Source organism: Lissotriton helveticus, chromosome 7, assembly GCF_964261635.1.
Source record: "Lissotriton helveticus chromosome 7, aLisHel1.1, whole genome shotgun sequence".
Lineage (NCBI taxonomy): Eukaryota > Metazoa > Chordata > Amphibia > Caudata > Salamandridae > Lissotriton > Lissotriton helveticus.
In genome coordinates, this window is record NC_136068.1 from 227,247,430 (window position 1) to 227,659,096 (window position 411,667).

Below are 411,667 nucleotides of genomic sequence, written 5' to 3' on the forward strand. Positions count from 1 at the left end.
GAACAATCCTATATGTTCCGTTTGGCTTTTTGATCCCCATAATCGGTGAGTTACAAGAGCTGCTCACAATCTCTTTCAAAACACCTTGCTTAATGAATTTCTCAATCACAGGAATAACACCCTCAATTGTTTCGGCTTTCATTTTATACTGAGGAATGTTTGGGAATTCTATTCCCTGCTTCACTATAATTTTAACTGGATCGACATGCTTCATCAGACCCATCTCGTTTCCAGTCAAATCCCAAATTTCAGTTTTTACTGTCTTTTTCAATTCCTCTGGTAAATTTTCTTTATCAAAGGAAGGAAACAATTTCGTTTCTTCTGCTTCAACCATTAACATGGTCATTCTGTACAACCCATCTTCCTCCATGGTTTGTAATTCAATCCCATCAGGTGAACAGTATATTCTGCCATTCATTTTGCACAATATATCTCTCCCTAGCAAATTAACAGGACTGCTGTTGCAAACTACAAATCTGTGTTTGTCTCTAAAACCACCGATTTCCACATTCACAGGCTCAGTAAGGTCAGTCTTTATTTGCTGATTACTTACTCCGACTACTTGGATGGTATCCCCAGAGAGAGGTAGGTTTTCAATTTCCACTGATCTAACAGTAGAACGGGTAGCACCAGTGTCCACAAGAAAAGTGATTTCTACATCATTTACTTTTCCATTTACAAATGGACCAGACTGGTCAACCTCAAGAGTGGCTCCAATCACACACTCTTCCCCCTCTCTCGGGCACCGTCAGAAGCAGTCATCAGAATCGCTTCCTTGGTTTCTTGTTAACAAAAATTGTCCTGTTGCATTCTGCAAATTTTGCCTTTGATCTCTTATTACCTGTTCACCTCCGCTGAATCCAATATCTGAATTGTATATCTGACCTCTCCCACAATTAGGAAATGGATGCAGTTGAATCTGATTCTGCTGTTGAGTTAATTGCTGCTGTAGCTGTCGCTGAAGACTCAGGTAATTTAGCTGACGCTGTAGCCGTAGCTGTTGCTGCAGATCATCATCATTCTGCATCTGTGGGTTTAATAAGGTATTTTTAAAATTTCTGGGTGGATTTTTACACTCGTTCTTCCAGTGACCAATTTCGCCGCGATTAAAACAAGGTAACTTTTGCTTTAATTCCTCAATTTTTGCATTAAACTTTGGCTTGTTGAAATTATTGAAATTATTTTTAAACTTTCCCTGACCCTGATTCTGGTTCTGAACGAAATTTCCATTTTTATTGTCAAGGCTTGCAATTTGTTGCTCAGCCACCTTCACTTGTGCCCACATTGCCTTCTCCTTTAAGTTCTTCTGCTTAGCCTCTAACTCATCACTGCAGTATTTTGCCTTCCTCAAAATATCATCATCTGAGTTTGATTGCCATCCGACAATATTATTCCTGATCATTTCTCCAATTTCTGGTCTAAGACCATAAACAAATCTGTAAATAAAGTGGCTCATGTCCTTTTCATCTAGCTTTTCATAGCCACTGTATTGTTTAAAAACCAGTAATAACCTTTCATAAAATGAATGAACTGATTCTTTTGGTTCCTGATTTGTTCTGTCTATTTTAACCCAATCAACTTCTTTCGGGGCAATTTTCTTTTTCAACCAGTAAATCACTTTGTTATAGAGATCCATGACCTCTGGTGCTGGAGCACCTGTCTCTTTAATTCGATCTGGTTCAGCTTTTGGCCAACTCACAGCAATTTTGCATTCTGTCCAAAGATCTGATGGGACGACATTGTCGAAAAATCCACCCAGATCAATCCACAGAACTTTTGAAACCTTAATGAATCTGTCTACCTGTCAGTACCATTCCACAGGCTTTTCTCTCAGTCGAGGAAAATCATTAGTGAAAAGCAAAATATCCTGTCTTGTCCATGGGACATGTACGTACCCTCCACCTGCAATTTCCCTCATTGGAAATTGTTTAGACACTTGATCCAACTTATCCAACCTTTCATCTTTCCTCTTTTTGGTCCATTTCACTCTCCGTTTACTCAAGTCACCCAGTTTCTTAATGTATACAATTAATTCTTTTATGTGAGTAATTCTCCCTCCTGTATTGAAGTTCCCAATGTCTTTCTCTGTAAAGTCTAGTCTGTAGTGCTTTCCCAGATTTTTCTGTTTGCTCAAATCAATTTCTAATTCTGCTGCTAGTTCTTCCAATTGATCATATTTATTCTTTGTTTTCCATTGAATGCTTTTACTGATAAACAGGAGTTCATCATCTCGATAAAAGTTTAAACTGTCAGGACCAATTGTGCCAATTGTTAATTCTTCCAAGTCTGCTTTTAATTTTGCAACATCTAGTTTTGGATTTGATTCTCTTTTCTCAGAAGTCTCAGCATCTGACTCTGCACCCATTGGTGTCTGGTTAAACGAACCTTGATTAAAAGTCAAGTCAGGCATTCTTGATTTTTCACGATTAATTTCAGATAAATCTGAATAACATTTTTCAGCTACTTTTTGAATTTCTGCATTTAATGGAATTGTTAAACCTGGCTGTTTAATTTCCTTTTGATCGAAAACAGGCTGAACAGGACCAATCGTTACTGGAACTGTCACTGCATCCATGCTTTTAGTTATCTGTCCAATTAATTCCTCTTTGGATCGCAAGTATTCTGAAGTATTTGCAACTTCCTCATTTCTGTCAGTTCTCATTAAATTTTTAGGGGCTTCCCTTTCCATTGGAAAACTTCTATTTTCAATAAAAGCACTAGAATTAGTTCTTGTCTCAAATTGTTCTGGAGTTCCAAAAGATTCAGAATTATTCGGGTACAATTTTGGTGTGTCATTTAAAAGAGGTGCACTTGGAGTGGTTCCGGTAGAAACCATCGGAGTGGACCATGAACGAGGCTGTCTTAATGGGGCATTCTTATTATTTGTAGTGAAAATTTCTTCTAAGACTGCATCTTCAGATTTGCTTTCTACAACAGTGTTATTTTTCTTTTCAGTTCTCTTCTCACCTGGAGACCCTAAAACCATTTCTCTAATTAAATAGAGACCATCGCACATATCTCCCTGTCTCCACATACGCATTCTATCTTCATGCGTTTCCCGTCTGTAACTCGGTGTTTTGGGAGGTCTTTTTATCCCACTTGCTTCTTTCTGAAGCTGAAACATCTCATCCTCCCATTCAACTAAAGCTTCAAATTGAGTTGGTCTAGGCTTCGGTACAAGAGCTGACATCTTTTCTCTTAAATTTCTTAAAAATTTTATGTTAAAAGAACCATCATCCGGCCAAACCAATACGCCGTCATCCTTTGTGTAGTGCTTCCAAACATCAAACCACAGAAATGTATGGTAACCATATTCACCTTCCATATACGCTGCAGGTGTCTTGTACTTATGAAGTAATTTACCACCTCGCGTTTGAATTTTCTTGTCAGGTGAAATAAAAATTTAAAATTTTTGAAGCATCGTAGTCTTTTTCTCAACATGTTTATAATAATAAGTCATTTTTAAATCAAATCCGCTTAATCAGAAATGATCGTAAATGATTCCTGGTTGTTCCGCAACACCAACCAATCCGTGCGCAAAACACACCAACAAGCCAATCAGGTTCGAGCTACGTCACCACCTTGCTCGACCAGTAAAATTAGAGCTTCCCACAAAAGCCAATCAGTGTTCAGCTCAACAAAGTCACGTGAGCCAATCAGAGTACAGCTTGTGACGTACAGTACCCAATCACTGCGCGGACCGTGTGACGTACACAGCCGCTGCGGTTTCTCGCGTCTCACTCTTAGCGCTCACCCCTCCTTCACAAAAACTTTTCACAGCGCCATTTTAAAGACACTTTTTCAATAAAATTCGATTAACAACAACAAAAAGAACAAATAATTTGTCTGTTTCTCTAATAAAGTGATAGTTTTACAGACATACAAGAAATTCTTTGCGTGGAATAGACGACGCTACTCTCACAGAATCTACATTCGCCGATAAAGTAAACTTTTACTCTATCCTTCAAACAGGTAATAGCGAACTCGCTTCCCTCTGAATGCACATAAAGTAGCAATTCAAAGTTTGACTCGAACGAAATTACAGAACCATTCACACACTTTTAAACGAAAAGTATCCCTAACCATACACACATGAAATCTTGGCAGGACTCTAACCCACCACGGATAATATGAATCGTCAGTAAAATAAACGACGTTACTTTACCCTTCACTCAACTCGAATATATTCTATTACTTTTCTCACAGTGAGTTTTAGAACGGGCTCATTGTCCCTATGCTCAAAGCTTTGATTTTCATAGACAATCCTCACTATGCATATACTCCATCTAACACACCTATATCCCTAACCCGTGCTGTACGACGACAACACTTGTGATATACGACGATACCACAACTCTGAAACAGATCAAATGCACTGTGTGACTTCACTCTTGCCACACTATTCTGTACCGGTACAACTAGGATTTTTCACACTGCAGGAAAAAACCTTTCGACTATACATAACGCAATTAAACGAACTCAACATATGTTAATAATCGATCCTATGCAACTACCATGTAGCATGTCGGTTACCATAGAAACCATCACGTCTGCTACCAGGAAATTGATCCAGCGGGCTATAGGAAATATGTCATAAGCTACGCTACCCAACTCCACAATATACACTATAAATCACTAATCAATCACAAGGCCCATAAATCCAACATGACATATTTTGACCAACTGAATCATGTGACCTAATTAACCTATTTATAAATTATATACATCTATATACAACCGCGGTAAATGAATTCATCACACTTTACAAACCCTACAAATTAATTAAGCCACTGTGGCGATAAATCTAGCTAATGGTAAACTAAACTCATGAAATTACAAGACCAGCTTGTTTTCCAAAGTAAGATTTTTATTAGCTACTCATTTGGAAAATGTATTAGAGATTTTATTAAAGCAATTTTATTTGAATCATTGCAAATGGTTATGACAGTTTTATTGTGAATCAAAATAATATTGCAAATTGAAAATTATAAGTTTGGCATTTTCAAAACCTAAGTCCCTAACTAATGCTAACTATAATGAAAATTTAAAGAATAAAGTCTTTGAAGGCCCTTACGTGCTCCAAGGAAAGTTCATCAGCACAACGCCCTCATCGAAAGGTCCGCAAAGAGAAGCATCGCTCTTCCACGGGGCAAGAGTTTTTATACCTTTCTACGCTAAGCTAATCTATGAAAAAGCATATTTCTCTGCTGAAATCGGAGTCCCATTGGTCAAAAAGTGACAGGCGACGTGTCACCACGTTTTTAGAATCACAGTTCCGTCACGTTCTTAAAGACCATTGTCTCTAGTTTTCGAACAACGCAGCTTCCTCCAGTTTGCAACATTTGATACAAGAAAGTTTTGGCTTCCTCAGATATGCAGTAGTCACAGGCCTTCTTGCCGGTTTCTGGCCTTGGCCTTGCTCGACTAAAGGTTTGTCAGCTCAGCACGACAAATTTGTTTCAGGCAGGAGGAAGTCGTTGCCAACATGGACTTTCTCTGGCTCCAAGCAGATTTTAGTAAACGCGAATATTCACTAGGCCCAAAGCATCTTTTAGAAACTATCATATAAACAAACACAAAATAATAATTAATGCGTGTAATACAGTTCGTTCTGTTGCCACCCTCCATTGCTAATAATTAACCCATTAGTCTAAATTACCTAGCTGTAGCACACAAATAAAGCAGCATTTTATATCTACCATTCTTCATTTAATCCAGCAGGGTTCTTTATGCACCTATAAAGAATAGAGTGACACCACATAGACATGAAAGCAAAATAAGCACATGCCATTTATTCTAAACAGCTGCAATAAATTTTTGACACGACAATAGACACGATTAATTTATTATTTTTCACATACAAGGAAATGCAACATAATGCACGTTTATGAGCACACATGTTAGTAGCCCACATGTATTCTTGTGTATGTAACTTTAAATTAGGTTGAATTAATACACATAAAGCACAATTGTTAGCTTTATTATTTCTTGTTATGGAAATATGACTTTGCGAGTTGAAATGAAAAACATTTCTGAATCTCGCTCCATCACCACGACGCAGAAGCCCGTCTTTCAGAGCTTGTTCTCGCCTTTGTCTGTGTCGCGCCTGTGAGAAGTTAGCCTGGTATATGATGTCCACTAGTTCTAGTGGGCACCTTGCACCAGTCTAATCGACCCTTATTGATGGTAGGTTATAAAGTCAACCTTATAGTAAGCTATCCTTAGTGGTAGCTGTGGAGAGCAGCCTTCAGGCTAAGACTTGGAGACGAGTTAAGCACGTTGTTTTACCATTTATAATCCCTTGAGTACCAAATGAAAGCACACCACACAAGGTATATATCAAATACTTATGTATTTATTCTAAACACAACCCCTCTGGACTCTTTATGAGGTCAGAGGTAAAAGTACAATACAAGGAACTTAATTAGCATACGATAAGTTGCACAGTATACGTTTTGCCCTAGGGGCCTCACAAACCAGATACTAAAATAGTAGCATAAGAACCATGTGAGAAATAGAAAGCAGGCCTGGGGCCTGTGGAATCGCTGGGGCTACTCGGGACAACTAAAGGTTAGGATGTAGGAGGCCCACGGGAGACGCGTGCAGTGTCTAAACCAGCAGCGGGTTACCATTGACTTTCTATGGGAAATGAACAAGTTACAATTTTAAAGAAAAAGGGTACAAGGAGGTGAACTGCGATGGAACACTTTTAGACTAGGACACTTGGAGAGTCAATACCCACGGGAGCACCAGAGTACTCGTGTTACCTCACCCAGGGAAGCCGGGTGCATAGGTGTCTTTTCGTATCGGGTTTCGTTGTTGATTCCAATGGAGAGCTGCGAAGAAGTGCTGCAGGCAACCAGAGGAAAAGTGTCCGGGTGGATCCAAGGGTGGATCGGAGCTGTGAAGAACCTGAAAGCAGAGGAGACAGAGTCTGGGCCACTAGGCAGTGACCAGGGCGGCGATAGGAAGATGCCACCAGATGTCGGGTGATTTCAGGTGAAAAGGCGAAGTTTGTCTCTTCAGCCACGAGGTCCAGGAGGCATCGACGATGACCAGGAGCTGGATTCGAGCTGTCCCACGAAGGATCTAGTTGACTGCGGTGTCGGTATCTGGATTGGACCCAACAAGCCTTGGCAAACGCAACCCAAGCAGGATGTCGAGATTGGCTTCGGTGCAGACCAGGTCTGTGGAACTTCTCCTTTGCAGGGAAGTTGGAGCAAGCCTGGAGCAACCACAAAAGCAAGGTGGAACAAAGGTTAGTCCTCTTGGGGGCTCACTAGCCAACGGACTAGGAACCGCGAAGACGCGTCGAGCGGAAATGCACAAAGCGGATCCACGGGACACTCGTGGAGTGGGGGCCTCTAAGCTTCAGTGCAAAAGGGGCTCGGGGCTCGGGGCTGGGGCACCCCAAAGCACAACTTCGATATACCTCGGGAAGTCGATGCAGGTAGCAAAATGCAGGATGTCCAGGGGCTCTGGTCCCACGTCTCTCGCGTCCGCCACGGGTCTCAGCTTTGCTGTGAGCGAAGGTCGGGGTTAGAGATGTCTGGAAGTCCATGTCCTGTGTCGCAGATTGTTCAGGATCCGGCGGGAGCCTCGAAAATGCAGACCGGCAAAGATGCTTTTGGTGCCTGTTTGAACAAAGTGGTCACTCTTCGACCACAAGGGAGATTTCTTCCATCTTCCAGTCGATATGGAATGTCGAAGGTCCAAGATATATGTTGTAGAGTTTCGTCCAGGGTAATCTAAATTATTAGGGACTGGGGTTCTATACTTATAGTAAGTTTAGGGGTTGGACTAACTCTGAGGTCCCTCCTATGGGTGGACCTGGGGTGGGGGTGGTTACACCCCTTCCCCTTTGTCCAGTTTCGCGCCAGAGCTGGGGCTGAGTGCCCCAGCAACCGGTTTGAACTGGGAAATGCATGGAGCACCTTCTGTGCCCCAGGCAGTGTCTTGAAAGCATTCACTGAATGCAGCCCTCCCCTGCCCCAATACACTAAGAACCAGTCTGGGTAGGTGCCAGCACCTCCCTGGGCAGGAAACCCATTGTCCAGGCCTCCCCTGTCGGAGTTTCGTCCAGCATTAGGAGGGCAGATTCGTGTCTGTGGCAGAAGCATCCATATTGTGATGCTGAGGCTCTGTTTAACTTTATTTTATTTAATGCGATTTTATATAGCGTGAACATTACCCGAAGGTGTCCGAGCGCTTTACAAAATAACCAGTTGCGTTACATAAGAACTTTGGATGACATGAATTACATAAAAGATACACACAGAGAAAAAAAACATTTGCAAATGTACAAGTTGTAAAGTCACTCAAGGAAGAGATATAAACAGAAAAAAAATTGCAAATGTACAAGTTATAGAGTCACTCAAGGAAGAGATACAAACGGAACAACTCTAAAATCACATAGGAATGGTAGTGAGTACAAAGGTCTACTACATATACTAGTGGTTAGAGTTCTATATATACAAATAGTAAATTCACTAAGGATTAAATTTTAACAGCGATTAGGCTTGGACAATTATAAATTACATATTTACATGTAATATGTAACCGGGTAAACCAGTAACTACATGTCTTTTCCCTCTAGAAGGGTGGAATGCTACCCCGCTGCCAGTACTGGCAGGGAGGTAGTATTCCAAAGTGTTTGACACCTTACACGACATGTTTTGGTAAAGCCAAACCAAAGTTAGCATTAACCGCGGGGATTATAATTAGGGCTCCCAGTTTTATGGTATTTATTTTTTTACAATTTCCGTCTGTATTTATCCATATTTATTTTTTGGGCATTTTTTCTGTATTTATCCACATTTATTTTTGCCACACGCAAAAGACGACGCTACAGCTAGTATTTTTCCATATTTATTTAAAGTGACAATGCATGATTATTTTCAGTAATATATATAAATAAATGCTGCTGTGTTACAAAAATATTGAAAACACACCTCACTATCCCAGAATAATCGATGTAAACACATTTAGAATTTGAAGGAGTGTTCCTGTGCGCTCTAATGACCTGGCAAAAGAGGGCACAAAAAGCTGAAACACATGCTGGTTCCATATTAAAAAGAAGTTACATGAAAACTGTAGTTAAGCACTCTTTTAAAGACATATTCAAGGTCATTAGGGCAAGACTCCAGAACAGAGCTGGCTCTATCAGGGGGCCCATGAAAGATTAAAGTAAGGCAACATTTCAAATTGCTGTTTGACTGCAGGGTAAGTAAGAGGCCACAGGGATGAATGGGCATGCAGAAGATTTTGGGGTCGATTAGGATGGCGGACGGAAGAGCCACCACGGCCCGTGAGTAGGCGGAAAAAGCCTTTACCGTGTCCGCCTGCCGCGGATACTCCGTCCGCCATATCAGGATAGGAAAACGTGTCAAATTTCCGTCCGCGACGGAAAAGCACGCTCCGCCGGCCAACTACACACGACCACGCGGCAGACGTAACACATCCGGACGCTCCGCCGTACGCACTGACGTCTAAGACCGTCCCCCCAATCAAGATGGCGGAAAACACACATAAAACCGCAGCGGAAAAACAACCTGTCTGAACACGGCGGAATCCCCACAGCGAACATAGGTGACACAGCCGAGATACCCACCGCAAGCTGACCACCACCATGGACCCGGCGCTACACGCTTTCCCGATGCTCTTCGCGATCCACCACGTCCTAGTCATGGCCTACTATGGACGACGACGCAGGTAAGGCACAAACCATTGGCTGGCTGGAGGTGAATACCAGCAAGGGACGTGACGTAGGGAGGGGGAGTGTCATGTTACCGAAACCACTGATGAGAAGCAAATACGAATACACATTTGTAGTACGCAAGCAGGAATGACAACGACAGACCACGAGACTTGATAGACTACCTTTATTGTACAAAATAGGGGTAAAATGACAGTGTATGCGTGAGCATGGGCAAAGTGGGCACCAGAGCAGGTACAACATAGCAGGTAACGAGAGGGCAGCATGCAGTATCAGAGCATCAACAGGGCATTGTGCAGTACAGAGCAGGTACATCAGAGCAGGTAACGAGAGGGCAGCATGCAGTATCAGAGCATCAACAGGGCATTGTGCAGTACAGAGCAGGTACATCAGAGCAGGTAACGAGAGGGCAGTATGCAGTATCAGAGCATCAACAGGGCATTGTGCAGTACAGATCCATCAGAGGCAGCACGTGAGAGGGGCTAAGTGCATCAACAGTCCATTGCACAGAACAGGCCCATCAGAGGCAGCATGTGAGAGGGGCTAAGTGCATCAACAGTCCATTGCACAGAGCAGGTCCATCAGAGGCAGCACGTGAGAGGGGCTAAGTGCATCAACAGTCCATTGCACAGAACAGGCCCATCAGAGGCAGCACGTGAGAGGGGCAGTATGCAGTATCAGAGCAACAACAGGGCATTGTGCAGTACAGAGCAGGTCCATCAGAGGCAGCACGTGAGAGGGGCAGTATGCAGTATCAGAGCAACAACAGGGCATTGTGCAGTACAGAGCAGGTACATCAGAGCAGGTAACGAGAGGGCAGCATGCAGTATCAGAGCATCAACAGGGCATTGTGCAGTACAGAGCAGGTACATCAGAGCAGGTAACGAGAGGGCAGTATGCAGTATCAGAGCATCAACAGGGCATTGTGCAGTACAGAGCAGGTACATCAGAGGCAGCACGTGAGAGGGGCTAAGTGCATCAACAGTCCATTGCACAGAGCAGGTCCATCAGAGGCAGCACGTGAGAGGGGCTAAGTGCATCAACAGTCCATTGCACAGAACAGGCCCATCAGAGGCAGCACGTGAGAGGGGCTAAGTGCATCAACAGTCCATTGCACAGAGCAGGTCCATCAGAGTCAGCACGTGAGAGGGGCTAAGTGCATCAACAGTCCATTGCACAGAGCAGGTCCATCAGAGTCAGCACGTGAGAGGGGCTAAGTGCATCAACAGTCCATTGCACAGAACAGGCCCATCAGAGGCAGCACGTGAGAGGGGCAGTATGCAGTATCAGAGCAACAACAGGGCATTGTGCAGTACAGAGCAGGTCCATCAGAGGCAGCACGTGAGAGGGGCAGTATGCAGTATCAGAGCAACAACAGGGCATTGTGCAGTACAGAGCAGGTACATCAGAGCAGGTAACGAGAGGGCAGTATGCAGTATCAGAGCAACAACAGGGCATTGTGCAGTACAGAGCAGGTCCATCAGAGGCAGCACGTGAGAGGGGCAGTATGCAGTATCAGAGCAACAACAGGGCATTGTGCAGTACAGAGCAGGTACATCAGAGCAGGTAACGAGAGGGCAGTATGCAGTATCAGAGCAACAACAGGGCATTGTGCAGTACAGAGCAGGTCCATCAGAGGCAGCACGTGAGAGGGGCAGTATGCAGTATCAGAGCAACAACAGGGCATTGTGCAGTACAGAGCAGGTACATCAGAGCAGGTAACGAGAGGGCAGTATGCAGTATCAGAGCATCAACAGGGCATTGTGCAGTACAGAGCAGGTACATCAGAGCAGGTAACGAGAGGGCAGTATGCAGTATCAGAGCATCAACAGGGCATTGTGCAGTACAGAGCAGGTACATCAGAGCAGGTAACGAGAGGGCAGTATGCAGTATCAGAGCATCAACAGGGCATTGTGCAGTACAGAGCAGGTACATCAGAGCAGGTAACGAGAGGGCAGTATGCAGTATCAGAGCATCAACAGGGCATTGTGCAGTACAGAGCAGGTACATCAGAGCAGGTAACGAGAGGGCAGCATGCAGTATCAGAGCATCAACAGGGCATTGTGCAGTACAGAGCAGGTACATCAGAGGCTGCACAACTACGTGTCCCTACCAACCCATCACAGGGACCACAAGAGTGCCACGCAGTTCTCAATGGACACACCATGTGAAGTAACATTTGAGTGAAGTGTACAGCACCTCACATCACAGAATCAGGGGGACTGCGTAAACTACCTGCCTCGGACACACTGGCAGCACCAGCAACAGGAGTGTGAGACACAGCCACAGCCCGAGTGACACACACATGGGCCACGGACCCAGACACACTGGCAGCACCAGCAACAGGAGTGTGAGACACAGCCACAGCCCGAGTGACACACACATGGGCCACGGACCCAGACACACTGGCAGCACCAGCAACAGGAGTGTGAGACACAGCCACAGATGTAGTCACTGACACGTGAGCCACTGACCCAGACAGACTGCCAGCACCAGAAACAGGAGTGTGCAACACAGCCACAGATCTCCTAACTGACACGTGAGCCATAGACCCAGATACCCTGCCAGGATCTGCAACAGGAGAGGGCACAACTGACACTGTGCCACCATCTGATACATGAGAGTCAACTGCACCAGCGCCACTGGGACAACTGAAATGATGAGCCACAGGGCTGTATGGGCCAGGAGGCAGGGTGGGCCTGGGAGCTGGGGATAGCTCACCTAGAGCCAAATCGGGGTTGGCAGGTGTCAATGGTGTGTGTCTGCGTTTCTTAGGGAGGTGTGAGTGCACCCTGGACAGGACTGGACTGCCAAGTGGTGGGGACTCCAAAGAATCACCACCCAGCATAGGAGGAGCAACTGCTGCCGGGGATCTGGTTTCTGGGGACGTGCTGGAGCCTGCTTGTCGTTTGCTCTGTGCCTGCCGCCTGGACTTGGAATGATGTGTAATGGGGGATGCAACAACAGGGGACACCCTCCTCTGCTTCTGACTGGCCTGGATGGGAGTGGAGGTATGGGGGGACTCCGCCGCGGAGACATCAGTTTGGCGTTTAGTAGAAAACATCAGCCTCAGTGCAGCCAGGGGTGAAGTATGCCTGTCCTTGATAGCGCCATTGTCCATGCTAGATGCCTTGTCCGTAGGATGTGCCTTATCCTTAGGTGGAGTGTTGTCTCTGGATGTAGCCTGTGCCCTGCTCGCCGCCCTGTTCCTGCCAGCAGGCTTGTCGTCTGTGGTGCACCTGTCTCCAGCAGACACCTGCTCTCTGTGTGTGTCCCTGCCCTTGGGAGTGGTCCTATCCACTGCTGTGGGCCTGCTCTTGGGAGTCTCCCTGCTCTTAGTAGGTGCCTTAGTCTTCTCACTGTCCTTGGGAGTGTCCCTTACCTCTGCTGTGGGCCTGCTCTTGGGAGTCTCCCTGCTCTTAGTAGGTGCCTTAGTCTTCTCACTGTCCTTGGGAGTGTCCCTTACCTCTGCTGTGGGCCTGCTCTTGGGAGTCTCCCTGCTCTTAGTAGGTGCCTTAGTCTTCTCACTGTCCTTGGGAGTGTCCCTTACCTCTGCTGTGGGCCTGCTCTTGGGAGTCTCCCTGCTCTTAGTAGGTGCCTTAGTCTTCTCACTGTCCTTGGGAGTGTCCCTTACCTCTGCTGTGGGCCTGCTCTTGGGAGTCTCCCTGCTCTTAGTAGGTGCCTTTGTCTTCTGACTGGCCTTGTCCAAGGAACAGTCCATGGACATGTGAGTATCCCTTGCCTTGGGAGTACCTTTCGTGTTGAATGCCTGTGTAGCTCCGGAAGGCATGTCCCCCAACAACACTTGTGGATCCTGTGTGTGTACTCCAGTGCATCTGACGTCGTCTACGTGAACAGATTTAGCTGATCTAGGGGATGGGGTCTGTGCCCTGCGTGCCCTGACGTGCTGTCTGACGCTGCTTCTAGTGCAATAACCTGTATTTGAGTCCTGCTCAGAATAATCACTACCCCCTGAGACATCCAGCGGTGTACATGGGGAAACAGAAGTAGCACCCTGTTCATTCGACTGTACTATTGCAGACGACACACTGCTTGCCAATGACTGCACTGTCCTGTGTAGACCTGCACGATCGCCATGCATCCCTTCCATGAATGCCACCACCTGCCCCAACTTCCTATCATGGTCCTGGAAAGCATTTGTCATATTGGTCTGCCCCACACACAGCTGTCGCAGCAGATCAACGGCCTCAGCACACAGTGCATTTTGGCTCGCCGTGGCAGGGGCAGCGGTGCCTGCACCGAACGCCACTCTGCTCCCCCTACTCCTCCGGCCACGAACAGTACATGGTGCAGTTGGCGGAAGTGTGGGCCCTGTGTGCTGTCTTCCGACAGAAGGTGATGAGTGCCCACTCCCAGTCTGTGACAACAGTGCAGGCTCACCAAGAGTGTCCGACGAGGAGGACGATGGTGTCTCCACATGCGAGTCCTCAGGGACGGTCCTGTCCCCCTCTCCGGCGCTGGCCTCCTCCGTGTCAGTCTGCATGTGTGCGAAGTCTGAGCTGGACTCATTTCCTCGGCTACTCTCCACCGTCTGTGGCTGAGTGTCCTCTGTCAAAGCTGAAATGCACAGAAAAGATGTGTGAGTCATGGGCACACTCACGTACAGAAGGAACAGGATAGCCAAATCACATAGCAGACAAAGGTTTAGGAGCCCTCATCCTGCACATGGCCCACCCCTACCAGTCATCCTCACATTTTCTGCCATGGGGCCATGGACCACTAGGGGATGTGCTTTAACACTCAACTACTAAGCAAGTGGCGTGTCAACATGGCGGACCTGGATGTCAAATGAGTACCACCCAATGGGACCAAAATGGCATCACAGGCATACATACGCAACACGGAACTCAATAGTGTGTCTGTGCACCAATACATGCATAGCACTCACAAGTTTCGTACACAGACAGTATGCTCACCGCTAGTTTGCTGTTGATCGGCACTCAGACGTTCGGCCAGTTCAGGATGCGTCACTGCAATGATACGGTGCATGAGAGGGGTCATGGAGCGTCGGGCCAGACGGGGCGTCCTTGGAATCAGGCCCAGTGTTACTTCCGCTACATTCTTGCTCAGCCTGGAAATGTCGTCCCAGCGTTTGTGGCAGTGTGTATGTCGTCTGTTGCACACCCCCAATGCCCGTACTTCCCGTGCTATGCTCCTCCACAGGTCCTTGCGAAGGTGCAGCTTGACCTACCATGATGGGAGACAAAAGGGTTTAAGTCAGTGGACAGGTGGCCTGTCACACACATAGGGGCAAGACGTTACTGTCAGCAGCCATGCACAATCAGGAACATATGTCTAGCCCACACTACACAGCTAAGATAGAAATAGGCCTGATCATTTGGCCCCCTCATGCACACCAACATGTCCCACACTGCACTTACCACCCGTCCCGGTGCGCCGTAGAGGCGTCCATAGTTGCGGAGTACACCGTCCACGAGGACATCAAGCTCCGTGGCGGTGAAGGGTCGAGACCGGATCTCTTTGCCTCTCGACATGGCAAGATCACGGAGTATGGCACTAGAGCAGCAGTCGGTGGTCAGCTCAGCAGCAGCAGCAGTTCGAGGTGATGGTCACAGGCAGCAGTCGGTGGTCAGCTCAGCAGCAGCAGCAGGTCGAGGTGATGGTCACAGGCAGCAGTCGGTGGTCAGCTCAGCAGCAGCAGCAGGTCGAGGTGATGGTCACAGGCAGCAGTCGGTGGTCAGCTCAGCAGCAGCAGCAGCAGGTCGAGGTGATGGTCACAGGCAGCACTGGTCCCCAGGGTAGGAAGTTTCATTTTGGCCAACACACATATATAGGGCCCTCAGCACGTGTCAGTGGCATACGTCGCCAGCAATTGGTCAGCCCTGGAAGCGTGATCGTGAAATGGGCCTATGACTGGCCCTGTTGTTGCGGTGCACAGGTTCCGCTACTTGCGATTGGCCATATGCGGCCAGCGTCCCTCTTCCAATTGGCTGCATGTGCAGGGACCGTCACGGGCACACATCGGCAACCGCACGTGCAAGCCTCAGGCACGGATGCTTCAGTTGCAACAATGTACTATCACTGGCGCCTCCATGGCGGTGCACGTACACAGCGGGGGAGGTGCAGGCCTATACACCCTGTAGATGTACTCAATGGACATGCCAGTTCATGACCCCCCTTACAGTCACCTTGCATCATCCACCGTACACCGGCCGGAGCGGCCGGGCCATGAGCAACCGCCGTGCCCGGCCATGAACAACCGCCGTGCCCGGCCATGAGCAACCGCCGTGCCCGGCCATGAACAACCGCCGTGCCCGGCCATGAGCAACCGCCGTGCCCGGCCATGAACAACCGCCGTGCCCGGCCATGAGCAACTGCCGTGCCCGGCCATGAACAACCGCCGTGCCCGGCCATGAGCAACCGCCGTGCCCGGCCATGAACAACCGCCGTGCCCGGCCATGAGCAACCGCCGTGCCCGGCCATGGCGGTTGTGTTCATGGCCGGGCAAGGCGGTTGTTCATGGCCCGGCCGCTCCGGCCGGTGTACGGTGGATGATGCAAGGTGACTGTAAGGGGGGTCATGAACTGGCATGTCCATTGAGTACATCTACAGGGTGTATAGGCCTGCACCTCCCCCGCTGTGTACGTGCACCGCCATGGAGGCGCCAGTGATAGTACATTGTTGCAACTGAAGCATCCGTGCCTGAGGCTTGCACGTGCGGTTGCCGATGTGTGCCCGTGACGGTCCCTGCACATGCAGCCAATGGGAAGAGGGCCGCTGGCCGCATATGGCCTTTGGGAAGTAGCGGAAGTTGAGCACCACCATGGCGGCGCCAAATATGTGATCTTGTCAGACGCTGCACCGTGATGTGTTGTGTGCAGTTGCGTCATGAGGGATGTGAGCGTGATTGGGAAAGGTCATATGTCATACAATATAGCATGTGTGTCCATACAATGGCCATCGGTCGGCACACAATGGGCAACAGATGTGCATTTGTACGTGTTGACGTCGGGTGTGACCCTACAGACGTTGTTACATCTTCACAACTACACAGTACATCACGGCTGTGTTGTCAATTAATGCATCTGTTGTCAGTTTCTTGTTGTGTCGAGGTGACTACAGTGGTGGTGGTACACATGCATTCCGTGTATGTGATTTCTACGTTGTGTCACTATGCATGTCATTACCGTATGCACATCATTATTGGTGGTGGCATTTGTGCTTGATGACATGGCGTGTGTAAACTTATCGTTTGTGTGCATGCAGTTGCATGAGTGTCTGTGATGTGTCTACGATACATTAGGGTGAAGACTGAAGTTTTGTCAGTAAGGTACAATTGTGATGGAGTTGTACACGTATGCGTCGTTTGTTAGTTGGCCAAAGTAACATCTCTCTCCCACACAGGAGGGCTCCAAATGTGCATCGGCCATACACTGTGCTGGAGGATATGGTAGACGAGGAGGTGATTCGGAAATTCAGGCTGGATCGACGTCGGTTGCTGGAGCTTGTGGCTCAATTGTCTCCTCATCTGCAGCCACGTAGAACGTATCCTGGCTCGTTTACACCCACTGCAAAGGTCATGGCGGTACTACATTTCTTCGCTACTGGCACATTTCAGTATACAGTTGGAGGTGCCGGGGGGATGTCACAGGCCATGTTCAGCACGGTTCTTCGGGATGTGTTAACCGCTATGATGCTGTACAAGGATGAGTACATACATTTCCCACGGTCGGAAGAGTTGCCAGCTGTCAAAGCTGCTTTCTATGCACTGGGCCACATACCTCACGTTGTGGGCTCAATTGATGGCACGCACATCGCGCTCATTCCACCACGGGCACGCGAACAAGTGTTCAGGAATCGCAAACACTTTCATTCGCTGAACGTGCAGGTGGTGTGCCTGGCGAGCAACATCATCTCCCATGTGTGTGCAAGATTTCCTGGATCCGCACATGACGCCCACATCATGCGGAGCAGCAATGTCCCACGACTCATGGCAAATCTGCCACCCGGTCAAGCGTGGCTTGTTGGTGAGTGTGCAGTGGGGACTCTTGTGATCTCTGTGTTGCATGGGGTACCCACCATATCTTGTTCTGATGTTTGTCTCTGTCATCCCCCTACATAGGCGACTCGGCTTACCCAAACCGGCCCTGGCTCCTCAGTCCCCTACGTAATCCGAGGACGGCGGGTGAAATGCGGTACAATGAGGCACATGGAAGGACACGGAGAGTCATCGAACGTACCTTTGGACTGCTCAAGTCTAGGTTTCGGTGCCTCGATAAGACCGGAGGGGCCCTGCCTTACTCACCAGGAAAAGTATGCAAGATCGTGATTGCCTGCTGCATGCTCCACAACCTGGCAGTACGCAATGACATTGAACTGCTGTTGGACCCTGAAGACGAAGGAGTTCCTCGGCCTCCCATCCCACCCATGTCGACTGATGAGGATAGTGGTGAGGAGGAAGGTGTGGACCAGAGGCGCCAGCTCATAGATCGCTACTTCCCTTGAATGTGAGTATCTACCTCTTGTGGCGGTTGACAATGCCTCATGTATGTTTGCTGGTGTTGTCTGGATATGGGGTTAATCAGCTGGGTGTGGTTTGTGATGGTTGCACATGTGTGTCTTCATGTCTTTGGACATAGGAGTGTCCATGATGTGTGTGCTCTCATCCCATGCTTGTGTGATGGTTGTCGTTTGTGTAATGTTGCTGTGCATTGTGTTGTGATGTGTGTGAATCTCTTTACTGACGTGTGTTTGCTGTCTCTGGTTTTCTCTAGGTCACTCCCGCAGCGCCATGATCATGTGCGACTATGATCCCTGTACCTGTTTACGTCTGTATCTGATGGCAATCATGTGAATAAACATGGAGGCAAAACATCATTGTGTGAGTAAATGCAATTTATTGACAGGTTGTGCTTTTGTGCTGGTGAATATTTACAAGTAAGTGGGGGGGAGGGAGTTGGAGTTGAAGGTAATGGCAGATGAAATATACGTGCTGACACCACATTGGGGGGTGTCAGGCTAGTCCAGCAGACCAGTGGCAATGATTGTCTATGTGGGACAGGATGCTTTGCAGGGTGAATGTCTGGCACAGGCAGTGGCATTGTCATGGTCGTCCCCTCTTGGAGCGTGTGCCTGGCGCTCCAACACTGCTCTCAGCCACTTCCTGCCTCGGCCGGCCCCTCCGTCTCGGAGGTGGAACAGAGTCAGCTGGGAGGGCAGGTTGTTGATGGGCCACATCCGTCGCCAGGGGCTCAGGTGGTGGTGGCGGCGGTGGAGGCGGAGGCGGCGGGGGAGGCGGAGGTGACGGGGGAGGCGGAGGTGACGGTGGCGGTGGCGCTAACACACTTGGTGGAGGGGGGGGGGTTGTTCCGGGCAACCCATTCCCTCCACATCGTTGCCTGCTGGCCCATGATCAGCAACATCTGGCCAAGGATGCCAGAGATTTCGCGCTGGACGTTGGTGTTGTCCACTGAGTCCTGGTGTGCACGATCAGCGTTTGCCTGGGACCGGTCGTATGACGCCTGGCACCTGGCAAGAGCTTGTAGGGACTGTGCCACTGGCTCGGGTAGCTGTCCTTCCTCTGCACGGCGGTGTGTGGCTCGCCTGATTGGCTGTTGTCCCGTTGCCTGTGTTTGTGGCCCACTCACCCTGCTTGTGTGTGGGGCCGTTGGACCAGCGTTGCGCGCTGGGTTATGCTGGGTGGCACCGGCAGGAGTCGTGGTGCTGGTGGTAGTGGTGGTACTGGTGGTACTGGTGGTACTGGTGGTGGTGGGGACTGTGCAGATCACAGAGACAGGTGCCGCTGGAGTCACACATGCGACGTTGGTCGGTCCCGGGAGTCCCTGTGAGCCAGATGGCCCTGGCTGCGTGCTTGGTCCCGCTCCATCCTCCGCCCCGGAGCTGACTGTGTCCTCGTCACCAGAGAGTCCTGTAGGTGTGGGAGGCGAGGCTGGCGGCCGGGTACTGGTTTCCCCAGTCAGTTGACGATCACCTGAGGGACAAGATCGAGCTGGTCAGTAATTTGGACAGTACATGGTTACATTGATTTGTAGACATTTCTGTTTCCTGTCGCACACACCCCACCCTCCACCACCACCACCACCACCACCCTCCCCGTGAACATGGGGGCCTGTTGGGAGTTGTAGTTTGGGCCTCTCACACACCCCACCCTCCACCACCACCACCACCACCACCCTCCCCGTGAACATGGGGGCCTGTTGGGAGTTGTAGTTTGGGCCTCTCACACACCCCACCCTCCACCACCACCACCACCACCACCCTCCCCGTGAACATGGGGGCCTGTTGGGAGTTGTAGTTTGGGCCTCTCACACACCCCACCCTCCACCACCACCACCACCACCACCCTCCCCGTGAACATGGGGGCCTGTTGGGAGTTGTAGTTTGGGCCTCTCACACACCCCACCCTCCACCACCACCACCACCACCACCCTCCCCGTGAACATGGGGGCCTGTTGGGAGTTGTAGTTTGGGCCTCTCACACACCCCACCCTCCACCACCACCACCACCACCACCCTCCCCGTGAACATGGGGGCCTGTTGGGAGTTGTAGTTTGGGCCTCTCACACACCCCACCCTCCACCACCACCACCACCACCACCCTCCCCGTGAACATGGGGGCCTGTTGGGAGCCATGGACATGTTAGTGTGTTGGTGTCCAACGTGCATGGGTTGGGGCGTGGGGGATGTTTCTTCTCAGTTGTGTGAGCCTGACCATGTCGTGCTGATCGTGGTGCTTGGTTTGTACTCACCAGTCTCTTCTCCTTCGTCAAGTCCGTCTAGGCTCTCTGGGTGTAGTATCACCAGCACCTTCTCCTCCCAATCGGTGTAGGGTATGGGCTCCGGGGGTGTGCCACCGCCAGTAAGATTGGCTCTGGCGAAGTTTTTCGCTCGGATGCCCTTGACCCTGGTCTTCAGGTCATGCCACCGCCTCTGAATGTCATGCTTTGTCCTCGGCACAGTCCCCGACGCATTCACCCGAGTGACGATCCTGTCCCACATGTGGTTCTTTTGCGCCACGGTCGTCTGCTGGACTTGGGCCCCGAAGATGTTGGGCTCAACACGGATTATTTCATCTACCATTACCCGCAACTCTGTCTCCGTGAATTTCGGGGTTTTTTTGGGTGCCATGGTGTGTGGTGCTCAGTGTGTGAGTTGAGTGAGTTGGGAGGTGCAGGTGTGTGGTGTGTGATGTGTAGGATTTGTGTGGTGGGTGTTTGTGTGGTGGGTGTGGTAGGGTGGTGGGTGGGTGTCTTCTATGTGATTTTATGTGAGTTAGCAGTGTCTCGAATGGCCCTCTTGCTGGCAGCAATGCTGTGGTGCAAAGGATTGTGGTTGTGTGTGGGTGTCTTTTTGTAGTCGTGTCTCAATGGTTGTTGCGAGTCAGGTGGTAGGTGGGCGTGTTGACTTGTGTGCATTATTGGATAATTGGGACGTGTCATGGTGGCTTGTGCTTGGTGTGGGGGGGGGGCCTTGTCAATGTTCGTATGTTTGCTTAGGACTTGCGGTGCACTTTCTGACATTTGTTAGGCGCTAGGGATGTTGTGCGTGTTGGCCTTCCGCAGTGATGCTGTGGTTATTTTGTCTTTATGTTAATATGTAGCAGTTTAGATGATAAGATGTAAAGTTTCCCTAAGTACAAGCATAGAGATAATTCCTATGAAATAATTAATTGGTGCCGAGTATCTAAGGAAAAGAGTACGATTCAATTTTCCTTCCAGATCTCTTCGATCCGCCTCGCAAGCACTGGCCATCGTGCCTGTAACCAAATGAGCACTCATTGGAGGTCGTTCTTATAGACAGCTGGCCCCTCAACTCTGGAATAACCTTCCTTTGGCCCTCAGGAAACTTGACAACCTGTTGTCTTTCAGGAAGAGGCTTAAGACCTGGTTATTCGGACAATAGTTTGCATGTGTCTCCCTGGATGCCTCTCGGCTGATCTGTATATTGCCGGGACACTCTGTCCGAGTAGCTGAGCGCTCTATAAGACACCCAATAACATAACATAACATAACAATATCAAGCTAGGTTCACAAGAGAAGACAAAGTACATTGCCATATCTTGAATCTAATAGCTATATTAAGTCAAATATGGCAGGAAATACTCCAAAAAGGAGCATATACTTGCCTGCTACTCCCTCATATTTGCTCTATTGTAGCACAACAACACTTCTGAGGGCTTTGTAACAATTGCTTCAAGAAAAGTTTTGACTTGCACAAGAAGAAATGTAAATCCATGAAGAAGAGCCTCAGATTCTCTGGACATGTATTTACAGACAAAATGGTGGCCACAGATCTCTAAAAAGTAGAACCTCTTGTGTGTTGTTTATCCCCCAAAATGGCCTACCCAATCAGAAATCTCCTGAGCACTCTACCTCCAGGATTGTCGAGGTCTGCCTTAGGAGTGGCTTATAGGTGTATATGTGTATATATAGGTATATAGATATAGGTATATTATATCTAAGTAAGGGGTGATTACACTACCTTACCCAGGCTGTAAGAACAGTTATGTGGTGTCAGTTTGGAAGGCAAACCAGGGGTGACACAATACATGCTGCATCCCCTGGTAGGCCTAGGGTGCACCTATGCCCTTGGTACCTATGGTACACTTATACAGGGGCTCACAAGGGTGACCCAGTAACCAATCCGGTATGTACCTAAAGTACATGGTATCAATTTAAAGAGAGAACAGCTGGGCTGTGGGCCTGATTAGCAGGTCCACAGCCACACTAAAGTCGAAAAACCAGCGAATCACAGCAAAAAGTGGGGGTAACCATAGGAAGCAGACCCTACTCTCCTACAGCGCCTTCCTGACCCCACAACTGCCATTGCCTTATGGATCCGAGCCTGCACTGACTTCTCCTCTTACTTTTGATGCCCAGCGAGGGATCGACGACACCCTGTAGTTCCTCCTTCAAATGTTGGTGACTTTGCCTTCCCATTCAGGGGTAGGTGTTCTCTCTGACTTTTCAGCCGGTTCGGTTTTGCATGCATTGCCCGCCATTTTGTTGTGAGGTATTTACCTCCATGACCTGGACCCTCCATCTTGCGGCTACAACTGACACTCGGAAAGATCCTCACTGTTGGTCAGCGCCTTCCTTCCAACACCACCTGAACACCTGGCTGAACGATGGCAAGAATTTCCTGCTCTGTAAATATGTAATATATAATTGTCCTAGCCTAATTGCTGTTAAAAAGTAATCCTGAGTGAATTTGCAATTTGTATATATATAACTCTAGCCACTAGTATATGTAGTAGACCATTGTACTTTGTACCACTCCTATGTGATTTTAAAGTTCATCTGTTTGTAGCTCTTCCTTGAGTGACTTTACAACTTGTACATTAGCAATTTTTTTCAGTTTATATCTCTTATGTAACTCTTGTAATCCAAAGTCATTATGTAACGCAACTGGTTCTGTTGTAAAGCGTTCTGACACCTTCGGGTAATGTTCGCGCTATATAAAATCGCATTAAATAAAAATAAATAAAAAATACATTTAAAAGATGATTATTAGATGGGGGGTGAGAGGTGCACAGAATATATAGAAAGGTGGCCACAGATCTCTAAAAAGTAGAACCTCTTGTGTGTTGTTTATCCCCCAAAATGGCCTACCCAATCAGAAATCTCCTGAAAAGTAACACAGAGTCGAAAAGGATGGGGAGGCAGGCAGAAACCTTTCAAACAAAAAAGGCTGCATTGCAAGCATACGCCTTTGTGCCCTTATTAAGTCTAATCCAGAGCTCAAAGCTTATGGTGGGTGCCACCCCCTGACAGTAAGAGCAACCCTCACAACGAGGATTCACAAGGAAGAAGCTATGTCAACATCTATGCCAGTGGCCCCATAGAGCATCATACCTCCTAAATTCAATGTAAGGTGGGTCACCCTCTTGTGTGAGAATATTGCCACCATGTGACACTTTAATGTGTGTTAATGGACTGGCCCTGTGATGCTAAAATGAAATGAGTTGATCGGTCTTCTACCAAAAGGAACTGAAAACTATCTCACTCGACTGCAATGATTTCAGATTGTGGTTGAGATTTGCCATTGAATGACAATCCAACTGATTATCGGCCTCACAATTACTGACAGGAAACAGCATGCTGGTGCGAATAGGGATGAATAAATGGAAGTGCACATCTGGTTGACAGTGAAGGCTGAGGATATACAAACTGCCTAGATCTTAATACTACCAATGGGGCTTAGTGGTGCAGGCAGCAATCTAGGCCCACCATGAGATCCAGGGAACTGACATCCAAGAGACATAAATACCAAGCTTGCAGACCGGTACTTCTTTCAAAGAAAGGAAGTTCATACAAGGCTGGATGAATGTGAGATGGGAGCTGCTATTGATCAATGAAGGAGTAAGCCTAAGAGTCATTTGAAAAACATGTCCTCTTGTTTCCCCTCGGTGGCTCTCACAGGGGAAGAGCTCCAGCTCATTGTTCAAACCGGTTTATTACTTCTGAGTAGAATTAATCGAAAATGTAGGGGGCATATGTAGGTAATTTTCGTTTTGAGATTCTCAAATTGCGATTTTTAGGTAATCGCAATTAGAGAATCGCAAAACGAAATGTAGGTAGGATTAGCACATTTTTTTGCAAATCCCACTTATTCCTTATTTGCGAATCGCAAATTGAGATTCGCAAATAAGGAATACCTTCTCATTCATTCCTATGGGCTAAAAGGCCCATAGGAATGAATGGGAAGACATTCTCAATTTGCGATTCTCAATTAGAGAATCGCAAATTGAGAATGCAATTTCAGGGTTTTAAGGGAGTCAATAGGACACCCTTTTGCACCCCTGAAATTAACATTTGTGCACATGTGGCCCACATACATGCCCTAAGGGCATGTTTGTGACCCACATGGCACTTTGAAAAATGCCAAAAAGTGAATTTTTCAAAGAAATCACAAAATACCACCAACCTGAAGTTGGTGGTATTTTGTGATTCCTTAAGCCAAAATTCGAACAACTTGGGTGCTTCCTACATTGCATTTAAGGAATCGCAATTTGCGATTCCTTAAATGCAATAGCAAAATAAGGAATCGCAAATTTTGCGATTCCTTATTTTGCATGTGGGTTTTTGTGTGCTACATAGCACACTGCCATAATTGCGATCGCAAATGCGAATTTCAGCATTTGCGAGCGCAATTAGGCTTCCTACATATGACCCTAGCTCCTTGCCTTCAAAGGCAAATAGGGGTCTTATAACAAGAAGAGTCTAATTTGTGAGAAGAAATACGAACAAATCATATAAATAAGTGTTTCATTAGACTAAATTAATGATAGATAGACAGTCAAATAAATAGTGATGAAAACCCATCAAATATAAAGGAACATCATGCTCAACTACATCGAGTCCCACTAGTTTTGACGGATCAGAGTATCAACCAGCCAATTTCATCCAACTGAGAAGCAGTAAAATACATAGGAGCACCCATTGTCCAAATTAGTGAGAGTGCCAATCAGACAAACCAATTAGCCAAGTTTATAAGAAAACCAATCGGCCACATTAGAATGTTATTCTATAGAATAGAAGACACTGCAAGGGTACACCTGCACAGCATCTCATCTGTAGCTCAGACCTACACACCACCTCACCTGCAGCTCAGAACTACACAGCACCTGAGTATAAATTTCACCTGCACAATTCAGAATTGCCGGCATCTCATGGACAGCTAGGACCTGCACAGCATCTCATGAACATTTGGACGTGTGCAGAACATCAGCCGGTGTTGCAGATTGGCCAGTCTTGCTAACAGTACAGAGTGCAGATTGGTAAGGCATCTGACCCACAGTTCAGATATGCAAAATTGATATCCTGAGCAACTTAATTAAGAGGTTGTAAACATTCCCTTTCTGCAAGAGGTGGGAGGTCCGTTGACAGATGTGTTCATGATGAGGAAACCTGGGTAAATCATTTCAAAAATATTTTCCAAAAATAACAAGGAAGGTAGCACTGGCAAATGGTCTGAACCCTCTGTAGTGATTGCTTCATTGGTTTTCAAAATGGAAGAGATAGAACATGCTCTGACTCAAACTATGCCACTTAAAGCAGCTGGCCGAGACGGGGTCCCTGCTGATATATTTTTAATAAAGAGATCGCTTTGGGTCCCCTTTCTTACAGTCCTGTTTAATACTATCAGTATTACAGGTCCTCTCCTGTCATGGAAAGAATCAACAATCGTGCCAGTTTATAAGAAAGGTGATGGCTCAGATCCTGTAAATTATTGTCCGATAGCCTTATTTGACAGCACTGCTAAAGTAATGGTACGAGTATTGTTAAACCGAATGGAAGAATGGGCAGCTGAAAAGGGGATACTTGCTGAGGTGCAATATGGATTCAGGAAGGGCAGAGGAATAGTAGACTAAGGCTTGAACCTGGCTCTTCTAGCAGTAAATTATACTCAGGCCAAACAAGAAAGTCTTTATATGGCATTTATGGACCTTTCGTCCACTTTCGATTGTGTCTGTCACAATAAGTTGTGGCATATTATGGAGGGATCAATGACAGAATATCGACTTGCAAAAATATCGAGGTAAAAATATCGAATGCCAGAATATCGACTTCCTATCTACAAACAGGTAAGTTTGTCTCCAAAATATCGTTAGGAAAAAATATAGACAGTCAAAATATCGAATTTTTTTAATATCTTAAAAGTAATTTAAAACTAATATAATAATAAATATAATTAATTTAAACATACTTAAAATACGTAAATTAACTTAAAATTAATAAATAATTAATGTAACTTTAAAAAAATAAAAAATAAATATTTTAAAACATATATATATATATATATATATATATATATATATATATATATATATATATATATATATATATATTATTCAAAGGTGCCCTGAGCTCCAAGGACGCTACTCCACAGCTGACGGTTTTCAAAACTCATTTATTTCCAACCAGCGCTGAAATTTACAATTTATACTTCTTCCCGACGCGTTTCAGAGCAGCAGCTCCTTCTTCATGGGGATGGAAACAGGCAAGCACAGGAATCACACAACCTTCATTTCCGCTTTTCATGCGTGCTCCCCGGTGAGCCGCATGCCGGTAGTTGTAGTGTCAAATTAATCCCCTCGATAGGGCCCGTGTCCTTGACAGTTTATTGCACTTCCAATGTCTTTCATTTAAAACCCTCCAGTGGGTTTTGCAAATTGTAGCGCTGGTTCTGAGGAGTCATCTGTGCTGCAATTGAGGCTCGGGACGTTAACCTAGCCCGCAGGTCTGTATCATATTTCAAACAGATGGTGCAATCCTCCCACGGCCAGGCTGCCGTGTAACATATTATTCAAAGGTGCCCTGAGCTCCAAGGACGCTACTCCACAGCTGACGGTTTTCAAAACTCATTTATTTCCAACCAGCGCTGAAATTTACAATTTATACTTCTTCCCGACGCGTTTCAGAGCAGCAGCTCCTTCTTCATGGGGATGGAAACAGGCAAGCACAGGAATCACACAACCTTCATTTCCGCTTTTCATGCGTGCTCCCCGGTGAGCCGCATGCCGGTAGTTGTAGTGTCAAATTAATCCCCTCGATAGGGCCCGTGTCCTTGACAGTTTATTGCACTTCCAATGTCTTTCATTTAAAACCCTCCAGTGGGTTTTGCAAATTGTAGCGCTGGTTCTGAGGAGTCATCTGTGCTGCAATTGAGGCTCGGGACGTTAACCTAGCCCGCAGGTCTGTATCATATTTCAAACAGATGGTGCAATCCTCCCACGGCCAGGCTGCCGTGTAACATATTATTCAAAGGTGCCCTGAGCTCCAAGGACGCTACTCCAATTGCAGCACAGATGACTCCTCAGAACCAGCGCTACAATTTGCAAAACCCACTGGAGGGTTTTAAATGAAAGACATTGGAAGTGCAATAAACTGTCAAGGACACGGGCCCTATCGAGGGGATTAATTTGACACTACAACTACCGGCATGCGGCTCACCGGGGAGCACGCATGAAAAGCGGAAATGAAGGTTGTGTGATTCCTGTGCTTGCCTGTTTCCATCCCCATGAAGAAGGAGCTGCTGCTCTGAAACGCGTCGGGAAGAAGTATAAATTGTAAATTTCAGCGCTGGTTGGAAATAAATGAGTTTTGAAAACCGTCAGCTGTGGAGTAGCGTCCTTGGAGCTCAGGGCACCTTTGAATAATATATATATATATATATACTAAAGCTCCTGCAAAACACCAATGGCTCGCACTCTCAGGCGGGTGCTCCTCATAGTGGGGGTGCACCCACTAAATAAATTACTGCTCTGTTCCGCGTAAGGACACATCCATTGACCTCGCGGTGAAAAAAGCACTCTCGGGGGATGATTTGGAAAATCTTTGTTTTAGGTTTTAGATTAAGGTTTATTACCGAAACGCGTCTGTTCGTCATGCAGTGTTTTGGAGTTTGAATAAATTTTCCAAATCATCCCCCGAGAGTGCTTTTTTCACCGCGAGGTCAATGGATGTGTCCTTACGCGGAACGGAGCATTAATATATATATATACATACATATTATTAACAAAACATATACAATATTTTTTCCGTAGGATAGCGAGAGGGTTAAATTTACTATTCCCACTCCAGAGAGTGCAACAGTAGGGAAAGCGTTGGAAAGCGTAGGGGTGAAAATTACTATTCCCACTCCAGAGAGCGCAACAGTAGGGAAAGCGTTGGATACCTACTAATACTAATTATTTACCAATTACCAATAAATTAATTTACAATATAAAAATAATTAAAAATTAAACACAAATAAAAATATTTAAAAAATGTAATTACTTACAATTAAATTACTTCACAAGCTATTCCCCTATAAACACACAACCCACTACAGAAAATAATGTAATAAAAGTAACATATTTATAATTTAATCAATTACAATAAATTACAAATTATATTTTAATTAATTACCAATTAATAATTAATTAACAATTAATTCTAAATAAATACCGATAAATAAAATAACATATTTAATTAATTATAATTAAATTACTTCCCACCCTATTCCCCTATAAACCCACAGCCCGCTACAGAAAACAAATTACTAAAATTAACATATTTATCAATTAATCAATTAAAATTAATTACCAATTATATTTTAATTATTTACAAAGTAATAATTAATTCACAATTATTTCCAAAAAAATACCAATAAATAAAATAACATATTTAATTTTATAATTAAATGACTTCCCACCCTATTCCCCTATAAACCCACAACCCGCTACAGAAAATAAATTACTAAAGTTAATATATTTATCAATTAATGAATTAAAATTAATTCCCAATTATATTATAATTAATTACCAATTAATAATTAATTGACAATTAATTTTAAATAAATACCAATAAATAAAAAAACATATTTAATTCATTATAATTAAATTACTTCCCACCCTATTCCCCTATAAACCCACAACCCGCTACAGAAAACAAATTACTAAAATTAACATAATTATCAATTAATCAATTAAAATTAATTACCAATTATATTTTAATTATTTACAAAGTAATAATTAATTCACAATTATTTCCAAAAAAATACCAATAAATAGAATAACATGTTTAATTAATTATAATTAAATTACTTCCCACCCTATTCCCCTATAAACCCACAACCTGCTACAGAAAATAAATTACTAAAATTAACATATTTATCAATTAATAAATTAAAATTAATTACCAATTATATTTTAATTAATTACCAATTAATAATTAATTGACAATTAATTTTAAATAAATACCAATAAATAAAATAACATATTAAAAAAATTATAATTAAATTACTTCCCACCCTATTCCCCTATAAACCCACAACCCGCTACAGAAAACAAATTACTAAAATTAACATATTTATCAATTCATCAATTAAAATTAATTACCAATCATATTTTAATTATTTATAAAGTAATAAATAATTCACAATTATTTCCTAAAAAATACCAATAAATAAAATAACATAATTAATTAATTATAATTAAATTACTTCCCACCCTATTCCCCTATAAACCCACAACCGCTAGGAAAATAAATTACTAAAATTAACATTTATCAATTAATACATTAAAATTAATTAGCAATTATATTGTAATTAATTACCAATTAATAATTAATTGACAATTAATTTTAAATAAATACCAATAAAAAAAATAACATATTTAATTAATTATAATTAAATTACTTCCCACCCTATTCCCCTATAAACCCACAACCCGCTACAGAATTATATTACACAAAAATTAAAAACTAATAATAACTTACCTTCAATTCGATATTTTTGTTGTCTATATTCTGTCTAGTCGATATTATGTCCATTCTATGATTCGATATTATGTCCATTCTATTCCATATTAAAATTTTCTAGTCGATATTTTGGTAGTCTATATTCTGTCTAGTCGATATTATGTCTATTCTATATTTTTTACTCGATATTATGTATAGTCGATAATAAAAACTCGATATTTTGACTCTATACCATTATGGAGCAAATGGGGCTGGACACCACAATTATCTGCTTTATTAGACAAATGTATATAGGAGCCACTGCAAAGGTGCATCACGGCAAACAAGGGGCATGTACTAGAGCTTTTACTATTGCAAACAGTGTTGGACAGGGTTGCTTACTCGCACCCTTTCTGTTCTTGCTATATACTAATAGTATAAATAACATCCTGGTTGAAAAGTCTATAGATACGCCGAGAACGAATACGACCCAATTTTCAGTTTTATGGTATGCAGATGATGCGATTTTACTTGCCTGAACACCCCTATACTTACAAAAGAGTATTACGAACTATGCCCTTTTCATGAAGGACCTAGACCTATATGTTAATAAAACAAAGTCTTTAGTTATGTCTATTGGGAAAAGAAGGACAAAAGGTGCAAATTATAACATTGAGGAAAGGAAAATTGAAAATGTAGAGAACTTTTCCCATCTAGGTTTGCTTTTTGACACTAACTGAGATTGGAATTTGATGGTGACCTCAAGAGCCACACAGATGATGAAAAGTATAGCTGCAATTTTTAGATTTGCCTCTAACCTGGGTAACAAATCAATATATGAGATGGTTAGAATTTACTTGGCAAAACAGATTCTGTAGCTCCGTATGGGGCAGGAATCTGGGACACAACTCGAGTGGATAGCATACAAATGATAGAGGACAGTTTTCCCAAAAGATTACTGTCTGTCCCAAAGGCTTGAACAAATTACATAGTCCGCAAACAGTTAGCATAGCCACATGTTACAGATCGAATCAAATTAGCCCCTTTGCTATTATGGTTGTCTATATGGAAAATGGAGGAGGTACAGCCAAACCAATCCATCTTGAGGGACATCATGAAAATGGAGCATGCTTCAAAAGTTATTTGGATACAATGGGGTTGATTTGTATCCGGAGCCCTCTCCGTACGAATCGTACCCGTCTGTCTGAGTCGCGTAGTACGATCCGTATTCCGTGAATCCGTCCGAATCGTCGCGATTCGTACGTATTGCAAGTACGGCTACGGCTCGTACACCCATCGTACATGGGGTACGGCTCGTACACCCATCGTACATGTGGTACAGCTCATGCACCCATCGTACATGGGGTACGGTGCGTACACCCCATGATCGCAGGGGTACGCACCGTACCCCTGTGATCATGGGGGGTACGTACCATACCCGGGGGGCCGTTCCGTAACTGTTTCGGCGCAAACTCTGCTTTTACGGCTGTTTTCAGCTCCCGTAGAAAAAGGGTCGTATGGTGCGGACCCGACACGTATCGTACTTGCTGGGTCGTAAAAACCAGCCGCGAACCGTACAGATGTAGCGTACAGCGGGTTCCGAGGGAGAATTGTACGGAGATTAGAGTCGTACGGTCTCTGTACGACTCGTACGGAGTACGGCTCCTGGTACGAATCGTACTTCGTCGTACGTACGGGGGACGTTGCAGGGTACGATTCTTATGGGAAAAACGCTCCGAACGGCTATTCGGAGAGGTTTTTCCCGAATCGGAATCGGCCCCAATATATAAGGCGTACCCTTACCTCAGTGGGGTTGGGGGATCTCTATGTTCAACCGGAGAACTATGAATCTTGGAGTAAGATGAGTTTAAAAAGGATTTTCCTAGTGAAATGTGCACAAGATAGGTGGAACAGATACAAAGAAAAAGCTACAGTAATTGTTTACAATACGATCCCTCCTACTTAACATGGACCATCTTTAAATCTTACTTTTGTAGAAAATAACCGTCATCGATTTATTCTGACAAAATTCCGTTTCAATTATCTGATGTTAATGCTGGGCTACCCTGCAAATGTTTTCCCCAGAATCAGTTGGATTGTTGCCCTTGTGACAAAGTACCAAAATAATCAATTGTACATATTTTATTTTTTTGTCAACTTTATGTAAAGGAAAGAAAGAGATTTATTATTTCCTTATTAAAGAAATTTAGCCTCCGCAGCCATATCACTGCATTGTCTGTTATGCAACAGCTAGAGACGCCTTATGTGTGTTTTGTAACAGCCTCCTTCTTCTGCGTAGCCGAAAAAATTGTAACTTAGTTAATCACTGACCAAATGTAAACCTTTTATATAGACATGAATTTTACATGATGTTTATCATCTTTTTAAGATTTTTAGAAAGAATGTATGCCTATGATGTTCTTTTAGCTTAACTTATTGGAATGTTTTTTGTACTATGTACTTTTATGTATTTTTTCTTAAATGCAAAATAAAGTTATTTGATGATGACTCCACCCTCATATCTCATACGTCACAGAAGTGTAAACTATTTAGGTGCACTTGAAATTATACTCATTGTGCTTTAACTTTATTAACATGCGTGATACATTTAAACACATTACTTAAATGTATTCATTGTAGAAATTAGAGATTTATATACGTGCGCACTAATGTTCAGTTTAAACATGATGAGATGTAATTTTCATTTACATTTTACACTTACATTTCAAGTTATATTGTATTTTTGTCGAAAGTGACATTTGTGTATGTAACATGAACTCATTTTTTATTTTTTATTTCTTTATTGAGTTTTTACATAGAAGACGAACTTCAAAAGGTAAACAATACCACTACATGATACTGACGGTGTTGTGATGCCCATGAGGGAGGCAACCATAGTCTCGATTATCCAGTTGCCCTGGGCCGTGTTCCCTAAGCAGACCAGTACATTTTGGGATACAGGGTGCATCTCATGTGCTATCTCCAGTCCCTTCCGGTCGGGTTTCATTGCCAGTGTCCTGCGTGGTGGGGTGTTCTAGGAGATATGCTTCGGGGGGGACCAGTGTCACGTAGGCAGGAGGAGGGCGGCAGAAGGTCAGCATATGTAGTTGATTGCTCCTGACAATATAGGGATCCTGCAGCCATTCTTTAAATTTGGGGGCCCTCCCCCTGCCCCATCTGCAGGTGATTCATCTCTTAGCGAGAAGAAGCGCCAGGGAGGTGTAGCGCCGCACCGAAGCGGCCAGTGTTGCAGTGTGTCCCAGAAATGTTACCAGGGGGTCATCGGGGACGTGTAGTCCAGTCATTCGGTCAAGCGTCATCAGCACCTCTGTCCAGTAGTTCCATATGGGAGGGCAGTCCCAAGCTAAGGGGCCCATTAGGATAGCGGGCGGAAAACCACCCCGACCGCCATGGAGGCGGAAACGAACCGCCCGCCAGGACTGCGGAAATACCGTCCGCCGCATTAGGAACAACCGCCACAAAAGACCGATCGCGGCGGTAGCGGGCCAAGCAAAGCCGTCCGACGCGGGCAGTGATGGCAAAAAACTAACCGCGGCGGTCGGATAAGCAGCGGAAAAGGCACAACCCACCACAGGGAAAGCGGACACACCGCACGGGAGATTACGATATCCCCGAGGGTGTCGTGGTCGGAACCGCCGATACCGACCGCCGCGGTCGCACCCAGGAGTGAATGGGAGAAATGGCGGTCAAGCAGCAGCAAAGCCACCGCAGCGGACAAACATGAAAAACATGGCGGTTGATGTGAAAACACTGCAGAGAAGTACCCTACAGTGAGCGAGGAGACGCTACGTAGTTAGGAAGAAAAGGAGAATTACGGACTAAAGATTCAAACCATATAGACGACACTAGAAGGCTACCTTTCAACACGGACTTGTGACACAAGGGCGGATTGTCTCTACAAGATAACCCACCAGTACGTAGGCGGTGATGAGACATTACACAGTAGCGTCGGCGAGTGCACTATGAACGAATATTGCCCCTGAGGAAGGAACAAGCGTTCCGAAATGCATTGGGCCAGCGTCTAAATTTGGTTTATGAGCAACTATGGATATATTGAAGAAAACTTAAGAAAACTTAAGAAAACTTAAGAGAACTTAAGAATAATTTAGCACATGATGCTTTGATGAAAATTTCCTGTATAAGAGTTGGAATATACATTATATGTGATGATACAACATATTGATGAATTGGATGTATGAAAAAGTAAAAGTGATTCTGACTCAAGTGAATATATTGTGAAGAGTTATATGTAAAGTATTAACAATGGTTTAGGGTAGTAAAATATCAAAAAATGTTTCAAATGAATGTGAACGACAAGTTCAATAGGTACAGTGCACACTAGAGCAGGGTAACTCCTGTTCATGCATTTGTTATATTATAGTGTGAAGCCAACACATGAATATAGTGTAGCACCCTTGTACAAATCAGTCAAGATTGTATAAAGTTTACTAGCGAAAACAGAGTGCGCCTCTTACCCAATTTGGGCATAGAACACTGCAGTGATGCCTAAATTGCATAAACAAAGTAGCACTGCCCCCAAAATATACAACACACATACACAGAAACATAAATAACGAAAATAACACACAAAACCACAGAACTACTCCCACAACACACCTGACAACCAAAATCCAATTGGACACACCCACACAGCTGAGTACAAAGCCACCCCCTTCACTGACCACAATCCTTTGCATCACTCCAGAAGAGAAGGCCACACACCACACCTGACAGGAGAGACAAAAGAGCACAGCACACATACCCACCCACCACCACCATCAACACCACCATCACACCATCACAATTAAACCCCCATCACACAACACACCTCACACATCACCACCACACCCCTGCACCCACACACCCCTGTACCCACAAACACCTCAACCCCCACACACCATGACAGCACAAAAAATGCCCAAATTCACTGATAGTGAGTTGACAGTCATGATCAATGAGATTGTGAGAGTAGAGCCACAACTATTTGGTAGCCTGGTCCAACAGACACCATTAGCCACCAGGACACAAATGTGGGAAAGGATAGTCCAAAGGGTGAATGCAGTAGGGGCCACCCCAAGATCCAAGAAGGAGATCCAGAAGCGGTGGCATGATCTCAAGAGGCTTGTCAAGGAGAGGAGGAGCAAGAACTGGTCGCTGGCAAACGCAACTAGCAGTGGCCCTCCCATCCCACCGAAGACATTCACACCATGGGAGGAGAAGGTGCTTGCCATCCTGCTTCCTGAGAGTCTCACAGGAGTAGCCGGGGGAGCGGAGGCTGGTAAGTACAGACAAATGACAACCACCACAATGAGAATTACTTCCTTGCAATACCCAAACACCATTACACTGTCCATCCCCACCCAACATGTAGCCAGCCATCCTGCTTAGGAGGCCTGTATGGGGAGGGAGGTCTGTACAACAACTCATACCATAGCCCCTGTCCCACAGCTGAGCAGCATGGAGTCCTCCCCCATCCAGGAGCAACTGTCAGCCATTGCACTGTTTTACAAACAGACTTACAGGTTGGTAGCCATCTTCACTGGGAGTGTGTGTGTGGGAGGGAGGGAGGGAGGCCTGCACTACTACTACCACCATTCCCCCTGGCACACACCCCAGCAGCATGGAGGCCTCCCCCACCCAGGAGCAACTGTCAGCCATTGCACTGTTTAACAAACAGACTTACAGGTTGGTAGCCATCTCCACTGGGAGGGTGTGTGAAGGAGAGAGGGAGGGAGGCCTGCACTACTACTACCACCATTCCCCCTGGCCCACACCCCAGCAGCATGGAGGCGTCCCCCACCCAGGAGCATGTGTCAGCCATTGCACTGTTTAACAAACAGACTTACAGGTTGTTAGCCATCTTGTATAGGAGCACCGTTTTGGGGTGGGAGGCCAGTCTCACTGCTCCCACCATTCCCCCTGGCCCACACCCCAGCAGCATGGAGGCCTCCCCCACCCAGGAGCAACTGTCAGCCATTGCACTGTTTAACAAACAGACTTACAGGTTGGTAGCCATCTTCACTGGGAGGGTGTGTGTGGGAGGGAGGGAGGCCTGCATGACTACTACCACCATTCCCCCTGGCCCACACCCCAGCAGCATGGAGGCCTCCACCACCCAGGAGCATGTGTCAGCCATTGCACTGTTTAACAAACAGACTTACAGGTTGGTAGCCCTCTTCACTGGGAGAGTGTGTGTGGGAGGGAGGGAGGCCTGCACTACTACTACCACCATTCCCCCTGGCCCACACCCCAGCAACATGGAGGCCTCCACCACCCAGGAGCATGTGTCAGCCTTTGCACTGTTTAACAAACAGACTTACAGGTTGGTAGCCATCTTCACTGGGAGGGTGTGTGTGGGAGGGAGGGAGGCCTGCACTACTACTACCACCATTCCCCCTGGCACACACCCCAGCAGCATGGAGGCCTCCACCACCCAGGAGCAACTGTCAGCCATTGCACCCTGCACACTCACCTAACAGGTACGTACCTACCGTAATTCTTCATGAAGTGTGTGTGTGGGACCTGCATCCAGAAAACCAACAACAATTGCACGCAATGCATTGACATTCAACATGTATGACTCCATGATGTCCCTCTGCACTATGAAATGTTACACAGTGTTGCCATGAATTGTACTACTGATGACTGTATATTTAACTAGTGTACAGACAGATGATGATACGCAGATGACACAAACACTGACCACTCCCCATCTACTCCACAGGTGATGAAGAACTCACTGCTGAGGACCACACCAACGACCAGCAGAGCCAGTCTCCACCCCCGGCACATGGACTCTCAGATGTGGACTCCCAGGCCAGTTGGATGATGAGCTCCAGACCGGCCCATCTGGTGTGCCACAGACCCAGAGGTCCCAGGCCCCCATCCTCCCCACCACCACCTCTGCTGCCACAACAACGCAGCAGACCCCTGCTGTCATGGCCTCTGCCTCCAACGCAACCACCACCGCCACCACCGCCACTGCCACCAACACCACCAGTACCACCAGTACCGCCTGCAGCACCCTTCCTGTCCCTAGGGATGACCATCCCACAGCAACACCTGTGGAGGGCAGGGAGAGAGTGCGTGGCCCCCCAGTGGTGAGGGAAGAGGTCCGTGGCAGCAGGGCAGGTGGGAGGGCCAGGGTCACCACCAGACCTCGGGAGGAGTGAACATCATCCCTGGACCACTTCACCAGAGTTGTGCAGGCCTACCAAGAGGTCCAGGGACAAAGTGGCCGGTCTGATGAACTATTAAGTGAGCTCATCCTGCTGATGAGGTCCATCGATAACCGCCTGAGACAGATGGTGGACCTCATGGGCCAGCAAGTGGCGTTGCAGAGGGACAGGCCTGTGTCCCAACCACCACCTCCGCCCCTTTCTGTTTCTCCGCAGGATGACAGTGCTCCATCCTCGTATGTAAGTATCAATGAGGACTAGCTAAATTTAAGGGGAGGGGGGATAAAGGGTGACTCAGGTACGTCAGACAATAAAAGGAAAAAAGCAATGTTTTCCTTTGAAAGCCCTCACCCACCGACCTAGTCGGTGGCATGCTTCATCATCGGGCCCACCACAGTGGCACCGAATGTGCCCCGGGTGTGCTGCAACGCCAGGTGACTGCGGAGCTGGTATATTGCTGCGTGTGCAGTGAAGGAGTGAGAAGTGAAAGTTTAAAAAGCTATACAAGCGGTCCCAGCACCCGAGGGTTAACAAGTATTTAATAAACTGGGCCTCCGTTAGCTGTTTTAAAAAGGCGAAAGGACAAAGTGGAGTGAATAATGATCTCCCATGTCCAGTGTGGTCTACATGTTTCTGCCAGTGCCTTTTCTATTATAAGCTGGCTTTCCTCAGGACCAATAGAGTAAAGTGAAAAAGTGCAGTTAAATAATAAACTAATAAACTATATTAGGTGTTTGTGTTATTTCATTGGCTATGTGTCGCGCTCGCTAAGGCGCTGTAGCTGTTAGAGGGGGATTCCCTCAGGCTTTTTCTGTTATTTCTTTGTAAAAAGCCTCATGGGTCGCCTGGCAGAGAAAGAGACCGAGTAGTTCGGTCTGGTTCCTCCTTGGACCTATTCGTCCTTCTGCGGCGCCCATCCTCCCCTGCGCCAACAGAGAGGGGCGAGTCCTCTGACGCCGCTGGCCATTCAGCAGGCCCCCCACCACCAAAAAGATCTAGGGGGCGTCCAAAGAAGAGCCTGGGAGTCTCTGGAGGCAAAGCACCTGCCACACGCCAGTCACGGAGCCAGCCGTGAAGACAACCCTCTTCCCAACTGCATTCACTGTTTGGACTTTCTTTCCCCACATTGCCTTGGAAATGGCACCTCTCTGTTGGACTGGGTCACCACATCCATGTGGTGTCTACTCTTGCATCTCATTGAACAGGACTGTCAACTCACTGCTCATTCCAGACCTTCATGTAAATATTACCGCACCAATCACATGTCCACTCCCAAAATAAAATACCTGACGCTCAAGATTTTGTGTAGTGAATTCTTTAGTGCAGTATTTACATTGTTGATAATGTCCATGATGTGTACAAATGATGTACAGTATGCAGGGCAGGAACCCTCTGTAGCACCTAGGGAGACACAACAGAACAACAGTCACTGGTCTCATTGTGGCAACACACACAGATCACTGCACAAAAAATATCCAAGACATCACAGGCATACTACACAATGTCTAGCAGATGTGCACAAATACGGTCCACCATACATCTCCGTACGGAACGTCAATTTCACCAATACCACACATAGGTGACAGAACATGTGCCTATCGGTTATAACCGCGCATAGTCATTCACAACAAAAGCAACCACACCAGACAATGTACACGTTGTACCTTGTCACCCACCTTCAAGTGAAGCAGCGTTCGATGATCTGCTGGCGCAGGTCAACTCCTTCCTCCTCTCCACTGTCCTCATCACTGGATTCAGGTCCCTGAGCAGGTGGTGGCCTTGGTTCCTCACCATCGTCCAGGAGCAGGGGGACACCCTTGTGGATAGCCAGGTTGTGCAGCATACAGCATGCCAAAACGATCTTGCACACCTTCCCAGGCGAGTATGCCAGTGCGCCTCCGGTCCTGTCAAGGCACCGGAACCTTGACTTCAGCAGGCCGAAAGTCCACTCGATTACCCGTCGGGTCCTGCCATGGGCCTCATTGTAGCGGATGTCTGCTGGTGTCCGGGGATTCCGGAGTGGGCTCAACAGCCATGGCCGACTGGGATATGCTGAGTCACCTGTGAATGACAAACACACATTCCAATGTTTTACAGCCAGAGTGCAGCAAGTGACACACAGCACGCCATAGCAGTAGTGATACTCACCCACAATCCAGGCACTTTCGGGATGCAGATTCTCCATCATCCGTGGCAAAATGCTGTTCCTCATGATGTACGAATCATGTGCCGAACCGGGATACTTTGCACACACATGTGATATGGTCATGTCCGCAAGGCACACCACCTGCACATTCATGGAGTGGTAGTGTTTGCGGTTCCGATAAATGTGCTCCGTCGCCTGCGGTGGCACCAGACCTACATGGGTGCAATCGATGGCACCGACTACATGTGGGATGCGCCCAAGGGGATAGAAGTCACCCTTCACGGCAGCCAATTCACGTCCCCTGGGGAAATGTATGTAGCGATTGCGATATAGCATCATGGCCGCAAGAACATCCCTCAGCACCATGCTGAACATGGGCTGCGACATCCCCCCAGCGTTAGCCACGGTCTCCTGGAAGGAACCCGTCGCAAAAAAGTGGAGTGCTGCCATCACCTTGTAGGTGGGTGTGAATGCCGTAGGATAGTGACGGCGAGGCTGCAGGTGGGGCTCCAATAGATCACACACGATCTTCAATGTTGGTCTGTCCAGCCTGAATTTCCTGATGATTGCCTCATCCTCCATGTCCTCCAGCACTGTCAGGTGACGTAGGAGATTCGGCCTCCTCCTAGTTGAGGAGTGAAATGAATATGTCAGTGACAAGCATCATGAGATGGCCATAGCACAAAGCATCAATGATGTCATGGGAAAACAACGAGTGCCAGAGAGATGCATGGCACATCAGGTTACATGGCTGGCCAATAGCTACACACAGAGGGCACGCCTCTCCAGTGACAATACACAAGTGCCACAAACACATCTGGGACTGTGAATGCGGATATAATGGATGAACAATTCACATGTGCAGACAAGGTGCAGCAAGACCCGCCAATGTATTGTGACTTACCATGTCTATCATACCCATCTGCTGTACCTGCCACACCTCCATGCATCATGTAAAGTCGGAACACATTCATCAACACAATGATCACAGTAGCAGGAACACTTCCGGTTGTGTGCATGAGCAGTTGTGAATGCACAAGTCTGGTCCGATACAATGCAGTGACACCAGCCAGGTCAAGGTCTACACTGACCCACAACACATTAAACGTCACGACATCATTTACACCAGCTGAAGTCTGTCAATCATCATCAGCCATCAAATTTCTTATTAAAATGGCTGAACCACAGGCCAAAGTGACTCACACTGGACGTGCGTCCACCTGTGGATGACATGGCTGTGTGGCATCGTGTGTACAATGATGTGCCCTTCACCATGTTGCTGCAGGGTGCTGATACAGTGTCCTTGATTGACATACACAGCAATGGGTACGAAAATGGCAGTACCTACTGCCGGTCCCCTGCGGTGTGACCCCAGCACCACCCCCTTCACAAGTGCGGTAGCCATTGTCATATGGACATGTGTATATGGCGGTGGGTATGCTCCGCCGCATGAGTCGCGGTACCTACCGCCGGTCCCTTGCGGTGTGACCCCAGCACCACCCCCTTCACAAGTGCGGTAGCCATTGTCATATGGACATGTGTATATGGCGGTGGTATGCTCCGCCGCATGAGTCGCGGTACCTACCGCCGGTCCCCTGCGGTGTGACCCCAGCACCACCCCCTTCACAAGTGCGGTAGCCATTGGCATATGGACATGTGTATATGGCGGTGGGTATGCTCCGCCGCATGAGTCGCGGTACCTACCGCCGCTCCCCTGCGGTGTGACACCAGCACCACCCCCTTCACAAGTGCGGCAGCCATTGGCATATGGACATGTGTATATGGCGGTGGGTATGCTCCGCCGCATGAGTCGCGGTACCTACCGCCGGTCCCCTGCGGTGTGACCCCAGCACCACCCCCTTCACAAGTGCGGTAGCCATTGGCATATGGACATGTGTATATGGCGGTGGGTATGCTCCGCCGCATGAGTCACGGTACCTACCGCCTGGCCCTGGCGGTGCATCAGAACCAACGGTTGTTACAGAACCAACGGTTACAGAACCAACGGTTGTTAGCCTTTTAGATGCCAGGACAGTGAATGCTTGTGAGGACATTTCAGGGTGCCCCTGTAGTCAGAGTCAGTGTGACCCACAGAGTAGGTTCAGTGGCTGCACAGCCAAACGTTGAACATCAGCCAACTTACATGCTACAGTTGCTTCACACTGATTAGTAGATATGCCCTGTACAATTTGTGAATTACACACTGCTGTCGATGCATTTGTGTTGGGGCATCATGCATTTGTGTGAATATCATGGAGACTAGGAACCACAATATGTGCATGCATTCACTAATGTTTATGCCATGCAGAATGCCCTTGTGAGGGTACCCCCAGATCTGGAGGGAGGGAGGTTACTGTGAGTCCTGAGTCAGTGTCTGGCTGCTGTACTGATAGATGCTGACATCTGACATTGTGTAACTGTTCATTTGCCCTTCTTTACTCTCATACCTGCAGCTCAAGGTACACCAACGTAAGGCCGTGTGGAGGGCCATAGCAGCAAAGGTGCGAGCCCTGGGGGTATCAAACAGACGACACACACACTGTCACAAGAGGTGGGACGACATCAGCCGGCTGGCTAAGCAAGTGGCAGAGATGACCTTGGGGATGGTACCACGCACAGGGCGTTTGGCACGGCGCACCATGACTCCGCTGATGGGACGCATACTGGCAGTGACCAATCCAGACCTGGATGCACGTCTGAAGGGGCATCAGCAGCAAGACAGGGATGGTGAGTATCTGGGGAGGGAGAGTTTGTCTGGGAGTGGATGCATGTGTACAGGGCCTGTGGCAGCGGTGACACATGTGATGTGCGTGTGTTGGCATGCTGTGATATGTGATGTGAGTGGCGACTGTGATGTGTGCCTGTATGAGGCATTGGGCCACCATGGCCTTACTCTGCTTCTCCTGCCTGCAGTTCTCAGTCCTTGACAGATTTTTTGTGTCCACATGGTCACTCTTTTTTGGGATGTGTGGGGAGTCCATATTGTGCCGAACTGCAGTGTCCACTTAATGAGTGTGACACCATGTCTGTCTACTTTGCATGCACCATGATGGTTGAGGCCCACACATCCGACGGCAATGTGAACCCTGATTGGCACATGGTGATTGCTATGGCCTAGTTGGCATTGTGGCATGTGTAGTCAATACAGGTGTGTGTGGTCCCCTCTGGTTCCCTGTAGGCCTGTAACTGGAGATGTGTGTTGTGGCTACATCATGTCCATGGGGCAGGTCAATGTGGACTGGGGGAACACCATCCATGGGCAGGGTGTAGTGCTGTGTGGCATCGACATGCCTCACTCCTGGCAGTTCGTCTGCATGACAATCACTATTGTGGTCTATATAGGGTGTAGCTGCACAGTGATTGCAGGGTGTGGTGGTTACCATGTAGCTCTAGGCCTCTACTGTGCAGCATTGATCTGATATCATGTGACCAGATGATGACACTTACACAACCCTGTTTCTCTCACTAATGCAGGTACGCAAGACACCACGGCGGTACATGATCCTGAAAAAAGTGGTGGCGAGACCAGCACGACAGCGGCAGCGGAGGCAAGTGACACTGAGCACACCAGCGCTTCTGAGGGTGACAGGAGTATGCATGAGGAATCTGTGGCTGAGACACAGAGTACCACTTCATCTGATGCCAGCGGGGATGCATCCCTGTTAGCAGGCACAGGGGATGGTGAGTCTGCTGCAGCATCTGACACCCAGCGGCCACTGCCCAGCCTCCCATCCATTTCCTCTGGTGCTGGCCATGTTACTAAGAGGGGACGTGTAACATTCACACATGGCACCGCTGCCCCTGCACCTGTCCCCCCTGCTGCCCTCAGTGCAGAGTGCGTTGAGCTCCTGTGCCAACTTTGCGTGGGCCAGACCGCCCTGCTCAATGCCTTCAGTGCCCACGAGAACAAATTAGGCCAGGTTCTAGCATTCATGGAGGGCATACACTCTGACGTGGGTGGGCTACACCGTACAGTCCAGGCATTGTCAGCCACAGTCACGTCAGCCCTCCAACAGGCACATGCTCCCATAGCACCTCAGGTGCCTGTGACGACCACCCATTCAGTGGCCACATCAGATGACAGTGACCACTTGGGACCTACGTCAACTAAACGATACAACACTAGGAGCACAGGTCAGAGCCAAACCAAACAATCCCGTCCACAGACTCCATCCCCAAAGAAGTGCAGGGCCCCCCCAATATGCACAGACAAGGTGAAGTCACAGAAGAGCAAGGCCAGAAGATCATTGTGGCAGACATCAGGCTCACATGCTGCAGAGGCATCACCAGAAATTGACTCACCTATGCCCACAGAGGATGTGTGGCATGTCATGGCTACACCTGGGGAGAGCACAGGGACACAACCACCCACCACATCAACCCCAAAACAAAGTACATCGAGGCAGGTGGAGGAGAGCCCTGTTGGGACCAGCCCAGTCATTGAGGCAGAGGAGAGCCCTGTTGTGACCAGCCCAGTCATTGAGGCAGAGGAGAGCCCTGTTGTGACCAGCCCAGTCATTGAGGCAGAGGAGAGCCCTGTTGTGACCAGCCCAGTCATTGTGGCAGAGGAGAGCCCTGTTTTGACCAGCCCAGTGATTAAGGCAGGGGAGGGCAGTGTTGTGTCCAGGCCAGTGATTCAGGAAAAGGAGGGCTGTGTTGTGACCAGCCCTGGCAAGAAGGGACAGGAGGGCACTGTAGACACCACCCCTGGGGGAAGTGGGAAGGTGGGCACTGTAGGGGGTACACCTTCCAGAGAGGGTAAGGTGGTCCGGAGGCGTAGCCAGCCCAAGCGTTCTGCAGGATCAAGCACATCACCAGAGGGAGTGCCAGTGTCTGCCCCTGATGTGGGACAGTTGGTGTGTGTGCCTGTTGTGTCACAACCACTTCCCATCAACCCCAAGACAGGGAAGCCATTTCATGTTCCCAAAAAGTGGAAGGGCACCCCTCCAACCTCTCCCACCCACACTGCGTCAGGGGTGTGCATGACTCCACCTCCACGTGCCACGGTGCCACCTGGTCCACACAGCCCTCCACCTTGCAGGCCCTCTGTTATTACCACATCACATGGGCCTCTGTCACACCAGTCAAGTGGGCCTGCTGTCCACAAAACACAGCCAGGTCCCAGTCCGCATAACAGCCAGGAGTGAGTTGTCAACACCCTCACACGCCTGTGCCCCACACAGGTGTTCTAGTCAAGACTATTGTTTGCGACCTTGGTGTGTTGCTGACCCTGTTGCTCTGATGTGCTGTACTCTCCCCTGTGCAGCCTCTCATGTACTTGCTGTCTCCCCTGCCAAGGACTCTGGGCCTGTTGCTCTGATGTGCTGTACTCACCCCTGCCAATGACTCTGGGCCTGTTGCTCTGATGTGCTGTACTCTCCCCTGCCAAGGACTCTGGGCCTGTTGCTCTTTTGTGCTGTACTCTCCCCTGCCAAGGACTCTGGGCCTGTTGCTCTGATGTGCTGTACTCACCCCTGTGCAGCCTCTCATGTACTTGCTGTCTCCCCTGCCAAGGACTCTGGGCCTGTTGCTCTGATGTGCTGTACTCACCCCTGTGCAGCCTCTCATGTACTTGCTGTCTCCCCTGCCAAGGACTCTGGGCCTGTTGCTCTGATGTGCTGTACTCTCCCCTGCCAAGAACTCTGGGCCTGTTGCTCTGATGTGCTGTACTCACCCCTGTGCAGCCTCTCATGTACTTGCTGTCTCCCCTGCCAGGGACTCTGGGCCTGTTGCTCTGATGTGCTGTACTCACCCCTGCCAAGGACTCTGGGCCTGTTGCTCTGATGTGCTGTACTCTCCCCTGCCAAGGACTCTGGGCCTGTTGCTCTGATGTGCTGTACTCACCCCTGTGCAGCCTCTCATGTACTTGCTGTCTCCCCTGCCAAGGACTCTGGGCCTGTTGCTCTGATGTGCTGTACTCACCCCTGTGCAGCCTCTCATGTACTTGCTGTCTCCCCTGTAAAGGACTCTGGGCCCGTTGCTCTGATGTGCTGTACTCACCCCTGCCAAGGACTCTGGGCCTGTTGCTCTGATGTGCTGTACTCTCCCCTGCCAAGGACTCTGGGCCTGTTGCTCTGATGTGCTGTACTCACCCCTGTGCAGCCTCTCATGTACTTGCTGTCTCCCCTGTCAAGGACTCTGGGCCTGTTGCTCTGATGTGCTGTACTCACCCCTGTGCAGCCTCTCATGTACTTGCTGTCTCCCCTGCCAAGGACTCTGGGCCTGTTGCTCTGATGTGCTGTACTCTCCCCTGTGCAGCCTCTCATGTACTTGCTGTCTCCCCTTCCAAGGACTCTGGGCCTGTTGCTCTGATGTGCTGTACTCACCCCTGTGCAGCCTCTCATGTACTTGCTGTCTCCCCTGCAAGGACTCTGGGCCTGTTGCTCTGATGTGCTGTACTCACCCCTGCAAAGGACTCTGGGCCTGATGCTCTGATGTGCTGTACTCTCCCCTGCCAAGGACTCTGGGCCTGTTGCTCTGATGTGCTGTACTCTCCCCTGCCAAGGAAGGACTCTGGGCCTGTTGCTCTGATGTGCTGTACTTTCCCCTGCCAAGGACTCTGGGCCTGTTGCTCTGATGTGCTGTACTCACCCCTGTGCAGCCTCTCATGTACTTGCTGTCTCCCCTGCCAAGGACTCTGGGCCTGTTGCTCTGATGTGCTGTACTCACCCCTGTGCAGCCTCTCATGTACTTGCTGTCTCCCCTGCCAAGGACTCTGGGCCTGTTGCTCTGATGTGCTGTACTCTCCCCTGCCAAGAACTCTGGGCCTGTTGCTCTGATGTGCTGTACTCACCCCTGTGCAGCCTCTCATGTACTTGCTGTCTCCCATGCCAAGGACTCTGGGCCTGTTGCTCTGATGTGCTGTACTCTCCGCTGTGCAGCCTCTCATGTACTTGCTGTCTCCCCTGCCAAGGAATCTGGCCTTCCTGTTTATGTTTCACCTGTGCATAGTCTCTGCCATTTGTACATGATTTTGTGGCTTGCTGTTGTCTACTAATGTTGTATTGCTACATCTGTGCAATATGTGAATAAATACAGTTACTTCTGGTGTGTGTTTTATCTGTCTCCTTGCTGATTGAAGTCCTTTTCTTGTTTGCATTTGCTTGACTGTGTACCATGCTCTATTTTTCAGTTCAACATTGCAAGGCTCTTTGTAGCCATCTGATTTTTAGACAGGGGTGACAGGGTCTTCAGTCCATTCTGGCCCTGCTGATGTTGTACTCTGTGATGGCTATTTTACAGGCCATGCAGTTATCTTGTTGGTGATTTGCTATTGTTGCATACACTGTTCACAGGTCATGTTGGGGGACACTGGCAGCACAGGGTGTGCTGCTGTTCAGAGGTTTTGTAGCTGGCTGTGATGTCATGAGGTATGTGTGTGTTTTCCTTTCTGTATGCCCAGGCGTGTATGTGTATGGTCAATTTGTGTTGGCCCTTAGTCCTGGTGGCATGGCTTATATGACATGTGTGGTGTTGGGTGTAGCAGAGGTGTGCAGTGTGAAGGGTGTAAGTTTGCAGTGTATGTATGTGTGCCCCTGTATAGTGTGAGACACACGTGTCAGCCAGGAGTTGTATGCCTGTTGTTTGTTTTGTCTTGCCCTGTGTGGATGATTCTATGCAATTGTGTGGGCTGTGGGGAGTGCACTGGTGTTGTGTGTTCCTTGTCAGCCAATCCTGCAGTGCCTGTGTCCCTGGTTGTGTGTTGTGTGTTGTGGTGTGTGTATTGTGCTTGTTGTTGCAGTGCTTGTTGGTGTGCATGGGGGTGCACGGGATGAGCACCTGGCCTGTGACTAGCTCGGGTGGGTTGCAGTTTGGTTTGGGGTGGTGTGTCCCTGTGATGTTTGTGCCCTGCCCATGCCTTGGTGTGGCCCTGCCTTCTATATAGTGCGCATGTGTTGACCGCGGCAGTGACGTGACCGTGACCGTGACGTTGCTGCTGGTTGGCGGACGTTGTGTGTTCCGGATGCTATGGGGTGCCTTGTTGTGAGTTGGGTGATGTGTGGGTGCCCATGTGGATGTGTTGTGCCCCCCAGCAGGATGCCTGTGTGGTGCTTGGGCCCTGTGTCTGCATGTGTGTTGTGTGGTGCATATGTGTAGTGGCGTACCTGCGGCGGCGTCCGCGGCGGCCCATCTGGCGATAGTGTTGCAGCAAGTACATGACCGGATGCATGTGGAGGGCTGGGCCCATGGGGCTCATGTCGGGTCTCAGCGTTCGTGCTCTGCTGTCGACTTTCCGCCTGCTTCAGCTGTACGGTGTCTCCGCTGCGGTGCATCTGGTTGTTTGGGCCATCCTAATTTGTCGAAGAACAAAAATAGAATGCCAGTGCTGATATGAGTAATTTAAACAAACAATGTGCTAACCTGAACCTGAACAGAAAATTCAAGGACGGGAATTGCTACTTAATAGCTTTTTATTTTCAATATTTTTGGAAAGGTAAATTTATGTTTTTCAAATGATCTAAGAAAGGCCTATTTACAAAGAAAGGACAAGTACAATTAGAAAAAAACCCAAATATTTGTCTTCAAACATTCGCTATTACACCCATATCACAGGCATTCAACAAACTTTCACACCATTCAGGAAAAGGACTATAGAAGAATACATTGTAATCTTAAAAAATATATACATTTGCAAATTTACTTCACAAAAGAACAAAATGCCACAGCCTACGAACACAGTGCTACATGAGTAAACAAAACGACTTTTATCAAATGTACATTCGTCTCAAATGATTTTTTGAATAAACTTTCAAAGATTCTTCGTAATGTACAGACGGGATGGAAAAATAAATTAGATAACCAAGCCGTTTTCGCAGGTATGGTGTGGCAAGGAGCCTACGCGTTTCGAATCCCAATTGTTTTCATAGGATTCTCTTCAGGGCCTCGAATAGTATCTAAACAGGGCACAACCAAGGGTTTAAACACAGAAAATATAAATTAGTAACTCAAACATGCTGGGTGACAACCAAAAACGAAAAATACAAAATAAAGATTAAGCAGATCAGGGTTTGCCTTTTAGTCATGTTTTGTTTTTAGACCAACTTTCAAGACACCCAACCAGGCTACCCATCCCACATCCGCTCCGGGGCTTACCAATAGGTGAAATGCTCCAAGGTGGTGGAGAAGGGTCGGGATTTGGAAGCGGGGAAATCGTTTCTACAAGATGAAATAAACATGTCTCAATTGGGTATACTCGTGGGAACGAGTGTCAACAGAGGGCCCCTAATGTGTTGGTGATACTTGCCTTTGGTCGGCTGTAGTGTTATTTGCAATATTCGAAAAAAGGACCAGGACGGCGTGATGGATGCAGTCGAGGTGCAGCTATCTGTTAATTTCAAAGAATGAGAATGAGCATTTTGGTTTGAACATGCCTTTAAAAGACGTAACTGAACAGGAGGACTACATTTTAAGGAACACGAAAGGTGGTATTTAATGCCGAGCTATCACTACCGGTCGTCGGCAGGGGAGTTAACATTTAAGCTCTACGAGTTACCATCGCGCCCAAGCAGGGCTACATGCAATTCCTTACCTAAAGACAGATTCTGGCCGCTGCTGGCAGTCGGGCGGAAACCAGATCGCCTGCGCTTTTATTCCGTTTGTATCACGGCGAGTTGAATTTAAAAGCCGGACTTGCGCCACCCTTTGGAATCCTGCAACAAGATACAGGGATGTTTTAAAAGAGGGGAATAAGGAAGGCTGCACGATGGAAGCCGTGGCCACGTTGTGCCTTTTGATGCGAATGCTCACCATAGTGTATATGGATTTCCGGCCTGCTGGCTCAATAGAGACCTTTGGCAGCGCTTTGGCGATTACTAGATACAATAACAAAGAAAAGCACTTTTTAGCGTGTCTATTATTGTTCAATTATCGGCATGAAGAGTGTTAAGCCGGCTCGCAGTACTTACTTTGCTCTCAAGTAAGAAGACGTGAATCAGCTCGCGTTCCAGTCGGCACTACCTCAAGGGACATGCGCATAGCATGCCGAGGCACGATACTGTCCGGTTTTAAAGGGGCATGAATGTGGACCGGCCGCCTACTTCTTAAAGGAATACCGCATGTTAATTGGTGGTACCGCTTCTTGGGAGGAAACAGCACCCGCAAGGACTACAATCTATCACATGTTCGTTCGTGGGTCGACCTCTGTGAGTGGAACCACCTGATTTCACAGGTCAAAGCTTTTATACAACACAGTGCTAACATGGAGTGGAAGTTCTTTTACAGTCAATTAATAGCTTAAGTGATACACGAACTTGGTATTTACAGTTTGAAAATTTCACTCAATTCATTGAGGCCGGAGATTGCCGTATCAAATTTTACAATTAAAAAGGCTTCTCGTTTTGAAACTTGTAAATCCAGATCGCCTCCACGGGGGTTCTTCTCAATTCTTGAAATCACAGTCCATTTGAGATCACTGATTGCATGTTGCATTTTTGTCCAATGTAGGACCAAAGGAGCGTTCTCTACTTTTTTCTTCAGTCTTGATTTATGCTGGGAAATGCGTTGACGCACCTCTTGACTGGTTTTACCTATGTACAACTGTTGGCAAGGACATATAATCCCATAGACCACATACTTAGACTTACAATTACTGAACGTGTTGTGTTTCCAGTAAATCCCATTGTGCTGGAATAGGAAACCCTCAACCGTGGATTCGCAGCACAGGCAAGTTCCACATTTATGATGGCCAGTTATGGGCGGCAGTCGCATCATTTGGCGCAATGTAGGCGGACTCGGAGTAGGCATGGCTGCTCGGACGATATGATTGGCAATATTGTTCTCCTTTTTAAAGGCAAACAAGGGTAGGTCTCTAAGGCTCTCGTCTAGATTCTTGACTAGATGCCAATTTTGTCCGATAATCCGTTTTAACTGGTTTGCGTTGGGGAAAAAGGTGGTGACACATACCTGACGTTTCACATTAGGTTTTTCTTTACGTTCTAATAAAGCTTCACGTGGGGTCCAACGAGCTCTTTTCATGCAGTTTTTAACTCGTTTTTTGGGGTAACCCCTGTTGCATAACTTGGATATCAGATTGTCAGCATGATGGTTGAAGTCTTCTTTGAACGTGCAGTTCCGGCGGACCCGCAGGAACTGCCCGTAAGGAAGATTTTCTTTGAGGCTTCTGGGATGGTTGTGGTCGAATAAAAAAGATTTATTACGGTCAGTTGATTTTACAAATAATGTGGTAGCTAACTTGCCATCTTTTGGGAAGACCTCAACATCCAGGAATGCGATTCTGCTGGTGGACTGGGTTAAACTGAACTTTATATCAGCAGTCCTCGAATTTAACCACTGATGGAAGGATGTTAGAGTGTCATCGTCTCCCGTCCAAATCATAAACACATCATCAATAAATCGGAGCCAAGCTCCGATATATTGATGAAACGGGTTGTTGGAATGTATGTAAGCTTCCTCATACATAGACATGAAGAGCACTGCTAGCTCCGGCGCAAAGGGGCAGCCCATCGCCACCCCTTTGATTTGATAGTAAAATTCTCCGTTGAAACAAAAATAATTTCTCTTGAGGGCGAAAGATGCAAGTTTTACCAAGAATTCAGTTGGTACTTGCACTGGACGAGATCTTTGGTCTAAGAAGTGTGACAGGACCGCTACCGCTTCGTCCTGAGGGATCTGTGTATACAGCGATGTCACGTCTAAGGTGACTAACATATCACTGTGTTCACGGTAGTTAATGTTAGCCAATTTATTTATGAAGTCTGTGGTGTCTTGTAGGTAGGATCTCACCTGACCCATAAATTCTTTTAAGAAACAGTCCACGTATTTGGCAATTGGCTCAAGCAGGGAGCCACATCCTGCCACGATGGGCCTGCCTGGCGGATGGTTCTGATCTTTATGGATTTTAGGCAATACGTAGAACATCGGAGTTTTGGGGTACTTAATCTTTAAGTATTCCAGCTCTTTGGGACCAACAAATCCTTGGTCAAATCCTTCTTGTATTATATTGAACAATTCATTTTGAAGGTCTGTAGTGGGATCTTTACCTATCTTGCGGTAGCAGTTACAATCATCTAGCTGCCTCATTACTTCGGTGGTATAATTGTTGGTGTCCCATATAACTATGGCACCGCCTTTATCGGCCTGTTTAACTATTACCGAGGTGTCATTCTTTAGATTGTTTAATGCAGTCATCTGCTGTCTGGTGGTATTGAATTTCACAAACTTTCTTTGTTTTTCCATGGCTGAAATAAATAAATTGGCTAACATTAACTACCGTGAACACAGTGATATTTTAGTCACCTTAGACGTGACATCGCTGTATACACAGATCCCTCAGGACGAAGCGGTAGCGGTCCTGTCACACTTCTTAGACCAAAGATCTCGTCCAGTGCAAGTACCAACTGAATTCTTGGTAAAACTTGCATCTTTCGCCCTCAAGAGAAATTATTTTTGTTTCAACGGAGAATTTTACTATCAAATCAAAGGGGTGGCGATGGGCTGCCCCTTTGCGCCGGAGCTAGCAGTGCTTTTCATGTCTATGTATGAGGAAGCTTACATACATTCCAACAACCCGTTTCATCAATATATCGGAGCTTGGCTCCGATTTATTGATGATGTGTTTATGATTTGGACAGGAGACGATGACACTCTAACATCCTTCCATCAGTGGTTACATTCGAGGACTGCTGATATAAAGTTCAGTTTAACCCAGTCCACCAGCAGAATCGCATTCCTGGATGTTGAGGTCTTCCCAAAAGATGGCAAGTTAGCTACCACATTATTTGTAAAATCAACTGACCGTAATAAATCTTTATTATTCGACAGCAACCATCCCAGAAGCCTCAAAGAAAATCTTCCTTACGGGCAGTTCCTGCGGGTCCGCCGGAACTGCACGTTCAAAGAAGACTTCAACCATCATGCTGACAATCTGATATCCAAGTTATGCGACAGGGGTTACCCCAAAAAACTAGTTAAAAACTGCATGAAAAGAGCTCGTTGGACCCCACGTGAAGCTTTATTAGAACGTAAAGAAAAACCTAATGTGAAACGTCAGGTATGTGTCACCACCTTTTGCCCCAACGCAAACCAGTTAAAACGGATTATCTGACAAAATTGGCATCTAGTCAAGAATCTAGACGAGAGCCTTAGAGACCTACCCTTGTTTGCCTTTAAAAAGGAGAACAATATTGCCAATCATATCGTCCGAGCAGCCATGCCTACTCCGAGTCCGCCTACATTGCGCCAAATGATGCGACTGCCGCCCATAACTGGCCATCATAAATGTGGAACTTGCCTGTGCTGCGAATGCACGGTTGAGGGTTCCCTATTCCAGCACAATGGGATTTACTGGAAACACAACACGTTCAGTAATTGTAAGTCTAAGTATGTGGTCTATGGGATTATATGTCCTTGCCAACAGTTGTACATAGGTAAAACCAGTCAAGAGGTGCGTCAACGCATTTCCCAGCATAAATCAAGACTGAAGAAAAAAGTAGAGAACGCCCCTTTGGTCCTACATTGGACAAAAATGCAACATGCAATCAGTGATCTCAAATGGACTGTGATTTCAAGAATTGAGAAGAACCCCCGTGGAGGCGATCTGGATTTACAACTTTCAAAACGAGAAGCCTTTTTAATTGTAAAATTTGATACGGCAATCTCCGGCCTCAATGAATTGAGTGAAATTTTCAAACTGTAAATACCAAGTTCGTGTATCACTTAAGCTATTAATTGACTGTAAAAGAACTTCCACTCCGTGTTAGCACTGTGTTGTATAAAAGCTTTGACCTGTGAAATCAGGTGGTTCCACTCACAGAGGTCGACCCACGAACGAACATGTGATAGATTGTAGTCCTTGCGGGTGCTGTTTCCCCCCAAGAAGCGGTACCACCAATTAACATGCGGTATTCCTTTAAGAAGTAGGCGGCCGGTCCACATTCATGCCCCTTTAAAACCGGACAGTATCGTGCCTCGGCATGCTATGCGCATGTCCCTTGAGGTAGTGCCGACTGGAACGCGAGCTGATTCACGTCTTCTTACTTGAGAGCAAAGTAAGTACTGCGAGCCGGCTTAACACTCTTCATGCCGATAATTGAACAATAATAGACACGCTAAAAAGTGTTTTTCTTTGTTATTGTATCTAGTAATCGCCAAAGCGCTGCCAAAGGTCTCTATTGAGCCAGCAGGCCGGAAATCCATATACACTATGGTGAGCATTCGCATCAAAAGGCACAACGTGGCCACGGCTTCCATCGTGCAGCCTTCCTTATTCCCCTCTTTTAAAACATCCCTGTATCTTGTTGCAGGATTCCAAAGGGTGGCGCAAGTCCGGCTTTTAAATTCAACTCGCTGTGATACAAACGGAATAAAAGCGCAGGCGATCTGGTTTCCGCCCGACTGCCAGCAGCGGCCAGAATCTGTCTTTAGGTAAGGAATTGCATGTAGCCCTGCTTGGGCGCGATGGTAACTCGTAGAGCTTAAATGTTAACTCCCCTGCCGACGACCGGTAGTGATAGCTCGGCATTAAATACCACCTTTCGTGTTCCTTAAAATGTAGTCCTCCTGTTCAGTTACGTCTTTTAAAGGCATGTTCAAACCAAAATGCTCATTCTCATTCTTTGAAATTAACAGATAGCTGCACCTCGACTGCATCCATCACGCCGTCCTGGTCCTTTTTTCGAATATTGCAAATAACACTACAGCCGACCAAAGGCAAGTATCACCAACACATTAGGGGCCCTCTGTTGACACTCGTTCCCACGAGTATACCCAATTGAGACATGTTTATTTCATCTTGTAGAAACGATTTCCCCGCTTCCAAATCCCGACCCTTCTCCACCACCTTGGAGCATTTCACCTATTGGTAAGCCCCGGAGCGGATGTGGGATGGGCAGCCTGGTTGGGTGTCTTGAAAGTTGGTCTAAAAACAAAACATGACTAAAAGGCAAACCCTGATCTGCTTAATCTTTATTTTGTATTTTTAGTTTCTGGTTGTCACCCAGCATGTTTGAGTTACTAATTTATATTTTCTGTGTTTAAACCCTTGGTTGTGCCCTGTTTAGATACTATTCGAGGCCCTGAAGAGAATCCTATGAAAACAATTGGGATTCGAAACGCGTAGGCTCCTTGCCACACCATACCTGCGAAAACGGCTTGGTTATCTAATTTATTTTTCCATCCCGTCTGTACATTACGAAGAAGCTTTGAAAGTTTATTCAAAAAATCATTTGAGACGAATGTACATTTGATAAAAGTCGTTTTGTTTACTCATGTAGCACTGTGTTCGTAGGCTGTGGCATTTTGTTCTTTTGTGAAGTAAATTTGCAAATGTATATATTTTTTAAGATTACAATGTATTCTTCTATAGTCCTTTTCCTGAATGGTGTGAAAGTTTGTTGAATGCCTGTGATATGGGTGTAATAGCGAATGTTTGAAGACAAATATTTGGGTTTTTTTCTAATTGTACTTGTCCTTTCTTTGTAAATAGGCCTTTCTTAGATCATTTGAAAAAACATAAATTTACCTTTCCAAAAATATTGAAAATAAAAAGCTATTAAGTAGCAATTCCCGTCCTTGAATTTTCTGTTCAGGTTCAGGTTAGCACATTGTTTGTTTAAATTACTCATATCAGCACTGGCATTCTATTTTTGTTCTTCGATAATTTGGCTTAGCCTTGCTGATTAGAGCCCACCCGTAGTTGCTTTCTAATCCTAATTTGTCGAACAGGGCGGACGTCATCGGGCGCGGCGGAGGGTCTCGATTGGCTCCCGCCACCGTGGTGGCGGGCGCACTTTGATGGCGGTGCGCGGCGCTCCGCGGCGGACGGGAAATGACCTGTGTTTACCTATCCTAATGTTGCGGACGTGAGTTCCGCTGCTCGCGGGCGGTAAATGCTGTTTTTCCGCCCCGCCACCACCGCGGTGGTGCCACCGCCCGTCATCCTAATGGACCCCTAAGTGTCTGAAATCCACCCCCTCACATACAGACCAGTCACATCGGTCAGTGTTGTGTAGACGCAGGCGCTGTAGACGTGCAGGCGTGTAGTAGAGGCAGTGTATGTACTTTTAGTGAATGATACGCAATTTGCTGTTGGCAGATATTTTACATGTCTGATGGCAGTAAAAGGTCCACTGTTCATCAGTAATGGGGGAACCAAGTTCTTCCTCCCAGCGGGAACGGGCCAGAGGGGAAGCGTGTGTCCTGTCCGGCTGGGTAGTTGGGTATAACAGTGATACCACATACGTGGGAGTAGTTTGTTGAAGGACGGCATGCAGTGGGGTCATGATGGGGGGCTCCTGCAGGAAGCAAGGGGTGAGGGCCTTTACATCCTGCCTCAGCCTGATGTACAAAAAGCGCTCCAGCGGGGTAGGTTAAGTAGCGCCAAATAATTCCTCACTGGTGCAGAATGTTCCTTTGACATATAGTTTCCCCCAGGTCTGAATGGAAAGTTTTCGGAGAAGCTGGTGGCAGCCACCCTCCTGTGTAACAGGAAGGTCAAGTTGACCCTGGAGGGGGAGCGGGGGGAGTAAAGAAAGGTTGCGTGGAGGCGGCGGGCTAAGTCTCGCTTAGCGCTGACGGTGCATTCCACTGTAGTGGAGGCCAAGCGAGGGCAGGTGCACTGAGGTATGCTGAACAGGGTGTCTGGGTCATATAGCCTTCTTCGACTGCGAGGTGTGGCATGTAGGGGGGGTGTACCCAGTATGCTGCAAAGTGGGCCAGCTAAAATAGAGCTCCAAATCTGGGATTTCAAAGCCCCCAGCCTCAAAGGGTCACGTGAGATTGTCCCAGCGCAGTCTAGCGTGCTTCCCTCCCCATGTGAGACGTTAGAGTTGAGTTTTTAAGCATGAACTCATTTACTCACAGTTTGCATGTATTTCCAAAGTTACACATGCATATATAACCATTTATTCTGAGTACACATTAGAATGTTAAACGTAAGTTAGCCTGACTCCAGGCCTCAGTTGAAATGTATTTTGCTTTTCCAGCAGGTTTCCTCTTCCCCTCGCAGGTTTATTGTTATGATATTCATTAGCTAGAGAAAGGCTCATTGACTGTATTAGATGACTGATAGAGAGGCCTGAGAAGAAAGTTGGCAGTGAACATGGAAAAACAATGATCCAAAGAGACGTTCCTTTCATCACGTACCAGGATGTCAAGATGTTCAAGGTTGAAAACCGATGTTGCAGTTTGATACGGTGTGAACCTGAGCTGTTGCTACAGATGCATTCAAGCAGTGACCTGATTGGTCCTTGGGGTGTGAGAGAGATAAGAATGTTGCAAATTTCTTGTTACTTCTAAATTGGTGTTCGCACAGTTGTAGTTAGAGCAGATACCCTTTAAACTTGGACAGGTACAGTCCTCTCTGCTTGCCCTATCCTTTAAAGTATGAAGCTTTATGTTAAACACTGATTTCCTTTTCTTATAGACTTCTACTGAAGTCTGATAATGCTGACACCTTTCTTCCCTTTTGTCCTAAGCTCCTGATTTAGAGATTTTACTAGATGACCATATATTTAGTTTATGTTAGGAGAGAGAAACTTCATTTTCAAAGTTTCTTTATGGAACACCTGTTTGCTTTAATCTGTGTTTACACAATTGTGGTTACTGCAATCATTACAGTATTCCGTTGCACTTTAACCTGCTGATATATTTCAGCATACCTTTTGTATCGTTGCATTTATTGAACCTATTCTTGGTCTGCATTTATACTGAATTGATTGGTGATACAAAATAAACTCTCTTCACTATATTTAGTGATTCCTGGTTCTTACTGTGGAGTCACCCTGACTTCACAAGTTAGAAATGTATTGTTGGTAAAAACTCCTTTTCAATGCTTCATGTCTGCTAAGAAAGGTCCATACGACCAATGAGGAAAGTCTTTGTCAACTCAACTAAGAGATTATGGGGCATATTTACAAGCCCCTATCACCACCACAACGTCATTTTTCTCAACGTTATGGTGGCAATAGGGGATTTGCCTTATTCTCAAGGCAGGGATAAGCCACTTAACGTGGCTTAATGCTGCCTTGTGAATAAGGCACCCTTGCATGAAAGGGGGGGGGGGCAATGGGTGCTGTGATGGACGATCCACCGCAACACCATTTGATTTTGACGCTGCCCACATTTACAAGGGTGGCGTAAATATGGGGCCATGCCAAAATTAGGACCACGGAAAACCTGGTCTTACCCTGATGCGTTGATTTTTCCTCGTTTTTGCTGTTTCCATGTGTGCTGCATTGTGCAGCACTCTTAGAAACATTAAAACCCCATTGGTTGTTTATGTGCAGGAAGGTGCTCCTTTCCTGCACATAAACAATCATTTAAAAAAAAAATTACGTTTTGCAACTTTTATATGTGCTGCATTAAGCATCATACATAGAAGTTTCAAAACGCTATTTCAGATTGTTTATGCACAGGAAGGGACACCTTTCTGCATATAAACAATCATTCCCATCAACGCAGGCACTCTTGCACTAAGGTGGAAGGGTGCCTGCGTTGGAGCTAGGCAGCTAAATTAAAGCCAGCGCAGGAGAAAACGCAAGGCTGCACTGTATTCGTGTAAATACGATGCAGCCCTGCAATTCAGAAGTGGCAGAGCGCGGCGTTAAGCTAAGGAGGCTAACGCCGTGCTCCGCCACTTCCTTGTAAATATGCCCTATGTTTCTAAGTCCCAGTACTCTTTCAGTGTTCTGTATTTTAGTCTAGGAGGACCTCAGAACCCTCATGAAAATGACTGATCAAAGCACTAACTGTGACTGCTACATCGCCTGCGACATCAAAACAAATTTCACACCTGTTGGTCAAGTATGGAAGAACGTGTAGCGGCTGCAAAGTTCAGCAGCCATTTTGTAGGTTTATATGGAGCTGTGGAGGGGGATGTGAATAAATGGGTACAAGTGAACTGAAAATACTGTTTTGTGTTGTATTGCAGCACTTTTCTAACTTTGAGACATTCATCGTCCATTCTTCTCGGGTGTGATATCACTGTCTTACACTCCGAGTCCTTGATGTTTAAGTCCTTATTCCATTTACTATTACAGAGCACATCACTGAGGCCCTGATAAGCAGTAAGTCATTGGTTCTCATAAAACAATGGAACATCATATTTCTGAAAATATATTGCAAACCTTAGGGAAATCCCAATGTTTCCAAAAGAGGCAGATCATCCCGAGAGACCACATTCAGGATGCCACCAGGTTCTCTCTTTGGCCTTAATGATGGAAATGGACTACATGACCACATTTTTGGAAGTTACTCCTGAGTGAAGTTACACATTTTTATTAACATGCTTTGTTACTTATTCATGCTTCTAATTCACTGCCCCAAACAGAATAGTATAATCAGCAAATAACTAACTTTTTTAGTTTACATAATTGTATAAAACTATTGTTCAACTACTCTACAAACTGCAGCGCTCAGTGTCTGATCCCTACTCCCCCTGAAGATCGGCATATAACACTAAGAAGAAAAGTAATTCAGGCTGGCTTAACAACAACTTAACAACAACTGCTGCTTTTATGATTCTGGACAAGGAAGCCTTGATTGAGCCCTATTGGGCTGCGAAAAATGCACATATTTTGAACTCACTAGTTACTTCTCATTCTGTTGGCCACAGCATGATATCAGTAGCAGGGGCTGACAAAAAGCTGTAGGGCTTCTATCCTATTTTTGTAGATAGAATAACACCCCATTGTTTTTCCCCTCCCCACCTTCGGATCCATGAAAGACTCTAATGATAACGATAAAGATTGCGATGGCCAATTAACTGAGAGAATGAATCCCAAGTGAGCACGCGCCTCTCGGATGCCGGTTCATGATTGGCTCATTCAGTTCTTTTGTGGCTTACTCCTGGTTCAAGCCCACGCGCTTCTTTTAGTATGATTGAAAGCCAGGAGGAAGTAAAGAGTGTACAGGCACAAAGTTTGTGAATTCATCTGTGCTTTATACGTTTGAAAGTCACCAGCAGTTGCTTTTTATTTTCATCTTCTTTCCAGTCCTCTTTTAAAAGTTATGTAGAACCCACATTTTCTAAGTTCCTAATACAGCTACTGATAAAAAAAACACATTTCCGTTTTTAGTTTCTATGATGGAATAACTTGGCTGTTAGCTGTGGTTGGCAAGTTCAAGTTATCCTTTAAGAAAGCATCACCAACAGCAGACAGGCAGATACAGCTAGCTCTGGAAGAGACAATGGGTTTTATAAGTGAAAGTGTTCTTTTAATGATATGCAAATCTTTGTGATCTGATTAGATTAATGGGTGAATGTGAACATGTGTTAATGCTTGAATAAACGAGGAAGTGCATTGATGGATGAATCAGTGATTGAATGCATGGATACATAATATATACATAGGTTTAAGGATTTATATTTGAATGAGGTAGTGCATGGATAAATTGTTCAACAAATGAGTGCACTGATAGATGACAATTGAGTGAGTGTGTGAGTGGGTGAGTGAGTGAGTGAGCGGGTAAGTTAGTGAGCGAGTGAGGGAGTGAGTCAGTGATTGCGTGCATGCATGGGTAAATGCAGTCAGGTTATACCAATATTATAGGCCGAGATCTCAGCAGAAATGTTTTTTTCATTAATTGCTAGAAATTACCAATATTCTGCTAGTGCAGGCACTTTAGCAGAGCTGGGCACCAGTTCCAACAAAGCTCACAATATACAGAGAATTCCCACTATTATGACAGTACAAGTATTACACAGGAGAGGGAACCATCATACCATCAGTGTCAATGTTATATTAAAAATTCCGAGTATTATGCCACAATCAACATTGTAATTGGTGTGAGAATGAACATGCCATGGATGGTCACATTGTGTCAAAAATTAATAACATTATGCCAAGAATCACCATCATAATACCTAGATCTGCATTATGATCGAAGTTGGTGTCACTACGTCATGGGTAGCCACAGAGTGCCACTAACTAAGGCTGCAATGCCAAAGCCTCCATTATGCAATGAGTGGCCCCAGCCATTTATGCATTAATTTTTATGTATTTATTTATTTTGATGTCTACATTACTTCAACAATGGATACCTCAGATCCCTCTTACATTTCACATTCAACTGCAAAGGTCTGCAAATAATAATGTGTAGCCAATCACACCGAGCACAAACCATTGTAACATTAACTCTCTATTTCAAACTCATGTAAACACACTGCCAGTGTTCCTCCTTCCTGAACACCAACAAAGTTGTAAAGCCAGTGCTCTTCATTCCAACACAGAGGTCTTGATTCATTGTTCCTTTTAAATTGCCCAAAAACTCAGATGTTAAACCCCAACACTACACAATAGCACCCCAATAAAACACAACACAGCAACACAACATCACTTGTTATTGTGGCTATGTTGATGTGTAGTGTTGTAATTTCTTTGTGTTGCAGTTTTGTGTTTTTTTAGACTGTAGTGTGTAGTTGAAATCCGGTGTGTTTTATAGTAACTGTTATCGTGTTGTGTGTTGTCATAATTTGTTGTGTTGTTGTTAAAATTCCAAACTGTTGTTTTGCGTTCTTTGGGATTCTGTTTTGTAGTTTTCTTGTACCTTGTACCTTGCTATTGCGATTCTTTCATTTTCGTTACGTTTTGGTTTTTTGTTGTATTGTAATTTTGATGTGGTGTCTGATGTTTTGCATTTGACTGTTTTCATGGCTATATTGTTTCGATGTTGTGTTGTTTGTGTTCTTTTGTGTTGGCTATTGTATTATTGTTGTGGTATTATGATATGGTTGTGCTGTTGTGCTTTGCTGTTATTGTAACTCAGCTGCCACCTGTCTACCCTGGTAGTTTGTGGCTCATTGTGGGGGCTATAATGTGGTTGTAGGGGTGGTAGAAGAGTGGTGGAGTAATTTGAAGTAATTTCTTGGTGACGATGGGTAAAGGTTAGTAGTGCCATGATAGTGGGTGCAGTTTTTTTGGGGGCAGATTATAGTGTGGTGATAGATCCTTAGTAGGGTTGCATGCAATAATATCGCAAAGTTGAGGGATTTGGCAGTGTGTCGATGGTGGATGGTACTCCGGTTCTCTTAGGGTGTAGTATAGCAGCAGAATGATAGTGGAGGGATGAAGTGTGGTAATGTGGTGGTGATGGCAAACTAATGGTGCAGTGAGGTGGTTTTGTATTGGTAAATAGTAATTGCATGGTCAGGGTTAGAAGTGTGCTGCTATTGGTTGTTTGGGCGATTGAAGTGGTGCCAGGGAATGTGTTCTTTGGGGACATTGTGGGGTGAAGGTTAGCACTGCCTTCATGTATTTGACAGTGTGGTTGTGTGCCGTGGTAGCTCTTTGGGATGAGGTGCAGGAACAGTGGTAGTGAGAGGTGATAGTACATTTGGTAGTGTGTGATAATATGACGGTAGTGGGTGATTGTGAGGCATTTTCAGGTGGTACTGTAAGTGTGGTAAGATAGTATAGTAGTGAGGGACTGTTGAGTGCTGGGTGCTAGTGTGCCTTGAGGTACTTTTGTAGTGGTGAAAGATATTAGTGCAGTGGTGAGGTATTTGTGCAGTGCTGCGGGGAGGAAGGAGCAGGCGGGGGAGGGGGTAATAGTGCAGTAGTGTTCAGGTGGTAGTATGGTGATGATGGGTTAGCAGTGTTGTAGTAAGTGGTGGCATTGGGTGGTAGGGTAGTGGAGTGCTGGGATGGTAATGTCATAGTAGGGATAGAAATCCTGTAGTGTACAGTAATGTGACAAAACGGTGATAATTTATTGTAGCTTTGAGATAAAAAATAGTTCCTATTCTGTATAAGGTTATAGGCGGCATATACCTTCTAGAGAATTTCAGGTGGGGGAATGTTGCTCCTAAATTATAGCAGTTATAGGTATCCATAAAAATCCACATGGCCGTCAATAATGAATCCATACTTATCATGTCAAACATTAAAAGACAAACTAAAATAGCGCACACTTCTTAGATATGATAACCAATACAAAATGCATCTCGTATTAAGGCACAAAGTTATTTTTTCAAAAGGCAGATGGGGTCTCGGGTAACGAGATTCGTACAATATAATCCCAATTCTCAAGATTGGAACAAATAATCTGGGTCCCTACAAACAGTTTCTTAATCACCATTCTAGACTAGTGCCTCGAAGTTTTGGGTCTGTTACATACTTGTACGTCTCCTTCATAAGTACAACATTTTTAATTTTTTGTGGCAATAAAGGGCACAGTGGCCATTTCAAACAAGTCACTTCGATTCACCCTGGACACCAACCTCAACCTAAAGGAACACATTTCCAACAAAAAAATGGTCTGATACCAGCTGTCCATAAAGCGACTTCAGAACTGCTGTTCAAACCCTGGTACTCTTGCATCTGGATAGTCGTAACGCCTTGCTCTGTGGCCTTCCAGACTCCGCACTAGCATCCTTTAAGGGCATCCTACACACCGCAGCATGTTTCATCCAGGGCATGAAGAAATATGATCACATCATCCTCATCCTGTTGTAACTTCATGGGCTCCCCTAGTTGGCCCGCACCATCTTCAAACCCAGCTGCATCATTTGCAAAGCCATAGGGGCTGGCATTCCTGCCTATCTTGCAGACAAGCTCACCATCTCTGGTAGTTTGTGGCATACCTTCAGCCAGGACACCATCCAACTGCAAATGAGAAGTGTAAAAAAGAAAAAAACAAGTCAGCTGTCCTTTTTTCATCTATATAGCCAGGATCTGGAATAACATCCCTGTATCCATCCAGACAGCCCCAACACAGTTCCAATTTAGAACAGAGTTTAAGGAGCAGATTTACCAACATGTTGCACTATGTTTGCATCACAAAAGTGACGCAAATAAGCAAAACGTTTTTAAAAATTATTATTTACTTTCCAGCTAAAAACCTCTTTTGCGCTGGAAATTGTCTAAAAGTAACACAAAGCTGCTTTGTGTTACTTAGCGTCACTTAGCGTAGAAGGGGCATTACTTGGTCTTTCCCATGCAGCCACTCATGCTTTTTGACGCAAAACCCTATGTACCAAAATTGCGTCAAAAAATTGAAGGCAGGTGCTAAAAGGAAAAATGTTTTTATTTATCCTTTCATATATGGCTTTACATGTGTGCTGCACTGTACAGCAGACATACAATCTATGAAAAGTTTCAAAAGTTGTCTAGGCATTGTATTTTGTACTAGAGGGCTACCCTTCCAGGACATACCCTATGTCAGACTCACACACACACACTCTTGCACTATGAAGCAGAAACATTCTGTGCCGGTGCTAGGGAGAGGAGAGGAGAGAGCCTTATCTCTGTAAATATGGCTTTCTCCTGTTCCTCTATGTCACGTAACGCAGCACAGCATTTTGGGCGGCTGTTATGCGTTGCGTGAGAATTTTGGAAATCTGGCCAATAGACTCATCTCTTTAAAGAACACTACATCACAATGTGTTAATCATTTTCAACCCGGCTACTTCTTCTATCACCTGCTGACATTATGCCCTGTCTTTGACCCTGTGTAATGCGCAGCTGTCTTTTGGCAAAGTTCACGTTAAACAAATAACATACACAGGCATACATAAAGATAGGCATGAGCAGAGGATGCCTTGGGGGAGACAGGTAGATTCCCTGTATCCTAGAATGCCAGTAAAAAGATATGGTGGGGTTCAAGAGTCATAGTTAAAGGGTAAATGGAATAATCATTGGAAAGTTTACTGGGGTGGTTATTAAGCAACAAAATCTTGCTAGGTATAGTGAGTTTTCAGTTCTTTTCTGAAAGAGAAGAAGATATAGGGCAAATTAGATTTGGTATGGATTATGCTCCAAGTCCTTGTACCTAGCAGAGGCTTAACTTGTCATAATTTGTTTTCTATGTTTTCTTATTTCCAGCCAGGTGATCCTACTAATGCTGCAGGCTTGGCCAAAAGGTTTGATTCTGCACCACAGGTAAGGCTGGGTATTAAAGGGGACTGGCATGTAAATGATGCATGAGGCTGTGAATGTGATATCCATGGGCAGTGAGAGTCAATGGAATTCTCTGAGCGTGTGGGTACTTTTTTTTAACATTTATGAAGAATTTAATGACTTTTAATGATGGACATCCATCCCCTTATGACCTTCTGGAAAAGCCCAAACCCAAAAGAGATATAAACCATCACAAAAATTCTCACTCTAAGGAACCAACTCTTTCAAGAATGCGCTGACAAGGTCAACCTGTGAAAAAAAACCTTGTTCTTCTATTCCACTCTATCACAGGGTCAAACCCATTGCTGTCACCCCCCACCGCCCCCATCCCCATTAGTTCTTTCTTCCTCAAAAAATTATCTAGGAATAGGTCAGGGAAAACAGTCTTCCAAGTGTATCAGCACTAACAGCATTTCCTCCCTCTACATGCGGGACTGCTGGACTAGCATCACTGTTACACCATAGGGTTCAATCACTCATTGTGGTTTCTCAGGACCCTCTAAGAGAGACAGTATTCTGAGCAAACCTAACAAGTCCCTGAAAACAGACTCCAAGCCGACAGCCAGCAGCTCTGCCGGGATCGCAGCCGGTACCCCAAAAACTCAGACAGGGGCACCTCTCTGCAGGTGATTGAGGGGGAAACATCCTTTACAACGCAACTTTTACCACGCAGTGCCTTTACGACGCAACTTTTACAACGCAAACCATTACAACGCATTGCGCTGGGGGGCGCTCTAGGATAGGGAATACGTTTAAGTTACTATCCAACACCTTCCCTAGTGTCCACGGGGACTGGAGTTGGAATAGTAAATTAAACTATTCACTATCCAGCACCCCAAAGCGATATGCGTTGTAAAGGTTTTCATTGTAAAAACCGCGTTGTAAAGGCATGCGTGGTAAAAGCATGCATTGTAATGTCATACATCCGATTGAGGACTTCTCACCTTGCATCAAGTTTTAGGAATGGATCCACCACACATGTTAAAAGGTCACCAATTCTTTCATATTGTTGGCCACTGCCTCCACACACCTTTCCGCCATCTGCGCTCTCTGTTGTCTTTTCCATTTCCATCCCCATCACACAACTGTCACTCTAGTCCCTCCAGCGTACTCAATACTGCACCATCCATTGTCTCAATACTCGTGGATCTATCTGCCTAGTTAATGTCTAGGGTGTTGATTGGGTCAATAGGGTCTTCTGCACAGCTGTAAGCTGCATCAATCCCTTTACAAATCCTTCCTGAGCCATAGCCTTCTACCCGAAAAAGTCCTCCTGCTTCCCTCTCTGTTTTTACTCCTGTTGTATGCCTGGGGGCCTGATTGTGGAGACTAGTTGCCCCGGTTCCTTAACTCCTAGTGGTCATTTTGGTTGCAAGTGTTGAGCTCCCGGAGCTGAGTTTGAGTCTCTACCAGGAGCAGTTGCGCTTGGGTCAATGGCGTATATAGACCTTTTGCCACCCGTGGCGATCCCTGCATTTGCCGTCCCATGCAGACCACCACCCCCAAAACTCTTGCTGACCAGGACATTGAGCCCACCCCCCCTTTTGCTAGGCCACTGGCGTGGGTGGACAGTTGTGGTGACAGAGCTCCCCATTACCCAACTCTCTTACGGGCCTCCATGCTGTCTCTTCCACTGACTGCATGTCAGTGTCACATGCCTCCAACCACATCCTGGTGTCAAAGACTTCAGGGCTTCAGACAGCAATCCCATACAAAGTGGCCCCAGGGAGGGCCATCAGATGCTGCTCAGCTGCTTTGCAAATAGAGTAAATGCCTGTGATCAGAGGTGTAGCTTGGTCGGTAAAATTGGGGGTGGGGTGGGGTGTAAGCTTCAGATTTCTCAAAAATCATACTGGCATATCTTGTTAAAATACATTACGAGAAGCAGCACGCGAGGGGGGCATAGGAGGCAGTGGAAAGAGAGAGGAGTACAAATTGTTAGGGCTACTTTAAACACAATAGTTTTCAAACTAACCAAGTTTTAAGACAGATGCAAGAGAGAGAGAGAGTCTATGTGTGTTTTTGTCTGTGTGTGCATGTAAAAATCCCAGGTGAAATCCGACAGACACCTCACCATACCCAACTGAAAGCACCTGCCCCCAACCGTTCACTACAGAATAGATTATTTAGGGGGGTGTAACACCCCATACGCCCCACCTCCCCCCTTTAGCTATGCCCCTGCCTGTAATTAATATTGGGGTCAATGGAAAGCCAGTGCAACCTAACAAAAAGGAGTATGACAAGAGCCTCTGCCGAAAGTGTCAATCCTGGTTATGGGCTGGCCCCATACACCCATGCTTGTTTTAATTTTTCACAAATATAGGTACATGAGGTTAGGTGGATCTTCATTCGTGCAATTTTAATAGCATATGGACATCATGCTGCTGAGAGAGAGGGTACCCTACAACAATAAGTTATTTCCATGCCGGTGCTGTTGTCCAAAACAGAACCTGCCACTAGTGCATTGAGAAAAGTATTTAGAGGCTACACACTTTTACCTGTGCACAGGCATAACACAGAGCCATAAGGGGGTCGGTGGCAGCAAAGGGGGTCGGTAGCAGCTTCCTCCTACGCTCGTTTGTTGGCTGAAGGTGATCCCACTTTGCATTGCTTGTATTTTGGATGCAATTTTAGTACTGTGCACTTTATGTTTTAGACGTGAAAGGGACATTTTAATAGTTGAAGGGAATACTTGCCGCTGCACTCGCGCTTCCTGGGCGCTTTAGCCTTACCTGGAAGGATCTCACACCTGATCTCAGTGACCTGTCCTACCCGCCCTGGTCCGACGCGGTAGCTAGTACCGTTGCGCGGAGGGCGTGGTAGGTAGAGTCAGGCACTATCGGTTTGGAGGGTTAACGCTCTAGCTGCAGGGGAGAATCATGCATAAATTCCACATGCCCCAGCGACCGCGCGCAGCGGGCGCGCCAAAGGCAAGCCCGTCTGCGCCCATCCGCGGCCGGATGGGGCTCGGGCCAGGACCCCTGGAGGAGTTCAGGTAGGCCTTACATATTCACAGCAGGAGCTGTATGCTTTCCGCACTGACATGTTGACTAAATGCAGACACAGTATGGACCCTAATGGGAGAGACCACATTAAGGAGTGCAGTTACTGTAGGTATTCTACCAGTCAATGTGTACGAACAGGAGGGATTGATAAGGAGCTCAGATGTACTCTAATCAATTGTAGGTCACTTAACCCCTTCCACACTCATGACGAGCTGGGCTCGTCATGCAGTAGCCTCCCAGCACGCTCATGACGAGCCCAGCTCGTCATGAATAATGGGTTTTTGCATATTCCAGCACAGGGCTGGAACTCATCGAGCATCGATGTGGTTAAGAAGCACAGTGTGGTAACACGTGACCTTCTGGTTGACAGTCAGTTGGATATTCTTTTCATAACGGAAACCTGGTCAGATGAGGATTCGACCCCTGAAATATTGGATGCTCTGCCCCCTGGATATGGGATATGCAGGTTGGACAGACCCCACGGGAGGGGGGGAGGGATCGCGGTGATCCATAAAGGCAATATTAAATGTACTATAGAGCCAGTAACCATATCCAATAGTGAAGTTGGCGCTTTCTCCATAATAGTATCGAATAATTACATAATTAAAGGTCTTCTTGGTTATAGACCGCCGGGAGGAAGCAATCAATTTTCTGTGAACCTCATACATAATTTGTTGGCCCCCGCTATGCGGTATGAGAAATTCATTTTGTTAGGGGATCTTAACCTGCATTTCGACGAGGCCTCTAATGTTCTGGCCCAAGAGGTTCACCAGGATTTGCTAACCCTGAATCAGTTTTTAAATCTGAGCTTCCTACTCACTGGCTAGGACATCTCCTGGACCCTCTTTTCTGTAATTGGGAAGCCCTTAAAATTGATCCTCCTGTGCCGATGGTTTGGACGGACCATTTTTTGGTACCATTGCAAATTGAATATACCACGGAAAACACCTCTGGGAAAGTGGGAGGATCTAATAAAAGCCAGAGAAAATGGGCAAAGTTTTCCCATGAAAATTTCTGCACCAGTCTGGTGCAGGGTGGTCCCCCAGAAGGATTAGGTCCAGCAATTGATGGGGCCTGCGAAGTCCTTGACCATCGTATTCAGCTTGCTTTAGATATGACGGCTCCCAGGTCCAGTACCGGTCCCATGCGGTGAACGAAATCCACAGTGTGGTTTAATACTAAATTAAGAGAGGCTAAGACGGTATGTAAGCATCTCAAAAGAAGTTGGAGAAATGGTTACCTGCCCGCCCCGGAGAGGGCGTATAAAACTAGCCTCAGAAGGTACCATGCCTTGATTAGGAAAATCCGCTCTGCCTACTACACTGAGCGGATTGACAAGGCAGACTGTTCCGCTAAGGAACTTTATGTGGTTAAAATTAGTATTCCCACTCCAAAGAGTGCAACAGTAGAGAAAGAATTGGATAGCGTAGGGGTTAAAATTACTATTCCCACGCGAAAGAGTGCAACAGTAGGGAAAGCGTTGGATAGCATAGTGTTAAAATTACTATTCCACTCCAGAGAGTGCAACAGTAGGGAAAGTAAATACTTCATATATTAGTTAAAATAATATAAATTAATATCTATAAAAAATTATTTAAAAGGAATTACCAATTTAATATAATATAATAATTAATCAATTAAAATTACAAATTAAAATTAATTATTACAATTAATTACCTATTAATACAAATTAATTACAAATTAACAATTAATAATTTAACATTTAAAATTTAATTAACAATTAATTCAAATTAAATACAATTAAATAAATTGATTTATTTTATTAATTATAAATAAATTACTTCCCACCCTATTCACCTATAAACTCACAACCCGCTACAGAAAATAAATTAGTAAAATTGACATAATTAGCAATTAATCAATTAATTAAAATGAATTGCCTATTAAAATTTAATTAATGACCAAATATAAATTATTTAACAATTATTTAAAAATGAATACCAATAAATAAATTTACATATTTAATTAATTATAATGAAATTAATTCCCACCCTATTCCCCTATACACCCACAACCCGCTACAGAAAATAAATTAGTAAAATTAACATAATTAGCAATTAATCAATCAATTAAAATTAATTGCCAATTAAAATTTAATTAATTACCAAATATAAATTAATTAACAATTAATTAAAAATGAATGCCAATAAATACATTTACATATTTAATTAATTATATTTAAATTACTTCCCACCCTATTTCCCTATAAACCACCAACCCGCTACAGAATTAAATTACGCAAAAATTAAAAAAACAAAATTCATTCATTAAAATTAATTATAACATAAATACACACTTTTCACACCTATAATAACATAAAAAACACTATAAAAAAATCGATATTACATTACTTACCTTAAAAACGATATTTTTGATGTCTATATTCTGTCCAATCGATATTTTGTTCCGATAACGTGCCAGTGCCCAGCGGGAGTCCCAGCAGTGGTATAGTGGGGGCGTAGGATGATGTAGTGAAGGTGTATCGGACCGCCTTCTTCCAGTACTTGATAGCCAGGCGCAGGAGGTACGGTGCTGTGACCGGTAGCTTAGCGTTTGGCAACAGCAGTTTATCAAGCACTCCCCTGTTCCTATCTACTTCAGTCATACCTAACTCGTGCAAGTTGCGTCCCGCCAGCCAGTAGGCTAACCATTGGAGCTGGCAAGCGTAACCATAAGCTATCACATCTGGCGCTCCCATGCTGCCTCTGTCTGCGGGCAGTTGCAGTTTAGCCATACTGATGCGACGCCTACCCGTACCCCAATACAATTCCGTAAGCAGTGTGTTCACAGCCTTAAAGAGACACATCGGGACCAGAAGGGGCAGGTTTGTGAAGAAATATGGCAGTCTCGGCAGTATTACCATCTTTGCAATCGCCACCTTCCCAGCTATCGAGATGGGCAGTGTGTTCCAAAACTGTATTTGTGTTTTGAGTGTGACGATTGTCTTGCCCAGATTACCGTCCAGTAAGTCCCTTGCACTCCGGTACACCTGTATCCCCAAGTACTTGAAAGTTGTGGGCGCTACTTGAAAGTGGTGGGGCTCAAACTCTATGTGTGTGTCAACTGAAGGGGCGTTAAAATAAAAGCCATATGTTTTCGAGGCATTGATCCCTAGCCCCGATATGCCTCGGAAGGTATTAAATATCGCGGGTAGAGGGGCCAAGACAGGTCATTGAGATATAAGATGATGTCATCTGCATATGCCGATATGACATGGGGCACCGTGTTCCTCACTATCCCTTTTGCACCTGCTAAGGTACGGACTTTAATTAGTAAGGGCTCCAGAGCGAGAATAAATAGTAATGGTGACAGTGGGCATCCCTGCCGTGTACCCTTCCTGATTTCAATTTGTTCCGAAATACATTGGTTAGACCGGACTCGCGCTGTGGGCCATTGATACAATAACGTCACCCAGTTAGCATAGTCCTGTGGGACGCCAAATTTGTCCAGGATCGCTACCATATAATCCCATCTCAGGGACTCGAATGCCTGCCTTAAGTCTAGAGAGATGCACCCCTCCTTTGTGTGTTCCGTGCCCTCCATTCCCATCAACTGGCTCAATCTACGGAGATTCAGGGCCGTGCTCCTACCTGGTACAAAGCCGCACTGATCAGAGTGTATTAATGTAGGGATATATTGGGAAATGCGGGTCGCCAGAATCTTACTAAGGATTTTGTAATCCGTGTTTAGGAGTGATAATGGTCTATAATTCTCAGGCTGTAGTGCATCCCTGCCAGGCTTCAGAAGGGAAACTATTAAGGCCTGTACGGTTGTAGGTGGCAGAGTTTGGGCCTCCTTTGACGTGTTGTATAGGTTATGTAAGTGTGGGGCTATTATATCAATATATGTGAGGTAGAACTCCGCCGGTAGGCCGTCTGTCCCAGGTGCCTTGTTTCGTGGCAGTGCCTTAATAGCCTGTCTAATTTCAGCAACAGTTATTTTATGTTCCAACGTTTTCTGCTGTGCTGCCGTGAGTCTTTTTTTTTTTTTTGGGTTAAAAACTTTTATGAGCAACAAAATTATGTTTACAGAAATGGGCCTACAACCGCACGGGCTGGCCGCTAAAAATCAGAGCATAATGTGGTATAAAACAGTGGTCTCCACCCCGGCGGTCTGGCACGGACCGGATACAAAATGCCGCCCATAATATGGAACAGGATAGGACAATTTTCTTATTTTAGATCACAACCAAAAGTAACAAACACCGAAAACAAGGCGAAGGAGTAACACACATTGTCAGCCCTAGAGGGGGGGGAAACCCACTAATCAAGAATACAAAGTTAAAATCAGTAGGATAAGTCCAGGCGGGGGGACAGCGGGGAGGTCAATCAAGCCAAAGGACAGTATACGAACTTTCAGGAACGCCAACCTAGGGTGACAAGGGAACATCAGGGGTCTCTACCAGGGGAGGAGTACAAATATCTCCGCGATAGGCGTTCCACTGACACCAGATCTTCGTCCATGCCCTAGGTCTGCCCCTAGCTGTGTACACAGTCTTTTCGCGGAACATAGACCAGTCCATGTTTTCTTCCCACACAGACACAGTGGGGGGCCTGTGCGAGCCCCAAAGTTGTGCTATGTCCCGCTTCGCAACCATATACCCCAGGGTCGCCCATCTGGTCTGGGCCGCCGTATAGTCGGTGGGTTCCCACACGTTCAACAAGCATCTCCGGGCCTCCGGCACCAAGGCAATTCCAGTCACATCAGCCATCACCGCAAGCACCTCAGTCCAATAAGCAGCCACCCTCGGACACTCCCAAATAATGTGAATAAACTTAGCACTCATCCCACACCCACGCTTGCATAGTCCATCCGGGGAAAAACCCATCGCAACCAAACGAGGACCAGTGACATACACCCGGTGGAAGATCTTGAGCTGAACCAGACGGAGACGGGCCGGAATGGCGACCTCTTTCGGAGAAGATAGAGCCGACTGCCAATCCTCGTCATCCAATTCCAGCCCGTCTCCGACCCATGCCTCTCTAAGTCGAACGAGCAAGTCTGTGCGATTGTTAATCAGCTTCTTATAGATCAAGGAGATAGTGCTATCAGGGAGATGACCATCCAGGACACGACCCTCAAGGGGGGAGGACTCGGGGATGGCGGCACCAGAAGTCAGAACAGAAGTAAGGGCGTGACGGACCTGTAAATATCTAAAAAATTCCCTATCACTCAGGTCATAGTCATTTCGAAGGGCCTCGAAGGACTTTACCGCTCCATTCGCCCACACGTCACCCACTCTACATATTCCAATCATGTCCCAGCGGTCAAACCCCTTCGTTGTCCAAAGACATCCCAGACGCTCAGATGCATAAAGCGGAGTCGCCAGCGTAACTCGATCATCCCATCCCATGCTCACATTCGCAGCGCGCCACACACTAACCGCAATCCTAGTCGGTCCCGTAAGGTGAAGCCCAGCCGACCTAGAGTAAAGCACTCTATTAAAGTCTCCACCCGGCAGTTGGAGTCTGTCCATTTCAAAAGCTGGATCCGGACCCGGGGAGTACATCGAGTGGTTAATGGCAGACAGCTGAGTAGCCCAATAATATCTCCTAATATCAGGAAGTGCCATGCCCCCGTCATACCAAGGGATGGTGAGCTTCGCAAGGGCAATACGTGGACGCCCGTCCCAAATCAGCTGTCTCTGTAAACTCTCGACCTCCGGAAATAAGTAGTAGGGATATCATCATAGGAATTCTGGAGTGCGTAAAGGAATCGCGGTAAGGACATCATCTTGAAAAGGGCGGCCCTGCCCAGCGGCGACAAGGGTAATTTACGCCAGCGAGCCACGTCCAGCCTCAATCTATGAAGTGGGGGAAGGAGATTACGTTCAAACCAGAGCGACGAATCCAGCGTAATAAAAATCCCCAAATACTTGAAACCCGACTGAGCAACCTGGATGGGAAATCTACTCGGCAATGGGGGCAGATCACCCGAGATAACATAGACACAGGATTTAGCCCAGTTTATAATCAAACCAGAATTCTTGCCGAACGAGGTGAGAACGTCAAAAAGGACATTTAAAGATTTACGCGGGGAAGTAAGGTAAAGAAGAATGTCGTCCGCGTAAAGCGAGACACGATCCTCAAAATCCGGGGACCAACGTATACCTTTGATAGACGGCTCCCATCGGATCCATGCAGCTAGTGGCTCCAATGCGAGAGCAAAAAGTAGTGGAGACAAGGGGCACCCCTGTCTGGTCCCTCTACCAAGGGAAAAGGGAGCCGACACTCGACCGTTAACCACGACCTGTGCCAGGGGGTCGGTATACAGCAGTTTTACCCATCCGATGAACTCCGGGCCAAAACCAAACTTCTCAAGAGCCGCCCAAAGGTAGGGCCACTCTATCGTGTCGAAGGCCATCGAGGCGTCCAACGAAGCCAAAATGGCCGGCTCCGTCAGAAGCCCCGCCCTCGCGAGGGCTCCATGAAGGCGCCGCAGATTAAGAGCTGTGTTACGGTGCGGGATAAAACCGGATTGGTCCGGATGAATCAAGTCACTAATGACCGTTAGGAGACGAGTAGCCAAGATCTTGGCAAGAACCTTAGGCTCAGCATTTAACAGGGAAATGGGTCTATACGACGCACAAAGATCCCGGGGCTTACCATCTTTAGGAATTACCACAATCATGGCCAGGCGCTGGTCATAAGGGAGAGCACCCTGATCACGGGACTCCCGAAACATTGCTCGAAGATAGGGCGCGATCTTATCAGGACGCAGTTTGTATAACTCAATTGGCAAACCGTTCGGGCCCAAAGCCTTGCCCGAACGGAGAGAGCGAATTGCAGTCGCTATTTCGTCCGTCGACAACGGGGCCTCCATAGAGACCCGCTCCAAATCGGAGCGGCAGGGCAAAGCTATGTTGCGCAGCAAGAGGCGAGAGTCGTCTTCATCCCTTTCCGACACCGGGGAGTAAACCGCACGAAAATAGTCTGCAAAACATTCCACTATTTCAACCGGGTCAGTCACTCTCACACCATTCAAAGTCTGAATCACAGGCACTACTCGATTCGCCCTCTCCTTCTTGTCCAACCAGGCAAGCAATTTACCCGCTTTGTCCCCAACATCATACAGACGGCCCTGTTGCTCTCTAAACATCATCTTGACCGCATCCGTGACCAGGGACTTATAGTCAAATTGCTTCAGACCCAGGGCATGGAGTTTGTCACGAGTGACACCCGATTCCAGGTCAGCCTCCATCTCAAGTATTTCCATCTCAAGATCCACCACCTCCCGATTTCTCGCCTTTTTGGTTTCAGCAATGAGAGACAGGGCCTGCCCACGAATTACAGTCTTAAAGGCCTCCCATAGGGACACAGCAGAAGAGACAGACCCCTCATTTTCCAGAAAGTAGTGATCCAGGGACTTAATCAATTGACCACAGGTCTCAGGGGAGCTCAGGTACCAAGGGTTGATAGGAGCCACCCGACCTGCCGCCTCCACCCCCACGTCAAAACAGAGCCAGAGCGGAGAATGGTCCGAGATGCCCCGGGGGAGGTGTCTAATCTCCCGGACAGCCGATGACTGTTCAGCTGGCATGAGGAAGTAATCTAGTCTGGACAAACTCCCATGAGCCCCGGAGTGGAAAGTATACTGAAGCTGAGTGGGCTGCATAAGTCTCCAGCAGTCCACCAAACCAAAGGTATCCAAAAAGCCACCCAGCCATAATTGGGCCGAAGGAGTATCCCTAGGGGAGTAACGATCACTCAGACCCGAGAGAACAGAATTAAAGTCACCAGCCATGAAAAGAGCACCATCAGGGAGTCCCAACAAAACTCGGCCCACATCAGAGAAGGTAGAGGCCTGCAGGCCGGGGGGCACATAGACGGTGAACAGGGAAAGGGTCCTGCCCTCATATCGTCCCACGAGGACGGCGTAACGCCCTCGATCATCGAGGAGTACATCATCTATCGCAAGGGGAAGGGAAGACCGGACAAGGATGCCCACCCCCCTGGAACCCGTTGTAAACCCTGAGTGTGCAACAAGACGATAGCCCCACCTATTCATCGCGCGACAAGTATTGCCCACTAGGTGCGTCTCTTGCAGAAAGACAATATCGGGAGACAAACGTCGCAGGCATCGCAACACCACCCCCCCGCTTTATACGATCCCCTAGACCATTGACATTCCATGAAATAAACCTCAACCCGCTACCCCCCATCCCACTAAGTAATGCAGGAACCACCCCACAATGAGCATGACACTGAGAATACAATTACAAATATAGAATCGCCTTGAAAAAACAAAACACAAACCACAAACACCCCAACAACCCACCCCCCAACACCCAAGGAAACACCCCCCACCCTGCACCCCTGCAGTAGACAAAGAAGCCACCCCAACATGCAGTGTGCCTGTCGCCCGAAAAACCCCGTCTTCTACAGAAAGACCCCGGAGGAGGAAAAGGCCCTGTCCCACCCGCCACCCCGACAGAGGCAAAGGGGGGAGAGAATACACAGAAAATATAAGCGACTCAAGTACAGAACCCAGGAAGAAATTACATGATACGGAGACAGGGGCCTAGATAACAAATTCAGCTCTCCACGCTACCCTCGGCACCACCCGGGTGCTCGGTGGGATCAGTCAGGTTAGGCCGGTCCGGCAGAGAGTCCAGCCAATCATTTACCGATTCAGGTCGATCAAAGAAAAAGGTTCGTTCACCGTACTCAACTGGTAGCCTGGTAGGAAAAAGCATGGCGTATCTCAGACCCAAGTCTCGGAGACGCTTCTTGACTCCACGGAAGCCCATTCGCTGTCTCTGCACAAGCTGAGAGAAGTCCGGGTAAAAGTTCACCGTGGCATTTTCGAAGGCCACCGGGCCCTTAACTCTCGAGGCCTGCAGGATAGCGTCACGGTCCCTATAATGAAAAAGTTTTGCAACAATGGGCCTCGGCGGGGCGCCCGGCTTGCCCCGGCCACCCGGAACACGATGGGCACGTTCCACCGCAAAGAATTTGCTCAATCCAGATGGAGAAAGGTAGTTTTGTACCAAGTCCTCGACCAGGAGATCAACAGAATGTGGATCAGGATTTTCTGGAACGCCAATCACACGCCCGTTACAACGCCGTGCCCTATTTTCAAAATCCTCCAAACGCTGAGACATGAAATCGTTCACCTTTCTGAGGTTGCCGATCTCCGTTTGTATCTCCGAGACGTCGGCCGTGAGGCTAGATGACTTGAGGTCCAATGACTTCACCTTCTCATTGGTTTTAGATAAGTCGGCCCGAATCAGGTTCACATCAATGGCCACTGTATCAATTTTGTGGGCCAGAGCTTCATACTGTTGGCCGATGGTTTCTCTCATGCCAGAGATGGCGCCCATGATGTCCTGTAGGGACGGCTCCGCCGAAGCCTCCAAAGGGTTTCCCACTGCACTCGGGCCAGGCAAAGCGGCACCGGGGGACACCTTCGACTGTGTGTACCGGTCCATGATATTAGACTGGACCGGGCCCCCGCGAAGGGGCGTCTTGGTCTTTCGTCTCTCTTGGTCCCCTCTGCCAGCCATAGCGGAGACCGAGTCCCCAAGGGACCCACGCGACCTGGTGAAAATGGCCGCAGGAAAACAGGGCGCCGGAGCCAAAAGCCAGTAGTGAGGGCAAGTCGAGGTGTGAACCGGTCTGGAAGGACTCAAAGCAGGCGAAAGGTGCTTCTGCGATCCCGCGCCGCTGGACTCAGCACCGGCCAGAAACCTCCGTTGGAAGACGTAGTCTGAGTCAGAATCGAAACCGAAAGTTAAGAGGGGGACCCATGAGTCGAGTCCCCCTGCCGCTGTTGTTCAACTCAGACACGGCAACAGAGCCTTACCAAGACCCGGGCGCGCCACCAAGGCGGGCCCCGAAAGTTCGAGTCGACGTAGCTTCGGTGCCCCTGGTCCAATTCGAAATCCGAAAACAATATTAAGATCAGCCCAGGTTCCTCTTCATTAGCCCTTATAAGAAGTCAGGATATGCTCAGGATATCATGCCGGGAGTGGCGGGGGTCCGGAGAGCGCTGTGCTCACGCGGCCATCACGGATGCCCGCTAAGCTCCTCCCCCAGTCTTGGGATTTTTACATCCGTCAAAAAGGACTCTAGCTCTGTTGTCGTCAGGGGCTTGTGCGGGCCGTATATTCCCGCGTAGTAATCTTTGAACGCCTTGTTAATTTCTAGTTGCGTTTGCATCACCACACCCGACCCATCTCTCACCTCCACTATTGGGGCAGCCGGCGGGGCGTTTCGTACTATGCGAGCCAGCAAGGGACCAGATCTATCCGCCTGAGTGTGCTGCCGGTGAGTGTATTCCTTGTAGTCTATTACGCACAGTTCCTCTAACAGCTCTGCATGTTGTATGTGCGCTTCTTGGAGCTGTGTGAGGCCACCTTGCGCACCCGCCGCCTCGTTTTCTAGCATAGCCAACTTATCCTCCACTTCCCTTAGCCTCCTCAAGACTGAAGTTTTAACGCCCACCTTTGTACTCATCGCAGCGCCACGTATGGTCACCTTAAAGGCGTCCCATTCAATTTGGCGGGACCCCGCTGTATTAGTGTTTTCCGCAAAATATTTTGTGATGGCGTCCGATATTGTTGCCCTGAAGACTTGATCCTCCAGCAGTGTGGGGGACAATCGCCAGGTCGGAATCGGGGCAGGAATCCTTCCCCATTTCAATACCAGTTCCACCGGGTTATGGTCCGATAGAGTTTTGCCCATGTGTACGATTGAATCTATGGAACCTGTCAATGTAGTAGAGCAAAGGAAACGGTCTATTCGTGTGTGCAGTTTATGCGGTGTTGAGTAAAATGTGTATTCTCTGTGAGTTGCATACTTGGTGCGCCATGGATCCGCCAATCCCCACCCCGATGCCCATCGCACTAGCGCTTCCGCTTGCTTCTTACTCTCTGTCGCATTCAGGGGGGGGTGGGACCTGTCCAGACCCAGGTCTAGCACTGCATTACAGTCACCTCCCAGAACCCATACATTGTCTGACTAATCTGATAATACCCTACTGACAGTATCGAAGAATTTGGACTGTTCTGTGTTAGGGGTATAAAGGCTGCCGAGGACTACCAGGGAACCATCAAGCAAACCTTTCACAAGCACGTATCTCCCTTCTTTATCCATACGGCGTTCCAATGCTTTAAAGGGGACCATACTTTTAACCCAGACTGCCGCCCCTCGGGAAAATGCTGAGTAATCAGTGGCATATAACTGACCCTTCCATTTCCTGGCCACCTTAGAGCCCTCTGTGGCGTTTAAATGGGTCTCCTTATTACATGTGATTTCCACATTGCGCCTGTGCAGTTGAGCCAGTACCCTGTGCCTCTTATGGAGTGATCCCAGACCTCTCACATTCCACGTGCAGAGTTTGTAGGTGTTAGTTGTCGCCATGCCTGTGTCTGCGTTCGTCGTGTGTTCCTACCCTGCCCTGTATGGCAATTAATGAAGTGCAATTAAGAATGTGCAAGTACTCGGCGCTAAACTCCCTAACATTAAGGTCCCGTCCTCCTAACCGTCCGGGACCAAACCTCTGTACCCAACAGGGGTAAACCTTTAAAACCAAGTTGCCTTCGCTGGGGGGGCGTGCGCCCCCACCGCCCTGTTCGGAAGGTGTTAACAAAGGTCTCTGTACATCGTGCACTGATCACCACATATATATCCCTTGCTGTGCAGCCCCATTACCATTAATTCTTTACACGTGCACATACATTACCACCCCACCGTCAGAGCAGTTCCATCAGAATTCGTTTGCCATCTGCGACGTAATGCGCGGGAATAGTTGGAGGCTCGTGTCCGATTCAGAGGCCAACGTGCGAGAGCTGGCCTTACTGCCCGTTCCAGCTCCGGTCCTGGCATCATGAGCCGCCAAAGCGTCCGTCGTTAACTGCACCGTTTCCTGTGCTCCCCTTTCTCCCTCCTTCGCGTGGGCTCCAGTCGCGCCGGGATCCATATTCACCTCACCACCCCCCCACCTGCAATCCAGAGGATCTTGTGACGACCCCGAAGAAAGTGTCACTTCAATCCATTCTGACGCCTCTTCCGGTGTATCAAAGAAATAGGTTTTGCGTTCATGGATCACCTTCAGGCGCGCCGGAAAGAACAAGGCATATTTTAAGTTGCGGTCACGTAGAGTGCGCTTCACACCTAGAAAGGAGGACCTGGCTTTTTGAACAGCAGGGGTGAAGTCCGGATAGATCGAGATTGTCTTGTTTTCATAGCGCAATGGAGCCTTCTCTCTTGCAGCCCTGAGGATTGCGTCTCTTTCTTTATAATGCAAGATGCGGGCTATTAGGGGGCGTGGAGGGGCACCAGGTTTTGGCGGCCGTGGAGGTACTCTATGTGCACGCTCCACACTGTAGAGCGGGGTCAGGTCCTCGGGAGCCACTTTCAATCTAAGCCAGTCCTCCACAAACTGCTTTGGATTTGTCCCTTCACTGCGCTCCGGCACGCCAAGAAGGCGTACATTATTGCGGCGTGAGCGCCCTTCCGCGTCGGCCATCCTTCCACCCTGTCCCTCAGCCCCTTCAGTTGTCGCTCCAGAGCCTCGATTTTCGTAGAGTGTTCCGTGAACTGCGGAATTAAGTAATCTAGGGCCAATTTATGTTCGGTTACCTTTTCCGCCAGCTTGCTGTGGTCAGCCTTCAATAGGGATAAGCCCGTAGACATGGTGTCCATTCTAGATTCCAGCGCTTCCCTGGTCGCCCTTATTTCAGTTAGGATCAGGTCCAGCTTAGCCTCTTGCAAGTCCATACCTGTCGGCGGGATCACTTCATTGTTGGAAGACGCCAGTGGGTCCTCGGAGGCGGCAAAGCGCAACGTGGCTTGCATCGCAGAGTCTTGGCGCCCGCCAGCTTGCTGTGGTCAGCCTTCAATAGGGATAAGCCCGTAGACATGGTGTCCATTCTAGATTCCAGCGCTTCCCTGGTCGCCCTTATTTCAGTTAGGATCAGGTCCAGCTTAGCCTCTTGCAAGTCCATACCTGTCGGCGGGATCACTTCATTGTTGGAAGACGCCAGTGGGTCCTCGGAGGCGGCAAAGCGCAACGTGGCTTGCATCGCAGAGTCTTGGCGCCCGCCTTTATTGCGGACCATGATGCGACGTGTATCTGCACCCAAGCAGGGTCCTCACTGGCTCACTCTACTGCCCCCGCACTTCTGGCCACTCGGGGGGACAGTCTTCTGCAGTATTCCGAGCAGCTTCGCGGAGAGACTATGTGTTGTGCCACCCACAGTCCGGCTGCCTTTCTCCTGCGTATATCCCAGAGGTGGCAGTTCTAGGGGCCCCAGCGGCCCAACGTCAATCACGAAGAACTCCTGCAGAGTGGCCTCGCAGTGCACCCCCTTCTCTCCGCAGTCAGTACTTCACGGCTCCGGGCACAGGGAACCCCGCTCTTGAGGGCAGTGTGGCGTCTGTGGTATGGCGGCCGGCCACTTCCGGTCTCGGGTCATATAGTATGCGGATTCCCGGTTGGTCCCAGCCTTCGACGGTTCCGCAGGCCAGCTGGCCACAGGTCCTCGCCAATTCACTCTCCAGTGGCCTTTTGGTTTTGGCGGCGGCCGCGGTTGGCAGCTAGCGCCCGTCCCCTCACTCCCTCGCAGTCTGTACCGCAAGCCGACCCGCTATCAGTATAACCACAGACCTCTCGAGCACTGGTCGCAGTAGGCGGTATGCGGCTCCGTGGCGGTAGTCTGCCCCAGCACTCTCCTCCTCGTATGTGTCTGTCTGCCGCTCCTCGACTTCGCTCGGGTCCCGGAAGTCCGCTCCTGCCGGCCGGAAGTCAGCCGCACTCGGCCAACCCTGCTACTGTGGGCCGGTGTCTCCGGAGCGCTTATCACGGCGGTAGGCCTCTCGCTGTGAGATCTCCTCAAGCCGTAATCCTCGCCGCAGAAGCCCGATGGGGGCTCCGCTCATCACCCGGACCTTCTTTTCTATACTGGGGTGCAATATAAGGGGAATTGTAGGATAAATGGCCAATTTTCAGGGCTTTCAGACGGAGCCGACGCCCCTCACATCTACTTCGGTCGGCTGGTAGCCACGCCCCCCTTGCTGCTTATTCCTTTAACATGGAGATTGGTGTTTACCCATCTTTCTCTAACTGCAAAGTTATTGCATTTTGTAAAGTGAACTATCTGACAATGCTGCTGGGCTACAGGGGGTGTGAAAGTAAAGGCTGTAGGATGTTAGTGTTTTTAATGCACAACAAAATCTAAATAACCGAGCTGTACAATAATTTCAAAATATATTATAATTAAGAAAGCACAAATGAGGGGAGGAGCTTGGCGCGCAACCAAGATGGCCGCGTGAGTTTAGGGCTCTCGAGACCCTCGCAACCTCCCGCATCTATCCTGTCCTATATCCTGTTCTTCATTGATGCTCTCGTGAAGACGAACCACGCGTGAGGTGAAATCTGCTTCCCGATTTTTAATCGGACCCCGGGAGCCGGAGCTACGGTGCCTAGAAAGATTGTGGCCTAAGCCTCCATGATGCCCGGCTGTGGAGTGGTCCTGCTACCCGAGCTGTAGTTGAACAACATCGGCCTGAGGGGGTTGGCACGTCCGGTCTGGTTGATTTCACTTTCGGTTTCGCTTCCAAGGTGCCCCGTGACTGGGAACGAGCCTGCCCCTGTGCCTGCAGACGACTGCCTGGTCGCCCACGTCTGTGACTCTGACTACTTTTGCCGGATTTTGAGATCTTTCAACTCGGGCCCTTTGGCCGGGGCTGCTTTCGCCCTTGGAGGCCAGGGGTTGCCGTCTTCTTGCTTGTCTTCATCGAGTCACACTAGCTCATCTCCCCTAATGGCGGGGAAACCGGAGGGCGACAGGCTGAAACCTAAGTACACTCGGCGAGGTGGCTCCACTCAATCTATCAATATGGACCGCTATACCCAGCCTAAGGGTTCTCCCGGTGGAGCAGGCACGGGGGATCCGTCTACTTCGGCGACCGAGCCGACATTACAAGATGTCATGGCAGAGATCGATGGAATCAAGTCCTCATTAGGGCACCAAACTGAGGCTCTCGCACATAAACTCGACACTGTGGCTATTGACGTCAACTTGATCCGTGCGGATCTGAGCAAAACAAATGAAAAGGTTAAATCTCTGGACATTAAGACTTCCAGCCTGACGGGTGATGTCACTGATCTGCAGGCTGATGTCCGTCGCTTGAAAACCAATAGTGATCTCATTCTGCGTCGTCTCGAGGATTATCAATGGCGGGCTCGCCGAAACAACGTCCGTATCATAGGTGTTCCGGAAAAGGCGGAAGATCCGGCAGCTGACCTCTTTGTTGAGGACTTAATTGTTCGCCACCTTGCACCTAAAGGTCTGAGCAAGTTCTTCACGATCGAACGTGCTCATAGAGTTCCGGGTGGACAGCCAAAGTTGGGAGCCCCGCCACGGCCTATAATAGCCAGAATCCTCAATTTTCGAGACAGGGACGCTATCCTGCAGGCCTCGCGGACGAGTGGCCCTACAAAATTTGAAAACACCACTGTCAGTTTCTACCCGGACTTTACCCAATCGGTCCAGAGGCAAAGACTTGGTTTCATGGGTGTGAAGAGAAGATTGCGAGACATGGGCCTCAAGTATGCCATGCTTTTTCCGGCTAAGTTACGGATCGAACATGCGGAGCTGACTTATTTTTTGATCGTGCGGAGGTGGTATCGGACTGGCTTGACACTCTCTCAGGTCAGCCTCCATCGGAGGAGCAGTCTGGTGGAGCGGAGGGGAGCCCGACGGAACAAGAATAGATACCGGCGGACCGTATCCTGGGGCCTTGAACTGTGGTTCAATACTCCTGACATTTTACTTGATCTATATTTTGGGGGTTGCGGGGTCAGTAGTGGGTCTCTTTCCTCCTCAGTTTTTCTTTTTGTAGCCTAGTTAGATGGGGGGGGCGACAGGCACACTGCAAGTTTGGGTGGTTTTCTTTTATTTTGCAGGGTTGCAGGGTGGGGGGTGTTGTAACGGGATGTTGTTGGGGGGGTTGGGGGGTTTTGTTTATGTTGGGGAATGTGTGTGTTTCTTTCCAAGGCAATGTATCTCTGTCTGATTTGAATAAGGTGCAGTATTCTTCCCGGGGTTGGATCCACTTTCTATTTCGGGATGGGGGTAGAGGGCTGAAATTGGTGAGTTGGAATGTAAATGGATTGGGGGATCGGATAAAACGTAGTGTTGTGCTGCAACTGTTGAAGCGTCTTTCCCCAGACGTTGTCCTCCTTCAGGAGACGCACTTGATTGGTAATACTTGCCGTGCTATGAACCGGAGGGGGTACCGATTGGCCGCCCATGCCGGGTTCTCCTCTGGTTCCAGAGGAGTGGGTATCCTGATTAAGACTTCTCTCCCACTTGAAATAGATTCCACTGTCCTTGACGACAGAGGGCGTTATGTTGCTCTTACGGGTAGATGGGAGGGCCGGACCATTTCCCTGGTTTCTGTCTATGTCCCCCCTGGCTTGCAGACGACTACCTTTACTGACTTGGGGCATGTTCTTCTGACTCTTCCTGAGGGATCCTTGCTCATGGGTGGCGACTTCAATGCAGTGGTTTCTGGTATGATGGATCGACATCCACCCAGAGATCTGAGAAGTTCCCCAAACTGGCTGCCGGAGTTCCTTAATGCCTTGGGTCAGGTTGATTGTTGGAGAATGTTGCACCCGATGCAACAGCAGTATACTTTCCATTCTGGTGCACACGGTAGCCTTTCCAGAATCGACTATGTATTAGTACCGGCGGCACAGGCCCTCTCCGTCACCGAGGTTAAACATCTGGCTCGTGGTATTTCTGACCACTCTCCTTTGTGGCTGAGGATGGAGCCGGGGTCTGAGTCTGAGGGCCGGACGGCCCCGATTAACCCCTGGTACCTCCGAAACCACAAAACTCGGACGGCCCTGGTAAAATCCTTTGACCAATATTTTTCGGAAAACGAGGGCTCGGTTTCCTCATCCGTATCCCTCTGGGAGGCTTTTAAGACTGTCATTAGGGGTCAGGCCCTGGCACTGATAGCGAGTGTTAAGAAGCAGAAGGATGAGGCTGTGGTTAAGATTGAAGTGGAGATAGCGGACTTAGAGCTTGGTTTGGAAGAGGGGGTAACCCGCGCTGCGTTGCATGTATTACGATTGAAACAACTTGACTACAGGGCTCTGGTTACCGATGTGGCTAAGGCCATGAGCAGAGAGCAGCAGGGACGTCTTTATGATGTGGGGGATAAGGCCGGTAAATTAATTGCGTGGTTGGACAAGAGGGATAGGGCCAGTCTGGTAGTGCCTGAGATTGTGACGACTAGTGGTGATCGTGTTTCTGACCCTAAAGAGATCGTTCAGCAGTTCGCGGATCACTTCCGGACGGTCTACTCCTCTGTCTCAGACAGACCGGAGGAGGATTCACATCTCTTGTTACGGGATATAACCTTGCCGTGACTCTCTAATGAAGATAGGGCGCAAATGGACGCCGCAATAACAGCAGACGAGGTGGCTTTAGCGATTCGCTCTTTGCGCTCGGGGAAGGCGATGGGTCCTAATGGCCTGCCTATCGAACTCTACAAATTGAGACCTGATAAAATCGCTCCCTATCTGCAAGACATGTTTTTAGAGTCTCGGGAATGTGGCTCTCTTCCCCGTGATCAGCGGTTGGCATCCATTGTGGTGATTCACAAGGAGGGGAAACCCAGAGATAGATGTGCGTCATATCGTCCGATTTCCCTATTAAATGCTGAACCTAAGATTCTGACAAAGGTCCTGGCTAATAGATTGATTACTATTATTGGTGAGCTGATACACCCGGATCAATCCGGTTTCATCCCGCATAGGAACACCGCCCTGAATCTTCGGCGCCTACACGGTGTCCTCGCGAGAGCGTCGACGTTGCGTGAGTCGGCCATCTTGGCGTCATTGGATGCCACGATGGCCTTTGATACGGTGGAATGGCCATACTTATGGGCCACGTTGGCAAAGTTCGGGTTCGGACCAGGTTTTATTGGTTGGGTTAGGTTGCTCTAAGAGGACCCCCTTGCGCAAATTGTTGGTAATGGCCGTGTCTCCACCCCGTTTCGTCTCGAAAGGGGAACTCGACAGGGTTGTCCTTTGTCACCGCTCCTGTTTGCCTTGGCGCTCGAGCCCCTTGCCGCGTGGATACGATCCGATGGGAGCCGTCGATGAAGGGTATCCGTTGGTCCTCTGACTTCGAAGATATTATCTCGCTCTATGCGGACAATATTTTATTATATCTGACTTCGCCGTGGAAATCCTTGATAGTATTGTGCGACGTCTTGGCTTCATTTGGTAGGAACTCAGGCTTTATCATTAATTGGACAAAATCCTATTTATACGTCCTTTCAGGCGACGTTCCTCTACTCCCGCAAAACTGTCCTATCCAGATTGCGCAAACGGGGTTTAAATACCTCGGTATTTACATCTCATTGGACTCCGCAGTTCGGTACGAACGTAATCTTCTTCCGCCCTTGTCTAGATTGAAGCAAGATGTTGCGGGTTGGCGTAGGCTCCCACTTTCCCCACTTGGTCGTGCTGCCCTTTTCAAAATGATGTCTTTACCTCGTTTTCTCTATGCTCTTCAGAATAGTTTTGATATTGTCCCCGCTAGTTATTTTCGGGCGATCGAGGATCTTCAAAGAAAATTGATATGGGATGGTAGGCCTCGTATTTCGCTCGCCAAACTGACGCTCCCGTGGTATGATGGGGGTATCGCTCTCCCGGACATAAAGCGATACTATTGGGTGTCTCAATTAGTAGCGATTAATCACGGCATGTATGGTCCCGATTTGAACCCCGCGTTCACCATGGATCGATGGCTACTGCCTGGTGGCAATTATTACAGGGCACTATACTCCAAATGGGTGATCGGGGCTTTATCGGGACCCACTAAGACAGCTGTACGTCTGTAGCACGACGCGACTAGTGCGACGGGGTGAACAGATCGTCTGACTCGGGCAACCCCGCTTTTTGGTTCTGATAGACTCGGCAAATTGTGGAATACCAAGGGGTTCGATAAATGGGACCTCATTGGTATCAGTAAAGTTGGGGATCTCTGGGTCCGGGGACAGGTGAAATCTTTTGAGACGTTACAGGAGTACTTCCGCTATGTCCAGGTTCGGCATGCTTTGCGGTCGGTTTTCCCGGTCGGGGAGGAGATTCCGGAATTGTCCCGCTTGAAGATAGGTTGTTGGATGGCTATTTGCCTGATAGTACCATCTCACTAGTTTATAAAAAGCTTATCAACAATAGATCAGACCTTCTGTTGCACCTACGTGATTTGTGGATACGTGATGGTCTTGAACTGGATGACGAGGACTGGCAGTCTGCGATCTCCTCCCCGAAGGAGGTCGCAATCCCAGCTCGACTCCGGTTGGTTCAACTGAAGATTCTGCATAGGATTTATGTCACGGGCCCTTGTCTTGTCCACATGGATTTTTCTGAGGATGGTCTGTGTAAGCGGGGATGTGGGCAGGTGGGGACGTTCCTCCATATTATCTGGGAATGTCGTGAGATCTTGACTTTCTGGAACGGGGTCCATGAGGTAATGAAGGAGGTCACTGGGATTGCCCTCTTGCCGGAGGCTAGACGCTGTCTATTGAATGTTTGGGAGCCCACGGATCATAATGTAGCGCAAACTCAATGGGTGACCTTGGGAGCCATGATTGCTAAGAGGGATATTGCTCAACTGTGGGGTTCCCCGAAGCTGCCAACGGTCGAGGCATGGAAGGAAAACATGGACTGGTGCATGTTTAGAGAAAAGAGTGTGTACTTGGCTCGGGCCCCCCCGGAAATGGTGCAAAATATGGGGACCTTGGAATGGCTATTGTGGAGATATATGTGAGCCTCCTGTTGTAGATGTCCCTGATGTCCCACTTTCCCCCTAGCCCCACATTCCAGTCGCTGTTTTATATTTGTTTTACCGCTGCCTAGCCCTCCCCCCCTCGCCCCCCCCTTTTTCCTGCATTGATTACTGATTTCTTGTATTGCTTTTCCTCCCCCGTTCTGGAATCTGTACTGTCTGTAATATATTTTTCTGCCTTGCTGTTTATTTTAAAAAAAATTCAATAAAAAGAAATATAAAAAAAAAAGAAAGCACAAATGAAGCATTTCTTTTAAAATTCTGAAGTGTGATAGAAACAAAGATGTTAATAGGGTCAAAACAAATCAATACCGCTTTTTTGCTGATTTGCAATTCATAAATATATGAAGAAGCCATATATCCCCACATTATAATCCATATGCAATATAGTTTGATTAGTAAAACTGCAAAGCAGTGCGACATTTGTGGTCATTTCAATAAAAAATTTGCTGTCTGTAAATGACAGTGGGCATCCATGCCACGCTTCTCCAATTTGCGACACTGTACTCCAAAATGCACCACCGGCTTCAAACCACATAGTTACTATTCTCCTGCTGAACGGGTGCGTCTAATTTTCTATACTTATTCTTTGTGTGATGCTTGGATTTTTCACAATCCCTATGATTTCAGTGATGTAGCATTGATGGCAGTACCCCCACTCTGAAAGTTGTTGCAGCACCACTGGTTGGCACTCTGTTTTCAGGCACCTGCATTTCTATCACTCACATGTCTAATGCAATCTGCTCTCTTTTGTGATCTGCGAAGATGTACATTTGGCAAAAACACAAGTTTTCCACTCACTTAAAGCAGTGCTTTCCGATCAGGTAAAATTACAAATGTTCCTGAGCCATGTGTTTACCTAGTAACAATTATCCTAAATGGAATTTAATCCTGAGACCTTCTTACTCAGGAAACAGTGTTTACATCGCATGCTTTACATCACATGCCAATACAATACAGTTGTTACAACGACCGCTTTGTTACATCGCGAACCATTACATTGCAAGTCTTTACAACGACTTGCTGTAGGGGGCAGAAGGTGCTGGATTTACAATCCAACATCTTCCCTGCTGTTGCACAAACTGGAGTAGGAATAGTAAATTATAATATTCCTAAATCCAGCGCGTCCCCTACAGCAAGTTGTTGCAACGACTTGCGATGTAATGGTTCACAATGTAACAACGCGGTCGTTGTAACGACCGGTTTGTAATGGCATGCGATGTAAAGCATGCGTAGTAAAGCCATATATTCGCTTACTCAGACTGATGGCTCGACGAGTTGTAAATATATAGATCTGACTCTACTATTGTCTAAGGAATTGTCTAGTTGTCTGGCCGCTGGCCAAATATTACATAATCTCTGCTATTTAACCAAAATCCTGCAAAATAGTACAAACACTGCTACTTAGCCAATGGATGACTAAATACCTGGAAGTTCACTATTTACTTGGGCCACAAACTAAATAACAGAGAATATGTACTATTTGACCATATAACAAGTCTTAAGAAGGTCTCTAGTAAGCCCGTCATGATCAAAAACGGCCTGTGGACCATGGCAGGGTAGTGGCCATCTTTTAATGGGGGTACCAGAAAGTGTGTGAAACATATGAAAGTAAATGCATATACAAATATATAAAATTATATATATATGCAATATGCAAATATTGGTTACTGATTAAAAATAGGTAACATCAACTTAAAATAAATGCATTTATGATGGTATAAAATTAAAATAAAAAAATTAATTCAGAAATGAAACTTCTGCTTCCGGAGTTTCAGGTCATGGCACACAGGTACTTTAAGCGCAGTCAGGGAGGATTTGAGTGTCTGCATAACACTGTTTGAAGGCATGTCTGCAAAGAGTAATGTTTTTATCGCATGTAACATAAATGTCTTTATAACTCATAACAACACAATTTTTAAATCATTATCCTCCTTTTGATGACTTTTGAGGGTTGGAATCATTTTGGGCTTCCTATAGAAGGCATTGTACTTGTGTTTGGCTTCTTTACAAGATGGATTGTGCTTGTTTAGTATTTCAGACCTGTCAATACAACAGCAGCTGGTAAGCAGCAGCAACGGAGCACCAAGAGACAGGTGGAATCTGGACCGTAGAGGGAGGGGGCACTTCCATAGGACAATTGGCTTGGGGGTGGAGTGCTTTGGGCACTTGCAGGTATTGGGTGGGAATACAATATTAGTGCTTCTGTGGATTTGACTGTCACTTTTCCCAAAACTACTGGCCATCTGTTCATGTTTTAAGGTTCTGCAAATGGCCAGACATGCTTGTTGAGTAACCCTGGGCGTAGTTCGCGAAGTAGCGCTACGTGTAGCTACGCGAAGTGCACTTCGCGAGATACGCGTAGCACTACGCGAACTGCGTAGTAACCTGTTCGCTCTGTGCAAGATGCCATTTTCAATGATTGCACAGTGCGGACAAGCATCCAGCACTGTGCAATCATTGAAAACAGCATCTTGCACAGTGCGAGTTGTAGTTTTCTGCAGCTCGAGTAGATTTTTACTCGAGCGGCAGCTTTCTCAACGCGGACTGGTAGTTTCTCATCGCGAGCGGTTGCGAGCATACGTTACCACTCGCAATGAGAAACCTGACCTCCCCGCGTTGAGAATCTTGCCGGGAGGTTTATTTTCCACGCTCGCGATCGGCAACTTGATGTTGCTGATCGCGAACGAGGAAAATGTTTCGCTGGGATGTCATTTTGCTTGCTCGCGGTCGCCAACTTGATGTTGAGGATCGCGAGCAAGCAAAAAAAATGACCGCAGCACCACGCTACGCTACGCGTGTTTGCACTGTGCTACGTGCAATTCGCGTAGTGCGAAGTAGTGGAAACTTCGCAAACTACGTGAGCGTAGCGTAGTGCTTTGCCTAGGGTTATTCTTGAGTAGAATAGTCGGTATTCATTTTTAGTATGGCCTTTCTGTCTTTGTTTACTTTACTCATCGGTCAGGGGTAATTAAAGCAGCTGTAGAAACACATTTTAAAGTGTATTTTTCTAAAACCTTTTACTATTTAGAGTTTGTACTGCTAGAGGGTAAAAATACTAGCTTTAGGTGATTTTTCTAATTGTTGTCCTGGTAGGGACATTAAAATAATGGTCATGCCAGCATAACACTGGCCAGGTGGCTACCCTTTCTATAGAGGAGTTGAAGTGACAGCATCTGGGTAAGTAAAGCATCTGAGTAGTTTGTGAAGGGAAGTATCCGTTCACTCAACTGCTTGCTGAATAGTTGCACTTGTTCACACTATTCATCTGACAGAGTGGGTTTCAGGCACAGATCATTAGTTGTCCCATGTCATGAGGGGCCTACTCATCCCAGTACTGGAATTTTAGTCACCTGCCTTTTAATTCTTCGGAATTTTAGTTTAGTTTTTAATGTGCTATGTGGTGTTTTATGTGGGTGGGTCGTATCTCTTCTGGGCCTGCCTTCACTGGAAAGAAAAGTTGGAAACCCCCCAAAAAACCTGAGTGACAGACTTGGAGTCTGTACATGACTAAAGTAAGTTTGGAGCCGATATGGAAAAGGAAGGAGGAGGACCGGTAGGAGGAGGTTGATGCCTACTATAAGGAGAAGGACGAGGAAGTGGACCTCTAGGATGGCCAGGGCAAACAGAGCCAGGAGGACCAGGGAGACCAAAAGTACAAGAACTAGGTTGACCAAGACCGAGAGGACTAGAAGCATTCAGACATGGAGGAACAGGACCGAAATCGGATGAGGAGTACAAAGAGCGGGGTTCAGAGGGACCAGGGTGACCAGGACCCAAAGGACCTATGCCATATGCAAAAGAAAAACGAGGGAGAGCAGGACCAAGAGCCCATGGGCCACCAGAATGAAGAGTGGCCTGACTAAATTCAGGGGGACTAGGAGAATAAGGGACTTGAGGAGCATATTCAGATGGACCAGACCTAAGAAGACCAATACCAGGAGACCAAGGGTCAGGAGAAAAAGGCCCACAGAGATCAGCTCATGGAGTACCAGGGGACCAAGAACAGAAATATTAGGACCAGGATGACCAGGAAGCACCAGTGCTTGATGGCCCAGGAGGAACAGGAAGGACTAGGAGGAGGTCCAGAGCCAGTGGAACCAGCATCAGAAGGTCATGAGGTTCAGACTAAGAAACACCTAAAACCAGAATAACCAGGACAACAAGGACGAGGGTGACCTACACCAATGGAACTAGGAAGATCAGGGCCAAGGGCCCTGGGGACAAGCACCAGCACTCCTAGGTTCAGGAGGCCATCTGCCAGGATGTTGAGGAAAGAGGGGACCAGGTCAGAGGGATAAAAACAAACCAGGCCAGAAACAGGCAATCTGGCCTGTGGTGGGCAGGGTGACTAGGAGAATTAGGATGGGATTGGAGCAAAAAGGGTTTTTAGGAGGGGTAGGTAAACCAAGGTAAGTGGGACCTACACCAGAAGACCTGGTCTAGGAGGACAAGACACAAAAGTACGAAAATTAGGAAGACCAGGACTACATGGACTAAGATGCAGAAGTATTAGCAACAGGCAACATTGGAAAATAGGTGGACCGAGGGATCTGGATGGGAGGATCAGGGGACTAGGAATAGAATGAGCAGCATGAAATGGGCCAGGGCCGGGAGTTTGTGAAACAAACATACCAGGATACAGTGACATGGGGCAAAAGTATCCAGGAATACCTACCAGAATTAGCAGAATGGATCATTGGCGGGCCAGTACAAGGTGTTGCAGAGCCATGAGGATAAGAAGCAGAAGGACTAGGAGAAGCATGGCTAAGAGGATAAGGACCAAAGTGAGGGGGACTAGTAATATTAGGAAGAAGAGGGCTATGGGCAGTTATGCCTGGGTACCAGGTACCAAAATAAATGAGACAGGTACTAGGAAGATGAGGGGGCAAGTACCTGGCACCAGGAGGACCAGGAAAACACACAAGATGATGGACGGAATGTTGCACAATGGCAACACATTCACCCCCAGTCACAGATCTGGGTTTGATCCATCGTTATTTTGCTCACCAAGTCCCCCTAGTTCAGACATGGCCATATGCAAATCAGTCTTGACCCTGTGCCTCATGGGAACAGTCCAGCCCGAACTGCCAAGCCATGTCTACCCTGGACCACAATCAAGCATCCTAGGATCCGTTTCTGGCTATCAGCCGTCTTCAGCCAGGATAGCTTGACTCCAGTGGCTTAGTGAGCACGGGACCCACGTCTGGGCATACCCTTACCACATAGGGTGAACAGCAACCACAATACACAGAAGGGGGATTAGGGAATGCATTGAGCCAACAATACCTACCAGAGGCAAGAGGACCAGGAATAGGGCAATGAGAACTATAATGTGGACAGGGAACAGGGCAAAGAGTGTTAAGAGGACCAGGGCTCAGCGCCCAAAGTAGATTGGAAGGACCAGGAAAGGTGGTAGCAGAACCAAGCTAATGAGGATTAAAAGTACCAGGATGTATAGAGCCAGGAACATGCAAGGGAGTGAGCCATGGTGGCAAGGAGAACCAAGAGCAAAATGGCCAGGCTTAGGAGACCCTGAACAAGGGCAACCAGGACCAAGAGAGCCAGGGCCAGTAAGCTCAGTAATAGAAGAACCAAAAAGATGGTAAAGGGCTAGGGGCTCTAGGAAAAACCCAACCAGTAGTGCACGGACTAAGAGGACCAGGCCATGGGAGACCGTGGCATTAGAGGCCAGGTGGACAAAGTAACCAGCAAGGACAGGGCCTCCAGCACCAGGACTAAGATGATCAGGGTAAAGAAGATCAGGACAACCAGGACAAAGAGCCCAGGACCAAGAGAACCAGGAAAAAACAGGACCAGGAATGACCAGGGGTAGGGGGACACGGATGGACCATGAATGCCAGAGTATGAAGACTAGGAAAACCAGATATACAAAACCCCAAATAAGGGGGGCTATGAGCAAGAAAATCAAGTTCATTGGGCATAAAATCAGGATAAAGGCCATGATATGTGAGGGACAGGAAGAGGACGACTAGGGCTAGGGAGAACAGAACAAGGGTGAGTAGGACCTTAAAGGAGGACTAGGAAATCAGGACCTGGAGGATCAGAACCAGGGAGGAGGAAACCAGAGCTAGAAGGACAGGAGCTAAGAACCAGGACAAGGAGTACCGAAGGACACCACAAAGGGGCACAGGAAGATCGGGGCACAGAAGTCCAAAACGATCAGAACATGGCATACAAAGACCAGGAGGACCATGGTGAGAGGGAAAAGGAAGACCATCACAAGGAGACCCAGGACCAGAATGACAGGAGCCAGGAAGACTGGGCTCGGTGGCTAGGGCCATGACAGCCAGGAGGAACAGGGTGGCCAAGCAAAGGATGACAGGACAAAAAGTATCAGAACAAAGAGGAAAAATTAAGACAGAACTAGGACATCAAGGAGCCGGAAGTCTTGGAAGACCAGGTTAGGAGTATCTTGACCAGATAGAGTGGATCAGGTAGACCAGGAGCTGATAAATTAAGCCCATTAGCACCTGGAACCAGAGTGAAGAGGTTTAGGTGTGCAAGAAGGATCAGGATGAAGAGGCAAGGGACAAGACTATGAAGTGCAGGGGCATCAGACCTAAGGGGCCAACACAAAGAGTACTATGTGGAGTAGGAGGGCCAGGACTTGGAGGCGGGTGAGGATAACCTCAATGACTATAACAGCTAGAGCTATGATGATAAAGGGGTTCAGGCTAGGATGGCCTAGAGGACCAGGGCCAAGATAAGTAGGTTCAAGAGGACTAGAGTAAGGGGGACCTGGATGGTATCAGAAGGACCAAGAGAATAGAGACAAGGACCAGGAGGAACAGGAAGAGCCAAAAAACATGAGCTAAGAGCGCCAAGCCCAAGAATACAGGACAAGCATGGCCTGGTGTAGAAGGACACAGCAGACCAGTAGGATCAGGGTGCTGAGTATCAGGAGGACCAGAAGAAAGGGGCCGAGGCCTGTAGAAACTGGAAGGGCTAGGATTTGAAAGTGCCAGGAAGGTGCAAGATCAGGAAGACCAGGCCAAGAAGGACCAGGAGCACCAGATTCAGGAAACCAGTGCCAGGGTGACCAGGGATAGGAGGATCAGGACCACGTAGGCAACAACAACCTAGAAAAAGAGGGCTGGGATCAGGACCTAGAGACAGACCAAGACCAGGAGGTACTGAAAGATCTGAAAGAGATGCTTCAATGCCAGCAGGGATCATTCAGGGACTGGGAGGAGGCCTGTCTGATTCTAGGCCACATGTATTAGGAAATGCCTCTGATAAATGGGTTTTAATCATGCTTCTTGACCACCCCCCATAGCAATGCGCTACATGTTAGGCCCACTAAAAGCACTAATGGTACATGTGGACTCAAAATCACATCATGAAAGGTGGATAAATGCCAGACTTGTCACACATGAAATGGGTATTTGCTGCCAACAGAGGAGTTTTTGACGGCCACCACAGCAAAGAGTTCTGAGGGTTGGAAAAGGAGCCCTGAATGACAGCAGATGCAGTCTGATGCTGGCAACAGTGGTCTGAGAGACAATAAGGGCGATAGGGGCTCAGTGGAGTCGAAAGCTGGATAGATTAAAAGGACTGTGGTCTGCAGAAGGTGGCAGATAGTGCTTAAGAAACTCAAAGGGCTGAAGTCAGAAAATATGGTCAATGTCTAACAATGGGAGTTAATGGCTGTTGGGATCGGCCAAGGGGAACCCATGATCAGAAGAAACATGTCAGGAACTGAAAACAGGATGAGATCAGATGGTCAACTGAGGGACTCTGAGTAACATGGTGCGCTTTACAAATGATTGATTGATTGACAAGGAGCTCTGATCGCCAGCTCTGTTTGTACTGAAAACCAAGACCAGCAGTGGTGGCCTGAGCAGAAAAGGGTAGTCTGTGAAGTTCTGAGGGCAAATTGAAGTGCAGGGGTGTGTATGGGGCAGATGCATTTGGAGGGACAGCAAAGAGTCTCTGAAGAAAATAGTGAGTCTTTGAGAGTCTGTATTGGGATACTGTGATTATCAAGTGGCAACAGTGAGGTTCAATGCTCTGTGAGGTATGGCAAAGGGGTGCATAGACGCTTGAGGGGAAGCAAGTCTGGAGTAAAGGATGTAGTAGGAAGTGAAAGCTGCAACCGTGAGGGGGTACTGAGTGTTGAGAGCTAATCTGTGAGCACCAGAATAGAAAGGAGCCCTGGGCAATGAAGGTCATCATAGGGAGTCAAAGTTATTTAGTGGCAGTGGAAGGGGACTAAATACCTCATAACTCCAACCACCCTAATCACACCTAGTATACTTCCACCTCCCTGTTAACCTTTCAGACAAGATATTAGAATGTTGCTGGGTTTAGCCTTGCCTTGTAGGAGGACTGAGAGATGTTTACCTTGCCTTGTGGCAAAAAAACACAGATTTCATGGGTACCTGTGGCCTGTGATCCCCTAAACTGAGACCGCACAGTCTTGAAATGTGATATGCTTGAGGGTAATCTCTGAATCTAGTCGTTCTAATTAGTAGTGGTGTGCATTCCGCATAGAATTAATGGTAAGGTGAATTAAAAAGCACAACCATTTCCTTCCTGGGTACACTGAAAAAGAGATTCATAATCTGTCCATCATTATGTTAAGCCAGCAGAAGCTGAAGAATGCTAAACCTCTCCTTGGGGCCCTGTGCCAGTCAGTGGTTATTGGACGGTATCCTGTGCTGGTACTGCAGATTACCACTGGTGACCCATAGCCATAATACTAGTTTACCTCGACTGGATAACCAGGTTGATGCCTTTGGCACTTGAATCATGGGTAATAAAGATAAGTAGTCAAGACTTACTGCAGTAGGTAGTAGGTTTACAAACTCAAACACAGCATGACTGTTAATAACACTAAGTAACCCTAATATCGGGTCAGGGCTATAACTTAAAGAAAAATAGGACTTTATTTTCAGGCAAGTAAATATTACATTTTGAAATGCAATGTAGAAATCAAGTGACCTGTTTGAAATTACCATCTTTTGATTAGTGTGTCCCTAGATGTTTACCTTGAATTGTTTTCTGGCTGTAGAACTGTGCAATTTAACCCTGCTAACCAGCGCTAAAGTGCTTGTGCGTCCCCTTTCAACATGATAAAATTGGCATACCCGATTGTTTGTTTTAACTTGCCTATAAGTCCTTACTGTATGGTGCAAAGTGTGCCAAGGGCATGTGAGTTAAATTAGACCAGTGGACTATAATAATTTAAAGATGTATATAGTGTGGATTATCACCCGTGAGGGTATCCAGGCGCTGTCCATGGGCACGGGAGACATTAAGTGATTTGCCCAGAATCACTGGATGTTGAGCCGACGCATAGACGCGAACCTGGATTCACGCGAACCTGGATTCCCAGCTCTGAGTCTGCAGCTCTGTCTGCTGCGCCACATCCTCTCCACCAACTGCGGCACACATTGTGCCACCCACTGCAGTGTCACTGCACACATAACTGCAGGCTGACTATTTGTAGCCTGGCTGTGCAATTTCAAACTGCAAATTCAACCTGTCAAAATAACACTTTTTGACAGGTCAACAGCTTCCTTTTGAATATTAATAAGTCACCACTAAGAAGACCTTATTACCCTTCAGACATGATGCGTGCTATTTAAAAGTAGGACAAGTAAACGTTTAACGTCACACATGTCCTTGTAGTGAAAACACCCTAAAAGATATTTTCACTGTAGCAAGGCTGGCTGTTTAACCGGAAAACATTGGGATACAATGTTCAATTTGATAATGTTATATCTAGCTAGGAAACAGCTATCAATTTCATTTTTGTACTTTTGGAAATATTTAAAATAAGCCCAATTCACTGGTGAAGGCTGCTTTTTACTAAATATTTTGGAAAATGTACTTTTTTCTCTGCCTAAAGTCTATCAAAGTTAAGTTGCATTTTCAATATGTTTGTACGTACCATTGTAAAGATATGATGACAATATTTTTGTCATCGATACTTTGGTTGCAATATTTTTGTATCGCCATATTTAGGGGGTTGATTTTCTGTCAGTGAACTAAGGGTAGGTCTAGCAGATTGCAACATGTCAATAGGATACACAATTTCCAGTTCTGGCCTTTCTTTTACAAATCATCTTTTTGGGGATTTTTTTCAGATTTGTTTCATTTTAGTTTGATTTTTGTGGAACTGGAGCAGAATTACAGCTTCCTAAATGCACTGGTTTGTTACATCAAGACTCGGGCAAAATATTGTTTTCTGATAACATAGAGTCATTTGGTAGCCCTATATCTGGCATTGGTGCATCCCATGACTTTACGAGTCAGACCCATCCAATAGCTCTAGAAGAGAAAACAGCTGCACCTAATCTTGCAAAGCATATGATTATCTTTCTCATTTAGCCACTGTGACGATTTGGGTGCATGATATGGTATGGCTGTGCAGCCTTACCGTGGAATACAATCTCAACAACTGTCTTGAGCTAATTTGCACAACCTTAAGCTCAACCCTGGGTAGCTGTAGCTCTGAGCAGCAAGACTTGAACATAGGAACTCATGTAAAGCATTTCACAGTACCAACAACAAATTTAGAAAGCCATGCAACATGAAATAAACACAACACAAATTTATAAAGGAAAATACATTATATATTTATGAATTTTTAGAGTCCTTGAGGAGCAGAATCGAATGGAGAGTTCCAGAGATACTGATTTTTAACACCCAACTCCCCAGGTGGGAAGAATGCAGTCTGGAGTCCAGTGACAGTGTGAGGCTACTGGACAGACTGGATCAAGGAGTGGCAAGTTGCTAAAAATTGCATTTCAATAATAGTGGTATTAAATTCGACCTGGGCATCAGGTCAGGTTTAATGCCACAATTAATTTGATACCTTACAGTATTTTGTCAAGTAGTCACAGTTATAAGTTAGCCAGGTGGGGGAATTAGTTGGTAACACTGTGTTAGCTAATAGGGCTACTTGCTTTTCCCCATCAAAATCACAATTTGGAAGTGTTGCTGCTATGACACATATATAAATACATGCCCTACTTAATAATATACAGCTCCCTGTCTCAGGGCTCTGTTGTCCTTCCTTAGGGGAGACTTACATATATTGTTACGGGTAGTGGGGGCTTCGCCACTGGTTTAAATGGCAAAGTCGAATTAGAAGTGTTACCACTGCTCTTCCAGTCGGCAGTGGTAGGCTGGGAGCATTTTTGTACATTGTCACACACAGGGTGGCACAAACAGTGCTGTAGCCCTGGCTGAACACTGTGCCTTACATGTTCTAGGTACCCTGGGTACCATACACTAGGGACTTATAAGTACATCAGTCCATAAGAGATGTGTACCAAATGTGTTGGGGGGGGCCTATAAATTTGATCACTCCTTGTTTGCAGATTCTACCTGGCGGTAAGTGCCTATTGAAATCTGCGCTAGGTGTAATAAAGTATACTTTTGGCTGGTTTGCTGGTAGCCAGGTCAATAGTGAATTTACTCTGATATTTGCAGTCAGTGGCCATATCTTGCATGCTACCTACTATTTAGCAAGTGGTCAGAAAAATAATGGAGTTCCTTTGCTATCTGCACAGCTACACACCAAATCATACATAATGCCTGCTATCCAATTAGCAGAAGAGTGAATATCAAGTTTCTTTGCTTTTTGCAAGGCCACCATTCAAACATTATGAAGCCAGGTAAATAGTGAAGTTTATTTCATATTTTTCAGTTGTGGCTAAATTGTATATAATTTCTGTTATTTAGTCAGGACCTGCGTAAATAGTGAAGTTTATTTGCTATTTGCATAGCCACTTGCCTACCTGTACATTGTTTCTAATATTTAGCCAGCGTCCGGGTAACTAATGCAGTATATATGCTATTTGCATGGCTGTCAGTCACATTGTAGATAATGTCTGCTATTTACAAGCAGCCAGGGAAAGAGTGGGGTTTCTTACAATTTGTTGGGTGCTGGGATCTTACAGTACAATGTTTGCTATTTAGCCATTGGTTAGGTATATACTGAATATTCTTTGCCATTTGCAAGGCCACTGGACAAGCAGTGCACAAATTCTACAGGCTGGCCAAAATAGTAAAGTTTATGTGCTGTCCAAACAGTACATAATCCCTGCTATTTAGCCAGTGGCTGGGTAAATAGCAAACTTTATTTGCTGAGTGCATGGCAGTGTTCCAAATGTTTTTAATTACAGGATCTTAGTAGTGAAAGTAGATGAGATACATTTTAAGCCTACTATTTGATACAAAGTGAAAGAGCTAAATAAAAGATGTGTGATTCATGAAACTGAATGTATGCCTTAAAAACGTGTAAAAAATATATCAAAGTAATTATCATGAATAGTAGGCCGTTTGTCTTTAACTCTACACCCCAAGCAATAGATCCCTATTTTCAGCTTCCTTCTGTCTTGAAACACTTTTTTGGCCCCTTCTTGTGATGCCTTTATGATATGTCAGGCCTGCAAATATCACTTAAAGATTAGCAAAATGTCATTTCCTGGGTCTAAAAAATGTAGTAATGAGGAAATTATGTTCTATATTAAAAGATGACTGCATTTCTTTCTTAAAAAGTCAAATCTCTCCTTGGTTAATTACTGATTTTCTGCTTCCGATCCTGGGTTCTCTTAGAAATGGAATATATTTGCCAAAAGGTAGTGTGACAACCGAATTATTTGCAAGTCTCGGTTCTTTTATTACTCTATAATACTATCTTGCAAGTAAAGTTTTAGGACTTTTTTATGCATTACCTCGTTTTCTCATTTCTTCCATTTTGGATGTTTATCTGCTGTACTGCAACTTACTTCCTTGACTAATTTCTATATTAAACAAATCTAATTCAATTTCATCTATTTTGTAAAAGTCTTCTTAGACATAAAAATTCAATGTCATCAGACATTTTAATAATTGGTATGTGTCAAGCTTAAAATCCTTAAGGCATTTAGCCCATAAAATGTAAATCTTCACAGGATTTGAAAAAGCTTTTACCAAATAGGGTGTTAGCATCTTGAAAAAAAGCGAGTAAAACATAAATAAAGTACAAAGAATTTTATTTAAAACATTCTGGATATCTGACCTTCAAGTTGAACAATTTCAGATAACACAATAAGTCCAAGGTGGAAATTGAAAGTAGTTTTTAAGAATCATTCAAAGATAATACATTCCCAAAGCTACATCAATTTATCGATCTTTAATTCATTGAGTGTTCTGGTTCCAATACCACAGGGCTGAGTCTTGGATACCTCAGTTCAATCTAAATTTATTACAGTACACTTCTATTACATATCAGGATAATCTAATCACACATGGGATATTTGTTCAGATTTCATGGTCTACGATACATTAGAATATAGAATTATCTTTAGAAAAATAAATTACTAGTTCAAACTAATGCAATGAATCATTGACATTAGGAAAATAAAAGAACATTTGTAAAACTATAAGGTGGGATGTGATCACATTTACAAAAAGTGCATTAAAAATATGAAAACACAAGAAAGGGTAAAACAATAATCCTATAAAATCACTGCACTATACATTATATTACAATAGGCATTTCAGAAGAATACTTTGTCTTTCAACTTAAGAATATTTTACAAAAAATATTTTGGAGCTTATTTACAAGTCCCTTGTACCATCAGTATGTCACTTTTTCCCATATTAAAAGTGATGCAACTGTGGCGCAAGGGGATTATAACTAAGCCCCTTTGTATTTAGTTATACAATAAACCAATACACACATTCCTTTTATATAAAAGATGACATAAATTATAAAAAAATCTTCACTATTGTAATGCTTGCAAACATAGCACCATCAATACACATTTAATGTACTTGATATATCTTAACATAACTAGAATACAAAATAACTCATGGAAATATCATTCAGGATATTCTTTAAAGATTTTATTTGTTAAATACCTCTCTTCACAGCAACAAAAATCTGAAATTCCATATTTTGATTTAATACCACATTTTCAAAATATTATATTAATAAAGATTTATGGGCTTTTCAGGACTCAAATAGTTGATTGAAACATGGATACTGCAGCTAAATGAAGAACATTATCAATCTGCTCCTTGTTTTCAATCAATTCCTAAACTTCTAGTCAAAACAATGTCCAGGGATTTCAAACTGGAATATGCCTCAAATGCTCAACATAACTTACAGGGTACGCAGTGAATTGTTCCTTTCCTTTTAAATTTAGTCTAACTAGAATTATTACACATTCACTTAAAAATATTGTACTTTGTTCACACTATAACTATTTGGTTTTAAATTATAAATCAAATCATGCCTGTTCCTTAAGCCAATCACCAAGAACATCCGGCAAACGTTCCTTATTGTACATTCAAGTCCGGATTCAGGATGCTATTACAGAGTCCTTTCATTACTTTGTTCTCAAGCATAGTTAAATTAGCATATGCTTGTGGATATTTACTTCACGATATAAGAATATTTCTTTGTAAATATTGCCTACTAGAAATACGATAGCATATAAAAATTAAATATGCAAATCTAGCTCAACTTTCAAGCCAAGTAAATGTATGAATGAAATAGTAGCCTCCCCCTTATATACAAATAACAGCCAGGGGCCAAACGCAGACCCAAGGGTGTATCCCCTTATTGTTTTAAATGAGTATCAGGACCAATTACTGTAGATATATTTGGGCATTTAAAGCAATACTCTCCTAATGTTAGTATCCACAGACCTAAAGAAAATGTAATATATTCCCTAAAGGTAGTTGCTTTGAAATGACAGTAGGCATGGGACAGTCCCCTATAAGGGGCCTAGGGATGGTCGGTAACAATTTGCGCCACTCTGTTTATTCTAGTCTTGCCACAACCCATCTTCATACTTTTGGAATTCCCACCTTTCAAGGTGCAGGTGGGACTGGCTATCGACTTTGCTGAAACTAATGGTCTGTTGATTCTATGTCTACTCTATACTTAACGTATCCATGGAAGGTGATGAGAGGAACGTAATATAGGTTAGCATTGAGTCACTTTCACATTCCACGGTCCCGGTAAAATGTAGTTCTGCCAGACAGAAGAGGAGCATGTAACACAAATATAAAAGGTAAAGAATAAAATTGAAAGAAATCATAATATGGTAAATATCTTGTGAGTGCAAGAGCCAGTACTAATGACAAAAGAAGAAACAAACAAGAAACAAGTAGAATCAATACAATACCTAACATTTCAACTTATATCTACATATGTTTTTATCTAGAGGAATTTTTCTTTGATATATTTGAATCTTAGAAAAAAATGCTTGTTGAACACTACATCAAAAGCTGTCTGAGCTTTTGTACATATGAGAAAACAAGATTTGCCCAACCAGAATGCAGTGGGCTATATGACGATAATATGGAGTCTATTGCAGTCTGAAGCATAGATGTATGACCTGGCTCACTCAAGACCTAAAGAAATGAGGATGCTTGGATTCCGCATTATGAAAATACTTGATTGCTTGATCATGGTTTGTCTGAGGAAGGGGTTGGCTCCAGATGAGAACAGAAAGGAAACAATTTTGAAGGTAGAAGGTAATCACACAAGTTTATCATGGGAACATGTTGCATTAGTCCAACGATGCTCTAAATTGCTGTGTTTCATAGGCTAGCTGGTTTGCCTGCTCCTGTAGATCCTGCAAAGCGGATGGGTTTGGGTACTGTATGGCAGCCGTCTTTGTGGCCACTGCCAAGTTCTTCAACAAGGTACAGAGCTGGCTGCTCCGGCACAGGATATCATTGCGAGCATCGTTTTCCTGTACTTGTCGGCAAAGATTGTCTACCAGTTTCTGTCCAACCATAATGATGAGTTTGCTGTGACCTATAAAGACTTCCGGGGGCTGGTTATTACTTAGACTGTTGTTAAATACACTGGTGGCCTTTTGGAGAGCTCCAAAATATAACCGGCAGTGCTCCGACAGAATGACCTTGTGTGATGAGTCTGCTGTGAGCTGGTTACTGTTCTTGTCTGAAGGTGGGGTTACCTAATGGAGGGAACGAAAAGTGTCATATTAGTAGGCTGTATGTCACTATATCTTGACAAATATCGAAATATATAAAAAAACATATATATTCGAAAAGTTTGCTCCTGCAATTTTGGCTGTCACTATTCCATCACGGTCTATGTAGACAGAGGGAAGTACAGGTTTACTATTCTTAAATCCACATCTATTTACTGTGACGATGCAGTGGTAGTCAATATTGTGAATTCAATATTTTGTAAGTCGAGAGATATTTCGACAACAATGTAGTGAACCATCCACCATATTGATGCTCTATATCACGCAATAATTTAAACAATATATTAATATATGATGGTTGTAGACAAAAAAACAATGACATTAACTACATCCCCTTTGTGTCTCCTTTTCATGTCGAGTCATAAGTTGTGCCTCTAACATTTTACTCTTTTTTTATTACTTTTCAAGACATTTGTATATGATAAAGATAAGCCATACAATAAATATTGACCAGCTAAGACTCATATTGCATAAAAAATACCTGTGTCTGAAAAACGGCTTTCTTTTTGACTGATTCTTTATCAGGACTTTTGGGTGCTTGTTCCAAGTCAGGTTTCCTCTGAAAAGGTATGAGCACAAAGAAAAAGATCAGTTCCTTCTGTTTGGTATTCAGTTCCAAAAGAACAGTTCCAAAAGACAAACAATGCAAGCCAAAAAACAACTTAGATGGAACTATCTGGGATAATGTCCTCGGCTGAGGCATTTAGATGCCCTCCACAGGTGGCAACCTCCTTGTTTGTCCATAAGTAGCAGAGCCTGACCTTACACATTGAGGACTAATGCACCCTGGGCATCAACCGCTTGTTTGCCCACCTTTTTAGGTATCCATCTACAGAACATATGACTTAACACTTACATCGGGTTTAAAGGCGGAAATGTTGTTCATATTGGCATATTGGTTTACAGGATTAGTTACAACCTAACAGAATTAAAATTTTAATAGCCCCTAGCACAGTGTGGAGGAGCTGTTATAATAATTGTGTAAAGGAAGGTATTTCCATTTCCCCCTACTGTAGTGATAAGATTGTTAGCCTTATTTAAAACTAGCAAACCATACCATACGAATATTCCTCTCTTTGGATAGAAACAAAAACGTAATAAGTGGAACACTTGAATTAATCCAACTGCAACAACAACAAAGGGATGGATGGAATGCTTGAATTTAGTGGCCACATTCCAGTGCATCATTTTTCGCCTACCATGCCATTCTAAAGAAAGGCCTGCCTTATTCAAATCAGTACTGACTCTGCTCCTAATGGAACAGTCCATACCAAACTGCCAGGCACGGCGTGATTCAGAAACAACCAAAAGCAACCCCAGACTGGTTTCGACCTACTTAGGTCTCATCAGTGAGGAATAGCTGGATTCTATGGCACATTGAGAATGGGACACACGCCTGGGCACACGTATCACACTTAGGACATCAACTGCAACAACCACACGGTGATTGATGGAATGCTTGTAGTAATCTCAGTCACTGGCAATCACTCGGACCGCATTCCTGTCGTTGCTGTTTGGCGAACAAGCCACTCTACAGAAAGGCACGGCTTATGCAAGTCAGTACAGACCACGCTCCTCATGGAAACAGTCCAGCCCTGAGCAATTAGCAGTGCCTGAGAATAATTCAAGGATCCCAGCAATCAATTTCTGTATACTTCAGTACTTGTATGAACCCAGGCACTGGCAATTACTCTGGCTGCAATGCTGTACATCATGGTTTGCTCAATGTACCACACTCGACAGAGAGCAAGCCTGTACAAATCATCCTTGGTCCTGCTCAAGTGCAGTCTAACCCAGGCTGCCAGGCAACGTTCCCTCTGAACAACAACACAAGTAACAACAACTGAACATGTTCTGACATATTGGGATCCATCAGTGAGTCAGATTTAGGGCGGCACATTGTTCTTCACATATATGTTTCTGGGCTGACCTTGCTCCTTTCCATTAATCTTGAGATTCATGCCACAGCCTCCATGTGACAATAGCAACTGCAGCCCATGCTCTAACCAATGATACCACTAAGGTGACAAGCTGGCACAGCCAAAAGCAATCATCACACAATTTCCCCCCCTGTCTCTGAATTCCTATGGGGATTTTATTTTTGGGGCTTGGGGATTAAGCCAGGAAACAGTTTGGGAATGTTGCAAATTGACCTTCAGGATTTGTTGTTACTGGACACATTTTATGAAACCACACTTTTAATGTGCAGGGGTTATCACAGCATCTGTTTCTCTGGTGGTTATACCTCTCATATGAATTTAACATGCCTTTGCATCAAACCCCCAGAAGAGAATCACATTGTTTAGCTTGCTATAGATCAGACATGAGAGCCACAATATCCCTCTATTGTTAGGTAGCTTTTAAAACCTAACAGGGATTCCCAATCCCTTCCTTCCCAGAATTGCTTCTCAGGATGGTGGTGCTTTATTGCACTGCAGTTCACCTGAACCTCCCCATTTCCGGCTAGGTATTGCACCTTCCACAATAGGTGTACAACTGAGACATGCATCTCACCCACCTGCACTGAATTAATATATATGCACAGGGTATTTCTACTGCAGTGACCTACAGTGTAGCCAGGTGCCCTGTGATACCCTTTCTTCAATGCCCTCAACAGATATTCTCACCAGAGCGTGTTACAATACTATAGAGCAGGGTTTCCCAAACTGTGGGTCGCAACCCATTGGTTGGTTGCGAGCTGATTTTTGGTGAGTCGGATAAATGGGAGCAATAAATAAAGATGTCTTTAAATTCTTTGTTTAACTTGTCATGTGTGCCTGCCAGTGCTTCAAAGACAAAGCTGATAAATTGCTGCAGGATTGGTGTTTACTTTTCTTTCTCTGACTGCAAAGTAAGAGGTGTTTTTTAAAGTGAATTATGTGACAATCTTGCTTGAGTCCAGGGGATGTGAAAAGAAAAGTTCTGGGATGTCATGTTTTGCAACACGCAACAAAATGTAATTATCAGTTGTGTGCTATATAGTTCTATCAGTAAAACTGCATGTCTGTGCAAATTTAGTGGCCATCTCAATGGAAAACGTACTGTCTGTGAATGACAATGCGCTGCCGCATGAAGCTTTAGTTACATTAAAAAATCACTCCTCCTCATGTCCTTTAAAGGTAGGTGTGTTGTGAAAGTGTGTAATTCTAAAAAGTGGGTCATGGTTCTAAAAAGTCTGGGAATCACAGTTCTAGTTACCTTAGTGGAAATGGTGTGCACAGAGGGCCTACTACTGTCTTTTCCCTATATTTCTCATAAATCTTCTCATTATTACCTAGTAAGGTAGCTAAGCAAGTTGTGTACGGAACCATACGAATTGTAGAAATGCACTATATTAAAGAGCTAAGCTAACGCCCGTAACATAGGGTAACATCTGCTGCGGACTTCTGCGCATAACTTGAAGATCACAAGCTTGAATCCAATGGTGCTCACTCAGCCTTTTATCCAGCAAGGATAATAATATGAGTATTATGAAACTGGAAATTATACATCTGATTAATGCAGAGGTTAGAGACAATTGATTTGTTGGTGAGTACCTTTTCCTCCGATTGCTGCTTCTTTGAAACTCTTCGATACAGCGTGAGGTTCAACATTTTTTCAAACTCCTCTTTTTTCTGAAAGAAAAATTTTCCAGATGAAATATTGTTAAAATGCAAATTACAGGGTAACAAAAATTGCGAAGGAGTCAGTCCCTCCCCTGATGGGCCTAAGACGCCATCTAGGCAGATCTGACACCAGAAATGAATGATAAATCTATAAAATATTAAAGTACTTATTTTCTGGCATTTAGGTTTGAAATAATTCGTTCTCACCTTTCTCCCACATATATCAGATGCAGCCACATGCCTGTTTGAACATGATTTACTCTCAAGTACTTAGCATAAATATAACTTATAGCACTGTCTTTTCATTAAACTGAAATACCTGAAGAAAGTGAAAAGTGCAACACAGCAAATGAACACAGTAATGTTGGTGTTAAATTAATACCGACTGTGGCGAAAAGATTCCTGGGGTATTTATCTTAGATATGTATATTTTCCGCCCTGGGGTCAGAATCTACTGGTGTTAGTGTTCCTTTTGGATCCATTATTTTTCCCCAAAAAATGAATTCCTTCTTTGATGAAGAAAAGTGTGAACTCCATTTGTAATTTTTGCGTTCCATCGCTTCTTTTATTCGCTTGGTGTTAATCGGGCAAGGCCAAGGGTTTAATGCAGGCCCCTGCAGCCCCTCGGGTAGGAGGAGCCCAACCTTTTAAGGTCTCCCCCAACCCTTCAAAGGGCCCCATTCAACAAAAGGCCAATGGATATCTGTAAAATATAGGAGACTCAAGGACCCCTCTTCAGAATCTGCTGATGGACCATCATTTTGTGTTATGCCATTGGGCATGGTGCTTACTCCCCACCTGTTTGAAGGTTTAGCAGCCACCACTCTTCACTACAGCTTTTTAAATGCACCATTTGCTTTCAAACCATTTTACAATCTCTACAAACAATGTAATTTTTTTCATGTGAAATATTTTGTAATGTCAAATAAATGTAACATTTTAATGAGTTATTCTCCATGCCCTAATGTCAAAATCTCCCCAGTGAAGAAAGTTGTAACAAATATCTTATAGAACAATTTTCCATAGAAACAGGGCAAAAAAAACATTTCCAATTGACAGGCTGTCGTTAAACGGTAATCGTGAAATATCGCATCCTCCATTATCTACCACAACTCTCCCAAGTGTTTTTTAGGAAGAGAAGAGTGAGGATCTCCCGCCAAGAAAAAGTGGAGAAACGTCTATCAAACAGTGCATTTTATATCATGAGTTACATAGAAAATTATAAAAAAGCTAGCTTCTAAAAATCTGAGTATTTAGTTTGGTGCAACCTCCCAAAACATTTCAAAATCCTTAAAACAGCTCTCTTTACTTCCCCATTGTCCTTCCTTTTATCTTCCCATTAAGCACATGTTAAGTAGCGTATCAGTCATGTATCTTTCACATTACGGCATCAGGTTTTGAGGTATCCAATCAAATCACAATTATTCACATCATGTGACCTAAGCATCCCCCCTATACCGACTAGCACCTTGATGTACTTCTGATTTCCACATATGATGGCCAATACCCTTGTGCTCCATTCCCTTATGTGTCAGCCAATTTATGACCATATTGGCCATCATATTGAGTCAGTGCTATGATATGCCACCACTTCCGACATATGCTAGGAAATGCCATGATGCATAATATTGTGTTGTCCAATTTCCTTCCTAAATGGCACCATTGTTATGAACCACATAATGCCATAATGGCAAAATATAACTTTACCTAGTGCTTCGAAAATGCTTGCACCAGAGAAGCAGACAGGGTGCCAGTGGCTGTATCTCCACACTGGTGCATTAAGATCTCTATAGCCCATCAGTAAGTCTGTTCACCCAATATGCATATAACATAAAATAGAAGAATAATTTCCACTTAATTAGTAAAGAAAAAGTTGCACTAACCTGTAAATGGACGTATTCACATTCTTCTATCATACTTCCTTTGGAGATGTTCGCATTTGGTTTGTCTTCGGTTGGTTTAACCCAAGACGGACCCCTTTCCTTTCCATCCATCTCAGATTTTGACCTTTGCAGGGTTCCCATCGACTGCTTGGAATTCCTCTCCTCACCATTTTCTGAAATATTTTTAAAGAGCAGCTTTCCATTGGCAATGATAATTGAGGCAAAACGCTTGATGTCCTCCGGAATTGTGCGAGCGACCATGACAAAGCGATCAAGGTCATCAGGGCTGCTCTGAGGCTTGCTAACAACCAGGACCTCCAGCGACCAGTTGCAGTTGTTCAGAGCTTCTCTGGTTTGCAGGAGAGTTTGGTAAGAGTCAGCAATGATCTGCAGCTGTTTGTTTATTTTTGTCTGAAGGTTGCTGTCCGTGAGGTGGACTGCATTCCTCTTTACCCCATGTGCAAAGTCCAAGAAATCTGCCAATGACACTTTTATGCTGTCGACAGATCGATGGATTTCCTCAAGGTTCTCCTCCAGGTACTCTCGGAATCGCCACTTGCTACTCACGTAGATCATGAGACTCGCTATTGAACTGGCGACTCGATGTTGAAGCTGGGACAACCGCTCGATGGCTACCTCAAGTTTCAGGGTTACTTCTTTAGCGGATTCATCAGAAGATGACGAAGCAGAAAAGGACTCCATGGATGTTGACGATGACATGGAAAATGTGCTGGCTCTACTCTCGGTGCTAGCTACCGACAGTCTGTCTTGTTCTAATGGTAAAGAACAGGGTTTGTTGTCTCTTGGTAGTGGTGGTGGAATGTCATATATCCGACTATCACATGCACTGCTCCTTACACTGTAACTTCCTGGCTTTGATACTGTAGGCAAGCCTTTTGGTACATCATAAATGTTCTGGTTACAGCTCGCCTGCTCCATCTTGTTGCCTAAATAGGTTGAAGGAGCATCATAGTTTCCATTGTGCCGCAACATTGGGATATCACGAGAGGGAGGTATGTCATACACTGGTTGACAAGAAAAACTTTGTTTCTTCTGTAGTGGGGGCACATCATATATTTGGGAAGGATGTGATTCCCGCCGGATGGGCAGTGTATCATAAAGGACCTGCCTAGGTGGAGAAATGCTTGGCGGGGTCGTATTTGTATCCATTTTATCTGGCGACACAGGTACATCATAAATCCAGTCCGACTTTCGAGGATTTGGCAATGTTTGGTAATGGGCTGGGAGCGGAGCCTCAACATATTCATCATTCTCTGTAACTTCTCTTACAGTGGTGGGTGGAATATCATATGCCTAAGAGAAAGAAAAGCATAGTTAATAACGCTCATTTTAAGGGGTTTAAAACCTGGTTCTGTTCAATGGTTATCGTCAGTGTGATATTCTAAAAAGGACAGATCACAGTAAATTACTCAAAAGCATGGGCTGATTAAGGTATGTCTTCTAAGTCTCAATCCTTAATTGATCTATATCATTTTATACATGGTTCAAAGACAAATAATGTGATACTCAGTGTTCTTGGTGTTGTGTTGTCTTCCACACTTAAAACCAATTCTTTCACTATTAAATAATATCACTGAGTAACAGTAAACAGGCAAATGTATTGTCTCTTTTACCACTCCACCGCTGGTTTTCATCAATATATGGATACATTTAACTAAATAGGGCCAATCAAACAGTGCCACAGGGATAGATCACGTGTCGATTCCTACATATGTTGCATACAAATGCAACTCTGGAAAACAGTGTAATGGCAGCTCTCACCTGTCATGGAGGGTTTCTACCAGAATATCAAGATTTTCATATTAATCTGTCAAAATTCTGAGGACACCAATTTCGTAAAAACAAGAAAATATTGGGAAGTTTAGATTTAATATGCATCTGCCTCTCTGTCTCTGTGAGTGTGTGTTTGTGCGTGTGTGCGTGGTCACCAGACATCTTCACACACCCCCCAGCCCTCACACCAGTGGTGTGCACCGGTTGTGAGCACCCATTAATCACCAAACCACCATTTCCAATTCGAAAAGGCAATGCGCGGTCCATGGAACCACTGCATGTTGCTTTCGAGTTGGAAAGGGTGGTTTGGTGATTATATATATATATATATATATTTATTTTATTTATTTATTTATTTTAAAAGTTTTATATAGCGCGAACAAGATCTTTGCAGATAACAGAGCGCTTTACAAGGGAGGTGGAAGGGTGGGGAAACAGGGGAGCATAGTAGGAAGGCAGGTCAACAAGTTAATGTAAATAGTAGAACTATTACAAATATTACAGGTAAGTAGTAGAACTATTACAAATATTACAGGTATGAGGTAGCATGGCATAATTGTACGTAGGTCATCAACAATGTAGATAACACAAAAATAGAACATAATACAGATATGAGTAAACATTTTAGACTAGTACAAATAAGAACCCATGTGCATAGGAATCAGATTGGTAATACTGATCGGATTGTATCTCAGACGTAATTGTTCAAGTGTATTTAGCCGTAAGGATACTTTTGACTTCTTTCTTAAAAAGAAGGGAGGAGGAGATGAGCCTGGTTTCCGGAGGAAGTGCGTTCCAGATCCTGGGTGCCATTCCTGAGAAGGAGCGTTTGTATGTTTTTTCCTTCCGGAATCTTCGAGGTTTCAGCAGAAGATTGTTTGTACTTCTGGTGGTTCTGGAGCCGCCGGAGACTGTCAGTTTATGGGTGAGGTAGCTGGGTGATTTCAGGTGTATAGCCTTGTGCGTCATGCAGGCAATTTTCAGGTGTATTCTGGCTTCAAGAGGCAGCCAGTTCAAGGATTTAAAGTCAGGGGAGATATGCGAATGTTTTTTAGATCCAGATATTCAGCACAAATCATGAATAGAAATGATTTGGAAGGAATTATGTTCCCCTTTTCATGAGAGAATTGTATTTGATTATGCAAATGTATTTTTCTGAAGGTCATTCTTTCTTCTATATCCATTTGTGTTTCTGTCACGTGGTAAATTTGAAACTGGCACTGTCACTTTAAAAATGAGCGTTTGACTGACTGACGTTGTCATGTGAGCAAGGCTCGACGGAGCCGAAACGTCATGCGGCATAGGTCTGCTACTAAAAAATAAATTTTCACTAACTACATGGCCCGTGTCCGAGGAGTGTTTGCGGCAGGGCGGGAGCTGCTTTCTGCTTTTGAGACGCGTTGTTAAATATATATATATATATATATATATATATATATATATATATATATATATATATATATATATATTTAAATATTACCTACTGGTGGTTGCAAGTAGGTAGTTATAATCACAACCTAGTTTCTATCAAAAAGGTTATTTTCAGTTGCCTATATGTTTAGTGCTGGTTGATGAATCTTCATGAAATTTTCCAGGCACTGTCTGGAAAGTTTTGGGATGGTCTGTCAAGCAGGGGATGAGCAAAAAGGGGGGCCATAAAACATGTTTTTCCCGTGTTAATTCCTATAGGACCTATGTACAGCCCGAACCGCTGGACGGAATTACACCAAATTTAGGAGGAAATGACTAGATCTTGGCAAGCAGATTGTGCTTTTTGCGATTTGGTGTAAATCTGTTCAGTAGTTTGGAAGATATTAAGTGGAAAACAAATGTGTATATCTGGGGATGGGGGTAATTCGAGGATCTACCCACGAATTATCTGCAAATCTGGAGGTGAAAAGAAGGCCATGATTGGCTGGCTGCAGCTTGAAAGAAAAGTTGCAGCCGCCATTTTGTTTCCTTGCATCGGCTCAGTGCAGGGAAAATACATGGTAAAACAGATAGAAGAGGACATGATAGAGGTTTCCTGACTCCAGAGGACGCATAGAGGGAGTCCCTGAGGGACCCTTGTGATCCTAAAATAGATTTCTGTTTTATCGCCGAAATTTACTATCTGTGATTCCTTTGCGAACTCTGGCCCCAGCAGAAAATAAAACCTCATTGAAATTCATTGATAAAAGTAAAGGTTACAAGGTTATTATAGTTAAGCTGACTTTTTAAGCATACAAAACCATAGAAATTCAGCATGACCCGCTCCAACTCTACATCTCTGGGTTTTGAAAAGGCTCATTTTATTGACTATGAAATAATGGAACCACCAGTAAAGACTTAAAAATATGACTTGAGGGATACACAGTGAACTCTACGCTATTTGTTTTGTGACAATTTGCTTTCTGCTGTAACAGTACTGAGTTTGTGAAGACATTGCATGAGACTCACGGTTCCATCTTTTGTGTCTTGTTGATGGTGCAGTCCTGCTTTGTCAGAAGTCGGGGGTACATCATATAGTAGCTGCTGAAAATATTCAGTCGGCGTAATAGGCAATGACGCTTTTCTTGCAGTTGGCGGGGTGGCACACTTCTGGTGAGACAAACAAAAGCCACTGTTCAGGCATAAACCATTAACTATTTAAGATATGAGGCTTGTTCTTTTTGGTGAGAGTCATTTAGACTGAGGTGGTGACCTGTTATATAATACCATGTGTCAGTTTGACATACACACAACTTTGCTTTGATACTTTGTGCACATTAATGCATTGTATTGTATTGTATTGTAATTGCATTTATATAGCGCTTACTACCCCTGACGAGGCGTCAAAGCGCTTTTTCGGCGGGTAGCACGCTACTCCGGGACCCACAGAGGATTAGTGTTGAATTAGTATAGTGAAACATGCAAGTACATTTTAAGTGGTGGATAGGTTAGTCAGTTATTTGGATTTGGAATGATAGCAGAAGCATAGAGTAGGACAAAGGTTTGTATTTATTTATCGCTCGCTTGTTGACGCACGCTATTCAGGAAGCCTATAAAGGATTAGTGGTGAATTAATATGGTGAAATATAAGGTAATTTCAGTGGTGGATATTAGTCTGTTATTGTAACCACACTTGGAAGGACTGTGGTGGGTCATATCAAGTCTATACACTATTTTGATTGATCACTGCTTTTCTGACACCATTTTGGAACCGCTATGTACCTGGTGAGAAGCACAACTTAACACCCAACTCCTTGAGGATGAGTGGGAAACACTATTGGGAGATTATATTAAAGGGTTACGAGAGGCACGGCTTAAATATAACAAGTTCAAGGCCCTTCATCGTTGGCATTGGTATCCAGTTAATTATGCACAGCTCATCTCAGAGTTGACTCTCACTGCTGGAGATGCAATGATCGAGACAGGGACATAGTTCATGTGATTTGGGAATGCATCAAGGTCCACGGTTTTTGGATACAGTTTTGGAATCTCCTGAAAGAGGAGCTACAGGTGTCTATGCGGTTGACAGCCCGTCTGGCTCTGTTACATGTTACCTCCAGCATTCCTCCATTAACACAGCAAGCATGTTAACAGGTGGCTCTCAGTAACTTAAGTGTGGCTAAAATGACAAGTCTTCATCTCTGGAGGTCGCCTAGCGTCGCCTCCTTTCAGACTTGGCTGAAGAGTATGTACAAAGTGGCACTTTTTTGAGAGACTAATTTATAAGTTGAATAAAAAGTTGCAGGTTTTTTTTTAAACATCTGGGCCTCCTTTCTCCGGTATTGCTTGCGGTATACCTGGATTATTAATTTTAAATTAATATATGAATGCAACACAAAAAAGGATATCACTTCCCAAGCCTTTAACAGGAGCCTTTTTGGCACTTTCTTTCACCATTGATGCTTCTGGAGTCTAGAGTCAGTCTTGTGAAACTTATCAGAGCATATTTATCTTGGCATAATGCACTAACTCTGACTTCAATTTATTCTCTGAAGACTGGCTTATGGGGTGCATGGGCTAGATGAAGCCCCCAGTAACCCGGGTGCCATGACTGTTGGGATGAGGAGGATCGGAGACGGGTTTTATTTGATACTTAGTTGTAGAGTGCTTCTTTCTTTCTATCTTTCTATCTATCGTTCTCTTCCTTTAATTCACCATTCCTTTCTTTTTTTTTTACAGTCATATCTCAGGAATTTCTCATGACTCTAAAATGAGTCTACATTTCTCAGTTTTATGTTTATTGTCACTGGTTACCCTCTTGGGGCAACATGATATGAATAATGTACCGATGTAGGAATAATGGTTGTTGTTAATGCTCTAGTTTTCATAATGAGTGACTTTGTTGTATACCGTAATTACAAGTGGTAAATGAATAAAGAAATGTGACATTCACAAACCACAATCATTGTTTTGCACTCCGCAGAGTGTAGAGTAAACAGGGTCTTGGCACCTGACAAGTGCAATGGATTTGTGGTTTTAATCCCACAAGGGCTGCCTGCTCAATGCAGGTTTTTATGTCGCTTCAGCTTGAATCCTCACCCCATTCATTCGGCACCCTACACAGTTACAAGTAGAAGCATGGAGATGGGCTATTCTCTATACCATGAATAACACAGATGTGTGCATGTCTGTGTGTGTGTGTGTGTGTGTGTGTGTGTGGGGGGCTGTACCTGCTTAATTAAGGTTTTTATGTTGATTCAACTTGAATCCTCAGCCCAATGAACTCTACAACTTATACAGGGATGTCTTACCCTCCATGCCATGGATAACACTGATGTGTGTGTGTGTGTGTCTGTCTGTACCTGCTTAATTCAGGTTTTTATGTTGATTCAACTTGAATCCTCAGCCCAATGAACTCTACAACGTACATGGAGATGTGTTACCCTCTATCCCATGGATAACATTCATTCTACACCCTTTGCAGTTGCAAGTAGAAGCATGGAGATGTGTTACTGTCTGTTCCATGGAAAACACTGATGTGAGTGTGTGTGGGTACGGCTGTACTAGCTAAATGCTGGTTTTTATGCGGATTCAACTTCAATCCTCAGACCCATTAATTCTACACCTTCCACAGTAGAAGCATGGACAGGTGCTAACCTCTATTTCATTGATAACACCAATGTGAATGTGTGTGGGGTTGGGACAGTACATTCACACATTAATCACAACAGTGCAAAGGTCAATTTCCATATTTATGTATATATTTAACTTTTACTTAACTTGTAGTGTTTATATATGTAGCGACCCCTTTCAATTAGACTCCTGGTTTGGTGTTATAGAATTTCTGTGTTTTTACACTCTCATCTCGATTTTTCCATGTTATTTTTGAGTTCAGTGAAAGTATTCAGTTGTAACTTTTAGATGTCTGTGTTAACTTAAAGGATGAGTGTTCACTTGCCTTGATCCCTGTAGGATTTTAGATCACAAGCCGTCATAAGCAATGCATCAAAACACTCAGGTGAAAACACCATTATGTTATGTTATCGCAAACCCATATGCACATCGGCCATTTTGATCTTCATATTGAAATCAGTCTCTGTTTAGAAATCAATCTTATGCAGTACAGCTAGTGGAACAGCACTTATTGCCCACTTTCCAATTTTCTGTATTTAAAGATAAAAAACAGGAATGGAAGAATTTTTCTTTAAGCATTTATGAGTAAAACTCAACTAAAATGGGAGACTGTGAGTTGTACTTATATTACAGTATGAAATGAAATGGCATTTCTTGACTGAATTCATACAGGTGCTAGAGCACAAACATGAGGTGTAAAATACCACACATTAATTCTGGCTTACCGCAGGCAGCAAGGACCCACGGCGTTGCGGTGAAGGAACATCATACAGCTCGCTGTGTGGTCCTGACACTGGACTTGGGTTGGAGGCCCGAGATGCTCTGGGAAGCGTAAAAAGTCTCTTGAAAATGGAAGAAAATGCAAAATTAGATGCCTAAATCAAATAAAGGCCACATCAGCTAGAATTACAGTTCTTGTACAAAATCTAGCATTGTATGAATTTGTTTGACCAGAAAAGGTCTTCTGTGATGGTCTACGACGGGAACACACCAAAATGTCACCTACGTTTTTGTGTAGTTGTAGGCGGTTATAAAGGAAGAAGACCAGTGAACAGTCATTGGTATAATGACAATAATTGCCAATCATCCAAGTTAAGATAGTTTGTTACTTATGTAGAAGGGCCAAGGGTCGGGCTGGCCTATGGTGCTATCTGGCAGTGCCAGAAGGCTGGTCTGACAGGTCACTGTGTGAGTCTTTTTTTGGTTGTTTGCAGGTCTTTTTTAAGTTCTGGTGGGTCGTTGCTTTCTATCAATTTCCCTGGTATTCCTACAAACATTGCCTACATTAAGCACACATGCATGCAGTCTCCCATATCACGTAAAAAACACCTATGCAGATGTCATTACAAGTTCAAAACTGTCCTGATTTGCAAAAGTGGGCCAGTGTTTTATCTACCTGATTCGCTGGTGGGGATCACTTCGATTGTTGTGCCTGGCCCTATTTTCTGTCGTACTCTTGACACTGGAGGTGCCTCTTGCCCTGCCACTGAATACCAGCAGACACATTAATTTGTTGTAGTGCTCAGATATATTGAAACCACAGAAAATGAATCTACCCTTCATCAGGGTGATGAAGTAATAGTTTAAATCCAACATTAGGTTGAGGAGATCCTGGGACATGCTGCTGCTGTCACCCTGGGACTCAAATAAACAAGTGACCCCTGTTCTAGCATGGTCGGCATAAACTAGCAGGCTCCAACCTGCTATGCCTCCGTTGTTCTGATCAGAGCACTACTTTGGATAGCCACATTCCTTTAAACAGAGAGATCATGCTAGGAAAATGTTTCATCACCAAAGTTAGGGAGTGCAGTGGCTCCCACTCCAACACAGTGAAACGTGTATTAGAATAAATTAACAATCAACAAAGGGAGAGATAGGGTTATAGGGCACTCTTAGACCCCAGTCAGTTATCAGATAAACAAAAGAAGAGTGTCCCTCAGAGAAGCGTTGTAGCACGTAAGATTCGAGGCCAGTTGTAAGTGGTCAGATACACAGACCAATTTCACGAAAAAATTCAAGATTTTTTCAAGAAACCCTCACTCACCCTAGTGGTGACATGCTTCATCATCGGGTCCACCGGGAGAGATCGAATACCTCCCCGGTGTGCTGCGACGCCAGGAGACTGCGGAGCAGGTTCTTGTGAGGGTAAAGTGTGAAAAAAGTTTAAGTGAATTTAAAAATGTCCAGGGTTGTACCAAAAAATCATTTATTGGCTGGTCAACCTGACATATTAAAAATTAACTATGTGTAGGGAGAACTAACCAAATAGAATATACTTGTGTTTCCCTATTAAAGAGAGGTCAACATGTTTCTGCCCGTGGTATGTGTGACTTTACAGGGCTTTCTTCAGGACCAGTTTGTGAGTGTCACCTTAACAGATGTGGGCGCGCTAAGGCCCACCCTGCCAAAGGCGGTGAAAGTTAAAAATAGCACTATGTATAAAAAAGGTGCATTAAAAGAAACAAACTAATAAGTCTGGGGAATTACCTCTGTTACGAGGAACCTAGAAGTCTGTGGACAGATGGTGAGACAAACAGACAAATAAACAAACAAATAACATAGAATCAATCAATATTGATCATTTTGCATGGCAATTGATGCAACTTGGTGGCGTGATACGTGCTGGCATACCTATCAAAGGCCGTGGCCGAGATGCATGGGAAGTAAAGAAAAAGTTGTGCCACAAGCCGGGGTGGTGGGTCCAGCGCGATATGTTGCACGTATAATAGGGCAACAGGATAGTACGTGGAGACTTACAGTGTTAAGTCCATCCGTGCGGGAAACCGGAAGTGGCTGCCCGTTATTACTTCGCTACCTAAAATAGGGCGGCGGGGAAGTAATCCCCGAAGTGTTACGCGGTAAAGCAGAGCAGCATTGTGAATAGCGTTTTGCTCTGCTGGCCGTGACTAGTAGTATTGACCAGGCACACACATAAATGAGCATAATAGATAAACACTTCTCACTTGTACAAGAAGTGAACCACGCCCCATAGAACTCAGGAGGGGGGTGGGAGCGACAATGGCACACCCTATTCGGGGAGAAAACAACAAACACAAACAGAGAATTTAGAGATCTGGCAGAATCTCGAGTACAGGACTTATCTGATTAGAAGTGTCCAAGGGAAGGTTCTTACGCCCGCAACGCTCTGCACCCTCTCGGTACCTAGCTGTTCCCTCGCTGGATCTCGTGGATCCTGAGCGAAGGGCAAGCCCGGTATTATGAGGGAGGAGGCAGAGCACGGGCCAATAGGAGCTTGTTATCCAAAGCGAGGCTTGGAATACAAGTCCCGTGATCCCGCGGGAGGTGGTGTCAAAGCGGGATTTCTTTACGAAAATGAAACCGAGGCTTGGAAAGCAAGCCCTTGGTAACTCGGCAATGAGGATTTCCAAGGCAAGTTTCAGAAATAATGACTATCACTGCCAAAGTAGCCTGACCAAAGGATTAGTGTATGATCATGACTTTTTCAAAACATGGTTAGCTGATACAGAAAATTAATTATTGTATTGGAATACATACTACAGTATAATGTTTTTTTTTTTAATTATTAGATGCTGCAGCTATAGCTACAATACAATGGGGTAGTCAGTTGCATGTTACAGAATTAGTTATGGCAGAGTCAATCAGGATTATGATAAGTTCATATTACTACAGAGTGCTCGCTAAGTGTGTCCAGAGTCTCAGACTACATGAGTCAAGAAGTATGAATCTCATTGTTTTAGAGTTCAGTCAAGACTCGGGATGTTAACAAGAGTCAGACAAACAGAACCTAGATAGAAAATGACAGGTAGCAGACATTGCTAATGAACAACCTAATGTTTTAGGACACTAGTCCATGGTATTTGGTCATTCAGCCCATGGATGTGGGTACTGAGTCTATATACCCAGCGCTGTTCTTTCTCAAACAGGACGCTGTCTCTGTTCCTGGGGTTGTTGACCTGCTCAATAATTGTCCAGATCATATCGTTTGGGGTGTGATGTGCCAGCAAAAAATGTTCACTAAGTTTCGTTGTGACCTTTTTGCATCGAATGTTGCTGCGATGTTCCCCAATGCGAATTTTTACTTTACGTGTTGTCATTCCAACATAACGTTTCGCACAAGGGCAAGTAATCAAGTAGACAACGTTGGCAGAATTGCAATTGGTATGAGATTTTTGAGTCCATATTTTTCCGGGTTCCAAGTTGAGTTCTTTAGTGTGGGTGGTGAGATGACAAACACTGCAATCAGTACATGGGAAGTGACCAGTAATGGGAGGTAGGTGCCAGGGTTCTGTGACAGACCTAATAAGTGTGGATGACGTGCCTGGTAAGGGTCTGGTATGTACCAAGGCATCTTTTAGGCTCCTGCCCTTTTTGAAGGAGAACAGGGGTTTCTATAAATTAAACCTGAGCTCCTCCCTTACATCTGAGAGATATTTGACCCTGCATGCAAGCAATAGAAACACTTCTTCGACAAGAAAGGATGTCTCGTGCATCCAGTTGTTTCTGGTTCAAACACTCTCACTCCATACATACCTGGATGTTCAGCACCGATTAAATGCTGAACATCACCCTCAAATCCAAAATTGCCAAACAAGTGAGAAGTGAAATTGCTCTCTGATATTGAGAGAGTTTCACACAATGCCTCATTGCAAATGCAAGATTATCTGAAAAAATCCAACCTTATTTAAGAACCCAAGTGATCAAGAAATCTTAGAAAGGCTGTGCTAGTTATGCCTTATTCAGAGACGAAAACTGTGCCTCCCCAAAATCGATTTCAGAAGCATGATACAAGCCTCAGTGATCGGTTATATGACACAACCACGCTTTTCTTTCCCGCTCATTCCTTAACAACGCGGACCGAACAACAAATTACTCTGAACCACGCATTCAATTTACAATGCAAGTCATTACAACAATTTGCCTTAGGGCGGCACTGCACTTTGGAATGGTATAATTTACTATTCCAATTCCATTCCACGCAACAGAAGGGAAAGGGTTGGACTTTAACGTCCAACGTCGCTTTACCTAACGCATGTCGTTTTAACGACTTGTGTTGTAAATGCAATACATGGTTCAGACACATTTGTTGTTCCGCCTGCGTTGCAAAGGCAATGCGTTGTTCGGCAGTCGTGGTATTTGCTGTTTCCCCTCAGTGTTCTCTCACTTGGAAGGTAGCAGCACCCTCCAAGCCTACATCTACAGTTTCCACCAGGATGAGCAGGATCGGACTGGCCTATAGATCAATCAAGCAGCGCCCAGTTGGGCTGGTCTGACAGGTAAGAGTGTGGGCCGTTTTTTACTGGGGTCTACTGGGCTGGTTTTTACTGTAACGTCCCTGATATTAAAATAAGCATTGGCTACAGCAAGCTCAAATCCATGCAATCTTCCATACATTGCAAAACACTTATACTACGTGTCTTGACAAGTTCAAAACTGCCCCAAACTGCAAACATTGACCATTTTTGCTTAGCCATCTAATTCACCAATGGCTCCACTTTTATGTTGATCCCTTGGGCCCATTTGCTGCCCCAGTCCGACCCGGCTGGTGAGCTTCCTGTACACAGCCACCTCACTCCTCAAATGTCTAAGAAAGTATGACCACATCACCCCACGCAGACAGAAGAACGGGGGCTCCCCCTATAGGCTCAATCAAGGCATGCTATGGTATCTAAGAGGCAGTAACACTGGACATGCCAACTAACCTGTACAAAAAGATGACCATCTCGGGAGGCCACGGATACAACGAGTAAACAACAAGATTTCCCAAGCAACACACCCAGGTTCTGGACTCACATCTTACCCCAAAAAAAACTCACTACTCATCTCTGCACCTCAGAAAGGAGCAAAAACACAAATAATCAAATGCATTCACTTGTAGCTTAAGAGGCCATATCAATGGCAGGCTGCGTGCATTATAAAAGCAAATAATGTAACATAACATGAGATAGAAAGATGGAATATTAATTTAAATAACTGATAGCGCGCAGAAAGTGTGAAGCCAAAGGTGGCTGCCCGAGAACTACAATTGTCGAGAGGTGAGTTTGGGACTGTCTCAGAAAAAATGGATTGCAGCTGTACTAATTTGTAAAGAATTAAGTGGCCGGGCTCTTGTCAAGAGGCTACTGCAGACTTCACCACATCATTTCCCCTGCCGTTTCTGTCAATAACCGCACCACGACAGCTACTAGCCATCATACTCCTGCAAATGTTACTATTCAGACTATTCCACACCCCTAAAGCTATAAGAATGACTTGGGTGGCATGCATTAGTCATTTTTTAAAAATATTTACTGAATTAATAAATAACTGTTATTTTGCTCATCCCTAAATTAGACAGACAGTACCACCATGTGGCAGACTCATAAGTTCCGGTGTTGACAAGTAAGTAACGGTGCCAAGCACCGGAAACGACTGGCTCAAATTAAGCACTGGCTGAACTTTTATGTGAAGAAATGCAGCTCAAAGGGGAACATCTGAAGCGAACATGCGTTGATGCAAATTGCCTCTAGGAAACCCACCTTATCATACCCCAAAAGAATTACGAAATAACTTTTGCAGGTAGTTACCAGGAAGCAATCAATCTAAAAACCTTGCAGCCAATAGAAAACTACCCTAGGCAAAAATGAGTTTAGAATCAAAGCGAGTTATGAACTGTAAGTTGTTTTCTAAAAATGTTTAGCTATTGATTTTTAACTACGAGTACAACTACTTAAACTGGTAAATTAAAGACACTAGGCCAGCATAGTATAGGGTTAAGTGTACCCCAAGGGGTAAACTACATAATTTCGTACCCACTCGTTCAGTTCCCCTCATTCCACGTTTTCTCCCTTCTCCGCAAGGAGACCGACTTATCAGCTGTAAGCTGACAGTTTACAGATACACAACTTTAGGAAATGGTAGGCTAATGTTAAATTATATAAAACTATGCTAGAGTCTTAAATGTATGCGTCCTCGTGTTTCGCACCCAGAGCTCATATTCACTTTCCACCTGTTTATAACCACTTCCAGTGTGGTCAGACAGGGGAACTGACCTTACAGGTCAGTGTGATTTGCCCAGGATCACACAGTTCGGTCAAATGGCTTAGAACCACGGTCACAAGGTTCCCTAGATGGCAAATAAACGGGAAACATCCTTTACAACGCAACTTTTACCACGCAGTGCCTTTACGACGCAACTTTTACAACGCAAACCATTACAACGCATTGCGCTGGGGGGGCGCTCTAGGATAGGGAATACGTTTAATTTACTATCCAACACCTTCCCTAGTGTCCACGGGGGCTGGAGTTGGAATAGTAAATTAAACTATTCACTATCCAGCACCCCAAAGCGCTATGGGTTGTAAAGGTTTGCGTTGTAAAAACCGCGTTGTAAAGGCATGCGATGTAAAAGCATGCGTTGTAATGTCATACATCCCAAATAAACCATTAACCCTCCTTTCCCTTGACAACTTGGAGGAGTGAAATATCAGTAGCTACAGTGCCTATCATCTGAAGGAACCAGAGATGAGACTTTTTCTAAACCCTTTAAAATGATCAGATAAGGCAACTGGGGAGCTTGGCGATGAAGCCGAACAGCAAAGATAAGACAACTTGGTCAAATAGGACAAACCGAGATTTATCGGTTTTAAAAAATATAAAACTAGCTGTTGGTTTATTATTTTCACCGTCCACCTGACGATGAGTGTTCAGTATGGTGAAAAAACTTAACTGTATAAGTCTAAAAAATAGACCAATTAAAAAAAGTGTAAAACTCAAACGTTCGTAGTTAAGAACTGCGAAAGGTAATTTCAAGTTTATTTGTAAAATGCATAGTTCATTAAAACCATTACACTACTAATAAAATCACATGATTAATTAACAATAAATACAACATTTTCAAAACAATCTTATCATTTGCATACCGATTTCACATTTATTATCTCTGAAGAAGCCTTAAGGTAGGAATACAATGCTAAAGTGCTCATTTAGGGTAAAATTAATTTTGCAATTGTGAAAGGAAACGTGTCATTTGATGAAACTTCCCCTTTCACTGCCTTTGCAGCTTACATAATATGTCGCTCTCAAATTACAACACACTTTGAGCAATTCTTGTCCTTCTTGGCGTTACAAGATGCAAATATTCAGTGTGTGTCCCTGTGCAGTGCGGGCAGGTTTAAAGTGATATGTTAGACATTTGGTTTGATTGTATTAAGCGTATTTGAATTTATAATTTTAAATACTTTTGGGATGTTATCGCCAGTTGTCTTGTTTTTCATCTTGTTTCCCTGCTTGCTTTTAGAGAGGATGTTCACTAGATGGCGCTGCAAGGCAGCTTTCACCCATAAACAATTTCCGGAATCCAAGTTCATTTTAGGTAAACGACACTATTTTCCCCCGTGTGTCTAAACTCCTGAGTGAGGTTTCACGAGGCTTGTCAAGCGCATCCATGTAACCAGGACTACACTTTTCCGTTCCTCACTAGTGGGCATGTTATTCCTTTCAATTGAGGGACCGTCTCCTGACAGAGAGCCTGCAGCTTCAACTGAGGAAAGGTTGATGCATTCACATCAGGGCCGGCTTTAGCATCGGTGGCGCCTGGTGCGTGAAAAGGAGAGAGCACAACAGCACCATTCCTACCAATATATGACGCTGCTTGTGGCTTACCTTGGGCTGCCTTGCACCATTACAGTCACCCTTGCACCACAGTGCAAGGGTGTGATGTCAAGCATAGGTTTAATATAGGAAGGGTACCCTCCAGGCGCAAGATTCTATGCTTTGACAAATGTTAACACTTTAACACTTTGTGGGGCAGATTTACAAGCCCCTTGCAACACATTTGAGGAAGAGGTGTGGCGCCGCGGCCAGGGCGACTGACGCTGGAATCTGGGGACCACGGTTCGATCCCCGGCTCCGGCGGCAGGTTAGCCCAGCACCATGTGACTCTGGGCAATAGCTCGCTTAATCTTCCCGACGGCCCCCAGCGCCTAGAGACCCTTACGGGTGATTGTGCGCTTTACAAATGTGGACTTTACTTTACTTTACATTTATGCCGCCGTTGCGTCACTTCTGTGACGCAGCGGAGTCCTAAACCATGCGTCATGTTGTGCCATATTTACAATGTGACGCATATAGGGAGATGTGTCACCTTGTAAAGCCCTGTGCCACATGAAACCTGTGTCAGGTTTCATGTGGGCGTCCGGCACAGGGTGGGCGTTCCCTCGCAGGTACGCCTCATAAATGAGTCACTTTTGATGCGTCAAAACCCTGCGCCTGCTTGAAGCAGGCGTAAGGAGTGATGCAGTATGTTAGGCATAGGGCGCCCCCGAGCCTTGCTTCGCAACTCCAGCAATGCGCCGCCTTTATGCCGGGGGATGCGACACGCATCTGCCCATCTGTGCACCACGGCGCGCCGCATTGTAAATACGGCGCATCAGTGGTGGCGCACGGGTGGTTTTGTGTGTCGCTAGTGTTCTGGCGCATCCATGCTGATTTGGAGAGATGCGCCAGGCCTTGTGAATCTGCCCCTGTGTGCGTGCTGTTCTGTGTGTGCAGCACACATGCAAAGGTGAAAGGTATAGAAAAAAATAAATCTTTTCTCTAACTTTATGCCTGCCTCATTTATGCAAATCCCTTACTGCCAACGTTATTGGATAAGGGATTAGTGTCGAATCCTGGGTGGATACTTAAGGAATGTCTAGATACCACCCATGGGACGCCTCCTTGACACAAAATAGTACAGTGCTACTTTCTGTTACTTAACCCCTTGGGTGCTCATGACGAGCTCAGCTCGTCATGAGCTCCGGTGCTCATGACGAGCTCAGCTCGTCATGACCTCGCCCGTTCCGTGGAACGCTCGCACGCTGGGCTGATTTCCCTGCTGTGCTGAACGTTTGTGGGAACGTGTGTGACCATGACGAGCTCAGCTCGTCATGAGCACCGGAGCGCTGTAGCTCATGACGAGCTGACCTCGTCATGAGCACGGGGCGCTTTACGCCCCCGCCCCCCAGCACAGCGGGGGAATGTGCCCCGCAGCCAAGGGGTTAAGGGCAACTTTCCAATGCATTTCTGATGTAAAGTAAACACCAAAGCAACACTTTTCATCAGGTTTGCATCGCTTTTGTGATGCAACCCAGGCACATAGTGTAGTGAATCTGCCCCATAAACTACGGATTGTAACTTATGAACTCCAAGTAACAAATTGATCTCTGTGAAAAAAGCAGTACCCCACTGAGATATATACATAAAATACAATCTGTGATCTGTATTTTATACATTGTGCTTTGCAGTGGCAACATTAACCCCCGTTGCTATATTATCATGAGCCAAAGAGGAAAGTAAACAAATTACTCCTTTATCTCCATCAGGAGCATTATACTTTGTACTCCATCTGAGGTGCTCACACTGGGCTAGTGATCATTGATCCTGTCTTTTGTTTATTTTTAAGCTGGTATATCTTTTTATTTGTATCTGCTTGACGCATGTCTGCCACTGGAATGTGGCCAAGATACATGTAGGTAGCTCCATGTATTGATTGAAATGGCCCCTCTTTACTATCAGCCGCCACTACTTGTCATAGGCTTTCGTCTCACAAACCCTAGCGATCCAGTGTGTTAGAACACTTAGATGAAATTAATTAATCAAGGCTATATCTCCAAGAAAGCATTGATCAAGGTAGAAGAAAGGCAGAACTGTAATAGTACAGTTATGTGCTAGCCCGAATTGCATTTGTGACGTGTAAAATGATTAAAAACCCGCAACCGGTGGATTGTTACCTTAGTAAACGTTACTCTCGGAGAGCTTGCAAACCTGTAATATCAGTGCGACCCCTGATATTAATTTGATGGACCGGTGGTCTGACCTCTTTCTCCCTCCCCTTCACCCACTAATCATTTGGGCTTACATATATCTGCACCTTGAGATGTTGACTTACACTGATTTCTTTGGCAAGTGAATTCTTCAAGAATAGCACTGTGGAAAAATTGGCTTCCAAACAAATTAGGGGCCATTTTTCCTCAGTTCAGCAGCTATACTAAATTAGGTTACAAAATTATTCAAGGTCATAATGAAGACCAGTTGAGCTGGTCCAGGGCTACAACTCCCAGAAAACCTCGAGTAATTAAATGGAAGCCCAGCCATGTTCCTTGGTGGTCCTGGTGACATGGAGTCATCTGGTAACCTTAATCATATGCGATTTTTGGTGAGATAGAACCTCAAATGACTATTTCGCAAATATGGTAACTTCCAACATGGAAAGAACAAAGATTAATATTTGGGCGAAGCCGGGTTACTTACTCCTGGCATCTTGGGCGATGCTCAACTGAAAAGTGTCCACAAATATACATATTTGGTGTTATTTTCGACTGCTTACTCATGTGTAAACCCCACTGGGATATGTCATCTGATGTGTCCTGTTTGAAAGATTTAAGGTGGCTTCTAGAGTAAAACTTTACGGCGTATGGTTAGTAGTTAAGTGAGTGTGCCGAGTGCTTCACACTTCACCATTGCGCAAGAGTTAGACAAAAAAAGAGTACAAAGTGGATGGTAACAAAAAAACACAACGACGCATGAACCATTCAAGGAGCACATCACCGTTTCATTCACAAAAAAGGTTGTGTGTGAGATCTTGTACCGAACAGACCTTTGCATCCGCTTTTTAGTCCACTCTTGGGGCTTGATCCACGGGTAGTCCAGGAAAGAGCTGAATGAGGCAATCAAGAACCAGCATCCATCGAGCAGCGCGAGCTGATCCAGGATTCAGATTCTCAGGAAAATTGGCCATTACAATAGTATTTAATGACGCCGAATGTGAGGAAGGAAAAGGGCAATGGGGAGTTATTCTATCAACAACAATAGGAAAACCCCCGGCATCTTTATGTCAGCGCCCTACTCCTGATATCATGCCGTGGCCCACAGAATGAAAAGAAACCCGCTAAGTTCAAAATATATGCCTTTTGAGTAGCCAATAGGGCTCAATCAGTCCTTTTTTCAGCATCATAAAAGAACCCCAGGCAGAATGAGGAAATGTTGCTATGGCACGCAGGTACCTTTTTTCTTTCTGTTCGATGCAATGTGTATCGAACTCTGATTCTGAAATATTTGTTGGGCCAGTTGAACATTTAATGCAATCAAATTATGTGGATTTCAAAAGTTAGTGATTTTAGTATTCTGATGAGGGCAGTTAATTAGCTATATGGAAAAGAAAATAACTTGACGGCTTCATTGTGCCATTTCATAACACTGCTTGTGCTCAAGAGTGTTCAGTGGTCACTTTGAAAATGTCGGTGAAACATAATTTTCCAATAATAGTCAAAGGAATTAGGCTATATGCATTCTATTGTATTATTTATAATTGCATTTATATGGCGCTTAATACCCCTGAAGAGGTGTCAAAGTGCTTTTTCAGTGAGTAGCATGCTACTCCGGAACCCATAAAGGATTAGTGGTGACTTAGTTAGTGAAATATGAAAGTAATTTGAGTGGTGGATAAGTTAGTCAGTTATTTGGATTGAGCAGGATAGAAGAGGGAAAATGATTGCATTTATATAGCGCTTGCTAACACTGATGAGGTGTTGAAGCGTTTTTTCGGCAAGTACCACACTAATCCAGAACCACTATAAACATTGCCCACCAGATTCAGCTCTTCAGGAAAGATAACAATTAAGTTACCCTTTCAATGATTCAAGATCCCTGGAAATCTGAAGATTTTCACTGTATGAGAACTAAAGACAATCGAGGTCTCCTGCAATGCCGATATAGTCGGTAACAAGAGTTCCCGCCAGAATCAGGATTAGAAGATCCACGGTAACTCAATGGATCTGTGGTGTTTCATCTGGAGACTACACCTGCTGAAATACAGATGAACATGAGGGATCACCCGGGGCATTTGTGACCAGAATTACCTGTTCAACAATAATTTCTCATTTCAAAGGCTACCCTTAGGGCCCCACTCCAGTGGCAAACTAACTGGAGGAGATATAGAGGCCTCATAATATGGCCCAAGGTTTTAAGGGTTGCACTGGTAAGCACTTTGGAACAGTAAGTACAATAAGTACCACGCCGGGATCCTCATGAGTAGCTGTGCGTGTTATAAACTTATATAACATAACATAAGTCATTTTAAGGCAGATTAGTATGACAAGTGCTGTCTGGGATCATGGGGTTTTGAAAGGCTGGGCTTGGGCTCTCCAAGAATTTAGGACTTGCCCATCAAACGTGTGCTTTCTTTCATGGTACATTTCAGGCCTATCTCCACCAAGGAATTGACACCTTAGTAGTATGGTGGACGCAGGTGTTTCCATCTTGAGCAAGTGGTAAACAAATTGGCCCTGAAGTTCTACTGCATTGATATTGCAATGGTAGGTACCTGGGGCTTGTTGTGTTTTACGACCCTACTGAGGCACACTTCAGAGGATGTGTGAGTTGTGTCAAAATAGTAGGTACCTGGGGCTTGTTGTGTTTTACAACCCTACTAGAGGCACACTTCAGAGGATGTGTGAGTTGTGTCAAAATACACAAACTAAACTCTACTGAGATACAGCACATAAACTTATATTCAGAAAGAATATCTTTCTGTTCGCTAACATGGCCCACTCAGCCAAAGGGCGCTTTAAATCATTTCAGGGGTTTATCTCCTGAGGTTTGCGTGAGCGTTTGTGTGGCGGTGTGTAATTATGTGTCAGTGGACTTTCATAATCATATGTAAAGTGACGCAGGGCTTTGTGTTGCTTTGCACAGTGATAGCGCCTGCGTAAAACCTAATTCACCTAAGTGTCAAGCAAGAACTGAATAGTGAGCCAGACAGTTTGTACACGTCCCACTTCCAGGAAAGTTACACATTAATAATAAAATTTTTAGTGAAAATGACATAAGCGACAGATGCAGGAAGATGATGAGGGCGCCGTTTTTCATCTGTGGTTTTCGTCTCACTGCTATCAAGGGTGTCAGAGCTGGCTTTCTGTCAAGAGCCATGAGATGCTAGTAACTTGTCCTCCAGAAAATAATTCTCTATGCTGCTGTGAGAGTCTGGCAGATCAGACCTGTCTAAATTCTCCATCCTGAACTCAGTGAGGAATCCCACACAATTGCAAGGCCATTTAGTGGGGCAAAAAAATCGAAAGGATTTTGGTCTCTTCTCTTATATCTGTTTCTTTGGAATTATATTTTTATCATTGGGACAAATTCCACCCCATCAGGGACCATGTGGTAGAGAAAAGTTTACTGCCATGAAAAAATGATTCCTGTCCATCAGAAATCAAAACCACTTCAATGTAAAATGACAGACCACATTTAGAATGAAGTATTTTACTACATTATGAGAGTCTCTACAAACTCAGCAGAGGAGCACATAGGGAAAAAGGCCAGGTGGTAAAAAAAGAGGAAGTGGTAGAGCCACCCTGACCAAATGAAACTGATGTGAGAATGTATGATTTCGAAGAAAGAGTCAGATGTTTGAGGTAGTAACCATATCTCTACAGACAAGGATACAACAGACACTTGGCCTGCCATGAGATGTGTTAAGATCTACCAAAACATTGCCTAAAGTCGGACAAAAAGTATTGCAACCTTTTGTGGACACAAAGTATGGACAAGTTATTGGGGACACAAAGTATGGACAAGCTATTAAGGACACAAAGTATGGACAAACTATTGTGGAAATTATAAACGAGTAGGAAAAGCCACACATACCAAAATACTAAAGAGAGTGAGTAAATCTCCAGTCATGACAACAAGTTGATGGAAGAGCCAAGTCTGCAGTGACACACTGTCCCACATGTTATGGTCCTGCCCCAAAGAGTATTATGTGTATCAAGAAGCTGCAAAATGGATCAAAATGGTGCGGGAATGGTAAAGCATCTTCTAGACTCTACCAACGAGGTGTGTGGAAGATCTAAAAAAACCAAATTCCCTGTTGGGTCTGATGCGATCACAAATGATCATTCTGTAAAAACTGCCCTAGATGTGAATGGGTCAGATGAGTAAATTTGCGATGCATTAAAGTGGAAATCCAGCTCCAGTGAATGAACCTGCAGAGAGGGGTCTTAGCTTCACTGTTTTTTTAACTTCACAGTCCTTCAGCAATGCCCCAATCTTTCCCCAAGAAAGGGATGTCCAGGACATTGATGGTGTTGAGCTATCATGTACGAAATAGTTAAATCAAGCACATCTGCATTTTTGTACCCCACCACAGCTGCAGTTGAACTCAATTTCGTGCTGAACAGTCCTGCCAAGATGACTTTTTCCCAACTAATGAGGAGCAGAGGACCAGCCTTGGATTAGGCTGGGTTCTGGACAAAAGTCTATTTAAAATGTCTACATCTTACACTGCCTGATGCACAAACAATGGAAATACTTACTCTATAAATATTTCTCTTTGGAAAATTCACACTAGAGTCAAGCAGTCTGGTAAGTCAAATAAAATGGCATCAAAGTTTGCTTTTTTTGTTGTTACACGCTGTTTTCAACATTACATAAGATCAAACCACTGTTCAATAAATATATTTTTGGACTAGTTTCTCTGTCTCCAGTTTTGGCAGGCACTGAGAAGAGGTGCCTGTAAACAGTATCATAATATATTTTATAAACTCATTACTTTGATTGCTTAGCCAAAGAAACATTGTTGCAGCTCAAAGAAAGCTCAAGAGAGAGCCAACAAGAGGCTACAAGTGAGGCAGAACATAGAAAAATACATGGAGAGACGAGCTGTGCTTCACCCATGAGAAAGGGTTGCCTCCTGAGTATTCATCGGGTAATACAATGATCAGTAGCCACTAAGCTTCAAAAATGATTTGGCCCAAAAAAAAAGAGACACACAAATATTTGTTTTTATGGTAACCCATCTACTAAAAATGCTAACGGGCTGATTTAGAGTTTGGCTGGGGTGGTACTCCGTTTAACTGCGACGGAGTACCATCTCCGCCAAACTGAAGGTCCACCAGATGGGGGAACCTTAAGAAAGTCAATGACGGAGACTACTCTGTCTCGGTCACGTCATACTCCACCAATGGCCCGAGAGACTAAGGACTGTTGGAGCTTTGGAGATTTGACTGCCCACCAGATTTAAACTGGGCAGTCGAATGTCCAGCTTTCACTGCCCATTACTCCCAGGTACAACCTGGAAGAAAGGGGCAGGGAAAACTGCACAATTACTTCTACTTCATGCGAGACAACTTCCATGGTGTGGGTGTCATTATTTTTTGTATTTTTAATAACAATATCCTGCTTTGGGATTTTAGTTTTGACAATACAATAACTTGTTAAAGGTTTAACAAACAGTACCGTCATTTTGAAAGTACCATCTGTCAAACTTTTAATACACTGTCAGGAACTGCAGTCACACTGCCATGACAATGTTAAGAGATGTCTGCTGGGTTGGAGGACAACTCTTAATGTGGTGGGTGGGCATCCCTCGGTATGGCGGGAGTAAAGGTCTCTACCATGCCGAAGGAATTGAGTCTATTTGCAAATTCTAAATCAAGCCCTTAATGTAAATGAGATGTCTACTGGCCTGACAACTTATACAATTGGAGCTATGTCGCAAGGATCCATTGTAGAAGGCACAACTCCAGGCCATCCATTTCCATACACTGAAGATCTACTGTAGGAAAACAATCCCATGTTTCAATTTCAGCAGTTCACCGGTACGTTAAAGCAATTCTCATCTAGCAGGCTTCCCCAGTTCCACCGGCCCATAAATTGTAGACTTTTACAGAGGCCACCGCACCATTGGGACCTTGCAACCGGAGGACTAATCTTGCTAATCATATATATATATATATATATAAACTTTATTTATATGGGCTTTCTAAATGCCAACTTCATCTATTGATCTGTTGTTGTGTGCTTCAAATGTTTCCTCCACCCTCTACAGCATTCAGCATGGGGCAATGTGTCAGTCCACTTGAGCCACCTGCTAGCATCACTGCGAGGGACCATATTCTGCTCTTTCACAAGAAGCACATCCACACACACAAAATGCTTCTTTCGGTGCCTGTTGGTACTATAGGAATGTGTACTTGTTGAGACTAAAAATATATTTGTTTTTTTCAAAACAATGTTTTTATATTAGTGAGGACTCTGCAGCTCCCACATCAAGGTCTCCTAAAAAAAAGAAGAAGAAAAAAAAGAAATCACAAAAGAAAACAAATATTGACAAAGCCAAAAGGCTGGCAGGCAACATTAGACTGACTGGCTTTGCCAGTACTAGTCTTAGAGGTGACTTCTTCTTTGATTATTCACACAGCCGTAGTTATGGCATGCAGATGCATTGAGACCATATTCTCTTTGTGCAATCCCTTGAACTATCTAAAGACAATCTTGATCTTATCCATCTTCATTAAAATCTGTGCTTGACATCTTAAAATGCGGAGAAGAGACTGATATCAGGTCCCCTAATCTCAAGAATAAAGTCCTTGTTGCCATGCCACAAAGCATCATCCCATCTGTATGGATCACTTGAAAGAGACAGATCTTTATTCACTCTGATATTTCTGACTGACTGACTTTGAGTGGGTTCTTTATTTTATTACATAGAGTTGAAGCTAATCGACAGCAGTACATAGAAGCATATGGTTGTTGGAGACACAACAGGGCGAATGGGTCGCAGGAGACTGCGAAACAGCCACATAAACACCCACGGGGGAGTGTTAGTGCATTGCAGAGGGCACGTGTGGTGGATGAGCACTGACGCTGTTGTGAGCCCTTTATAGACTTCACAATGATGCGTTGATTTCACAGTCTCAAGAATAGACATATGTGTACTCGCCGTCCATGTCAATGTGCTTAGCACTACTTAGAGACACAAGCTGTGCCAGCTGCTCAGTCAGCAGCTGAGCATTTTTGGACCGCTGCCATTTGCCTCATGCTGTCCACGAAGCATTCACGCCTATACAGCTGGGCTCCATTCGGCTGAGCTGTCCACCTACTGCATTTTGCACATAAGGTCACTGACGCAAGCGGCGGCATTTGTCCGCATCATAAAAACGTATTACTTACTATTGAGTTGACTGCAGAGTTGGATGTTGGCAGGAAGTGTAGAACTGGGAGTTGTAGTAGGTGGGCATGTCTGAGCCATATCTGTGTGTAGGGTGTGAGGGACTTGGGTGGACAGGTCCACGGGTGAGATTTTGCCCCCCCAAAAAAGGGATATATATTTAAGATACATTTTCATACAATGAATCTGAAAGGACTTCACTTTCATAATTAATGGTTATCTTAAAAGTCTGTCCCGGATCCAGTCTTCCTAGGTCCTCAGAGGACCTTTCCTCCCTAGCCTCTTTAACACACGATCTAGTATCAGTGTAGTCGGTGGTTGCTGAGAATACTTTCTGTAGATCTTTAGAAACAAATTGGTAGAGAGTCTACAGGAAATAAAGGAAATTGTACACATATGATCAATCGGAACCTGGCTAGACCACAATTTGTCCTACAAGGGTATCAAGGCACTAATTAAAAAAAAGATGCTCATGAACCATATGAGCAGATGGCACTATTGCCCTTCACAAACCACACCAACAAATTGAATGGATGTAAGCACAACATGGTATAACATGTTGAAACGTCTAACCAGACCAGTATTAAAACCAACATAAAAAGAAGCCCTTGTATAACAAAGCACATCAGTTCTTCCAAACTTCCATTCATGCATCCTTGAAGGCACCAGCACCTCAAGGTTTCCGCTTGTACTGGGGAACATTTAAAGGATGCCCATTACTAGAGTGAAGAGGATGGAATATATGGCTGAAACAATTCCTGCAGATATCCAAGAACAGCAGTGTAATAGCTGGTGACCCAGCAAGCTATATTAAAACTTCTGTAGAACTTTGAAAATCATTGAAACCTACATTAAAGGGAAATCTAGTTTGAACCTGGAGATAAGATATGAGCATTGAATAGTTCCTTGGGTCTCAGCTGAATACCACTGCACTCATACTAAAGGGTTTTAAAAGATGGACCCAGGCGTAAATACTGGCACACACCATCTAGTACGAAACTGTTCCCACCACAACTCTTCGCCTGTAGTTGGTGTCAAGTTGTCATGACAATCAACCAATCAATGAATCAATGACTTGTAAAGTGCACAACTCACCCGTGAAAGTCTCAAGGCGCTACCCACACAAACTAATACCATTTTTGTATGCCTGATGATTCAATAAAAGCAGTGAGACAAGAGTAGGGAGACACAAAGGCAGATCCGCAAAGACGGATACTGTGCAGTAGCTGCATGAAGATTAAGGGCTTGATTTAGAGAAGAAGGCTAACGGCAAATCATAAGATTTTTCAGAGAATGAATAGATGCTAGAGGTGAATGTCGAGGAACAATTCCTTGGACCACACTATCCCTATGATGGAGGAAACACCACTGGTGGATTCTCCTCTCGATTCAACATTTCTTCCAGTCTGCTAGGTGCCATAAAAGCTTTGGTTCAAAGTGGGGGGCATTTTAGTTTTTTGGCTACTCCTCTGATTGGCAGGACTAGCAGGGACAATGTGTGGCACAAGGTGCAGTGGCCTCCTGACGAGAGCCCTGGCACTTATTTTTTTGCAAATTAGGCACTGCTCTGAAAAAATAGGTAATTTGGGCCTTATTTATGAGGCCCTTACACCGCCATTGTGTCACTTTTTGTGACGCTGCAATGGCGTAAAAAATTAGCCACACTGAGCCATATTTACAAAGTGACACATCTAGGCAGATGCGTCCCTTTGTAAACCCCTGCACTACATTATACCTAAAAACAGGTATAATGTATGCAGGGTGGTCGTTAGGGCACAGAAAAGGCTCGTAGAAGTGTTGCAGTGAAATCTATCAGATTTCACTGCGATACTTCTATGGCTTCAGCGCGTCAAATCCTTACGCCTGCATAAAGCAGGCATAAGGGGTGACGCAGAGCATTTCACATGGGGCTTGCCCTATGTGAAATGACACATTGCTGGAGTTGCGTCTGTTTTCGGACAAACTCCAGCATTGCACCATTTTTGCTCCAACAGATACATCAGGATTTCGGACATATCTGTAAATCCTTATGACATGGAGCACCGTACAGTAAATACAGCGCATCCATGGGGTCGCGAGGAGAGCGCACTGAAAAGTGCTGTGCCGCTGTTTTCCTGCAGCGATGTAACACTTTTCATAAATGAGGCCCTTTGTGTTTACATTGCTGTTTTTTGCTTCCCTTGATATCACCGCATTCATGAGCATGAGAGGTGAGATTTTGGTTACTAGAGAAGATGAGCTCTTTTATTATGAAGCATTCTTTCCAGTGATGCAAAGCCGGGTCCCCTGCACAAAAGTGCTTTTAAAATAGAACTCAACAGCTTAGAGCAATCCTATTGTGTTTCAAAGCTTGACGCGGACGCGGTTTAAACACGCTGATTGCTTTGGCCATATTAAGACAGTTAAAAGGGAAGTGGCCAATGACGCCTGGCACTGCGTGGGAAGACTTGTTAACCCCAAAAGCGTTGTTGAGGTTTTAGATCGCATTGCTGTGCACAGTGGCAGGGATCCGGCTGCTGTTATCACTGAATCTAGTCGAAGACAACATGCTCAACCATTGTTGTGTATCAATGACTAATGGAGCACTTCACGAAACACATTTTTAGGCCAAATTAGTCATAAAATCACCCATGAGTATCAGCTTTTCCATGATAACATATGAAGAAATGCTGTACACAAAAATAGCCTTTTGGTTCCTTGAAGCAACCTTTCGTAGGTGTAGGCGCTATAAAAATATCCTACGCCCTAATATTAAAAAGTAACATAACATACTGTGTAAACAGTAGATATGAAATGTACACGTGCAGAGATCATGACGTTATACCCATAAGTATATATATTGTTTAATGAATGATAAGGTAAGACATTTTAAAGTATATACTGTTCTTGGCTCTCTACTGGTGAGTTGGTGGTTCATGTAATTTTTCTTACAGCCAGAGACGCTGTAGGTCATGGGCAAAGTGGGCAATTACCCAGGGCCCAGCCTTCCAAATGGCCCCCTGGAAAGTGAACTTTTTCTCTAGCTTACTTTTATGAATTTTTGTGTCTTAACCTTTAATGTAGAAATTAATATTGTTTGGCAACACAGGGCTTGAATTTGCAAAATTATTGGTAATATATTGCAAACTTGTTCCGAACAGAGGCCCTAACCTCATTCCTGTCCCAGGGCCCCCAAAATCCTTAAGATGACTATGCTCAGAGCATTGACTTTCTTACATTCAAACCACAATTTTCCAATCTTCTCAGCTCACAAGTGCTTAGAACATTAAGAAAATACTCAAAAGTTGAAACCTAGTGTAGGCACTAGACAAGGCTCTCCCAATTTGGGGGAGCATTGGTATGGAAGAGCGCGATGGGGAGTGGGCGAATGCGGTCTCGCATCCCATGGCGGATCTTTGGGTCCAGGTGTTGGGTCAAGCCTTTGTCACTGCCAGAAGGGCTTTGCCCTTCTGGGATGGGGAACAGTTCCTGATTCAGCCGGCGGCCCCATCCATAAAAGGAAAGGGAACAAATGATGGAAGGAATACTGACCAATACAAACATTCACCCCCAGTCACAAAGATCTGTGTTTAATCCGTCATTCCTTTGCTCATCACGCCACCCTATTTTGGACCCAGCCATATGCAAATCAATCTTGACCCTGTTCCTCACGGAAACAGTCCAGCCTGAGATCTCCAAAAGTGGTCTCAGATTAATTCTGTGCTATTGGGGGGGGGGGGGCAGTGTGGAGGGTCTGTCTATCCCAGGGACCTCTGTGCCTCACTGGCCATATATATGTGTAAGATCACGGAGAAGAGGCAAGATGGGTGTATGTCATTGAAGAAATGAGCCATTGAATTAAGGGCTTCTTAGATGGTTTACTACACAAACGAGCTCAATCTGGAAATGAATTTCCTTGCTCAATGAGTAATGGTTGCCTTTTTTTGTATATCTATATTCGCTTTTTTTTCTCAGAGCTTTATATAGTGTGAACCTGACCCAAACGCATCAGAGCGCTTTACATGAGCACCAGTTGCATTACAGATGGACACATTCATTTCTTGGTAGGCACCGGGAGATTAAGTGATTTGCCCAGAATCAGAGGATGTTGAGCGTCCCTGCTGAGACTCAACCCGGTTCCCCAGCGTCAAGGTCGACCACTCTAGCCGTAAAGCCACATCCTCTCCCCAGCTTTATAGTTTATATCCTAATGGGTTGAACCACTTTACATTAACAGATTAGAAGTGAATGCTGAAGCTTTAGCTGGAAAGGACAGAAACAGCATAATTAAATACTGCTTATAGGTCTCACCTGCATCCCACGTTCACTCTGCTCCCAGCCATGGGGTACTTTCCCACTGAGGCCTTTTGTAACGCTACCCCCTCTTTTAATCCCTGGCACTATTTCTGTCCTTCAGGCGTCCTCAACGTGGCCCTAATTATGAGGGCCACAGTAATCCTGACTCAGGCGCCAAAAGGGTGTGTGTGTCCAACTCCTGATTGCATAATGTGCACCAATAACACATTGGTCCAGTCGCTTTCCCTGAACTAAAAATTCAATTGTCTAAATTTGTGCAGGGGAGAAATGGCAGTTTTGTGTCCTTGAGCAGGGAAAGCATGCAGTGTTTCTACACTAAAATATATAAATTGTACAATGATATTGCAGAGAAATGCAAAAAAACAGCATAGTCACAAGACCTTTTTTTCTTTCATGAGTAGTATATAAATGTTTACCTGATTGGTGGAGCTACGGGTTCGGTCGCAAAACAGTTTTGCGGGCGAAGATGCAGGCACTTGGTAAACATCTATCGAAAGAGGCGGCGAGGATGTAGGCGTATGGTACACCCGGTCCATCTCTTCATACGTCATGGAGGTGGTGGGAGATCGGGAGGCTGAGGGAACCTGGTAAATGTTCTGCTGGCTCTCCTTTCCACCTGGGGAGCCATGTTGCATGTATGTAGGTGATGTATCCACGGGAGAATTAGCAAGGACCTGCAGGCGATTGGCCGGAGCCAGCCCTTGCCGACCATGGAGCGAACAGTTCCACCAGCCTTCGCTTCCCACCACATTCTGCTCAAGCACCATCAGGATGTCACCTTTGCGAAAAGCCAGTTCATCTGGGCACTCGGCCTTGTTGTCGTACAGAGCTTTCGCCAACATGTTCTTTGAACAAAACGAAAAAACATACCAATAAGATAACAGTTGAGGTCAAGTTTGCATGAGACATTGACATTTTGAAATGCAAAACAGTGGCTTCTGACCACAAAGAAACACCATTCAGGACCATTAGAATAACACTTATGACTTGATTATGAGTCAGGCGGAGTGGTATCCCCGGGTGGGATGATGCTCAACTTGTGAATGACCTGCACGATGTTCCTGCATCAGGTTTTCATGGATGCTTGAACACTGGACCTTATTTTACAGACTGGTGTGTCTGGCCAGCAAAACAGCATGAGGTTTCGACTGCAACAGTTGCCAAGGCGCATTCCCTGGTCCTTGCCGAGCTTTTTAGGTCGAGCCTGGGCAGCACATGTGCTGCTCTGCGAGCCATGCTGTATTGGAGTATGGAATAGAAGCCCCGCCCACTCTCCGCCTATATTTTTTATTGGTTTGTGTCATTGTCCTTAATAAATGCTGCCTTCTGATTCATTAATTGTTAGTCCCTCTTTAGTACCGCCTTGCCTTCATTCGTAACCTCCCATGAGGACTGGCCCTTTTACATCGGTTGTTACACAGTGAGTCTTTTTTAGTCTGTAAACACTATTTTCTTTAGTTTCTTCTACTACAGGCACAACATGCTTTCCTGCAACATTTGGCGCTCCACGCGCTCTTTCACTTACCAAGCAACAGGTCTCACATTTACAAGAGTTTGAGCAATTGGCATTGCAAATGACAAATTCTTTTATTTATGTGTTAATTATCAAAACATATAAATAAAAGACATTGTCATTTACAATGCCAATAGCTTAAACTCTCGCAAATGCAAGACCTTATTGCATTGCAAATGTTTGTTCTCTTTCAAGGCTATGCCATGCCAGAACTATTCTTCTTCTTTGTTCCCCTACTTTTCATACCCGCCCTCCATAGTAGCCCCACATTAGCATGCGGAATTTCTCACAGAAGTTTAGAGCTAAGTGGAATTCGATTCAGAGATTTCCATTACTTGGAATTATCTTTACCAGCAAACATCTCCGCATGGAATTCCGCCCATTATGAATTAAACTCCTTGGAAAGTGAAAAACTATGTGGACATGGAATTCTTATTCTTGATGAATCTTCTATAGGCACAATGTAAAAATATATCCATGTAAAATACATACATTTTATACATACATTCAAAATCAATCATGGCTCTCAAATCCGTGCTTAATTTGTAAAATAATAAGTGCCAGGGCCCTGGCCAAGAGGCCACTGCTGCTTGCACCATGCATTGCCCCTGTCATCGCTGTCAATGACGGTACCAAAACAACTCTTTTGCCTGTAAGTGCGAACGTTCAGATTATTTGAGGTCCCCACATCTAAAGGAATGGCTGGGGAGGTAGTTATAGTGCATTATTTGTACTCATAAACAACTGTTGCTCTGGTTATCTCTAAATTAGATGAGCAGCGCCACCATGTGGCAGACAGTCATGGGTGTGCCGAGCACCGGAAACCACCTGCTCAAATTAAGCACTGCCTCAAATTCGAAGCTTTATCCTGTGTCAGAGTGATAGGTTAGAGGTAACATGTCAATTTTGCCAATCTAAGGAGTCAGGGTTTTTTACTTTGTCTGCTAGAGGTAACTGTGGCCATACACTGCTTAGAGTAGGCATTTGCCTCAATAACCGCTGTTGTGGTGACAGAATGGCTATTTGGTCTTAAGCTGACCACACATGTATCTCTTGTGCATCTTTGCTACAGGACTTCAGGAACTCAAAAACCTGAGTGCACAACAGTTACCCAATTAAAGTAATCACTGGTAAGATGACGTATAGAGCATTGCCGCCAAGCCTTTTAGAAACACCAGTCTGTTAAATTGTGGGCCTACGATGGAATATTGTCTCATTCATATAGAAAAAGATCGTAAAAACAAAGCCCACTATCTGAAAAATACAGGATTCTTTTATTAAATGAAAATGAAAACATATGTGCTCTACATTCCACAAATATTTTCTTTATCTGTTCACGCAAAGCATCACTTTGAACGAATCTAAAACTGTACCATTCCTCCCCAAACTGATGGATGGACAGGAAACTGTCATAGAACGTTGAGAATATTTTCAATTAATCTCAGAAAGTCCACCCCACAGAAGAAATTGCATCTCAAAATTCCACTAAACCCAAAACACAGCAGTGTCTGAAAAGTTACTGTTATAGATTACAAAAGCGCTAAAACTGCTAAACAAATTAAAGGAGCATATAAAATATTAATTCTTATATTGCTGAACGTTTTCAAAATATGTTTCACTCTCTGTGAAAATGTCATGGGAACATACCAAATTTCTTCAGATTCCCCAACAAAATCACAAAAGCTAGTTGTCTGTTAAATTGTTTACATATGTTCTCATTAGAATTTTTCATAAATATGTGACTTAAGTTTTGTAATCGGTGCTGAGAGAAGGGTGAGAGTTGTTTTCCTTACAATCTGACAGATTTTTGCATTGTCGTGCTTTTTATCAGCTTTGCGTAGTTCTGCTAAAAAGGTTTCCTCAAGATGTCGGTGGATTTCAGGAGAATCCCAAACATCAAAGAGAAGCTGTAAACCTTTATTTTTCTTCTTGAAGGGACATGTGGTATTTTGAGCAGCATTTAACTAGAATATCTACCCCAACCATTTCTGGTAAAAGGCCCATATAATGTTGCTGACTTGGTTCCATGCTACTCTAGCCGCAGGACAACATTGTGTTACACCACAAACATAATAATGGCTTTTTTTCCTTTTAAGGTACCTCCCACATGCTGATCAAAACCATTTAGAAGTGCAGTCAATCCCTTAACCCAAAATCCCCATGACTAACTTGACAAAGGCGATCGACAGAGTCTCCTAATCCAGGATTATCCCTCAAAGAATGTCAAGTTTTATCATTCAATCCCAATTAACCAGGAAGTGATGGTGGCAGTAGACTATGTGATCAGTCCGACAGCATTTTCAAGGGAGTTGACGATGGATCTGTGACATATTACACTATTTGTAAACCTGAATGAATCGACTACCATTCCCAACATTGACGCTCGTCAAGTCGATGATGGCCTTCTCCATTATACTGTTGACTGTAATCATCCACCTGACTGTTATATGGTTTGCTGATACTGTCTCTGAACACTTTACTGAACTCACTGATAACTGCCTTTGAACACTTTACTTATATTGTACATAAGTAAAATGCCACCTTCATTGCTGCCAAAAACTGAGTTGTCGAGCCAACACGAATACTCCACCTTTGTGGCTATTTATGCCGACTGATAAATTGCTTCTCTTTGGCACTCCATGCACCCTCAGTCCATTTAAAGCCCTTCCCTACAACTTTTGGATCTGGTACACCCAGGGTCACTGAAATTTTGCGGCAGACTGGGGGACCAAATTACATGGTAGAACTGACAACATTATGCGGCAAGAAAAGGAAAATTATGCAGCATAATACGGCACATTTTGTGATAGTATTATCTCATTACTTTGTTGTTTTTACACGTTAACAGTATCTGGGCAACGGTTTCACTTCATTAGTACCAGTTTAACACTCAAATACAAAAAAACAAAAACGAAAGGTGACCAGTCAACATTTGAAAAGGGTCTTCCACTGCGCAGCAACATTTAATGCTATGTTTTTAGAAACTTTTGATCCATTTGATCTGGAAACAATTTGTTGTTGTTAATATCTTCAGATTATGCAGCAGAAGATGGATTATGTAGCAAATGTGGCAAAATCCATAATTATGCCACAGACACATAATCGCAAAATGACAGTGGCTCTGTGTACACCCTATATAAAAACACAAATAATAATTATTATTGATTGGCGATTCCCACCAATATTAAACGACCTGAAAGCGAAAAGTAAAAGGTGAGGCAGACTGTGTTTGTGTCATGAGTGATGGTGAGGAGTTATGTGCATCAGTAATGAAGGCAATGATCCCCTATATGCCCTATATATACCTTCTCCACACATGTAACGTCAGACACAAGAATGTAGCCTTCCAATTACATGGTAAGCAAACTGCTTCATTTCCTACCTCAGCCTCCTTTACCTTCTAAAGATAACAACAACTTAGCGAATATTTATTACAGGAGCCTCCATCAACCAAATGCAACGCGTGTATTGGTTGAAACCAGACTTCCTCGCTTTACCGCACGGCTGAGATAATATTACATCTTTGAGAAATACTTAATATTAATCCATATTTGTAAAGCGCAAACATATCACCCCTAAAGTTTCAAGGCGCTGGAGGCCATCGGGGAGATTAAGTGGGCTATTGCCCGGAGTCACATGGTTCTGAGCTGAGCTGCTGCCAGGGATCAAACAGTCGCTCTGGCTGATGCGCCACACCTTTCCCTTACAATGTCAAATTTATTGTTTATTATTATTATTATTGTTATTATGCAGTGCTCTTCTTTTTGTTCCTCATGTTGTATTAGTTATCTGCCTCATATATCTACCTCAGCCTTTCAACACGCATGTTTCTTATTCTCTATTCTGTTTAGCAATTTATTACAGTATTAAATAATGAGTAAATACCTAGCGCAGAATGAAATGTTGAATCCGGTTAAGTTTAAATCCTTTAAATCCTATTTATACTTTATTGAAAGTTTATAATCTTGAAAAATGAATATTATAGCGTGCTATTATGAATCGTCAAACCCTTCCTATCTTCCCATTCGCACCTCCAAACGATGTGGCATGTCTCTTACTGGTTGCGGCTAGAGTGGGCCTACAACACCCACTCTTGGTACCTCTCACTAGTTCCCAATGGTAGGTGGATCCAAATGAAAATTCTTTGGGTCATGAGGTGTATTTTTAGGGCCTACACTGAGATACCTGGAAATCTGTCTTCTTCAATTACACCCTAAGTGTTGTGTACAATCAGACAACAGACCTCCGGATGTAATCCGTAGATGCAACACACAACATGCCCGAGGACCAGAGAAGATCAAGATAATGAAAAGGGAATTAAAAGCTTTCCTTGCCAGAATCACGTTCCACAAGCACACATCTTTACATTTTTCTTGCAGCCACTGCTTATTTACCAAAGTGCTTAGAAGTGAAATGTAGAGCTAAACAAATCCCAAGCAGCATCCCACAACACCTCTGAGCAAGAGCCAAGCCCATTGCCAATAAGGGGAGAAGAAAAGCCTCAGAGGTGAGCTCTCTTAGTCGATGCTCTCAGAATATATTGCAGAAGTTTGCACCCTGACAAAATCTGTCTGCTCAAAAAGACCTCGCAAAGGTTAGAATAACCCCCAAAAATGGCTGATTTGTTCATAGATGTGTGTTTTTGGTGTAAAAAAATGTATTATAATATTTTTGGAGTCAGCGTGGCTACAGATCACACATTTCACCAGAGACTACGAGTGGTGCTTTACTGATAATTTTGTGCTTCACATAAAGTCAGCATATTTTTGATGAAATATGTTGCTTACCTCCGTCCCTTGGTAGTTTGTTGGGCATGGAAGAAACAATAAGTTGTAATTGGGTGAGTAAAGCAACAATTTCCCAGGCTATCTTTATGGCAACCATTCAATTTTAACAAGTGGATAAGTAGGAAAGTGTGAAAAAGCCAAGATTTTGTAATGGAAAGATAAAAGGGAGCTAAGCCTGGAAACACTTGTCAAGGTTTCCTGCATTTGAACCGAGCCTTCATCGGGATTTTTCCACTACATACAGAACTTCAGCTGTCTTAGATTAAATGGAAATAGATAACTTGAAAGACAGACACAAGATTGGAAAGCTTTTCCTACTTTTGTCACTGATTAAAATTGGTAACAGGTCAGGAGCAACGAAAATTCCTCTTATTCTATCTGGATGAGCTTGGGTTATATGAAAAGCATTGACATTCTTTCTCCATTTTGAAAACTGTCAAGTTTCCCATTTTCTTTCATTATTAACATCATTGGAAGCACATTTTAGAATTTATGGGTGAAATGGGCCTGGAATTTTAAGAAGTATGCACCACAGATGTTCCCACCCACAGTGGAGACCCCAGTGCCATTTCCTAATATGATATTGATGGTGTGGTACTTATGTGTGCCAGGAGCAACTAAGGTCACTTCAAGGTCACAAATGCCCAGAACAGTGTGAGGATGTCACGGATTTGAGCCAACCTCATGTGGTAGGGAGGGGTACTATCACTCAACACTCTCACTAGTCAATAATGTTAGCAACTCCATCATCCACCAGTGTAGTCTGCAAAGTATGTGGACAGTTTGTACGTCCAAGTGTCAAGGGTTTACAGGTGTCAACAAACAAGCGCTGAGGGCTTGTTGCGGGTGGTCCCTATGGGTCCTGCCGCTCATTATTTTTGTGGCTCATTGACTTCCTTTCTAGCAAACATTGGGGCCTTTGTCTTGTTTGTTGTCGTTTTATTCACATTTTGGTATTAAATGCAAATAGTTTTCTATCCTGTAAATAATAACACATGCGCATGTGTAACAAATCTTAAGCAGGTTTTCTCTGCTAAGACTGATAGTGAGTTGTTATTTTGGTGTGGGGTGGGGGGGGGTTGCAGCTCGCAGAGTCCACAATGAAATAAGCGAGGCCCCTACCAAGTCAAGTGGTCCTTATAAGAACAGGAGTGGTAGACTTCAAAGGGGCTATTCGGTGAATGATGTCATAAACACACCTCAAAACTAAATCATCAAAGCAACATTCTTGACCGCCTATTGTTGGTGAATACTAGATATGGTGGTGGCCCGCCTTAAGAGAACTCGCTTTTTAGCCTACACTTGATGGCCCATTTCAAATGCTGTTGAAACGGCTTCTTCTGGCAGTGCTTAATTTGTAAAAAAAAAAATAAGTGCCGGACCCCCGCGGGGAGGCCATGCAGTTTGCACCACACATTGCCACTGTACTTACACAACTACTAACCATCACACTGCTACAAGCTTTCAGAAGTGCAGGTGCCGGCAATTAAGTGGCAGTGCCAAGTACCGTAAACCACTGGCTCAAATTAAGCACTATCTTCTGGAACCTTAAAATGCTCAATAAAAAGCGCAACGAGCTTCCATGACAGAAACGTACAATGTTTTTTCCCTCAACACAGCCTCAGTGCTCAGAATTTAAGCCTGTTCCGAAAACTCAAATTGCCTTCTTCTCTGTTTACTTGTTGCTAACACTGCTACATCCTTTCGGGTACTCTTGCTAAAATGGGCTGCGGTGGACGCCATCTTCCTTGACTCCTGGCCTTCTTGCCTCAGATGCGTGTGGCTTAGTCAGGGCACACCAAGACCAACAAAGCACTCTGTACCCGAGGGGGGTGGAGAAGTGACTGTAACAAGGGAAAGGATTAACTGAGGCAGACCGGCATATTCTGAAACCCCCCACTTTCAATATAGACCAGGCGGCTCGTGCGGATTAACGGTCACCTGAGAGCCTTGGAGGCGACACAGTTCTTGCGCCTAAGCATCTCATTTTCGCAGGGCGCCAATTAGCAGGGTGGGTAATAGCATGTTTTGGGCGAGATCACACTTTGCTTTTAGCCTCAAATGACTAGTTAGCCTTCCCAGAAAGAGCAAAGAGAATTTACATATTTTTCTTTGAGTCGGCCAAGATTCGAATAATCCTTGCCTAGAATCATATAATAGGCAGAAAAATCCCTGCGGGATATCATTTCAAAATGTATACAAATAACAGCTATCGAGGGCTTTTAAAATAATGTTTTACTTAACAATCTTATCGCCCTTATATTCGTAACATTTAAAAAAAATCTTTTGAGACTGACATAATTAGTGGAATTATTGACAGGGTCTAAGTTAGTTCAAATTTTCAAAACTCCCAGTGAAGCACATGTTCAGTTTTTTTTAAATACAAATGTCGAATACTATTTCGTTTACTTATTTAGGGGTTTTCCCACCTGATTTAGGGTTTTTCCCACCTGAGAGTGCAAGGCGTAAAGGGGCCATTCGGGAAATTATGTCATAATAGCTCTCAAAACCCAAGATGACATCGTCAAACAATGGAACATTCTGGAAAGCCTGTGCAGGCTCGGTAACGAGGACTGGATGGGCCCTTTAAGGCACAGGGTGCAGCTAACTACCAACTGGCAGAGTTGTTGTTGGTGGACTGTATCATTAGGCCTTGCTTCGAGATGGATAGGACAGTGAACCATTCATTTGTGAACCCAAAATGTGTAAATTAGAAAGATATAAAATCTAGGTTAAAGACCACTCTCTGGTGAAATTCACTACATTCAGATAAGCAAAACAAGCATTTGCAATGCAATAGGTCTCGCATTTACGAGAGTTTGAGCCATTGGCATTGTGAATGACAATGCCTTTATGTGTTGATTTTAAACCAGATAAATAAAAGGCATTGTCATTTACAATGACAGTTGCTAAACTCTCGCAAATGCGAGACCTATTGCGTTGCAAATGCGTTTGTGGTATAAAATGCTTTTTTTAAAAGCGTTTGGAGAGAGCGTGTCCTGCCTGCAACACCAAGCAGGACAAAGCTATTTGAGAAAATAGTGCTCGGAGGCTGTAATTAAAGCCTACCGAGTAACAACACACGTAACAGGGGGTGTCGCTATGGGAGGTTACAAAATGAGACAAGGCGGTACAAAGGAGGGACTACCAAGCTTATTGACCAATGAACAGTCACAGTTTACAGTGGACAACGACACAAGTCAATGAAAAGTATGGACGGAGATTCAAGTTCCTACCTGAATACAGCAAGCCTCGCAGCACATGCGCTGCCCAGGCTCGACCTAAAAAAAACTAAATATCTCTATGCTTGACCTTTGTAAATCATACATTCTACCCTGGATCTGGCACTATGGCCTTTTGGCATTTTCTTTAGTCTGGATATTTTTCACATGTTTCTGGGTTTACCATTTCAGACTATATTCTGATACAATTTGTGATGATGCGTTTACCAGTACCGTGCTCTGATAATTTGTATCAGTTAAGTGACTAGGTCCTAGACATTAATCACAGGGAATATGGTACTGGTTTTTAATGGATAAGGCTGGAGGCGTTTGCAAATTCGTAGCATCTTCTAGGACTATATTCAAACTTGTTGTCGAGCAGGGGGAGATGCGAGTATCTCTGGAGTTTCTTGGTGCCAAGGTCTGTTGGACATTGTAATGACAAGCTGGCATAATATGTGTAACTTTCATCAAGCCAGTAGCACCTCCAGGCATCTTGTGGGAAGCATTTTCTTTAATCAAAGAAAGAAGGGTGAAAGGTTTGGGAAACATTTCCAAAACTCCCACCTGCCTGTTACTGATGGATGTATGAAGTTTCGACGCATGCTATTACAACGCATGCCATTACGACGCAAGTTTTACAACGCAAGTCGTTACAACGACTTGCGTTGGGGGGCGCTGGATAGTGAATAGTTTAATTTACTATTCCAACTCCAGTCCCCGTGGATAGTAGGGAAGGTGTTGGATAGTGAATAAAACTATTACCTATCCTAGAGCGCCCCCCAGCGCAATTCGTTGTAACAAATTGCGTTGTATAAGTTGCGTGGTAATGGTACCACGTTGTAAAAGTTTCGTGGTTAAGGATGTTTACCGTTACTGATAGTACAGTACTTGCACTGTATGCGATACCAACTTTTTATTAGCACTAGGAGAAATTTAAGTTACGCAGGGGTCATTTGTATAAATTCAGGAATTTTGCATACGCCTCGCGTAATTGCGTGCTCCTCAGGACAAAAATGTACAGAGAACAGTGCTATTCCCAGGAAAATTTTGAAAAAAGGCATAGAAACAATAGAACGCGAGCGGTGCTTTGTTTAAATGCGTCTTTCCCCGAAAATTGCTAAAATCTAGTCCGAAATTATAGATTTGCATTTCACGTACTTATGAGTAACTCCGCATAATTTTGTCAAGCTTTTCCGTAATTATGTGAAAGTACATTACAAGAATTTCGCACCCCAGTGCTGCTTATGTACCTCAGAAGCACTTTGACTCATTGGCAGAGAGCAGCAGTACTGCAACATGTTTGCCTGGGACTGAAGCAGTCAAGCGGAAGAGGAACAGGTGGCAGACAGTAAGTCCAGCCCTGCTGCACACAGCAGATTTTGCAGAAAGTGGCCATACGCACCAGGGTGACTAGAGAGAGTGTAATGGATGAGTCAAACTTGAACAGGTGGCACCCAAAATAACAGTTGCCCTCCTGCGGCATGGAGCTTATTTGAGCGAAAGTGGCCCTTGGTATGACTGACCCAAGGGTGGTGAGAGCAGGGACAAACAGGGTACTAGCAATACTGCACCCTGTCAATCACTGGGGAAACTGTAGGGTCCATTATGTGATGGTTTGTGAGACCCACAACGAATATTTGTGGATTTATTATTTATTTCTGCGTTTTGTAGAATACTGTGTTCTTGCCTGGCAGCCACTGAAGAAAGTGCTATGTTATGATATTGTGTGATATGTTTATTGAAGAGTGTGTGTAAAATCTTTATTTGGATAAAAGAAAAATATCCTTAAAAGCATTACAAATTAGATCCACAAATCGATACATTATAATTAAAAAAACTTCAAAACATATTTTTTTTCTCACAATTGAACAGTAAAAATCTATCGACACCTGTTACTCAAGTTATATTACACCTTAAAAATTAAAACAATTGAGTATTAGACAGCGATAACACTTAGCAAAGAGCAGGGGGAAATTATGTACCGGCGTTTAACAACTAAGACTCATAATTTTATACTTAAAACTAAAGGCTAAAATGCAGCTTGGGATGGGTCGCTGGGCGGGACAGCGCGGGGGATTGCTGCTCCTTACGCCTTTGCTGTGAAGATGCGATAAGCGTCCCGAGTGTTGTTGTGTGCTGCTAAGTTATTCTGTGTTGTGTTGTATTGTATTGCAATTGCATTTATATAGCGCTTACTACCCCTGATGAGGCGTCAACGCGCTTTTCCGGCAAGTAGCACGCTACTTCGGAACCCATAAAGGATTAGTGGTAAATTAGTATAGTGAAATATGAAAGTAATTTGAGAGGTGGATTTTAGTCAGTGATTTGGATTGAGAAGAATAGTGGAGGGATAGAAGAGGGAAAAGGTTTGCATTTATATGGCGCTTGCTACCAATGATGAGTTGTTGAAGCGCTTTTTCGGCGAGTAGCATGCTACTACGGAACCCATAAAGTATTAGTGGTGAATTAGTAAAGTGAAAATATGAAAGTAATTTGAGTGGTGGATGTTAGTCAGTTATTTGGATTGAGAAGGATAGTGGAAAGAAAGAAGAGAGAAAAGTTTTGCATTTATATAGTGCTCTCTACTCTGCTATGTTGTGCAATGTGGTGTTATGCTATGCTGCAGTATTGTGTGCTATGTTAAGTTATATGTTGTGTAGTTTTGTGTAACTGTTATAATGTGTAGTTATGTTGTGTTACATTTTGTTATGCTGCGTTGTCTTAAGATATGTTGTGTCAAGAAATGTTGATTTTCTACTGCACCGTATTTATTGATTACTTTGCCTTGTGAAAAACTTTTGAGACATGGATAATACAAGAGGATTGGGGAGTGGATTGGCTAAATCTTATAAGAGTTTGGGATGAGATGCATATTTACCCATTTCCCACACTTCCAGGGATGTACTGCGTAGGGCAGTAAGTATTTATTTATTCATTTATTTATTGAAGTTTTGTATAGCGCTAGCTGGACCCGGGGGTATCAAAGCGCTTCACAGCAAATACAGATATGCAGCAAAGGAAAATAAGCATAAAATTTTTTTTTTAAAAAGGAACAACAAGCAGGAAATAGAGTCTGTACGACAGTAACTTGAGCGCAATTAGGGACGGAGATCAGGAGTGAATCAAAAGTAGGGGTGCAGGAGGGTGCTAAAGCACCCCTAAAATAACCATACTGGATCCAGAACGTGTAAGCAATAAAGATGCCTTTACATTTAGGAGTTAGGAAAGCATAAATCTGAATTGGGATCAAACAAAGATTTGATAGGGTCAAAACAAAATCAAGACACTTTTCTTGGTGATGCGATATTTAACCCTGTTTTCACACAATATCATTTGTGCGCTATGTATAGTTTTAGCAGTAAACCTTGATGTTTATAAATTCAGTGGCCTTTTAAAATGGAAAACGTGCTCTCTGTAAATGACAGTGCGCTACCACATGATGCATTAGTAATGTATCTGTGGTAATGTGTTCCAAAATGCACCACCAGCTATTTACTACACCCTAACCATACTCCTGCTTCAGACCTTTGCTATATTTGGTCTTTTGGTGACGCTTGGATTTTTCACAACCCCTATAACTTCTGTGGTGTAGCACTGATGGCAGCAACCACAATGTGAAAATTGTTCATGCCCTGTTATGTCCTGTGATGGGAGTAAGTGTCATGCAGTAAGGGAGAGAGTGACGTAGGTCTAAGAGAGTTGACTTAGCACTCTGTAGGCAGAAAAGTTGACTCATTGTTCTTTCTCAGCCCACAAGGGCATTTGCCTAACATGGTATGGGTGTTCCACCAGGAAACGCGTACACCATGCAGGAGCTCACCGAGACAAGATAGTCGGTGGATCTCAGTCCACAACCGCCCTCAGTTACTGTTCGACCAGCCCAGTTTTTAGGACAACGCTGTAGTTCACCATTCCTTAGATACGCGAAGGACGTAGGTGACACCCAAGCAAAAAGGAAATGTGATGTTGTCCCCAAAATGTTTTAATTCTTTTCGAAATAGAAAATGGCACATAACTATGTGCCTGGCACATTTATTTGCATTCAGCTAAAATGATGCAACGTCAATAAGCTCAATGAAATGTGCTTGTCTGTCTTTTATGAGAAAGTATCCATTGATATTTTCCTGTACAATGTCTGACTATCTACAGAGCATGGTTGAGCCATAATGCTGGAGCTTCGATCACAGACGTTTTTGTACGCATTACGTTACATTGCATTATAAGGTCAAAATGTATATAAGAGCGTAGAATGGATTTTTTTTATCATGTACTACACAGGGCTGAGTGACTGCCTAATAAATTGACAGATTTAAGATGGCGGTCCAATGGAGAACGCTTCTGGGTAGTTATGCGCAGGGCTGGGTGGCTGCTTAATAAAGTGACTGATCCAAGATGGTGCAGGATGAACACTTGAGGGACTGCAGATGGACAGTTCTGTGACATGGAGTTTCTAAATTTTGGGCCTGGCACAGCCATTTTCCTCTGCTCGGATTTGGATGTAAAGTAGATTATTCTGGTCGGTTCTGAGGCTCCAGGTTAGGTGATACCTTTTGATGTGTATTTATATAAATAAAGGAATCCTCCCGTTGTCCTAGGAACTGCTCTGGTGAACAGAAAAATGTGTAGAAAACTGTTCTGGGTATAAACCAATTCTATCATTATCTTGTGATAGGATTCATAGCTAGCATAGAGGCATTGGCAAGCAGGCCTGTGTGCTACAATTCAGGGTAGTGGAAGTTCTAACTCACAGAAGTCTCAGGGCCGGTGAAAAACCTGGCCCCAGACACACAGTGGACCGGCTGAAATGGAACATGTCGAAAAGAAGGAGTCCATTTTAATTAATGCTATTTGGAGCCTGTTTACTTCTTAACAGATTGAATGTGGCCATGCTAATGAGCTCAAAGCACACAAACAGTCTCCCAGTCCCTTTATCACCTTTGTGACAGCTGAACTATATTATATGAAATGTAATGATCCTAAAAGGAGGCAGTGTGCGCAAAGCATTCTGGGATATAAAGTAAATAAGGGAGACAACTTCCAAGAGCTCAACACAACCTGACTCTCTAGTTTCTTTCTGTGTGTGTGGGGGTTATTGTAATTGCATTTATATAGCGCTAACTACCTCTGACGAGGCGTCAAAGCGCTTTTCGGTGAGTAGCACACAACTTGGAACCCAAAAGGGATAAGTGATGAATTAACGTTGCAAAATATTAAATGAATTTGAGCCTGGCGACATGTAAGTCTGTTATTTGGATTGAAAAGGGATAGTGGATGGATAGAAGAGTGAAGGATTTGCCTTTATATAGTACTTGGTACCCCGGACGATGCGTCAAAGTGCTTTTCGGCGAGTAGCATGCTGCTCCAGAACCCAAACAGGGTTAGTGATGAATTAGTATAGGGAAATATGAAATTAATTTGACCGGTGGACATGTGAGTCTGTTAGTTGGATTGAGAAGGATAATGGAGGGATAGAAAAGGGAGGTCTGGAAAGTGTTTATTTGGAGATCATAGCAGGAGGAGGAGGTCTGGGATGAGTAGGAGGTATACTTTCTAGAGCAACTACTAGTTAAAGTCACAGCCATGCAACACTTCATAAACTTTAACTGCGTGCTTTAGAATGCTAACAATGAGAGTTTCGAAAGACTCAGCAGTGTAAGCTCAAGCTTCTGCAATCAATTTCCGTTGTTATCTAAAAATACTTGACAAATTGCACTGTAAAGGCATTTAAGTGCGTGACACAATGTGTCAGAGAGATGGATGCCTGATGTGCAACTCTGAAGAGACCATAGACAGGATGGATGAATATTGACTATATACATCATATCACAAACTGACCTGCCTCTTGGCGCCAGCAAACAAAAGCTCTTATTACCAGAAAGTATGAATGGCTCTGTCAGCCCCACTTCCGGTTTGAAACAGCGGCCTACACATTACACACATACATCTGCCTCTACAGCAGGAGCATTAACCCGCTGAGCGATCAAACCGAATATACAATGCCAAGTTTTCAAGAAGGAATTCTAGGCCAAAGCAAACTCTGGGCCTAGTGAACGCATGAAATGCTATTGTTTTAAACCACTACAAATACTGCTCTTGGGGCGCACATGCTACCTGTTTTGAGGCATTCATTGTTTACTTGGCCAATGTATACAGTCAGTGTGAGTGACAGCCACTTCCCAGAGACAGTGACCAATCGCAGGCAGGGGTGATTTATGCCCGCGCTATCCAGAGATTTCACGCTTTCAAAGGCCGAGGCCTCATTTCCATGATATCTGTGACAAGCAAAACAACACATGGTATTCCTCACGCAGCACTCCGCGCCTCTCCGGCACGGAGGGGGTGCGTCTCTCAGCGGGGCAGCCGATAGCAGCGTCACGCAAGCAAACGCACGTCAGCTCCATCACTCGTCGCAGAGGGGGGAAGACACTGCAGCTGCACAGGGAGTTTGTGCTGATGATGAAACCGAAGTGGGTTGTGGGCATCCCTTGTGTGGAAACTGCTCGGGGTGTAGGACGGTGTAAATGGAGCCTCAGTAAAATATGTAAAATCTACCCTCAACTTCCTGTCTCCTGATCTGAGGCCAGTATTAATTGTCTGTCGGAGAGAGATGGACTAAGGCTGCAGAATACTCTTTCCTGTTTGCATTTAATCCACTGAGAAGCTGCACCTTTTTGAGGATGTACGTTGTTACAACGCATGCTTTTACCACGCATGCTTTTACAACGCAGGTTTTTCAACGCAAGTCGTTACAACAACTTGCGTTGGGGGGTGCTGGATAGTGAATAGTTTAATTTACTATTCCAACTCCAGTCCCCGTGGATAGTAGGGAAGGTGTTAGATAGTAAATTAAACTATTACCTATCCTAGAGCGCCCCCCAGCGCAATTCGTTGTAATGACTTGCGTTGAAAAACCTGCGTTGTAAAGGCACTGCGTGGTAAAAGTTGCGTCGTAAAGGATGTTTCCCCCTTTTTGACACCCATACCTGTTCAAAATCTGGAAAAGCATGCAGGTCTGTCAGAGGCAGCGGGTCTTGCATGGCACCACTTTACATCAGGAGGGCAGCCCTATTAAGGGGAACATCCTGCCCTTCTCTTTCCTCCATTTACGGACGCATTGCTAAAGTAGAGCCTTTAATGTGGGATTAGTGGATATGGAGGACCAAATTATGGGGCATGGTAGACTAAATAATGTAGCAAAAATTGACAAATTCTGCAGCACTATGTGGCACATTCTGTGGCAAAATTATTTCACTATTTTGCTAGTTTCACAAAAATGAATAATGTATATTTTTTAAAACGGACTTGTCACTGAGGTACATTTAGCAATTATCAATTAAAAACCTAACCACTGGTATGGCTCTGGCACGAGGCGCCACTAGAGGCGCTTTTTTTAAAGAAACTTTCGATCTGTGTTAGCTAGAAACACCATTTTAGTTGAAATTAGAAAATTATGCGGCAGATGGTGGATTATGTGGCACTTGTTGTGAATCCATATTAGGTGGAAAACGCTCTCGCCGTAGAATCCCATTATTCCACTGGGCCTGAATAAAAATAAGCTGCAGCTCCAATGGTAGCAGAAAACCAAACTGTGGAACACAATAGTTTTGAAATATCCCCACCCAAATTCCCTAATGAAATGAAAACATATTTACTAATACATCTATCTCTGCATTTCTTAAACCACGTAGTGTGCAGCACTGTTTCCCATATACTTCAATCCTCACTCATCCTACCCTTAGAGGATTTCAAGCCTATAGAGATGGAGGAGATGAGGAAACTGAAAAACAAAATCAAAGCATGCCCGCAGGTAGAACCCTAAAGATTGAACCTACAGTTTGAACCCAACATATGGAACTTACAGGCGGAACCCAACTGATGAAACCTACAGGTGGAACCCAACAAATGGAACTTACAGGAAGAACTAAAATGATTAAACCTGCAGGTGGAACCCAACCGATGCAACTAACAGGTGGAACCCAACTGATAAAACCTACAGGCGATAAACAACTGATGAAACCTATAGGTGGAACCCAACTGATGAAACCTACAGGTGGAACCCAACTGATGAACCCTACAGGTGAACCCCAACTGATGAAACCTACAGGTGGAACCCAACTGATGAACCCTATAGGTGGAACCCTGTCTAACCTGCTGTCATTAAGGACTTCTTCCGAAGGCAGGTTCCACGAATTACAGTCATCATCAGTGTACCATTATCTATGCTGCAGTTGCCAATCACCTAAACCAGTCACAACAGTGCAGTTGAAGAAATCAGTAGCTAATCCTGAGGTCCTATTTACTAACAGTCTGATATTAAATATAACCGTGGTGGGCAAAATCCTAGAAAGAGAAGTCACAAACAACTGCGGAAGAGCATGTGAATTAAAGCAACCCACTCCATGACCTTCAACCAGGAATTAGACTCATGGGAGAGACTGAAACGGCGGACAGGATCTTCACATCGCCCTAGATAAAGGTGGTCAGTCACCACTGATGCTCCCGAATCCCAGAGAGCACCCGACATGGTGGATGACTTCTAAAACAACTAAAAGAATGGACTGACGTCACAAGCACCACACATGATTAAATCCACTCGCTCCTTCATGAACTGAAATCAAACAGACCAAACAGACTCTGTGGAATCCACCACAAAGTCACAAAAGCAATGAGTTCATCGTTATGTACACCACTTTTCAACATTTCTATACATCCACTAACTCTTCTATTTGAACAGCAGCATTTACAAGTCCAGACGTGAGTGGATGAAACTCAGATCTTCATCCACTTGGAAAGTGAGGTTGGAAAACAAACTAATCAGTGTAGCATTAAGAGTTGCCCGATTCACCTACTAAACTAGATGAGGAAAGGCTTTTTGTTCCTCTACAAATCCAGCTCAGCAATTCTCATATTGGGTGAACCTTGAAGAAAAAACATCCCATTTTGTAGGACATGTTTAAGGTATTCACACGCTAAAAATCGCGTCAATAAATAAATACACAAGTGAATAACTAAATAAATAAATACATTCATGTGTAATAGCCATCAATGCTGACAAGAGTGTCAAATCTGTCTCAAAAGATGAGGAAGCAAATCATGAAGTCATCTTTGACCTAAAACTAAAATGAATGTTGTTTTAAAAGCCACCACTTCCCAACTGTCACTACTTTGAAAACTTCAATGAAGCCCCAACAGACCATTGAAACAGAGCTAACCACATTACTATTCAAGGAGCAAATGGGTTACTGTGATTTGATAAACAAAGGACTGTTCAAGAACCTCAATGGCAGACTACAACTGATACAAAACCAGGCAGCAAGAATGAGAATCAAATACCACAAAACGCCAACCCTATGGAGGGTTCCCAGTGGCGGCAAGAAATGCCCAAATCAAAATGGTGGTCTGTGCAGTTGCACAGCCTTAGGTCCTCTGGGCCACCAAAGACAGTATCTTGTGTCTGACTGTAAGGCACTAATGGGGTATGTTGAAAGCCAGGTTGTAGTTCAAGGCAGTCTCTGTCACCACCAGCCCTTCAAGTTGCAGCCGCCACCAACTCCCCATCAGGACACATCCGGGATAAAATGTCATTGTTGTGCCCCACGGAATAAGTGTTCCACAGAAAGAGGTAAGTATACATGCAGTAACTGGCCAGATATTAGGCCAGGGGCCCTGTTTCAAGCTGGCATGCCTCTGAGACACGTGTGGGCTGGATTGGACCAGTCCAGGGTACAAGCAACTGAGGCCATATTGCTCGATTTTTCACGGGTTCCCATGCGGACGACAGCCATTGATTGCACGGGTGGTTAAAAAGATCACCCGGACGGCCGGCCGGAGCGGCCTGGTAAGTTAAATAAGGGGCAAGCATACTTCATTGCCACCTTTCTGCCTGGCTGCACCTGTTGGCCGTCTACATGCCTGGTTCCTGCCTCTGGACTGAGAGGAGTTGTGTTTGGTCACAAATCAGGTGGACCACCTTGGCATCAAGAATATAAGTGTAGGCGAATTGAAGATGGAATTGGATTTAAGCCTTTGTCACTTCACTGCTGTTCCATTACATGGCCTTGGTGATGCTGGGAGATGGTGGCTGCACCACAGGACCAAGATATTGCCTGGTTACCCAGGCCCATCCCCCATCGGGTGGCAGGGGGGGTCCTTCTATTGGGCTGGCTCTGTCATACTTGAGTTTGGGGGACTGCCTTTCATGGTGGCCCAAGCTCCCTCTATTGTGAGGGATCAGGTTGGTTCCCCCTGTAAAGGAAAAATTATGGAGAGAAACACAGGCGTTTCCCCCTTGCCCAAGTCAGTTGAATTGGTAATGCCACAAGGGACCTGGCGAGTGGTCAACCATGACTCTGACTCATTTTTAGAAGTGTCCGAATGTATCATGTATTAGTTGTGTCCAACCCGTCACCCACAATACTGTACATACTGTAACTTCATATAAAACTTTTCTTTATTAATATGTCATGTTTATGATGTGTGATAAATACGACCTGCGAATAGTATATATTACCTAAGGCAAGAATGAAGTGAGTATTGGGTCATTTTTGCAGCATCAGACTTATGGTTTATCAAGGTTAAAGTCTGTATTGATTATGATTTGACTGGTCTCGACATGGTCCGCCACCTGTAGATTTGAACACAAACTCTCCTATCAGAGAAGGCGCACAGCAGTTGCCACCCAGGATGCAAGAGACTGAGCTCAGGAACCGGTCGCTTGGAGCACAGGAAGTCCCACCTCCAACCTCAGATAAATAAATAAATAAATAAACCTCAAGTGCAGAGTCACACTTCCTGTGCTTCAGGAAACTGCTGGAAACTTGAACTGTTCAGACAATCACATGACTGAAAACCTAGGCCCCCAAATATAGCAGCTAGCAACACCAGTTGGCAGGACTCCAGCTGTGGGTGACATATACAATATTCAAGCTCCACAATCAATAAACCTTACACCCTCACACTGTCTCTTCCACTCAATGCAGTGCCACAGCTCCTGCGCCGGCAAAGCGGATGTAAAGTTGGGTACCTTGCAAGATCTCACTGGTTGCCTTACAAAGTTCACAGTCGGCAACCCAACCTGTACTCGCAGCAAGTAGCTATGACTGTATTGCATAACTGATAAGAAATCTTGATGGTACTGCCTTACTGACAAGGGTTCCCAATTATACTGCATGTCTCTGACAAGTATTACCAACTGTGATGCATGTCTATGACAAGTATTCACAATTATACTGCATGTCAATTATAATGCTAGTCTCTTACAAGTATTACCAGTTGTGCTGCATGTCTCTGACAAGTATTCCCAATTATAATACATAGCTCTGCAAGTATTACCAACTGTGCTGCATGTCTCTGACAAGTATTCCCAAGTATACTCCAGAGATCTGCAAGTATTACCAGCTGTGCTGCATGTCTTCTGACAAGTATTACCAATTATAATACATAGCTCTACAAGTATAACCAACTGTGCTGCATGTCTCTGACAAGTATTCCCAATTATACTCCATAGATCTGCAAGTATTAACAGCTGTGCTGCATGTCTCTGAGAAGTATTACCAATTATAATCCATGGATCTGCAAGTATTACCAGCTGTGCTGCATGTCTCTGAGAAGTATTACCAGCTGAGCTGCATGTCTCTGACAAGTATTACCAATTATACTCCATAGATCTGCAAGTATTAACAGCTGTGCTGCATGTCTCTGAGAAGTATTACCAATTATAATCCATGGATCTGCAAGTATTACCAGCTGTGCTGCATGTCTCTGAGAAGTATTACCAGCTGAGCTGCATGTCTCTGACAAGTATTACCAATTATAATACATAGATCTGCAAGTATTACCAGCTGTGCTGCATGTCTCTGAGAAGTATTACCAATTATAATCCATAGATCTGCAAGTTTTACCAGGTGTGTTGAATGTCTCTGATAAGTATTACCAACTGCGCTGCATGACTCTGACAAGCATTCCCAATTATACTGCATGTCTCTGACAAGTATTACCAGCTGTGCTGCATGTCTCTGACAAGTATTCCCAATTATACTCCATAGCTCTGCAAGTATTCCAAAGTATACTGCCTGTCTTTGCAAGTATTACCAGCTGTGCTGCACGTCTATGACAAGTATTCCCAATTGTATTGCATGACAATAACAGGTATTTCTGACCGTATTGCATAATGATAAATATTCTGGATTGTATTACATGGCTTTGACAGGTTCTCTGACTACATTGCATACTGATAAGTATTCTGGATTGTATTCCATGGCTTTGACAGGTATCTCTGACTGTATTGCATACTAAGTATTCTGGATCGTATTGCTTGACATTGACCGGTATTAGCGACTGTATTACTTGGCTGATAAGTATTCTGGATTGTATTACATGGCTTTGACAGGTATCTCTGACTGTATTGCATACTGATAAGTATTCTGGATTGTATTACATGGCTTTGTCAGGTATCTATGACTATATTGCATACTGATAAGTATTCAGGATTGTATTGCATGGCTTTGACAGGTATCTCTGACTGTATTGCACACTGACAAGTATTCTAGATAGTATTACATGGCTTTGACAGGTATCTCTGACTGTACTCTGACTGTATTGCATACTGATCAGTATTCTGGATTGTATTGCATGGCTTTGACAGGTATCTCTGACTGTACTCTGACTGTATTGCATACTGATCAGTATTCTGGATTGTATTACATGGCTTTGACAGGTATCTCTGACTGTATTGCACACTGACAAGTATTCTAGTTTGTATTACATGGCTTTGACAGGTATCTCTGACTGTACTCTGACTGTATTGCATACTGATCAGTATTCTGGATTGTATTGCATGGCTTTGACAGGTATCTCTGACTGTATTGCATACTGATAAGTATTCTGGATTGTATTACATGGCTTTGTCAGGTATCTATGACTATATTGCATACTGATAAGTATTCAGGATTGTATTGCATGGCTTTGACAGGTATCTCTGACTGTATTGCACACTGACAAGTATTCTAGATAGTATTACATGGCTTTGACAGGTATCTCTGACTGTATTGCATACTGATCAGTATTCTGGATTGTATTACATGGCTTTGACAGGTATCTCTGACTGTATTGCACACTGACAAGTATTCTAGATTGTATTACATGGCTTTGACAGGTATCTCTGACTGTACTCTGACTGTATTGCATACTGATCAGTATTCTGGATTGTATTGCATGGCTTTGACATGTATCTCTGACTGTATTGCATACTGATAAGTATTCTGGATTGTATTGCATGGCTTTGACAGGTATCTCTGACTATACTGCATACTGATAAGTATTCTGGGTTGCATTGCATGACGTTGATGTGCTGCATGACTCTGCCAAGTATTTCAAGACTCAATAGCATAACGGATCTGTATTCTTAAAATTATTGCCAACTGTATTGCACAATTCTAATACGCGGTCTGGATTGTATTGCATGGCTTTGACAAGTATTCTCGATTGTATTGCATAACTCTAACAAGAATATTTGTGGGTTTTTTCAAATCTTTGTATTGCTTTTTAACAAAAAACAACGTAATAAACATACAAACATAACTAATATCACCAGTGTAATGGCTTCTTAGTGTTCACTAATATTACAAAAGTCTCTGTCGCTGCGGCGTGTATGGCATCCATTAATGCCAATGTCAGTGCTTTCCTACTGTGGCCCTCTAACAGGAGTTCTCGTTGTATAATTTGTAACATGCATTCTCGTGGATATGAAGTGCTATAAATAATGCAACTGGGCCACCCAGGAAAGCGTTTCAGGCTTCACATGGGGTATGGAAAGCGCTATATAAATACCAATACATGACTGCTCCAGAGAGCTGAAAGGTGGCATGTTGGCACGAATTAAAACACAAACAAATAAACAAACAACTGTGCAACAGTCCTCAGTTCTCCATTACTAAGAGCCCTGCTGATTAACTGCTCATGTAATGCACCATTTATGATATTAATTCACTGTGGGTTCTATTTTATGAGAACAATTACTTTTCTTGTCCCTCTTGGTGCCGCTAATCAATTTATAATAGTTTTACATTGCATTACACTACATCAACATTAACATAACATTGACTAATACGATGATTAATGGTGGTACGCCAGCTTTATTCTGGGTATCAAATTAACTCAAGTTGTCCTTGGATAATAGATACGTTTTATTCTGCGCTACTGCATTTTCAATGGGTTCGAGGCTATTTTTTTTAGATAACTTGGAGCAGATTAGTGGGATTGAAATTTACTCCAACGTGTGGATTTGCAAAAGTCAGGGGTGTAAAGTAGACCCCATGCAGTGCAGAAGGCCCCCAAACCTCCAAAGCCTGCCCAACCATTCAGGGTCCCCCCAACTCTTCAGAAGGTCCCCAATCAGCCCAAGGCCAATGAATATCTTTGAGATATGAGAGACTCAGTGGGCCCTCTTCACATTCTGCAGGGGGCCCCCATCATTTTGTGTTACGCCATTGCTAATAGCTATCTAGTATATGCAACTGTATGACAATCAGACAGAGGCCGTGTCATGCTTTAAGTGTTTTTGTATTACGCATTACCAACAAGTGCAGTTCACAAAGTGCTTTCCTAATCTGGAGCCCCTTCATATTTCTGGGGCCTGAAAGACCTCGAAACAGAACAACAACAAAAAAGATTTCCAACCCCCCTCTTAAGTTTTCAGCCAACGTCTAACTTGTGCTGTTAGAGCCCTGCTCAAAATGTTTGGTACAAATCCACGTCCTCGCCCCCCACACACAAACACATAGACACATACCAAACTAGTGATTTCTCCTTATAAAACTTTCTAAAAGTCAGTCCCAACTTTGCTCTTCAGAATAACAGTCCCCTCAACAAGAAATAAACAGCTTGCCTTTCGCATTTACTGGACACGCATCGGGCTCCTCTCTCCCCACACGCAGATCTCGACTTGGTTGATAAACAGAGGGGGGGGGGGGGGGGGATAGATACTCACAGACGCACGTGCACTTTTCGGCTGGGACGTTCCGGTACGGTCCTACTTGTATGTAGGTACGCAGTGCCGCATACCATCCACGTGCTTCGGAGAGGTGCTGTGCTCTCCCCTTCACAGTACTTTGGGCTGCTTCTCTGAGTGGAAGACGGTCATGGTGTCAGGGCATGCCTGGCCCGCAGCGTACCCCCCTCTCTCAGAAACGTACCACAAAGCTCTTCTAGCTCCTTGCCTCGCGGCGCTGCTTCTCGGGACTGTGAAGAGCGGTGACCCCTTGTGAGCGCCGCAACCACTGAGGCGTAGGACCCCCGAGCACCATGTGTCACCTGCTCCTCACACGCCCCCTCTGCAGCCCCGGAGCGCCTCTGTCAGGAGGAGCAGGACTCCTCGCCAGTGCTAAATCAATCCAAGCCCCTGCACACGCGGCACTGCGCCACATGTCGTGCAGACGGGGCCTGGCAGCAGCACACTGCTGGGGAGCGCAGGCGGGCTCCGCTGCGGTGGAAATGGGAGGGGGTTCCGACAGGCGGTGCCTAGGAAAGGTCGGCAGGGCTGGGGAAGAGGGGAGAGTCAGTACTTTCGCAGGCCAAGCTTGATTAACTCTGTAAACACTGAACTCCACATCAGCCTAAGGAAGCCTGCAGGTCACCGTGCCTAGAGTAGGTTATCTTTTGGTCACTATTTCACTCAAGACAAGACAGACAGATGGCTGATTTTTCGCCCGTCAGGCAAAGACAAATTGCTGACTCTGCTTCACACTGGGCGAGGGAGACAAGTGACTGACTCTACTTTATCCAGGACGAGACAGACAAGTGACTGACTCTACTTCAACCAGACGAGACAGACAAGTGACTGACTCTACTTAACAAAGGACGAGACAGACAAGTGACTGACTGTACTTTATCCAGGACGAGACAGACAAGTGACTGACTCTACTTCATCCAGGACAAGACGGACAAGTGACTGACTCAACTTCAACCAGACAGACAAGTGACTGACTCTACTTCACAAAGGAGGAGACAGACAAGTGACTGACTCTACTTCGACCAGACGAGACAGGCAAGTGACTGACTCTACTCACACAGGACGAGACAGACAAGTGACTGACTGTACTTCAACCAGACGAGACAGACAAGTCACTGACTCTACTTCACCCAGGACGAGACAGACAAGTGACTGACTCTACTTCACAAAGGACGAGACAGACAAGTGACTGACTCTACTTTTTCCAGGACGAGACAGACAAGTGACTGACTGTACTTCACAAAGGACGAGACAGATAAGTGACTGACTCTACTTCATCCAGGACGAGACAGACAAGTGACTGACAGTACCTCATAAAGGACGAGCCCGACGAGAGACTGACTCTATTTCATTGAGGACGAGACAGACAAGTTACTGACTTTACTTCACAAAGGACAAAACAGACAAGTGACTGACTCTACTTTATCCAGGACAAGACAGACAAGTAACTGACTCTACTTCAACCAGACGAGACAGACAAGTGATTGACTCTACTTCACAAAGGACGAGACAGACAAGTGACTGACTCTACTTCACAAAGGACGAGACAGACAAGTGACTGACTCTACTTCACAAAGGACGAGACAGACAAGTGACTGACTCTACTTCACAAAGGAGGAGACAGACAAGTGACTGACTCTACTATATCCAGGACAAGACTGACAAGTGACTGACTCTACTTCAACCAGACGAGACCGGCAAGAGACTGACTCTACTTCATTCAGGACAAGACAGACAAGTGACTGACAGTACCTCATAAAGGACGAGCCCGACAAGAGACTGACTCAACTTCATCGAGGACGAGACAGGCAAGTTACTGACTTTACTTCACAAAGGATGAGACAGACAAGTGACTGACTCTACTTTATCCAGGACAAGACAGACAAGTGACTGACTCTACTTCAACCAGATGAGACAGACAAGTGACTGACTGTACCTCATCAAGGACGAGACAGACAAGTGACTGACTCTACTTCATCCAGGACGAGACAGACAAGTGACTGACTCTACTTCACAAAGGACGAGACAGACAAGTGACTGACTCTACTTCACAAAGGACGAGACAGACAAGTGACTGACTGTACCTCATCAAGGACGAGACAGACAAGTGACTGACTCTACTTCATCCAGGACAAGACGGACAAGTGACTGACTCTACTTCACAAAGGACGAGACAGACAAATGACTGACTCTACTTCAACCAGACGAGACAGGCAAGAGACTGACTCTACTTCATTCAGGACAAGACAGACAAGTGACTGACAGTACCTTATAAAGGACGAGCCCGACAAGAGACTGACTCTACTTCATCGAGGACGAGACAGGCAAGTTACTGACTTTACTTCACAAAGGACGAGACAGACAAGTAACTGACTCTACTTCACAAAGGACGAGACAGACCAGTCACTGACTCTACTTCACAAAGGACGAGACAGACAAGTGACTGACTGTACCTCATCAAGGACGAGACAGACAAGTGACTGACTCTACTTCATCCAGGACAAGATGGGCAAGTGACTGACTCTACTTCACAAAGGACGAGACAGACAAGTGACTGATTCTACTTCACAAAGGACGAGACAGACAAGTGACTCCCTCTACTTCACAAACGACGAGACAGACAAGTGACTGACTCTACTTCACAAAGGACGAGACAGACGTGTCTGACTGTACCTCATCAAGGACGAGACAGACAAGTGACTGACACTACTTCATCCAGGACAAGACGGACAAGTGACTGACTCTACTTCACAAAGGACGAGACAGACAAGTGACTGACTCTACTTCAACCAGACGAGACAGACAAGTGACTGACTTTACTTCAACCAGACGAGACAGACAAGTGACTGACTCTACTTCACAAAGGACGAGACAGACAAGTGACTGACTCTACTTCAACCAGACGAGGCAGACAAGTGACTGACTCTACTTCAACCAGACGAGACAGACAAGTGACTGACTCTACTTAACAAAGGACGAGACAGACAAGTGACTGACTGTACTTTATCCAGGACGAGACAGACAAGTGACTGACTCTACTTCATCCAGGACAAGACGGACAAGTGACTGACTCAACTTCAACCAGACGGACAAGTGACTGACTCTACTTCACAAAGGAGGAGACAGACAAGTGACTGACCCTACTTCGACCAGACGAGACAGGCAAGTGACTGACTCTACTTACACAGGACGAGACAGACAAGTGACTGACTGTACTTCAACCAGATGAGACAGACAAGTGACTGACTCTACTTCACCGAGGACGAGACAGACAAGTGACTGACTTTACTTCACAAAGGACGAGACAGACAAGTGACTGACTCTACTTTATCCAGGACGAGACAGACAAGTGACTGACTGTACTTCACAAAGGACGAGACAGATAAGTGACTGACTCTACTTTATCCAGGACAAGACAGACAAGTGACTGACTCTACATCAACCAGATGAGACAGACAAGTGACTGACAGTACCTCATAAAGGACGAGCCCGACAAGAGACTGACTCTACTTCATCGAGGACGAGACAGACAAGTTACTGACTTTCCTTCACAAAGGACAAAACAGACAAGTGACTGACTCTACTTTATCCAGGACAAGACAGACAAGTGACTAACTCTACTTCAACCAGACGAGACAGACAAGTGACTGCCTCTACTTCACAAAGGACGAGACAGACATGTGACTGACTCTACTTCTCAAAGGACGAGACAGACAAGTGACTGACTCTACTTCACAAAGGACGAGACAGACAAGTGACTGACTCTACTTCACAAAGGACGAGACAGACAAGTGACTGACTGTACCTCATCAAGGACGAGATAGACAAGTGACTGACTCTACTTCATCCAGGACAAGATGGACAAGTGACTGACTCTACTTCACAAAGGACGAGACATTTATTATTTTATTTATTTTACAGATTTATAGAGCGCATGGCTGCCCATAGGCGTCCCAGCGCTGAGAGACAAACCTAGAGAGGGATGTTTTATGGGAACAGCCATGTTTTAAGAGCTTTACGGAATGTAAGAAGATTAGGTTGGGCTCTGAGGCTAAAGGGGAGCGAGTTCCAAAGTTTGCCGGCGTTGAGGGAGAACAGTCGGCCGCCTGAGCGGGCCTTTCTGATCCTGGGGATTGAGGCTAGGAAGCAGTTGGAGGAGCGAAGAGGTCTGGAGGTGATGTAAGGTGAGATGAGATTTTGGAGTATGGGAGGGGCTTTGCCATGCATGATCTTGTGTGTCGTGCAGAGAGCTTTGAATTGAATTCTCTCTTGGATGGGAAGCCAATGGAGGGCCTTCAGTGATGGTTTGGCAGAGCAGCGACGATGGGTGCCTGTGAGCACGCGGGCTGCCGCATTCTGGGCCGTTTGGAGTTTGGCTAGAACTTTTTTGGGGGCCCCTAGGTATAGGGCATTGCCATAGTCCAAACGGGAAAGTACAAGGCCATGGATGAGGAGTTTGCGCGATTGAGTCGGAAGCAGGGGTAGTATTTTTCTTGCCGATCTTAATAGACCGTGACAGGTTCCAGCAACTTTCCGTGCTTGGGCTGAAAAATTAAGTTCTTCATCCAACCAGATGCCCAAGCTTTTTATTTCTGGTTTAGACGCAGGGGGGGGCCCATGGCTGACAGCCATATGGAGATAGAGCTGTATAAAGATTGATTACCTAAAAACATAATCTCCGTTTTTTCGTTATTTAGCTTGAGGTGGGAGTTACTCATCCATTTTGTAATTTCGGTCAAGCAGGAGTGAAGGTTGGGAATGGAGAGGTCTTGCTGGCTGAGAGAGACCACAAGTTGAGTGTCGTCGGCATATGTCAGGAGTTTGATGCCGTATGGGACGACGACCTTCTCGAGGGGGGACATATAAACATTAAAAAGGGTTGGGCTCAAAGACGAGCCCTGAGGAACCCCACAGTTGATGGGTGTCGGTCTGGACGTAAAGGTGCCCTCTGTCACCTGAAAAAATCGGTTTTTGAGGAAGGATTCTAACCACGCCAAGGCCATTCCTGTGACTCCAAGGTGTTTGAGTCTTTGGATAAGGATAAGGTGATTGACGGTGTCGAAAGCGGCACTAAGATCCAGGAGGATCACTGCCACTGATCCTCCTGAGTCTATGATCTTCCTTGCCTCCTCGACTACCGCCAATATAGCTGTCTCGGTGCTCTGGCCTGGCCTGAATCCTGTTTGGGAGGGTTCCAGTAGTTTATTGGACTCAAGGTATTGGGAGAGATTTAGGTTGACGTGTTTCTCAGCTATTTTGCTGACACCTGGAAGTAAGGAAATTGGCCTGTAGTTGCCAAGTTCTAGTGGGTCGAGATGGGGTTTTTTGAGCAGTGCTCTCACCATGGCTTTTTTCCAGGTGGGGGGGACAATCCCTAGAGAGAGTGAGTCGTTGATGAGTTTTGTCAGTTTTGGTAGAATAGTGGGTCCGACTAATTTCAGGATATTCAATGGGGCAGGGTCAGAGGGGCTGCCACTTTTAATAGAGCTGAGTATGCGGAAAGTGATGTCGGTTGTGAGAGGAGTAAATACTGACAGCTGATAGCTGTGAGGGTTGACGTCAGAGAGGGGACTGAGGGCATTGAAGGGGGTGGAGGGGAGTAAATTGATGATATTAGTGATTTTGAAGTTAAAAAACTTCTGCAAATTCGTTGCAGCGGGTGACAGACAAGTGATTGACTCTACTTCAACCAGACGAGACAGACAAGTGACTGACTCTACTTCACAAAGGAGGAGACAGACAAGTGACTGACTCTACTATATCCAGGAAAAGACAGACAAGTGACTGACTCTACTTCAACCAGACGAGACAGGCAAGAGATTGACTCTACTTCATTCAGGACAAGACAGACAAGTGACTGACAGTACCTCATAAAGGACGAGCCCGACAAGAGACTGACTCTACTTCATCGAGGACGAGACAGGCAAGTTACTGACTTTACTTCACAAAGGACGAGACAGACAAGTGACTGACTCTACTTTATCCAGGACAAGACAGACAAGTGACTGACTCTACTTCAACCAGACGAGACAGACAAGTGACTGACTCTACTTCATCCAGGACGAGACAGACAAGTGACTGACTCTACTTCACAATGGACGAGACAGACAAGTGACTGACTCTACTTCACAAAGGACAAGACAGACAAGTGACTGACTCTACTTCACAAATGACGAGACAGACAAGTGACTGACTGTACCTCATCAAGGACGAGACATGCAAGTGACTGACTCTACTTCATCCAGGACAAGACGGACAAGTGACTGACTCTACTCCAACCAGACGAGACAGACAAGTGACTGACTCTACTTCACAAAGGAGACAGACAAGTGACTGACTCTACTATATCCAGGACAAGACAGACAAGTGACTGACTCTACTTCAACCAGACGAGACAGGCAAGAGACTGACTCTACTTCATTCAGGACAAGACAGACAAGTGACTGACAGTACCTCATAAAGGACGAGCCCGACAAGAGACTGACTCTACTTCATCGAGGACGAGACAGGCAAGTTACTGACTTTACTTCACAAAGGACGAGACAGACAAGTGACTGACAGTACCTTATAAAGGACGAGCCCGACAAGAGACTGACTCTACTTCATCGAGGACGAGACAGGCAAGTTACTGACTTTACTTCACAAAGGACGAGACAGACAAGTAACTGACTCTACTTCACAAAGGACGAGACAGACCAGTCACTGACTCTACTTCACAAAGGACGAGACAGACAAGTGACTGACTGTACCTCATCAAGGACGAGACAGACAAGTGACTGACTCTACTTCATCCAGGACAAGATGGACAAGTGACTGACTCTACTTCACAAAGGACGAGACAGACAAGTGACTGATTCTACTTCACAAAGGACGAGACAGACAAGTGACTCCCTCTACTTCACAAACGACGAGACAGACAAGTGACTGACTCTACTTCACAAAGGACGAGACAGACGTGTCTGACTGTACCTCATCAAGGACGAGACAGACAAGTGACTGACACTACTTCATCCAGGACAAGACGGACAAGTGACTGACTCTACTTCACAAAGGACGAGACAGACAAGTGACTGACTCTACTTCAACCAGACGAGACAGACAAGTGACTGACTTTACTTCAACCAGACGAGACAGACAAGTGACTGACTCTACTTCACAAAGGACGAGACAGACAAGTGACTGACTCTACTTCAACCAGACGAGACAGACAAGTGACTGACTCTACTTAACAAAGGACGAGACAGACAAGTGACTGACTGTACTTTATCCAGGACAAGACAGACAAGTGACTGACTCTACTTCATCCAGGACAAGACGGACAAGTGACTGACTCAACTTCAACCAGACGGACAAGTGACTGACTCTACTTCACAAAGGAGGAGACAGACAAGTGACTGACTCTACTTCGACCAGACGAGACAGGCAAGTGACTGACTCTACTTACACAGGACGAGACAGACAAGTGACTGACTGTACTTCAACCAGATGAGACAGACAAGTGACTGACTCTACTTCACCGAGGACGAGACAGACAAGTGACTGACTTTACTTCACAAAGGACGAGACAGACAAGTGACTGACTCTACTTTATCCAGGACGAGACAGACAAGTGACTGACTGTACTTCACAAAGGACGAGACAGATAAGTGACTGACTCTACTTTATCCAGGACAAGACAGACAAGTGACTGACTCTACATCAACCAGATGAGACAGACAAGTGACTGACAGTACCTCATAAAGGACGAGCCCGACAAGAGACTGACTCTACTTCATCGAGGACGAGACAGACAAGTTACTGACTTTCCTTCACAAAGGACAAAACAGACAAGTGACTGACTCTACTTTATCCAGGACAAGACAGACAAGTGACTAACTCTACTTCAACCAGACGAGACAGACAAGTGACTGCCTCTACTTCACAAAGGACGAGACAGACATGTGACTGACTCTACTTCTCAAAGGACGAGACAGACAAGTGACTGACTCTACTTCACAAAGGACGAGACAGACAAGTGACTGACTCTACTTCACAAAGGACGAGACAGACAAGTGACTGACTGTACCTCATCGAGGACGAGATAGACAAGTGACTGACTCTACTTCATCCAGGACAAGATGGACACGTGACTGACTCTACTTCACAAAGGACGAGACAGACAAGTGATTGACTCTACTTCAACCAGACGAGACAGACAAGTGACTGACTCTACTTCACAAAGGAGGAGACAGACAAGTGACTGACTCTACTATATCCAGGAAAAGACAGACAAGTGACTGACTCTACTTCAACCAGACGAGACAGGCAAGAGATTGACTCTACTTCATTCAGGACAAGACAGACAAGTGACTGACAGTACCTCATAAAGGACGAGCCCGACAAGAGACTGACTCTACTTCATCGAGGACGAGACAGGCAAGTTACTGACTTTACTTCACAAAGGACGAGACAGACAAGTGACTGACTCTACTTTATCCAGGACAAGACAGACAAGTGACTGACTCTACTTCAACCAGACGAGACAGACAAGTGACTGACTCTACTTCATCCAGGACGAGACAGACAAGTGACTGACTCTACTTCACAATGGACGAGACAGACAAGTGACTGACTCTACTTCACAAAGGACAAGACAGACAAGTGACTGACTCTACTTCACAAATGACGAGACAGACAAGTGACTGACTGTACCTCATCAAGGACGAGACATGCAAGTGACTGACTCTACTTCATCCAGGACAAGACGGACAAGTGACTGACTCTACTCCAACCAGACGAGACAGACAAGTGACTGACTCTACTTCACAAAGGAGACAGACAAGTGACTGACTCTACTATATCCAGGACAAGACAGACAAGTGACTGACTCTACTTCAACCAGACGAGACAGGCAAGAGACTGACTCTACTTCATTCAGGACAAGACAGACAAGTGACTGACAGTACCTCATAAAGGACGAGCCCGACAAGAGACTGACTCTACTTCATCGAGGACGAGACAGGCAAGTTACTGACTTTACTTCACAAAGGACGAGACAGACAAGTGACTGACTCTACTTTATCCAGGACAAGACAGACAAGTGACTGACTCTACTTCAATCAGACGAGACAGACAAGTGACTGACTTTACTTCAAAATGGACGAGACAGACAAGTGACTGACTCTACTTCAAAATGGACGAGACAGACAAGTGACTGACTCTACTTCCACCAGACGAGACAGACAAGTGACTGACTCTACTTTCTCCAGGACAAGACAGACAAGTGACTGACTCTACTTCAACCAGACGAGACAGACAAGAGACTGACAGTACATAAAGGACGAGCCCGACAAGAGGCTGACTCTACTTCATCGAGGACGAGACAGACAAGTTACTGACTTTACTTCACAATGGACGAGACAGACAAGTGACTGACTGTACTTCACAAAGGACAAGACAGACAAGTGACTGACTCTACTTTATCCAGGACAAGACAGACAAGTGACTGACTCAACTTCAACCAGACTAGACAGACAAGTGACTGACTCTACTTCACAATGGACGAGGCAGACAAGTGACTGACTACTTCCACCAGATGAGACAGACAAGTGATTGACTCTACTTCATCCAGGACGAGTAGACTGACTGTACCTCATCAAGGAGGGGACAACAAGTGGCTGACAATACTTCATCCAGGATGAGACAAGTTACTGACTTTACTTCACAAAGGACAAGTTCGACAATCGACTGACTGTACTTCACAAAGGACGAGACCAACAAGTGATTGACTCTACTTCACAAAGGACGAGACAGACAAGTGACTGACTCTACTTTATCCAGGACGAGACAGACAAGTGACTGACTGTACTTCACAACGGACGAGACAGGCAAGTGACGGACTCTACTTCATCCAGGATGAGACAGACAAGTGACTGACTCTACTTCGACCAGACGACGACACAGGCAAGTAACTGACTCTACTTCACAACGGACGAGACAGGCAAGTGACTGACTCTACTTCATCCAGGATGAGACAGACAAGTGACTGACTCTACTTCGACCAGACGACACAGGCAAGTGACTGACTCTACTTCACAAAGGACGAGATAGACAAGTGACTGACTATACTTCATCCAGGACGAGACAGACAAGTTACTGACTTTACTTCACAAAGGACAAGACCGACAATCGACTGACTCAACTTCACAAAGGACAAGACCGACAAGTGAGTGACTCTCCCTAACCTAGGAAGAGACCGACAATCGACTGATTCTACTTTACCTAGGACAAGCCCGAAAAAGTACTGACTTTACTTCACAAAGGAAGAGACCAACAAGTGACGGACTCTTCTTCACCCAGAAGGGGACAGACAAGTGGCTGACCTTATTTCACCTAGGACGAGACAGACATGTGACTACCTCTACTTCATCCAGGACAAGACAGACAAGTGACTGAATCTACTTCACAAAGGACGAGACAAACAAGTGTCTGACTCTACTTTGCAAAGAACGAGACACATTGCATACCCATGGTGATTTTGTATCTTTACAATATGTTTTTGAGATTTATATACATCAGTTTGGCCCTTAATTTGTAATAAAACCTACTTAACCTTACTTACAGATTCCTGGTCCTTAATGTGTGGCCAAATGGGCAACTCTGTAAATTGAATTGTTTGATTGTTATTAACTCCCCTTTACTCCTCAGGCAACTAAAAAGGTTCATCGTAGGATAAATGGTAAGACCAGTGCTCTAGCATTGCCGACTCACACCCAGCCCTACTGGTTTTTACAAGGAAGCGGCCTGTCCAACATTAAGCCTGTTACCTTGGAGGCCAGGCTGTATTGGAAAGAAACCATGCTGTTTCCCGTCAAACGCATATAATGCATACAAATCCCAAGGTTGGGCTCAGAAGGGAATCACTACAAAATAAAATCAATCCAAGCTTTAAAATGTTTTAGTATGAATTTCAAAAACACGATAATCTTAACACCCTCTCCTCAAGTTGTTGTCAAATGCAAGATGGAAGTATGATGTCCCCTAAACATGAACTAAATATGATTCTGCAATAGCGTTTATATTTACACAGTGCTTGCTGTGCGAGCCCTAATGCCTCACTGCACTTTAACACCTTGGGTGCTCATGACGAGGTCAGCTCGTCATGAGCTACGGCGCTCCGGTGCTCATGACGAGCCGAGCTCTTCATGACCGCGCCCGTTCAGTGGAACGCTCGCACGCTGGGCTGATTCCCCTGCTGTGCTGAACGTTCCATGGGAACGGGTGTGGCCATGACGAGCTCAGCTCGTCATGAGCACCGGAGCGCCGTAGCTCATGACGAGCTGACCTCGCCATGAGTACCGGGGCGCTGTACGCACCCCCCCCCCCAGCCCCCAGCACAGCGGGGGAAATAGCCCCGCACGGAAGGTGTTAAAGAACAACTTTAAATATTACGGCAGTCAGTGGTAGTCATTGTATCAACCATGGAAGAATGAAAGGCTGAGCTGGCCCTGCTGGGAAATAAAACACCAACCTGGAAGCGGCGTGGATGTGGCATTGTCTAAATCAATTTGAAAGACATTTACAGCCCTGGACAGACAGGATCAGAGACAAAAACACAAAGGGATATATTTACAAGCCCCTTAAGCACTTCATGTGGCTTAACGCTGCCTTGTAAATAAGACCCCATTTCATGCTGTACTTAGCGTGAAAGGGGAGGGCAATTGGTATTGCGGTGGGCGTTCCACTGCAACTCTCATTGATTTTTATGCTGCCCCCTACTTACAAGGGTGGCAGAAATAGGAGGCAACGCCAAAATTAAGACCAGGGAAGGGACACCTTCCTGCACATAAACAACCTCCCCCTCGACGCAAACACCCTTGCGTGCCCAAGTTGGCGCTAGGCAGCTTAATTTAGAGCCAGCACATGGGGAAATGCAAGGCTGCACCATATTGTTGTAAATGTGGAGCAGCCCTGCGTTTCTGAAGTGGCGGAGGGTGGTAATAAGCCAAGGAGGCTAACGCCGCGCTCTGCCACTTCGTTGTAAATATGCCCCAAAGTTTTATTCCTAAGAATGCTACAAAAAAAGTATTTCTAAAAATATTTATACCCCTGCAGTTACAGAACCGCAAAGACGGTTGATTTTTTCTTAATGGTCCAGTAGGTGTTATGTTAAGTCACTTAGTGTTTGCACAGCAAATCCCTCCCACTGGCACAGCCCAATAGCACTGAATTTTGAATAGCGCCCATTTAGCTGAAGACTGTTTCAAGGAGCCTTTCCAGGTGAGAGGGGAGAGGAGAGCCTGAGAAAGGTTTGCTGGGGTGGTCAGTTAAAAAGTACAGGTGTGTTAGAATCCCTAGGCTTAGTGAGAGCAGTTGTCTTTTCAGAAGTTCTTGGGGGAGCATAGCCGGCAAGTCCACACTTTTTTTTCTCAATCACTATATTTTTACATTTTTCATTTTCTTGGTTAGAAATATTAGCAGACGAGTCACACTAAGGCAGCCCATATTATTGTACGGGGTCCGGAGGTCTCAGCAGAGAAGTTTAAACCCCTCTGCAGCCCAAGCAGCATTTGTTTTTGTATTTTTATCCAGAGCATTTGCTGCCAGGAGCAACTGGTTTAAAGCACCAGGGCAGGAAGACCCACGCGTCAGCTCAGCTGATAACCGCGACCTGTTGCTGATGGCATCATCTGCCCTCCGAGGAGGGCACCGAACAATGGCCCCGTTGTGCTGCACGGGCGGCTCAGCACATAGTGACCCTACCAGCTGCCACCGGCAGACAGGCCGGGACCGCCCCCGGTGCCCACTGACAGCCCAGCAGTGACGGGGGTACCAGGGCAGGCGTCAGGAGCGTGTAGGGAAGGGGGTGTGGGGGGAGAGTGTTGAGGACAAGCTGCACCTGTAGGCTGTATGCCACTGCGGATTACTAGGAGACACTGAAGATTTAATAATAGCTTTTTAAAAATAAAATTGCCGCCTGGAAGAGCCGTAAATACAGTGTTACACGACAGCACTCATTTTACCGACCTTGCGAGGATGAAAGGCGGAGTCAGCTATTGGAACCAAGAACGGATGCGAGTTTACCAGCTGCTTTCTGGGCTAGCCTGGGTGACTAATCATATTTCTTAAGCACCTTTGAAAAAGAGAATGGATCTACACAAAAACGGGCTCTTTAAACTTAGATCTGGTTAAAAAGTTTGTTTGCAAAAGATTACCAGCTGCATGTTGGTGTGTTTATTTTCACACTACAAATTTGCACTCCTACGCCAGGAAACCTCTTGCATTAGTTCAAGAAACGCGATGCATGCTAGAAATGGTGATCATGTATTATACAGAATAAAATACCCCCTGTGAACATTAACAAATACTGCAAGACAACTATTTGTTTTCTGTGACCTCTAAAGGAACTGGACTTTGGTCACACAACTCCTCAGTGACTTGCAATATCCTTATCACGTACAGGTTCTTTATCCCATGTGGCACAAACATAACCATCGCACCTTTACTTCTGCACCAGCAGGAGCCAGGAACAAGGAAGCCCTCCGCCACTTTTCTTTTCACATAGTTTATTTAAAGCTGTTTTGTTTTATGGATTATTCGCTTCTGGCCATGAATCAGCTGGACAAAAACCAAAAATCCTTGTCCAACACAATCTGTCTGACTGGCAGGTCCCCGGCACCAGAGAATCCGATGTCGAAACTCCAGACGACTAAACTCCCTAGCCAGCCAACAACAGGAAAGGGCCCGGGCTAGATATATCCTCCATCAAGTTGCCAAGTGATCTGCTAACCACATTTATTTTAGTTCCAAATGGCTGCAGCGGGAGCATTCCTTTCAAAACAGTATATAACTGCGACCTCGCTTTTACTCCACTGGCTTCGCCGGTTTTCGCCTTATGGTCGCCAGATGAATCCAGTCACTGAGATGGTTGCATGTCAGAATTATTGAAATATTGCGCAACAAAATGTCGTAGCCAGAATTTCAACTATCACCATATTATGAAACATCATGAAAATATTGCGTGCCAAATTTGTCCTAGCCAGAATATTGACTTTCAAAATATCATGAAACATCAGGAAAGAAGGTATATATTGGTAAGTAGAGATTTTACATTCTTACACCACATCCACATTCCTTGAAGCTGTGTTAATCTACTACTCTCTCCAATGCACTACCCTATTTCTCACACTAACCCCCAGATGCATCAAGCATCCATTTTGCGATTCCTTATTAGCGAAAAATAAGGAATCGCTAATAAAAAATAGCAAAATGGTATGCAAGAAGAAATCACTTTAAAAATAGCGATTTCTTAAAATTCCTTAATTGCGATTCGCAAATTGCGAGTCGCAATTAAGGAATACCTCCCCATTCATTCCTATGAGCCTAGAGGTCCATAGGAATGAATGGGAAGAATTTTCAATTTGCGAATCGCAATTAGCAAATCGCAAAATGAGAATGCGATTTCAAGGGTGCAGGGGTGTCCAAAGGACACCCTGTTGCACCCCTGAAATTGATCTGTGCACATATGTTGCGCACACACATCCCCTTAGGGCATGTGTGTGCGCAACATGAAACTTTAAATTACCATGAAGTTGTACTTCATGGTAATTTGCGAGCCCTATTAGCGAAATCGCTATTTTTTAAACTTTAATGCATTGCATTTAAGGAATCTCAATTTGAGATTCCTTAAATGCAAGTAATCGCAATTTAGCGAATTCTCAATTTGCGATTTTTGCATTTGGGATGATGCATCCCAAATGCAAAAATACCGGTCGCAAAGGGGCAGATTCTGAGAATCTGCCCCTTTGCGAGCGGTTTTTAGCTTCATGCCTCTGGGCCTTAACCTCTCCTAGGGAGAGGTGTGGCACAGCAGCCAGAGCGACTGACTCCGGATTCTGGCTCATGGTTCGATCTCCGGTGCCGGCAGCAGCCCAGCTCAGCATCATGTGACTCTGGGCAATAGTTCACTTAATCTCCCAGACAGCCCCCAGTGCCTGGATACCCTTAGGGTTGATAAGTTTGCACTTTACAAATGTGGAATTAATATTATTATAATATATCCTCTATCGCCACTTTCTGACTACTAACTCTCCCCTCCCCTTCTACTCTTCCCAAACTTACTCCTGCAGCTAGGATTTTCACATAATCTCTCCTTAAACCCTTTCCTCTTCTATCCCTCCGCTATCATTTTCAATCCAAATAACAGACTCATGTCCACCGTTCACTGGTTCGTATTTCCCTACACTAATTCACCACTATTCCTATTTGGGTTTCTTAGTAGTTTGTTATTAGCCTGAAAGCACTTCGGCCCCTCGTCAGGGGTAGTAAGCGCTATATAAATGCAATTACAATTACATCAATAAGGTAAATATATGTGGAGTTAAGAATGGTAAATCTATATTTACTTGAATGTACCCATACAATACTTTAATAGATGATAGTCTGACAATGATATTTATGTACACTATTTAACACCTTGCATGCTTATGACTAGCTCAGCTCGTCATGAGGCACAGTGGAGCTGTGCTCTTGACGAGCTGAACTCGTCATAACTGCCGCGGACGGCCCACGTGGGGCTAATTCCCCGCCTGTGCGAGCGTTCTAAAGGAGAGGACAGAGTTGTGACGAGCTCAGCTCGTCATGAGCACAGCTCCACTGTGCAGCATGATGAGCTGGGCTCGTCACAAGCACCGTGGGGCCGCGCGCGGCCCCTCCCATCCTGACCGTGGGGGAATTAGCCCTGCGTGGAAGGGGTTAATGCTCAATATTGAGATGGTATACCCACTGTAAGAACAAGTTTTAAGACTTAAGACGTTTGGGAGGGCGACCATATCAGATCCTTTGTACAGCTGACGGAAGCCTATATCCTACACAACTCGCAATGTTACAGATACTTACAGCTGTATCATGCCTTGGAGGCCCAACGGGATAGCATAGTTGTGCTACCTGAAATCAGCACCTTAGAGTCGAAGCGTACGATGTTGTGTTTGGAGGGTAAGGGTTTTTCTAAAATATACTATTCACTGGTGACTAACACTCCTGACCCCTTAAGTTACTTATAGGAAAGATTGGAACAAGATTTGGGCCCCCTTGAGGATGCAGATTGGAATTACATAAAATGCCTGCTCTGGTCCTGGCTGTATATATGCAACTGAGACTCATTCAACTGAAAAGCTTCAATTGAGTTTATTATAGCCCACTAGATTCAGCAGGAGGAAGACTGGGAAAGACCTCACTTGCCTAAGGTGTAGGGTGGATTTGGGCACCTTCTTACCCACGACATGGGAATGCTCGGTCATACAGCAATCCATGTCCACATTCTACAACCCACTTCTTCAAAATATAGGTAAACCTACTGTACCTGACCCTAACCCTTAGATGGATGAGTGGCGTGGTCGGAGGTGTACAAGACTTTGGTGATCATGGGCATGTTGATTAACAAGAGGGACATAGCTAGTCATTGACGATCAGACATGGCACCCCCTTCGGGGAATGGACCTGTGGTTTGGACTATAGAGCCAAAGAGGAGGAATATGGATATAAACTCAGGGGTTGCTCCCAGAAATATTAAAAAGTGTGTGGAATGTGAGGGAGACAACATCGGAGGCTGGGCGGGACTGAGAACGCAAACCAGCCCTGGCAATTAAGTCGGACCGGTCCCGGGTGGGGGGAAGATGCTGGTGGGAAACACTGCTGCTACACTTGTTACAGGGGGCTGATATTCCAGCACTGCTGACAAACCGGCACCCACGCCTCCGACCCACCAGGAAAACGCCTGGTGCCACTACGGCCTGTCGGGCCCTGATCGGAGGGTGGATTCTGGCCTGATGGAGGGATGCCTGTAAGGGTAACCCGAGGGATGGTATGCCGCTCAATGATTGTGACTTTAAGTACATGCACTTGCTGTACGTTGTTTCGCATAGTTTGAAAAGAAATTAAAAAAAAAGTAAATAAAATGTTTAAACACTTAGGGCCTTACGTAGGGGTTGCTCAGTCACAAAAGTGGCACACGTGCCGTCTCCTGTATTGCTACGGCATATATTACATCGGACAGGCCCTCAGTCTTCCATTAGAAATTAATCCACGTGGTAGTGTTAGCCTTAGTTCACATCAATGAGACTAGAGTGACTGGTTACAGCGGTTTGTGCAATGGAAACATAGTGATCCCTGCACATAGTGCCATACAGGGATCTGAAGACAGCGATAGAAAACTGGAAACACATTCACTGGGGATCATAACAGAGCTTAAACTGTTTCTTAGAACTAGATCTATTCTTTGGGCTGACAGGCAAACCGAACCAGCTCCCACTGGAATCATCCAAATTCTGTGACTGTTCAAATTTCAACGAATTCTCAAACATTTCTGTGGCTTGAATACTTAGGGGCCTATTACGATGGCGGTCGGAAAGCCTCTGACCTTCAGTCGGAGGCTTTCCGACTTCAATTCCGATAGCTGACTATGAAGCAGCTGGTCGGAATTGAAACCGGCCAGTCATTCCGGATGGCTTCCGACAGGCTCAAGGAGCCCATCAGCCAGTCGGAGGCTGGCCAGTGATCTCAAAGGGCGGTCTTTCCGCCCTTGGGATTACAATGCAGGGTTGCCATGCCGGCCTTTCCAACATGGAAACTGTCGGAAAGCAAGTTTGGGGACCCCTAGCAGGGCCCCCTTGTGTGCGCGTCCTCCGGTTGGGGGCCAAGGGGATACCTATGGTGCACCCTGTTAATCCCTACACCCCATGGCAGGCTCCTTGAGGTGCCTGTCACAGGCCGCAGGGATTTACACCACCTCCCATTCCCCTATGGGAGCCTGTTGTAAGTAAGGCTGGCTTATGGCCATAACGCATGCTGCCATAGGGAAATGTTGGAACGCGTTCGGTCGCATCCAAATGAGGCGGTCAGGACTGCTGACCGGAGGTCGGTCGGGCCAGTTTACAAGGCGATGTCAGGCAGAAGCAATTCCACCAGACATCATAATCTGCCCCTTGGTGTGAAGATCTTGAAACTTCCTTTGCAAGCTTTTATAAAACCAAAAACATTGTTACATATATTGCTGGAAAGGTGGAAGGACCTGCTTAATTTCTAGAATCGCACATTTGATTGCTCCTGTCGACAGCTGGGTTGAGAGAAAGCATAAGGCTCTGTGTCATCAGGAGTGCCCAGAGACGCCGCTCCCTCCAATCTTGGTGCTTCTCTCATGCTGGTTAACAGCATAAGAGCACCAGGATTGGTTAAGTGAGTTAGCTGGGGCCCTGGATGTAACGTGATAAAAATAGGCCCGGATCGAAGAGGACGTGTCTGCAGAAAGAAAGTACGTAACTTTTCTTTTATTGTACTTTTTTTTAACGTTTTTTTTTACTGCACCCAGCCACTAGCCATTTGCCCATTCTCCACTTGCTATAGTGGCTAGCCACCACTGCCACTGCGGATACGCAAATGGCCACAATTAGTGGCCGCACCATCTCTTTTGGCATGCCATGGGCTTACTCTCTCAAAGGATGGAACTTGTGGGCCTTTTGCACCTGGTATTTGCAGCTGTATTACGGCTTTCCCTAATCTTTTACACGTCATGATCTTGAGGAGTAAAGGTGGCAAGGTGCCCAATGCTACCATTGGCTCACCCCAAAACAAGAGGATACCATCACTCATACCCATTCTGTTTATTTGATGTTTCTCTTTTAACTTGTACAACATTTGCATTTTCCCAGGGCTTTTATTTCCCTTTAGCATTTCTAGCTAGTGAGGACATATTTAATCAATCATTATCCCCCGCCTTAAAAGCCTTGCATTGGTTACCGCTTGCCAGAAGATCCATGTTCAAGCTGCTTTGTATCACCCACAAAGCGATATATGGAACTGTACCGCTCTTGTTCAGAAATAAAATTACCAAATACATTCAACAAAGGAACCTCCACTCTAGAGTGTCACCTTGCCTCAAAATCCCAAGCTACAAGAAAAAAACATGGGTGGAACATCCTTCTCTGTTCAAGCAACCAAACAATGGAACTCTTTACCCCACAACATAAGATCCATGGACAACCACCTTATCTTCAGAAAACTACTCAAGAATTGGCTCTTCCCCATATAAGCACCATAAGCAAATAGAAATATATAGCATACCCCTCTGTATATAAGCATGTATTTGTACTATAGATATGTACCTATATATGTGTTTTGCTTTGTGTAAACGTGTAGAATAATTATGTTTTAAAACAAATAAATCAAATACATTTTTAAGTAAACAACACTTGAAAGCCGGAATTTATTTAATGCATCTTTAATCTACATATACTTACTTCCTTTATGCATCTATATAAATTCCATGTACTTGGACCTATATATTTATTACTTTTCTGTTAATTCAGCATATCCAATGCACTTGCCTAATTCTCACTCTATACCTCTCTCAATATATCCTCTACCTCAACTCTCTGACTCATCCCAAACCTCTTTCTACTACTCTTTCCAATGTACTACCCTATTTCTCACACTATACCTCTATTAATATAATTAATCTACATATACTTACTTCCTTTATGCATTTATATACTTTCCATGTAGTTATGCATCTAGGGGCCAATTCACAGAACTAATCTGAGACAAAATCCTAAATTTACTACTTCTGGTATTCACAGAAGGCATTGAGCAGTAGTAAAGTTACAATTCCTAACTTTACTACTACTAAACTGAGACAAAATCCTAACTTTACAACTTTCGGTATTCACAAAAGGCATTTAGTAGTAGTAAAGTTACAACTACTAAATGCCTTTTGTGAATACCAAAAGTCGTAAAGGTAGGATTTTGTCTCAGTTTAGTAGTAGTAAAGTTAGGAATCCTAACTTTACTATTACTCAATGCCTTCTGTGAATACCAAAAGTAGTAAGTTTAGGATTCTGTCTCAGATTACTTTTGTGAATCGGACCCCTATATATTTATTACTTTTCTTCTAATTCAGCATATCCAATGCACTATCCTATTCCTCACCCGCACCTTTATCAATATATCCTCTACCTCCACTCTCTCATTCATCCCAAACCCCATACCACAACTATGGTCCGCAAAATAACCCTTTCTAGACTCTTGCCTACTCTACCCCTCCTTGCATCATCTCATACCTCTTTTACTATCCCGATCCCCCAAAACAAGCCTTTCTAAACCCTTCCCTCTGATTCTCCCCCTCCACATCCCTTTTACACGCCCCAAACCTCCTCCTACTGCTATGACCCCCAACACAAACACAAGTCTAAATCCTTCCCTTTTCTATCCCTCCACTATCCTTTTCAATCCAAAAAACAGACTAACATAACCACTCATATTTCACTATACTAATCCTTTATAGGTTCCAGAGTAACTTGCTACTTGCCGAAAAAGTGCTTCAACACCTCATCAGGGGTAGCAAGCGCTATATAAATGCACACCTTTTTCCCTTTTCTATCCCTCTGCTACCCTTCTCAATCCAAATAACTGACTAACATATCCACCACTATTTTCACATTTCACTATACTAATTCACAACTAATCCTTTATGGGTTCCGGAGACCCGTGCTACTTGCTTTAAAAAACGCTGTAAACCCCCATAAGGGGTAGAAAGCTCTATATAAATGCAAACCTTTGTTTCCTCTTCTGTACCTCCGCTATCCTTCTCAATCCAAATACCTGACTAATATCCACCACTCAAATTACTTTCATATTTCACTACACTAATCCAACACGAATCCTTTAATGGGTTCCGGAGTAGTGTGCTACTCACCAAACAAGCACCTCAACACCCCATCAGGGGTAACAAGCACTATATAAATGCAAACCTTTTTTCCTCTTCTATTCCTCTGCTATCCTTCTCAATCCAAATAACTGACTAATATCCACTAGTCAAATTACTTTCATATTTCACTATACTAATTTCATCACTAATCCTTTATGGGTTCTAGTGTAGCGTGCTACTCGCCAAAAAAGCCTTTAAACGCCTCGTCAGGGGTAGTAAGCACTATATAAATGTAATTACAATTACAATTTATGTTTTACCAGAGAATTTATGTTCCTACAAACATGGTCAAAGGATGCAAAGAGGTCTCTCGGGCAATCTCTTCAAATGTTCCACATAGGCGTTCACTCATGCAGACAACTGCTTGCCTCAGAGTTTGTTGTTTGTGAGGCATTAACAGGAATGGGTTGCTACAGGTTTTTTTAAGCATCCTTTATGAATGTGGTTTGTACCCACTTCTGAGAAACTTCGTAAAAGAAAAAACAACAGATTCATTCTACCGGATAAGTTAACAGGCACTTAGTTCAGGAAACTTGTCACATTGCGGTATCATTGTTTTCTCCACGGAGCGTGCACCACCAGGAGGCTGTGTGTTTTTTTACTATTACATGTATTTTATTTGATTCAAATGTGAGCATTGACTCTAAAATAAAGCTGGCAGTGAGTTTGTTTTTAAAAACATGTTAAAGTGGGACTCTGTCTGTGCCCATTTGGCTTGCTCGGGGCTTTTGACAGAAAGGTAGTGTGGTGCGCAGCACTCTGGCAAGGTGCATGGTTCCAGGGTTTGGTAGTGGCATTGCAATGTGCCCTTACGGAGGGAGCCACGTTCTGTTGTTTTGCTGGGCCATGGGAAGATGCAGGTCTTGAGGTATGAGGCGGCTTCATGCATCTCGCGAGACTACAAACATCTTAATGGTCAGCTTGGATGCATGGTCATAAATAGGGCCATGACCTCAACCACATTGCTGGTTATTGGTAGACATCCGAAGCTACGAGGCCAGTGTCACGTGTGCGGGAAGCCCGCAGGCGCAATCATGCTTGCCCGAACAATGAATTTGCCCTAACCAGGCACATGAGCTCTAGTGTTCGGAATGGGTGGGAAAAGAGAAACGTCAGGAAGGGGACACGGACAGGTACGTGGGGTCTTGGGGGATGGGGGATTGTGGTAATTTTCAGGGGTGGTTGGGGTTCAAGGTAGTTTTATGGGGCGGTGGGGGTTCGGGTAGTTTGAAGGGATGATGGGGGTTCGGTGTAGTGTTCAGGTGTGGTGAGGGTTCGGTTAGTTTTAAGGGGTGGTGGGGGTTTGGTGTAGCTTTAGCCCCTTCCACGCGGGGCTAATTCCCCCGCGGTGCAGGGGCGAGGGGGACCGCGCACGGCGCTGCGGTGCTCGTGACGACGTCAGCTCGTCGGGCTGCACAGCGGAGCTGTGCTCATGACGCGTCATGACTCTGCCGACTCAATGGAACACCCCGCACAGGAGGGGAATTAGCCCCTCGTGGGCGTTCCGCGGCGGTTATGACGAGCTCAGCTCGTCATGAGCACAGCTCCACTGTGATTCATGACGAGCTGAGCTCGTCATGAGCATCGAACGGGTTAAGGGGTGGTGTGGGGTTTGGGCTGGTTTTCAGGTGTGGTGGGGGTTCGGGGTAGTTTTTAGGGGTGGTGGGGGTTCAGGGTAGTTTTTAGGGGTGGGGGAGTTTGGGGCAGTTTTCAGGGGTGGTGGAGGGTTAAGTGTAGTTTTTAGGGTCGGAGGGTGTTCGAGGTAGTTTTCAGGGGTGGGGAGGTTCGAGGTAGTTTTCAGGCGTGGGGGTTAGTTGTAGTTTTCAGGGGGGTTTAGGACATTTTTCAGGGGTCGTTTTTAGGGCTCAGGGAGGGGGATTAGGTTAGTTTTTAAGAATTAAGAGAGGGCGGGTCATTTTTAGGATTCAGGGTGAGGTTGGGTAAATTTTTAGGGCTTAGGGGAGGGCGAGGTAGTATTTATGACTGGAGGAAGAGAAGTTATTAGGGCTCGGGGAGGAGGTTGGTTTACAGGGTTGGTTTACGTGGGTGGTAGTTTTAGGGCTTGGGCAGGGGGCATGGGTCAGTGGGGTCGAGTCTTAACCATGGAAATGTGTTTACCATGCATGCTATGACAACGCATAAAACGTTGTAAAGGCATGCATGGTAAAAGGCATATTTGTGGTTAAGACTTGCGTTGTACAGACTGCATGGAACCTGGCATGCATGGTAAACACATGCGTGGTTCCATCACACAACCCTGGTTATTTTGTGTCCTTTGTCAAGCCATTTGAGCACAAATAGTGAGTGCAAGTAGACGCTCATGCTCGCTAAATGTGCTCTTAGGGTAGGATTTCCCCCGAATTTACTACTGGCATATATATATCTATTTTCTTAGCCCAAAATGCACCTTGGCATCAAAATTGACAGGTAATACAGTGGGACAGGAATAGCAAGCATGAACGGCCGCTCACTCTCGCTAAATGTTCTCTTGCGGGAGGATTTTTCTTCTCCCCACTTACTCTTAAGTACACAAGAATGGGTAATCATATAATTATCAGTATTTCTGCATCAAAGAGTAATGCAGAATTACCAAAATTACTCGGAGTACTCCAGCATAATCGAAAATCTGCCCAGGCCAAATTCTCAACAAGGGAATTTCACTTTTTCAGCCCATGCTGGTCTCCATTTGACAGGAGTTCTTCCTTCTGGTGCATCTAGCAAAGACTGTGGCAGTAGTTTTTGGTTTGCTTGTTTTGAAGCAGTTTTCATTGACATAGTATAGTTCTCTTTGACTTGCAAGACGTTTCAAGCATTGGTTCTCAGTTGTAATTTATTGAGAAACTTGAGTCAATTTCAAGCAGTAGAGTGGGGGATTCCATGAAAGGAATTGAATAACCCCGCCCAAACGTTTGGGTTTGTCTTTTCAGCAGTGGAAAAAATATGCTTCTGCTTGCCATCCTGCTTGTGACTCAACAATGGGGTGGCAAAGTGAGCTAAAGAATGATGATGGATTCAATCCAGCTCTGTGACTGGGAGTGAGTGTCTGAAAAGTTTCAGCACTCCGTCCATCATCTCCTTGTTTTTGCTTTGTTCACACTAAGTTGGCAGGGTATGCCCTGGCGAGGGTCCCTTACTCACGTTGCCACTGGATCAAGCTAGCCTGGCTGATATGGGGTGTTACCCCATAACCGGTCCTAGGATACTTGTTTCTGGTCCAGGGAGGACCTGGCCTGGCAGTTAGGGCTGGACTGTTCCCATGAGGCACAGGGTCAAAACTGATTTGCATATAGCTGGGTCCAAACTGGGGTGGCAAAGTAAGCTAAAGAATGATGATGGATGCAGCCCGATCTGTGACTGGGGGTGAGTGTCTGAAAAGTTTCAGCACTCTATCCATCATCTCCTAGGGTTTGCGTGGTATTGGACTGCCAGCAAGGTAGACTTCAGCATAACTTACTTTGATAATGAAGGGTCTATGTATGCTTGTCTCGAACATCGTGTGGCGATACTGTGTGATTCATCACCACTTTGTATTGTGGAAATGATTGCATTTTCTTTAACTGTTATTGTAGTACTAGATGCAGACCCACATTCAAGGACGGTTCCAGTTATTTCAGATCTCCTTCCCAGCTGTACCCTCAAATATTGCCTTCCCCACACTTGGCCACATGCAACCTCTGGTGGTATTAACACAAAGTCAGTGCTGCCAGAAGAAACTACAATATTGAAAATGTGGATCATCTGGAGTATAGCATTCTAAAGCTTTGTACAGACCATATCAGTGGTCTATGTCTCAAGTGACTAGAAGGACCTGAAAAGCTCAATATTTAGACAAGCAAAAAATGAGTTCGACTAAGATTTTTTAATTAAAGCTGCTGTTTAAAAGAAGTCAGCCCCGCGTCTGACTAACTAATTAAGGAAATAGTGTCTCTGATTTTGTAACCCGATTGTATACCCCACAAAGTGAGGTTAAATAAATGGTGATCCTCTTTTCAGAATGACTAATGCAGCTTATGAAGGTCAAAAATTGCAAAAGTTAACAAAATACCCTGTTGGAATTTACTCAAGCGTCAATGTATGCTGTTCATGAAGAGGATGTGGCCCCTTCGTCATAGGTTAGTATCCTCCACATAGCTTTTAAAGGCTAGCTGTCAGTGAAGAGCCAATTCTATTCAATTAAAAAACTTTCTTTGGTTGCCTTGCAACCATGGGAGTACAGAATTATCGATAATACATATAACAGCCATCGTTCCGTCAAAAGACATTCTGATACACCAAATTAATTACAATAATTATGTATGAATTTAAAATAGGTAAAAGATAAAAACATGAATAAAATATCCTACCAAAAGTGTTATGTGCATCTAACGCACAGCTTGAGTACATTATTCTGAACATGCGCCCACACAGATGGTGTACAGTACGAAGTGCACTGAGTGTCTTGTACGTACAGCAGCCCGCAAGAACAAACTTACATAAAAACATGCTTCGTCATCATGAAGTTGCTTCAAATATAACAGTGACTGGTTGCAATGCGTCAATTTTTGGGACTTAATAGGAGGCATTAAAAAAATTGTCAAATGTTTCTGATAAAAACCACAGAAACAAGTAAAGTGCAGCATTGACTGTTTAAAAATATTATTGCAAAGCTATACAAGCGATTCTAAATTGTGCTGGAAGCCTGCCAAGTAGCAAAGTAAATATATCATTGTGTCTGCCTGGAAGTGAAACATTAAGGAGCATGTCCACCTATCTCTCCCAGCACATAAATAGTTGCTGGGAGTGTTGTCACGGTTCACTCACAGATATGTCAGTGAGGAGTACTTGAGCACTGCTTTAGACACCCTTCATTGAGTCAGGTGGTAGCTTGTTTCGATCACATATTTCCTTGAGACTCCAGGTTACTTGTTTACAGTGCTTAATTTGTAAAAAAAAAAAAAAAAAAAGTGGCAGGGCCCTCGTCTGGAGGCCTCTGCAGCATGCACCACACATTTCCTGTGCCAGTGCTGCCAATGATAGCACCAACACAATTACTAACCATCACACTCCCACAAGTGAGACAATTGGGACTTTTCCAGGCCCCCAACCCTTTGAGAATGGCTTGGGCGGCAGGTAAAAGTATTTTTAATGTATATTAAGTTAATGAACAACTCTTGTTGTGCTCATTTCTAAATTAGACAGACAGTGCCACCATGTGGCAGACAGTGACAAGTGCCGGTGTTGACAATTAAGTGCTGGTGCCGAGCACCGGAAACCATCTGATCAAATTAAGCACTGCTTGTTCAAGTCCCTGCTTTAGTTTGGCCAACACATAAACTGCCTCTGCACCAGTCACACCTGGATGTCAAAGGTCTACTTGAAGTTTATCCCTGAAATCTAAGTTTGATCTCTTTACCAATAATATGAGAAACGCACAGGTTCAAGAATGTCTGTCACCCATGAATTTGGATGGATTCAGGACTCAAAACTCACACTACTCGCCTTCCCACATTCAAAACAACACAAACTTCAAGACCTACAAAACTAAGATGACACAGACAGTATGGAACTCGCTCTGAACCTTGCACAGAAATAAAACCTATCTTCCATAAAAATAGTTACAGAATCACTCTGCAAGCACTGGCCCTTTCCCTCTCACCCATATGGTGGCAAACACTATGACAACGGTCGAGCACCATTTAGGAGTATTCCGCACATAGCTGGCTGACTGAGAAGACTAAAGAAATAAACGTGATCACCCCCCATGGTTCAAGAATCCCATTGGTCCTCACTACCCGTCCGCATCACTTTCAACTCTTGTGCATCAACTTGAAAGCCCCAATATGCTCCACTGCTTGACTGGCCAAATTGAGATCACAGGTGGCCAGCGCCATACACACAGCCATGCTAGAGACCGCGAAGAGCGAGACAGAGAAGCCCTTCCTTCGCAATGTACTCTTCTACGCCCATTACTGATCTCAGCAGCATGACAGCCCATGTACCACATGCAATCACGGTGCTCAAGCTCTCCTGTCTCTTCAGGATGATATGCCCACTGCACGCTAAGAAAAAATATATTGACAGATGGTAGGACTATGTACGGCTTGCTAGAATATTGCCTGCGCTTTTCTAGCATTGTGCTATACATTTAGTAGGATGTAGATCAGCAGAGTGAAGGGAATTCAGTACAGAAGTGGGTTAAAGGAGATGCTGAAAGAGAGATGAAAAGTGTGATGTGGAAGAGAGACAGGTTCTGAGTGGAGTTTTCAATTGAAGCGAAAGTCAGATAAAGGTGCTTACTAATGACACTGTGCTTAAGTATGCACTGACGCCACTTCCTGGCCCCGCCAGCCACACCTGACTTGGAAACAATGTCGAGGCAGGTCTTGGTGAACAAGCCCCACCCATTAGTGAAGCCTACACATGCACCTGCCTTTAAAGGGGCGTGATATATGTTCATTTATTTATATATATCTATATATATATTGTCACTCACATCCCTCACCACTGCAGAGGGAAAAGAGCACCACGGCAACACAGGTGAGATGTCAAATTCCTTTAATTCAGGCGTTGTGCATGACGCGTTTCGTTTTATGTAAAAACTTCCTCAGATGGGTAGCCACAAACACCAGAACCTGGATTCGCGTGAGGCACACGGAGAGCTGTCACATCGCCCATTCAAAAGAACTAAGGTCAACGCTGGGGAGAAGTGAGCAGACCACGCCCACTTGGGTTCGTACTAACTTCAAGTGTCTGCTCCACGCGAATCCAGGTTCTGGTGTTTGTGGCTACCCAGCACATTGTGACCAGTAGTGTTCTGACCAATCGTAGCGGGACAATTTGCTTTTAAATGTGGGCGGGAGATGCACTTGCAAGATTCCGGGCGGCTTCTGAGGAAGTTTTTACATAAAACGAAACGCGTCATGCACAACGCCTGAATTAAAGGAATTTGACATCTCACCTGTGTTGCCGTGGTGCTCTTTTCCCTCTGCAGTGGTGAGGGATGTGAGTGACAATAGTTTGGGGTGCAGCCACGAGCGCCCCTTTGAGCACCCACCCCGAGAGAGTCCGGCGCAGTCTTGTGGCAATTTGGAGGTTCTATCTATATATATATATACACATATATATATATTATAAATAGTATATACATACACACACACACATATATCTATATATATATATATATATATATCTATATATATATATATATATATATTATATATATATATATATATATATATATATATATATATATATTATAGTGCTTTACAGCACATGTGCTAGTGTTGCATCACTGTATAAATAATAGGTTTTGTTACCTTGTTCACATCTCTTAATCGTTTTAGGGATCAAAGGCTAAAGCTATCACTTCAGGAACCGAAAGTGTGATCTCCAGTTCACACACATACCTCAGCAGAGGGTCCACAATTAAACTAAACTATCACACTCAGCCCTCTACTTGCACAAGAGGCCAGGTCAACCAAAGCCATAACACTTCCAAAAGCAATTATTGATGGGGGCATTCCAAAAACTCCAGTGACAGCAACATTTTTCTAAAGAAAATATACATTCACTTTCCCGACATAGAAATTTAGTTTGTATTGTAGTTTCCCGTCTTTTTTTTTAATAAAGCTGTTTTATATTCTTGGCATGAAACGGATCCCACTTCTACTGGTATAATTTTCTGGCTCCAGTTTGATTTATCTGTTCTTTCGATCAATGGGAAATGTTTCCTGTCCCATGGAGGGACCTAGGAGATTGGAACCTCGGAGACTAACCCTGTCTTCCATCCGCTGACCCCCCCCCCCCCCCCCCAGCTGCGTCGAGCAGTCGGAGGGGTTATTAAATGAATTTTAAATTTGTGCGGGTAACCAGCAGAGCGGAAGTGGCAGTGTGGGAAAGCTCGGCCTCAAGCGGGGGCCTGAGTTCTGTACACCTCGCCGTCTGTAGCTTGTTTACGTCACATCCGCAGTCTTCTGCAACTGTATACAACAGCCAGAGGTTAATAAACTCACTGCGTTAGGAACATATGCAGAGAGTCCTGTGGAGCAAGGTCAATCTCCTCCAGAGAAACCCCGGAAACCTCAGACGAGCGCCACCATGGCTGGAGGGGATGCTCGTTTTTCCCACACTTTGTCTATTCTCTAAAGCCTCATTACAGAAGTATCTGCTCTCCTTCCCATGGATGGACCCGCAGCCCCGCCGCAGCCTCATTTTTCGCATGCACGTGGGCTAGCAGAGCGGAATGCGCAGTCTTTGGAGCTGCAATATTTTATTTGAGGTTAGTTGAAAAAATACACTGGATCTGAATACCACTTTATTGTGGGGCTGCATAAATGTCTTCATTTGTGTGTATATCTCTATCTATCTAGCTATCTATCTATCTACATCTATATATCTATATCTATATATATGAGGCAAAAATACAGTCCATGTTACGAAGGGCGAACTGATTAGCTGGTGCTTGCGGCACCGCTGGACTATTCCTTGAACATATGTTTGCCACAAATTTCCAAATATCACGCAGCACTCTCCAAAGGGTTTTTCTTTTTCTTTATTGATCAAGCCATCTTACGACATCTACGCGTTCCAACCATATTGGTCTTGATCACGGTACAAGTCCCTGTTCGCTTTGACCTTTTTATACCAAACTTCCACGTTGCCCATTATGAGGCATTGTGGGATAGGTAGTCTCTATTTACAATCAAGCCTATTTTCAACAGCATTGTTCGCTTTTTCCAGTGGTTCTCACATTTCCACTTGTATCAGAGCTGGGTGTGACTGTATAACTTTTGACATACCAAAGGTCTCACAGTAATTTTTAATCACATACCATTACGTTTTTACAACACTTGTGGGTAATTGCCCACACTCGCATGTATAACTCTTTTTGCCAGGTTAACACCTCTATTTAGATCCAGTGTCTACATGTTCTGTGTTTTGATCTCAAATTTGCTTTTACGGGGTCAGTGCCCCCTTCAATCAATTATTGAAACCTATGTTTAAACTCAGTGTCTATGCGGTCTGAATTTGATCTTTCTATTTGCTTTTCGGGCTCAGTGCCCTCTCCAATCTCTCTAAAAGCCTGTTACCTTCATAAGACAGTATGTTGTCCATACCCAACTCTTTTACTCTGGGTCAATTCCATATAGGACCTACATATTAAATCAACGCATTCACTCCATACTTATAACACTCAATTTGGAAGTAAATCTATGCATGTAGTATCTATTTGCATTAAATATTTTTTGAGGAGTAAAGATTAAAGATTTCTCTAAGTGTCATTACAGATGTATATACATCTCTTTGTGAATGCATTGATTTAATATGTGGTTCCTATATGGAATTGATCCAGAGTAAAAGAGTTGGGTATGGACGACATACTGTCTTATGAAAGTATATATAAAACAAGCATTTAAAATGCAATAGGTCTCACCTTTGATTAAGTTAAAGCCATTTGCTTTTCTAATGGTATTGTATAGCAAAAGAAATGGCTTTAACCAAATAAAAGGCGAGACCTATTGCATTTTTAATGCTTGTTTTATTTGGAAGTGGAAAAAAAACAGTGAAGGATCCACATTACTTTTGTATCCTCTCCTTCCCTGAGTATGTTGGAGATGAAAAAATGTGCAATATGCTAAAGAACCTGCTCGAGAATGCAACCCTAAAGGGTGGCCACAGCTCCAGAGAAAGGTAACCCTGGGGCTGGTGTAAATGGGCTGTATACTTTCACAGTGACTAATATTTCCTTCTGGTGAAAGGAGAGATGGCCTCTGTCCTCGTCCTCATCCCAAATGATTAGTCATAATATCCGGTCTCCTGCCAGACGGACTCCTATTGGGTTCTGGTTTCATTACTCCATCCCAAGGTGCAGATGAGACTCCTCTAAAGTATTAAGATGCGTTAACTAGTGCACGTGCCTGTATTGGAGGACACTGCTCCAAGCGTGGAAACATCCTTTACAACGCAACTTTTACCACGCAGTGCCTTTACGATGCAACTTTTACAACGCAAACCATTACAACGCATTGCGCTGGGGGGCGCTCTAGGATAGGGAATAGATTTAATTTACTATCCAACACCTTCCCTAGTGTCCACGGGGACTGGAGTTGGAATAGTAAATTAAACTATTCACTATCCAGCACCCCAAAGCGCTATGCGTTGTAATGGTATGCGTTGTAAAAACCGCGTTGTAAAAGCATGCGATGTAAAAGCATGCGTTGTAATGTCATACATCCCTCCAAGCCTGGTGTAGTGTCTTGCCTGGGGTATATACAGACACGGACACACGGAGTGAGTGGGAGCTTCTTTATTGGCTTGCTTCTCCGTCCTGGTACATCGGCTAACTGCCTTCCTTGGTCCCTGGCTCCTCCCTTTCCGCCCGCCCTCGGCCTTCCTCGGGCCGGTCCTAGTGCCCTATGTGTGTCCATCATTACACCTCGTTACATACCTTACCCCAAAGCCAAAATAGGTAGTCCTAGTTTCTCAGGATTAAAGTCGGTTAACAACTCTCATACGAGGCTCACTGATGGTTTATCTGCCCACTCATGCTGATGTTGAATTCACTGTCTGCTGAGCTGGCTCCACTTCAGCGCATCAAGCTCTCTCGATTTACTATCAGTCAAGCAAGTAGTTTGTTTGGAATGCTAAAAACTCTCACGCACTCACTCACACTCTTAGTCTCTCTCACGCTCTCTCACTCACTCTCACTCACTCTCACTCACTCCCACCCTCTTCCCCCTACCACGTGTTATCTGCATGTAGTTCAGGTTGAGGAACATCCTATTTTCCACCCGGTTCCATGCAATGCATGTTTCATTTCCAAAGTTTACTTAACCCAACTTTCTAACCCATTTTCAGTATGTCACCTGGAAGCTCTCAGGTAGCAGAAGAGGTGGCATGTAGGCTCACATGAAACAAATTAAATAAAGACATTGGAGAACACGAGTCAAACCAGTGTAATCGATATAGATTTTGAATGGATTCTAATCAATCCATGTGTGTGTAAGCACGTGTTGAATTGCATTAAATGATCATTCATATTATAGCTCTTTCCTTTCCGTTTGCTAGAATTGTCTATTTCAGACATTTGCAGCTATTCACCGAGAGGTTTTAGAAGTGTATTAAGAACCAGTTGGGTCTCATCCAGAAAAAAAGAATTACAGCAGCTGCAATACGTGCAAACATGAAGCATTTGAAAATGTAGCAGTATCACTTCCAGCTCCTAATCACTAAACTCCTTTTCCAGAGAAAGTATTTTAGTGTACTCCACATACAACAAAATATTCCCTGAAATTTGCTGTTGTTGGCCAATGAAAGGAATCACATTCATCTCGAGATAGAAGACAAATAGGAAGTGAATTGAAGGGAATTGAAAGTCGTAGTGTCATGCTAGTGTGGAAGTAAAAGCATTGACTGCAAGTTCAAGCAGAGACTGTACAAGCATTTGCAATGCAATAGGTCTCACAAATGACAATGCCTTTTATTTATGTTTTAAAAACATAAATAAAAGAAATTGTCATTTATAATGCCAATATCTCAAACTTGCGAAATGCAAGACCTATTGCATTGCAAATGCTTGTTAAGTATACCAGAGAGGATGTCAGTTGAAAAAGGCACTAGGTCGCGGTCAGCTGTTCTGCTGGGGTACAGGTCTCTCTTTTAAAATTAAAAGGAGCGAGACCAACGAGGAAGCAAGCATTTGTTACCGGGTGGGACTGCGGGAGAAGACAGCATATGGCTTACATAGACTAGAATGCACAGGGTATCAGTAGTATATTGGTTTTAATATAGTTACTGGTTAGACTGACAGCTTTTAGAAAGTTATACCGACACAAATATAGTTTAAAATCATTTCTGTCACTGAGGTGGCAAAAATATCATTGCCCAATATTACCAACACGGACGTGATAAATAAATCTTATTGATAAGAATATGAAGGGCTTTGTATCCCTGTGAGATATTAGCTACACGGAAGGAAGGGCCTCCAGCCCCCGGGATAAATATGCAGCACACATGTCGCTGCGGCGCAGTGTCACGCGAAGGGAGTTGGCATTGCAGGCTGAGCTCTGGTGGCTGCAGCCAGGTACCTGCTGCTGCCTGTTAATGTGGGCTGGTAGAGCGTGGGGAGCTCTGAGTGCCAGGCACGGAGGTGGTGACGAGGCCCGCGTCCGGGCCGGCCCGGGCCGGCGCCACCTCTCCTCTCTCTCATGCACACACACAGAAGCATGACGGGCACCTACCATTGCAAGGCGACTGCCTCTCTCCACCAGCACCCAGCCATCTTGCATACTGCATAGTGGTGGAGAAGGCGGTGGATCAGCTGCTGCGGAGGAGGAGGGGAGGTGGGCAGACCTGAGCCAGCGGCGGATCACGGCGGCTCTAGAGGTGATCCCGGGAAATGCAGCTCCGGGGCCAGGGGATAAGAGAAGCCACATTCCCTCTTTAGTTAAGGGGCGATCCATAACAAGTAAAAAAACAAAAAACAAGAAGCGCCCTAGCCTGCACAAGTAAAACTTTAAGTGAGAGCACGATGCGAAAGCAAACACGTGGCTGACTTTGCCAAAGCTGAGTGAGAGAAAAAAAGTGCCTAGGGCCTAATGAAGGAGAGAGTGTCACGCCGCTGGTAAAAGATCAAATCTCGGTGGGCGTGGCCAAAAGGAGACAAGGTGGCAACAAGGAGGGACTAACAAGCCTCCTTTGCAATGAGAAGCCAGCGTTATGCATGCAAGATGACGCAAACCAATCAAACAGATGGGTGGGGCTTCAACTCCGCCTCCTAGAGCTCTGGAATCTGTATTGATTCCAAGAAGCTCTTGTATGATGAGGGCAGCGCATGCGCGCTGCTTTCGCCAGCCGAGACCTAAGGGGCCTAAAGTGTTTTCTTAGGAGTCTTCCATCTTCACAGCTCAATTCTGGGGTTGCTAAATACCAGGGCTGTCTTGTCTTAATTCGCCCTCATACCTCTTTTTTCCATCATCTGGCACTTCCTGTCTCTTTATCGCACACTTGCATGTTTTTTTAACATCCCTGCTTTAGACGTTTGCCACTGTTTCCTACATCTTTCTCTCTTTTTGGACTATCTCTTCATAAACGACTGAAACAAAATAAAAAATGGGCCCCAACAGTGAGTCCTGCGACCACCTCCTACAACCACCACCACAAATTAAGCACTAGTTGCGTGCAGTCTTCTAAAATATATATACGATGAATGCGCAAGCTCACTTTGCACAATACTGTAAAGAGACAAGGGTTAGTACGTGGCCACGGGTTGGACAGCAATTTCCAGCTCAAAATTGGTGTTTGGAAATACACCCAAACTGATTGGTATCAAGGCAAATGATAATCCCCGAGTGACAAGCTCTTATTTGATCTAAAACAATGTGTCTTAAGTCTCTTTTTTTTTTAAGTAACCCAATCATTTGATTTCTTTAATTTTAGTAACAGTTCCACACAAGGGCATCCAGTTCTACGGTCCATATTCCACACCAGTCTACGTGCAAGCACGAATGTGTCATTATCAAAATGTGGTACAGTGACCTCACAGTCCTGGTGTGCTAGCATATACAGCTTAAATCTCACTCTTCAAAGAGTTTAATTCAGGGATCTTAAGACAATCAATGGGGACTCGATATTTAATCCTAGGTTTAACGTGCTGCCAGCAAGGTCTACTTAGGCTCTTGAGTTATGTTCATAGTAAGTCATCACTGCTGTCACCCTGGCAGCATGGTTCTGGATTTTCCTTCGCATACCATTGCATTGGGATACCACACCTTTATCTTTCCTGGGTGATTCTTAGCATATATTTGGCTCTGGAAATGAGAGAATTAATTAAATATTGTTGCGTGTGTCTGTTTAGGGTCAGAGGGCCTGGTTTAAAGTAGGATGGTATGAAAAATGATCAGAGATCTGGCGGAAGTCCTAAAATCGGGAACAAGTCTGTTGTTGGAATTCCCAAAGCCATTCTATCCCTATAGCCGGCTCACACAAAGGTCAATTCATAGTGCAGATGAAGGACAGAAGAGATTGACAGAAAGAACAAGAAGAGGAAAGGAGTTTGTCCAATAAATACAATGAGGCAGGAGAAATTTGGATGGAGTGCATTGTGGTTAGATGACTTTATGCATCTCCCGAAAGGTAAACTGGAGCAGAAGAGACAAGAGAAGTGTTAAAGGAGAAACTCCCACCAAAGGCAGATAACCCCACGCTGCGCAGTGCATTCAGTCATGCGCAGGGGAGGCTGCCCACAAGGCCTGTGGCCAACACCCCACATACAGCCAACCACCCCAAAGGCAGTCAACTTCACACTGCGCACCATCTTGCAACCCCATGGGTCAAGCCTTAATAGGCCCTGGGGTCCCCTTTCCCCAAGGCCGAATTAAACAAAAAGGGGGAGGGGCCACACACTCCCCTCCCGAGCCTTATCAGGCCCCAGGGAACCCATCCCTGGGGCCAAAGCCAATAAAATAGGGGTGGGGGCCATACAGCCCACCTCCCCGAGCCTTATTAGGTCCCAGGGACCCCATCCTCCAGGGCTAAATATAATATAAAAGGGAAAGGGGGCCACCTGTCCCCCTCCCTTAGCCTTTTTAGGACCCGGGGACCCAATTCCCTAGGGCTGTACCTTATTTTATAGGCGAGCGGGCTGCACGGCCCCCTCCTCCATGCCTTATTCGGTCACAGGAACCCCATCCCAAGGCGCTGAGTAACTAGGGGGGGGGCGTGTGGCCTCACTCCCTGGTCCTAATTAGCCCCCAGGGTTCTCATCCACGGGACTAAGATATAAATAAAAGGGAAGGGGGCAGCATGGCCCTCCACCCCAAGCATTTAGAGGCCCCAGGGAACCCACCCTCAGGGCTGTATATTTTTTTGAATGGGAGGGGTTCTGTGTGCTCCCCCAGAGCCTCATCAGGCCCTGGGTACCCCCACACCCCAGGACCATTTTTATTTTAAAGAGCTGGGGGGCACTTGGCCCCCCTTCCAAGCCTATTTTGGCCCCAGGGACCCCTTCGCTCAGGCCCTGTCTTTAAATTATGTGGGTGCCTTAGTGCCCATCCAGGGCACCCACCAAGCACAACAACGGGGGCCACAGGGGAAGTCCCAGGGCCCCCCAGGGCCCAACCGGCTCCCCGCATAGTGCGCCAGCCAGCATTGCTCCCGCACGGACAAAGCAGCTGCATTTATGCTAATTACTCCGGGCAGCAGCAATATGTTGATCTGTTTCCCTACCCACATCAGTGCTCACTGGGAGCAAACACAAATTTCCCTGCTCGCGCAGATGCGGGCAGGGAAACTACTGTTCCCGGAGATGGGCTCCCCTGGACACAGTATTTGAGCCGGCCCTGGGTGATGGGGTGTCTGGGGTCATTAAAGGCTCGGTGGGGGGGGCACCTGGCCCCTTCACCTTTTTTTATACATATAGGCCCCGGAGATGGGGACACTGTCAGTTGAAAACGGCTTGGATAAGTAAGCTGCGTGACCCCTCCCCTTAAAAAAGACTTTGGGCCCCAAGGGATGCGGTCCCCAGGGCAGGAAATTGCTTGGGGAGGGGTACCCCCCAAAAATGCATCACCCCCCACACCCTGGTCCACCCAGGGGGGTCTAAAAAGAAGTGCGGAGCCCACGATTCTTTGTTTGAAAATTGCCACGGTTTTGCAGATCCACTGCGAATTTGTGGCAATTTTTTTTTTTTTTTTTAGTTTTTGGCCCCAGGCCTAGGGGTCAGGGTATCTCTATCCTGTGCCCTTATTTTTATTTTTTTTTGTTAGGGCTCATGACCGAGGTGGTGGCAGCCAATCAGATCTCAGTTTGAGATCTCTCTGCTCCATGCATTCTCTGAGGTGTGATATATATACATTTTCATTGACCCGTAATTTCGCCAAAACTACTGAACAGATTTACACCAATTCACATCAAGCATTTGCAATGCAATAGGTCTCGTAATAGGAAAGTTTGAGCTATTGGTGTTGTAAATGACAATTTTTTTATTTAGGTTTTGTTTTTGAAAATAGCTAAATTAATAGCTTTGTCATTTACCATGCCAACTTTCGCAAATGTGACACCTATAGCATTTGTAATGCAATATGTGTTGTATGTACGTGACTTACATGTATTGATATTACAAATAACAATGGTTTTTAATTTTTTTTAATAATTAATACTTAAATAAAAGTTATTGTAATTTATAATGGCAAAAGCTTAAACTTTTGTAAATAACATTTGTGAAGATTATGTTCAGTGTATTTTATTGTGACAAAAATCCAAGATCATATGTCAAATATTAACATCTTTTTGTTACATTTGTAATAAAGCTTGAAACATTGAGATAACATATTTGAACCAGTTGTTGTTGAATGGTTGCACAGATTGATGCTGTGGTGGAGATCAGTGATGTTGTGGTGCCACTGAGTGATGCTGTGGTGGCGCTGAGTGATGCTGTATGCTATGCTATGTTTCGTTTTGCTATCCTATGTTTTGTTTTGTTATGCTATGCTATGCTGTTTTGTTATGCTATGCTATGCTGTTTTGTTATGCTATGCTAGGTTTTGTTATGCTATGCTATACTATGTTTTGTTATGCTATGCTATGCTCTGCTTTGTTATGCTATGCTATGTTTTGCTCTGCTATGCTTTGTTATGCTATGCTATGTTTTGTTGTGTTTTATTATGCTATGCTTTGTTTTGTTATGCTATGTTTTGTTATGCTATGCTATGTTTTGTTGTGTTGGTATGCTATGCTGTGTTTTGCTATGCTATTATGTTTTGTTATGTTTTGTTCAGCCATGCTATGTTTTGTTTTGTTAAGCTCTGCTGTTTTGTTGTGTTTTGTTATGCTATGTTTTGTTATGCTATGTTTTGTTTTGCTATCCTATGCTTTCTTTTGTTATGCTATGCTATGTTTAGTTTTGCTATCCTATGCTTTGTTTTGTTATGCTATGCTATGTTTTGTTGTGTTTTGTTATGCTATGCTATGTTTTGTTGTGTTTTGCTAGGCTATGCTTTGTTATGCTATGCTATGTTTTGTTATGCTATGTTTTGCTCTGCTATGCTTTGTTATGCTATGTTTTGTTATGCTATGTTTTGTTATGCTATGCTTTGTTATTTTTCATTATGCTATGCTTTGTTTTGCTATGCTATGTTTTGTTATGCTATGCTATGTTTTGCTGTGTTTGGTATGCTATGCTGTGTTTTGCTATGCTATTATATGTTTTGTTCTGTTTTGTTAAGCCATGCTATGTTTTGTTGTGTTTTGTTAAGCTATGCTGTTTTGTTGTGTTTTGCTATGCTATGCTTTGTTATGCTATGCTATGTTTTGCTCTGCTATGCTTTGTTATGCTATGCTATGTTTTGTTGTGTTTTATTATGCTATGCTTTGTTTTGTTATGCTATGTTTTGTTATGCTATGCTATGTTTTGTTGTGTTGGTATGCTATGCTGTGTTTTGCTATGCTATTATGTTTTGTTCAGCCATGCTATGTTTTGTTTTGTTAAGCTCTGCTGTTTTGTTGTGTTTTGTTATGCTATGTTTTGTTATGCTATGTTTTGTTTTGCTATCCTATGCTTTCTTTTGTTATGCTATGCTATGTTTAGTTTTGCTATCCTATGCTTTGTTTTGTTATGCTATGCTATGTTTTGTTGTGTTTTGTTATGCTATGCTATGTTTTGTTGTGTTTTGCTAGGCTATGCTTTGTTATGCTATGCTATGTTTTGTTATGCTATGTTTTGCTCTGCTATGCTTTGTTATGCTATGTTTTGTTATGCTATGTTTTGTTATGCTATGCTTTGTTATTTTTTATTATGCTATGCTTTGTTTTGCTATGCTATGTTTTGTTATGCTATGCTATGTTTTGCTGTGTTTGGTATGCTATGCTGTGTTTTGCTATGCTATTATATGTTTTGTTATGTTTTGTTAAGCCATGCTATGTTTTGTTGTGTTTTGTTAAGCTATGCTGTTTTGTTGTGTTTTGCTATGCTATGCTTTGTTATGCTATGCTATGTTTTGTTATGCTATGCAATGTTTTGTTGTGTTTTATTATGCTATGCTTTGTTTTGCTATGCTATGTTTTGTTATGCTATGTTTTGGTATGCTATGCTATGTTTTGTTATGCTATGCTAAGCTTTGTTTTGTTATGCTATGCTATGTTGTGTTTTGTTATGCTATGTTGTGTTTTGTTATGCTAAGTTATGGTATGTTTTGATATGCTTTGTTATGCTATGTTTTGTTATGTATGCTGTGTTTTGTTATACTATGCTTTGTGTTTTGCTATGTTTTGTTATGCAATGCTTTGTTTTGTTATGCTATGTTTTATCTTATGATATGTTTTGTTGTGTATTGTTATGCTATGTTTTGTTTTGCTATGCTTTGTTATGTTTTGTTATGCTATGTTTTGTTGTGTTTTGTTATGCTATGCTATGCTTTGTTGTGTTTTGCTATGCTATTTCTTGTTTTGTTATGCTAGGTTTGGTTTTGCTATCCTATGCTTTTTTTGTTATGCTATGCTATGTTTTGCTATGCTATGCTAGGTTTTGTTATGCTATGCTGGTGAGGGTGTGTGAGGGTGTGTGAGGGTGAGTGAGGGTGTGTGAGGGTTAGGGGGTGTGAGGGTGAGAGGGTCGTGAGGGTGAGGGATGTGAGGGGTGTGAGGGTGAGGGGGTGTGAGGGTGAGGGAGTGTGAGGGTGAGTGGGTGTGTGAGGGGGTGTGAAGGTGTGTGAGGGTGGGTGAGGGTGAGTGAGGGGTGTGAGGGTGAGTGAGGGGGTGTGAGGGTGAGGGGGTGTGAGGGTGTGTGAGGGTGAGAGGGTCGTGAGGGTGGGTGTGTGAGGGTGAGGGGGTGAGGGGGTGTGAGGGTGAGGGGGTGTGAGGGTGGGGGAGGGTGAGGGGGTGTGAGGGTGAGGGGTGTGAGGGTGGGTGAGGATGAGGGGGTGAGGGTGAGGGGGTGTGAGGGTGAGGGGGTGTGAGGGTGGGTGAGGGTGAGGGGGTGTGAGGGTGGGTGAGGGTGTGAGGGTGGGTGAGGGTGAGTGAGGGTGTGTGAGGATGAGGGGGTGAGGGTGAGTGAGGGTGAGGGGGTGTGAGGGTGAGGGGGTGTGAGGGTGGGTGAGGGTGAGGGGGTGTGAGGGTGAGGGGTGTGAGGGTGAGGGCTGGAGATGGAACACCGCCCCCAGCAGAGGAGCCAAGATTTGCTGTAAAACACCATAAAATATATTAAAAAAATAAAAATAAATATAAAACTAACAAGGGCTGCATTGCTAGCCCGTTTGCGAGGCAGTCGTCTTTCCTCTCTTTGCGAGCTTGCCCTTCCGGTTCATTGTGCCCTTGGTGAGGGGGGAGGGGCGGGGCTGTCCGCGCGGGAGACGGAACCTGAAAGCCACCGAGACAGCAGCGCTATAATGTTTCATAAAAGAAGGCCACATGAATCACGCCTGGGGAGCCGGGGTGGGAACGGGATGAGGTCAGCGCACAACAGGCCTTTTAACCTTGAACATTGCATCCTGAGGTGGAGATAGACACGTTTATGCTATCTTGTTGCCAGAGCCTTTCAGAAGGAAGAACAATTTCAATAAAATCCCCCGTTTTGTCGTGTAAGCATTATACAATAGCCAGATTGCTGGTGCCTCCTGCTGCTGTCACGCACATTTCTTTAAAATATGCTTTGGGGGCTGAAAGACGTTTTTTTGTTTTTTTTGGGTATGATTGTCGTCTTTACCGAGTTGCTTTTTCTGGCCGAGAGTCACATGCGTATTGTCTGATGCATCGTGGTTGCCTCATAAATGATATCTCAGCGAATTCATGGCTGTTTGTAGCAAAAGGAGATATCCTGATTTTTGCAAATGAAAAGAACAAGTCCTTAACAAGAAGTGGGCAAAGAGGTGTCACGAGGGAGATGGGGAGAGGAAGGAAGAAGAGGGAACGTGGAGGGAAAGTGAATGCAGCAGGGGGCGGAGCGGAGCCCTTTGAAGCAGGGCCGCCGTGAAAGAAGTGTGTGTTAATTAGGGGGAGGAGAAGTGAGGCCGAGTGCGCTGGGGAAGCAACTGATGGCTTTAATTTGAAGCTCTCGGAGGCAGGCGGCTCGGATAAAAGCGCGGTCACGAGAACTCATGCACTCGTTGAAATCCGCTTTAGTTAAAGTTTTTGGGATCACAGTAATAGGTCTCTCTACGAGACCTAAAAAGCACTCTTTCTGGGACAAGTTCTAGCTTTTTGCCAAATTTGATGTAAATCTGTTTAGCGGTTAGGGATGTAGCTGTGTCTAAAGTTCCTATTGAAAAATGAAGGGTAAAAATTTGTTTTGGGACACCCCCCCACTTTTTTTCTCGGCCCCCCCTTGACGTATCACCCATAAACTTTCCATGTGCTTGGCCTTTCAAAGGTGTGACCTCTTAACTTTGTCAGTCATTGTTCATTCATGAAAGAAGCAAGCCAGAGAGTGCTGATACAATGTATACTTCATTTATCCATTGTCCAGTTACACAAGCATCAGTCAGCACTTGTCAACGGACTACCATGCCATATTAAAGTTTTCTGCACTCAGCTTGTTTTTTTCAGCTAGCACTCACTGCTACCTGCGTGCAGATTCACAGTGCTGCAGATAATAGGTTTCCATTTTATCCAAGATACTGGTACTCGCTTTACCAGCTTCGAATGGTTGAAAGTCTGAAACAGCCCTGCGGGATTTGAACGCCATCAGCTAAAGGTTGAACACAGATTTATGTGAAAGATTCCCACTTGGTGCATTTATCATTCTTGCAAAATATAACATTTTTTCACATCAAGGCCCACTCACTAGACTTATTATACCATTGCTGCAAGAGTACGATGCCATATTCAGAAAAGAACCTGTCTCCATTGTGCAACTTTTTTATCGTTTTAAGAGCAACTTCATTTAAATATATAATTTCACTGATATATTTCGGGAAGTCAAATAACTGATATATTTATACAAAACAAAACTCATTCAAGTATCACTATATCCTAACCTCACTTCAACACTTCAAGGTGAACTACCTGACATCAGTTATAGCTGCTTCGCTTGAGTGGGAGACTGGAAGGCAGTCTTAGTCTGTTCAACTAATTGGGTGACATTGGCAAAGTAGGGTGCTGCCCACTGAGATGAGTGACCTCCATGATCCATATATGGCATGTATATGGCATGTGCTCCATCTGTCTTCAGGACAAATTAAACCCATATTCCTGTTCTTCCAATGTAAACATCCATTTATTCATATGGCCCTTACCAGTGACGTAAATCCCATTTATGAGGGCTCCAAATGTTGGCAGTTAAAGGATACGAGGCAGACAACTTGATATGCTCATTACAATGTGGCTGAGAGGAACTAGGAATTGAACTCTGGTTGCAGGATGTGATCATTAGCCACATTTCTTTTCTTTGTGGCCTGCGGTGATGGAGCAGATTTCATCTGCAGTCATGCATTGTTTTATTTTTTGTGCTTCAGACAGGCTGCATTTAAATTGCCACGCACATTTTGGTGCAGGTTAAAAACATGGCACATGAAAAACATGAAAAGTGAGGCCTATTCACTTCAGACTGAAAATGCTTTTGCTGAATTAAATTAACATGTGTTTTTTTGCAATGTAGAGAAAAAGTGGCCTTTTTACCTTTGAAGATTTTTTATAGAATGTGTTTCTCTCTTCCCAGCACATCCATGTAAACTAAATGTATTATTCCTGTCTTAATACACTTTGACTTGTTGCATATTTTGATAAACATTTTCAGTTAATAACACCTCTTTTTATAATGTGTGTGAATTAATAATGCACTTGGGACACATAATGGACTGATTTACATGAAATTAATATTATCTTTGTGTTTGTTTTATTTTTGGGGCCTACACAAAACATGGCTGCCTGTGAATCCATCAAGACTATGGCTTGCAATTTAATGAGAAGGGAGCATGCGCAGACTGTGGCAGCTTTCCTCATGACAAAAAGTCAAGGACAACCTGAATTCTTGTCATTCTGCCAATGTACCAGTTAGTTAAAAGTGTCCATCTACTGCGCTGAGAAGGAAGGAAAGATGAATTAGATTGAAACATTTTTCCTAGTAAATGTTGCAATGTTTATAAATGTAGTTATTCATGTATGCTTCTTTTGTTAAGACTAGTGAAGTCAGGTTTTTAGAATGAGTCAGGGAAGTGTGACCTCATGCCTTTATGACTGACCAATCACGTAAGGTTCTCCTGAAAAATGTTACATCTTTGTGTACTCTGCCAATAATTATGGTATAAATACTGTCCTCTCTGGATGGGAGCCATCCACTTCTTCTTTTTCTCAGCTCAGCTGGCTTCTATGGGTTAGGTACGAGAAACGTCTCGGGAGATTGCTGAAGGGCAGGTTTGCGTCCGAGGAGATTCAGGGGGAGGTTTCTTGCTTCCACGTCATATCTTGGCACTTCATGCCGCATTCCTTTGAGGTCTGGTGAAGGAGGGGCTGCTTTCCTCTTTAGACACAGACAGACAGAGAGTGCAGTGGATCAGGATAGATGCTAAACTTTAAGTTCATGTTTTGACTAATTAATTAGGTCTAAAAGATTTATTTGTCTTATGCATTTATTTCTCTTAATGGGAGATTTTTTGCCAACTATTTAATTATTGATTAGCTTTGCAAGACTATTTTTCTTAGAAACTCTTTAAGAATTGTGACTGAAATTTTGCGCCACATTTTCATAACTACATGTAATGCTTATATGCAGACTGTAATGTGTTCTGTATTATTGATATTTTTCCTGTTTTCCAAAATTCTGTAACCTAATTGATATTTTACTAATGAATAAAGGGTCAGAGAAAAATTAACTTTTTGACTAGAAAATAAAACCCTTTAAAATAATCAACAACTCTCTTTATTGGCTTACAATAATAATTGCATTTTGACTGTTCATCTTTATTAAAATTTCTCCTGATGGTAATACATGGTGTGAAGGGCCCAACACCTTTTGAGCGGTAAAATAGAGGTAGCATGAGGGTTTTGCATTGAGAAACTACCAGAAGAAATTACCGCTCTCCATCAGTTTTTGGTAAGCAGAGGATGGTCATTATTGATTAGTTTGGTGATTAGTAATTTTTGATTTCACCATCAACTACTCAACTAATGGATCATTGACCTTAAGAGGGAAATAAAATAATTGCCCAAGTTAGATAAATGTCCAAGTCCTGATTCCTGACTCCAATGCTCAGAACCTGAAGACTGGCAAAGCAGTACTGGCAGGTGATGCAAGAAGAGGTGTGAGTATCAATAGGGTTGTGAAATGTTGTTAATATGCTAGCATGTTTTTTTTGAAGTGTTGAAAATAGTAAGGATTTTTTACTGTTGGTGATATTTAGCTCATTTTGAATTGATGGTGTTATTGATTATATTGGTAATTTCATAGGACATACTTTTTTGGTTATTGATTACATGTTTTAACTCTTCATGTTAAGTTAGTGTCTTGTTCTTTGTTGTCTGGAACACGCAGGTATGCACACCTGTGGAATCCCGGGAAGGAATAGCGGGTGGTAAATGGAAGCCACACTGCACTGAGGTTACTCGTCTGTTGGAATAACACTGAGAAGCTAAGGAGGGCTGGCAGTGTTAAATTAGGGACTATTTTCTGTGTGAGTGATTAATAGCAAAGAGTTCGCTGGTGAAACTTTGGTCTGATATCACCTAGAAAGGGTCACACTAAAGGAGTAGCAGGTTCTTCTGAGCTTGATTGATAGCAAAAGGGTTCGCTGGTGAAACTTTGGCCTAAGATATATCCTGAAGGATAAGTCCAAAGGAGTAGCAGGTTCTTCTGAGCTTGATTGACAGCAAAAGGGTTCGCTGGTGAAACTTTGGACTAAGATATATCCTGAAGGATAAGTCCAAAGGAGTAGCAGGTTCTTCTGAGCTTGATTGAAAGGTAAGCGGAAGGGATTTACCTGTAGTGTTTGAAGAGTAAACGGAAGGTCTTACTTTGTGAAGGGTAAGCGGAATGTGTTACTCGCAGTGAATATAAATCTATCCTTTATTTAGCACAACAGACAGAGTAGCGAATGTATTTATGTTGTTACTAACAGAGTAATTGATTAAGAAAATATTGCAGTAAGATTTTGTGGAGGGTCAGTGGTAGGAGTAAAACTGACTAAAATTGAGACTGACAGCTTTGGAGAAAATAAATTGCATTGAACTATTGCAAAAATGAAACTGTTTGAAGGTTTAAAGAAGCTGTTAGGAGGTAAAGTGAAAAATTCGTTTTTTATTGGTGATGCTCCTGAAGGAACACCTGTGCATTTTATGTCTACCAGTTTGGGACAAAACACATGTATGTGGGTTCAACAATGGTGCAAGATTACTGAAAAAGAGGGTACTTTGAGGTTTCCAAAAGATGGTACTTTTGAATTGCAAATTATTGACAAATTAAGGGAAGTGTTATGTGAAATAAAGACACCATCTAAAGCTGCACAATTTGAGGCCTTAAGCCTGTGGGAAAAGACAGCAAGAGAAAAAGCAAGTGAGGATAAAAAGGTAAAGCACCATATACAGGAGAAGGGAATTAGTGATGTAAAAAAGAGCTTCAAATAAATAATAATTCAGGGGATGAACTAATGGATGAATTGTTAACTGAGTGTCCACCACTTTATGTGGTTCCCATGAAAAAGACTGAAAATAATGAACCAGTAAATACTACAGGGGCTACTGCTTCTGTTGAACAGAGAGAAATACAGACTGAGAAAACTGTGCAGACATTGTATATTGACCCATTACCTGTTGATTCAGTACTGACAGTGATACCTCCAGGTGTTACTGCTTTAAATGTGCCTGATTTAGTCCAAGAATTGCAAACTGCAGATGCACAGATAATGCCTAGAAAAATTATGACTGTCCCAATCATTATGGTCGCTACTGAAAAGGTTCAAAGAGCTGCAGAATCAGTGATTTTGCCAGGGTTTATTTCAGAAACTAAGAACACACAGATTATTGAACAGAAAGTACACCAAGCACTGAAAGGTGAGAGAAAAATGGTATTTACAACATCTGCAGCCCAGGATAAAATAAATATATTTGAAAATGGGATTTTTCAAACCTGCTATGAGGAAGCAGCAGTGATTAAAAATATAGAAAACATGGGGGAACATATTAGCACAGGCCCTGGAAAAGAGAGACAGCCTAGTGTTTTAAATGGAACATGTGAACATGAAGAAATTAACAGTCCTTGCTGTTTAAATAATGAAAATGTGAACCAGTGTCAGGAAAAAGAATTAATTTCCCTGAGTAAGGAAACAGCTGCATGTGCATTAACTACACATAATGGACTGACAGATTTGGCTCAAAAATATGAAACTGATGTTTCAGGAAGTTTTCCATTTCAGAAAACTTTTAGGGTACACATGGATGATGAAGCAAATGAGAAAATGTGTTCTTCGGGAATGCAATTGCACATTACAGAAATAAAATATATTTTCAAATGCAATGGGTTTGAGCAATTAGGAGACAAGTGGGCACGAAAACATGAGAAGAAAAAGAAACAACCAGACCTAGAAAGGAAACTGGCTAAGGAAAAGAAGCCACCAGATATAATTGAGAAAAATAATAAGCAGAATGAGGGAGAAGCTTTTGCTTACTCATTGAGAGAAATGGTGGGAGAAGTGCATGTTCATATGCCACAGAATAAAAGTGAACTTGCAGCATTTCTGAACACAATCCCACAATTGAGAGACAAATTTATGCTGTGGTACCCACAAGTTGATGGATTTGATGAATTTTTAAAAGAGTTGTGCATTCATTTGGAAATGTTCTTTTACATTGCCATGCAAACAGAATTGTGGTTTGAATCTAAAGTTGTGGAAGGGCCAAGTGAAGAGACAATGAAAAGGGTTTGCATGAATGCACCATCATTTTCTGTTGTTATGGAGGAAAATATAGCAGTGATTTATTTCCTAAAGGGCAGAGTGCTAGCAAAGGATGTTGATTGGGTACAGATTAAAAGAACACAGGATGGAAGTAAAGGTGTTTTGGTTTGTGCAAATTCAGGTATGGATGTTGTACTGCTGGAAAATGTGTCCTTTTGCCATCTTTATAACAGATTTGAGCATTGGAAGAAGAAAACTAAATTTAAACATGATGCACAAAAACATGGAGAAATGCAGGTGCAAAATATGCCAGTTAAGCAGATGCAAATGTCAGTTCAGAAACAGGTACCAATGGCAGAAATTTTTCAAGCACAGATGGTCCCACAAAATATGGAAAATGCTAAAATTAATTTAAATGAGTTGCCCAGAGTAAATGTGAATTGTTTCCAGAGACAAAAACAGAACCCAGTCCAACAGGTTGCTCTTTTTGCAAATGAGAGTTTTAACACTCACAATTCTGAATTTACCAATTCCATTGTGAAGGCAGTGGAAAGTCCAGATTTAGTTGCAAGAGTTTTAAACAAAGAAATTACAAAGTTTTAGAAGAATTTGCCCCAAAATTAGGCCCATTTGAGGAAGATTGCAAAACTGTTGTCTGTGACTCAGGCCTAGCAGGAAAACAATTATTTTGCAAATTAAGCAGCACAGATTACTGTACACCAGATAATGCTATTTTTCAGATTCCTGATGAGGGTGTACATTTTAAAATGGCCCATCAAGAGACAGTTGTAGCATTGTTTTCAGAAAAGACAGTTGAAAAATTACCTTCTGCTTTGGAAAAAATATTAAACACAGAAATAAGAGAGTTCACAGAGAAGGATGCCAGGCTAATAAAATGTGCTGAACATGTCTTATTAAAATTTGAACCAGATGACATGTATTCAGGAACACAATCAGTTGCAGGAATTTTACCAATAAAATGATTTTTGATGGAACTGATTGGAAGTTTGTGTAACTTTCTGATCATAGGTTCACAGAAAACAAATAAAAAGAACAGAATAGTGCAGGAGATTAAAAGCATATTTTTTCCATGTTGTCCTGTGGTACCGAATCCAGCCAATATATTTTTTCACATTCCATGTGGTGAAGAATGGCTTATTTTTATTGATTTTTGCCAAGTTCATGTCACAGTGCCATTGCATGAGAATAGTCAGGAGTACTGTCAAAAAGAAGATGAATGTCTGGGACACAAAATTGGAAAGGGAGGTAGAAAGGTGTCACCAGAGAGGGTGGAAATAATTTCCAAGATGAATTCACCTCAAATTCAGAAAGAAGTCAGGAAATTTTTGGGAATGGTTAGCTGCTGTAGAGAGTGGTTACTAAACCTTTCCCTAGTGGCTAAGCCTTTACTGAGGCTGACACACTCAGGTGTGTCTGATCCGCTTCCATTGGACAACAACTGCACAAAAGCATTCCTAGAGTTGAAAGAAAAAAAATGGCGCGCCCCAGCACTAGGAATGAAAGTTTATTTGAAAGAAAATACACTAATTTGCAGTGAGAGGGAGGGCTGCGCTCTCTCATTGCTTATTCAAAAAGATGAATGTTTTCAAGGGTCTGTGATGTATTGCCCAATGGCCTTTGACCCTAACTTCACAGAAATGTCAGCAAATGGATTGGATTGTGATGAAACTGAAAATGAGTGTCTAAATATCATGAAAATATGCATAAAGCCAAATTCAGACTTGAAGGATGAACATCTGAGTCAGCCCAACAATGTCCATTTTGTAGATGGCCCATGTTTGAAAGGTGACACATTAAAAGCAGCACATGCTGTGCTCCTTATACATGATGTTGTCAAAGCTTCATGGCTTTTAGTAATTACCCCAGCCCAAAATTCGAAATTGATTGCCCTTACCATAACATGCAGTATATCTGCTCAATTGGGAGTCACTGTTGTCATGGGAGAGAGAAATGCTAATTCAGTTGCACAAAATTGTGTTCTGTTAGCATATACATTCTATGGACTCTACACAGTTAAGTTTAAAGAGGCTCAAGAAAATGTTTTTGAAGCAGCACAACAGGGTTGTATCAGAACTGTTTTTGAGAAAAATGACAACTGCAAAGTGACAAATGTGTTATTGCAAAAGACTGATGCCCGGGTATAAATTGCCACTTTCTCTGAAATCAGATCATAATGTGGTCTCAAAGATAATGAGTGCAGAACAACAGATTGGACAAAGAGTGGATTGTAGCTATCTGCCTGAAGTGTCAAGCATAATAAAGCAACACAATGGCAGCACAGAGTTACCTTTTGCAAAAGACTGTTTTTCAGCATTACCAAAGTGGCTTGAAAATGCATATGCAAATGCACTTGTGGAAAACACTGAGGAGAACACTAGCCATTGCTGTGTAGGTCTGGTTGATGTACAGTGTGCAGTTTCTCACCAGATTGCAGCTGCTACACAAGATCTGCATAATGGATGGTGCAACGGTTTTGATCTGAGAGATGCTGTGGTGAAACATCTGAATAAGATCAAAGTGAAAATAAGAGTGAAAGGCCTTGGTTGAAAAAGTGCAAAGGATTGATGGTGCTCTGTCAGAGTTTCTCAGCACCTAAGTAGTCCAATTTGCATGGAAAGTATGAGCCATTCTGATGGCAAGCTGATGACACAGAGCAAAGAAATGCTGAAACTGTCATGTTGAATTCCTTTTTTATTATTTTAGTTACTTATTTTAAAGAAGACTAACTGTTCCAAGAAGCTACTTACAGATCTCTGCACTAAAACATTTGAGCTTGGCTATATATGATCTGATTACAGACCAAACTTGTGTTTTGCCTTAGAAATAGAAGTAACATTCTTATATGCTCAGCTTTGCAAATTAAAAAAAAAAAAAAAAAATGTCACTTATGAAATGAAATATGTGTGATGAATTATAAATCATTTTATTATGATTTGAATTATCAAGAGGGTGGATTGATGGAGCAGATTTCATCTGCAGTCATGCATTGTTTTATTTTTTGTGCTTCAGACAGGCTGCATTTAAATTGCCACGCACATTTTGGTGCAGGTTAAAAACATGGCACATGAAAAACATGAAAAGTGAGGCCTATTCACTTCAGACTGAAAATGCTTTTGCTGAATTAAATTAACATGTGTTTTTTTGCAATGTAGAGAAAAAGTGGCCTTTTTACCTTTGAAGATTTTTTATAGAATGTGTTTCTCTCTTCCCAGCACATCCATGTAAACTAAATGTATTATTCCTGTCTTAATACACTTTGACTTGTTGCATATTTTGATAAACATTTTCAGTTAATAACACCTCTTTTTATAATGTGTGTGAATTAATAATGCACTTGGGACACATAATGGACTGATTTACATGAAATTAATATTATCTTTGTGTTTGTTTTATTTTTGGGGCCTACACAAAACATGGCTGCCTGTGAATCCATCAAGACTATGGCTTGCAATTTAATGAGAAGGGAGCATGCGCAGACTGTGGCAGCTTTCCTCATGACAAAAAGTCAAGGACAACCTGAATTCTTGTCATTCTGCCAATGTACCAGTTAGTTAAAAGTGTCCATCTACTGCGCTGAGAAGGAAGGAAAGATGAATTAGATTGAAAAAATTTTCCTAGTAAATGTTGCAATGTTTATAAATGTAGTTATTCATGTATGCTTCTTTTGTTAAGACTAGTGAAGTCAGGTTTTTAGAATGAGTCAGGGAAGTGTGACCTCATGCCTTTATGACTGACCAATCACGTAAGGTTCTCCTGAAAAATGTACATCTTTGTGTACTCTGCCAATAATTATGGTATAAATACTGTCCTCTCTGGATGGGAGCCATCCACTTCTTCTTTTTCTCAGCTCAGCTGGCTTCTATGGGTTAGGTACGAGAAACGTCTCGGGAGATTGCTGAAGGGCAGGTTTGCGTCCGAGGAGATTCAGGGGGAGGTTTCTTGCTTCCACGTCATATCTTGGCACTTCATGCCGCATTCCTTTGAGGTCTGGTGAAGGAGGGGCTGCTTTCCTCTTTAGACACAGACAGACAGAGAGTGCAGTGGATCAGGATAGATGCTAAACTTTAAGTTCATGTTTTGACTAATTAATTAGGTCTAAAAGATGTATTTGTCTTATGCATTTATTTCTCTTAATGGGAGATTTTTTGCCAACTATTTAATTATTGATTAGCTTTGCAAGACTATTTTTCTTAGAAACTCTTTAAGAATTGTGACTGAAATTTTGCGCCACATTTTCATAACTACATGTAATGCTTATGTAATGTGTTCTGTATTATTGATATTTTTCCTGTTTTCCAAAATTCTGTAACCTAATTGATATTTTACTAATGAATAAAGGGTCAGAGAAAAATTAACTTTTTGACTAGAAAATAAAACCCTTTAAAATAATCAACAACTCTCTTTATTGGCTTACGGAGGGGCGTGGCTTGGGCGCCGACTCTGATGGCGGCGTGAGCCCGGAGCTCCGTCCAGGATCCCGTAATTCTCCTGATGATCCCTGCACCGGAGCAGGCGCAACGACCGGAGAGTTCACCCCCCGCACCGGACTCGCGGAGGCGAATGCTGCGGGACCGGCGGAGATCCTGAGGTGACGGGGAAAGCCGGCGCGGAGCCCCTGCGAGATCGCGACTCAGCGCCTAAGATGGCGGCGGCGACCCCGAGGCTGCGGTGACGGAGGTCGGCGAAGCTACCTGGAGGTGCTGCGGGGGGAGCGGCTGCCGGCGGACGCCCAACGGGACAGCGACCTGCCGGCACAGGGGAGGCAGGCGACATCCGCGCTGAGGGGAGCGCTCGCCGGGTGGCCCTTCCCCCACTGCTGCGCAGGTCCGAGAAGTGGGCTGCCCTTCAAGGTCGGGGCCATTGCTGGCGATTACCGAGAGGGGGAGGGGGCGGCCAGCCCGGGGGCTGCCGAATGTTGGTGCGCTGCAGTGAACCCCTATGCCCATCGGTGCACTGATGGGCAGAACTGTGTCGGAGTCCATGGTGGTCACAGCTGTGTAGACAAGGATTGCTGCCAGGAGCCATATGTGCGGGTTTCGGACGGCCGCTGCCTCTGCCCAGCCTCCAATGTAGCGTGCCGCGACCAGCCCTCCTCCATTGTGTGTCGGTGCATGAGCGTCACGGCAGACCGGAGTGTGCCGTCTGACATCTTCCAAATCCAGGTGACCAGTGTGCATCCAGGGGACTACAATTGCTGAGGTGGCCCGGCTGCCTGGTGGGAGACCCCGGGCTGCGCCTGACCTTTGGCTGGGCCTGGGAAGCTGCGGGCAGAGCTGCGGGCAAGCAGTGGGGCGGCCCTAATAGGGATTGGGAACACGACCGGAGAGAACGACGGAGGCCGCTGCATCGGGACGCTGGGGGCTCTCCCAGGGCCTGACCCGGTGGATTGCTTTGAGGGGTCCGCAGAGGTGGCGAGCTTGGGGGCCCACTCCTTTTCTACAATTTTGGGCCCCTGGTGTGGGCTGGCAATGAGACGCCGAGTGGTGGAGGGCGGCCCGCTTGCGCAGGGGCACAGTGGGTTGCGACCCCACATGGCTGTATCGCTGAGGTCTGCGGGAAGCGCAGGGCTGTGCTGATCCTGGGAACACTCATGGACACTGCTCCTTATTTGTCACCGGTGGTGCTTCCTTACGCCGGATGGCCCTCGGTGGCGTGCAGCGAACCTGCCCAGGATATAGGTGCTGTGCTTCCCTAGGGCGATAGTCTGACCTGCGGATTGAGGACTGTAGCGGTCCAGCTCCCCATCGAGTGCTGTGTCGGACATTTGGGGGTTCTATCAGATGGCGGATGTGGATGGCAATATGGCGGCTGGAAGGAGCCAGGGCGCGACGGCTGGGCAGGACGGGGCGGACGCCCGGCAGGAATGCCCGGATACCTCAGCGCAGGAACGCAGGTTGAATGCTCGCCTGGATGGCATATTGGAGGCGATTACTGCGACCAAAGAATCATTGCACCAGGACATAGGCCAGGTGGCTACGGGGCTGGGTCTCCTGAGGGCGGATCACGCCAAACTGTCTGATAGGGTGAAAGACAATGAATCGCTTCTTCAGGAGCTTAAGCCTGCGGTGGTCACCGTGGAACATAAACTTTCTGATGTCCTGGCCCGACTGGCGACGCTGGAGAAACGTGCGGAGGACTCCGAAGGACGCAACCGCCGGAACAACGTAAGGGTGGTGGGCCTGCCGGAAAAGATTGAAGGGGACGATGCGGTGCGGTACGTGGAGGACTGGTTCAGATCCACGGTTGCTCCTGAAGGCTTGTCCCCGTTCTTTTCTGTTGAGAGGGCGCATAGGGTCCCGTCTCGTCCTCCCACGCAGGGCTGTCCCCCCCGACCACTGATAGCCAGGCTTCTGCACTTCAGGGACAGGGACCTGTTGATACAGAGGGCGAGGTCGGCGGGACCCTTCCAGGTGGACAATAGCCGAGTGACTATCTTCCCGGATTACACCCAGGAAGTTCAAAGGAATAGAGCGACCTTCCTTGCGGTCAAGAAAGAGCTTCGGGAGGAGGGTATTCAATACTCGCTGCTGTTTCCGGCCCGGTTGAGAGTGATCCTGGATGGTCAGACTCAATTTTTCCACACCCCTGATGAGGCTTGGTCATGGCTGGAAAGGTATAGGATGGGGACTGACCGCCAACACAAGGTTGGGACGGAGAGGAAGAAGCCGACGCAGGTCCGTAAGTCTCAAAGGATCCGCAAACGCGACAGGCTAAAGCAGGCGCTGAAGGAGGAAGCGCTGGCAGCGGAACGGAGGGGAGCGTTGGCTGCCACGGCGACGATGACGGGCTCGCTGCACCGGGAGTTGGAGGAGGACTCGGAATCGGAAAGCGGAGGCCGTAAATCAGGTGGAGAACTTTCCGAGGCGGACAGCTCTGTGGGACCATCGGTCACGCCGCAAACGGCGGATGGGCTGTTTAATGCATAAGTGTGGGGGTGCGCTGAAGGCTCTTCGGTGGTGAACATTTGTCCAATTGGTCAGCGTTTAGCAGGTACTCTGTTGTAATTTTTGCATGGGGTCGTGGGCGTGGAGGGTGGGTTGGCCTGCCGCGGGTTGGTGTTGAGTTACCCCCCTAATGCCCTTACGGCTTCTGTGGCGGCTGCCACAGATTAGTGAACTGTGTGTATTGTTGTGGGTTTGGATGGGGGCTGAAGCGCCGTTGTTAGGTCCTGTCCTGGGGAGTGGGGTTGGGGTAGTTTGTTGGGGTGTTGGGGGGGGTGGGTGTGGCTGCAATGATGTGCTGGGTTGGTTGATGCGGGTGGAGGGGAGGAGAGACAGCAGCGATGGGGTCGTTACCTGATGTGAAGTGCTTAACATGGAATGTTCGGGGACTCAGGACAATGTCTAAGAGATACAAAGTGCATGCTTATTTAGTGAGGCGGGGTGTTCAAATTGCAATGTTACAGGAGACTCACTTAACCAACCTTGAATGTGATGCTTTGCAGAAAAGGTGGCGGGGCCAAGTGTTTGGAACCTCTTATTCGGCGTTTGCGAGGGGGGTGCTAATATGGGTCAGGGCGGGGGTCCCATTCCAGGTCACAGATCGGGTGGTGGATCCCGGAGGTCGTTATGTGGCGGTGAGAGGGAGGCTGTATGGTTCTGAGGTGGTGTTATGTAGTGTTTATGCCCCTAATGTTGAACAGGCCCGTTATTTTGATGTCCTCTCGGGCTCCTTGGCCCAATTTCTGACGTGCCCCATTGTTCTGGGGGGGGACTTTAACTCCATCACAGATATAGAGTGGGATAGGTCCCACCCGCCGCTAGCGGAATCCCCGGTGCGTAAGCTGTCGGAACGCAGAAGGGACTGGCAGAACAGGTGGGGATTGCTGGATGTGTGGAGGATGCAACATCCTACTGATAGGGACTATTCCTTCCATTCGGGGCTGCACGATCTGCATGTCAGAATTGATTCTATATTGTGTGACGCCCGCATGGCGGCCATGGTCACCCATACTGAGTATTTGGCAAGAACCATCTCGGACCATAATCCTCTGCTGATAGCGATCAGATGGCAGAGAGCGAGGTCTGAGATCCCTACCTGGAGATTACGACCGGACACTTTGGAGGACCTGGTGTTTGGTGAAACGGTTAGACAGGGCTTAACGCTGTATTTTGATGAGAATGAGGGCTCGACTGCTACGAGATCGCTGGAATGGGATGCAATGAAGGTGGTGGTGCGAGGTGTGTGTATGGGCAGCTTCTCGAATGTAAGGACGTCCGTTCTGGCGGATTTGGGGAAAGCGGAATGTGTGTTGAGAGACATTGAGAGGGATAGGCCGGAACGACCTGATTTGCAGGACCGACTGTTGGAGGCGAAGGAAGTGGTGGCGAGGGAAACGGAAAGATTGCGATGTTATGACTATAAGCTATACCTCATAAAGGTCCATGCGGAGCGGGATAAGGTGGGCACGTTGTTGGCAAAGCTTGCTGACCCAGTGCCGAGGAGTGGCCCGATTATGTGCATCAGAACCGAAACGGGGGAGGTGGTCCATTCACCGAAGGCCATTTTACAGCGTTTTCAGCGGTATTACACGGGCCTATATGATACTCGGTTGGAGGCGGGTCCCTCGGCTGTCAGTGATTATTTACACGAGATACAGCTCCCAAGGTTAGACGAGGAGCCGGCGAAGGATCTGGGGGGTCCGATCACTCTTATGGAAATCCGAGGGGCTATTAAACAGATGGCCAGGAACAAGACACCTGGGGTGGATGGGCTACCTGTTGAGTTTTATGCACAATACGTGGATGTACTGGCGCCCAAATTGGTGGCGGTGTACTCGGAGGCGATGGCACTGGGGCGCCTCCCCGTTTCCATGAGAGAGGCGCTAGTGATCCCGCTTCTGAAACCGGGTAAGGATGCACTGGAGGTGACGTCCTACAGGCCACTGTCCATGCTGACGGTTGACTACAAAATCTTGAGTCGTATATTGGCTACCCGACTGCTCCCGCATATGACCATGTTGGTGCACGGTGACCAAGCAGGGTTTATCCCTACTAGGAACACCGCCATTAACACTCGCAGGCTGATCGGTATACTGCAGGATGCCCTGGGCTCGGACGGCGCGTCGGCTGTTCTGTCAGTGGATATTGAGAAAGCCTTCGACAGCCTTGAGTGGTGTTACCTGGATGCGGTGCTGGAGAGGTTCGGACTCGGTGAGGGGTTTGTGGGCTGGACGAAGGTACTGTACTCGTCGGCCACGGCCAGGGTGCGAGTGGGGCCACTTATATCGTCTGCTTATCCGGTGCGTAGAGGGACTAGACAAGGCTGTTCGCTCTCTCCCCTTCTGTTCGCTCTTGCGATGGAACCGTTGGCGGCACAGGCCAGAACCGGGGACTCCTTTCTTGGCATCCGCTGCGGCGAGAGTACTCACTATATTTCCTTATATGCCGACGACCTGTTACTTTACTTGGAGGACACGGAGGTGGCCCTGCGTGGGGCCATGAGACTGCTCTCTTCCTTTGGCGGATTGTCAGGGCTCAAAGTGAATTGGGGTAAGACCTGTGTTTTCCCGCTGCGAGCGGAGGCTCAGCGCCCTGCTCTTGCGGAGAACGTGGTATGGGAGGGTAGGTGCTTTACGTACCTGGGAGTCCGGATCTACCATGATGCGGAGAGCCTACTGGAGGGGAATGTGGGGCGGTGTATCAGGGGATTGCGCGGCTGCATGTCCTTTTGGGCTACTCTCCCTTTGTCGGTGCAGGGACGGGTAGCGCTGTTGAAAATGGTGGCACTCCCTCGACTGCTGTATTACTTCAGGACATTGCCTATCTGGATCCCGCAGCGGGTTTTTCGGGAACTGCGCTCATTGGTTATTGAGTTCCTATGGGGACGGGGTAGGCGCAGGGTGGCGTTGCACACCATGACTCGGCCCAAACTTGAGGGGGGGATGGCAGTGCCGGATTTTGAATTATATTATCTGGCAGCCCAACTCCAGATTTTGACGCAGAATGTGGCTAGGGAGTTTAGGGGTCCTGATAGGGTCCGGGGGATGGGTATCCAGAGACACGTCCTCTCTTATATTGTTATGCAACAGCGGTTGGCATTGCGGGGGCTTACCTTGGAGGAAAAAACCCTCCGACTCTGTTGGAATAGGAGCCTGAGGCGGGCACGGGCGGTGCGGCCGTATGCCCCGGAGATTCCCATTGGGATGCTGACGGCTCTGCCACATGGGGGTGATTGGTCTCCGCTGGCGGTGTGGGAAGAGCTGGGGCTACAGGTGGTGGGTGATCTGTTTGTGGAGGGGATGTTGGCCCCGTTTGCGGTGATCCGGGAGCAGTTTGGTCTCCCAGATGGGGATTTTCTCCTACACGCGGCGGTTACTACGGCAATACGGCAGCATTGGAGGGGGGGACTGATGGAGCCGAGCACGACCATGGCCTGCCAGTATGTGGTGATGGCTGCGGGTACAATCAAGGCAGTGACCTGTCTCCAGTCCCGGATGTTGAACGAAGGGCTGGAACCACTTGCGGTGTTGAAAGCTAAATGGGAGGACGATGTGGGCAAGCCTATTCCGGATACCGAGTGGGGCCACATTCTGGCTCGGACATGGAAAGGTAGCAGGAACGCCAGGTTCCAACAAATACATTTCTTCCTTTTGCACAGAGCGTATCTGACCCCGGGGAAGCTCCACCGGCACTTTAAGGTGCGAGACGCGGCATGCCCGAGATGCCTGGCTGAGGAGGTTGAACTGGACCACATGATGTGGGGTTGCCCGAGGTTGGGTACGTATTGGCCCGAGGTGGGCGCCCTTCTGAATGCGGTTACGGATAGGGAAGTGGAATTTGACATGGCGGCTTGCCTCCTGTTGTGGTTTCCCCACACGGCGAAAACGAAAATCACGAGCAAGTTCATTGATTTGGGGCTTATGTTAGCGCAGAGGGAGATCACTTGGCGTTGGAAAACCAAGGAAGGCCCGGCTGTGGGACGTTGGACGAATGAGTTGTTGAAGTGGTCAAGATGCGAGAGTGTATTGAGACTGCGGCAGGCCACGAGACGGGGGACGGAGAAGGGCTTAGAGGCAGCTAGGGCTTGGGAAACGATAGTGCAGGCTTTGGGAGATCACTTAACGGCAGACACAGAAGAGAGACTCTCGGAGGCTGAGTTCCCGGGTAACACGAACATTTGATAGGTATTGCCGACGCACAGATATTTCCGATGCACATCATCGCCACCCACATCAGCAGCAGTTAGAGGGAGGGGGGGGAATAGAGGAGTACGTAGACTACCCTGGTAGAGCAGTGAGGTAGATGGCGCAGTGTTTTCACTGAGTGGATTGACCTGTTGCAGTAGGGGCGGGTTAGGCTCTGTGGATCTACTGAGCTGGGGGGTTGTTCCTGTGATGGGTACGAACCCTCTAGGGGGCTTTTGGGGGGGGGGGGAGTTGTGGTTGAGGTTACAGAAACTGCGGAAACAGGATTGTGTTGTTGACCTACCGTCCCTATGTACCAAGCGGGGAGGCTTCTCTTGCACGCTGAATTTACGCCGCCCTGCCTCCGGGATGTGGGCTGATGGGCTGTGTACTGCTGGGGTTAAATGTGGTATCTTATATGGGGACGGGGCTGGTGGTTGACATTCTCGATGTTTTATCTGTAACTCTGCAATAAAAACATACTTTCAAAAAAAAACTCTCTTTATTGGCTTACAATAATAATTGCATTTTGACTGTTCATCTTTATTTAAATTTCTCCTGATGGTAATACATGGTGTGAAGGGCCCAACACCTTTTGAGCGGTAAAATAGAGGTAGCATGAGGGTTTTGCATTGAGAAACTACCAGAAGAAATTACCGCTCTCCATCAGCGGCTATAGGCCAAAGCGACACATTGTAGTGATACAGCCATTTCTCATAAGGTTCCCTATCTGAGAATCACTTCTGGATCCACAGCATCACTCCATAACCCTCCGCCCTCTGGCTTTCGGAAACACTTCAAGCACAGGGTCGGTGCTCTTGCTTTGGATACGTCCAGTTCACTGTGGTCCGATTTCTCGTTCGTCCTTATGGCAGATGTATTGTTTTGCATTTTTATTTACTAGCCTTTATATTGCTGGCTGTAGAACCAAGAGACCAGCTAATCTTGGCGTCGTCACTTACTCAAAAGCCTGTGATCCTGGGCAAATGATGCTATCTTCCTGAAGAGGTGTGGCGCCGCGGCCAGGGCGACTGACGCTGGAATCTGGGGACCACGGTTCGATCCCCGGCTCCGGCGGCAGGTCAGCCCAGCACCATGTGACTCTGGGCAATAGCTCGCTTAATCTTCCCGACGGCCCCGCAGCGCCTAGAGACCCTTACGGGTGATTGTGCGCTTTACAAATGTGGACTTTACTTTACCCAACTTTCCGTTATTTGCTGAAATTGCAAGCAGACCACTATTAGGTATCAGAAATATGTCAACTGAGGGTTTGCAATTTGTTCTTCTAAAGCTGTGCTTCTAGATTATGTGCCCGAGCTCTGCAAAATTAAGTCGGATATCCTTTTTTGAAGACATGCCTTCTTAAAACAAATGAGTCTCATTTGCTTTTATGTATGGCTGTCATCAGCCGTTAGCCATTATATAATGTGTCCAACGTGCAGACTGCAGCCATCTCATCGCCTGCAGACCTCTGTCCCCGTCCTCCCAGCTCACTTTCAGTTGTTCTCCTGAAGGCCGGAAGCTGTGCCTCACATCTGCGTCCAATTCCAGGAAATGAAACCTACTGCACTTGATAGGAGATAGCTGCCGTATTGGACGTGGCGACCCTCGCGCGCTCCATAGCTGCTGCTGCTGCGCGAGGCCGGGTGGGAGGGAAGCCATCTTGGAAGGCAGAGGGCTCGGCACTTCCGGGCGTAACCACAAACACATCTGCAAGTCACTGCCAGGAGGAACCGCCTTGGAACTAACATAAGAGGGACGTTTGGCGGTAAACAAATGAACCTTGGATGGCAGAGGAGCGCACACGTGTGGGGTTAATGTGCTGCCTGTCGCCCAAGTACATTCATTGCCAATTTCCGAACCACAAAGGACTTGCAGAAAGCCCATTTCCTTTAATTGAATCAACTATAGATGAATGCCGCACGAGAAGGTGTCAAGTGCTTAAGACACCTGCATCGCAGCAGTTCTAAGCACTACACCTCTTGCCCTTTAAGGCCTGCTGATTTCAGGCAAACTGCTCTTATCTGTTAAGTGAATTGAGAGAGAAGGTTTAAGACCTGGCTCACAGGAGTACCCCCCACCCCCATTCTCCACCCCAAACCCACCCGAGATGCAATAGGGAAACATCTGTTCCATGATACCCACCTGGTGGTGGGTATTTTTTATAGGGGCTTACTTTTCATCAGCCTTTCACCCAGAGAAAAAATAGGTAAAGAAGTAAAAAAAGAATGAGGAAGACAAACATCGGAAAACGGTGTGTCAAATAAATAAATAAATAAATAATAAACGATGGAAGAAGCTATGAAAGAGAATCCCCAGCAGGATATAAAGAGGCAGAGGTACAAGGTGGTGCAAGAAAGAGGCATGCGGTAGACAATATTCAGTCTCTGTAGCCCGGATCTCGGTATTTGGCGGTAGAAGTGAGTGAGTTCCTAAGAAAACCTTTGGCCCCGCCATTTGTTTTGTCAAATGAAGCACGGCACACGGGTGTGGAAATGCACACTACCACTAGGAACCCTAGTTTTATCACAGAGTGCGTCGGACTAACTACTTCAACCATGTGGTACAAAAAGCTGCAGGAAAAAAACTGCATGTTCGATCCAGGCGCCGCAAAGGGCCACGTGCGAGTTCCATAATGGAATCAGGCCTCACCCCAGATGGGGATTTGCAGCCCGTGATCTGACACCTATTGATCACCTGTTAGTACGTGCGGGGCCGCTCAGCCTGACCCGGAGGGGCAGGAGAGAGATCCAATCAACGTCCACTAATGGGATTGCTGCCTGGTGCATTAGAGGCTGTCGGAGTCTTTCTCCTCACAGCCCTGTCAACGCGCATTTGCTCATAACCCCATCATTTGTCAGCGCCCACAGAAGGCACTTACACCCTTTGTTTGCTTGGCGCGTTAAAAGGCGGAGTAGCGCCTCTCTCCACAAATCTAATGCACTCAGTTATCGGCATCGTCACCTCGGCGTTGAACCCACCAAGCTCTCGCAGAGCCTGCACGGGGCCCTCATAGCAACATTCAAGGGGTCAAGGGTCCCTTTATATACTTTGTTTGGAACTGTTAATCTCGTATTTTCTTTTTATTTCGTGTGAATTAGGTGCCTGTCTGTCAGTGTCTAGACTTCTTTCTGTCAGAATATGGGCAGAGTTTTCTCGACTTGGCTGAGCAGGGATGTTTAGGGCGTGCATGAAGGAGAGTGAAGTGGGACTAGCTCCGATTTTGCAGGAGAGACTTGTCCAGACTTTTATTTTTAGAGTAAGTGTAAATTTACCTGAAAACTACATGGTGCACAAGTTTCCAGAGCAACTGGGTCCTTCCCTCTACAAACCAGTGTAATATGACCATGGTTAGTCCAGCTGTTTCAATTGCAGCAAAGACTACAACTCCCAGAATCCACTGAGCCTTTACATGAACGCCCAGCAGCTAACACCTAGCGCCTTTGGACACGGATGTGTAGTGTAACACTACACTAAGTGGTCAATGATGCTGCATGACGTGGAGGTCCCATTTTCATTTTGGTTAAATCTAGTGTTTGTAGCATGCTTAGCAGAAGGGTTTCCACTGTTGTCCCACTGTTTTGGCGTGGATGTTAGATCCACCCTATAACCCGCCAGAGACATAGCACTGTTTCCCTGGTTCAACAGACAGATGAGAGTGTATCTCCCCGTTCACCCCACCAGCAGAGGTGTCCACGGTGACAGGACATGTACTATTTAAAATTCAAGATCAATGGTTTACCAATTGAAAACACTAATGGGGTCATATGGATCCAAGCACAATAAAAAAGAGGGAACGTTAGTCTTCGGGCCTCATTTATCTTAAGGCCTATGTAAAACTGAAAGCTAGTGGAATTATCAGGCGCTCATCAGCACATTTTGCAAGGAGGCGTCCCTTTACGTTGTGTCACAGGCCACTAGGGCCTATATTAAATGTAACTGTCAGTATTGCTTATAAGAACAAGCACTGGCAAAGCCAATAGGTCTGGCCTTTGCAGGAATGCAATGTATTTATTTATTACAAACTTGCAATGTGCACACAATTGGCAAACATATAAAATAAATAGTAGTGACCAACAGTCCAGACACAACAGCCCTGGCTTTGAAGTGTCCTCCTTTTCAGATGCCTGTGCACATGTGATGAGGCAACATACTGCCACTCTCAGTGCAAGAGAGACAAGGGAAGGCCACTGAACCATTGATACATTTTGTATGTCATGATGGGTGTGAGCAACATGGGAATAACAGTTGAAAAGGTTAGTGGATGAAGCAGACTCACCCAAAGTTCTTGTATATATGCAGATATATATAAGAATTGTTATAATCATATTTAGATCGATCATTAGCCGAGGCGTTCTGATCTTACTAAAATTATATGAATAATATACTTCCCTATGGATGCGGTCAGTCAGCCTTTTTCAGTCATTGGTCTTCTATTATGTAATTCACATTTTTCTTCCGCCCACAACAACATAGAGCATGGGTCAGCCCACCTCAGCCATTTCACTGAGAACAGAATTCTGCCCTTTCAGAAAGAGCAGATCAACATACCAAGTGTTCTTCAGTGCCAAGGGGAACTATTAAATCAATGTATGTTTTTGAAATCAAAAAATGCTTTGGCTTTCAGCTACTTATTTTATTTATTTGAAGAGGTCTCTGTAGCATCCCAGCAAAAAAGTTTCACAAACACCAGGACATAATAATACATGCATTGGCAAAAGCAAAAGACTGGCAGCCAACCAGACCAGTTGGCTTTGCCAGTCCTTGTTTTGAAATCATGACACTCTAACACAGTTAAAGCTGCCGCTCGGCCAGACCTAAAAATATAATTCCAAATCTCTAGTTTCCATCCTCTTTAGGTGTATCTATTGAAACTCCGGAGCACAAAAGAGAATCAGAAAACATGTGGCCCTTGGAAACAGAGAGCACGGTACACTGATGTTGAAATTGGTAAGAGTTCCTGCTGTCAGAGGGAGGACTGAGAGGCTCTCTCACACTCCTCTGATATGCAAACAGTGGTGGGAATCAGGCAGACCTCACTGTTCTTCTCTGGAGGCATTTTGTTGTTTATTTTTCCCATCTCTTCTGTCTGTGTTTTTACCGTTTCCTGTCCTCCCACCTCCTGGCCAGTCTCTTGCACTTCCCAGGACTAATTATGGAAGCCGCGGTGCACCAAAGGCAAGCTCGTCTGTGCCTGTCCTTGTCTGGACTGCGCCCAGTGCCAGGAATCCTGGCTCTTCCACCACCGCCGAACTCTGGATCTGGACACCTCAGCAACCACTGCTGCCGCATATCCCCAAGCACCACCAGAGGACCATTATCCTGCCGACATGGCCGCTTCACCTACAGGACCAAAGCAGAAAGCAACACTGCAAATACGACTGGGCCTACTCAGACATCCTCCTGTGCATCCTACTCAATGCACGATCACTTGGCAAACATGCCATGGAGATTTGGGACACAATCTCTACCCTCACCCTTGAGGTCATCTTTCTCATGGAGACCTGACTAAACCCCACCTCTGCACCAGACATCGCCGTCGCCACTCCTGAGGAATAAAAATAATACACCGGACATATTTAACAAACACAAAGTTGGAATTGCCATAATCTACAAGGGCACCCTCCGATGCACGACCTCATCAGACTACCCAACCCCGATTAAGGAATATCTCAACTTTCAACTGCACACAGACGTAGAAAGCACCATCAGAGGCAACCTTGCCTACAGACCACTAGGACCATGCCCCAGCTTCTGCAATGCCGTCCCAGACCTCATCACCCCGATTGCCATCGACACCAAGCACTACATCTTCCTAAGGGATGTCAACTTCCACCTTGATGACCCTAGCCACACTAAAACAGGCGACTCCTGGATAGCATGAACAATATAGGCCTCAAACAACTGATCACTGACCCTACCCACATCGCAGGACATATCAACCCCGTCTTCACTTCCAGTGACAGAGTCAAATACAGCCACGCCTTACAACTTAACCTGGACCAGACACTACAGCATCCACTTCACCATCTCAAGACCCACCAACACCAGCACCATGACCCCCAGTTCCACACGCAGAGAATGGAAAAGGATATCTGAAGACTAGTGGAACAAAGCTCTCAGCTCCCACTTCCCAAACTTAACAACGACCCAGAACAAGCAGCAAAAAACTTCTCCCGGTAAATCACAGAATGCACCGGCACACTCACCCACACAAAGACATCCAACACTAAAGGGCCAACCCAAAGAGCCAGCTGGTTCACCAAGGAACTGAAATCCATCAAGTGCATCAGCCGGCAACCAGAAAGGAAGTGGCGCTTCAGCAAAAAAACAGAATACCGCCCCACCTTCAAGACCGCTCTCAAACAGTACCACCACCCCCTGAAAGAAACAAAGAAGAATGTCCTAGCAGACCACATTAAAGCCAGCACAAACCACGGCAAGGAACTATTTGCCATTGTGAAGGAATTCTCTAATGCCACTGCTGCTGAGACCAACATCACACCCTCACATAAACTGTGGAACACCCTGGTGGATTTCTTCCACAACAATATCTCGGTCATCTCTGAAAATGTTGAACCCCAACCCTCTGCCGCAGACAGTATCAACCAGCTCAAACCCAAGAACACAAACCCGAACACCTCTGCACCCAATAGACTTCTTCACCACACAAGACACACCTCCATCATGAACTCCGTGCACTCTGGAGCACCTAGGGACTCCTCCCCCACCACATCTTCAACCTTGGAAGCAAGGCAATCAGCGGCAAATTCGGAAAGTTCCTGAACATCTCCATTACATCGGCCTCCTTCCCCGGAGACTAGAAGTGCGCTGAAGTTAGAACCCCCCTGAAAAACCATCTGCCGACCATGAACCTAAGAACTACCGGCCCATCTCTCTGCTCTCATTTCCAGCAAAGGTCCTCGAGAAAGCAAGCAATCAGCTACTCATCCATCACCTAGAGCACCACAACTTCCTGGAACGCTCCCAATCCAGATTTCAAGCCAACCTATCGCACAGAGACAGTCCAGATAGAAGCCACTGACATCAGGGTCCTCCTGGACTGTGGCAAAACAGCAGGCTTCATCCTCCTGGACCTGTCAGCCGCTGTTGATACCATCTCCCATGTGTGTAAGAAAGGAAGGGGGTATCCCCGACTAAAGTTCCTTATTCGGGATAAGTAAATTATTTGGAAAAACGAAAATTAGGAACAAGGATATAAGGTGGACAGTTACTGACATCAGACGGAAATAACTATATGTTGACAATGTGCATTGTACAAAAAGTGTATTTATTTATGTTTTTTTATTTGGTAATCATTAAAAAAAAAGAGTATTTTATACATTTTTGTCTCCTTTGTATTTGTGATATACGATCTACAAATACATACTGTTATACATGTTTGTTCTATATAAATTGCAATACATTACATTACAGTTTATTGTTTGGAGATTTTTGTTGCTATTTAACAAACATTATAGTCTAAAAACATGGCTAAAGATTACTACGCGCGTTTCGGCTATTAGCCTTCATCAGGAAGCCATGATGAGTTTTCCAAATGTACCATAAACTATGGCTGCAGTGTCTTTTAATGTACTGTCGAATAAGTACTATTGATCTTTTATAGCTTCAAGATGTGATTCTTCGCTCTGTATATTGGACCGAATGATTGTCAACTAGTGGTTGGACAGTTAGAGACGGTTTGCCAGCAGAGAAAGAAAAGCTGGGAAACGAGGCACTCAATCCAATGTGGGGGTGCTTCCGGGAGGGTTTACTGTTGCTGTCCCTCTGTATAATGAAAGCTTATGTTGTGTTGTTAAAAGTATCAGAGACCATGGGGATCGGTATTTCAAGAGCAATAAATGCAGATTATCTGTTGGAGTCTGGTTCTCTGGCGTCTCGGCCGGGTCGCCCCTGACCCGGCCGAGACGCCAGAGAACCAGACTCCACCATCGGGAGACATATTGGACCCTCGTATCAGACAACCATGCATAAGGGCCATTAACTGTATCCACGTATTGACTGACAAAACAGATGAATAGACCCCACTATCGGAGTACACGCAGGACCGACTTTGTGCTGTGTCAGGATGCTCCAGAGGCTTTTGGAGTAGATAAGGCCATATTATTTAGTAGAGGTTGGTGAGCCAATAAAAGCTTTAGCCAGAAGCCTGAATCTGGCTCAGCTCGAAGACCTGTTGGTACCTCAAGCCCAAAACTAGCTTATCTTTCATGTGGCATCTGCCTTCCTCCCTCTGTACGGGATGTTGTGGATGTGGTGTCACGACCAGTGCTGCTGACTGTGGAACTTGGGAACCAGGTCCAAGTCTCAGCATTGGCTCAACATCCTGTGATTCTGGGCAAATCCCTTAATTTCTCCATTTCCATAAAAAAATGCATGAGACCTTGTGTAATGTAACTGGTGGTCACAAAAAGCACAACAATACCTTCTGGTCAAGTTTGTGCTGTATTTTAAAAAACTGCAGAAGAATACACTAAGAGGCCAAAACAAATCCTTTACATAGGACAAACAAATAGATACTTGTTTAATGGTGGATTTGTATAAAGTGAAACCACAAAAATTGGACAAATCACAGCTTCCCCACTTAAATTGTGTTATCTTAGGCAAATATTTTATTTCACCTAAACTCTTTTTTTCTTCATTATAGCATATGAAAGCACTTTCAAATATATGAGTTTAGACTACCAGCTATTACTTTTACTTCTCAGTGCAGGACTATAATGTGCCCTATTAATATTGAAGCTTCCACTTATTAAAGATTTTTTATTTTTACTTTGAAAAGCCTAGCATATTTTACATGTTTCTTTTACGATTTACATAACACATATTTTCAGGGTTCGGCATGTGCAGGGGCTTTTAGATCCGAGTCAGACCCTTGGCTCGGCTCTCGTCTGGCTCTCTCTGTTAATTTGATGGCTCGCCCACCTCTACTATGTTGAGTCTGAATTCATCTAAAAAAGCACCAAGAGGCAAATTGAATAGATGCCTTGATGATTTTTCTGTTACGAAAACAACACACTATCAATGAGCAAAATTAGAAAATTTGCATACCCTTAATGATAGGAAGGAAATGCGAAGCAAAACATAAACAAACAAAAAAGAACAGCCACTTTCAAACCAAAGCCAGGAGTAACTGAGCTGTACATATAAGTGAGCCACAGTATAAACAAAACTGCAAGAAACAGACTAATCCAAAAATAAAAGAATGATGAACAGTTCAACCAAGAACCAACTCCCTCCTTCAGAGCTTAGAGGTATATTGAGGGTTTTAAAAAGTGCTCTTCAAACATCAACATACCATAAAACACACACTCTTCCATCTCTACCAGTCCCTCTCCTCTCTGACTCATCCAAACCTTTCTGACTACTTTGGACTCCAAAACATTCTTGCCTCCTCTCATCCAATTCATCCAACGAACAAGCACATATTTCCACCACTACCAATAACATGTTACAGCTTCCCTTTACTAATCCAGCTTAATTAATCCATCCATATTCAGAAAACTGGAGTAAATGTATGAGATCGCAAACATACAAAATGAACACACTTGCCACATCTTATCCTACAAGGGAAAAGGAATCACATATTACTAATCTACTGTTTACATCTAACCGTGCTACTCGCCACAAAGCGCTTCAGCGCGTCAATGAGGAAGTATGTTCTAAATAAGTAAAATTTTAGAAATGAAAAAATAACATAAAAAATCAAAAGAAGGATGACTAGTGTATAGCGAACACCTACAACCTTTCAGAGTTTTTAGATGAAATTATGCTATATGCTAAACAATTCCTCAACTTAGAATAACACTAAAAAAATCAAAAGTAGGTTGAACATTGTAAAGCAATCCACTACCCCTTCAGAGGTTGGAGATGACCCGTGGATAGTATAAAGCATTTGACCATCAATCAACATAAAATAACACCCACAAAATCAAAAGAATGACAAAAAGTGTAAAACAACAATGCAGGTAACACCAAGATAAAAAAATAAACAGTACCTAACAGGAAAAAACAGACTAACATTAAACCCAAACCAGTGATGCCTAGTTCCGAAAGACACTCTTGTCAATAGGAATGTTTTCTTGATCTCTTTTAAAGGGTTAATCTTCGCGAGATACACGCATTCCAATGTATTTACGAGTGAAGGGAAAACAACAATCATCATTTAGTTAATTAAGTTTAAAAAGTGATTTTTTTACACGCCTAGGGGCTCAGGCAGACAAAGGAGCAGGCCAGCCTAGATGTAATCCTTAGTCTGCAGATAAGGACACAGACTGCAGTCCTGGACAAAGAGCCGCCGGAGCACCAGTGTTCGCACACAGGCCTCGAGCACCTGATGAGATAGCAGGACCGCGTGCATCTGCGCGCCCTGGATGACGAGGAGCCGATAAATCCCCCAAGAGTGTCTTTCACAATGTGGATCAGAGGGGGGAGGGGCTCAGAAAAGAAGGATTGCCTCGAGCAGCCAGGCCTAGGGAAGACTGAAGCTGTTAGCCATGAAAAAGTCAGTGGCAGGCCCTGCACCTCAGAGAAACACAAACTAAGAGCCGAATACAGACTTTTTATTTGTTTTTGTTTTTTACAGTTGCTTCGGAACATGTGCCCATGTTGTGTGGCAAATACGGGATCTGGAATCCATTTCAAACATCAGAGTAATATTGTTAATTAACTTATTTTCCAAAAAAGCGCTTCCATACATAGGCTCGGACTTCGCAGCTCTTAAACGAGAGAATCACTATAGTCTATAACCATCTGGAAGAAAGACTGAACCAGCATCACCCATATTCGAACCTGCTGACTTCGGATCCCTGCAACAGATACTGAAACCCACTGAGTTGTTTTGTCCACTAAAAACTGAGCATTCCACTCTAAATAATGAAATCTGGGCCTAAAAAAGATCACCTTCTTCCTAGCTGGTGAGTGACAGAAATTTTACATCTGATTGGCCTTTCTGTCAGCAGATTTTTCTCTCACTACTAGGAAAATATGGCCGCCAGTTTTCAAGGTGACGCCAAAGGGACAAGAGTGGGTTGAAGCAAGCTCTCTCAAGCATCTTACTCGCAGGAACAACATCGTATAACATGATTGACAAAAACGTGAGTTATGGAATGCGCCAGTTGTGCTATTTAAACACTTCAAACCACCTGCCTCATTTGCACGTGAACAATCTCGCTCAGTCAAAGAAAACTTTTCAAAAAGTCAAAATATGAGCAGCTGATGAAATCCAAGCAGGTCACCAGTCAGTTACCCCGAGGGAGGTTAAAATGTGCAACTAACACAGATGAAGCAGCAGAATGTAAACCTGGTCAGCATGTCACTAAAATGGCTGCCTAAAAAAAGCAAAATCACCACGTGAGACTCTCTTGCTAAATGTTTGTCAATAAAAAGCGCCAAACAGGTATTGGCAAACCCAATGTTGTTTGGCAATACTGTGCAGCATCAGCTAAAAAATAAAATAAATAAAAAAATGCAAGAAGTCAATTCCTACGCGCCTTTTTTCTAGATGGGCAAATAAAATAAAAAATAAGAATTTTCATAGTTCAAAATCAATTTACTGGCCGTCCAACACAATTAAAATATTTTTTTTTTTAAAGGGCCTCAGGGATTGGTGTTGGAGGGAGAATCACATGAGGGTGAGAGCTGGAAAACACATGCACTCTCATGGAATGGTTAACCAAAAAGGAAAACGTAGCTCCGTAGGAGTGAGTAGTGGAAGGATACACGTCAGCCAAATCGTTATGCTTCAGGGGATGGACAAACATAAGAAAAGGATTGAAGGCAAAGGCATCAAATAGGAAGCAAGCAAATGAAAGTGACAATAAAGCCAACCAACAGTAAGCAAAGAAGAGGCACTAAGACTACTGTAAATTTTGGCAAACTCATAAAAGATCCTAGGTGAGAGCTACAAAATGTGCTGCTTGCTCATAAGTGAATTTCATTACCTGGTGCACAGGCACTACATTCCGAAAGTATACAATTACATTTATGAATGGTATATGCATCAGAGCTGAGCCCTTGCTCTCTACCCTGACACAGATTATCTACAGAAAGGGTGTGGGATTATATGCACTTAAAAAAGAGAATTACCCACTCACTCGTAACTGTCCCACACGCAGGAAGCATTGACAGTGAAATATATAGGATGCAGCGTTTAGAACCTGGAACCACTATGGTCTGGGCCCTACCTTAATCTGGTGATGTGCCGGCCAATAGCAACTTCCTGTTGCCTCACCTCTTTTGAGAAGCAGGGAGGAGGCAACTGGAGGTGCAAGGTCATGCTAGATGAGCATCATTACCACCCGCTGCGATGGCCAGGAGTATATAGGTGACCATACCCTTGACGTATGCCTTTCTCGGGAGCAGTGCACTGCGGTGTCGGATGCGGTTAATGGTTGTGTGGGTAGTAGTTCATCCCTTCGTCGGACGGGTGGCCTACAGGTTGCAGCTGCTCCGTAAACCCAAGCGGCAGCCCTGCCTGATGTATCCTTCCAGTGGTGCGGGATCGGAAGTCTTCACATTTCACAATTACAACAGCTGATCGAAGTAACCAGGTATAGCGAGGGACTTCAGTTCCCGGACCTCATTATTTTCCACCTTGGAGGTAGTGACTGGGTGAAAATAGGACGCAAGGTCCTCAGGGAGGTGATTTTGAAAGAATTTGCAGTTAGCCAAGGTTTTCCCAGAGGCAGGAATCGCTTGATCCCACATGGTCCCTCGCTGAAATTGGGGTAAGGACATCAGGTCTCGGACAATTAATGTATCTGTGCGATGTCTGAATTACAAGCTGTTGAGGCAGTGCCCCAGCCCGGATCACCTCTGGAACATTCCACATAAACTGCTGAGGGGCGAGGATAGGTTTCATAAGGTTGGTGTTCACCTCTCGGATGCCGGCACAGGTTTGTTCATCGAGGACATTTGGGTGTTTGCCCAGAGAATGTTTTGTGATGGGGAGGGCGAAGGACCTTTTTGCCCTGGTTGCCCTTGTGGAGGAAACATGAATCCTAAAATTCACCCCCCATCAGCAGAGGGGTCCTCAAAAGCAGACTCCCCAGAACAGCACCAAGAGTAGGGTCTAGCTGTCCTGGGGCAACCAGAGGATGTACACACCAGCTTGGGGGCTAGAGCTGCAGCTCCTGGCAACCTCATTGGAGCCTCTTTGGCAGCTTGGTGTTTGGGGCGGTCACTTGTGATGAGGACAGAGAACAGTCAGGCAGGACCACCCTCACTGATGCAGGTGGTTACACCTGTGTGGTCCAATGGCATTTGGGATTGCAAAGGTCTCTGATTTGTTGGTGTTCATGAGTGCAAAAATATTGAACGGTTTAATGTATGATGTTTTTCTTTATCACAATTGTACAATTCTTCACGATGTGTTGCTATTATTTGACCTACATATGTTTCTTACATGAATGCGTTTTCCACATGTCTATTTTGACATGACTGTAATAAAAGCTGTTCCACCAAGTTCACGGTCTCTGTAAGTTCTGTTGGTTCCTTGTTTGGCTTGTGTTGGGGCGCGGGTCATTCTAGGAGTATCTGAGTCCTAATGGCTGAGGAAGTGAGACACATGCATTGTTAATGCCCGACTTGCCGCTGATTTGTGGCCAAGTCAACTGTTTTTTTTTTTAATCAGAGCTACTGGCCTGCCAACATGGTCCAAGTTTACCCATTGGCTATTCAAGCCTCTGGCAAGGAAATGAGAATAGGCACCGGGATGGTGAGTACCTCAGTACAAATATGCACTCTAATTGTTGGTGGAGGGCCCTCTGAACAAACTCTGCAAAGCTTCCTGCATAGAATAGGGAGAAGAGTGGCGTGGAGTTGTTGGTTCGACCATTGAGGCAACACTAGTGACATTGGTTACTCGATTGAAGTAGATGACCTCCGGCAGCTGGAGGCAATCAACATATGGTACTTCTTCTGGTGCCCGGAAATGAATGTCCAGCCCACTGGTGCATTTTGCATGACTGGGCATTGCTTGACCAAGGTTTATAAACTCACATCCATTGGTCCTCGGTCTCTTGATCCTGTCATTGCGCCCTTTGTTTTGACAGAGCTCGTCCTGGTGGCACCCCACTGTTGGTTCTTTCATCCTCAATCGAAGGATGTCGCCAACTCTATACATCCTTCCAAAAGGGTAAGGGAAAGGACTGTCTACTCTACAAGACCACCCTAGAACATTTTGTTTTCGGCATGCAGTATTTCTACTTCTGCATCAAATAGATTATTTCCAAGGAAATCCTAAGGGTTCTGAAATTCCCACCGGAAACAATAATTGGAATCCCGTGCCGCTAGGATACCTTAGTTTTGGCGCAATGGTAAAGAAGTGGAAACAGTTACACGTGGTGAAGTCTACAATGATGGATCGAAGACAATGCTAATGGATGGCTAACTCTTTAATCAATGTGAATTGATCATATGAGAAATCTCATGGCTGGACGATCCAAACAAATGGTTCTGGTGCACCTCGGAGTGAGGTCACAACCACAGAAGTGTGTGTTGACCTGGCATTGTCCTTCCCTGCACCCGCTTCAAGCCTTGGGTTCCAATAACAAAGTATGTGATTATTCACAATCACAATTAGTCAACACTGGACAGTGGGAGATGACATGGGCAACTGAAGACCCAAGCACTACATACCTAAGATATTGACTCACACTCCAACTAACTTGAGATCCATGAAGCAAGCTCACACATGCCACAGGACACAATTGCCCATGGGCAGCACTAGACACTGGAGGAAAAGTTCAACCATCATCGTACATTGCTCACGCTCAACCCTATTATGTGGAAGCTTGCCTCGCTCTTTCCCTACTGAGCACCCAGTGGTCAGATAATCCAAATCCTGAAGATGGAACTCATCCCACTTACCTGGGTTAAGTGGAAGTCTGCAATACCCTAACACTGACTTCCTACACAGTTCCCTCATTGGAAGAAACATGAAACTTACAGACCTCGCTCTTAACCCCAAGGCTCCCAAGAGGACAAGGTATTGGCAACTCTACCATCAATAAGAACTTTGTATCATAAGCATGGCCACTGGAATTATGTGGCAATGGAAGATCTAATTATTGAATTATTTGGCAAGAAAAGGCAAACTATGTAGCATAATGCAGCGCATTGTGTGGCTGTGTATAGCTACTTTATCATTTGGACATATATTAACATGACATAGGCAAGTGTTGTAACTTATTACCACCAGTTAAACACATGAATACAGACATCAGCAAGTGAAAGGTGACCAGTTAACTGACCAGTACCAAGTCTGGTGTTTTTTTAGTTAGTTTCAATTCCTTGCAGCTTGATATAGGTTTTGTTGAAATCTGCAGTTTATGGACTTTGTCGCGGATTATGCGCTAAACACAGTAAATTACTAATTATACAGACACATATCAGAAATGCAGTCATTGCTAGACATTAGGCCTCAGGCTGTGCTGGGTCAATGGAATTATGCGGCAAGGAAGGACCAAATTGAGCGACTGTAGGGGCTAAACGATGCAGCAAGAAAAGGCAAGTCATGCGACCAAATGTGGTACATTTTGTGGTAGAACTACTTCATAATGTTGTCATTTTTTCACGTGTTGACACTTTCTGGGCAAACATTTTATCTCATTAGTATCAGTGTAACATCCAAATACAATAATAAGCAACTAACAGATAACTAGACAACCTGTGCAAGGGGCCTTCCATTGCACGGCAACACAGGTCGCAGCACTTTTAGTAACGTTTGGTTTGTTTCAGCAAGAAACAATTAATTGATAAAAATCTAGAGATGATACAGCAGGTGAGGGATTAGGTGGCAAAGATACCAAATCTATATTTATGCAGAAAATGCCACAGCTGCTGAATCGCATAATTCCAAAGGTCCTGCTCCGCTGTAGCCAGTATCATCCATCAGTCTAGCTTGGAACCTTATCCAAGCGGACATTGCAGTTGCAAATGGTTTTCCCTGAAGGCAACTGGTGGTAAATCGTTTTTTTGTACCATCTGCTGAACTGAATTACTATGTAGGATCGGCATTGTTTCTTTGAGTGTAACTGTGCCTGTTTAGTTCAGTGGGAGTTCTTACTTGGGTATCAGAACGTCTTTTGTTTTTTTTCGGATGTTCATGCATAGTCCAAAAACGCATTTGCCAAATATCCTGTAAAAACCATTTGTAAATGGCTAACTGGAATTTCGTTGAAAGACCTCAGTAGTTGGATATTACCCAGATAAAGAAACATTGTAGACTTGGATTATATACAACTGCTCCTAAATGAAGACAATAGTGACAAAAGAAAGTGGTTCTCCCCAAGCACACCTCTTTTCTATCAAATATGTCACAACGAACGCTTTCCAGCATAATATTAATTTCGGTAGGTTTGTTTTATTTCATGCACTGAATACTAGGCAAAGCAGGAGACGCTTCCTGGAATTAATGCATTCTTCTGGCCAAATGGCATTTCACTCTCTAAGAAAATGTAAACAAAGCTTCACAGTCTCATTATAAAATGGACTCGGGTGGTTTGGACGCTTCACAGGGCCTCTCCTTCACTTTTTGCAAACGTTTTATGGAAAGATTCCTGTTGGGAAGAAGCGCCTGGGATGTTTGTGGTCATTTTCCTTTTAAATTAAAAAAAAACTGGTTCCCAGCTGTTAGTGTTTTGTGTTTCCTGTTAGAAGTGCAGGGGGTGGGCCTCCCAAGTGGTGACGTCATGGAGTCCAAAACTGACAGCTGAGCAGAGGCCTGGTTCTAGGGAAAATTCCGAAGGGGTGCCAGAGCTCTGCTGCCTGAGTGTTATATGGGACAGGGTGTTGTGCAACTTTCTAGGGGAATCAGATATTATGGGTCATAAAATATTAAGTATGGTTTCTCTAAAAATACTACCTCATCTGTGTTTACTATGCCAAAAACTGGGAGGTGAAGACAAGATAAATCAGTCTAGCATGAAAGTTATGGATTGGATTGAGGCCTGGGTACTAAGTCAACTTGATAGCTTATCTGCAGCGAAATTGTGAGCATTTTGCAGTGAATAATTGATTCTTTCTGAGGTAAATAAAATGAGTAACACTGAGTTAGGCAATTGTGCTGCCTGATATACACAGCACTACCAGGGCTGGACTGACCAGCCAGTGGCTGCAAGCCAGGGCAGTGTTTTGAACGGCAGCATAAGTTACCGTCACCCCCCCCCCCCCAAACCTCACCACCCCTCCCCCACTTCCGTATTAAGAACAAATGGAAGCTTGATGCTTCCCAGGAGAGCTTGAACTAATATTTGAGCTGATTTCAAATACATTTACAGGCCATAATTAAACAAATGATTGGGCTCTTAAGAGCCTCCACTTTTTGGCAGACACTTGAAACCAGCTGCAGGGGCATTTCAGTGATTCGCCCAAGATCACACAATGTGGTGAGGTGAGCACAGGATCAGACTTCCAATTCAGTGGTTAGTTACCTGTTTAAGTGTGTTGTCATTGATACTCTGCACAATGCTCCTCAAAACAACAATTACTAATGACTGCCAGGAAGCTCACCTGGTTGACTTTAGTGAGGAATGACATGTAACCCAAATCTAATTTTATCGACCTTGCTAGGTTGAGCAATTGAATTTGCCCTGAAATGTTGGAACCTTTTACAAGCAGATTACATTAAAAAAATAGCATGTACACTCTCGGCAGTGCCACTAAACCCACTGAGCTATCCCTGCGCCATAAACTTCACATACGTTCTAAACTTCACTTTTTTGCACCGGATTCCTGTCTCGCTAGTTTCAGTACCCTCTTTTCATCTATTTGCTGATTTATAGAAGTACCAATAAAAGCATGTTTTCTAAGAATTCTTACAGAACTCCAGAAGAGAAAGACATTAATTCTGAAACTGGCAGGGGGGAACATCCTGTATTTCAAGGCAGGGAAACAACACAACTTAGTAGCAGCCTTGGCAACACAATACAAAGCCCCCATTTGTGAGTGGAAATGAGGAAGGTGCCCTGGCATCGCAGAGTAAGTACTGCCCTTCCGCAAAGTGCTGCAGCGCCTCGCAAAGCGAAGTTAGCGCTATACACATTTCCATAGCATGCAATGAAATGTTGCCCCTTACTTCACAGGCATACCTGCTACACCTACACGCCGCCAACAGACACACGTCACAGACCTGTTCAATTCGCATCCCTCTGAATCAGTCCGTGCTGATAACGTTAGTCTGAGAAATTAGCACTTTGAGAACCCTCTGCCTTGAGAGATGCACTTAATGCAATTTGAAAGCGAAATGTGTTGCTTCAAATGTCCCATGAATATTTCGCCTGCATTTTAAAGGTGACGTTGTAATTAATGATTAAAGTTGGGTCGATGCCGAAATAACCCAGGTAGAATGAAACTGCGCGCTCCAGCCAGAGTAGGGAAAATATTCCTACGTGGAAAACTAATTCAGTCTGATTAAACTGAAAACATAAAATAATAATACTTAAAAATTAAAATACACACATCGTTAATGGATGGCTGCTGGAGCGTCCCCCTTTGTGCAACACATCTGAGAAAGCTATACACTGACGTGCACATTGTTGTAGAACTCTGAGCAACGAACTGCTTCTTGGCACTAAACAGCTTGCACAACATAAGTAACTTTCAATTCCACACTATATCAATACAGTCGAAGGTGTAGCGCTATGGTGCGACTGAAAAGCGGGATGGGCGCTATATATATTAACACCAACAGAAATAAATGGTAATAATAAATGCTGCACCATGTACTCACATTGACCTTCATGTTGCTGCCTTGTGGGTGCTTATTCCATAGTCCGGGGGACGCAATGGCTGCAGAAGACCCCACACAACACCTAAAATCCCCGTCAAGTTTCTGGGAGCCCTCCTCGGAGCTGGCAGGCAGCCTGGAGGTGACCTGGGTGGACGGGACACTCCCCCTTTCCCTCCTCTGAGCTCCGGAGCGCGCACTGTAGGGGTTTGTGAATGAAAGGACCTAATGGCACTATAAATCCTCGCCGGCCTCCCCATTGGCTGCCGCTATCTATATGCAAATGAAGGGCGGGGCTTGCCACATATGGCTCTTAGAAGCTCCCTGATGGGGAGCCTGTGGAGGGTGGGAGGGGGGGGGTAGGTATCTCCCCCTCTGTTGTCATCACAAGCCGAGTGCATTTGGGGGGCAGGAGCAGCCGCGCTTATTTCACCGGATGTCGTCGCCAAACGTGTCCCACTCGCCGCCTAAGTGTGTATGTGCACGAGTGTGACTTTCAGCGCCCCTTTGTCCTCATCCTGCCCATAATTCACCCCCCACACACACCCACTTGCAAGTGTGCATGACGTCTCTGCAGGAACCCGGGAGCTGCAAAGGCCTCTGCTGGGGGTGATGTGCGGGGGGCGCGGGGAACAGAGTCAATAGACCTCCACCAGGGGGGCAGGCAGCGCTGAGCTCTGCTATTCAGATTTACCATCTGCTCTGCAAGAGGCCTGGCCCGGCCCCAGCCCCTTTGAGATGGGTTGAATTATGTGGCAGGCACGTTTCCACACGCTTCTCCGTGCAGAAGGTATCCCTCGCCCCCCAATTCCCTGGGGGGAGGGTGGGGGGTTAATTGACTCACCTTACCCAAAACCCACCCCTAATTTTAAGGGTCAGAAAGATGAGGATGCAAATTAATAAGTCCTTATGGAAACCTGCCTGGATGTATATTTTCTTGGTTCACGGGTTAATGTTTTATTTCACAATTGATCATTAGCTGGGCTTCCTTGCTTCAATAATGACAGAAATGACTCCGCGTGAAGTTAATGCCCAGTTTTTGTAGACAGCATGTAATAGTCGTGTAAATTAATCCTGTTTCTTACTGTTGTCAATGTGTCATGTTAATAGACTGAGGACCCATGTGTGTGTATATGTGTGTGTCTGCGTATATATACATATATTATATATACACACACACACACACACACACATATATATATATATATAAATTAGGCAGGATGAGAGACGGAGATAGGCCCTTTCGTGCCGGATTCACACAGATTTCTGCAGCATGTGCATGGGCACGCTGAGCTGTTTTACTGGCCTTCAGAGTCACCAATTTTAAATTCTTTAACGTTGTTGTGTTTTGGTGGAAACACTTAAGAGTGGACATGTTTTAAGGCAAGAAGATCTCTTTTCAGAACATCTGGAAATTCCCTTACAAGTCATCTTTCTCCAGTAGAACCTGCTTTCTTCATCGGAGTGTCACAGGCCTGAAAAATGACCCACACTGCTGTGACTCTGCCATCGAGGGGAAAAAAGTGCCAGTCCGGGGTGCATTCAGCCACACATCCCTGGAAAGCTCTGTAGGTATGATGACGATTATTCCTATTTGCAAAGCGGGTGCACATCACACCCTTAAGGTGCACATCACACCCTTAAGGGCTTCAAGGGCTTCAAGCCGCTGGGGGCCGTTGAGGAGATTAAGTGAACTATTGCTCTGAGTCACAAGATGCTGAGCTGAGCTGCAGCCGATGCTGGCATCGAACCGTGCCGTAAGCCCCGCGCTCCGGCGTCAGACTCTCTCTGGCCGCTGCGCCACACCGCACCATCCAAAATATGCTGTAATTTCTTGAGGTCGTCTGGGCATTTTTTATGGAACACGAAAAAGCGCGCCCATTCGCTTGCTTCTCTGTCATTGCATCTGCAAAACACCTTGTGAAAGTCTTAGCAGACCCTGAAATTTCGTGCCAGATCCGGCAGTGCTCAGTGGTTCGCAGACTGCACTGTGATTGGCCCAATAATCACTGAAATCCTCGAAAACTGCAGCACTTTATCTGGCGCATCAGATCAGCTGTGCACTTCCATCGATTCTGGGAGCAGATCTTTTTAGGTCTCGCCTGTCGATGCGCATGCGCATCGAGCAAGCGAGACTATGGGGGCTTATCCACTCTTTGTCCAACTTGCAAGGAATCGTGGCGATTCCTTGCAGTGCCCGTGACTTTTAAGCTCAATGCGCATGCGCATTGAGCTTAAAAGCGCGTGCACATGCCCCCAGCCGCCTGCCTTGCCTACTCTCCCGCCCCCTCACTTCTTGATTGCACGGCCGCTAGGCCGTGCCTCCCCTACTCTCCTCCTCCTACTGTCCTCCCCTCGCCGTCTGTTCCCGCACTCCTCCCACAGCCCCGCTCCGCCCCCTCCCCTGCCTGGTCGCGTCGCATTTCTCCTCCCCCCAGCCGCCTGCCTTGTTTATATTTGTATTTAGTCATTTGCATCCTCAGTTTCTTGAAGAGTAACAACTTGCTAGTATGTAAAAAAACAAAAAAACGCTGCATACAATATTACAAGCGAAAACATAAGTATTATTTTTGACCCAGGATCTGTGACTGCGTTATCTTGCTGACGGGACTGCAAAACATGCAGTCTCTTGCGTCACTTCTTAGCCTCCATATGTCCAGGTCTTCTTGAGGAATATCGTCCTATAAGCACACCAACTGCGAAACGTACTAAACATTAGGTTCGACAGTCCCACTTGTGAACAAGTGCTTCGAAAACCAGTCAAAGGAGCAGCTCGTCCCCACCAGTGCAAAGACTGGTAACCGGCGCAGGTCCACCCAAATGCACACAATATAGCCAGTCAGGGCTCCGAGTGCCACTGCCTTACCCACTACAAATTAACATGGAAGCCAAGCCGTTCCAAACGAACGCATACAAAAGCAGTATTTTCTTTCTGCCGCTCGCCAGTCAGACTGCAGGAGTACAGACCAGCCCCCTCCACCAAAGGCCACCCGAGAGGTATACATCTCATTAAGCGCCCGCAATCACTTTGGCGGCAACACTTTGATGACCTCAGTGAGCCTCTTGGTGTAAACATCCAGCCCTTCCATGAGCCCTCACAGAGTCCAGGTCTGCCCGCACATGCCTTTGAAATGTCTCTCAAGGACAGACAACTGCCTACTGGGGTGAGCTAACCCTTTCAATGCCTCTTTGATAAACACCTTTACCTCATCCTGCAGGGGCTCCTCGAGACCCCCTGACATTTCCGCCACTCTTTTAAAGGCAGCTACACAGACTGTTTGGCTTCTGTGTCTGCCTGCTCACTTCCTCTCCTCTTTCCCACATTGCTTTCAACCCCAAATTAAACACAGCAAATTAAGCTTTCAACATCGCCATGCAGACCCAGCCCACAAACATGGTTTATTCTGATCTTTTTTTAATCACACACGTAGGCCCCCGCTCCGCCCCCTCCCCTGCCCGCCGTGTCGCATTTCTCCTCCCCCCTCCCCTTATCTGCCTTCCCTCCGTCTGTTCCCTCTCCCCGCTCCGCCCCCTCCCCTGCCCGCCGTGTCGCATTTCTCCTCCCCCCTCCCCTTATCTGCCTTCGCTCCGTCTGTTCCCTCTCCCCGCTCCGCCCCCTCCCCTGCCCACTCTCCCTTTCTATTCTCCTTTACCACTCCACTCTGGACTCCTTCATTTTGTGCTGTTTGACATATTTCTTCTCTCATCCAACTCTTCTGCGGGCTCCCCTCCTTCCCACTGTAGTTTGCAACAAATCCATCCTCCTTAAACCGTGTACACCATTTGCCTTTCACCCCTCCATTCCCTCTCCTGTCGCTCCCTTTAAATTCCCCCCTCCTTCCTTTTACTACCACTTTCCCTCTTTGTCACAAAAAAACCCTTTTATTCACTCGCTTTTCGTCTCTTTCTCCCCTCCTCTCCTCCTATTCTTTTCCCTTACCCTGTCTTTTCTCCCCCTTTTGTCTTTCGAATCCCACTCTCTCTCCCTCCCCTCACCCCCTCTCATTCCCCAACCCATTTCAGAGCTCAGTTCCGGAAGTGCCTCTTGGCAGCCGTGAGCTGCTGGGTAATTGCGCGTTTTGTAGCATTCCCAAAATGCATCTTTGACAGCTTGTCCAATGCTTCAATCTCTCCCCCAAACCTAGTGGGGCAAGTGCTTCACTGCGCGCCGCAGCGGCGCTCCAGCGCGCCGGTAATGTTTCCAACCCACTGATATATCATAAGCGCCATGTGCTGTTTTGTGGCCGGATTTTTATTTTAAAAAGGGGAGCGGATATTAAACATCATACGGTATGTTAATGTCAAGTACGCCTGGATAAACATTGAAGACTTTGCTCTGACTCCAGCGTGTGGGCTACGAGATAATTAACCTTTTCCAACCATCCCTGTATTTTTTCTGGATGTCCACTTCTACAATGTTAACGGCGGTGCACTGTTCCGTTTGTTGATTCGACTCTGCTGAGATAACACAGCCCCCTCCCCTGCCCGCCGTGTCGCATTTCTCCTCCCCCTTCCCCTTCTCTCTCTTCTCTGACATGCAGTGTGCGGCCCTAACTGAAGTAGTGTAAACCCCGGCGCACAATAGCCAACACCCTCACTCACCCTCAACCCCTCACCCTCACTCACCCTCAACCCCTCACCCTCACTCACCCTCAACCCCTCACCCTCAACCCCTCACCCTCACTCACCCTCAACCCCTCACCCTCACTCACCCTCAACCCCTCACCCTCAACCCCTCACTCACCCTCACTCACCCTCAACCCCTCAGCCTCACCCTCACTCTCACTCACCCTCACTCACCCTCAACCCCTCAGCCTCACCCTCACTCTCACTCTCACTCACCCTCACTCACCCTCAACCCCTCAGCCTCACCCTCACTCACCCTCACTCACCCTCACCCTCACTCACCCTCAACCCCTCACCCTCACTCACCCTCACTCACCCTCAACCCCTCACCCTCCCTCACCCTCACCCACCCTCAACCCCTCACCCTCACCCTCACTCACCCTCAACCCCTCACCCTCACTCACCCTCAACACCTCACCCTCACTCACCCTCACCCTCACTCACCCTCAACACCTCACCCTCACTCACCCTCAACCCCTCACCCTCACCCTCACTCACCCTCAACACCTCACCCTCACTCACCCTCAACCCCTCACCCTCACCCTCACTCACCCTCAACCCCTCACCCCCTCACCCTCACTCACCCTCAACCCCTCACCCCCTCACCCTCACTCACTCACCCTCACCCTCACTCACTCACCCTCACTCACTCACCCTCACTCACCCTCACTCACCCTCACTCACCCTCACTCACCCTCACTCACCCTCAACCCCTCAACCCCTCACTCACCCTCAACCCCTCACTCACCCTCACCCTCACTCACCCTCACCCTCACTCACCCTCACTCAGCGCAACCACAGCATCTTCACTAAATATATTTAATAAACTTTAAGCTATTGGCAATATAAAATAAAATCCATTTTATTTACGTATTAATTATTAATTGTTTTTTAAAGCCATTGATTTTTTTTATATCAATACATATAAGTCACATATAAGTCCCGTTAATACAAAACATGTTGCTTTACAAATGCTAGAGGTGTCACATTTACAAAAATTATAACTATTGGCTTTGTAAAGAAGAAAGCTATTAATTTAGCTATTTAGAAAAAACAACACATAAATAAAAAACAAAAAAATAAATAACACCTATAGCTCAAACTTTCCTACTGCGAGACCTATTGCATTTCCAATGCTTGTTTATGTTTTCAGTTGAATCAGACTGATTTGCTCACCGCTGGTAAAGAAGTAATCATTATGCACTTTGTTTTAGGCATAGGATCGGAATTTGACCCTGAAAGGATCAAAGGGTTGGTCTATTGTTGTGGGGCATAACATGTAGGTCAACAATTTCCAGGCTCCCATGGTTTTTTGACAACTCCCCCCTATTCATCTTCCCTAAAATAGCTGGTTGTGGGCCATATAAACCACAAATGTTTGGGGGCCAAATTCCCATCCAACCAAGGTTCGACATCGAATGCTTCCCCATGGCTGCTGTGCTTAGAAACCCAACATCTAAAGCTCGACAAGGGGTTCTAGAGTCACTCGTCTTCCTCCATGAACCGACCCCCCACATAAATGAGCACAGAGCCAGGGGCGTAGCTTGGCCAGTAAGATTGGGGGGTGTCTTCAGATGTTCCAACAATCACACTGGCATATCATGTTAAAATTCATCGCAGGACAAGCAGGGCGCATGAGAGGGGCTAAAGGGGCAGTGGAAAGGGAGAGGAATGTGGATTGGGTATTAGGTAAGAGAAAACACAGGGGCAGATTTACAAGCCCCCTGCGCCTCATTTGCGCCGGCGTTGCGTCTCTTCTGTGACGCAGCGGCGGCGTAAACCATGCGCCACGTTACGCCCTATTTACAACGTGATGCATCTAGGGAGATGCGTCACGTTGTAAAGCCCTGCGCCACATGAAACCTGCTTTAGGTTTCATGTGGGCGTTCCGTCGCAGGGGGGGGGGTGTTCCGTCGCAGGAACGCCTCGGAAAAGTGCCTGAGTGAAATCCTCAAGATTTCACTCAGTCACTTTTCCGACGCCGCTGCGTCAAAACCTTGCGCCTGCATGAATCAGGCGTAAGGCTTGACGCACCATGTTGGATGGACATAGGCAGGAATGGAAAGGTGCTGGAGTTGCATCGCGCCCGTGACGCAATTCCAGTACTGCGCCAACCTTACGCCGGGAGATGCGACACGCATCTGTTTATCCTTGCAACAAGATGCGCCGCATTATAAATGCGGCGCATCTGTGGTGGCGCAAAGGTAAACTTGCGTGACACATCTTTTCTGGCGCATCCCTGCTGATTTGCAGGAATGCACCAGGAAACGTAAATCTGCCCCACAATGTTTTGTAAAATAGGCAACATCTTGGAGGTTTTCAAAACGAGAAAGGGTATGCGTGTGTGCATAGTAGTATGTGTGTTTGCAAAAATCCCAGTTGAAATATAACTGAGACCTCACCATGACCGGCTAAAAGCACCTGTACCCAACTATTCATCGAAAATACATTTATTAGGTGGATGCAACACCCCAAATACCCCCCTGAAGCTACACCCCCTGCACAGAGCTCACCTGACTTCTGGACAGGCTACACACATGCTCCCTACTCACCGCTACCATGCTCCTACTCTCACATGCTTAGATTAATGTTGAAATTAACACCATCCCAAGACATTCTTGTAACCAGTGTTTATTAGTAAATAAATGCAGGAGTACTACATTTTCCGTAGACGCCTCTGTAATGTACCACCTCAGCATGTTGGTGGAGTGGTTAAAGTGAATACATCCGCGTATATGCGGATTATGGTAGGATCTCGACTGACACGTAGAGATCCCAATAAATAAACAGGGGCGGTGCTGCCAGGCAGTCATGTAGCAGGCCCTGAAACTACCAACATTGCGTAGTGTCATATTAATTTCAAGGCCTGAATACATTAGGCCCCAGCAAAGGCACCAGTGGGGGTGCCCAACATTACACTGGCAACGAGGGGGGGGGGCACAGACCCTGCTACCTATCAGGTCTCCTGCCGACTGCAGGCCAGAGTAACAGCATGGTGCCGGGCAGCCGCAGTCGGTAGTGGGAGTACATGCCGGGCGGTGACGTGGGCAGGGGGAGGGGCATGCTGGGGGGTAGTAATCTATGGATTACGCGCAACGAAATTCGTTTTATTTATTTATATGTTTACTTGCCTGTAAAGCTCCGTAATTCATAGATTACTACCCCCCACCCTGCCCCTCCCCCTCCTCACGTTACCGCCCGGCAGGTACTCCCACTACCGTCCGCGGCTGGATTTAATCAAATTGATATGGTTTCTCAGTACACTCTGTGATGAAATATTTGTAAAAAAAATCTCAATTTTTAAAAATTGTTTGCTACTCCAGCAGTGCCTTATGTGAACAACTAAATGTCAGGTCAGGCGAACCAGTCTCCGGTGGATGTGTGCACTTTTTTCACTCGGAAACTTCAAGAGTTTCTCATCCAAAGTTCAAAAACAATCATGCTTTTACAATAAAACAATCTGCTTGTTTCTTCCTTGATTAAATCATCAATTCATTCCGTAATCTTCTTTATATGTTGAACACATTCAATGATTTATCACAAATCAATAACTGCCAGTTTTTTACAAAACCCAATGCATTTCGGGTCTATCTTGACCCTTCATCTGGGGTTCGTTAAACCGAAGATCATGACGGAACCTGTATCCGTGATTCTCAAGTGCACACTGAGGACTGGTTCGACTGACCTGACATTTAGTTGCTCCTAACAGGATTTCCCATGGACATCTCAGCTTGCACTACTGTTAGCCCATGCACAGAGACTGCCTAGTCCACAACTGAGCATAGGCGTGATCTGCCTGAATTATCCCGGTAGGCCTGAAGGGACTCAGTGTTTTTTGTCTCACCTCAGCCTTGGAGATAGTTGTCTGGACGGCTTCCCATATACTCTGCCTCACGCTACAGAGTCCTGATTGGATCACCACCCAATGCTGGCTCCCGTGCTCCCATCTACTTTATTTTTTATTTTTTATTTTAAAGGTTTTATATAGCGCTGGCTAGACCCGGAGGTATCAGAGCGCTTTACATGATCATCAGATCATAGTTACAGGTTACATAGTTACAAAGGTTACACAGTTATTAGAGCATGGCAACATAGTCACTTGTAAGGTCAGGATAAACAATAAGCACAAATACGTAAGGGGAAAAGCAGGCAAGGGGAAAGATTCAGGGGAGGGGGGAAGGAGCTGGGGAAGTGGACAGGTAATGAAGGCAGGAAAGAGGAGGGGAGGGTGAGGGACACCGTAAGGAAAGAGGAGGGGAAGGGTGACTGGGACAAAAACCGGTAGACGAGTCAAAGCAACATCCAAAGTCCAGTAAGCTGTGATCCCAGGGGAAGTGGTATCACTTCCCTATCTCTGCTGCGGGAGGCTCCCTTTACGCAGTGGACTCTCTCAGAGGGGTCTCTGAGACTCTAAGGCCTACATACTGGATCCTTCCCCAAAAAGGGGAGAGGGAGTGCTTTGGCAAGGGGTGCCATACCATACCTCAGCGGTGAGTGGCTCCCTAGGCGCAGTGGACTCTCTCAGCGGGTACGCTGAGACTCCAGAGTATAAATATTGGATCTTTCCCCAACAAGGGGAGAAGGAGTGCTTAGTCAAAGGGCACAAAGGACAGGGGGTTAGGCAGACTAGCAGGCAAGGTGAGAGATTAAGGGGAGAGTGGATAGGAGCTAGGGAGGAAGACAAAGAGAGAAAGAGTACTAAATGGGAACAACATTAATTAATGGGTTATTATATAGCACTGGCTAGACCAGATGGAATCAGAGCGCTTTACATGAGGGACAATTGTGTTGCAATTTACATCAGATAAAAGTTACATAAGTATCAAGAAAAGCATTTAAAGAACATAGGGGACAAGGTGAATGGAGCAAGGAAGGTAAGGGGATAGGGTAAAGGGGCATGAGGAAGATAGGACGTAGAGACGAGGGGAACATTTGCCCAAGGTCCGGCTGGGTAGGTGACGGCAGGGAGGGGGAGTCCACAACCCATTTTACCCTACTCCTCATCTCTCTGTAGGGGGGAAGGCTAGCCACATCACATACCTGCTTCCTCGGTCTGGTGGCTGTCCCTACCACCTCAAGTGAAGGACAGTGCTCGTGCCAAGGCACCCAAGGAGGGCGATACCCCACCCCTCATCCACCAAGTCGTCAATCCCAGCAATGGAGCCTATTGTGGTGGGTGGTGCACCATTAGCTCTAGCACCTAAGTGGAAAGACTGGACGGAACGATTTCAATTTTACATTGAGGGAGCTGGCATACCTCGTAAGAGAAGGAGAGCAATACTGCTACATCTCAGAGGGAAGGACATTCACAAAATTTATAAAATACTGGTGAAAGCAATGCCGAAACATATACGTCACTCTTCTGATTTCACTCAATGCCCATTTCGAAGCCATGGCCAAGAGAGATTTTGAACATTTTGTATTCCAGCAAGTCCGTCAGGAATCTGAAGATTCTCTAGACAGCTTCCACGGCAGGCTGAAAGAACTCGCTAGCACATGAGCAAGAAGAGATTTGCGCCCAGATCATACAGGGGTGCTACTCAGCGAATCTACGAGAAACAATCCTCCAAGAATCCAGGAAGTCCCTGGAAGACATTCTGACGCTAGGGCAGTCCAGGAAATTAGCGAGATCGCAAGCCTCCCGTATGGAAGCAGCCCTCCACCAACCCATCAAAATGGAGCAAATCAACGTGACTAAGACTTGGCCAACACCAATTAAACACCCCCAGGAGAAGAAAAAGGAATGCGGATACTGTGGAGTGCTCCCACAAGGATGACTGACTGTCCAGCCAAAGGCAAAAAATGCTCTGCGTGTGGGAAGTATAACCACTTTGCAAAAGTTTGGAGGTCATCTAAAGCCAGAAGGAAGAGGTGCATATGGTGTCAAGCAGACCCGACAGTAAAGAAGACATGGGCGATGATGCAGAAGAATACTCTGTCCAGTACTGTAAAGGGTCGCCCCCTCCCCCCCGGGCTCAGCGCTACTACAGGAACGCCCATACGGGCGGTATCACTAACCGACAGCCAAAACCGGCTACACCTCTCTCTGTCTCCCTGCAGGCACCGACAGTATCCACGGAACACAGCGGACCGGAAGCGACCTGGATTGACCCCGGAAGGGCACCGACTACCGACGGACCGGAAGTGACCTCGCCTGACCCCGGAAGCCGTTTCCCAGGAACACAGTCGGATGATAGAAAAGCCAGCGACGCGGAGGAGACAGGGTTCCCAGCGGTGGACTCGTGGCAGGAGTTGGCGATACGCGGAGAACCGACGGCGGAGTCTGCAGGAGAGAGGACGAGCCGAGAGAAGGAGGAAGAGGAAGACGTCTGGTGCGAGGATTGGTGGCATCCTCAGGAGGTGGCTGGAAAGCGGCCGTAACTCGGATGAGAGTTACGGCGGGGCACGTGAGTGAACTGTTAACATTCTCCGTGTTTACCCTTCCCCGTGTAGATAGTGTAATTAGTGTACAGCTGTTCTGCATGCACCAAAGACGCACACCCCACTGTATATTATAGGCACCCTCCACTGTACATTATCCTCCACCCCACACCCCTTGTTTTTCACCCTGTCCCTATATCCGGTCTGGTCTCTTCCCTTCTTTCCCTACCCTACCGCCCTCCCTCACGGTCCGTTTCCGCCCTCACACTCCCGGGTGCTGGTGTCAGTCGATCGAGTTCCATGTACATAGGAACTAACTGCCCTGTGTCTCTTTCCATTATCTCCGAGGGACGCCCCAAGGCCCGCAACCCGGAAGAAGCACCCAGCCCAGCAGTGGACATCCTGTCTGTGTTCTTACCTGCGGACGCTCCTCACAAGGGACCATCCCGAACCCCAAAGACTGTACCTAAAAACCGTGCACCAGAGCTTGTCTTTGTGAACTGCAATAAAACTCGTGCTAGCCATAGCCCATTTCATCCGGCCTCCACGCCTGTTATTCCGGCCCGCACAACCCCACACATCACAAGTACATTTTACCTGTGGGAGCACTCCCTTCCACCCACCATCACCTCTTGCAATGTCAAATCAAGATAGGCGATCAATGGATCATGGCTACAATAAACACTGGGGCATCCATCAAGCTTATGTCGGTGATTACATATTGTGTCCTGGATCAAAGCCCCCGCTAGATAAAGCAAGAATCAAAGTCTTTCATATGGACAGAAGTTTCTGATCCCCCTCATGGGTTGTATAAAATCCATGGTGTCCCATTATAAAAACAGTGCAGACACAACATTGTTTGTCACAGAAGAAGGGCATGGTATGCTTGTCAGTGGAGCAACCACAGAGGCAATAGCGCTGATCTCCTTTGCGTTGGAAGTGCAAGAAGAAGAACTATTGACAATCCTAGAAGAGTTCAACAACATCTTTAGTGGAATTGGCTGCCTCAAAAACAAAGAAGTCAAGCTCCATATAGACACCTCCATCCAACTAGTGGCCCTACAAATAACCCTGGGCGTAGTTTGCGCAGTAGCGACACGCGTAGCTACGTGAAGTGCACTTCGCACTACGCAAGCTATGCAAACTGCGTAGTGCGGTAGGGAAAATGCTGTTCGCACTAATTGCACAGTGCTGGATGCTTATCGCACTGTGCAATCATTGCAAACGGCATCTTGCACAGTGCAAGCGGTCGTTTTCTGCCACTCGAGTAGATTTGTACTCGAGCAGCAACTTTCTCAACGCGGACTGGTAGTTTCTCATTGCGAGCGGTCGCGAGCATACGCGACCACTCGCAATGAGAAACCTGACCTCCCCACGTTGAGAATATCACCAGGAGGTTTATTTTCCACGCTCACGATCGGCAACTTGATGTTGCTGATCACGAACGAGGAAAAAGTCTCGCCGGGATGTTGATTTTGCTCGCTTGCGGTTGCCAACTTGACGTTGAGGATTGCGAGCAAGCAAAAAATGCCCGCGACGCATTTTTGCACTGTGCTACGTGTAATTTGCATAGTAGCGCATAGTAGCGCAAACTACGCACACTCTGCGAGCGTAGCATAGTACTAGGCCCAGGGTTACCTACAACATTGCCCCATAGCTTTCCACCTGAGACACAAAGTGAAAGAAGAGCTGGAAAAGATTGAAAGAGCTTGTGCCATTGAGAGGGTCACAGGACCCAGTCGATTTCTTTCCCCAAATGTAGAAGCCAAAAGACAAAAACAACCGGGGCAGGTCCACATATTTGTGAATATGTGGCTGCCCAACGTCGCCATCAAGCGGGAACAACACCTAACCCCCACGATAGATGGCATACTGGGCCAATTCAGCGGCATCAAATAGTTTTGAAAGTTGATCTCAGGTCTGGATATCATCAACTTCTGCTCTACCCTGACTCCAGATATATAACCATGTTTTCAACGCATGTAGGTTTGCGCAGGTATTGCCGTCTCAACTTAGTCATATCCAGTGCGGCTGAAGGTTTTCAAAACACCATAAGGGGGACGCTGGGGGGCAAACCATCATCATCAATGTAAGTAATGACATCCTTGTCTACGCCAAGTCATTGAAGGAACACCATGACCATCTCTGGGGGGTTCTACAAAGAAGTAAGGATGCTGTGCTTACCTTACATCAAGAAAAGTGCAAGTTTCTGTAGAAGAAACTAAGCTTCTCTGGAAATATATTGTCTGAGAAAGGAGTTGCCCCAGATCCAGAGAAAGTGTGTGATGTGCAAGAGGCCCCAGCACCCCCAATATCGCAGAAGTTGGAAGTTTTCTTGGTATGATGAATTTCTGTTGGAGATTCATCTCGGACCTCACAGGTCTCACTACACCCCTCATAGACCTTACCAAGACAACCACGCCATGGCAATGGGGTCCAGAACAAGAGACAGCTTTCCGACAGACCAAAGAAGCCCTATCGGCAAACCCCACTCTGTCCTCCTTCGATCCCAAGAAAACCAACAATATAGCCATGGACACAAGCCCTCATGGTCTTGGAGTGGTACTGATGAAACCAGTGATTAATTTGAGCCGGTGGTTTCCAGCGTGCAGCTCCGATACTTAATCATCAACACAAGTGCTTTTCATGAGCACCAGTGTTGGACACATTTGTTTATGGTAGGCACAGGGTGATTAAGTGATTTGCCCAGAAGCACAGGACGTTTTTTCAAGTTAATCACTGGATGAAACAACAACCAGATAAAAGTTGGACCTCAGTAGCCTATTCCAGTAGATCCCTAACTGAGACTGAACAATGCTGCCGTGTGGAGTACCTCAAGGCTCATCCCTAAGTCCGACACTGTTCAATATCTATGTGTCGGACCTGGCTGCTGTCATCAAGGCCCATGGGATGAGCCTCACCTCCTACGCAGATGACACGCAACTTGTGCTGGCCATTAACGGGGATGGAGATAGGGTAGCTGAAAGTTTCCAAGGGGGTATGCAGGCGATTGGAGAGTGGATGGTTTCCAATTGCCTAAAATTAAACTCCGATAAAACAGAGGTGGTCATTTTCGGACATCTCTCCCCCACCTGGTCCACCACTTGGTTGCCGCCCACGTATGGGACCCCCCCCAAACCGGTCCCCACTGTCAGAAATCTCGGTGTGACTTTTGCCGACAACCTGAATTTCATGGCCCATGCAAACAAAACAGCTGCCATCGCTCACCATAAACTCAGGCTGATCAAGAAAATCATACCTTTCTTGCCAGTCGCAGCAGGAAAGACTCTGGTAAGCTCGCTGGTGCTGTCTGCCCTCGATTACTGCAACGGCTTATTTATTAATGCCCAGGCCAGAGTAACCAACAAATTGCAAACAATCCAGAACGCAGCAGCCCGTATCCTGGCTGGAATCCCGAAGTTTATGCCAATTTCGGAGACCATAAAAGAGCTTCATTGGCTTAAGATCCATAACAGGATCAAGTTCAAAACCCTTTGCATAGTGTACAAAGCTCTGCATGATCATGGCCCGCATTTCTTGAAAGCCCAGCTTAGGTTCCAGCTATCCACAAGATCGATCAGATCTAACAATCTCCATCTTTTGCTGGTACCGCACACCAAAACAGTCACTTGGGGAGATAGGCCCTTCTTGGTGGCTGCTCCCAGATTGTGGAACTCTCTGCCGGTAGCCATTAGGGAAAGCCCGTCCCTGATGCAATTTCGCAGAAAAATAAAGACCTGGCTGTTTGGTCAAGAATAGCCGTCGACTTAGCCTCAGTGGGAATTCAACGCATAGCCTCTAGCGCCGAGACGCCTACGGGCATTTGTTCGCGCTGTATAAATGGTAAAAAATAAAAAAATAAAAAAATAAATGCTACTCACAAATTGAGCGCGAGGCCACACCAATACACTGGGATTGTCGACACTTCCACGTCTATATATATGGCCACCCTTTTGTCATCTCCACAAACCACAAGCCACTCCTAACGTTGTTCCGTGGGTCAGCGTCTAAACCACTGTCCCACAAAGAAAAATAAGTGCTTCAACTACAGGAATTTGATAACCAAGTAGAATTCAGGCTGGACTCATCCAACCCCGTGGACTGTCTTTCCCGCCATCCCTGTTTTGCCACCTCGGGCAAAGCAGAAGAAGCTGAAGTGACAGAAGTACACGTAAGGTATGTTGCTGAATGGTCCTGTCCACTACCACTGGAATTTGACATCCTCCAACTAGCCACACAAGAAGATGAGTACCTACAAGTGGTGATTGCAGCTATTCGCTCCAATGAACAGAGCAGCCTGAAGAAGAATTGGTCTCGAAGAACTTCACAGGCCAGAAAAGTACTCCAAGAATTATCCATGGATGTAAAAGGTTGTCTGCTCCGGGCACCGCAACTGGTCATACCATCGAACCTTACAATTTAAGTAGTGCACCTGGTACACCATGGCCATCAAGGCATGGTAAAAACAAAGAGCTGACTCTGTGCCAAGGTCTGGTTCCTGGGGATGGATGAAATGGTGGAGGGCACTGTCAAGTCGTGCCACTGGTGTCAAGAATCAGGCGCTCCAGAACAACCCCCTCCGATAATCACCGAAAAAGGATCTTAGGTACCCTGGAAACATGCAAGTCTAGATTTTGGCCACCTACCTGACTGGCTTGGTCATCGTTGATGACTATTCTAAATACCCAAAAGTGGAGTTAGTAGGCTTTCAGACTACTAAGGAAGTCATCCCAAAAGTGGAGAAAGTCATTGCCACTCACGGGATAATGAAAGTCTTCAGGACAGATAACCGTCCTCCGTTTCATGGTCCAGAGTTATGGAGTACCTGAAGGCGTGTGGCATCCATTATCACAAAGTGACACTGAGATGGCCTCAAACCAACGTAGAAGTGGAGAAGTTAATTTGGAACCTCAACAATATAATCCGCATAGTCCACACTGACCACCAATCGATAAAGAAAGACATTTATGGGTTCCTGTGTGAGTACAGACAGATTCCCCACATGGCGACCGGCCAAGCTCCAGGATATGCTGGTATGGGGTGTGTCATTGCCGAAACCATCCCTGATCACCCCACATGGGTTCCCAACCCCATAAATGACATTGAAGCATTCAACAGGAGAAGGGCCATCAATGAAAGGTCGATTGCTTGGTGGAGAGCCCTCCAATAGGAACTCCAGCAAGGTGACTCTGTATATCTCAAGGACCGCTACACTGGCAGCAAAATCCAGTTATCATTTGAACAACATCCATGGACAGTGGTACATCGCAAAAGCACAATGGTCACCGCCGGTTAAGGAGATGAAGAGGTCACGTAAAATTTTTCAGTTCAGAGTGCGGCCAGCTGGTCCTGGGAATGCTCTTCTGATCCAGGTGTGAATGACAATGACCTAGTACAGCCTCCCTCATCACCTCAAAAAAAATCTCACTGGACTGTTCCCGAAACAGTGAGGAGTTGCAGATGACACCCAGCCCAACCCAGCAGGTCCTACCTGCGAGTGGCGAAAATGGACCCCAATCCCCGATCATTTCTGGCCACAGTGACTACTCCAAGTACCGCCTGAGAGGTAACCTGGTGACATCGTCTCGGCTGGCTGACTTCATGGCCTGAGGGACGACTCCAAGGGCTGGTTAACTGTGTATCATATTAATTTCTGCCATATTGTAAGTATACGTTGTTATAAATATAGTTAAAGTTGGGTAGGAATGTAATGTACCACCTCACCATGTTGGTTGGTGTTTTTTGGGGGGGGAGTTTTTTATAGCGCCAACTAGACCCAAAGGTATCAACGCGCTTTACATTAGCACCAGTTGCAATAGAGACGGACACATAATTTTTTTTTTTTGGTGAGGCACGGGGAGATTAAGTGATTTGCCCAGAATCACGGGCTGTTGAGCGTCCCTGCCAAGACTCGAACTCAGTTCCCCAGCTTCGAGGTCGACCGCCTTAGCCATTAGGCCACATACTCTCCCATGTACCTGCTTACGTGCGAATTGTGGTCGGGTCCCAATTGATATAGAAAGCCCAAAAATAAACTAGGGGTGGGGCTGCTAGGCAGTTACATAGCAGGTCCTGAAACTACCAATACTGCGCAGCATCATATTCATTTCTAGGCCCGAGTACATTAGGCCCCACAAAGGCACCAGTGGTGGTGCCTAACTTTATGGCCTTCTGCCTGCGCTGCAGAATGGCAGAGGCTTTGGCTATCAAGTCTGCCTGATCTTGATTCCGTCTCATGCCGTAATCTTCCACTACCCTACACTTCCAGTCTCTTTATCTTATTCTTGCGTTTTCATCCCAATTTTTAGTTTTTTTTTTTTAAAAAGCACCTTCTGATTTTACAAAATGTATATGTTTAAATTATTTACGAATAGGAGCTTTCACCCAGCCCTCATCATAGATTAGTCTGTTATTATGTAATTCATATTTTAATTCTGCTCACTACAGTTCACACCATGTCACATTGGCTCAGCCTACTTCAACCATTGGCTGACTTCAATTTGAGGAATGCCATTCCCCTCTTTCACAAGGAAAACATCCATACATAAAGAGTTCCCTTAAGTGCCGGGAACTACTATGGTAATGTCAGCATTGTTGAAACACAAAAATATATTTTGGCTTTAGAAATATCTATATTTTTTTAGATTGACGATGACCTGAAGTTTCTCTAAAATGATATCTTGTAAAGAAAACCATGACATAACAAAACAAGCAATGCCAAACGACGGGTGCCCTACCCAGACAAATGGGCTTTACCAATCTTTGTTTCCCCTAGTCCCTACTTTATGACTCTTCTTCCTTCTTTCTCACTTTCCTTCATATATCTCCCTTGTTCTGGGTCAAAAGCTGATGATGATAAATACATTTCGGTCTGCTTACAAAACAAAAGACAATGTCCTCCACCTGTAAGGTCCAGCACAAATTATGCACAGCATATAATACCCCCCCCCCCCCCCACTCACACACACACAGGTGTATTAACAACAGCAGCAAGCACTTAAATAATTCAGTCATTTCCTAACAATCTTTCGCTTTGTGCTGGTAAACAATGTTAAGGCCCCTTTGAAGCTGAAAACTTAAATACAATATTCCATCGGCCAACTTAATGCTCTGAGCTAGGTGTCATGGGGAATTACTAGTTTTAAATCTGGTGTCAGTGTGATTGTCAAATTAAATGTTTCTTGAGGCTCACAACCTAAACTGGACTGTCCAGTGTCCTCCTTGGGTCACTGGGGGTTCATGGGGCATCAACAGATTGGTCGGTCAGCATGACATTAATCTCACCGCCTTGCACTCCTGACAAGCTTTATCCCAAGTTTGAAAAGATTCTAGTGAGTGATTTACGAACACATTGAAAGGAGTGGACACCAGAATGCAACTTGGCCTGACAATGGCGTCCATCTGGACAGCCATTTTGTTTTCTCGGTTCATGTGTTTTCGCGTTTTAAACTACAACGAATTACAAAAATCCAAGTGTAATACTGTTGTCTTGCTGCGAGCGTGCTGTAACGTGATGAGAGTTATATGTAATATCTGCTTCCGGTTTAAACGTGAGAGCCGGGGAGGTGAAGCTGAAACATTGGGCAAATGCAGGGCGAGAGATCTGAACATCTTCATGTATATATTTGGCCTTCCACATTATGGCCAAGTGTTAAAACACTAGCAGTGTTTGACATGTACAAAGCATTCTTTAAACAGTATTAGTAGCAACGTTTTTAATAGTTATTTGGACGTGAGAATCTCAAGAGAATAGAGTAAAAGGGTAAGTGTCACTGTCACCTATTAATTGGCACAATATCACCTTAGATTACTGGCTGGATTAAGATACTGCTCTATAGAAACCTGCACTTCGCGGATTGGTTGGAAAATTAGCATGGACACACTGATTGGCCAAAAAACTTGTTGCTGAGAACCAGAGCTGGTCTCTGAATGCATACCCTCTCCGTGATTGGACGAATATCACCTCAGCGAGGGCCCTGCACTGGTCCTGGGAAGTATGTGTAATAACAATAATAATAACGTTTATTGATGGTTAATTAAAACCACTCAAACGGTTAAACTGACGCTCCTCAATACTTACAATTCCATTTAAACAATAAAATTATTAACAAAACATGCTCTCTCTCTCGGGGCGACAATTAAGCACTTTGTGGGTACAATCAGTTATCTCCTCAGCCCCCCAGAGGTCGGTTTACCAGAATATATAAATGTTTAAAATACAAAGATAAGGAGGTAAAGTGCGTAATACATGTTTAATCGTCTAAAATAGCAAAAATGATATGGCCAAAATCATCACAGTATAAAAATATGCTAAAATCAGTCAATTCGACTGCAAAAGCGCGCACAAACATTTAGATTTTTTTGTAGGTAGTTTACTCTGGGAGCTACGGCTGCTTATCTCCAAACACGTTGAGCTAGAGGATACAGTGTGTCAAGTGTATTATGTGGCAGTAATGGATGATGTTTATGATGGCCCTAATGTTTCTTTCAATGCCTTCTGACAATGTAGTCCTGCTCTTACAGTGTCAACAAACTTCACAAAGAGGGCAGTGGGGAGAGGCGGCACCTCTGCAATGATGGAGGAGCATTGCTCCACTGGCTCAGAGCGAACACCTGGGAAAAAAACAATATACTATAATCTTTTTATTTTTCAGCTGCTGGCTCTGAACCATTGCTTTAAACGGGGCCAGTACTGTCCAGTAGGGAGTACCGGCACTTTTTTATTTTGAGAGGGAGTGTACCGGCACTTCTCAAGAGCTATACTTTTATTTGGAGAGCACCGGCACTTCTCAGAAACAAGCAGGTACTCTGGTAGAGAGTACCTGCACTTCTATTTTTGCTTAGCCCACCGCATTGCACAGGGGAAGGGCCCTGTCTACCTCCAAAACTTGTTATCCTTGTACCAGCCTAAACGTCAGCTAAGGTCTCTTGGATGTATGCTCTTCCAGGTGCTCCGAATCCATCGAGTAAGGATGGGGGGCGCTCTTTTAGGTAGTTGGCCAGTAAGTACTGGAATGAGCTGCCTCTGGAACTTCGGATGGAGCCATCAGAGGTGAGATTTAGGCTGAAACTACAAACACTTTTTTCCCTAAATATTAGGACTGTTCTGGTGCGGCGTGCGGCTATCTCTATTTGCTAGATGTGTGAGCCCGATCCTATGAGTCTACACAGCGCGGGGACACACTGTCACTAGTGTAATCAGGCGCTATACAAACTGGATTATTATTATTATTATTATTTTTCCATTTTAGGCACTGCTCTGAACCAACGCTGTAGGGAGGGTTGGGGCCGGGGCCATGGGAGGAGTGGTTGGTGCACTTAGAAGTGTGCATGTGTGTTTGGCCAGCCGTCCTAGGCCGGCCAAACACACATACATGCGCACTTAGGTTTCTCCAACCCAGCTGCATTGCACAGTCGGGTTGGAGAAATTGCACAGCCTCCCTGTCCTGAGAGGAGCAGTATCAAACCAGCCCGCTCAGGCCAATCCCAGCGCGGCTCTCATTCTATTGCCCAGAGTGTCTGCTCTGCTGTCCCAGGGGCTGCTGAGACCAGGAAGACCAGCTGCTTCAGGCAAGTGTCTTTTGTATCATAATTATTAAATCACCCCCTGTGCTCCTCCTTCCGTGCTCCTCCAGCCCCACCACTTTTTGTTTGTGGCGGACACCACTTGCAGTGAGCCTACTATCTTTTGGATGGCAGCGATGATTAAAGGCCTTCTAATAGATCGAAATGTTGAGTTCACTAAATACTGTTTATAGTCAGTAGTGTCTTTCCCACTCAAAGCTAGGGCATGCGCATAGTATGCGAGCCAGAGAATCCTTTAGAAATGGGCAGAACTGACAGCAAGTGCTTGCCCCTGGAAACTTCCAGCTTTGGGCCACCTCTCCTGCATTGAATAGCCCCATCAGTAGTCGTAAAATTTTTATTTCATATTTCAGTGATATGGGGAGTGTAAGGAAATGCCTCTTTTTGCCTGTTCATGTAGGAAGGTAGGATCATTCTGCATGTGTACCCCTACTTCTTACCTGGTGTTAAGATGGCTTTTATCTAGTCTGACCGGGATCCTGCTAATCAGGACCCCAGTCTATCTGCTTTCTCCCTAAACAGTTATGTTATGTACTTAGGCACACCCCAGATTGGATACTGGGGTACCCTTGTCAGTCCCTAGTATATGGTACCTATGTACTCAGGGCATAGGCACCCCAGAGGTCTCCCATGGGCAGCAGCATGTATTATGCCACCCACGAGGGACCATTCAAAATTGAACTAAAGGCCTGCCATTGCAGCCTGTGTAATTTGGTGCATGCACCACTTATTTAAGATATAGGTTCACTATATCTAAGGGTCACAGCACTTAAAACATTTAAGTCACCTGTATAGCAGACCTTTACAATCCTGAAGGCAGGGTGCTTGGTACTAAGTTAGAGGATGCCCCTGCATGAGCAGGATACCCCTGCAGTTTACAGAGTCCATTCTCCCAGTTGTCAGTGAAGCAGCCATATACTAATATAGAGGGACATTACGCGACCTCGTGATGACCATCACAAGTACGTCTGCAACAAACCCTACTGTATTTGATGTCAAATGTGTTGGAATCATACCCCCACACTGGTAACTGGTATGAGAGGTATGATTCCACCCACCAGGAAGGCCCTTCCAGACACCACAAAATGGTTGCTGTTGACCAGAGACACATTCTGCCCTCCTGCTGCTGGGTCCAGCTCGAGCAGGGGAAGGCTGAACAATAGGCATCCTGTCACAGGGAGGTGTGACCACCTCCCAGACAGGATTTATTGTATTAGGGCTATGTGGGTGAGCTTGCCAGCACCTGAAAACCTGCATGAGGGGCACATTTGGTGTTCTTATGCATAGTCCAGTTCAATCCAGTCCTGGGAGCCACTGGCTCCCGCTCTGGCGTGAAACTGGACAAAGGACATGGAACATGTCCAGACCCTCCCCTGGGAGGGTCCCCTGAATCTTTCCAACCTTCTCCCATGGGTACTTAAAGGATTACCTGGCTGTAGAACCTTAAATTCGTCGACAACAAGATTCAGAATTTAAACCACTGCACATCGAACGTCTGGGCACTCTGTGCTTTGATGCACTTAGTTTGGGCCTGACTTCGTCTTCCTTCCAGTCGGCTGCATCGTCTGTGCCTGTGCATCCTTCAGGAACCTTCCAAGGCCTGTGAAGCATCAAGGACAACCAAGGTAATCTCCCTTGGAGTGAAGGACTCACTCTGCTGCATTCGCAGGCACCACAATGAAGATGACTGGTCTGCAGCTCCCAAGCTCCTCCGGACACCGTGGGTTCTGCAACTCAGGTGGTAGTTTTCCTCAGCCCCGAGTCCTGCTCTCCCCTCTGACTAAGTTTGAGGCCAGCAGCTCGAGTGGGGGTTGGCAGTTGCAAACGCTTCTTGACATGTTTGCAAGAAGATCTGCGGGCTCCAAGTAGCCCCAACCTTGAGCACCTCCTGTGACCAGAATATTTGGCCACACCGCATCGTGTGCATCGTGGCATGCCTCTTTTGGTGACCCGCTCGAGGTCCTCTCGCGACTCCTGTGCCGTTGGCCTGTGGGTCCATTTGAGGGTCACCTTTAATTTCCCTGGGCTCCCTGATTGCTCAGGGCCTGCCCTGACTCCCCTGCTTGTGGTGCGTCTCCTGGACCTTGCTGGTCCGAACCGTACACTTTCTTGACTTCCTGCGAGGGTTGCTGTTGCCAAGGCATGTTGGTGCTCCCGCCGGACGCTTTGCTCTTGACATCTTCCATGGGACAGCTTGTATCCAGCTCCTGGTCATCCCCAACATCTTGTCTCTTTCCTTTTTATGTTGTATGTGTCTGCTCCACTGATTTGTTCCACCCGGACGGCATCTCCTTAGTAAGGATGATTACACTTCAAAGACGTCCAGGTGATATCTTGAAAGTATTTAATTATTTTGATCACTTTATTTCTATTACTATGCAGTAGCGAAAATATGGTCCTGAAGAAAGCAGAGGACACCTTCTGTGGTCCATTACCTGCAGAAACATGTTGACCTGTTACACCAACATGGCAGATATTTGTTTAAAACTGCTGTGATCCCGCACTGGTTTTAAGACTTGGAAATACGAGAGACGCCTAATAAAATTGTTTAGCTCTCTATTATCCAATTTTACATACACTTCACTTAGCTCACGTTGTCACTATCTATTTCACGCACTGCTTTTCAGCCATCTCCACTAGGTTACATGACCCATACTTAGTGTCACAGTGGGATATCCATCCACGCACTTAGCAGTCACTATCTATGTAAGTGCTTTCTCCTTGGTGAAAGGAGTGCCAAATGATGACAAGGGCGGAACCGAGAGATGACTGCTGGGTACTTTTTCATCTTAGGAAGTACCATGCTCTAGAGGTAGTAACTCACATGAACACGTGTTCACTCTAGAAGAGGTCAGTGAGCAGACTTCCCTCATTATAAAGGTCGAGACCACCAGCTACTCATTGTTTTGTGCATCCCCAACATCGCCTGGTCACAACAGCTGCAAGTCAAGGTCATCAACATCCATCCTGAAGCACCGGACATTGTTGGGCATTCGTCTACTGAGCCCCTGGTCACTCCCCAGTGACCCAGACTATGTCCCCTCTGCTTTCAGGTACTCTTCATCAAGAATCCACATTTGGGTTCATCCGGACAATTTCTCCTCTTCCAGCAGCGGCACTTTCCTGAAGTCCTCCATTGGGTTCGACAACGGTTTCAAACTCCACTTCACACCTATGCAGCCGGCTTCCCTGTGATAGGTAACTTGGGTACCACAGTATCCACGGGTGGGGTGGCGCTCCAACCTTCTGTCTTCACTGGGTTTTTTCATGATCCACTGGGAAGGGTCCTTAATCCTTAAAATTCCAACCACGACTTGCACATAGACATGTACGGAGCACGCGGTCGTGTTTACACACTGCACACGCACTCTGCTGGGTCCCTGTCTACTCACCTTGGGTGGTTCCTTGGGGTCCCAGCAATTCTACGTCCTTTTGACATTGTCCTGACTCAAGTCGTGGTTCTTATACCACTTTCTTAGTATATGGTTTGGTCCCCCCTGGGGTCCGCTGTGTATTAGTGCTATTTACTGTGATTTCTTTGCTACAGTATTGTGTGCTTTGTGTCTATCTCCATGTGGGAGATACTGTAACGTTCTAGATAGTGTTATATAATAAATAAATATTTTTATAACTACTTGTGGTTCCTTTTTCATTTAATCTATACTATAAAATTGCATTTTGGTAAAACAAGCTGCTTTACACTCCTTCAAGACTAGGCCTGAATGCTGCCCTCCACAGCTACCACTTGGATAGCTTTCTAAGGTTGTCTGAGGCCTCCTTAAATCACTATAAGGGTTGTCTGGACTGCTGCAAGGTGCCCACTTACATTAGTGGACATCATATACCAGGCCAGCTTCTCACTGTTCACCTCCCACTTTTTGGACTGATGCTGCTGTTTTTTTGACTGAGAAAGTGCACTGAGATCTGCTAACCAGACCTCAGTGTCAGTGTTCTGACCCTATACAAATAGCATGTCGAATTGCATACCCCCAGTTGGCAAGGACTGAAATAGTCCCAAGTAAATGGCACCCAGGGCATGTAAGGCAGAGTGTCCACCCAGGGCTGCAGCACTGTTTGTGTAACCCTGTGTGGTACAAAGTACAACATGGTTCCCTGGCTGCCAATCACTGCATACTGGAAAGGCAGTGTTTTACACTGCCAGTTCGACTTTGCCTTCAACACCAATGGCAAAGACACCCCATCCCTTAACAATATATGTAAGTCTCCCCTATGGAAGGCCTACAGAGCACTATGACAGGGAGCTGTAATTTGTTACGTCAGACATATCAGTATTTATCTTCCAAATGTTAATTTTGCTATTTTGCTGTGGATTAAGTTAGTAGCCTCATTGGCTAGTACAGGGTTCCCAGTTGGCATCACAACCCGGGTAACTCCTGAATAGGGCTACCTAACTGGGTCATATAGGGAATCAAATTAATTGTGACATTAAATGCGACTTAGTGGTCAAGTCGACATTTATGCCATTTTTACAGGTAGGCAACTTTTAGAAAGAAGCCACTCTGTACTCCAGCTTGTCCAGCAGCATCACAAAGGCCTCAGCTCTACAGACAGATCTCTGGTCACCTGGGGAGACGTATGAGTGACTCCCCAGCCCAAGAACAAAGACTGAAGCAGTGGAGAGAGGTGTCACCTCCTCCCACAGGATGGCCACTGAGGGGGATTAGCCCAAAGGCGAGCTTCAAAGGTGAAGCCACCTGTGGGAGGGACGTAGCGCTGACACCCCTAAGCAAGATGCATTTTGTTCCTGCAGACAAAGTGGAGAAAGGGTCAAGGAGGGAAAACTTGCCCCCAAACCGGTTGTACCATGGGCGTGTAGCCCTCTGGTAGACACACCCCTAAGCTGGGCTACCAAGTTCCTTACAACTGAGGAAGGGTCATGCCATCTTGAATGGGGAAAGAATGTGGCATTCTAGGAAAGCCAGATGTCACACATCACAGCAACTTCGTCACTAGGTAGGAGGGAACCCACTTGGCTGTAGGACTGTGTGATCCCCTCAGGACACTTTCCTGGGATAAATATGGCACCCCTGGCACTCTGACCCTCAGATCATGCTGGGATCGAAGAGAGGTCCGTAGAAGAAATGTTCCTTAACTCGCACAAAGTGAGACTGCACTGCTGAGAGGACTTCACCTCCTGCAATTTTGGGCTAGTTAGATTGGGACAGCTCCTATTGCTCCTGACCCTGGGAAAAGTTGGTTTCCCACCATAACCCACAGCAGTTACTCAAAGGATCAGTCGGCTGATCTCCTGCAACCAGCTCCAGTGATACAAGAGATGAAGCTGATTAGACCGACAAAGTGGTAGCCACTTCTGAAGGTTTGCCACTACCAGTAGTCGGACTTGAAAGTCGAGAAATCTGAGATAGCCAAAACCTGCACCCAGGTCTGCTTGATCTGGGAGTGCTGTCCAAGACCTGATTCGTTGCACCCAAAGGACACTAAAGAATTTGGCTCCAACCGCGGTGCAAACTGACAAGCAGCTTAGCATTGACTGGCGTGCTACTGTAACATAGAGGACTAAGTGGGACCGCGATCTATATGGTCAAGTTCATCATCTATCAACCGTGGACCAAGGAACCACAACAAAGACACCCCCATCACCTGGACCACAACCGGAGCATTCTTTGGACATATTTATACCTGCATCCCTCAGCATCAGGACCACTCTGTTACAGTCTATGACGGTTGCCTTGTAAAGTTGAGATCTTACTTCAAAAATGCCCTGGTGGCCAGGTAACTGTCCAAAGTCTCCCCTCTAGCCCCCTAGGCCTCTGCCCTGCTCGATGTGGTTGCCCTACCCGGGCCAGAGTAGTTAAAGTAACTGTTTCAAACTTTTCAAAAGTTTACAAAGTTTTCGTTGACCAATGCTTGTTTGTGGTTGTATTTAAACGTTTTAATATCGTCTAAAATCTGTATCACCGGAACCCTCTGGAGGATTTTGCTCATCAAGATCTCTAAAAAATCATTAAAATATACTCTATTTTTATAAATTGATGTCCTCTTTCATGTGTTGTGACTTTCTTATTTCGTTGTTTGGTGCTGTTAAATGCTTTACACATAGTTCCTTTGCTAAGCCTTATTACTCTAAGCCACAACTACCATGGTTTGAGCTTGAGGTTAAATAAACAAACCTGACTGGACCTAAGATGGTATTTGAGCGTGTACTGCACAATAGGACCCTCCAGACCTATTATATAGTACACCCAACATCTCACAGGGAGTGACATGTAGGATTGTGGTATCAGGTGGAGAGTACGTGTTGGTTGAGGGCTTTCAATCGAAGGGTCGCAAGGTCTTTATCTGCTGATTGCTTTTTTACAGCTTTACCCAAAAGCAGCTTGAAGGCCCCATACAATAAATTTGAATCCGGAGGGGCGATCAACTCAAGCTCTTCCGAGATCTTCCAAACCACCATCTGCCAGGGAGTTGCCAGCAGGTTAAACAACTCATTGCCCAGATGGAATTTGAGACTCCCTACTTTGAACTTATTTGATTTAAACCAGATTTTGAAAAATGTGGCCCTCTGTGTCAATATCTGTTCTTTGGGGCAAATTCTAATCTTACCTGGGAGAGTCTCTTGGAATTCGGGAGCCTGAAGAGTAGGCGAGATAGTCTTAATTGGTTCTTATTTTACCAGTCTCCAAATTTATCTGGGAATGTTTCCAAGCTATAGCTCAGAGCAGATAGAAATTTTGTTTTGATAACTTGCAGTAGTGGCAGTAGATAAAGTCCTGTGATGTTGCTCACTATTTTTCAAAGTCCAATCGCTATCTCTGAGGTGTGTTTTTGCCTTGGCTGTCGTGTGGCTATGTATAAACAAAAAGATTCTATCAATGTGTTGTGATTTAATTTTTTATTTTTTATTTTTTCTATTTCTGTGGGTGGTGAGAAACTAATAAATGAACTCTCTCTTAGGGTGGTAAAGATGAGAGCACAATGTGCTTTTTAAAATACCCCTCACACACTAAAAAAATCCAATAGTGTCATGCTTCATCATTGGGGTCTTCCCGTCCCTCTACGGGGCGGGGCGTGCTACGACCTGACCGACTACGCGGGAGCACTAGTATAGTGACAGGACTATGTGACAGTGCAAAGTGAGTGATGTCAGTGAAGTGTAGGGACCTAATACTGTGTGGGAAAGTTAAAAAATTAAAAATCCTCTGGCTAGCGGAAAAAAACAATTTATTCGCTTCCCTAGCTGGGGACGTTAAGAAGGGGGGTTTTGAGGTAGAGCGATTCGCTACAACCTGGTCTACATGTTTCGTAGGCAGTACCCTACTGCCTACTCATCAGGACCTTCTAATGGTCCCTACTAGAACAAAGCTCAGTTGCTAAGTGTGATAAGCCTGTCGTCCTAAAAACTAGCAGTAAAAATCCACTGTTAGTTTTAGCTTCAGGGCATGAGCTGGCCCTCTGCAAGCAAAAGTTTCAAAAATAATGACCTGATTGTGGTCTCTGTAAAGCAAAAGGAAAAAAGGGAGAGAAAAGTACAGATTTTTACAATAGTATCTGCAATTAGTCTTAGGACACTCATTGGCGCCACAAGTCCCACATTTGTTTGTTTCAATTACCACAAAGGATACACTTAAAGCTTTATGGACAGAGAGATGGTTCAATCCGCCATCCCCTGGATGTTCGTTGTTCTTCGAACATTGTGCCGCCCCTTGTAATTAGGCTTTTTTTATGGACAGAATGATAGATCAATCTGCCATCCCCTGTATGTTCGTTGTTTGGACGAACATAGCGGTGCCCCTTATAATTAGGGCTGTTTACATCTCAACATACACACACTCTTACAACTCAATGCACACAGCGGAACCCAGCAGGGTTGAGAACGAGGAACCCGACTTATTCTATGCCAGTAGTGACCTTGCAATCAATCATTAAAATCCACAAAGCGCACACCCCAATTCTTAAATAATTCGCAATACATACTGTTGTGGCCCATGAGATATGCCCCATGAGCTGACACTCGGTAGGAATTCACTGCGGCGTCCTGGAAAAAAAAGGGAGGACGACCGCGCTCTTAGTATCACAATAAACAAACACCCGAGGTCAATGTAGCCCCTGTCTCAAAAACTAAGTGTTTTGAGACCTTGGGCGAAATCCAAAACTCACATTGTCCGCTTAATCATAGCCTTACTTCTACCACGAGATGCCGCTCTGAAGAGTCATCGCGTCTGAGGCTCGGCGATATTTGAGCTACACTGGGCGCCGGTGTCGCATAGGGAATTCTGCTAGCAACACTAGAGCGCTCACCCAAGATGGCCGCCCAAAATCGGAACGGGTGTGTGCTAAACCGGAAGTCTTTCTTCCGTGCCCATTCGAAATACCGAGGTGTCCAGCCCAGATGCTTATTTTGTCAAAAGGCATGTTTTGAATCATAACTGCTCGTAGTTACTCCAAGTTAATTTTTAACAAAACGAACAATTCTGTGATTTAAAAAACGAACAATTCTGTGATTTAAAAAAAACAAACAATTCTGTGGTATTATAGTGACAAATAATTAGTTGAAAATGACATCCCCTCATATCGGCTCTTGATTTAAAAAAGGGGGAGATTCTCATTACCCCACAAGTCTATGAAAAATACTTATAACAAAGCACACTGAAACCCCTATGTAAGGCAGAGGGTGTGTTGCAAGTTAATAGGAGAGGTGTGCAAATCCATAGGGATGGGACCTGTGAGGTTTCAGCTCAGATAGTGATTAAAGGATCAGGATATTAGCCAATATGAAAGATGAGGGCACTGCCCTCGGCCGGTTAGCACTAGGAGCCAGCTAATACCTAAGGCTTAACAGAATATCGTTCTGTAGGTTATAGATGGTTAGGCAGATGTAGCGCAGGGGTTATGCGAAATGGCCATGGGCAAGGTGTTTCTCAATGGGGAATGAGGATGTTGCGCAGGGGTTATGCAAAATGGCCATAGGCGAGGTGTTTCTCAATGGGGAGTGGGGAGTATGGGGAGTGGGGGTATATAACCTATAGCTGACCCCTCGATCCGGTACAGAAACGAGTTTTTCAAAATGTTTCTAATGATGAACGACAAGCCCTTCGTGAATTAAGCAACAACAAACAGGTGGTCATAAAACCAGCGGACAAGGGGGGTGCCACCGTGCTAATGAACAGAGAACAATATGACAAAGAGTGCTCTAGGCTGCTACAAGACAAAAGAAACTACGAAGTCCTATTGACCAATCGAACTGAAAAAGTCACAATCAAGATTAAAACTATGGTAGAGGAGGCACTGTCCCATAATTGGATCACCAACAAGGAAGGGGAGTTCCTATGTCAGAAGAACCCTAGAACCCCTTACCTATACATCCTACCTAAGATTCATAAGGACCTCGAGAACCCACCGGGTAGACCCATCGTATCAGGGATTGGGTCAGTCCTTGAACCAGTCTCCAGGTTTGCAGACGCATTCTTAAGACCAATGGTACAGAGGGCATCAACCTACCTTAGAGACACAAAGGATGTGTTAAATCTACTCGAGGAGGTGTCATTCGACCCGAACACACAGCTGTTAATCAGCTGTGATGTGGAAAGTCTGTATACGAGTTTGCCCCACGACGACACCCTGGCAATAATCGAAGACGTACTATTCACAGACGACTGGGAGTACCAAACCCCACGGAACGTGGTGATGGAGTGCTGCTCCTTGGCACTCAAGGAGAACTTTTTTGAGCACAATGGTACCTTATACCTTCAAAAACATGGGACCAGCATGGGAAGCACATTTGCTCCAAGCATAGCTGGTCTCTATGTTCACCATCTTGAGGAAACTAAGATACTGAGTACCAGCAACCCATTTCGACATAAGATCCTGACCTGGAAAAGGTACATTGATGATATCCTTATCATCTGGGATAGAGATGATAAGACCGCTCAGCAGTTCCTCAAGTGGCTCAACTACCAAGATGAGTTCCTCAAATTCAACAGTGTCACCACAAACACCAATCTGGTATTTCTAGATCTAAACATCTTTCCCAAAAATGGTAGACTGATGACAACAACACATTTTAAGAGCACCTCAAAGAATTGCCTTTTGTTGTACCAAAGTTTCCATCCGAGACATCTGAGGGATAATCTACCCTACGGTCAGTTTTTGCGACTCCGTAGGAACTGCACGGAAGTCGCTAATTTTAAAGCACAGTCAAATGATCTACGGAAGAAGCTGCAACTGAGGAATTACCCTCAGAAAATCATTGACCAAGCTTACAAAAGAGCGAGGAACAATTGCAGAGAGAGCCTCCTGGAAGAAAAAGTGAAAACTGCAGAAGTGCAGAGACCAATATGTGTCACAACATACAACACTAACTCTGATCTGGTAACCAAAATCATTAATAAGAACTGGAAGATTCTTAACAGCGGAGGTCTCGAAATCCCTAAACCCATGTTCTCACACAAAAGAGCACAGAGTGTCAGAGACATACTGGTACACACCAGACCCAAGGACAATAAGGCCAACACCCAAAGCAATCCCAACTTTGTACAAGGGCACTACCCTTGCGGTGGTTGTAAGGTATGCTGCCTCACTAAGAAAAGCAAGAAACTAACTTTTAACAATGGGACCACATGGGAACAAAGAGCCTTCAGTAATTGTAACAGTTCCAATGTCGTCTATCTCATCACCTGTCCCTGCAAACTTGAATACATTGGCATGACGAGCAGGGCAGTGAAGTTGAGAATAGGCGAGCATAAAAGTACAATTAAATGTAAGAAGGCCAGCACAAAACTAACAAACCACTTCTTGGAAAGTGGGCGCAAACCTGAAGACATGACTTGGACTGTTATTGAACAGATTGATAACGAGAAACATCTATTGGAAAAAGAACAGAGATGGGTTTTCCGTGTCCAGTCTAACAAACATGGATTGAACGATGAAATTCCGTGGGGTCAGCTATAGGTTATATACCCCCACTCCCCATTGAGAAACACCTCGCCTATGGCCATTTTGCATAACCCCTGCGCAACATCCTCATTCCCCATTGAGAAACACCTTGCCCATGGCCATTTCGCATAACCCCTGCGCTACATCTGCCTAACCATCTATAACCTACAGAACGATATTCTGTTAAGCCTTAGGTATTAGCTGGCTCCTAGTGCTAACCGGCCGAGGGCAGTGCCCTCATCTTTCATATTGGCTAATATCCTGATCCTTTAATCACTATCTGAGCTGAAACCTCACAGGTCCCATCCCTATGGATTTGCACACCTCTCCTATTAACTTGCAACACACCCTCTGCCTTACATAGGGGTTTCAGTGTGCTTTGTTATAAGTATTTTTCATAGACTTGTGGGGTAATGAGAATCTCCCCCTTTTTTAAATCAAGAGCCGATATGAGGGGATGTCATTTTCAACTAATTATTTGTCACTATAATACCACAGAATTGTTCGTTTTTTTTTAAATCACAGAATTGTTCGTTTTTTAAATCACAGAATTGTTCGTTTTGTTAAAAATTAACTTGGAGTAACTACGAGCAGTTATGATTCAAAACATGCCTTTTGACAAAATAAGCATCTGGGCTGGACACCTCGGTATTTCGAATGGGCACGGAAGAAAGACTTCCGGTTTAGCACACACCCGTTCCGATTTTGGGCGGCCATCTTGGGTGAGCGCTCTAGTGTTGCTAGCAGAATTCCCTATGCGACACCGGCGCCCAGTGTAGCTCAAATATTGCCGAGCCTCAGACGCGATGACTCTTCAGAGCGGCATCTCGTGGTAGAAGTAAGGCTATGATTAAGCGGACAATGTGAGTTTTGGATTTCGCCCAAGGTCTCAAAACACTTAGTTTTTGAGACAGGGGCTACATTGACCTCGGGTGTTTGTTTATTGTGATACTAAGAGCGCGGTCGTCCTCCCTTTTTTTTCCAGGACGCCGCAGTGAATTCCTACCGAGTGTCAGCTCATGGGGCATATCTCATGGGCCACAACAGTATGTATTGCGAATTATTTAAGAATTGGGGTGTGCGCTTTGTGGATTTTAATGATTGATTGCAAGGTCACTACTGGCATAGAATAAGTCGGGTTCCTCGTTCTCAACCCTGCTGGGTTCCGCTGTGTGCATTGAGTTGTAAGAGTGTGTGTATGTTGAGATGTAAACAGCCCTAATTATAAGGGGCACCGCTATGTTCGGCCAAACAACGAACATACAGGGGATGGCAGATTGATCTATCATTCTGTCCATAAAAAAAGCCTAATTACAAGGGGCGGCACAATGTTCGAAGAACAACAAACATCCAGGGGATGGTGGATTGAACCATCTCTCTGTCCATAAAGCTTTAAGTGTATCCTTTGTGGTAATTGAAACAAACAAATGTGGGACTTGTGGCGCCAATGAGTGTCCTAAGACTAATTGCAGATACTATTGTAAAAATCTGTACTTTTCTCTCCCTTTTTTCCTTTTGCTTTACAGAGACCACAATCAGGTCATTATTTTTGAAACTTTTGCTTGCAGAGGGCCAGCCGGCCCTGAAGCTAAAACTAACAGTGGATTTTTACTGCTAGTTTTTAGGACGACAGGCTTATCACACTTAGCAACTGAGCTTTGTTCTAGTAGGGACCATTAGAAGGTCCTGATGAGTAGGCAGTAGGGGACTGCCTACGAAACATGTAGACCAGGTTGTAGCGAATCGCTCTACCTCAAAACCCCCCTTCTTAACGTCCCCAGCTAGGGAAGCGAATAATTTGTTTTTTTCCACTAGCCAGAGGATTTTTAATTTTTTAACTTTCCCACACAGTATTAGGTCCCTACACTTCACTGACATCACTCACTTTGCACTGTCACATAGTCCTGTCACTATACTAGTGCTCCCGCGTAGTCGGTCAGGTCGTAGCACGCCCCGCCCCGTAGAGGGACGGGAAGACCCCAATGATGAAGCATGACACTATTGGATTTTTTTTGTGTGTGAGGGGTATTTTAAAAAGCACATTGTGCTCTCATCTTTACCACCCTAAGAGAGAGTTCATTTATTAGTTTCTCACCACCCACAGAAATAGAAAAAATAAAAAATAAAAAATTAAATCACAACACATTGATAGAATCTTTTTGTTTATACATATCTGATTGGAGGGTGATTCTGTCAATACCTCTTCACTTCCTCTATTGTTTTGGAATGTCGTGTGGCTATTCCGGTGCACCGGAAGCTTGAAATTCCACTCCCAGGTATTTATAGAAGTTGGTCGTACTGATTCTGTGCTCTCCTAATTTCCATATCCATTGCTGCTGCTTGTGGATCCATGTGAACATGACCATTTTTTCCCCCAGATTTATTTTCAGTTTGCTTTCTATACAGTAAGTTCTCAGATTATTAAGAGAGGACTGGAGTTCAATTGCAGAAAAATCCTGAAGTACCTTATTATCTGCGTATTTCACCATGGAGAGGGTTGAGCCGTTGAGTCTCAGTGGACACGATTTTAGATTATTTACAACAGGCTCAATATCGGTAGTAAATAAATGAAAGAGAATTGGATCTAGAACGCAGTCATGTTTTAGCCCTTTATCAAAACAATTTTCTTAGACAGTGTGCCTTCATTACTGAATTTGACTTGGTCCCAGTTGCTGGAGTATAGAGCAATTATGGGGTTTAATCGTTTTGAGGGAACCCCCAGTTACGCAGTTTCTGCCATAGCTTAGCCCTGTTGATGCTGTCAAATGCCTATTTGTAATCATATTTGATGTTGCAGCCCCTTTCTTTAGATCTTTTAAAATAAATGTAGCAAAACAAAAATACCATCCACATCCACCAAGGCTATCAGCCTGTAGTTCTCTGGGTCATCCCTGCTCCCGGTTTTGTGGCAGGACTATATATGCCCCAGCCATGATGGCGGATGATGGTGGTATCGCACATGTTAGTAGTAGATTGTTAAAAGCCTTGCTCATTGCATTACTCCAGAGACTTGGCTTGGTTTTACAAATTGCTGTAGGTTGGCCATTAGGCTCTGGTGCTCCATTGATTCTCCCTTTTGAGATGATCTTCTCAACTGCTAGGGGTGTTATCAGTAGGCAGCTAGCTGGAGGAGGACAAAGCAATCTGTGGAAGCATCGTTGCGGGACTCATAATAAAAACCGCCGAAATTTAATGTTGGGCTATTGGCTTGGTTTTATATAGACCAGATACATAGTACTCCTTTGTGCTGCTATCCAAATTATTGTGCCTCGGAGGATTGTATGAGGCAGTGAGGGAATTCATCCATTTCTAAAATTCTCTGGTTTTATTCAGCCTTGGGGCTTGGCCAAAAAAGCCTGTGTCCGTGCGTTTGCTGCATGCTTTGTCTCCCAAAATAACTTTTTGTAGCGTTTCTGCACGTGTCGTCTTGTCATTGTTCATTGCCTTGCCTATTTGGCTTCCTCCTTTTTTTCATTGTGAAGGCTGTTGACACACCATGAGATCAGGGGGTTTGCTGGGTTTCTAAGTGGTCATTCGAATTGCGCCATGTTCCCTTTAGCATCAAATAAATGTCATGCTTGGCTCTGTTCCACATTGATGGACTAAAAAGTTGAGTATCCATTGCAATCATGGTTAGATAATGCAAAGGCTCCAACCGGACTCGGGCACGCCGCAGTATGACCGTTGTGCCAGTCCCCCGTGTATGAAGGGGCGGGGCGGGGCGGGTGTCGCGCGCAGTGTGACGCAGCTGACGCCCTCCCCGCCTCTCGCCCTGATTGGGCATCTTGGGATTCAACCCTGAAGCACTCAAGTGCTTCCAGGGGTTGAGAAAGTGGAGCACGCCCGGAAGCCTGATGCACCAGGCTTTCCATCCTCGGGGGATGGGGGTTAAAAGGGGCTGTGGAACGGTGGGACGGGTCTTTTCTTTCGCCGCTCCACAGCCATATCCACACACAAGACCGGTCTGCATGACGGAGACTCTCTCTTCTTTTTTCCCTACCCACCATCCCCTGAGGCAGCAGATTATGATGTGTGCAATGTTTTGTTCTTGTTAGGCCTAGCGTTGCACTGCGCAGCAGTGTCGCGCAGCGTGAGGCATTTTGGAGGTGAAAAACGGGGAATGTGAGCCCCCCCATTGGCCTTTGCGTGTGTCTTATTGTAAAAGACTGCACGCAATTGGCCAGAGGGGCGCGCATAACTCCTCCCACGGCCTATTGGTGTCTATTATGCGCACCATTAGGCAATGATCGTGCCCAGACACAGGCGTGACGCGCACGCCACTTGTTTTTCTTTACTTTTGGTATAAACACGGCACCCACGCTTTACTTTTGATGTTATAAGTAAAGCGCGGGTGCCGCGATTATACCAAAGCTAAATAAATAGAAAAAAACATCTATTTCTTTACCTTTGGTATAATTGCGGCACCCGCGCTTTACTTATAACATTAAAAGTAAAGCGCGGGTGCCACGATTATACCTAAGGTAAAGAAATAGATTTTTTTCTATTTCTTTACTTTTGGTATAATCGCGCCACCCGCGCTTTACTTTCAATGTTATAAATAAAGCACGGGTGCTGCGATTATCTATTTCTTTACTTTTGGTATAATCGCGGCACTTTACTTTTAACATTAAAAGAAAAATGCGAGGGTGCCGCAATTATACCAAAGGTAAAAAAATAGATTTTTTTTCTATTTCTTTATGTGTGGTTTAATCGCAGCACCCGTGCTTTACTTTTAATGTTATAGGTAAAGCGCATGTGCCGCGATTATACCAAAAGTAAAGGAATAGAAAAAAACATCTATTTCTTTCCTTTTGGTATAATAGCATTCACAATGCAATATTTCTCGCATTACTAAATGTTTGAGTTATTGGCATTGCATTATTATTAGCAACGCTAATAGCTCAAACCTTTACTAATGCGAGGCCTATTGCATTGCAAATGCTTGTATTTTGTCACAAATGGTTTGAGCTGTTTCTCTCCAAACGTATGTTAAGTAATTTTTTCTTTGTAGGGTGGCGTAGTTGTCGTATTTTATGTGAATTGTAAAGTATCCTTAGTCTGGCGGTAAGGTCATGATTGGTGGTGATAGATAGTAATTTTCCTGTTGCAGAATGTTCTAATGATGTTATGAAATGTTAGCCTAGTGTGTCTGACCAATATGCAGTTACAGCTTAAAATTCATGTGCTGCAACCCACTGAGCTATTTTTGTAATATGCAAGCTTCAACTGCTCTCATAGGAGAGAGGGAATTGTCTATGGCAGACAGACTTCTGATGCTGACATTTGCTCTGCAGCTTCAATGTCTCATGGTACAGTTTTCCCCCCTCCCTTATGAGCAGAAAATCCCTGTTTCAACATTTCTTGCCTTGAGTTAGTTTTGCAGAAATGTTTCCATGCCCTGGAGAAGCAGAGCCTCGGCTCTGTGACCTTGAGGGTAGATAACAGTGTTGCCTTCGCAGGTGCAGATGCCGCATGTATGAGTCCATTGTTCACCATTTTGCTAGGTCTGTAATTTTCCAGGCTGGGCGTGTCTTCACCCTGCCATGTTATGTTATAATGTATTGTCATGATAGGATGAGTCAGTCCTCTCGGTGCACTCCCTGGGGTGTAGACCTGACGGGGCCCATCTGCAGATGAATATTATGTCCTAATAAATATATTTCTAATTCTTCTCCACTGCCCGGCTGGCTTATTATATGAGAATGATAGATGAGTGAGGTAAGTCGCTCAGGTGGATTTGAGCCACGCTTATCAGATGGCGCCCGAACAGGAACTCCGTGATAAGGATCTTTCTCACCCGTAAGTGGGTAGCAGAAGGCCGGGGACCCTCTGGTCGGCACGGTGGGTCTGGGTACCCACTTTGATGGCGAGCTTGGTTCTCGCAGCGCTGCCCCACCCTGCTGATCGGGAGAGGTCCCAGTTCATGATCCTGCGCCGAAGTCCAGAAGGCGGAACTTTGGAGCTGAACGTGTTGGTCCCAGCAGCCGGCGGTGGAGAACGGTGGAAGTCGGTTCTGCGAGCAGAAGGTGAGTGGTCCGACTGTTGATTGAGGGAGCTGGGATGCTCCATGAGACCGGTGTGTCTCTGAGACCGGTGTGTCTCTGGTGATTGGAGGAGCCAGTGTGCTCCTGGGGCTAGTGTGCTCCGGGGAACTCAGAGTGCAAGTGGCACTCTGACAGACTATTGGTGATGGGGGTATTGGATGGATGTCTGTTTTAGAGCATCCGACCGGGTGGTACTGAGACTGGAGTGTGGATCATCACGGTTAAATACTGGGAAAGGACCCAAACCCCTAGTGTGAGTGGTTTGATGTAAGAGTCCCAGATCATCCGGGGTAAAGTGCGCAACGGTCTGTAGTGCCGCCCGGGTGGCGGATGTGTCCACCAACCTCAGAACAGTTAGTGTACTGTTCAGTCTGCAGTAGAGTCCAGGTTCCCCAGGACTTGGTCGACGGGCCTTGTCCCATTATGGTAACACGTGTTTGGCAGCGACTCAATGCATAGGACGTGCGTGTGTGTGTGTGGTTGTGTGTGGAGAAAGTTGCTTGGTTCTTTTGTGTCTTGGTATGTGTGGGTTCTTTGGCGGTATCTGATTGAGTGAGTTTGGTGGTGTTTGATTGAGTGTGCAGGATGCCGTGTTTCAGTAAGTTGCGATGTTTTAGGTGTCGCTGCATTTCAACTGATGTCAGATTGGCCGAGAGCCAACCCGCTCCTGTAGAAGACTCTTGATTTTGTTTAATATTTCTGATGCAGTTAAGATAAATTACTTGCAAGAGAGATTGTTTGCTAGGCACTGCTGTCAGAGCATGTTTGATTCCCTAAGGTTGTGGCAGAAAGAGGAAAGTTTAGTTTTAAAAGAAGACAAAATGTGTACATTTAAAGTTGCTTTTAATGGCTCAGTGAGCCAATGTGAGCAGTGATTAAGAGGATGGGGTATGCATTTCATGTAATATGTTTGATTTGGTTATAATTGGTTTGGTTTGAGAGCAGTCTGTGGGCTGCCTTTTGTTTTTGTAAATGTTTGTTTGAATGAAGTGAGTGCGTCTTGTTGCACGAGTTAGATTGTCTGGTCCTTGTGAGCTACCTGAGATGGTTGTGCCTGACTATCAGTGTGTTTTTCATGTAGTTTAAAAGTGCATGCAGGGCTGTGCTCTATGGAAAAGAATTTGGTTTCTTTCATCCCCTTAATTTGTGAACAGTAGAAGATGAAGAAAAAGGGATTTGATTACCAGTAATCAGAATGTATATTAATAGAATGTAGGAAGAGTGTAAAGTTAGAAAGAAGAGAAAAAAAAGAAAGTGAAATGTATTTGCCAAAATAGTGTTAATTATTGCATGTTAGAAAGAGTTAGGAAGGCTTATTGGCTTTGTCAGCACCAGAACGATGAGCGTGGAGTGCAAGGCAGATTTGGCCTTGGTGATGAATGCCAGGGGGGAGACAGGAAGGCTGGCTAGCAGCCCAGAATTCTTAGCTCTTGGAAGACGGTGAGAGTGAAATGCATTTTGTTTGCACGGCAAAGGCGGCCTCCAAAAGGGGTGGAGAGCAGAAGTTGTTTAGTTAGTTTTAAACATGACTTGTTGAGTGGATGTGTTTCAGTCCACAATAAAATAAAAAAGGGTTGTAGAACTCTGGGCTGGTAAGGTTTAGAATAACAGTGTGTGAATTTTTATTCCGTTCTGGAAGATTATGTAGAATGGAAATATAGATGCTTGCAGAGGCAGAGCAGGGCAGGTGTGACCTTGGTGTTATCAGCACCATCCCAATGGGTTCGCAGAGTACAGGCAGAAGATTATGGGGGGGGGGGCTAGGAGGCTCAGCTCCTGGCACAGACAGCAGAGATACACAGTTGGAGCAGTGTGAATTGTGAATTTGCAGCGAGTCTGCATAATTATGAGTTCTGCTCTTTCCAGCAGACTGCTGCTGGTTCAGACTAAAGTATAATGCAGTTGTTCAGAACACATGTGATTTAGAATTAGGAACAAAATTATGAATAACTTTCAACAGGTTATTCCATTTGGACATAGAGATTTACACTTTAAAATGGCCTAGTCTGAGAAAAGAAGGATTGTTTTGAGAAAAATTTATTTACTAAATATGTTAGTGAGTGTTTCAGATGCAATAGTTTAAGCACATGTTACTCCTATTGTTTGAATTGTATTCAGTAAGTGATTGATTTGTGTGCAGTGTAATGGCAAAAAGAAAAGAGAGATTTATTGGTTGTCTGTTGTGTCCATTTTTGCTGTTGATTTTTTTTGTTTCACTGTTGGACCATGTCATAGTATACAAGTTTTCTATTTCAATAATTATTGAGTTGGGGAGTCTCTGATTGGCATACTGATTAGTGTCTTTGCTAGTGGATACCTAGTGGAGAGTACTGATGATGCGCGGGTAGGTAAAAAATATTGATTGTGTTGCTCATAGGAGCCGCCTGGTGGGAATGTATATTTGTGTGTAACAGTATTTGTATGCAGTTTGTCCATGGGACACCATTGCAGTGGGCCCAGTGCCCCACCCGCTGAGTGGAAATGCAGAGTGCGTGTTTTGTGCAAATGTCTGCTAGTGTGCACTGGAGTATTTAGTATGTTCTGGAGGTGAGAATATACCTTTGGCAACAGGATTAAATGTGGTGAGATGGTGCTCTTTTTCTTTAAAGATGTGACAGTAAATGTATATATTTTTCCCTTTTGATGCTGCATTAAATGTCATTACAAGATTGTCATGTGATTTCCAATGCTGCTAAATGTTGTATGTTCTTGGCTGACGGTTAAAAGAGGTTAGGACTGGTTCTTGTCTAGAGACAGCAGACAGGGTTTTCAGAACGGAAAGTGAATAGTTAGTATATATAGGGTGATGATAGATAATATAGATGAACTGGTGTGAATGAGCTCCAAGCATAGGTGTTAAGGTAAGTGTTTGTGGAAGGTATTTTTACTGAGTGGTTGCCTTTTTGTCCAATATTTTGTGTGTTGTTGTTTTTTTTTGTGTGGTTTGATTTGTTTCGTTTCAGTGCAATGGGAAATATTTTTATCCGTGTGTTACGGTGAGTATTGATGCAGCTTTGTGCTAGACAGATTAAGTGTGCACTGACACCGCATGATGCATGACATGCATGAGAAAAATATAGTCCTTTGAGTAACTAATATTGGGTTTTCCTTTTGTGGCCTTTGTGTTTGGTATATGTATTATTGCGTATTATTTTATGTTATACGCATTTACCTATATTGTGTGTTTTATGTTTTCTTTGGCTTATTGTGCATTGCTTGTTCTGTGTGGATGGTATGCTGATCGATCTTAAGCCTGACAAATTAAGTAGGCCAGCATGCTGGGTTTTGGGCCACAGGCTCACTGTGCATGAAATGCATGGCATCGTGTTGTGTGTCACAGCTCATTTGCATGTGTTACTGTGATTTGTCTATGCTTTCTGTGCTTAGCACAGCAAGTATACCTGCTGCCTTGGTATGCTTGTTTTTATTTTATGTATGTTTCTGTATTGTATTGTTTTGACAATTCTATTATTGATACTAGAACAAGCTCCTCTGTGGGGAATTTGTTCTGGTCCCTAAATTTCACAGACAACACTTCAACAGTGTATGTCTATTTGGTTAAAAGGGGTAAGGAGGAAAAATACAAGAGTTCTACGGTGTACTCATGGTGTTGTGTCACAAGCCTGACCATTACCTAAGTAATCTTTGTTCATTTATAGATTTTCCTTTTGCCGCCATTTCCCTAATGAATGTCGCATAGTGCCTAGTTATGGGGGACTTTAGCTGTGTCCAGTCCCATTTCCTTTTCCTTACTCCTTTTCCTTAGTTACATTGTATTAGATATTAATAGGCACACACATCATTTTATGGCAATGACATGTGTACATGTGCTAAAAGATGTTCTATCCCTCTCAAAAGTGCTCTGTATCTCCTAGAATTTTGTTTATGCTCAGTGCTACACCCAGTGGTTGATGGTGTTGACTGAAGTGAAATATGTTTCAGATTTCCTTCTGTCAAAATGGGGGAGGAGGCTAGCTCCCTGCTGGAGCTAGCTCCCCGCTAGCTCTCCTATAAATTAAAACTAGGTAACATGTATATTGCTCCCTCCTGTCCTGCTTTGATCTAAAAGGGGAATTAGATGTGGGTAGTTTTGTTCTACAAGTGTTGGGTAATAACACCATTATTGTAGGCTTGCAAGTACATTGCTAGTTCTTTATCAGCTAGTCTGTGAAAATAAACTGATAGTTTTTATTAGAGAATTATTTTAATTGGATAGGGATGAAAGGGATGAAAGGGAACAGCCCAGACTAGTGTTTCCTTATTTGACCTTTGAAGGGAACAATAGGTCGGTACCTTTCTGTTGATTTTTTCCTTCACATTCCTAGGTAACAACATCATTATTGTGCAGCACTAAGTAAAGGTGTACAAGCCTCTTATCAGTTAGCCGGTATAGTTGAGCTGATATTCCCTATTAGAGCTGGTGAACAGGTTTTCCCCTAAATAAAATGTTACACGGTCTAAATAGTGAGAAAGGTGAAAGATGCTTGTGTGATCCTCAGCAAAATATTTTTAGAAATTAAAGGTTTGTAGAAGTTAGTTTCCTGCTGCCTCTATAATATGTGAGCATGGTCATGAGCAAAAATATAGTTGTTTTGAGTAAGAAAAAGAATATTAGAAGTGTTTGAAGTTTCGCACAACAGTGAAGGTTCACAAAATAGACGCTGTGTGCTCGCTATAGGAAGAGCGGTTTGAACTTCCCTTTTTGCTGTTTCTCAAGTGCAAATGGGGGAATACAACATGTCTGTTTTGTTTTATCTTTTTCTCTTCTCTTAGAATTCAATAAATGCATACGTCCGTCCACAGGTAATACAGCGAAAAGTCAGATATGTAATGTGTTACCTATTGTCAGTGCACAAATTTATTAGAGCGCTATGAAAGCACAGAATAGACCTCATTTGGTTTCTTTGAAATTGAATTTCATTCATATGCTTTGACTAAAGATCTTTGTTCTGTTCATCAATAAAAATGTATCACACCGTCGGAGCCAGAGGGGATCCAAGCATCAGATCCAACTTCAAGACTCAGTGCAAGTCAAGTCTCGTCGTCAAAAGATACCAACGGAAGTCTTGCTTGGAGCCAAGGTACCGCTGAAGCTGCTGTAGGTGTGTGATTCCTGGGTAAGAAAAGGGCAGGCCTGACCGAGATGGAGGACTCACTCTTCGCTTTTGTGCCATTTCCCAATGGTTGGAAAAGGTTTCTCAGAAATACTTGAGAGGGGCAGTTCCGTCTGTGCAAGAGGCTACCGCCAGTTCTCCAGTGGTTATGTTTCAGGTTTCCCTGTTCCCCTTCTGTTTTGGAATCTACAGTTTTGTCTGCTGATAAGGAGGTACCTGGTCACACTTTATACAATCTATGGCCTCGACAGAAGAGTGGTGCACCAGGAGAAGAAAAGTAGGAGGTAGAGAGAGACTTTAGTCTTAGGGTACAGATACAGTGCTCTTAATATCTGTTAGATTCATATCTGGTGTACTGAGCGAGACACTGGACAGAATTTGTAGAGGGCACTACCTGGAATGGTAGTTTCTAAATTCTGCAAGAAAGACTTTGCATCATTGGCCAAGATTGTTTTCCATTTGAGTTGCTAGCAAGTGCAGCTCCAACGCAGATGATATTTTAAATTATTTTGATGAGTTGCTAGCAAGTGCAGCTCCAACGCAGATGATTTTTGAATTTTTGATGGACAATACAAGCCTGCCTGTGAGGCTCAGACAGACACAGGGAGAAGACTCCCCTCTGGCTGGCTGTGTTGCAGATTGTTTCCTTTAGTTTACTTTGGACTGTTAGCTAGGAAAATGAGTCCCTTTGAATGTTCCTATTCCCAAGGAGGAGCAGTCTCTGCGGCTCCTTGTCCAGATGTCCCTGATCTCATTTGGTTCTCATGGTCTACAAATTTAATATTGTGTTTGTTTGTATCCTAACTGTTGCTTTCATATTTCTCTTTAGAGAATTAGTTTCTTGTTGCTTGGCGCATACCCTCATGGGTGTTATTCCAACGCCACCTGAGAATGTCATTGGTACCCTAGCTCCTCACGAAGAGGAGCACTGGGAAGTTCATTAGGATGATGTAGTATTCAAATGTTGCACCTGACACATGTTATTTATAGAACAGCAAAATTATTGGGTGTGTGGGTCATTGCCTTCATACACACACAGGGGTGGAAAAGTGTTGCTTGTATTCTTGCCCTATGGAAGTAGCTGTGAGGGTTAGTATACTTCGAGTAGTTTAGTAAAATTCATTTCTCAGCCCGATTAAGATCTACTTCATGGATGTTAGATAGAGGTCCTCGCTGATAATGCAAGTGAGCCCCAGTATGGCATTCAATAGGGTGTTTTCCCTGATAATGACAGTTTGATCTTATTTGCATTAATTCCTGCTCATGACTTAAAGTGTGATGTATTTTTAAGTAGTCCGATCATGACATAGTGTTATAGAGAAATGGTACCCCGAGAACATATGCTTAGATTAGTCAAAAAGGAGGGTGCCTCAAACCCAGAGAATAATTATTGTCTCAGTAGGTATTGCAGGGGTTGTTCTTTTACTTGTTGCCTGTGCATTTCCTGCCCTATAGTATGCTGCACTACTTCTGTGATCATGCTCATCCTAGTATTTCATTTCCCGATACCAGATATCTTTTATGATGATATAATATTGGTTATTATTGTGTTTTTTTTGTTTCCCTTTGATTGATGAGTGATGCCTTTAGAATTGTATAGTCCTTACCTTTAAGCTGTAACTGCACTTGTGTTAGCCACAATAGGCTAAAAGGAGGGTCTGATAGATAGTAATTTTCCTGTTGCAGAATGTTCTAATGATGTTATGAAATGTTAGCCTAGTGTGTCTGACCAATATGCAGTTACAGCTTAAAATTCATGTGCTGCAACCCACTGAGCTATTTTTGTAATATGCAAGCTTCAACTGCTCTCATAGGAGTGAGGGACTTGTCTATGGCAGACAGACTTCTGATGCTGACATTTGCTCTGCAGCTCCAATGTCTCATGGTACAGTTTCCCCCCCTCCCTTATGAGCAGAAAATCCCTGTTTCAGCATTTCTTGCCTTGAGTTAGTTTTGCAGAAATGTTTCCATGCCCTGGAGAAGCAGAGCCTCGGCTCTGTGACCTTGAGGGTAGATAACAGTGTTGCCTTCGCAGGTGCAGATGCCTCATGTATGAGTTCATTGTTCACCATTTTGCTAGTTCTGTAATTTTCCAGGCTGGGCGTGTCTTCACCCTGCCATGTTATGTTATAATGTATTGTCATGATAAGATGAGTCAGTCCTCTCGGTGCACTCCCTGGGGTGTAGACCTGACGGGGCCCATCTGCAGATGAATATTATGTCCTAATAAATATATTTCTAATTCTTCTCCACTGCCTGGCTGGCTTATTATATGAGAATGATAGATGAGTGAGGTAAGTCGCTCAGGTGGATTTGAGCCACGCTTATCAGATGGCGCCCGAACAGGAACTCCGTGAGTTCATTGTTCACCATTTTGCTAGTTCTGTAATTTTCCAGCCTGTGCGTGTCTTCACCCTGCCATGTTATGTTATAATGTATTGTTATGATAGGATGAGTCAGTCCTCTCGGTGCACTCCCTGGGGTGTAGACCTGACGGGGCCCATCTGCAGATGAATATTATGTCCTAATAAATATATTTCTAATTCTTCTCCACTGCCTGGCTGGCTTATTATATGAGAATGATAGATGAGTGAGGTAAGTCGCTCAGGTGGATTTGAGCCACGCTTATCAGTGGGCATTTTTTGCGGTCCTTAGTAGGCATCACCATTGTCAAACGGGGACGCCTAAGGGGGACACTTGGTCGCTCATGGAACTCCAGTGGGGCAGTTACAGCCAGTAGGCTGGAAGGGTGCAGAGGGAGGGGAAGTTCCGCTTCCAGTAGGCTTTTGGGCCAACTCTTGCACAAGCACATTGGAGTAAAAACTTGGCATAACAGCACAGCATCTTGGAGATAATATTGAGGGTGTAGAGGGTGCCCGGGGAGATAACCTTCTGGGGAACTGGGCCTCTTGTGCAAGGTCACTCCAGTAGGAGGGTGGGACCTAGCACGTTCTTGGACCAGTTATGACCTTGTCGTAGGCTCATTTCGGGATATGCAGTAATGGAATAATGTTGATCATTTAGTTTATGACAGGAACGGCTATGTATTAGAATCATGTTAAGGTTAGCCATCTGAAATAATGTACATATTAATGTAACGGACATTTCTTTAGTGCATATTGTAAATAGGACATTTTAATCTGGTTTGTTATGTTGTGAATACAATACGGCCGAGGTTTTCACTACCCTTAACCCAAGACACTGTGTTGATGTACATTTATGCCTCGCGGGGGAAAGTGGAAGGGTTTGGGACCCAATAGGGCAACAGGTGTTTGAAGAATTGGATGTTTTGGGGAGGGGACTCTGCAATACTTGCCCATATTGGTACACTCACCCCAAAGGTTTACCTCCACACAGTCAACTGTGTTAGTGCATCGAGGATCAATTGATTCAATATATTCTGGGAGCCATTATAGCCTCCCCTATCACATTAACACAGTCAAGTGGAAGTATGGGTACCTACTCGCTGACTGGCCTAATTTCAGCTTAGTGAGTACTCAATACTGGTCTCTGGAAGTATGGGTTCTGAGTCCTTCAATGACCCAGTGAGCATTAACACTGCCTTTGAAAGTATGTCCACCCACTCATTGACTGGCCTAAAATCAATCAATCAATCAATCAATCAGGATTTGTATAGTGCGGCTTCATCTCCTGTGAGGGTCTCAAGGAGCTGGGAGAGCATGCTGCCTGTTCTATCGGTCGAATATCCAGGTCTTGAGGTCCTTCCTGAACTGCTGGAGCGATGGTGAGGCTCTGTGAGTATGTAATACTGGTACCCTGGTTTGTTATATATGAGCTCAGTGAGTACCTAGTATTTATATTTGAATCTCTGCTATACATACATTGATTGCTCAGTCTACACATCTCACAAGGTGACTTTGCGACAGTACACTTCTACGCTCTTGTGTTTCTCTATCAGAATGGGTACTCTCTGCAACCATGGACACTCCCTGCAACCATGGTGCTGTCTCCAAACATGGGCACTTTCTGCAACCATGGGGCTCCATCCAACCAAGGACAGTCTCCCCAGGCATGGGCACTCTCTGCAACCATGGCACTCCCTGCAACCATGGTGCAGTCTCCAAACATTGGCGCTTCCTGCAACCATGGGGCTTCATCCATCCTAAAACACTGTCCCCGAATATGGGAGCTCCCTGAGACCACGGGGACTCACAGCAACCACGGTACTCCCTGCAACCATATGCCCTGCCTTCAACAATGAGCACTCTTTGCAACCATGGGTGTTAACTGCAACCATGGCATTTCTCCAAAGATGGGTTCTCCGTGCACAGATGTCCACTATATGCTCTATCAGAATGGGCACTCTCTGCAACAATGGACACTCCTTGCAACCATGGTACTGTCTCCAAACATGATGACAAAAACAGTGGGAAACCCAATAAACCCTTGGAGGCTAGGGCAGTGAAACTAATACTAAGGAATAGTGCCTACAAGGGATTTCATTTATAAATCTTACTCAGATTTGAATTGTAGCTAGTGATTTGGGTGTTGAACTCCAATTGATAGTTCAACATAGAGTAAATCAAATCTTCAATGAAACTTATTCAAATATTCAGTTAAAGATTTCAGAGAACATATTTTCTTGTGTTCTCTGAAATCTTTAACTGAATATTTGAATACGTTTCATTGAAGATTTGATTTAATCTAGGTTGAGCTATCAATTGGAGTTGAACACCCAGATCACTAGCTACAATTCAAATCTGAGTAAGATTTATAAATGAAATCCCTTGTAGGCACTATTACTTATTATCAGTCTCCAAACAAGGGCACTTCCTGCAACCATGGTGCTCCCTTAAACCAAAGACACTCTCTACAAACATAGGCACACCCTCCAACCTTGGGAACACCCTGCAACCATGGACACAGCCTATACCTACGGTCTCTCTCTAAAATCATGGAGCCCCTTTTGAACATGGGCAATCCCTGCAGCCATGGTACTCTCTTCGATCATGGGCACTTTCGGCAGCCACGATAATTCTCTGCAACCATGGTGCTCCATCCATTCAAGGACACATTCTCCAAACATTGGCACTTCCTGCAACTATGGGCACTTCCTGCAATCATGACGCTCCCTAGAAACATGGGCACTGTGTGCAACCATGGACACTCACTTCATGCAGCCATGGTGCTCCCTGCAACCAGGGGCACTATCTCCAAACATGGGCACTACCTGCAACAATGGGCACTTTCTACAACCATAGTGCTGCATCCAATCAAGGACACACTCTCCAAACATAGGCACTCCTTGAAACCATGGGCACTTCCTGCAACCATGGTGATCCCTCCAAACATGGGCACTCCCTGCAACCATGGAAACTCACTCAATGCAACCATGGTGCTCCCTCCAAACATGGGCACTCCCTGCAAACATGGACACTCACACAATGCAACCATGTTGCTCCCTCCAACCAGGGGCACTATCTCCAAAACATGGGCACTACCTGCAATCATTGGCAATTTCTGCAACCATAGTGCTCCCTCCAAACAAGGGCATTCACTCCCTGTAACCATGGTCATGGTGCTCTCTCCAAACATGGGCACTCCCACAACCGAGGGCACTTCTTGCAACCATGGCACTACCTCCAACTGGAACATTCTCTCTAAAAAAGGCCATGGTCTGCAACCATAGGAACTCCTTGCAACCATGGTGCTCTCTCCAACCATGTCCACTCCCTCCAACCATGGTGCTCCCTCCAACCATGTCCACTACCTCAAACCATGGTGCTCACTCCACACATTGGCACTCCCAGCAACCATGGGTGCTCCCTTCAAACAACCTGACCTTTAACGAACGTACTAAGCTCCAGTACTTGAGGCTGACAATGGGGGTGATTCCCCTGACCTGTCACCTCCCAAAATGGAAAAGAGGCTGCGCCCAGGAAACGTGTCTGCTCTGTGGCCAACACAGGGAAAACATAATACTTGTGATATGCCAGTACCCTAATTTCATAGAAGACAGAAGGACCCTACTACTAAGGGGTTGGGTTGCAAAGGACATAAGATCTTGCAGAGGAGCTGTGCTGGCTTGCCTTGACCCCTTGAACACTACCCTTAACTATGTCTTGGTCAGATTTATGGATCGCTTCACTAAGAAGCTAGAGGAGGCGAGATGTGTGCACAATGGTCGGGCAGGAAACCTGACTCCTTGTTTCACTGAGATTACCGTCCTCGGTCACTGATCTACAGACATGTTTTAGACCCATCACTAAAGCATGGCATACTCAGAGGAGTCTATTTGTCCATACTGTTTTCTTATACAGTCTCTCCCTCCCCCTACTAGGAAGATGCCACACCCTCCTCCTTAAATGAATACACTCCGCTGTGTGTCATGGACTGTGCAACAAGCAATAGAACTTTTTACATCACAATGATTTTTTTTATATCAAAGCCAAGCACCTAGCAATGAATCTCTGTTATTGTATATTATTGCAAGGGTTTTTAACAACTCACGCAATAAAGCAATTTTCTTCTTTTTCCCTTCAAGCAAAGGTATTCGCTCGAACCAAGAGGACTCCCTCCAATCATGTCCACTCCCTCCAAACATGGTGCTCTCTCCACACACTGACACTCCCTGCAACCATGCGCGCTCCCTCCAATCATGTTCAGTGCAAACCATACTTGTCATTTGGGTGAATTAATATTTCTTCAGTTAATCTCTTGTCTTCCTATCATTCAAACTCCAGATCCAAAAATCACAGGAATCTAGTGTGGCTGTAAAGCACTCATAAACTCATATGTGAAACAGATGGCAGGATCCTCTAACTACAAAATAGTCTCACACCAGTCTTCCAGCAACACTATCTGGCTGTAGAACCTGCAGTGAGGCTGTTTGCCTTGCTGACAGCAGGCACTGTGATTGCCCACCTCAAAGCAGGCACTGTTTATTGCCCACCTGCTTGGCAGTTCGGGCTGGACTGTTCTGAGGCACAGGGTCAGACTGATTTGCATATAGCCATGTCTGAACTGGGGTGGCAGAGTGGGCTAAAGAACGGTGATGGATTAAACCCAGATCTTTTGACTGGGTGTGAGTGTTTGATTGGTTCAGATGCTCCGTCCATCACCACCCCCTTTTGTACCGCTATTGCCCACCTGAGAGCAGGCACTGTGATTGCCACCTGAGAGCAGGCACTGTTTATTGCCCACCTGAGAGCAGGCACTGTGATTGCTCACCTGATAGCAGGCACTGTTGATTGCTAAATTTACAGCCCGCACTGGTAATAGACTTATCGCCTACCGCAGTGCTAATTAGACAACTGATAGTGCGTACTGTTGATTCTTTCTTCCACAGCGTGTACTGTGGTTGCTTTTCAGATAGCCTGCTTGGTTAATTGCACCGGTCCCTGCCTGAGCCGCCGCACGCTCTTCTGATAATCTGCCCCATCATAGCTGCTAAGTGGTCCCATGTCAGGTGCACTACTGAAATCCCACCCTGGCTTCTTAATCATCAACACATTGCATGCCGGGACTTATAGTTTTCTTACTCTGGTTATAAAGTGCAGGCTGGTAAATCTAACCATGGAATGTGGTTGGTTACACATGACCTATACCCAGCTATGCACTGCTGATAGAGTAAACAATTAAAATGGAACATCCTCAAATGGGGTACCCGTGGTTTGGTACTCTGGAGTGTCGTAGAGTGGAGGGGTGTAGAGTGGAGGGGAGTGGAGGGGCATTGAGTGGAGGGGCGTAGAGTAGAGTGTTCTAGAGTGTTGTACAGTAGAGTAGAGGGTCAGAGAGTGGAAGGTCATAGAGGGTCATGGAGTGGAGTAGAGTGGGGTAGAGTGGCATACAGTAGGGAGGCATAGAGTGGAGTTGAGTAGCGTACAGTGGCATTGAGTGAAGTGGCGTAGAGTGGATTGGCATAGAGTGGAGTGTCTTAGAGTGGAGTGGCATAGAGAGGAGCAGAGTGGCCTAGAGTGAAGTGGCGTAGAGTATCATAGAATGGAGTGGAGTAGAGTGGCGTAGAGAGGAGTGGCATAGACTGGAGTGGCCTACAGGGCAAAGAGTAGAGTGGCATAGAGTGGGGTAGAGTGTCGTAGAGTGAAGTGGCGTGGAGTAGAGTGTCATATATTGGAGTAGAGTGTCGTATAGTGGAGTAGAGTGTCCTAGAGCAAAGAGGAGGAGAGTTGAGTGGAGAATAGTTAAGTACAGCAGAGTGGTGTAGAGTGTCACAGAATGTCATAGAGTGGAGTGTTGTAGAATAGAGTGGCATAGAGTGGAGTGACACAGCGAAGGAGTAGCGTGGCCTAGAGTGCAGTATCGTAGGGTAGAGTAGAGTGGAGTAGAGTGGAGTGGTGCATAGTGCCATAGAGCAGTGTGGACTAGAGTGTCATTGAGTGGAGCAACGTAGGTTAGAGTGTCATAGAGTGGAGTACAGTAATGTGTCGTAGAGGGGAGTGAATAGAGTTGAGTGGCATAGAGAGGAGAGAAGTCGAGTGAAGTGGCGTAGAGTGGAGTAGAGTGTCATAGGAAGGAGTTGAGTAGAGTGTCTTAGAGTGGTGAGGAATAGAGTAGAGTGGTGTAAAGTGATATACAGTGTCGTAGAGTGGCGTAGACTGTTGTAGAGTGGAGTGGCATAGAATGGAGTGGCACAGAGTGAAGTGGCATAGAGAAGGAGTAGAATGGTCTAGAGGGGAGTGGAATAGAGTGGAGTGGCGTATGTGGCATAGAGTCGCATGGACTAGAGTGTTGTAGAGTGCAGGAGTGGTGTAGGGTAGAGTGTCAGAGAGTCGTGGAGTAGAGTGGCATAAAGGGCCGTAGAGTGATGGAGTGGCGTAGAGTATTGTGAAGAGGTGTGGCATAGAGCGGCATAGAGTGGAGTGGCTTAGAGAGTTGTAGAGTGGCATGGCATAGAGTGGAATAGAGTGTAGTGAAAAGGTGCAGAGAGGAGTATGCATGGTATGGTAGTGCACTGCCTATAAAAGACAACACATTGTCAATGGAAATAAGTATTACATTTGAACAAACGTACAGTTTTACTGATAAAATTATACAGCTTACAAACAATAATGTGTGCGCATGGCATCACCTAGTATATTGATTTGTTTTGATCATATTAAAATATTTGCTTCCAGCACACTTCAGAATTACAAAGAAAAGTACTTCATTTGTGTTTTCCTAATTCTAATATGTTCTGAAATATTCGCACAGTTAATTTACAGACATTTAAATTATCTTGTGTGCTATGAAAAGCCTTTCTTTCATGCCCGTAGATTGTCAGATAAATACTCTCATTTTGAAGTCAGAGCAAGAAAAATAAACACCATGCTCCCTCAGAAGACAGAGCCTGCCATTGGACCGCTGTCTTTAAATGCACAGCAAATGTGAAAAGATAAGAACAAAATGTAAAGGCCTATTTACAGAAAGCGAGCACTCATGGAAGAATACAACAAACAGGCTTTGTTCCATGGGAAGCACAAGGACATGCTGGACCGCGTAGTACATATAAAGCCAACAAATAGAAAGCAAGCAAATGTGAGTGACAAACAACAAGGCCAATGGTAGGCAATGGTCGGAATGCATTCTTAGGTCAGCTTTCAGAACGTCCCCAAGATGTCTTTAGTAACCAGATAGGTTCTGGTAGGCTTCGACCTAAAAAGTGCATAGTTTATTGTGTGGTTTTGCAGCGTATTACCATAATATCTCAGTAGGAGACTATTAAACCTCACCATGTGCCCCCTCAAGAACACTTTTTACCACTGACACTAAAATCAAATGGCCTAATTATTGTAAACCATACCTATTTATTACATTTTCTATAAATCTTTAAGCGTAAATACAAGGGGAGATGGGAATGCCGACAAATAGGTCAGTGTCTCAGTGCCACACGAACACTCCACATCAGTAGTTTAAACCACATGAAAAAGGCCGTAAGCAGATAAAATCATCCCCTAACTACATGCTATGATGAAAGACTATGCCTGCAGAAAAGATGAATCCATGCCAGCGACAAGGTCAATCATTGCCCTCAAATGATACATTGGCAGCATAGCCAAAGCCTCCCAGCTGCCTCTTCTACCTCTAGTTGGCCTTTTCTTACTTTGATGCCTTTCTGGCATTGACACAGGAGACGTTTAAGATCTCCTAAAAAAACAGCAATCCATTTAGTTCCTCATACAAACCTAGCTGGTTTCCTGAGGGCTTTGCTGCATATAGACTTCCTCTGTGCCTAGGGTTACCCCTTTCACCATATTGATAGACCACACAAAGTTTGTAGGATAGTTACATTTATTCATCAACAAGAATTTCACCTTTGTTTCAAATCATAAGACACACAAGTCTTCCATCAGACACCTACTGATCACTCGCTCCCCAAAAACATAATTCACCACTGCCCTGATTTAGTAAATGCCCGCCAAAGTTTCAACTTCACCCACAGCTTATCAGTCTTCATCAACCTGCTGTACTGCTCTTTAACTGTTTACGTCTCATAATCTTTGTAGAAGCTGGTATGGTTTGAGTTCCATGGCATGCCAGTAGCATTGTCCATTACCTCCTCCCTTGTACCTCTCTCGGAAGTACATAGCAAATCACCAAACTCCCTCATCTTACTGTATAATGTCTTAAAGATATATTTTATTTATATCATTTGTAGAGCGCAAACTGTCACCAAAGGGGTATCCTGGCTCTGGAACACATTCAGGTAGGTATAATTGCACAACATATCCCAACAGGGGGAGGTATGACTGCACTATTTAGGGATGGTCCAAGTCTTCAGAGCTTTCTTTAAATGTGGCAGGTCAGTTAGAGATCTGAGGAAAGATGGCAACTTCTTCCAAAGTTGGGCCGCTTTGACTGAGAAGGCCTGACCTCCTTGGCTGGTCTTTTGAAACTTGTTAATATGGACTAAATTTGCAGTGCTAGAGCGAAGGAGTCGCCCTGGGGTGTATCTCTTCAGTCTTTGTTGGAGAAGCACTGGACCAGTGCCTTGTAGCCCCTTAAAAACAGTACACATGGCTTTGAGGGGTAACCAGTGCAGTTCTTTAAGAGCATTGGATGCTGAAAATCTACGCGGTCTGCTTAAGGCAAGTTTAGCTGCAGCCACCTGGACTCTGTACAGTCTGTTGAGCCGATATTCAGGGGCCCAAGTAACAAGGCGTTGCAATAGTCTAGTCGGCTGAGCATGACACTATGCACTACAAGCAATTTAGCTTGAGTAGGTAGCAGTGGCAGCACCTTCCTAAGACTACTTAGAAGTGCAAGCCATATGCCTGTCACTTGCATCACGTGATTTTGCAGGGATAACTGGTTATCAAATGTGACCCTCAAATTCCTGACCGTATCTGATTGCATCAACTTATCTCCAGATGAAAGGTGCCAGAAATTGGAGGTCAGAGTCATAAGAATCTTATTTGCTGAACAGCACAATAAATCAGTTTTTTCCCCGTTTAATTTTAATGACTTTGTATTCAATTCAATTTTCAATATTTTCTTTATTCGGCATTTAAAAAATACCACAAAAGTACATAAAAACTGTTAAAAATCCTTAAAATACAATTCATTAGCCCATGGATAAACAACTGGCGAACAATGCATTCAGCACCGCCTTCTTGAGTTCCTTATTCTTACAGAAATCTTAATAAAATTCATTATACAGAACAGAGTGTAGGAATCATTAGCCTTTTGCAAAAACAGTAATGCTACCTTGGCATGTTTAAACTTTGCTTTTTTTAAAATTCCCACAAAAAACTCGCGCCTGGGTAGCGTATAAAATTAGCATAGCAATACAAAATGAAGAGTATCCTGCAGAGACCTATTGTCGCAGCCGCAGGTAGCCTTCTGCTCAACCGTTAAAGTAAAACCTGGAGGATTAGCCAGTATATGGTGTAAAAGGTTGAGCCTAAAACAAGTCATGGAAAATCTGTCCTGTGCATTGTGTGTGAGGGCAAGATAGGGTTCCATTCCTTCCTCTGTTTTCAATAATCTGTAAGCACCAACTGTGGGTTTTCGTTCTTCTGTGGCAGCCCTACAAGCTGCTGCCCGTTCCCCAAAAATGTTTTTGACTCTCAGTTTATCATGAGCAGTGATGTCTTCCGGATTGGTAAAGAGATTCTTACAACCAATACCCTTGAGTGTACCTTTTACATATTTTAACCAAGGGATACTCATTCCTTTATCTCTTTTTAGGCAATCTGTGATGATTTTTCTGCTTAGATCTGCCTCTGGATTAATCCAGATCTTCAGGCAGGCTATGAGAGGTCTGACCGTTATTTGGTCTTCAATATATGCCCCTCCTAACTCTTCATGTATAATGTGGGCAGGATTGCTTTGTGGGGTTTTAAGTACCGTTCTAAAATATTTATTTTCCTCTGCCTGTAGCTGTTGAATATTAGCAAAACCCCATACTTCTGACCCATAAACCACTTTAGCGCAGCTGATCGATCTGTATAAGTTCATGACATGTTCAGGCGACCACCTTCCCAGCCTACGGCCATAATTCATTATTGCCCCAGTTGAGGCCACCAACTTTGAATGGTGTTTTTCCACTAGGAGTTTGAAGCTTATCAACCCGTCAAATAGCAAGCCTAGGTAAGAGAAGGACTGAACCTGTCCTAGTTTGTGGGTGTCTATCTTGCAGGAGACCTTCTTGCAAGGTTTGACCCCTGTCAGCATAACACAGGATTTATCCAGATTTGCAGATACATCTAGTGTATTCATAAAGCTGACAAACCCATCAATCAGCCTCTGGAGACCCTTAGGGGTGCGGGCTAACAGCACCGCGTCATCCGCGTAAAGAAGGACGGGGACAGAACGGGAGCCTATTTGGGGGGAATCTACTCCGGGTTTACCTAATTCCCTGTCTAAATTGTTAATGTAGAGGGAGAACAAAAAAGGAGCTAAAATACAACCCTGCCTGACCCCGCTATTACATGGAAAAGGTGATGTTGTGCCTCCTTCTGAGTTAAAACACACTGAAGCAGAGGTTTTCTAGTGCAATGCTTTGAGTATGTTAACTAGGTCGGGGTCGACCCCTAGGTTCATCAACATGGCCCATATCTTCTCTCTGTTAACATGATCGAAAGCGGCAGAGAGATCCATGAACCCCAAGTAAACTGCCTCGTTGCTGGCTATGGTATATTTGGCAACCAGGAGATAGAGGTTCAAACATTGATCCATAGTTGACCTTCCCTCCCTGTACCCGTATTGTATATCAGTGATAATCTGATGTGTATCAGCCCATTCCATGAGGCGGTTGAGGACCACTCGACCCAACACTTTTGCCGTGACATCAATCAGTGATATCGGGCGGTAACATTGGGGGATGTCCCTATTCCCTTTTTTAAAAATTGGGACTATTACTGCTGAAGACCAGGAGCGCGGCAGGCCAGTTTAGGCCACTGCGTTTAAAACCCTTGTCAGGATAGGGGCCCACAGCTCCACCTGGCTTAGGTAGAGGTCAGGAGGTATGCCATCCGGGCCTGGCGTTTTGTTTTTGGATAAGCCTTGAATGGCCCCTACTACTTCTTTCAGGGTGAACTCGATCTTTACAGCCCACCGGGAGCCCAGCCTGACATCCTCGTTATTTTCGCCAGTATGGTTGTACACATTTTTTAAATGGTTATGCCATTGTTCTGGGAGAATTGTGTTACATATTTCTGGGGCATTTGCGTCCTGAAAACACGGTTTATTTATGATTTTCCAGAACTCTGTCAGATCCCTTCTGTCCGCTGCCTCCCTTAGGTCCTCCCAGGCTTGCAATTGAAGGCAATATTTCCTGCTTTTTAATGCCTTTTTATATGCAAGCCTACATTGGGCGATATATAACTTATCCCGGGGTAAGGATTTCAGGCTAGATTTCAGGTCTTTATGTGCCCGTGAGCAGTCTTTGTCGAACCATCTGGGGGTGGTATTTGTTCTCACAATCTTGGTGGTCTTTAGTAATCCATCAATGAGGTGCGCGATATCCTCAAATGCATTTACAACCATGATACCCTCGATGGAAGGATCAAGACACACCTTAAATGCGTCTCCGCCTTTCACCATTAGAGATTTATAAAAGGTGTCCCCATCTACTTTAGACCATCTAAGTCGCCTCCCCTGGTCCGTTGCCCTCTCTATGTTACCTACCCCTCAGGAGGTACTTTTGGTGGGCGGACCTTTTAATTCCATCACGAGGGGGTTGTGGTCACTATATATGCTCCATTCGATATCTGCCCCTTTAACCCAAACTTTAAATATACTGGAGACCATAATGTAATCAATATAGGACCGACAACCTCTACCCTTAAATGTGGGGATGATCTCCCCTCCGCTTCCCAATTCCACGAGATCAATGGTATGAACCAAATCATGGATTTTCAACACCCTATCCAAATCCATCCCATCAGGGGAATGCAGGAAGTGTGGGCCATCCTCCACCGTGCAGCGGGACCAATCCTTATTGACTGGACTCAGGATCGGGCAAAGGTGGCAATTAAAGTCACCAGCTAGAACAAAAAATGGCGCCACCGCCCTCTTCCCTACTACTGACACAGCATTTAGACGAGTGTCCAATTTTTTTATTGTGTGGCCTTTCCCATTAGCTCCCACTGCATTATACCAATTGATCAAGGTGATATTTAATCCATTTGAGTGTAACCCCAGGGCTTGCATGTTATGTGATGGCCAATTCAGGTTAGTCCACTCTCCTTCTACCTGCAAATCCACGTATATGATCAGCCCCCCCCCCTGGCTCTCCCCGATGCTGACTTCTGAGCAGGTACTGAAAAACATTTGAACCCCGACAGATAGAAAGGGTTGCAATCAATCACCCAGGTTTCCTGCAAACATTTTACATGAAACCTGGTGATATACTGCTTCCATTCCTGGTCATCAAATTTTGCTGGGAGTCCTGCAATATTCCAGGATAGCAACTTTAACCCCTCCTGCTGTTTAGTCATCCTTACAGGGGGTGTGATAATGTTGTTGTTTACTATCCTATCACTCATCGGAGCTTCCTTCGGCTCAGGTAGGGAATGTAATTTCAGTTGCTGGGGGCATTACGGATGCTATCCAGCCCCTTTAATTCTGTTTCAGCAACAGGGCTGACTTGTGGACCCTCTATGGTCCCAGCAATCCTCTCAACGACTACCTGTAGTAAATCGGTCTGGGCAATAATTGTAGCTTGTGCTTTATCTTGTTCAGGGCTCTTTTCTCTACCGTATCTCTCCTGTCGGATTGTATCCTTCCCTAGTCAGTCCAACTCTTCCAGAGACATCAAGGGATCAAATCTTTTCTGCAGGTATTTCGCTCCTTGGATCATAAGAGGCGCATATAGGGGTCTGCGACTACACCAACCAAGTTCCACTTCCTTCTACTTTGGCCGACCTGATCCAACCCCGGATTATTAGTTCCCCTGGGGTAGAAGGAACTTAAGGGCATAGATTTAATGTTACTCAAGTTAGTGGTCGGTCCCCATCTTAATATTTGATCAACAACTCGCTGATTCCTAAAATTTATCACCACACAATCCCCGGCAGTATCCTTGGATCTAATCCCCACCCCGTTTACCCTGCTAACCAACAAAATGTCCCCCTGTTCGTTACCTACTAGAGGCCTATGTTTATTCAGCCAGGACATGGTTTTGTTTTTAAGCTCGTCATGGTCCTCTGTCTGATCTGGCCTCAGCTCCGGGACCCCAGTTAGAATAATTACATATGGGGCTGCGGCTGAGGGTAAGTTAATACATGGTAGAGAGTTAGTGGGTGCCCTGGGGGGTGGTATTTCTACTTGGCGCCGAATCTGGGGTACTGGTGAAGGTTGACTATGAACAATAGCTTGATGGGTGACTTTTGACACACCCAGAATAACCTCACCAGTGGTAGTGGGATGACCCTTGGGAGCCTGACCTAGGTGTGAACTCTGTGTGCCTGGGGGGTATGGGGGCATGTGGCAGTAGTAGTTTGTCCTTTTGAGGGGCTGCTCGCTAATAGTATAGCCGGACTTATGGTGATAGACTCCCCTACTGTGGTGTTGCTTGGAGGGGGCGGGGTAAAACCACTACTCAACCCCTTTGTTTTTACCCAAGTTACTACCTTGTCCAGCCTACTAAGAATTAGTTCTGTCTGAGTGTTAATGAGGTGCTCTAGGTGATTCTGGAAGTCAGTTATAATTTGGGCTACCCACATTGGGGTCGCTTGTGTGTATAACTCGCCTCCTCCATGGGCCCTCACCTCTGTACGGGAATTTTCAAGCAGAGCCTCAGTAGATTTACCCTTCTTCTGCCTTGTTTTTTTACTGTTGTTCTTCTTTCCCTTTTGTGGCATCTCCCCCCTTGTGAATGTCTCGTGTTCGTTTGTGATCCCCCCCTGAGCACAGGGAATATCAATTACCTCAGGGTCTAACAGAGCGTGTGGTGGAGTTACTAGGACTTCTATATCACAATCCTGTTGCGAGACTGTTAGGTCGATTTGGGGTGTTAGTGAGAGACGTCGCTCTGTGCGTTCAATTTCGTTTGCCACTTCCCCTAAAGCTTTTCGCAACATTCTGTCTATTGCTGTTGGTATGTCAAGTGTAGGGGGGGATACCTTTTGTTTTACTGACCTGACAAAGGTCAGGTGAAGTGCGCAGGGTGTGCCTAACGGACCTAGTTTGAACCGTACTGGCCATTGTTTATAATATCTGATGGAGTGTGGGCCTATAACAATTACTTTTGGGTAAACACACAGTGCTAATACAATGCCCACGATAGAGGCCAGTCACTACCGCCCTTGTTATTCAAGCACTACAAAGCATCGACAACCCCTAGCCGAAAAACCCCAAAGTGAGCTCAAATAGGCCCCTTAATACAAATATTAACTTTTGATCTACTTGAGCTTAAAACAAATTTTCTTTTTGTGTTGAAATCTGCGATTAAAGTAAAGTAAAGTCCACATTTGTAAAGCGCACAATCACCCGTAAGGGTCTCTAGGCGCTGGGGGGCCGTCGGGAAGATTAAGCGAGCTATTGCCCAGAGTCACATGGTGCTGGGCTAACCTGCCGCCGGAGTCGGGGATCGAACCGTGGTCCCCAGATTCCAGCGTCAGTCGCCCTGGCCGCGGCGCCACACCTCTCCCACTCCCGCGATTGATGCAGAAGGTAAAAAGATTACGTAGGAAGTCCTGCAAAATCCATAATTTTTCAGAGAACACAACAGTCACAAAATTGTAGAATTCCGGTGCCCCTGTGTACAGGTAACACTGCATTTTAGATAATAAAACAATACGTTCTTTTCAGGTCTTACTTCATTAACTTTAGTTTGGGGATTACTTTTCCCACTACCAGTTTCCCAGAGAGGAAAGACTAAGGAAAGGTGAGCTGCATGTTCTGAAGTAAAGGGATTTGGGCATCAAAGTTTAAAGTTATCTGTATGAGAGGCCTGAAGTGAGTCGTTGTCCTGGGGGCCGAATACCTGCTGCGGCAAGGGCCTGCTTAGCAAGTCAGGGGCTTTTGATAGGAAGAAGCAGACACTGGCAGTGAAAAACATGGACGCCTGGATATGGTGAGACAGACCTTTGGGCAGAGAATAGATACAGCTGTAGAGAGAGACAAACGAAAGACATGGATCCTGGAACAGGAAGACATGGACAGTGGGACATTAAGACTAAGACATGAACACTGTGCAAGCAGATACTGAAACAAGGATAAAAATACAATGGGCAAAACAGAAATGGACTCTGGAACAAGAAGACATGGTCACTGAGAGAGACAGACAGACACAGGGAAGGGAATCCTCGGGTTTTGAGACTGGGAGGCACGTGCACTGGAACATGGAGTGATGGAAACTGGGATAAGAAGACATGAACGCTGGGCCAGAGGAGCACTGGCACTCTGGCAGGGAGGCACCACCACACCCCAACCAACCATATAGACATCTGTGTATTCTGCAAATCTGTGGTCCCTAGGAGTGCCATCTAACACTAACACACACACACACACGTTTCAAGACCAAGTGTGAGAAATTGGGTTGTTGGTTGGCTGGATTATGAGCCTTGGTCAAGCAACAGCCAGAATCCCTTGCACTGTGAACCTCGTAAAGTCACTAAATTAGCCTGTGCTTTAACCCTGAGTAGCTTGGCACAAAAAGCTGTCAAGCTTAACTTGGAGGAAATTAGTAAAGTATTTATGCAGTACACAAACAATAATAAAGTGAAAACATGACACAGGAAAAATCCCAAACAGAGTACCCAAAGAGAGTACATTTGACTAAACTATTTTAAACCAAATCAACAAAAATCCGACCAGTAGAACTGGAGTTAGGAATTTTGTAAGATGTTAGTGAAATCTAACTTCTAAAAGGTCAATGCGCCAACTGCGGACATCTTTGTCATAGTTAAAAGTTTAGGTCGACCGCGATGGAGCAGGGTTCGGTTACAAGAAGTGGATTTGCCTGTTCAGCGCTTACCTCAGGACGCAAAAAATGTTTTGAAGAAAAATGTCTGAGAAGGTAGAACAGCATTTCAAGGCTTCAGGAGTGCAGCAGCGGCCCGTGGGGGGAGTGCTCCCAGACGCTGACGTGAGGCGGGGGAGGGGCAGGGTGGGGGGTAGTAAACTACAGATTTCAGCCGATTAGAGGTAAGTAAACATATAAATAAATAAATAAAACTAATTTTGTTGCACGCGCTGCATCGCATTTGGCGATACATTGGTCCTGGTTACTCCCAGGTCTATGTTCCACTGTATAGTCCATCACCTGTAGGGAAATGGACCACTTCAAAAGTTTGGGGTTTTCACCCTTCATCTATTTTAGCCACAAGAGGGGCTTATGGTCTGTCTGAACAATGAAGTGAGTGCCAAAGAAGTATGGCCTCAGCTTCCTGAGAGCTCAAACCACAGCAAAGGCCTCCCTCTCAATGGCTAACCAACGTTTCTCTCTGGGGGTCAGCCTTCTGCTAATAAAAGCTACTGACTGATCCTGACCTTCATCATTCAATTGTGATAATACAGCCACTCCCCTCAACTCAGATGCATCTGTTTGAACAATTAATTCTTTGGAGTAGTCAGGACTTTGCAGAATGGGAATAGTGCACATGGCCTGCTTCAGGTCATCAAATGCCTTTTGACAGCTAACTGTCCACTGAACTTTTTTTTTTTTAAACTTTATTTTTTGTCAATTGGTGCAAAAAAAAACATACAAAAAAACATCCCCCCTTTGGCATCAAAACATCACATACGCACATCGACTGACTCATTAAGGCACGGTTTGTTGACCTAAGGCCACCTTGAGATACATAGCGACCCAGGACCCATTGCAAATTACAGGCAGCAGCTAGCATCCTGTGAGCACTGGGCCAGTCCCTACACCTCACCCCACCTCCGCTGTATCTCCGGGGGTGTCTCCGTTGTCCTCCTCAGTGCCCGAACCCATCGACGAGAATAACTCTCCACTCGTCCCTTCTGATTCACTATGGGAAGAGTGTTCCACTACCCCTATCGTAGCACACATTATTCGCCAGGCCAACAGGTCCTCCTGCAGCTTCTGGTCCCTTCTACAGCTCTGCATATGTGTCTCCTCCGCTAGGGACCATTCCCGCACATCTCTCAGCCACGTGGGAACCTCTGGGGCCCTCTGACCCATCCAAGTAATAGCCACCCTACGTCTGGCCAGCACCAGCATCAATTGCATCAATTTATAAGCCAATTTCCGTTTCTTTATCCTAGGTACCAACGCCAACAAGCAGTGTAAGGGTGTCAATGTAATACGGATCCCCGATGTGGCGAGTATATGTTCCACCCCACCCCCCCCCCCAATAACTCTGGACCAGTGGGCAATCCCAGGCCAAGTGCAGGAACCCCGACCCCCCTGCGCCACATCGAGGGCAATCATCGCTCCTACCTGGGGAGTAACGCTGCAATAAGTTCGGAGTGAGATAGGTGCGGTGCATGAAATTGAAATGTATCAACTTGAAGCGCGCATTACAAGAAACCTTCTTTGTAAGGGCCCCTATTCGCTTGTGTTGGCCTAGATCCAGCGGGGCGCCCAAATCCACCTCCCAGGCCGCCTACGCTGGAGGGACCGGCGGGGTAGAGTCCCTACGCATGGCCGCATACAGCAGAGAAATAAGTCTACGTCCTCTGCCACAAGACAGTAAAATGTCCAAGGTATGAGTCATTGGGGAACTTCTAGATACTGTGTCCATAGCGACCGCCCACTGAACTTTCTTTGGCATTTTCTTAGAAGTTAAGTCATTCAGGGGGGTTACTATGGATCCATACCCCTTGACAAATCTTCTGTAGTACCCAGTCAGGCCCAAGAAAGCTCTGAACTGAGTCTGGGTGGTTGGAGCAACCCAGTCCATGATGGTCTGGATTTTGCTCTGCAACCGTTGAAGCTGGCCTCCACCTACAAGGTGGCCCAGGTACACAAATTGACTCTGCCGTATCTGGCACTTAGTAGCCTTGATAGTTAGGCCTACTTTCTGCAGGGCCTCCAACACATTTCTCAGGTGGACCAGGTGATCCTCCCAGGTGGAGCTAAAGACAAAAATATCATCTAGATATGCTGCACTATAGTCTTCCAGGCCTGTTAGGACTTTATTCACCAACCTTTGAAAAGTGGCAGGTGCATTCTTCAAACCAAATGGCATCACCACAAATTAGTAATGCCCACTAGGGGTATAAAATGCTGTCTTGGGCTTTGCATCATCAGCTAGTCTGATCTACCAGTGGCCAGCTGTCAAGTTAAATGTGCTCAGACATTTGACTGAGGCCAAAGTGTCTATGAGCTCATCTGCCCTTGGTATTGGATGGGCATCAGTCCTAGTGACTGCATTGAGACCACTGAAGTCTACACAAAACCTCATCTCTCTCTTACCACCCTGGGTGTGAGGTTTGGGCACTAAGACTACTGGACTAGCCCAAGGGCTCTCTGAGGGTTGAATAACTCCCAAATCCAAGATCTTCTGGACTTCAGTCCTGATACAGTCGCTGACATGGCCAGGTTGCCTGTAAATCTTATTTTTAACAGGCAGACTGACCCAAGTGTACACTTCATGAGTGCACCAGTTAGTCTGACTTGGAGTCAGAGAAAACATATGCCTATACTGATTGAGCACCTGTCTGCAATCAGCCTGCTACTGGGCAGTGAGGCTGCCTGCCAAGGCTACACCATTCGCTGACCCATCATCAGGATTCTGTGAGAGCAGGTCAGGGTTAGGATCACTCTCTTCCTCCTGTCCCTCATCAGTTGCCATGAGCAAGCCCATGTCTGCCCTGTCAACATATGGTTTCAGTCTGTAGACATGGAGTACCCTATGGGGGCTTCTGGGAGTTCCAAGGTCTACCAAGTAGGTAACCTCTCCCTTCTGTTCAACAATTTATTGGGACCACTCCACTTGTCCTGGAGGGCTGCTGGGGCCACACGCTCCAACACCCACACTTACTGTCCTGGCTGGTAGACAGTCAGCACAGCCTTTTGGCCATGCCAGGCCTTTTGCAATTCCTGGCTAGCCTCAAGGTTTTTGGTGGCCTTCTTCATATACTCTGCCATCCTGGAGCGGAGACCAAGTACATAGTCCATAATATCCTGTTTGGGGGGTTTGAGAGGTAACTTCCATCCCTCCTTCACTAGACACAATGGACCCCTAACAGGATGTCCCAACAGAAATTCAAAAGGGCTGTAACCAACACCCTTTTGAGGAACCTTCCTGTCAGCAAATAGAAGGCAGGGCAAAAGGATGTCCCATCTGTGCCTCAGCTTTTCTGGGAGACCTTTGATCATGCCCTTTAAGGTTTTGTTGAATCTCTCAACTAAACCATTGCATTGCGGGTGATATGGTGTAGTGAATTTGTAGTTCACTCCACACTCCTTCCACATAGCAGTCAAGTAACTAGACATGAAGTTTTCACCCCTGTCTTATACCACCTCCTTAGGGAAACCCACTCTGGAAAATATTCCCAGGAGGGCCCTTGCCACCACAGGTGCTGTGGTAGTCCTAAGGGGAATTGCTTCTTGGTACCTGGTGGCATGGTCCACCACCACCAGTATAAACCTGTGCCCGGATGCTGTCTGAGGATCCATGGGACCAACTATATGAATCCCCACACTCTCAAAGGGAACCCCCACCACAGGTAGTGGTATCAGGGTGGCCTTTGTGGTACCACTCGTCTTACCACTGGCTTGACAGGTGACACAGGAGCGACAACACTCCTTGGTGTCTTCAGACATTTGTGGCCAATGAAACTGAGGGACAATCCTGTCCCGTCTTATTTTGGCCCAGGTGACCTGCTAAGGAAATATTATGGGCTAGTGTTAATAGGAAGTGCCTACACTTCAGAGGTATGACCAACCTCCTGGCTGCACCAGGCTTGGGGTCTCTACTCTCTGAGTATAGGAGTCCATCATCCCAATAGATCATATGGGTTCCACTAGCATTCCCATCAGCCTCAGCAGCAGCCTGCTGTCTGAGGGGTTCAAGAGAGGGGCAGCTCAGCTGCTCCTGGCTCAGTTCTGCCCTGGAAGGGCCCAGTGTCCCCAATAACTCAACCTGATCACGTTCAAGCTCATCTGGGACAGTTCCTTCTTCAGGACTAAGATCATCTCCCTCAAGAGACTGGTCTGTACTCCGAGTTAGGGGGGGAAGGCACTGCCTTAACTCTACTGCTCCTCCTCTTGGGAGGCACCTGGTCCATTCTTCCAGAATACAGGGCCTGTTCAGTTTTAGACATTTTGGCCTGTGGCCTGGTCACAGCAAACACATGTGCAGGGATTCCTAGCATTTCTGCATGAGTCCTGAGCTTCACTTCAGCCCAAGCTGGAGTTTCTAAATAATTGCCAAGCAAGCATTCAACAGGACAGGGAGGTCTGCACTTACCACAACCTTCTTAAGGCCAGTTACCCCTCCCCAGAAGAAATTAACAACTGACAAGGAATGGCCAGTCCTGCCATTGCTAGCATTGGTCACTTGGTACATCTTACCAAGTATGATCTGCTCAGCTGCCACAAGATCTTGTGTCACCATTGTGACACTTGCTCCTGTGTCCCTGAATGCCAAAGCCTCTTTTCCGTTTATCAAAGGCTGCCGTCTGTATTTGCCCAGATTACTGGGACTGACAAAGCGGGACATATCCATGCCCCCGTCACAGATCAGTACAGCCTGAGTTGGAACTCTGACTAGGCCAGAGTCCATCTCGGAACCCAGGGGAACCCTACTACACCCTTATTCTTAGTACCACCCCTTGGAGCTGAACTAGGGGGAACAGTTGCCTATGGGGCAATGGTGGCTGGAGTTGAGTCTTTGGACTTGGTACAATCACTAGTCTAATGGGTTTTCTGCTCGCAGATTTTACACCATGGTTTATTTTGGCCTTTTCCTTTGTTAGATTGGGACTCCCCACCAGATGCAGATTTTTGGGGGCCTTGAGAAGACTTCTGGTATTTACCCTTTTCCCCACCCTTATCAGAGTTCTTAGAATCTTCCTTATTGGAGTCACTATGGTTTTGAACCTTCTGCCTTACCCTGGTTCTGACCCATGTATCTGCCATCTGACCCAATTCTCGAGGAGCGGTCAGATCAGGTAGTTGTCAAGTTTTTACCTGTGGAGGTCGACAGGGGCATCATCCTAAGGATGATTTGTGTATCGTCCACATAAATGCAACCAAGGTATGGTAAGGTTAATTTCCTGATCAGGCTAGTAAGGGATTTAGGTGTGGATGTTAAATAGGAGAGTTGAGATGATGGCCCACTAATAGAATGCCACGATGTTGGGTTTGAGGGGCGGATATAAAAGGAGATAGGAGTTGCAGGCTTTTCTTGTTGTTGACGTGGAAGGCAATGCATTTTAGAGCATGTTTCCTATACAAAGATAAAGGAGTGGTAGGGTGGAATTCTTAATTGATACAACAAAAGCCAAAATGTAGAGTAAAATATTCTGCCTTTTTATTGTTCTATTTCAATAAGTTCAGAAGTAGTCTTGTTATTTCATGATATATGTGAAATGGAAACAACATGTGTACTTCTGTTGCAGGTTATTGGAGCTAGTGACTGGTTTGGCTCTCTTCTATCAACCAGGGTGGTTATCGAGAGAACAAAGGTAAATATAAGGAAAAGAGTCGATTAAAAGGTCCTATAATATTTCTTCTTTGATTAATAGTTTCAGTTGTGCCCTTTCTGAGCGTCTCGCTTCTTTCTTTCATTTCCACTGTAGTTATTTCTTGACATATCTTCTTTCGACTAGTTTGTTTTCTCTCTTGCTTTCTTTAGTAAAAGGACAAGGTTTAACTTTTCCTCCTCAAGCGAGTTTGTCCTCTCGATTATGTAGTTTACTCTTTTCCCAGCTTCACCAGAAAGTAAAAATGAACAAGAGAACAAAAAATGTAAATAGAATTTAATGTCAATATCTTCTTATCCACATTCCCAATCTTTGGGTAAAAGATTATCTCCTTTGGGTAAGACATTATCTCCCTGATCGCTGTTCAGTGTCTGTCGCTTGTTACTGGTTTTCCCCTTCTTCCAAATGCCCCACCCCCATCCCCGGCTAACTGTCCAGGACAGGTGCTCAGGATCTTGTCATCGACATGGAAAAGGGCTGGCGCCTCCCCGACCCAGTCCTTCCCTACCCGCTCCTCACGACCACTCTTCACCGGTGCCCCTCATCTTTTTAATAGGCCCTCTATCACATTCATTTAATTTCTCGTATAGCGCAATTCTTCACAAAGTACTGTGTTAGAGCGTTTTACATCAAGCACATAGTACACAGAGCTAATGAATCATACTAGTGTGTAAATCAATGTATAGGAAACGTCAAACAGGACATTGAGGCCTACAAGGTGCAGAAGTTAATCTAGCTACCATAAAATATTACTAATTGCTTTCACGTTTACATGTTTTCACCCTCCGTGTAATTTAGCGTTTTTCCCCGTTCTGGCTTTGAAGCAAAAGCCTTCCTGAACAGTCGATAATACACATTCTTCGAGAAAATGCATTATGAAAAGTCTACTAAAAAGCAAGCGATTATGGTGTTAACATGAATTTCAAAATAAGTTCCTCGAGGTTTTTCAGTAATGTGTGTTTACTTAGGGCCGTGGTAGGGGCATAGCTATCATTAGTGCAGCAGGTGTGTAGTGGCACCGCGGCCCAAGAGGGTGCGAGGGCCCCATGCGCCCACATTTCTCTGCCTGCTTATTTCTATCCAACCAAGGTACGGTAGTCCTAATTTCATGTCATGTCTAAGGGCTGCAGCACCCTTGCTGCGCCATTGATGGGGAGTGGCAGCAAACCACATCACAATATTCAAAAATTTAAAAAACAAATCCACTGGTATGTCACGAGAGGACTCTCCACTGAGGCCTTCAGATGTGTGACGCAGCATTAACAATGACCGTGAACCGGCGGGATCTGCTCTGACGCGTCTCCGCTGTGTATTGTACTGCCCCAGCGGGTGCAGGTCGGCATTGTTCACTCAGGGAAAGATAAACCTTTTATCAGCGGACAGGAGCCAGGTGTGTATCCGGCAGAGACAAGGTATCAGACAGGCTCTGAGGAGACACAGGTCACCTCACAATACAGGGCTACCTGAATGTTTATGATTTGTACTTCCGGGTACAAAATGATGCATGCTAATTAGGGAATCAAGGAAGAGCGGCCAGAGCGGACGACTTTAGAACTGGCTAACCAGGTTCGAGTCTCGGCGTCCGGTCAACATCCTTTGATTCTGGGCAAATCACTTAATCTCCCCTTAACAATAACAAATGAATGTGTCTTTGTGTAATGTAACTGCTGCCCACGTCCAGCGCTCCAATACTTGGTGGTGGTGGCTCAATTTATTGTGCAGAATATTATTGAAATACCAGCAGCAAAAGTTAAAAAAATATGTTAATATTGCTAAAGTTAATAACTGTTAATTAAATTAGATACTGGCAATACATGTAACAAATAAATGTAACGCTACAAAAATCAAATACTGCAGCACAAATCTGTTTACTTTTTGTAATCAGTTACGAAGACCAAATGAAACATCAGGACACTAAATGAAATACCACTCACTAAACGTGACGCTGACCCTGTGATACAGCCAAATCCCTCACTAGGCACATAGGTTGAAAAAATAAAGAAAAATATGTTGTTGTCTTGCTTTGTAAGTAGTTTATGGAAGATTCCGAGGAGTTTAAATGGGGTTTCTGCTTTTCTCTTTTTGGGGAAGTTTAATAATTTCAACTAAATGAATAAACCTGAGCATGTTGAATCCCGTTGTCTTACTCTTGATAAGAGGTACAAAAAAAATCAGGAATTCCTTTGTGCGGTTAGGGGATATTATTTAAGTGGAAATCTGGAAGTTGGAAGGAAAGGAAAATATTTCGGAGGCAATCAATTAAATTAATCTATTGGCTCACATGTGAGTGACATAGTACCTGAAGCGTCAATTCAACCACCAGGCAGCACATATGGAGATTGTGGGCCACACAGTGGAGTAAAAACTCAGCCCTGTAGCGGTATCAGGCTTCAGATCTGAATTATACAAAGTACTTCATATCCGTTGGTACCAGTCACAGAGAAGTAATGCCACACTTTTGAGCAGCACCGGTGGGACCTATGTAAGGTGTCTACCAGAACTGTTGCCATACTCTCACCTGGCATTGGGCAATGGCCATAATTCCCTAGGCCCTTCCTTTCATCCACTGGTGTAGCAATAGGCATTGCGACACCACTGCTTTCATCTAATCCGGGGTCTGATCAATCGTCTTAGCCAACGGGAGACCCATATTTTGTGGGGTGTGGGGGAGAGTGGTATATCACAATATCTTAGTCCAATATTGTCTTAAAAAATATTTAATCAACTATATTCACTGCCACTATATCTTCAGGGTAAGAGTATACAGGGAAGTACAGATTTCCTATTCTTAACTCCATTCCTACTTACCTTGACAATATATATATATATATATATATATATTCACTGAAAAAACCATAGGTTATAGACCATATATAGTTAGGAATTAGCATTTACAAAACCTTGAAAATTCACTGAAAAAACCATAGGTTATAGACCATATATAGTTAGGAATTAGCATTTAAAAAACCTTATTTTACTCACACAAAACCATTGAAATTCCATATATAGTTAGTTGCACTAACTATATATCGCGCACCTGCAATCCACTGCTGATCATGTCACATATTACATCATTCATGACATGGTCAGTGACATCACTGATGACATCACTGATGACATCTCAAATGACATCACTGATGACATCACTGATGACATCTCATTTGACATCATTCTTGTGCTAATACGATAAACCTCTTCAGACTCTAATATAACCTTAGATACACTCAGTGTATACAGACACTCACACACTGCCACTCATCCATGGAGTTACTCACACACCCAGTCAGTCATGCAAAGAAACAATCTCACCTCCATTTCTTCAACTATACAGTTAAACACACCTTACATATTGAAACATATACTAACACATATTTACTCTCTTATACAATCCCTGATACAAGTTCACAATGATCGATACAACCACTCACTCATTCAGTGGCTCTCATGCACAGTTATTTATATATGCCAACTCTCACATGTACTGTGTTTTACATATGTACTTACTATGACATGTAGCATTGAGATATCCATTCACTCATCAATACACTCATGCACACAGTCAACTGCCCATGTAGCTGTTTCCACATGCACTCTTGAACTCATACACCTAGTGAATAAACTGTTCACACATCTATGCATAGAGTCACACACCTTCCAGCCACCCCCACACAAACTCAATCTCCCATAGAAATACTTGGGCAAGCAATTAATAACACATATAGCCTCTCGTATAGCTAATGATCAACACATGCAGCAGTTTACAGAACAACAGACATAATGATGCACAAATTAAGACAGTTTAGTCACTAACCCATGCATTCAGTGAGACACATTTAATCACTCACTCATACAGTCAGTCACGCACCTACTAAATCCTTCATCCAGACACTTATACATCCACTCATTCTTCAATATGTAAGATATATTTTAACTTTACAGAAACATACAGTCACTGGATGTTGTCATCAGTGATGTCATCAGTGATGTCATTTGAGATGTCATCAGTGATGTCATCAGTGATGTCACTGACCATGTCATGAATGATGTAATATGTGACATGATCAGCAGTGGATTGCAGGTGCGCGATATATAGTTAGTGCAACTAACTATATATGGAATTTCAATGGTTTTGTGTGAGTAAAATAAGGTTTTTTAAATGCTAATTCCTAACTATATATGGTCTATAACCTATGGTTTTTTCAGTGAATTTTCAAGGTTTTGTAAATGCTAATTCCTAACTATATATGGTCTATAACCTATGGTTTTTTCAGTGAATTTCAATGGTTTTTTAATAGCAAATATCATAAGCTGTCGAATGTCAAGTACGTGGTAAGTGAAAACATTTTCGTGTTTATGCACACTGATCTGCTTTGAATGGTGCCCCCCCCCCTCATTTCTATTAGGAGTACTCTCTCTTTGCAGATAGTGAAAGGTAGTTAACGCAGGCCTTTGCCCCCGTTGTAATCCGTCGTGCCTGCTTCTCTCTCCATTTGATTGATTGTTATCCAAGTATTTACTGTTTTAGAATTAGTTCTCTTTGGTTCATTCTCTATTTACAAACAAACACAGAGTCGCAATACTCTGTTTAGTCTTTGCAGATAACGAAAAATCGTGTAAAAAAAAAGAAAAGGAATCGAGCAAAATCAGTAGGCCACTAATGGGATCTCTTTTTGACCTCGCTAAAATAGAAACATTAGGAACAACCCCTCATGACAAATACAAAACTAGTGAGATGAACTGAACTCCACACAATGATGGCTGCAAAACAGCTCGGCTCCGCCACCCACCCCGCCCAAAATAACGATAAAGAGCGGCTGCCATGATTGGTTGCGGAATGGCCACGACGGAGCTACGAAATGATACTGCTCTCATGCTAACCCCAGCTTCAGTCTGAAACATCCAGAAACACTGTAGACTACCAATTCGATCAGTTCCGGTAGCGCCCCAATGTAACCCGGTAGAGAAGAACTAGCCCTCCCCTCTTTCACTGATGGTTCTTGTTGCCTGTCCCTTCTGTTCTCATTTAACAGAACTATTTAGCCTGCTGAAAGGGGTTGTGTTCCGACCGCTGGTTGGTGGAGACATTTTGACTATATTCTGGACCTGCGTTGTCGCGTAATGCGTCATATGACGCGCCGCGTTAGCGCATCCGGAAGTCATCCGGGGCGCGCAGCGCGTAACGTAAGCATAACAAGTCATGTGACTTGTTAATAAAACTTTTCATTGGTTCATTTTACTTTTCTTATTGTAATGATGAAAGGCTTGCTCATATGACCTAAAAATTACGCTTTTCATTACTTCCGAACATTATTTTTTCTTAAATATATGTTATAATGTTCCAGGCTAATGTACTTTCCCGGAAATTTTACAACTGTCCTGCAAGTAAAATATATTCTTTTTTCGAGAAAAAGAGCGTTTCTTCGTCCCATGATGGAGCCGTTGAGCAAAAGAGGGTGGACCTGCTGTCTTAGTCGCCGATACGCCTGAATATGAGATTCTTATCGATCACTTTATGTTGCAGGAATAGAAAACACAACAGCCCTTGACCATTTATCTTTACTGCGTTCCTTCGTATTATACCTTTTACCCTTCATGTAATTGGTCTGCTTTATTTCACTTGCCTTTTAATGATTCTAAAACAGTGACTATTATTACAAACTTTACCAATGTATATACTACTACCATGTTTTCTTTTAAAAACCTTTATTGTGAAAATTTCATTATACAAATACGAGCCTATAACCACGTGGGCCGGCCACGGAGCAAACTGTAATCGTATGTGATGAGTAGACATTTACACTGTAGAGGAACGTAACGGGCGGGCCATTAGGTTGCAAGAACTAAGGTGTCTAACAGTTACGGAATCGGTGGACGTACATTTTATAATTAAAATACGACAGGGCCAGTTACAATAAAATTATCTAGATATACATTTGCGGGCAAGTACCATGGGTGACGTTAATTCGAACTTTCAACAGTACAGTAATCAATAACACATCAGAACTTAATATCAATAGGGATGTCGAAATATTCAATCAATTCTCGTCCCCGCCCGCCATGTGCTTCAAAACTGCATACGTATCTCGTGATTTCAAGGTTCTGCAACCAGTACACAACAAGGAGTTACGAGTCCCATTTATTCCGGCGCCATTTTGGGCGAGGACGGGCAGGTCCAGGATATAGTCAAAATGTCTCTACCAACCATCGACTATGATGATGTTCATATGCTGTATTTATTAGAGTAACACTCATCTGCCCACATGAAATTAATTTACCACAATCTAAACATGTCATTTTAATCTTTCCAAAGTTCTTCTAAATATTTGGGACCGTTTCCCTTGCCTCTGAAGCTCTCAGTGCCACTTCTTTGATGAATGTACTAGCAGGTCAGGGGTTCTCCTCCAAATCTCTCTTTTATGCAGCACTATAATTAATTGGTGCCACCTCTCCATATGACGATGCATGGTATAGTTACCACAACTATATATTTTTTCGGTTCCTCTGGAGAGTTCATCGTGGCAGATGAAGCGTGTAACATACCGGGCATTTACCTTTTTTTGCATGTACAGGAAAGGAAAAAAAAATCGAGCGTTCGAGTTCTTAGGTGTCCCAGGGCCATTTTAGTGGACCAGGCCCAAATCCAAAGAACAGCTATCTCACAGGCTAATGGGGCGACCCACGCCGAGTTTCAGCATTGTAGGATGACCACACAAGTACAGCAACTTGCTAGACATCACCTCGGTGCCATCCGGATCTCGGCGCCCCACTGCAGATGAAGTGCCTCTCAACTATGAAACCACCAGAAAACACTTGAGTCAGCTTTGTGTGAAGCCGCCATTTTGATTCAATCAATAGCGTCCCCCTGCACACATTCAGGGACCTGGTCGTGTCTTCAGGTCAAACGAATTTGGGACAAGATGCAGAAAGGAAAAGGAAAAAAGTTCCGCCGGACCCCGGGAGGTGGCCGCCTATGTCATGGGCGATCTTAGGCCACACCAGGGCAATAGTGAAGCTGCAGCAGGTGCAAATAAGCTTCAGACAGTGTTACAAGCGCTGCTCAGAACTCTCAACTATGACACCACCTCGGTGCCATCCGGATCTTGGCGCCTTGTGCTGGTTCCGGCCTATTCACACATCGGTCCGCTACTGACGCCACCTCACAGGCCAACGGGGCACCCCACGCCGACTTTCGGCGCAGCATTGTAGGATGGCCACACCAGTGCGGCAAATTGCTGGACACCACCTCGGTGCCATCCAGATCTCGGCGCGTTGTGCTGCCTTCGGCCTATTCGCCACAAGTGCGCACGCAACTCAGCTGCATAGCGAGTGAAACACCAAGGGGCGCCCCACTGCAGCCGAGGAACCTCCATCTTGGGGGCGACGCACAGCATCACATTGCTTTCCAATGCAGTCAGATCCTCAAACAACCCCCACTGACTGACGCGAACTCACAGGCCAACGGGGCGCCCCACGCCGACTTTCGGCGCAGCATTGTAGGATGGCCACACCAGTGCGGCAAGTTGCTGGACACCACCTCGGTGCCATCCGGATCTTGGCGCGTTGTGCTGCCTTTGGCCCCATTCGCACATCAGTCCGCTACTGACGCCATCTCACAGGCTAATGGGGCGCCCCACGCCGACTTTCAGCATTGTAGGATGACCACACCAGTACAGCAACTTGCTAGACATCACCTCGGTGCCATCCGGATCTCGGCGCCCCACTGCAGATGAAGTGCCTCTCAACTATGAAACCACCACTGTGACATCCGGATCTTGGCGCGTTGTGCTGCCTTCGGCCTATTCGCACATCGGTCCGCTACTGACGCCATCTCACAGGCTAATGGGGCGACCCACGCCGAGTTTCAGCATTGTAGGATGACCACACCAGTGCAGCAACTTGCTAGACATCACCTCGGTGCCATCCGAATCTTGGCATCTCAACGCCTAGTGGTATCTTCCATACAGAAAATATTGTTACGCTACCTTTGGCCCCATTCGCACATCAGTCCGCAACTTAGACATCACCTCGGTGCCATCCGGATCTTGGCATCTCAGCGCCTTGTGGTGTCTTCTCGTCAGAAAATATTGTTGCGCTGCCTTTGGCCCCATTCGCACATCAGTCCGCTACTGACACCATCTCACAGGCCAACAGGGCGCCCCACGCCGACTTTCAGCATTGTAGGATGGCCACACCAGTGCGGCAACTTACTAGACACCACCTCGGTGCCATCCGGATCTTGGCGCGTTGTGCTGCCTTCGGCCTATTCGCACATCGGTCCGCTACTGACGCAAACTCACAGGCCAACGGGGCGCCCCACGCCGACTTTCAACATTGTAGGATGGCCACACCAGTGCTGCAACTTGCTGGACACCACCTCGGTGCCATCCGGATCTTGGCGCGCTGTGTTGCCTTAGGCCTATTCGCACATCGGTCCGCTACTGACGCCGCCTCACGTGCCAACGTATTTTCTCCGCATTTTATACCCTATGCCGCATAACAGGTCATGTGACTTGTTTATAAAACTTTTCATTGGTTCATTTTACTTTTGGTTTCCTAATGATGGAAGGCTTGATCATATGACCTAAAAACAACACTTTTCATTGGATGAAAACTTTTTTTTTTTTCCAAACGATGAAAGCCCCACCTTGTTTCTGGATGTTTCAGACTGAAGCTGGCGTCAGCATGAGAGCACCACCATCTCGTAGCTCCGTCGTGGTCATTCCGCGAGCAATCATGGCAGCCGCTCCCCACCAGAAGCCTGCAGGAGTCGGGGCCCCCAAAACTTTTGATGAATTCTCAAAGCGGAGGGGACGCTTTCGAGAATGGGGTCCAAGACCTAGCAGACAAGCGTCCGATTTCCAAGGTGTCCCAGGGCCATTTCAGTGGACCAGGCCCAAAAAGGAAAGAGCCTGCCGCCATTTTGAGAGTCCTGTGGCAGCCGACTATCGCTGCACCGCAAGAGTGGGCGCAACTCAGCTGAATTGCGGCTTTTGACACAGTGGACCAAAAACGGACGGAATGGCAACTGAAACGGTAAAGGGGCGCCCCACTACAACAGATGACACTCCACCTGGAGAGGCCCGTTCACGCCGCCTCCCCCGGGGCGCTCCACGCCGTTATTCGGAGCAGCATTGTAGGATACCAAAACCAGTGCGGCAACTTACTGGACATCACCTTGGTGCCATCGTTCTGCTGCCTTGGAACTATTCGCACAACAGTTTGCTACTGAAGACCCACCCCCCGCGACGCCCCACGCCGTTATTTGCTGGGTGGCAACTTACTAGACATCACTTTCGTGTCATGTAGATTTCAGCGCGTTCTGCTGCCTTGGAACTATTCGCACAACAGTTTGCTACTGATGACCCGCCCCACGCCGGAAATCTGGACGTTGTGCTGCGTTGGGACTATTCGCACAGCCGACCGCTACTTCGTTGTTTTTCCCTAAAAATGTTTATATGTTATTACTATTTTTGTTTTCTTGTATATATTTATAAATTATTAAAGTTTTATAATCTTACTACTTTGTCGGAGTGCTATATATTTTTAATGTGACACATAATTGTAAAAACTTTGATGTACAAAGAGTCATCCCTGGAATCTTCCGCTTCACGCTCGGTCCCCTCCCCAATCACAATACAGGATGGTTTTCAGATAATAGCAACGCTTCTGCTGTGACGGATCTCATCGAGTGTGGGCCTTGATCTACTATAACTCCTTTGAAGAGGGGTGAATCTTTACAGCTGTGGCCATAAACTACATCTGCAGGGCTAGCTGATACCCTAGGACCAGCCTGGACAATCGGACACAGAGGAAAAGGAGTGTCAGAGGGTGCAGTAGTGAATAGGGCGAAAGGGAGGTGTCGGGCGGGCACAGGGTGTGATTCTCAGGAAAGAGCAGCGCAGATGGGGGGAGGTTTATTACCCATGCATAAGACAGAGAGCGGGGGTGACCACTGCCTGGGGGAGATGCTTGCGAGGGTGGGGAGCCATGCTAAGGATCGACAGCGTGCACAGAGTGGGTCTGGTCAAGGCATCTAAAATGGCTGCCGTGCACGACAAAAGTGTGGCATTTGAAAAAAGACAAGATGGCGCAGACAATGTTTTTCAACACTTCCTGATTTCCTTCGAATCGAACGTTAACAGACGTTGGGGCATATTACCAAAGTTAAGCGATATTTATCCCTAACGATGCATTGCAAAGATTTTTTTTACCGTCAGAAATTATCGCAGATAAACGTTGCTATTATCAAAGTTTATCGCAAATACGATAAAAACCGACCGCAATGCATTAATATCGCTGAAAACTCAGCGATATTCATGCATTACCGAGCTAATCCTCTTAGCCATGTTATCCACCTCCCATAGGATAACATGGCTAAGAACTGCTCAGGGCAGCTGTTACTTTTTGGAGATATTCGCGCTTATCTCGAATATTTCCAAAAGTTGATAATAGGAGATAGCGATGTTAGCGACTGTTTCCAGTCGCTAACATCTTGGCATGCCCACTTTGCATGTCATTAGTGATAAATATCACTCACATGCAAAGTGGGGCCCAAGATGGTCGCTATCTCCTACTAGCCGTCGCTAACTGGTGTTAGCAACAGCTAGGTAATACAGATATAATTTTATCTCCGCGAAGCGGAGCGCTGTTACAGATATATATCTTGTTTTTGAACGTTAATTTCTCAAAATGCACTGAAGCACATATATTGAGACCTAGCAAAGGCACATCGGGCTACCAGTCCCTAATATTTTACCAAGTTTCGTGCAAATCCATTCAGCCGTTTGATTATTATTATTATTTATTTTTTTTGCCCCGCGGGGCCCTTTTAAAACCTCCACATCAAACCTAGGGGATCAGCGAGGATCTACTATGCCCCCTTATGGTCATTTGCCCCTTCGCTTTGGCCTCCTCTTGTCTCTCGATCCTACCGAGAGACAAGATGGCGGCCGCTACGGACTGTTTGGAATGTTTACAGACACCGGAGAGCCAATCAGCTTCGCTTCGCAAAGCTCCGTAACGCGAAAAGTACGCGAAGCGGTCCGCTGTTACAGATATATATCTTTTTTTGAACGTTAATTTCTCAAAATCCACTGAAGCACATATATTGAGACCTAGCAAAGGCACATCGGGCTACCAGTCCCTACAATTTTGCCAAGTTTCGTGCAAATCCATTCAGCCGTAAGATTATTATTATAAATTTTTTTTTTTGCCCCGCGGGGCCCTTTTAAAACCTCCACATCAAACCTAGGGGGTCAGCGAGGATCTACTATTCCCCCTTATGGTCATTTGCCCCTTCGCTTTGGCCTCCTCTTGTCTCTCGATCCTACCGAGAGACAAGATGGCGGCCGCTACGGACTTTTTGGAATGTTGACAGACGCCAGAGAACCAATCAGCTTCGCTTCACAAAGCTCCGTTGCGCGAAAAGTCCGCGAACCAGTGCGCTAACTGGTCCGCTGTTACAGATATATATCTTTTTTTAAACGTTAATTTCTCAAAATCCACTGGAGCACATATATTGAGACCTACAAAAGGCACATCGGGCTACCAGTCCCTACAATTTTGCCAAGTTTCGTGCAAATCCATTCAGCCGTTCGGGCTAAAAGTGAGGCCAACCGCCCTATGGAAAACTCAATGTTAAAAACACGTTTTGGGACCCCCCTTTTTTCTCGGCCCCCACCGGACGAACCCCCCCCAAATTTTCAAGGGCTGCTCAGAAACAAAATGTGCCATTTTCCTGAAAATTTCAGCCAATTCCGTCCACAAACGCCAAAGTTATTAGACATAGAATTTTCAAAAAACCCATAGAGAAAAAATCCTAACTATATATACCTACTGGCGACCGCCAGTAGGTAATATATATATACATATATATATATATATATATATATATATATATATATATATATATATATATATATATATATATATATATATATATATATATATATATATATATATATATATATATATATATTTATATTTATAATAATACAATCTTTGTTCGGCAAAGCATACAGACATAAAAGAAACAATACATTAAAATAGCAAATTCATTAAAAAGAATAATTCATTTTTTCACAACTTCTAAAATAACGGCACAATATGCTCTCTTCTTACAGGGCCATTTAATTCTGCTATTTAAACATATCGCAATTCGTAAAAAATACCCTTCCATCTTATTCATTCCTAGTTTTTCCTAGTTTTTCTGGATCTCAGCATTGCTCTTAAAAAGTTTGTGACCACGAGTAAAGTGCGTTCGTTCTGCCAAGAGTTGCATGTGCAAAAGCGAAATTCAAGCCTGTCTAAAACCCATGTCTTTTAAATATGGTTTAAGATACAGTCGCCGGGGATACGTAACATATTTGCATAAAAAGCCAAAATGTTAAATATCCTGTGGAGACCTATTGCCGCAGCCACAGGACCCTCTATCGTCAGTTCGCGCTACAAAGCCGATAGGGGAGGCCACTAAGTGATGAAACATGTTAAATCTAAAACGGGTAATTAAAAAACGCTCATAGGCACTAGTTAAAATAGTAAGATAATGTTCTATTCCCTGCACCGGTTTCACCAGGGCATGTGCTCTGACTGTCGGTTTTAACAATTCCTTTCCTTCTCGCTCCGCGCTAACCTTTTTAAAAAATAGATAATTGATTAGTTTTTTATCCTCTTTCTTCACTAATCTACAACTTGTAAAAATATCTGATCCTCCTAGACTATGGAGCGTTTCTTTGACAACATACTTATAGTCGGTATTGTGGATGAAATATTTTTGTAGGTCGATATGTGAAAGGTAACCCCACCACCATCTGGGTGCACTTGACTTTCCAGCAGCCCTAACACCAGCATTAAGTAGTATGTGGGCCTTGGTGCTCGCAGCAATTTCCAAACTACCATAATCTGGCAAACATTGTTCATATTGCTAGGGAATTTGTATAATTTGCAACTGATGAACTGCATGCGCTTTAGCCACTCAGCGGTGGTAGATGGATCTGTGGTCTCTACAGAAGCTGTAACAAAGAGCTCACACGCAAAGGCTTTAAAAATCCTGTTACCACCACAAGGGGCTACATGGTACAACAATGCGGACAGAGCTTTAAGGTTACTGTGTCGGCAGTTCATTGCTAACTTTAACCCGTTTGCTGCTTCGAACGTTCAGCGCCAGTGCTGAACGTTCGAAGAAACGGGTGCGGCCGCCTTGGCCGTTGGACGTGCGCAGCACCAGGGAGCCAACGGCCGACGGCAGCAGCGAACGGGTTAATTTCTAAAAAAGAGTGCAAACACTGTCGCTGATGGTTAATAATTATTCCCATTTGCAATGTACCTCAGTTATAAGTTATAAAGGTAATATGGGAGAGAACCAACCACATGATATGTATTCCGTAAATTTGCATCACTTAACCTTTTTGCTTTATGTACTGTCTAGAAAATCCACACTTTCATTGGGATTTCAACACACTGTTTACATCATTTATGTATTTTTATTTGTTTTGATAAGTTCTGACAAGTAGTAGCACTTTGTAGTAGGTTTGTGTTGATCAGGTAGAAGCGCGACTCATCCGGATCCTGAAAGCACTTGGTGAAGTTTGGCTTCTGAAGGGAAAAGTGGATGGATGAAGAGAACAAGAGGGATTGGTGTCACTACAAGTCGTCTCAAAGAGGTACATCTTCAGGCATCCATAGAAGAGGAGGAGACCAGTGGGCTCTTCATACTACAGTGTGCATGTCCTGCTACCACAGTGTCAAAGTCTCTCATATTAGCACAGCATGAATGTCAGAGCCAATGTCAACAGATTCCCTATCAAATGGAGATTCACTAATGTGCACAGCACCATATGCCACCACTGGTAAAGTCAAACTGAATATAATTATGCAGCGTAAAACGTTGTAGGATTAGAGTTTTTAGGAGAAAAACAATAAAGTGATCAAAAAGCTGCTTAGATTGACACAGGTAAATATGCAAGGTGTAATATTATGAAGGTTAAAGGCAATAAGGACGCGGGTATGTCCATAACTTCAATACACTGAGAAGGATACAGGTAATGCTTCCATACCAGACCTGCTTGCCTCAGAATCTACCCTTCTTGGAGAATATTTGACAAGCAGGGATCTAGCTTCTGATGTGAACCAACTGTCTTCCTCTCCACCACCTTGGATTGGGGTGTTCTTTTCCCCAGCATTACTGCTTTTGTTAGGGTTTTTGCACTGGACGCATGTCTCAGATCTCAAGATGGTGTCTATTCCTACCATGGCGGTGCAGAGTCCCCAATTGACCACTGGGAAGAGAGAGCTGCTGTTGCAGACCTGGAGACTTAGCAAACCCAGGCACAACCCACATGGCAAAAGAGAGAGTAAGAGCACCAGCAATGGTCCATTGTGGCCAGAAAAGGGTTTGGTGGCAAGAAGGCATCTCACCTTGAGCGATAAAGCAGAACTCCAATGTCATGCTAAGAGGGACAAAAATAAGAACAGCAACAAGGTAGCTAGTGGAATGTAGTGGAGTCATCTCAAACAAAATACCTATGTGAGTGAAGTGAGGTTTTGGGAAGGGCTGAAGGTCAAGAGGGAGGATTCAAACTTACAAAAAGATCAAACCTTCTATGAAACCCTTTACTGTAATCCAACTTTCCATATTAACAATTCGATGACCTTTACGAAACCTTAAATCCTACTCCTTTGTTAATTGACTTTCCTTATAATTCTTTCCTGGAGACATAAAAGCGAATGCACTTAATGCTAGAGGGGTTATGTATCAAAATATTGAGGGTTGTATATTGACCTGCAAAAATATTGATTCCAGAATACTGACTCCCACTCATGAGTGGCTCGTATTGGGTAAAAGAGGTGGGGTGGGGGAGGGGCCAGCGAGGGGAACAGACGGGGGACAACGGAGATTAATATTTTTTTACAAATGAGGCGGGAAGTGGGGAAACGGGGGCAATGAAGACAAAAAAATGCAAAATTAAACTTACCTGTTGCCACGTCGCGTCACGCCCTTCCACTCGTCTCCACCGCTGTAGGCAAGGCCAGGCTCCCAGCCTGCCCTGTGGCCAAACCTGAAGCTGCTCTCACATGAAATCTGCTTCAGGATTGGCCTGAGTGCCGATAATGTGCGCTCCAGGACAGACTGGGAGTCTGTGCCTGCGCTATCCAGCCCAAGCAATGCAGCTGAGGTTGGAGAGGGGTCACTGCGCACGTGGTTTTCAGCCGGCCTGAGACCGCTGGCACAAAACCGCAGGCGTTGTGTAGGTAGAGCTCACCACTACCCCTCCAGCCTACCACAACCCTGGCCCCGCCCCAAGACCCGGCAAAAGCAAAATAAAACAATAAAAAAGCGGGTGTTAAACCCGTTTTATTTAAAAAAAAAATTTAACTGCTGGCAGGGAGGGGCGACTCTCCTAGCCGCCGCTGCTCCCACTATAAAGTAAGTACATATAGGTAAGTAGATATTTAAAATTCTCAACTCTACATCTACTTACCTTAATGATAGTCAAGTTAAGAATAGTAAATCTATGCTTACCTATATATACGTTGACAATTTAGTGGTAGGCAACATTGTGGATCTGACATGTTTGTAGGTCAATATAAGAAACGGAATAATGTAATAAAATGCTGTGATAGGCTGATATCCGGCTACTAGCAGGGCTTGGCAAGGATCCTGGTGAATGCTCTTCATACAACCAAGTAAACAGATAAATACACAACAAGATTTCCCATAAAATAACGCACAATAGATGAGATAAGACTCTCCTACAATTGGCTACAATTGGTGGACCCAGTTCTGCCACAGCATGTCAATCACCGCCAAGCATTTGATAATGCAAAGCCATAGATTTAGTTGTAAGGGAAGGCCAGTGACATACTACCATTGTTTGATTACAATAACACTTTTAATAGGATTAGTTAGCCCAAATTTCAAAAGTTGAATTTTGAATACTTATCGTCAACTCTCAGCTAACATAAATTACAGTAGCCTACAGCTCTGACCGTAATTGGCTCAGAAGAGGAACACGCACGGCTGCCTGTCCACACAATCTCTTTCTACTGTCTTGTTCTCTGTTGAACCTCAAACAAAGTACCAAAGCAGATTAAAGATACCAGAAAGATAAATGAAATAATGTTCAGACTGGAGGAACACAAGGTCAGCTTATTTGGAGGCGATTTTCTGATTTTTAGTGACCATCTGACCACCCTGTTAGAGCTCTGGAAAGAACTGAAATCTTCTGAAGAAATTTCAGGCTTCAAAGTAAATCTAAAAATATCAACATCTCCCTTGCACTTGAACCACATGAGATGAAAATGATCAAAGACATCTTATCCAGTATGTGGACCAAATACACAATTAAATCATTTATGTATCAATACAACATACTCATTGGCCTTATTGATGGCTTCAAATTTGTTTAACATTTTGAATCCATGAATAGTGATCTTAAGTAAAGGCATTGTTGTGTATCTTCAGTTTGGGCCGCGTTGGGACCTGGTAAAAGATTGTCTTGCCTGGACTGATATTTTTTTCCAGGTGCCCATGCAGAGCATTCCACATGAGACTTTACAAAAAAATTAATCGACAGTCATTCAAGAGTGGGGAAAGAAGGCCATATTCTCATTAACACCAAGGACATTTTAAAAGACTTGAGCAAGAGAGAAAGTGAAAAATAACAGGTATTAGCAGGCTATGCCCTGCGGGATCTGTTGTGGATAACCAACTTAGATAACCACCCATTAAATCCTATACATAAAAAAAAAAATCACACCGGTTCTACATGGAATAGGTTATGAGACCTGAAGTCAACTGAGATGCCCAATCATCACACTTGTGTGGCAGAAAAGAACGCACTTCATTTAATACGTTTTTTTTGTGGCAACCCTGAACCCCAGATTTTCTTTTTTTTCTGTACCTCCTGTTGAGCTCTCAACCTGAACAAAGACAATCTTTCAGTAAAAGTGGGAAAATAAGTAGGGTAATCAAATAAATCGAGTGGAGCAGGACAAGTCATTGAGTGGCACTGCCCAAGGCAATGCAATTGTTCTACACAAAGAAGTAAAAAAACAAAACCCCATACAATTGGTAAGATACACCCAATAAATGTAAAGTTGTAAATGTAGAGACATCAGACAGGAGTTGGGGCCATTGCTGGAAACAGGGTGACAGGTTAGATATCTGTTTCAGATGTCCCTATATTTTGGCTTCTGATCAACACGAAAGGCATACTGGTATACTGTGAAGTTGTTCATTGGTGGTGTTTGTCGGTGGTGTTAGCCCAAAAATCAAACCCATGTTTGAAGCTTATGTAGGTCCTACTCGTCTTGTGGCGAATTCATCATATCAATTAATTAGATACAAAGTGGAGGCCCTGGCAGAGGTGCAGTGGTTTCATAGGGTCTCTCACATTAGCGATAGAAAAAACAACTGAGATTCCATTGGCAAGTATCAAGTTCTGACCCTTGCACAATCTTCACTGACCAATTCCCTTTTTTGGTTCAAGGCGTCCTGCAATCTAACATCACAGCAAAGATGCCAAGGTCTCAGGGTATAAACACAGAGCTCTCTGTTCTTGGCAACATTTGGGAGGAGCAAGTCCTAGAATTCCTCTGACACAGGTGGTGCAAGCAGTGAAGTGTGCCTCCAGGATCGTTGAGTGGTCTTAGCACAAATGAGCGGTGTCTCAGCATTGTGCCAAGCTCCTTAGCCTCCTGAGAACAGACTGAGAAAGGAGTGTCAGTCCTGAGGACGCCTCTCAACTTTTTTCAAGGACTTACATATCCTCTGGACTTACAGGTGAGTAAAGGGGTCAGAAAATTAATCAATGGTTCAAACCTATGAATTCTCACTCACTATAAGATCTGTTTCCACCCAGAAATTATTGAAATCATTCTTTCAGTTCTTTCCTCCCATTGTTCCACACTACTCTCTCTCCTTCTCTAGATCTTTTATCCCCCCGATAGGAGATTCAGTACCCCTTTTCAGTTACTTCTTCTTCCTGCTGGGGACTTTTTAGAATCTACTTCTCCTGTTGCTGTGTATACCTTAGATCTCTGTTGCTACCAGGAAACTTTGCTACAAGCAATTCTTCAGGTATTTCCGTCATACTCATTAGGTTCTTCTGCAACATGTATTCCTCAGATATTATCCACCCAACAAGCATCATCTTACCAACACAAAGGGTTGATGTGCTACAGTCCCAAACTATTTTTCTCCCAAGTCTTCCTAACGCTTTCCCTTGGTCATACCTGTCCAACCTGACACCCACAATTTTAAACCCTTTGGGGAAATGTGGCTATCAGAAGGTGACCCTATGTCAACAGATTCCCTACACGCACATGTTAGGCGTGATTAACAGTCTCTTTCCACATGGATCTCTGGAAATGAGAAATGGAAGGACTTGAGATTAGTTTTAGTAAGGGTAGTTATCTCCTGTTGTGTTTTGGGCCTCAATGATGACCGCCATATTTGAACCTCTTACTATTGTCTTACACATTGCATATTACACTTTTAGAGTGGGTGATGGCCTGACCTCATACTAGACCAATTTGAAAGAAGAGGGATGAGTATGCTTTTTAATTCTCATGTGTAGAGATTATAGTTACACTAACCTTGTCAGATTTGGAACCAATAATATGAGGTATCAACACTGTAGCAGTATTAGCACATATCCTGTCACATGCTGTTACAAATGCACATATAAATATATATTGTTACCAAAAAAATGAAAACAGGAATAAAGTTTTGTGGATTACAATGATAAAACAAAAAAACATAACAGTTTGAAAATTAGAAGGAGCTGAATGAAGAGTAAGTTTACAAAGACTTGTATTCTTAAATATCCATGAAGGGAAGTCTAAGGACTATCAGACTTTCAAACAGCTTTGTTCCTGCCTTATTTGTCTACAAGCCTTGAAAGTATTGCTCATTCTAGTATGTCTCTTTTTACAATCACTTATAGTCTACTTTAACCCTTACAGGGCAATTTCTGGCTTAATCTACTATCCTCAGCCTCATTAAAACTTTTTCTTTTCCAGGAGCGCGCTTGAATGGCGAGACAAATGGCTGTGCAATCCGGCCTCTCCTGATGACGCGGACCAGGAAAGAAGAATTACAGCGAGTACACCGCATGAAAATTGTCACAAGTGACACCAAGTAACACCACCATTCAGTCTGATCTCAGGACTATTTCTCTGCTGCCCGTATTATCCAAAATACTCATGAAAATTGCAAATCAGCAACGTCCTGCTTATTTCGCAAAATAGAGAGGAGGAGGACATTACACTCATACGATCTCCCTGTGCACAAATCATATGTCACAAGAAGTAGCGTGCCTGTGCAGAAAAATCACAGATATATAAAAAGATGGCCACGTCCTACATTTCCATAGGGGCCATCCGTCATCACTATATTCAGTGGGGGTCAGAATAAAAGGGGAAGGTCATCTTTACTGTAAGAGGATGTCTCACACACATAGTAGTGTCATGCTTCATCATCGGCATCCTCTCCCCACCCGGGTAAGATGGTACTACCAAGGTGAACTCAACCTCCGCAAAGACTTGGCGGTAGGAGGGAGTTCTTACATAGAGCTTACTGTACAGGGCGGGATCCATAAAATCTCAAAATACCTCAAAGTTACTCGGTTATCGCCTTTATTCATGAGGACTTTGGGTATCCCTAAAAACAATTCGCCAGGCAGGTAAGGATTGTCTTTAATATTCACTAGAGGTCCCTCCAAGACCTGTTAATCATTTTTTAAGACTATATGATGCTCACACCCTTGTATGTTCAATTTATCCAATCGTTATCCAGTTTTCCAATAGAGGTTATCACTGCTGAATAAAGGTATGGCCAGGCAAAAATCACTGGTTCTCTCTACAGATAAAACAGTTAACCATGTCAGTTCTATGAATGTATAGGCACTTCCTACAGTTTGATATTGGTATATCATTGCTGTGGAGGAGTGTTTTCTCCTCTCGCCATTCCTTTTGTATTCTTTGTGAGAGGGGGGGGTGGCCCAGATAAATTGGACTGGCTGTATACACCATCCTTTGTGCTCTGTTCTTCAATTTTGTGTTTTTCTGTTTATCGTCTTCTGTTTGTGTCAATGCTAGGAAGAAATGGTACGATCTAATGCAAGTGTGCATCCTCTTATCAACTCAAAGATATGCACAGTACGGTCAGGACACAGTGTCAATCCATAAGCAAAGACACAGAGGTCCTCCCAATACTATCCTGCTTCCAACCCCAGATGCTGCATTAAACTATAGTCGAAACAAGAGCGCTTTTTAAATTAAATGACCTACAGTCACAACTTTCTGAAGAAAACACTGGTTCCTGCCCAGGAACCACAATTTTCTAATACCTAACTATGCCTAACTCTCCACAGAATATCAAGATAATTTAATTGAATATGAAAGTGATCAATCACCCAATAAAAAAAAATCTTGATTATATATACAAACTCAGGGGGAATATAATTCTTGTTCAAGACACCAAGATCGATTCTAAACATATCACTTCTATTCAAAACTACTGGTAAGGAAAATGGAGTCTTGACTCTGATTGCTAGGAATTCAGGAATAAATACAATCAAACATTTACCAGACAAACAGGATACATGGATCTTATCCAAACTCTCTAAAAAGTTATTTGTGGTCAAAGTATATGCACCAACAGCAGATGACCCACCCACTTGGAATGACCTGCTGTTCCCAGCTAAAAATTATCCCAGATCCCTCAACTATCCTTTTCGCAGGTGAATTTAACTTGCCATGGACCCCACAATAGACAGAACTCACAGTTCTAATACTGTCCTAGCAAAAGCCATAAAGCGCTTAAAAATCAATGCTTTAGATTCAATCTTGTCAACGCATGGAGAACCCAAAACCCAGATGACAGGGACTATACTTTCTACTCCTTCCCATAGAGGTCATATTCCCGTATCAACTACTTACTAATCTCCGGCCTCTCCATCGTTAAGGTCGACCAAACACCAATCGAATCTAAAGTGGTATCAGATCACTCTTGCATAACTATGTCCATTACTGACCTCTCTTGACCCAAAACAAACACAGTGGAGATTCAATGATGAGATTCTTAAACACCATAATAATGTACAAGCTATTGGGGAGTCAATCCAGAACTTCCTTGCAGACAACATACCTAACAAATCCTATGAGATCACTAGATGAGACGCTCTGAACGCTACACTAAAAGGGGTAATCCTCAAGATTAGATCCAACATGAACAAAGAAGCAAATAATAAGCTTTTAGAGCTGGAAAAACACATTTCTGACCTAGCAAAACAACACATTTGTACTAAGGATAATAATATTCTAAATCAGATTCAAAACATAACAGATCAAGATGGCCGCGTAGGCTCCCGGCTCCGCCGACCTCTCACTCCCGCCGGAATATCCTGATATTTATCCTGTTCTTGCACCCAGCCACAGTGTGTATGAACCTGCCGTGAGATTAGTGGTGCTTTCCCGAGATCTCTAATTGCTTGGCTGACGAAGATATGTTGAGTGGAAGTTTGCGGTCTAGATTTGTCCAGAAGCCGGGGTCTCGAGTACTGGCCCATCCTGGTTTCAGTTCAACAACATCGGCTGTGGTGGTGTAATTGGGTCCGGTCTCCCGGAGTGGGGGAAAGAAAAAATGTTCCTCGCTTTTTCGGATTGATGTGATGACGGTTGGCAGCCTTGCTGAAAGTCAGAGGAGGGGTGACAAATTAACGCTTGCAGCTGTGGACGGGGGCCCTGCCCGGTGACCCGGTAATGGGCCCGCTGGTGTTCTCTGGGTTTGGATCTCCGCCAGCGTTGGCGGCCCTACGATATCATCGAAACAGCTGATAAGTCTCCCTCTGCAATCAACCGTTCCCTATTCGCCCGTCCCCCTCTGAGACATCGGCCTGCCGGAGGAAGCGATCATGATCGACACCGATCGGAGAGTGGTGGAACGGAATGTGGGTGATCCGTCGCTACGAATTGTGTTGGCAGCCATTGAATCAATTCATGTGTACGTTGAAGATCGCATTCAGACGATGATGGCGCGCTTGGCTGAGATGGAACGAATTGGACCGAACCTTACTCCACTACAAGAAACAGCGACAACTGAGACACCCAAATGGCCATTCTGATGACGGAAATAGACCCCCTATCGTGTGAGGTATCGGAGCCTTTGGGCCAGTGTTTTCGACGATATACACAAGCTTGATGCCACCAAGGGATTGTTTAACCTACGATCGTTGCCGACTATGGAAGGACTAATTGATGTTCTCACTCCAGAAACTTTTGACGAGAATTGTTATCGGAATGAAACTGCGCCACTTCCCTATGCATCTGAGCCGCTAAGATGGCGGACGACTCAACGCTGGGAGTTCATAACGGGGAAGGGAGTCTCTGGACCTGACGATGTTCACGGCACTATCGTTTTACTACTTTGTCTTGCATTGAGTTTTATCACAGTCTTTTCATACTCGGACTGTCCAGTGGAAGAGGTGGTTTATCCGGAGGGGACTCATGTATCTGATCGGGTGGGGCAAGGATGATATCAAAGGACTGGGTTTGACTCAAGTATCGATGGGCACCGGATCTGCTAAACCTATGCAATAGTAAGGCTGGGTGGTGTTTGAAGATCCCCTTGTTGAGATACATATTTGCTATCTGATAGATTTCTTGACTTCACTTTGGGGATCCTTGGTTCTGGCGGGGGGGAGGGGCGACCTGGAGCCTGTACGAACATGCCCTCCTCCACTTCTCTTCTCTACTTCGGTAGATTCTTCTTTTAGAACCTTGTTAGTTGGGGCAACAGGCACGCTGCTACTGGGGGTTAGGCGATAGCCGTTTGCAGGGGTGCAGGGTGGGGGGATGGGTTTATTGTTTACTTTTTGTTATCGCCCATATGTTTTTTTGTTTTTTTTCTCAGTCTTTCCTTGTCTCGTAATATTGGCGAAATATCCTGACTTTGATCCTTAACCTCTAATATCTGGTTGCCATGATTCTCCTGCCGTTTCGATTTTATGGGTGGGAAGGTATTGAGGACCCGCAACTAAACTGTTAACCGATTATACTGATGCGCATTTTGTTTTGTGCTTAATTGTGCGAGCCTCTCGAGTATATTTGTTGCTCTACGTCTATCCTGGATTTTTTTTGTACCAATTCACCCTGTCATTATTGGATGTATGTAAGGCACCGGATATGTCTGTTTATTTTTTTTGCTTTAAAATAATAAAAAGATTTAAAAAAAAATAATAATATTCTAAATGAGATTGTCCAGAAAAAATACTAATACAGCAACATAATAAGTACCTGGGCAGGTATATGGATCAACAAACAAAAAAGTACAGAGGATGCCCCCTCCTCTATTTCCACGCAAATAACATCAATACAAGATTTGCTGAGATCTCAGTCTACACACTTAATAGGGACAAATCTATGGTTAAACTGCTTAATGATATAGGAAATAGTGATATCCTTGGAGACTCATGCCTTGCAAGGCAATTAAAATTGGTTAAATATCTAGGAGTAGAATTCTCTAGTGACTTCATCACTCATCACTACTTTAAAAAGTTTAATGAAGACTCACTACTTAAAAAGATCTATAAATTCCTATGTGGATGGTCACCCAAGTTTTATCCTGGTAGGGCAGAGTCTCTAAAAGGATAAATCCTCCTTTAGGCAATTACCTAAATAGTATGTTCCCTCTGTTCTTTTCAGAAGACTTTATAGCTAAATTAGATAACACTTTCAACAAATTCTTATGGCAAGACAACCAGGGCACCGACTGGTTTCTTAAGGATGCAGATAATACAGCGGTCTTGGTAAATTTAGAAAATGTAATCCTAAACAAAAAAAACTATCAGCGCATACCCAATAATGCACAATCCCCAACTCCCACACTCTATCTAATCTATCATGGACAACACCAAGAGAGCTATCCTTAGGATAGACTACCTCTCGAAAATAAAGATTTGTCAGTCTAACTCTAACCTGTCATATATTTGGCTCAATCCCAAAATTAAACTTGATAGTCAACCTGTACTATGGTCCAACTGGTCGGAAAAAAAGATACATTTGATCAACAACATCTTTGATAGTAACCTCCCTCTTCCCTTCTCCATGTTACAATATCGCTTCGGACTAGATAACCTGGACTTTTATAAAAACTAATAGGTACCAGGGCAGGTATATGGATCAACAAACAAAAAAGTATTTGACTTTGAGAAGCCTACAAAGCAGATAAAACTTTATCACCATACCTAAAGCATAGACTGCAAAAGTATACCATTAACGCCATTAAAGACGACCAAGTTGCTATCCATACTAACCCTACTAAAATTGATGAGGTCTTTAAAGACTTTTACCAAACCCTCTATAAAAGAAACACCTCCCTGGACCATAAGAAATGCCAAGCTTACCTAAATAAAGGAAACATACCAAAATTAACCGTTGAGGAAATAGAAACAATCAACGGGCCAATTACAAAACAAGAAATAGCATGTGCTATTAGAAGACTCTAAACGGGCAAAGCCCCTGGCCCAGAAGGGTATGCAGCAGTCCAGATATCGAAATGTATCTCTAAAAAGCATCTCCTTGCTCCCTACTCTCATTATTATAATGGACAAAGAGGGACATATTGTTTCCAAGGTGTATAAGTTGCTCTTTCCTAAACCCCACAGAACCAACATTTGTAACAAACAGAAATGGGAAGCACAGGCTTCCAAAAGTAACATAAATCTTGACTAGGACCATATATGTATAGGTCCACTTTCTAAAACAATATATCTCCAATGCTCTCTCAAACTACATACATGATCATTCATAGATACTACTGGACTCCAGAAAGGCTCATAAACTTGATCTCACACAAGACCCCAAGTGGTGGACCAGTAGTGACCAAATAGTCGATCTTGCGCATATGCTCTGTGACTGCCCCATCCTCCAATCTTACTGGGATTGTGTCTTTGCATTCATCAAAAACAGTTTACACATCACTTCCATGCGCAAATTCTCTTATATACTTCTCAGACAACTAGACCCTCTAATAAAAAATTTTAATACATTTTTATTATCAGATAGGGACCTACTAGACCCAATGTTAGCTGTTGACTGTAAGCTCATTCTCACCAATTGGAAGAACTTTGGCATAGTTTCATTCCACAAGTGCCGCAAATGGCTCACATTTCTAAGAAGTGTCGACATCTCCCTACAGTGCTCCCTTGGCACATATCGCACAGAAGCATGTGGAACTCAGTTGATGTTTCCACAAACCACTTCAAACCTCCATAAAACCATACACCACTGAAAGGGCGAGATTTTGATCGATACCTTATATCTATTGATCCAAACCTCGATCTGGTCGACTGAACCTTTGTTGCCTGTCTGTAAGGAAAGAAAGTGCACCTATTTCCAAGCTAGTTCACCCAAGAAAGGACTCTACTCCCAAAGATCACGGACAACTTCTAGTTTTCAAAGTTTATTGTAAAGATATAATGAGCTGCAAATACAGGCATCTCAGAATGAGATTCACGAGATACACAGGTCCAATTACATACATGTGCTCTCGAAAAGCCCTCAGACGAGCAACAGAAATCACTAACACAAGTTCTAAGAATAATAAAGCTATCAGCATAGACGCATATCTCTCCTTCATTTAGGTTGGAGGAAAACACACACAGGTTAGGCGTCCCTACCCTGTTCTAGATGGTATCCCTACTTAACCAAATCCCAACCTAACAAAGGTGTCAGCAGTGAATGACCCCCAAGGGAAGTCACTCACTCTAAGTCTCTTGGTGAAAACCTAAAGTTCTCCAGTCATGACCCCTCACTGCCTACCCATCCGCTCTCTAAAGGGTCTTCAGGTATCTGCTCTAACTCCACCCAGGGGTACTGTCCCTAATACAAAACAGTCAACAACATTTGAGACGCCCCTTGCGGAACGCCCCTCACGTGGTGCAACTTCTGGCTTTTTCCATGATGCTTTGTCTTGGGCCTCATGCGTTAGAGTTGACCTTGCTTCTCAGACTCTTCTCCGGCCCGCTGATACCCCTTAAACATTCCAAAACCCTCCTCCATGTCTGGGCCGTCTACTGAACAGACCTCTATTCATTCATTTATAATTGCATCCCCCCTTTCCTGTTGCAGACAGATATCTGTAGCCAAGAACCCAACTCTCATATACTTCTAAAAGAAATAGGCTTGCAACATTTCTCAGCCCAGACATGTACGTATAAATCAATGCTAAAACATTTCAGGCCTACAATATTTCTCATTATGATTATAGCATTCAACTTCTTCATTAATTAAAGCATGTTAATACTCTTATTCTATTATTAAGTAAACATTTCTATAAATCATGGCCTATTTAATGCAATGACCAAAAACCTTAATATAATCTGTGTCGTGAAAAGAACCACCTTCCCTTTCCCTCCAGCTCTGGCTCTGAGGCCTACCACGTTCTGCGTTTAACCACCTGCCATCTTATGTTTTAGCAGCTTCACGACATGCAATTCAAAAATAATCACATCTAATAAAATCATATAATGTCACACATTTCTGTATTAGTTCCACTTCTACTTAAATCTCTATATTAGCTATACATTCAGAATATATTTGCAGATACTATTAGCACTCATGGCATTTCTCCTCATGATTTGTGCTTACTACAGGTAAGTGTGATGTACTCATACATTTAAATCAGTTTGCGCTCTCTCAGTTCCCCCCTTTGATGACCTCTCGGGGTCATCACTAACATTTAAACTGCAGTTATTGCTGGCATTCTCTGCGCTTCCAGAGCTCTCAGGCTCCTGTACTGATTATCTTGTATGGCAGCCAATCTCTGCAGCTGCTCTCTTTGGGCCCTTTCTGACCTTCTTGCTCTGTACCATTTGAATACCCTCACCAATCCCCACAATATTATCCCACAGATCAATATTATGATGATAGGCTTTAGGATATACCATACAAAGCTTTTGCCTAAGGTGGAAAACCACCCTCCAACTGTACTCATTCCGTGGCCCACCTTTTCCCAGACATTTTCTCTACTCAAGTCTTCGATCTCCTTGTGAATACTAGTTATGTTCTTAATAACTTTCTCAAGGGGCTTCGAATTGTCTGGAATGTAAGTGCAGCATTCCTGGACCTTCAAAGCCTTACAGACTCCGCCCTCTTTTGCTAGTAGGACATCTAATGCAAGACGATTTTGAAGAACCATAGCCCTTATCGATTGCATCTCTCCTTCTACCAGCATTAAGGACTGAGCAGTGCTGGCAGACAACCTGTCGACAACTGTTGCCAGTCGTCTAATTTTAACATCATTAAGGATTATTCCCAAAAGAGGAAACATAGCTCCAAAGACATCTCCAACCATTTCGGCATCACCTACATCTCTCCTTCCTCTCGATGATGTCTGACCCTCAATGATCACTAAGTCTTGTGCATGATATATTTTGGGGAAGACAATTGCCAAGTAACATGATCCATACCAGTTGTCAGGTAGTCTCACGTAAGCATTTCTTCCACATACAAAATACACATTTGGAATCACTTGCATTCCCTTCAGGAAATCCTTAGTGTAGTACTCTAAATTAAAAGCATGTTCACAATCCACTTCACCCACGTATACATTTTCATAATACGTTTTGGCTCGGTGAAGACATAACTTCCCTCTCTGCGCTTTATCTAAAGCTATTGGACCACTACTACCCTTTCTCTTATGTGACTTCTCTTCCTCGGTCCAATCTATTTTCCCTTGTCCTGATTTTTTCAAAATCTTTTGTCTCCTGTAACGATCATCCACCTGCCCTATGAACTTCTTCTCGACTTCTGACACCTTACATGTCAGGTTATTTCTACGGGCATGTGAAGTATCTAAGGTAATCCAAGGAATGAAGAACTTGGCCAATCTGTCTTCACTCTTCCAGTAGTCCCATTTGTTCATCTGCTTATAATTTGGGACTTCCGGCAACACTGAATCATAATTAGAGAAATAGTATTCAAAACTATCTCTCTCATAAAATATACTAAGCAATAAGCTACATGTAATGCCATATGTCAGAGGGAGGTGATGGTATCTAATACCCTCGTCTACAGATGCCGGCAACTGCATGCAGACATAACAATCCTTAACCTCCATGGCATCCACGTATTCATACAAGAGTTTAGCATAAGCATTTGACCTAAAGTCTCCTTGGGACTCGTCTACATGTAACCTGCGGGCTTCTGCAGCTAATAACGCTTTCTCTTGAGTGTTTTCCCTTTTCTCACCAGCAACAATAGGTGTAAGCGTTACTACAGAACTCACATCAGTTACCTTTACCTCTTCTTCATGTCCCTTTACATAAGAAATTGTTACTACTAAAGCTATTAATATTATCACTCCTACTATTAGGGTACCTATTATACATTTAGCTCTGCGGTTCGGGGTGCCGGCCTCCATTTCGTCAGACAATCTGGCTCTCTCTTATCTTAGCAAAAAGTTCTTTTCCTCTCGTTCCTTTACAGTCTCTTTTCAATCCTTTTGTCTTTAGAATCCACACAACTGGAGGCTGACAACCTTCTTCGCAAAAGTCCTTTAACAGTTCAAAAAAAAAAAAAGACAACCCTAGCCCTTCTCCATCCACTCAAGGGAAGTTCCCTAAAATTCTCTGCTTCCTGGGCGCTAGGTAATCTTCTTTTTTTCTGCTTGCTTTATTTACAAAGTTCGTTAACAGTCTACTATCAGATTTGTGGTTGCAGCTTCAATAGCATAGTTCAGTATTTCCAAACGAAGATTGTGCTCTTCATGTGCAGTTATCGTTGTACCAAAGTCGGGGAATTGCAATTCTGTAAGGAACATGTGTTTTAACTTGCTGAGGCGGGGAGGTCTGGGGAGCATGAATGTTAGTGACCCTTCTTGTTCGACACCGGGTACCAACAGTCGTATTTCCACGGTGATAATGGGCTCAGAACTGGACACCACCACCGCTCGGATCCTCCCTGTCTCCGGTTTCACAGACATTTGTCGCCAGATATGTCCACTCAGGTGTGGAGTATCTTCTGTTAGGCACACGCACTCTTCTTGACCTTCTTCGGTCCGGTGCTTCAGCGCCCTGAGCACCTTCTTCTGGGTCTGAGTCTTCTGATATCGGAGGAAGGGTTGCTTCTGGAGTTGACCTCAGGCTAGAGCTCCGTCTTTGCGGCCAATTAGCTTCTCCACGTGCCCTTCTACTCCTTCTCCTTCTGGTCTGTTCTCGCTCTCTTTCAGACCTGTCAGGGTCAGACTCGTACTCCCAGCTACTTTCTCCTTCTGTAGCGTCTTCTGTTTCGCTGTTGTACTGACCGTCCTCAGCTTGGTCAGACTCGTTCCCTGCTTCCGCTGGCACCTCTACAGCTTGGCTAGCCCCCTCTATGGCTTCTCGGTCCTCTGCTGGACGTCTATCCGAGAGAGGAGCTGTTTCCAGAGGTGCTGGAACCCTTTTCGTATGTGACGCGTGGATCCCATTGGGCAGGCCTCCCACCTTTACAGCTGTGTTTGTGATCAGGATGACCTGGAAGGGCCCACGCCAACGAATATCCAAGCAGCTTCTTCTCACATGTTTCTTCACCAGGACCCAGTCCCCAGGATACAGGTCATGGCAAGGGCCCTGGCACGCTGGAACCTCGGCAGCCTGTACCTGAAGAGACACAGAACGCATTGCGTCAGACAGCCCCTTACAATAGTCCAGGATCATATCATCTGTGATATTTAACAGTGCAGTAGCTGGAATAGATGGCAGCCTCATTGCTCTCCCCATTAACACCTCATGTGGTGACAACCCTGTTCTTCTGTCTGGGGTACTACGAAGGCTCATGAGGACTAATGGCAGGGCATCAGGCCAACTCAGGGTCGTTGAGGAACAAACTTTTGCTATCCTGCACTTGATCGTTCCATTGATCTGTTCCACAATTCCTGAGGCTTCTGGTCGGTAACTGCAATGCAGCTTTTGGTCAATATTTAGCGCTACACAGATCATCTTCACAAGCTCGCTGTTAAAATGTGTTCCCCTATCTGATTCCAAAAAGGCCGGCACCCCGAAGCGAGGAATGAGTTCTCTAAGCAGTAACTTGGCCACTGTGAGGGTGTCGCACCTACGTGTAGGGTATGCCTCAACCCATCTGGAGAACACACAAACAACCACCAAAACATAGCGGAGGCGGTTGCACCTTGGCATTTCAATGAAATCTATCTGCATTCGATTGAATGGACCTCCAGACCTTCCTATGTGACTTAGTGCAACTGGTGTTCTTTTCCCTACGTTCAGCTGCTGGCAAGTCACACAACGCTGGCACACTGCTTCTGCTGCTATTCTAAACTTAGGATTGTACCAAGTCTGTCTAAACACTCTCAGCATAGCATCTCTCCCTAAGTGTACGGGACCATGTATGAGCCTAGCCATTGGACTCACCATCTCATTGGGCAACACTGCTCTGCCGTCTGCTGAGACCCAAAAATGGGTCTCCCCCATTACACATCCTGCCTTTTCCCATGTTTCTTTTTCAGAATCAGGAGCATTTTCTTGCATGGTTGACAGTTCATCCCAAGTATCAACAGTTTCCAGTATCATGGCTAATTCAGTTCTTACATTTATTCCACCCACATCCACCTCTGTGAAAGAGTACCCTTGTTCCGCGCAATACCGCGCAACTTCATCAGCATATCTATTGCCTTTCGAAACAAAGTCCTCATTTCTGGTATGTGCGGTGCATTTTACAACTGCGATACTTGCTGGGCATTGCAATGCCTCTAACAACAGGCGCACAAACTCTCCATTGCGAATGGGAGAGCCTGAAGAAGTCATGAACCCTCTTTGAGACCATAACTGCCCGTAATCATGAACTACCCCATACCCATACTGGCTGTCGGTGTATATGGTGACTCGAATTTGATTGCCTGCCAAGCAAGCACGTGTCAGGGCAATAATCTCGGCTACCTGAGCGGAGTGTACTCCTTCCAGGCACCCAGCTTCCACAACTCCTTCAATTGTACAAACAGCATAAGCTGCTCTCAACTGCCCAACTTCGTCTCTTACACATGAGCCATCGACAAAGAAAACTTCGTCTGGGTCGGTCAGTGGCTCATCCACGATGTCGGGTCTGGGTTTGGTGCATAGTTCAGTCACATCGAGACAGTCATGGTCTGTATATTCATCATCATCCTCAATATCATTTGGAAGTGGCATCAATGTAGCAGGGTTCAAAACAGAGCATCTCTTGAGGGTCACGTTCTCTGCAGCAAGAATAACTTGCTCATAGCGCGTGAGCCTACTGTTGGTCAGATGCTGTGTTTTGGTCCTGGTCATTAACAGTTCAACAGAATGTGGCACGCACACCTCTAACGGGTGCCCCATAACGATATTTTCACATCTCTCAATGCTGACACCCGTTGCAGCAACGGATTTGAGACATCCGGGCAACGCTGCGGCTACTGGGTCTAAAGTAGCCGAGAAATAAGCAACTGGTCTACGGGCATTCCCATGGATTTGGACCAACACAGACAACGCGCAACCTTCTCTCTCACAACAGTAAAGAAAAAATTGTTTAGTGTAATCAGGCATTCCCAATGCCGGAGCACGACACAGGTCCTCTCTCAGCTGTAGGAACGCCATCAAACAGTCTTTGTCCCATGGTACCGGATCACTCACCTCCTTGTGCGTCAGTTTTTGCAAGGGCTTTGCTTTCAGTGAAAAGTTCACGATCCACTGTCGGCAATAACCCACCATCCCTAGGAACATCCTGACCTCTCTCTGTGTCTTAGGCGCATTCATTTTCATGATCGCCTCTATCCTGTCTGGTGACACTTTTCGTTTGCCTTTCTCAATTCTGTGTCCTAGGTACTGCACTTCTGTTAGGCAGTATTGCAATTTTCCCGGGGACACCTTATGCCCATTGGCAGCTAGGTGATTTAACAAAGCAATGGAGTCTTCCCTGCAAGCTTCTTCTGTTTCTGACGCCACAAGGAGGTCGTCTATGTACTGGACCAGAACTGACTTCTGGGGCAGCACTAGACTTTCAAGATTCTTCTTCAAAAGCTGATTAAAGATCGATGGGCTCTCTGTATACCCCTGAGGGATACGACACCATGTTAGGACGCGATTTTCCAGCTTAAATGCGAAAAGAAAATGGCTTTCCTCGTCCAGAGGGATCGAAAAGAAAGCCTGACAAAGATCGATCACAGTGAACCACTCAGCTTGGAATGGAATCTGAAACAGTATCACTGATGGATTCGGTACCACTGGACAACATGAAACGACTATGTTATTAATCTTTCGCAGGTCCTGTACTATCCGAAATTTCCCATTTGGTTTCTGCAGACCCATAATCGGGGAGTTACATGGACTACCCACGATTTCTTTCAGTATTCCCTGTTTAATCATGGACTCGATCACGGGTTTTATGCCTGCAATCGTTTCTGGAGTCAATTTATATTGGGGTGTTCTTGGGAACTCAGCATGCGGTTTCACTACAATTTTCACTGGGTCCACCCCTTTGACCAATCCAATCTCTTCCCCAGTGAAATCCCATACTTCTGATGCCACTGTCTCTCTCAAGTCCCAGGGGAGCTCCTCGACTGTTAAAGTAGGGTACAGTTCCACGCATATCCTAGAGTTTGCAACTTTGAAATCTGCATCATCATCATTGGTCAATACCTCCACCCCCTGAGGTGTACAGTATATAGTACAATTCAATTTACACAACAGGTCTCTTCCTAGCAGACACACAGGACTTGAATCGCAAACCACAAACTGGTGCTCATCACTGTACTTCCCTATTTTCACCTGCACCGGTTCTGTCAATTGGCTGGTTATTCTCCTGTTTGCGACCCCTACCACCTGTATAGTCTCTCCAGACATGGGCAGGTCTGGAACTGCAGCTGATCTGATCGTGGATCTAGTGGCTCCTGTGTCCACCAGAAATGTCGTAGGGCACCCTGCTACTTCTGCTTCCACATAGGGTCCCCTCTGATCTACCTCCAAGGCTGCCCCGAGGGTGCAGTCTTCTCTTTCCACTCTCTGTCCGGTTAATGGGTCCACATAATAGCACTCTTCCCCTTCCACAAACAGGGGCATTTGTCTATAGGTCTTACCCATACTCCCTACTCGAGGAGGTTGCGGGAACTGGGCTCGGGGAGGAGCCCCCCCCCCTTTGAGCACCTTTCCTTGGTATGGCGTTACCCCTCTTGTAGGCGCGCTCTGGACCTCTTCCTCCTCTATCTCTTGCTCTCCTATCTCTACATTGTAAGGGCACTCGCGTTTCCAATGCCCCACCTCGTTGCACTGGTGGCACCTAGTCGTTTTCTTCAAGGCAGCTATATCTATTCTGGGTCTAAAGGTGGAACTCTCCTCATTGCCCTTGTTCTGACTGTACTGCTTCTTTCCTCCTGTACCTGTCCCTTGCTGCTGTTGCTGTTGTCCCCCCTTCCCTGCTGCCTGCATCTGTACCACCATCAACTTTTCTTTTAGTTTCTTAGCCTTGGAATCTATCTCATCACAGCAGTACCTGGCATATCTCAGTATTTCATCTAGGGGTTTAGTTTGCCAACAAATCGAGTGTTGCTGAATCATTAAACTAATATCCGGTCTCAGTCCCAGGACGAACTTGGACACGAATTGCCCTATGTCTTTTGGATCCATTACATCCAAGCCGCTATACTGTTTAAACGCCTTCAGCAATCTCTCGTAATATTCGTGAACTGTCTCTTTGGGTTCCTGTCTCGTTCGGTCTATTCTGACCCAATCTATGTCTTGCATTGGCACCTTCTCTTTCAGCCAAGTCATCACTCTCTCGAATTTTGCCATCACAATCTCTGACGGCCCATTAGTCTTGGCATCTCTCTCTGGCTCCGTTGTGGGCCACTCAGCGCTAACCTTGCATGCTGTCCACAGATCGCCTGGTACTACAATGTCAAACAGCGTGTTCAGATCTATCCAAAGAACCTTTGAGATTTTTACAAATCTCTCCACTTGCTTGTACCACTCCACTGGGCTTTCACGTAATTTGGGGAAAGAGGTGGTAAAAGCAGCTAAATCTCCCCTACTCCAAGGGACATGTACATAGTTCCCATTTGCAACTTCACGCAAAGGGTAAGCTTCTATTCCCTGCTGTCCTGGTGTCATACCAATCATGCTTCTCCTGCCGGTCCCTTTCTTGGACCACCTCTCTTCCCACTTATCTAGTGCCCTCCATGTCCTTATTCCAGCAATCAGTTCCCTTATGTGCGTTTTCAGCCCAATCGTTCTCCTCTCATCTAGGTCTCGATCTGTGTAATGCAGCCTGTGGTTACCCTGTAATGCTTTGGTTCTTGACAAGTCCACCATATATTTGCCTGCTAGTTCGACTAACTTCTCATGGACTGCTCTCGCTTTTCGAGTAATGTCTTTTGCCATATACAGTATTTCATCCTGTTCATACATTTCCATTCTTTCTAAAGGCAGGGTACCATCTACCATGTCATCCAGGTCTGACCTTAAACTGGAAACATCGAGTCTCTTGGCTTTTATCTCAGCTCGCAATATGTCTTTCGAAGGGGGCTCACTGGTCTCCCTACCATCCCAACTTCGAGCTCTACGTTTGGGCTCGGGAGAGTTAATGGGTGGCCTCCCTTGCTCCCATCTCTCTAGGTCCCATGCTCGGCCGTCTGATCTTGGAAGGTGATGGAACACGGGCCTGTTACCCCTACTCTTGCTCTGCCCACTCTCTTCTTCTTCTCTCCTCTCACCGCACATCTCTCTGTTATCTTCCCTCTGGTCGCTACCCTCCCTTTGCCTCGTATCGCTCAGTATCCGATACGATCCTTCCTGGTTCCCCATATTCCCTGGACTGCGCTCATTTCCATCATCACAGGGTCTATGGTGCGACCTCTCACAATTCCCATTCAGTTCTCTGGTGCCGGGCACACAGTGTGGACATTTAAAGCTGTTCCTGTACTCTTGTGCTCTCCTCTCCCCTTCACTGAGTATTGGGCGCGCCACCCCTTCACTCCCGGGGCCCCTGTTTTCCAGGTCTGTTCTACCTCCATTCCGGGCCCAATGGGTGACTCCCCTACTCCCTCTACAGTCCCACTCCGGGCTACTCTCCCCAGCCCCGCAGTGAGTCCGTGCTCTGCTGTCCTGACTTTCCCTTTCAGCTTCCGCAGCATTGATGCTCTTTTGAGCCTTCACTGCCTCATCCCACTGCTTCATGTACTCATTTAGCTCTTGAAAGGATTTTCGTCCAGATCCCCTCAGATCCATTGGCCATCTAGGGCCCCCAGGATCTCCTCCCGGGTCCCCTGCTGTGTGCATCGGTGTACTCCACTCTCTGGGTATCGGCATCTGACTAGGGGAATTAGTGGTATCGTTCCTCCTTGCCTCCTCTGCTCTTTCTCTATCTTTCCGTACCCGTTCTTCCCCTCTTGCTCTCTCTTGGTCATATATCGATATTATAGGACCTATGGTAACAGGTACCTGTAGTGCATCTGGTAATGGGTAGGATGTGGCGCTTTCCGTTTCCGGCGCTCTTTGTACCACAAACCTTCCGACTACCTGTTGTACCTGACTAGGCTGGGACAGCTCTTTCTTTGGCTCAGGATCCCACTCTGAACTGGGAAGCGGTCTATGCTCTCCTGCATTGCCCCCCTTTTCTCCTTCACTCTTCTCGACCTCTCCCCCTGCTCTATTATACGGGGGTGGCCTGTCTGTCAATAATCTGTTTATCAAGCTATCTTCTGTTTCGCTCTCATCATCTTCTTCCAGGGGGGTTTTATTTACTGGCGCCTCTAACACTGGGTACAGTTTATTTACTTCCATGTTATGCACTCTCCATCTTTTAGCATCCGCATCCCACCTGGCATCCTGTACTGCCCTTACCGATCGTTTCACCCTTTCTTGTCGTCTGTTCATATTCTTTTCATGCGCTGCCCTAAGCCATGCATCAAGAGCTTCAAACTGGGTTGGTCTAGGCAAGGGTCTCATTGAGGTCATGACTGATTTTAATCGATGTAACACCTCTAATCTGAACGTCCCGTACTTCGGGAACGTCAGTTCCTCATTTCCTTCAGTAATCTTACTCCACTCTGATATCCAAAGGATCGTATGCAACCCAACATTTACTGCCATATAACGAGCTGGCGTACCCTCTGGCGGGGCTTCTTCCCCTTCATACGATCCCCGCTTCTCTTTCTTAAACAGCGCTTTCAGCCACTTAAAACACTTCATAATTATGCGCACAAAATCCAGCCTCGCTACTCTGTTTACTTCCTGATGACAATCCACCAATCCTGTCGCGGCTTTGCTAGCTTGGCCTATCACAGCGCGGTCTTTCTCCTGTCGGCCAATCACGTCGCGACCCTGTCTGACGTCTTCGCTAGCTGGCCTATCACAGCGCGGTCTTTCTCCGGTCAGCCAATCACTGCGCGACACCACCTGACGTCACTTTTCTCCGCTTCGCAGCAGCACCCCTCCTTTCTCAACTCGTCTCCCGGTTATGCATGCGTCCCATTCATACACCGAAAAATGACTACTTCCGACCAAGCGGTCACTTCTCTCGACTGTACGTCCACAGTCTATCTGTAATTGTCAACACAACTGACGAGATGTCTATCGTCTCTCTGATAGGTTGCTTACACACACAGTAACTTCCGACCAGCGTCCGTTACTCACGCACTCACTCTTACGTTCCCCCTATCTCGGTCTCTCGGGTGATCAATGGTACCTCATGACCCCCTTCACACTAGTTGACAATTACTCTGGGTGTCCGATACACCCGAACCACTTAAGCTCTCCTTGAACTTAAGATTTCCACCGGTTGCGCGCGCTCACAACCTGTTCCACAGTCACTCTACAGACATTCAACTCCGCCAGACATTACAACATAGATACAATACAAAACACCGCAATCTAACACGCATAACCCTTTATACTCACTCTCAACCGATACTGCTGCTTTTTCTGTCTCACGTCATCCGGATCTTCTCCAGCGGGCTGTTCTCCCGATCATCGATCTCTAGGGGCCTTGGGGTAAGCTAACCTGGCCTAGGTCACCGTCCTCAAGAAGGCAACCATCCTCTATAGCTACCAACTGAAAGGGCGAGATTTTGATCGATACCTTATATCTATTGATCCAAACCTCGATCTGGTCGACTGAACCTTTGTTGCCTGTCTGTAAGGAAAGAAAGTGCACCTATTTCCAAGCTAGTTCACCCAAGAAAGGACTCTACTCCCAAAGATCACGGACAACTTCTAGTTTTCAAAGTTTATTGTAAAGATATAATGAGCTGCAAATACAGGCATCTCAGAATGAGATTCACGAGATACACAGGTCCAATTACATACATGTGCTCTCGAAAAGCCCTCAGACGAGCAACAGAAATCACTAACACAAGTTCTAAGAATAATAAAGCTATCAGCATAGACGCATATCTCTCCTTCATTTAGGTTGGAGGAAAACACACACAGGTTAGGCGTCCCTACCCTGTTCTAGATGGTATCCCTACTTAACCAAATCCCAACCTAACAAAGGTGTCAGCAGTGAATGACCCCCAAGGGAAGTCACTCACTCTAAGTCTCTTGGTGAAAACCTAAAGTTCTCCAGTCATGACCCCTCACTGCCTACCCATCCGCTCTCTAAAGGGTCTTCAGGTATCTGCTCTAACTCCACCCAGGGGTACTGTCCCTAATACAAAACAGTCAACAACATTTGAGACGCCCCTTGCGGAACGCCCCTCACGTGGTGCAACTTCTGGCTTTTTCCATGATGCTTTGTCTTGGGCCTCATGCGTTAGAGTTGACCTTGCTTCTCAGACTCTTCTCCGGCCCGCTGATACCCCTTAAACATTCCAAAACCCTCCTCCATGTCTGGGCCGTCTACTGAACAGACCTCTATTCATTCATTTATAATTGCATCCCCCCTTTCCTGTTGCAGACAGATATCTGTAGCCAAGAACCCAACTCTCATATACTTCTAAAAGAAATAGGCTTGCAACATTTCTCAGCCCAGACATGTACGTATAAATCAATGCTAAAACATTTCAGGCCTACAATATTTCTCATTATGATTATAGCATTCAACTTCTTCATTAATTAAAGCATGTTAATACTCTTATTCTATTATTAAGTAAACATTTCTATAAATCATGGCCTATTTAATGCAATGACCAAAAACCTTAATATAATCTGTGTCGTGAAAAGAACCACCTTCCCTTTCCCTCCAGCTCTGGCTCTGAGGCCTACCACGTTCTGCGTTTAACCACCTGCCATCTTATGTTTTAGCAGCTTCACGACATGCAATTCAAAAATAATCACATCTAATAAAATCATATAATGTCACACATTTCTGTATTAGTTCCACTTCTACTTAAATCTCTATATTAGCTATACATTCAGAATATATTTGCAGATACTATTAGCACTCATGGCATTTCTCCTCATGATTTGTGCTTACTACAGGTAAGTGTGATGTACTCATACATTTAAATCAGTTTGCGCTCTCTCACCTCTTACTGATGACTGACATATATCCTTAGACAAAAATAACCCTGACTACCCAATACGTACGACCTCAACTAGCCAAATCTTGCGACTTGAGTCGTTGCTCTGCACCCTTTCCATGGTAACACCTTCCCTGCTGTTCATCCAGGATGAGTGCTGGGTGATGTAGTGGAATGCTAGAGTACTTGGTGATGGAATGGTATGCGTGAGTGTCTGGTGAGGTGTAGAGTGTCAGTTGGAGTGTGTGGGCTGAGCAACAAGGATGCTGCTCCTGGTGGGGCTACATGCTATCTGCTATTTACTTACTAGCTATTTACAGGGCTCGAGTTGGGGTACCACGTGGGTGGACGGCGTCTCCTCACTTATTTTACAGGGTGGACGCTGTGCCCCCTGCCTAATAGCTGGACTTCACCTTTTTGGCCTCTCTGGGACGAGATCGGAGCCACCTTTCGTGTCGTCACTTCCTGTCGTGACGTCACTTCTGGTGACAGCGTCCCCCCACTACTCTTTTTAGGACTTGTGCCCTGGCTATTTCCCTGAACCTTAACATCTTAACAACCTGTAACTAACTCTTAATAAACGTTCTTCATATAACCTACTCTATGGTTCCCAGGATTTCCTTCTCTTACAACATCAAACTATATTAAAATCAATGCCTGACCCATGCCTGATCCTTCCCCACTCGCCGCTGAGGATGACCTCACTTATCAGTCCTCGTGTTGATTGTTTATTCTGCTGTGCATATAAATGACATGAAGATGGTCCCTTAAGCGAAATAAATGGATCTCACCTAACGTTTACTCATACATTCACGTACAATACTGTCTACATGTGTCAATTCACGATCAGTATGTTTTCCATCTGAAATATAGGTTGTTACTAATGTAAACGTTACGCAGTCTGTACCCCAACCTTTCTTGCTTTCTGTGCCCATTTTCGCTGTGCCTCTCCTGATCGACTGTGCCAATGATATGCCATAAATAACGCCAAGCACCATCTATTGTCTTATATTGAATTTTCGAACTATCCCTCTGTTTGTAGTATGCCTATAAAAGTCATTAAAAACTATTTGAAGAAAAAAAAAAGCAAGTGGGTGCATGTGTTACAGAAAACTTCCTAAATGCAGAATAAACTGGCTTACCTTAGAGCCCGTTCAATAAACAATCGGAGGTATTTCTGGTCAGGCACCATCTGGGTAAAACCTGTTCTTTACTCTACGATAAAACAGAATTATCATCAGATCTAGAATGAAATAAAGTGATTGACACGCTCAAACCTCGAACTTAGTACACCATATAATAAGAATATTTTAAAAGAAACTCCAGCTAAAACAAATAATTTTGCAGTGTTGGACACTGTCGAGAAACAAATCTATCTCCACTTTAAATAAAATCTTAATTTACCAGTCTGGAAAATTAGACAAAATCTTATTATGCTAGGAGTTCTGAAGATAATAGAGCACGTTCAGAGCATCGATGTAAGGTCAGGTTAAGGGTTGGTTATCCACTGGTTTCAAATGAAAGGTTGTGAACGTGGAAGCATTAGACTAGTCAGTTGCTTTCGAAATAATCCTTAGACTTTTACAAAAGCCCCTTCCTTTGAAGCTGTTGCTCTTCTTCAGTGGGTACAATAATATTTCCTGTGAAACACCGTGGGAAGTAAGATAGCAGACCTAGAGCGCCACCTACTGACGATGACCACTGATTGCGGAATGCATACAATTCCCATTTGGACCATTCTAGCAGACACAGTTCTATTAGCCTTAGAGTGAATGTTCACACATTTTATTGTACTGTGTTATATAGCACTCTCTATGCAAGCTCATGATAAATGGTTAGTGCGATTAACAGTTTAGTTAACGGAAATTAGGTATTGTTAGGCCGCAAGGTTTGACTTTCAAAGAAAGAGAGGTTTTGGCCTTTGACATGAGGTGTGGGCAATTAGCTGAAATACAATAATAGAGATTAAGACAAACAGGTATGTGATTTAGAGTAGGCTGGGCTCAGAGAGAGGTGGTGAGCTGGAAAGTGAGAAGGGGTTCATTTGGAAGAAAAAAAAGGAAAGCCAGCAATTGGAAAATGTAATTCAAGGCCATGGAATAAAGGGGAGGCTTTTTGAGATAATATGCAACGTGAGAAAGCAAAAGTGCAAAGAGGAACAACATTATTTGATTGTGAAATGAGGTACCATTGGTAGACACTAGAAAGAAGCGAACAGTCTCCACTGCTTAGCTGCTACCGGACTACCACTACAACAAGAACAGCCAGTCCCCTCAGGGATGGGTAAAGTTCTAACCAGATCCATCTGGTCCAGCTTTTTTTGGTTGAGAAAATTTGTAACAGATTCTCTGGCAATGTGCATCTTCATGAAGCGTTTCCCTAGAATGAAATATCCTACCATTCTTAGACCCATATAGTTCAAATCTGACATAGTCTTGCACTAACTATGAATGAAACCAGTAGAAACTACAAGGGTGCAAAGTCAATCGCTTCAAATGAGGTTGATAATTTGGTAGTTAGTTTCAAGAACTGACCCATTAGGCAAAACACAACATTTAATGGGATGGAGCAAATGAAGGGATTATACTCAATAGAGAGAGTGACTTGGTTACTGATGTTTTTCTGATGCAGCTGGGAAAGACTACTTCCTCTTTAATTCTAGGACCTGGGTCTGTTGTTTAAACATAGCTCATGTCTTTAAACAACTTAAGTAGGGAAGTGATGACCTGAGGAACTTTCTCAATGCCTGCTCAAAATTGTCGAATTTGTAGTTTGATATCTTTGCCACATTTGCATCAAAAGGTTTTATGGGTAGACCAAGTGGGGACTTAATTCAGTCAGCACCAAATGACGCTTTCAAGGGGAAAAAAACGTATGATTAGTTCAAAATATGTATTTGCAATGTAGATTAAAACAGCTAATGACGTCTTGCCTTTTAACTATTAATAATTAATGCTTACTGCCTCCTATGATTAAGAAGTGTCTTGGTAGATTGAATTCTATCTTTAGGGAATTATAATTGCTATTAGAAAGGTTTTCCAATGCCCCTTTTATAATCACTGGTGACTTTACTGGTAATTTATATCAACCCTTTCTTTGTTTACCAGGTAATTAATATAATATACATGGGATCTGATACCCCTGTATAAATACATTTCTATAATGTCTTTACAATTGGTAGTTAGTGACACATATATTTGCTGGTTATAAAGAGAATACGTCAGAACTCGACTATCATAAGTTATTACAGTTGAGTTCTGACTTCACAATGCCTGCTATCAGCACGGAGTTGAAAGGCATGTCAGATCAGGGTGCATAATTAAAGCAGCTGTTTAAAGCAACGAAAATGGAATGTTGCTTTTCTTTCTTCTGCTCTATTTCACTAGATTAAAATGACAAGCAGAGAGAATATGTTTATTTTTAACACTTCTTAGATAGAGAAAAGCTAGAGTCTTTCTGCATATTTCTGCACATTCTAAGATACAGCAGCTTTTTTTTTAAAAACAACTTGCTTCTAATATCTGTTCACAAAAAAATTCTATCAGTATTTTGATGTATTTAATTTTGCACTAGAGGCTTTATTTTTATTCTTCATGTTTGCAAACACGCTCGCTCTTGCATATGAAAGAGCTATGCCCCAAGGTTTTAAGTGGTTTGTGGGAAAGGTGATGGTGTGGCCATGTTTTATATGGGATAAAGTACTCTAGACGTACACAATAAGGACATTGCAAGTCACCTTGTAGTTCCATAACCTTCTAAAGGAATTTGGCCTTCGGCCTCCATACGGTTATGGAAATACTCGGTGACTTGCGATATCCATATAAGGTTAAAATGTGTGGCAGGGGGGTACTTTATCCATTGTATTCCACACACTTCTTACCAAAGTCTAAATCACTGTCAAGGGGCTGTGGATAAAACCTTTCCAATTTTTTTTTCAATGACACTATTTTAGGAACCTTGGTTCGTGTTCTTCGAACTTCAAGACTGGGGCACGGTCGTCGCTACAGTGTGCTAATTTTTGTCAAGGGCACAAAACCCTATTAGAGTATACTTTAGTTCATTGTACACACAATCATCGGTGATTTTATTTTCAAGCGACAGGCATGAGAGTGACTTTCGTCCACAGACCCCGAGCTTAAAATAAAGTCATGTAAAACATGAACATATAAACAATGTAATGTATTTTTTTATATTTTTAATAGAGTTTTATATAGCGCGAACTTGACCCGAATCGGGTATCAGAGCGCTTTACATAGCACCAGTTGCATTACATGAGGACAAATTCATTTTCGTTAGGCACAGGGAGATGAAGTGATTTTCCCAGAATCACAAGATGTTCAGCTTCATTGCCAAGACTCAAACCCAGTTCTCCAGATTCGATGTCGACCGCCCTAGCCGTTAGGCCAACTCCGAATCTGCCACCATAAGAAATAACAAGAGGATACATTAAGTCCACTCGCTGTCCGTAAAGGTATCTTCATTGTGGTCGTGGGGTTTTATTATTAAGTCTTTCGTAAACTCTTCTATGACTTACTTGTCTGAAGAAACACATGTATATGTTTCGGAGGCGATTATGGCAGAAGTCTTTGATCGCCTGCAATCCCTCTGAGAAAGGTGCAATTCTGCACAAGCATTTGCCAAGGTTGGTTAAAGATGCAGAAGGGTGTTTAAGAAGATCTTGTGTGCCATGCTAAAATTTTCTGTTGATGTGTAAGGCAACAAATCAACCAAAGAATGGAAACAAGAATACAGAAAGCGGGTCACTCATATTCATTTCCATAAACACGATGAGATCTGGTGTCAGCTTTAGGGATGCCTAAAGGCTAAGGACACGTAAAGATTTTGTTTTCTGGTAGAACAAAGGATAAACAGCTATCATGTAACTTGCAAAGCTTGGGAATCATTAATCTGTTAACTATATGCTAGACATATAACTAGCCAGCTCTGTTTTTACTTCTTTCATATGTGCAAACAATAACAGAGAAATCACCCAATGAGCAGTTGTGGGCCTTATTAAAAATATTGATAGGGTAAACTGCCAACAAGAGGATCATTCAAAAGTACATACATTGTAAAGTTGAAGTCTTTTTTTAGATGTCCTTTCGTGGCATCATACATTAATTTGTAATATTTGCATGGAACAATTAGACACAGAAAAAATCACACAGACATGTATACTGGTTGAATGCAACAATACTATTAAAGAACAACAAATGCTAGGGTTCAAGGAAAAATGAAGTCACGCCATATATTGACAATGTGTTATCTAATAAAGGTTACACTATTTCACAGTCACATTTGTCAATGTATAAAAAAAAAACACTCTCAAGCGAGAACAAGTGAATATTCATCTTAGCATTAACTGTAATGAATAGAGAGGGGCCACTCAAAGCCAAAGGGACAGACTTTCTTGTGCTTAATTACATGCTATATGTAGCTCACTACAGTCAACACAAGGCGATGATGGATGGAGTGCTGAAACTTTTCATACACACTTCCGGTCATGGATCTGGGTTGAATCCATCATCGTTCTTTAGCTCACACCGCCACCCCAGTTTAGACCCAGCCATATGCAAATCAGTCTTGACCCTGTTCCTCATGGGAACATGCCAGGCCGATCTGCTAAGCCAGGTCTTCCCTGGACCGGAAACAAGCATTATGGGACCAGTTTTGGGATATCACCCCTCATCAGCCAGGCTAGCTTGCATCCAATGGCAAAGTGAGCAAGTCCAACAATCAAAGATTGAAGGGATTGTAAATAATGCATGGCTGTCTTATAGTGTCTAACATTAAAATCATTTAAACGTGGAAGTAATATAGTTTTCTTAAAGCTGCAATATAATCGACAGAATGGTATTAAAAATGGTCTTTGATGATCTGTCTAAACACTGAGGAAAGAGCCTCAGGACTGCTATAAAAATCAGAGAAACCCACAGTGTTGCTCATATTCTTAATATACAATATCCAAAGGATGCTAGCAGTTTATCTAATTTCAATTGTAATTATGTTCAGAATATCTATATACATGAGACAGATTTACTTAGACTCTAGCTTTAGTTTGAATCACAGATTAAAAGGGAATGTGCACATTTTAGGCTTTTAAATATCCACTCTTTCAGGTTGAAGAATCATGGTTAAATCATGATAAGAGAAACAAGCTGTGCCATTTATGCCAAGCAGCAGATGAAATAGTAAAACATACTTTATGCTTATTGGCACAACTGCTTGGTGTCCCGATAAAAAATTTACATCCACCCTTTAAGGAGATCAGTTGTAGATCAGTTTTGAGGTCCCTGCATTTTGTTTCAAAGGTGACAATAATAAATCAATTGGTAGTCTTTTTTAGTTTTTTACATTTGTAATATATGAACACAGCAAAAAACTATTTATACTGGTTTTCAGACTCAGCTTAAGATACTTTTCTACATCGATCTAACCTTTCTATAATTTTTAATGATCAAGAACTTTGGCTGTGATTCACTTTATTTTAAATTCTCTGTACAGGAACATAGCTCAATGAGTTCACTTATTGTTGTTGTTATTGTTAATCTACACAATCAGATTATTTCATACTGTTAACATTGGTGAAAAAAACTATTTGCCATATCCAGAGTCCTAACACCAGACACTTATTTTAAGCCTCCAACATAAATAAACAACATATTTAATGGAAATGTGTTTCAAGGTCACTGATGTGCTGATAGGTAGGGGTGAGTGTTGAACTTCACTACGCCGGTGGAGATCGCAGAGTTATGCCACTTGGCGCTCCGCTTGGAGCACAGACTTCAGCAAAAACTCTGCAACTGCAGTGTGGCAGAGTTTACAGGCACCCCTCTTACTTTTGTATCCCTCATGACAAACTGTGTGGAACAACCCTCATATGCCACGGCCACTAAGGCATGCCCACTCACAATTTGGGAGTGTTTGGAGGTGCATGAGCAGACACGTCACACAACAGTCAGCTACCAGCCTAGAGTTGCCAGACAGGAGCAGCAGTAATTTCAGTTGGTGGCTGGTTTGGTGACGCTATCCATGGTCGCCTGCAGGATGAAAGGGAGCGTTAAATGTTGCCTGGGCATGTGGGATCACCTCACACTCTGGTGCTTACGCAGATGGCCTTCCCATCAAGCATTGCGGCCCCAGGTGAGGCCACAGGGACAGGGAGGAGCTCTGCACATTCAGGACACATTAACCGGTCTCACCCCGCCTGGCTAGGCCAGGAAGCCACTTCCGGCTGAGGGAGTGAGGTCAGCCTGACAGAGAAGCAGGACTAAAGTTTCCCTCACAGATGTGCAGCAGGGATGGTGACTACAGTGGTGGGGCTCAGAGGCCAAGTTGAGTAGACCCGCAGGAGCGGCGAAGGGGGGACATCGTTTACCACGCATCCATATCAACGTGGTATTATTACATCGTGGTTTTCACAACGCAAGTCGCTACACCGACTTGCACTGGAGGACGCTGTAGACTAAGGAATAGTGTAAATTACTGTTTCCAACACCTTCCCTACTGTATGTAGACTGGAGTTGGAATAGTAATTCACACTATTCCTAAGTCTAGCGCCCCTCCAGCTCAAGTCGATGTAACGACTTGCATTGTGAAAACCACGCTCTTACAGACCGCGTTGAAATGGCCCTCGTTGTATCGTCATACAACCGCGGCAAAGAGTAGTTTTGTGGCTTCCACAGGTGGTATCCCGCTGCAGGCTGAAGAACGCTGCAAGATTGTCGGCTTGAAGAGAAGATTGAGTCACAGACATTCATGCCCACAGCTTTTCTTATTGGGCACCAGAAGTAAGTGCTTTCTTGTTGTCAATAAACCTTGTTTCTATTGTTGCAAGAGTTCGTCCCTCTGATAGACATTTCAGTGGACAAGGCACATATATTGTTAAATTATAAGTCATATAATACTAATTTAGGTAAAAAAAGCAACCTGCCTTCAGTCTGTCTGCGTTCACCAGTGCGACTGAGTGTCCATCTGTTGCCTCAACCGTAAAGACATTAATAAAGCAGCAAAATATGATTATGCACGCTATTCTATTGCATGTATGTCCGTAATTTATTTTCTATTTTGCAATTGGATATAAAATTCTTCTAACAACGAAACTTAATATTACTACCAATTGTTGCCCCTTAAAAGCACTTACATAACAGGCCTTTCTTTAACCAACCCAGCACGGCTAGTTTTGTGGACCTAGGAAGAATGAAAGACTGGATTGTCCTCAACTAGTGTTCAAACTTCAAACTCATCATGCAGGTTGAACACACAGACTTCGCCACAGACTCTTTAACCTTCCGAGCGGTCTTCCCAGCCTCTATTGGTTGAAAACCCTACCCTGATGTGCCATCAGCCCCCTAAAAGTAGCCTCCTCTGAAATTGACATTCTTTGCCGACTAAATGGTGCAAGCCTTTAATTCACGACACTGCAAACGTCTTTAGAGATATACACGTGAATACGGACAAGGCAGTATTCTATGATGTTATTCTGAATTTTAAGTAACAAAAAGTTGTATTTTAAGTTATGAAGTATCAGTGTTGTTTGCATATATAGTCCAGGAGGGGTCAACTCACTCAGCTCCTGCCTTTGCAGGATCAGGGATCAAGAAACCGGCAGGTGCAGGAGCCGAGAAGCCGGAAGTGAGAGAGAAGGGACTGCACCAGCGCTGGGCACACTCATATAACATCTTAGAGTTCAAAAAGACTTTTGCCAACTGTAATCAATTACTGGTACAGTCTAATCCATGCCTGAGTGGGATACCGCAGCTGGATTAACAAAACAGTGTAGTATTGCTTTAGTATAATTGATATCAGTAATATTTTTAACACTACAGAAGACAACATGTTCAGTGCCTCTTGGTGACAGTGGTTCATTTTAGTTATTGTTAACCCACCTTTGCAGATGGAAGCAATGCAAAGCCTTGGGCTCCTACAGATGTTGTCAGAAATGAATTGTGTGTAGATTGGAGATCCATTGCTTCCCGGGGCTGTCAAGTGAGCAAATATCACACAGTGTGCTAGTCTAAAACTGTTTGCCTGTTGCAGACTCTACCAGTAAAAATACCTTCAAATTAGGACCGGGATGTGGCATTCCGCAGCACGAGACAGTGAAAGATGGGGAGAGGATGTGGTCCGTTGCTAGACTGCCAACTTTGGTGCTGGAAACCAGGGTTCGAGCCTCGGGGTCGCGTCCACATCCTGTGATTCTGGGCAAATCACGTAATCTCCCGTGCCTGAATGTGTAACATAACTGGTGCTCATGTAAAGCACTCCAATACCTTCCGGTCGAGCGCTATATAAAATGTGCAAAAAAACATTTAACCAAGAAAGAGGAGAGAGAGAAGCAAAGTGGAGTATTATGTGGTGTGGTGGTTAGGCCATTTAATACTACAATACCTCAAAGATGGTTCTTGAATTCAGACTAATAGCGGAAGATGTGTTAAGCATTTCAGAGTACCAACATGGACAATAAGTAATTGACGCGGCTCAAGAGAAATCTGACATCAATTTATAAACATTGAGTATGTTTTAATATTAATTTAGGTACAAAAGGGGGTGGTGATGGACGGAGCATCTGAACCAATCAAACACTCACACCCAGTCAAAAGATCTGGGTTTGATCCATCACGGTTCTTTAGCCCACTCTGCCACCCCAGTTCAGATATGGCTATATGCTAATCAGTCTGACCCTGTGCCTCATGGGAACAGTCCAGCCCGAACTGCCAAGCCATGCCTTCCCTGGACCGGAAACAGTCTTCCGAGGACCGGTTTCTGGCATTACAGCCGTCTTCAGCCCAGCTTGCTTGAATCCAGTGGCAAAGTGAGCAAGGGACTCACGTCTGAGCATACCCTGCCACACTTATGGCGGCCAAAGCGGTACAAAAGGGGGTGGTGATGGATGGAGCATCTGAACCAATCAAACACTCACACCCACTCAAAAGATCTGGGTTTGATCCATCACCGTTCTTTAGCCCACTCTGCCACCCCAGTTAAGACATGGCTATATGCAAATCAGTCTGATCCTGAGCCTCATGGGAACAGTCCAGCCCGAACTGCCAAGCCATGCCTTCCCTGGACCAGAAACAAGCATCCGAGGACCAGTTTCTGGCATTACAGCCGTCTTCAGTCCGGCTTGCTTGAATCCAGTGGCAAAATGAGCAAGGGACTCACATCTGAGCATACCCTGCCACACTTATGGCGGCCAAAGCGGTACAAAAGGGGGTGGTGATGGACGGAGCATCTGAACCAATCAAACACTCACACCCACTCAAAAGATCTGGGTTTGATCCATCACCGTTCTTTAGCCCACTCTGCCACCCCAGTTAAGACATGGCTATATGCAAATCAGTCGGACCCTGAGCCTCATGGGAACAATCCAGCCCGAACTGCCAAGCCATGCCTTCCCTGGACCAGAAACAAGCTTCCGAGGACCAGTTTCTGGCATTACAGCCGTCTTCAGCCCGGCTTGCTTGAATCCAGTGGCAAAGTGAGCAAGGGACTCACGTCTGAGCATACCCTGCCACACTTATGGCGGCCAAAGCGGTACAAAAGGGGGTGGTGATGGACGGAGCATCTGAACCAATCAAACACTCACACCCAGTCAAAAGATCTGGGTTTGATCCATCACCGTTCTTTAGCCCACTCTGCCACCCCAGTTCAGACATGGCTGTATGCAAATCAGTCTGATCCTGTGCCTCATGGGAACAGTCCAGCCCGAACTGCCAAGCCATGCCTTCCCTGGACTGCCTTCCCTGGACCGGAAACAAGCTTCCGAGGACCGGTTTCTGGCATTACAGCCGTCTTCAGCCCGGCTTGCTTGAATCCAGTGGCAAAGTGAGCAAGGGACACACGTCTGAGCATACCCTGCCACACTTATGGCGGCCAAAGCAGTACAAAAGGGGGTGGTGATGGACAGAGCATCTGAACCAATCACTCACTCACACCCAGTCAAAAGATCTGGGTTTGATCCATCACCGTTCTTTAGCCCACTCTGCCACCCCAGTTCAGACATGGCTATATGCAAATCAGTCTGACCCTGTGCCTCATGGGAACAGTCCAGCCCGAACTGCCAAGCCATGCCTTCCCTAGACCGGAAACAAGCTTCCGAGGACCGGTTTCTGGCATTACAGCCGTCTTCAGCCCGGCTTGCTTGAATCCAGTGGCAAAGTGAGCAAGGGACTCACGTCTGAGCATACCCTGCCACACTTATGGCGGCCAAAGCGGTACAAAAGAGGGTGGTGATGGACGGAGCATCTGAACCAATCAAACACTCACACCCAGTCAAAAGATCTGGGTTTGATCCATCACCGTTCTTTAGCCCACTCTGCCACCCCAGTTCAGACATGGCTATATGCAAATCCTGTCTGACCCTGTGCCTCATGGGAACAGTCCAGCCCGAACTGCCAAGCCATGCCTTCCCTGGACCGGAAACAAGCTTCCGAGGACCGGTTTCTGGCATTACAGCCGTCTTCAGCCCGGCTTGCTTGAATCCAGTGGCAAGGTGAGCAAGGGACTCACGTCTGAGCATACCCTGCCACACTTATGGCGGCCAAAGCGGTACAAAAGGGGGTGGTGATGGACCGAGCATCTGAACCAATCAAACACTCACACCCAGTGAAAAGATCTGGGTTTGATCCATCACCGTTCTTATTAATTTGGACACCAAACTAATGGAATAGCATACATATAACTGGAGTTATAGATTTTGGAGCAATATTAAATCAGTGAAGGAAAATACTTGGAGAAGTTAGCATTGTGGTCAATGGAAAAAAAACACTAGTGACAATCAGTTACTTGCAGGTCGAGTTACATGGAACCCTTACAGGGTTAAGGTTATGCGGGCTCCAGGACCAGGCGATGACAGTCAGATCAATTTTATGTAGCCCGTGGAGTCTGGGTGCAGAGTTGTTCTGGCTGTTCTTGGTGCAGATCAGGAGCTGCGGTGGTGCTGATTTTTACCACGTACACAGTGCTGCATGAAAAAGAATGCAAAAACACAACAGATACACAGCTGCTGACATCGGATGATGGTTGCACAGCATTCCCTGTAGATGCAGCATCGAGTGTGGGGGTCGGTTACGGGAATGGTGACCAACAAGCTTTGGCAGCGGTAAGCACAGCAAAAAGTACTGGAACTTCACTGGGTCCGGAGGAGTAGGTAGCAGGCTGAAACTTTGGGACAGCCTAGACTACAACTCCCACAATGCTCTAGACCTCTTGGATTTTATCAATCCCATGGAGGGCCCAATGGCCAGCGATTCTTCCAATCAGGCAAGATTTTACACCTGTAATTTGCAGGCAACTAGTGCCACAAGTCCATGGAAGTCTGAGGGAGCTTCTGGCTTCAACAGGTGTCCCTCTCTCCAGGACTGCCGTGTTTTAGCCAAGGATGATGGTCCTTCACTTAGTTTCAAGCCTATTGCCACAGGGACAGAGTAACCCTCTTTTGCTTTGCTGCTGTGAACAAAGTCCTGTTTTGGGCGGCACAGGTCTTCTCTTGGTCCTTCCGTGATGCAAGTTGCTTAGATGTGCAGTTCTGGTGTCAGGGGGGTCCCTTAAATATTAGATTTAGGGAAATTAAGGGTGTGGGAGCTAGTAGCCAATGGGCAGCTGGTCCCTGAAGCTAATCCGCCTCAGAAGGTACCACAACGGGGGTGCAGGTCAACTTTCCTACCCAGAAATCTGTATTCTGCCACTCCTAAAGATAGCAGAAATTAAGTTGTGGTGTACAGACCAGGCTGCTCACCCTGGAGGTGGGGCCAGCCTTCTGGTGGTGTACACCTCCCTGCATTGCTAATTCACCACCTTGGGTGGGTGTAGTTGTACTTGGGGCAGGTGGAGGGCTTTTTTCTCCATTCAGAGTACATTTCAATGGTGGTGTAGTCTTTAAAGCTCACCGCCTTGATGTGTCACTTCACTAGGCTGTCTGAGGGGGAGGAGGTGTGACCTCCTTCCTGCCCAAGCCTTTGTTCCTGACTCCTGGGAGTGATCACACTGCCTGACAGGAGTTCAGAATCCTGTCTTGGCGGCAGCAGGCACAAGATAGCAAAGGCTGGTCAGCCAGAACAAAGTGAAGCTGGGGAACCAGGAGGGAAACCTGTAAGGTCACCCCCTGGGTGCATGCCTAGTCACCCAGGGCATGAGATACATGTCTGTGGTCAGAAAGCATGTTGTTTGATCCCAAAACATGACCTATTTTAGTGGTACTATAATGGAAATACCAATCTCAAGAGTGCCCGATTGACAGCCCTTGTAATCCCATGGCCTGCTAACACTCATAGTAGTTTCCAATGGGGAAGTCACTATAGGGACATATAGTTGTACACTTATATGTCTTTACCTTTAATATACTGCACCCTGCATCCTGGGCTGAGGAGGCATACCTCAAGGATGACTGACCTATATTACAGGCAGTGCATTTCACTGTGCCGCACATGGAGGGGGCACAGTTGTGCTCAAACAGTTTGCACTGCTCCTTCAGTCTGGCCTGCTGTCCGTAGTTTGCTTGGGCCACTCACTGTGGCACAAATCTGTGTGGCAGCCCTGGGGACCCCTTTACCACCTATAACCTGGGTACCATATACTAGGGACTTATGAGGGGCCATAACCTTTGCCGATTTGGGATTACCAAATCAACCATAAAAGTTTTAGGAGAGTGCACAGGCACTGGGGTCTAGGCAGCAGATTCCAGTGCACTATCAGAGTCATAGCCATCAGCATTTGAAGCAAAAAGAGGGGGTTGACCATACAAAAAGGGGCACTTTCCTACAAAGCAAGACAGAAAAGAAAGGGGTAGAGAGAACTAGAGCAAGAGAGATGTTCCCATACTGCAGGAGAAGACTAAGATTCACTAATAGTAAGACTTAAGAGTCCAAAGGAGATAGGCGTGTGATTAGTGCAGGTCATTATTATGTAGTTACACCTATCATGAACAACAGACCAAGGTTCATAGTTTTACAAGACCTTCCATGAACAAAGTCCAGGTGATCACCTAGTAGTGTAAGGTTTTACTAGACAATAGTGCAACCTTTCCCCAACATGCATTGAGCTGTTCACAGACACAGCCACTGGGAGAAAGTGGGCAGTTATCAAGTACAGCAAACAAGCTCAAGAACTAGCCATGTCTTAGCAGAGTGGAAAAGGAGAACAGAAGCATGATGAAAGAGATGTAGGAATTCAGAATCGTCTGGACCATAGGAATTGTATTTGACATAGTTGAGCAAAATTGCTCAAACAGGATGAAGAAAAAAACAGTTGTTAACACGCAGAATATTGCACTATTGCACCACCAAAAGAAGAGCTCAGAAAGGATGTTATAATTAAGAATGAAATTAGGCTTAAAGGGAGAAAGATCTACAAGCCTCATGTTTGCGTGGATGGAGTGAGTACAATTTTGGTTGAAAGTGAGATTTATTTGAGCTACTTGATGGCAGAAATGTGACCAAGCCACATCCTTTTACAGCGTATGGGATTTCCTGAGGGATGGAGAAAGGGCAATGCAATTATATTTCGTAATAACAGGGAATTCATATATAGTGATTCTTGTTGGATGCAGGCAGATGCCAGTGGTGAAGTCAAAGATGGTTCTTTGGTTACTGAAAACAAGGCTCTTAAATACCCTTGTCTTAAAGTTTTCCCATCATCTTTTATTTCTTAAGTAACCACTCTCTTATATTTAGCATGAGCTTGCATGCACACTGGACCCCTCTTTGTTTACCTAACTGTTTGCCAAACACAGATCTTCCGTTACGAACATGATTTATGTTATGCTTTGATTTTGGGCTACACTTTTCCATAACCACGAGTTTACTTTTTACACACACAAGAATTAAAACATGAGAAATGTGACTCTATGTTGTACACGGCAATTCTTTTACAGCTTTTGGGTTCTAATGGCGATAAAAGTAGTCACATGTGGACAGAATTGCACTAGATTTTAACTTTACATGGATGAATGATCTATCCTGGATATTTGATGAATAATGCACCTTTTTGTGATGACATTTGAGCACCAAATGAGTTAATTTGCACTTTATGTTATGATGTTGGATATGTTTTGAATATAAGGGCATATTGTTGACTTTATTTATAGATGAGTCCCCTGAAGAAGGGCACATAGTTGCCCGAAATGCATCGGGAATATTTTGTTAAATTATGATTGTTTGGAATGTGAAAACTGAGAACTCTGAGATAAGTTACTAGTTTTGAAAGAAGAATAAAGAAAATAAAAATCCTTTTTTTGGATCGATGCAATCATTTATTTTTAACCTTATATGCCCCAATGGGCCTGATGGCTGTGCACTGAGGGACATCCCCTAATCAGGAGATGCATCTGGGTTTCATTTAGTAAAGTTACCCAAAATGTATCTGACAGGCCTTTGCTCCCTTCTCCGTGCATTCAGGTTGGTTCCTCTATGGGACGATTTATGGTGGGTTTTAAATTGTATGATGCCACTAAATCCTCCCATTCTTGTGAAGCGAGAAAGGGCATGTCGCTGTCTGTGTTGCACAAGTACTCTTGTGGCGAATGCAAGGAGGAGTTAGCTAGGTCGATTTCCCTCTGCTGGTTTAAAACTGTCAAGGTGCCAGCTTGTACAATCTTCGGTGTCAATGAAGCGCTATTTTTTGGGCTGAGATGTTGCAATCCTACCATCCTGTCCATTCTGTAATTTCTGCTCCGGGGGGGGGAGAGTTGACAGGTCCCTCAAGACGTTTGATCCCAGGTGCTCTGGGGTGTTTATTGATTCTATAACCCTCTCCCTTTGGCCCAACGGTGTGTTTTTCCTGGTCCTGTGGACTTTTTAATGGATTGTCTATCGGGCTGCTGGCCCCCGCAATCCCTTCAGCAGTTTGTTCTCCTCAAATTCCATCCCCCTCTGGGCATCTCGACCAGTTTGTGGAAAAAGCCATTAGACTTTTGTCTATGTGTATGTCCGAAACTTTAACCTTTGTTTTCTGTGTTTGATATAGGGGATGCTCTAGTCTCCCGGGCTGTAGTGGGGTTTGAAAGCCCTCAATGTCCTCATTTTTTGTGTAGATTGCTTTGCCTGGATCTTTTAGAAATGTAAATTTAGTGTAAATGTTTTGCTGGTAGGAGCTTGAGATCTTCCTGAAGGGTGCCTCCTCTATATTTATAAGCTCTTCTATTCTGTCTCTTTTGATCCTCTTAAGTATGATGTTTGGTTGATTAACATTTTTTGATTCTTTTATAACTGCTGGGCAGCTATCGTTACTAGCTTCTATACCAATGGTCTAACAGGAGCTGTTGTCTTTACAACCAATACTTTTATTGGTACTTTTAATATCCTTGATGTTGGTTATTTCAATTATATCATTATTTGTGGCTGCCATGTTTCCGCAATCCTTTAATACAGCCGCCCTTCTGTTACGTTCAGGTAGTGGCTTTGTAATGGACTTTCTTACTGTGCCCGACCTCATAACTGACCTGGGCAGGTGGATGATGCCGGGGGGGGCAAGTGCCGAACTGATGAGTTGCAGGCCAGTTACTATCCTCTTTTGGTTGGTAATTTGTTTGGAGCTTCAGTTACTTGGAGCTTCAGTTTCATGGGTCATTTACCTTTCCTTACGTATTTTAGTTTTTTGTTTGAGTATTTTAATGAATATTGTTATTCGTCTCTTTAGTTGTTGCTTTATTTGTTTTATGAACTTAGGGCTCTATCTTCTTCTCTGCTGTCCCACCTTTCACAACTGTTTTGTGTTAATGTGGGGGTTGCCCCCTGCTTTGATTTGTATGCTTATTTGTTTATCTCCTCCAGTGGCTGATGGCTTAATACCTTGTACTCCTCTCTTTATGTTCCTTTGAGGTGGAGTGCTTGATTTGTGCCTTCCTTGCACTCCAATTAGTTGTCTGTGATTTATTCAGGTTCATTTTCCGTTATGATTCCGTGCAATGAGTTTGACTACATTTGAAGGCTTGAATTTTTTTTATTTGTTATTTATTTATTTTTGGTGTGGTTTTGTTTGTTGTTTTCTGTATAATTTTCAGACCCCTGCCATGTTCCGAATGCTCTTCCCTTCACCGCTGGGGTTGGAGGGGCAGTTGTTGATATTGCTATGTTTTTTCTGTTTTACTCTGAGCCTTCTCAGGGTGTCTTTTCCCTTATGCCTCTGGGCGTTGTCCTGCTCCAGGGGCTTTTTGTCTTCCCCTTTTCCTCCCCTGGTCTCCACCATCTCCCCCCATCACTGTTACCACTCACTTGACGATGCTGATGCTGTTATTGAGGGTCCGAGTGGGCTCAGTTTTGGGGGTCAAGGGTGTCAGGGGAGTGAGTCAGGGGCTGCAGAGAATTTTCTGTGGGCAGCTGCCCCCCTTTGATAGCTGCAGATGGAGGAATCCCAAAAAATATCCATAAGTCAAGGGAGAGGGAGACGCAACCACTGGGTGGCAGGGCTTTTTATTTAAGGTCCCTTCTGTAAGGGGCTGTGAAGGGCCCTAGGCCCACATGCTGGCAGGCACACACATGCTGACACAGGACACACTGGAGGTCTGGTGCAACTGGCCCAGAGCACGTGCGCTCTGCCTCTTTTATTGATGCTGTGTCACATGACCAGTGACATCAGTGGTGGGTGGGTGTTAAGTGTGAATACAGGCTTCAGCACTAGACTGCTAACTTATGCTGGGCATTACATCCCTTTCCAAATTGGTTAAAAAATTAAACCAAACAGAAAAAGTCCAAAACCTGTGGGGGAAAGAAAACACAGAAAATAACACTGGACTTGCGTTTTCAAAATGAGTCTCTTTGGCTGCTTGCAAACCGCAGGCAGTATAGTTCTCGTATTCTGGACTTGCAGTTCTCGGAGGCACGGTCCGCAGTTGTTCGGCGGGTTCTTTCCTTGGCTGTGCTGTCTGTCTGCTGTTCTCAGCCCTGCCTTTGCTTTGCTCCGTTGGTGATGAGAGATAACTAGATGATACAGGTGTTGACAGTTTTCTGGTTTTGTTCTCTCCTCTGGCTTCGTTATATTCTTCCGGGCAGGCTTTCATGTTGACTCTTGGCAGATGAATAGAGTAGGTGCACACATCCCTCTCACTAGGATGCCCCTCTCGCCGGTATTCCTCTCTCACCAGATGTCCGGGAGGACCTCTTTGCCAGGCGTCCACTGGACTGGTGTCTTCGGTCGTGGTGCTCCACCATAGCCTTCGGGCCGTGAGCAGGGCGCTCCACGAGCTTCACCGTTGTGTCCTAGTTCCACCTGAAGGTTGGGTTGTAGACTCTTCTCATCGCTGGCGAGGCTTTCATCCCCTTGGGTCCTGCAGACGTGCATCGGTAGACCTGTCTCCCGTGCGGGACTTGCTGCCACCAGAGTCCCTCGAGGCCTCCGATTCTGGTTTGTCACGGGCTGGTGCGAGGTAGGTCAGGTCCTCAACCTCCAGAGGCCTGAGTAGTCTCATCATCCAAATCTTCCGCTCAAATCACAGAGGTTGATGTCGCCAACCGTCTAGCTTGCTCTCTTCTGCGATCGCCATGTGGATGGATGGCTCGTAGGTGGTTGTCTTTGGTCTGCACTGCCGGTGCTCTTGCCAGGCTGGTCTTCCTTTGCACTCAGGTGTTCCAGTGCTTGTCACTTTGCTTCTTTCCGCAGGGGCGACTTCTTCTTGCAGTGGCAGCTTGCCATTCCGATTTCTCCTTTCTTCCTTTCTTGGGTGGCGGTGTGCCACTACGATCATTCTTCTTCTCTTCTCCTTTTCTCACGACGTACCCTGGTCCCTTTTCCTTCATCTTCTCTGGCCAGGCTTCCCCATGCAGTTGCGCACTCTGCACGTGTCATCCTGGTCTTGTCCTAGGACGCTGTCTTCTTGTCACTCACTTCCAGGGTTAGCGTTGCGACCTTTTCTACTGTTCCTTCTTCATTTTCATTTTGGCGTCACGCCCTTCTTCTCCTTGTTCCTTCTTGCGACGTGATCTGGTCACTGTGCTGCCTTGGCCTTCCCCGCCAGTCTTCTCCAGGTAGCGTGCACTCCACCTGTTTCTCTCTGTTCTGGGCATGGCTCTCAGACATTGGTCTTTTCTTCTAGTGACTGGACCGGTTGTCGCTATCTTCTCAGTTGATTCTTTTCTTTCCTTGGCGACCATCCTGGGTGTTCGGCTTTCACCTTCTGCATGAGTAGTCATGTTGTGCTATCTTTTCCTGGTCGCTATTCACCGTCCCGGTGCCCTTGGCGCGTCGCTGTGTAGCGTCACTTTGGCGCGCCTGATTCCTGGCATGTTCTGGCGCAGTGCTGCGCGGTCCTGTCATGCGGGGTGTGGAATTCTTGCACTCCTGTCGCATTCCTGCGCGGTCTCCTGACGTCTTCCTCAGCTTTCTGGAGAGTGCCTGCGCTTCTGGCGTTGCAGTGCTGACCTCCGTTCCTCGCTCTCCTTTTGAGCACTTTGGGCACTCCTGGTGCTTTCGTGCACTTGACCACTGTCACTGCTCCTTCACTTACGCAGCTCCTGGTGCTTTCTTGCACTTGACCACTGTCGCTGCTCTTTCACTTACGCAGCTCCTGGTGCTTTCTTGCACTTGACCACTGTCGCTGCTCTTTCACTTACGCAGCTCCTGGTGCTTTCTTGTACTTGACCCCTGTCGCTGCTCTTTCACTTACGCAGCTCCTGGTGCTTTCTTGCACTTGACCACTGTCGCTGCTCTTTCACTCACGCAGCTCCTGGTGCTTTCTTGCACTTGACCACTGTCGCTGCTCCTTCACTTACGCAGCTCCTGGTGCTTTCTTGCACTTGACCACTGTCGCTGCTCTTTCACTTACGCAGCTCCTAGCCGTGTCGCACTTTAGATCCACCTCTTACTCCTTGCGGTGGCGTCGACACCTACTGGGCGTGTACTCTGCTCCTTTGTTCGTCCGTGTCGTCGGGTACTTGCTGCTTTAGATCGTTGACCTGCTCTCTCCGTCGTGTGATTATGGCAGTCTTTTCCCTAGGAATTCTTCCAGTGCTTCCTTGCACTTTGTGGCGCGTTTCTCTTTTCTTGCGAGTAGCCACCTGCCAGCAGGTGTTTTCTCTATCCGTCTCTGGGCGTCACTTGTGGGGGTTCTTGTGTTGGATGGGCTTTCTTTACTTGTCGTAGGCTTGTCTCATTTTGACCTCCTTCAGTAGAGTGGTAATGCCACTGACGGTTCTCCCTTTGTTTTCCTTCACCTGGCCGTAGACACCGTCCAACTTCCTCCTGCCCTTCAGACGGGCGTCGCTGCACATAATCTGTCCTTCACTTGAGCAAAACCTGGATATGTCTCTCTATTCGGTGTTTTTTCGCCATTGTAAGGGGCTGTGAAGGGCCCTAGGCCCACATGCTGGCAGGCACACACATGCTGACACACACACTGGAGGTTTGGTGCAACTGGCCCAGAGCACGTGCGCTCGGCCTCTTTTATTGATGCTGTGTCACATGACCAGTGACATCAGTGGTGGGTGGGTGTTAAGTGTGAATACAGGCTTCAGCACTAGACTGCTAACTTATGCTGGGCATTACACCTTCCTCAGTCGCCTTGTCTCCTGATGAGGCTCCTCGTTATGCTCTGGCACAGGCACTAACACGGCCGTGCCCCAAGCCGTGTTCCGAGCATTTCCAGGTGTTTTCAGGCTTCTGGGAGGGGCCATGGAGGTGGGGTGGAGACTAGCGGGAGGGGTAGTTAGTAGAATTGCACCTCACCTCTGCTCCTGACCAAGGCCCTCCTGCCCCCACTCCCGTGCTCCTCAGTGCACTTTGCTCAGTGCTCCTCAGTGCACTTTGCTCAGTACTCCAGTGGCTTCTGCAGCTCACCCGTGGCTCTCGCCGCACTTGCAACATCCGCGGCTGCCCAGCGAGTGCACAATGTAAAACTCCTTCCTGCTGCCTTTGTCAGAGTTCACAATATGAAACTTCTTCCTGTTTTGTTTCTTTGACATCTCGAAATGTAAAGAAATTTCCTACTGTATTTGTGGCAGGATTAAACCATGCAAGGCTCCTTTCTACTGTATTCAGCACGGGGTCGTCATTAAAATATCTCAATACATTATAAAAAAGCCTTCGCAATGTAAAACACAATCCTATTGCATTTGTTATCGTATTACAGTCATAACAGGTTTTAAACCATGCCATGGAGGATTTCTGTGTGCACTGTCCTAGGAGGATGATTAGGTCTACTTGAAAATGTTTACTAGTCCCACCTAAAACATCAGGAAAAAATAGGTGGAATGTCCTTTCCGGCTATGGCATGCTCGTTGCTAAATACCTTCCTTGAGGAAAGAATTCTCTGGTGGAAGTAGACACATTCAAGTTCTAGGTCTATCCAGGAAAGCCCTAAAACATTCCTGTTTTGCTGAAAACCTTGGTATGACTTGATGTTAGCTCTTAATCATTCCGGATGGAGTTTTGATAGAGCTATATAAAAATCCCAAATTCAATTCAAAAGATAATCCCTACTTTATTTGCCAAAGAGTCTGTGTTAACAATATCTCTATCAGTTACGACCTGATATGTGGACTAACACAACTGCCGCCCAATCAAATACCTGTAAAGAAGATCAACAAATGTGTGGAGCCAAATCCCCTCTCTCTTGACTGCTTTAAAACTCTTTTTTATTACATGAGCTCTAGCAAATGAATGCACCATCAAGCCAGTCCTAACAAAGACAGTGACACACTTCCGAAAATAGAAGAAAATTGCAACACAAAGCGTGAAAGAGCTGAATTGGTTAACGTCTGAAGAAAGACATGAACCTATCTGGCTAGTCAGTACAATATGGGTCTGAATGTGGCATGGAAAGCTCAACAGATAAATTACAGGGGATTTTATAAACTAGAGTGGAATTGCATATTCATGGAAAATAGTAGAAACCCAATATGCGATATAGCGGCACAGAGGTTGGTTAACCAATCTAGTTGATTCCATATGATCATCATGACATAGTGGAGTAGAAAAGCTGCCAAGTAGGAGTCAATGACTTATCTAAAGCTGAAGCTTTCTCTCAGTGGCTCCACCTCCATCACAGAAGTGATACAGCAGCTTGAACATGAGTCATTTCTCGACAAAGGAACCAAGTGAGCATTTACAGCTTCTGTGCTCAAATCGAAAACTGGTGGTTTGGCACTCAGTCACTGGCAGAGATGCAATCTTGCAATATCCTTTGTTAGTCATAATTGACGTCAGGAGTGCTTCCAACCTGCAAACTGTGGCAGCTTACATACAACATGCATGTATATTTAGCAATTGTCTCATCTTGACATGTTTTCTTCTCCGAGTCTTCAGGTTTTACTAGCTTTTTCGTTTGTTTCAGAGGTCAAAAATGCATAGAATAAATTGTTTTATCCCACTTTATATTGGCAACTTCAAAGGAACATACCTGTAGTGTACTATGTCTTGTTTATTTATTTTGTAGTTTTATATAGCGCTTATTAGATCCGATGGGACTTTAGAGTATTGCACAAAATAATGCAAGGCCTGCACAGGAACAAAGTGCAGTGTCCAACATCATGGAAATAAAATTCGGCTGACTAGTGTCTTTGATGACAAGGTAGATGATCACGGAAAATAGAACTTAGACATTCGATTTCCACCAAATAAAAAAAACAGCAGCTTTAAAATGCAGTAAATCAATCTGTTTTCTTTGTTTTAGTTAATCCCAACTCTTGTTACCCCCGTAGGTTTGGCTGCGCCCTTTAATGCAAAATGGACAGTAACAATTAAAGGTAGAAAATAGCCAAAAAATACTACAAAAAGGCTTGTAAGCATGGAAGATCCCATTAAGATTATTGGTAAGATGGTCAGAGGACAAGAGAGGTGCTAGGGTGAAGTACCACAGTTTGAGGTTTAATTTGATATATTTTGTAAAAATGCAATAAACCAAAAGGTATTAATAGAGAAGGTTGCAGGTATCTACCATAGCAACTTAGTAGATGTGATGTACCGAAGGAACGATGGAAAGAGCGAGATGGCATCCTAGCCGAGCACACAAAAAGGACACGTCTGAGTTTACGGAACCACCAAACATATTAAAACAAATCATCTGATTGCAACCTGAAGGTAAATTTGATCTCAAGCCACTTAAGAGTGAGTTTAACCAAACAAGGCGTCTACTAAAGGATGAGCAAGGGCATGCATATGTTTGATGGTGGCAGAAGATGCTGGCAGATACAGTGTACTATTTGGTATGGGAAACAAAACACATTTGAAATGATGTTATTGAAAAGAGGAAGCAAGAGTTACTTGCTCATGCAGAACACAGTGAACAGGTTTTGCAAATATTTCTAGTGCCATGACTTTTGGCAAATGTTTTTGGAGAACTTGATATCCATAAATGATCGTCTCGCAATCACAATTACACTCATACCCAATTCTGCATTAACAGTAATCGGACATAATTATACCAAAAAAGAAAAATATTCAGTTCATGGAATGAACAACCCAGCTACCGCTGTGTACAGATGTGATCAATGTTTAAGTGCCCTGTGTCCTGTAGCCAGAGGCCATAAGAAGTTGCTTGTGTTCCAGGTCTACATACTAATGATGTAAGTTAGGGTTCATTGCCACCTTGTAGGACGGGCGAATGACCAAGACCCTGAACTTCTTGTAAAGAAGGGTCTAACAGCAGATAACACCAATGCACATCTAGCAGGGCTCCTTCCATCAATTGCCAGTGGAGAACATACACCAAAGATGATCTATTCCATATGATGGATCGACAACAGAAACAGGAAAACATTCTTACAGGAGAAAGGGTGTGCACAAGAACACCATACACAATAAATGGACAAGTACATTCAGCCAACACATGATCATGCCTCAATGAAGCACAATCCTGGTGGTGGTTAACATCTAGTTCCTATTGAGGCTCTCGCTGCGTATACAGCTGTCTTATATGCAACTTGTATATGTTACTCAGTACACCAGCCAGCCCTACAGACTTCCTTCAGTGTAACCACAAGGTGTCTTCATCACGTCATAAAAGAGAAGAATACTTCGTAAATAGGTCACCCTTTTATGTGTTTTTTTTTTTACATTTCCGTCTGTAATTATCCATATTTATTTTTTGCTAATTTTAACTGTATTTATCATATTTATTTTGGGTTTTGTGCAAAATATAAGCTGACACTAGTTTATGTCTACATTTATTTAACCAATAAATATGCACACATGCTTGAAAGGTTTCAATTACCTGAACACCCTCAGAAGATAAATCAATGCACTTTTGAAAACATGCAAATTTCAGTAATCAACCATGTGAATATAAGCCTCTTTACTAAATGACTTTCTTTTTTAACACGCTTACTTATCAATTCACACAGCCATCAGCCTGGCAGCCATGCAGATAGTATTTAGAAGCACACAAAAATCAATCCAATTTCCGTTTTTATCCACATTTAAGAATAGGTACAGACAAGAAAATAAATGGGTTTCTCTCTCTATTTATCAGCAAGAATCTGTAAAAACGGAAAACATGGAGTCTTATTCGAGAAGCATTAAATGTACTATATCAGTTCATTTATATAGCTTACAATAAACTGAACTGAGTACACATCTAGAGCAATTTAATGACTGAATGTATTCATAAGTTGCCATATTGAGAGTACTGAAGTTCTTCAGAGCAGGCAGACCTCTTGGCATGCCAGCACATTGGGAGACAGGAAAACTTATTTCACAGACCCATCCTAATTGGCCTTCGGGCACAGTCTACGAGAAGTAACAATTATAACACTGTATTCAGTTTTTTCATAAATATTCATAACCGTTTATTGGCACAACTTTCAGAGCACCACAGTACAGCAGAGCAGCAATTCCTGCAACTCCAGTGTGAATTTGTGCCGGTGGTTTCCGGGGGCTCGGCACCAGTACTTAATTGTCAACACTGGTGCCTGCGAGAGTCTGCCACAAGGTGGCACTGCCGGTCTAATTTAGAAATGAGCACAACAACAGCTAACTATAAATTCAATATACATTAAAACTGACTGTTACCTGCTGTCCAAAGCCATTCTTATAGCTTTGGGTGCCTGAAATAGTCCGAATTGCCATACTTGTAAGAGTGTGATGGTTACTAGTTGTGTTTTTACTGTCATTGACAGCGCTGGCAAAGGCACTGCGTGGTGCAAGCTGCAGTAAACCTCCTGACGAGAGCCTGGCACGTATTTTTTTTCCCCACAAATTAAGCACTGAGCAAGTCGAATATTTTCTCTAGTCTGGCATGAACACAGGGAAGCTTCGAAAGGTGTGAAGGTATGGAGTCATGTAATTTAAGACCATAGGCAGGCTCCCAAGCAGCATCTTGTGGTTTTTTAAGTCGCTCATCATCTTGTGTTTTTTTGAAGTCGCTCACTTTGCAAGGCTTGTATGTTCTCAAAAGGTGTATTAGCACAGGCACGTTTTAAGTTGTTCAAAGCCCATACAAAAGGGCCATAATTGTCTAAATGGTAGCATGACAAAAAGAATGTCAACAACGCTCAGTTCTTTCTGAGGTTGGAAAACGACCACTTAGCAGTATCTCGAGTGTCATTGAAATGTCTACCATTTGATGAAGGAAAATTAACTGTAAATGAACAGATATAAAGTGGAGATTCCACTGGTGTGCAAAAATAAGAATGATCTTCCGTTCAACTGGTCTCTAGTTCTCGGGTGCATCTCAACACCATCTCAAAAGGGAAAAATCCAGGCATCTGGTTTTAAGCTGACATATTCTTATCAGCGGTACAAAAGGGGGTGGTGATGGACGGAGCATCTGAATCAATCAAATACTCACACCCAGTCAAAAGATCTGGGTTTAATCCATCACCGTTCTTTAGCCCACTCTGCCACCCCAGTTCAGACATGGCTATATGCAAATCAGTCTGACCCTGTGCCTCATGGGAACAGTCCAGCCCGAACTGCCAAACCATGTCTTCCCTGGACCGGAAACAAGCTTCCGAGGACCGGTTTCTGGCATTCCAGCCGTCTTCAGCCCGGCTTGCTTGAATCCAGTGGCAACGTGAGCAAGGGGCTCAAGTCTGAGCATACCCTGCCACACCCATGGCGGCCAAAAGCGGTACAAAAGGCAGTGGTGATGGACGGAGCATCTGAATCAATCAAACACTCACACCCAGTCAAAAGATCTGGGTTTAATCCATCACCGTTCTTTAGCCCACTCTGCCACCCCAGTTCAGACATGGCTATATGCAAATCAGTCTGACCCTGTACCTCATGGGAACAGTCCAGCCCGAACTGCCAAGCCATGTCTTCCCAGGACCGGAAACAAGCTTCCGAGAATCAAACACTCACACCCAGTCAAAATATCTTTTGTACCGCTTTTGGCCGCCATAAGTGTGGCAGGGTATGCTCAGACGTGAGTCCCTTGCTCACTTTGCCACTGGATTCAAGCAAGCCGGGCTGAAGACGGCTGTAATGCTAGAAACCGGTCCTCGGAAGCTTGTTTCCGGTCCAGGGAAGGCATGGCTTGGCAGTTCGGGCTGGACTGTTGCCATGAGGCACAAGGTCAGACTGATTTGCATATAGCCATGTCTGAACTGGGGTGGCAGAGTGGGCTAAAGAACGGTGATGGATTAAACCCAGATCTTTTGACTGGGTGTGAGTGTTTGATTGGTTCAGATGCTCCGTCCATTACCACCCCCTTTTGTACCGTATATTCTTATCAGGGCAGCCTTATTATATAAATGATTATATTTAGGATGTGAATATATTCATTTCATCTTTGTATTATTTCAGTCATTCCTATTATGTGACTTGTTCATCGCATTATGGTTTGTAGAATAGTTTAGCTTGACTTACATTTTGCATCTTGAGCATGTGCATATAATGAAGTCAGAACTTGAACTGGTTTGTTCAGTTGGAGACTTCTGGTTGCAGCGGTGCCATGTTCCTTCCTGAAGTCTATATTTCGAGTAAATCTGTTTCAAAATCCTGTATTTTATGAAACATTACTTTACGGAATTGGCAACCGATGACCGAAATTTTAACTTTCGCAATTTTTTATCTACACAGCTCACCGCACTGACTCATTTTGAATCACCTTCGATCAAACCCCGATAGAAGGTGGCTCTAGGACAACATGCCACTTGTGCAGTGTAGCTGATAAAAGGATAAGATACTCGAGTAGTAAAAATCCATGGCGTCACCAATGTTAAATTAGTAAATTTTCTCTAAGATAGCCACTAGCGCCGCTGCCAGGCGCCCCACTTGTCACCTTGCAAACATCCTTGGTTACTCTTTCGAAAATATTCAGCTCATCAGGGGAGATCAGCACATCTTCAATTCAAGCTGCCATATTGGAAAACTCTCCCATCCATTGCAAGGCGAACTCGTTTTTCCAGAATTGCGTAATCACACTCAACATGGAGGCAATATTTGTTGACCACTGGCAATCTTGCATACACTGCAGGCTTTTACTCGAGGTGTGAGGGGGCTACAGGTAAACATCCTTTACAATGCGGTGTTTACACCGCGCGTCCTTTACTACGCAGCCATTACAACGCAAGTCGTTACTACGACTTGCGCTGGAGGGCGCTCTTGTTAAAGGAATAGTTTGATTTTCTATTCCAACACCTTCCCTACTGTTACGTGGGCTGGAGTTGGAATAGAAAATTACTGATCCACAATCAAGCACTCTCCAAAGTACCGCGATCATTTTGATTGCGTTGTACTGACGTACATCCGGGCTACGTGAAGAATATATCTGCACAGAGCTGGAGCTGTGTGAAGACAGTTCACATGCCAGCGCTGTGCTGATTCATATATTTGCTGCTTTGGGTATGTTGCAGCATGGACTTATGGTGCAACTCAAACTCTAGTACCAATGCAACAAATATTTCCACAGTGATTAACAATTTTATTCATTACATTCAATTCCTTATTAAGGGAAACAGCCATTACAACGCGGCTGTTTCCACGCAGGGCCTTGACCACGCAGGCATTGCCACGCAAACACCGTTACCACGCATAGCCTTCACCACACATGTTTTTTACAACATACGTGGTGAGGGCATATGCTGGTAACGGCACCTGCGTGGTCAAGGCTATTGGTGTTGTTAGAGGAGTGAAGAGATCCTTCCACTTCCTCTTGACAACCTGTGCCTCACAAGAGTTGACTCGACGTGCTGTGACGTCAATCATAAAATCCTTATCACACAGGAAGAGTGTTGTGGATTCTTTCATTCATGTCTCATCCTGGAAACATGTGTTTTGGTGTCTTCGCAATATCTTTGCTCAGGTCTGGCATGCGCCCATTTAAACTCAAAGTCAACCACCGTCATAGCTGAGTACACATTTAAGAGAAACTGCGCCCGTTTATTGGTTGAAGAGTTCCCCTTTCAAATTAGGAAATAACACACCCGACCATTTAAGCAGGGGTCTAGATTTAGGGTTTAGGGCAGGGTCGGGTATTTTTTTGACAGGGCGGGGGCGTGCAGGGGTCTAAATTTAGGGATTAGGGCAGGGTCGGGTATTTACTAACAGATGGGGTCGCGATGGGGTCTAGATTTAGGGCTTAGGGCAGGGTCAGGTATTTTTTTTAATAGGGCGGGGGTCAAGATTTAGGGGGTAAGAGCAGGGCCCGGTATTTTTAAAAAAAAAAGGGCGAGGCAGTGGTGGTCGTGCAGGGATCTACTTTTAGGGATTAGGGCAGAAGTCTGGGATTTTAAAAAAGAGACAGGTTGAGGGAGGCCCGGGGACCGGCTTGAGGACTGAGGGCGGGGGTTAGGGAGAACTTTTATTACGCAAAGGCCTTTACCATACATGCTTTACAACATAATACGTTGTAAAAGCATGCATGGTAAAGGTTATAGTGATGAAGGCATTCACATTGCCATGCATGCGTGGTAAAGGCATGCGTTGCAGTGGAATGCGTTGTTCTGTCATACAACCCCCAATTTTAATTAACAAGCACTCTTTGTCCTTCCTCCATTCCTTGGACTGCTAGGCATTTTGATGCCTTCATTGTTCTCGTCACTCATGTAGTATTTGAGTAACAAAAATAGACCTCCTCTCAAACCATCAACGTACATTGTTCCTAAAGAATCCACAAAGACTTACTCAGAAACTATATAGTTGCATTAATAGAAAACATTATGCAAAGACAAAGGCATGCTCTTTAATTACTCATTAGAGGAAGAGAAACAGGTATTTACAACCTACCTCAGGTTGAAGCTCCACAAACAGAATTTGGGTGTTGGGGGAGTACACGCAGGTACTTTAAAAAAAAAAATCTTTTGAGGAACTGAATATGTTTTTCAGAGTTATGCATTTTTCTTTAGCAAACATGCTGGTCATAAGACTGTGTAAGATTATATCAGTGCACTACGCATACTAACAACAGAGTACATTGTTGACATTAAAGACAAGAACAGGTACATTTTTGCAAAGTAAGTGTCATTCAAGTTTCCAATGTGGCTCATAAAAACATTTGAGCAATTGTATGTCCTGACCTGCTATTTGCAAAAGGTGCATAAAGGATAAAAGGTTGAACATTTTAACAAAGGTTTGAGAAAAACTGAGAAAACTCTTAAAATTAGAAGTATCACTGAAAATGAGGAGACGGTGACTCCTTCAGTAGTTTGATGTAAAAGATAAATTGGAGATACAGATTTCGAGAGCTACTGTGGCACTTGAAAATGGACCATCAACATGGAAGAGAAAAATATTCTGAAGAAAATCACGCCAACATTCTCCGTTCATCGTCACCTAAAAAAGTTGACACCACCTACAGCAACTTTGAGATCCCAAGGAACCCAATCATTCACTCCAAGTGTTCAACCAAGAGGAAATTCTCAAGCATTTCAAAGGCGGGAGAGTGGTTAAGGAGATCAAGATGGGCAGAATACCTTTATTATTAAAATAAGAGAATCTCAGTCATAAGGTGTAATCATCTATGGTTCACGTAAGATCCAAAAAGCATTCTATTGTGTAGCAGGGGCAACTACACAATGGTTTCTGGCCATCTCCCAATGCATAAATCCTTAAAACCATCTACGTGTTTGTTCATAACCCTCAATTATTTTTCAAAGAGATCTAATTCACCGGAACATTGTGCAGGACAATCTTCAGGGCAGCCTTTAATATATAGGATGTTTCATGGCCTCAATGTAGACTTCCCACGCTTCTATGCCCTATGTCTGGTCGAAGCAAAGGGTATTTTTAATCAATGATACTGTTGCTGCTCTGTCCACCTAGTGAGGTCATCAAGCCCTTTTTTAAGGGGCCCCTGACTGACTTCAACCTGCATTCCTTTTGGCCAATCAAGCAGCTATATTTAGGAACTTTATTATAGGATTCTCCTCTTTATGCACTCTGTATCTGGCCCAGTAAAGTATAGTTTCAGACCAAGCTATCTTGCCTTGTGTTTTTTTGTTATGCTCTACCAGCAAATCCTAAATCCTGCACATGTCCAAGTCATAGGAAAGGAATCCCCATTCACTGGGGTACTCTTTGGGCACTCGTACTGATCCAGGAAAGAATTTATAGAGCACTGCAGGACTTAGATTATGTCCTATCAGTTTTATTGTAATGGATAAGTCAAAAGCATACGTAATGAGAGTTTCTTTGTGTATAAACAGATCCGTCCAGTGTTTGGTCTTTTCGTTGCTCCTGCTGGCCCGTAGTGCACTGCTTTCGCCTACTCGAGACCAGAAAAAGAGACTACACATATGAGACTTCTGTAGTAACAATAACTACCTGATCAGGATCAACCATGACTGTATTGAAACCCCTTACATGAGTTAGGAATTCCCTGACAACGATTTTCTCAGCTGCATGGCTTTTCCACTTGCCTATTAGGTCTTCACCCAGTTCTCATTAATTCCCTCTCTGTACCATTTGCTCCTTTTTTGGAAACAAGCAGGGACCCTTTTTAGGTCGAGCCTAGCGCAGCGCGCATGTGCTGCTCTGTGGGAGGCTTCTTGTGAGCACTCCAAACTTCCCCATGACTTCTCTGTGTGGGTCTGGCAACTCCCACACATTTCATTGGCCTTTACGTATGGCTTTCAATAATGAAAGCACGCAAATGGCCAAAGAAGGGTGAATGTCCCCCCTTCTCTCCAAACGTTCACTCCCATGGCGTTTGGGTCTCGGGAGCAAGCAGTGGCACGCAGTGTGGCAGCTGCATTCCTCCCTTGTTGTTGTGGATCATGTTACTAATTAACACAGAGCGGCCGCGTTCACTTTCGCAACTGAGCTTGGTTAATTTCTTGTTGCTTTATTTATTTATTTATTAATTTATTTCCTCCTCACTTTTGTTCGTCAGCATTTGAAGAAAGTCTATTTTGTTCAGCATAGTCAGCGTGGTCGCTTTCACTTTTGCGGCCGCGCTTGTTTAATTTCCTGTTGCTTTATTTATTTATGCTTTTCATCAGATGTAGAGACGCACGAAAAGCCCTTTGATGTGAATTTGCTCTGTGTGTTTTAATAGATATTTACGAAGGTGTGTGGCAGGCACTGTGTAGATGTGCTTTTCTGGCGATGAGGTGCGCAAAGATTAGCTGGGTTTCAGATAGCAACAAATAATATATATAATAAAACAAACATCTCCGTAACGTGTTTGCAGAACAGTCATTGCGCTGCAAAGAAGCCCCCGGACAAACAGCACGGGCTAGTGCTAGGATCAGGGCCGGCTCTACGGCGGTGCGACTGGTGCGACTGCACAGGGTGATGGCTTCCTGGGGGTGCCTCGTTTGCAAGATTATTATGTTTTTCAAGCACCTGCTGCAGCGTTTCTTCCCCCTTCCCCCCCTGACAATTGCCAAGCCTCACAAAAATGTCAAGATAACTTGTGTGATTAATTATCTTCCTGGGGAGAGATCAGCGTTTTGTATAGTTGCTGTTTTGAATTATGTGAAGTTAGTGCAGAGGGTTAATATGCCTGCTGCAAAGAACTTGTACCAAGTAGATTACAGAGTGCATACAACGTAAACGGATCAGCAGGTTACTGCTTTTAAAAGAGACATCCTTTTGTTATTTGCAATTTATAACAAAGTCCTAATATTCAACAGTGAGCTATTAACTTTCATCACAGAACTGCATACACACTGCAAAGTATACATTAGAACATTCATTAATGTTGCATAAGGGGTTAATTTGACTAGAAATCAATTCTTCTTATTAAAGAAACTCCCAACTATGCTGTTTCTTTTTCTAATCTGAGTTTGTGCTTCTCCACATCAAGCACTCAAACTATACTGCCTACCAGTATGCATGACATGTGACTCCAACACTTTTAGTCCTTTGGCTTATGTAACATTTCTGATTTACACATGTATGATTGATTGCCTCTATGTAATGTGTGTGTGATACAAAGTGCACTGACATCCTACATTGGTATGAGTGGCGCTATATAACTAATTCAATGCATCTGAGAAAGTGTGATTATGGAGACTTGGTCAGTGTTAAAGGGTGCTAGTGAGAGAATCTGTGGCGGAGGGGGTCATTGGGGGGGCACCGACAAACATTGTCGCACAGGGTGCCACCAGCACTAAAGCCAGCCCTAGCTGGGACGTTGGGATGTTGTACTTAAGCTGATGTCTGGTGTTCTGCCAGGGCTGCTGATCTACACTCAAACTGCCTTAGATAAATAATTACACTTTAAGCTCCGTCGATGGGCTGATACACTTGACCTTGTAAATAGAAGTGTCTGCATCAAGTCATGATCCAAAAATTCAAACTTCCCATCTGGGCCCAAGAAAGCAACAATGTGTGGTCATTCCAGGCAAGTATTAGCCGCAGTATGTGACTTCAGTTATTTCCTTGGAACTTGAAGCGCTGTACTGTGACTGCTGCGAGCATTAGAAAAGGACACAAGTGCTAGTGTCGGTTGAGCTACCTTTTCACCCTTGCAAAATAGCACGTTTTTTGTTTCTAAAATCCGATTCTGTTAGCAAGGGTGCTGCTGACTCGCACTGGATCCAGGGCGCGATTCGCCCTAACTAAACAAGCATTGGCAGAGCCAATAGAGCTCACTTCTGCAAGAGCTACTGACTTTTTTAATGCTTTGTTTAGCCATGTACAGCAGTGCTGTGCAGTATGGCTGACATTAAAGAAAGAAAAGTGGTATGGTGTGGCCGGTGCTGACTAACCATAGCACTTTTTCCCCTGTAATCTCTGCCACACTGCTATATAACTTGGCTAAAACATATAGACAAAGCCAACAGCTCTCGCGTAGTAATGTGCTGCATTGCTAAACACTTAGAAGGTCCCAAAGGCAAGACCTATTGGCAATGCCAATGCTTGTTATGTGTTGTTAATTCTTAAATTGCATTTGCGGTGATTTTCTCGACTTATTAGGGTTCAGTGATTCTTCACTGTGCCCCAGTTGGTTTGAGGGTTCACAACTGCCTCAACCGCCCTCAAGGCTGGGAATCCATGAAGCCTGGCATTCCTTAACATATACATAACGTATGCTTATTCATTTTGAAATGTCCCCACTTTTTTGTTGCTCTGCTGGCAAAGTCCACAAGGGTCACTCAAACAAAGATTTCAGCACTCAAAAACCTTGCACTGATGTCTGCCTTATTTGTTCCTTTTACTCTTTCCCCTCATGTCTCCATTAGTGCTTTTTTCTATTCGAATATTATCAAAGGCTTCCCTTTCTGTTTTTGTGCTCATCTATTTCCTGGACCACAGCTCTTGTTTTAATTGGATGACTTGTATCCTTCCATGGCTGACATTTATGGAAATACTTTTTTTCACTTTCAGCATTACATGGGAGTGAAAACCCTTCCTTGACCTCACCCTTATGTGCTGCTTCCCCCAATTACTTCCGTTAGCACAATCATCCTCCTCACCCTATCGTGTCCATTACTTTCTCAAATCTATTTAGTCTGTTTAAAAAAAAGATCCTCCCAACCTCAAGGTCCACCGTTGCTTGCCTGCCATCCCCACTTCCTATTGCTACCCTACTTTCCACTGTCGCTCTCCCAGCTCCACCATCACATTCACAAAGGTTTCCTCTTTTTATTTACCTCTCTTAGATTTACTTCTGACCTCTTGGAATACTAAATAAAATGGCGGCCGTGTCATGCCCTACGCACGTGTTAATGTCATCATGGTGACCAGACGTAGTTTCATCACACTTTTCTTTCCTTTTTTTGCAGGAGCTGCACTGCATTGGCAAAATATTTGTATTTCTCTTTTTACCAATGCAGAACCATCTGTAAAAATCATTGGAAAAGCCAGTTGGTCTGCTGAGGACAGCCCTATTGACTTTGCCTTTTCTTGTGTGTTTTTGTGGCGAAAAGTCTCAACTGGATAATGGTACTTTTGCACACCCACTCCTTCTGTACCAAAGCCCATGGACCCTTCAGCACCAGATTTATAAAAATCGAAGAAAGCAGACTGGATGATACATTTGGAAAGTTTGGTGCAAAATATTGAGCGTTATTTGCGAATTATATGCGAGTTAAATTGTTGCTTTTTGTGGTACTCAATCGCAACTATACATGCATCAATGCAGCTTCTGTACTTAAGGTTGTAATTGTACAACTGATGTTCTCAAAAAGGACTGCCAGCACGAGAAAGCTTATTTTCTACACTTAACTATACTAAAGAATAATACACTTAACAAAAATAAAGCCTAAAATTGAGATTAATACCAAAGGCGATTATACAACCCTTATGTCACTCTATAAAACACCTATGAAGGCAAATGCAGAAAAACAATGAGTATCACTCAATTCAATGTAAAAAAACAAACATGTTTTTTGTTAGACCCTCATGTGGTGACGGTCTAGTTTCCCCGTCACCGGAAAGGGAAGCGGAGTTAGAGGAAGCGCAAGGCGGCCATATTGTTTTATCGGCGCCGACCGCTGTAAGAGCGCACTTTCTCCCGGCGCTCCGGGCTCAATAAAGAAACCTAATTTAAACATAGAGTTTGCGCCTATCATTCTAAACTCTACAATGGCGACGAGGGTTATGGAGTGATCCGTGTACACACGGCGGACCGCGGAGTGATCACGTGGTGACAACTCGGCACCACTTGCAGCCCGGAGCGGGGCAGAGGAGCAATTTGCGCGTCACAAAGGGCGCGAAACGAGGTGGCGCCCCACCGTTCATCCTACGACGAACCCAGGCACACGTGAGTCCCCTGGCGTCGCTCTGCTCGTGCGAGCTACTGGAATAAGAGACAGTGGGACATTCTACAAACAAGCACTTGGCAATGCAACTGTTCTAGGCCAGTGCTGAGGGGCTTATGAAACGAGCTGAGGCCACTCACAGCCCGCAAAGGAGTATTCCTTCCCCAGCAGTGTCAGTTGAGCAAGGCACCCTGGCGGAGCAGCAACAGCGCACGGAAGCACCCAGCTCCACGACTCAAGCCACGGGGGACACCCAACAGGTGTTACCTGGTCCCTCGAACAGAAAAGGGGGTGAAGACAGCGCTAGCGACCTCAGCGAAGGCGACACCACTGAGCAGCACACGCCGGGAAGCCCACAGGGTAAGAAGGTCCCCGTCCAATCTCGGCAAAGCAGCGCATCCAAGATGGCGGTCAAGTCTTCGTCCCTCACCCAATTGGTTCCGTTTCTAACGAAGAGTGGGGAGCCGGAGATGAAATGGGAAGACTGGAAGAGATACTTCCTAAATTATCTGGACGCCCTGGAAGAAGAAGGTGACACTCCATTTTCAAGTAAGAGAAGGAAAAAGATACTATTGCACAACTTGGGCCCTGAAGGAATCAGGATATACGACACTATCGTCAAAGGAGAGAGGGCTGATACAGACACGGACGTATTCAGTCACGCCATCGCGGATCTCGATGCGCATTACAGACCAGTAGTATGTGTCGCAATAGACAGATACAATTTCTTTCAAAGGAAGCAAAGGAGTGGAGAAACAGTGGACGAGTATGTCGTGGCCTTGCAAAGGTTGGCCCTCACGTGCAAGTTCGACAGGTTACATGACAACCTAATTAGAGACCAAATTATCATGCACACTACCAGCTCCCATGTCCAGGAAAAACTTTGGGTGAACGGAGATGCTCCTCTCAAAGAGATATGAGCCATGGTCAAAAAGGCGGAAATGTCAAAGCGTTGCGCACAAGCGGCCAAGAAAGAAGCAAGTGGAGCACAGACGGTATGCAAGATCACGACGCAGGCGAGAAATGATCGGCCGCGGCAGAGAGAACTGCAGAGGAATCAAGATGGAAGGAGGTCCAACAGCAACAACTACGCTCAAAAAGACAACAGATCAAGTAAAGGAAGTAAGCCGAGCTGCTACAGGTGTGGCAGCACCACGCACATGGGAAATGACAATGCGTGCCCGGCGTTCAGGGCAAAATGCTCATTTTGCAGCGTGTTCGGGCACTATGAGAAGGTGTGCCACCGCAGGACCAAAGGAGCAGTAGTCAGATATGTAGACCAGGAACAAAGTGAGGAGACAGAAGACCAAGAAGACGCAGATGACCAGGTAGAGTTCTTGTACATCTATGTCCAGGTGCTGGAAATGGAAGGGGAAGGAACAGACAAACCCAGACTGGATATGCACATTGGTGGGATACCCCTGGAGATGATCGCAGACAGTGGAGCACCCATCTCCATCGTGCAACGACAAGTGTGGGAAGAAAAGTTCGCCACCAAGATCAAAGAGACGCTGCACCCGATGGATTTGAGGCCAGTCACATATACAGGACAAAGAATTCCCATGTTGGGGTATTGCCCCCTCCTGTTCGAGTTCCGTGGTCGCCATGCACAATGCAAGCTATACATCGCAGAGAAGGGCCCCTCAGTGTTGAGTTGGAAGGACCAAGGAGCGTTGGGAATACAACTCAACCCAGGGGGCATTGAGAAGATACTACTAATGGACATGGAAAGGAAAGATGACGTGGAGTCATGGCAGAGAGCGTACCCCAAAGTATTCAACGGACAAATCGGAGAACTAGCGAAATACAAACACCTCATAAAGCTAAAGGAGGGAGCGAAACCAGTGGTGCACAAGGTGAGAAACATTCCCTTCTGCAGTAGGGAAGCGGTACAATCCGAATTGGACAGACTGGAGAAAGAAGGGGTCATCAGAGCTATTGAGAGTGCCGAATGGCTATCCCCGCTAGTGGTGGCCCAGAAACCCAATGGCAAAGTGCGGCTGTGTGTCGACTTGAGAGAACTGAATAAAAACATTGTGATCGACAAATTTCCCCTACCACGAATCAACGAGATGCTAGCGAGAACAAAAGACATCAAGTGGTTTTCCACGATCGACTTGTCGTCAGCCTACCACCAAGTAAAACTACACTCATCATGCAGCCATCTCACATCCTTTATCACGCCGTTTGGTTGCTATGAATTTGTGAGAATGCCATTCGGGCTAGCATCCGCAGCGGCTGTCTTCCAGAAGCTGATGCACAAGTTACTGAAAGGAGTAGAGAACGTGCAGTTTTTTCAAGACGACATCATGGTGATGGGCAGAACTAAACAAGATCACAACGAGACACTCCACATAGTACTACGGACACTACAGGACAATGGCCTGACGGCCGAATGGACAAAATGCAAGTTCGGAGTGACGTCTGTCACGTACTTAGGGCATGAAGTGAGCGAAAACGGGATACTACCGAAAGTGGCCAACATGAAATCGATTCAAGACGCTCCCACCCCAACCAAAAAGGAGGATGTTCGGTCGTTTCCCGGAATGGCCGAATATTACAGTAAATTCATTCCACACTTCGCCACGAAAACGCATCTCTTACGCCAACTCCTGAAGGAGAAAAACAAGTTCGTGTGGGGTCATGAGGAACAATCGGAGTTTGAAGCACTGAAAGGAGAAATGAGCACGGCCATACCCCTCAAGGGGTTTGACCCCAGCGCAGAATCTATCCTCACCACAGACGCCAGTGATCGGGGCCTAGGAGCGGTCCTTATGCAGAAGTCGGACAACGGTGAAGTATCGACGGTCAGCTTCGCCTCAAGGTCGCTTGCACCCAATGAGGAGAAGTTCAGTGTGGTGGAGAAGGAGATGCTGGCAGTGGTTTGGGCGATGGAGCGATTCAGACAGTATCTGTGGGGAGCGAAATTCTTGGTCCGAACGGACCACAAACCTTTGGTCCGAGTATTGACTTCAAGCGGCCATGCTCACGCAACACCAAGAATTGCCAAGATGACTCTTAGGCTTTTGGACTTTGTATACGAAGTGGAACACATTCCTGGACCACTGAACAAAGTAGCTGACTTCCTGAGCAGGGCAGCGGCGATGGAAGCAGCGGATAACAAGGGAAAACAAAGATGGGAAGGTTATGTGGTGGCCACCATTCAGGATACAGAGGAGGTGATCAGCGCCCAGGAGTGGGAAGAAGCGTACCGAGAAGACGTCGATCTGGAGGCCATCAAAGGATACGTGGTCCACGGGTGGCCAGAGAAAAGACACCTCAAGGAGGAACTGAGGAAATTCTGGGAAGTAAGGGACGAACTATCGTTAGCTGAGAACCCCATTTTCTTGCTCAGAGGCGACAAAGTGATTCCTCCACAAGGCATACTGGAGCACCTGATGAATGTATTACATGAGGGCCATCAGGGAATCACCAAGACAAAAGCGTTGGCCAGACAAGCATATTGGTGGCCAGCCATTGATGCCCAGATAGAGAGACATGTGCGGAAATGCGAGTCATGCGCCAAGGCCGACAAGTCACAGAGCATGTTAAGACCACCTCTAGGAAAATTCCAGGTACCGGATGGACCATGGGAGATGGTTTCGGTGGACATCATGGGCCCTGTCCTCAACAAAGAAGGAACACAGAAGTACGCTGTAGTTCTAATAGACAAATACTCCAAGTGGCCTGAGGTGGAGATACTGGAAAATGTGGACACGGAGGCAGTAATACGCTTCCTGCGTACCACGTTCGTCAGAGAAGGCATCCCTAAAATTATCACGTGTGATAATGGGCCGCAGTTCACCTCTGCGAAATGGACCGCGTTCACAACCAGGAACGGCATAGGGGTAAAGCACACGCCCATCTACCATCCCGCCGGGAACGGTCAAGTGGAAAGGTTTAATCGGGTGATCATGGGCACCATTCAGGCGGCCATAAACGATGGCATGGACTGGGAGAAGGAATTGGAGAAAATGATCTGGGCCTATCGCATCACCCCGGGAACCACTGGGTACAGCCCGTTTAAGGTGTTGAGAGGAAGAGACGCCTTTACGAAGGACAACATGGCATGGAGGAAGTTGGTGGTGCAAAGTAAGTGGTCACCTGCCGTTGTCAGAAGGAATTTGGAGAAGGCGCGAGAAGTATACACAGCGCACTTTAACAAGAGACGCAATGTTCAGGGTGCAGAACTGGAAAAGGGAGTTTGGGTGAGAGTAAAACTGGCCATCCTCAAGAAGAAGGGAGAAAGCAAATTTTCACCACCATTGCAGGTGCTGGAGCCCTACAACTGGTCTGCCCTGCTCAGTGACGGAAAAGTATGGTCACAGGACAGAATGGCTAAATGCAGCAAGATCTTGGATTGGGGTAACGAAACAGAAGAAGGAACACAGCAAGTAGGCGATGAAGGTGGTAGAGAATGTGGCGGAGGAGACAATGAGGATGTAGAAGAAGGAGAGCGGCAAGTGGAAGATGGCGAAGGAGAAGGAAAGGCGAGCGAAGAGATGAGAAGCGGGAGCAAAGCTGAAAGCAAGGAAGAGGCAAGTGACAGAGAACATGAGAGCGCAAGAAGAAGTGTAGACAGAAGAGGATCGGGAGAGGAAGGTAAAACCGAAGTAATGAGAACCAGAGTTGGGAGAGCGGTAAAGGTACCAGAGAAGTTCAAAGACTATGAAATGGACTGGAAGTAAGAACACTGTTGTTTAAATGTGGTTATTGCATAAAGGGGGGAGATATGTGGTGACGGTCTAGTTTCCCCGTCACCGGAAAGGGAAGCGGAGTTAGAGGAAGCGGAAGGCAGCCATATTGTTTTATCGGCGCCGACCGCTGTAAGAGCGCACTTTCTCCCGGCGCTCCGGGCTCAATAAAGAAACCTAATTTAAACATAGAGTTTGCGCCTATCATTCTAAACTCTACACCTCACCCGCTCTAGTAGTGTCATGCTTCATCATCGAGTCACATCCTGGTCCGTGAAAACCAGGATGGGGTCGACCATATTCCAGGAAGCACTTTAAATATGAATTTCAGCTGTGGGGCCTTGAATAGCTTCAGTATCCCTTTAATAGTGTTTTTTTCAGGTATGAATCAAGGCCAAATGTGGGAGTAAAGTTGGGGCATAATGACCCTAATGATCTGTCAATATGCTTTAGCACATAAAAATATGGCGGTACAGGGCTTTCATCAGGACAAAAAGTGTGCCCCAGAATGTATTCGCTATCGCTCGGACTCAGGGGGGGGACAGACGATCATTCAACACTAATTTATATGCAAAAATGTTCTTACTAGCCCATTCATTTGGAGCAGAATCAATCTTGTTTGCCGATTTAGGAAATTCTTAAGGCAATGTGGGGGGGGGGCGAGGGTCATGCATCTGTCCCACAATCATCTCCGGTGTCATGCCACCATTTAACAAGTATTTCATTCATGCCTGCAGGCTCCGTCTAACAAAACAAAACAAACTTTTGCTTTTTTCTTATGAATAAGGTGAGACAAAATGTGACTCTGTTGGGAGCCTTTTGGATGTGGGATCAGGGCGGCTTCTCTATTTGAGGGGAGGAGCGTCGCCCTAATAAAAAAGGCCACGGCCAGAGCTGAAAAATAAAAATGGTAATAAAGTTGATTTATTATCATTTTATTTTTAAGCAACCAACCCGTCCAAACTGAGTGACAGGAAGGGGCGGGGCCAGTGCTGCAGAGTGGCAGCAGGGAGCTGTGCAATTAAAAAATGTGCACGTCTCTTTGGCTGGCCGTCAGACATGCACATTTTAAACTTCTCTAATCTAGCTTTCTTAGGACAGCTGGGTTAGAGAAAGCACCGGCCTCCGCTGCACTTGAGGGCGCTGAATGTGGCTGCTCCCTCAAATCCTGGAGCTTCTCTCATGCTGGTGATAGCAGCTCTAGGACTGGGTTAGGGGATTTGGTTGGGTCCCGCATTGGAGCCTGCCTTCAGATAAGACCGAAGGAGGAAGACATTGCGTCACGCAGGAAGGTAAGTGCATTTTCATTTTCATTGGTTTTTTTTTTTTTTTACCACGCCCCAACACCCTCAGTACATGCCAGCTGCCACTGTGTGGAATAACAATTACTGTCTATTCACAAAACATTTAGTCAAGGGATTTCAGTAAATCATATCTTTAGAGGCCTGTACCACTTTCTTCCTATAAAGGACTTCTGACAAAAAATAAAATTGTTTTTTAGAACCTCAAATACACTCACAGCTCTGATTTTCATTATTTTGAAATGTACGCGAATCCACAAGTATGCTGTTTTAATACCATCTATGGTTAAAATGCATTTAAACAATTTATGCTAATCTGTCACAAACGTCAGCATATTCCTCCTTTTTCTCGTTCAGTATGTACAGGTGACATCGGTGCAAGACTTTACGTTTCCCAGTTCTCGTAGGGGGCGTAGCAATCAGTAGTGCATCAGGTGCAATGACACTGGGGCCAAGGTGGGAGCCCTCTGTACCACAATGTGGCTGTCTTTTTCTGACAAACCAGGTGATGGTTGCCTTAGTATCCATGACAAACTTGGCAGGGCACTTGGTTTTAGCACAGTCTGGTATCAGGATGAATATTATCCATGATTATTACTTGCTGGTCTAGTTTGCTGTCCTCTCAGCACACACATATGGCATTTTTCACAATTATTTTCTACCAGGTACCTCAATGACTATCAATAACATAGAGGTAAGTAAATGGAGGTGAATGCATAGAGGTTTGTACTTAAGAAGGTGGATTTTGTAAGTATAGAAACACAAAGCTGTAAAGCCAGGCCTGATCGCCTCGTTCTACTGAGCACAAAATTGTGGTGTGGGGTCTAGTGGGTACCCAATCATGGCAGGTATGTGTTGCACATGCTGTGCAAGTGATATTCTATTGCCTCGCCTGAAACGGGGAAATACCAAGAATAAAGGGAGGGGATATCGGATGCACCAGCATTTAGTGTTTGAGGCCTAGAATTATTTCCTCTCTTTTAGGGAAGGCACCCTACATAGCTCAAAGACGGGCACTTCAGAAATCTAGCTTGTTGGCGTTTTCCTTGTGCAATCTAGCAGAAAAATGCACCGCTGGCATGCCTAACACAAGCCCATCTGCATCCATGGGTAGCATTGTGTCCTTTCATCTCAATCTAAAGAACACATTACCCATAGTGGAGAGTTTTTGCTATCTCTATTTTCCCCACAGTTTATTTTGAACCAGACAGCCCTAGCTAAACTCTGGCAAAAACGCATTCCACATTATTACTTTAAGGAAAAAGTAAAATCAAGCTTTCATAGGAAGCCTCTGAGGAATGAAGTTAGGAATTCTGGGTAATTTTCATGAATGTTAAATCTGCAGTTAAACAGACCTCTCATAAATGCTCTTATCATTGGTTACCATAATCAAATACCACTTCTTATTGAGGCTTGTTGACCACAGTTCCCTGATTGAACATTTGAACATCTGGTTTGAAATCATTTTAAATGACTTTACCTTCAAAGCACCTTAAGATAGTTGATTGAGTTGCTATTATTTATCAAGAAACAAGTACAATTAGTAGTAAACTCTATGTTGAATTATCGGTCTGGAAACGCTTCACTAACCAAAGGGGGCAGGAAGGGAACACCGATTGGGTTTCATACTACCATATCTCTTAACATCCTTGGGGAAGTGGCATTCTGGATGCTGGATGAATCGACTATAAGTGTTTGATTAATTAATTAATTGATTAATTCATTGCTGCTGTAGATTCTAACACTGGGGCAGAGTGGTCACACAATATGCATGCGCATTAACATGAGCTTTCGTAAGTGAACAGGGGGTGAGTAACATAACCACACCACTCTCAATTTGATTTTTAATACACTGCACAGTTTAAGAATTTTCGGTTGACAGACAGGATGCTGGTAAGTTCAGTTTTTTAATGTTTTGAAATTCTAATAGACCAATCAGTACCTCAGAATAGTATTAGTATAATCTCAAGGAATTCTCTGCCAAAGTGAATACATTTTTTCCTCTGTTACTTTAAACAAAGGTTTGGAGGCGCACATATTGGAACCAGGGGACATTATTGATGAAAGCCAGGGGCATACGCTCATGAAAATTTACAATTTACGTTGTTGCACTTCTGTGTGCTCTGTCATTAAAGCAAAAGTTCCTTAATTGAAAATGTTTACTTCTCAGATGAAAATTCATGAATCTAAGAAAATCTGAAATAACATGGTGTTCCAGGATCATTTTGAAGAGTGAAGTAGGGAAAGTCTGGAACTCACCTTTGTTTGATGCTGTGATCAGGGCCTAGATGGCCTAGATGGATAGCAAGTCTCCTTGAAGGGCGGTAAGCTCACCAATGACCAGTGATATATAAAATGCAAATTAATCTTCTGGAATCGAAAATAAGAGCTCTTGAAAGAGCAATGTTAGAGAACGCCCATCCTATTGTGGTTTTCTAAATGCATGGGTTGTGTGTGAGTAGAAGTCCTACGGAGCGCAGGTGTCTGGGTGGTTAGTACAAGGAAACACAGCTGTTCACGAAGGTGAGGCCGGAGTTGTGAAGTGCCTTGAATGTGTGTGTGTGTGTGAGAGGAGTTTGAGAACTTTTGTGTATCGGAAGCCACTGTAGTTGATTTGGGTTCTGGGTGGGAGGTTATGGATGAGTTTGGCTGCCGAGTTCTGGATGGTTTGCGGGCTAGTGGGCTGCTTGGAGATCCCGGCATAGAGGGTTTTCCCATACTCCAACTTGCTGGTGACTCAGGCATAAGTGACAGTTTTTCTAGTGTTTCATGGGAGTCATTTGAAGATCTTCCTCAGTATCTTAACCGCATGCGCGCGGCGCCTTTTCCCGCTGTACACGGCGTTTTTTAAAAACGCGCGTTACATGACGAGCTCAGCTCGTCATCAGCGTGCGAGCGGCGCAACTCATGACAAGCTGAGCTCGTCATCAGCGCCAAAGTGGTATGTGTAAGCAGGATGCAGTGTCAGTGTTGACTTGTGCAGTCATGTCCAGTTGATGTCGAGATCCAATATATACATCGAAGCCATATAACCATAAAACACCGTTTGCACTGTTTAACGTCTGCCAGTGGCCCTTCTCAAAACATCGGATTTTAACCTTGGTTTAAGTTTCAGGCAGTTGGATTTTTTTACCCTCATCTTGCGATACATGAATAGCCCTACTGGGTTACCAGGCTAGTACCAGGCTAGAACCAGAGTACTGTTTTAATTCAGGCTCTTACCAGGCGCAAGAAGAGACGAGCCTAGCTTTGCCTTTATGGCAGAAAAGTAAGCCACTAGCCCTAACTAGAGAAATAAAGGCCACTCTTAACTGTTCTGCCGCTTGAGTAAGATGTGGATGTCTCATCCACAGTGGGAAATAAATTTGGTATGGTTACTTTTGGACAAAAGCAGTAGCTGAGTGTATCACCTAAAACATCACAATATAAAAAGGCAGGCATGTTTGCTGTGGAAGTTTCTGGATACCATGAAGAAGTGCAGCCAAACTGACTGCTTCAGTATGTTACTATTTTTTCAAGTATTCGTCTAAAACGAACTCAGGAAATGTGCAACTTCCTGTGGACTCACAGCATTGTATGTGTTGCATTTTTTAAAATTTACAAAGTGAATGTGCATAGTCTTAGACACACTCTTCAGTGCCATCCAAAAATCTAGTGTTTAATAACTGCTCGCGTTGATACCTTAAGTTCTTGACAATCCGTAAACCCATCTAAATTAAAATAGATCGAAATAGGCTTATGTTACCATATAAACACAGACACTCATGGAATAAAAGCATATACCTTTGATCACATTCTTAATCTTTGCCCTCAAAATTATAGACCATGAATTCCCCCAATATTTATGTCATTCATTTTAGAACTTTGTTGAGATCCTTAAGTCACCATCTGACCACTTCAACGGTCTAGCCTGTAAAAAGCATGTGGAAATAAATGAAAGATTTGTCATCAGCTGTCAAAATCAAAATCACTCTTTAAAATCAAATTCACTTGTTTGCAGTCAAACTATATGCATGTCTGTATCCATCAGCATCCATAGCAACCAGGTGATAATACCAACCAAATAGTGAAAAAGCTTACCTGGCACTCAGGTTTAGAGATTCGTTAGAACATAAAACGCGGTGGGACCACCTCCTTTGCAAGAGCCACTCTTCTCATCACAGATAGAGGGATCCCCCTCCAAAACGACACATATCCACTCAAGTTGCCATGGCCTTTAAATGACATTCGAGTCCGTACGGTACACCTCTATGGTAACATATATCACAACATGTGCCTTTCCAGTTTTAGCGCATCAGGTATCATCAATTTAGCACAGCTTTTAAGATGATATGCATATTTTTGTCCAGTTCCCTTGGATACAGTCTCAAACTGCTTCAGCCTCTCGTCCAGCCTGTCAGAAAAATCACAAGCGTAGAGAACTATATTATTGGTCTATAAGAAGATAATGTGTTATACTAGTAGAGGAATCCCCCTACTCATTCCACATATCATATCTGCCTGAGGTTCTATGACCAGCCAACAATCAGTAAGGACCAGCAGGAATAATATTGATTCCTATTTGTAAAGCGCAAACATATGTTATGTTAAAATTATTTATAGAGCGCACTTACACCAGGCGGTTTCATGGCGCTAAAAGCAGGGGGGACACGACAGGGAAGTTTGCAGAAACTATTCATAGGCTTGTGAGAACAGAAGGGTTTTGAGAAGGGTTTTGAATTGAGCGTAGCCAGTTACTGATCTCAACTCAGTAGGGAGGGAATTCCAGAGACGGGGGCGAGAAAGGAAAACCTGAGACCACCATGTTTTTTGCGTTTGAAGGTGGGGACAATAAGGAGATTAAGGTGAGAGGAGCGGAGTTCACGTGAAGGAACATATTGGTGAATTCTGGAGGAGATAAAGGCAGGGCCCTGACCCGCGAGGGCTTTAAAAATGATACAGCCTATTTTAAATAGACAGCGTTTGGCTTCTGGGAGCCAGTGGAGACTCTTCATCAGGGGGCTAACGTGGTGATGCTTTGGTTGACGGAAGATAAGCCTAGCTACTTGATTATGTATGAGCTGAAAGCGATGAAGCTGGTATGCCGGGATGCCAACATAGAGTGCGTTCGCGTAGTCAATGCGCGAGGTGACCAGGGCCAAGATGACAAGAGTAAGGGCCTCAGTGGTCAAGAACCTGCAGATCTTCCGAATTCTACGGAGATGAAAAAAGCAGGAGGATACCACTGCATTGATTTGTGGCTTCAGGGACAGATCACTGCAGATAATGACCCCAAGACTTTTTACAGAATCCACTGGTCAAGGGGGACTGCCCAGGGATGAAGGCCAAAAGCTGGAGTTCCATGGGTTGGCAGCGCCTCCAGTCAGTATGAGCTCAGTTTTGTCGGGATTACGTTTTAATTGGTTGGTATACATCCATTCACTGATGGAGGTCATAGTCGATTGAAAATTAATAACGGATGTATTCGAAGAATCAATGTTGAACACCAGCTGGAGGTCATCGGCATAATTGAAAGTTATGGCTGGGCTGTTCCGTAGAGACATAATCAAGGGTTGCATATATAGGTTGAATAGGAGGGGGGGGGGGATAAAGCAGAGCCCTGGGGGACCCCACAGGTCAGTTGAGTTTTCTCTGCTGAAAAATTGGCCAGACGGACAGCCTGGAGGCGCTTATGTAGAAAGGAGGATATCCATTTAAGGGCCAGACCCTGGATGCCAGCATTGCTGACACGGTCGATCAGGAGTTCATGATCGACCGAGTCAAAGGCAGCCGAAAGGTCTAACGGCACCAGGGCCTGGGTGATGTTTTTATCTGCTTCACTCCTGAGCTCATCCATGACTGCCAGAATGACTGACTCCGTGGAGTGTGCTCCACCTTAAGGGTTTCAAGGTGCTGGAGCTGTCGGGGAGATTAAGTGAACTACTGCCCATGATGCTGGGCTGAGCTGCTACTGGCAAACGAACCGGGAGCTCTGCGCTCCTTAGTTAGCCACCTTGGCTGCTGTGCGACACCTCTCCCACAGGAATAATGAATACTCAAATGTGAGTGGGGATTCGTACTTGGAGTCCCACATTCATACAAATGAATTCTGGTCCAAACTTGTATCTACGAAAATGCTCCTAATAGTGAAAGCCTATAAAAATAAAAAATTGCCTCTTTTTGCATGTCCCCCCCTATATTTTTCAGACTGATGCTGCTAGTTTATCAACTCTGGGAATGCTCCTAGGCCTACTAACCAGATCCCAGTACCAGTGTTCTAACCTCTTATAAAGTATATGTCAAATTGGCTACCCCAATAGGCAGAGACTGACTTACTTATAAGTCCCTAGTATATGGTACCCAAGGCATGTAAGGCAGTGTCTACCCAGGGCCGCAGCACTGATTGTGCCACTGTGTATGTGTGAGAAACAACAAAATGGCTCCTAGCATGCCACTGCAGACTGGAAGGGCAGTGGCAACACTGCTAGTTGTACTGTGCTATTAAAACCAATAGTAAAGCCCCCACTATCCTTAAAAATATATGCAAGTCTAGGGAGGCAGGGAGCTTTATATTATTAAGTAGGATATGTATCTTTAGGTGCAGCCTACCATACATCGCAGTTGTCTGGTCTGCAAAAGACATCTTGGGAACATTTGGAAAGTTGACCTGAGTCCATTCTGCTTATTGCTTACCACTGGCTTTGTGGTTTGTAACTCACATTTTCCGGTTTTCTACTTGCTGGCTTTATTTGCTGTAGGCTGTCTAGCTTGAGTTCATCTCTACCGTTGCCCAAACCTTGTGCACTGTACACTTCCAGAAACTCGGTTTTTGTAAACAGTCCTTTAAATCTTGTTCTCATCTTGTCACATTTACTGTGCATCCAAAGGCAGAGGTCAAATGTCAGGATGTGTCTTTCAGGGAGCTTGGTGTTTATTTTTCTTCCTCTGACATAAAAGTGAGAGGATTTATGTGACAATCTGGCCGACTATTGGGGGTCTCCTTGAGGAACCCTCTACAGATGTTATTTGTTTTTCTAGCACACACAATCATTTAAATGTCTGTAAATGAACTGTTCTGACGATTAAATCAATTCATTGGGTGATGACATTTCCATCTATTGTTTGTACACTATAATTTTATCAGTAAAACTGTATGAGTGCAAATGTAATGGTCATTTCAATTGAAGATGTGTTGTCTGTAATGGTAGTACACTACCATACCATGCATGTTCCATGTTAGCCCACTCCATTCTACTCTGCACCACTTCATGCCACTGCACTATACTAAACACCATTCTACACTACGCTACTCCACTTCACACTGTATCACTGTACTCTTCTCTGCACCACTCCACTCCTCTGTATTCTGCATCACTCCAAGCAAATGCAGTCTACCACACACTACTCTCTGCACCACTGCACTCTGCACCATTGCACTTTATACCACTCTGTGCCACTTCACTCCACTCCGTGCCACCCTACTCTGCATAACTGAACTCAATTACACTGCACTCTACGCCACTTTACTCAAAGCCAATGCACTCTACATCAATCTACTCTGCACCAAATCACTCTACACTACTATACTTTACACCACCCTTTTCTACTCAGCACCACTGTACTCGATGCACTTCGCACCCCTTTTCTATACACCACTGCATTCTACAATAGTATATTCTGCAACATTGCACTCTGCAACGCTGAACTCTACGCCACTGAACTCTATTCTACTCTGCAATCTATGACAATCTACTCTATACCATTGCACTCTACGCCACTTCTCTCTACTCTGAAACAATTTACTCTTCCAGTGCAGTCTGTGACACTCTACTGCACTCTTCACCATTTTATTCAAAACCAATGCATTCTACACCACTGTGCTCTGTGCCAATCTACTCTGCACCACTGCGCTGCACTCTACTCTACACCATTTCACTCTATGTCACTTTACTCTGCACACCACTGCACCTTACACAACTGCACTCTATGCTACTTTTCATCACTGCACTCTACTATGCAGTAGTGCACTCTAAGGCACTCTACTATGTAGCACTGCACTTTGCAACTGAACTCTATGCAATTCTACTATGCGCCACTCTAGTCTGCAGCCCTCTACGCCACTCTTCTACACTTTATGCTAATTAACTCTATGCCACTCAAATCTAAGGTTCACCACGGCACTCTATGCCACTTCCTTCAAAGCCTTTCTACTCTACTCGGCACCACTCTACTCCAGGCCAGTGTACTCTATTTGACTCTACTATGCACCACTGCACTGTATACCACTTCATGCCACACCATTCTGCAACACTGCACTCTACACCACTACTCTATACTTCTCCACTCTACCCTGTGCCACTCCACTCTACTGTGCACCACTACACTCTACGCCACATCACTCAAAGCCTCTCTGCTCTCAGTCCCACTCTATGCCAGTGCACTCTACTATGCACCACTGCACTCTATGCCCCTACTCTAGGCCTCTACCCTCTACCCTGTGCCACTCCACTCTATGCCACTTAATTATACTCAAACAATCTACTCTACACCACTGCACTTTACGCCACTTCACTGCAATCAATGCTGCACCACTACTCTACACCACTACTCTATGCCTCTGCACTCTACCCTGCACCACTATACTCTACCCTGCACCACACCCCGAACTCTGAAGCAATCTCCTCTATGCCACTGCACTCTACACTGGGTCATGTATAAAACTGCACTCTACGCTACGCCAATCTACTTGAAACCACAGCACTATACACCACTTACTCAAAACCAATGCACCCTATGCCACTGTACCTTGCCAACTATTTTTCACCACTACACTTTACGCCACTATACACTACAACATTCTATCCTATGCCACTTCAGTCTGTTACTGCACCCTACATCACTCTAATTGCAGGGTGCAGTAACAGAGTGCAATGCGCTACATTACACCACTATCTTCTACTCTTAAGCACTGCTCTGTACAATTCTATGCCACTGCACTCAAGGACACTCTATTCTGCATAACTGCACTACTCTATTCCAATACACTCTACACCGCTCCACTCTTATGCCACTGCACTGCACTACTCTACTTCACTCTACTCTGTAACACTGCTCTCTCCGCCACTGAATTCTACGCCACTCTACTCTGCATCGGTCCATTCAACGCCACTGTACTCTATGCCAATCCACTCTAATCTGCTCTGCACCACTGCACTCTACAACACTCTACGCTATACAACTGCAGTCTACGCCACTCTATTCCACTCTGTGCCAACTTACTCTAAGCCACTCCACACTACGCCCTTCAATTTTATACTGCTGCACTCTATGCCAAAGCACTGTACACCAATGCGGTCCATACCATTTTACTCAAAACCAATACACTCTACGCCACTGCACTGTATACCAATCTGCTCTGCACCCCTGCACTGTACGCCACTATACTCTACCACACTGTACTCTACGCCACTCTACACTATAGCACACTGGGACTTTACTCTACACCAATGCACCATATGCTACTCTACAAATCTACAATTCAGAACTGCACTCTCTGCCGCTCTATTCTATGTCATCTACTCTGCACCACTTTACTCTACTCTGCAACATTCTACTTCACTCTACACCACCCATATCTACTGTGCACCACAGCACTCTATGACACTGCACTGTACAACACTCTAGTCTAGGCCACTTCACTCCGCACCACTCCACTCTGAAACACTGCACTCTATGCCAGTGCACTCTACGCCACTGTCCTGTATGCCACTTCACTCTATACACTCCACTCTATGACATTCCACTCCACAATATTCCATTCTATGATGCTCCACTCCATTAAACTGTGTTCCACTGAAACTCTACAGCCCTTTACTCCACTGTATGAATCTCTACGCAACTTCTTCTATGCCAAGTTACTCCTCTATTCTATGACACACTACCCCCATTCTATTCCACAATCTACTCCGCTGGATGCCACTCTACTCTACAACACTCTACGCCACTCCACTCCACTCCACACAACACCCTCTACGCCTCTTTACTCTGCTCTACACCACTCCACAACACTCTATGCCATTCCACTCTATTCCACTCTGACACTGTGCTCCCCTTTACGCCACTCAACTCTACAACCTTCCACTCGGACACTCTACTCCATCTACTCTATAACACTGTATGCTACTCCATGACACTCCACTTCACTACTCTCCACACCACTCAACTCTATCCCACTCAAGGCCACTCTACGCCACTACATAACTCAACTCTACCCTGCTTTACTCCACTCCACTCTCCTTTACACTACTAAGTTTTAGCCATGCTGAACAGCAGTCACTCTGGTGTACAACATTGTTAAAACATATAGGCAAGGCCGATACCTCTTGCATAAGCAAGACATACTGGCTTTGCTAATGCTTGTCATATATGCCTTAACAGCAACACTTATAAATTGTCGTTTTGCTGTGGGAGACTTAGTAGCCCCATTGGCTAACACAGGGTTATTGGCTGATCCCTAAGGCCGACTAACTTCTGAATGGTAGTACCTAGCTGGTTACTGTAAGGTATCACATTAATTGTGGCATTGATGGTTTGACGGCAGTATTAGGCTCCCGGAAAATATTATTGGGCCTCGCAACTCGTCGCTGTCAACCAATGCAGATATCGTCGGCACGACGACCCGGCCTTTTGGATGGACCGATGGGTTCTTCCTGTGGGAGGTTTCGATGCGCATTGTATAAAAAAATATTTGCCGCCCATCCCCCTCTGGTCCAACTAAGCACGCCGTGCAGGTTTGGAAAGACACCAACAGGAGCCTGGTCTGGGAAGGTAAACTCACTCGCACTACACAGCTTTGGCACTGTGATCAACTGGGTCGGTTGTCACATTCCCTGGGTTTTGATAAATGTATGTCATTGGGATCTCCAACACTGGGGACCTTTGGAAATCGGGCGAGGTCCTACCATTCTCTCGTTTGCAGCGGGATTACGAAATGGCCGACTGAGAGATTTCAGTATCTTCAAATCAGGCATGCTCTGCTTGCAGTCCACCATAGAGGGGCAGATCTCCCCGAGTCCTCGCAGCTAGAGGATAAGATTTTGGGCGGAGACTTGCCTGAAAAGGCTATCTCACTCATTTATAAAAAGCTTCTGAATAATACCCCAGACCCCCTGACCCATCTACACAGTAAGTGGGACCACGATGTGGCTGGGCTGGATGACGAAGAATGGCGGGCAGCAGTGGCATCTCCACGCGAAATAGCTATTTCCTCCAGATTTCGGCTGGTCCAGTTGAAAATCCTTCATAGAACATACTTGTCCAGACCTTCGCTGGTTCACATGGGCTACACCCAGGATGGCGATTGTGCACGACAATGTGGGCAGGAGGGCACCTTTATACATACCCTTTGGGAATGTGCTGCAATTCAGAAATATTGGCAGGGGGTGACACTTATGACGGAGGAGGGCTTGGGGCAGCAGATACATGGCAACATCAAACTGATCCTATTGAACATATGGGGCCCCACGGACCTCACCGCGAAAGAGGGAATTTGGGTTACCCTGGCTACATGGTGGCTGAGCGCAATATTGCACGTCTGTGGAGAGTCCCGAATCCCCCTACCATTGCGGATTGAGCCAGAGACATGAACTGGTGTATGGTGACGGAGGTCCCCATCTACGTCTCTAGGGGATGTCTGAGGAAATGGTCGAACATTTAGGGGCCTTGGAACTCATACAGGGGGGACATATGCGAACCACCTGGGAACTCAGACGAAAATGTTATTGCTACTGTGTAGAATGTAAATCCTTATGACACCTTTCTTATTCTGTGACATGAGCTTTCGATGTTTTTCTACAAAATATTGCTTATGGGACATCCGTGCAACGCTGTGCTGTGATTGTTAACATGCCTATGTTTTTTCAATAAAAATGTAAAAAAATAAAATAAAATAAAGATTTGTGGCATTAAACCCGACTTCATGTCACTATAAAAGAAATTAAACTTTTAGAAAGTTGCCACTCTGTGACTCAGTTTGTCCAGTGGCCTCACAGGGTCACTGGCCACCAGACAGCGTACTGCCCTCCTGGGATAAGCGTGAACATCCCCCAGGCTTCTGAACGATAGCAGCCTACTACAGGGTGAGGTGTCCTCTCCCCTTTGCAGGAAAACACTCAGGGTGTTATCCCAAAAGGCGAGCTTCAAAGGTGCAGATAACTTTGGTGGGCAAATGATGATCACACTTCAGAGTGGCTGCCCTTTGTTCAGATAGACGGGCTGGCAGCGGGGACAGAGAGGGAAGACAAGTGCCAAAACTGTTCTTTCTGTGGGTGTGTAGCCCACAGGTAGTCACAACTCTAGGGTGGGCTACCAAGCTCCTAACATCCTAGGAAGAGTTCATAAATCTTGAGTGAATGCAGAAGAGTACACCCTGGGATTTCTAGATGCCACACATAACCGGAAACCCATCACCAACAGGGAGTGGATCTGGTAGCCCAATGGCTATTATCCATATCATCCCCCCAGGGCACTTTCTGGGCATAAATATGTATACATGACACCCTTGGCCAACATCGTCAAGCAATGTGTGTAAGGCCTGGAATCGCTAGATATCCAGGACTCCAGCGTGCACTACAGTGAGGAAGTTTATCAGTCAAGCGTTTTCAAAATAACATTTATCAATGATATACCAAAAAATTATTCATTGCAATACATATGCTTTTTATACAATCATTCAAAATAAACATAACATTATATCATGTACATATGCTTCATAATACAATAAATTCTTAGAAAAACCCAATGCATTTCGGGGTCCAAGCCCCTTCGTCAGGGGTTTGCTGTAATAAAGGAGAAAAAGGAAACTTAGTAACTAGGGATGCCGCGGAGGTTATAGGGCTGTTAGGAGTGATAATTAGAGAGTCTTACCATGATCTAAGGGTCGTTTACAGAAATTTGCTGAGTATTCCTTTGTTTTCTGGTCAATCTAAAAAATCAGTTATAACCAAAATCTTCTTAGATTCATATCATTTAAAGCGGAGTTATGTAAATTCTTATGTTGAAAAAGTGTTTTACCTGTGCCGTAATTGCAGGATATCTACAAAAAATATCTACAAAAAATGTATACACGTATAAGTATTTCATACATCACGTCTTAGCGTGATATAAACAATAAAAAGATTATATATGGGCACCTTAGTAAATGCTTAAATGCTCACCAACGGGTCTTTATTAGTTGCCAGTATGATTGTGAATCTAAAAAAGGAAAGCATACACTGTATTTACTGCTTCCAAAGTTGACTACTTATTGTTATAACGAACCTAAGTTCTAGTGATGCTAAAATCTTTACCTGCGAGCCTTTACGCTGTTACCAATGGTCTCGCTTAACAACGCTTCGTCTCAGTGTCTGAAAAAATAAAAAGCGGGGAAAACCGCGTTTACATATGCGGTTCACACTCGGGTATATTAAATCTTCCGAATGTAAAAACAATAGTTTCGTTATTGCTCTTACCGGTTGTCAAAAATGCTCGCGCCGTGTACGTTTTCAAGCCTCGTTTGCGATACCAAGTTCTGAACGTTATAAACTTAGTCCCTTTTCTCGCGTGTGCATGGAAAGTGTTAGAATAGAAGAAGGACGATTAGATGTGTAGTAAACGGCCGCCATTATTAAAGAGTGTGTATTCATAGCTCGTATTTAGTACTAACTTCTTCAGGCATAAAGCTATTGGTTTTTAAGGCACGAAAAGGAGGATGCGTGAAACAAAGATTCCCAAGTTAACCACGACTAGTCTTAAAGTAGGGTATAACATATTAGGTGAAAATCGCCACATTCTTTGGAATGTCGATGAGTCTAAAAACATCAGCGTACTTGAAAAAAGAAAAATTGAATATGACCTTGTTGTCACACATTACATTGCTCAGTTCAAAACGATGCATTATATTCGGTGAACAATCAATGCAAATGAGAAAACATATACATAACCTGCCTGTTTACATTCTAGAATATTATAAATTAAAAATTAATCCGCTAGAGTGAAATTGAATGTGTGCATGTGCATAAACATATATGAATGTCACTGTGTAATAGAAGTCCTTAGGGGTCAGATAGCCTTAACTTCTTTAGTGTGTTCTCAAAGATAGCAGACCATTTCAATTTTATCATTAAGTCCATTAGGAGCCAGTGTCTGTAATTTGCGTATCCAAAAGGTTTCTCGTTGGAGGAGAATTTTAGCATTGTTCAAGCCCAATCGTTGAGGCACATGTTCAACTATCTGAAATCGAAGTTGGGCTATTGTGTGGCCTTTCTCAATCCAATGCTTCGCCAACGGGGACGTGAGGTTCTTGTTTCTTATACGACTTTTATGTTCAGAAAGCCGTGTTTTCAGTTTACGGTCTGTTTTGCCAATATACAATAGCCCACATGGACATTTGATTGAATACACGACATGCTCAGCATTGCAATTAGCTGAATGCCTAAGAAGTATCTTTTCTCCTGTTCGTGGGTGCAGCAATACCTCTCCTGTTATGACATTATTGCAGTTTTTGCAGTTATGGCATCTCGTGGTCCCTTTATGAATTATTGCATGCGGATCTGTTTCGTCATTTTCAGTAGGTTTACTGAGAAGCTCTTTGAGGTTACGTGCCCTCTTGTATGCAAATAGTGGCTTATGGGTGAACAGCATTCCAAAGTCTTTTTCAGCTTGTATAATCTCCCATCGCTTTTGTACTATTCTTTTTATGTCTCTTGACGCTGTCGAGTACTTAGATACGAAGACCATTCTTTTATTCACCGATTTGTCTCTTTTCTCCAGTAGTTGACTTCTGGGTATTGCCTTGACCTTGTCTATTTGTGCCTCCAATAGTTTTCTAGGGTAGTCTCTATCCAGATACCGTTGCTTTTGGAATTCAAGGGTTTCTTTACATTGGGCTTCATCAGATGATATTCTCTTAATTCTCATGAATTGAGAAATTGGAAGGTTATTAATCAAATTTATTGGATGGAAACTTCCATAGATTAAGGCCGTGTTTTTGTCAGTGCGTTTTTTGTACAATCTAGTTTGCATTTCATTCCCAACTTTGGAAGCAGTAAATACAGTGTATGCTTTCCTTTTTTAGATTCACAATCATACTGGCAACTAATAAAGACCCATTGGTGAGCATTCAAGCATTTACTAAGGTGCCCATATATAATCTTTTTATTGTTTATATCACGCTAAGACGTGATGTATGAAATACTTATACGTGTATACATTTTTTGTAGATATTTTTTGTAGATATCCTGCCATTACGGCACAGGTAAAACACTTTTTCAACATAAGAATTTACATAACTCCGCTTTAAATGATATGAATCTAAGAAGATTTTGGTTATAACTGATTTTTTAGATTGACCAGAAAATAAAGGAATACTCAGCAAATTTCTGTAAACGACCCTTAGATCATGGTAAGACTCTCTAATTATCACTCCTAACAGCCCTATAACCTCCGCGGCATCCCTAGTTACTAAGTTTCCTTTTTCTCCTTTATTACAGCAAACCCCTGACGAAGGGGCTTGGACCCCGAAATGCATTGGGTTTTTCTAAGAATTTATTGTATTATGAAGCATATGTACATGATATAATGTTATGTTTATTTTGAATGATCGTATAAAAAGCATATGTATTGCAATGAATAATTTTTTTGGTATATCATTGATAAATGTTATTTTGAAAACGCTTGACTGATAAACTTCCTCACTGTAGTGCACGCTGGAGTCCTGGATATCTAGCGATTCCAGGCCTTACACACATTGATCCACAGTTTGCAGGCACTGATCTAGCGTGGCACACTTATCCCACAAACAAATAAACATATACATAAAAAATAGAGTGCAATACCTACATCTATTCATATTTGTCAACATCGTCAAGCGCCATGGACTCAACATCATCTCCTACACCGACAACACCCAACTCATCCTTTCCCTGACCATTGACCACCAAGGATAAGTTCCAAAGATGCATGAATGGTGTGGCCCCCTGGATAACCAACAGCTGTCTCAAACTCAACACTCATCTTCAGGAAAGGAAAGGGCACCCTCTGGAACAATGCATGGTGGTCTTCTGAGCACCATCCAACCCCCAAACCCACCAAACATGCATGCAACGTCTGCATCATCCTCGACTGCCAGCTATTCATGAAGAAGCACATCAGCGCCATCTCCTCCGCTTGCTTCCACACCCTTCGAATGCTCAGCAACATCTTTAGATGGCTCCCACCTAACACCAGGCGAACAGTCACGCAAGCTCTCGTCACCAGCAGACTACACCATGGCAACTCCCCCTAAATAGAAATAACAGCCAACTCATGACGAGACTCCACACTATCTAGAACACAGCAGCCGGACTCATCCTGAACCTTCCCAGACGGACCAGATGGATGCCAAATTCAAGCTGCTCTCCTATGCTTACAGGGTACTACACAATGAAGGACATGCGTATCTCAACAATCAAATGAACCTTCACCAACCAACCAGGAAACCCCTCTCCCTAGCAGCCACCCGACGAGTCCACAGGACGAACAGTGGAGGCTGCTCCCTCTCTCACCTGGCGGCTACAACCTAGAACAACCTCCCTCTGCACCTCAGAGCCTCACCATTACTCCAGCAGTTCAGGAAGGACCTCAAGATCTGTATGTTAAACCAATAGAAGAACAGGAAGCATGCTCTTCCAGCGCCTACACATCCTTACAGGTGATGCAGCTGCGCTCTACAAAGCCTGACTGATTGAGAAATCTGGCACCCTGAACCTCAGATCATGATGGAACAGGAAAGAGGACTGTAGAAGGACTGCCCAAAAGACCACTGGACTTGGCAAGGGAGAATGCACTATCTGCTGGACTGCACCTGCCCCACCTTCGCCTAGCAAAGAGAGGAATGTGCCCGTGTCTCCTGGCTTTGTGAAAAGTCGCTCCCAAGACCCAGGCTAAAGAAGTGACTCCAAAGACTATTCGGCTGACCTCCTGGAAACAGCCCCAGGGCCATCGAAGCTGAAGTATTCAACTCTGGCAAGTCAGTAGCCTCTCTAAAAGAATCATCGCCGATTCCTGCTTGGCACCCCAACTGACTGACCGTCATCTGCCAAAAGTTTCACCCGATACAGCCGGACCCAGGAGTATCATATGAATCCAGTTTGGTTACCCAAGAAGGACAGCAGCCTCCACCAAGGGATATCGCTGGGACCACTGTGGACGAAGACCGGTAGCCCCGCAGCAGCTGGCCTACTACTGTCTCAAAGAGGTCTTCAAGGGACCCTGATCTCTGTAGCCATAGTTGCCTCACCTCACCCATGGACCGAGGAATAAATGCAAAGGCACCCCTGTCAATCACACAGCGCCCAGAGCATCCTTGAGCATCTTCCAGCTCCTGCATGTAGAATTGGGATTACTCCATTGAAGTCTATGGCAGTCATGCTGTAAAGTTTGGAACTGGACTGGAAAACACTTTAGTGGCCAGATACCTGTCCAAATACTCTTTACTGGCGCCCATACAGACATCCTGTCAGATTTGGTCGCCCAAATTGGGCCAGAGTAGCCAAACTGCGATTTAAGTTTTCTTAAAAAATCTGTATCTCTGGAACCCTCTGGTGGATTAGGCTTATCTTGGTCTTTAAAAATTCATAAAAACAGAATATACTTCTAAAAAATTGGTGTTGGGTTTCTTTCATGTTATGTGGCTTTCTTATTTCATTGTTCAGAACTGTTAAATGCTTTACACTAGTCCTTTTGTTTGAGCCTTGCTGCTTGAAGCTGTAGCTACCCAGGGTTGAGCTTAAAGTTTTACAAACAAGCCAGACTGGACCAAAGGCAGTTTCTACGAGTGTATTATATGACAAGGCCACCCAGCAATACCATATAATGCACCCAAATCCTCACAATACCCTACATAAGAGAAACCTCAAGGTTCCCAGAAGTGGACCAAGATATTGACAAAGAAAAACGCTGTTCTCAAGCAGCAAAAGCATAACAGAATGAAACATAAGCACCAACATAGGATTGTTTCGTAATCAAGCAAATGACAAAAGCAATAGGGCCACAAACGGCCTTCAAAGGCGACAAACACCTCCAGCAGGGGTGTTGTCCAATGTTTCAAAATGGCTGGATCCACACTAAAGATTAAGGAAAATCGCTAACTATAGAAATTATTTTAATTTGGACTTACTATATGTATCTTATGTGGCTGTCCTATAAAGCAACCTTAAATTACTTTAACACTGTTACCCTCATACTCCCTTGTCCCAAATCCTGTGCAGAAACTCGGGGGACGAATGGACACCGACTAAAAAACATCCCAAGACACAACACTCTTGGTGAAAAACACAGAAGGAGGTGCCAAGAAGAAACTGGGCTTTGTTCTTCAAGGGACATATGGTAAAGGGCATTTTACACCTGCTCATCAACAGTGACAGAACTAGAGAGCACCTCTGGGAATCATCTGCTGCAAAAATATAACTGTGAGGTGCCATTGATCTAGCAAAGTTCAGAACTCGGTCGAAATGAAAGGAAAACATGAAAAGAGGGGCATGGTCCAGAGGACACTCACAAAAGATTACCTGATGTCAAGGGTCGATAAAACGCATCAGGGCTCCATTAAGCGAAAGCCCTGTGGGGGAAAAAAGTCTCATCAGTGTAAATACACATCTGAGGGAAAGAGCTAGTGGGGCAGTCATGGAACTAGCCAGTGACAGAAGTGCTCACAATAGCTGGAATGTTATGAAGAAGGCTGAGAGTGAAGGCAACTTTAGGGGCAGAAGAGCTGCACTAAGTCTCCAGATGGCAAATCAGGGGAAATTCAGTAACAAAGACTTACCTGGCAGGTTCAAAGTGCACTAAAGAGAAAGTAACACAATGCCACAGGGAGGACCTTGGCCCTTAGGTGGTGCCATGGAAATAACCCAAGAGATGTCTGCCAGTGCCAACAGAGGCCATCTCACTGGCTTCTGGTGAAACCCCCCAGAAATATTCTAAGTTGTAGCTTGGGGAAAAGCCAATGAAGCCTCCAACCGAGATAAGAAACATAGTTAAAGACAACACTGCAGAACTGTTTTGGTGGGAATCAGTTAAAAGTACAAGAGGTCCTCTGAGAGGCCTTTTGAAGGCCCCCAATTGCACCTCAAATAAAAATGGGGCAAGTAGGGCACCTCTGCTATAGTTTGGTGTAAAGACCCCGCAGGCTCCTCAAGCAGAAGATGGAGAAGTTAACTCTAGAAAGCACTCTTGGCACAGTCAACTGACAAAGCCCAGCACAGCGCCTTGCATAAAGACCGGGAAGGGACATGTTGGGTAGGTCTCTATAAATAAAGCACTAAAATAGTTTTTACTCTGTAATTCGGTGAAATGACTAAAAGTGCACTGCGCATCGGCCATCGAAACCACCTCAGAGGGCTGTTTGGAAACCTAGTACAAGAGGCCAGGTTGGTGATAGAACTATTCCTGTGTAGGGCTCTGAGAAGTGAATGAGGCCCGGTGACCTAGTGCAAACATCCCAGGAGCCTTTGGGACTAATTTCTCTAATACTCAAACAACAACACCTTAAGCTTTAGGGTACACTGCAGAAAAAGGCATGCATGCAAACAGTGAGGGCACACGCACAAACTTGCCGAATCTGTATGAATACAATACCCAAATGGAAATAAAAAGCCAACGACTTCCAACACACCTGCTTAATGTACCTGAAGGAAAAGAGTTAAAAAAAAAATAATAATACCCAGGAGTGTATTCAAGTACAGGGCGCATGAAAAATGTAAACAAAACGACCCCAACATGTCATCACCAAAGATGGCTAGAGATCTGGAAGTCAGAGATGTGCACCGAACATAGGGTTTGTGTGTTCTCTGCATGAGGCTTGATTTCAATTTCTACTATTTTGTTGGTCACAAATGATCTCAGAGTTGTATCCGGTCATGCGGCCTGAACATGTCATGTAGTAAGTACGAAGAGATGGTACTGGATGTAAGAGTAATTCAATATATATTTGAGAACGGGTGACAGGGTCTGCACTGTACATATCATATCACTACCCTTGCACACCTTCCATGGCTATCTACTGATGCACAATGCTATGATTACTGCCTGCCTGACTTAAAAAGTCCTATCGCACCTCTCCCAAGTACCTCACTGTAAAGCTCACAATATCTGTGCATTCATGTAACTTAAGATGCACAAAAAGAAATCCTCTCAATCCGTATCCTGCAAAAATTCAGCTTTGGTAACAGACCAAGATTTTAGAACACACATGCTTACAGCTCAGGAATCCTCCATCATTTCCTGCCTTCAAAACTCTTCTAAAGATCATGTTCCTCAAGAAGTATTTCCACATGACTGGATAACCTCATGTTCTCCTCCCCACCTTCAGTGTTGTGTCCATTTCTCTTTCACCCATTATGCTCACCCATGACCTTCCGGTGGCTTCATTAACTCATTAGGCGTGTAGCACACTCTCTTGCTCTCAAACGATGAGATATTACCCCTGTTTGCACTTCCTCATCTCATACCCATGATGATGCTATATGCTTGACATCACCTATCTTGAAACAGTCATGGCCATAACACTTAGATCTGACACTTCCTATTCCTACTCCGCTGTTTCTGATTGCTGAGCTCACCCTTACAAGCTCTCATGTCCGTAGACGTCACTTCTGTTCTTGCTCTGTTATGGATATCTCTGTGCACTCTCACTCAAAAAATTGATGTTACTACCCAGACATTACTGATCTCTCAACATTTAGTTCGCCTTTGGATCTAACCATTTTAGTTCTAAGTCTCCCTCATTGTTGGTATGTTCTTTGTTCACCTTGTTCTTTTAGTATATCAGTGCCTTGGCCCATTCATCCCAAATTCCCTCAAGCTGTGCTTCCATATGATCCTTGAAATTTGTGTTGGATATAGTGATGATCCTCCCACACCTCTCATGATAGGATCCCTCTATTATATATCTCTCCCCACACTTGCGCCTTTCTTATATATTGTCTTAGACTTCTACGTCGTCGACATATCACTATCAATTATCTTAATCTATGACATCCCTCACTCTCAAATATACCTTTCTGTGTTGTATGATACATAGCTTGGGTTTTGTGTACATTTAAATAGCATGTCCGTTCTGGCTTGCAATAGTAATTAATTATTGGATGGCAATGATAATTATGGAAGTAATATAGTCAATATATGATTATCTTTTTATTCAGCAGCACTATTCAGCACTCTGAAACCCGGAAGTGTAGAGTTCAGGCTATATTACACAAATGATACATAAATATAAGTCAATCATAAAATTCCAGTAGTCCTAAAGCTTCTCATTTCTCTGTTAATAAGAAGAGTTACCAGTTAATCTCCGAAATCAACAGACAATCTAGAGATGGTTTGCACCTTAAGGAGAGGAGTCTTTAATGCACAGAAGAACATAAATGGGTATGGACCAACTCTCACGGTTATTACTCATTTCTAATTCTAACCGTATGCAATGCTTATTAGTTATTTCAAAAGAATCAGCAAGCATTCTTGGTCCAATATACACATTTATTCATTTAAGTGTAGATAAATCTGACAATGGTGAGGGGCTGAAGAGTATGGGGGCAGGGGATAGGGGTAAAATCTATATTGTCTTTGTAGTAAAATCTTCCTATTGAAATGCATTGTCCTGAAATGTGGTATTTAAGGGGTGGTTGGGAAAGCCATCCTTTCAAGCTGAGCAGTTATGTGAAGGTTCGATCTCATAACCTAAGTAGGCACAGTTGGTACATCTACCCAAGCCCTATTTAAACCATCCATTAATACAATGTCACGCTCTTAAATCTTGTGCAGAGGTGCAAGACTGCAAATTTAGCAGGTAACATTGAAACATCTTCTAGTTTTGAAATAAGTCGACTTTACACTTTAATCGTACAATATGAAGCATAAACTGTATTTAGGCATTTTTGCCTACATTCGAAAGCTTTGAAAAGTTCCAACTGAAGACAACAAAAGTCAAGTTTCAATCAAAGGCCAAAGCCTAATAACGACAAGGCCGCCCCAATGTCAGGACCCCAAAACTAAAAAAAAAAGCAAAATACAGAAAAAAACATTCTAAAATCATTTTTACAGTGATATACAAAGCTTACATACCTCCTCGGTGTCTGCGCTGTTTACTACAATGTGGGTGTATGGCTGGCACAAGAAGGAAACAGGCACCCAGCATATGAGGAAGGACCTTCTTACAAGTATAAAGAGCAGCCCACAAGAGCTGCAAGGGGTTTCCGATTGTGACAGCCAAGGACCTGCTAGCCAGACAAGGATGAAATCAAGCAAGCACCACAGAGGAAAACAAAGGCACTGACTGCACAAGGTATCATCGAACCAGACTAGAAGAACAAGGTTTTAACCACAGGCTGCAGCATAAAAAAAATACTCATAACTCCTTTACTACACAGTGCTGTTAAGCAACTAGTTGCATACTTTCAAATGCAGAAACAAAAAAGAAGTATGGTAGTTGATTTCGAACCATAATCAAAATAAAAAATTTAATTAAAAAAAAATCTATGAAAAATAAAAACATGAAAACCCACCTTATCAAAATCATGAGAATACAAACAGGCCCAAATACTGCCCAAAATGTTTCTGATATGCTCAGATGTTATAGAATACAGTTAGAGACAATATTCAAATGTGTAACTGCAAATAAGCAAAATGGCTTCAAATTAGCATTTTGAGAATTTGGTTTCCTCAAGCTGATTTACATAATCAAACCTGGTAATACCACAATACGCTAAACATAACCAAAACAACTAATGTGGTGGCATCCCTTCCTGGTATTTCTGCTGAAGCAGGACCTTTTACGCAAGGGCAATGTGTATTTCAAATAGAATTTAAACTCTTTCAAGCAGAAAGAAAGCAAATACAAATATTACAATTAAACGTTAGCTCTTGTTTGAATAAACGATTGGATGCAAGAATAGCAACCAGGCAAGCATACATTCTCAGATGAAAACGGTTATGTTCGAGTTTCTGATGTTTATTTCGTTTTAAATAATTTTTGTAATAATTATATACAGCTAGATGTCTCCTGTGTCCATTCTGTTTTTATTTTAATACAAAGGGTTGCCCCTTGTGACCCTCTTCCTTTAGCTAACATTTTGTTTACCGTTTTTCTTCCTCTTTCCGCTTCCCTTAACCTTTTTAACTTTCCTAATTCCAATATTTTTTGTAGTGAAGTTTGCCTTCTAACTTTAAAAATCTGATTTAAAAAAAATACATCACCAAGAACACTCATCAAGAAAGCGTGTTAATGCTCTGTCGTCTACACTGTAAACACAGTTCTGCAGGCAAGGTTCTAACTTACTAGATAAAGCTCCATACTGATAATTCTATAAATTGTTAATATAGGAAATTCTGTTTTGTAGCCAATCCACGCTTTAAACCTACAACCAATCATAATACTGCTTCAGTGGACTGTGCCGAAGCAGGCACTTTCAAACCATTCTACAGTCCTCAGAATACAGTTCTTCATCTGACTTTTTTGGTTGGGATTTAGAATTCAAAACTTCCTTCCATTTTACCTTTAGTGGATTGAGTTTATGTTCAGTTACAGGCATTTGATTCCAATTGCTGCAGTCTGACAGAATTTGCATCATTTTGGAAGTCTGAACACTGCTGCTGTTGTCATGCTTTAGTACAAAGCATGTTCCTTCCCAGCAGATCTACAGAGTATAATGAACAGCTAAAACAATAAAAAAAATCACCACCTGGTGATAGAACAGCTTTCTTGTGCCAACATGCAAAAGAACATACCATTGCAAGACAATTGATTGGTAGGACGCTCAACATTTTTACCACCCAGAGCACAATTATTCAACTCCATATTTAAGCCATGTTGCCTGACAGACAACGACCGGGAAGGCCACTAGCAGTGCAAAGTTATTGAATTCATAATTTAGTAGGAAATAGCTGAGTGCCATGCCTATTATTCAAGAAAAGTAAAGACCCTTCTCTGACTTCTCCTGCATCAGATATCCGAAACTTTTAGGGGAGTGCTGCCGCCAGAGTAACTTGTGCAGTGGAAAAGACGGATGTTGTTCGAAAAAATTCCTCAGTCAAAATCTTCACTTATCGAGGAACCCGGTCTTCGCCTTATTTTCAAGTTTGGATTGACCTAATGGAGCAAATGCAACATGGTCAAGAGAACTGTTGGCAATGAAGTTTCCATAAATTCAGAGCCCTAGTGATCGAAGGTGCCTTCTCTGAGACAACCACGTTCACAGAATGCAGCATCAAAAGTCTTGGTGCTTGGACTTAGCAGGACAATTCTCTAAAAATTCAAAACAGATTATTTTTTTGCTTGGCAACTAGATCAATTATTGACAGGAATATTCTTTAAGCAGTAGAGGATGAAGAATATGTATACACTAAATCAATTAATCGCAAAGTATTCTCACTCTTTATGTAGTGTTGATGATCTGAAGTACCAGACATTCTGCGCTTCTGCCTCTCAAACCAACACTCTCCAACACAACCTTTGCTAGTTCATATGGACTTAAAGGAACAACTAATTAGGCATTTGAACATCAACATCTTCTAGAGATTAACTTGATGGGGGAAAAGTTAAAAGAGCATTACATGTGCAAGGACTCTTTCTTTCCTGAAAGCTTCTACAAAGGAATATAGACAACCCCATGCACTACTTTGGGGAGAAAACCTGAGTGCACTCAATATATACGTAGTAATAGGGAAACCTGCTATATAGGCCTCCTAATGGGATACGTGGTTGCACAATCGTGGACATGATTATTCAAAGAAATATCTGCATCCAACATACATGTTTCTAAGGACTTTAGACAAAGAAGAAATTTGTGATAAGGTGCACAATGGGAACATTTGCAGTAGCAGCACGTTTCTGAGCATGACACAGAGATATCCATCTTTGCGTCATATTGTATAGTAGTTCAGCGCCAGTTAGATATTCAAAGTGCGGTGTAAAAGTGGCACCGATCCACAGTAAAATGAGGTAGATCCTGTTTAAGCTGAACAATGTGACAGCAAAATGGTCTGCAGACATCCCTTTGCTCTGATTTCCCAACAACAGTGAGAAAGACATTAGTACCAGCCCTGCCAAGCAGTGTTCACGAGGTTGAATGGAAAAATGAGGAACATCTGTAGTAAGTTCAGATTGATTTGTTTCTGTTGCTAGTTTCCGGGAGTTGGCTGATTTGCTGCAATAGCCACTTGTGAAAAAGTGAAGAAGCAGAGGGCACAGCTGTGAAGAACAGGTGACTACTGGAAAACTGACTGCGTACAAGTCCATCATATGGATTCAGTGATGCCCCATATACCAGATAGCCACTATTGCAAGTGAGAGCTAGCTGGCCAATTGTCAGAAGAGGATTCTATGAGCGACATAATAGACGTCTTGGTAACAACTTTACAGGTCATTTGCTTACAAAAGTAAGATTAGAATCATTAAATTTGTGGGAGCCAAACTAAATCGTTTCTGTGTGAGATATAGACTTAGCCTGAGCCTGTATATCACATTTCTAGCACCTTTAACGGATTACTAAAAATCCCTCTAGTCAAAACATACAATGGGGTTCTTCGTTTTTTCTACAGTTGTGTGTGTTGGTGCTCAACAGTGAGACAAGAAAGATGTGCCTAGTTGCTTCATTTGGAGCATGCTGACTTGACACAAAGACGTATTACTTATTTATATTTTAAAAATTGGGCAGTGAACTGCACCATTTTCTTGTTCTTCAGACACGCTTGCCCCACTACCGGCAATATGGTGCATGTTTGTGTTTAAGTTCCTTTGGGGAGGGACCGTAACCCAGCAGGATCCACAGTTCTGTCTCCATAGAGAATGGGCCAAGATTGGTGTAAGAATAGTTTGTCTTTACCTATAGTGGCATGGTGAACAAAAAAATGGATTGGTAGATTGCAGCCATGGACAATTGCCAGTGGATGAGATTAACAGAGTCGTTTCATAATTCACTTTTTTGTTTTTCAATAAGCATGGCTAGAGGCCAAGATGTAGAGTTTGAAATATCCGTAGATCCATCGGCAGGTGAACACTGCACATCTGACAATCTCCAGAGGTGCTAGTGCTGTGCCGTTTCCGATTGCTTAACCCGTTACTAACAGGTAACTTGGTTGTGATCATAGTATTTCTTCATGGTCATGTGCGGGACCTTGGAAAAACTTTACACACTAAAGTATCTGCAAATATAACTCACAACATGGCCTAGCTGAAATAAAGTTAAACACAGTCACTAATGTTTTTTTATGATTGATACTCTGTCGCTCTATACCATGATTTGACATATCCCCATGTAGCAGAGGATCTCAGCTATTGACCCTACACTGCAATTGAACAACTCTGGTCGCTGATAAGAGGGAAAAGGGAATGATCATGAATTTGTGGAAAGAAATTATCCATCAAAAAACAAATCTACCTAACATAAGTAAGGAGTAGTTTCTGTCCTGTAACTCCAGTTCTGTAGTAGGGGTATCTCTGTTATAGTCATAATCTAGTGAATAGTCCCGCCCATGTGCGTGGACCCCGGAGCAATCAAAAATAATCTCTTAGAGTGTCGAAAAATGCAGAAATGCACAGACACTTAAGAGAGAATTTAAAGACAGATAATGCAGCCTAAAAAGGCTACACTGTCCAGTACTTCAACTAGAAATTCCACCACAAAAATCCACAAAACAGCAAAGCCTGTACAGATTTCCCTTGCTTCAACAGCAAAATCCCTCAGGAATGATAGAGAGAAGAACCTGGACAGACAAGCCCCATAGGCTGCCATTATGTGGCTCAGAACAGGATACTGTGCCTTTAAGAGAACTTTCCAGAACTTCACAGTATCCCAGAATGCCCTGCAGGTCCCAGTTACTTTCAGTTCTTTTTGAAGGCGTAACACGCCAGACCTGTAGAATTCCTTACATGAAAAACTCTCTCCACCGGGGAGGAGGGCGGGCGCTTATGACTATAACAGAGATACCCCTACTACA

The 411,667-nt window shown here is 44.8% G+C and overlaps 1 protein-coding gene and 1 long non-coding RNA gene across 5 annotated transcripts; one reads left to right on the top strand and one right to left on the bottom strand.

Moving 5' to 3' along the window:
- The first annotated feature begins 53,232 nt into the window (after window positions 1-53,232).
- LOC144766716 (uncharacterized) lies at window positions 53,233-53,949 on the top strand. The gene is made up of 4 exons (XR_013597897.1): window positions 53,233-53,291; window positions 53,385-53,449; window positions 53,547-53,667; window positions 53,872-53,949. It is a non-coding gene; the product is annotated as an uncharacterized LOC144766716 (long non-coding RNA).
- Window positions 53,950-99,980: 46,031 nt separating this feature from the next.
- CASS4 (Cas scaffold protein family member 4) lies at window positions 99,981-389,075 on the bottom strand. 4 transcript variants are annotated; one of them, XM_078652004.1, is made up of 9 exons: window positions 388,763-389,075; window positions 344,809-344,881; window positions 137,964-138,392; window positions 116,030-116,146; window positions 112,701-112,841; window positions 108,468-109,781; window positions 106,516-106,593; window positions 103,461-103,538; window positions 99,981-102,943 (listed from the first exon to the last, which is right to left on the bottom strand). In XM_078652004.1, the coding sequence occupies exons 3-9, from the start codon at window positions 138,387-138,389 to the stop codon at window positions 102,530-102,532; spliced, it is 2,568 nt and encodes an 855-aa protein (XP_078508130.1). In that variant the 5' UTR covers window positions 138,390-138,392; window positions 344,809-344,881; window positions 388,763-389,075; the 3' UTR covers window positions 99,981-102,529. The 4 variants fall into 4 exon arrangements, with proteins under 4 accessions (XP_078508130.1, XP_078508129.1, XP_078508132.1 ...); XM_078652003.1 differs by lacking the exons at window positions 344,809-344,881; window positions 388,763-389,075 and adding an exon at window positions 238,509-238,694; XM_078652006.1 differs by lacking the exons at window positions 344,809-344,881; window positions 388,763-389,075 and adding an exon at window positions 162,263-162,508.
- Between the last annotated feature and the right edge of the window lie 22,592 nt (window positions 389,076-411,667).

Excerpts from the sequence above, each read along its gene's own strand:
- CASS4 (XM_078652003.1), bottom strand. Across the intron at positions 116,147-137,963 it reads CCCGTAGCTCCACCAATCAG|AGACTTTTTACGCTTCCCAG; the intron begins GTAAACATTTAT and ends TCCATTTTCAAG. Across the intron at positions 102,944-103,460 it reads AAGCCGTTTTTCAGACACAG|GTAACCCCACCTTCAGACAA; the intron begins GTATTTTTTATG and ends TCCCTCCATTAG.